Source organism: Ooceraea biroi, chromosome 7, assembly GCF_003672135.1.
Source record: "Ooceraea biroi isolate clonal line C1 chromosome 7, Obir_v5.4, whole genome shotgun sequence".
Taxonomy (NCBI): domain Eukaryota; kingdom Metazoa; phylum Arthropoda; class Insecta; order Hymenoptera; family Formicidae; genus Ooceraea; species Ooceraea biroi.
The window spans coordinates 9,690,946-10,258,920 of NC_039512.1; the positions used below are offsets into that span (position 1 = coordinate 9,690,946).

A 567,975-nucleotide genomic window follows, 5' to 3' on the forward strand; every position below is an offset into this window, starting at 1 on the left:
TATTTATTGACTTATGTATGCACCGTTTTGTTTCACAACCTTTGTCCATCTTTCACGCAACTGGAAGATTCCATTCTCCCAGAACTTCTTAGGTTTCTCGGCGAAAAACTCTTCAAGGTGGTTTTTTATGTCGATCAAAGAGTTGAAGTTCTTGCCGCTAAGAGAATTTTGCAAAGACCTAAATAAGTGAAAGTCTGAAGGTGCAATGTCTGATGAATACGGTGGGTGAGGTAGCACATCCCAGCCAAACTCCAACAATTTTTGTCGGGTAGTCAAAGAAACATGAGGTCTGGCATTGTCCTGATGGAACACGACGCCCTTCCTATTAGCTAATTCTGAACATTTTTCCTGAATCGCTGTCTTTAATTCGTCCAGTTGCGAGCAGTACTTATCTGCATTTATCGTTTAGTTGTGTGGTAGGAGCTCATAATATAGGATTCCTTTCCAATCCCACCAAACACAGAGCATGACTTTTTTTGGATGAAGGCCGGCTTTCGGAGTGGTTAATGCTGGTTCATTTCGCTTACCCCAGGATCTTTTTCGTTCTACATTGTTGTAAATGATCCATTTTTCGTCACCCGTCACTAATTGCTTCAAAAATAGTAGAGGGTCTGCCCGAGCGTTCTTGGTCTTTAAGGTTAAAATCACCAGCTCTAAACTTAGCGAACCACTTACGTACGGTTCTTTCAGCTAAAGCGCCTTCTCCGTAAACAGAACATATCGAATTTGTTGCTTGTGAGGCATTTTTGCCTTTCCGGTAATAGAAAAGCATCAAGTGTCTAAAATGTTCTTTGTTTTCTTCCATCTTGAAAAGAGTACAAAACTGACACGAATCAATTTATCTGAAACAACTTTTTTCCTAAAGATGCGTTGAAATGTCACCTTTAAGCATATGTATATAAATCGTATGTTTTCAGTAACATTGATATATTCAGACATGTTCCAACGCCATCTATTAAAAATCGGCACGAACTTTCCGGACGACCCAATACATAGAGATAAAGAAAGAGATAATTGAATAATCATACAAGCTATTTAGCTTGTATGAAATTAAATATATCTTCTGGAATATTAAGTGCACAAGTATAGAATATGTGAATATTTCTTAGCATCTTTGTTAATATTTTTCTGTTATTGTTCATTATTAACTTTACCATTTCTTTCAACAGAATTTATATGAAGTTTATCACTTGTAATAAACATATTAATAAGCTCTGCGATATATATAGTATCTTCTAGTTGTTTTTAATTTGCGCAGCACATAACATTCAATGTCGAAAATAAAATATTTAACTATAGTTTCTTTGCCGAATAATTTCAGGAAATATAATTCTGGTTAAAACTGTAATTGCAGATAAAGTTATTGTATAAAGTAAAAGCGTATTTTTATAAATATATTGTACAATATACATAAAAATTCATCCTTAATATTTAAATAATTATTAACACTACAGTATACGTGCATTATATTCTTTAATACCATATGTTTATTTTATTATTGTATGTGATAAATAAATTTTATATATATGTATATTGTAGTAAAGAAATGGTAAATGATACTAAATACTATTATATGTATAATTGGAATTACAAATAAATCTTTTATAATTACTTTTCGATATTTCTTCATCTTGTTCGCATTTCATACTCAACTGTATAAATCCGCAATGTAAAAAATTTTATGAAACAACTTAATAATTTTTATACATTTCCTGAAAAATAAAACGATTATAGAATAATCTCCTAAAACAATTGATTTTTGATTGATTGATTTGTTTAAAAATACAAAAACGGTTTTGCAATTCAAGACAGCAAAGATTCAGCAAAAAGATACTTCCGGCAATCGGGTTCACAGCCGCACAATTTTTCGCTCGTCGAATCATAATTTAATTCGGCATTCCTACGCCGCGCCGTATGGTCTTCAAGCCCCTAGATTTATCAGAGGCGAACGATGATGCATTAGCGATGGAAGAGCGCGGAAACGAGATGAAGGTAACGAAACGAGGGTGGAAAATCGAGAAGAAGCTTCGACTAACTCTCCATCTTTAAGTCCATCCCTTCCCACTTCTCTTCATCTCCTTTCTCAACGAGGCTCCTTAAGATGTGTAACGAATCAATTGAGATCTGAATCGAATTCAGATAAGTAGAACCTAGGCGCCAAGTAAATAAGTAAAACACTGCGATGGAATAACGAGGATTCGGGACTCAGCTGTCAATCAATCTACGTCAATTATATGCTTTGCCCCTAATACTCGGTTATTAAAAAGAAGGATCAATGAAAACATAATGAAAGTATATATTTAGAAACGATACTGAAACGTAAATTCTGCGTCATCGATTTTTAAATTCCTACGAACGAATTTTCCTAAGCTTTGTTCAGAAACGAATATATAAAAACTGTAATGAACAAATCAACGATTTTATGTCTCTCAGGTAGTATTGCTTCGCGAATGCTGCCCTGATCGTCAGAGAAAGTCTCAATTAAATCATTTTGTTTCCATATCCCTGAGGCGCATCACGATTCTGGACACGAAGTCTTGAAGAATCGGTTGCCGCGCCTTGCCGACGTCCATCACCTCCTCGTGGTTTGCTTCACCGTGATCTTCATAATCGGTAACGCATTGGTTGGTAATCAGACTGAACGCGAATACGGTAAGATCGCAATGCCGGGCAGTAATTACCTCGTGAACCGTGGACATGCCTAAATAATGATGTTACATGTAGTACAATAATCTCTAATAAATTAATTAATTAAATAAATATATATATATTCATATTTATATAATATGTTTCTTCATTTATTTATAACATAAAGGAATTAATCAATATTTTAGAAAAATAGTTTAAAGATTTGTAAGCAAAGCTGTGAAATAATCTTTTACAATTACGGGCAATCATTTTGGATTTCCTAACAATTATTAGAAACATTATGGTTTTCAATAACGCTATAATTATTACTCAAATAAACAACTTTTAACAAGTTTAGCATATGACGTGCAACTTTATGGTTACAATATTATCGTATTTTGATCATTCATTCCATAAATTTAATTACTCCACATGACAGTACGTAAATATGTGAGACAAACAATTGCAAAACATGTTATTCCATCATGAGCTGTTTTGCGAACAATGAAAGAAAATTAATCGCTTATCTATTAAATCAACATACATGTGGAATTGCATAGATATCATTGTGACATCAACACTAGATCTCTCTAATACTGTTGTGTACTAAGTTAACATTCATTGACATTTTTAGACTTCAAAAATTTTTAACACGAATAAATTTACAGCTTTACAGCTGTTACAGCTCCAGACACATAAAACACATTTATTTTTCAATCATTAAAACTACCAATGCTTGTTTATTAGAAGTTTCATCAAAAATATTAACGCATTTGTAAAATTTAATTAATTAAGAAATTATATTAAAAAACAACATACCGACTGCATCGACGCCAACCATCCTCAACATTTTCAGCTCCGCTACAGTCTCGAAATTGGGCCCACCCAAACACGTATAAACTCCCTTGTGCACAATGTCACTGACACCCATCTCTTTGGCCACTTGTCTGCCGATTTCCATCAGAATGGCACTATAGGCTTTGTTCATGGGTGGAAATCGAGGACCGAATCTGAGAAAAAAAGAAAATTAAAAAATAAAATTACCAATACGTAACTAACATAAATAACGAGAGTATTCTTTATTATTTATTATGTTATATTCTAACTCTTCAATAATATACTTTCTCTTTCTTCAGAAAAAAGAAGTAAGATTTTTCTTTTATGCTCAATTCGTCATAAGAAGTAATAAAACCGCTAAAAAGGTTGATAAAAAAACAATAAAAAAATAGCAATATTGATGAATGTGAATCCACTGCTATCGAGTTCTGCAAATCAAGATATAATCTAAACTCGCGTCAGACTTCAAAAGATCGATGTAGAGCTTGGGGAAAAGAAAGATGTACAGAAGGGTGACTTGCGCAGAAAGAATGAAATTAATTTATTTCATCGGAATAACCCCTTGAATCGGATTGATGAACTATTTGCACGGCGACATAAAGAAGCTGATTGACGTATTTGCTCAGCAAAGAGCTTTTCTGCGCTCTGCCTTGCCCTCCGCTCTCCTTCATATCGTCCCTTTTACTCCCTCCCATCGACACCTTTTTCTTCAGGTTTTCTCTTACAACTTCTTAACGAGCCGGTTCCGTCGTCAGTTGTATCTGTTCTACTTTCCAGGCCAAGTCGACTTGGAAATTTTTTTGTCAGTTGACTACGAAGACATCACCTTCTCGATATTTTCTCAAACAACCCCTTTTAGCTCAACTCGATTTTCGACCCGCGTGCAGTGAAAAGAAAAGTTTAATTCTGTATATAGACTACCTGTCATCATTTGGTCCCTGAAGCGGGTTGTTGCCGGCAAAACCCATCATGTTCACGTGATCCTTCATGATCATGATATCACCAACTTTGTAAGTGGGATTTAGACCGCCGGCCGCATTTGTGGTGATCAGGTGCGTCACGCCCACCAACTTCATCACTCTCACCGGCATGGAGCACTACAAATGATCATTATAACGTCATCTGTAATCCGTTCTTTTAACATCCGCTTCATTTATAAAGATTGTTGACGATTGTCACTATTCCTACCTTCCAGAGGGGGTAGCCTTCGTAATAATGAAATCTGCCCTGCATGCACATGATTGGTACACCCTGCAGATAACCGAAAACCATTTGGCCAGTGTGACCCTTTACCGTGGATATCGGGAAATGTGGGATTTCTTCATAAGGGAAGCATTGCTTGTCCACGAGAGATTCCGCGATTGAACCTGGACACAACTCGTTTTGCTCATATGATCCTGTTTAGGAATAAACAAAGCTGTGATAGGACAACCACACCGGAGATGCCCCGCCAACCATTTATAATTGTTGAAAGCAACAGAATCGCTTTTGTACCGCAATGTTCTTTATGCAACTTGCAAAAAAATAAAAAAAACTTACGCAGATTAGATTGAAAAAGATTATTAAAAAGTTATTTATTTTTTTTAAAGCTAGTTACGATTCGCTTTAACCTTTGAATATTCCATATCTTTATTTTTTTTGTTTTAGATAAAGAAAGTGGATTTATATTTTATAGTTTTAAGAACACCAGCACCATTACTTTGTTTTAACATATAAGTTCGCCAGCAAATGTAGTTGTTCATTTTCACACACAACTATATAGTTTTCTAAATATAGAAATAAAAATCGCGCAGCAACACAAACAGGTATAGTTAACATTAAATAAGCGTCACAAGCATGGGGTTAAGAATATAATAACATAGATAAGCATAAAATCGTAATTAAGCACACATTATTAATATTGTAAATATTTAAAAGTATCACACAAATATTTGCAAACTCTTCTGTAACTGTATTATTAAAAATTTCACTCGTCTCGATAAATAATTAATTCTTTTTAATCCCAGCACCAATCTTTTTAATATTATACCTTGAGCAAACTTTTTCATCCTTTACAATGAAGCTGATGAAGTATTTTTGTAAGTCAGTTTTAAGGTTCAAGCGAAATATACATAAATTAATCATATTTAATTAAATAATTCAAGATGCATAAACCTTTACATTCTTTTACAGAAAGTGTTGTCAGGTATTGAATGCATAATTACTAAGTTCTTGTAATACTAATAACTTAGATAAAATTATTTTATTTAATTACTTAATTATATGTGAACGCAAAAATCATATATACCTTAAGAGTAAAAATAGTGCAATTACTAACCCATTCCCGAGCCGCATATAATTCCTATCTTCGGTCTCAGGTTGGTGCGATCCAACAAGTACTGCGCTGATTCTTGTAGCGTTTCGAAGGTGTATCTGGAAAATATAAAATATTTAATACCAAATGCTTCAACTTAAATACATCAGTGAGAATATGAAATAATGTAACTGTCGTATATTTATTTTACGATACGCAATATTATGAATCAACTTGCATAGAGAAATTGTCGCATAAAGAGAGTGTATAATATTATAACTGTCGAACACATGATCGAATTTGTTAGTCGGCTTTTCTCTGTACCAATATTGTATCAGTACTGTGTTAATGGGAGATATAGTGTTAATAGGAGATATATTAAAGCGTACTCAATAGATTGGTGCTGATTAAGCAGACGTCGTACCCATTGCTTTAGCTTGTGCAATCATACAGCTACATTGAACGTCATATGTGATAATTATATGTAATTACATATCTAGGCTTCACAACGATGATTGGAAAATTAGTCATTCATCATGAAATTATATCGCACAAGCAATTTTTTTCAAAACTTGGAGGTGGAAAATACGTTCACTTAATAACGAAGAGATTTATATGTTTTGTAATGCTTGTGCACTAAAAACATGTAAGAAGTGGGCGTGTACCGGAAGCTGCGAAACGTTAAATAGAATATTCATTCAGTTTTATTTAATTGAGGATCTTATCTATACAACGAATGCATTTAATAGCGCATACTAATTAACACATACAATTTACATAGTACAGACCACTTTTTCTAGATCGTCAGTTGATTTCCGTATGACCTTCAACACCAACGTTCTCTTCCTAATATATTCTAATCAACAAATCGAAATAAATCAATCACGAGACTGACGTGAATGTATGCATTAAAGCAGTTGTTAAGTTGAATTCGATTGCATCTAACTTTGAATAAATATTACTCAGGATTTTCTACTAACAAATTGTTTGAATATTTTATATATATAATTAATTATAATTATAATTAAAATTATCTGATTAAATTTAAATTGTATCTGGCGCGCACTAATTTCATAAAGTTGTAGGAAATTGAACTTGGACTTTCTCTTGACTTTTTAATTTCTTAAATTTCTGAATATTTAAATCTTTAGACCGTATATTTTTAGAGTCATGAAATTCTTCATCAGTTTAATCAATCCCTCAAATCTCAAATTCTTAGATTTTTTCAAGAGTTTAAACACTTGAAGTTTTCCAGTATTCGAATTTCTGGGATCTTTCTTTTCACTTTATTCACTTCACTTGATTAAACGTTTAATAACGTTTTGCATTTGGCGGAACTATGACTGTTAAAACGACCAAAGTAGGACTACAATATTCGGATTGCCATGTACGCGCTTGTTCATCTCAATGCGTGGAAATTTTCTGTGTGCATTTGCGCGCGTGTATGCGCATACGCGATAGATGAGCTGTGCGTTTAGCTACAGGGTGTAACGAAAATTTCTAAGAGGAAGAAATATAAACCTGCCATAAATGCATACGCGATTGAATCATCTTTTGTTACGATCATGCAGCTACCGTGACAAATAAATTCAGCATAAATGAATTTACCAGTCCTTGAATAAATGCGCATCGAGAGAGTGGTATGACAAATCAAAAGCAACTTCTTTTTGCTTACTAATTTTTTGCTGCCTAATTTACATTTAGTTTTTTCAGCTAACATTGAAAATTAAACCGTGAAGGATTCTTATCGTACGTGCGTTAATAAATCTATTTAGATGATATCTGTTCTTTATGTACGCTTATATAACTGTTTATATAACTTTATATGACGTTTGTACAATTGTTACAAACGCATTCCCAAATAAATTTATTATTTTTTATATACACTGAACATTATTATTACATCAAGAAAAGGAAAGATAAAATTAAGAATTAGAAACTTGCTGGTTTGTTGTCTGTTCCTCAGCAATATTGGCAAGGAAATACTATACTCAATTTTTCCTCACTTCTCATTCTTTATCTATAGAGTTACATTATGCGTCATGTAGTAAATACAAAATAGTGGAACTAATGTGTCACTCATGACCGATTTGGTAATTATTCAAGGTGGTTGAAACAATAGATGTATCTGATTCAATTCGTGACGAATGTGTAATGTTTTTCTAGAATAATTGCATATTAAAACAAGACAACGATGAATTCAAAATAATCTTCTTATCCGATTAATAATACATTTTGGTTTTGACATTAAGAGATTAATCTTTGGAAGATCTTTTTGTGTCGTGCATATATTTCATTATTCCGTTAGAATCACATATTCCTTTCTTGCGTTACATAGTTTCACATAATTGTTACATACGACTTTTTTCATGTAGCAATTCAATTTATTGTTTCGTCATTCTAGAGACAACGCCTGCAATATTTTTTGGGGAGCACTATGTATATCGGCCGACGCTTTTCGTGCGTACATGTACGCGCATTTCAATGCGTGATTTGTAATACTCCATAAAGCCGATGTTACGCATTTAGGTTAAATCTGGTACTATTTGAGTCTGCCGGTAATTTACCAGGTAACCGCACCGTTTTGTACCAATTTCGGGCTGAAATTACATCAAATTACCGCCGATGCGTGAGCATGTGCAGAATACTTTGTTCATTTGATTTGCGTTATATTTGTGAGAAGTAGAATTAGCCCAACTAATTTCATGATATTGCTAATTATTAGCATCCAGCGGGCGGCAAATTCTCGTACATTTTCGCCGATCGTTTCCACTATATTCTATTTATATCTTCAACCCGGTCGGCGTATTGAGAAATGTATACCATTAAGATAAAATTTTTTATTCAGATAAAGAGTTTTTCAAGATAAAGTTACAAAACTTCGGTTTTTTTCGTTTGAAAAAGAAAGTTCGTCCGGCTTATCTCCTAGTTAATCTCAAGTAAAGCTCCTAGAACTTCAGGGTTCCCAGGATCATTTACACAAGCCTATGTAAAACAAATGTTACGCACTTGTAAAAGGACATAACTCTTTCAGGCTGCCGCAAAATTGTATGTAATAGTATGCGAGAAACGAAGCGTGTTACTCTTCTTGCGTACTTCTCCTCGGATATCCTGCATTTACGAGTTTTTTTGTTTTTTTTCACGCTCATTAACGTTCCAGATGCTCCAAGCTCCGCGATTTAAATTGAACTTACGTGTGTCGCGCAGCCTTCCCATTCGTTTGCAGCACGTCATTATTGGCGGTCAGTCGCTTGACCGCCGGAAGGCAGTCGTGACCATTAGCGGTATCCGGAAACGGCATTTTCACTCTTCGGCTGTGAATGGAACTCGAACGGAAGGAACTCTTGTCAATGACGACTGATAAGAATGGCGGACAAACAACCGTAAAGTAACTGATCGATCGGTTCGCGTGTCTATCGCGCGCTCACGACAAGTGGCTGGCGTGACTTTCTCGCGGCTGTTTTATAGACGAGATCAATCGCGAGCCGAAAAAACGCGAGCGGGAATGAGCCGACCAATGATCTCGAGTACTCGTAAACGCGTCGACCAACCGGCGCCCGAGTAAGTTAGGATTCACGGGGCCCCCGGGGTGCGGAGCGGGGTTACGAGTGGGAAGAGGGCACGTGCGATGATAACCCGTTACAGAGCAAGTGGTTCAATTATTGTTATTTGTTCCAACAACGGCGTTGACGTCGGCGACGCGCGAAATCTCCGGCGCAATGCAACGCCGGAATAATATTCGAGAGTCAGAAAGATCGGTTGATGATTAAGCTTATCTCTTTGAGAATCTGGAAGCGTGCGGTGGGGCGTCATTTAAAAGTCATCGAAAGCACCGGCCTTGCGATGATCGAAAAGAAAAGCCGCCGCAAAAATCTGTGAAACAGATTTATACTGCGTATAAGCGATTTATACTGTGTTTGCAATTCTCAAGTGCAATAACACTGATAACAGTATATTTAGCTGCAGAAAAGATTCAAATATACTTGAAATTTTTTAAAACTTATAATCAATTGAATTTCTAAGAACTGAATAAGCAGAGTGAAATAATTAATGCAACCAAACATGATATTAATATTATAAGAAATTGTTTTTATAAAATTCATCTCAATTTATAAATTAATTAACTCATTTCCTTGCTTTATTTTCTTAAATTCTATGTCAAAGAGCTTCCGAAATCTGTTTATTAATAATAATTTGTGGAATAAACGGTAAAATACATATAACTGATTCAAGTTTCTCTTAATTGTTCCGTGGAGTATTTGGCTTCGTCGAATCTTCATCGGAGCATGTCGAACATCAACAGAAGTGCATGAGTGAAATGCGCATAGGCATTCTCATGAGATATGAGTTGTTAATCAATTACTGCGTGCCTTAGAACAAGGTGCCGACATGCATGACGACGCGTGCCTCCCAAGGGTACACACGTCCACTCGTATCTTTTGCAAATTGAAAAAGATTAGATTAGATCAGATTAGATTCAAAGAAATTTAACACAGTTTCAATATTATCAAATAATCCTTTCACCTCTGAGCTTTTATTCATGTAAACTGTATAGATACATCCAATTTCTCTTACACAAGTGTGACAAACAAGGAATTTTTTTCATTTTTAGTGAGAAAGATTGGTTTTTTGAAATTTTTTATTTTACTGGAGATTCATATATAATCCATATCGAAACTGCGAATTTCCGACTAACGAGTTTTCGATCGTAATTCCATCTGTGTTTTTAAAGTAGTAAGCATGTATGTACATAATAAGGCAGTATTATAGATATATTTCGAAACATTTTGCATATATTGCAAAATTTAACATTATATAATATTATTTTTATTTAAAAAGAAATAAACTGATATTATAATTATAAATCTATAAAATAATAAGGTAATAATATATTATCAACGACAGCAAAATTAAATATATCAGAGTAATTGGAGAAATTTTCCGGACTAATTTCATCATCCATATAAATCTCTATCAGGTAAATTAATTAATTCCTTTGAGCATTGCAATAGAGAAAGCTTCTGTTGCAATATATTAAAAAAATAATGTTTAATGCGAAAAATAACTTATTTTCCTCGCACTTTCCAAAATTTTCCAATTATCTCGTTTAAAAACAGAATCGCACCTATGTACACAAAATTTCTAAATTTAGATTTCGAAATTTTATTCCAAGTTGTAAATGTCACGATGTGCAGTTATAATCACTCCTTCGTAAATCTTATCATTTTTATCTATTGTAATTTACAGGGGGTCCGCACAAACAACACGTCATCCTGCTTGGGCGTAGCAGCTAAAACTCGACATGTAATTGGACAACGTAATCGAACATTTAACACAGCTGTGTTGTATAGATAAGATAAGAAATGAACTTCATGAAGAAATGAGAGTTAGAGATTTTGATATTATCTCTGACATCATTCCTCTTTCAGATCATTTAAATATCGGATCTTTCATTATCACGCGTTATTACCTCGTTTTACTAAAAAGTATATAATCAGATAGTTATATTATACATATATGCTACAATCACTGTATTAAATTAAAGCATTAACTACTTTGAAAATGTAATAAACTGTACGCAAACATACATGTACATCTATCAGCTTTAAGCATTTTCGGAAGACACATAATCATGTTGCAAAAGTAAGAATAGATAAAAGATTACATTTCTTGGTTTTTCAAGTGGTTCTCTCAACAATTTTGTTTTCGTATATTAATTGATAAGATATTCAGTATTATAAGTTAAATCACTACGGTAAATAAGTATAGCCCATTACGAAGATAAGTGATTAACTTTCACTTTTTATTCAGAAGTTTGTAACAATGTGGATTGTTTCAGAACATACTGTATTTCAAGAAAATACTCAAGATTATTGGAAACTGAAACTACTTTATCTAAAAATATCTCAAAAACAAGTGTTGAAAAAGCAGAAATGAACAATCTCTGTGTATGTTATCAGCTCATTACTTTTGTATAATATTATGATAATATAACGATAATAATAATACGGTTTTCTTAAATATATAAAGAATCTTATTTCCTCGCAAATTGTCGACGCACCTTTATGATTGTTAACAATATTAATAAAGATTATATTAACGATAAAAATTGCATTTTATAATCGACACGCAGATTTAATAGAGATTATGTTAAGGACAAAAAATTGCATTTTATAACCGACACGCAGATTCACACGTGACTTAATAGTTGCTCACGTTCTATCTTATCTCCTTTACATAAACATTGCGATATTGCAGTATATTATACTACATTATATATTACATGAAAATAGCTTTTCCACTATGTTAATAACGTATTCATTATAAAATGTAACCAAAGAATTATGTTATCCTTAAGAAAAACACAATTTAAACAGTAGTAGATTTAAATAAAAATTTTATGCAGAAATTTATTATATAATACTTTATTTCTAAATATAACTTATAGATTATATCATATCTTCGCAAATAGCGATAACACTCTGATTATCATCGGTGGAAATTTGACAACGACGAATTATGATTCATGAGTCGTTGTAATCTTCTTACGATTTTAATCTTACGATGTTAATTTTCTGTACAATTAAATTCAATCGATACGTGCATAGATTAAACGTGAAGAGCTACGTGAAATCGTTATAAAACTGGTTGTCGATTATCACATATGCGACGCACTTTTTCGAAATACGTTTTCAAAAGCATACTTGGAATTCTCTATTCGAATTTCTATTTTGCTTAATTAAACAAGATGCTCGAACTTTCTACTTTATTTTAGCTTTAAATCATTCGATGATATTTCAATTCAATGTAATTAATTTCAATCTGAGCTCAAATTGCAAGTGCGATTCGTACGTTTTCAAAAAGAATATAATTCATCACGCGATATCATGTGACTAAATGAATAATTTAAAAGATCATGCAATCATACATAAAAGATGCATCACTGGTATGCTATACTGATATACTCATGTAACATCGTGTCTTAAAAAGAAGCACATTTGGTCACAGCACGTCCATTATTTTCATTATCATTTAATTAACTTGTACGCGCACATGATATACACACTTGCATAGCGAGACACGAAACTATCAATCGATCATATATACACAAGGGCGTTCACTGCAAAAGTCCTTTTCGTTTTTTTAAATCAGCGATATTACTTCGCCAAAAATAAATCGACCTGTATTGAATCAGCTGTCGTGCTTCGCGATTGCAAGCTCGATTAGCAACGTATTCAACAGCACTCTAGTATTTACACGGTGGCGCTCCTAAATTTATTACTACAGCTCGTAATAAATTATTGGGGGTCATACGATAAGGCGGAACCCCAGCAGATCAGCGTGGATCACACTTGCGTCGGAATTGACGTTCTTGATTTCGCTGTCAGCATTTCGTAATGACGTCTGCGTATTGCGCTTATCTGACTACGGTAGAACGACAATAACTACCCAAAGTTGTCTTCCACTTTTAAATATCAAACAAGCGATTTCACTTGTTGGTCTTACGTATTTATGGATATCTACTGCGCATTATATTTTTAATTGTAAATTAATATCGCTTTCCTTGTTTTATTGGAACTTTTAGTTAAAGCATTATTATTATATTATTTATAACTATATATTATTTATAACTAACTCGTATTATTTATTATTTATAGTAATTAATAGTTAACACGTAATTCAGAATAAACATAAAAAACACGCACGTAGAAAGAAAAAAAAGAACAGAAAGAGTAAGTACAAGTAATCAAGTGTGCGAAAATTAAAATACTTTCCTATTTTTTAAATAAAACTTGGAAAATTATATCTTAATAATGTAGCCTATAAATGTTGTAGTTAATAATATTATATTGTGTATAGCAAACTATAACTATTTTATTCACTATTATTGTTAGTTTAGTACAACTATATGTGTGCGCGTGTGTGTGTCTCTAAATTAACCAACATTGATCAATTATTGACAACTGAGGAGAGTTGATTGTAACTTTATCAGAGAAATACATACATTACGAATTGTTGAACGCGTCAAACGTTCCAGACTAGATAGAATATTCTAGCACTATCACTTATCGTAAACTCTGATTTGTTTCTTATTCGTGCTCTGTTTGTGTTCTAAATATTACCAAGTAAGAATGAAAATATAATAATTCATTAACAAAAATTAGCAGACGAAGAGTAATATATAATTAATTCTCACTTTACTTAAAAATTCGTATATTAACGAATTTGCATCACATCTTTCACATTAGATAGTTTGACACGAAAAAATTCATATTTATGAAAATGTATATATTTTGAAAAAATGGGAAAATATCTTGCCAAAACTTTCAAATGTGTATCTTTATTCTCTTTTGCGTTTATTCAAGGTATTTAAATAAAAATGCAACACAACAGATGAAACAATATAGAATGTAGTATCACGTAGTAATTATTTAACTCATATAAATAAAATGAATTATCAACTTCACAGTTTGCGTCGAATAAAGATGGCGCAAATATGTCACATACGAGGAAGCACTCATACGCTGCATATTAAGCAACAAGTAGGAACATTTGCGGCTGCCTATTTACCTCCGGGTTAACCAGGCGCTGATAGCAGCCATATGCCTTTATTGTTTCTCCGGGTTAACCTTTCCTCTTCCCACATTGTTCTAAGCAATATCGTTGATAGTAGGCAAAATGCTCCGCTTAACTTGTTCAAATAGGCTAACACAAATTTTTATTAACGTACAATTTTACCGTGTTTCATTACATATACAACTTTTTTATATAACAAATATCTCATTTTTTTCATTAATATTCAAAAAAGAAATTGTATTTGTTATGCAATGATTAACATTTATCAAAGAAATAAATAAATATATGTATATGCACATTTTTTCGATGAATCAACTTTATTGTCAAAATGTTAATTGCATTCTGCTGTATTTGAAATAAAACAGTTATACATTTTGCGTCTTGAAAAATAAAGCAAAGCAGAAAAAAATATAGTACTGTTAAAATAATTGAGCTTATTATAAACATACATGAGAGCATTTCTCGAATGAAACTGAAATCTACTACAATGTTTATTTAGGTCATGAGTGTGTAAGAAAATCATAATGAAGATAGATAAATGATTTACTCGTTTACTTGTTTTACTCGTTTTACTTAAAGAAGACTTAAAAGTTATCGATACAGCACATTTATAATCAGTACCGACATTCTGGAGCCAACTAGTTTTTTGTTATATGTAAATTTTCCATGGAAATCTTTGTCGCAGTTACAAGTCATTATTTACTGCACATAATGTATAGAATAAGACATTTATTTGAATTAATTTAATTTAAATAAGATTATTATTACTATTTACATAAATAAAGTCATACAAATAAATATCATAATTTTATAAAACTTTTTTTATAAACATCTGTTAGAATCTATTGCTAAATCATATTACCTAAATCATATGACCTAAACATAAGCTATTTAGTAATTATATATAGATTAGGAAGTCAGCTCCAATTAATGTAATTGCTCGCACATTTGAATTTCGCTTTTTAAACTCAAGAAAAGAGTATAACTCCTATCGGATTAAACGTGATTCTTATTTTCAAGTAATATGGTTCAATAGCCTATAACAAAAGTTTTTTTTAATAATATGATTTGAAAAATATATTAAAAACAAAGTACTTATTTTTTGATATTTTAATAACATCTTGAAAGATTATATTAAATTTAACTATAATATTTGAATACTGAGAAAAAGAAGGTAAACTGAAGTTAAAATATAAAATAATGTTATTGAGCAACCTCTTTATTTTATTTTAAATGCATTTTATTTTGCAAACATCAAAGTTACCGACAGAGGAGTTGCACTATAGATACTACAGATACTATAGCAGATAAGATACTATGCTGTAGTAGATTCCGTGGTTCATGTGGAATACCGCCAAAAATGACAGTGTTTAGAGGTTTTAGGTTATTGAAATACCATAAGTTTTTATTTTTAGATTACATTAATACCTGTAAAAATGCAAACACATTTTATGTTAAGTTTAATACTGCAAGTCACACAAACGTTGGGACAGAGATTGTTACGCTGTCCAATGGGTAAGGATACGGCACGTTTACTTATTCTAACCTATATCTTAAAGCAAATCCTTTCAGTGATTGTCTTCTACAAAATATTTCTTGAGACCCATCTATTTGATTTTTCTTCAATCAATATTTACACTTGCTTGAAAAGATTTTGAAATTACTTGGAAATTATAACCTTTCTATTGGAAGAATTTACTTTACCATATACTTGTATTTAATGTATATGAATGTTTATGTTATTTTAAAAAGTAATATAGTAGAAGAACAACAGAGTTGATATATTTCTAATCGATCGACATATTTTGTACATTTAGCAAACAGCTCAGCTTGTCTACTGGCAAATATGCACGTTTTGCTGATGGTAGCGCAGTCGTGTCCTTGGGAGACACTTCCGTCATGGTCACGGCAGTCTGCAAAAGCCAGCCGTCATCCAGTTCATTCCTACCGCTAGTCGTAGATTACAGACAAAAGGCAGCTGCAGCTGGTCGCATACCAACCAATTTCTTACGGAGGGAGCTTGGACCAACGGAACGTGAGATTCTCACGAGCAGAGTCATCGATCGGTCCATAAGGCCATTATTCCCACAAGGATTCTACTTTGACACTCAAATAACATGCAATCTGTTAGCCATGGATGGCATAAATGATCCTGATGTGATTGCAATTAATGGTGCTTCCGCAGCTCTCAGCGTTTCCGATATTCCATGGAACGGTCCCATAGGCGCTGTTAGAGTCGGAATGATTAACAGTGATGTTCTAATCAATCCTACAAGACGCGAAATTCAAGATAGCACATTAAATATGATTATCACTGCAACTAAGCAGAACCTAATCGTCATGATAGAGGGTTCAGCTAATGAGATATTACAGCAGGACTTGAAGAAGGTAATGAAGATTGGCATGAAGGAGTGCCAGAGTATCATAGCTGCGATAACGAATTTGCAAAAAACATGTGGCAAAACGAAAAGAAAATTTGTAACTGACGAACGACAGGATGATACTTTGATCAATACTGTGAAAAAGCTGTCAGAGACAAAAGTGCAAGATATCTTCTCGGATTATGAGCACGATAAGCTCTCGAGAGACAATGCAATCAATAAGCTTAGTGATGACGTTATCACAACATTGCGAAAAGATAATGCAGACTTAGATATTACGTCAGCGGAAAAAGTTTTTAGAAACATTGTTAAGGATGTTTTCAGGAGGTTAATTTTGGAAAAGAATGTCAGGTATTTTTTGATAGAAAATATTGTGACTATCTATTGTTGATTTTCGCACGTTCCTCTGAATACTCTATGTCAATGCATTGCAGGTGCGACGGTCGTTCATTAAGCGATTTACGCCAGATATCGTGCCAAGTGGACCTCTTTAATCCTCTTCACGGATCAGCTGTATTCCAAAGAGGTCAGACTCAAGTTATGTGCGCCGTAACTTTGGACTCTTTGGAAAGTGCACTCAAAATGGACGCTGTTTCGATGTTGATCAGGTATACCTGCATTAGCGAGATTTCTAATTTTGTGGTGATGTTATTTTGATGCAAGAAGAAATTTTAAAATACAGAGGCAGATTGAGAAAGAAAATTTTAGAAGTTTAGAAAAATTAATTACGTGGCCATTGTAAATTTAATCTAATGTTATCTTGATAGCGGTGTGAAGGAAAAGAATTTCTTTCTCCATTATGAATTTCCGCCATACGCAACTAAGGAAACGGGCCATATTGGACGGGTGGGTCGTCGGGAAATGGGGCACGGTGCCTTAGCAGAAAAAGCCCTACGACCAATCCTTCCAAAGGACTATCCCTTCACTATAAGACTGACTAGCGAAGTTTTAGAATCAAATGGTGAGGCAACCGATGGAGAAATCTAAATGGTTCAAACAAAAATGCTTTAATTAAAAAGATTGAAGAGTAATTGAAAAGATTACATTGCTTTTAACTAATATTTATCATAAAATTTATCATACAAAGGTTCTTCTTCAATGGCTACCGTCTGTGGTGGAAGTTTAGCATTGCTTGATGCAAGTATACCGATATTATCACCGGTAGCAGGTGTGGCCATGGGTCTTATAACTAAATATAACGAAAGTAACACAGATATCGAAGAGTATAAGATCTTGACTGATTTACTGGTAATTTACGTGAATGTTTAGCTCAACGTCTAGATCTGTATGTGGATTAATGATTCAATTACTTTTAAAAACGTTTTGCAGGGAATTGAGGATTATCTCGGTGATATGGATTTCAAGATAGCAGGTACGAAGCGGGGATTCACCGCTTTCCAGGCAGACGTAAAGATACCGGGCATTCCGCTGAAAATTATAATGGAGTGTATCAATCAAGCGACAGATGCTAAAACAGAAATTATTAAAATTATGAACAAAGTGATACAAACACCACGACAAACTAAAAAAGACAAGATGCCAGTAGTCGAAAAGTTAGAAGTCCCGATTCATCAAAGAGGAAAATTTCTTGGAATTGGGGGAACAAATCTGAAGAAAATATTTTTGGAAACTGGAGTGCACGTAAGATAATCTTTTACCATATTCAAGAAAAAAAAATATACGCGGTAGTCATATAATATTATCTTTAAATAGTATTTTGTATTACGTAATTATTTTTAATAACTTATTATTAAAATTATTTTTCATAATTTATTATTAGAAATAATTTAATAATTTGAAAGAGATGTCAGTTTGTTGCTCCAATGTTCTTCAGATATATCCAAGCGACGAGAACACCTACTCTATATTTGCGCCAAATGAAACTGCGATGGTTGAGGCAAAAGAAATGATTGAAGCCCTTCTGCAAAAAGATCGTGAACCGACCTTAGAATTCGGCGCCATTTACACTGCAAAAATAGTGGAAATTCGAGAATTCGGCGTCATGGTGACGCTATATTCCAACATGTTGCCGGCATTATTACCCAACTCGCAATTGGATCAACGGAAAATTCATCATCCTAGCGCTTTGGATCTCGAAGTTGGCCAAGAAATACAAGTTAAATATTTCGGCCGCGATCCGGTGACCGGACAGATCAGAATATCACGAAAGGTGTTGCAGGAACCAGTTTTGATTTCGAAAACTCTGCATCGTGATAACGCGGAAAAAATATGAAACTCATCTGTGGAAACCGTTAAACTTTAAACAAAAGCATGTCGGCCATTTATATTGTGATATAGTACTTTTGTATTCTGTTGAATACTTTGATGATGATCTATTATTTCGCAAAGATACCTCGTGACATGCGACACAATGATTGTTCGAAGCAAGAAACAAATTATTTGTATAAGTAAGATGCTTCTTTAACATTACAGAAGAATATGATTGTGAGCATATATCGAAACCGTTAATACATCGGATTGTACATTCTTATCGGTAGTCTACCAAAACGAATGGCATTGCAAAATGCTTTTATACAATCTCCAAGTAGACAAATTGTTGGAAATATTAAAGTTTTGTACAATATTTGTTAAAAATACAAGCACGAGAATATCGCGAGTGAAAATTTGGCGTTATGTTTTATTTCTCCTATTCTCACTTGCGTATTGCATTGACAATGGCGATTACTTATGAGCGAGTTTTATAGAAGAGCTTAAAAAATATTCTTCTCAAACAAAGCTTCTCTCGCGTATAAAAAAATTTTATTCTATATGATTCTTATTCTCTTTATGTTTATTTGTCATTTGAATTATTATTTGAAAAAAGATTAGAAAATCGCCAGGATGAGAATCACATTCAACAACCATGTGAATATATCTGCATGCATCCCATAAGAATATAACAAAAATGAATAATTTGACGATCTAAATAGTTCGATTAAATTTTACTTCATGTATCATTCTTCAAGTATTTGTGATTACATAAAGTTCAAAATGGTAGCACGTTTATTTTATCGCTATGTGTGCAGACGGTGTTCTATATTCACGTTCAGCATTGTAACCAGTGCAATGTTTTTTGAAAGAGCTTATGACGAAGTTTGCGAATATATATTCGAAACTGTGAATAACGGGGTACGTAGTGCGCGCACATCATCTATTACATAAACATTTATTAAATATTGAAATATTATGTTATATAAAAATATATCATTATTTACATTTTCGGATAGAAAAACACTTAAGAGTTCTTTTTAACAAAGTAAAATAATAAATCTCTCTCTCTATTTAAATAAATGTTTATTCTTCAATTTAATTTAATTAATTCATTTAATGTTTATTACAGAGGCTTTGGAAACATATAAAGCACCGTTATGAAAGCTCAACTACGGAAACTCGATACGTACACAAGGATACAAAGTTTTCTATTGATAACAGGGAAGCCCGTTGAAGGCATTTATTTACAACGCATATACTTATATGTATATGATATGATGGAGATAGTAATATTAATAACATGTTACGTGATACGATTATTAATTAAGCAAAGGAAGTTTATATCCGTCTGACTTAAAACATCTGCGATGTTTTCATTTCTAAAAATGGAATTAATATTACTGCTTTTCCAAACACCAAACGCATTGATTCATTGTATTAATTATATTAATGGTTATTTATATATGATATATCTATCATATTACATGTGTTCTATGTAATTACATATTGACATAAATTTTCAAATGTAAATTACAGAATGTTATGTTATAGAATAGTAAACAATAATAACATAAATAAATAAATAAAAGTATATTTCTTCTGGGAGTCTATCTGGCTTCTAAAGAATTAAAAGAAAGAGAAAGAGAGAGTAAAAGAAGCGAGAAAATTGTTTAATAATTAAAATATTTCTATATATCTGTCCATCATAAATTGTAATACAATTGTTTATGTACATTTGTATATGTATACAGTCTTGTATATATTAGAAAATATTTTTAACAAATATTTAAAAATATTTCTAATATGAATGATTTAATTAAATCACATCAGCAGAAAATATTCCTACATGCTTCGCGAATCGCGATGTTCTCGCTATTTATATAGTTATCGGTTTTGTGATTGCTTTTATAATTTTCGAACTACGTTATCCGAAACGATTTAATTAAATCACATCAGCAGAAAATATTCCTACGTGCTTCGCGAATCGCGATGCGCTCGCTATTTATATAGTTATCGGTTCTGTGATTGCTTTGATGATTTTCGAACTACGTTACCCGAAACGATAATATATATCCGGTGATGAAAAAACTGGCATCCGGTAAGATATGTACAACACTGTGGCCAATTGATACCCTCCCTACAAGATAGACGCAAAAGTAAATATAAGTTTATTTAACGGATATTAAACGAAGTATATAAACGCACAAGCATCCAGTCCATAGCAACAGTTCTCTTGTGCTTCTTGCAGCAAATGCATCACAGAAATAAACAGTCATAAAATTGTTTGACAATTACAAATCTAAAAAGGACAACAATGTTTGTAAGTTTGCTCTTATATTATTTTGTGAAAATTTGCGCATAAATTTCGGACATATTTAGCATAAATTGTCAAAGATACATGTTCACATGCTCATCTTAATAATTATATTTAGTTTTTACATACATTATAAGAAATGTTGTAATAATGTTTATAAGTTTGCACTTTTACGTACACTATTTTGTGAAAACTTTAATTTCGTACATATAGTAGAAATTGCCAAAGATACATTTTATATGTGCCTGTGTTCATCATCATAATAATTATAAATATTTAGTTCTTATATATATTGTAATAATTAAATATTACACTAATAAATTAACTTATTAATAATTATTATACAATTTTTAAAAAACTTATGTTATTGACATCATGTCAATATTAAGTTCTCTTTTTAATATATTACATTAACTTCTATTATTTGTAAGATCTTGACTATGCAATTTTTCTCTATAGCATTGTTTTATATTATTATTATATCTTATCCATTACAGAAAAAACATATAACATTAATTGCCATATTCATGTCATTGAATGGCATTCTGGCAACACTAGAACTTCTTGAAGACTTGGATATGTTAAGATTTGTGTCAGTTGATTCTGACACATATGAAAAAGAATTTGAAATTAAAATTATTAAACATGAAAATAACAGTTGCGCAAATGTGAATACCGTCACTTTGGATAATATGGATTTGAAAGTTCTAAAGAATGACATTGTACAGAGCGATACAATCCAAAAAATATCCTTGAAAAACAATCATTTCCAAAATATACCGAACAATATCTTGGATTATGTACCACACTTGATATGTTTTGATCTACATCGGAATTGGATCAATCTTTATGATGGCAATAAACTCTCTATTCATCATAATTACCTACGAGCATTAAACTTAAGTAATCAAAACGTATTTTCTCATCAATTGATTCTCTGGGAAATAGAAAATAGAGTGAGAATAGAAGGTAATACGTACAAATACATGGTTTTCAACAGCAGCCGCATGAGGTTGCCATATTTAGAACATTTGGATATTAGCGGATATGATGTATCAGCTTTATCATGGGATTTTAATATATCCTTTCCACGTCTCACACACTTATATTTAACTAATATCAACGCAGAGAGAGTGGAACCACACTTTTTCAAGAAAATTCCGCCTTCTTTACAAGTACTTCATTTAGAGAATAACCGATTTCGTAATTTGTCATTAAACAACTTAATGGATATTACCGCCATATATCTTGATGGAAACAAACACTTAAAGAACATCGAAATTTCATCGTCTAAATTACGAACTTTATCTTTCTCGAATTGTTCATTTACAGAGTTAGGATACATCGATCTTAAAACACCGTATCTCGAAAAACTTGATATGTCGAATAATAGTTTAGAATCAACATCATATTTCCGCTTCCAAAATTACCAGACATTACAAATACTTTTATTAAATAATAATAAATTTTCGGAAATTCCATTACTGAATCTACAAAGACTAACTGAATTATCTTTAAGTTATAATATGATTAAATATATTTTACCAGAGAGGTTTTTGTACTTGATATCCTTACAGAAATTATCATTAAAAGGAAATATTATTGAAAATATTGAAAGTAATGCATTCTCAGGTTTGACAAAATTAAAATATTTAGATCTCTCCGCGAACCAATTAAGAACTTTATCGTCCGATTTTCTGTTGCCAGTAATAAGTTTACAGTATTTGAATTTGAACTCCAATCAGTTTAAACATTTTTCAGATATAGGTTTTGTATATTCAAATAAATCATACGATTATTTAAAACATTTGTTTGTAAAAAATAATATATTTTCAAGTATTTCCACGATAGATTTAGCATATTTGCCATCGCACGTATCTGTATACATAGCTTAAGATATTCTATTAACTCGACATGTATGTGCGTGCGTGCGTGCGTATGCAATATTTATTGTATCACTAGACTATATTTTTATACTATCCTCAATATGCATTAAGAATGATTTATAATATACACAAATGCTCTATTAACATGTTTTTATAGTTATGTAATGTTTTTGTAGTTACGTGATGATTAGTTTTATAAACTTATTTAAGACTATTACATGATCTGTATTCTGTTACATCATTTTTATAACCAGAAATAAAAATTATCTTTGCGTATTTAATTCGTCTTTATCTAAAATAATAATTTATATCAATGATAGCGAGCGCATGAAATAAAACGGAAGTATGGGAACCTCTACATTAGACTGTTAGGTGATACTGGCTCCGCCGTAACTTTGCCGACTGCTGAATGTGCGATTGAATTCTTCGCTGAAAAGACGAATATTTACTTACCAAGATAAGTCAGCTAAGAGAACGTCAGCGGAATGTACACGTATATTCACAAAATAATTTTATTTGTCGCAAGTAAGTAAACAACTATTTAATTTGCCATTTTTCTTATATAAACGACAGAGATTATAATAGATTTTCATCTATTACTGCATTTCTCATTGATACAATTTTTAAAGAACTCACTTTGAATTTTTATTATCTTTTTGCTATATTCTCGTGAAAGATTTTTTTAGTTAAAGAATAAATTATACGTATACATGATAGGACATTTTTAAGATCGTTTTCAGAACTCATACGCAAGAAATAATATGAATTATTATTATGACTTCTGCATCTGTATCTGTTAGATAGTGCGATCCTTCCAACATTTTAAATCTTACCTTACCTCATTACCTCATTATGAGATTTGCAAAGCTGAAAGCCACTCGTCAAGTCTGCATTTCTCAGAACGCTTCTCTCCAAGATGCTTCGTATTATATATTTATACATATACATGTATATTTAATCGTTGATGAGGCGCATAGTGTGATAACACTGCATAAGATAGCCATAAGAATGCGTGAAGTTCATGGGAAGTCAGGCCTGTGCTATAAAATACGTTTCAACCATTTGTACTCAGGAAAGTAGAGCGATACATTTAACCCCCGGATAATCTCTTTTAAAGAAGAATAAACTTTATTATTTTTTGTTTTACATTCTTTTTATGTGCTTTATTATTCATTTTTCAGTTTCTATTATAATACCTATTGCGCGTGTGACAGTATTATAAATATATTTTCTTTATTACATAGTAAAAACCTGTCTACCTCTTAGTGTTTTAATAACATTATATCAAATACAAAAATACAGAAAAATTAAATGTTAGATATTAAAATAATAAAATAAAGAAGTAAGAATAAAAAATATACATATATAAATTTATTTATACATAATAATATACTTCAGTCTTTTAAAAACATTTTAACTTAATAATTTATATATATATATATATATATATATATATATATATAGAATATGTATAAATGTATAATAACTTACTTTTGTACGTGATATTACTAAACATCTATTCGAAACATGTGTACAATACAATAAATATAATAGTAGGCGCTTTTTATAAATTTGCGAATAAAAAATTACAGAGTAAAACTATTAATTTCATCAAATTATTCCCTAAATTTTCCAAGAAGCATGAATATATTCGTTGTATTTAACTATATGTAATAAGATTTAATAAATTAAATTCAGATTTGAATAAATTTGATCACTTGCAATTTTTAATTTAAACGCAATGCAAATCATTTAATTTAATGTAATTTTATAATATTTTCTATTAGTGCATTAAATTATGGATTATATAGACATCACTGATGTACGTGCGTGAAAACGAACCCCATGAAGATCACTGACGGTATATAAGGCAAATTCGCACGCACTCGCGACAAAAGGTTTTGAGCTCTTCGAGTGTATTAACCGCCAGTGTTTGAGAAGCATTCAACAACTTCGAAAAACAGCAGTACATGGTAGATAAGTTATTTATATTTATTATCTTTTATTAATTAATTATCTTTTATGTTTCTATATATAACATTTAAACATTTATTGTATTAGGTATACCGAAAAGTTCTGTTCGTTTTTTAAGTAAAAAATAATAACTTTTTATAATGTTTATTACTATTTAATTTATAAGAATAATTTAATACAACAACTTATAAGATTTAATTTAATATTAAAGGTAACAGCTACAAGTACGAATGATTCATAACCTGAATTACAAAAATTTCTATTTGCTTAAAATAAATGTGCGCTAAATGGACAGAATTTTTCATACCTAATATAAACAATACATTACATACATTTTATTTATAATATGCTGCAAATACATTTGTGTACGTAACAAAGACATATCTAAATAATCATTTTTGCTTACAAAGTGTCGTTAAATATCTTATAATAGCTAAATGAAAATTAAATTAAATCAAATAAAATATTAACTTATATTTCAATTGTGTTTTATATTAAATGAAATGTTTTTTTCTACTATTATTGTACACATATTATTTTATTAGCAATTTGTATTTTTATTTTCTTTTTATATTTTATATTTTATTATTAATTTCATCATATTCTATCTTTGTGTGTATGTGTTATTTCTATTATTCTGATTTATATTTATATTATAATTTGTTTTTAATATATTTTCATTATTATTTTACTTTATTATTACTTTATTACATTTATCTTATTTTTATATCATATTAGTTTATTATTAATGGATTGTTCATTATTCTTGATATTTTAAGAAATTTAAATATATTAATTTATTTCTATTTTACTCCTATCAATATACATGAATCTGTTTTTTCTTTTCTTTTAGATGGTACTAAACTGCAAATTCATCATTTTCTTCGTTCTTTCCAATGCATACCTAATAAAAACTCAAAACCATCCACACAATCGAAACCATCCATTCGTTCCTGAATTCAAGGATACAAATGTGAACCAATCTTATGAAGCCCCCTTTTATTCAACACCACCATCAGCCTACGTGCAACAATACACACCACCAATCTACGTGCAACCGCTGAGACGTTATAGTTCACGGCCTGAATCAATTCATCGTTCTCTTCCCTTCTCAAGTCCCCAGACTCACGATATTAGCTTCAGATTCTCTAACGTTGGTCTGCGGAAAATTGGCCAAAATTTCATCAGCAGTGACAGTATCATCACCCTCAGTCTTGACAAGAACGAAATAAACGATATTTCACCGGGTGCCTTTCGCAAAATGAAGAACCTGCGACATTTAAACCTTTCCGAAAACAGGATCCCAACAGAGAAATTCTTGATGTTGTACGGTAACATTAAGTTGCAGACTTTAATCATCAATAATAACAACGACACTTCGACGAAAACCTTAAAAGAATACGAGACTCTCCAGAGTTTGGAACATCTGCATCTGTGCAGCAATCAAATGTCAGACATCCAAGTTCCTTTCCACGTGGCGACGCCAAACTTGATTAGTTTGTACCTGAGCAACAACAGCATCGACTCTAGCAATGTTATTTTCGATAATCTCCCAGCTACATTGAATACTCTCCACTTGGACAGAAACTTAATCGACCGTGTGGCGCAGAACAAACTCAAGTATGCATGTTTATTAATTGAAATGCGTTCTATTTCTTTTTTGTTTTATTGTTACAATCTAATATATTATATTGCTAATATGTTATAATGTACTTATTTTTCTTTGATCTTTGGTGTTTAATTTTTAGAGACCTGCACGAACTCATGATGGCCCACAATCGTATTACCCAGGTGTGCAACGAGGACTGTCAGGAGAAGTCCATATCTTTGAAAGGCGCCTTCGAAATGCGGTCTCTGCACTTATCCAAAAACTTGATCTCAGATATATCATCAGATGCCTTTAATGATATGAAGAATCTGTTACATCTCGATCTATCAGACAACAAAATTAGCGACGTGCCCAAAGATACCTTCAACAATACTAACATGATGACAAAGCTTTCTCTGGCTAATAATGACCTCGCTGCTGTACCGGATGTCTGCCCAATGTTACACTTAATACACTTGAACCTAAGTGGAAATCACATCAGCGCAATTCTTTCCAACACTTTCTGTTCCATGAGGCATCTGGAGAATCTAGATTTATCAAGTAACATTATAACCACCATTCATACACGGGCTTTTCTGCAACTCACAAACTTGAAGTATCTGGATCTTTCAAGAAACCGACTCACGCAACTTCCGGCCCGATGGGTGTCCCCATGGAACATTCAGGAACTGCATCTCGAGCAAAATAAGTTTACCAATCTAGAGGACGTATCGTTGATCGATATCAAATCGGTGCTAAACGTTTATCTCGAAGGAAATCCTATGGTAATGTTTAAAGCGGCGTACTTCCATTCGCTTCCCGGACATTTGATGGTACATATAAAGAATGTGCATATCAACGATAATTGCGCATCGTGCCCTTGCGAAAGTAGTGAAGAGAAGAAAGATGATGATGATGATAATGATAATGACAGTAATAATGCTAATGCCAATAATGGTGGTTTCGAAAAGTTTTTCGGTTAACTGCAGAAGATACAAGCAGATTTATGCAATGGATCTTTTTCTTAATAATTTCAAATCAAATTTTTAATATTTTAAGATTTTTTAAGAGCAGCTACTTTTGAATTTATAGATGTCTATTGTAATTGTATTCTTAAGCAGATTTTATATATAACAGGTATATAAATAAGAAATTAGTTACTTCCGATGAAAGCAAATTGATGATAAATTTTTCTTTAATAATCGAGTATACGTATTGCGTTCTACAATATTACTTTTCGAATTTTTAATTGTTTAATTTACAAGATAATAACACTAATTTTAATTTTGTTAAGACATCAAATCATTTCTTATCATATAACTTTTATTCTACATCTCATATAACATATATATATTCTCAAAATGACTTTGTAACTTCATAACATAAAGAAGTACTTAAGTTTTTGATATAATGTGACAATCGATTAATTTTGTCTTAAATGAAAATAATTTTTAGATAACTTTTTCATTTTACAGCGTTTCTATAATTGAGAAATTATGATAATATAATATATTATTATATAATCGCATTTTACAGATATAAATATGTTAATGTTTTATTATACGTATAATTATATCATTTACACTAAGAATTATTAGATTAGTATTTGAAGTACGTAATAACAATACAATTATCTTATATATTATATATACATATATACATATGCATCATTTTTATAAATACTTTTTTTAAATAAATGCATTCCAATAATTCATTTCTCAGCTTATTATATGCCAGTGCATAAAATCATGTTATTGGAAATTATCTAAAAATCGAAGGATAGTTGATAAATAGTGTTTTAACAACATATTTCTTCCTCTTTAATCAATACTTTCAAACTTTTTAAATTTAACGTATAGCTCATTTGGAATTTTTATAATAGCAAACTTTTGATATAAGTAAAATACGAAAGCAAGAGATATATGCATAGTATTTAAAGTTATATCAAATAACCGTCCTGCGCGGTATTACAATTTCTATAATGGCAGTAATATCTTCTTTTTCTATTCTTTCCGCTCGTCTCATGCGAGGTAGATAATTAACTAACAGAATTAAATATATATCGCATTGGTCAAAGATAATTTCTTCATCAAGATTTTCTTGTTCATGTATCATGTTTATGATTTTTCCCCATAATTTTATAATAAATATTAGAAAACAGAATGTAATATATAGGTTTATTGTTTTATAACTCTTTTTTCTATTTAATGTTTAGCGCAATAACCCACACAATGTAAATTTTTCATAAGTTCCTACTTATTCTACTAATCAATTGTTAAAGTAATCACAAGAACAATTGCTCAATGATGCACGTGCGTATGTGTGCGATTTTGATATATAAATTCCCGATTATTTTATTAATTATTAACATGTTACATAAATAATAATCGATTGTTGTACTCGCGCAAATACGCTGTTACACTTGGTCTAGAACTGATCGAGTTGTCTAGACGCGAAGTGTCGAGGTGGTCGAGCCTCTGCCCCTTTCAGGGTATCGGTTACGCACAGGGGTAGTACGCACGCGCAATCGTGTAGACAAGTATAGCGAGCAGAGTGCGCAAGACGACTCTTCCCGCGTATGGGAAGAGGGTAGGTATTTTAGCGTGACGAAGATCGAGTTCAAAGCAATAGCGTATACATGAATTCTATAAAGGAGACACCTTGTCATTGTGAAGATTTACTAAAATATTTATTTTTATTTTTCTATTTTAATATATTTCTGCAGATTAAATAAAGCTGAAGAAAGGCAGAGGGGTGAAGAGAATGTCAGTTATAACATAGGTTGCACGGAAAAGATAAGTAAAGAGGATAATTGAAATATAGATGATTTTAGAGAAAGATAGGAAGATTTAAAAGCAACAAAATAATAGACTTGGAGGAAGTCACTACATGTGGATTTAGAACAGTGATAATCAATTAGATTAACTATGAAAGCTGCGAAGACGGAGAAACCATTTAAGTATTCGTACTTAAGAAGAAGAGGGTTGAAAATGTGAATAAAGCTTTCGCGTTTATTTAAATACCAATAAGAAGAAGAACAATCTTTAAATTGACCATTAACTGGCAATGTAACACATTTATTATTCTTCACAACGTTTCGGTCACAGAAAAATAATTCACAAATTATTATATTTAGAATTATCTGGTAACAAGAAAGCTAATTTTGAAGATGGCTCTTTGTGACTCTTAAATATAAATACAATTTTGCTCCCTTGCAAGATATGCATGAGTTAGCTACACATTTGTATCAAATTATTGTGTTACATCATGAAGGCCACACAAGAAACCGCGCACTATGCCCATCCCTGATAGAGAATGAGAGAAAGAAAGAGAGAGGGGGAGAAAGTACTCGCTATAGTACGAGGAAGGAAGAGAAAGCGAGAGGAAAGCAGGGTGCATTGCGAGGGTTCGACAAGAACAGAGATATAAACACGGGGTGTAGAAGAAGCGACCGGGGTGGAAAGAGAGAGAGTGGGGGATATTAGAGAGAGTACGCACTCTCTGGGCACTCTGTACCCAAATGAATGCAAGATACTGCTACGTAAAGCGCGACGAGGAGCGAAAATACAGAGACGCGCGCAGACACGCGGAAGGTGGCGGCGCTTCTTCATGAACGATGAGGACGGTACCATCGGCGCAGTAAAGTCGACAAGGACGGAAACAACGTCGACGTAGTGAAGCGGAGAGTGATGGAACTACCGCGACGGAGGGTGGCGGTAGAACCGCCGGCGCGGTAGAACAGACAAGGATGAGAGCACCATCGGCGCAGTGAAATGAATCAAGATGGAGGAACCGTCAGCGCTGTAAAGTTGACAAGAACGGAGATACTCCCGACGCTACGAAGCAAACAAGGAAGGAGGTAGACCACCGAGCGAGGTCGGTGATACTGTCGGTATGATGAAGAAGACGAGGACGGAAATATCGTCGAGGCGTTGCAGTCGACGAGGACAAGGCTAGAGCGAGACGAGAGAAGGCTAAAGGGCGAGGAGGGAGGCAAGGGGGTGGAATGGCCGCGTCTGGCTAGCTCTAGACACCACTCCCCACTTGGTCTGGCCGCTCTCTCCTTTGGCGTCCTCTCTTTCTCTCTCTCCTCTTTCAGTGTTCGTTCGAACGTGGCCCGGTACGGTTCTGTCGCCCCGTGGTGTCGAAGGGTCCGCTTCGTGATGGGAGCTTACTGCCGCGGTGATATCGGCGGGTTCCCTCGGTAGCCGGTTCCCAACCCGATGGGTTACTTCCCTCAGGGTGACTCGCGCGATTCTAACTTATCTCTCCGGTGAGAGTAGGTGTGTGTCTCCATGCGTGTATGTGTGCGTGAAGAGAAGGGTTAACAGGGCGGGAGTGCGTAAGTGCGGCAGGAAAAAGGACAGTGAAAGATAGACATAAAAACGTCCAAGATTACTTGACGAGCGAGCGATGTCGAGAGGACCTTGATTGGAAGACAAGGCTAATCAGTTAGGAAGCAGTTAGCTCGGGCTAATTCGATATCGCAATCTGGTGAAATAGTTGTTGTTCGTTCGGGGAGAAGAGCTCCAAAATATCGCCCCCTTCTCTTCGACAGAAACGAGCGTATCTTTCAACGAGTTTTCGCGTAGGTGATTAAATTTTAATTTGCTAGTCAATGTTAGTATAATAAGAAGCAGTATTTATAAAGGAAAAGTGGTGAAGGAAAGAAGATAGAGAACGGCCGATCGCCAAGTTTGGTAATTTTCCCCGAGACTCGAAGGCAGAAGCACGCTCTTCGCTTTATCTTCTTCCTTAAGAGGGAGGCAAGCTCTCGGAATTCTCGTTCTACGGGATCAGGAACGAGTCGAGCGAGTTAAGACAGTTGTAAGAAGATTACTCATGTCGTTCTGAATGAAGAGCGAGGTTTCTAGTGAAGATTTATCCTTGCAGAGACGACAAATAGATTATTAGGAGGCCGCGCCCCAAATTCCAGTAGTTTTCGAGATACAACGCGAACAATATGTCTGGGAACTACTCGGTACGTTGCGAGCCGGGCCTAGTGCTACCGCTCTGGCGTCCAGAGGATAACCTGCACCTAATCGACATCATCTTTCGGGGCCTGGTGTACTTCTTCCTGTTATTGTACCTGTTTATCGGCGTGTCGATCATCAGCGACCGCTTTATGGCGGCTATCGAAGTGATTACGTCCCAGGAAAAAGAGCTGGTGGTGCGTCGCCAGGGCAAGGAGCAAATTGTCGTGGTGCGAGTGTGGAACGAGACAGTGGCCAATCTCACCCTGATGGCGCTTGGCAGCAGCGCTCCTGAGATCCTGCTGTCCATTATCGAAATTTGGGCGAAGAACTTCCAGGCTGGTGAGCTAGGCCCGGGTACGATCGTGGGTTCCGCCGCTTACAATCTCTTCGTCATCATTGCTCTGTGTGTGTTCGTGATACCCAACGGCGAGACCCGAAAAATAAAACATTTGCGTGTATTTTTCGTTACCGCCACTTGGAGCATCTTCGCTTACGTGTGGCTTTATGTCATCCTCGCGGTCTCCAGTCCGGGTGTGCTGGAGGTCTGGGAGGGTATATTGACCTTCTCCTTTTTCCCGGCTACGGTGCTGACGGCTTATGTCGCTGATCGACGATTATTGCTGTACAAATATCTGCGCAAAGGCTATCGGATGAACAAGCGAGGTGTGATCGTGCAGGCGGAGGCCGGGGATTCCGAGGTGGGGGTGGAGCTGGAAATCAAGCCTCAGCAAGATGGTCTCCACGGCATGGTGGACCGCCTCGCCGACGCTGACACTCCCGAAGCGAGGGAATTCGAGCAAACCCGGCGAGATTACATCAACACTTTGAAGGAATTACGCAGAAGGTACCCGATTCTACCATTGGAGCAATTGGAGGTCATGGCTCATGAGGAGGTGCTGGGTAAGGGCCCCAAGAGCAGGGCCTTCTATAGGGTGCAAGCTACGAGAAAGATGGTGGGCGCCGGCAATCTCAGTAGGAAGATCAGCGAAAGAGCACAGAGCGACCTCAGCGAAGTCAAGGCCGAGTTACAGAAAGCGGAAGCCGAGAGCATCGACATTGAACACGTCAACGCTATGAGGGTGTTCTTCGAACCCGGCCATTACACCGTGATGGAGAACGTCGGGACTTTTGAGGTGGGGGTTACTAGGATTGGTGGTGATCTCAGTAAACCCTGCCGTGTAGATTATTGCACGGAGGATGGCTCTGCCGAGGCGGGATCTGATTATGTGAGCGCTAAAGGCACCTTGCTTTTCGGGCCTGGCGAAACCAAGAGGAGTATCCAACTTTCGGTTATCGACGATGAACTGTTTGAAGAGGACGAGTATTTCTACGTCAAGTTAGTAAAGATTGTTATTTCTCTTGCGAGGTTTATGATAACAAATATACAACAATTATACGAACTATTTAGTAATAACTATTTTTTATAGGTATAAATAGATTTCATTTCTTATTAAAACCCGTAATTTTATCTTTATCAGAGTTTCATTGAATGTGCGTTTTGCGTTTCTTTCTCATATCTTTCTAATATCTTATGTAATGATGATTTTAAGTTAATGCCAAAGTAAAAATCAAATTCATCCAATATCAGATATTTTATTTAAAAAATACGCTTTTATTACATATTTTTTCTTCGATATAAATGCTATAATATGATTGCTTAACACGCAATTTGCAAAAACCTACTCATTTTATCGCTTTATTGTTTAGAAAGCATCTATATTTAAATCAGAATTTTTGTTTAAATATGGCAATGATTGCAATGGAACATATAATTATTGTGCTGTTCCTACTGGCTAATAGTACATCGATAACCGCTTGTGGCATTCGCATAATTAAGCTTCTATAACATACCGTACACATTGAAGTAGAGCTTACATTATAAATAGATGTAATTGTTCCGAAAGAGGCACTTCACAAAAAGACATAGTTCTGAAAGTACATTTAGCATACTGTGCATAGATCATTGATCAGTGACAATAATTGGTCAATTAATTTTGAATGAGTGGCATCCGCAATTTAATTGATGGATAAACTGCTTAACTAGGCAATTTAATCAAGGATGTTAAAAGTGATTAGCGTGACTACTTTTTTTGTACAGTGCATTAATAAGAACGCTTATTAAACACTGAGAGTCACGTCAGTCACATATTATACAAATGACATTGATGTTTCCATTAAGACGCTGTTATTTAAATGTATATCATAGTACTCTTTCCTCAAGAAATCGTTTTCAATTAGAATATAATAGTAAAACTTTCATTCTACAACAGTCACCATGTTAAATCAATTTCTTTCAAACATTCACGCGGTGATGATGCACAGTGCGAACCGTACAAATAACATTTTCTTTAAGTACAATTTATTATTATAAATAAGTTCACTTTATATAAAGTTTAGTCCTAGATAGTGTAATCTTCCTAATTTTATGTTAAATTATTTTACGTTATCTAATATTGATTTCTTTAACGTATTCGTATTATGTTTAATTAAAATTTTGTATAATTTATGTGTATATTTTAATGCATTTATTATTTAACATTATTTATATATCTTTTATACTAATATATATATATATATATATATATATATTTTATATTATGGATAAAATCATATTGTAAGCTTTATAGTAAAACATTTTACATATTTTCCTTACTTTTCACATACTTTCTATATCCATTTTGTTTAAATGAATTTCTCCATTGTTAGTAGTAAATGATAATGACGTCACTGAGCGAATGATTATAATTAGTCTTTGTTTATGTAGGAAGAAATCGCAATGAAACGGTTACGTCACAAAAACACATTCTCAGACAAATAGCGAAGGCCGTGCTATTGGTACATGTGTTCGCTTGAGATCCATATCGTTTTAATTGCATCTTCTATCAACGTTATATCTCTTTTCTCCTCTATTTTCTGTTTGATTGGATTTTTTTTTCTTTTTTAGAATTTAAAGATATATGTATATTTCATTTTAAATTGCACAGAAAACGCAGTGGAGTGCAATTACGAAATAAGAACGAATGAGATCTTATACTTCATGGCATAATTGGAAACTGAGAGCTCGTGTCGGATTGATCAAATCGCCTGATATTTTGCGTTATTTGCAACGTAAGCTCGCATGTCAGATTCTATCATACAGTCGCGTGAAAACCATACGTGCACGTGCAGGTGAATCTATAAGAAGCATACGCGCCTTAATAAACGTATTTGATAATTCGGTTGAAGAAAATAACATAGGGCGATGTTAATTTGCGCACATTGTTACAGTTTCACATCGATTATCTTAATAAAAAGTATTCCGTCGATTATTAGCGATGTGGGTCGAGGAAAGAACCATTATTACTTCACGATCTTTGTATGCATCGCAACCGAATCTAAAGGTTATCGGTTCAATTCAAAACTTCTTTCTTTTGTAACTTCTCGCGTGTACACGTATTATTTTTAAAAATGGTACAAGAAAAGAGAACGCGTTTTAACGATCAAGTGTTCTTTAGTTTATCAGAATTTTAGCAGAGTTTTTATTTCTTTATTAAATAAAAAGAATAATGTAATAGGTAAATGAAAAGAAAGAAAGTATATATAGTAACTAAAACAAACAGAAATTGATTAATAATATAAATAAAATTACCGAAAAGTATGTGACAAACAGAGAGATGCATGCGGTGTACAGAAATGTGCTGCATTAATTTTTTATAGAAAGCAGTTATTAGTGACGTTAAATCTCCGACATCGTACGGTATTTAGTTATTGGAAATACCAAAAGCTTTTGTTCAAATTTCCACGTAAAGCAAAAGAATTAAGTTTGAAGTAAAAATAGGCGGCTCTTTTCAGAAAGCAGTTCTTTGAGAAAAAAAGTATCAAAGGAGACGAAGTAAAAATAAAGTCCTGTGGATGAAATCTCCGGGTTGAATAGCGAATATTCAGTGTCGAAATTACAGACCATTTTCTCTGCGAAACCTGATTAAAGCATTCTGTGCGGCGACATTTTTAGATCGAAAATGAAGAAGGATTTGTCGACCTTCATGTTGTGAGATGTGCCGACGGGAGCTTGTCGATCCCACGAAGGACAAGGGAGGAAACTATTTATATCAATCAATTGCGAAAAAAAAACGAGACGAGATACTATCACCACTTTTTATTTCAAAACTTTCGTTATTACACGCTGTCGCAATTCGCCACGTCGATTTATTGAATTCGCAAAAGTACTCTCCATTGTTACGATACAATAGAGAGAGAAAAAGAGGAAGAGAAATTTGTAATAGCCTTTTTTTATTTTTCAGGCTTAGCAACGTATCAAAACCAGCAATGCTTGTCTCGCCAAGTCTAGCAACCGTGATGATCCTGGATGACGATCACAGCGGCATTTTTGGCTTCCCCGAGAGAGACGTGGAATTAGTGGAAAGCGTGGGCCATTACCCCCTGCGAGTCGTACGTTACAGCGGGGCCCGAGGCCGTGTCATCATCCCTTATCGCACTGTCGAGGGTACCGCAAAACCTGGCAAGCAATATGTTCATACCGAAGGCAGTCTAACTTTTGAGGACAATCAGACAGAGTGAGTAAACACATTCTTTCCTTTCCCTCCCTTAAATTGAATAAATAATTTAGGAAGAGTGATTATGAAGCAATTGACTCAGTTTATGCTTTAATCAAGATTTATTCAGGCTACATCAATGCTTCCGAATTTACGAGTATAGTTTGATAATAACAATAATTCTCTTCTCATTACGCGGATGTGCTAATTAAACATGTCTTTAATTAGCACATTTGCAATTTTTTTATACTGGCGGAGTAAAACAGCAAAGTTCTTTCCATTGCATTTCATCTCGAGCAATTGTAATTTATCGCAAATGCGTTTTCTGAGAATCTGTTAGAGATCTTGATAAAAATGTCGCGTGTGAACGAGAGACGTAATATTACCCAGTCACCTCGATAGGCATCGCTAGATTGTCGTCATACCCAAAATAGGAAGAAGGTTTTCTGAGGTAGATAAGGAGTGGCAAGCGCTTTGCTCGTGGAGATGGACGAACTTTCAACGAATAATTTTTTAAGAAATTCCACTAGTCATCAAGATGTTCTTGCGCATTATTATTTTAAACTCATTTATATGCAAATTCATCTGTTGTCAGTGCGTTTTATTTTTTAATGTAATTTATACGATTGCTTTTGCATAAATTGCAATTCAGAAGTCAGTTTACATATATACATCTATTATTACATGTGTTTGTATTTTTATATCGTGTTCTATCAATCGCCTCGTTCCATTTCTCATTATAATATTTAACATATGTTAAATTGAATAGAATTTCTAATGCATCTGTTGTATGTTTCTCTGATCTATATATATATATATTTATTTATTTATTATATTCATTATATTCATCACTGTCATGAATTACTGTTCTATCTTTCTATCCACATCATTTTTAATGCTCCCTTAATCGGTATTATTCAAATTCCCACAGAATCCTGATTTGTGACTGTTAGAATCTTTTAATCCGCATAAACTATCCTTGTCCGCAATCTGTCTCGCAATCAGAGTCCTCAACATTGTACTGTAATACTTGCTTCCGGTACGTGCAACCCTCTAATTTCACGTAATTGTTCACAATCCCTCGCTGCCTCTTCGCAAACAACATCGCGTCGCATAATGTAACAGAATATAACGGAACATGTATTTATGCAATACATTAAAACATGTATACGCATAAAGATGTAATTTTTCTTTTTTTTTAATATAAAATGTGCGATATATGTAAAAGAGAAATAATTTTGTCTCATTTAATTATTAAAACAAGCAAATTTATATCGTCAGTAGATTTTAACTGTGGAAAATGTGTGTAAGGGTGCAACGTAGTATATTCTAAAGGCTTCCCGCTCCCTCATTGGCCCATTTATGGGCTCGTGCGATGCTTCGCGTCACAACGTCGCATGTCGTTACTGTCGCACTAACACTCTTCATTTATCAACCTTTATTTTGTTAATAAAATACTCTAAACAGTCTTAAAAACTCAAAAAGACGTATTAAAATTATTTTGTATAGAGATATATATGTTTTTTCTTTGAGACTGAGGGTAATGTGAGCAGTCTAATCTGAAAAGTCAAAAATATTCTATTTCTACAATATTTTACATTTTTCTTTTTGTTTAAAAATATCTACCTAAGATAGATCGATTTGCAACCTAAATATGAATTATATAAGCTTTTTGAGAAAATAGCTGAAAATTTAAATAAATATGTAAATAGATTATATACATATGTATAGTATTTAATAAAATTTACATAATAGTAATGTATATACATTACTTTTATGTAAAATATTTTTCTTTCGCATATTTTGACTATATTTCCCATCTATCACATCAAAAGAGCCAGTGAATGTGAATTATAGACTATAGAAGGTAAAATAATAAAAAAGGGGTGAGTAAGAGATGGGGACGAATGTTTGTGAAACGATTACGTGCAGAGGGCTGCAGAGCATAAATAAATACAGTATGCGTCCGTTTTGATTGCCAAGGCAATACGCAACATTTGAGCAAACACAGTGCCACGCTACATTAAACGTCTTGGAATAATCCGCAATAGTCAAAGTCTGCAGCAAACTATTCGCATATTTCGCCCTCGCGCTGAATTCAACGTGCATTTTTCAGAAACTAGAAATTTCTTTGCTCAGATGATTTGTAGAGAAATAAAACTCACCATCTCTGAGCGATGTACGGAGAAAGAGTTCGCAGAAATTCATAAGAACACTTTGCAACAGAATTTTGTAATAAAAATTCGTAGCAGAAAATGCGAGAGAAAAATCGACTAAAAAACTTTTCTAGTAAAAAGTTAGAAAATCAGGTGTTACAATTGTCGATCTAACAGAATCTCTCTGGATCGAGACCAACAATGAGTTCGTCGAATGTAATTTCTCGATTCCGTACATCTCAAGGGTACGTTTATTTACCTAAGGAGCTTGCGTTAGTGTGCGTTTTATACAACGCACGCATACATGGATCAACTATTCAAGTGAACTATTCAAGTTGGGATTTTACACATGGCTTATACTACGTGTACGTATCGATGGTCACGGTATAATGGGGACATTATGTGGTGCGTATGTTACCGCAAGAGAGATGGCTTCAATGCAGTTAACTGCAGCCGAATGCAGCTTTTGTTGAAGTTCGCGTCAGAGAGCCACTAGATCTTTGCGATAAATTTTACGATAAAACGTCGCTATTACTCGCACGAACATTCGAGCTCTCGTCATTATTTCAACAAAATTAATTACTGATTAATTCACTCTGCGCATCTCTCTCGACTCGATACAGTTCCGATTTATTAATATAACCGTGCAAATGGTTATTACGACTTTATTATTACTGTCTCTCATATTCCATTAAATACAGTTTGAATAATTTTACGTAACGTAATAATACGCGACTCCACGGACGCGCGAGGAGGCAATTCATCATAGAAAAGTGAACAACGTGCAAATAGAAGACTATCCATTCCCAGGCTATCCATTACAAATCAAGAACTATCTCGATGCTGCCTGCATCGGTACTGTCTGTCCCTGAGGGAAAGTTTGACTTCAAGTTTGCCAGGAAGATCTATCCGTCAGATAAATCCCGCATGAGTCACGACACACTTATGTGCAACTATATTACTTTGTTTATGTTGCTCTTACCTTTCCCCCTCGTGAGAAAAAAGCTTCTCGCCTCGATCGTCACGGTATCGTCACGAATCGTCACGAATAGCCGAGTTCTTAGCAACACGCAATTTCCTGGGAATCCCCTTGCTCTCGATGGATTTGGAGGTGGGGGAAAAATATAAGGGGGTATCGATTGTTCGACATCAGGGTAGAGGGTGGCATTCGAGTTCAGGTGAGAAACGAGGCGAATATAAAATGAGATACGACTCCTACATATTTCACAATTCTCGCACGTGTATTCTAAAATTCGCAGTGAGGGGATGGACGCATCGATTTTTCTGGTAAAGCCGCGAGAAGTTAAAAACGACACGGTATTTGAATTATTTGATATCACTCGAATACATATCGTTTTATCGAAGCAAATTTTGATTAAGCCGAACTCGCCGTCATTATCAATTGACATAGACCTTAAACAAAATGCACGTTTATATTTTCTTGTTGATTAAGAACAGTTGATGTGCCAAAATGTGCACCTTCAATGCCTCGTGTCGTTGCTTGTGTCGTTGTCGAACGAGATTCAATACAATATAAATAAGTGAGTTACCCCTTTTCAGGGGAGAGATTAGTGTTCATCAGGCGCTAACGCAAGACCTCGTTATAACGAGTAGAGGTCGATCGATTTAACGTGCGTACGAACTTAAATGGATATTCTAACGCTATTTATAGTTAGACCTTCCCAAGCGCTCATCCGTATTTCAACTATGTGGAAACTGCTTATCTACTCTCGATAAAATGACGTACTATCATTCCTATATCAGACCCTTAGATGCCTTTCTTAAGCTCGCACCTTGATCAAGCTAAGTAATTAAGTAAGTAAAACATATAGTAATATTTGAATCTAAAAAACAAATTTTTTAATTACCTATACGTGTGTGCGTATTATATGGAAAAAGTTAAATTAAAACAAAAATTTTTTTAAATGTATTTAAAATATGAAAGAGAATATAAAAAATAATATATCAGAGAAATGTTTTCATAAAAGGTATAGTTATCACGTTTGATGCGCTAATATTACATGTTTGATGAGAATATTTTTTAAATTTGAATGAATTAAATAATAAAAGAATCGAGGTAAAAAGCTTAATTAAGGCTTTTGATTTGGCCTGTCGTTACGTTTCTATTGTGGGGATGCTAACTAATTTAATTAATCCAATTTAATTAGCTAATTAACAGGGGAAGTATCAAAATTTTTCGATTATTCCAGCATCGTTACTTAAACTCATGTAAATCGATCTTGATGAGCTTTCATTTACACGTGGTCTGATCCAATCTGTGTACGTAATAAAATAATAAAAAGTATGAGAAATCTAATAATGAGAAATGACATCATCATGATGAACTCAGAATTAAAAGGACATTGTATCAAATTTTGAAGAGTATTTTTCGCTGTAATATATCGCATGCTATCCATCAAGCCTCTTCTAACATAATTAAAAATTACAAGATTTTCATCGCAACCTTCTTTTGAGCACCAATTCACGCTAATATATAAGTTTTTGTGCTTATCAGTTTTGGGATCGTTCTAGTGTTGTTATACTTTGGCTTATATAGGATGATCAGATCGACCCCACGGCGTCGGCGTCGGCGTTGGCGTCGGCGTCGTCGGAGAAAGGCGTCGCCTCCCATTTGCTCCCTTCGGATGTTGCCGCAGTCACGAACATTCGATCATTTCCGATGCGAAAGTTTTGTATATCATCAAAACGAAAAAGTCTTGCAATTAAAGACGACCTTTTCCTTTTCAAAATTTTTTACGTTCATGTCATCCATTCGGTCGATTAAATCCATCAGCGTTACTAGTTAGAAGTACAAATTAGAAATAGAGTATAAAGATAAAAAAATCAAATGAGCGATGCAATGTATTATAGTAGGAACGCCGACTTTCCGCACGCTATTTAATCAGACGCACGAGATCAGTATCGCTTTTACGAGGCGATTCGGTTCTAGCAATTTTGTCGTTAAAGTAGACAGAACTCATTTCAGCAAGACGCAGTCTAAGCCACGTGATGCGATTTACCTTAAGACCCTAGGACCTCCGTCAGCACAAAGGGTCAGTTAATCGCGTTAGACAATATCTCGGCCCATTAAAACGCATTACGCCGCTTTCCGCCGCCATTTGTAGCCGGATAACTCGCAATTAAGCGCGAACGCGGCGTCTCTCTGATTCGCGGATTACTAGATTGCAACCATCATTTTTCCCGGTAAAAATAATCGACGCGCTCCGTCATCGTCAGAAGTAACGAGATGATTTTACGTGGCAGTTAGTTTGGGAGCCGCCGCTGCCGTGAGACGAGACGAGAAATCGTTGGCCGCTGAGATCGTCGGCGGTGATTCTGCAGATTAAGCAGTAAATCCCACCGCGGAATTAAGATCCATGAAGAGCACGAGAAAATTGTACATCTGTCCTCCCATCTTTCGTCACCTTAAGTCGGGATTCGCGAGGGACTGAGTCCGGTGCACTGAAAGACGTACGAACGTACGAACATCTGATTTGCATCTTCTGCGAGGACATTTTCCCCTCTGGACCTTTTTACGCATCAAGTTAAAGCAGACAGCAATAAAGTGGAAGGGACACTCGCATGCACGACATGAATGAACGTGGATTAAGTCTCGCGTGTTTCACTGTCAAGATAACGAGCATTAGCTGGTTTAACTATAGTGTATGCTAAATGAGGTTCTCACCCCTAACGAGTTTTCATTTCGCTGCACTTGTACAATTTCGTATTACTGCATAACTGCAGATTATGCAACCTCGGCGACAGACGGATGCACGCACAAAGAGAGAGAGCACTGTGCACGCACGGCTCTGGAACTGACTTAACAACGTTTCATGTATTTTTTAAAATATTTGCAAACAGAACTCATCAAATCAAGGCACTTCTCAGGCTCTCTCTTTTGTGGAAATTCATTAATTTCATGTTTCTATTATTTTCTAACTTACAAAAGTAATCACTTAATGGGCACTCACTCTCAAAATTAGCTTATTTTCTATCGCGTTTCGAGTGTACTTACAATTTTTTCAGTGTCTCATTTAAAGAACCAAAAGCATTGCTCTAATGGATCAGCATTTTTCGTTGTTACTGCGGCGATAAATTACGCAATGGTCGATCAATTTTGTTTCAGTATCCCTAGGTATTTCGAGGTACGGGATATAAAAAATGGTGCAAGGTAAATGTACAAATGCGCAAATGTCGTTGCAATAAAGGTGCTAAATAAAGATCGACCAAGAGTTTCACCTCGCCGCAAAGTTTAAACGTCCACGTGAAAATTTACTCCGACTTTATCTTTTTTACGTTTTATTCTTGGTCACCCTGTGCATAAAGCGACGCGCGACCTATCGGTGTATGCCTACGACATATGTTTGACATTTCCATGTTGATTCGCATGTATTACCCGTGCACAAGGTATATGCTTACTGCTTATACTTCCTATAGCTAGCCTGATGCGACTATTTGAAATAGATAACAACAACGTGCCGCGACGTCTCCCAGAAAATGGCACGCTCCTTCAAAAAAACTCCTCAATTACTACGCCCGGTGACATTAATGTGCGCTTGTGGGTCGCGCAGTTATCCGACATTTAATTACCCAAAGTAATAAATCGATTTCCGCGACGTCGTTCCGCCGCCATGTAGTTCGAAACAATATGAAGCAACTCCCGTTTACACCACTTGACAGCTTACCGCCTCCAGTGAATCAATTACCGCACAATAAGATTTGAAGCCGGCGATAATTTTGACGTGTTTATTCTGATGAAACATGCAAGAAAGAACCGTGTCACGCCCAGTCGCATTCCGGTTCAAATAATATAATCATGCTTTCGAAGTTTAAATCAATAACGGTGATGAATGCGGTATACACCGAATACCATTTGCCATTTGCATAAATGTCAGAAAGATATCGCAAATTATTTTCGTTCGCTCTTTGTACAAGGAATATTTTCAAACATCTCGTGCTCGTTTCAGGAAGATCCTCGGCTTGGAGATCATCGAGGAGGATTCGTACGAGAAGGATGCTCTCTTCTACGTCGAACTGGGCGAGCCGTTGCTACAAGGAGGTGAGTCCTCTGATCCCAGATCTGTCAATACGTAATGAAATCACGGAATCTCGACGGCAGTTTTCAATTCTTTTTTTCCTGCCTTGCACAGAATCAGACACATTTCTATACATAGGTATATACCCGAAACAAAAAAGCTCCCCGGAAAAAGTTGCAGTGTCCTCGACGATGCGCGAACATGAAGCGATGACGAAAGAGGTAATTATACGGTAAAGATATCGGGAAATACATAATATGTATGTATGTATGAGGTGTGTAGTACATGGTACATGTACGTGAGAATAGCAATATGCATACTGACGCGCGTAACGACACGCTGGCTCGAGCTGGCTTTTCTCCGAGGAGCTTCTTTGCATGCCTGTAAGGAGATTCAGGGGTGCTTAGATTTAAATGCCTCATCTTGCATACACGCGAGAGAAATAAAGGAAGATGATGCAGAAGGCAATCTTGACTCGAACTGACTTTCAACATCCGATTTTGATAGCGCTGTCATCCTTTCTTTCTGTCTTTTGATTTTGCTAACTTTTTGATGGTACAGATCGTGCCAGAAATTTCGTCAGTCACCCTACGAGAATGAGTCTGCGATGAAAGAAATTTCAAATCACGTTTCTCGGCTCAATCGCATTCGGTAATGGCACTTAAAATCAACTCAGTTTCCAATATTAATAATAATAAATGTGTATATATTAATGTATGAGTAATATACATGTTTATTACATGTATATTTTTACGTATACATATAATTGTATTATATTTTATATTATTATAATATAAATATACTTTATAATGTTTTATGTAAATTACAATTTCATACAATAATATATCATGAATATGAGCATATTAATATATCAATTTACAAATGTGAAACATAAATGTCGAGTTTAAAATTCAATAATGGATCAATCAAGAAACACGTAAACGACAATTATCTTATAGTGATTAATTATGTCACAGAATCTGTGTTTTTAATAAGAATATTTTTGATAAGAAGTGATGACATTATTCTCGATGAAAAACTGATTTCTACGTATCTCTTCATGCATATGTTACGCGCTGGTTCTCTACCTGGATTCGCCGTGATTAAACGTAAGTCTTGAACAAATGGACGCAATGCGCTTGTCCGAATTTTGTGTCCTCTACTGCGCATTAATTAGTCCAGTGCTGATTGATTAACCACCGCAGTAGCGTATAGCGCATTTTAATACAACGAGGACGCATTTAATACAGAGTTCGCTCTCCCCTTCCTCCCCCGAGAGTGTAATTTTGTAGGATATCGATTGGGAAATCGCTTTGTCCACACAACCCACATTAGGTTTTGCCATTCCACATTAATTAGTAGAAATAGAGCGTTCTTTACGAATAGATAGGCTGTTTCGTGCAAACTAAAATAAAGTGTGAAGACATAGCACATTAGAATATTTACGATTGTTTTCTTATAATATCCTCCAGATTTGAGCGGAGTGTTTTATGACGGGTGTGTGCATAGTTTTCATAGATATCTGCTAACTTACATCACATTCGCAAAAATTATATATAACAGAAGACAATTTTTTAACTTGCGTCAAGCCGTTATCATTTCGATTTTGATTAAAATATACACGTTGCCATGTTCGAGAAGTATAACTCTAATCGATTCCGATCAGAACGGAAGAGTTCACTCACACGAGAGATCATAGCAATTATCATAAATTCTAACGAAGCCACGAAAGCTATCGTGTTCCCATCAAGCTTGTTTCTTTATATTTAGTCGCCGGAATTCATTTCGAGACGTGTCAAAACTGTAAAATTATTTGGAGAGACGCCACGACTCCATCAATTAGGTCGCAATTCTGAAAACGAGACGCTAACTTCACAGAGGAATAACAGCCATCACCCGATTTCGTTTTGGCGGCAGCGTGCACGTGCAGCTGTGAGCCACGGTAACACGTGCAACGACCGGTGAACAGCAATGCTCATGCTTATGCATTAACGCAGAGTATTCCCGGGGTGTTCTCAGAATGTCCCTGGGGTGTTTTCAAGATGACCACCAGCTGTTCCGTTACCGCAACTTCTTTTAGTTGATTATTGGGAGACAATTTTGTCTCCAGAAAATGTTGCAAGAAAAATGTTACCATTTTCATTGTATACTTTTCCAATTTTCATAACATTGCATTCAACATTTCACGATCAAGTTCCAGATCAAAGTTCTATTGTAGAATCTATTTAGCAATAAATTAAAAGTCAAATTAACATTAGTAAATTAAGATTAGGAGCGATTTCAATTATCTTGACGTATATTATTATCAAGAATCACGGCTCTGACTAATTTGTAAAAAGTTTTAGCTATCGTTTGTTGTTTATTACAAAGTTATGAACAATTAGAGATAGTAAGATCGCCTCTAATCTTAACATTTTATAATATGTTGGGTCAATCAAAAAGTTCGATTCGATTTTCAATAATTGACGTCATGTGCATTTACATGTATTACTACAGACAACAATGTTCATAATGTTTATATCATAAACAAGTATCTGACTATAAACAACGATGGTGATTATTTGGTTAATGAATAATTTGTTTCTACTGAATGCAATAAAATTAAATTTTATGCAAAACTTGAATCAAACATTTTGACCGACCAATAATTCTTCTCTAATTTCATATAATATTTTATTGTTTATATTCTCTCCTATTATAGAGAGTAATGAGAGAATATGTGCAATTACAAAATAACAAAGCAAAACCAAGGTTTTGAAAAATTCAACAAAAATGTTCCTCCCTTAAATACGCCTTGGAGATACGGGTCATGCGTCCCGCTCGGAGATACTAAATTTTCGCGTATCTATCTATAAATACCAGCAGAGCTTGCCAGAATCATGTCGGTGTCTCCCAGATCGATGCATATCTAGGGACGTTTGCGATTCTGATTCTCCTGGGTATTCTTAACATCAATATATTATTGATACGGTGATTATTATTAAAAATATCTTACAGCCTTTGGAATATTAAATACATTAACAATTGTTTACATACAGTTATATAATACTATAATATATAATATAATATACATGCCTTTATTTTTATAGAAATTTCTCTAAACTAAATTTAGATATTAAAAATATTTATTTTCTTTAATTATCTTAAATTTTATAATATTTCTCTTAATTAAGTCCGCTTGAAAAATGAAGTATTTCAATATTTTTATGACATTTGTTTAATCATTTAATCGTTAGTGTATAAAAAAGATTAAGATACAAACACATTAGCATATTTCATTAACTCTACAAGAATCGTTAAATCTTTACGGTAAAAAATGCTTTCATTTTAGAGATTTTCTCTCTTCAGCCTCAATTTTCATCGCTATTTAGATCGAGCCAATTACCCTACCGATAATTCCAAGAGTTCTCGATGAAAGAGAAATCGATTACAGATTCCCGGCGAAGGGGTTGATAGTTCCGGATGAATCTTGCAGGGCGTTAATAGCCTGTGAATTTTCTCAGAGGAATTCAAGGTGATGTGTAGCGCTTAATGAAATCACGAAATTTGGCTAAATGGTCGACGCGAATAATTAACGACCTTTCATGACATTTCGCGGCTTTTCATGACAGGAATTATCCTAAAAGTTTTAGAAACGCTGGAATTATGAGGAAGAAAAACATCCATAAAATTACTTTCCGAGACTTGATTGAACGATGTGTCATTTTCAGCATAAACGTTCCTTTATTGAATAAGCGAGAGATTTGACAAAATGTATTCCGTATATAAATTGTGTGTAATAATAATAATCGTAATAATAATATTAATAAAAATTTTTTCTTCTCTAGCAATTTTCAATTACGATTGTTGCAAAAATAAGCCAACATGTTTTCGCAACGCGGTAGTGTTACTAGGAATTTTTATATTTACCTCAATAGGCATTTTTATATGAAATATTTTAGTGTAGGATCGTCTATTTATTGTTGTCAGAAAATTGTTCGACAAGCTAGAAAATATCGCACGATAAAATCAACAAATGCGGGAGGAAAGCTACAAAAATATTACCGGATGATCTGCATTAGCATCGCGTATTAGCTTGCACTATTATTAGTCGCATATCTACACGTTTGCACTTATTTCTGCCAGCAGTTCAAGGATCGTGATCAGACACTTGATACACGTATCTGTCGCACAGATCTGTATTCTAATTGCAAGCTTTTGTACTTTTTTATATTTCTTCGTGTTCTTTCCATGTAATTTCCCATACGAATTATTCACTTTTGCGTGTCATTTCAATACTAATACTAATAAATTATTATAAAACAGTATTTCGAAATTCTTTAATTTAACAAATATATAAAGTTTTTGCAACTTAATGTATGCTTCTAATTAGAATGTTACATTTCAATAAAAATTTAAAAAATGCAGAATATTGTCCGATATATTATATATACATAATGTATACACACGTACAATAGAATGTATATAATGTAACGTATTATAATTTCATATAATACGTAATTTTACACATAAGTATTTTATATTATACGTGTATTATTTAAATATTATTAAATCTTGAAATATTTTTGAAATGTTAAAAATTTTCAATTTTAGACTCTTTAAATAATTCTTTTAATATTGTATATGCGATTATATATCAACACGTAACATATTTTTTATAAACACGTATAAAGTGAATATCGAGTAGCGGTACATATTTGTGCAAACACAAAAATCGATTAATGCACCATCAGTTGCATGAGCGATTAAAGCTTCCGAGTTGTAAAGCGTAGAATTATATACGTTTGGCGCGTGCACTTGCACTTGCGCTACATCGAGACGACGAGAATTCAAAATTATCACGTGGCCCCTCGCACAATCCCGAATATAAGACGATAAATTCGGTCCGACGCCAATTATAAACCAGACTGACAAAGTTCACCAACCAGCGGTTCCGTCTGCACCTCCCAGAAATGGCTACGCACGCATACAGAATGCATCCAGAGTGCATCCTACCATGAAATTAATATAAAGACGTCAACGTATTATTATTACATTAGACATTTAAAATAATTATTTAAAAGGTTCAAGCTCGATATTTCAAGAATCGACAATATTTATATCATGCTATGTTTCATGAAACCACGTACATATGTATGTATGAAATGAAAAACGATATTCAAGTTACGTATTTGAAGAAGAGAAACTAAATATGTCAACAACAATATCTATTTCCTCGTAAATGTTATTTGTAATTTAATTCTCCGGATTATTATTATATTCGTGTTATTGAAATATTATTGAAATATTAAAATAAATATTTGTAATTACTGTCGTGCAAAACGAGAAATGTAATATGGCATATTACATATTACATAATACGAGAATATTCGCGAATAACCAAAATGATACCTCCGGAGGCAAAAATCATACAAAACAAATATGTCTGATTTAATTTATTAACATAATACTTTTATGATCGCATCATATTAATTTGTTTTAATTGTTCATCATACACGCTATTGTCAAAATATTGTCAAAAACCAGATCTTTCATTCTTCTCAACATTCTGATAGTTCGATAAAAACCAGAGATCAGACTATTCGCGACACACATTTGTCCACATTAAAAGTCTGGCAGTGTGCTGACTAATAGCGAAGAATAAACCAGTTGGACAGGAGAAAGAGCGAGATGGAAGCTTGGAAGCTGTAATGGGATCCATCATCCCTTGCGGCTCGCACGAGTCAGGAAAATCCGTGACGAGTATCATCTGACTGGTCTAGCTTTATGTAGACTCTATAGAACTTTAAATACAGTCTGACGTCAATCACAAACTAGACAAACTACGTCTGGGGTTGTATAAGTCGTTAAAGCGTGTATCTGACTCGTATTGAGGATATGTATGCCAGACGGCGGAGACAGAGATCAACTCGTTCGATACTCTCCACTATTATTCTTGTCCGAATTTATTCAAATTATTGATCAGCATCGCATCAATCTTGATCAGAAACGAAACGAATCAGAAACGGCCAATCCGGACTAGTTTGCAATCGATAAAGATAATGACAGCGATAATAACGTTAATAATAAATAATTACTTTAATTAACGGTTAACCAATTAATTAGCAATAATAAATTAATTAGTAATAATAAATTCAAAATAAATAATGCACTTAATAAACGATTCTTGTTGCATGCAATTTATTTCTTCATATTCTGCGGAAGATTTCTGGGTTTATCTTGCATTACTATTTCCCTCTTTCTTCTTTTTCGCATCTTTTTTTCGTAATGCATCAGTACGTGCGCATGAGAGAATATAATTATTTTTATCGTTCCATATATCTATCAGTAAAAACAGAAGGCGCGGGTGCACGATCCATTATTACATTTCCAATAATGCAGCCGGCGCTCGCGCCTTGTTCGACCGGCGTTGCAATTTTATTTATTTTCTAAGTCATGCATTGTGTAACGAGCCGGGTTTTACGGCCGGCGTATTCTGGGTCAAGCTCGGCTTGCTTCCGTCTTTCTTTGCGATACATTTGCCGCCTGAATTTAGTTGAAACTCTTGTTTATGACAGCTGTGCCTTCCGCTTTTAATTACCCGCGGCGCAATCTGCGCGCACGGTTGCGCAAAATATGTGCATAATATGTGCACGGTTACGTACTTCTTATTACGTTTCCCGTGCCACGGTGCGTTTTATCGCGCGGGCGGGAAGCATAACCGGTAGAACGGTCTCGTTTTTACCGGAGATTATTTTTAAAACAGCGGGTAAAGGCATTTTGTTCCTTTGCATCTGTACACATCTAACTAATTGTGAGTCGCCTAAGGGGATGACCGTTTAACGACGAGCCTTAAGGGAGGATTCTCATGTAAAGAGCCAAAAAGAAGCAGATTTTTCGGAATCTTTTTTCAAGAACGTATTTAGTCAAAGGATCTCAAACTTTAATAGTACATCAATACATGTAAAGAGAATATAAAAATATTTTTTTGGTTAAAAAAAACATATATATAGATATAGGTATGGACGCCGCCTTCAGCGGCTTCGGCGTCGCAGGCGTCAAACGGTGTGCAGTCTAGCATCCGCTGTAATGGTCCGAAACAGAACATTCAACAATATTTATTAATTATAGATCATTACGCATCGTTTGAACCTCATGAAGCAAGAAAAAAAACCAAATTGAAAAGAATGGCGATATTTGAAAAAAAATGCTGTTTTTTCATTAAAATTTTCATTGTTATTGTGAAATAAACATTATTTACTTTAAAAATTTTTGTTGCTTTTGAGGTTCATACGATGAACAATATAATTGTCTACATGTAGAGCCCCGAAAGAGCCCAATCGGTCTAATATTTTTTTAGTTATCCTGCACACCAGTTTGAAAAAAGTGACTTCGAGAAAAACGCGTTTAAAGTTTTCGGTTATAAAAAGTAATGCTTTTCAATACTTACAGTCCTAATCGGCGATTCCAGGGCCATATAGTAGGCCTTCTGCATCCTCGTATAATTGCTGCTGTTGTAAATTCAGTTCTTTGCGAGCAGTTCGAGCTTCTTTCGAGCTACTGAGGCTTCGTCACTCCTGTTGCCGTATTCGCGCGGCGTCATACGAGTCTGCATACTCCTTACAATGGGTACCGATCTTTAGTTCTAATGTGTCCATAATTTTTAAAACGGCGAAATAGCCTTCGTTGAATAATCCTGCAGCAATATATGCGACTATTTCCACTGTTCGGATGCCACAATATAAATATTTCGGAGCCAAACGCCAAACACACGAATTGAAGCTCTCGTAAAAATTTCCTGCCTCAGCTATACAAGTACGCGAAGGTATATCACAACAAAAGAAAACCATTAGACGTATACCTGCGAAGCTGTTTGTTATGTACGAGTGTATGAGTGAGGACAGACGAGACGCGTGTCTCCGCTCCGAGCGCTCCCAGCTACCTACTCAACGCGCGGTCGAAAACTCGACTATAACTATACGTAGAGGTCGAATATCGATTTGTAACTTTAGGAACATATTTTCCACATGTATTACAGTTGATTTAAGGAAAAAAAATTTTTTGACTCGTTACATGAGAATCCCCCCTTAACCGAGGCTGAGAGAATCTCTGTTTCGCAGCATGTCGGAAATGCTTTTCCGCCTAGTCATCCCTGGTCATCCGCTACACCACGACACACAACTTTGTGCTTCTACGAAGCAATAATATGCTATTACGGCTGCATTATGCGACGTCGTAAGGCGAATCGGCGAGTGCCACTCGGCAATCGTGAAACGCAGAATCGCCTATAAAGCACCGTGTATTTACCGCGCCACAGATGAGCGTTAATGCTCGTCCAGTGGCCATTCGATTACCGTATTGTATACAAATTAACGATCACCGATAACATTGTGTAAAATTTCGCGAGCTCAAATTTCACAGTGATATCCGTCTTACACAATACGTCACGTGTACGTTGATGATTTGAGAAAGCAAGTCTTTTCAGAGGAATTGAAAGAAATATCTGCTCTGAGATATATGAATTATTTTGTAAATCATGATTATATTCAATTGAAAATGTCTGCTTAAAAGCACACTAATATCCAGCTCTCAACACAAGACTCTCCTGTATAAGAGCGGTCTGAGGCATCGATAAGGTACCGACGATCCATCGAGCGGCACGTTCATTCATCACTTGATAATCACTTATCAACCTCAGTAATAACGATCATGAATGAACGTAGCGAGTACGAGAGATAAAGCGATAACTGTAGCGTGCTGATAAGGGTAAGGCTCTATACGAGCTATATATATGTAACATACGTGATTATATACCGTAATTACCGCATACATTTTAGTGCTCTAATAGTGTACGATAAATGTTTTATATTCAACAACATAATCTCTCTTTATTATATATTTTAAGAAGTGCATCTTTACGTTTATAGAATAATTACACAATGCAGTTCAACTACTTTATACCTACAAAGAAGAAAAACCTTGTCGTCGCGTTATAAATATAATTATTTATAAATGTGGACATGTTACATGACATCCATAGTTGTACTACGAATGATTGATAAGTGATAATAGACGGATAAGTAAGCTTGACAGTCGAGTCACCGTGTACTTATTTATTCATCCGATCGAATCGAATCGAGACAATCGAATCGAGTGCGTTTATTATTTTATCACCTAATCCGGTTATGTGCGCGTTATAATAAATAATTCGAGTATTCAAATAATGATCATTTATCATAAAACACGAGTTAGTAAAATATATATATTTGAGGGAAGATTAATAAAACTTCATAATTTATATTCATAATTCTCGTGATAAAAATTTTACAATCTTTAATAAGCAATTTTTATTCACATTCAAGCGTTGATGAAGAACGAGGCACAAAGTCGAACATGCCAGACAGGACTTGCTTTCTCTTCTGACTCACAGCAGACGCGATAAGCAGGCACGAGACGGAAATAATCATGACCATGATAAACTATTATTTCATTCACCACCATTGGATGCATCATTCGCATTAACTTAATGCATAAGCACCGATGGCTGATTTTTATTGTTATAATAATTTTATCAATAAATAAATAAATAATAAATAAATATTATAAATTGTTCTGCAATGTCTATGATCAGTTCCATGATTATGTCATGATAAAATTTGATAATAATCTACGTGGCACAAGATCTAAACATCTACCATAAGTTTTATACTCATAATTTCCACGATAAATGGTTCGGATAATATTTTTATGGCGAAGACTGTGTTCATGGCATATAACATGTGTAGTTTCAGATTTTATATTCGTCTTCATTCAAGCTTTTTTACGACGTGGGTGTAAATCGCTTGTACGGGATGCGTAACGTAAAATCCCATCGATAATGAAACAGAGCAGGGGTTTATTAATAACTGTGTTTACCATGCCAGATAATAGACGTCGAGTTCGAGAGCATCCGGCCCGACACGCGCGACGCGAATCTGCAATTCATGAAGAAATTCCTTGTCGATTGCTTAATTTAACGTTATCGCATCATAGAAGAAACGCTGCACGATCAATCGAATAGAATTATAATAACAAACACGAAAATCAAAACTCCCAATCAAAGGAAACTCTTGATGAGAAAAAAGCGAGAAATACGTAACGAATGTTTGCTTCCAGATAAAACAGTTTATCTTGTCGATATGCAAGACGACTTCCCATTTCCCAACATTCCAAATTAAAAGCTTCCAAGACTTAGTGTTTGTTCTTGATTGATATCGCTGTAAACCAGTGTGAATGCTAATGATAAATAAGTGACGCGCAAAAGCAACAAAGAGACACTAGGTTTGTTGGAAACGTTTGTTTTAATCCGTTATTCGAACGAACTTCTGCCGACTGGCCTCGAAACAAGGCGCGCGACTAATTTACCACTTAGAAGTAACTTTACCGCCGCGCCGGTAAGTTACGTTGGCCGCGAGGCGCCATACGTTGCTTCTAAAAATGGATTCCCGGGCTAAAGCCGAGCGAACTTCGAAGGCGAACAGCTCGACAAAATATGCGCAAATAAGTGACGCATCTGTATAACTTGCACATCATGCGATTCTGAAAAAAGTTAACGGTGCGGCAAATGTAGGAAATAATAAAACTGGCAGAAATAAAAGCTGGAAAGTCATGGAACAAAGTTTGAACAAAGTAAAATGGTGCGCATCTGGGTCCGTCCGAAAATACTCCAAACCAGATCGAGATGTGCAGATATTTATCTCGCACATTGTTCTCTAACTTCTATTCAATAAATTTTTATTTTTCTAGTTCTTACATTAAAACTTTTTCCATGTACTTAATTGCGGAGTGTTCAAAGCGTTATGGTCTTTATAATAAAAATTACATAATTAAAGTTGCTGACGGAAAGATAAGAAAAGGAAAACCAAAGAACGAAGAATAATGAACATCTCCATTAACAGGAATTACGGACACTGTCTAAGCACTGAGCAACAATAGAAATTAATACACTTTTACAAAGTTTAGAAATGTTAATAAGTTGTATGAACTGGCGTAAAGCCAGTTGAGAAAGTGCGTTCAATAAGGCAGCTCGCTTCACACCAGTATACCCTAGATACATGCTTATACCCCCTCATAATCGAAGAGACGCGAGAAATTCTAGGATTCTTACTGGGAAATTGTCAAACATACAGTTGTCTCCGTCTTTGAACAAGTATATAGCGTCTAGGTTTAAAAAATAAATATATTTTTCACAGAAGTGCGGAGAACGCAATCGGGAAAGCGTTTCTGCCCCTATTTCCTACAGTTGCAGTTTCACGTGGTTCCTTTACGCTCGCAACTAATCGCGTACTTGGTTAATGGAGTTTCTATCGATATTTCATCGATATCTCATTGATATTTTATTGATAACTCGTTCCAATCGATCGGAAGTAAAAATATTACGCCGCTTCTTAGCTCTTCCGGCATAAAACCTCCCCGATTTCCATTTCGTACCGCAGGCTCCTCCTCCATGCTCCCTCTTCACCGCAATGGCCGTTCGGGTGATCCGTGGTAAGTCCACTCTCGCATTAACCACCCCGACCTCATCCATCCCTCGGCCGATCCACTTTACTCTTGCTGGCAGTACCAGAAGCAATTTCAACTGCTACATCAACCTACATACGTGCCAGGCCAGTCGGCAGAAAAAATTACGTTTTACAAGTTTTCCCAGGCAATCTTGACGTGGCAACGAGGAAAAGTCATTTTCCTCGGATGACTTTTTTTTATTGTACGTTGTCGTAAACAATTCTTATATTCCTTGTCGTCCGTTACTGGTCGTTATTACGAAAAACTAACAACGGTGACTTTTGCGGTAACTTATTGCGGTATTTCTCTGTAATCTCTTTTTTCGGCAGAATATTTCATAATTAGTTGATGACATCTTTTACTCGAAAATCATTTATTGGCAAAATGTTTTACACATTGTGGTCCGAGAAAATTTTTCGTGAAATGAGTACTTGAAGGTGTTATGAAAATAATGGAGAGAAAAATAATCCATCGATCTCGAATCGAATCGAGAAAAAATCGAGCGGAATTGGGTTCGCTAGCGCGGAAAGCCAAACTCGTTGAGCTTCAGTCAAGATATGAGCTTTCAAAAGGATAAGAAGCTTTTAGAAGGTAATACGAGAATACGGGAAGCTATAAAGTAAACAAAATTATATCTGGTCGCGAAGGGATGTCTTTAAGAATAAGAATACAACGTAAAAGGGGTTAAAAACGACAATGCAATTTGAACAGCAATAAATTCAAAAATATATTATTGTATATTTTCAAGTTTAAAGACGTTTTATTAAATCAAACAACAATTTTATTTCTCCATTTAATTTAAATGCAAAAATATATGAATCTTCTTATTTCATTCAAATTGACATTTATTGCATATATGATTAAATTAAATTTAATCTGATTTAAGCTTTATATAATAAAATAAAAATATTTTACTGCATTTAAAAATTGTAAGTGAATAAACATATATGTATACGTTTAATTTCTACATATTTATAGAAAACATTTAAAAATTGTTTTGTATATGGTTTGCATGCGAGATTGTCGTATTATTGTCAAATTATAAATCATAAGAGCTATTTTTCATAGTGTCAGGTGAATGGAGGGATAATGTGGGATGATCCGTTAGTTTACTGGGGGTTTACAGAGACGAAATGTGAAATTCAAGAGGCGTAATTCTATATAGAAGATTTTGGGGTAAGCAAGATGAAAGTAGGAACCGCAAAGCGATAGATATGGCAGACAGTAAGTCACAGAACTCCACAGCGGAAAACCCAATATCGTCTCCGATTTTCCAGGGAAATACAGGGTATTATCGCAGAAGAGGGAAGCAGAAAGTTTTCTCGCCGATTCTACCATAAAGCATTCCTAACAAAGAATGTCTGTCCATCTCGCTGGGAAACGTTTGGGACATAATCGGTCTCCTTAGAAACGAGTCCCCTCGCTAACTCTTCTTTGATTTCCTTATTGAAACGCATAAAAGAGATCGAAAACCATGGATTTTGCGAGGTATTTTGAGAACGAATTGAGACGTACGAAGCCAAAGATTAAATTTTTTAATCGCAGATCAAAATTCTTCCAGTCAAATATTTTATTCTTTGTTTTCAAAGAAGAGTCGACGATTTGAGATCTTTCCTATTTTATTCTAATTCTCTTTATAATTACACATAATTATGTAATGATTATGTGATTATACATATATGTATTTTCTCTTTTTCTCTATTTCTTCACTTGTGTTTCATTTCGAAATGTACTTACATCTGGAACTTATTTTTTTATTAATAAATGCGTCATTCATCATCAATAAAAATACTCATGGTGCGCAGGGTCGATCACCTCTTGCCGAATATTATTTTGCGATGCAGCAGATTTACACAGAAATTGCCATTCCACAGAAATTTCACGCTACAATGCGCTGTCGGAAGTTTTTATTATTACACAAGTGATATTGCAATATTCAATACATTGCGTTTTCCATGTTTTAAATTGTAACAACTCTGGGTAGTTGCAGGTATTAGTTAATATTGCTGACGATCAACTTCTTCCATTAGAACCATGTGTGTGCGTGCGCGTGTGTGCAATAACGACGAAACTAATGTGCGGAATTGAGCGTTACACCTATTTGTAGGCAGCCACGTAGGATATTTTTGTTCCCCTACACCGAGTTAATTTCACACTGTGCGCCGGTAGAAAAGCGTCAGTGCAAGTGGTGCGAGTCGGCATGTGGTCAGACACAAGTACGAATACGGAATTAACCTGAGAGGCGCGCGCGACTATAATTCATGAGGCCAATCGATAGCAAAGGCACATCCACGCGTCGATGCAAGCTGTCTGTCGCTTTTATTGCATGCATTTAAGGCCTATTTGAACGGATTTACAAACAAGGAGAAATCAATCAATCGCGCGTTCGAGAACTTCGTTCTCAACTCAATGCTTATAAACTTGTCTTTAATCAAGAATTTGCTCTAAACAGTTATAATCTCTTAAGTTTCTATACTACTACTGAAGAGAGATAGGAGGGCAGAAAGAGAAAGAGTGCAATATATGCAATAATATACTAAAAATGGTAATAACAATGTACTAAAAATAACAATAACAATGTACTAAAAATGATACTATTGCTGAGAATAATTTTATCAAATCTAAGAAAAATCTAAGACGTTCTTAAAAGACGTTGAATTAAATGTCTTATTTGTAACTTTTAATCTTTTCTTACAAGAAAGAATTTTAATTCCCAGTTGCTTAAGTTATAAAACTATTAACGCCTCTTAAGATCAAAATTTGTAAGTATTAAAATTTGACTTGATTCTACCTAAAGAATTTGGTATTAAAATCAAGATTAAGAAATAAATAGATATGAAAAGAAAATGAATAGAAATATATATATATATAAAATATGGAAAGGCGAAAACCGAAACTCGCTATTTGTGTCTGATAATAAGCCGACTCTCTATTTACTTCGCTGTAGAACGTGCCTCGACAACATTGTAGCAGCAAGACGCGATTTTCTGATTTCAGCGGAGGCAGGACTCGCGGTGGCGGCAGAGATGAAGAAACCCGAAGAGAGAACGGACGAGGAGAAAATGGCGTTGCTGGGTAAACCGCGGCTGGGCGAGGTGTTTCGAGCTCAGATCAGGATCAAGGAATCGAAGGAATTCAAAAATACTGTGGATAAACTCGTCCAGCGAGCGAATGCCTCCATAATACTCGGTGAGTCCCTGATCTATTTCGATGGAACATATATGTACAACTATAATATATAAAAAAATTATATGTATTCAAAATTTATCGAGATATATCTACATTTCGAAAAAGCATGTATATTAAAAGAAATTTATTACAATTTAAAAACATCACTTCCTAGACACACACACATACATGCAAAATTTAAAAATGTATTTTAGCACCTCTGAATGTCACATAATCGCTAACGGAAAGAATTTGTTTTACCACATAAAACGTAAATCTTATTAAATCTTTATTGCAGCAATAAAATAAAGAAATTTCTCTGATTTTCATTTTTAAAGACTTTTCTTCAAATTTATTACGCACTTGAAAAACAAACGAAAAGGAAAAGACGTATAATATTTTTATTTGTAACACTCTTGGTACTCTCTGGAGTGCAATGGTCTTACAAAATGTAACGAAATCGTCACCTCGTTGTCGAAGAATTTTATCTCAATCCAATGCTATAAATTTATTATTAAATGTGGCAAGTGCTTGACCCAGTCTAGCCAGTTCTCCCAATGGAGGACAAAATGCGCATCACGGGACTCGCGAGCATTTAGATCGGGGCTTTTCAGAAATGCAACCCAGAGGAATGCGACGTTATGTGGAGATTCGTGAAATTCAAGATCCCGAACACCATATGCATGATTCTCACGTTTCTGCGTACCCTGGATTCGTTGCACCCTTCTGCTGAGCTCGCTACGCAGTTCGTTTCAGCTATGCTTCATCGTGTCTCACTTTTCACATTTCTTTTTTAATCTTTCTATAAGGCACATCGTTAAAATTGCGAACTGCAACATGAGCTTCATTATTAATTGCAAATACGTCAAAATAACATGCATTACAATCATATTAAATTTGCGCAAGATTTTTTTCAATTAATAGCAGATATTATTTTTATTATTCTGCTTTAGGAAATAAATTTTCAAAAACTACTAAAGCGCGAATTTTGCAGCACAAGTCTCATTATTAATCGCAAATACGTCAGAATAATATGCATTACACTCATATTAAATTTGCACAAGATTTTTTCAATTAATATCAGATCATTTTTATTATTTTGTTTTACGAAGTAAATTTTCAAAAACTATTCGTTATATTTGATACGCGATAAATGCAAGTACAAATGTTGTAAGTAATTATAACATCATAATTACAAACAACACAAATATCGCGTAACGTGTAAATTTAATGTGTAGAAGATTTGATACATGCGGAAATTTATTTAAGATATTATATGTACCTATATAATTTATAAATATTAAAAATAATAAATAAATGTTGAATACATTAGCAAGAAAATGCGTCAGATAAATATTTTTGCTGAACGAATCAATCGGAAACGTATTATCGTTTAATCGTATATGTATCCATATATCTATATAACCTATATGTTAGCTGTATGTGTTCGTATGTTCGTGTATGTGAAAATGGAGTCGATTATAGCGGAAAGTATCGCGTTGCTCTATTATGGCGCACTCCTTCGTTCGATTTTCCTTTCTGCATTTTCTGCCTTCGCTCGGTTTGTAAAGGAATCGCTCAAAGGTTTTCCGACTTTCGCCCTCGGGTAAAGCGTTCCGTTCGCTTGTTCGATATGCTCTTGGATTTACGTGTGTATATGCACCGCGCGTGACTACTTTATGTTACAACACATTCTTCATTGAATATTAAACGTCACAGTATTTCATTTTTATTAAGGAAATAACAGACACAAATAGTTGTGATATTAATCTCTATGATGTTATTAATTCTTTCAGAAACCAATTATTTAGAAATTTATCATTATACGTTATCATATAACGTCTTTTGTAAAATTATTAATACACAGTGAAAAACTCAAAATTAGAAATTAATAATTATAAAACTGAATTATTAAGCTATGTAATAAGTATGAACGTGTGTAACGAGCGTAATAAGTACAAAAAGAGGCTAACGTGGTAAAAATCTGAAGCTCTCTCTCCTTCTCTATTTTTTTTTCTATTACATATATTCTAAAACCTCGGTTTCAGGCACAAGCTCTTGGAAGGAACAATTTACGGAAGCACTAACCGTCAGCGGGGGCGATGAGGAGGACACGGAAGGTGGTCAACCCTCTTCACCATCAGCAATGGATTATCTCATGCATTCGCTCACCATCTTCTGGAAAGTCCTCTTTGCCTTTGTTCCGCCCACTGGTGAGTAACTATCTCTTCTACATTCGTATCACCAATACACGTATTGTGTGCACGTTTCTATCCAACATTACATTCGCGTGTTTGTGCGTACATGTCTCCATCGTATCATCCCCGATGTACTCGGTTATTTATTGGAAGCAGACCTCATGAGGAATATTTTATTATGCAATTTTACTACACAGTTATTTCATCTGTAGCAGGAGAATGGGAAATATGCAAAAAGTTTCATTCCGTGAAGTATAACATCAATAGAAAATATAATAATTCTTATTGGTCGTCATGTTTCTCGACGACGGTTTGATGGGAACATATATTTGCTGCCGCTGAACGACATATTGATTTTAAAGTCAATAAATGTCATGCGGTATAAAAAAGCGTTTTTAGCTCGTCCTCGAGTTAATAATTCGTTCGCAAATGCAAACGACAATCACAATCTTACGCGGAAATGACGGGCATGAAATTGCATTTGCCTTTTTCACGTTCGGATAATCTTTTTCTATTTTCCCGTGTGTAGAAAAATCAATTATCAATTATTTTCGATAATACAATATCTGCCGGCAGAATAACTGCGCAAATTCCGAATCCGCCAAGTTTTGATCTTAAGATTTATAGTTTTGCAGTTTAAACGACACGCGTGAAGGAAAATGCGCGGCGCTTCACATAAAAATTTATTTATTTTAAATGGAAAGAATATAAAAAGCTTATAAAGCTTGTCATAGCTCGTAAGACAAGAGCTTTAAGAAGAAGAATTCTTATCGTTTCCGCCATCTCATTTCTTGGATCTTTCTTGGATTCTTTCTGCCGCTTTTCGCTTCTGAGTTTTCTTTAGTTTCTTGCTGACTTTTTCCTTCTCTTTGTTTCGAGGTAGGTTCGCAGGGATTCTTCTGCACCCCAGTCACGGGGCCACTTCCATTGGGTGGAAGAAAACGAGGAAGGATGGCGCGAGGGGGATGAAGAAGCGAGAGGAGAACATGTTTTATTTAAGCGGGCACAATCGCAAAAGCCTGCTGAACTGGCAAAAGCTTTAGAAACTGCTCTATCGAGCAGCGTAGTTTCAGTCTGTTTATTCTTCTTCTCATTTCTTCTTTCTCCTCCGTTGTTCTTCTGAATCAATGCTTCGTTACAAGATACAAAACTATATCTCTCTCCTCTCCCTTTCGAGAGGGTGAAAGTCTACGCAGCCAGAAGTTGTCAGAAGAATGAAGGAACGTTCTTGGCATCATTAAAAACATAAAGATTCAGAGCAGGACTTTTATACAACAAGAAAGAAACTTATTTCTTGCGTGACTAAAAAGTACGATTTTACATTTGTTTCCTGCAGGCTATGACAATATTAGAAAATCCTCTGAACATAAATAATAATCGCTAAATAAAAATAGATGAACGCCACACACGCAATATGCAGCGTCACGCAATATCTCTGCTTTTTCACGAAATCTCTCCGTGATTTACAGCCTACATCTTCGATACTACTTCCCAGAATCATTTTCGCAGGATTTATGACAACGGTCGTTCTGCAGGATAAGTTGAAGATACTGAAGAAGTTTTTCTCAATAAGCGTCAAGGATCAAATGCTAGAGCTGCTTTAGAAAAATAAACAGATTAGCAAACTCTTGTTTCAAAAGATAAAATTTCATGTTATAAATCAACACATTACGTCTCGACTTATATTACACTTTTGTATGATGCTACGATACATGTTAGTTTTTAGATATTTAATTTAACGAGGTCGAGCATGAGCTTGCTCGGCCTCGAGGGAGTTGCCGAGCTTGCTGATTTTCCGATAATTACATAATGTAATCAGTAAGAGCGAGTCGCTTGAAAAAGACCACGAAACACGTTAATAAATCAATTGAGTTTAGCAAGAAAGTGTGGCAAGCGTGCTGCGATAATATACATCGGCCACGTGTTAACAGTAAAACTAACCGCGTGTTTACAGACTCTTTAGCTATATTTACACTTGCGTCCACCGTAAACGTGTCTGCTCATAAAGATCTCCAATAATAATTTCTTCCTCATGTCAGAGAAGCAGCACTGCCGTAAATCTTAGTTCGATTCTCCATAAACAGCAAAGTCTCTTATTCGGTTTTTTATTTATCATTAACTTCAATCATGAAACTATGAGAAACTTTTATTAGAGATAAAGTCTTATCGAGCGAAGAAAATTATTTTAATTTTCTTGGAAACCTTTAACTATAGATCGGAAATTATTTGGATATTTTATTATTGGAAGGAACCGATTAAGCCAAAATTTTATAGCGCATCTAATGACACTGCTTCATGATTTGAAACGAATAGACGAGTTTATGTTAAGGTAGCATGATTATTTTCCAAAGTAAATACAAAAGAGGAAAAATTGCGGACTTAATTACGTTTTCAAGTAGTAATATATGTACATATATAAGACTGATTCTAACTCAAAACAAAGATAGTGGCCAAGATAAACATGGCGGGCTTCTACTAGTTTGTAAGTTGACAACTGTGGCCTGCCATATTTATTTTGGCCGCCATATTTATTTTGGCCGCCATATTTGTTTTGAGTTTGAATCAGCCTTATCCCCACTCTCTTGAACGAGTGATAGTGCGTATTATGCAGAAAGGAAGTATCAGCATACTTGGCATGTCTCTTTACGTTTTACAACTTTTTGCAATGATTATTATAAAATATCCATTTTATATTCTTCTGTATATTTCCTATTTTTCATACGATGTTTATAATATATTTCTATCATATTTTTGCCAAATTCTTATAATATCGTTCCTAAGAATAAACATGTTTGCCATTTTGAAAAATTTCAGATATCGCCGGTGGTTATCTATGCTTTATCGTCAGCATCCTGGGAATAGGTGTCGTGACGGCAGTAATCGGCGACGTCGCCTCGTACTTCGGCTGCACCTTGGGCATCAAAGATTCTGTTACCGCGGTAGTCTTCGTCGCTCTTGGCACCAGCATTCCCGGTGAGCAAACAAAATACAAATTTCTGATCTACGTAAAACGTTATCTTACGGGAAACCATTATTTTGAAAATTTACAAATAATAACAAATTTTTTTTCTTACTTTTATGATTTCTTAAAATTCTTCATGAAATTAATGAGATACTGCTGCGCACTTTTTTACGTACTCTTATTTGGATAAAATTATTTGGAATTATTTGACTTAAATAATATTTTATATATCTATTATCTTTTGTAATTTAATTATATTATCTATTATCTAAAGAAAAGCTACATATATGGACAATTTTGCACATAAAATAATAATTATTAAGATTCTTCATATTTTTCTATTTGTAACGTAATTGAATAGTAATGTCTTCCACGATAAATTCTTTGATGAATAAGGAGGGCAATGAACGTTGCCATGTTCGAACTCGTAAAATCTTAATGGAAGTAGCTGCCGTCGCTCTAAAACGATTATTTATTACACAGGAAAGTTGAATGACTTTCAGAAAATCTTCGCCAGGTTTGCGTGACGACTCTTAGTTCTCGCTCTGGGATCATAAAAGTACAGAAACACACTTTATTATGTGTTTGTTTTGGTGGTTATTTTCGTTGCGCGCGATATATTTATAGTTGATAGACACACGCGTTAATTGTAGTCTAGTAAAGAAGTTATTTTTGAGCAAGCAATATGCGATTTAACTTAAGATAGTACATTTTTATCATGTCATTTATGTCATAGCGATCGTCGCAAGTATTATATTGTACATACTTGCTATCTTCATTATCTCACTAACATAATTTTACTATAATAACAAAACTTTAATTATCTATAAATTCTCCGGAATCTATTTTGCCTTGTGTTAGATTTGCGCAAATTACAACATAAGATTATTATTTGCTATATATAGACATGCTTAGAAATAATAATTATCATTAATTAGTTATTAGATAAAATTTCGATAAAAGAGATTCATTTACCCCTTAAACTGACAAAAGGAGTAACACGTTAAGAGAGAAGACTAATATTCGCCGGTCGGGGATTGTATTAGAAGAGCGATTAACATGCCATCCGTTAGTTTATCATCTTTGCATCTCGGATAGGTCGCATTCCACTTATGGTGTCCGCCATATTGCGACAGGATTTTGGGATTACAGGAGAGCAGTGATAATTTATTGCAGTTGGTCTTTGTGCCTAGGAACAATGGCTGCCGACGCCCCATGTCCTCTCGCTTACCGGGTGGAACGTTTGACACGTACGACATAAGCGCGGATTAAACATGTCTTCTCCTCTTTCGTTCCAATTATTTCTGATTCGAATGATTATAATGATTAATGGGTAGTTTCGTATTATCGCCTAATGTTCTTGTGCTAATTGGAATAAATTTGAATATATTTGCAGATTTTTAAATATGCACATTTTATTAATGTGCTTATATATTTCATCAGAATTTGCAATAGCAATTGTGACATAATATCCCGTATCTTTTACTATTTTTGTATGAAATTCACGACAAGGGCATTTAATAATAAATCGCTTCGATGGGTGTTATCAAAAGCTATTAAAAGCGTAACGACAACCGCGCCATTTCGCGTTTCTAGGTCAATAGGTTACGTCCAAAATTTGCATCTAAAATAGTGGCTGCCTCGCGTGAAATTGATTATTCTAAATACGTTGTCATAAAATCTTAATATGCGCAATACACGTGATGAACACGTACAGTCGTCCCGTTTTCATTCTCACAGTTAGATAAGGGGAGACGTTCATCATGCCAGTTCTAACCGGTAATGCGCAGAAAGCCATATTCGCCCCGGAAGTAGCAGCCTAGCCGAAATAGCCTACTGTCACGTCCGAATATCGACGGAATTTGTATGACTCACAGCTTCTCTTACCTAGATTACTTAAATCACTGTGCTCCCCTTCTGTATTCTTCTGTGCCCCCTCTATGCGAGAAGCTTCCGCAGGAAACTTCCTTCTTTCAGGACCTCATTAATATTTATGCCATAGGATATCTCCACGATTTCCCAAAGTACCACTCGGCGAGATCGGTTTGTCGATCTTTCTCTCCATCAAAGAAAGGAAAGGAAAAAAGAGAAACATTTCTCCATGTATTTCTTTGTACCCCCAGAAATAATCTTTGCAGTAATCATTTTCACACACACACACGAAAATTGCGCTTGTTCCACAGAAAAGTTTAACAAAGTTTTTTCTTGGATGTTATATATTATATTTTTTCCCGTAATGTAACTTTTAGTAATTTCCGGCAACATCCTTGAAACTAATTCTGGTTAATTTCGGAAAATGAAACCACGTTTTACCGCACGCAATTTGAATTCCGACCGCGTGTTGTTATATAATATTACCTCTCTCTCTCTCTCTCTCTTTCTCACGGGCATTCGCTGTATTGTCTGTATTTCTGTAGGGTGGGATTTTCTTATTCCGCTTTGTCACGCGCAACGACATAGCGCCTACTTTGTGCTGGACTCCGTGGCCGAATTTGTTCCGCCATAAACTGCAAACTAGTACAAACTGCGTGTTCGGACAGTGCCAAGGCATCGCCGCAGATCCTGTAGCAATGGCTTTAGTGCTTTTGGTGATACTCTGATTCCTACCGGAATGCATCCCACAAACTCAATTCGTTGTCTCTGCGGCCACATGCGATGTTACCGTAAAATACAATTTTACTTCACTAGCACTGCGGATCAAATGTTAAGCGAAATATTATGCAAAATACAGTGAAAAACGGTATTGCACATAGGAATTCCAAATAGCCTCTCTAAAATTAACAGCCTCTTTATAAATACAAGTAAACTTCTTTTATTATCTTGTAATTTACTAAACGAATCATGATGGAAAATCAGTTTTCAAGCGCTTGGAAAATTGAATATCGATATTTATAATGATGGAAAAATAATGCTTATATTCATACCGATAGCTCTGTTATCGCGGCTGGATTTACACTCATAAAATGACTCAGAATGTACCGATGTATTTTAGACACTTTTGCGAGCAAAGTAGCCGCTTGCCAGGACAAGTATGCCGACGCGTGTGTGGGCAACGTGACCGGAAGTAACGCGGTAAACGTCTTCCTGGGGATCGGCGTCGCGTGGAGTATCGCCGCCATTTATCGTGCTTGTCACAACGAGCCGTTCCTCGTCGAACCCGGCAAGTGAGTATAACAAAAACTGTTATAAATTTAATGACTAATATTAGAAAAACAAATAATTTATTTATGCGCTAAAGATCAAACTCAAACGACTTCAGGAAGAGTATCTATGAAAAGTTATAACTATTTCTAAGATATTTTTCTAATTTTTGAAAATCTATACGCGATTTATGGAGTCACTTTAATCCTTACTTTCGCAATTTATATAATAATATATTAGTGTATAAAAAATATAACTACTTGTCTCCTGTTTTAGTATTTTGTTAAAACACGTATTTCTTTGCGCTTTCCGCGAAAAATCGCATTGCACAGAGATCGTCACACGGAACCCCCTACTTTATGACGTTCTCAATTTTCTATGCTACGACGTCGTGATTCCGTACCCTCATTTTACGAGAATTTCGATGGGTTGCTGCTCGCGAAATGGAGCATCGTATCTAGCTTCATATCGGGCTGTACTCTTACGGAAATCGAATACATGAATATGCACAAGTGCGATATATTCGTGATTGATGATAAAACAGAATGATTCGATGCACTATGTGTCTATCACGATTCTGTTGACATTAATGATTTAATTATCATCATCTAAACACACGATCAAGATATTCTGTCACATTTTCGTATAATTTCACATATACCTGAGAATAAAAAAGTGCAAAATTTTAATAATATAATATTCAAATAAGGTATTTTATTTTTATCATCTCTCAAATAAATAAGAGAGTCTCATATTCCGCCAATATTATTTTTGAAAATATTATTTTCAATTTATTAAAGTTTATATTAAAGGATTCTAATATAAGGGAATGTATACTAATCTCGACAGTCAGATCAATATTTCTAATCTGTTCTGGCGCTAAAAAGTCAAGTCAGATAGTTCATTAAAAATGATAAACTCCATCACATATGGATAATTGAAAGAGTTTTTTAATCTCGCGTAGGTATGCATATTAAGTCTATCGAACCGTCTATCGAACAAACGCGGATAGCAATATAGTAGTCACGATCGGTTTTACGAATGCCCATCCACCGATTGACTTTTAACGAAACTTTAAGTTCACCGTGACCGATCCAAAACTGCGGATGAATCCGTGGTCGCGCCAGAAAAGTTTCCTCATTCATCTTCCGAGCGAGAAATCTCTCGCTGAAATCACCATTTCCCCGAAGTTTCCTTGGAACTCGAAAAAAAAATAGAAGAAAAATGCTTTCCGGTCGACTTTTCTGCTTCTCCGCTAAATGCAAGTCCGTTAAACACGAGGAACGTAAAAAATCTCTCAGGATGACCGATCAGACCACATTAAGTTCTCCAAGAGTCTCAAGAATTTCTGACTTGGAGGACGGCTTGAATCGATTGTAGTGGCTGGGAAACGTTTGAGAAAAAGAAGGAAATAGAGAGAGAAGAGTGCATGATCATAGTAAAGTCCAGTGTGTAACTTCTCAGCTGGTATTTTCGATTACTCGATATATTTATCTAAAAATTCCTGGACACACGAATATTAATATTAATAATAATAATAATAATTAATATTAATGATTGTTTCCACAAGTACGTAACAACTTGTAGTAGCCATAGCAACATGTAAATGATATGTTTCCTGACGCAGCTTGGCCTTCTCCGTCACCCTGTTCTGCAGCGAAGCCTGCGTGGTGATCCTGGTGTTGTTGGTGAGGCGAGTGAAGTCAATCGGCGGCGAACTAGGTGGACCTTTCGTACCGAAGGTCATTACGTCCGTGTTCTTGTTTTCTCTCTGGCTGCTCTACCTCATCATGTCCACTCTCGAGGCCTATGGCGTGATCCAGGGCTTTTAAACCAAGGCCCATGCGACACCATTGCGAGACCATTACGTCGGCCTATCCACTGCGTATATCTTAGCTCTGGCGTCCGCCAAGGCGCGTGCTCAACGAAACTTCTAATCGGTGAGCGACAATATAATTGACACAAGAAATTCTTATCAATAAAATGCTGAATAGAACAACCAGCAGGGACGACTCCCATGATCCAGGTTCTCGCTTTTATTGTGCATTTTATTGATTGATGATCTGTGAGGCAGCTCTTCACAAATTTCGGATAAATTTCTAATTCCTCCAATGTATCACGGTATGCCACGGTTCGTTATAATCGAATCACGTTCCTTTGGGAAATGAAACCGCATTATCGCGTATTATCTATCTAAAGTTGTTTCACCGTTGTATGAATATGAGTTTAATTACAGTACGAGTAATCGGAGTAATGCAATCAGATTAATTCAACTTCTTAAATCGCGCTCGCATAAACCACTCTGTCTCTCTTTAAGCAATCTTCGATCTTTTTTATTTTCAGGATACAAAAAGCGGAATCGAGATGACGGGTTTCGAGACGATTTCGCGACGAACGAAAACTTGACTTTGCCGGGATTCACATAAGTACACTCCCGACCTGAGACAATTAACAACGAACGTGATTGTGTGACGTATTCAATGCGCGGTATGTGTATGTGTGTTTATGTATGTGTAAGTACCTGATAGCTCGAGTGTGCTTACGAATGAACGCGCCCGACGAAGAGAGGAGAGAGAAAAAGGTGATCGAGGTAAGAACGGATGAAGAAGGAGAACGCAAAAAAAGGGAGGAGAAAGTGTGTGCGTATGAGAAAGTGAGTTTGCCTTAAAATAATCCAAAAAAGGAAAAGCGAATAAGTGAGTTCTAGTCGCGCTGGAGTTCTCGGTGAGGAGAATCCAGCGGAATTATCAAAGAAAAAAAAAGAAGAAACGTGGAGAAATGTAGATATAGTACACATATGTATGTACTGGTCAAGTCGCGGATACATATGCAGTACGCAGTGTATTTATTTAATTCTTGAGGGAATACAGGTTTTTATGGTATTTTAGTAGCGAACAGCATTGCAATTCCTTCTTTGCCAGAAAACGACGCGTCGCTAATTTTTTATATACACGTATATATTACTGTATCATATATTCCTTTGTCAGGATCGATTTTTGCGAGAAAACCTCGCGAGATCTCGCAGAAAGGAAAGAAGGAGAGTACGGAAGCGCCTGAGCGAAAGCGAGCGACAATTGTTGAAGACAGTTGTGCAATATATGATCTTTAAAAATCTCTCTCGGAGTTATCAATATTTTAGGAGATTATTTCTAGCGTACTTTATTAAGTTCGTGACTATTTCAACAAGACTGGAGTGTTCGCAGCATGCGAGTCATTGAAAGTTAATGAAAGCGCCATTGGTCCAATGTTGCACAATTGCATTCAACTTATAGTAGAAATCGAGAACATAGTGCATTTTTATCGTCGCAGTAATTGCATAGTCACAAATCGTACGTGGGAATCGCACGCCCTACGCGTAAATTACTAGTCGGATTTGTCAGTTTCGCCATGTGGGATTTGCCCCTGATTAAGGTCGGCAGGTCTCCTCATCTCTCACTCGACGAATAAATGAATAACTTGACTCGAGAGAAAAACTCGACAGGAGTAATAAACACGAATGAACTGCGTTTCATTTTACGTGTATTCACGTGCAAAAGATCAAGAGATAAGCTTCTCCAAAATGACAAACTTGTATCTCTATTAACAAAAACTCATTTCGGAAAGTTCCCTTTTTCGATATGAACGCCGTGTGGCAAGCGTTAATAAAAGAAGTCTCGATTTCAAGCCCGATACAGAACGCGACATTGGTAATAAAAAGTAATCCTATTGATGATCCGTGAATCTCTCTTGGCATTCGCTGCGCAACACGGGAAATCTATATTTCCTTGTTAAAAGATTACGTTTTTGCAGGAACATCATAAATTGTTCACACACAGGCATTAACACAGGAATAAATGCTAGAAAATCAAATTTCTTCGAAACGTACATCGACCGAACGTTGACATTGATGTAACGTCATTTTACAGAATGTTAAAAATTGTAACGAGTAACAACTACTTTTATTCATGAATCAACGATTGATTAAATTCTTCGTCCGTTTTCTCTGCCGTGGATTATTGACTCTTGAAAATTGCAATTGAGAATATGCATTAATTAATAGCGTGCTGTTTATTGAAGCTCTCAATGTAGTCGTTGAGGCAATAGACGTTATTTCCACAGCATGCCGACACGAGCGCGTAAGAGACGCTTCAAGTCAAGTCCTATAAAATTACGTAATGACATCACTGCACTCTGGAACGTACAAACATGCAAACGCATGAGATAAAACTTTCGGAACAGACCTCGTTCTCTGTAACTTTGCGAAGTCGAGCAACGCGAAACGTTTAAAAGACATAAAAACATAAAAGTCGTTCTGATGGAAGTCCGCAAAATGCGCGCAACACGTTCTGATGTTCCGGATGCTCTTTCGTGCGTATTGTTCAGAATTTCCTCGCTCAACCATCTTCTCACGAACGCCACTGGAGGGAGATTTCGAAATCGTCAATAAGGACAACGACGCGAATTGTTAGCACGAATTCGATAGCGATCTTGTCAGCAAGACTGCGCCATTGAATACCAACAGAAACATATTTACCATTGTTAAGGATAGTTAGATAGCGCGCGACAAACGTTAAATTAGACTCGCCCCGCGCGACCTGTGTCGCGGCCTTCGCTCGAATGTAAAGCGCATCCGTTTTCAAAAATCACAACGCAAGGAAACACGTTCCTTCCTTTTTTCGGTCATTGTGTACTCTAGCCCGAGGATATTTCGATTTTTGCTTAAGCGATTATTCTTGTACGTGCCGGTCTGATTTGTAACACTTTTCTAGATAAAAATTCAAATATTTTCTAGATGAAAATTCAAATATATTTCGACGTTATAATACACATTGATCGGAAAAAGGTACGATTCTTCGCGCGACGTTTTGAAGGAGGAGTGTCAAGTTCTCGTTGGTCTTCACTGCCTTTGACCGAGGGTCGCAGCCTGTGTGGGGCAACAGTCGCATAACCAGTTATATGCATCGGGCAGACTACGTCCTCAGACTCGTTTAGACGGACGGATTGATTTCCGATACGGATACTCGCTGCGAAATTGCATCTACTTTGTATAATTCGAGGATACAGGTGCCATCTGCGGTGACGTCTGCGATCACAGTATTGGATTCTTTTTTTAAGTTTTCACGGTTGTTGTTGCAGTTGTAATTTGTAATACGATTTAGGGTGATTTCAGAATACGTCTAAATAAGGGCGGCCATTCTTAGCGACGTGTTCCACGAAACGGAGAAACGAAGAAATACCTCATATACGAACATGATTTAGATATTATCGCTAACATTTTGTAATCGCATTAGCCAGCTTTTGTAACGCTAGAGGAAGAGATTGTTTATCCTACCCACCCTTCTCCCTCAATCCACCCCTTCATTCCCCTTGTCATAACAGATCTCAATCTCGCCTCTCGTGTTATCTTGTAAAACGATATTACGAGGTGCTCTCGTTGCGGAAGACGTCACGTTAAAGGTGTCTCTACGTCTAAGAAACGGACTCGATACGCGGACTGCTTATACGTGCGTAAGCTCGTCGCATCATCGCGTTTGTTCCTGTCCGTAATTGTGCCCGGTCTGATCGACGAACGAGCAAACGACGACGTATATCAGCAGCTCCGCTGCTCGTTTTCGGAGCGCCGACGAGTGGCCGCAAACACGAGTCCATCGGTCGACTGCACTATAACGATGATTAGCATTAATTCCCTTCCTCCCTTCCCCCTCCTTCCTCTTCTCTTTGCTCCTCCATTAAATTAATTCTGCTTTCTCGATCTACCACTCTGTCTGCGTCCTATAAATGAGAATATAAAAACGCGATCCAGAGGAGAGATAGCGAACCGTTGTTCCGTAATCTACTTAATGATCATCGATGTGATTCTGCTCATTTTTGCTCGCGAGAGAAGTCTCCTGTTCTCTCTTTCTCCTTTGCTTTCTTTTACCCTTTTTATCCCTTTTTCTCGTTCTCTCTTTCTCTGTCTCTCTCTTTCTCTGTCTCTTTTCTTTCTTTCTCTTTTCTACAGTCATGTTGTGAGAATTACATCAAATGTGTAACATAATATACGCGTGCACACATTCTTTTTGCAATATAAAGACTATCGCGTATACAAATCGACATGAAGATATCGTATTTACGTATGCAATATGCGTAAGTATTTCGACTAATAAGTCACTGTTTTGTTTTGCGGAATTAAGGTTGTATGTTTCATTGATCGAATAAATGCTTATACGTTATGTTTAATGTGTTTGCGTTATTTCTTTGCGCTATAAAGTTTAATCAGAATGAATTTATTTTGTAACGAACATTGTTAGTTATGTTTGGTATGTAAAAATCAGCTTGCAAAGTGTGATAATCTAGTTTTATTTTTATTTTATGAGCAAAATTAATAGATGTTTGCGGAAATTATTGTCAATTATCAAGTATTGTACATTTTAGAAATTTTTCATACGTGAGTGATTAAATAGGAAGCAACTTATTTATTTCAAAAAACGGATACTTTTATAGTTAATTGTTTGTAAGTTCAGTGATTTTATAATCTTTTTATAATCTAGTCTTAATCCCAATTTTTCTCTTTCTTTCCACAAATAAACAATAAAAATTGATTACCATTACTTTTAGCTTTACACTTTTTACTGTAATATTGTATATTTTCCCTTCATATTTATAATTTGTATATGTTTATCATTATTCTAGCATATCTTCATTTTAGCATAGAGAGAATGTAGATGTGGAGAAGATGAGAAAGAGAGAGACATGGAATGAAAAGGAGAAAGTGATAACATGCTTTATTTAATAATTTACATGAGCGCACGCGCGTGCAGGAATAATAGATTTAACTGCAAAGAAAATAATCTCCAATATTGACTCATAAAATAAACAATGATATGTATTGATCATGATTTTTAGTATGCTTTTGATTCTTTTCACTAAGAGTGGAACTCGCCATCTTTGCGTTTAGATCTATCAGATTTCAGAATTAATCTGAAGATGTTTCTGACTACGGCGATGGGCAGGTGCAAAAATCTAAATGCTTGTAAAAAAAGGAAAAAAATTTCAGAACAACAGGCGCATAGATATTTTATTAATCCAAGTTTGCGATATAGTTGTACCATGTAAGTACGTATACATACAGTACGTATACAGTAAGGTGTATACACAGAGACACTCAATAGCAAAGCGTTGAAGTGATAAAACCGTAAACGGGATCCTGAGCGTCTTCGAACCTTCGTCGCTCGATTGCTCAACTGATCGAACGCTGTTTATGTGGAAAAAAAAGAAGCACCGGCGGAAAGCAATCATATTGATGTACGGGACGAATTCATGTGGACGCAAATACGGTCCATGAAGTTGGAGAAAAAAAAGGAGGAAAAAGCATGCGAAAAGCGTCAGTGGCCCATCCGTCGTTTTAATCTCTTTGTATCCCGCTGGGGAACTGTCGAGCGATTCCACCGTTACCACGATAAGCGACTCGAAACGATTTAGGAATGGACATACTCCGATCTTATTAGCTCCTTTTTATTAGTTTGCGTTAACACGTTACGAACGTGGATATTGGACGATCTCAGCGGATCTGATTTCGAGAAGGACGTTCGACGTGACGTTTCGATTCTGCGATTTTATGTACGTACCAAATTAAGGTATCGTGGCCGGTATAAGTCATCTGCGGAGAACAGACGGAGGCTAGTGAAAATGATTAATCAAACGAAATCAAAAGTGCTACGAGTACCTCAGCGTTCATTCATGTTGCAGCGTCGTCGACGAGAATTCACAGTGACGTGCGATCTCTCTATTTCTGTCTATACTTCTCTATCTTCCTCTACATTTTCGCCTTCAACACTTTATACCTAATAATCCATTTACTCGATTTTCTATACTCCTGTCTACTTCTCTAGCATTTCTCTCTTTCTCTCCTGCTCTTCTGTCTTTGTCTCTCTTTCTCTTGTTCCTTCTCTCTTTTCTATTTCTCTCCTTTCGTTTCTCTTTCCCTCTTTCTCCATTTTCAAGTACTTACTTCAATCGAAGGATTTAGAACAAGAGATTCTATTATTTGTAAGATACACAAAAGTTGATGAAACTTTGTGTTTAACAAAGGAATTTAAATTATATGAAAAAAGATTATATATATAAACTCATAAAAACATAAAAAAGATAATGAAAAATGTAAGCTAGGGCAGATCTTTTAAAAGTTACGCATTCGATATTCGCGACAATTCCTCGCAAAATGCGCGGGAATAACTCTGTCGCTCGCCGCTACTGAACAATGCTGATTGATTGAGGTCAGATTCTTTATATATGCTGTACAGAACGTTCGGGAATTAAATAATCAGCACGAGTAAAGTTACATTTCATAGAATTGCTTCTCACTAAAAGATTATGTGAGTCTTATCTTATCGAGCTAAATTAGTTCGCTGGTCGAAAATCAGATATACATATACATGTATAAACGTCATTGAGGAAACTGTGAAATAGGTTGCATCTGTTCTATTTATTACATATTCTCTCGTATGCGTATCGTGATATTCAGAGATACGAAAAGATAAAAATATAGCTTCCGTCATTTTGACAGATGCAATTCCGGATAACGGACGAATTGAAATAAATGTAATAATCTCATTCATATTCAACGTACAGATTAAAGATGATGCAATTTTCAATGTAATTAGTACGGGTAAAGACTTTTGTTAAAAAACTGTATAGAGTCTGTTATTGATCTGTTATAAAATGGAGAATTTATCGAAGGAAATCAAAAAAGCTCTCTCTTTCTATCTTTTTCCTTTTTGTTCCCCTTCTTCAGAAAAGTATAAACAGCAACAGAATCAGATTATAAAATAAAATACATTATATAAAGAAGAAAATAGATAAAATATTCTACTAAATAATTATCAAAATGGATAATCAAAAGAAAAAGCGAAACTTAAAACTTGACTTATCAAACTATCATTGCTATGTTTATATATTTCCGTTATTTTTAATATTTGATATTTGATTAAAATTAAAAATTGAAATTGAAATTGAAATTATTTTATTGAAAACAAGAAAAAAGACACGAATGAACGTAATGGAAATTGGAAGTTGGTTAATGTTTTCACATTACTTTTTTCATATCAACATGAAAGTATAGAAATACTAGTCAAAAATAAAGATAATGAAAAATTAAGAATTTACGACATTATACTTTACGACAATTATTACAAGAATACTACAATACTAGTTACAAAGAAAAAAGAAGAAAAGAAAGAGAGAGAGAGAGAGAGAGAAAGTGAAGAAAGGAGGAAAAACATAGATAATTAAGAAAAGAGATAAAAAGATTCTCACATCCTTTCAAAAATTCTCAAATATATAATCAAAATATATGCAAACAATCGTTATTTTTAAAATTAGTCTCAGAAGTTTCATATAACCATATTTTTGCTCTTTTTAACAGACAAGAAAAGATACTTATTAAATATAGATTTGTCGATACTCTTATATTTTTCTATTACAACAATCGTTATCTAAATTTGTCAAGTGCATATATTTACAATAGCGGCGTGCGCATAGTATTCCCGCAAAAAATTTAATTATTTGTGCCACAATTGTTTTTAAAACATTTCGTGTAAAAAGATCTCTTTTAAAAAAAAAACATTAAAATTATACCACATTGCATAATATTAATTATTTAAAAAAATTGATACTGCACACACGATTCAAATATACGTGCAATATTAAGTTAAATCAATCTGGATTTAACTCGATAAATAATGATTAAGCCTTATCACTTTGCTATCATTACGTAAATCTCGATAATCGATTTACTAATAAACGCAAAAAATGATTGATTATTGAAGCGATGTTCCATTTATTTTGGCTAAAAATCGACATCGAAGCTAATACAATTTCATAGAATCTAAATTTCAATATTACTAAAACGCAAACGCGATAATTAAAATGATTTTCCGTATCTGAAAATTTACGGAATTATATAATATCAGTCTCCGTCTCACATTCAGAATATTGTGGCCAGCCCCTATTGATATTCGTAAGTACCGATTTTGTAAGTTCATCAAGGACGTTAAATTCCAACAAATCTAGGACAAATTCGAGACAACGAATAGAATTATCGTGTTGAGAAATAAATACTTATTTCGGACAAACGTACTCCACTTTGAACAAGAGGTCGTTTGTTTGATATTTATTGGTGTTAGTTTTTCCGTTCAGTTTTTATACTTTAGACGCTAGCTCAGTTAGATATATACATATATAATTTTTACTTAAAAAATATGTTATAAAATTTTTACAATTATAATGTGTATAATTATACATTAAAAATATATGACACCATAGATTTACTAAATATAAATTCACTTAAAAATGAGAAAATATGATAACAGTAAAATTAGATTTTTGCGAAGAACTGTCAAATGGGCCAATTTTGTGAAATAGACTTAGTTATATATACATATATGAACTGTTTATATTAACTTTTATCGGATCTCGATCAATGTTCGACATTTTCGATATCATTTGGCCCGATTAAACGGGAATGATTCAAGTATTATCTTTTCGATAAGTCATTGCGCATTAACGAATGATCTAACCGTGGAGTTATTTTCTACGAATAATCGATATACTAATAATGACTTTGTAGTAATGTTGCGTTACAAGATTGTTGATAAAATGCGCCTGCAACGATATCACAGTTGGCAAAATTCAAATTGAGCGATACGCACAGCAAGGACCAGCAGAAACATGTAACAAAACCAAAAAGTCTGAAGTAGAAATTCAAGCAATTTTTTTCACCATTTTGCAACATGAAATTTAACTATCAAATGCGAAACGCTAGTACATTGAAACGCCAAAACCTAGAAACCTAGAAAGGCTAATATATTGAAAAAATATCCAAGCTATATGAATAATAAAACAATTTATTGATTTTTAATTGTAAGATGACTTGAATAGAAAAATAAGTAGGTATTTGAACTAAATAGAATTTCAACTGAATAGTTGAAAAGTTTTAATATAGAAATTTTAATAAATAAAAAAAATTAACATTCTTCATTGATTTCCAAATAATAATATACACATTTGTCACTTTTGTTTTATAATTAGACAATGTTATTATAAATTAACACATTTTTATAGAGTATTAAAATATTTTCATAATTTTACTAATAATTTATTAATGTTAATGTTGAAGAGTTATTATACATATTCTACTAGATAGAATAAAAATAAGTAAATGCATACAGAGAAAAATGAAAAATTCAATAAAAATATCCAATGTCTCTTGTAAATAATAACTTTCTTTTGATATTACATTCCATAAAAAATAAAGATTGCAAAGATAAAAGTATTGATAGTCTTTGTTAAAATTAATACAGGACTGATCGGAACAATGCAAACTATCGATTTTGCTATTTGATATTGTTATAGCTTTTTTTATATATATTGATTTTTATCTGATCCAATTAATGACTTTTACGTACAAGGAAAGATCAACAATGTATAATAGAAAGAAAAAGAATTTTCCAATTCGGACCAAAAACTAATTAATGTGTGATTGTAACTGTATGTGAATTGTTAAACGTATTTTGCTTGCAACCTTTACACTTCAAAATTAAATCAAAAATCTCATAATTTTTCGATGTTTTAACTCTTACTTAACATTTTTTAATTAAGTATTTTTATAATAAAAGGATTTTTAAAAAACTTTAATACTGCATAAAACTATAATACATATAAATTAATTATACACACATATATTGTTTTTTCATTGATCATTTTATTAATATAAAAGGATTTATTCTTTTAAATCTATAATGATTAATAACATAATCATTTATTCAACAAAGCCATTATGATGATTCCATCGTTTGTTCAAAAAATGCCCAAATTTATTTGATAGATCAAACATTGTGCTCAAAAATTATTTCATAAAATTAAAATAATGACAAAATTTAGTTTTTCTCGAAAATTTAATAAAGTTGTTTTGTATTAAGGAAACTCTTTTCTGAAGCATTTATTAATTTTATATAATATCATTTTTATACATTGCGGTATCACATTTTGGCACGTTACATCATCTTTTATTTCGCACTATTTGCCTAATTCACGATTTATGTAAGAGTTTCCTCAACTTTCAACAAAAAGGAGATAGCAACGATATGTACATCCCTCGATTCAACGTACAAGACTAAAATGATGAGGTAGATTTATTCACAAGTAAACGTCTCCCGAAAGTGAACATACTAAGAAAAAGAATGCTGTTTCTTTTTAAAATTGCGTATTGACTCTTTTCTGATATATACATATTACTGTTACCTTATTAATAAAGTTATGAGAGACAGACTTTGTACAATTTTATCCTCTGCTTTGGAATCTCATCGTCATGTTGGGGGGCTGGTCACACCATCTTGTAAATATTAATTAATCCCGTAGCCATTTCTAGATCTTCCTTCCTCTCTCCCTTATTTCTCTTCGATTTCTCTCTTTTTTTAAGATATATATATATATATATACACACATATATACATAGAGACACTACACATATACGTGTAATACATGTACGCATACCTATGACTATACTATGTACTGTACTATCGTGTGAGAAGGACGCCTCACACTCTGTGCTATCATTTAAAATCTATCGTCCTATCTTTACTGTCTTTACATGTCTCTAACGACGTAGACGATATTGTTAGCGAACAAAAAAATATTTATGACTATTGCTCTCTCTTTTACTCAAGAGGAGCGAAAGTTGCGAGAATAAAGGACATGAAGGATTTAGAGTAAAAGTGGACCAACTTCGTAATTTTCTAATGTTTATTTTAAAATAACGATTCCGCTAGAACGTTAATACTACACCGAGATACTAGCGGTTTATTAGCCTTCTCCGGCACTAGTAGTAATATTAATGTTACTAGTAGCACTAATTTTCCGGTAATATCGATACCAGTATTAGTGCTTGCTAGTAGTTATACTTGAAGAAGATTATCACTTCTCGTTGGTAAAGTACTGGTACTTTTTAATACTTGATAATATGCTTCCTTGATTTTCGCTGAATGGAATACATACTAGAATGACTATTCGCTGGTGTTTACTTTCCTGATATTTTACTAGAGCGTTACCAGTACTTTCTGCTAATATTTGCTGAAATCAATCACGCACGATAACGTAGATCAAGCATGTTGTTTGCGATGAATTCTTGGTACATTTCTCTCTCTTTCTCTCTTTTTCTTTCTCTTTCTCCTCTCTACACACATCTCACAGTCATGTTACTAGAAAGAATGATCTAATTTTCTTCCCGCGTAAAAATATGCTTGGTCTACGAGGATGAATCACTCAACCTAGAATCTAAAGTACTTTACTAGTAACCGTCATAAATAGCAATGAAGTCAAATGCCATCATAAAGATCATGGACTTGGTCCAATTCTGCTCTGAACTTTTCGCATATAATTGCAAGCTCCGCCTCATCGACGATCTTCACTTACGAAAATGATAAGGGTACGATATTACGCGTACGACAGAGAGAGAATCGGTGTGTTCCTTAGAAAACAGTTTTACGATTAAGATTACGAAGAGCCGGTTCCACAGGCAGCGAGAACAGACGCGGTTTACTCCGCAACATCTCGTTCCGCTGCAGAACCGTTCTCGGAGTTACGTTTAAGATAGTAAACTGTTACACGATGAAAGAGACTGTCGTCCTAGACTGCGCGAGTGTACCGCCAATATTTACAACCCAGGCAATATCCAAATCCAGGATGTTTGAACTGCGAGAACTCCCAAGAAAGTTGGAAATCAGGCGGAAATCCTTGCAGCGGAAGAGAAAAATCAAACTGTATGGACTTTGATTGTGTGTGACACAAATTGTCTAATTTATTAAATTAGAAAATTAAATTTATTAAATTAAAAAATTCACTTGAATAAAATCTTCTTTTATTCAACGTAACAGCGTTAAATAGATCATTCTCACAAGGTTCTCTGTTCTATCTTGATTTAATGAGACTGGAAAATATTTTACAAACTCCGGCAAGCAAATAAATAATCCAAAATTATACAAAAGTTATTCAATGGCGTTGACGGATCACGTGGTGTAGGATGATCAGTTCTGGGTTAATTAGTTAGCTGTGTTGGGACAGCAGGCGAAGGAACAGCACGTTGTATGTGAGTTTTATACCGTATAAGCGAAACATACAAACTGCTCGCCAGTAGACGTACATACACGTGTATATATGTATTGTTATGTTATTGCCTAATAGCTACGAAATAGAATGTTATGAAAATTATTATCCGCAATTCCTTCCTCTCTCTCTCTCTCTCTTTTCTGCATCTTTACAACATTTATCTCCGAAGAATATCAAGGATTCATACATATATGTAGGTCTATACAATATATTATTATTATTTATGATACATATTATTATACATCATATCATATTATATTTTTAATTGAAACCTGAAGTGGTTAAAGTAAAAAGAAGCTGACTGTATTGAACAAGATAAAAATGGATTATGTCTTCAAATTTCTTATATTCTCAAGAAAGCAATGAGCAATTTTTTTACAAACCGGAATTTTCTCGTAAAAAAATGGAGGTACGTGTATATATGTAGGTATCCATTGAAATTTGCATAGGCTAGAGGAAACCGAAATCGCTTTTGAAATAATAATCCCTCGTTTGTCACGTTATAGCTTTTGCATGTAGCAAAGTTACTAATTGCCTTCTGAAAAGAGTCGATCGATGTCGGAACGATTCTATTGTGCCGAGAGACAATAGCGTCACTCATAAAGGCACAAAGGCGCGATGTCTTAATCTAAGACATTATTACCCAACAAATCAATCAATTTACTACATTGTTTCCTATTCTTTGTTGCAAAGCATAAAAAGTCGTTGACAGTCTACGAGTTATTTCCGGATCTTGTTTCTTTTTGTAATATTTTTTCCGTTTTTTCTTTTAATATATTAATTCAACTCTTCTGTGTTATATTATGCTGTAACAACGGCATGTAAGGGTTACTTGTGATTTTTGATTAATTTGTGTGATTAAGGGAGTATTCTAGTGTAGCATGTCAGAAAAATCGAATTTTTTTGGCATATTTTGCAAGTATATGGTATGGAAAATATGTCTGCGAGAAGATTTAGCCCGATTCGCAAAATTAACAAAGTAATAGCACCTAATAGAAAATAACCTCTGGCGCGCGCTCGGCGGTTGGACCGCGCGGCACACAACAGAGCATTGTGTTAGTATTTTAGGTAGGGTCGGAAGATCGTTATTCTTTGAAGGTCGTACATTTGAATTGGAGCCTTTGTATAGTACAGGTTATATAATACAATGAATCTCTAAATTCATTGATTTGGACTTTTGCTCCAAAACATCTCCATGCTGGCGTGAAAGTTGTTGAAATAGCAACATTCTTGGCAGTTATAATTTTCAATAAAGGATTTATGCCAATTTTAAAACTTATGAACGTGATGGGAGTTAGTATTGGTCAGCAAGCGGTGATGTACGCAACTCCCGGAACGAAGCTCGTATCACCCGCTCGGAGCGGCGCTCCACTAACTTCTCTCGAGATCAGAGAATGAATCGCAGGGAAGAGAGATCAGCTCTGCAGGACTTCTACGAACAAGAGGAATGTCCCCTGTATGGCCCTGGACTAGCCGATTGATCGTAAGTAACATTATCTCTATGTAATCAGTATGAAAAACTTTAAACGTGTTTTTCTCGAAACCACGTTTTTCAAATTGGTTCCCATGATATCTCAAAAACCAGTTAATCAATTGACTCAGGCTTTTGCACACATCTTCAGTATATGTGTGGCTATAGCCCCTACCACAATCAAGTCGAAATATTGTTTTTTGGAATTTCTACAGCCCTTCAATGGTGAAAAAAATGGCACAAATCGAAACTTAATTTTCTCAATGAAGTCATGTTTTAAATTTTCAACATTTTTTTTTCATTCTGGTACCTGCTATAGCCACACTCATACTAATTAAGAATCTCTTTGGTTTTTTTGTTTCAGATGAGCAGAACAGCTGAAATCATGGGAACCATGGACCAACTTTTTTTTTCATGTTCTTATTTAATATCATGTGCAGCGCTTATTTATAGTTATTGTCTAATACAAAAATTTGGAAACATACACCAAATATGTATGAATAAGCAGGAAAAACCCTGCCTCAATAAACCTTATACTTTTTTCAAAAAAAATTCACCAAAATAGCATACAAATTCCGCTTTTACACTAGAATACCCCCTTAAATTAAACGTCGCAATAAATTTCATTCTAATGATAGAAGAAATTTTCGGCTCGATACTCAATCTAGATCAGAACACAGCGTACACGTAGTTTTATTCTACCCATGTTACAAATTACGTCATTATTCCACAAAATGTGGCCATCATTTCTGAATCGATCCCGATAAATAAGAAATATAGCTGATATCAACGGTTATCACATCAATATAAATGATTATCATATCATCGCTAAAGAGTTTTTCGTGTCGCATTTCATCTGATGCACGCACTTCAACGATAATGTCGTAGCTTTGATCTAGTCCCTCTCGCCGCTATAAGAAATCTATGTATCATAATTATTTCGTGCTATTTGTCATTTGCTCCATTAGATTTCTTCTAATTTTTAAAAAAAGAAGGCAGAAATTTTTATAAGTTTTATATGCAAGTTAAGTAATTTACTTTAATTACATTGTTGTTGTTTCTATTGTGTTGCTACTAACATTATTACTACTGCTACCATTATTATTGTAGCTATTAATATTATTTGTATGATAGCTGGAAAGAAATTCGCATTTGAATATTTATGTTTAATAATACGATTCGTTCACGATAATGTTAGTGCGCAATATTTTGACAATAAATTAAGATTACAGATAATCATAAGTTTTTTGTCGTCACTTGTTGGGTTCACGTGTGTCAAATTAATAACAGTAATTACTAATAAAAGTTAAGATAAGTCACAATCATACAAACGGGCAATGTAACATTATCTCGATACGGAAAAAACTTTATTCATTCGTGTTTTTAATGAACAAACTGTCAATACGTATCAGAGAAAACGTCAGAGATTATTTGGAATATATCAAGGAACTGCCTCGTTGATCAAATAAATATAATTGAAAGGTTCAAAACGCGGTTTAGATATAAATCTGATGAAACCATACCCCGTAGGATCGCTACTATAAAAGAAATTAATGCACAGCGATGAAAACAAAATATACCGAGCGATCGCGTTCGTTAAACCAGCTGCTGGCTGTACATCGTTTATTTGCTGTGTCCTCGGATGTCGACAAGCGAGAAAACACAGATACGATATTTTCGCGCTGCCGAAAGAGATAAAAGACAAATTAACCCTTGACGTTTCGCACTTTCGATTGAGTTGTCGCGCGTATTTTCTTGTGAGCTTTTGCTACGTGCCAAAAAGTTAGTAAAAATATAACGCAGAACAAGAGAAATACGTTATATATGTAAATATGAAACTAAAAAGTATAATCTAATGAATTTATGAGACAACAAATAAAGGAAAAGTTTATCAGGAAATTTATGATATGTTAATATAGTATACTCTATAAAAAATAAATTATATATAATATACATAAATAGAAATAATTTATAATATAATTTAAATTCAAATATAATATAATATAAATTATAATTTGTCTCTCCATTCTTCTCTTTCTCTTGTTTCTTCCTCAATACTATACCAGTCGCTCTTTTATTAAATTATAACAATATACCTTATATTTCCAATAGCCGAATAATCTTTATTCGGTCATGTAAACATAGCGTCAGTTTTTCACGAAATTTAAGTATCCCTACCCTAAATTTCACGTCAGTTTCAAGAGCGACAGGCGGGGCAACATCGATAACATAGTTATCTATGTCGCAGCGGAATTTTTGCCGCGCCATTTTTTCATCACCCATGAGGAGGCGATGTCGAGAACGCGAACATGGGAGTATTGAAAAACATTTAAATCAATCACGATTAACGAGCAGCAGTGCGGAAAACAATCATCAAAGAAGACTTAAGTGGTACGGATGCAAGGCAATTTATCGTTTCAAGTGAGTTTCTCTAAAAAGAATCCTAAAAATTATTCTAACGTGTTAGTCTAATATTTATTTCAATTTTATCTTTGACTGCATATTAAGCTATTAGTTAACTATTAGTTAACATTAATTATGTTTCTCGAAATAAATGTCTTCTCTTTTTTTCTGTTTTTTGGAATCCTGTTATCGAAATAGTTAAATCATATAATTTGATATCAGTATTTAATAAAAATTCACGAAGTTATAAATTTTTTTGAACTAATACTTTATTCTATTCGACATCGATTGCTCGAACATGATTGATGACGGCTGCCAAAGAATTCTCTTCACGTCTTTTCACGTCAAGTTCTCAATGCTTACACTTGTACGCATCGTTGTTAGATCAGTCTTCACGCTTCTGTTGCACCGATAGGTGTAATACTTCAATGTCCAAACTACGTTCAAAGTACACTCGAAATTAATCAGAATCGCAGATAAGACATATGTGTCTCGATTAGTGTATCAATATACGAAAAGAACTCGAGTAATATTGATCAACTTGAATTTTAAAGAGAAAGACTTAAGATCTGTGCGATTTTATACAAGAATAATATGTGTAGAGATAACATTTTTAGCTGTATTGCATAAATGTTTTTCTGTGTGTGAAATAAGATTTTTTTCTTTTTTTTTATCATCTTCAGCAAAACCGTCTCAAATAAATAAATTGAGGAGAAACACTAATTCTAACGATAAGATAATCGTGAAATTTATTAAGGGATTATTTAAAAATCAATCATTCTCAAATCATTTCGATGTCAGATGTATCACTAAACGATATTATATATATTATACATATAATTATTGCACATATATATTTGTTACCTTTATTATATGTTAAAGCTTCGCTTTAATTAACACGACAAGAACTGCGGGATTATTGCAACAACGTCGACAGGGCCTCAATCAACTTTTTGAAAAACTACGGACGACATAGTGCTCTATTAAACTCGATGCATAATGTTAGCGTTTACGCGTTTCGTCGCATTGATATGCACTCTAGAATTTTTGCTAAGTGGGGTGAATAACGCGGAGCTTGCAAATAAGGAATGGTGGGAAAATACTTTGGTTTATCAGATCTGGCCCAGAGGATTTCAGGATAGCGACGGCGATGGCGAGGGAGATCTAAAAGGTAAATCTGATGCTGGACCAATTCTGTTAATGTTTAAGATATACGAAATTCGAATCGAATCAAGCAAATGTTATTTGTAAATTTATTTTAACACTCTCACTAGACATAATATCTGTTCACAGGTATTATTAATCGGCTTGATTATATCAAGAACCTCGGTATCGAGACAATTTGCTTAAATCCTATTTATTCTTCACCATTGATCGATGCGGGATACGATGTCTCCAACTTTATGGAGGTACATCCTCTCTTCGGGAATTTGGATGATTTCGATAATTTGGTACAAGAAATACATAATCGAGGTACATACTTTGGAGTTTGTGTATAGCGGTATACAGTGTTGGAAAAGTATTAATTTTTAATACTTTTTTTGACATAGATTTTTCTAATTTATGTATAATTACATTATGTATAATTATTTAATAAATTACAATATCATTTTCTCTTAATTATTTTCTTTTAGTATTTTTTATTATTTTTTCTAGTTATTTTTTTTCTCTTTATCTCTTTCTTCCATAATTTATCCTAGCTTTATTGTGGAAATAGTCCGTATAACTTTACTGCCATGACCATACATAATAATCGCTATCGTATTTATTTTTATTTAGGATTAAGAATCATTTTGGACATTGTTCCGAATCATTCTAGCGATGAGCATGAATGGTTTCAATTATCGACACAAAATGTCAAACCATATACTAATTATTATATTTGGGCTAACGGTAGCATTGATGATGACGGCAAGAAAATTCCACCAAATAACTGGGTATAGAAAATTGATGAAATTTAGTGTAATTGTGACAACTTTTCTTTGAGTTCAATTATCAATGACTAGCTTACATAGATATCTCCAAAAATATGTAGTATTAAAAGTTCTGTTTACTTAAAGTCATTTTTATTTAGGTGAGCACGTATAGCGATGAAGAAGGATCTGCATGGACATGGCACGAAAGGAAACAGCAATGGTACTATCATAAATATCATACTTCTCAGCCAGATCTTAATTTGAGAAACGAGGAAGTGATCAAGGAAATAATGGTAACGTACAGATCAAAGTATGGAATTTTAATGGAATATTAATGGAAGTAGATTCGATTATCATTTGATAATCAATGTGAATCAGATGATTTACGTTTAAGAGTGCAAGTTTGAAATCTTCTCAGTTCCGAGGTCGAAAATTTTATTAGACTTTCGAGTACAACACCGCCGTGTAACCCACCCAATTTATATATAAAGTTAAATTATTAATTAATGTGTTGTCCGGTATATATTCTGTTATAACATTTGACGGGTAATAAAGAATAATAATAATCACGATATTGCGTATGCAAAATAAACAACAGATAATCCGAAATATAAATCTGCAATTGACATTAACTCTAATTCTTTTACAAATATAATTATAATACGATGTTGACAAAATTTGTGAAAATTATATACAACGAACCACAGAAACAATTATCTAAAATAATTTAGATTAATGAAAATTCATATCTGCCTGCAGAAAGCGAAAGATTTGCGTTAAATAACTATTCTGTCTATATTTGATTAAGCGTTTCATTTGAATGATCATAAGTTACACTTATGTCGCTTGAAGCATCAATTTCGATCAACAAAAGTAAAAGTAGCTTACTCTACATTATTTCATTGTATTCTCACGTGACAAATTGCTCATTTAGTTTGCTCGCAACAATTTCACGTAATCATTTCAAGATCACGCTTTGATGAACTTCATATTATTCTAAATACTTTGCGATAAATTAAATAACAGGGACAAAGTAAAGAACATGTATAAAACAATATGTCTGTATATGTATGAAAATTGTAACAAAAATCTAATGAGAAGCACAGTTAGCATTTATTAAAATCGTTAATATTTTTTACAGTTTCTTTAAGACGTGTATATTCTATGTATACGTATTACGTTCCAAAAGGGCATTTTGCTCAAAATTATATCCAGCTATAAAATTATAAAACTCTCAATGATGTGCTCTATACATGTTCAATTACGTATTATAAGAAAAGATATATATTGCATATAATTACTTACTCCACGGTTGTCCCGCCGTTGCATGATGTCTCTCAGACCTCCTTTCTGCTCTCTGTCCATGGATACTCCTCTGTGGCACATAAAATTATAAAACTCAATGATGTGCTCTATACGTGTTCAATTACGTATTATAAGAAAAGATGTATATTGATTCATATTCATTCTAAGCACTCGCTGGTTCGACGTATTTTATTCGCTCGCTCGCTCTCTCTCTCTCTTTACGGAATCTAATTCCATGTCGCATATTTTGTGAAACGAGTGATTAGTAATCTCGAAACGCAAAACTAACGCGAACTTAACGTCGATGGATTCGAGTATTTGAATGTTTCTCTGTTCTCCAGCAGTCGCTTATAAACAGACTGTACATTGTACGACGATGTCACTAGGACTCAAAAGTACTTTGCGCGTGCGACAACTGCAAACTTTACTACGCTTGTTTGGTAATATCGTACTTGTATTCCGCATTTAGCGCTAAATGCCTTTTTTGTATTTTGTATTAGATACCCAGTAAGCAAAATGTGTGCAATCTGCCAGCAGGTTGGCAACGGATTACTGAAGAAGTTGATAGCAAATTGGCATCCGTTATGTCCGCATTAGGATAGTGATCTGCCAGCAGAGCCTGCTAACAGGCTCTGACAGCAGATTGACGGCAGAAACCGAGCAGGATCTGTTAACATTTGACAGCAGATTGGCGGCAGAAACCGAGCAGGATCTGCAGCTATTGGCCATTCATATTCACGATATATTAAAGCTTGTGTTTACTTTTAACACACTATAAATTGTTAAAAGAACGCATTTGTTTGTTTGTTAAATTAAAGTACATTCGGCTTGATGTGTCTTTCTGACAGTTCGTTGCATAATCTCTCTCTTATTGTTAATTTATTCTAATCTCAATCCGAATTTTGCTTTCGAACTTCAGATTGCTCGTGGCGTGCGCGAACTACATGGACGTTGTCCATGGGAGCCTCTGTGCCGCAAGCGCAAAAATTTTCAGAAAAATTAATATTATCGTGCCAACGCGCGTATATTAACTTATATAACTGTTAGGCTAAATCTTAACATCGAGTAAGAACTCGACGCGTGCACCGCATAGCGGTGCGGAGCGAAAACACATATTCATAGCCGTGTAAATTTGAATACTGTCAAAAGCTGCGGATCCTGTTCGGTTTCTGCTGCCAATCTGCCGTTCGATTCCGCGCGCGCAGATCTTGCTCGGTTTCTGCTGCCAATCTGCCGTCAGATTCCGCGTGCGCAAATCTTGCTCGGTTTCTGTCGACAATCCGACTTCAACCATGTTTGCAGATTCTGCTCGGTTTCTGCCGCCAATCTGTTCTTAGATCTTGTGAGCAAGCTCCGTTACATTTCTGGCACCAATTTGTCGAATTAATCGTTAATAACAACTTCTGTATCAAATTTGTTGTCTTTTGGCTGGCAATAGTTGATAGCGGATAGTTAGCATCATCTGCTTTCGGCAGACTTGGCTATCTGGGTAATTACTTACTCCACAGTTGTCCCGCCGTTGCATGATGTCTCTCAGACCTCCTTTCTGCTCTCTGTCCATGGATACTCCTCTGTGGCATTCACTCGCGAAAAAACGGCACTCCCGATTCGGCACTCGCCCGCAAAAATACAGCACTCCCGAGTCGACACTCGCCCGCAAAAATATAGCACTCCTGATTCGGCACTCGCCCATAAAAGCACTCCCGATTCGGCACTCGCCCGTAAAAGCACTCCCGAGTCGGCACTCGTCCATAAAAGCACTCCCGATTCGGCACTCGCCCGTAAAAGCACTCCCGATCGGCACTCGCCCGTAAAAGCACTCCCGAGTCGGCACTCGCCCGTAAAAGCACTCCCGAGTCGGCACTCGCCCGTAAAAGCACTCCCGAGTCGGCACTCGCCCGTAAAAATACAGCACTCCCGATTCGGCACTCGCCCGTAAAAGCACTCCCGAGTCGACACTCACTCACGAGAAAATTCGCGCGATCCCATAAGCATGGCACTCTAATGCGATTTTATTAATTTATCGATATGCCTTCTTTAAGACTGAATTCTCGAAAAGACCCGTATTTTATCGTAGACCGATTCAAAACCAGATTAAAAGTACGCGTTTTTGCACCCGAGCGTTTTCGTGCAGCTCGCGAACGTCGCGAGGTATCGACGAAGGATAAGCGGCATCTTGTGAGACGATGCATAGAGCAATCTATTTACCGACACTGCAGTAGCGCACTTACCGACAAGCGATTAGAGCAAACCTCTTCAGTAAAATACCGGCTAATCGTTGCGCGGCTAACTTCAAACCTGCGCACGCGTCATACCTGCCGGTGGCCGCGCCGCCATGTTGCGTTCAGGACAATACGAGTTCGGCGAAATACCGAAACTTGTGAAACTGATTTCGGTCGATTTCGAACTTCGATCAGCGACGCGAAATGAATCAATGGCACCGGAACCGCGAAATCTCAACGATGCGACAAGTCTTTGCACGCAAGATCGACTTTAAAACGACAATAATCGCGAGAAACGCAGAGCTACGCCGACACGATCCGAACACGACTGCGTAGCGCGCAATGATATGAAGTTCGCTGATTTTCGGGTATTCGAACCAGCGGACCAATCACGTCGCGGCTTTTGAATTTAGTCGAGTAAATTCTAATACCGAAGGGAGAAAGAAAGAGAGAGAGAGAGAGAAGACACAAAGAAATAAATCAACTTCGTCATTTTATGTAATAAAACGACCAAAATTGCTTGTCACTGAATCATTATAGAGAATTGATGCCGCCGATTGCGGAATAATGATGTATACGTGCACATACCTCGCGACAATTGTGCACATGTTACCCCATACAGCACGAAAAGATTGCATATATATTGCAGGAATCTTCCACCGCAACGTAGCAACATTGCAAATTCACTGCGAAATGTTTCTGCAGCATTGCTATGGGATTGCAGGAATGTGAAAATGTCCGCTTTTCGGAACATTGCAACGAAACGTCATAATAATATTGCAATGTAATGAATTTGCAATAATTATAATTATTCATTATTATATACTTTAAATATTTTTATTTATTAACATAAATAGACAATTATATGTAATATAACAATAGTAACAAAAAATGAAATAAACATCTTCTCTATTTTTGTTATAAAAAAGTAACTGTTCTTTATAAAAAAAAAAACTTAAAAATCCTCTTCTTGAGATATTATTTTTCCTTTAATTATGTTAAAATATTTTTCCTTTAATTAAATAATTGAATCTTCTTCGTTTTTGTTTGTATGTTGCCTGTAAAAATAAAATAGGAATTAAAATTCATATATTAGCATAAAATTACATAAAAATATAAATACTGCAAATATGTATAGAATTATATGTAAAATGACATACTTTGATCTTTCAATCCTAACCGGAGCTTGAGCAAGCCACTTGGAAATGCATTCAGCAATTTCTGCATCAGTGGCATGATTGTGTATTTCACGAACAGCTTCTATAACAGAAAAAGTTATTAAAAATATTACAACTATTCATATGCAGTTTTCTAATGAATTTCCATAATTTCGAGGTTATAGTGATATAAACCGTGAGATAGGCAAATAGAGTGATTCTCTATTATAATTAATAGATACAAAATTAACAGCACACAAGTGCTATAATTAGACATAATATTATAAAAAAGTACTTACCTTTTTCTTTTACGTAACTACTTTCTTTTAGAATGATGCTCGCGTCGTACAACCAACTTGTTCTTTAGATAGTCGAAAGAGACAAACACCGCATGCACATATATATTACCGAGCTCAGATTCTGGTCATCACCCCATCATTGGTCGAATAGATTTGGACAAATCTCGTTAGGATAGGAAGACTCCAATGTTTTAATAAAATGAATTATTAATATTAATTAATTACAAATTTTGATTGTGCAATGTTTCCGAAATATTAATGTCATGTTGCTACAAGTGTGCTGGTATTTTGCGGATATACAGGGTAGCCCATTTTAATTTATACAGTCGATTTTTTAAAAAACTAAAAGAGATACGAAAAAATGTTTCAGACAGACATGTCACAATTTCGAGGGGGACATAAGATGATACCATTGGTTTGACCTTGAATAGTCGTTTGAAGGTCACGCGAAGATCACCTTCAATTTCTTAAATTGAAACCCCAACTTTTTATTGCAGATTCTTATTCTCCATCGAAAAGTAATTAACTTTTGTCTGAAACATTTTTCCGAAAAATGTCATCTTATGTCCTTAAAATGTCCTCGAAACTCATCTTGAAGATCATTTTAAGGACATAAGATGACATTTTTCGGAAAACTGTTTCAGACAAAAGTTGCATGTTTTCTCGCGTAGAATCCGAATCCGTAATAAAAAATACCATGTCTCATTAAAAAAAATTTCAGACCGGAAGTTAGAATTTCTATAAACAATGACCCGTCTAGTTGTATCCAAATTCTCTGTCGTGTATGGAGATCAACGTTCAAACAGTGTATTGTCGAATACCGATTTACGTAATCATGTTTGACATTGTCGATATTCGACAATACACTGAACGTTGATCTCCATACACGACAGAGAATTTGGATACAACTAGACGGGTCATTGTTTATAGAAATTCTAACTTCCGGTCTGAAATTTTTTTTTAATGAGACATGGTATTTTTTATTACGGATTCGGATTCTACGCGAGAAAACATGCAACTTTTGTCTGAAACAGTTTTCCGAAAAATGTCATCTTATGTCCTTAAAATGATCTTCAAGATGAGTTTCGAGGACATTTTAAGGACATAAGATGACATTTTTCGGAAAAATGTTTCAGACAAAAGTTACTTACTTTTCGATAGTTCTCGACTATTGAAATTACTTTAGATTCAAAAATGAAAAAGTTCTAGCCCTTAGAAAATGAAAGTGGCGCGTGAAATAATTTTTATTTTTCCTGTTAGATAATGGCAACTAATTTTCTCTGCAAACAGGACATTCTAGACTTTTGGCTGGATAGGGATGTGGACGGCTTTCGAATTAATGCAGTGCCGTATTTTGTCGAGGACGAAGCTTTGCGAAACGAACCTGTTGGTGGCTTTTATACTTTTGGCCTTTCCGAAAGTACTGCTCTTCTTTACTTATTTCGTAGACACGTCGATGAATGGGTATCGAGGAATAATGTCACATCAAAGTACGATTATTAAGAACAAACTTTTTTCATGTTTGTCGATAGTATTATCAATATATTATAAGATAATACACAGCAAGGAGCTTACTGTCTTATTACATATTATTGTTATATAAGCTTGTCATTTGTTCGAACTAATATATATAATTTAATAACATTATTAGGTTGTTAATCGCTGAATCGTATGATGCTGACGATAATTTAATTGATTATTACGGCAATGGCACGCATAATGGAATTCCACCAATCAATTTTAAATTTATCACACATATCCATAATAGTAGTAGCGCTGATTATATCAAATATATTTTGGAGGAATGGATCAAGCTTCTGCCAGAAAACGCCGGCACTAACTGGGTGGTAATTATACTTCATATTTTTAAAACATAAAAAATTAATTTCGTAAATTAATGATTAAATATTTATATATGCACTTAGTTTTAATACATTTTCTTAAATGTTTATTTTATAATATGTGTAATTTTATACTTTGTAATTAAACAGCTTTCAAATCATGACAATTCAAGAGCAGCTTCGAGAATCGGGCTCAATCGAGTCGACGGTCTTCATATGCTTAGTCTTCTGTTGCCTGGACAAGCACACACGTATTACGGCGACGAATTAGGCATGTTAGACACAAAAGTATTATGGAACAGAACACTCGATCCCATGGGTTGTGCCAAAGGCATAGAAAAGTACGAATACTTCTCGAGAGATCCAGCGAGGACCCCCATGCAATGGAATTCCGAGATTTCGGCTGGTTTTTCAACAAATGAGACTACATATCTCCCTATTCATTCTAATTACATTAACAGAAACGTGCAGGCTCAATTAAACAGAAAGAGAAGCAATTTGAAGACATACAAGGAGCTGGCCGCTTTAAGGAAGGGACCAGTTTTTGTGAATGGAGATTATGAATTTAAGAGTTTAAATAATAATCGTGTGTTGGTGTTAAAGAGGTTGGCATTTAATATCAACACAAATATATATTATAAAAAAATGGTATTTAAAGAATCTTTAGAAAAATTGCAATTTCAGAGTTCATTGATTATCCGTTTATTGATGATTACAGGTTCTTAAAAAATCATCCGTTAGCATACATTATCGTAATCAATCTGGGTCTACGCCAAGAGCAAGTTAATCTATCTTTGATATACCCTTATTTGAAGGATACCTTGGAAATCGTTGTGGCTTCTAGCAATGCACTTTACGTCAAGTAAGTGTAAAAAGTAGTATTAAATAATTCTTTTTATAAATTCTTCTGAGTCGATCTTTTAAAATGAGAAAGAGATATGTACTTTAAAGAATATTTATAAATTATATTGTGTTAATATCGCGTATCGTATTATAATATATATCTTAGAAGCAATATAAAAAATTATCACAATATATTTATATAATAAGAATATATTATATATACATATGCAACATGTATCCTCATTATATTCTATATTGCTCATAAAATCATTTTCTCATTCTGCATATGTTTTTAGGGGTGTCGTTCAACAGAATAATTTTATATTAACAGCAAATGCCGCACTTGTATTGAGAAGTCAAGAAGAGACAGGACACACCCCAATTGACCCAACAGTCACAAGTGCGTGTTCTTCAATTATCTGCCATCATAAATTTATCATAAGCATTTTTTTATTATTGTCGGTAGAATCAATAATTTATTACAAATACTATAATACTATTTCAGCGGAAACAGATGGTGAAGTTACCAACAATTCTACTAAGGCTACAACTCTTTCCACAAGTGAGACAACGAGTTCTCCTGGCAACAAAACCTCTTCTGAAACCACGGAGAAGACCACAGAATCAACGAAAACGAGTACGACGAAGGATCCTAATAGTGCAGCAAATCTTACACCTGCAGTCCAATTAGTAATAAGTCTTATTATAGCTGTGATAGCATCGTACAGAATTTAGAAATAACATAGAGAACATAAGGATTTGTATAATAAAAAGAAATAAAATGGCAACTACTGGCTGATTCATTTTTGCATGTCTCTTTCTCATAACTAAATATACACGCTTCCGCTTTCATTGATGCAAATTGGCTTCTAATTCTGAAACTACATATCTGTTCAAGCAAAGTGCTATTATTATCGTCGACTTTAGCGGCTTAGAAATCTGTAGGAAGGTGATTTGGATTGAAAAGAATTAAGAGAATCATCTGGAGTCGATAATAGCGGAGCAGAGACCACTTTAAATGGTGACTCACATATGGAGCTAAGAAAAGCATAAGCAGATGTCCACGGAGGTCACTCGTGATCACCAGGTGCATGTACCAACAAATGAATTTGTAATAACAATGATGTCTACGCGAGGCATACCGTGTCTGCAGACTTATTCTGCGCGAAGGCATCAATCGCTCGACATCTATCGTACTCTTGTTTACATTTGCCAGCCTAAAGGGTGAAGAAAAAGATTGTGCGGGAACGGTTGAATTAAAAATTTCACACACAGTTCAAGTGTAAAGTGTCAGTGACGGTTCACGGTCGTTAACATTGATGGGCACGAGATATAAATCATTTCTGGAATTTTTATACGTGGAAGACAAGACATTCCCTTAAACTTGATACGTTTCCTTGAAAAACCTTTTTATATGGTTTTTTCAATCAGTGAATGATCCGCCTTGAATCCTTCCCATAATGATGCACAGCACGAGGAACGTCATCACAGAAAATTGACCCTGATCTTTTAAATTATTGCATTACCAGCGCGCGTTCCTGGACAAATGCTGGATGATTGAACGACGACGATGATTACACGTAATACGCAGATAACTTGTATTTACTAGCACTAGCATTTATCATTAACGTTAAATATAGCATGGCATAATATAGCACAGAGTAATAACTCTGTGCTATATATTATATTATGCCAAGACGCGTTAGCTAAGCTGCAAAAACAATTCTCCCCCCTCTATTTCTCTCTCTCCTTCAATTCGGCTTAAAGCTTCTGACGAGACAGTAATCCTTACGTGTCGACAGGTTCGTAGTTAACAAAAAAGAAGAAAAATGCAAAGGTTCAATTAAAAGCATAAAGGCACACCGCTCTCTGATTTATTGTGAGACATTACGTCAAGAAAGAAGACACAACACAGACAGAACACATGGAACCTTCAGAAAAATATGTTTTTGCTCAGAAGAAGCCTATGTACGACACCATTCCACTAATCATTTTTGAAAAAGTGGAAAAGAAATATCCCAAAGGTTTGTAAAATTTCTTATTACATTATCTAAATTTTTCTTTTTTTCACAGAAGCTATAAAATAAGTGATATGAAATTATTGTGATTTTCTGATTTATAAAAGTAATAATAGCATTAAATATTAAAGAGAGAGAGTTTCAAAACATGTAGATTCTTTTTTGCATATATTTATACTGTTTTCTAATTTTATAATAGTGTACCTATGATATAGCGAAATTAATTGTATAGTATTTATAGCGAAAACATATATTTGCAAGTAGACACTAGTAAAATAGTTTTCAGAACAAGTGCATAAAATATATTGTATTATTTGTTTCAGTTGATGTGGAGGATCTAAAATATTATGTTCCTAGTACATTTTGGATGAAATTTCGCATATTGTTATTTTGGATATTATGGGCTATGTTGATAATAGCAATGATGATCTGTATTCTCACATATTTTTGTTTTACACCTTTTGTCATACCACAAGTATGCTATGCAAACATACAAGAGGACAAACTGATAGGTATTAAAAATTGATATTTGTAAAACATAGAATATATAAGATCCTGTTTCTATAAAAGTACATTTATAGTAATTAATTTTTCTCAATATCATTATTTTACTATTTTTATTTTTATTATTCTTTCAATTTTAATATTTTATGTTTCAGTTAATACATCTAATAAATAAATATCCCACCAAATTACGATGGAGTAATTCAGCATAAAGTAATTAGTATATAAGAACATTTCTGTATAGTAATTAATGTACCAAAGAAATAATTTTAAATATATGTATAGTATATAAAAATATCTGGTCATTGAGGATGACTAGCACTAAAATAATTTATTAGTAGTGTTATATTCATTAGTATAATATAACAAACAAGAAATAATACATCTAAAAAATAAAAAAATATACTATTAATGAAAATAAAATTGTTTCGTACGTTTCTATTATATATTATTCAGTATGTATCGACAATTGTACAGCGAATCTCCAATTCTAATATTTTAATAGTTAATATTTAATAGTATTTTTTACAATAGAAATTGTAATTATATATATATATTTCTACAAATTTGTCATTATAAATGCTTTATACACTTGTTACAATATTATATACAATTTTAAAAACTATTATAATATTAATGTATCCTTATGAATTAAAAATCTATAAATATGTACGTTTATCGCAAGAACTTCCCACAGATACTTAACTATATTTGTACATGGCAAAGTACACAAATTATAAAAATCGATTGGACAATACATATATATATATTAATCAAACAAAACAAAATTTATTTTACAAAAAGGATATTCTTATAATTTTAGGAAAATAATCTTTTTTAAATTTTATTCTGCGGAAATTTCAAGAAATGTAATAAATTCTGGAAATGTGATTTATACTTCCTGTTTGGTAATCGATTGCGATCGTTTCAGGGTCGCTTGCGATTCTCGATTGGATTTTCCCTGGACTAACGTCGTCGAACTCAACATAACAGATATCTGTTCCGGCAAGGGGCACGCGATCAATAGGAGATCCTCCGTGTTATAATACTTATTCAATACTTGATGCAACTGCGTGAACGTGGCGCAAATGTTATTCTTCACCGGTTTGAACAGAATAAACTCGGTTTCCTTGTTGGCCAGATATAACTGCATCGACTGTTGTATTTCAGGACACTTGAACTTGATTATCCTCAACACATCAGCCACCGTGACCGCCACTTCCTGCGCACTACCAAGAGCGTTTTCCTGGCCCGAGCTCGCATCGCGCAACTGTTCCTTCTCCAGCAACTTGATAATAGGATGAATCAGTAGATAAGTCGCGTGTTGTATCAGTCGCTGGCACGCAAACTTCAACTTTGCGTCCACTTGCTTTCTCGAATCAATAAGCTGTTCTTTCATCTGCGGCGCACCTTCCAGGAGAAACTGCAACAGTGCATTGTTTGACAGGGTAAAGAGCCTGGAGCTCTTCTCGAGCAAGCCGAACGCGGCAGTCTTCACTTTGGAAAAGTCCAGGCTGTACTCTTTGATAGTGAAGTCGACCTGGAACGGAGCGATCTGCTCTCTGAGGATTAACAGGTGCTTTATCTGGAACAACTCTGCATCCAGGGTGCTCGCTCTCTTCTCGATCTCCTGTCTGGCATTCTCGATGCTCTGAACGCAGAGGGAAATGGCTTCCTGGCTCAATGACTGGAACACAGATCTGTCCACGCAACGATAAAGCCTCGATAGACACACCAGAGTCCTACGCACCGTGGGATACCACATAGCGTGCAAATCTGCTGGAGAACTGCCCATGTGCGTCTTCTGATAAATGGAATCCATGACTATGTGATTGCGAGAGACCGGCTCCAGAACGGAGCTGTCGGAGGACGACACCGAGATCTTCTTCATGCGAGTCTGGCGGGTCTCTTCCCTGATGGATTCCGCTATGTCCTCCATCATCTTCAATTTCTCCGGGTACGCCAAGTCGCCAGACGAAGGATTGTAGTTCAACACGTCGGATTGCAGATACAAGTGCGCACGGAACACCAATCTCTCCTGAACGTCGTGCAGCAATTGCAAGCATATATTGCCAAAGCCACCCAGTGGCTCGAAGTTATTCTGCACGTGCTCGTCCAGCATTTCTATCCGTAGGATGCAACAGATCTCAGCTAACGTCTCGAGATGATTGATGTGTATGATGAAGGGCCTTAGTGCATCGTACAGCGAGGTGCACAGGCTCTCCAAATACGCGGTCAGTCCGCTCGATTGCTTCGAGAAGAATTCATAGAACAGCTTATGCTCGTCTATCGACGCGTGCAGGAGCAGCGCACAGGAGTGCCGCACTAAACTGCAGTGATCGCCGTTGTATTTTTCCCTTACGGAGTTCAGGGACTTCTGTATGCTTGTACCTAGTACCAAGCCCCGTTGGCTCCAATAATACTGGTGGCACTCGAGCAGCAGACTGTCATATTCCTGCCTCCTGTACGATTTGCTCTCGATCTGCTCGATAACCGGCTTCGCCTTTGACAAAATTGTTTGGAATCTGCCATAAAACAGAGCAAGGGCCGCATCCGTGCTATCTGAGGAGCTCTCGTTGCCCTTCAGATTTAAGATACTTTCCGTGGTCTTGGAGAACAAGTTGAAGATGTAATTTTGTATGAGCGCGATCGCCTTGGACTGGCAGTGCCTGTAACGTACCAGGTAAACGCCGCTCTCGTTGTACGACGCGTTGTTCTGCATGAAGTCTATGTTTGTATCAATTTTATCCAGTACGCTGAAGAACATCTCGCTGTTCACTGACAAAGTAGGCGCGTCCAACTTCTCCGTGATCACGCCAATCTCTTTGAAGTACCTAACGTACTCCATAATGCTGTCAATCGTCGCGTTCAGCTGCTTCTGGTCGGAGATGAGTTGCTCGCTGGCCTCGTACAGAGAAGTGGTCTTGCCGGAGACCTCGGTGTACTGCTTATAGAGCGCAGAGAAGTCGTTCAACGCCTGCTCTATCTCGGAGCAAACCTCCTGGCATTCAGACCTCCTCGACTTGAGCTCGTCGAGGTATAAATTGTACTTCACGTCATACATGGACACGTATCTCCTCTCTAGAGACAAATAGCGTTGGAGTAATTCCTGATACCCCTCTATCGGAAGGCAGTCCTCCTGGGAATCCTGCTCTCGCATACTCTCGTCGTCCAACACGTCAGTCTGCGTGCTCGATGACGGGAAGCACGAGGTAACGGCGATTTCCAGGCTTGTCAGACAGTCCTTTTGACAGTCTGTCAACGGAGCCAAGGGATCGTCGCTCTGGTCCCATTGAATGAGGTTATGCGGCACTGCCTTCGACTTGGCCATGGTTTCCTTTGCAATTCGACAATGTTAAAACGTAACCGTATTATAATCGACTCACGCTGGTCGGAGCATAGCCGAAAACGAGATTCAAATGCTTGAATGGAAAAAATGACACACACTTGTTACTTTTTACTGTTACGGCTAGTACGCGCAGGCGTAAAGAAGCACTGACCGACGTAGTGACGTATACATCATTGCTCGGACACGTAGCTCACAAAAATCCCAAGAGGATTCTTCAAGCATCAATTTTCAAGCATCTAATTATGCTTGAATATAACTAAATAATTAATTACACTTTCTGCGTGAAATATATAGATGAGAAAAAACGTAATTTCATTGAACGTTTTCTCGATGTCTCGATATCTCGATGTATGAAGCATCAAAGACGACGTCTAGTGGCTTCGCGACGCTGCACTTTGTGACGTCAATCGGAAGCGCTATGCGCGTTCGCGAGCGTAAAAGTCGTGTCCGACTTTCCAATATGTCCACGTAGGATCCAGTTCCCGCGATCAGGAATTATTCGATATGATAACTTCGTAGCTGCGAGGTGAGTGTTCCTGCGAACGCGCGCGTTATCTTTCGCATGCTGACGCATCCGAGCTCCGATTGTTCGAAGTCTCGAGATCGTTTTCCAAAGTGTTTTACATCTTGCATGAAAGGACCTGGATTATCTCTTCTCTGTCTCATATATTAAATCACTCGCACAATTAGTACGAGATTTTTGATATCTTCGGCAAGGCGTTACGTGTTCATCGAACCATCATCAAGGTGTTCCAAACGTTTGAATAATTTATGAACTGTGTAAAATTTTTCAATTTATAAATTATATAATTTTAGTTTTTTAATCGATTTTTAATTTCAAATTGTTGTATCATTATTATATATCATTACAGTTTCCTTATGTAGCATGCGTTAAAACATACGATTCTTAATGTGAAGATGATCGTCCAACATTTGGTACAAGATGATCTTTTTGAACCTGTCAAATCCCAGAAAACTTATTTGCCATTTGAATGTCGGTTGACATTACACTCGTTGTGTATTTCAGAATCCTTTGACTATTCGAGACCGATGTGACCATGGCCAGTCCACGGACACGACGAATACTGGGTGAAATAAGACCAAAAGACGAAAATAACGTACGTTTTATTAAAAATTAAATAATATGTAAAGTTCTGAAAAAACAAAGGCAAGATAAGCAATCATTTTACAAAATTCTACTCAATCATTAAAAATAATATAACACATATCTTTAATTCATATATCAATTTTGGTATCTATCAACATAATTTTTTCTTTTTAATTTTAATTACGAGATTTGTACATGCAAACATGCTTAAATTTCACAGAAATGCTTTGAATGCGGTAGCCACAATCCACAATGGGTCTCTGTGACATACGGCATTTGGATTTGCCTGGAGTGTTCTGGCAAGCATCGCGGTTTAGGTGTACACCTGTCGTTTGTCCGTTCCATCTCTATGGACAAATGGAAAGACTTGGAGCTGGAGAAGATGAAAGTCGGTGGCAATAGAAATGCCCGTGCATTTTTCGAGAGTCAACCCGACTGGGACGAATCCATGTCCATCTCGCAGCGTTATAATACAAGGGCAGCGGCATTATACAGAGACAAGGTAAAATGCAAAGCAAGATTGTAAACTATGCCGTAACAAGTTTCAATTCAGTCATTTAGATTTTATGAATTATATTTAGTTGGTATCGATTAGATACAACAGTTAGATTGTCATAAAAAAGATAGCAATTTCTTATATTAGATCGCTACTTTGGCAAGAGGAGAGCCTTGGAGTCCGAGCAGCTCAACGGCAAAAACTTTTCAACCATCGACATTTACCGAAAGCAGACAAGAGCACTCGTACCAGAGCGACTTGTCTTCATCTTATCAAAATATGGACTCAAATAACCTGAGAACACAGACAGAATTTTTCTTTGCGAAGAAGCAAAATGAAAATGCCAACCGTCCCGAGTAAGTCTATTATTATTTATGTTCTACTGTCTATAATGTTTTTTTTATTTCACATGTAATCTTTTTCAAGTTTTTTTCTTTAGAAATAATTTTCTAAATTTTAAAAAATTTAGAGATAATTTAAATATTAAATAAGAGATCATTTATAAGTGTATCTAGAAATATTGGGTCGACCAGATCGTCTGTGTTGATCTTTTTAACAAAATTCAAACACAAAACTTTGTATCAAAAATTAATGAAATATTAATAAAAGAATTAATAAATTTTATTTCAAGTATACAATACATAAAGCATCAAGAATTAATATGAAGCTTTACGTTTGAATTTTGCTAAAAAAATCGGCACAGATTTCTCGATCAACCCAATACATATATACACATTACTATAATCATACAAATATAATCGTTTTTAATTATTGATCTTGCTATTTCAGCAACATTCCACCCAATCAAGGTGGCAAATACGGTGGTTTCGGTTATCAAATGGATCCACCACCTAAGAGTTCATCCCAGGAACTGTTCGATACCGCAGTGTCTTCGTTAGCGAGTGTAAAATATTTATTTTTTAACGACCTTCTATATAATTCTAATGAATTATTTCAATTATTGACGCAAAACTTACAGGGCTGGTCGATATTCTCCTCCTCGGCGTCCAAAATAGCAAGCAAGGCTACCGAGAACGCCATCAAAATCGGAGGGATCGCGTCGCAGAAAGTAAGTGATATTCAATTGAATGTTTAATCCACGGAAGAGAATTTTGAATCTGGATTAATTTAAAAATAGGATTTAGTGTATATGCAATTGATTACTAGAAATTGATAATATTCTGTTACTGAAGATTAATTTTATTCTGCCGAAATTTAATCTTGCGTAAAAATAGAATTAAATAGGTGTTGACTGTAATTTATTATTTTATTTGTACTTTTATTTGTATATTATATTTCTCATAGATTCATTTCTGATTACTTTAATCATCGATCTGAATCTTCATCAATTTTTTTGAAATGTTATGTTTCTGTTTTACGTTCTTATTTGGTTTTATTACATCGCCATTAGGTTCGCGACGGTACATTGTTAGAAGATGTCGGAGCGCAGGTCAATCATTTATATACGAAGGTATGAATTTTATTTGCTCTGCTTTCTTTTGTTGCCAATACTATTTAGTTCAGCCCTAGATGCACACAAGCGATCACATTTAAGTCACAATTAAGAGTTAAGAAATTTCAAAGTAGGGAATGTCATAGGTGAGTGACATCACGAGACGAGGTGGTTGGGGTGACATTGCTGGGACCAATTCAGCCGAACAACAAAGGCAATACGACTCCATGGACCGATATCAGTATTCCTCTAATACGTACCAAAACAGCGATTCAATTGTATCGAATCGTTCCGGCGAGAAATCATCTCTCGTGAGAAGCTCCAGCTCAAAGTAAATTAATTTTTTTAATTGCTTGATTCGAGTTGTTCCTATTAAATTCTATTAGTTCTCGCTAGTAGATGTAGGAATTCTCGCTAATTCTTGATCACTTTTATTCGCGGACTTTTAGTGTTCACTGATAAATGATTTATTTCAGAAGCAACCTATCTGCTGGAAGCTCCTCTAATTGCGATTGGGATTGGAGCAACGACACGAAGCAAACAAACAAAACGTCAGTCACGAAGAAGCAGCCAAAAGCGGAAAAGAAGGAGGAGTCATTGATCAGCTTCGACACGGACAATAAAGCACAACAGAATTGGAACACTAAAGCGGAAGATGACGCATGGGAGATACTAAACAATTAATTACAATGAGAATTAGCACGAATTAACGAAGAAGAGTACCAATACATGTTAATTTTGACAAATTAAAGAGAAAGAATGGACGTTATATCCTTACACAAGATGTGTTTCTTGTAAAGTGATCCGCTTCCCTGAATATCCAAAATAAGATTTTTAGAAAATTTTATTCAATGATGCATCATGTGATAAATTACATTGATTTATTTGTGAAATTGTCAACACAGAAATAATCTCTCGATCTAAAACAGTGATCTTCCCAGCGTCTCTGGCCTTTGAAATCTAAAAATTTTTCATAGAACCGAAAAATATAAGACGCCTAAAATCGTAACACAAAAGTAAAATAATCCTTATAAAGTTATAAAGACAAACGATATGAGAAATTTCGCATTTAACTTTTCTTTATCTCTAAAAGAAATTAATAAAACTTATTTTGACGATCGCAACATAAAAATTCTATCAAGTTTAATTCTCCATGCAAATGTATAAAAACGTATATACTTATGTAAGATATTATTAGTAACATAAGTAGTTGTTCAAGAATTTTTACATTATTATATTAGTTGTGTATTATCAGAGAAACTTTCGTATACATTGTACTTATTTATCTTTTATAGTTAATGTAAAGAAAAATAAAAAGAACGTTATGAAGAAAATTTATTATTTATTATTAAATCAAGTTTTATTTTAATGCAATAGAAACAAATGATTCATTAATCAAATACTCACTATCGTTGTCTTATCATAGATTACTGGTGATTCTATATATATTTGGTATAACTTAATTACGACAATAATTATCAATATACAAATATCACAATAATTATACTTTTCAACAATCTTTCTTTAGGATAAGAGTTCATGGATAAGAGTTAAGGAAATTGTAACGGAAACTATTTTTTTCTTGAATATGTTCTTCTTAATCCTGGCCTGCTGTAACTATACGTGTGATTAAGATAATCCATAACATCATCCTGTGAACTTGGCCAGACCTCGTCAATTACTTCTGACAATAGTGTATGCAAGACCTTCGCAGAGTTGTGCGAAAGATACGGCACAGGTTGATTCATCACCATTTTGTAAATAAAGTGATATATTTCCCTAAAAAGAACGTCCAATATTCAATTATAATTAAATCGATTATGGTTGAAGATTTAACAATGTTAGGAAAGTAAAAATTTAAACGTTTGCTGAAGAAAATATACTAAAATGCCACAAAATTAAATAAGAATGAATAGAATTATTATTTATTATTATGTAGAACAGATTCTCTTGATATAGCATACCTAAAGTTGCATTCCCCGTTTTCCTGGTACGGCGTTGGATGCTGTTCGTACCACTCAATGAGTAACAAGGCCAGAGGTACGTTGAATTCTTCATCCACAAACAGTCCACTCTGTAGCCAATTGACTAGCGTCGGTTTGATTTCGAGAACACGTTTTGCTTGCTCGTGTAGCAACTTTATCGCAAATTGTCTTTCCTCCGCAGACTTGCCTGGTAATATATCGGAAGGAAGATCCGGATATCCACGCCTGAAAATAGTCTTCAACAGTGCGATAAAATCGTTTTCCTTGCTGAAAGGCTGGCTCTCGTCTGCTGCAGTATTTTCCTGATGTTTGTCTTCTCTTTCCATTTTAATGCTCGCTAGAAAATGTAAAACAGTGATCGTTAAGTCTCTCGTTTTTTTTTAAACTCCGTATTAATTTCTCTGATAAAACACAAATGTAATTCACATTCCAAATTAAACGTTTAAATATTTCAGTGTATCAAAATTCCAATTTCAATATTCTAAATACTTCAAAGTTTTGACTATATATAGCTTTACAGTATATTAAATATAATTAAAAATTAATCAGGATACCGTAATCACAATGTATTAACAATAAACAATATTTATGTTCATCGTTGATGACAATTAGCGAAACTTTCAATATAACCTCATGCAAACAGTTCGGGAGATTAACCTGAACTGATCCAGTGCAAACTAGCAAACTAGAGACCTTCTAGTATAGGGTTTCTAGTGCAAATTTTTAACAAGGGAGTTTGCCCACCCTGTAACATACCGAGTGGTTCAATTCGTTTCAATTGCTCAGTGCATACCAGCATATACCGGTGTGTACGTAGTAAACAACAAAATTGTGAAAATTAAGAATATGGATAAGAAATTGAGTGCCATATCAAAGAAAAAGAAGAAGATTAAGAATATGGAGGATGATCCCGTCGTTAAAGAGGTTACTGCTTGATTTGTAATTTCAATTTCACGAATATATTTGTCGTCGATAACCTTAAAATTTTACAGACTTTGCTTCTTCGTCAGTGAACATACATTACGGATATTTTTTATACAGTATTTATAGGATCTGTAATTTATTAAAACGTTCCCTGCCCCTCTGGAGTATCGGTGACCCACGATAAACTTTAACTTTCCATTCTGATCATTCTCGATTTTTATTACTAAAAGCCTTTATAATCATAAAATATTTTATACTATCATAAATAAAAATTAATAAATAAAAGTATTTACTTTGTTCTCTTGTGCACTTTGATACATCATACTTTTGGTCAGCAAAATTGATATTCTGAAAAACATGAATTTTACACTATATACGTTAACAGCATATCTGCAGTGTGAGACATCGATTGTGCACGTGGCTTGAACGGAAAATGACTCGAATATGCCTGAACACGGAACGTGCGAAATATACCATTTTTTTTACACACGTGTGCTTTATAATGAAATTATTCCTCAGAAATATATAAATTTAATTATAATTATTTTCTGCAATTATTAAAAAATTGTATTTTTCTTTTTACGTAATGTTCCATCTGTGCAATCTTTCATCTTTTTAAAATTTCTGTCAAGCATATGTCCTTCATAATATAAATCAAGATGTTCCGCACTATGCTTGCTATTGCAAATAATTACCACACAACTAATTAAAGCAATTATTTTTAGATACCTGTGTATCTGTCCAAGACTTTGGCAAATGAACTGTACGTTATTCAATATCCATTGTATTACAAGGGCTACGACAATACTACTGTTAACAAAATATCCATGAAACCTAAGAATCAGAAGTTTCGTATGGAGTTTTTAATAGATACACAGAACACAGAATCTTATGATCGTAGATTTGGAGAAGAATTAGTTCTCAATGCTGAGAGCGAATCCAAAGGGACTGACGAAAATGAACAAATAACATTTAACAGGTAACAAAAGATTAATATTAACATATTATTAAAAGAATAAAACATTTTGAGGATTTTAAAGATTTCATTACCATTTTTTTTAAATAAAATCACAATTTTCCTATATCTTCAATAATATAGGACTTGATGAAAGAAATATCAGTGACCTATATATAATATTATGACCTCATTGATTTTAATAGTAAGTAAAATGATAAAAGAGGTTAGAAGCTTCTAAATTTATTATTCCTCTCCCATATATTCTAGATAACTGATTAAAATATGTCATTCTATATATTGATCTGTAAATCAATTGCAAACTGGATTTTATAATATTAGAATTATTAAATTAGAAAATATGAGAAATTAGAAATATTTCCTTTTCCTTTTTTGTTAGTGGATTAATGGATAAAATCGTGCTCGCCTCAGAAGGAACATTGCCGAACATCTCAAATTATGCGGTCGGGATCTTTCAGGACGGCGAACTGCACATCACACCATTGAAAAATATGTTGCGTATGAAAATACAATACGATTATCTGGACGAGAGCGACAAACGCGTCAAGGAAGGAACGAAAATTGCGGGCGAAGGTAAGGGATAAATATCTGTCCATATTAATTTTGCTACGAATACATTTATTCCGGATATAGAATAAACATGCATCTATTATGTTAAATATGTGAAACATAGACGACGACGAAGACGAAGACAATCCCTCACCAGTGAAAGTGACATTTGCCAGGCCCCCATTGGAGAACGTAAAGAAGAAGCAGTCCTTCCATCAACATTCCAAGAAAACTCAAGAGGAACACTGGATACACACGAATTACATACCGCCTTATGACCCGCAAGCCGAGGTAAATTTTAAGTTAACGAAAATTCTCTTAATTTACTTTTATCTACGTAATTCACGTAATAAAATGGAACTGTCATCCTTTATTTTTCATGAAACGTATTCGTGCAGCTGACGCAAATGGAGATGTTCTGTCCATCACCGGAGTCGCTAAGCGCCTCGAATGTAGAACCGTTACAGTACGTGCAGCAACTTATGTCTCAAGTACCTGAGGCACGTTACCTGCGAAGTTCTCCTGAGGATCAGCTGGACCTACACTACATTTTGACCATGCCGTTGCTCGATCAGATCAGAATAATTATGAAACGCGGTGAGGAAACCATACAATGCATAACGCTGTGCAATCCATTGTCGTATAATTATATCATACATTGATGTTAAACCGCAAGCAGGTGTTTGAGCTATGTTCAAGGAATGTCTAATGAAAAGTATCGATTCTTCTTCTCTTTGCAGTGCGAATCATATCATTCTCGCGCTTGTGTCAGCTGCTCTCACCGGAACATGAGCCTGTAACAATTCTCAAGTATTTGCAGCAAGTTGCGCTATTAGTACAAGGTAATTGGGTCGTGAACAGCGAGTTACTCTATCCCAAGGATGCGCAAAGTGATACCTCCGAGCTCATGTGCAAAGCTCGCGATCACATCGTGAGTGATTCTTCTACTCTCTTATAATTTAATTATAAACTTGACATTTTATGTATTCTCGTTGTGATGTATCTGCTTGTCTTTTAATTCTTTTTGATTGCTTATAAGCGGTTTCACGCAATGGAGCAAAAAGAAAGATAACTCGACATATAAATATGAAAACAAGGAATTAATTGCATACGTGTTTCTTACAGTTACTACTATTCATAGAACAGCAGTTCGTTAACTACAACATGCTTTCATCCTTCATCAAGCTGCAGCAGGACGAGATTGACAAGATCTTCGCAGGCATCGCGACGTACGTACCCAAGAAGGGATGGCGGCTAAATACATTACCAGACTGGAGTTTCTATGAGAGGTAGGAGATCAGTCGATCTCTCGAACAATCGCGCAAATCTCGTTATAGTACTCGAAAGTGCATCGGAAAATTGTGCATTAATTATTCCAATGATTTTCATTTTTCCTAATCTCACAGTCATCCTGAGGTTGCTCAGCGGCAGAAAGTATTCTGGGACGCAAAGCAGAAGCTCCTGCGTGAGATGCTGGAGACTCAAAATCAACTGCCGCAGCGTCAGCGCCGGAAGTCGCACCGGGAATCGATAGGCTCGGAGAACGAGGAGAGAAACGTCGGCCGTGGCCGGAAATCCCTCAGAGATTCGTCGTTGTCGGACAACGACAGCACGGCCGAGCCGACGAAGCACAAGAAAAGTTCTCGTTCCAGGAAAGTGTCAGAGACCACGTGACCAAGACCGATGCGTTAAGGCAATTAATTAAAGTTAGGATAAAACTAAAGTATCTTCGGCTGTCATCGTACAATGTTGTCATCGTGATAATCGAGAATTGCGAGAATTGCCCTTGCAATATTACGAACTGAAAGTTGTTTCGAGCAGGTCTACTTGAAGTTTATGTTTATATATGAACAATGATACTGTAATATAGCATGTATGAGGAATATCAAGGTGCAAGCATGTCATTACATTTGCATGTATTTATACCTAGCACTTTCCAGGTTTCAATTGGGGACAGACTTTCCGTGGATTGTAATAAATAATTAACGATTATCGATCGCTCTAAAGGTATATATATTGCAATGCATTGCTCGATATTGCGCAGCTAGAACGACGCTTCGTAAAACGACTGATTTTGTATGACCGCTTAGTAGTATGAAGTATTATTATTATTATTATTATTATTATTATTATTGTGGTGAAGATGTATAAATATTGTATAAATGGATCACTCGATCATGAATGCGTGCTTTGTTCTGTATATTACAATTGTTGTTATAATGAAAATATTCTTTTTCTTCCTCTTTGGGCTCTACAGCGCTCGTAGAGCCCTGACCTACTTCTCTCTCACGTATGTGTGTTAAGCATATAGATTATATATGTACATGTATATATGTACAGGACCTACACTTTAATGCCGGCTATTAGTTTTCCTGGCAAGGTACTTGGTAGTTTGTCACTGCCTTTTGAAAAGGAAACTTATTTATTTGTATCTTGGTCATACTGAAAAAGGAAATGACACTATCTATCTTAAAAGGCTTCAAAAATAATATTATTTTTCTTAAATTGTTGGAGGTGTATATTATAATACAAAAAACGTAATATCGCACAGTAAAATTCTACAGTAGTAAATTGGTACACAATTTACACGTATTACACTTTACACATATATATATATATATATCGGTAATATACAAGCGTTAGTTTTAAGAAGACGATTGCGTCCGAGTCTTTTTTCTTAACAATTTATACGTGTCCTTGGAGAACAAGTAACTGGCACCTCCTGCGATCGTTGTAATCGCTGTCACGTAACAGAGACCTTGCAGGATTGGATGATCGACAAAGTGGTAAACCGGAGCGGCCAATGTTCCAGCGACTAGAGTTAATTGTATTCCAGTGTTCAACTTGCTCGTTATGGTCGGTGCTAACTGTACAGTAGCATGTGTCGGATCAAAGTATCTCGCTAAAGTTTTCTGAAATTATAGCGATCGCATCTGAATCTGAATTTATCGATGTATCGAGGCAGACGAACGTATGGCAGAATTAATGGACATGCGATACGTACTGGTGGAGGTAAAGTACGGTATCTAATGTACGATGCAGCAGTTACCAGGGCGACATCGCGCGCAACAACGAGGCAGGTAAGCGGCACCGGTATCAGGCCGACCCACGCCAAGGAGAGGAACAGCGTCCCTACGAGTAACTTGTCCGCAACTGGATCCAAGAAGCTACCGAGCTTTGAAGCCTGCGAAGTCCAAGTGCGCGCGATCCATCCGTCCGCCAGGTCGCTAAGTCCTGCAAATGCAAGCAACCACAGCGCTATCTAACGCCGTGATAGAGAGCCGTGTTAAAGATGTAACGAGAATTGATTGTTGATTGTAAGAAGCAAGATGAATTTTGATGGAAAAGAAAAAGGAAAAGAACAGAGAGCATTGATGTATCTAATTACAATGTTACAACGTACTTATGTTCCTTTACACTTAGTTTGCCTACTATTTAATTGAGTTTACCGTCACTTTGATAATGTGGCATGAGATTTTAGCGAATGTATCTCTGCCAGAACTTGATTGAATCACACCTGATAATCTTGCGACAAGATCAAGTAACTTAAGAACGGCGACGTCACTATGCGACCCATGCAAAGCAGATTCGGTACAGTCCAGATATTTTCTCTCTCAATAATCTCCTCTACTTTTCTTCTTGTGTGCTTAAAATCTTGCAGTATACGTATTCGCAGTGCTCTCCTTCGAACCGCTCGTTCTTTTGCGTCGGTATAATGTCTGTAATAATTTTCACTTCTTGTGACACATCTAGTCTGACACATTAAATATTGCCTCATACAATGCTCTATTAAACCTTTGTTTAAAACTATGGATTGTTTGCACCGTAGAATGCCGAAGCAGCTCATGATTACTTGTTCCTATCCAAGACAAAGAATAAACATGATAATTAGTAAATGTTCTTTCCAATAAGCAATTGATTAGTTTAAAACTTTACAAAATTGTATCAATAGAAGCTACTATTATGTTGCATATCATTGTTAAATATAGTGAGAATTCAGAAATTAATGAAAAGTCGATAGATCATGTTATTTCTTATGAATTCAGTCAATTGTGTTTTTAGCGAAAACGTTGGCTCCGTTTTTTAAAGAAATCATCTAATAACGAAAGAGCTTAGGAACTATACTTAAAGAACGAGAATAAACAGAACATTATTCGTACTTCAATTTCAAATTCTTTCACTAAAATAAATGTCTAATTCCATAAGAAATTTATACATTAATTTTGAAAATTTTATTCAAAAGTTCTAACACACTACTCTTAAAATTAACTGTCAATTTTCGCGATAAGTTAAAATTTTCAGATTTGCAAAGAATAACCAGTAACTACCCACGTTTTCGCTCGAAAAACATTACTCCATAACCAAAACTTTAAAAAAAGATGATTCAAATTAAATTATAAAACAATTACGCATTTATTTTTCGAAAAACTTGAGACAATTCAGGTACTATTGCGTATATGTAGATAAAATTCAAACGTAAGTTATTTCACGACACGTACAAAACTAACACAATATGCACATATTCCGCATAAACTCGCCAAATGCTCGCAAAGTCGCAATTAGCGGCTTATTTGTGAGGTTAGATTCAAGGAACACAAACGTATATATCACACACCACCAGGTGACCACTACAATGATGCAACATGAATGAAGCCACCGACGTACTGCAGCTGCGCAATGCGCATGTGAAGCGCATATCAGTCGCGCGCAGTACAGATATATGACAGCATCAATACATGATATTCGTTTTCAGGGCCGGCCTCACTTTTGCGAACAATTTATTATTCATCAGCCAAAGAAAATCAACTTCAAATTGATTAAAGAATTTATTTCCGAAATGAAGAAAAACGCGCACGAGACACGTATGATAGTACGTTTGTACAGGTTGGGGAAAAATGATTGGTCAAGCTTTCGCCAGTCGATTCTACTCGTCGAGATCGCCAACATTGCATCATAAACATGGTGCCGCAAAATTAACTTTCAAGGTCATTTTCAATGTCAAATTTGTTTATTGGCTTAGTCGATTGTACTCGTCGAGCTGAACAAAAGTCTCAAAGGGACCATATGCCGGAAATCAATATTTCATAGAGAAATCTTCGTTTGAAGTTTTTTTGCCTGAAATTTCAAAAAAATCGATTTTTATGAAGTCAGAAAATAAATCTGATGCTTATAGTTAGTAAAGTTCTTAAAATCATGTTTTGAATATCCTGATCATGATTAGCGAAAATCACCCCCCAAAAATGACCCTGAAAAATTCGTTTTCAAGGTCAAAAATTTGCTTAATCTACTCTTAGCGCTACCCAGGAACAACGACGTGACGTGGTAGATTCTTTCCTTCGTGACTTGATTACAGTGATCCCTCGCCTCTCACCTCGGGTGACTGATACAGTGAGTTCCCTCGCCTCTCACCTCGGGTGACTTGATTACAGTGAGTTCCCTTGCTCTCACTTTATCGTCGTCGACGCTACCTACGGTTGCTACTTTAGCACGAATCGAGCTGTGCTCCGTAGATGCGAGATAATTGTGAGAGACTCCAAGCTTGCATTGATAACGGTGGTCACATTGAAGCGGGCAGACAAGCACAACTGCTCAGAGCTATTGGGGCCGATGGGTCAGTTCTGTTTGTTCGTAGGTAGCGTCGACGACGATAAAGTGAGAGGCTACGTCGTTGTTCCTGGGTAGCGCTAAGAGTAGATTAAGCAGATTTTTGACCTTGAAAACGAATTTTTCAGGGTCATTTTTGGGGGGTGATTTTCGCTAATCATGATCAGGATATTCAGAACATGATTTTAAGAACTTTATAAGCATCAGATTTATTTTCTGACTTCATAAAAATCGATTTTTTGAAATTTCAGGCAAAAAAACTTCAAACGAAGATTTCTCTATGAAATATTGATTTCCGGCATATGGTCCCTTTGAGACTTTTGTTCAGCTCGACGAGTACAATCGACTAAGCCAATAAACAAATTTGACATTGAAAATGACCTTGAAAGTTAATTTTGCGGCACCATGTTTATGATACAATGTTGGCGATCTCGACGAGTAGAATCGACTGGCGAAAGCTTGACCAATCATTTTTCCCCACCCTGTACATAACCTCACGCGTGATCGTTTTCAACGCGCGTAGCGATAACTGTGAGTGCAATTACACCTGACACACGTTGAAGTCATTATTAATATTCGCTGTCGCAAGATCCATTTTCGAGCTCGATAGTTCGCACCTCGACGCCTCGTTTGCCCCGTCTAGCTACTCCCCTGTCGCGGTCTGCGCCTAGCGACGAGCAACACGGCGCGCTCGGCGAGCGCTCGGGCTGCGCAGGCGCGCACGGCGGGTCTCGGCGTAGCAGGCGCATCGGGTCCGAGCAACAGAGTGTCGTGTGTACACCCCCGCCCACGTATTATTGTGCGGCTAGCCCGAAGCTAGCTAGCCACGCTCCAGCCGATATCGCGAGCGGATGCCCGGCGATAGCCGAGGCGGATAATGCATCCGTTATTCTACGAGAGGCAACCTCGGCCGCGCCACCGAGCCACGTAAAGAAGCTTTAATGTGACACCGCGGACGAGCATGATTCTGGCTGGATCAGACCACTTCTTGGCGGGTAAGTCCACTATACAGCCGGGCCTAGCGAGGTCCCCTGGCGACGACGCCGATGCCGTGTACCCGTCAACTTGTTGGGAATCCCCTCGCGCGCTGATTAAGAGGACAGTCACGGGGTGAAGCGATATTGCGTTTCATTAACAACAGGGCAAATCCCGTGACCTCTAACTTTGAACGCTTAACGAGAAATGTATAATCCTCGAATTCGCTCTTCCCCATTCCCGCTTTATTAGAACGTTGAATTTCGGATCCCGATAGAGGATTAGTTTCGCCAGCTTCGAGGATTCTCTGTAACTTGTACGTTTGACGTTAACGTGATTGCAACGTGAAAAGTTCGAGGAGGTATTTCGTGGTTCCGAATGATCGAGAAGCCTCGGAATCCGCATTGCGCAAGCGGATTTTTCCAAACTTTTGGGGAAACAAAATGTATTTGGAGGTACAAGAACTACGAAAGGGGACTCCAGAAATTTCTGGGAGTTGATTATGGCACGAGGGAAAGCGGGCAGAGTTGATCGCGATTTGGTGAACGAAGGGTGATCTTTTTCGTTGCAATCGACTGCGTTGCGCTTGGGAAACATGCGTGTAACACTGCGCAATACCACGTCGCAGGTAGTTTGTGTCACAACTGGAGCGATAATAAATTATTCCAGGTCATTACGGCGTAATATATCGCCGCCGTGTTAACGCGCTCGATACGACAATATACTGCGTATATATATATATATATATGTTGTCCGCCAAAATTCCGAACTTAAGAAAGCGAGACTATATTGACGACTTGCCAGCTTTTCAGATCAACCGTCTTCACATCGAAGAAACAAAATTCTGCCAAAATCGTCGGCACTTCACTTTTTGCGATTTTGTTTTACTTGAAGAAGTATCTCTCCTCGCTCGTACATCTTGGGTATTTAAAGCGGAAATTGTTTTTATTACGTCATTAAAGAAAAATAAAAAGAAAGAAGAAAAAAGATCGATGACGTCGAAAGGACAAGGTGGATCAATATAAACTCGATTGCACTATCGGAAGTTTTTGTGTTATTAGAACGTCACGGTGCTCGATGTTAGAAAGTATCATTAAAATAACAGCAGCAAAACAGTCAATTATAATATTGCAAAAATTGCGCGAGAAATAAGAAAAGTAGTACGCGGTATTACAACTGGAATACATTAATGAACAAATTAAGCGACAAGTATTATTTTCCAAGGAAATCAAGCCCTGCCCCGCAGTAAACCTTTGAAGAAAGATTGTACGACGTCCTGCTTTTCTACAAGCTACGTGCAAGTCGCAATAAAATTTTTAGCGGAATTATTTTTTTCGCGACATTCCAGTACCTGTGGAAGCGACTGCAGTTTTGGGTGCCATTGCCGGTTTTGTAGTACTCCTGCTGGCCCTTTTCCTCTATTTGTCCCGGAAGTGGTGCTTCACGCCGCCCTCGTCCACCGCGCTCTTCGGCGGAGTCTGTGTACCTCTCTGTGAGTCCACCAACAGCTCCACATCTCAAATCTCGAAAAACATAGGTACATTTTAATTTATATCGCTCTCCATCCCGCTCCTCTCACAGGTCCTCCCTATTACAAATCTAAACGAACATTCAGATTTATTTAAATCTCAAACTCCCCCTCTCCACATTTGTGCACGATAATGAGAAAACCAATTCCGAGCTTATTACATAAATTTGTGAATTAAAAAGAAAGAAAATTGATGAATTTAATTACACCAATTATTTGGCACTTTTCATTGTCACAATTTTATGTTTGTTTCTTCGTGATCGGCTAAGTGATTCACGATAACGATATATCCGCCTAATAGGGAAGGCATTCTCCTACTCGGATCCAGAAACGAGTTCCGATTCAGAGGAAGACGCCCTTCGACGGTTAAATTCGCGTTCGCATCCCCCGCCGGATACATTGACTATCCAAGCGGAAGATGGACCGGCGACAATCGTGGGTCAGTAATTACAGTAACAACAATAGTATAATATAATTAAATTATAGCAATTATAAATGTGACTCTGTAATTTTAACAACAATGGAATTTTAACAATCAGTACAAGATACATATACCTCTTTCTTGGATTTGTCAACATGTTATTGTTTGCAGATGCTGGCACTACTTCCAGCAGCTGTACTGAGGAACACACCCCAGCAGATCAACAACAGGTGATTTCTACAGTTTGTTTTTTTTCAAAAAACATTGTTTGAACAGCTTAAAATAGGTCTCTTAATTCAGATTGATTCTAAGAAAAAATTTCGCTTCGCTTTCAGTGCGTAGTGGAAGTTGGTGCTTCTAGCATTATCTTGGACAATAGAGAACAGGAGATAGAAGTCGAGCAAAATGAATCGACGACCAATGACGTTATCACGACATTGGGTACAGTGGTTACCGAGGAAGTTGGTAGCCTCGAAGTCGCTTTCCTATACGATGCACCGATGCGCGAGATGACAGTTCGTATAATTATTTTGTGATACTTTATGAACAATTCTAATTTGCATACCCATGATTTTTCCTATATCTTATATCTAGAGCGTCGCATAATTTTTTAATTAGAAGTTTTACAATGATGTGATTATATTTATCGTTTCATCAAAAACAGTTAATTATTCGTATGAAAAGTTCGAAATTATTTTATTTCTTTATACCTAATAATAAATTCTCATATTTTCTTGAAGTCATTTAACACCGTTACATCAACAACGACAATTGGAATCTTATTTTCTTAGGTTCACGTATTACAAGGCCGAAATTATCCCTCCGGCATCGGTGGTAGCCAGGTACGATTAGTCCTGCTGCCATCGAAAAAGCAAAGGCGTAAGACACGAGTTCGACAAGGAATATCCCCGCAGTACATGGAAAGTTTTTTGCTTCCACGCGTGAATCCCGAGGACGTAAACGCGATGGGAGTACGACTTCGAGTGTATCTATGGGGCGGCAGGATGATGCGACGAGAGAGATTGCTGGGTGAAGCTAGGGTATCCTTCGATCAGATAAATCTTCAGCTGGAGACAACCCTTTGGCTAACTCTTCAGCCGCCCCTTTCTTCCTCGGTAAATAAAATCCTTGCCTGATTTTTGTGGTATGTACAATTTTATCCCATTGCAACCGTATGGCACTGTCATAGGCACAGGATTGGGGAACCACTAGCAGCTTAACTCGCAGCGATTCCACGGGATCGCAACAGTCGGTTCAGTCGTACGCCTCCCCAACAATACCGCCGTACGGCAGTAGCATGAAGGGTGGCAGTGTCGCCGAAATCCTAATCGGTCTGGCGTACAATGGCACGACGGGTCGCCTATCAGTGGAGATAATCAAGGGTTCACATTTTCGCGGTGGGGGCGGAAATGATACGAAACCACCGGATACTTACGTGAAATTGGCCCTCGTAGATAGCAACAATCATGAAATAGGCCGGTCAAAAACTGGTTTGAAACGTGCCCAGCCGAATCCCCTTTACAAGGAAACTTTTATATTTCAGGTAAGAAAAATTTATTACAATTCTATTTTTTTTTTTTTTAGTTTGAATAAAACAAAAAAGTTCCGAACATTTTAGACATAAAATTAATAATTTGGAAAAAATTATATGATAATTAATTTAAACAGTTTAGATTTTAATCTCTAATTCCGATTTCGATCAAAGAGCCAAAAAAAATAGAATAGTTATTCTTTCTTGTTTTAAAAATTCTTTTATAATTATTGTAACAATAAAATAAAATTTTATTTGAAATCCGTTGGTTACAAGAGAGATAAAAAACGTTTAATTATAATAATATAAATTGATAATTAAATTGGCATTTAGGAATTAATCGTTTCAATAGAATCAATGCTCATGCAATCTGTATGCGGGATCTCTTTGGTGAATGTAGGTCGCATTGTTCCAATTGGGTGACGTGACACTCTTCCTGTCGGTTTACAATCGCCGCCGTGGTGGAATGGGCAGGAAGGGCCGGGAGATGATCGGCTGGCTCTCTCTGGGTCTAAACAGCTCTGGGTCCGAGGAGCTGCAGCACTGGAACGACATGCGGACGGCGAGGCAACCGACGCAAGTGCAACGCTGGCACTCGCTGCTGCGTCCTTGAAGCATCCTCGAATGAGCCAAGTGGGACGTCTTTCCACAGGATTTATTCTCGATGCAGCCACCCCAGCGTGGGAACGATTTCGTCGTTTCGGCTCGCCGAATAGCACGGGAAACGCGTTTCTGGGGAGGAGTAACTCGCGGCAAGCGTACCTCGAGAGGGATCTCGACTCTTTCTCCTTATCTCACGGAGTGAGACTACCGTGTACTGCCCGGTTGAACAACGGAAGTCAATATTCCAATCGATCTGTCAATCACAAGTCAGAGCCCGAACAACGCAAATATCCCGAATCGACGTAAGTGTCATAAGGACGCTCCGATTTTTCGTATGTCTGTTAAATAATCTCCGTTGTGAAAGATCACAAGCGTTAAATGGATCGAGAGTTCGGCAGACAAAGTCCTAAGATTTTCGATGTCCGTTAGCCAAAGCGAAGCAAGTTGTCTAAGTGGCATTTTTTAAACGGCGTCTAACAGATATTTCAACTTTTGAGCGAACTTTACGTGTCCATTTAAGGTTCTTTGGTCTCTCGTTTCGTTCGGGATGCTGTTTGTGGGGATATTGTAAACTCTGAGTTACAAACTCTTCTCTAAATGTACCAAGTACATTCCCTTTTTGATACGCTGATGCGGAAGCGGTGTGAGTAGTCTTCAATGCCGAGGGTCCCGACGATCACGTGGCGTTATCGATGCCCCGACCCAATCGTCGTTCCTGTCCTGTCACGGTGGTGCGACACTCTCCGACTCGACATGTGCCTGAGCCAATCTGAATCATTTATTTTTTACTTTGTGCCTTTCACCCTTTTTAGGCCGCGCGCCACGCTAAATGGAGAATCGTCGTGGAATGTAAGCGGAAAATTTTGAGCGATCGAGCGGCGTCATTTCGACGGTTACATCTCTTATTAACTTTGTAGTATTGTAAGATATAGGGTGGCCACGCAATCTGGAAGTCTCCAGAAGAAAAAACCCGTGATTCTCTGATAATTTCAAAAATAATCGTCGGAAAGAATGAGAGTTTTCTCATGTTCATAATTGTTGAAATGTGCCCCGGGAGAAGCGAAAATTCCCTTGCGATTTTATAAAATGTTCTTGAAAACCAGCATCTTTCCTAATGATTGTTAAAATACTTCAGAATACAGATATTGGAAGTTTTATCCAAAGTTAGCTTTCTCATAAGGTTTGATTTTATTCGTATCAGAATCTAAACAGCCATTTAAGAAAGAAAAATCTCTTCTGAGATTCAATAGAAAATTTTCAAACGATTACTTCTCTTAATATTTCACTCGTTATAAAGAAGAAAATTTCTGATTTGGAATTGGTGAACTTTGTGAATTTCTAGCAAAATTTGCAAAGTTTCAAATTTGAGAAAATAATTCGTGTGTCCACCCTGAGATAGGATAGTACCGACACAGTGAATTATTATTATACGGTTATTCCATCACTTTTGTAGAGCAACAACGATATTGATATCGTTAAAAAACGTATATTGTGATTTGTTGCTTCTTTTTTTAATTTTCACTACCGACTAGCAAATTAACGGATAACAAACAATTTTGATCAATTTAAATACCAAATCAGAGTTTTGTTTAGTAATGTCATATCTATATTTTTATATGTATTATATGTGCATATCTATATTTTTTGGAAAAGTATTAGTTCTGGTTAATAGTTATTAATTGTTACTATCATGTAAATTTATAATTAAACCTATATTACTGCCGAAGATAGGAAAGTAACTTTTCAAATTTTTAAAACCTTGTCAAGGAACACGTACTCGCATCTGTTCTGTAATATTACGCAAACACACTGTTTATTACAATCGCATCACACGTACTTCAATAAGATCGTTGTTGTTCTTCAGATCGCTGCTATTATATTATCGTGTCGGTACTAATCTATCTCGCAGCATGTAATTTTACATTCGATGGATACTCGATCTGCTTGTGCTTGTTTATACAAGTCGAATATCGAGCCCGTGTTCTCGCCATGCATTTAATGCCAAATATAGCTTCCCCGTACCTTATCTAACATCGGGAACACGATAGTCGGTCCTATTAACCGAAATTTGGACATGCCTGAATGAAACGTGCATACCTTGACGCTTGACACCAAAGCGAAGAATGATTAGCGTCTAGTGTTAAACTTTAGAGGATTGTGATGAGCTTTTCTTTAGCAAGAACGACATTAAACTTGTTCAGATTAACGGTAACCTATTGCTACGTAACAATTGAATAATGCCGCTAGCAATAATATTATATAATTAAATTATCTTCATCAGTGAGGTGTTTACGGCTAATTAGTTGATATTATCTTGTAAAATCAGTGCTACTTCTTCGTCAAAACGCTCGCAAGTTGTGTTCACGCACGCACGTCATCTATGTATGTGTACATCTCAATCAATTTGTTTAGTTTAGTTGAAGCGGTATTTTACGCTCCGTTTAGGTATGCCTGAAAAAGAACAAAATTAGCGCGGATTAGCGGCAGGCGTATGATGAAACAGTATGATAAAATCAAGAACACGGGCATTGCTGTCTTGAGATGGTTCGAGAATGGATTGATAGATGCGCCAACGAGGCGTAACGACAGCGAGATTTCGGATCGAGACGAGATACAGAGAGGATCCACAATTTACACAATGACGCACAAATGATTCTCGCAAAACGCACTCCGTAAACGCAGATGTGATCGTAGAGTCGATATATTACTGTAACTGCAATAGAAACATACACACGGTCACGAAGTACGTGTAGGTGTAGAGATGGTATTATCTATACGCGTTAATACTAGAATTTTTGAGCAAGAGGGGAGATCGCCCCCGTAATAGTTACTATTAGAGAGTGCAGAAGTAGAAGGTACGGCTCAACGATGACGAATGTACATATATCCACGTTACATTACGAAAAATCGAGCTGCAATGATGAATGGAACAATTATACACGTGTGAAATCAGCCTACAGATTCTTTAACTAGCTCAGTTTTCGAACGAAACTTTATGAGAATTTTTCGTTTTTACGTCTTTGTGATCTTTGACGTTAAATATTCAGAGAAAGAAAGAGAGACCCAAGTAGCAAAGTGATGTCAGAAGATGTAAGATAGACATAACGATGTCATTACGTCGTTATGTTATAATCGTTTTCTGACATCACTTTACTACTTGAGGAAAATTAACATTCTGTTTCACTCTATCTCCACAGTTAAATAAAGAATTCGTTGTCGATTTGCATTATGGAAATTGTGAAAAAACGCGTCTGTGTTTTATTCGAAACGCGCAAAAATCGCAAGAATACTCTCACGATTCTCGCGCGTTTCTAATAAAACTTATCGGGAGAGAACTTTGTTCCTCGCAATTATTTTAATCACGGTGATGTCTTTATTTTCCACAGCATATTATATTCATGAATATTTATTAATTACTTCAAATGTACTATGATCAGTAGGGTACATATGAGGAAAAAATTTAATCGACCGATGCACCAAACGCTCACAGATACTCGACTTAATTGAATCACTCCTCTATATCCTCTTTTTTATCAGAAAGTGCAGGAGTCTTTTTGATCATGCGATAAGCGTAATTAGCGAATTACGTAATTGAACATTATCATAAGTGCACAATAATGATGCGAAGGTGGGCTTAGACCAAAACTCGTTAGGGGACCCCCGATCAGCGGGCAAAACCGGTGACCGATCTAACGGACAAGCTACGGCTGCTGTGAATCATGCTTGACTTTTTCAAGCCTCTAGTGATTTAAATTTCCATCACGATTATTAATCCATGCTCGAACTATTCCGTCATTTACGTCTTAGGAAATAAAGCGATCACTAGGGCTCAAAAATCCTTCACCGAGAATCATTCTTTTATGCAGCACGGTACTCTCATATTTAACGCTAAATGTACTTCATGAAGATCATGTACTTCATGAGAAAAAACATCAGTTCAGTCTCATCGGCTGCGTAACGTGCTAGAAAAAAATGCAACGGCGCAACATTCACATCACATTATGTAATTATGTAATTACCCAGATAGCCAAGTCTGCCGAAAGCAGATGATGCTAACTATCCGCTATCAACTATTGCCAGCCAAAAGACAACAAATTTGATACAGAAGTTGTTGTTAACGATTAATTCGACAAATTGGTGCCAGGAATGTAACGGAGCTTGCTCACAAGATCTAAGAACAGATTGGCGGCAGAAACCGAGCAGAATCTGCAAACATGGCTCGAAGTCGGATTGTCGACAGAAACCGAGCAAGATTTGCGCACGCGGAATCTGACGGCAGATTGGCAGCAGAAACCGAGCAAGATCTGCGCGCGCGGAATCGAACGGCAGATTGGCAGCAGAAACCGAACAGGATCCGCAGCTTTTGACAGTATTCAAATTTATACGGCTATGAATATGTGTTTTCGCTCCGCACCGCTATGCGGTGCACGCGTCGAGTTCTTACTCGATGTTAAGATTTAGCCTAACAGTTATATAAGTTAATATACGCGCCTTGGCACGATAATATTAATTTTTCTGAAAATTTTTGCGCTTGCGGCACAGAGGCTCCCATGGACAACGTCCATGTAGTTCACGCACGCCACGAGCAATCTGAAGTTCGAAAGCAAAATTCGGACTTGAAATTAGAATAAATTAACAATAAGAGAGAGATTATGCAACGAACTGTCAGAAAGACACATCAAGCCGAATGTACTTTAATTTAACAAACAAACAAATGCGTTCTTTTAACAATTTATAGTGTGTTAAAAGTAAACACAAGCTTTAATATATCGTGAATACGAATGGCCAAAAGCTGCAGATTCTGTTCGGTTTCTGCCGTCAATCTGCCGTCAAATGTTAACAGATCCTGCTCGGTTTCTGCCATCAATCTGCTGTCAGAGTCTGTTAGCAGGCTCTGCTGGCGGATCACTATCCTAATGCGGACATAACGGATGCCAATTTGCTATCAACTTCTTCAGTAATCCGTTGCCAACCTGCTGGCAGATTGCACACATTTTGCTTACTGGGTATCTAATACAAAATACAAAAAAGGCATTTAGCGCTAAATGCGGAATACAAGTACGATATTACCAAACAAGCGTAGTAAAGTTTGCAGTTGTCGCACGCGCAAAGTACTTTTGAGTCCTAGTGACATCGTCGTACAATGTACAGTCTGTTTATAAGCGACTGCTGGAGAACAGAGAAACATTCAAATACTCGAATCCATCGACGTTAAGTTCGCGTTAGTTTTGCGTTTCGAGATTACTAATCACTCGTTTCACAAAATATGCGACATGGAATTAGATTCCGTAAAGAGAGAGAGAGAGCGAGCGAGCGAATAAAATACGTCGAACCAGCGAGTGCTTAGAATGAATATGAATCTTAGATCCCTTAACTTTCTTGACACGCAACGCAACAACATAAACGATAGCATTGAAGTATCTCACCAGTTCGCGAAGATCATAAACAGACTATCGTTGAATCACGATCGATATTTTATCCACAGCACCCGTCTCCCGATAAGCATCATTTCAAGTTTGAATGTCTACTGCACAAACTAATTATCTCAATCAATGTTATTACGTATTCATAAATTAATAATAATTACTACATTTATCGCGTTTTATAAAAATGTATTCTAATATAATCAAACAAATAAATTTACGAATAGTTATTATGGCAAATAGCTCCGTCGTCATGCGTAAAACAAATCCCTGAATTTTTCTCGTTATACACATCACCTAGAACACTCCGCCTACTGCCTCTGATATGCAAATCTTGAGCAATTAATAATTTTTTTATTATTGAAAATCTCGCAAAACGGTTCAACTCTATCTCCATACGAGCGTTAGCTAGAATTTTATCGGCCACCCTGTATAGACATTAATAGCCTGCAGTACTCCAATTGTTATCCACTATTTAGCATCATGTTTTATTAAACGAATAATGCAGGAATAGAAATGTCTCGGTTCTGTATTGTATTATTGAAAGAACTTGAGAGCACGCCATTTTACATTACATTCCAATAGCTAAAAGTGGATTGGATTTTGACAAATTTGTATGAAGGTGTGCAGAACACTGTGTAAACGATGCACGAACATTCGAAGATATTATGGGTATTTATTAGATGCTTCTTTTCCAACTTGTGTGCCCAAGTTTTATTTTTGCTACATATTTTCAAAGATGAAGTGCGCAAACAAGAGACTATGACGTATAGAAAATTGAATAGAACGTTTACTTAGCTAACATCTGTGCACAGTGTGGCCACTACACGTAATGGTAAACAGTGTGACATAAAATTCGTCGTGAGAGTGATATACGGCATGTTTATATTTTTATTAAATCGCATTGCGTTTTAAATTATCATCCGTTCGCGAAGTAACATAGACATCAATTTCTCTCGGTGAGTATTTATCAAAATTCCTTGACTTTCGACAGTAATTGTAAAACGGATTTTTGGAGTGCGGCACGCAATTAGCATGTCGGTTAAAGAGGTTAGGTTCTAAGTTAGTCGGAGCAGGTTTCATTTTTAGGTTTCACTGCCTGATGAGCAAGTAAACGAAGTAGTTTTTATCGATATATTCACGTATGCTTGTTACGCACTTTCCCGAGATGGCGTAGCAATGCATTTCTTCGATTTGTGCCTGACTTCACATTTATTCACGCGATCATCATGTATATTTCATTGTTGGATGCGGTATGAAAAACATTTACCATTTTTAATATTTATAATAATTGATTTGATTATTTTTCAGTAACACATTAACGAATTGTCATATAAATTTTGAATATACTATTGGGTTGGCCAAAAAGTAATTGCGTTTTTTTTTATATAAATAAAAGGCGAATTTTTCATGGGAAACAAAAACTTTATTAAACAATATATTGTCCATTTTGTTTGATTATCTTTTGCCATTTTTCAGGCAACTTCATGATTCCGCGCTCAAAAAAGTTCTTATCTTTTTCAGCAAAAAACAATTCCAACAACGATTTGATATCCTCATCAGCAGTAAAGGTTTTACCATTCAAGACGTTTTGCAAAGAACGAAACAAATGGTAATCTGATGGTGCCAGGTCTGGCGAATATGGTGGATGTGGTAACATCATGGTAACACATCCCATCCAAGCTGCAACAATTTTTCACGAGTGACCAAACTTGTACGTGGTCTAGCGTTATCATGGTGAAACACAACACCTTTGCGATTCATCAATTCTCGACGTTTCTGTTTGATGGCATCATTTACTTTATCCAGTTGACGACAGTATACGTCTGAATTAATGGTTTGATTCCTTGCAAGCAGCTCAAAATACACAATATCTTTAAAGTCCCACCAGACTGACAACATAATCTTTCTTTGGTGAATATCTGCTTTTCAAGTGCTTTTAGCAGGTTCATCACGCTTGCTCCACCATCTTTTTCGTTTGACGTTGTTGTAGACGATCCATTTTTCGTCGCCTGTTATCATACGTTTAAAAAATGGATCATTTTCCTCACGTTTCAAAAGAGAATCGCAGATGTCAATACGCTTAGTGAGATGAATTTCTTTCAGCTCATGTGGTACCCAAATATCGATGTATCCAAGTCGTTTTAAATGGTTTTCAACACTCGATTTCGATATGTTAAGATTCTCAGCAATCTCTCGTGTCGTTAAACGCCGATTCGAATCGATCAGTGCCTTTATTTTGTCATCATCAATTTCGATTGGCCTTCCTGAGCGTGGTGCATCTTTCACGTTAAAATCTCCAGATCGAAATTTAGTAAACCAATTTTGACACTGCCGCAGTTTTAAAGCATCTTCGCCATATACATCAGATAACTTTTTATGAGCTTGCACAGCGTTTTTCCCTTTTCGGAAGTAATAAAACAAAATATGACGAAATGTTCTTTTTGATTTTCCATTTTGAAATCGACGGCAAACAAACAATTGTTAACGAAATCGTGTACTTTCTTTTTCTAAAACAAGCTTGAACTGTGAGTTTTTAACCTACATAATGAATTTGCGGTTTAGAATGAAGTTAGTTACATTTCAAGACATGTATGTCCATCTATTGGAAAAAAAACGCAATTACTTTTTGGCCAACCCAATAGATTATTATTATAAAAATGTCTACAAAGACGACGAAACATAATTTTGCCTGATGAAATTTTGCTTAACATGTAAAATATAAGATAATATTTTTTAATGTTTACTGCAATTATAGAATGTTATATGAAATTTTACTATTTAATATTGCGAACTGATCTCCAGAATGCATTTGGATATACATATAAGCGACACAAAAGAGAAGATTCTGATGATACACTTTTATTTCTGTTAGCATTGTTATCATTGTTCACGCGAGGTACATACGTCGATTTGCGCGTCGTAAGAAGAGATGTTCCCTTTATTCGAGGTTTACGTGAACCGAACTCGAGACTCTCGATCGAATGACGAGACGTGCTTAGTCGACACTCAACGAAAAAAACGGAAGCGCATGTCGGTTATGAATTAACGCGCGAAGGGAACAATTCACGGGCATAACATACGAAGCTACGGGATACTCGTTAAAGCACTAAATAAATAAAAAAAGAGGGGAAAAGAACGATACCGCGATGCGTTTCTCTCGAAGAAACAATTCGATCGCTCGATTCCACGATTCATAAATAACGAAAGAACACGGGCGCCTCCCTTGCGAGTCGCATCGATTTCTTTCTAATTAACGGCGCTCAGAATAATTAACAATCGCGTCGTGTGCACGCACGACGGCATTTTAAGGAAGGATTCGGCGCCCGCGTTTCTTTCGGCTTAACTGTATTACTTAATAAGGAGTAATAATAATAATAATAAATACAGACGAGACAATATTCCAGAGCCTCACACTTTATATCTTCAATTTCGATCACGATCGCTTTTCACAATTTTCCTACATCTTTGCGCAATTACAATTCCTCGTCACGGATCTCGTGTTGCAGCAATACCGCGAGATTTTCTATCGTGTAACGCACGTTCTCAGCTCTGTGTTAAATAAAATCTCTACGTCGCAAGCGTTCGCAAGCGTCGTGCGACGCGAGGCGAGGAACGGAGCTTCTCTCCTCGAAAGATCGGCCGCCTTCGAATTTCACCGCATAAATTTTCCCGTTGTTACAAACATTACAACGACATTGCCACTTTTTATTCGTTTTATCCGATTCCAATTGCAATCGCTTATTCAGCTGACCAATTTGCTCGACGTGATTTTGCGGGAAAGAGATCGCTCGATGATCCATTTCGTCGACGAGACGCTATTAAACAGGGTCAGTCTGAGAAGAGATTAACCCTGGTATTCGTGTATTAACTTTCTATCACGTGGCTGCTTAAACATTGATAGAATCTCGTCGCTGGTTTTGCTGAATATTTCAGTAGTTCCAGAGCCCCCCAGCTCGCGTAGCTCCCGTCCGAACCAGTCGGACGGTACGCTTTCCACTTGGCAGCCGAGGACGGTTTTGACATTTCGACGAATATTTTATTTTATTGTTTTTTTTTCTTTCTGCCGCAACACATGCAGAGCTGCGCGTTGTCTCGCCTCGATGTTTTGTTACAAATGGTCATGGAGGGGGACTGATGAGGATCGACGTTCGTAATGGAAGCGCTCGTCGAGCGGTCGTCGCATATTTCGTTTCATTCGCGAGACACGTCGCGTTTGCAAAATTTATGCAGCGAGATCCACCGCGGCGCGCGCATGTGTGTGTGTAACCGTAATACTGGTAGCAATCATTGTCGCGAAGGCGTAGCAAGAAGGAGCGACACAACGTTTTCCATTCGAAAGATACATTTTCCTGACGCGAATCGTCCTCTCCTATATTTTCGTCATTTATTGGCTTCCCGTCAGAAAAGTCAAACTGGTTGAATATTTCAGCCGCACTCGTTCTCCGAGATATCGCATTTTAGAGACCCTCATGAGAGGTATTAATACAAATTCGTACACGTTATGATTTTACACCTCGAAAAAGACAAGAAGAAAAATTCTTATTCAATTACCTCGTGAATTCCGTTTGCTTGAAGCTGAAAATTTTACGAAAATCCGCTCGTTCTCGCTACCTACCTCGCCAAATTTTCGATTTACCATAGCAAGCTATGTTTTATTGATCTTTTTACTTAATGTTTCTTTAAAGCACAATGAGGTCTTCCTCGGCTTTTCGGTCCTCGTCGCGCCGCGCCCGGCTTCGAACTCTTGCGACTGCCTCTTTCACGCAGCGCGGGAACTTATTTCGATTGCCTCTTACGTCCCATGTTGCAGATCTTGAAATGGCACAGGGACATGTCTGAAACAGAGGAAAGCAGGAAACATTTCACTTTCTGTTCTTTCCATCATCGCACTGCGGTTACTTATTCCATAGATCGCGCCGAAACTTCAATTACAAGTGTCAATCGACGAAATATCTCGATCATTTTAGCGCTGCCTGTTCATTATCGGCGATTCCGACGATCGCAATGTAGCTCGCCGGCTACAGATCGGCGATCTCTTTTTCTCAAGCCAAATCATTCGCAGAATCAATCGCGCGTGCGGCACGTAGTGCGTCACGCGCCAATTGCTCCAATCAATTGTCGTCGATCGCTTTCGATCGAACGAGGCATAGATTGGCACACGTATGATCTATACCGGTCGCGGCATATCTGAGGAACTCATTCGCGAGGTAGCCAGTGAGCTCTCTCGCAAATGTCTTCAGATTGTTTTCGTTTCCTCGAAAATGGCACAATTTTATTGGTATTTGCAAAAGTTCACAAACGAACGGATTGCCTGAAAAGATGAGTCATTTTATTGGGATCAAACTATTGCCCGAAAGATAGCAAAAGGTTATTGATAGTAACACTTTGATTAAAATATTGTCATCTCATTGTTATTGATAAATACAAATAGCTTTTATTACACATGTGAACTTTTGCAAACATCTTCATAAAATCATAAAATTGTGTAGGACGGATGACGCGCGCATATCCCTCTGCGTTGTAAGATTCTCTCTGAGAGAAGGGCTTCGGTTTTCCGAAACGTGCGCAGTGTGTGTGTACGTGTGTCGCATAATCCGCGGCATTCGATCAACGAGAACCGACAAAGACGACAACAGAAACGGAACTTTTCGTGGGCGTTTAATGGCCAAGCAAGCTATTACATCGATGGAGATCAACGGGATACACCAATTTTTCCAAAAGTCTCGAACACGCATCTCCCGAGTTTCTCAAAATATCGTGACGGCGTATCATGACGCGTAGGTATCACGGCGATGCTTCTATACAAGCCATTCGAAAAGTATCTCAGTAAAAAGAGATACGCGGCAATTACGAAGAATATTTCACACGACGCGATTCTAAGAAAGAAAAAGAGAGAGAGAGGAAGAAAGTGGGAAAATCTCTCTTTCTTCTTTTATTTATTTCATATTTTATTGCTTGCCTGGAATCATTTCAGTACGTCACTTGTATTAGTGTTATGGAGAAAGGATCATCTCTGAAGCAAAGTAAAGTAATTCTTGCTTTGTGTGTCCTGCTGTATTTTTTGCAAGATGTAAGCTATCTCGAACGACCTCCCCGACAGATCAAGATTTTTTTTCGATCAGAGAGCTTGACCTCGAATCGCAATCTTGCAAATTCTCTCGCGTCGCTCTATATCAGACGTAATCGCATCGCGTATCACACTCGAATTCTCGTATCTTGATACTTACAACTGACTGCATTCGTGCCCTGCCGTTTGCCCGGATGCTGCTGGTTGCCGTGGTGGATCATAGCCGCGGGTACCGGTAGCGCTTCCGGTTCCGAATAATCCGGCGAGATCGTGCGCTCTCGTTCCTGCGCCTTCGCCTCCAGCATCGCCTGGATCGCGATCTGCACGTCGGTGATCTCGTGTTCCTTCTCAACCACGCGGTGCTTCAGTTCTGTCAGCTGTTTCAGGCGATTCAGCAACATCTGCAGCAAACGAAACGCGTCGGAGATTAACACGATCGTTTTGCGCAATGCAACCATTATTAAACCACTCCCGTCGCGATAATATTTTATAGGAATTTTCATACAAAACAATACAGCGCAACATGATGTAGAGAATAAATAAAATAATTATTTGCTTCGCGGAACGATTGCAATATTTTTCAAAAGGAAACAATCTCACACACAGCTGTCATAGGAAAGATATTGGACAACTCCATTTGCAGCGTAATATAATGATTGTACCATGCTTTTGCGTGCACGACGTCTGTTCTTTTAGTCGATGGCTGTACTTACGAGACTCTCCGGGTCGTCCGCGAAGTTGTCGCCATAGACGAAGCCCGGCGCCAACGGCTCAATGGGTTGCGCGAGAACCTTCTTGCTACCGCTGGCACAAGACAGCACGAGTGCCGCCAGCAGACACAGGCTTGTCCTAGCGGCGGTTTGTTGGCTAGCCCTTTCCGTCATTCCCTCGTATCTCGTACTCTCTGCGACAGCAGGAAGAAGAGGAGCGCTGCGCTTTAGTATTCGCGTGGGAAAACCGAAAACCTTCCTAATTCGAAATTCGAACTCTTAATAATATCAATACAAGAAGATATTTAAAATATAGGTACTCGTAAAATTATGAGAAAATTATAAAATACTCAATTGATGTCAACAAAAATTCTCGTTTATCAATAACGTTAATTCGTGGATTCGTGGAGGATTTAAAAGAGAAGAAATCTGTTATAGATTCCCGGCACGTTTGCTTCCATTTTCCGTTCTCCCCCTCTGCCGATTCTATTCTATTTCAAGTTTCGCACGGACTCGAGCAAATTCGAACCGTTGCAGCTCTCCTTAATGTCGTATCGAGTCTCACAATCCCGTCGCACCGAGATAAGAGTTCGCGGGAGGAGGTCAGTTCGCGAGATAGTCGCGCTCGGCACGAGCGAAAATGGACGTCAGAATGCATCGGCAGAGTCAGCTCGTCAGCGGCCCGACGCGTTTCCACATCTAATTGATTTTACCGTGAACGCTGACCGAATCTCGGGGCGGGAACCGCACAGAGCGATTCGCGCGGGGGTCATCACGGGGATTATCCTTTCGCCGATAGAGGGGTATCGTATGGCGGATGTGCGGTGGTTCGCGCGCGATAACGAGCAGAATCGCGAGACGGAGGGAGGCCGACCGCGAGTTATCAGCGAGCAGAATTGTCAGCGATGCGCGTGTACATAACACAATGACGGGATGCGTTTCGACAATGGTACACCATCGACTCCTCTCCGTGCGATCGCGCGCACGATGGCGCGCACTCTTAACGATTATTTATAAATTCTAAATCGATCCCGTCGCGATTTCCAATGAGTCGTCGGACCAACGTGCCGCGGCGCGTCCGCGTCGCAAACAAAACGATTAGAAATCAATTCGTCCGAAGCGCGGACTCGCTTGCATTCGTTCGCGACGCAGAAGCTCCTCCGGACTGCCCGGCGAGGGTTTAGAAAACCCAAATGTGGCGGAAATGATCGGTGAAGCAGAGGAACAAAGTAAAGAGAGAGAAAGAAAAAAAAGAGAGATCTCCATTCGCTATGGTCGAAATTCAATTCCGATCGCAACTGCCGAGGGAAGACATGACCAATGCGAAGGCATCGATAACAACTCGCACGTCGGTCATTCTCGTCCCCGTTTAACCGAGCGCTGATCGAGTTTCCTTCGCGCATTGCGGCGGATTAAAGTGTCGACTGTGAGATTCCTCGATCGCGATCGCGCTTACGTCCGATCGTAACTTACTCTGATCGTGATTTGAAAAAGAGAGAGAAAGAGAAAAAGAGACTCTTCTGTCTTCGTCGATAGGGCGACGATACGCGGCGCTAGGTAGAATGAGCAGCGAAGAGCTGTTGCACCCTCTATTATACCCGCGCGCGAAATCCTCCTCCACCCGCTACCGCCCAGGCGCACCTCTCTTCCTACCACCTGTATTAGGTGTCCGTGTATGACAACGGGGAAGAAGAAGGGCAGTTAATCCTCGCTACCACGCGCAACCCTCCGCGCTACCCTCCCGGCGCGATGGGTCCCACCACCGAAACGTGAAACGCCTACCTATCACCGCGCGCGACCACGTGCGGCTCTTTTTCTCGGCGCCAACGCGGATCCGGTTAAAATTGATGAATTATGCGTATTCCCTTGTTCGACGTGAGTCTGTTTCATTCAGTACTCCATATCGATACTTAACGTTTCACAAAATTGCTGAATTATGTGTATTCCTTTATCGAGGTGCGTCTGTTTTATTCGGTATCAATAGTTCCACGGTGCCTCGGATCTTCCTCGGTCTCGCAGCTCTCGCGGCCGAGCAAGATGCGCCAGATTGACGTATCACGAGTGACGAGAAAAATGACGCGTCCGCGTTACGAGGCTGCCGATAATTATTGAATCGCGTAATGAAAACAAACCGCGTCAGCGTCCGAAGACTGAAAGACTACTTTGCCGAATGTTTCCCCAACTCTGCGGGCTCGAAATCGCGGAATTTCGCGAGACAAGCATGCAGGGTGTACGTGACTCAAGGGTGCCCATGGCTCCCGCGAAAATCGTAACACCGCTTGCGGCAGAGAGAAAGGAAAGGAGAGGGGGAGAAAAAGAGTGACACCCGTCTCTTTCCGAGCGATGAATTACCATATTGCGATGAGCGAATACTTAAAATTAGATGGAGCTCGGTCCTATGTCGCAGGCCAGTGGTGACGCGCGAGGTGACGATAAGCGGCCCTCGCGCTTCTTATCGCACCATAATGCGAGGAAACGAGGCGACGGCGACGGCGGCGACTTGCACCGGTACAGGAAGAAAAAGGAAGAGTTATCAAGATTCGGCTGAGATTCTTTCTCCGTTCTCCTCGCTACTTGTGCATGCGATCGTTAGTTCCGTAAATAAATCGCCGCGCCAAACGCGAGTGCCCTCGATCCTGTACGATCCTCGATCATCATGGATCGAGCGCAATTCGAATCCCCCATTCAGTTTTCGATAGCGGAGTAAGAAGAGAAAGAGAGAGAGACGTTTATTTGCACCCTGGGACTAGTACCCTCAGGCGCTCAACCAGCAAAATACAAAGCAAATGAAAAGAGTACAATAAGCCTCAATTACCGTAGATACACGACACAAATTATACATCGCCTTACATAATAAAAATAAAATAATATAAAAATAAAAATAAAATAAAATAAAATAACAATAATAATATAAGCACAGAAAGCAGGCAAAATAAAAAGAAAGAAAAATTCCCAAGCTCTACGTAAATCATGACCAGCATGTAGTAAAAAGCCTGCTACAAAAATTCAACTACAAATACAAGCTACAATAAACATACTCTCTCAAATATATCCAATATTAGATTACATTAGTACGCATTACACAAAAAATAATCATATAATTTACACTTAAAATTCGAGACCGTATCGCAAGAACTAATTACACAAAAGAGAGAGAGAGAGAGATATATCATTTATTGGAAGCGTTTCGCATTCCGAGTATTGTACTTGAGCCTAATGAGAGCTTGATAAGATCTTATTAATACAGGATCTCGATTGTAGCAATCTGCGTATTAAGTGTGACGTAGTTTCACTTATGCGATTGTAGTCGCTTCGAGTTCCGATATCGAGACGCGTTCTCGCAAGTCCGAATTTGGTCAGACTTGGGAGAACGCGGAGAGCTGCACAGAGATGCGCAGAGGAGTATTGCGGAATCCAGCCGAGTCTTATGTAACACAATATGTTATATTTCAGACATGCATAATTCTTTTATAGTCACAATATAGCCGATGAACAGAAGGTGTCGATTTGAAAGTGTTAAATGGGATTAGCCGAGAATGGCGGGGGCTTTAGTGTTTTTAGAGATTAAATTTAAAAGAATTTTAAAGATTACTTTTTAAAGATTAAATTTCGTCACAGCAAATGCATTGTCAGACCACAGACAGACGTGTGCGTCTATTTAGGGCGAATTGCCTTACAGTTACACGCATAACGCATGCACGTCATCGTAGCAACTTGCGCAACTATGCGCTTACCTTTATCCGGCCCGCCTTCGCTTTGCTAATAATCTAAACTAATACAAAGCACGATTACGTTCGACTGCAGGGAGCGATCCGTGGATCCTTGGTTTCTCGATTAGCGGAAACCGCGTGTACAAACATTGCAAACGCACTGACACAGGGAGCGTGGAAGAGACTGCGAATGCGAGCGGAGATTTCGTGAGATGCTTGCAAGATATCGCGATATATCCAACATGGCGATTTAATCGAACCTAATTGCTCAAAAATTTTTTTTATACACTTATGTAACAAAATGCTAGATAATCTCTTAGAATTAATGATGATAAAATTGTAAGGTTATTCTAGAATAGTGTACATTGCGCATTATTGCAAGTCTTCGCAACGAAAGAATATCGGGTGTTTTTGAACATTTAGGGAAACTTCGTTCCACGCACGCGTGCGTGTGTGTGTAGGTGTGCGTGTTTATCCTTGATTGTTTATGATAATAGACATGTAAGACTTCCCGTAGCTGATTGGTAAAGCGAGAAGCTGACGGTTCTGTGCTACAAAACAAGGATCAAAAATATAAAATAAATATTTTCCGTACGAAGGACTTTTGCTCTCGAGAAAATTGATTCCGCAAGATTGGAAAATTCTGAGAACGAAATCGTAAGCTTTCCGCCGGTTTCTGATAGGGGTACCTTGTATCTTATTTGCGATCACGCACATATTTGACGTTAACATCGATCGCATTCGGCAGGTACCAGCGATATGTCGAGCGACGTCGAGGAGGAACGGCAGCAAGAAGAAAAACCATTCGCGGTGGAGCGCGCGAAGACTGGCCGCGCCAAGTGCAAACGGTGCAAGTGTGCGATCGAGAAGGGCGAGATAAGGGTCGCCAAGTACGTGACGAGTTTCTTCTCGGATGGCAAACTGATGCCGGCGTGGCATCATGTCACCTGCATGTTTGAGGTGTTCGCTAAGCAACGGGCGACTACGAGAAGGATCGACGATCCGGCAGAAGACGTAAAGGGCTGGGAGGAGTTGTCCGATGATGACAAAAAGGTCATCCTCGACAAGCTCGAGGAGCTCGAGAAATCCTGTAATTATTACGTGCGCGATACTCGTGTCTTGTACGCCCTCGCGTGCATGAGCGCACGCGTGCGATTTATTCGCGTCTCTACGACGTCTCGACCGATTTACCGGAGCCAATTAACGCTTGAGCCCAGTCGATCGTATCTTCCTTCGCATTATTCCGCGAGACGAAGTCGTTTGGCGTTACGCGCACGGAGAGAGAGGAAGATGGAGAGAGATCATTCAAAGGTTTCTCCCCGGTGAAACTTCCGCGACTTCTAATAGGTTTTCTCCTCCCTTACAAGCGTAGCTTTACAACGGAAAGTTCCAAAGGAGCTCAGCTTATAAGAGAAAGAGATTGCTACTCTCGGGGGTGGAGAAGAAGTTCATCGATATCGGGGAGAGATTACAACGCGTTGTATCGTGCTATTTTGTCTCGCGATTTTGCCACTTGCGATTAAAAGTCCGCCCGCGGAAGACGACGTTATTTTTGATGACGTAGGAGAGAGCGAAAGGGGGTAGAGAGAAATCGCACGCTCCGAAAAGGCAGCTTCTGTTATTTTAAGTTTTCACTGAAATTCTGCTTTCTAATTAATTCGTTCTTCCAGTTCCGGCTAAGGTTGCGAAGAAACCTGCGACACCACGGAAAGCGGGCGGCCCTTCAGGTAGTTCCCTGAAGAAGACGACGGATCAGACGCCGAAGAAGGTCACGACGATCGATAAAGAGAAGCGTGAGGAGAAAGATCGGGAAGAACGACAAAAGGTGCCCTCGAAGGACGATTCGTTTCGCGAGTTTCGACGCGTATGCAGCAACGTGGCCGATGTCGACGCTTACACCGACAAGAGCGCAATTATCAAGAGGATGTTCACGCAAGGGTCTCATGGCGGTAAGTCGCTTTGCGTTATTCTTAACAGGATTAAGGATGCGCGTGTAGCTGGAAACATGAAACACAAACCGTTCGAACGCTTTCGCAAGATTATTTCGACTCTCGGAGTCATTTTCATACACAGGACAATTTTCATGCCCTTTCCGTTTGTGTTCCGCAAATCCTATCGTACGTCCTGTAGTTAATTATGTTCTCCGCGCTGAAAATTCAGTGATTAATCATTAAGGAAGAAAGGATGATGCGTATCGCGCGGGTTCGAGGTACGCTTTAATCAAGTTCATCTGTACACTTGTAAATTCGGCACGTTCGGCAATAAAGTTGCGATAGCTTCGGAGATCACCGATGTTTCGGTGACCTTGATAAACCGAAAGGAAACTTGGCAAATCATCGCTCATGCACTTCTCGAGGCCTCGGAAGCGTTACAAAATCTCTCTGGGCTCGCGACAGAATTATGGAAGAAAGCGCATTATGTCGCCTATTGTACTTTTTTCTTAATACAGAGAGAAAAGAATGTATTCCGCGTCCGAGAATGGGAGAGTGCTTTATTAATCAAGATTCCCGCGATTTTCGTGGATACGCGTAAAAATGTGGGGGAAGGAAAGGTACGTAGGCGTTTATTAACGATACCTCTTGTTGCTGCCACGATAAGATTTAACAACATAAATTGGTAGATTACGCAAGATTACACAATCGAGAAGAAACAATTATAAAGCATTATAATTAACGTAAAAATAAAATAAAAATAAAAGAATAAAGAAAATAAGACAAAAATAAAAGAACAGGCATGATATAAATTATGCCAGGAATAAAAGACAATAAAAAATACTAGAAAAGATATCATGAAATTATCAAAGATATCATGAAATTTAACGAAGACTTAACATGTTCAAGCTTATAAGATGGTGGAGCGTTATTACATATTTTTTTTGTTTCTCGAATGCCAAAAGATACGATGATTGTCACAACTTTCAAAGCTACTAACGGCGCATTTTTGGAGCTTATCACATGTTGGGATTTCGACCGGAAATACAATGTAATATTTACACTTAGATAGCAAAATATCGTATTTATTTTTTAAACTATCTCGAACTTCTTTCGAAATCACGACATAAGATACACGATAGCGCTATTCTGCAATTAGATTACTTCGTAACTCCTTTATTCCCAATCGAAAGTAACGTGTTGCTTGCAATGATATGAAGCGACTCTTGATCGGAAGCTCCCTGAGTTTTTAAGAGAACTTGAGAAATCTATCCATAAGATTAGTAAAATATCTTATAAAAATTTTGAAACTCTGGACAAATGTTTTTTTCTCGGGGGAAAATTCTGGTTTTTTTCCAGCTTCAAGCAAAAGGGACTGAATAATTGTATTAAAGATTGATTTTCCTCATTTCTCGATAAGAATAAAATTAAAGATCAAAGCTCACATGAATTTGCTGCAGTCAGGGTTTCGCTGTTGATATTCTTTACAACCCTTCTAATTCATCGAAGATGTTCAATGGAAGAAGGAGAAGAAGAAGAAGAAATAAAGAAGATAAAGAAACGATACAGAAGAAGAAGAAATGGGAAACACGTATCGCCGAGTCTCGCGAGACAGAGGAATAAACCAGAATGAATCACGACGTGCATGCGTCGCGTACGACGCGAAAGAGCAAAACGAGGGCGGCTCGCCGCGCTCTCGGATACTAGCCAATCTCTCATCAATGGGAATATCGACGACCGCGGTCACGCTTTTCTCCTCCGCGTAAACATCACGGGAGATCTATCGCCTCTCTTGATCCCCCGACGCGGGGCCGCCACTCGTCCGGAGCTCCCTCTTTTTGCGTTGCTTTATTTCTCATTCCATTGCGCGATTTCTTCTCTCACGCGCGCGCCACGCTCTTCCTCGCGGAGAACTCGCAGCCTTCTTTTCGCACAGTGTCCCTCTCTCCTCCTCTTTCTCTCCCGCTGTCGTTCGCACGCGCTTTTCTCGGAGGCCAAGGGGCGAGTTAGTAAATATGATACCGGAATCGGATACAAGGAAACCATTAATCACCCAAGCACGCGCGCGGATGAGACCCGGGTACCGCGGCGGCCGCTAAGTGGAAGATTTTTACGGGGTTATCTGGCCGGGCAGAGAAAGAGAGGCATCACGGAGCGCGAAACCTCGCGAAGCCCCCCTAGAGCTCGTCAAAGTCTCGCAAAAAGCTACGCGGCTTTTGTGAAGTGACCTTCTCTCTCTCTCTCTCTCTCTTTCATGGACGTCTACCCCCTTTTAAATGCAGCGACACTGCGTCGTCATTCGTCGAAGCTCCGCCGGTCCCACAAACAGCAGCATCAAACTTTCAAAAATCATTATTTATGTATTCCCATTTTGCCGCATGACGAGGTCGCGATCTTTGCCGTCGCATGAAATAATGGCGGCCGATGCATCCGACGAATGACGACACACGATGCAAATACGTAACAAGCGAGATTGGAAGTAACGAAGACAATTTTATCGAACTTGCGAACCGAAATCGAAATTGTATAGTATCGAATTCGGACAATGCTCTCTCCGAACTTGATTCTCGCGATTTCCGCGAGGAATACTCACCGTCGTTGTCGCAAGGGTGGAGGAGATTCTTCTCGAAGCGACAGTTATCAGGCGCCACCGAGTTCGCGTTCCTCCCTTGTTGTCTTCTCGAAAGTGCTCTTCTCTGATCGCGCGCGCGGCCGCGAAATGTGATCGACGCGCGACAGGGGGTTGCGGAGGCGCTTTATAAAATTGTTTGCCCTTGTGTATGCTTTGTATATGTCCTTGCGTACTCCGTCGGTGATCGCGATTGCTTAAGTCATCGCCGAATTTTCGCGGACGCGCAATGGGACGGATATCGGTTCTTTCTCGGTTTTCGCTTTTTCGTACACCTCGCGGTGATCACTATCGATTCTCGCGCCGCGCCGCTGGGCCCCGGTGTCTTATAAGCTCTCGGAGGGTTCCCCACCTCTAATCTAAAGGCCGAGAGTTCTCTCCTCGCGAACGTTGCAGGCGATGCGACGACGAGCCCCTTCTCGCGTTAGCCAGCTTGGCTCCAGACTATTTCCTCCTCTCACTCCCTCGTTTCCTTCTTTATCCCTCTCTCCTCCTTCTTCTCCTCCACTTCTTCCTCCTCCTTCTCCACCACCGTCCTCTTGGCCTCTCCCGTTTGTCCGCGAGTCCCCTGGACTTTTCTTATCGTCGATTCCGCCGTTCGCATCTTTGCCAGCGCAAAGCTGAATGGTCCCGCGCTTTTTCGCGCTCGGCGCAATTACGGTGTCCGCGTCCACGCGATATCACGATGTGTTACGATATCGCGATATTACGACATACATTTATGCGCGAGGCGGCGCGTATCGTCGCGTGCATCATCACGCGATCATCTGCCACGCGAATCGCTCCCAAATCTACACGCGGTACTCGTTGCGCCTCATCAACGATGTTTGTATTTTATCTTTAGGCCTCTCTGTCTCAGCAGCCTCTTTTGGCATCCCATTCATGAATATCGTATTCCGCCGTGCGCAACGAAGTACTATTGCTACTTGCGAACAAGATAACAGGAAATTTGCTACAAATTTTCACTGCAAATAAATAAAGTTGAACGCATGTAAATAGGGAGATATCTTTATTGCAGTCTGTCGAAAGAAAGGAATTTGTACGTGGGAGTGATGCTGTATACGTGCCCATGAGTGGCGTGAGCAGCGTACGAGCGCTCCTAATCGCTCATTCAGAAGTGTATTAACATGCCCAGAGTTTCTGTATCTGGTCATTTCGAGAGGTCAGTGAAAAGTAGCAAGGATATCAACGCTCGTTATCACGATAGATACGAAGGGTTACACAAACGGAGAAGGGGAGACGGCAAAGTCGCACGTGCAAGGCATTTTGCTAGACGTACGCAATCGTAACATGAGTACGCAGTATGTCAATACATGATCGAATAGGCGCAGCATTCCTATATGCCCCGAAGAAACTATTTTTCACAGTTTTATTATCGCAGTGTCCTCCCCGCTGTGTGCTCTGTTTGCGTTACACGCCTGCTTTCTTAGAAATATTACAAAGTATTCCCAGAAGTATTTTCAGATGTGCCGCAACTGTTCTATTAGCGAAAAGAATGCCAATAAAACTGCGGAATTTTCAATAAACAGAAAACGTGACTGCGAAACGACGATTTCTATTAGATCGGTGCATAAGTTCTTGCATCATAAATCGATGAATGAATCGCTTTAAAAGATGACTCTTCCTTTTGACGTGGTACTCGCATGTTGCCGGAAAGATAAGGAAAAGTCGTAGAAAACGATAGAAAATACTGTGATCGATTTATCGTATCGATACTGTCATCGATAGTTTCATTTCAATAAAGAAAAATTGCAGAATCGGCAAGAGAACTCGTGCACCGACTGAATAAAATAATAAGAAAATGAGAAACGCAATTGTGATTGCGATAAATAATTTGCGAGGCAAATTGCGCGCCTATCTCGCGCGACGATACTCTTTCTTGGTTTTTTCTTGCAACTCCGATGAAGTGTCGACGGCGAAATCCACGATCAGGGTTAATTTCTACGGGCGGAGAGGGGCGCGGCCGATTTATCTTCCGCTCGTGCACAACGCCATACGCGTCCTGACGCAATCGTGGCAGCAAAAAAAGTCATTGGGAAGGCAAGAGAAAGAGAGCAAGAGATGGGGCGAGAGGAGGAGGAGATGATGGAGGAGAAGAGGAAAAAAGAGAGGGAAGCTCCCGTATATCGCGCGGGCGATACGCGATGTACGCGCCGATGTTTCGGAGCCGATGATTGCGATAAGCAATAATGATGGTGTCGAGTCGCGCACGCGGCGACCAACTAATCAAAGCGGCGGCGCCTACGCGATCGTAATTGTCGCTTTCGATTGCGACAACGTGTCGTTGGCAATATTTTTCGCCAAGGATCAAAGGGGGCAGAGAAGAGGCAGGATGAAACGGAGGCGGAGGCCGTTTCGAATCGCCGCGATACGGAATTCGGGCTTCGTCGCGAGTCGCTCACTATTCTTAGATACCATTATTTACGAATCGCGTGCTCGATCATCCGTTTCGATCAGACAGCGGGAGAGAGAGAGAGAGAGAGAGAGAGAGGAGCGGAGAGGTAGAATCCGTGCGATCTGCGCAAAAATCTGGCCGCGTTAACGCGTTCAAAGGCTCGCCGAATTCGTCGGCATTCGTCGAATGAAACGTCGATAGTTTCGCGGTAATGGATCGCGGACAGCATCGCGGCACACGTGGCTTAAAAGCCGCGTACTTTGCGCTCAAATCTCTTTTGGACCGCTCTATTTTCGCCGATGATCGAGGGTTCTGCGCTGAACGCGAGGTCCGGGCGTCACGCAGCCACGCAGCCTCCGACGGCGAACGGCAATCCCATTTTCGGAGAAACCAGATGACAATATAATCTGCATAGCAATATTCGTGCGAGCCTCGGGTTCATGCTCCGCTCTTTTCGTCTTGATTCCTTCAGGCGGCTTTAAGGGTGACATCGTGCTTTGGTGCAAGCTGTTGCTGCCTGGCGCCGTGAAGAGAATTTACAATCTGCAGAGCAAGCAGCTGATCAAGCTGTTCGCGCGACTGTTGCTCCAGGACGAGGACACGATGTTGGAGCATTTGGAGCAAGGTGACGTGGCCGGGACGATCAGCGTGTTCTTCGAAAAGAGCGTTGCCGTCTCGCCCTGCACCAAAAGCGCGTTGACGATTCAAGATGTAAGTCTCGTACAATATCCAAGGATTCAAGGATCGTGAGGATCCAGAACAATCGCGCGAATTAGAGAGAATCAAGAAGCTGCACGGATAATTAATTCGATTAATTATCTAATTCCGATATGCACGACTTTTGATTCTCGTTGGCAACAGAATAGTTCTCATCTTGTCATTAATCTCTAAGTAGTCTCATTAATATCTTAAAATTTCATTAATGAACGAGAAACGTCAATTTTTCAACGAACAGGTCGACCTTTTTCTGGAAAGATTATCGCGTTTAACCAGGGAGGAGGAACAGATCCAACACTTTCGATCCATCCTCGATAAGTAAGTTTGTCGATTAATCGTTAATTTCTCTCTTCGCGCTTTTTGCACGCAAAAACTCTTTTTGAATATTTATCGAATAAAAAAAGGAAACGACGAAATCAAAATGCGTATTGCGACGTGTATTTCCAACGCAAAGAAGCGGGGAACCCCGTTGTCAGTGATCCTCGCTCGAGAAATTTGCCTTATCCACTTTATTTACTTTCCATTTGAAACTTTCGTTTATCGCAAATTTCGTTTTGCCTGGCAAAGTCCTTATTCTCGCCAGACGTGCACTGCATTCGTAACTGAATATCTTTTTATTTTCCTTTTCCCATTTCTTTTATCGCCCGCAAGTGCTTTCGATAAGTTTCGATCAATTCTAGATGTACCTGCAACGACCTTAAGATGATCGTGCGTTTGATCAAGCACGATCTGAGGATCAACGCTGGCCCGAAGCACATGTGAGTGTTGAGCCCCTTCGTGAGTGTCAGTCCCATACAATCTTTCCCTCCTGACAACGATAATAATATACATATGTGTCATTATCCAGTCTCGAAGGTGTTCACGTGGACGCGTACAGAGCCTTTCAGATGTCCCGGGATTTGGAAGCGGTAATACGACGTTTTCTACCGAGTTCGGGGGAAAAACCGTCCACCTCAGATTCACCCTTAAGTCGGAATAAAGTAGCCCTCTCGCTGATGACACCCGTTCTACCAATGCTGGTATATTCCATAGAGCTAAATTTACTCTGTTAGTCGTTTCGTGATGATCATTTATTGATAGTAATAACAATCATGTACATAATTTAAAGCAACTGGGCAATTTGGAAAATAAATAAGTGTTTAAGTTTTAGATTAGGAATTAGAAATTGGTTGTTGCTATCGTAAGTGCTTTATTAATGATTAATATTAATATATTAATCATGATAAATTATGTATAGGAATTTATAATACGATAATGAATTAATAATTCACACATTACAATGGTTAAAATAGTTAATTTATAATAATCAATAATTTTGTTATATGTTTGAAATTATATAAGTATCATTATATTAGCCGCAATTATATACGCGATGATTGGCTAATCAGCCAAATAATTAATAAATAATTAATTAATAATAATTAATTAATAAAGGCAGAAGCATGCACATCCGTGGAAATGGCGATGCGGAAGTGCCCCAATGGAATGTTATCAGAGGTCAAGTACGACGGCGAGCGCGTGCAAGTGCACAAAAGCGGAAATGACTTTCGATACTTCAGTAGATCCCTGAAGCCAGTTTTGCCGCACAAGGTACAGACGAATGATTCACCAGCGACCGAGATTCTCATTTCACGAAGCATGGACAGATATCGCTGAGATTTTTCGCATATACATGCATCTCGTTTCCACGAAAACGTTATCTCGAAAATCGTTAATACAAGATCGACGCGCAACGAAATCAACTTGATGAAATCGAATTCGAGCTCGAGATAGATAGCTTTTCGGATAGTAAAGTAATAATTTACTTCTTTTTAGGTGAACCTCTTCAAAGATTACATAGCGCAGGCGTTTCCCGATGGTGACGATTTAATCCTCGATTCCGAAGTCCTCATGGTCGATAACGAGACCGGGCGACCTTTGCCATTTGGCACTTTAGGGGTCCACAAGGTGCGACAAGTTTCATCGAGTGTTCCCAATTATTTTTTTCAACAGTTTTTGAAGCCTCAATATCATTTCTCTTTGATATAACGTTCTTCTTTATCTCTTTTATGTCATTCAACTTATTTTGCAAAATTTGGCATCAATAGTATAATCAACTAATGAATTAATATGCTAATATCATACATAATAATTTATGTTTGTGCAATGTTTTTTCTATGATTATAATGATAATTTAATATACAATCGAACCGTTTTCAGAAAGCCGAATTCAAGAATGCTAATGTGTGTCTTTTCGTCTTCGATTGCTTGTATTATAATGGCGAGATACTTATAAACAAGTAAATGTCCAATTTTGCAACACTTTATGATACAATAGTAGCTTTATTTGATGCGATTAATTTTATCTCGTAGGCCCATGTTGGAACGCAGAAGAATCCTGAATGACAGGATGACCGAAATACCAAGCAGAATAATGCTGTCGGAGATTCACGAAGTGCATGTAAAAAGAGAGACTGATTGTCGTTTATCTGCAACGATATCCTATCTCTCGTGAGTTATGATTCTCATTTTATTTCAGGACCCGCGAGATTTGGCGGAGAGAATCGTTCACGTACTGAAGCTCGGCCTGGAAGGTTTGGTTCTGAAGGATATTGATGTGCGTATTGATTCTTGAGGAATGTTTCGTGTTGCAGAGATCTGGAACAAAAGGAATTGAGGGGGCACGAAATATATACTTTGTTACATGTTTAATTATTTGTTTTTCATATTGATCTCGGACGATAAGTATAAATTTATCAGGATATCTGCAGCACTTTGTTATCGTGTCTCGCGAGTTCCTTCGCAAGCGCGACTGTCGCCTCGTTTCTTTCGAGATGAGTCGACAAATACTTCGAAATGCGTACTTTCAGAGCAAATACGAGCCCGGCAAGAGACACTGGTTGAAGGTAAAGAAGGATTACTTGTGTGGAGGCGCGATGGCTGATAGCGCAGATCTCGTCGTGCTTGGTGCATGGTACGGCACAGGCAACAAAGGTCCGTTTGCTGCAACCGTTCGTTTATCACAATTTAATGCAAGAGATCTAGATGCGAGATAAATGATTGATGAACGAGTATATCGCACTCGGAAATAGTTTTTATCAAATGATTAATTATCAAAAAAGTGATTTGTTTATTTATCAAAATAATTCTTGATAATGTCAAAAAAATTCTCGAAACAATTCTTCATCCCAATACGATTTTCCAAAAGACACAATATTAGCAAAACGGAGATTTAAAATCTTTAAAGCAAACGTTAAACGAAATTACAAATGTTTAAGAGAAACTTAATGAAATAATGATGAATTCTCAGCGCTATTTGATTTTCACGAGATCCTCTTCATATTTCTGGAAATGGTTTTATTCGATTTATCTTCGCAGGCGGTGTGCTGTCAGTCTTCTTAATGGGCTGTTACGACGAAGAACGCGATAAGTGGCTAACTGTTACCAAAGTAAATAAAATAATTGTTGATGTATACGTATACTTACTTAATTTTTAATAAATTTTAAACAATTTTTATAACATTTAGTATAATTATTTATATAATTATTATCATATCCAGCTTTATGTAATTCAGGTCGACTTTTGTCATAAAAATTTATATACGTTTATCGTCGACGGCAGGTGCATACAGGACATGATGATGCCACTCTGGCGGTACTCCAAGACGAACTGGACATGGTGAAGATCGGCAAAGATGCAGAGAAACTGCCGAGCTGGTTGCATGCGATAAAGCCTATGATACCGGACTTCGTGGCGAGAGATCCTAAGGTAATCAATAACTCAAATAGATTAAACTAAATGAATCACATCGATTTAATTTAATTTAAAGCTCAAACAATATTTTACATTATCCTCAACGTGTTTCTTTGTACGTTTTCCGTCCTTTTCTTCTTTTTTCTCTTTGTAGAGGTATCGCAGAGGAAGTTAGCAACTCGAGATTCGAAGAGTAACAATCACTTTGTTGATTATCATGTGAAATTCGATTTATTAGAAAAAAACGAAATACAAAGAATTTAATCAGGCCGCGTTAGTCGTGTACGCGCCGCTATAGAACGTTTGGAACTCGCTCGATAAATTTGGAAAGCGTACAAAGATACAAATTTTTCGAGCGAATTCCAAACGTTCTATTGCGGCACGTACACAACTAACGCGGCCTGATTAAATTCTTTGTATTTCGTTTTATTCTAATAAATCGAATTTCACATAATAATCTACAAAGTAATTGTTACTCTTCGTATTTCGAGTTGCTAACTTCCTCTGTGATACCTCTACAGTCTTTTTTTCTTTTTCTTCTTCTTCTCTTTCTTTACCTATCTGAATTATTCTGTTGTATTTTCCCTTTTTAGCATTTTATTCTAATATTTTCAAGTTGGTTTGATCTGACTTGATTAATTAAATTATTAACGATCAATGTCCGATTTTTGGGAACACAATTTCTTTCACGATGAATAAAATTAAATAAATAATAAATATTGGGTTGGCCAAAAAGTAATTGCGTTTTTTTCCAATAGATGGACATACATGTCTTGAAATGTAACTAACTTCATTCTAAACCGCAAATGCATTATGTAGGTTAACAACTCACAGTTCAAGCTTGTTTTAGAAAAAGAAAGTACACGATTTCGTTAACAATTGTTTGTTTGCCGTCGATTTCAAAATGGAAAATCAAAAAGAACATTTTCGTCATATTTTGTTTTATTACTTCCGAAAAGGGAAAAACGCTGTGCAAGCTCATAAAAAGTTATCTGATGTATATGGCGAAGATGCTTTAAAACTGCGGCAGTGTCAAAATTGGTTTACTAAATTTCGATCTGGAGATTTTAACGTGAAAGATGCACCACGCTCAGGAAGGCCAATCGAAATTGATGATGACAAAATAAAGGCACTGATCGATTCGAATCGGCGTTTAACGACCCGAGAGATTGCTGAGAATCTTAACATATCGAAATCGAGTGTTGAAAACCATTTAAAACGACTTGGATACATCGATATTTGGGTACCACATGAGCTGAAAGAAATTCATCTCACTAAGCGTATTGACATCTGCGATTCTCTTTTGAAACGTGAGGAAAATGATCGATTTTTGAAACGTATGATAACAGGCGACGAAAAATGGATCGTCTACAACAACGTCAAACGAAAAAGATCGTGGAGCAAGCGTGATGAACCTGCTGAAAGCACTTGAAAAGCAGATATTCACCAAAGAAAGATTATACTGTCAGTCTGGTGGGACTTTAAAGGTATTGTGTATTTTGAGCTGCTTGCAAGGAATCAAACCATTAATTCAGACGTATACTGTCGTCAACTGGATAAAGTAAATGATGCCATCAAACAGAAACGTCGAGAATTGGTGAATCGCAAAGGTGTTGTGTTTCACCATGATAACGCTAGACCACGTACAAGTTTGGTCACTCGTGAAAAATTGTTGCAGCTTGGATGGGATGTGTTACCACATCCACCATATTCGCCAGACCTGGCACCATCAGATTACCATTTGTTTCGTTTTTTGCAAAACACCTTGAATGGTAAAACCTTTACTGCTGATGAGGATATCAAATCGTTGTTGGAATTGTTTTTTGCTGAAAAAGATAAGAACTTTTTTGAGCGCGGAATCATGAAGTTGCCTGAAAAATGGCAAAAGATAATCAAACAAAATGGACAATATATTGTTTAATAAAGTTTTTGTTTCCCATGAAAAATTCGCCTTTTATTTATATAAAAAAAAACGCAATTACTTTTTGGCCAACCCAATATAATACACAGTCGTACAGTTTCTATCGTGCTTTATAAATACTAGATATAAATACTATTGGTATAAATACTACAATCAAAAAACTTAATACAACGATATACATAAACGATAATTGAAAACTTTTACAAAATACAATCAGTTGAGTTTTATAACGAATCCGTGTAAAGATAATCTTTTTAATGAGTTTATTCTCTCTTCTCCTTTTATCCTGTTTGGGTCTCCACGTTTCATGATAAGAAGCGACGCGATTAAAGTCGCATCGAAACGTCCAACGTTGATCCGCTGTTAATCCCGCGGTAAACCATTAATCATTATTTCGGGGAAAACAGAAACAGCCGGTATGGGAGATAACGGGCGCCGAGTTCACGAATCAGGGAGTGCACACTGCCGAAGGTATCAGCATACGATTTCCACGCGTGACGCGAATCCGTCACGATAAAGATTGGTCCACAGCCACCACGCTGAAAGAATTGCGCGCGCTCTTCAAGAAGAAGCCCGAGTCTGTCGACTTCGGTCTCCTGCTGGGAGCGTCGGCGAACACTGAGGATGTGTCGAACAAGAGAGCGATTAATGTCTCCCCAAAAAAATTCGGGAACGTGAAGAGAGAAACGAGTCCTCCGAATGAGCCGTCGACGAGTTTCAAGGTCAAAGAAGAAAAAAGTCCGTCAAAGGTAAAAAAGGAAGCACTGGATGTTCAGATGACTAAAAAGGAATCACGGAGTCCTTCGGGAAGATTTCATAAAAAACGAAAGAACGATGAACATGACGAGAGTTCAAAGAACGTCACAAAAGAAGAGACATTGGAGAGGAAGAGGTTGAAAACGAAACACGAGATTAAGCAGGAAACAGAGACTTCTACATTGGCAAGAAACAAAGAAGAAAAATCGGATACGGAGAATAGCAAACAGAATCGTTATATCGATCATCTCGACGATAGTATAAACGCCGAAGAATACTTGGAATTCTCGACGGATTTTGATTCAGATGTTGAAGATAACGTAAGTAAAAACGCACCGATGACGGAAGTGTACTAATCTACTCAGCGTTATTTCCATTTCTGATTTTTGTTAACTTTTTACTTACGTTTCGTTTATCTTACTGGTCGTCTCTTCAGAGAATATTGTTAATACAATTGTTTCGTTCTTTTCTGTATGTTCTATATCCTTCGAAAACCTGCTATAAAAAATCGTAATATAAATTTATAAAAATAATTAGATAAAGTAGTAATAAATAATAATACTTTTCTCTTCTTCTCTGTCGTTCTTTCTATCTTTTTATCACAAAGTTCTTTGCAGAGGTCCAGTAATGTCCTGCAGGATGTCCGAGCAAGCCTCGCGCCCGACTTTGACAAAAGTAGGAGGAAGGATACACGGAGAATGCTGAGGACGTATCCTTTTTCTTGGTCGTTACTTTATGCGACGATAATTCACGCGCCATTGTGTTTGCTTAATGACATTATATTTTTATGTTCGCCATTAGCTGCTTGCAATTTTATAAAGGCCTGACGATTTTACGAAGGTGTCGCTCGTTTCCACGATAATTTCATAAATTTTTACCACCTCCGTGTTCTCTCCCGATCCCTTAATTGATTTTCGAAGTGGCGTAATACTACTGGCGGTCCTGCATTAACAAAAACGTTCCATTATCGGGACACGTAATTCGTGCACTTTTTTTATGCCTGGCTTTGCGACGTAGAATCGCATTGTGTCGCTTTACCCATTCCGCTCGAAAATATCTTAATATAAATTATACTGGAATTTTACACGTACACACACCATAGAAAAACCGATCGAACATTAAATTATGTTTCATTATGACAATATAATTATCCATTGAATATGTGTAAACGTATGTGTTTAATTGTACATTTTATATTTCTCTCAAAATAATAATTGCAACGATTAAAATATGCGTAATATGCGCATTATAAATAACGTGGAAAGCGTAATTAACATTCTGTTGTGTACAAAGCACAAAACGACATAAACACGGTGTGGTGCAACGAAATCAAATTTCTGGCAGGATACAGTGACCAGGCATTGACGTTGCCTCGCGTAGAATCTTCATCCCTCGAGAGACCGGTTACCTCGGTTGTCAGCCGCATCATGCAGTGCAGCCGCGAGCTGCGAGATAGAATTCATTTTTCTCGTTCTTACGTGCGAAACGTTTGCGTTCGCTCCCCCGGGGCGAGTGTAAAACCGGGAAAGCCGGGCATGACGTCCGAAATACGATTTTCCTTGACAACGTTAAAACGGCTAGTCTTGGCGCCACGATAACGGAGAATAGATTCGACTCGACCCATGTCATCCACACTCGCGCGGAAATTCCGACTACAGTCGTCCTAGAGGTAAGTTTGCATCAGTTAAATAGCATAATACACACACAGGCGTGCGCGCACTCACGCGCGCCGTGGAGATCGCAATTTGCGATTACACCCGTTGTAACTGAAGAAAAGGGATGCTCTTGGCACATCGGGGAAATTCAAGGGAGAAATTCAATTGAGCGAGCAAGTTCTGCTAAATTGTTCGCGAATATTCGTTAAAAAAATTTATCGTCCACGTGTGTGAATGAAAAATTCGGGACGGGAAACGTGGCGTGCTCTGTTTCTCGTAGCCACGATTGTCAAGTGACGCAACGACAAGTTTGATGACTAATAAAATTAATTTGTAACATTAACGCGATAATTGAAATTAATATCGGGAAATTGAGCGAGCGAAAATTTCTCACGCACGATTGTGGAACAGCAAGGCCGGCTGCAGAAGGGAGCGGAAGCTATAACCGAGTTAACCGCGGTTAATACCACGGCCATTACTGTCTCTGCCCTGGCCTTTAACACTTTCCGTATCCTGGAAGCAAGTTGCCGGCTCGATTAATCGTCAGCTTCAATTACCGGCCCGCCGTTGGCCCGCGCCGTAATTCCCCTTCGTAATATGGAGATGTGCGTGTATTGCGAACGGAAGGTGGCTAGGATGTCTTCATGATTATCGGAGTATTACGCTGATAAGGAAATTCTTGCCTTTTTTCCTCTCATACGACTTTTGCGCTAATAATACGAAAAAAAGGAAACTGATGAGTTTGACGATGTTCACGAGTGCGACACGGTATGATGTTCTTCCTTTCTCATTTTGCAAGGAATTCGCGGACTTCCCCAAGACCACCAAACATGTGAATGTGTCCTGGCTGGAGCAGACTGCCACGCTGTCCCGGAAGCAGGACGAGGGTTGGCACGCGGTACGACTCGTCGGCGATTATTGTAATTGTCCCTGCACGCATCGATAACGCAGCAAGTATATTATATTAATGTTCGCTGTATGTTGCGATGCGCAACGCAATCGCTTCATGTAATGTTTGTAGAATAATACTGGAATTAAAGCATCCCACGATGAAAATATAAAAACGAATACATTGTGGAAGAAAAATCATTGATTAGATTAACACTTGGCTTGAATGAATAAAGTTTACTGCTACAAATTATTTTGGTCGACTGAAGAAATGATAATGTGCTGCCTAATGGGTCAAGTCAATAAAATCATAAACGGCTAACGAGCGGAAAGAAGCAGAGACACACACACACACACACACGCGCATACATACATTCTTTTTCTCTCTCTCCCTTCCTGGTTAAACGAATTGAGCAAATGTAATTTCCTAAGTGGTATTTCGACGATTAAAACCGTGAAGGAGCACAAGTAGTCAAGCAGCAGGTAGTTACGGCTAATCTAAAGCAATATATCCGCAGGTGAACTAAATTCACCTAGGTAGGCGTGCGTGCGTGCGTGCGTGTGTGTGTGCAAGCGCGCATGTACGCATCATCGCGACATGTATTTTTTATAATCGAACGATCGAACGGGTGGAATGGGGAGATAGGAACGTTTGAATAATCGGGAGAGAGGATCAATTATAATCGTTTAATGATTCACAGACGGGGAACGCAGAGAGTGACATTCACAGACGAGACATCGACAACAAGCAAATGAGATTACACATTAATTGAATCGCATAACGGTGTCGATTATAAACAGCGCCGGGCGTGGATAGAACGGGTGGAAAAAAATAGAGTTAAACTCGGGGCACATGCACCCTTCGGTACTCTCTGATATGTATTCGCGTTCGACGTGCGTCGTCCCGTTGCGCCCTCGCTTCATTGCCTCATCGTTCGCCCTTAATTCTGTTTCCGCTCATTTTATAAGCTCGTCATCTCCTCCGGGGAAATTAATGCGAAGACAGTTCGAGAGCACAAGTGACTCTCGCAGCTACTTGATCTTGAAAGCTCTAAGTCGGACAGCTTGTTAGGAGATAAAGAAGGTTTTCTTTCTTCCTTCCCTCGTCTTCCCTTCCATCCTACGGTCGGAAAGTTCAGGAACGCGGATGAACGGTTGCGGATAAACGCCCGACGAGAAGTTTTAATAATCGTCGGGCGTTTCATCGAGATTCTCCTCGTAAACTCGCCTCTCTCCGTCCGATAAATCGCTCCCGCGGTGTACCTATTCTCATGCAACGCTAGTTTTCACCTAATCTGATAGCGCTGATTGATCTAATTTACGCGCAACCGGCCGAAGGGACGTCGCGGAGGGAATTCGATCGGGCACGGATCGGCGATCATTGAAGCTAATAAAACGTCTAATCGCGCAGAATTATGTTCTCTACTAATGTTGTACGTTTCTACGAAACATTAACAAACAACGACGTCACGCAAGTTCTCCTGCTAGACACGAAGCGAATTTTAAGGAGCGACGAGACGCAGTCCCTACGCTCCGTATTATTCCTTAATGCTAAATTATTCCTGCTAGTTGCCATTAATACTATTAATTGCCATTAACATTGTTAAATTAAAGTGTATCATAAATCATGTCATTTGCTAACGTCAAGTCGATAAAAATTGACGCACGTTGTCAACCTTGTCATTTGGAGTTGGATAGACTTAGGGCCACTTCGACCAAAGTCTAGTTAATTTAATCTTCGATTAACTCACTCTTCGTCTCTTTCTAAGGCAGGTAGTTAGAAAAGGACGAAGAGTGGGTTAAACTACGGTTAAAGTTAAACGACATTGGTAGAAGCGGGCCTCAAAGTGATTCTTTTAATTGTAAGATTCTTCGCGCTTTGCATCCCTAAACTCCTCGACGGTAGCCATGTACGACGAACTCTTGGACGCATCTCTCCCGTTTCTCCCCCGTTCCAGGCGAACCAGGCGCCTATTTACCAAAGCAGGACACAGCGTTGAAGGCGCACTGCTTCCAGTAGCTCCGTTTACGCTGTAAATCGCCAATGTCCAGTTGATTGCGGAGGCGCTTCACGATCTGCTTGGTGAACAGGTAATTTATCAGGGCTGTCTCGATGCTGCCGTCGTCGTCTATCAGCTGGAACAATTATAGTGCCTAGCTATTTTTTGTCTTACCACAGCTAATACGGTAACGTAATGGATCGAGGCAACTCATAACCCTGAGAAACAATTTAATATAACTCAATTTAATCCGATTTAAGGGGGGAGCCTGCTTTAGAACGCTGAAAATAAGGTATATTTTACGAATTGTTTTTGGAGAAACTATACAGCGGATCATTATAAAACTTTTATGCATTTATTAGTACATGTTTAAAGATTAAAAAAATTATTTTTTTATTTGAATATATCGCTTGTAGAGGTCGTCCTGGAGAAATCTTAGTGCAGCCGCGTCGCCGGCATTGCAAATTGCTGAGCATTCTCCTGCCTCCAAATTTCGTCTAAACTGAAAAATTGAAATATCTTCTCGTTATTTATGAATTCCCATCGTCGATGAACCAAAGAGAGAAGAAAAAAGTTGAAAAGTGCCAAAATGGTGGAGCTTAGAACACAAAAGTACGATTTTTAGGCAAAGTTTTTAAACTTTTTCATGCAAAAATAATTGTTTAACTTAATGTTTTTATGAATATTAAAGGTTCATCGACGATGGGAATTCATAAATAACGAGAAAATATTTCAATTTTTCAGTTTGGATGAAATTTGGAGGCAGGAGAATGCTCACCAATTTACAATGCCGGCTGCACTAAGATGCCTCCAGGACGACCTCTACAGGCGATATATTCAAATCAAAAAATAATTTTTTATCTTTAAACATGTACTAATAAATGCATCAAAGTTTTATAATGATCCGCTGTATAGTTTCTCCAAAACAATTCGTAAAATTATACCTTATTTTCAACGTTCTAAAGCAGGCTCCCCCCTTAATTTAGAATCAATCCGATTTCCATTAATGCTGCAACATGCATGATCCAGTCCGGCCTGTCATAAAAAGTTGTGATTTTGTAATCGCAATGCTAGCAATTCTCGTTGAAGTATGATGATTCGGAACCGGTTTGACATGCGCCGCGATCACTGCCGATTTTGTTGATTTTCATGATTGCAACGTCAAGATATAAGCGACAACGCAATTATTGCTTGATAAAGAGTGAGAGGAAACCAGCGACATCGCACGAGCGCTTTTCGTTAGCGAGCGACGTAAATGGGGCGTAAACTCGTCGGACAAACCCGTCGTGTTTATTGTCAATGTTGCTGCAGTCGTTTACACAGTCGATTGACATTTATTTCAGTTTTCCGGCGATAAAAGGCGGAGCGATGTAGCCGCGTAATTGCTTTCCCGCGGTCGCATCGTCGCTCGTTAATGCATGCGAACGCGCGTGCATAAGACCGACCAGTGTGCTGATTCGCGTAATTGCGAATTAACGTGATAACGCTGGTTTCAATCCCGGGGAATCCTGTCAGGGAGTAATATACGAACTGATGTACATTTGATATTTTAATTTACCTCCTTGTTTATTATATTTTCCTTGTTTTTCAAATTATTTATTATATTACGTCTTTGGCGTCTCGTTCCGGAATGCATAAATTCGACCGCTAATTTTGGATCATACACTTTCGCGTTTTTCAATATTTCAACATCCAAATCATTGCGAGTAAATATGTATTGTATACGTTAAGCTGATCATAACGCAAACGGAAGCACAAATGCGAATCAAATCAGATTTGATGTTGAATCGCAATGAAATGAAATCACGCAAGCTGATATCTAAAAGTATTAATTTTTAAGACTGACATTTTAGCTTTGCTCGATTGTTTAACGAAACCCCAGAGATTCCCTCTGGAATTTATTACGAAAACGCGTCTCTACAGATTTCCTGACAAAAGTCAACGCGTATCGAAAATGCAAGTGTTCCGAATTTGCAGAGTTGAGAAGATCCCAAAGGTAAATTAAAGTAGCACAGGAGTGTGACTCGCTTCGTGATTTCACCTAACTCATGTGGGAAATCTTCTTGTGGCGTTCCTTATCTCTTTTCTTTATCATCTATCTTTCACAATGCACGGAAGATAGATTCGTGCAACGCATGCTCTCAACAAACACTTCATACAACCGCGTTTATCATGAAATTTTCACGAGATCCGTCCGCTCTTCCGACGCCCGGAGCAAGTATCACGTAAGCAAAGCTCATGTATATTCGTCTTGCGAAAGCTTGCGCAATGACTGCCAAAAGCGGGTGCACGGTGAACGTTTCTATTTTAATCGTCGCTTCGTCTGAATTTGTTTTTATTTTTGTTACACCTTTTCTTCTGTTGTTTGACGAAATCTCTGATTCGAGATTGAACGATTTGCCAATACTTCGTTCACGACTCGAGTGCTAAATATCGAGATATGTCGCGAGAGTGCGAAAAGCCTCCCCAGGCGGTGGCAGGAAAGGTTGCAAAAATCCGATTGTCGTTGACGGATTATCGATTATCGGCCAACGAACTTATTGGCCATCGCTCTATCGCTGCACTCGCTCGACTATTTCTCTTTGCTTCTTCTCTCTGAGATTTTGATTCGTCCTTACAGTTCGACGTAAAAACAGCGGGAAGCCTCGCCGCGAATAAAGCGGCACGTGAATCCAAATCATTCGCATCGAGCGCGTTGTTCCTCCTTTCTCTTCATTATTCATCCACTTTGCATAAAATTAAATTCAGCTGGAATATTGTTTAACCGCCGCATAATTCGCATTTGTGTTTGCAATATATACAATGAACATCTTGATAAACACGTAAACATCGTCACGCGCATGTTCATTTGTGATAGGATTCAAGATTGCGCACTATAAGAATGCATCTCGATGAAACATTGTTCTGTGTACCATTTTCTCGCGCGACTTTTCAAGCAAAATAGACCGCGAGGAGAAAGTAGTCAAGCGCGGTTGCTTTTTATAAGCGCGCCCTGCCCTGCATTTCCTCTCGCATTCGTCTCGTTTCTTCGACAGGCAAACGACGGGGTGTTTTTCTCATCTTTCTCGATTTGACGCTCGAACGAAGGTTCTTTCTTCTCTTGCTCCCAGGCGTGCCGCCTGGCTGTACCGTTTTTTCCTTCTCGTGTGTCTACTTCATTTGCAATTCAGGGACACCACGCGCAGTTACGAAACGCAGACGCAATTTCTTCGAACATTTATTCCGCACGCTGCGGATGGAAAGTATCGGGAAAAAGCATCAACATTTTCATAAGGTTTCCGCTCTGCCGTTACATCGTTATTCCGTTTCTCTCTCTCTCTCTCTCTCTTGCGCGCGCGGAAACCGGAAACGCAGCAAGTCGACATGGTATATTCGTTACTCGAAATTCATTGAATAACAATTCACCGATCTGCCGAATAATTGCATCGGCGCGTCCGATTGCTCTGATTAACATTCAACTACCAGTCCCGGATCTTAGAAACGCGCGAAAGGGCGGGAGAAGTTGCTCCAGGTTTTCCCTCCACGCTGTCGGAGTTCCAATCCAGCAACAGATGAGTATTTGTATTTTTACTGCGAGCGCGGGCACTCTCGCGATGGAATTCTTAAATCGAACGTAAACATCGCGCGCGACGGAAACCGCGATACGGAAATCGAGAAACGATACGCGGGGAAGTGAATTACTCAATACGCCCGTCGGGGAGGCGAGACGACGCGTGAAACCCACGCACTTACCGTCTTGCGAGGACGGTGATATAAGCGCACGAGGAGGCAATCTTTTTCCCGCCCTTCATTTTTCTCTTGCCACGCGCGTGCAAGGGTCGTGTAAGGAACCTTAGTGGCAATCTGGCGCAACGCTCGACACCCAAACGTTCTGCTAATCCCTCGCGGCTAGAATCAAATTAGACGCACGATGAGTCATCCCCGAGCACGTCGTTTTAATCGTGACGTTGATAGCGCAATTCCTTCTACCGAACGCAATTTTATCAGAATTTCACCTGACAGAGACAGTTTGTCAACTATAGCTATTTATCGAGCGCGATTTCCCACTTCGAGCATTCGGAGAACCACCACGTCGGGTCCGCCTCGACGTGGCTTCGCAGAGTCAAGGGTCGGGAAATGCGTTCGTCGGCGCGGAGGATATCCCTTTTTCCCGATCGATCTCGCTTCGCCAGTCCGATTGTAAAGCGATGGAGAGCGAACAAAGACGTTTTTGACAGCTGTCACGGACCCCTCACAGCGTCCAATTGCGCTCGCCAGGTCGGCAATCGAGCGGAAGTTCTCCGAAAGAGGGGAAAAACCCGCGTCTTCTTCCTGGCATTTTATTTGCCGGACGTCGTTGAAAAAGGCTTGATGGCTCTCTCGAGCGGTCCTGATTTTTCCGCCGCCGCGCGGTTCCACAAAGTGCGTACCTTCCGGGAAATCCGATTACAACGATTCAAATCCGCGAGCTTGCGGTTTTGCGGATTTCCAAGCCGCAGTGGCTTCAATAACTCGCCGCTTTTCCGGCTCTTGATCATACGCCGGTCGGCCGGAAAAATGATTCCAAAGACCCTCCGTCCCTCGACAGGATTCTCAAATGTCGCGCGGTTCCGCGAATAAAGATCAGCGACTGCGGACTCGTTCTTTCCCTCGTTGATCTGTTGACCGCGTGCGATTTTTCAAAGACCACATTAAGGGAGTCTCTCAGGTCTCAAATAAATGACGTCTCGCGTATCATCGTATCGCGCATTAAAGTGGAAGAGCATTATTTATCTTTCTTTCATACTCACGTCCACGGTGTTCAGAAGCCGCTCTTTGTCCTTATCGGTGGCTGGCATCGCCGCCGACCATTCCGCCAGGACGAGGAGCACCAACGCCAGTGCGATCGCGCTTCGTACCGATAGCATCATCTCGAATCTGGAAGCGAAAACGATCGAGAATTCAGTTGCGTGACGTAAACCACTTGCACTCGTCCGGATCGGGAAATCGGGAAGTAATATGATGATGATGATGACGTAAATCTTGGTGACCCGGGCGTCACGAGTGGTTTGATCGACGGGCACGTCTCGTCGTTGTGACGCCCGACGCGATATGGACGCCCATCGAATTGGAAGCAATTCTGATCACCGATAGCGAGCGAGTAATGACGACTAATGGACCAAGTAATCCTTCAAAGCAGTTTAGTTCGCAGATATGTTTCATTTTTTATTTCTTTCGGCAGTGCGACGCGAAATGCGCAATGATCTCTTATCTCTCTCTACGTTTCGACCGAGTGTCGTTCATCAAGTTGATTTCACATGGGAGTCGAGTTACGGGGATTTCTTTCGATGGCGTTTTGATGGCGAAGCGGCGAAAGGGGTCGATGCAAGATATAAATACGTGCGACGCGGGCTTTAGATGAAAAACGAAGCCCGTGCGCGGTCTATTACACAATCTGCTAATTGGAAGAACGATTGATACGCATTATATTGACCGGCGTGCGATCGTTGCGGCCGCCGCGCGAGGACAATTTCGAATCACAAAGCTCGTGGCTCCTGTCGCGCGGTTTGCGCGTATTTAATTCATTAATTAGAAAAGGTCATCGCGATAATTCGAGCGCGAGCGCGCGCCGAGACGCCCAGCGGGCACCCTGTTTATCAGTGCTGGTACGGATACCGGACACCAATTATCCCGCATACTAAAATAACAACAATTATTAAATAACAAAATGCTATGAAGAACGATGGTCTGACGGGAGAAATAAAATGGCAATTAAAAATTGACGTAATAAGTTTCGCGACTACTACTTCAACGACGGATCACAGGGTTTATTCGCGTGACTGCGGAGAGACCCGAAAAATTTGTTATAAAAATATTTGTGTCCGTTGCAGATCCGAAAAAAAAGAAAATAACGAAAAGCTCTTCAAGCCTATCGAAGTCAGTTTAGTTGACGCCGAGCGCAAACATTCAAAACAATTGGTGCCACTAATGGCTCCATTACACCTTTTCCACTTGAAAGAAATACTGCGATTCCATTTAAAGAGAAATTCAAACCAATAATGTTATTTGAGACAGAAAACGACAAATGCATTGTCGCAAATCCCAATAGCTTATGCCTTAACGAACTCAATATCGATTTTAATTTATTATCTTCGAAGAATTCCTCTTTCTATTATTATTGTATAAATCTATTATTGTATAAATTACTCTAAAAGCGTCTGACTTTATATATATCATTTATAAATATCATTTTCAATACCGACTTGAAGTTAATAGATTTTCTAAACATAAAGCATTATATGAAACCATGTCCGATCACAAAAGTTCTTTTCTACTGATACTGAGCGCGTACATCCCGCTTTATAAAAAAGTTTATTTCATTTCTTATCTATATAATTGTACCTTTTTCACATAGGAATTTCAAACCAAGAGATGCCAGCGATGACGTGTGCGTACTAACGCGGAATGCGGGAAACTAGTGAAAAAAAAGGATCAATTTGTCTCCGTTTGTTCGCCTGACGCGCGTGAACGGTTAAATTACGCCGTGACTCGCAAACGAGATCGGGGGAAAACGTGTGGGAATTCGAGAAATTTATACCTCATGTGCGTTTACCCTCGTCGCCATCGTCGAGAAGGGTGAACGAGAACTTAATTATGAACAAATCGTGTTTATTTTTGACACTAGCGTAGTGGTTGTATACGCGGAAATGACGTTCACGCAATTAGAATTCTTCTCTATTAACATCGTGCGAACAGCAACGAACACTCCAAATTACAATTTCATTTACTCTATTTGTTCCAATTTATCTAATCTAATGCATATAATTACGCTTCCTGTCGTAAAGAGTAAATGTATATTTGTGTATAGTTAATTTGATCAATATTTACATAATTACTCTGCTTAGCGAAGGTAATTACGAGAAACATCGAACTGGAAAGTCGTGCGGGTATCCGGTGCGGAAAACGTGTATTTCTTCTATTGCACATTTCGAAAAGTGAATGGGGATTTAATTACAAAGTAATCTTTTCCAATTTTAGCATTAAGTCAGCGCTTGTATGTTTCACCGCAGATCTGATCATAAAAATCCTCTCACTAACACCTCTATTAATTCTCTTTATTCTGATTATTTACTTATAACAAATTATTTACTTATAAAATTATTCCTTCTTTTATAAATAGAGAATAAATTTAATAAATACGTGTCGATTTAATCAACATCTCCTTAATTCTTTTTGTAAAGAAACTGTTGGAGACGTGGGGCCAGAAAGTTGCGTAAAAATTCAAAAACGGCTAATATCCTTATTGCACTTTTCAAAGAAAGAATGCAAAATTAAGTAGTAATCAAAAAGTAATTCTTTTCAATTTTCTTAGCTCAGTGCTCGTATACGTTTTATCGCAGAAACAATGTCTGATCATAAAAGACCTTTTCCACTGACCCACGCTTGCTACAACGCGCTCCCTAATTTGATTTGTTCTATGTGTTATACTTTACCCAATTTATATAATTAATTATTCGTAAAGTTACTCTTTTTAGTTGCACTTGAAAAAAGAAGATTTGTACAATCCATTTAATCAACATCATTTAATTACTTCTCTCCGCGAAGAAACCGCGCGCGCGAGAAATGCCGGGAAAGCCGCGCGGGAATTCAAGAACGGACTTATACCTCGTCGTGTAAACTGGTATCGCCTGTTGTGCCCTTGCGGTCTCGAAGGGTGAGCGAAGAGCCAGAGGGTAAGTCGGTGAGGGTTCTTGCAGGAGTGCGCTGTTCTTCCTCTCGGCAGCCGTCACCTCGATGTCTCCACGACAGAGTGACCGAGCTTGGAGCACGCGACCACTTTATACCCCGTGCCGTACCGTGCCGTTGGCGAATGGTGGTGGCGGCGGCAGTGGTAGCGGAAACCCACCCTTGCGGGGAACCCACACCGCCGCCTCACCCCCTCGGCACGCAACCCGATGGACTGCATCTCTCCGTTTGCCGGATGCAGCGCGTAGGCATCGTCGTCGATTCTCGTCCCCAGACTTTCGACTGATACATCTCGAGTGACACGTTCGGCGTCCCTCACATGGGATGGGATTGAATTACAGAGTTGCAAATTTAGTTCCCCATTCACGTTCTCCAGTTTGTCGCGTGAGAATTAATAGCGTTTACTATATTATGAACAATCGAATGAGAGTGCGTTTTTATGATCGAACAGATACTTCGTATCGATGCAATCTTGATTCTTTACGTAATCCTTTATATAATAATTTCGAAGTATTCTTTAAAGTTCAGCAATATCCCGCGAGACATTCTGTGCTTATCGGCAAATGAGTTTTTCCCCAAGATCCATTTTGCAAATTCTAGCGCAGAATAAAAGAAAATTAAAAAAAAGTCTCCCATAAATTTAGATGACTTCGAGCACTTCTTGTACTTCTTATCTCCCAATCATCAAGCGATTTCGTAATTCTGTTGCAGAGCAATGAAACGACAGGCCCCGGGCGGGCAAGTTATTTGGGAATCCGCGGGGATCCCCAAATAGCACGATGAGCGGCCTCCATCGAATCTTCCTGTATATCGTCCGACACAGTAAGATTACATTTCCTAAAGGCTCGCACGTTCATTTCCTATCACATGTGCGATTAAATATCTCGCGCGTTATCGATCGCCGTGCTGTTCCGCTCGCTCGTCGGGAAAGTGCTATGAAAATGTCTTTAAGCTGTTGTCTCAGCGTGTAAACCGCATTCTTGCCGGGCGATTACGTCTTGGCCTTAACGCGTTGTAACATTGAGGGAAAAGCTTGCGAGAAAATTAGGTCGACGGACATGCAAACGAAATTACCTAAGAAAATGACAAAAAGACCGGTGTTCTAGTAAGAGGAATACCAACGAACTAGTTACGAACACTAGCACAAGTCTGGCTATTACTCTCCTTCTCTTTTTCTTTCTTTCTTGCTGACTCTCTCTTTCGAGCGATTCCCGCGATGCACTGTAAATGTGTTAATCATTATGATTCGCTTGGGAACGATTACGCTAACTCGCCACGAGTTCTAACGGCGCTTCTATCTTGCACTCGCCCTTTCCGTTTCCTCTCGCTGTCCCTCTCTCGAAAAACTTGCACCAGAGTAATTTGATCGCTTTATCGTTTGTGCGACACGCGATCGAGGTATACACGGTGTCCTGGGACCGTTCCAGGACATTCACAGTCCCTTAACGAAGAAAATCCCGCGTTCTCGTTCAGTTTTTTACATCGTAATGAACAATGCACCCACATGAAGTTTTTTCTTAAAATTTCCTCTTCGGAATAACCATATATTAAACATAAATCTTTTCAGCTTTTTTGACGAAATTCAAGGCGACAATCTGTGTAAAGAAAAGCAATTTCAACATTTTTTTGCAACTCTTGACTATGTTGTAGACAGCTTCATATGTAACTTCATACTTTCAGAATGCTCATATTTCTTCAGCAAAAAACTCCGTGATTTGAAAACCAAACGGATTTACGTTTCAATCCAATATTTTATTTGAAAACCTTTCCAAAGATTTTCGTATTTGTCATTGGCACGAGAATTTTTAGTAATGATACATTGTTCTTGCTTTTATTAAAATGCGTCTATATTTTCCTTAAAGTTGAAAAAATATGTACACGATTTTCCAGGTTCTGGTGCGACTACCTTTTTTTTAATTTTTTCCTGCGACGCTATCTTTTGATGAGTTAAGAAGATTTGACATTTCATGATAAACAACAAATTTCAAAGTACTAGCAGTCATTAGTTCTGCTATTAAATGTGTCAGTACCTTAATGACCACTCATCAAAAGAACACTTTGTACTTCGTACCGCATACGGAAGATCAAACAGACAAGAAAATGGAGGATTGCAAAAACATACCGATATTGATCCGGATTTTATGAAAAACATTGTAACTAATAATGAAACATGGTGTTTTAGATATAAAATTCACAAAGCGACAGAAGAAATTGCGCATGCAGAAGAGCCGGATCTAGACATTGCTCACTGTTTTCTTCGATTAGGAAAGAATCGTCTACAAGGAATTTATATGGAAAGATCAAACAGTGAATACCGATTATTATTTAAATTCTAAATCGTTTGTGGAACAGGATTCTTCAAGTTCAGCCTGAGAGGAAAGATCTTGGTCGTTTCTGCACGATAATGCACGATACACAAATCCAAAATCTACGCGATTTCATAACCAGAAAAGACATCGTGCCTTTTGTATTCACCTGATTTGGCTCCATGTGACTTCCAGTTATTCTTAAAATTCAAATTGGCAATGAAAGGAAAGTGTTACGAGACCATTTGCGACATCTAAAAAGTCTCAATCGCGGTTTTCGAAAACGGAGTACATTGACGGTTTCGAAAAATTTTTTAATCACTTCCGACGTTATATTGACTTAGAAGAAGAATGTATTTTGAATAAAAAATAGAAATAAAAAATAATTGACGCCTTGTATTTTTCCGGTACTAATCGCATATACCCAGATGGATTTTATACTCGGACGCGGATTTTTTCTCCCCTCACAGAAAAGATAAAGAGAAAAAGTTTTACTTGTTCATCCTTTATTAATACTTGCCGTATGTGCTTTGATATGTCACGCTAAAAAATGTATCACTATCGATTAATATGATATTATATATACGTATAATAAATTTCCAAAAATCTGTTACTTATTAAAAGCCGCAATTACAATATCAAATTTAATTAAACTCCGATTGTGCTTTTATTTTGTAAAGGTCCCAGATCAATAATGAATAAATTATTGCTATCTCTATTTCCATTATGCGCCATCTCTATTTCCTTTTAATAACACGCATATTTCCCTCAACGTCCCACTCAACATAATGTTCTTGACATTTAATATAAAATACAACGCTTTAGTCTTTTTCAAACAGTAATATTTTGGGTTTCATTTACAGAAATGCTTAAAGATCCTTCAATTGCTCATGACAGCGCAGATAATCCTTGCACAAATTGGACAATGCTTTGCGTAGCGTCGCTGTGGTTGGAAACGATAATTTATTTGTTGGTATTCCTCGCCGTTGGCGAAGTGCGAAGAGAAACAGAAGGAAGCACGATGTTTCTGCGTCACCTGGACATCGACGCGCACGTGCGAGCATACTCCTTTCGGGGAGCTCTTTTATGGTGCCCTTTGAGCAGCTACGCGAAGGAACTGCGGCTCTGCCTGCGGTCTGACTGCGTCGTTTGCAAAGTGGACACAGCGGTTGCGGCCGCAAAGTCGAAAAGGAACTCTGCCTCAAGGAATGCATCGCAAGGAAAGTCGCCGGGAATTTCAATCGACTGCGCCGCGAGATAAACGGATAAACGGATAAACGTAGCTCGTCAAGGACACATTTTGATACAATCAGAATTGCGTTGCCGACGCAATAAACTGCGTTTATTGCGTTTATGGGATCATAGCTTGAGCATCAGTGGGGTTTTGAGCATCGTCAATTCATTTCGCAGAAATGAAGATCCTGTTTACAGCTGCGTCTCCCTGTTAACAAATTCGACTGAAACGAATCTTAAGATGATAAGGCAATAAGCGTGATGAATAAATTTTGAAAATCCTCTGTGCGCACAGCATATAATTTAATATCAAATTGAAAGCGCGGAATCCGCAGATATCAAACGAGAAGAAAGAGAAATCCGATATTTGCGACGTCATTCGTATGTGCAATTCAATTAAGCAACTCTGATAAAGTTTAAATGATCTACTCTCCGACTAATCGTATATGAAATATGGCATGATTGTAGAAGTTCGAAATTTCATCTCTGTCATCTCCGAACGCTAATCGCTTTCCATTTAAAACGTATTATACCCTTTTATAACATATTATACCCTTGTGTGAAATTTTCGTGTTTGAATTTTTGTCTTATTGTTAGAATTAGTTTTACAGAATTTGCCCTTAAAATTATTACCGATTTTGGAATATCTTGCACAGTGTGCGAGCGATATGTTACACTGTGACAGAAAACAGTCGTTCGTGATGCGCGATTTTATCTTCTTTCGATTTAATTTTAAAATTTGACAGTATGATGCGCGAATTCTCTGAATTGCACTCAGCTAAATTGAAATTTCAAATGGTGTAGCTCAGTGAGCACGTTTTTTAATCAATTCGAAGTTAATTTTGTCGAGCTTACAATGCAAGCTTCTTTGTAGTGATAATAACGTTCGCACAAACGTTTAACGCTTTAAGGTACTTTATTTACAGCTACTTAACAATATAGTCTCATAAATACATACATATTCTCTCATATACACTTCGAATACGGTAGCAGTAGTTGCGCACACGCGCGCGGACACACATATATATATCTATGGCGAATATAAAACATTAAAAATATACATAATTTACAACAGTAGGCCAAAGGTGGTAGGAAAAATGGACACCGAGAAAATATTCGCACGCTTATTTGTACGTCACATGTCATAGGTAGGTATCCCTTTCTTTTTTTACGTTTTCTTCTTTTTTACAAATTGCCGTCGGAGTGGTATCGGCGATGATCGCCGTATATGTTCTATAACTTCATAGTTGGCCCCACCTGTTAACATTAACATGTCCTTTCTGCAAAACTCCGTACTTTATTCTAGTCCTAATCCTCCGATGGAGATTTTTCTCTCTAGATTCGTGGTTGAGTTAGACATCGTATATGTACAATTGGAGGTCAAGTATTGGTCGCCGGAAATGGAGAAAAATCTCTAACTAAGTTCGAAGCCCGCACCAGCCTGTATCGCGTATAAGAGCTTCTCACGCAGCGTCTTCTCATCCTGGAACTCAGGAAGTTTCAGCAAGTTCATACAGGTACTCGAGGTCGGTAAACGATCGACGCTGCCGGCGTGCTGAATGCAAAACGGCGGGTCGAGTTCCTGTAACAAGGTATAAAAGTAGGCTATGTATTGTATACAATCTTGATTTATATTCTGTAAGGAAATACAAGGAAAGTGCAATATAAAAAATTATTATAAATAAATATTAGGAGTGTGATTTAGTTTTGAGGGTTTTGCAACAGATGGCTGTAGTGTCAGTTTGTTCCAATAGCTGTTTCCGATAACTGTTGTTTCTTACAGTCTTGACATTATCCATGACATTTAGTAGCATTATAGCAATAGATGCAATAACAGTCGTGTTTATATCATCGTAAAAATGCAACTTCCGAAAGCTCTTTAGCATTTTCGACATGCGTTGCTTTTGTTTTTTAATCAAAAGAAAACTGCGGCTGACGGTTATAGAATTCTTGTGGAAACTTATGGTGATTCTGCCCCATCAATTAAGACCTGTGAATACTGGTTTAGACGCTTTAAAAGTGCTGATACTGATGTGAAGGACAAAGAACGCTCGGGACAACCAAGAAAGCTTGAAAATGCAGATTTCCAAGCATTATTGCACGAAAATCCAACAGAATCCACTTCAGAACTTGCCAGAGCTTTAAATGTTGATCGTACAACAGTTACCAAACATTTACATGAAATGGGAAAAATTCAGAAGGAAGGGAAATGGGTTCGACATCAATTATCGAAAAGTGCCATTTGAACATTTGCATTTCGTTGATCGCCAGGCAAAAAAAGAAGAGTCTTTTGTCTCGGATTGTTACTGGGGATGAAAAGTGCATCTATTTTGATAATCCCAAACGCAGAAAATCATGGGTGGGTCCAGACCAATCATCAACATCCACTCCGAGACGCAATATTGACGGTTCAAAAGTAATGCTCTGTATTTGGTGGGATAGTGTACTATGAGCTGTTAAATCCGCATGAGACTGTCACGGCTGATCGTTATCGACACCAATTGTACAAGTTGAAGCAAGCATTGGACCAAAAACGACCAGCAATTGCGAGTAAACGACGGAAAGTGATTCTTCTTCGTGACAACGCTCGACCTGACGTTGCGTTATCAGTGAAAGAAACACTATTAGAGCTTGAATGGGAAGTCTTACCGCACCCCGCGTATTCTCCGGACATTGCTCCGTGCGATTATTATTTGTTCCGGTCGATGCAACACGCTTTAGAGGATACACACTTTCATAATTTGGAAGAAGTGCGAAAATTCGTCGACGAATGGATCAACTCAAAAGAAGAGTGATTTTATCGTGGTGGAATCGATCTCTTGCCAGAAAGATGGGAAAAAGTTGTAGAAAACGAAGGAAAATATTTTGATTAAGGTATTCATTCATTATCATATTTAAATACATGCGTTTTTGAGCAAAAAAAACCCTCAAAACTAAATCACACCCCTAATATAATAATGTAACCAGTATAAAATATACTAATAAAATATTATTAAAATTAATCTAATTGTAAATCAAATCTGATAATCATTATTTATGAAAAATTGTCAAGACAAATGCACTTGCGGCATACCTTGAATCCTAAGAGAGGAGGACGACTGCAGCTGGTGACGAACTTTAACAATTGACCCTTCTGCTGATCGTTGAATTCGTTGACAACCTTCCAAAACACGACGATGGTCGGATGATCGGGTGAGTATCCACCCGTATAATTTGTATGCAGCTTCAGGTCGTTCACGTCCACGGGAATCTGCGCGCCCGATATCAGCACTTGCAGTTCCTTGTTGTTGAACATCTGCAGCCAGTCGAGTGGCACCACACTGCCGATTCCCTGCTTGAACGCGTAACACTGCGCGCGTATCTGCTTGTTCAGTTTATAATCGGCCATCAGGTGAATGTACTCGATGCGATTGTGATTCGTTACAGGAATGTTGGCGCCGCACGGCTTCAACTCGTCGATCCGTCTTTCACCAAGCTCGTCGGTGAGTACGGTGAAGTCCAATCCAAGATCCGCCACGTCGCCCTTGTAGCTCTTCAAGTAGAGGAGATTGCGATACATGATGGGGTCAAGGGAGGCGAGATGGTGCACGTCCACGTCGGACTGGCGGCCGACAATCTTCGATAGAAAGAACTCGGCGAACGGTAACTCGACCAGCAAATTCTCGTACAGCGCTTTACCAAGAATCCTGCCGATGAAGTAGTAATGCTTCGGGAAGTCCTCGACTAGCAGATGCACCGTGGGATTTGGGTACAGCATGTTGTCCTTGGTGAGTTTGAAGAAGCCGCGGTTTGGATCGAAACTAGTTTTCAGCAACTCGGACAAGAACTCGCGAAACAGACCGCCGCCGTCGATGCCGGCCTCCGGCAATCCCACGATGCTCATCAGCTGCACGCGCATCTTCAATCGCAGCTCCGGCTCGTTCTCCGGCGAGAGTTTCTCAAAGGCATCCTCGTAGAGGTAGTTTCGTCTTACGCAAATCTGTATCGACGGGCCCTGCATAAAGTGCGTGAGCTCGCCCTGCTGTTCCGCCTTGTCCTTGTAAATCAACGACTGGAACACCATTACGCGATTGTTGAACGGCACAACGAACGGAACCTCGCGCAGCAAGGTAAGAGTCCGCACTTCTGTTGCCGACAGGGGCGGTCCCTCCTCAAAATCCTCCCTCGTAAAAGCCCGGAGATTCTGAAAAGGGACGTACCCCCGCAGTCTGCGACGGTGGGACGCGAAGTCCTGCGGTTTGTCGATGGGAATGACGACGTTGGACGTGATCCAGTGGCCTTCCGGGCAGAATTGCCGTCTGAGATCGCGCGTGTGCAACTGACGCAGCAGGCTCACCGTAACCTTAAAACAAATTTATTGCAGATAAATACGAAGGTAAAGTCTTAAATATGCGACGTACTTTTCGTAAGTACGGAATTAAAAAAATATCACAGAAATGCAAGGTATTCTATATGATTAATTATTTATAATAATTAGGATTATTATTCTAAAGATTTATAATAATAATAATAAAATGATAATAAAACCTTAAACAAGTGCGTCCAAATTTGTGTGTCGTGCTGACTCTGAACGGCGGATATAGGACCCAATATGGCGTTCTTGTAGTCGTCGCGCACCGTGGGCCGCGAATCGGGAAACGCGAGTTCTACCAAACCTAGACAGACACCTTTCAAGTGGCCAGCCAGAACCGCCAATTCCGCAGTGGTGAATGGCATGGCATGTTGCTGCCGATTGCTCGACGGCTGTTCCGCCGTGGGTGTCTGCTCGAGGAAGAACTCAGTGTCGTGCAGCGTGGCGATCAACAGACTGAACAGTGAACAGAACACTGCCAGCAATGGGACTATCCTCTCGGTGTCCTCCGCCGAAAGGGCGATTCCGCGCGATATGATTTGCATCAGCGGCGTAGCGGCAGCGCCGCCAAACAACGACGTCTGGCGGACGGACACTAGACTTGTCCACAAATGTTTGAGGAACATTGGTTTGAAGGCGAGCATGTAGAGCAACTTGTACTTCTGAACCGCTAACTTATTGGCAATGAGTAGATGATGGCACAGCCGGCACAGTGGTTGCAACAGCGCGGCAGGATATGCTTGATTCTGTTCGATTGCCGATAATATGCTGGTTACACGCTGCTGCTCGTTCAGCATCTCGATACAGTGCTGCAGAATGTCGACCTGCTCCTGATCGGCCATATCGCCGTCCGACTCATTGTCCGAATCGTTATCAGCCTGCTCCAAGACACTCCGCCCGGCCATCAATGGCACAATGGTCGAACTCAGGGATGCCAGCACCTGCAGGTAGCTCGTGAACGCATCCTCGGATTTGTACAACGCTATAAAAGACAATACAGCGATTTAATGACAGCCTAACTCTTCGTTATCAATATCCCAACATGAAATTACTTGCAAATTGGAAAAAGATCGAAAAAAGGTTCGCCTAAGAAATTTACTGAATAAGTAAATTCGCGGGTATGACTCTCGTGTCTTTTAGTCAGTGTGAAATTGCAACGATGCTTTGCCGGAAATCGCTCGACTTGCGAATCTCAAAGTGTTGGTATTGAATATTCGAATAAAAATTTGAATTAAATGAAATAAAATATTAATAGATATCAAAGATATCTTTGACGTTACTTACAGGACTGGTTAAACGAATCCAACGACAGGACGCAATAGAGCAGATGTATCGTGGATTCCAGCTCGAGTCGATTGATGCAGGCGATCAGGTGAACGTACGGGAAGTCCTTGAATTCTGCCAACGCCGGCATGACGAACATGCGAATTGGATCCGTCAGTCTGGGCGAGAATATGCTCTTGCACAGCTTCTGCAGCACAAGAGCGGAGAAGTCGTCCTTGTGATCTACGTACGAGATCAGATCCACCGGTCGTTTGATCATGTCCAGCAGGCACTTGGAGATCGGCGTCGGCGCGACCGACGTCGCTTCCGCCATCGGTGGCACTTTCTCGTCCAGAAGTTTTCTCAACTGCTCGAAGTAATTGTGCTTGATCAGGTAAACGAATATGTTTTCCAGGTGCCGGTAGCTGTTCTCGCGCAACACTTTCTCCGTGTCCTCTCGCGCGGTGAACACCTCCAGGATTCGCAACGGTATTGCCAAGGAATATGCGCCATCCGACAGTGTTTCTGTGTTGTACCGCATGCACATACGAAGGATCCATCTACATCAAAGGATTGCATTGTATTATACAGAATACTTTTTTGTTATTTATAAAAAAATATCTGCTATTCACGTTTTGAGACCGCACGATTGTCAGTTAAATGTTAACGCAAAGTATTAATAAGAAACAGGCACTAAGAGCAAATTACTCTTGAAATTCATCACGATGCTCACCGTAATCTCCACAACCATTGCAACGAGCTCGCCGACTTCAGTTTAATCTCTTTCTGATGCTTCAGAAAATGTTGGAGCATCCATATGAGCCTATTAGCGTCCGCTGTGTAATCGTAGAAGAACAGCAGCCTCCGCAAGTAGGGCACCAGTTCCTCCAAACTCAAATTCCTGCGTCCTACTGCCTGTTGAGCCTCATCAAATTCACGCCGCTTTTGCGAACACACCACTTTACGAGTGACAAAACCACGCACATATGCCTGTATCTTTAATGCCGCATTGTGCTTCTTGCGCTCCTGCTCTCGCTTCAATCTTTCCAGGTGCGCGTGCTGCAGAAGAACCGATCTCTCGTTTCGTCTACTGGCGCCTGATAGATTCTGCTGTGGCTTGCGCCTGTAATCTCCCTCGAAGCTATACATGCTGACTCATGATTGATTACCCTGGAGTAATGTATAACAATATTATTATAACGTTATTAGAAACATCATTTGAATTCTCATTTGCATTTTTTCTTCCAAACTAACATAATTTTTGTTTCACAAATATATTATAAATATTCTTATATATCATGTACTCATTATATTAAATATCAAATATTGGATTTATTGCAATATATTGTTATGCATAATAAATTGTACTCTTTAGGTATAATACATATTATCATATATGTATTAATTTAAATATATTCTAGTATATTGTTATTGTACAATATACTGCTCTAGATATGTTAGAACACGTTGTTACTGCACGATGTATTGTTTCGAATATATTATAATATATTGCTGTTACATTTAACTTATTATCATCACGAGTTTCGTAATAATTTGTCGCGTGTAATCATACTTCTTCAACATGACACTTACTATTGATGGCAAATAAAAAGCAACACTTATGTCAATAAACTACAGAACGGAGCGATTAATCATCTTCACGTCTGCCGAACGATCCGCCTTCCAGAAACGTCCTCCACGATTAACACATTCGCGCTTTTGCTTCCAGAGTTCTTCAACACGCGCGAACGAATGTCAAGTCGAGAGTTTCTTCTTTCAAACTTCAGCTTTTTCCTTCCGCGGAAGGTTAAGCCCCAACGAACGTTCTCGAACGAACGTCGAGTAATTCAAATGAAATTAACGAATTCGTATAGCTGCGTAAATCACCAATCAATCCGGATCCATCATTTCGGCGAACGTGGACGATGACTCGCAATGGATCAATGGACTCGTGTGGTTTTATATGCGCCCAGTCATCGAGCCCTCGCCATATTTCGTCCCTCGCGACTAATGCCGTCTGCTCGATCGTAAGGACGCGCTCCTGCGAACGTGATCGCGGCGCGCACGGTCCAATCTCACGGCTCGATCTAACACGACACCACGGCCTCACAGGTCCCGCTATGCTCGAGGCCTTGAGGCCCTTGAGGCCCTTGCGCCCCAAGAGGTTTTTCCCTTCACCGACCAACTCTCGCTGAAGCGGTCGCAGCACTGTGCGGCGCCGTGCTCGGGGCACTCAGCACCCCGGGCGCGCCACTGCATACTACGCCCTTGCGAATCAGTCGGGCCAATCTCAGATTCGAAAAGTGGCGCGAACGTGGACGTGCGGTTTAAAAATGGAAATTAGAGAAGTATTGCTCGTACCCATACAGCGCGAAAACATTTCAGAAATATTTCAGAAGTGTTTCATCTGACAGATGAAAGCATCTCATAAACATTGCAAAATGTTTCTGCAACAGTTATGAGACAACTCCGGAATAGCAAAATGTCCGCGACACTTGCATTCAAAACCTTATAGAAAGGTTGCTGAAAGGTATAGATCAATCTGCAACCTTTCTGAAATATTGCCGAAAGATTATTAAAATAGCTGAAATCTTTTTGATATATTACTAAAGGTTAATTGAAATAATTTTGAAACTTTCCTATGATGTTGCACACAAATTACAAAGCTCTTATTAAAATAAATTGAAAATACTTGAGAAATTATATTTAAATTTATTATACGAGTATTCAGAAGATTGCAAATACTAAAAAGTTATAATAAAAATTATATATAAAATGTATTTATTATTTTTATTGTACGTTTTTATTTAATATTTGCAATCTAATTAATATAATAAATATGATTTCTGAAATATGCTTAATGAAAAAAATACATAATATATATATAAGATGTATATAGATATGCATATATATCTATATATATAAGATATATAGATATACACATACATAGCTGAACCAAGTATTCACCAAGTTTCCCTTTAAAAAGCGTGAATTGTTGGCACATGACAAAGAGCCGTTCTTATATTATATATTTTCCTTTTTCTTCCTCCAAATAGTTGATTAAAAGGAAAGAATGATATAGATATATAATTCTCTGTTCAACCAACACTTATATTTGAAAGAAAAAAAGGATACGTGAAGATAATGCATTTTTTTGTCAACTGGTTAGCTTCACTAAAGATCGAATACTTGGTCTAGGTATATATATATATATATATATAATTTTACTTTTTACAATATTCACATTTTTTCAAATTTATTGCATGTGGTAGGTTTTAGAAACATTTCTGTTGCAACATTTCATATGACATATTGCGGAATCCTTTCAGAAATGTTGCATATGAAATGTGAAATCTTGAAATGATTTTAAAACCTTCCTGAAAGCTTTCTGTATTAATCGGTGCTGTATGGGTATCATTTACGGTTTTCTCGATATATTCTCTTTCATACTGTTGAGCATTAAACGGTACAAATATCTGCTTTAGAAACAAACATATTTTTAGATTTAAAAAAAAAAATTGTATAAAATTCGTAAATTAAGATCAAAGTGCAAGTGCATAGGACTCGAACTCGGCCGCGTTACTTTTGGCGACACTTTTGAAGACAGATGTGTGCTGGTACTTCGAGAGAAAAATGAAGAGTCGCGAGTGGGGAATCGCGTGCAACGGCGCGAATGTCTAATTTGAAAAAAATCAGCTACGATTCTTTTTTTCACGCGAAAAGTGCGGCTGAAAACGTTAACGCGCTCGTCGTCGAGTTGGCAAGCTTGGTGGCTCAACTGGCTCGGTGCAAATTCAAGTATCAATTGCGAATGGCCGGCGTCTGCCGGTCGAGGATGCGGGAAGATGGCGGCGGCCGAGTCGAGCGAGGCGAGGTGCGACGATGTTCCGTGCGGCGAAAACGCGAGGAGGCTGGATGAGCGATACGCGACGACGCCGCGCCGGCAATTCGAGCAATACCAGTTCCGTGCCGCCGATCTACTGTACTACGCGTTATCGGTCAGTTTCTCTATCGCGGACGTAGCAACAGGTGAACAAAGAGTACCACACGCATACATGCGCGCATACGTACACACAGGGTGTCTCAGAATTTGCGATTGATGACAAGTTTGTTGACAGATTCGTTCGTGACTTTCGACTGTCGGAAGTTTCGAGCGAACGATCGAGCGAAAACAAGGCAAACTCCCGCGTGAAAACCAAGTTCAATCAGTTGAAATGAAAAATAACAAAATTAATACGTTCTTCGGTTGTTTTTGCATAAAACTTGTTTAACAAAACTGTTTTTCAATTTTATTTCAATTATTAAGACATAGGGTTGACAATTGTATATTTTACAATTACAACAAATAATTAGCGCATCCTTGACACTTTTATTAAAAACAGAATGTTTTCCTAAAGATGTGGCATTAAAGTTGAAGTCGCTAGTTGTGAAATACCCTGTATATTTATATTGGCAGAAATGTTTTTAGAAATCATAGAAATTTGCATTGGCGGAAAGTATAAATCACTTGTAAGATTATTTTTCACATATACAGACAGCGTTGTATGTGTGGAATACCTCTCGCAAGGCCACTTAGCATGGGGATGCCTTGCAATGGTTTTCATCGTCTTACCTGCTTGCGTTACTCAACTATTTAGTTTGAGATGGCACCGCAGCGACGGTTCCCTGAGGACTATTCACTGGTTACTGCACCTCTCGTTCCTTGGCTTCTTGCACAGGTATCTAACGTTTATCTTTATGTGATCTGTCCAGCCAGGATCGGCTGGAAACTTTACGTGCGTATCAACATGCGTACAATTATTGGCTGACCCATCTCTTCTTGCAGGTACTTGACTTTGATTTACACCGCAATGTACGCCTTGAGGAATAAACCGAGCTTCAGGAAGGACAAGAGTTGGGTATACCGACAAGAAAGCGACATTTGCATGTTGCATTTATTCGAATCGTTCATGGGAGCTGCACCGCAATTAATATTGCAGTTGTATATCATTGCAGTATTGCATCATGCTCCGATTTCGACGGGTAAGTCGAACTCTTAATTTACTCCGCATTTTTAAAGCGTTATATACAATAATAAAAACGGACTAACACACACATACACAATTTCTTTAAGTATTATGATTTTGCATGTTTTTATCATGCTTCTTTCTACTTTTTAGAAAAATAAGTATCTCATTTGAGACGAAATTTTCGTTTCGAAATCTCGTATATCTAGATATTACATCTATCGTCAATATGTTAACTATTATAAGCTGCCCATGTAAATGATTATTGGAATAGATAGCGTTAAATGAACGAATAGTCAAACAATTTATAATCACTCTCGTATACCTTGTAAATCTCTTTGAGAAGCGATTGCGGTATTTCTTGGATGTATTCGCGAAGTGTCTCCGTGGTGGTCGCGCCATAAGGATTAATATTTCGCAAATGGTTCCTATCGTAGAGATATTCGCTCAGATTGGTATCCTGGATAAAGAATGCCTGGTCTCTTTCCAGCGTTTCGAATTTCAAAATATAATCGTAGTTGACCGTGCACGGATTGCAAGTATGATAATACGGCGCCCAATGCTCATCGAAATATTTCTCGTTCGCTATGAATCGCAGAAATTCTTCAAATGTCGGTTCTAATTTCGTCGAGTCGCTGGATTGACGATACTTGAGCGCGATGCGTCGGCCGAAACGTTTGTAGTAATACTCGCGGCCCTGCATATGCTCCAGCTTGTCTCTGTACGCGGACAAGAGACGCTCAAGCGGATGTCGCACGATCAAAAACTTTTTTGATTTGCTTACCCTCTGCAAAATCCAACGCAGTTTGTTTTTTGCAATCGTTCTATTATTCGATTAGCGTCCTTTTTGCTATGTTAGAAGGGTTGGAGAAAAGAAATGATGCTCACCTCGTACGTTTTATTAAAATCTGCATCCGGTTGAAACTTCTGCCGCACGATATCACTGATTTGCACAACATTGCGGCGCACTAGATCCATGGTGACAGCCATCGGGGTACCTTTCAGCACGGCGAAGTAATTCATCCACGTAGAGCTCGCCGCTTTGTATATCGGGCACCACGACACATTGTGCTCCCTTCAAAAATCAAATTCGCAATTACCTTTATTATTAAAAATACATGATTGATTTAAAATTGATAATAACAAAATATAATCCTTATTACTTTTAGAAATAGAAATTCAGTAACGTGAAAGTAATTTGAAAAAGTGGCAAATAGGATTTATTATATTTACTATTTTTGCTATTACGACATATGAACATATAATATATTAAAAGGATTAAAAATATTTTTTGTTTACGTGTCAACAATCATATTCATCAACGTGGTATTCAAGTGCGATCTTCGTGAAACGATAGTCTTGCATAGACGCATAACTCGTTGCCTCCTGTCATCTAACTCTCTCCTGATATTCTCCATCTGATTCCGTGACAGTATTACTTGCGGTATTATTTCAGACGCCATAGCATGTGCGATTGCTGCGTATTTTGGCGATGCATATTTCGGCGATGCGGCTGGTTCTATGTTTGTCTCCGTGGTCTGTGTCTTTTGCGCTAAATTTGCCAGTATTAACAACGTAAAAATACAGATCACTATTAACGCCGCGATGAATTGTATCATTGTGACTTGTCTCTGTAATTAATCAAACGTCTCTTTTTCTCGTCAGTTATATGAATCTTTTTTTAATTTAGCTTTATAAATACGTATCGAATCTCTCATATCAAATATACTTTCTTCCAATTACGGAGTCTTTGACTATTCGATTAAGATAATCTTTTTTTAATAACTTTTTTATTTCTTATACACTGCTGGTTTTTCTGACCATACTAGTGTATAACAAATTTTATTTTTGTTGGAATAATTGTGAGAATTATAAATAAACGAAGAAAAGTTGTTTCAAAATTACTCAAAAAATCTACAGTTGGAAGAAAGTTTAGTTGTGATTTGAGTTTTATAAGCTACATACCTGTATCAATGAAAAGAGCTTTTTCATAATATGACAAGAGCTCACTTTTAATCGCGGATAAGTAGTTAAAGTTTCATTGCTACTCGCTGTTAACGTGTCCATCGTTGTTTTCTGCGACGGATGTGACATCGCCACTGTTTTGTTAAACAATTTATTCGAAATCAAGCTACTTGAATATTTGTTAAAATAAACACTGCACTAGACTACTGTTGTCACTATACTAATGCTGAGGTCGGAAACGTGAATCTGTGAATCAGTAGCAAAACGAACACGCCAAAGCTGCATGCTATTATTTCTTTCTCTCCATGCCCCGCTTCCGCAGATAACGGAAAAGGAAGGAATATCACTGAACACTTTATCTTCTCTGGAACAATGTGTCCTACGGACATGTGTCAACGACGAGCTCCACGAATATCCTCGTATCCTCGCCAGTTTTAAATATAATGCGACGAAGCGCGAAGCGAAGCGAGGTCAAAAATAGCCGAAAAGAAGGCAGCGCCGTTACGAACAATGAGTACTAAAAAGAAATATGTTTTTTAAACCTTTCGCTGTAGCAGCGTCGGCTGAATAGTAATTATAGAAGTAACGTAGCTCGTTAGTGTTGCGCACTTGAATAATAGAAACGTTCTTTATTTACTCTACCGTTTTAATTTATTATATTAAAAATATTTATAATTGTTTAAACATTAAAACAAAATGTAATTTACATAAAAGAAATATTTATTTAAACTTTTTTTTAATCTGCAATCTATTTCATTCTATTTCATTCGGATCTTTAGCTCTTTCTTCTTTTCGCTCGTCGCTCTTCCTCTCTTGTTCTACAATACTACGTAGCTTATAAAGATATTGCGTTACATGGCATTTTTACAGAATATACCCCTAAATTGTAATATTAATATTGGTATATATACGCAATATTATTTATATACACAATATTAATGCATACAAAATTTTCTTGTCCAGGCGTTTCCGCTGTAGCGTCCTTCTGCTCTCTAACATGGGCCGTGAGTACGTATATCAGAGCCATGCATAATATCAATTGTGAGCGTAACAACGTGACGTGGGTCGCACTCGCTCTTCAAGCTCTTTGGCGTGGCGGTACGCTGCTATCCAGAATTGGCGTTTTGGTACTAGCAGCTATTCTCTTGAGAGCATGGTTTTTCTTATTTCTAGGTAAGTTGTATCGATGGAAATAGGATTACAATAAATTATATATTAAATAAAATATTAAATAGAGGACGACAAAATTATGCAAGAGAGTATGCAATTTTTATAGAAAACAGTTAAGTAGATTACTGTAAACTAGAAAGGCTGTTCTCGTGCTAATCCTTCAAAATGATTTTCCAGGTGTACATTGGTTGTTAATGACCATCTGGGTAATCCTTCAGAAGACGGAGTTCTGTTCGACCATGTGGGAAGAACGTATCTACAATTGCATCATCGGCCTGATTTACTGTTTCGACTTCTTCAATTTGCGCGAGGGCAGATCGCGCTACCGTGTGTTCATCTTTTACTCGTTCATCACGATGCAGAACTTGGCCTTCCTCGCTATGTACATATTATATTTCAAAGACACCATTACGAATAATACGACGATCTCAATAGCGATCGTGATTACTGGCGGTATACTCATCGGCCTGACCAGCATGTTGCTGTATTACGGCAAATTTCATCCGTCAAAGATGCCTGCGAGTGTTTCTCGAGGTATCGGCGAGCATTCGAATCACGCGACTGCCAAGACCGACAGCTCCAGGTCTTTCAAGCTGTTCCATCGCGGCTCGCTCGGGTCGCTACATCACTCCATCGATATTTCGCCGAGGATCGAAAAAGTGGCAACCGACAAGCAGTCCCTGCTCACGAATATCGCGCAGATATCCGATTGCGCGGAGGAGGGTATCGTCAATCGCAACTACAATACGGAAAGCGAGTCGAACGGTACTGTGCGCGTCTCGACCGAGTGCGAGAGGCCACACAGTCGCGTCGGCAAGCACAAAGAGGAAATTGTCGCATCGTCCAGCGACAAGCCGGACAACGCGCTGGCTGGCAGCACGACGCTAAGCCTCCTGTATCCGAGTTTGTCCGACGTCGATTCGTCCCGAAAACGTCGTGGCATTTACGAGCACGACATCACGCCGCAATTGGACTGGCACGCGCCGGACATATTGAGCATCGATCTAGATCAACTGGAGAATCTGGACAATGGCCCTGAGCGTAGCAACTCCCTCTCGCTAGACTCGTGCAGTAAAGTGATCAGCGTGTTGGACGTGATAAAAAACAGAGGCAAACTGACGACCCCGACTTCGTTCGAGAGCGGCAGAATATTCGACATAGAGAAGGTGCCAACAAAAGACCTGCAACAGCATAATTACATTACACATTTTAAATTTTTATCATATCTCATTCGTTATATTTATTATATTACATATATTTTATGTTACGTATTATATAACATCACTTTTCGTACACATGTTGTTTTTCACGTACACAGCAACGGGACGATGCGATGAGCTGCGTAACGTCGATCCACGACTACGAGAACGTGTGTCCACTGGGAGTCGCCCGACCGCCGTGGTGCATCCGCAGCTGGAGAGGATACACGGACATCGAGACGTACATTCACGACGACAGCGTGGTGCGCGATCGACGGCGGGACACCCTGACGAGCACGACCGGCACGACGTACAGCTCGGAATATTCCGACGGCATGATTTCACGCGCGATATTAAAGCAGGACGATTACGTGGATACGTTAACGTACGATCTGGTGGAATCGAAGGACGCTAAACCGCCTTACGGCGACAGTGCGACGTTCTCCGGGTCCGCTGTGGACGATCAGAACGCCAGCTTGTACGTGGCCAAGCCAGTGGTGATCGACGACCGAGGCGGCATGCTCGCGTTGGGCACGATATTGGAAGAGCGCGACGACTCGGCATCGTCGGAGGAGAAGTTTCAGCACGTGGAACCGCTGCGCGATTCCGCGAGCACTCTGGTCAGCACGATTGATCAGATCAGGCGATACACCGCGGAGAATTCGCCACGACACGTTTATCACACCACCGGTACCCAGTGGGAGGATCTGGACCCGAAGAACTTAATGGCACGGGCGCACTTTGCCAAAGTGCTGTTCGATAACGATTTCAAGAGTACGTCGCCGATCGGCTCGGGCGACATAACTGCGCGAGACGCGGAGAAACGCGAAATAGACGCGATCAGAGAGTTCGTGCGATGCTGCGCGATAGAGTCCATTAAGAAGACGCCCTTGATAGATGCCATTCTGTCGGACTCGCCTATCCTGGGCAGCAGAGCGAGCAAACTTGTGCGGCAAGTCACATTCGCGGATCATAAGGACGACCTCGACGCGCACGAGAGTGATCTGTACGTCGAAATGAGTCCCCTGGTATCCGTTGAGAACGGCGACAATCTCTGTGCCAGGCTCACCGAGGTAAAAGCAATTGCCGAAACGGAAATCACCGCGAAAAGAAACGCCTCCGCGATAATAAAAAGATTGCCGGATAAGGAGAACTTGGCGCCGATTTCGTCGAGCAACAGCAGGCGGATTAACAATATGATGTACGATAACAATGATAGTAGTGACAGACGTGCTTGGACCATAGAGAGGGATGATAAAAGCGACAAGTCCTTGTGCAATGTGCGTTTCAGTCTGAAAGAAAAAAGACACATATTTTTAGAACAGGTTCTCTCGCCGGTGCCAAAACTCTGGAACAAACGCATCTCCTTTCATCCAAGCACCAAAAACTTATAATAGGCACTATAGTAGATCCTTACGTGCGTTGTATAGTTGAAACCTGAATGTTACTTTTATCGAATATTTTTATACCAAATTCTCTCTCGGTGATTCCTACATTTTTTCTGTTACGCGTGAGGTAATTCAAACTCAACTGGCTCAGTACCTAGTGATAGTCTATTTTTGTTAAATACTCAAAAATCATGATCTTACGATTCTTATAATCGGCATCTTTTATTATGGAGAACCGAATGGCAGCTCGTTTCTCTCTCTTGCTCAAGCATTTGCTCTGCGTACATTTTTTTCTAGGAATTTTTTGTGAGTTTTACAAATTTTTTACTTATATTTTAAGATCTTTAAGTCTACAAGACTCGCAACAGGATTAATCTTAATCCGCCATATTTTCCTTATGGATTACGTTCACTTACATCGACACTACAAGTAAATTGGGGAAAATGATTTATGCGACGGAAAGGATTAAGAACACTACACCACAGTACAAATACTGCAATATTACGTCACTCGTTAATTAGACACACATGTAACTTTTATCCATGACTTTAAGCTGCGCCGCGTTTATTTTTTAAATCTCTTTAAAAGTGCTAAAGTAAACGCGATGTCAGTGTGTGATACGCGCCGTCCGATTGTTATAAAGCAAGGCTACAATGATCTAACTCTAGTATTACGCTTTTGCGATTAATTATATAATTATAATAATAATGTATATAAAATGACGTATTATTATATGTCGTATCGAGATTATTTTTGTACGCAATTTTTATCATGTAGAATAAAAACTCTGCGTAATGAAAGATCTAAAAATGCGATCCACTCTTCGTTATTCGAACTCAGTCTCAGAGATATTTATATTAGTACTGAATAATATTTTTATAACTTTTTTTATTTAAGTTTTATGCTATAGAAGAGATAAATATAAGAGCATTATATGTTCATTGATTTCTTGACTATTTAATTGACTGCTTATTCAAAATTTTACTTGCTTTAAGGGGATGCTGGAGTTGCTAGTGAACTATTTTTTCACTGTAGTGATGGTAATTGCAGTTTCGAAAATTCTCTTTATTGCTTGTGCAGAATAAAAAATCCTTTTCCACAAATGAAGTATAGATAGAAAGAAAGTCCGCTCTACAGGACTTTATACTCAAAATGGAAAAAAGTTAAAAACTTGCATGTTTTTAACTTTTTTCCATTTTGAGTATGAAGTCCTGTAGAGCGGACTTTCTTTCTATCTATACTTCATTTGTGGAAAAGGATTTTTTATTCTGCACAAGCAATAAAGAGAATTTTCGAAACTGCAATTACCATCGCTATAGTGAAAAAATAGTTCATAGCAACTTCAGCTTCCCCTTAAATACGCGAAAATATCGTCAGTCGATATATCGATTTGCGAGGAATCGCCATGCCATCTGGCATGAGGTTAGGTCAGGAGGAAGAAAGTCTGCGAGCGGTCACGGACACTCACGCCTCACGGACCAGTCGCAAAAAGCGGCGGCAAGACGGCGGTGAGAAGGGTCTGGCATAAACCGATCAACTGAGATCACAATCACGTTGTTTGCGTAATCGTTTCCGTACTTTTTCACTATGACCAGTAGTGTGAAAACGTCGCGCGGTGTCGCGGTGCAGCGGTAAAGGAAGCACAACTGCGATACGTCCACAACATCCGTGTTAACGACAAAACGGCACATGGATGCGACCAACGGGCAGAAGGCCCATGGTAAGTCGATCCTGCCCTCGCAGTAACTTCGCTCCGGACTAATCTTGAGTTCTAGCTATCGGCAAAAAGCGAGGCAAATCGAATTATTAATCGTTAGTCGATCGGATAATTTATTGATTATTCCGCTAATTGCTTGCCCGCTAACGGTACATTTTTGTGAGAAAAGTCGATTTAATGCATTTACGTTTGTGCGACCTTGTCCCTTCTTTAATTATGGATTTTATAGTGAGATAATATTGGCAGCATTTCTTTACGGAGTCTTCCATTTATAGCTGGGCAGTCTCCCACTGGCGGAGGACCCACTTCCGATAAGGGTAAGGAGTGGCAAATGGAGTTACTCATGGAGAAATTACGCTCCAAGGCTTCCTCACTTAAGCCCCTAGTTGAAACTGCTAAAAACATTCGCATGGCCATGCTGGTAAGTGATTTCTGCTGATCTTCTTTTCTCAAGATTAGGCAAAATGTAAGTGTAATCTCTGTATCAATAGGACAAGCGATTCGCAATTGACAGTATAGAGAAGAATCAGCTACAGAAATGTTTGGATACTCTGCAGCATTCTATCAAGGTTACCTCCTTCCAGTCAATGGTGGAACGCCTTGAAAGTCTAGCAAGACAGTTAGGGTAAACGTTTATTCATTTATACTAATAAAATTCATATGTTGCAATTTTCTCAATTGCGCTCTTGATAACGAAGCGTTGCACGATACTTACTATTTAATAGCACAATTATTTTAGTGAGCTATCTGTCTTATAATATTACCTTATAGGTTAAAGTTCATGATGTCTGGTCCTCCAGGCACAGAAATATTCATATCCTCTGATATGTTCTTCTTGGAAGTTCTGTTGGAATCGTCGGGGCTTGTTAGGGATGTTAAAATTCATCACGAAGGAAAGAGTGAACAGCAAGTGAGTATAATTTAATATATCTTTATTATCAATTTTAATCACTTTTACAATACTTACACTTTTACAGAGCTGTGAGGCACTCGCTTCAGCCTTATCGCGTGGCGACTTTGTCGATTTTACTACGCAGCTAGAAGGATTGGCGTCAATTTATCAGTTAAATGCCGATAAGAAAGTAAAGTGCAAAGCATTTAGTGCTCTGCAATCTCTTGAAACTGACTTGGGTGTTCTGGCGCAGCTACAAACATTTATGAAAGAACCATTCAATTTAGTTCACAAGAGTCCTGTCGGTAAGCTGTTTTTAATAACATATCAATTTCTTTGTAATTCCTGTTTTTTTTTTACAGGAGTTAAAAGTGTATTATTCTGTTTTCTACATTACTTATTCGTTTTCCTAGGTATTTTGGAGAGGAGAAGAGGCGGCCATTCGATGAAATTGACATACTTCGTGTCACCGTACGATTTAATCGATGAGGAAAATCGTACTTACGACACCCTGAACCCAGATATCATCATTAAGCGGAAAATCGGCCATTCTGTGACCGTTTGCATGGAAGGTTCGACGGGTCACAAGCTGCCCACGTCTAGCATTATAACTGTAAACAGAAGTCCCACAGGAAAAAGGTATGCTAAATAAAAACATCGTCTATTTGTTATTGTAACAATTTTCCATTTCTTTTTTCTCAAATCTTTATTTCTCTATTTTTATCCTTTTAGTAACAGTTATTAATTAAATCTTCAAAACTTTCCAATTCATTCAATTACAATTAAATTTATAGTTATTGTTACCTTTTCTTTCACTAGCACACCGTCATACGCTCCGCTGACGAGTACAAATTCCTCGATGCTGCCTGCATGCTTCGTGTTGAAGCTCGGCAAGAAGATGCCGATTTGCATGGAATTAGTGAAAAGGATACAGAAAGTTACGGAATTAGAATGCGGCGATATCTCCGCGCCGCATCCGATGCTAAGCCTCATAATACAACACGCAAGCGACGGTCAGTTGGACTGTCACAATAATCGGGGTTTGTATGTGGTAAGTAAAGAGCTTCGAATATTATCGTCACAGTGCATTATTGTAATTAATGATAATCAATGTAATCAGTAATAAATGGTGTATCTTATTTTTTCGTAAAAATCTCCAAGTGGTTGTTGAATATGCTGTCATGGTTCACTTCCAATACTTTCGCTTGTAGACCTTGCCGGACCAGCAACATTGCTACTTCATGACGGAGAATAAGAACATGGAAGGTGTGTTGGTGTGCAGCATACCATTCACACATCCAGGACACGTGCCACAGATTCTGGTGTATCTGAGGCAACAGGCTCTATTCAACTGCCTGATCGCAAGCTGCGTAAGGCCCATGGCGCGCCAGGATCCGGATACGACGATACTCGAGGTAAGCGCGCTCTCGTGGCAGCACATCAGCGTGAGTGTGGAGCACCCATACGAGGAGACGATGGCTACCGCGGAACTGGATCTCACGGACATCTCGGCGCTCAAATGCCGACTATACGGCGTCGGCATGACGACTACCGCGGAACAGACGTCGGAATTGAGCGGCCGAATTCTGCAACGTTGTCTCAGTATACCGCTGACCATGCGAATCTTACTAAAAATCTGGGAAGGTAACTCCCTGCCCGTTGTAATGAACAGTCTGACCAGTGGTGCTGGCGGCAATGGCAACTACAATCTCAATCTGGGTGCCAGCGGTAAGGATCAGACCGGACAAAACGGTACCGCGTCCAGTATGCCAGATTTTACGAATGGTGAGCCGAAGATCAAACAGGAACCCGGTTTGAACAACGGCAACAATGGAACCATGGGCAGTAGACAAGCCCAACAACAGCAGTCGTCATCGTCGTCACATCAGTTGCTACAACAACAACAGCAGCAGCAGTCTTTTTTAGATGCCGGAACGGAAAGTAGTATCGGTTTTCCGTCGTATTCCGGCCAATCCGATACGACGACGACGGTGGGTGCAGTGACGAGCAACACCTCTGCCTCCATGCTGAACCCGTTGCAACTGAGTGCGCTATTAGGTCAAGGAAAGAACCCGCTAGCGGGAAACTCAAGCTCGAACGAGCGTGGCAAGAAGATGCGCAAGAGGAAGAGTGGCACGGACGGTCTCTGGCGTAGCCCGAAGCGAAAGTGCGATAGCACCGATAACAGTGGCGCGACGGAAATTCTGCTGGAGAGTTCCAGCTCGGACAGCTCGACGCCGTTAGGAACACCGACGGGCGGTAGGGAGAACTTTACGTCGGAGACCAGAACCTCCACGCCAACGTCGGCCACCAGCCTGGCAAGCGGTATCGATTTTTCAAATTTAGATACTACTGATATACTCGGTACAGACAAGAGTGCTTCGGATTATGATCTCGATAACTCCGAGAGGGATAGCGAGATCATGGAGGTGCAGCATAGCAGCACGGAGCAACAGCAGGATGTGGAGGAGTTGATGAAGGCACGCGAAGGCACCTCTTTGACACGCAAGCCCAAGAAGAGTCGGAGCAGTAGTGGCGGCGACGAAAAGAAGTCGAGCCCGATGAACATATTCGTCGAGGAGACTTCGACTAGTAGTAGCAACAAGGCCCTGCCGGTGCCACCGTCAGTAAGTATTACCCCGATCTCATGTGGTAATCTGGATCAAACGAGCGCCAGCAACTATAATTCCGTACTGACGGGCATGGGTTTGGAAAGGAGGCCTGGCATCGAGATCATACCCATCGCCTCGTCGCCGTCGCAGACTAATTTGCCCAGCTCGATCACCATTACGCCGATCGCCGGACCGTCACCCTCGCCGAAGACGAGCAGCTTGAACGCTGCAGAAGAGCGTCAACGAAGCGAACGTAAGAGTGGCAGTAAGAGCAGCGGGAGCAAAAGCGGCTCCGAGGATAACAAAAGTAGCGGTAACAAGCTGGAAAAGCGCCGTAAGCGCAAACGCGAGGATAGCCCGATGGGTCCACCACCAGACAAGATCGCGCCTAGTGGTAAACAGCAGCAGCAACAGGACCCGCTCTCGAAGCCGGTGTCGGTGAGCATCAAACCGAGCGCCGCCGAGCAATCATCACCGAGCGGTGCTGGCGGCGGTCTGAGCTGTTCATCGCGACCCGCCTCGCCCGCGGCTGTAAGGAAGTTCAGTCCGTCGCCAACGCACCCTAGCTCGCTTGCCACGCTCGTAGGCAAGTCCAGTCCTACCTTGAAGGCCGGTCAATCGGCGGTTGCCTGCGGCGGTAAACCGGTACAGAGCCCTAAACACTCGCCCGTCTACGGCAGCAGTCCGAAGCACAATGTATCAAACGTTCCCATTCCCATATCGGTCCCGATGTCGTTGTCCGTGACCACGGTGCCCAATACGGTGGGTAACGTGCCATCCGTGGCGGTGTCCGTGCCGGTACCGGTGCCGGCGAGTGCGAGTCCGAAGCACGGCAGCACATCATCCCCGAAGCACGGCAGCTCAGCCGCCAGCAGCGGCAAGCCGAGCATGTCTGCTCTGAAATCGGCGGCGAATTCACCGTCTAGCAAAAGCGGCAGCACCTCCGATGCGACGGCGACTCCGTCCAAAGTCAAGTCTTCTTCGTCCTCATCCTCGAGCAAAGATTCCTCCGGGCGTGGCGATAAGGAAAGAAGAGTGTCATCTGTCGTGTCATCTGGTAATTCAGCCAGCGGCCATCAAAGCCCCAAGACTAAATCATCCTCTACTGGTAAACTTAAACAATTGGAGATAGTTTCTCCCGCTGGCGGTGTCGAAACAGCACAAGTCCCCTCCTTGCAATCATCTAGCAACAGTGGCGGCAGTACCCCGCCTTCTGGCCAGATCGACGCAGCAAGCAAGTCCGCGATTGCGGCGCAACAAGCACAAGCGCGGAATCGGAAAAGCTCTCTTAATGCTGTTATCGACAAATTGAAGAACGCCCAACATTGCACCGACTCTGATACATGCGGTAACGGTAGTAACAACGCGAAGAGCGGCAGCTCCTCGACTGTTGGTAGTACCAGCGGATTGAATAACAGTGGAAGCGGCAGCCAAAAGGAGAAGAACATTGGTAGCGGTAACTCATCGTCATCATCGAGCGGCGGTAAAAACATCAACATTGAAAGTGGAAAATCCTCTTGCATCGCCAAGAATTCATCTGTGGACACGAAGAATCCGGCATCTGAATACATGGTGAAGCACAGTTCGGACGGTATCAAGATCACCATCAACAAAACGCGCACCAAGGATTCTAAACAATCGGCTGCTAATCTGAAACTGTCATCTTCAGCCTCGTCGTCATCAGCAACGATGGTGGCCGCAACTTCGTCCTCCTCGGGCTCTTCCTCTTCCGTAGTCTCTGGCTCGTCGTCGTCGTCGTCGTCGTCCGGAGCTGTGGTTGCTGGTAGCAACGGTTCACCGAAGACGCATACAGGCCTCAAGCCCGGTGTAACGTCCGGACCGGCATCCAAGAAACCGCAGACCCTGCAGACTGCCCAAAAATTGCTGCCCGGCAAGATGACGCTGGCTGCTGGCGGAATCAAATCGGCCATCTCTTCTTCGGGGACAGCGAATCCCGGCAGCGGCGCGAGCGCTACAACCACGGCCGCGGCTAGCGTTGGCGGCGGAAATCCACTGTCGAAAAGTGGTTCGTCCTGCAAGTCTTCTGGCTCACCGAAGACGAGCGGTTCCGGTGCAACTGACCTCAGTCGCAGTCGCGACAAACCGCGTATTACGAAATCTGGTGACAAGAGCGTGTTCGCATCGAAAGGTCTCGTCGATGCGCGAAAATCGAGTCCGTCCGGTTTACGGGAGGAGAGTGACAGCGAGCGGGCATTTAAGTTATTGGCCGCGCACGCGTCCATCTCGAGTTTGACCCCGAGTCTGCCACCCCAACTGGTGATGGAAGGTTTGATGAAACAATTGGATACGAATTTCCAGATACCAAAACTATCAGCGCGCGCAAACGTCGCAGATGCAGTTGATAAAAGTAAATCGTCGGAAAAGCTACCGATGCTGTCTGATTCCGCCAAGCAGACCCTCGACGGTTTAAAGCAAGAACCGGGCAAAATCGGTGGAGTATCCGCGGGATCCGCATCTAAATCGTTATTAGATGACCAATCGAGACGAGAACACGCGCAGACTAAGCCGGACAACTTGTCGATTGCCGGTTCCACCGGAGCGATGTCTTTGAATCTCTCTGGCGAAAATGCTGGTGGCTTGATGTTGCCTCCATCGGTTGTCGACTCGGACGTACCTACGAACTTGTGCATACAACCGATGATGGACAACGAGTCGCCCCGTGATTCTTGCAAAGATCTTGGAATAAGGCAGACGACTAGCCAACAGTTCCTCAGCAAGATCGACGACGCGGGCGGTGGGATTTTATCCAAAGGTAACGTTCCTGATCAACTCACGTCGTCCACCAAGACCTACGCGCCAATGCCGAGTTCTGGTGCTACCACGACATCATCAAGCAGCTCCATCGTCGCCGAAAGCTTAAATCTGAGTACCAAGCCGGCAGACCAGGCTGCCTTGCAGGCCAAGTATAAGGTTGTCGCTGACGAGAAGAAACAACAAGCATGCATCGTGCCGTCGTCGACATCTTCATCATCGACGTTATTCTCGTCTTTGGGCAACGTTCCGACTGCGTCCGACGGTAATCCCGGCGTTGCGACACCAGACATCGGTGGCACTGGCGGCGAGCAGGAAGTAGCAGCGGCGGCGGCGGCAGCGGAGATGCTACTGGATTTCTCAGTAGCGAGCAAGGACCCGATGCCGAAGAGCCACGGTCTGCCTCTCGCGCAGCACCATCTCACAGCAATCCCGGAGCGTGTGATGACGCAAGCTGCGTTAGTAGTTCGTCGTAATACACCGCCACCGCCACCACCGCCGCCCCCGCCGCCTCCGGCGCCTTTTCCGCCTGCCGCCAGTCCGTCCGTCAGCGTACATATCGTCAAGAGCCCGGCGCCCAGCCCGCGAGTCATTCCACCCTCTCCGCATTCTTCCGCATCACCCTGCATCACTGACGACGAACTGATGGACGAGGCGTTGGTTGGCCTAGGTAAATGAAGGTTACTCAAATTGTAAGGAGGAAAAAAAGAGAATACTCTCTCTTATATAATTAGATATAAGTGTGCAGAAGTTTTGAAACATGTTACATAGTCTTGCGTTAAATGCTTTTGTTTCCCGAGAATTTCTTAAAATAGTGTTCTACCTAAAATACTGGCGGGTCGTTGTCCTCGATAAATCGTCCCGCGTGCGTTCACGTGTGTGACTGACCAGTCATTGACACAATTTCAAATTGATCTGCTAAAAGGATAATGGTCTCTCAATGACAATGATGTTTATTAAGACATTCGCATTGAACTGCTAGAAATTTGTTAATTTGCAAAACTGTTAATTTTTAGAATCGTTTTAAGAAAACTAAAATATATTTTAAAATACGCAATTTTAAATCGAAATTCACTATTTCCGAGACGGTTGGATTGACAGATCATTCTCCTGACAGATAGAGACCATATGCGATTGTACGCATTAATTAAGCGACTGTATTTGGACGTGAAGTCCTAACTTGGAGAAGTATATTTTCACTTTTACATGCAGAAAATTATTATTGAATAGTATGTAATTTGTATCTTGATTTGATATTACTCAACTGAGGATATAATCGTACTAGGAGCAAGATGTATACATTACAGCAATTAATTAATACTTTGTTAAAATATTTTCTATCTGGTTTGTGAACGATGTAAAAATTTATGTTTAAAAAAACATAATACTTTTCGTATATCTCTTTACTGAAATTGTCAAGTCAGATATATTCTTTATCTGTTGGCAAGTGCTAATATCTTCCGGAAAATTCTCTCTGAATATTTTCTGCTTTAAGGCGAAGTGAATGCGATGACGTAAATATAAGGCATAATACGTGCGTGTCTGCGTGTGTATATTGAATGAATTTATCGATCAACTGGATTGATTTGATAGTCATACAAATCTGTTAAATCTTTTCTTCTTCCGCTCGCAACGGTATTCTTCTTTCGTGTTCCATGTTGAAAGGATATTGTGCGTTTCTGGGATACTCGAACAAAGTATTAATTATAATAAAATATTAATTTCTAAAATAATAATTTCTTGGCTTCGTAATAATCCAATAACTTGTTCAACAACAAGTTATTTACAAATTCTCCAACACTGCCAAGATCGATCGCTTTTAATCCCGCAATCAAGATATAGAAAAAGAGAGAAAGTGACAAAATAAGATAGAGATATTTATTGCGCGTATTTTCCTTTTCTTCCTTGTGTAAGTCTTATACGAAATGTTAAATTTTACCTCTCGACGATCTCATTGATCTCAGAAGAAGAGACAGAGAGACGTCCCTTGTATATTCTAGGAATAAAATTCATTCTTCCAGACAATCGCGCACGCTCGCACCAACGAGATATCCCGACGAATGATTTCCGGTCGTTTTCAGCGAAATGATTCACTAGACAAATTGTTTATTTTATCCGAAATCAACGGCGGCGTTTTTCCAAGAATTGCGCCTGATAATTGTTAATGGACCTTGAATGAGAGCTATTGACGAACGCTACTGGATATCCCATTTTATTCTTACTGATGATATATCGCATAAACGTCTGAAAAACTTCTCTTTCTAACGTTAAGCGTCCCCTACGCACCCTCTGGATGTCGCTGGTCATTAACCGTGTACATGATTTCTGTGCGAACGAGCGCAAACCTAGGTACAAATGTTTATAAATGAGATGTACAATCGCCCTCTCTATTTTTCGATCCGATTGGAAAAAGAACCGGAGAAAGAGAGAATTGCGAATGTCGCATGTCGAGGCGAGACTGTGGACAGAACGTCACACGATCCTCAATGGAGAAATTATTTTCGCGGATGAAGATGAATCGTCATCATCGGCATCGTCGCAATCAAACACCACGTGCAAATCGTGCGTAAAATAAGGCGGTGAAGGAAGACTGTAACTGAATTATATATAATTTTATGTAATTTTCCTCGTCTCCGCTAATTTTCGCACTTTGCGCGAGGTAGAAGAATGGGAATGCATACAACGTGTAAATATATGTAGCAATGTACATATATATATATATATAATACCTATATAGTAAGGAGAATTGTAAATTATAAAAAAGATTGCACATGTGCATCGATGTAAATGTACATGTATACAACGTAAATTAATTTATATAGACCGGAAGACACGCGTATACGTCTTCCGATTCTCATTGCCGCGCGGAGGTTGAAGGAGCGTATATGGAAAGCTTCTGTAATAAAGATTATCCCTTTTTTTTATAAATTCGTATATTGTCTTTTGATTCTGATCCTTTTTACAAATTAGCAATTGTAAAAATCGACGTGTTGAGCAATTATTCATTCCAAGGGAATTTGAAAGTTCCTGATCACTCACTCTCTCCCTCTCTCTCTCTCGCTCTCGATCATTAGGTTTTAGCACATTTACAAATCTACTTTACATTAAAGATCACCAAAAATTGTATACACCTATATGCTGTTATCTGCGTGCAGCATTTGAAAATATTAACGCAATTAATTTAATACGAATTATAATTTTTTGTATGTACAAATTCTGCATTTGTTTTAAAGTACGATGAGAGACGAATGCATTTGTATTTATAGAGTCGTAGTAACCATGTGCACCTCAAAAGCAGAATGAATTACTGACACCCTGATCCATGATTTGACAAGAAAAGAGTTAAATGCACGTGTTCACTCATTAATAAAATTATTAGAATTACATCAACCGATTTTATTATTTTATGATTAACTGATAATCAACTTCTCGTTACTATCCTCCGTAACGAGAAGTCGCTTAACAGTTTGATTGTTTTCTCGCAAATCTCGGCTAGATAGTATCTACAATAGCGTGAATAAGAATTCACCACCGACGCGAATAGGACGGCCTACGCGCCGAGTTGCTGCTGGCAGTTCCAACTACGCGGTAAAAACAGGTCCACGTAGTAGTCGGGATGAGGCAGACAGTTGGCGCGGGCGTAACACTCTATCGAGTACAAGCTCATCATGATGCCGTTGCCGAGGCAGAAACTCAGCCACATGAACGTGTTGCTTCGAACGATTTTCCCTACAAATATAAAGGCAAAGCCAAAACCGCCAAACAAGACGAACATCACAGGATAGAAGAAATGGAACGTGAACGCAATGATGTACTCGTGGAAGACGGCGGAGACGAAGAACACAGCGAAGGTTGCTAGATTCTTGTTACGCTGCGACAAGATCTCGTATATGTCCTTATAGATGTACGTGTACAGCCAGTCGTGCACTACCACGTTCCAAGTACGGTAGTAAGTGCGATAGGACGTGCAGTTCCACCAGTCCTGCAATAGATGGTCCATTGTCAAACCGATAATTTGCTTAAGGGGGGAGCCTGCTTTAGAACGCTGAAAATAAGGTATATTTTACGAATTGTTTTCGGAGAAACTATACAGCGGATCATTATAAAACTTTGATACATTTATTAGTACATGTTTAAAGATAAAAAAATTATTTTTTTATTTGAATGTATCGCTTGTAGAGGTCGTCCTGGAGAAATCTTAGTGCAGCCGCGTCGCCGGCATTGCAAATTGGTGAGCATTCTCCTGCCTCCAAATTTCGTCTAAACTGAAAAATTGAAATATCTTCTCGTTATTTATGAGTTCCCATCGTCGATGAACCAAAGAGAGAAGAAAAAAGTTGAAAAGTGCCAAAATGGTGGAGCTTAGAACACAAAAGTACGATTTTTAGGCAAAGTTTTTGAACTTTTTCATGCAAAAATAATTGTTTAACTTAATGTTTTTATGAATATTAAAGGTTCATCGACGATGGGAATTCATAAATAACAAGAAAATATTTCAATTTTTCAGTTTGGATGAAATTTGGAGGCAGGAGAATGCTCACCAATTTACAATGCCAGCTGCACTAAGATGCCTCCAGGACGACCTCTACAGGCGATATATTCAAATCAAAAAATAATTTTTTTTATCTTTAAACATGTACTAATAAATGCATCAAAGTTTTATAATGATCCGCTGTATAGTTTCTCCAAAAAAAATTCGTAAAATTATACCTTATTTTCAACGTTCTAAAGCAGGCTCCCCCCTTAACTTACGAGAAACTCTAGTCTATAAAGCTCACAAAATGGTAAAATTATGCGTATGTACGCGCGGGCTTGCGTGCGTTAAATTAAATTAAAGAATTTTCTGGTAATCACACACTTCATATCCGATGGCATCTTCTTAATGCAAAGATTGAAAATTAATTTTAAATATCTGTAAATTTAATTTGCTAATTATGCGAGACTCACTTTGTAAAACATGCGATCGGCAAATCGTAACAACTCGGCCCAGGCGTTCAACCACGAATGCAGCAGAAGGTAATTCCCAGCCATGAAGAACAAGATACCGGGAACACTCGCCTCGATGGTGCTCTTTATGTACCACTTCTGTTCCAGAGGTTGCGTGCCAAAGATCCGGAAAACCGGCAACAACATACGTTCTACTACGAGAGCAAGATAAAAGATTGCTAGGCCGAACTCGAAGAAATTCCAAATCACTATTGTCCACCGAATCTTTTCCGTTCTGAAAACAAATCGATCACGTTCAAATCCTCTTGCTCAAAAGTCCTTTAAATAATTTAATGTTACCTAACAATCATCACATTAAAAATTGCTTTATCACAATTAGTATTATAAATACAATAATTGATCTAAAAATTCGTGTTTAGAAAATACAAAATTTGTTTAAAACATGAGCTAATGGTTTCTTGTTTAACGGATGTCGTGAGATCTTTACCTGGGGTAACTATCGCGATACACGAGAGTTGGTGCGAATAGAAAGTATAAATATTGGGAGAATCCGGGGCTTTTCGGCACCGGCAATTCACTGTGAGGTTTGTAAGCCAGATGTCGGGAAGCTGTGCTTCTGATGAAAGCGTGACTCTTCATCAGCATACGTATCTAAAGAAACAGGCGTCTAATTATAACAAATCTCTAATTACAATATTGCTAAAATCTTGCTGAGCAAATAGAGACATGAATTCGCTGAAACAAGATGACCTATTTCGAGCGAGTGCACTTTTACTATATTTTGCATGCAATAACTGACAAAATTACTTTTTGCTCATTATGTAATTGATTTATTTAAGCGAAAATATTTGTATATACATACTTGTTCCATGAGTACAACTATGTTGCTACATATGCCGAGATTTTGTTGCAGCATCGCTTTAACGGGAAGGATGATGAAGAGCACTTGATAAAATATCAGAGCTGTCAGCCAGCCGTAATCCCAATTTTTCTGGGCACTAGCTATGGAAAGCACATAACGTAAACTATAGATTATTTTAATCGATTAAATAATATACAGGGTGTCCCGGGTTTTAACCGACAAACTGCGGGAGCATATTCTACTAGTGGAAATAAGAAAAAATTCTTATATCGAGTTTGCTTAGAAATGCTTTATTACAAAGTTATAAAACAATATTGAAAAGAAATATGAGATAAGTAACAACGGATTTTTTCACAAAAATAAAAATTATCTACGCAATGATTTAGTGACGCATTTCAAAATGTTGTCCTTGCACATCGATACAAGCTAGACATCGACGTAGTACAGAATTTGTTACAGTACGACATTCCTGAAAATTTTGTTGCATCTCAGTAACTGAATTAGTAATTCGTTGCTTTAAATCTTCAAGCGAGATTACTTCTGTACTGTAAACTTTATTTTTTAAAGTTCCCCATAAATAAAAATCAAGAGGCGTTAAATCGGGCGATCTTGGAGGCCAGAAAACCGGTCCTCCTCGACCAATCCACCTATGAGCATAATGTTCATCTAACCAGTTTCTAACTTGTCTAGCATAGTGCGATGGACAACCGTCTAACTGTATCCAGCTGTTTTGGCGAAACTGCAATGGCACATTTTCCATCAAAATTGGTACATGTGAATACACATAACATAAACATCTTCGACCTTCCAAATTCTACACTATGTTCCGTTGTTACTTATCTTATATTTCTTTTCAATATTGGTTTATAACTTTGTAATAAAGCATTTCTAAGCAAACTCGATATAAGAATTTTTTCTTATTTCCACTAGTAGAATATGCTCCCGCAGTTTGTCGGTTAAAACCCGGGACACCCTGTATAATAATTCTTTGAATTATTCTAATTAATTGTTCTTATAAAGCCTATTATTATTTTAAATGATTGATACAATTATTCTCTAATAATTAAATTAAGTGAATTGACATAATTATTTTTCAATATTTCAAGCGTTAGTTAAATAAATTACATTTTGGCGAGAAAGCGTGTCGTTGATACGCCCAGATGTTAAAGGCCATATAGATGCCAAATGTTGAGACTTGCATAAATGACCAAATATAGAGACAGGCTGGGAAGTTTCCAAAAGCATTTTGTATCGTTTCAGTCCCAACGAGAAACCTTCAACAATCATTAGATTCTTCTATTAGGTTCAATGTGCTTTTCACGAACGAGAGATATCTGAATTATTGCTTTACACTCGTTTCTATCGCAAGTAGCTTTCCAGACAATAAAGAACGATTGTGCGCGTCTCCTATGTTCGCTTCAACCCGATAGCTCGTCATCTTTAAGATAAGCAGCAACTCGATTCTTACAGAATCGAAATACCAAACTACAATTCTAATTCACAAAATATTATACTCGCTATAACTCGTGATCATACAATTTTCTAATACATTGGAAGCTAATGTTCAGATATTCGAGATAGAACTGATCCTATATTCACAAAATTTTTATTTTATTTGATATATCAAAAGACTTAAAAAAGAAGTGATGACTTTCACGATACTCTCCCCAAGACATAATTAACCGCTAATTAATCAAAGATCGAGCAAACTAAGATCACGGGACGTAGTAACACTTGATGTTTAGTATAACAAATAATTTAGCTATTACGACTACTTCGCTATGGATTTTATGACTTTTTATATTATTTCTAGATTACTTTTATTTAAAATATTGAAATCAAATTCTGTAATAATTGTGCTTACTTTCCTGACTCCATGATGTCAGACGCAGCGGTGTTGAGAAACAGGAGTATTAATATTACTATGAATAAATTATAAACTGTGCGGATATGTGTGATTTCGAAGAGATCGGTGAGTAACGAGTTCCTATGGAGAAATTCTTTATCCGGCAACATACCCTCTTTGTCAGATTTTCTGTGAATAAAAATAGAATATCAACGAAAAGTTTGCACAAGGTAAATGTATTAATTTGTTATTATAATGTTATCATAAGTCGTATTACAAATGCTTTGCTATGCGTTGATTCTCGGCAAACTATAAAATTTATTCGAGAATTTATGCAAATTTATGCTTAGATTATGTGATGTAAACCATTAAAAAAACTTAAAACCTTGAAGCTTGTAATAATGAATACATAAACGAGGTTTTACAAATTTATAAGTGTTTTTTTATGTTTTTATATTGATGCAAGATGGATTTTATCGATCTAATGGCTCACTGATCTAGCTAAATATCCCAGATAACACAAACACTTTCTATGAACATTCAATGAATATGTGTCGAGAATATTAAGAATATTCTAAAATGTACTAGAAGACATTTTATAAATCTACATAAAATGTTAAAATGAGACCAATTTAAATATTCTAGATAGATCCAAAGAATATTCTTTAGCATATTTCAAGAATATTCATAGAAGCTGTTTAGTACAATCTAAAGAACATTCACAGAATATTCTACAATTGAATTATATTCAGGCTGCGTTCTTCCAAAAGTCACTGTCAGTACTGAAAATCTATAGTGTATGTCACATATACTTATATAGTATAATATATAGTATACGTGACATAAACTATAGATTTCCAGTACTGACAGTGAATTTTGGGACGCAGCCTTAATGAAAACAACAAAATATGTTTTATCATATACATATAATAAAAATAGTTATGATATAGGATAGATTGCAATTGATTATTTATAATATATGTATATATAAATTCACAACTAAATTAGTATATTACGACTTATGTACAGGATGACTTATATATAACATGATGAAACATATTTTGATGTTATTTTTTATCTTTTTTTATCAACATATGTATTTGCATCTAACTGATCAATGATGCAAAAATAAATATAATTTATATACATAGTATATATTTCAAACATGAACACTTGACACTTGCAAAATGAACACTATATATGAACACGTAAAATAATTTGTCGCCAATTTGCGTATGGTAATTCGCCAGTGCTCCACGTGAAAGTGAAACGAAAAAGAGATTAGGTTATGAGTTGGTATTTCCTGTGCTTTCTGAACGTCATCTACATTTTCAATACATTTGAATATTCTGTGAACATTTATAGAATATGTAAAGGATATATTCGTATTGCTGATATTTTAAATGTTGTGGTCAGATTTATAGACTATTCTTTATAAATAAGGATATTCTACAAATGTGTATGGATGATTTCTTTGAGAATATTCTCAAAGAAGTATATTCGAAGCTATATAGAATATTCATAGAATATTGTGTATTATCTGGGATTATTCTGATACCGAATTCACTGAAAATACTTCAACGTACAATTTAATTACGAATTTGAATTATAGATTTTCAGATCTAGTTAACATTTCTCTAATAAAAAATTAATGTTTCATGTAGTTAAAGATATTTCTTAATTAAGATCAAAACTGAAATTATTGCACTTTAAAATATTTTACAAATGTATTGGGTTGTAAGAAAAGTCCGTAGCGTTGTTTATTTTTTTTTAATGAAAAAAGAATGACAAGTACTAGAAAAATGGAATCACGAAGGTATCACAAAGATGGCAAATATTGATGGAACAAGACAGTGCATACGTATGTTGAATAAATATTTATGCATATATATATATGGTAATTTCTTACTTCTTGTCGCGATACTTGTCCGCGTTGTACAGGAATTCTCCATTTTTCGCCGGGACCGTTTCTATGTTCTGCAGAACCTCGGACATCATGTCGTTAATGCGGTCATTAACGTGCTCCAAAACGTCTTCTCGGATTTCCTGCGGAGAAGGAGAAATGCTTCAGGATATGAATACCAGCAGAATGCGCTATCTCCCGAAGAAAGCGCATTTTGCTGGTCCTATCTTATCGTACAAGCTTTGAAAAGTTAAGATAATGTCGCACTTCCTGGATGGATCCAAAATATACTTAGGGTATCTTAGGTTCGATTATAATTTATTTGCGTTCTATTAAGTCCGATCACGATCAAGTCGAGGTCGGCAATTCGCACCTGCATTCTTTTTCGTAATCCATCGGCGGTCATATCACGTAAAATACTTGTAGACGTGTTTCCGTTGGCCACTGGAAAGAAGAAACGCAGAGGGGTATAAATAGTATGATAGATGACAATGAATAAATCAAGCTCAATTCGAAAGTAGAGCCTAGATACGCGCGCGAACGAAGAAGCAGACCTTCTCAAGGAGTTGGACGATCTTTCTTCGCACGAATCAGTCTTTATCATTCGAGTCACACTCCCGATTGTTGCGATCACAAAAATATAAAATTAATCAACAAAAATCTGAACATTCATAAGTGGCGAGGAATAAAACAGATTACTTCTCTCTATGTGATTATATCAGTTGAACCGTACAACGCGATATAAAATGGATATCTACATCGAAATTTCAACACGCGATATAATAATCATGTCGACGCACATTAATCAGCTTTTATCGCAGTTATATTCTTAACCGATAAATAAGACAATGTAGGGTAATAAACAAACGGGACATCGAATAACAAGCAAGACCCAGTCCCTAATCCTTCCTATTAGGGAGCTCTAACAAAACAAAGTCGAATCAAGATATATATGGTTCTCTGATAAAAAAATAAAAACTAAAGTAACGGAAAAATAATTTTAACAAATTTATATCGCAAGCATAGACATTTTTAAATGATAATATAAGACCTTTTCAACATGTGAACAGCGCGGGTGACTTATTTTATTATTGCGACATAATTTTGATAAATAAAATTGAACAAATAACTATCAATGTTCATTTAAAGAACTTTTATTTTTCAGAACTTGTAGAACAATTGTTGAACTAATTAGAATGTATGATGATAAAAATAATGTCGCATAGTTCATATAAAATTAAGAAATAATACAAAAAGGTAGGGAGTTACGTAATGTATAATAAGTTTTTCTAATACGATTAAAACCCTCAAATGGATTATTATCTAATCTCTCTCCAAGAAAGAAAGAGAGAGAAAGTGCCAATAATTGAAAGATACACTTATCTATGAAATTAAGTGTAGTAGAAAAGAATATTTAGTTATATCTTAGAAATTATCTAATTACACGTGTGTACCAAGATTGACTAATTACCTTTCTCATGTAATCCATTTGCCACGTCAGGATGGACGGACATCTTCCCGAAGGATTCCTTGCTGTTCATGACAGATTCCACGATTTCTTTCGAACGAAATAATCACGAACGATTTCGTAACGCGATTTATCTCCTTTCAAATCACCATACGAACGTCGATGGCAGAACGTTTCACGAACACCTCGGAGAACCGACTAGCTTCATGCCGATCTAAAAACAAACAGATGACTCGACGATTATCTACGTTTTCCCCCGTCGGATGATTTCGAACAACGAGTTATGTCTGCTAACTAATGCTAGTTGATCGAGTATCCATTGCAACCTTAATTTATCGCAATTTATTCAACCACTCGTACCATTTATTCGTAATTACAAATCTCTCGCGGCGCGCACCGGATACAGGGGGGTGTATTGTGACGTGTGACCGCGACTTCGACTTTGACTCGTCGCCAACTTCAGCGCGCAGGCACACGTGGTGTTCACGCTCCGCTTCGTACGCGCGAACTAACGCGCGCGCAATCGCGGTTTATCGCCTTCCAAGTTCCAATGGCCAGTACAGTGCGGCGTGCGCACCGATCTAACGCGAGGGACGCGTGTACTTCGCGATGGAGCCCGAACGACATCGTGGCATCGCATCCCAGGCAGCACATGTTGGCCTAATATATGTTTCTTAGACGTATCTAATGTCTAAGAAACATAAAGTACCATTTAAGAAACGGTTTAAATAGAAACCGTTTTTAGACCTCAATTTTAAAACCGTATTTTTCACGTTTCCACAGAAACGAAAAATGTGTTTTATTAAATTGATTTGAAATTATATAATTAATATAGAAAAAATAGTAATTTCTACTTGCTTTGCGAGTATTAATTATTTTTACATCATACGTTTCAATGTACTCGATTATGGAACAAGAGACAAAATCAACACAAGTGTGCGTGATTCCCACCTCTGATTCACCAAGCGACCGATAGATGGCCAGGCCAGACGTGACGTTCTCGCAAGTAACATTTGTGTTATCACCTTATAAATAACCATCCGGAAATCCGATTCAATACTCTTTTCTTCTTCTTTTCTTTTGAAACTTTTGAGATCACTATTACTCGAAGTGATATTTCAAAAAAGTGAGATTCCACTACACGAAATTTAGAGAGTAATTCATAAAATATAAAAATCTAGTTTTTTTACAAAAATGTGACTTACCTCTGTCTATCTTTGAGGCACTGATATATAGAATTGACAAATATTTTTCTGATGGTTTCTGAAACGTTTTTTTGCCGAAAAAGAAACGTTTTTTCGTTGGACATTTTTCTCCTAAATAAACGTTTCAATAAAATGGTTACGAAACGTTACGGCAAAACGTTTATGAAACGGTTTTGAAACCAATGTGTGCTGCCTGGGATACGTGACGTACGTACATGCTTGTGCGTATGTCCGTCAATAGTTCCCCGCGCGTGCGATGCAGACGGTGCGAGTGCGATATGCTGATTAATTAATTGATTTTTTCGACTCGGCGCAAATCATTGCGATATCACACGGCACATTGTAACGCCGTTTCTGATGAAATAACTGGTTTTCCGATCATTCCGGGGCAGAAAAGATTTAATTAATGCGTCAGCATCGGCTTTAATATCGGCTTTCTTATTTCTCTCAGCCAAGTTGCATCTTCTCTAATGTTGTTCTCTAATTTTTTTTATAGGTCTTCCGTGTTGCTCCTCGGCCAATTTGAGATGAGTAAATCTGAAATTTATCTCAACTTCGTTACTGTCAAAAGGCTCGTAACTGTGGCTGATCGATGGTTGAAAACAAGGCTTATGTTAAAGTATTTTGTTATTAGGGATTAACTTTAATATATTGCATTAGGAAGCTGTTATTATCGCAACGGCGATTACATCTTGTGAAATAGTAGCAAAACTCCTAATTTGGAAGTTGGACTAGAGTGACACGATATTGAGGCAAAGCGTTGCTCCGATATCAAGGAGTACACATAAATACATTTTTTTTTTGTACTGATAAATAATGAATGGCTTTATTTACGCTCGCTTTATTGCTTTATTAAGCAATAAGTTACTTCTTTAAAGATAATTTTGCGATGAATATGAACACATGGATTTTATAGCGAGAAAATCATGTCAGCAATGTCAACTTGATAATGTATCACACATGTGCAAATATCTATCTAAATTTATGCCTCACTATGTTGGAAAAAGTATGCAGTGAGTGTAAATGGTATTCGTATACCAAGAATTTTTACAGGAAATAGTCTATTTCCGTGTGATAATAAGTAATAAGTAATCATTTTTACATGTGATAAAGTCTGTCTTTCTTAATACATTACGGACGGATGACGAGATATCTCGCAAAGTAGAAAGCAACAACGAAGAAATTTGCATTATTGCACGAAGGAGAGATTTGACCAAACAAAGTCGAATATAAATAAACATGCAGTCTCTTCTTTTTGCTAGATGAAAGTAATTAGTTCTCACTAATATTACGAGTGTATACTTACAATATATAATGTTGATAATATTTTATCTAACTTAAGATATATCGTTATGCTTATACATAACGACGCGTAACAATAATAATAAGATCGTCAGGAAGTTAGAAGATACATTCCATCGAGGGAAAGAACAAAATTGCAAGTCATGTTCTTTCCAAGTGGACTTATAGTGTATATAATGTTGATAATATTTTATTTATTTTGCCATATCATTATGTTTATACGTAACAACGCGTAGCCATAATAAGATCGTCATTAGGAAGTTAGGAAACAGTTCTCCGAAGAAAGTAAACAAAATTGCAAGTCATGTTATTTTCAAGTGAATTGCAAATTTTCATTTCTGATTGCATGGTGAAGATACCACAAGAATAACACAATAGAGATACAGAAATAGTATAACTGCGATAACCAATTGTTGTTTTTAACAAAATAATTCTTTGCTAAGGAGCAGATTTTAATTTTGTTTCAGCGCTACAGTTGCCAAATGATCATGATAATTGTTAACAGATACGAAAATGCGTCAGCTTATTTTATCTTTAGTAGGGCTTTAGGCATGATCTGAGATTTTGAATAAATCTTATGATTCTCATAAAGAGTCCTTTGCAGAAAGTATATTAGGGAATATGTGAATCGTACTTCAACAATTTTAAATTGCGTTTCTCTAATATTTGGATTAGCCACTAATCTTTACGATCTATCTGACCTTTACGCTGTGTTTATTGCGATACAACATAAGTACGTACGTATACATTGGTATGCATACACATATACGTGTGGTGATAAGCGATAAAGAATAACTAACACATGCAACATATTTACGTATATCGATCTATTATTCATTGTCAATCATTGATGTCAATTAGGAATCTTATGTCTTTACCGTAATTATTTGAACTGTTCATTATTATTTATCGATTAATAGTGAGTATCATTTAATATGCCTTGTTAAACTTTTACAATAACTTTTAAAATACACTCAATTTTGTGCTAGGATAGTTAGGTACCGAGATATTCAATTTTGAATTTGCAATATCGTCGATTCAGCAAGGCCTAAGGAATTAGAAAACCCTGCGGTTCGTTTAGTTCTTTTATAATTCCAACTACTGCGTTCATTATTCTTTATACTCCAAATCCTTCTTATGTGGTGTGTGCGTGCGTGTGTGTGTGTGTGTGTGTGTGTGTGTGTGTGTGTGTGTCACAAGGATGAGGACCCCGTGGTTCGTCAGTTCCACAGTAATTTAAGACTCCAAACCCTCCTTGTGGTGTGTGTGTGTGTGTGTGCGCGCGCACAAAATTTCAAAAACGGTTTTAAAGCTTTGAAACCCTACTTTTCGCAATTTAAATCGAAATTGTGCACGACGAGTTTTTTAAAATGGCGGAAAGGGAGAGCATGCGAAATTGATAAATGAAGATTCGAGTTTGCGATGGCACATGGTGTAAAGTAGGTATTGCAGCCCAATGGGACTAAATGCATATAAAAGTATAGAGTTTTATCTTTAAAACGCCTTTTTACAAAGCTCGATGCGATCATTTTTTGTTGAGATACTCCAAATTTACTTAACAGAGTGTTTTCTTTTTTAAAGTTGCACAACTCAGCGAAAAATGATCGCATCGAGCTCGGTAAAAAGCATTTTAAAGATAACACTATATTTTTATTTGCATTTGGTCCCATTAGGCTGCGATATCTAATTCACGCCATGCACCGTCACAAACTCGGACTTTCGGTTATCACTTTTGCATCCTCTCATTTTGTCATCCGCCATTTTGAATCAAATGGCCGACCATAATTGCCATTCAAATATTCTTAAAGTGGATACTTGAAGCTTCATTTTGCATTTTTGAACATATTTTTATCTTCATTATTTACCAAGTTATGATCATTTGAAGGTTGGTAAATTTTTCCCTAAATTTTAGTGTACCGCTTTTTTTGGGAGTGAGTGTATATTAGGTCAATCAAAAAGTTTAGTTCAATTTTTGCGTCAAATTTTACTTTATTGCACACTCAGTAGAAACAAATTATTCATCAACCAAATAATCATCAATAATCCATGATCATAGACAACGATGATAATTACTTAATTGATGCATAATTTGTTTCTAGTGATTGCAATAAATTTGACGCAAATAATCGAATCAAACTTTTCGACTGATTCAATATCTATCTCAGTAGGCTATTAATATTAGCGCGATAATGTTATTAGCTTATAGTATATAAACATTTTTTATTATTTACGCTCTCCTATTCGACTTCTAATAATCTGTCTTATCGCAATCTGCTAATTTTCTCTAATCAGAACTCTCAATGGATATTACGACTAAACAAATTCTTACGTATCAAAAGGCGCGTCCGTTTAGATTCACTGCAGAAGCAAAACACTATCGGCATAATCTTCTCATTACGATAAGCATTGGAGGGCGGCGTCAGTGTGATATCGATATGTGATTGGTTCGATGGAACAATTTTATTTACGATTTCGTCAGAGGATATCATAGTGATGTGATGCAACGCAAGTTACGCGTGTTACTATAAACTGTGAGCATTATCAAATGTAGGAACAAAACTATTGGCTCACACGCGAGAACATTCGATGTATATTTTTTCTTGTATGATCATCGATCGAGCGACATAGCTAACCGCCACTCGTTGATTCGCGTATCGCACAGTCGCTTCTGCATACAATGATCATTCGAGAAATTATCACTTTGTATCATAATTTTCTAAGAATATAAAGAGTGAACCATGCCCTAATAGCGTAAACGCGCTTCAGACTCGGACAAAACAAGTTTTATTCATATCTGTTCTTAAATTAGACTTGAGAGAACTTGTACGTTCTCAGACTTTAATCCGTAGCCGCTTAGATATTGTATATAATTATAAATACTAACTGATTATATGGAAAACTATAGAAACATTTTTCTTCTTTAATTTATACAGATGTGTAAACATTAGCGAAGAGAAACGTAAAAATTAAAGATAGCGCAATATAATGTTTATTAAGCATTATCGCTCGCAGTGTTTAATTTATAAAATATTACATTTCTCACGTATATATATTTACTATTTATATATATATTTCGCTACTTTACATCTAATAAATAATATTTTGTTAATATAATTAATAACAAAATATTATTTATTAGATGTAAAGTAGCGAAATATATATATATATAAATAGTAAATATATATACGTGAGAAATGTAATATTTTATAAATTAAACACTGCGAGCGATAATGCTTAATAAACATTATATTGCGCTATCTTTAATTTTTACGTTTCTCTTCGCTAATGTTTACACATCTGTATAAATTAAAGAAGAAAAATGTTTCTATAGTTTTCCATAGTTTCCAAAATAGGAAAAGCAGTTATCGCGCCTTCGATTCGCAAGTCGGCAAAACGCCGACGCGCATATAAGCTTATTGCCTATCCGCAGGCGACATTCCGCTCTCTCGCCAGGCGCCACACTTCACGCAGATAAGGAAGTTGACGTTTGATCGCGCCGAGCTGCCACCAGGAAATGGCTCTTCTTGAGCGATTGGGATGAGACGTTGATATCGAGCGGTCAAGAGCTGCTGCTTGGAAAAATCATGACTTCGAGTTTCAGAGAAAACGATGTTGGCACAACCGCGCTCGCCTATTTCTCGCGTTCGAGATTTTCTCCTCTCTCTTTCTCTCGCATTTGCCTCGCTCTCTCTACCTGCTCTCCCATGAAAGTACTTGGCCGATCGGAAAGCGGGGGGAGGCCCTGTCGAGAGAGCCGCCTCTTGGTAGACGTTGCCGCGGCAGTCGTCGCTCGGCCGACGTTCACCTCGACTCCGCTTTCACCTGACCGATTCCGGCGATTCTTGCGCGATCCCACAGTTGGTTATCGCCGCCGTGGTTTCGCATCTTGCTGCGATATCCTCGTCAAGCTCTATCCTCGCAGATTGTCGCCGAGAGACGCGATTACACGCTCGTATCTCGCGCACCAAGGCGCAGGATACACGCAGGGTGAGGGAGAAGATAGGCAGAAGAGAGAAGTGCGCGCGAGATCGCTCGGCGAGAGATCGCTCCGGCCAGCCGAAGCTGGATCCAGGAAGCGGACCTTCGGTTTCTCCGTCACGCGTCATCATCCGCTGACTATGACCGGCTGCATCGCGAGGATACCGTGGACAAGGATCTAGCAGACAGCGACAGCGTTCGCGACAGGTATGAGATCGGGAAAGCGTCTGTTATCCGTTTCTGGCCTTCTAGACGTTTGGCCGTTTAGACAATTATCGCAAGTACTAACGTATAACTTCGCATTTGGTCAACGATCGATCGATTGCGATTTCATTAACGTCCGTCAACTCGCTTTTTCGGTGAAAATTCCACCTCGAATAGTTCACTGGTCTAATGAAATATTCGTCAGTTTAAACTTTTGATTTCATTTATATCAAAATATATTAAATCTGTTTAAAGAGTTATAATTGTTTATTAAATAGTTGTTTGAAGATTTATCTGGGACATCTGCGCAATATAGAAATACTGGTAGTTTGACATTTCTCGAATAGAAATCATTCAGTAAGATCTTCCTAGATTTTGGATTACACTTAGATTAAATCTTTAAGACGTCCTCAATTTCTTTTACTTTCAAACTTTAGCGAACGCTAAATTTATTTAACGAATGAGCGATCTCGGCATTTTTTAAAAATGTAATGGTTTCACTGAAATTCATCGCGCTCTAACTGTGGCTCTTACTGGGTTAACTTCCTACTTATTAATCGCCGCGAGCAGAAATGAAAGTAGTTTTGTTGCGTGCCCCGCTTGCGCCGTTACGCGAAAACTATGCGCGCGAGGTTTCTATGCGCGCAATTTAAGAAGTTTAAGATTTGACAATCTTACATATGCACGTCATGAACAACCATAAATTCTCTATAGAAAAGAATATAAAAGAAAATGATAATTATGCTGATACCAATCCTGTACGCAAACGCAATTGTAAGATACAATTCACGTTAGCTGAACGGAACCCATAAACGTTTCTTGGCACCATCGAATTTTAGAATTGATCGGAAACGCCGAAATCGAGAACTCGACGTTTGGCGGATTCGAGAGCGGTAACGCAACGCTGGAGAACGCGCGAGAACGCGAGGAACAAGCCGAGACGTCAGCAACTGATCGTGAGCGTCCGTTGCATGTCGAAACCTTTCGTTTCGCGGTCTCCACTCTCATGGGGGCTTCATTGATCTCCCGATGGGATGAGTGAGGGGGCAGCGTGCGAATCTCACCGCGACGACTCGTTGCGTCGAGATCGCGGCTGAGGAGGTGCGATAATTACATATTTATGGGACGACGCGTTGTGGAGTGACCTTGCGCTCGTTACTTTCACTATCGCCGCGTAATCGCATGGAGCAATCCATCGGTACGGTTCGCGTTGGTGTCCACCCGGGGGTAGACTTGGACTGTCCGAGAAGTCGAGTCGGAAAGAGGACAGAGAGCGACTCCCCGCAGGGTGGTCTCTACATCCAGTAGCTTCCGTTCGCGGCCACGACTCTCACTTAAATCACGGATCGTGTGCTCTCCGCGTGGATGCCGAAGTATCAGCTACTAATACGGTGAAGAATGTCGAGGAAACAAAATGCATTTCTGGAATACCTTTTGCCGAGCGTCATCGCGCTTCGATGAGTTTTTATCGAACGGAATCCCAGCCGAGTAAGCGTCATTACGCCGCGCCCCCGTAATTCCCGTCAATTTCCACGGAAATCGCGCGTTTATCGACGCGCTTTTGTTTAACGAGACGAGAATTCGCATTCGCGGTGATAAGGCTTTCCCGATTTTTCCCATTGTGTATCGATGAAGATAAATTATCGCGATACCGTGGGCAGGAATTGTGCGACGGCGTGACGTGGGTTTTTCCCGATATTAACTCGCTCAGTCGTGGGTGGAAGAGCGCGTCTGTGATGGCGGAGAAACCGCTCACCCACGAGGGTTCGCGCGAACTTCCCGTTCGGTTTTCTTTGCTTTTCCATGGGATTTTGAGTTTTCTTCGTGTCCGGATGTTGAGGTTGAGGTCTTCGCGAGCCTTGCGGGTAAATCGGAGGTACCGTCCGCGGTTATGGAAGTAGATTCCGTGCTGTTACTGTAACGCGACACGAAGGGAAGAGGAGAAAGTAAGCGCGTTGTTACGAAGCGGGATACGCACGCTACTCTATCGAGTTTTGCGGGACTTTATACGCGCGTAACGTTGCGAGCGACGCGATTACGTCTTAGGAGGAATTTAGAAAATAGCGCAACTTTTCCCTCTCGAACGCCCGCGCGAAAGCAGAACCGTGAAAATGGCGCTCTGAAAATGACGAGATAAGAGGCCTTCGCGGTGCTTAAGAAAGAATCGATTTACATCAAGCAAGCATTTTTACCTATTATTTTATTTGTATTTTAAATCGATATAATCGCACGTATCATTATTAATCTAAACGCAATTATTGGTCATCGCTCATATAATAATAATTATTATTATTCCTAATGTCTTTAATCAGTCCAAATAATTTGAAAAATAATAGTTTAACGAGATACAATTATGTGAGGTGGAGCAAACTGCAAATCCTTAGAGATGCCCGATATCAGTACCCGATCTCCTCTTCGCTGTGCATCCTGCATATACGTAATCGCCTAGAAATCGTGGGTACCGCTCGACTCTCCCTCTCCCTCTCCCTCTCTCTCTGTTGGATTCTGTTTTCTAATGGAGAAACGAGTAACCGAGCAACGTGACGCAGGCGAACGGGCGGAAAAAAATGTTGATTCACGATCGAGCGATCGAGGGACGATGAACTGGATCCGGCTGATGATCGTCGCATCCTTCCCCTTTGTGCACCCGTCCCTCCCGGCCGTTAAAAAGCCAACTCTCGAAATATGCTCGCCGTGGCAAGGTCGTTCCTTTCTTCGCGACCTCGCGTTCCTGCGAGAACTCCGGCTCCCTTCCACGTGTGTGACTCACATGCTTGCACTCGCAAGCGAAATTCTTGGGCGATCCCCCAAGTATCAAAGCCCGGCCGCATGTCCTGCCCTCTCCCCCTCCCTCTCACCTTATCGGAAGATCAATAAAAGATTAATAATAGCGCGATTGAGCCGCGCGCTGAATAAATCTATTGTCAACCTCGATAACTAATTTTTACCGAGGTAATCCTTTGTTATTCTCTTGATAAGCTGATCTTTCGCGAAACAAATCTTTTGTTATTTCCATCTACATGCATGTGCGATCTTTATCTTTTAAATCCTCACTAAGAGTTCCGCATTTGAGTCGGTCTTGAATGTTAAACATCTTTTTGTTGTACGAGGAAATAAAACAATTGTTATCAGACTTTTCTTCGATCGGGATTTAGCGGAACCGATTTTTCGTGCAATTGCAATTTCCCGTCAGATCTTTCATTATCTTCGTTTATTAGATAGGAAAGCGATGTGATCATTCCCCGTAACAAACCCCGTACGGTTAACCGATTATTAGAAACTCCTCGGACTGCCGATCGACCGCATTTCCTTTCACAAGCGATGACAGTTCGTCGCACCAAATACAATCGTGCGCGTATTGTCCCAGAAACTTATTATTCCGCATTGGTAGCTAACGGTACAGGCTTCCTCACAGTTCCGACACGACTCGGAGAGAATTTTAAGGGCCGATTGACAGTTAAGAAGCAAGGATTATTGGAGGTAACACATTGACACTTTACTGTCTGAGGAAATTTTCGAATTAACGGCGTCATTTTCCGATTCATTATCATGCGATTGGAATGTTAATTCATAATGCAACATGTCATTGACAGGTTTTTACTCCTTCTTCTGCTTTATTGTTCTTATCTGTATTTTTATCTCCTTATCAAAAAGCATTGACGGAAAATCGCATAAAAGATAAGCAAAAGAAAAGAGATGCATGACGGAAGAAAGAAAAGAAACTTCGCGAGGAAAAAGGAAAGGAGACTAGCTGCTGTACCAAAAGATGTCGAAAATTTTTTAGACGAGGGAGATACGCGGGGGTTGGTGAGGGATACCAAACACGAATACCGTGACTTGACTCGACTTGATTCGACTCGACTCGACCCCGGGGGGCGGCAACGGTCGCGGAACGGCGAGTCGCGAGTTGCAGTGGACGTCCTTGCTACGTTATCTGCCACGTCGTTTCGTTTCCCTTTCACTTTCAGCGAGTCCAGGAACCAGAAACCCCGGATCTCGCGGTTTGTACGAACAAAGATCGGCACGCACGCCCCCACGTCGAGCTGGCTGGACCCGTATGGCTGGATGGCGACGGGAGATAATTGGGGAAATTGTCGTTTGCATGAGCTCCAAGTTCGCTAGGTTCATCGCACGAATTAAAAGCGTCCTTGCGACGACGGTTTGAATTAATTGAGGCCGGCTTAACGATTAATCAACTTGCAATGTAATTTTAGTCCCGATTACAGCTTATAAAAGATATTATTAAAAAATATTATATATGTATATAATTATTATGATATTATATTAAATATCATGGATATATATAAGATATAAGAGAAAGTTTTATGATGCGAAATTGAAAGCAGAAATAAGAGGTAAAATGCCAGCCAAATAGAATCTCTCTTAGATATTTATGCATGTAATTATTATAAATAGCTAAGATAGATTAGATTTCTATAATACCTAAAGACCTGTGAATTTTTTTATTTATTATATACCTAAGATTCTCTCGCATGTCGGATTATTATTACATCGTTTGCTTGACGAAGAAGTGATCAAAATTATGCAAGTAAATAAATCTTGACAACTCGCAGAATGGCGAAGAATCAGCATCAGAACGGCGTAATACTCGGAGGTGGCACGGTGACTGGACCGGACGATTTTTCAGACGGTGAAAGCACTCCGCTGACTGAGGACTATGGCGGAAGGTATGGCAATTTCGTCATCATTAATGATTCTTTCTTTCTGGAATCCGAGAAACTGAAAACAAAGAAAATTAAGTGGAGAAAAATTACAAAATCAAAACCGGATAAAATAAAAAATTCAGGAAAAAGCATTCTTTAAAGTTTAGATTAAGCGTTAAATTATTGAAAAATAAAATAAGAGTAAAATTAAGCAGAAAATTATAAGAGATAAGAGATAGTTAATTTTGACAAACATTTGCTGCCTGATTAATAATAATATATTTAAATACAATAATAATATATATTTAACGACATTGAAACATAGTCAACGTACGATCGTGGAGACGAAAGGATGGGACGTGTTCCGGAACCCACCATCGAAGATCGACTCGGGTTCCATGGCAAACCAGAAGTGCCTGGAGCGAATGATCCAGGTGACCAAGGTCTTCGTCTATCTGCTTGTTTTCGTCATAGTGTTGGGAAGCGGCGTGCTGGCCAAGGGAACAATCCTCTTCATGACATCGCAACTCAGACACAGCAAAAAAGTCGATTACTGCAACAAACAACTAGGTGACAATCGCATGAACTTTATTCGACGGAAAATAGTGATTAAATTTGGACAATCTTTGTTTTATCTTCAGTGTTATCTTATTCGTCTCACAATTACGTGTCTCTTTTGTCCTTCCTCTTAATTTTATTTGTCATAGATTTATTGACGTCGCGAAATATATATTTTTCTGTCGCAGATCGGAATCTCGAATACAAAGTAACGCTGCCCGAGGAGGAGAGAATCGCGTGGATATGGTGCATAATAATCGCGTTCGCAGTGCCGGAATTCGGCACGATGGTACGCAGCATTCGCATGTGCATCTTCAAATCGTGGAAGAAGCCGCAACCGGGACACTTCCTCGTGGTCTTTATCATGGAAACGTTTCACGTGATAGGACTATCTCTGATGTTCCTGGCGGTGCTGCCGGAAGTGGACGTCGTCAAGGGTGCAATGTTGACCAATTGCGTGTGCTTTGTTCCTGGATTGCTCGGTAATTTCTCGGCGAGCGAGCGATTTTATCGCAATTCTTTAGATCTCAATCAAGTCTTGTGTTTCTCAGGCGGAAACGCGATACTTTAATGCGATAAAATCTTGTTTACGTATATAAAAGAAATTGAGGAAAGAAGGGAAAATGGGAAGCGCGTATCTAAGAAGAAATTACATGTAAAAATTGTATCTGCTCTCTTAATTGCGATCGTTCGACTTTCATTCAATCTTTGCTACGGTTTTGCGATTATCGAGCGAATAATTACGAAAGTAATAATCACACGATGATAGGTAAAGTGAAATGCACGCTACACATAATGTTATTGCAGGCCTACTTTCCCGTAACAAAAGCAAAGGCGAGTCTAAGCGGTTTGTCCTCGTTCTCGTCGACATCGCCGCTCTGGCCGCCCAAGTGACTAGCTTCTTTCTTTGGCCCTTGCTGGACAGTGCGAAACCATCCTTATGGCTAATTCCTGTTGCATTAATCTTCATATCCTGCGGCTGGTGGGAAAATTACGTCTCTACACAAAGTCGGATCGGTAAGTAACTTAATATTCCTTACTTAAAAATGGAAATTTTACTTTGTTGAAAAGAAATATTCAAACAGAATAACAACAGAAAAAAGGGACAATAAAAGGGATGATGAGAATCGCAGGTGATTGAAACATTACTTAGCTCGTTTAATTAAATGATTAGTGTTACATTCAAGTTATATTTTTATTGCCATGTAATTGTTATATTAATAATTGTATTAATTCATTGCAATTATACCAGGTCACAATATCGTTAATTTTAAACATATTGTTTTTATTTTTCACTTATTTAATTTTTATTTTAATCTTTTCGCAGCTCTAATCAGATCATTGGGCCGAGTGAAAAAAGAGATGAGACTGACACGATACTTCACCTACATGTTGATGTCCATCTGGAAGATTGTGGCGTTCTTTATCAGCACGATACTGATCCTACACATCAAAGGTGAGAACGTCGGACATCTCTTCACCATGTTAAGCAGCGCCTTCGGCGAACACAAGATCACGGTAACGTCCAACAAGTCGGTCACCATCGGCACCTTGGCCGATGTCCCTGGAATTTTGACGGGCGACATTACTGAGGTCTTCAACGCCGAGTCTAACACGCCCATTTTTATCCTTCTATTGCAAATCGCCAGCGCTTACTTCGCCTACGTCTTCGGTGAGTAAATCAAGTATTCCAAACTGTCAGTCGTTCGTATTTTATTTCGATTTTTTTACTTAATTTTTAACAATCGTTTTAATATTTTTAAGTATATCTCATACTTTTCAAAATGAAGAAATAAATTTTTAATCGAATAAAAATCTTGGAGTTAAAAATTTTTGTTGGATTATATGTTTAAATAAAAATGTTCGTTAATGGCTGAATTGCTAACAGCAGTATTATTCTCCGTATTATCATTTCAGGCAAATTTGCGTGCAAAATTCTGATCCAAGGCTTCAGCTACGCATTCCCGGTAAATCTCACCATACCGGTATTGATTTCTTTGTTGATCACTGCTTGCGGTCTTCGCGATAGCGACCCATGCTTGTTCCATGGCACGATCCCGGATTACTTGTTCTTCGATTCGCCGCCACCAATAAAGTATATCGTCAAGGACTTTGTGTTAGAACAATATGGTTGGGTATGGCTGCTCTGGCTTCTGTCGCAAACCTGGATCACCCTACATATCTGGACTCCGAAATGCGAGCGTCTCGCAGCCACCGAAAAGATCTTCGTGGTGCCGATGTACGACTCGCTGCTGATAGATCAGTCAATGGGGCTGAACAGGAGAAGGGACGATCAACCAGAAGTCAAAGTCGAGGTACGGATCTTCAATCAGCATGGTCTTCAGTCGTATTTATAATTAATTGATATCAATGTTTATTTAACATCTAAATTTTCCAATTTCTTAATTCCCGAGTCTTGTAGTATTCTTATAAAATTAATAATAAAAATTAATAATAAATTTATTAACGCTTATATTTTTTAATACTTGATCGACTGATTCACAGGATCTGGCGGAGATAGAGAAAGAGAAAGGTGACGGTGACTATGAGACGATCTACGAACAGACAGACGGCTCAACCACACCTCCATCAGCTGTGAAGAACAGCGATCACGTAACCAGGATCTACGCTTGCGCTACTATGTGGCACGAGAATAAAGAAGAGATGATGGAGTTCCTTAAGAGTATCCTGCGGCTAGACGAAGACCAGTGCGCGCGACGTGTTGCTCAAAAATACCTCAAGGTCGTCGATCCGGATTATTATGAATTCGAAAGTAAGTTGACATTTAATTCGATTAAATTAAATCAACGCTTATCGATTGCTATTCATTGATTGTCAAAATCGGAACTATGTAGGAAATCACAGTATACAGGGTGAGGCACCTAAAACAGGCCACCTGAATATCTCGGCTGTTATTGGTGATAGAAAAAAATGTGTCAGACCAAACTTGCATGGTTTCGAGGGACACATAATTTGTTCTAAATAGTTTTTTATTAGGTGGACGCGTAGAGGTCATATGAAGGTCAACTTCGTTTTTTTTAAATGGTATGATATGTTTTTTTACGTACCATCTAGTAGAGCGTTTGAAGATGCGCACATTGATCTACGGGTCAAAATCATTCAAGGTCAATGAAGGCCAACTGCAAGGGAAAATAATTTACTTTATATTGCCTAGAGTTCTCTGCTATTGAAAATACCGTAAACTCAGAAATGAAAAAGTTCTAGCACTTAGAAATTTTAGCCTTCAGTGACCTTGAATGATTTTGACCCGTAGATCAATGCGCATCTTCGAACGCTCTACTAGATGGTACGTAAAAAAACATATCATACCATTTAAAAAAACGAAGTTGACCTTTATATGACCTCTACGCGTCCACCTAATAAAAAATTATTTAAAACAAATTATGTGTCCCTCGAAACCATGCAAGTTTGGTCTGACACATTTTTTTCTATCACCAATAACAGCCGAGATATTCAGGTGCCTCACCCTGTAGATATTATAAGAAGGATATAGTAAATTTTGTCTTTTGTGATTTATCATTCATTTTAAAACTGCATTTTTCTAGCTCACATATTCTTTGATGACGCATTCGAGCTCGCCGACCACGACGAAAACGAGTCGCAGGTGAACAGATTTGTGAAACTGCTGGTGGGCACGCTGGATGAAGCCGCGTCAGATGTGCATCAGACGAGGATGCATGTGAGGGCGCCGAAAAAGTATCCGACCCCTTACGGCGGACGATTGGTCTGGACTCTACCCGGGAAAACGAAGATGATCGCTCATCTGAAGGACAAGAGCAAAATTCGGCACAGAAAACGATGGAGTCAGGTAGCAATTCAGTTCATATATGCAGTTCAACTAGAATTTAGCATTACAGAAGCTCAAAGAATAAAAGCTGATTATTTTCTAGGTAATGTACATGTATTACCTGCTCGGACATCGTTTAATGGAGCTCCCGATCAGCGTTGACCGCAAGGAAATCATCGCCGAGAACACGTACTTACTGACGCTCGACGGCGACATCGACTTTCAGCCGGCAGCAGTGAAGCTTCTCGTGGACCTTATGAAGAAGAACAAGAATCTGGGCGCTGCCTGCGGTCGCATCCATCCGGTCGGTTCTGGTAAGTTATGCTAGTAATTTAAACAAATGTTGTTAACAACGATATGCAAGGAAAACCGTGAATGGAGATGTAGTTCCTTATTTAAAGTATAATAATTATTGCATAATTATAAATTATTTATGTGCAGGGCCTATGGTGTGGTATCAGATGTTCGAATACGCGATTGGTCACTGGCTGCAGAAAGCTACCGAGCACATGATCGGCTGCGTACTCTGTAGTCCTGGATGCTTCTCGTTGTTCCGCGGTAAGGCTCTCATGGACGACAATGTGATGAAGAAATACACGACCAAGTCTGATGAAGCGAGGCACTACGTACAGTACGATCAAGGCGAGGACCGTTGGCTATGCACGTTGTTGTTGCAACGAGGATACAGAGTAAGAGTCGATTTTGCTATAAAATAATGATTTCATTATCGCACATAATTAATTTACTACTCGCAATCAATATTGTCCTTTTTTTAGTTTATTATACTTATTAATATGATGATTTTTGTAAACGTCTCATCAAATCTTAATTGTAATGGCAATTCCTTTCACTTCGATATCGTTTTCATTGCATTTCAGGTGGAATATTCAGCCGCAAGTGACGCTTACACTCACGCACCGGAAGGGTTCAACGAGTTCTACAACCAACGACGCCGCTGGGTGCCGTCCACCATCGCTAATATCATGGATCTGCTAATGGACGCGAAGCGCACGATCAAAATCAACGATAACATTTCACTGCTTTACATCTCGTATCAGATTTTACTGATGGGCAAGTATTTGATTCGAGCATATTTCCTTCAATTATAATATTGGGTCATTAAGTATGAAACTTTACAAATGTAAAAGCGCCATCTTTAACATTTGTTATCTCAAATTTGGCGCCAGACGTCAGTATCAGGTTAGGTTAGTGTGATAGATGTATGTTCGCTCTTCAAATGTCATATTTGTTTGTTCAAATATCTTCATTAGTTTTATTGGTGGATTCTTTTTTATAGAACTATGGAAAAGTCCAAAATTCGTGTGATTTATGAATACGAGTTCCGCCGTGGAACCACAGTGTCGGAGACAGCTCGTAATATCAACGCTGTATTTGGTGAAGGTTCAACTACTAAAGCAACGGTGGGCAATTGGTTCAAAAACTTCAGAGATGGAGATTTCAGCCTCGCTAATGAGCCACGTGGAAGACCAAAGACGAAGGTGGATAATGATCACTTGAGAGCCGTAGTAGAGTCCGATCCATCTCAAAGTGCACGTGAATTGGCATCGATATTCAATGTTTCCATACCCACCATATTGGTTCATTTAGCTGCAATTGGTAAGATAAAGAAGTTGGACAAATGGGTCCCGCACGAATTGACCGATGCGCAGTAGGCGCAACGTCTAAAGGTTTCACTTTCTTTGCTTTCCCGTCACAAAAATGAATCTTTTTTTAATCGAATTGTGACCTGCGATGAAAAGTGAATACTCTACGACAATCGTAAACGCTCACATCAGTGGTTGAACGCTGATGAACCACCGAGACATCACGCGAAACCCAACGTTACACAGAAGAAGTTTATGGTGACTGTTTGGTGGTCCAGGTCAGGTGTTATCTACTACAACTTTATGAAACCTGGTACATCGATAACGGCTGAAGTATATTGCAAGCAACTGGACGAAATGATGCAACAACTTGCTATTAAACAACCGAAATTGGTCAATCGGTCAATGCCAATCCTGTTGCATGATAATGCTCGACCGCACACTGCACGACTGACCGTGGCAAAGCTACAGGAGTTGGAATTGGAAACTCTCCGTCATCCACCATATTCACCAGATCTATCACCTACCGACTATCACTTCTTCTGGAATTTGGACAACTTGTTGGTGGGAAAATTGTTCAATTCTCAACAGGCAGTCGAAACAGCCTTCCGCGACTTCATCGATTCCCGTACTCCTGGCTTCTATAGTAGAGGCATAGACCAACTACCACTAAAGTGGCAGAAGTGTGTAGATAACATGGGCGCATACTTCGATTGAAAATAAATCATGTCCATGTGCCAAAAAATGCAAAAGTTTATGTTCTATTTGTAAAGTTTCATACTTAATGACCCAATAGATCAGAAAAAGTTGAGAAATTACAAAATATAAACGAATTTTTAGTTGCGAATGTTAGGGTGTAATGAAATATTCAAAATATTGAAAGGATGATTATGTAATAACTTTTGTTTATTCGACCAGGTGGTACGATTCTGGGACCTGGCACGATCTTCCTCATGTTGGTGGGTGCCTTTGTGGCAGCCTTCAAAATTGACAACTGGACCAGCTTCTATTACAACATTATTCCTATTTTGCTCTTCATGATCGTCTGTTTCACCTGCAAAGCGAACGTACAGGTAAGTACATCCTTTTTTGATCTATCGCATTATATCTATGTCTATGTCTACGTCCGTGTCCATGTGCATATTCGCTTTCCGTTGCGCATAATTGTGTTCGTCTTTTGCGCGTAATTTGTACTCATGATCAGAATTATTATAATAGTATATTAATTTTCTCGAATCACAACCATAACTTTTTGCCATAGCAAATCATACGAAACAAATGTATTTTTTACACAACTCGTAGATATTATTAACAATTTTTTTACACTCAAGCATCCCTAAAATATATCTCAAGAGAGTGCGTTGTGCAGGAAGTATTAAGCACGAGTGGTTTTCAGCTTTTGTGCGCCCAGATCCTCTCAACGGCGTACGCGATGATCATGATGGCAGTGATCGTAGGCACAGCCTTGCAGCTCGGCGAGGACGGTATAGGCTCGCCCTCGGCGATCTTCCTCATATCTTTATCAAGTTCATTCTTCATAGCAGCCTGTCTCCATCCACAAGAATTCTGGTGCATCGTGCCTGGCATTATATATCTCTTGTCCATTCCGTCTATGTACTTGCTCCTCATACTGTACTCCATCATCAACCTTAACGTCGTTTCTTGGGGTACTAGGGAAGTTCAAACGAAAAAGACAAAGAAGGTTCGTTCGATGACGATTTTTTTTTTAATTGCTGAAGTTAGCGCTAATGATTTTTTATTGGGAGTGTATGGCGCCTACGGTGATCTGTGAACATGGAAAAGGATCAAAGTCTAGAATCCTGTCTTGTCACTCTGGTTATCGAGCTCCACAATAGCACCGTCACTAAAAACTGAAAACATTTAATCTATATATCTGATACCTAAACTTGACGAAGGTAATCTCGAATGATTCACCCAAGCTTGTCGTAAATCGGTCGTCACACGCTTTGCAGCTTCAGTCGCTTTATTTTATAGAATAACGGAAAGGGCGATTAACACAGCACAGAGGGGTTGACATATGCAGGTGATAATAGCCGCTATAATCAGCACCGCTTACGCGATAGTGATGACAGCGGTTATCGTCGCGTTCGCGATAAACATCGTGAAGGAGAGCATGATGTCGCCGTCCGCCCTGTTCCTGTTCCTCGTGATAGGCGAGATCGTGATCACGGCTCTCCTGCATCCCTACGAAATCCAATGCGTGACCCACGGTCTGCTTTATTACCTGGCGGTGCCGTCGATGTACGTACTACTAATCATATACTCGCTCTTCAATCTCAACAACATCGCTTGGGGCACGCGGGAGATTAAGACGAAGAAGACCCGCGCGGTAATTACTACTCACTCATTTGATACTAATAAATGACTAATCCACTAATTAAAATTCCTCGTAAATATTCTGTATCGCATAACTTGGCTTCTTACACGGTTAACAGTTAGTTGTTAATGTAATAGCTAGGTTTATATTACCTAACTATAACATTTGTAAAGATTTTGTTTATTACACTACATTATATTAAAATAATATTAGCTACATCATTTATTCTTTTATCACCAACGATATTATCGATATTCTGTTGTATTACACATGATGTAGTATATTTAATTAATTTAAACTCGTAATATATGTATAATTAATGAGAGACATATGGAGCGGCGAGGATTGTCTCACCATATGTTAGTCACGCTTGTTCGTGCGGTCCAGGAACTTGAGGAAGAGAAGCGACAGGCGGAGGAGGCAAAGCGCAAGGCCAAGCAGAAGTCTCTGCTAGGCTTTTTGCAAAACGGCGCGGGTACTAACGACGATGATCAAGGCTCCATCGAGATCTCTCTGGCCGGATTGTTCAAGTGCTTGCTGTGCACACATGGCAAGCCGTCCGCCGAGAAACAGCAACTCGTAGCGATCGCAGAATCATTGGAGCAGCTCGGCAAGCGACTCGAGACCATCGAGAGGTAAGAAAGCGTCTTCCTGACCACAAAGCCAGTCCTAATTAATCTCGAGAGCAATTCTTGGAGATTCCGGTTCCGCAATTTGTTCACAGGGCGGTGGATCCTCACGCTTCCGGTCGCAGACGCGCTTCTTCCGTTGGCTCGCGCACCGCCGATCATCTGGGTGCCATCGGCGAGGATCCCGCCGAGGACGAAGAGTGTCAAAGCGACACCGATTCGGTGACCAGTCAGAACACCGAAGGCAATCGCGACGGTAGTAACTTCCTCACGAAACCATACTGGCTGAACGACGACGGTCTGAAGAAGGGTGAAGTGGACGTGCTGTCACTTCACGAGGAGCAGTTCTGGAAGGATTTGTTGGAGAAGTATCTCTATCCGATCGATGAAGATAAGACGGAGAAGGTAAAAGCGACGATCAAGTAACTCAGATATCATTTGTTTAGTATGTTTATAAGTTGCAAGAGAATTTGAGTTATTTATTTAAAGATTTTACGAATCATTTATTTTTACTTCTTAAATTCAATTAATTGCGTTTTCCTTTCCTTCTTTGAACATGTCAAGGAAAGTTTTTGGTTTACATTTTTTTTAACTAAATATAATATTTCAAAAAATTTATGCATGAAGATATAAATAAGTTAATTAAATTAAATGCAATTTTTCGGGATCAAGACGAGTTTCCTCATGATGCTATTCGCGATACGTCTTTGTCACTGCAAGCTGTTGTCGATCAAGGGTGAAGAAATGAAATTAAAAGAAAATTGTTTATAGTTAAAAATAATTCAATATGTAAACGATTAGGAAACATTATTAACATAGTGACTTAACTTATTAAAATACTTAAGAATTATTAAATCGGAAATTATATAAAATTATTTCTTAAAGTTAGGTGCTTTGTATCTCACAGGAAGTATATATCCGCTTATCAACTGCATATTTTCCATGCGTATACACAATGTTTTAATTAATACATGCCATGCTATCAGGCACGAATCGCCAAAGATCTAAAGGACCTACGCGACCAGAGTGTCTTTGCATTCTTTATGATGAACGCCCTCTTCGTCCTGATCGTCTTTCTGCTGCAATTGAACAAAGACTTGTTGCACATCAAGTGGCCATTCGGTATCAAGACGAACCTCACGTTTGACCATAGCACTATGGAGGTAAAGCTAACTCCGTCGGCGCCTCGCATCCTCGATCGAGTATTTATCTTCTCGTTGCAAATTGTTAACGATAAAGCCTCGGTCAATATTACTCGGCGCTACTCACATAGCGTTCCGCATTGAAAATGTTAAAAGTGAACGAGTGACTTCGCGATTATGACGGATCGTTAACGAAAGATAACGAAAGATCGACGGATCGATGGACCAACCGACGGAGTCGTTTCTTTTCCTTACTATTCTAATCTTGTGTTGTCTTTTGTTTTGTGTTTCTCGCCTTTTCATCCCCGCGCACGCAACAGGCCCGCATCGCCGGCGATCTGATCGAGCTACGCAACAAGAGCGTGTTCGCGTTTCTAATGTTCAATGCCTTGTTCGTTCTGATCGTATTCTTGCTACAGTTGAACAAGGATCAGCTGCACGTTGTCTGGCCGCTCGGCGTCAAGACCAACATCACCTACGTCGAGGAAACCTCGGAGGTATCCGATGATCAAGCATCAAGGCAGGGGAAAAAGGCGGTGCCATGGGGGTGTTCAATATACATGTGCATGGTGTATCGTTAAAATTGTTCTTCATGCGCTCAGATGCTTGCAAAAATTTTTATTTTATAAAATTCAATTTTTATTATTTTAAATTATTTCGTTAAGTTTCGATTTCCAGTATTATTCTTGAATTATCTTGTAAACAAGATCTAATAACTGATCGAATAATTTGCAAATCTAGTTTATTAAAATTTCGATTAGATTTAAATGTGTTTAATAAGATCATCAGTTAATCTTATTAAATCACTTGAGCATCATAGCGTATCGGGAACGATCACTTATACCTTGGTGATGACGTTGCACCTGCTCGACTCAACGTGTATATATGTTCTATATTATTAACAATTGGCTCATTCAACAGCACGTGGAAAGTCTCCAATTAATATTCTCACACGCAGGTACTTCACCTCACCTGGGTCGAATGGAATGGCAGGGGAGATGACTTTTTTTTTCTAGTGGCTCTGATTAGGAATAATAACCAGAGATTAGTGTCACAATAACACACCCTCGTTTGTCCTCTCTCACCAAGTCAGTCAAATCCTAACCATGTGGAAATAAATTAAATGCCATTGATTTAATTACATGTCACAATTGGATCGCGAAGCTTTAAAAGGCAGGGAAGTTTTCATGAATCAAATAATTTTTAGAAATCCAATATTTTCTTCTCTTTTTTATTTATATCAAATAGCGATAAATAATGTCAAACAAAATTATAGACTCACTTCCGTGCGAGAGCCTCGGGATTACAGACCTTCAGATTCAAGGATCTATTGATCTCTAGATCCATAGATTTTTGAATCTTTTCTCTCCTTTATTGTGTCTAACTCTGATACATGCACCATATTAGTTATGGCAGTGAACAAGCACCACTAACGTAACGCGGTGGATGCTTTAAATGTTTAAATGCTCATCGGGGGTTCCCCGAATCGAAATCCTCTTACTTCATAAGTATGTATGTATGTGTCTGTATATATGTACATAGGAGTGTGTTAATCTAATTAACACGCACGTAAACCACCGATGATTACGAAGTCTTTAACTGCTAACGATCTGTTCATATTGTGGTTAATCGATGCACACTCGCGAAGGGATGATTCTCGATGGCGATCGATTAATTATTCTGTTTCTTATAGAAGATGATTTCGAGCACAAATTACGCTTAAATAATTTTAAAACAATTTCATATGAAATTTCTAGCAACATTTTTATATATTGTCCGAAAGAATTTGATACTGCCTATTTTATAATTTAATAATATAATACTTATCTTATTATTTAATACGATTTTCTATAAACGAGAATAATTGATCGTTTGCTTCAAAATACAATCGCCATCAAGTATTCTCTTCCCGGTTTTAACTCTTCGTCGCACATCGCAACATATTTTACATACAAGCGATTTTGCAGGTACACATCACGAAAGAGTACTTACAACTCGAGCCAATCGGTCTTGTGTTCGTCTTCTTCTTCGCGTTGATATTGGTCATACAATTCACTGCGATGTTGTTCCATCGTTTCGGCACGTTAGCTCATATCTTGGCCAGCACTAGCTTAGACTGCTGCAAAAAGGTACATTTTTTTTACTTTTTCCAAGAATTTTCCCTATAACATTCTCTACACAAGTTATTTTGCGTCAATCGTTTTCGCAGTCGAAGGATGTCTCCGAGGAAGCTCTATTACCAAAACATGCAGTTGAGATAGTCAGGGATCTGCAGAGGCTAGACGGAATGGAAGGCGACTACGAGGAAGGTAGCGGCAGTGGGCCCGGTAGACGAAAAACGATCAGGAATTTGGAGAAGAGTCGCAGGAAAACGCAGGCAATCAACACGCTGGACGTGGCCTTCAGACAGCGATTTTTCAGCATGCACGAAGGCACAGGTGAGTCCCACAAAAACATATTTAAAGCGCCTCAACCTCAATATTATAAAATAAGGAGAGCGCAATTGCGCAAATAAAATCTTATATAATTTTACTATCTCAAATTGAATTAACAGTTAATTGAAATCAATTAAAAAAAGCCTATATTCCAGCTTTACCACGCAACATGTCGACGCGTCGCACGTCGGAGGCGTTCAAGGCCTTCGAGGGCAGGCGCAACAGCATAATGGCACTGCGCCGAAAGTCGCAAATGCAGACTCTGGGCGCGAACAACATTTATGGCGTAGCTGGTAATCCTCTGGGCATTCAGGGACGGCCGTCTCGCAGCAGTCAGATATCCGTGAAGGATGTTTTCGAGGGGCACGCAGCGGCGGCGGCGGCGGCAGCAGTGGCAGGACACGTGAACAGCGGCTACGAGGGCGACGACAGCCCGGCCAACAGTCTGCGGCTACAGAATCTCAGCGGCGGTCAAGTCACGTGGCGAGAGGCGAACTCCAATGTGTGATTATCTCTCTTCCTCTCCCCTTTCACACCCCCGCACCGGATATCGATGAAAGAACCGATAATTTCATCGAAGTTAAAGAGAATTTGTATGTAGATTGTCTTAAAATCATATTTTTTAAAAATGAGAGTTCTTAGACGATACATAATTTCGATTGTTTCGAGAGATTTGGAACGATTTGAAGCTCCTTGCCAGATAATCGAGAAAATTCGTGCGATTTTTACACCGTATTGACGCTACAATAAACTAATTTGTACAAATATAGCCAAATTCTCAGCGGAAATCGCAGGAGTTTCCTCGATTATCTCATAATTGCATAATAATTTAATTATAATTGCATAATAAGAGGAACTCGATGGTGTCCTCTTTCGTGTTCTCCGCACACTTTTTGTATTTCCCCTATTTTTAGTACACTTCATTCATTAGTTTTCTTCCTCACCATTCTTATCGCACTTTCGATTATTCGAGTTTCGTAAAAGAATACATTCTGCATCGTAACGTTGAACTACGTACGGCAGGTCTGCTTGTTTTTTTCTTTTAACTGCACTTTTTCTTTCTTCTCTCTTTCGCACTCTTTTAAATTTTCAATATATATTTGAAAGTATATACTTTTGTATACATATATTTTATTTTAATAATTGCAGAAAGTATAATGCAGTTAAGAGAAACAGACCTGATGTTCGTATTATATTTTATTTGTATTATTATTTGTATTACTGCCAGATGAATAGGCAGCGACGCGATGGATTACGCTTACTCGCTCCATTTTTCTTATACATGTATGTGATAAGGCCGAGATATTTATAGTGTAAATTTGTTTGCGGCATGATATGATATGTATGAATGCGTGTATATGTGAATTACACGTGTAAATTAAAGAATTGTATGTGCATATAATAGTAATAATAATAGTAATATTAATAATAATACCATACATAAATATGTCGAAAATTATAAATAAATTTTATTCAACCTTTGCAGCCTACCGACTAGATTCATTATAATAAATATATTTAAATTTTTTTTATTTTTTTAGCATAATATTTTACATGCATATTGTATCCATTATATATTTATTATCACGTTTATAATTATTATATTCCCTACAGTATAAATTTAAAGCTTGCAACAACGTTTACACAATCTTACCGCAAACTTCTCTATATGTTGTACGGGATTTTATATATTTTATATTTTATGTACATATCCCATGTCTCTCTTTAGTATGTCGCGTTTCTATTTGGAAAAGGTATTTGCGATATTCAGGTAAAGAATTAACAATAAATCAGTTTCTTTATATACAGGGTGTCCCGGGTTTTAACCGACAAACTGCGGGAGCATATTCTACTAGTGGAAATAAGAAAAAATTCTTATATCGAGTTTGCTTAGAAATGCTTTATTACAAAGTTATAAACCAATATTGAAAAGAAATATGAGATAAGTAACAACGGATTTTTTCACAAAAATAAAAATTATCTACGCAATGATTTAGTGACTCATTTCAAAATGTTGTCCTTGCGCATCGATACAAGCTAGACATCGACGCAGTACAGAATTTGTTACAGTACGACGTTCCTGAAAATTTTGTTGCATCTCAGTAACTGAATTAGTAATTCGTTGCTTTAAATCTTCAAGCGAGATTACTTCTGTACTGTAAACTTTATTTTTTAAAGTTCCCCATAAATAAAAATCAAGAGGCGTTAAATCGGGCGATCTTGGAGGCCAGAAAACCGGTCCTCCTCGACCAATCCACCTATGAGCATAATGTTCATCTAACCAGTTTCTAACTTGTCTAGCATAGTGCGATGGACAACCGTCTAACTGTATCCAGCTGTTTTGGCGAAACTGCAGTGGCACATTTTCCATCAAAATTGGTACATGTGAAAACACATAACATAAACATCCTCGACCTTCCAAATTCTACACTATGTTCCGTTGTTACTTATCTCATATTTCTTTTCAATATTGGTTTATAACTTTGTAACAAAGCATTTCTAAGCAAACTCGATATAAGAATTTTTTCTTATTTCCACTAGTAGAATATGCTCCCGCAGTTTGTTGGTTAAAACCCGGGACACCCTGTACGTACTTATATACGTTCAAGTATGTTATATAAGAAATCTGAAGTGAGACATCTATCGAGATGTCTTTTAAACTTCAGTCGAAGGGTCGATTATCTCGAGTGCTCAAGTGTCATTGTCCGAGCTATCGCACGCCACGCCAGAGTGAAGTTTCTTTTTGAAATATCGCGATATCATCTTTTATTAATGAGGTTATCTGTAGCGCGGACGCGTTCGCTCCTACGTGCATATGTAAGTCTTTACAATTGTTCGTATTACACCGAACTTCAGACCAATTGTCGCCATATACTGCGTATTACGCCGAATATGTGACCCAATATGATCTAATATATGCACGTGCACCTAACCTTATCACACTTGACATTCCATATATTATTCGAGAGGCCATTGAAGATTGAAACATTTGAAACAGAATTCCAAATAGATGGGCGAGCGAAGTAAACCAATAGGACATTTTTCCGTTAAATTTCAATCTCTATATTTTCAATTTTATTTTGAATTTTATTAATTATTATGTGAAATGTATTAAATGTATCAAATCAAAATTATTACGTGACATTTTGTATAATTATGTAATAATAATTATAAATACAACATATGATTAAAAAAGAGAAATCACTTTTTCAGCACGCAAATCTTGAGCAATTGTCTCAATTTTATACTAAAAGAATTGTATTTGTTTCAGTCCATAGCGTCCAATCATAGCGCCAACATGTCCAGTCCGGAACATGCCCAAGCCCTTAGGCCCGAGAAGGTGCTCTCGGAAAGCAATCGAAAATCTTGCATCGAAAGATTACAATCCTACAAACTGCTGAAGATAGAAAATTATAACGAGAGTATTCAAGAAGCCGCTGTTCTGGTTCCATTGTGCATATATAAAGGGGAACTTGGCCTCTTGTACACACAACGTTCCATAAAACTTACATCGAATGGGGGTCAGGTAATTCAATATTAATATTTATATATTATAAAATTTACATGTGTGAAAAAGTCTTACAAATACGTACAAATCTTTAAAGCAAAAGTAAAATATAAATTACACAAAATTAAGAAAAAACATTAACAAAATTGTATTTTTATAAAAATCCTTTGCACAGGTGTCCTTCCCAGGTGGTATGCGTGACAAATGCGACGCCAATCTGGAGGAAACTGCTTTACGTGAGACCTGGGAAGAGTTGAAGATACCGAAGGAAAAGATCGACGTGTGGACTACAGCGATGTTGATCTTGAAGAATGACGTTAATGTTATGCCAGTTCTGGCCTACATCGGTGAAGTAGAACCGGAACAACTGGAGATCAACCCCGACGAAGTGGAAGAGGCATTTGTGGTTACCTTAGAAAAATTGTGCGATCCCACGCTACACGCTTACACCCGTTTTAAGAACTTTCGCCTCTGCCTGCCAGCTTTTATCGGTGGAAAATATCGTGTCTGGGGATTCACTGGTATGATTACTCACATAGTACTCGAATGTCTGTTACCGGACGTTTATAAGCATAAGATTCAACAGGTGAACTTTCTTCGCAAGGACACTTCTGGCGAAGTGGAAGCTAAACCTTCCACCAAGCAAAATATAACATTATCAAAAATATAAAGTTGGACCAACGAATCAGAAGTTGGAATTTTGAGAAATTCGTATTTTGCTATTAAAAAAGTTATTGCTTTTAGATATAAATAGCAATCTAGCAATAATAAAATTTCAGCAAAAATGAAGTAGAAAATGCTCTTCAAGAGAGAATAAAAAATTAAACTCAACAGAGTTATATATACTAATTTGAAATTCTGCTTAAGAGTCAATAGGAATGACAAGCAATTTTCAAATTAATGTGGGGTGTCTTTGTGTAGTAGATAAAAACGTGTAAAGGTACGATTTGTCAATGTGTAGGTACATGTTCATATCCGTACTCTCGGGACTTTGCAGCTCGCTACTGCGATTACGAAAAGCTAAAAGTTCTTATTTTGACTAAAAGTTTTTTAGAATAAAAAAGTTTTTATTTTGATTAAACTTTTTTCAAAATAAATAAATTTAAATATTTTTCTAAACGAACGCTGTATATACATATGTCATAATACTCTTACTGCTTTACAAAAAAGTAAAGTAAGTATTATGCCACTTACTTTATAGTTTGATCATTATTTTGGATTAATTAAATAATAATTTGCCCCAAGTTTATTAAGAGCCCTTATACGAGCTCTTGTCCTAAAATTGTTGTAAGATAGAATCGATATCGATATTCATTATGATGTATCAATTTCAATATCGCACGTTTTGCTCAGAACTGTGAGCAAAATGAAAGAATCTGGACTCGTTGTCTAGAACTTGTTGCGAATGCCTTGTACCTGAACGATTTTAACTATCATTATTACGAAGATAGTAATATGAATTAATTATAAGTGTTTTTAAGTTTTTAAAGGTGAGAATTATCATTCGTGATGGTTGAAAATAAAATGGTGCTATAATGTTTGTCTATTTTAATTTGTAATGTTTGAAAATAAAACAGTATAGTATTTTACTATTTTTTAATTAACATATCCACTCTGCACTCTGCAAACTACCTTCCTTCAGTGTACCTTAATGTATCTTGTTTTTCAAAATAGTTTCGAAGATATCACAAATATATTGTATTTTTTATAAAGTTTATTATATAATATATAAATATTTTATAAAGTTTGTTTTAATATAATAATAATTACATAATATTTTCGTTCTTCCTTTTTCTATGTCTTCCTTTATTTTCTTACGTATAATTGTAAACAGTAAACCTTTTTCATACGTCAATGATGTGTTCACTGCGCATGTGCGAGAAAATGTAGTTCCGCTGACACCACTGCCATGACTTTTTATCCAATGATGTTAGGGCACGCTTTTTGTCATGCGCAATAAAAACTACATCAGTAACGTACCTAAATGAGTAAAAAAAGTATAGTCGATAGTCGCCCGTACTAAGTGTTCTAAAGTATTTAAATGTATGAAACATATATATATATGCTAGATATTATGCATTTTTACCTACATACATAAAATTGTACGTATTTCTTGCTGCCCTATCCATTCGCGCTACACTACACACTATAAGCCCGCCAAAATTAGGAGTCGCAATATATGATATATTATACGAGGTTGCCTACGGTCGTCTTCAGTGCGCATGACCGGAAACACGCGCCTGACTTTCAATTCTGAGTTGATGTCATCACTCCATTGAGAGCGATTATCGCGAGCAGTTGTAACGAGCGAATACATCGCGATCACAAGTATCGAGAATTAATCACGTGCGAGCATTTTGTTACGTATTAACGTTCTTTCTGCTTGTACTTTTCGAACTGTTACTAATTCGTTCATAATAAAGGTTTGTATTGTTTAGTACCATAATTTCTTTTATTAGCTTTTCTATCCAGTATTCTCTCCTTTCTTTTGTATCTCACAATACCTGGAGACTACATCATCAAACACATATATTTCCTGTTATCTGCAATACTTTGAAATAATTACAGGCAAGTAACTTGACGTTGTTTTTTTTTTAAAGGACAAAATGGCAACATGTATGACTGATTGTGAAGAAGAGACACCAGATGTAGAGATATTCGAACAACGCGCGGGCATAAAAGTATGTTGTACAGTTCGTTCATTGAGTAAAGAAAAAATATATAACGCGTTAAAAGAAATTCATGGCAGTAAAGTAATGTCTTATGAGAAATTTTTGGAATGGTACCAACATTTTCAAAGCGGAAAGACAAGCATTTATTACAAGTAACACATTTTGGACGTTTGGATCACCAAACAACTCATCGAACACACACATACACATTTTTTAATTATTACCCCAGATAACATTTTTTGCTAAAGCAAAGTAGTGCAATCTATTTGCTGGCAATTATTGCTGTCATGTTGTTATAATAATGACAGACAGTAACTTTTGCCACACTTTTGTTGACATAATGCCATAATTATATATTTTTCACCGCAACTGTTGCCCCAAAGGTGCTGTAAAGTTGCTGTTTCGTGTTTCTTTGCTACCAATATTGAAACAAATGAGGACTCACCTTGTTGCCATTTTGTTTGCAACATTTCTGAGCAAATTCTTAGCAAAATACTTGCAAAATGTTATGTGGGACCCTAAAGATATAACACTTACAATATAAAGGCTGTTCAAATTGAACAACTAAAATGTGCAGTTAAGATTATGTTAGAAACTGAATCCGAATTCTTAGATGAAACTGTTGAACATGAGGTGCGATTTGTCAAGCATGATCGGAATAAGAGTATGTCAGTGGATCCGCTAGACACGCTTTCAGAATCGTGTGATTATTCAGGAGGGAAAACAATGTTCACTTGTTTTCGTGGAGACGGCATGTATCATCATAAGCAAATCGCTCGTCATCAACAAGTCATTCCGGCATATCACCTTATCGAAGATCGTGTGGATGTTATGAAGCGTTTGTATGAGGAACTCTGCAATTGCGGCTGCGTTCCGTTTCAAACATAATTTGCGCATAGACTCTATAGTTTACGTGACTATAAACTATAGAGTGTGCATTATGAGTGAAACGGAACGCAGCCAAAGTTAGCAATTATATATTATAAATTATATTAGGAGTGTGATTTAGTTTTGAGGGTTTGCAACAGATGGCTGTAGTGTCAGTTTGTTCCAATAGCTGTTTCCGATAACTGTTGTTTCTTACAGTCTTGACATTATCCATGACATTTAGTAGCATTATAGTAATAGATGCAATAACAGTCGTGTTTATATCATCGTAAAAATGCAACTTCCGAAAGCTCTTTAGCATTTTCGACATGCGTTGCTTTTGTTTTTTAATCAAAAGAAAACTGCGGCTGACGGTTATAGAATTCTTGTGGAAACTTATGGTGATTCTGCCCCATCAATTAAGACGTGTGAATACTGGTTTAGACGCTTTAAAAGTGCTGATACTGATGTGAAGGACAAAGAACGCTCGGGACAACCAAGAAAGCTTGAAAATGCAGATTTCCAAGCATTATTGCACGAAAATCCAACAGAATCCACTTCAGAACTTGCCAGAGCATTAAATGTTGATCGTACAACAGTTACCAAACATTTACATGAAATGGGAAAAATTCAGAAAGAAGGGAAATGGGTTCGACATCAATTATCGGAAAGTGCCATTTGAACATTTGCATTTCGTTGATCGCCAGGCAAAAAAAGAAGAGTCTTTTGTCTCGGATTGTTACTGGGGATGAAAAGTGCATCTATTTTGATAATCCGAAACGCAGAAAATCATGGGTGGATCCAGGCGAACCATCAACATCCACTCCGAGACGCAATATTGACGGTTCAAAAGTAATGCTCTGTATTTGGTGGGATAGTGTACTATGAGCTGTTAAATCCGCATGAGACTGTCACGGCTGATGGTTATCGACACCAATTGTACAAGTTGAAGCAAGCATTGGACCAAAAACGACCACCAATTGCGAGTAAAGGACGGAAAGTGATTCTTCTTCGTGACAACGCTCGACCTCGCGTTGCGTTATCAGTGAAACAAACACTATTAGAGCTTGAATGGGAAGTCTTACCGCACCCCGCGTATTCTCCGGACATTGCTCCGTGCGATTATTATTTGTTCCGGTGGATGCAACACGCTTTAGAGGATACACACTTTCATAATTTGGAAGAAGTGCGAAAATTCGTCGACGAATGGATCAACTGAAAAGAAGAGTGATTTTATCGTGGTGGAATCGATCTCTTGCCAGAAAGATGGGAAAAAGTTATAGAAAACGAAGGAAAATATTTTGATTAATGTATTCATTCATTATCATATTTAAATACATGCGTTTTTGAGCAAAAAAAAACCCTCAAAACTAAATCACACCCCTAATAACAGAGGCGTGCGCAAGAGGAAAGGTGGCGCTTGATAATTCAAATGTAAAGGAGAGACGTGGCAAATGTAAACATCAGCTATAGCATGTAACATGTATGCATATAAGTGACAACGAAGTATGATTCATTGTTATCTAAACTTTGTAATGTCGAATGATCTCATTATTAATTTCAAATAAAATAAGGAGATCCTATTGTCAATCATAATATAAGTATATTTTCTACTTTCACTTTCCCAAAAACATATCCGGCCCATTGCTTCAAGTAAACAACCGTTTCAAAGACAACCCAGTGAGCATTGCGATATCAAAAAGAGCTCTTCAAGTAATCAAGTTTGAGAGTTGGACTTCTGACAATGCCATCTTGAAGATAACATAATGATGTCAATAAGCTCTCTAATGCGTCAATATTTGAGACAAAAAAGACATCACATAAATGACATCTAAAGGAATACAAGAATTTCATATCTTATAAATGTCACGAAAATGTTAACATTAAGAATTGCTATTTACTAGTATATATTTCATATAAATAGTACTATTTCATATAAATAGTATAATACTATTTATATGAAAAAAAGATAAAATAACCGAATGTATGTATTACATATATAAAATTTTATTATACGTACATATAGAATATAATATTATTATATTATAAAATCATTTTAGAAATTACATTTTAGCAATACAAAAATAATTGTTTTATAACATACAAAACTATAATTTCAAAAATAATAGAAAATACTGAATTGGTGTATGTATACGACTCACACACACATATATATATATATATATACAAAAAATGAACATGTTATATTAAAATTTTAATTAAACTTTTAATTTCATTTGAATACTTGCTATATTGCACACACGTGAAAAATAAAATCATGACAATAATATAAAGAAAATTTCAATATCACTTTTAAACATTTTTTAAAAATTTACCGATAAACAAAATCAAATATTAGTCAAAATCAAATATTAAAAAAATTAATGGTGCATTCAGTAATACAATCGCTCACTGAGCGACTAAGTAGATCCGCTACTTTTTCTCTACTATTTTTCTAAACATTTCATTTCTTCAATTCATGTCGTTTGGTATTTTGATTGATCTGATCTCCAGCATGCCGTAGCCAGATTTTAATAACTGTTTGGATAGAATGGGAAGAAATACTGTTTCCACTACCACTGATAATGACTTCTGTAAAAATACGATTAATAAAATTTTTTAATAAAATATTATTAATTAATAAAACTTATAAATTGTTCATTTTATGTATTTATTATTTTCTAAAAATATATTAAGAAATATCAGAATACAAATATTTCCAAAAGAAATTAAAATTAATTCTTGAACGTTAAACGTATGTAGTGAATACTTAATGAACAAAATTAACTGGAAATAATATATAATAATAATAATAATAATAATAATAATAGTTATTGTAATAATTTGAAAAAATTGCAACAAAACTATGTTTACAACTGTTTTGCTATTTATGCTCAATGCAATTTTCATTATTATAAAAACATAATGACAAAAAATGATAAAATAGTATTGAATATGATTGAAGTTTATAAAATTAATAACAATTATACATATATACATACATGTGTGCATAAGTATGTATGTGCACGTGTGTGCGTGTGCGTGCGTGCGTGCGTGTGCGTGCGTGCGTGCGTGCGTGCGCGTGTGTGTGTGTGTGTGTGTCAGATTAACATTTATGTCAGAAACACCCAGTATAATTTCGAAGTAATTTAAAAGTACTAAATAAAAATATAAAATTACCGATAATGACATCAACAAATTTCATGCCTCTCGTTTGTATGGTATTTTTTGTCCTGTCCATGAGAGTTTGTAAGCTAGTTGATCAGTTAGAGTAAGTTTTAATGCATTTCTTACATGTTGTTCTGGATGTTTTCCTCCTGTAGTTCTAATTAATTTCTTCTGTAAAAGATTATTTAAATGTAACTAGTGTACATATATTTTAGTTTTTTATGTGTAATTGATAAAAAGTACTTACATATTGCAATAAAGATACCGAGTCTTGTGTTAACAATTTATTAAATTCCTTTAGTGCTTCATGCGTTCCAATCGGTAAATTGAAATTTATTGCATTCTCTTGTGAAGAATGGGGATGGACATCTAACAACAATTGTTGGATTGTAACCAATAATCGTGTAATTTTGTTCATGTCATTTCGACAAGCTTCTGTTTGAGAAAAAGAGTAATATAGATATAATCAACAACTATATATATTATATTGGGTCGTCCGGAAAGTTCGTGCCGATTTTGAAGGAAAATTCAAAGGCAACATTTTTTTATGTCGATAAATATTTATTGACTTATGTATGCACCGTTTTGTTTCACAACCTTTGTCCATCTTTCACGCAACTGGAAGATTCCATTCTCCCAGAACTTCTTAGGTTTCTCGGGGAAAAACTCCTCAAGGTGGTTTTTTATGTCGATCAAAGAGTTGAAGTTCTTGCCGCTAAGAGAATTTTGCAAAGACCTAAATAAGTGAAAGTCTGAAGGTGTAATGTCTGGTGAATACGGTGGGTGAGGTAGCACATCCCAGCCAAACTCCAACAATTTTTGTCGGGTAGTCAAAGAAACATGAGGTCTGGCATTGTCCTGATGGAACACGACGCCCTTCCTATTAGCTAATTCTGGACGTTTTTCCTGAATCGCTGTCTAATTCGTCCAGTTGCGAGCAGTACTTATCTGCATTTATCGTTTGGTTGTGTGGTAGGAGCTCATAATATAGGATTCCTTTCCAATCCCACCAGACACAGAGCATGACATTTTTTGGATGAAGGCCGGCTTTCGGAGCGGTTAATGCTGGTTCATTTCGCTTACCCCAGGATCTTTTTCGTTCTACATTGTTGTAAATGATCCATTTTTCGTCACCCGTCACTAATTGCTTCAAAAATGGTACGTTTTCGTTGCGCTTGTACAGCGAGTCGCAGATGGAAATGCGATCCATTAAATTTTTTCGGCCAAATTATGCGGAACCCATACATCATAGCGACTTACGTAACCAAGTTTCACTACATGATCGTGGACAGTGGTTTTCGATATTTTCAGTATCTCTGCTAATTCACGTGTCGTGTAGCGCGGGTTATTCTCGATCAGTGTCTTGATTTGGTCATCATCAGTAGTAGAGGGTCTGCCCGAGCGTTCTTGGTCTTTAAGGTTAAAATCACCAGCTCTAACCTTAGCGAACCACTTACGTACGGTTCTTTCAGCTAAAGCGCCTTCTCCGTAAACAGAACATATCGAATTTGTTGCTTGTGAGGCATTTTTGCCTTTCCGGTAATAGAAAAGCATCAAGTGTCTAAAATGTTCTTTGTTTTCTTCCATCTTCAAAAGAGTACAAAACTGACACGAATCAATTTATCTGAAACAACTTTTTTCCTAAAGATGCGTTGAAATGTCACCTTTAAGCATATGTATATAAATCGTATGTTTTCAATAACATTGATATATTCAGACATGTTCCAACGCCATCTATTAAAAATCGGCACGAACTTTCCGGACGACCCAATACATACTTCCACACATCATCTTCCACATTATTTACCACATCACTTTGTATCTGTTTGTATTGTATCTTTGTATCATGTAAATATTCACATTCTTTAAGGAGTTTTCTATTTTTTGACTTACAGATAAGCTTTTCAATTTTTTGCGAAATGACATTTTGAACTCTACTTTAAAAATGATTACACAAAAACTATAAATCAAAATAAATATACCATAAAATAAACGTTACCTCTTGTTTCCTTCTTGTTACCCCTCTTCCTAGTCTCTTCTAGTCAGGTTATGTTCCACTCAGTGAACTTTATTAACACATTATAGGAAAAAATAAAAGCCGAGTGAGACCGAAAAATAGTGCCAAAGTTCTTTCTCTCTTTAAGAGTAATTCTCTCTCTATATATAGTAATTCTTTGTATTTTATAAATATTTCTGCGTACAATGTAGCGCTATACCTTTCGCCATATGAAAGTAAATGGTCGCAAATAACCGCGCGAGGCACGATTGCACGGAAGGTATCATAAAGAGCTTTCTTGAAAGACATCTTATGAAAAGATAACTTATTGATATCGTTTTTAGAAAATGTTAATGAGGTTTACAAAAAGTCTTCTTAAAGAACTCATGCTCTCACTAATGCTCACTGGGAAACTATTTTGATCAATGTATTGTGTCATAAACATCCGACAAATTCTCTGGCCAGCTCTACTAAGGAGTAAAAGTAACAAACATAAATAACATACATATGTACATACATATAAATATATTATATACTATACATGTACAAACAAAACTAACATCACTTTGCAATCAAAATACAAGTAATGAAATATTAATAATATAACGGTATACGTATATAACGGTATTTATTATTGTGCTCGACAGATATTTGTCGCATATTTGTTTAGGCGCGGGATACACGCAAAACACAAACGAGAGTTCTAATTCTATGAACTGGCACCTCGGTTCAAAACACAGCTATTGAATTCCGGTCTGAAAATTATTGAAATCGCTACCGGACGAGCGCCACAGAAACCTGAATATTAAATTATATCGGCCCCCTTCACTTCGACTCTCAACACTTCTTTTGTTCGAAAGAAAATTATATAACGTCCCAGGTAACAGAAAAATCCAAAAGACATCGAAAAGATGTCCTTTAGATATCTTTTCTTAAGCCTTTTTCATACTTCAATGATGTGTTCACTGCGCATGTGCGAGAAAATGTAGTTCCGCTGACACCACTGCCATGGCATTTTATCCAATGATGTTAGGGCACGCTTTTTGTCATGCGCAATAAAAACTACATCAGTGACGTACCTAAATGAGTAAAAAAAGTATAGTCGATAGTCGCCCGTACTAAGTGTTCTAAAGTATTTAAATGTATGAAACATATATATATATGCTAGATATTATGCATTTTTACCTACATACATAAAATTGTACGTATTTCTTGCTGCCCTATCCATTCGCGCTACACTACACACTATAAGCCCGCCAAAATTAGGAGTCGCAATATATGATATATTATACGAGGTTGCCTAACGGTCGTCTTCAGTGCGCATGACCGGAAACACGCGCCTGACTTTCAATTCTGAGTTGATGTCATCACTCCATTGAGAGCGATTATCGCGAGCAGTTGTAACGAGCGAATACATCGCGATCACAAGTATCGAGAATTAATCACGTGCGAGCATTTTGTTACGTATTAACGTTCTTTCTGCTTGTACTTTTCGAACTGTTACTAATTCGTTCATAATAAAGGTTTGTATTGTTTAGTAACATAATTTCTTATATTAGCTTTTCTATCCAGCATTCTCTCCTTTCTTTTATATCTCACAATACCTGGAGACTATATCGTCAAACATACAGGGCGTCCCAGACCTACCGTATCACCGGTTAATGGTAGATTCCTGAGGTGATTCTGAGACGAATGTTCCTCTCGCAAAATGTCGAGGGTGGCGTAGTTTCGGCGCTACGAAGGGTTGTAGTTATCCCGTCCTTGTGTAGAATTTTCCCGCGTTCAGTGACGGTGGGTCGAAGGGGTCCCGCGCATCGCGCACCCTTCAATTTGATCTTAATTTTTCGCGGCTGTTCAAATTGAAGGGTGCGCGATGCGCGGGACCCCTTCGACCCACCGTCACTGAACGCGGGAAAATTCTACACAAGGATAGGATAACTACAACCCTTCGTAGCGCCGAAACTACGCCACCCTCGACATTTTGCGAGAGGAACATTCGTCTCAGAATCACCTCAGGAATCTACCATTAACCGGTGGTACGGTAGGTCTGGGACACCCTGTATATTTCCTGTTATCTGCAATACTTTGAAATAATTGCAGGCAAGTAATTTGACGTTTTTTTTTTGTTTTTTTTAAAGGATAAAATGGTAACATATAACGCTGATTATGAAGCAGAGCTATTCGAACAACGCGCGAGCATAAAATTATGTTATAAACTTCATATGAGTAAAGAAGAAACATATAACGCGTTAAAACAAGTTTATGGCAATAAAGTAATGTCTTATGACACATTTTTGGAATGGTACCAACATTTTCAAAACGGAAATGAAAGCATTTATCACAAGTAACGCATTTTGGACGTTTGGATCATCGAAAAACTCATCGAACACACACGCATACGCATTTATTATCCTAAAGATATAACACAATAACGGCTGTTCAAATAACTGAATCACTAAAATGTACAGTTAAGATTATGTTAGAAACTGAATCCGAATTCTTACAATTAGATGAAATTGTTGGACGACTGTTAAGCATGAACAGAAGAGTATGTCGCTGGATCCGCTAGACCGCTTTCAGAATCGTGTGATTGTTCAGGAGGGAAGACAAAATGTTCACTTATTTTCGTGGAGATAGCGTGTATCATAAGCAAATCGCTCATCATCAGCAAGTCGTTCCGACATATCATCTTATCGAAGATCGTGTGGATGACGTTATGAAGCGTTTGTATGAGGAACTCTTTGGCTTTTCCGTTTCACGTATGCGCATGAGTGAAGCGGAACGCAGCCAAAGTTTAAGCCAGAATATATAACTATGTATTGCAACAGAGGCGTGCAAGAGAAAAGGTGGTGCTTGATAATTCAAATGTAAAGGAGAGACATTGCAAATATGAACATTAGCTATAGTAATATATGTAATATACATATAAGTGACATTCCAACGAAGTATGCCTATACTTTGTAACGTCGAATGATCGCATATTGTTAATTTTAAATAAAATAATGAAGATCTTCTAAATACTTTCAACTCTCACTTTCCCAAAAACATCCATTGCTTCCAGTAAACAACCATTTCAAAGACAATTTTAATTCTATGAACTGGCACCTCGCTTCAAAACACTTGAAGTCCGGTCTGTTAAAATTATTGAAATCGCTACCGGACGACGAGCGCCACAGAAACCTGAATATCTCATTTAGCAAATGTATAATAAATTATATCGGCCCTCTTCACTTTGACTCTCAACACTTCTTTTGTTCGAAAGAAAATTATATAACGTCCCACCCCAGATAACACACAATATTCTATAAATATTCTATATAGCTTCGAATATACTTCTTTGAGAATATTCTCAAAGAAATCATCCATACACATTTGTAGAATATCCTTATTTATAAAGAATAGTCTATAAATCTGCCCACAACATTTAAAATATCAGCAATACGAATATATCCTTTACATATTCTATAAATGTTCACAGAATATTCAAATGTATTGAAAATGTAGATGGCGTTCAGAAAGCACAGGAAATACCAACTCATAACCTAATCTCTTTTTCGTTTCACTTTCACGTGGAGCACTGGCGAATTACCATACGCAAATTGGCGACAAATTATTTTACGTGTTCATATATAGTGTTCATTTTGCAAGTGTTCAAGTGTTCATGTTTGAAATATATACTATGTATATAAATTATATTTATTTTTGCATCATTGATCAGTTAGATGCAAATACATATGTTGATAAAAAAAGATAAAAAATAACATCAAAATATGTTTCATCATGTTATATATAAGTCATCCTATACATAAGTCGTAATATACTAATTTAGTTGTGAATTTATATATATATATTATAAATAATCAATTGCAATCTATCCTATATCATAACTATTTTTATTATATGTATATGATAAAACATATTTTGTTGTTTTCATTAAGGCTGCGTCCCAAAATTCACTGTCAGTACTGGAAATCTATAGTTTATGTCACGTATACTATATATTATACTATATAAGTATATGTGACATACACTATAGATTTTCAGTACTGACAGTGAATTTTGGAAGAACGCAGCCTGAATATAATTCAATTGTAGAATATTCTGTAAATGTTCTTTAGATTGTACTAAACAGCTTCTATGAATATTCTTGAAATATGCTAAAGAATATTCTTTGGATCTATCTAGAATATTTAAATTGGTCTCATTTCAACATTTTATGTAGATTTATAGAATGTCTTCTAGTACATTTTTAGAATATTCTTAATATTCTCGACGCATATTCATTGAATGTTCATAGAAAGTGTTTGTGTTATCTGGGAGGTAACAGAAAAATCCAAAAGATATCGAAAAGATGTCCTTTAGATATCTTTTCTTAAAAGATCTTTTTTTTAGGCTTGTAGTGGCCCATAAAAGATATCTGGTTTGTTCCAACGGTTTCTTCTTCGGTTTCGAGGGTCAAAGTCGCCCATATAACTTATATATATTATACATTTGATATAAATTCAGGTTTCTGGCGCTCGTCCGGCGAGCGTACCGCTATCTTTTTTGTTCGTGCACCTGAAAGTTTTCAGAAAGATCGGTTTTGTGTTCTTAAAAAAATCCTAAAAATTCACCTTTTTCCAGCGTCATAAACCAGGTTCCCCCTTAAGGGGAAGCTGGAGTTGCTAGTGAACTATTTTTTCACTATGGCGATGGTAATTGCAGTTTCGAAAATTCTCTTTATTGCTTGTGCGGAATAAAAAATCCTTTTCCACAAATGAAGTATAGATGGAAAGAAAGTCCGCTCTACAGGACTTTATACTCAAAATGGAAAAAAGTTAAAAACTTGCATTTGTCTTTTCTAACTTTTTTCCATTTTGAATATAAAGTCCTGTAGAGCGGACTTTCTTTCCATCTATACTTCATTTGTGGAAAAGGATTTTTTATTCTGCACAAGCAATAAAGAGAATTTTCGAAACTGCAATTACCATCGCTATAGTGAAAAAATAGTTCACTAGCAACTCCAGTTTCCCCTTAATGCAAGTGGAATAAGAACTATAAGACTTATGTTACGAATTTAAAAAAAATTGAGATCAAATCTTACCAAGTTCATCCGCAGGCTGGGTCATTTCATTGGCCACGGAGTATCTGAAGGTATACAGCTTGCTTCTCACGAACATGGAGTTCATTCCGCAACAGCCAATGAGCAGTCTCGGATTTCGCGCGCATCGGATGTGACGTTGCCTAACATGGCGGACACTTGGCGCGTCGTTTCCGGTGAATCGTCGTGAATCTCGTCGCGAAGTCGAACGAGCTCTGTTCTCTAGTAACGGTAGTCGCGGTAAGTCCTCTCGATTGCGTAAGGAAATCTGCAGGCATCACCGATTGTCGTGAAGCTCGGATGTCCGATCGAGGTAAAGGAACGCTCTCAGCGGCCGTTTAGCCTCATATATGCCGTTATTTTTTTCGTCTATCGATCCGTTTCGACGACCAAGAGTACGCCGCGTCGTGTTGTATACGGAACCGCCTCGTTGCAGCATGGGCAGTCGGAAACTCTCCTCGAGAACGTAAGCCCACCTTGAGTCGCCAATCGATCGACGCACCAACGGAGGAGGAAGGAAAAAGCGCGAGAAAGAGCAGGCACCAAGATGTATCTGTATAACTTGACGCTCCAGCGTGCCACGGGCATCACGCACGCGGTGCACGGCAACTTCTCCGGCAGCAAGATGCAGGAGATTCTCGTCTCCCGCGGGAAATCGTTGGAACTGTTGCGTCCAGACCCCAACACGGGAAAAGTTCACACCCTGCTGACCGTCGAGGTGTTCGGTATCGTGCGATCCCTCATGGCATTCAGGTTGACCGGTGGAACTAAAGATTACATAGTCGTCGGCTCCGACTCGGGGCGCATAGTCATCCTCGAATACATTCCTGCCAAGAACATCTTCGAGAAGGTACACCAGGAGACCTTCGGCAAAAGCGGGTGCAGACGCATCGTCCCTGGCCAGTATCTGGCGATCGATCCAAAGGGAAGAGCAGTTATGATAGGTATTGTATATATATCTTGATCATTATATTGCATTTTATACCGAGTACCATGTGATTATCGATATACTCCGTGTTTCAACTGATTAACATTGATTTTATTCAAGTATTATGATGGTAGTACCTTTAGTCGATCAATAATGATCACAACTCTTTGTGTATGTGGCATACAATCACGTTCACTGTTTCAGGTGCGATCGAAAAGCAGAAACTGGTATATATTCTGAACAGAGATGCCGAGGCACGTTTGACAATTTCGTCTCCGCTGGAGGCGCATAAGAGCAATACACTGGTATATCACACGGTCGGCGTCGACGTCGGTTTCGAGAATCCCATGTTTGCGTGCCTGGAGATCGATTATGAGGTACACTTGATCAATTATGAAGTCATTTATTTATTCTGAGTACCGTATGATTACACTTTCCGTGTTTCAACTGTTTAACATTGATGACACCTACTCGTTATGATGGTACTTCACGCAATAATACTCGCGTTATTGTGAGTCAATCTAAATCTTTTTAAATCAATCTAATTTGGGCTCTATTAAAATGTTAATTCAGGAGGCTGATAGCGACCCTACCGGTGATGCGGCGGTAAAGACGCAGCAAACGTTGACGTTATACGAGCTCGATCTCGGCCTGAATCACGTCGTGCGAAAGTACAGCGAGCCGCTGGAGGAGCACGCCAACTTCCTCGTGTCCGTACCCGGCGGCAATGACGGTCCGAGCGGCGTGCTCATCTGCTCTGAAAATTACCTGACGTACAAGAACCTCGGGGATCAGCATGACATTCGTTGCCCGATTCCACGGCGGCGTAACGATCTGGATGATCCCGAGAGGGGGATGATATTTGTGTGCTCAGCCACGCACAAGACCAAGAGTATGTTCTTCTTCCTGGCGCAGACCGAGCAGGGGGATATCTTTAAGATCACACTAGAAACCGACGAAGATATGGTCACGGAGATCAAGCTCAAGTACTTCGATACGGTACCAGTAGCGGCGAGTATGTGTGTCCTGAAAACGGGCTTTCTCTTCGTCGCCTCCGAGTTTGGCAATCAGTTAGTACCATAAACCGTAGACAATTATTTATGCATCGATGTGCCAAACTAAATTATGAAAATAATTTTTTTTAGTTATCTGTATCAAATAGCGCACCTTGGCGACGATGATGACGAGCCCGAGTTCAGCTCGGCAATGCCACTGGAGGAAGGCGATACCTTCTTCTTTGCGCCGCGACCGCTCCGAAATTTAGTGCTGGTCGACGAAATGGACAGTCTCTCACCCATAATGGCGTGTCAGGTAATGCGTTTATTATTTAACATAGATGAATCTTGCAAAATTGGCACTGGAAAGTAGAAGAGGGACGAAACTTCGGCGTTCTTTTTCTGTGGACTGTGCAAAAGTAAAACTCTCTTTGTCGCCTTTGGTTTGTATTGGCAAACTGAAGTGAATCAAAGAAGAAACAAAATAGAAATAATAATAAAAAGTAATTCAATATGTAGGCATATGTTAATTGTGATTATTTTATTATTGCTATAATTGCTATAATATAATAAATTTAATAACAAAGTAATATGAGAATCTTTTATTGCGCCACAGGTGGCGGATCTAGCGAACGAGGATACACCGCAATTGTACATCGCTTGCGGTCGTGGACCACGATCTACCCTGCGGGTGTTACGTCACGGTCTTGAAGTATCTGAAATGGCCGTGAGCGAACTGCCTGGTAATCCAAATGCCGTATGGACTGTGAAAAGGAGAATCGATGGTTAGTCGAAAGATACTTCTTCATTGTTTGCATGCTTCCACTTGAACTGCTCAATCGACAATCGATAAGTTTTAGCTATGATTGTTCACTTCTATTCAAAACATATTCTTATCATATTTGTGTATCGTCTCTCTTTTTTCCTATCTGTGGAAACAATGCGTATTCGTCGTCGCAGAAGCGATATGAGTCCTTTCTCTATACAGTCAGCGTAACAATTATTACGGAGAAAATTTAGTTGCTACTTTATTACCATTTTCTTCTTTTTCTAAGAAAAGAAAATGAATCAAAAATCTCAAGCGTAATAAACTTGAACATAGCGCTTTTGGGGTAAGGAATATATTAGTATTTAATATTGACTTGGCAAAGAGAATCGTAGCTCGCTTAAAGCAAAGAAAGAAAGAAAAAACAAAAAAGAAATGGCATCGCTTTTATAAAACGATATTAATGAACCTGGTGGCTTGATACACTCTTATCAAACACCAGTTCTCTCTTTCAGGATGCCAGCACGCTATTGGTTGAGCCACAGAACTCTGAATGACCGAAAGGTAAGAACTTTGGCGCGAGAAATTGGCACGAGTAAGGGTCGATTCGCTTGACAAAAAAAAAAGAAAGAAAGAGAAAACTCGTTGCACTCTTTTCGTGCTCGTGATACGAGAGTGTGTACACTTTCAAACCGCGATCGGTGGCGCCCGATTATGCTACACTTTTTAATAAAAAAAAAAAAAGATACAACTGTAATCAATTCGATACGATGTTTCATGCGTTTTCCTGCATACTGAATATGAGCTTGTGATTTTGATTGCAGAGGAATATGATGCATACATCATAGTGTCCTTCGTGAATGCTACACTCGTACTCAGTATTGGCGAGACTGTCGAGGAAGTGACGGACTCGGGTTTTCTCGGTACAACACCGACCCTGAGTTGCTCCGCCTTGGGCGAGGATGCGTTGGTGCAGGTAAACTTTGCAGTACTAATGAAAGATACGCGCATTTTTTAATATATTTGCATTAACTTTCCATTATTTATATATGAAAAATATATCAGATAAAGTTTTTAAATATTTATTGCCTAATGCAGAGAACTGTAGCTTCAAAGTAGTATAGACATTTTTTTATCCATGTTTGCTTGCATTTTATCAGTTTTCAAGTTCCTTGAAAAAGTTCCTGATTTCACAATGACGATACTTTTCATCAAATTGTTTTTTTTTGTGCACTTGGTATCTCCGGCACCTGGTCGATCTACGTGTCGGTCGTTTCAAAGTGCGAAAGCATCCGGGCTCGTGCATCGTTGGAACGTTCCATGATATGTCCGAACTTTCCTGGTATTATAGGCCCGACAAAAATACTACGTCCAATCTTCCATATGCGAATAACATAATTATTACCGATTCATAATTGATAGTGCAACTTTCTAGGCTCAATTGATCGAAATCGATCGATCGATTTAATTATTTCTAATTTACTTCTAGGTATATCCCGATGGTATACGTCACATTCGAGCGGATAAGCGCGTCAACGAATGGAAGGCGCCCGGCAAAAAAACCATCGTAAAATGCGCGGTCAATCAACGTCAAGTCGTTATAGCACTCACCGGTGGGGAACTCGTTTACTTCGAGATGGACCCTGTAAGTATGCCCGCAATAAATTCACTGCCGGATAATCGCATTATTGTTCTCTTCGAGATGCCGAATTCTTATTCTTGGAGATGTATGAGATGCGAAGAGCATGTCACTTATTTCATCTTGCAGTCAGCCTCGCTAAGCCATTGCTTAGCGGTTGATGAGAAGTGAACAAGACGTCGTTGCTCGCGATCGCGACTCGTTGTTAATGGCACCGACTAATTTGAGCGTACTTGCAGACTGGACAGCTCAACGAGTATACGGAAAGGAAGAAAATGCCGTCGGAGGTGATGTGCATGGCTCTCGGAAATGTCGCTGTTGGCGAGCAGCGCTCTTGGTTCCTGGCTGTTGGCTTGCAAGATAACACAGTGAGAATAATCTCGCTGGATCCCTCGGACTGTTTAGCGCCAAGGAGTATGCAAGCGCTACCAGCGGCTGCGGAGAGTCTATGCATTGTCGAGATGGGCGCCACAAAGGAAGCCGATAACTCTGAGGATTCGGCCCTACAACAGTCTAATTTGTACCTGAACATAGGTAAATTGAGTGTCTCGTTAGATTTACATTCTTGGAATAATTAAATCGCTCTAATCTATACTTGTATAAATTATAAAATTAATTTCTAATAAATTTAACATTACATTATACTATTTATTTCAGGTCTGCAGAACGGCGTGTTACTCAGAACTGTATTAGATCCAATTTCCGGTGACCTTGCGGACACGAGGACTCGCTATTTGGGCTCTCGTCCTGTCAAGCTGTTCAGAATCAGGATGCAGGGCAATCAGGCGGTACTAGCAATGAGCAGTCGATCGTGGCTAAGTTATTACCATCAGAATCGCTTCCACTTGACCCCACTGTCGTACGAAAGTTTGGAGTTCGCGTCAGGCTTCAGTTCTGAGCAATGCCCGGAGGGCATCGTCGCCATATCGACGAACACGCTGCGTATCTTGGCGCTCGAGAAACTCGGCGCCGTGTTCAATCAAGTGAGCTTCCCGCTGGAGTACACGCCGAGGAAGTTTGCGATCCACGCTGATTCCGCGCATCTCGTCGTCATCGAGACGGAACACAATGCTTACACGGAGGAGACGAAGCAGCAGAGGCGGCTGCAGATGGCCGAGGAGATGCAGGAAGCGGCTGGCGCGGACGAGGCTGCCGTCGCCCGCGAACTGGCGGAGGCGTTCCTGTCGGAAGAACCGAACGAGGCGGTCTTCGGTGCCCCACGTGCCGGCCCCGGCTTGTGGGCTTCTCTATTGCGAATAATGGCGCCTACCACAGGGCAAACGTTCGAGGTGCATCGTTTCGAACAGAATCTGGCTGCACTATGGTAAATGAGAAAAACATGTTAACAACTGTCGATTGTTAATGAATAAAATTAATTGTAAAATTGTTAATCGAATCAAAAGATTCGATTTTAATTCTTTTAATCTTAAATTCTTTCTTGTAGCTTGTGCCTCGTCAAATTTGCTAATCAAGGCGATCAGCTGTTTCTCATCGTCGGGGTAGCGAAAGAGTTCCAGTTGAATCCTAGGGTCAGCAATGGAGGTTTCCTTTACACATACAAGTAAGTGAAATATATTGTTATACCGGCTATGTTTTATTGCACGAGCGGACACTAAATCCATTGGAAAGCATTACTAAGCAAAGCTCTTATTTATTTTTGTGTTTAAAGTATGACCAAAGAATAAAGGAAAATTGAAATACTTGAAACGAATTTATGAAATGTTTTATTAAAAATCACATTTTCGTATATACGATATTCTGCAATTCTCTGACAATAAAAAAAACGAACACAATATAATCAGAAGCGATTACTACGCGTTTCAGAGTAAATGCGGAATGCACCAGTATTGAGCTACTGCACAAATCTTCGTTGGATGAGGTGCCGCTGGCCATTTGTCCGTATCAGGGTCGAGTATTGGTCGGCGTGGGGAGGATGCTGCGGCTCTACGACTTGGGCAAGAAGAAGTTACTGCGAAAATGCGAGAACAAGCACATACCCAACGCGATAGTCTCGATCAATGCTATAGGCCAACGGATTTACGTTAGCGACGTGCAAGAATCCGTATATGCGGTGAGATATAAACGGCAGGAGAATCAGCTGATCGTCTTCGCGGATGATACGCATCCCAGATGGATCACGACCACGTGCGTCCTGGATTACGACACCGTCGCCACGGCCGATAAATTCGGGAACATAGCTGTGGTGAGCAATTTACGGTCCAGCCTCTGAACTTGCTTTAGTCGCGCGTTAAAAAAATTAATTTCTAGCTTTTCGAATCGAATCGAAGTAAGCGCGTTTCACCAGAAATTTTATTATCACGTTTATTTTCTATCTCCAACAGATACGATTAGCGACTGGCATTAACGACGACGTAGACGAAGATCCCACTGGGAACAAAGCTCTGTGGGATCGCGGTTTACTAAATGGCGCCAGTCAGAAAGCGGACACCGTGGCGTGCTTCCACGTCGGCGAGACGGTGATGTCCCTGCAGAAGGCGACCCTCATACCGGGCGGTTCCGAGAGTCTGGTCTACACAACCCTGAGCGGAACGGTGGGCGTGCTCGTGCCGTTTACCAGTCACGAGGACCACGATTTCTTTCAGCACTTAGAAATGCACATGCGATCCGAGCACCCGCCCCTCTGCGGCAGGGATCATCTGTCCTTCCGATCGTACTATTATCCAGTGAAGAACGTTATCGACGGCGACCTTTGCGAGCAGTTCAATTCGATCGAGCCTACCAAGCAGAAGAGCATCTCCGGCGACCTCGAGAGAACACCGTCCGAGGTATCAAAGAAGTTGGAAGACATACGTACTCGTTACGCATTCTAAACTATTGCAATTATCGAGTCATGTGTTCGCAAGAACGGCAGATCAGTAGCATTATTTGGAAAAATTACCGTTGCAGATCTATTAATCCGTTTTCTGCATATAATAGCGATGCATATTTCAATCGTTAAACGCACGAGACAAGTTCAGTTATATGTAAGACGATCACATTACTTGTGTAAAAGTTTAATATTTTTTACGTGTGTGATAATTTTATTATGTATACTTGAACATAATTTTTAGAACATATATATGTTATAACGTTAGATCTATATTGTATATTTAATTTCTCTTAGATTAAACAGTGTCACGAGAAAAGAGAAAAAAACACGGTACTGAAAAAGAGTAAAAAGTATTTTAATAGCTTTAGGAGACCCTCACAAAGGTTTTATATCTCCATATTTAACAGTTAGCGAATAGTTACGAAAAAAAAATATAAAACGTTCGAAAAGGTTGAAAGTTTTGTTACGAATCACTTTAGTTGTATTTATACCGTGATGTATAGTTACAACACACGTTATTGTATAACGACAATGTGAACTATCACATTCACGAGTAATATACCAGTCGTAAGGATTATTTTTCATTACCCTGCAAATTAATCTAATCTAATCGTGTAATAATAATTATTTGTATTGAATATAAATCTTGGAATATATTTATTAAAACAGAAAGAGATCTTGTGTATTTCTATGCATATGTACATAGCGTGACAATAAAGCCTTTCAAACTGATTTTATCGTCGTGATGATGGTCTGGTGTGGCTTTTTCGTATGACTGAGCGCTTGATGGCTCGCTTCATACATATGCAGGTTTCAAGATAAATTTTTACGGCACAATATCGTTTTTCTTTGACCAGTCCAGGAACTTTATTGTCACATCGTGTATGCGCCGATGGCGTAACTAGGTGAGCGTGTATCCCGGCGATGCATTCTGCACTCAATTGCTTCTCGCTCTGTCTCTCTCAGCTTTCCGATGCCCGCACACGTACATAGTTACGCATGCACATTCCTCCTGCTCAAAGCGCGAGTTCTGCAGCCCTATGCATCACGTATGCATCCCGTATTACATCGAATCGGAGAGAAATGGCAACGCATTCCATTGCCGTTAGAAATTAGATTCGCGATTTTATCAATGAAATTCAACACTGAGCAATATTTGAGCAATGATATATTAAAGATTTGACGAGAGCAATTACTGTCTTTTCGAAAATTGAGGAAACATGAAAATCTTGCAGCGAACAGCAGATTTATCGCGGTTCTTTGAGGTCTCTTCGATACTTTGCATGTACGAGACCCGTGAACCAGCTACACGACATTCATAACTACTCGAGATTCACAATTTTGCACAGGAAGTATCCGAGGAGTTTCATATCCCCGAGTTCTATTATTGCCACTTCGTTCGTCTAAAGGTAGAGATTACCTCGCGCATCGTGACAGCACGCTTTAATTATAGATAAACGATTATTTACCGTCGCTCGCGTTTCATATCGGATTTACCCCGTAACCGAGTTACGAGATTAGATCTCTAATTGACGGAGCGTCGCGGACGATGAACCGTTTATAATAAGCAGACGCGAGATCGATAACTGGTGAAAAGGGGAACAGCGACCACTGGAGTACCCGTGATGCTGGTAACGCGATAAGAGAGTTACCACCGATCCCTTTGTATGCAGCGTCCAGGGAGAAGGAGAGAGCAAGAGAGAGAGAGAGAGAGAAAGAAGGAAAAGGGTGTGCACTCGCGTTCGATAGCTGCATTATCGCCGTTCTCGTCGATGCGAGGAAGCTGTGCGATGCACGCGCCGGTGGTTGCACATGTATGTATATTAGGGACAGCAAAACGTCGTCGTCGTCGTGCGACGACGATGTCCTCGACACGCTTCGCCTCGTGCCACGGATGCACGCGTCTCCGCGGGCTTTGAGGACACCGAGAGATCTGAAGGCAGATCGGAGACCCGAAGAGAGACGGACAGAGAGAAATTGTGACGCGGTTTATGCACCCTGTTATGTCACTCGTACAAAGCGTATCACCCAATTCAACTACTTGAAATCTGCCGTGAAACTATGACAAATTCAAAGCGAAATTGTCTCGCTACTAGCTCGGCTATTATGTATTATTTTGTCTCATTTACAAAGGGAAGAAGATAGTCCACGAACAGTTTATTAAACAAGGTTCGGGTTTATAAAATTAATAATTCAACTACTTGAAATCTGCCGTGAAACTATGACAGATTCAAAGCGAAATTGTCTCACTACTAGCTCGGCTATTATGTATTATTTTATCTTATTTACAAAGGGAAGAAGATAGTCCACGAACAGTTTATTAAACAAGGTTCGGGTTTATAAAATTAATAATTCAACTACTTGAAATCTGCCGTGAAACTATGACAGATTCAAAGCGAAATTGTCTCACTACTAGCTCGGCTATTATGTATTATTTTGTCTTATTTACAAAGGAAGAAGATAGTCCACGAACAGTTTATTAAACAAGGTTCGGGTTTATAAAATTAATAATTCAACTACTTGAAATCTGCCGTGAAACTATGACAAATTCAAAGCGAAATTGTCTCGCTACTAGCTCGGCTATTATGTATTATTTTGTCTCATTTACAAAGGGAAGAAGATAGTCCACGAACAGTTTATTAAACAAGGTTCGGGTTTATAAAATTAATAATTCAACTACTTGAAATCTGCCGTGAAACTATGACAGATTCAAAGCGAAATTGTCTCACTACTAGCTCGGCTATTATGTATTATTTTGTCTTATTTACAAAGGGAAGAAGATAGTCCACGAACAGTTTATTAAACAAGGTTCGGGTTTATAAAATTAATAATTCAACTACTTGAAATCTGCCGTGAAACTATGACAGATTCAAAGCGAAATTGTCTCACTACTAGCTCGGCTATTATGTATTATTTTGTCTTATTTACAAAGGAAGAAGATAGTCCACGAACAGTTTATTAAACAAGGTTCGGGTTTATAAAATTAATAATTCAACTACTTGAAATCTGCCGTGAAACTATGACAGATTCAAAGCGAAATTGTCTCACTACTAGCTCGGCTATTATGTATTATTTTGTCTTATTTACAAAGGGAAGAAGATAGTCCACGAACAGTTTATTAAACAAGGTTCGGGTTTATAAAATTAATAATTCAACTACTTGAAATCTGCCGTGAAACTATGACAGATTCAAAGCGAAATTGTCTCACTACTAGCTCGGCTATTATGTATTATTTTGTCTTATTTACAAAGGGAAGAAGATAGTCCACGAACAGTTTATTAAACAAGGTTCGGGTTTATAAAATTAATAATTCAACTACTTGAAATCTGCCGTGAAACTATGACAAATTCAAAGCGAAATTGTCTCGCTACTAGCTCGGCTATTATGTATTATTTTGTCTCATTTACAAAGGGAAGAAGATAGTCCACGAACAGTTTATTAAACAAGGTTCGGGTTTATAAAATTAATAATTCAACTACTTGAAATCTGCCGTGAAACTATGACAGATTCAAAGCGAAATTGTCTCACTACTAGCTCGGCTATTATGTATTATTTTGTCTTATTTACAAAGGGAAGAAGATAGTCCACGAACAGTTTATTAAACAAGGTTCGGGTTTATAAAATTAATAATTCAACTACTTGAAATCTGCCGTGAAACTATGACAGATTCAAAGCGAAATTGTCTCGCTACTAGCTCGGCTATTATGTATTATTTTGTCTTATTTACAAAGGAAAGAAGATAGTCCACGAACAGTTTATTAAACAAGGTTCGGGTTTATAAAATTAATAATTCAACTACTTGAAATCTGCCGTGAAACTATGACAATTCAAAGCGAAATTGTCTCGCTACTAGCTCGGCTATTATGTATTATTTTGTCTTATTTACAAAGGGAAGAAGATAGTCCACGAACAGTTTATTAAACAAGGTTCGGGTTTATAAAATTAATAATTTAATAAATTAACGATGAATGTTTTGCATCGAGTTGATACCGCAGGATATTAACGTCAAATATTTAAAAAATGTGAGTTATCTTGAAATCATGGAATCATGAAACTTCAGCAACACTCGCTCGTTCAAAACAATTTGATTTCTAGTATCACCCGCAGCATCCGTTAGTAGAAAATTTCTACCAACGTGTATTGCGGATGGTCAAATTGGATGAAACAGCCTATCGAGTCGAGAGCCTCGATGGTTGACCTCGCGGGCTGAAAAGAGGGACGCGAATTCATCTAAATCCGGTAAACGAAGGCAAGCACCTACTTCCTTTTCTCCCGTGAAAAATCGATCGATCGTCTTAAACAATCCCCGATTGTTTACGACCACCTTCATCTCGAGAATGCGGACGCGTTATGAAAATTTGATGCGCGGCTATATTACGCCGAGCTGGGTTCGGTCTCGGCAGGAAAACAGCATATTTTTACGGAGACGCGGTCAATGATGCTCTACCGAATCCGGGAGGGAGACGGTTACTGGAGCGCAAGAATTCCCTTGAGCAGAATTGAAGGAAGCGCGCCGCGCGGACAACGGAGCGCAACGTGACGTCTTGAGAAGCTCAAAGTTCCGTTGACGAAACTGGATTCACAAAAGGGGAAAAGAGATTCCCGCTTTGCTTTCCTCGGGAACTCGTTTCTCGTCGGGTTGCAGGTATTAACGTTACGATCATCGTGATCCGCGGACATTCGCGAGGGAGATCCCACTCGCTAGATCCCGGGAGTGCTTCTTCCCCCGTCGGTTTTCGGCCTCGGTGCGCGTCGTCGGCGAGCTTTGAGGCGTCGCAGGCAGACAGAGACGGGGCGAGGGATGGAGAGAAGCGAGAGAGCGAGAGCCGATCGATGCATTGGGGCGCCTGGCAGCCAGGCGGACGAGCGAGCGGGCGGGGGTTGGTCGGGCAGGCAAAGCGGGGCTCTCCGCGAGCGCGGCTCAGCCCCGTTCCGTTCACCCCTGCCCCGGTGCGTGGCCTGCAGCGGCGGCGCGCGGCTGGCTTCCCTCCGGGAAAGGTACGTGGTGGCGTGCAGTTGCGCATCGACCTCCGGGGCGTGCACAGCGAGAGCGGGTGGTGGCGCTCCTCGTGGGTGCAGCGGCGGCGGTGGTGCGTAGGCGGGGTTCCCGTCGTCGCTTTCTCTTCCAGGCTGGACCGTCGTCGTCGTCACCGTGAACGTTAGCGATCGAAATGCCGTTGCCGGTGCTGGCGACTGCCGATCGCGACCCGCGCTTCTGAGCTCTCTCTCCCCTTCGATCCCCGCTTGTTGTCGGCACCCACATGTCGTCCCTCGCCAACGTCCGAATCGCACCGTCGGAATTGTCACTGTGATATGCTCGTTCCATTGGCGGACTATTATGGTAATCAACGCTGGATCGGTCTGTCGTTAATTGTTAATAACGCGAATAAGACGCACCGAGAATTTCGTATTGGCCTAATTGTACCGCGAATGTTTGCAGTGCTCATTGGAACAGGTGTTTGCGACGCGCCGTCCAAATTGCACACCCATGCGTCGGGAGGAGACCGATCGATTTAAATCTCGACCGCTCGTGAGAGACGGACTCGCGCTAATACGATTAACTCGTAATCCACGGTAGAGGAATAGTGGAGGAATTTTATCGTCTTATTCGCATTATGATATTGCGATCATGGGAACTTTAGACAAAAATTGGAAAAATAAAATTAAAAGAGGAAGCTGTTTCAAAATCATTTAGAGATTACAACTATTGAAATTACAAAATACTCGTCAAAAACATTGACAGATTTTATCAAGACACATAATACATCCGAGTTTGCTTTCTTGCCAAGCAGGAGATAGCTGATGCCGGAGGAGGATTCGACAAGAGCAATAGACAGCAGTCCCGACCGCCGATCATCGGCGCCGTCTCGCTGCTGCTGCTGCTGATCGCTGACGCGTCGAACGGCGGCGGCGTCGGCGGCACAGTGGGCGGGGGCGGCGGGGGCGGCGGCAGCGGCGGAGGTACCTGCGGGTTGGCCGAGTTGACGTGCCGCGACGGCCGCTGCGTACCGATCGACGCCTATTGCAACGGCGAGGACGATTGCGGCGATGGCAGCGACGAGCCGGCGATGTGCACACCCTGCAATCGCACGTATCACGGTCGCGAGGGACGCACGTACAAGTTGGACCTGCCCAGGCCCGCGGAGGAACGTTTGCCGTTCCTCTGTCACTTGACGTTTACCGCGGCTGGTCAGGGCTACGGCGAGCTGGTCCAGCTGCTGTGGGACGCGTTCAGCGTCGGCCGCGTCGACGCCACTGCCGACAACTATTTCACCAGCTGCCCCGAGGGCTCGCTGCAACTCGCCGAGCTTGGCAGACACTTCACCGGCGGCTCGTGGTGCGGCGTCGGCGAGGGCGGGGCGTCCTATTACAGGTCTCTCGAGCGTCACGTCACTCCGAATCACTCGAAGGCTGAAAAAAAGCTAACGATAAAATGAAGAGACTCCGTTTCGTTTTCCACTTCCGGCGATATCTGGCTTTTTGCCAAGTTAGATTCTTATTGTTTGATAAATATGCAAGTAGATGTTTTCCACCGCGGTTTTCCCTATCGATCTTAGCATCTTCTCATCGATCATTCGTTGCATATCTATAATCGTTATCATTTTTGTAGCGAAACCAGCACTGTTACCGCTTCCATACGACTCTTCCACGCACCCGCCACGGTGCCGTTCGAGTTTCGCCTCCGTTACCGCTTCGTCGCGCGCAACGAGGCGGTCGCCCGACTAGGAAAACCGGAGCTGCCGATTGAGCGAGGTTCCCCGGTACCGGGTACTTATTGTTCTCGCAACTTTTACGAGTGCCACCTGAAGCAATGCCGGCTGCAAAGCCCGAACTACCCGGGCGAGTACCCGCGCAACGCCAGCTGCCTGATCACTGTGCGCCAGAAGGAAGTACCCACGTGCAAGCACGCGATGATATCCGTCAAAAGCACGCCGACCGGTCCGGTTGGCTTGAACGCGGCCATCAACGCGAGTCTCAGCGTCTGGCAGGACTGTCCACCGGAGAAGGACCGTTTGATCTTCCGCGACGGAGCACGTACCGAAGACCCGATCCTCCTGGTGTACTGCGGCGGCCCGCTGCCGCAGGTGACCGCGCGCGGACCCGCTATGCAAGTGGAGTTCCGCAGCTCGCCCGTGGCGACCGCGCTGGGCGCTTCCGCACTGCGGCTCGAGCTCGAGTTGCGGGTAATCTACGTCGATTCGGATGGCCTGGACTACGCAAAGGGCGCGCAGGGCTGTCACTTCTTCGTGAACGGCACGGGCGTCGGTAGCAAGCGCAGCGGCATAATACGCGCCCCCTTGCACGCACTGCCACCGGGCTCCAGTTGCACGTGGAACATCAAGGGCGCGACGGGAGACCGCGTATGGCTATACTTCTCATCGTACTCGCAGCGTGACTTCACCAACAACGGCGAGAACAACGTGAGCGCGGACGGCACGCCGCCACAATGCGCCGTCAAGCTCGTCTTCTGGGACGGTGCGCCGAACACCGGACAGCCGATGGCCATGCTATGCGACGATACGCCCAAACTGTGCGCTCACGCGGCTCTACGAAACGTCACCAGAAGCACGCGACCATGCACCACCGATGAGAGCTACCTGACAACCGCGCCGACCTTGACACTGCGTATGGAAACTATTTTGGGTACTGCTCTCCATCCGGTCAATTTTCATGTAAGCATATTTCTAAATTACTACGAAACGCAACGTCCAACGATAGTAATACATATATATATATATAAAACATTGTAATTATTTGCTTAAAATTAATTCCAACTGAATAATTTCTTACTCACGTATTTTTTTCCTTGCGTGATTAAAGTACGTTAGAATGTAATTAGATACATAAGTTGAGCCTGATATCCTGATCCCTTCATTTTTAGGCGCAGTACGAATTCATCTCTACTCTTCAGTCCGGCGAGCCTTGGGGCGATGGTATCTGCAGTCGAATATGGCGTAAAACCCGCGTCGGCGAAGTGATGTCGCCACGCGACGTACGTCTGTTTGGCCGGGGTGGTGCCAGCAAGTTAGATTGCAGGTAAAGATAAGGAGTATTATTTCAGAAATTGCTTTAAAATAATTCACTTTTTATAAAATATGCTCGAATCATAATAAAATACAATTAAATAAATACGTTAGACTTGATTTGGCTTCAAGAACAAAATGATAGAGCAAATTAATAAACTTGAAATCATTTCAACACGCGTTAAAGTTAAAAATATATAACAACTTCCTTCTTTAATCGCAGGTATCGTGTGGAGGCTAGTACCGGTGAGCGGATCCGCCTAACGCTGCACAATGTCAGCCTAGGCGAGTCTACTATCTGCATGAGTGAACCCGACCCGCACACTGGTAGACCACGCTGCATTCACGAACTGGGATCCAGGGAGGCGCGTTTGGTAATTTACGAAGCGCCATGGCGAGATGTAAAACTGCCTCGGGCGTGCCTATGCGACAATACGTCAAATCTGCCGCTTACATACATCTCCTCCAGTCGAGCTCTGGAGATAACTTTTTTAGTGGACCAGCAAGCGCCTCACGAAGATTTCGAGACGCTCTTCTTCTACGCCAGCTTCGAGCTCATCCGCGTGCCGGAATGCCCACGGAAGCAGAGAATCCGCGGTGAAGGTAATTATTCAGAAAGTACAACCAATTTATTTCCGAAAATATTTTTAAAAAGTCTCTTAATCTTTCTAACAAAAGAAATACTTAACTCCCGTCGAGTCTGAAATAAATATTAGCGTACAAATTTAATATAATCGTGAGATAATCATTATACATTTACGCGCCTGCATAATAAATCTTTCTTTTCGTTAAAACAAATAAAAAATAATATAAGAGTTATAAAGCTAATTTCGTGTGCCTGGTAGGTGGTGAGCTGAGATTCGTGTCTCCTCCGCTATCAAGACCAGATATTTACTGCGAGGGCTTTCCGTGGTTAGTAGAGGCGCGCGAGAATCGATCTCTCTTTGTCCTGACCTGGGGCTGGTTTCTGCCATTGGAGCCGCCGGCAGCCACCTCCGAATCAGCTGGTGGTCTCACCGGCGGCAGCGGCAGCAGCGATCAGACGAAATGCCCGACCACCAACCGCATCCTCCTCTATTCCGGCTGGCCGCCGAAGCTGCTGAAGGTGGTGTGCCCGGCGGAGCCAGGCTCCCGCGAGTTCACCGTGCACGTGTTCTCGGAGGAGTGGTTGGGTCCCATGGAGGAGGGCAAGTGGCCGGGTCCACCAAGACCGCCGGCCCTACTGTTGGACTTTGTCGCACGAGAACCTGGCCAGGCGGCCGCGTCCTGGCTGGAGATTTCCAAAAGCCGTGCGGCGCTGCGTCGACAACTGCGTCTCCCGGATCGGGGTGCGGTTGGTATAGAAAACGAGACAAACGGCATGCCGTCATATATCGGTGACTGCCCACACAAGTGTCCCGAATTGGGCGCGTGCATTGCCGCCAGTCTCTGGTGCGACGGTCATGCTCATTGCCCGTCCGGTCATGATGAGGCCAACTGCGGCAATGGCGCTCGACTGCTCGGCCTGCTGCCGCCCACTATGTGGCTCGTCGTGGCCGGCGTTGCTGGAATTGTCACTGCCTTCGCGTGCCTATTCACTATTCTTATTAGCAGGTAACTTGGATTCTGAAAAATAAAAAGATTGGTCTCAAGTCTCCGGTATTAATCAACTTGCATTTATTTAAGCTTAATGCTGATTTGGGAAAACACTCTCAAAAGTAAAAAAAAAGGATGAAGTTAAGATCCGTATATTCTGACTCTGCATTTGATGTTAAATGTGATCTGATTTTTTTATTTTCAGATATCGAAAATAGCATTGCGTGCAATCTTTATAAGAAATAAATAAAATCTAGACCCGCGCGCGCACACACACACACACACACACACAAAACTATAATATTAACTATATGATTAGGATAGAATTCTAATTCTTTAATGATTAATTATTTATTTCTAAGTACTCCAAAAAATTCTCTTTATAGCATTCCTCTGAATTCCACTAAATTGCATTATAAAATGTATATCTAATAGTATATTTTATCTTTATCTCGAGAATTTGCAAATGTTTAATATTCTTAAAATTTGCATTTCTGTTCAGATCCAAAACTCGCACAAAGAGACTTCACTACAAGGGGGCAAAGAAGAAGAAGAAGAAACAGAAGAGCAAGAAGCCGCGACGGGCACCGACGGAGGAGACGCTCCTCGGGGCGGCGTCCTGACATGAGCCGCCCGGTTTCGTGGAGTACATTCACGTGGACCGGGAAACGACTGTTTAGCGACGCTAATTTTGTGCTTCACCGTCCAACAATTAATTAACTCTACTCGACAAATCTCCCCGTGGTGCCATATATATACAAAATAATCGCGAGGTGATGACGCGTGTGCTCGACTCCGCGCCACGCGCTTCCTCTCTTTTCCCTTGTTCATTCGACGAGAAAACCTCGCTCGGTTTCTTCCTCGCAGCGATGTGGAATCGAAACCAAACCACTCATCACCGAAATGTCTTCTGTTCGCGGGACATTAGTGATAGTTCTGATTTGTGATAGTTCTCTATATGTATCTAATTACACTACATGCTATGTCACCATGTAAACACACACCTACATACACGGAAAGAGAGAAAGAGAGAGACACACGCCACAGACACACACAGAGAAAATCTTTAAATTCAAATATAGCTCTTAAGCGCGTCTCACTAGGACGGAAAGTAAATCCCGAAACGTGTGGCACACACTCAAGTGAAGTGTGCCGAGTGAAGTCTACCTTTTAAATGCTATTATTACCTGAAAAAAAAAAACATGTTCGCTGATCGTTCGCGTTTACACGATGATAGCGATGATATTATTTTAGAGATTAGAAGAGAGGACGAGTTGCGTACCTCTCGCGAATATAATTCTAACAAAAGATATATATATATATATATATATATTAGAGGTGGAAAATTTTACGAATAAGATCATATATTTCAGACTTATATGGTTAACGAGATTATTATTGAGCGATATTGAAGTATAAAGTGTGTAGTTGCCGACGTGGGGATAAACAGGTCAGGGTTCAGTAGAATTAGTGTACGTATAGGACGGAGACGCTCCGCTGCACGCGAGAGAGCTCACGGAACGAGAAGTTCCGCGGCGGAACTTTGACAAAAACATAAACTGCCTTTTTCGCACGTCAGATGTATTCTAATGTCGAGAGACGTTGCATTCGTATTGCGTTCACGAGAAAAATTCCAAAGTTTTTCCGATTCAAGCTCGGGTTCATTTGTCTTCGTACACCGCTTCCGGAAAAGGAAATATTATTTTTATATATTCTTATTAGGGAGGATATACATATTATTTTTCTATATTATATATATATTATTAATGTGTAAAAGTCTAGCCATTACCGTCTTCTTATTGTTTAACGTTGAAATTGATTTATACATGATGCGTAACGGCTTATGTGTATTTGTAGCTCAGTCGCATTTACCCAGTAAGCAAAATGTGTGCAATCTGCCAGCAGATTGGCAACGGATTACTGCAGAAGTTGATAGCAAATTGGCATCCGTTACGTCCGCATTAGGATAGTGATCCGCCAGCAGAGCCTGCTAACAGACTCTGACAGCAGATCGGCGGCGGAAACCGAGCAGGATCTGTTAACATCTGACGGCAGATTGACGGCAGAAACCGAACAGAATCTGCAGCTTTTGGCCATTCATATTCACGATATATTAAAGCATGTGTTTACTTTTAACACACTATAAATTGTTAAAAGAACGCATTTGTTTGTTTGTTAAATTAAAGTACATTCGGCTCGATGTGTCTTTCTGACAGTTCGTTGCATAATCTCTCTCTTATTGTTAATTTATTCTAATCTCAAGTCCGAATTTTGCTTTCGAACTTCAGATCGCTCGTGGCGTGCGTGAACTACATGGACGTTGTCCATGGGAGCCTCTGTGCCGCAAGCGCAAAAATTTTCAGAAAAATTAATATTATCGTGCCAAGGCGCGTATATTAACTTGTATAACTGTTAGGCTAAATCTTAACATCGAGTAAGAACTCGACGCGTGCACCGCATAGCGGCGCGGAGCGAAACACATATTCATAGCCGTGTAAATTTGAATACTGTCAAAAGCTGCGGATCCTGTTCGGTTTCTGCTGCCAATCTGCCGTTCGATTCCGCGCGCGCAGATCTTGCTCGGCTTCTGCTGCCAATCTGCCGTTAGATTCCGCGCGCGCAAATCTTGCTCGGTTTCTGTCGACAATCCGACTTCGAGCCATGTTTGCAGATTCTGCTCGGTTTCTGCCGCCAGTCTGTTCTTAGATCTCGTGAGCAAGCTCCGTTACATTCCTGGCACCAATTTGCCGAATTAATCGTTAACAACAACTTCTGTATCAAATTTGTTGTCTTTTGGCTGACAATAGTTGATAGCGGATAGTTAGCATCATCTGCTTTCGGCAGACTTGGCTATCTGGGTACGTGGAAAGTTTCTTATTACCGCGCTTCTTGACGGATACGCGTTTTGTTGATTTACATCGTAAGTGTATAAGATACCTGTATAATAACGTAGCTTGTAAGAAAACGAGGCGTAAAAAGCACAAAAGGAAAGTCTGAAGTCGCGCTCGCGCGACGGTGTCGCGTTCATCAGAAGCAATATTCTAAAAGGACGGGGAGGACACTGCGCGTGTCGGTTCAACGCGGGTTAATTCTAACACGGTTTCTGTTCTCGTGTCGGCATCTCGGAATAACGAACAGACGCGGATACAGACTGCGTTTACAGGTACTATTACGATACCTACGATAGAACGAAAGAGACATCGATCGATTTCTGGCTAGATCGGCCCGATCTCACACCACCGCTTCTTCCAGAGTTTCTCGTACATAAGTTTCTTGTACATAGCGTGACATCCGCGACACATTGTGTATGTACACACACACACATATATATATACAGAACGTTTCAACAAAACCTTTCTTGACAAACTTCCAAAACAGAGCACGACGACGATCGTTTTTTGTCCCACCCGTATTGTGGGTTATCGAACGCGGCAAGTTGGCCGCCGCGTATGTTTGTTTCCGCGACGTAGTTGTGGAAGTTTGCCAAAAGATTCGAAAGATCTCTCTTACATGTTAATTTTATACTATATTACATTATATATACACACACATGATACGCGCGATAGAGAGTTGTAATGCGCTATATGTATGGCGCGCACGGGGAAATCCTGGAGGTACCATCGAGCTGTTCTTTTGAATTAATAACCATTCGAGAGAATTATTCAGCGACTAAACTCGAGGCATGGGCCCCGGAACTCCTCGTGCACGCGTGTACGTGAGTGTACATATGCATATAAATATTACAGTAGAGAAGTATACCTAGGGAGATAAAGAGAAAGAGAGAGAGTAAATTATGCACCGGACCAGTAGAGAGATAATTAGAAACGGCATTCCGAAGCGTACAGGCTCAACTCTCGCTCATTATTCGCCGCGAGGCGTCGAGGACTAGGTAGAACGCACTGTGCCACTCGTGTATACACGCCGATTTCAATAAAAGCGACGGCTCTTGTAGGAAACATCGTGCGGCATTTGCCTCTCTTCGCGCGTCCCTTTCCTCTTCACGTCACAACGAATTTTGAATTGTTTAAATAACAATTTCAAATTTTCGATCTTCATACATTTTAACCCTTCGAGTGCGAAGCTCTTCAGGTTTAAACGCTCCGTTGACGCGTGCCGCGCGGCTCGCAGTTGCGATCGTGAGGCGCGGACGGAATGTTTTAAATAAAATATTTGCCTCGAACATATATTATTTATTTAAAAATATTAATAATCCACGCCGGTAACGTTCTCCGGGTGCATATATGCATGTATCCATAGCACTCAAAGGGTTAATTTTCTTTTGCACATGACTCGCGTAGTGGCCAGTGAACTTCAATCACGGTCTTATATACAGGTCTGGAAACTTCGGAGGTGGAGATGGATCATTTTGTGTGTCACTTTTTATTTCTTTAGTAGCCACTAGAGGCGTTGCGATCGATGTTCGCAGGCTGACGAGGGACGTCAGAGGCCGGGGGAATATCTGTCTGTCTTTATTCCACTCGCAGTCTTCACAAAACAATATGATAAATTAATAACGCTTTAAATAATTTAAGACTATAAATGAATTAGTGAAATACGTATATGAAATAAAATTGAGTTTTTATTCTCAAAATTAAGTGTGAATAAAAACGAATCCTTCCGTGATGGAAAAAAATGTAATAAAATTTGTTGAAATGTATTTGAAACTCTCTGTCAATTGACCTCGATTCATTAACATTTTTCATCATAAATTTTTATATTTTATTATAAATTTTCGTATTTTATTATAAATTTTATATCTAATATTCCAAAAGTTTGAAAATTTATGATGAAATGATAATGAACCGGGATCAATTGATAGAGATTTTCAAATACATTTTAGCAAAATTTTATTATATTTTTTCCATCAGGATTTTATGTTTAAATCTGTCCTTTATCTTTTTATTTTATTTTTGCGGGTAATAGCTTTTCCCACTTTTTCCAAGTAACAATGTCTTTCGGCACTCGAAATAAAGAACGTTTCTGCTCGGTTCTACTGCCGGTCTTGCAATTCGGTACCGCACACCATTTCGTCACTTCAATAAACGTTTCGATAACTTTTGTAGTCAATAACCGTTTTTCAATAAGAGTCATGAACACACGTGGGTTCTTATCTCCGGTTTTTCGGGTTATATTTATCTGCGGACATCGATGACAGCGACGAGTAGTGGTTATGCTAGAAACTAAATGTGTCTTCAAAATGCGGCCATACTCTCACCACTGAAATTAGAGGTAGTTTCCAGACCTGTATGTAAGACCGTGACTTCAATGACGTCTGCTAGAGTGCGTTACTGCGCATGCGTGATATCACTTGGCGCAGTTGCGCTCTAGCGTCTAGAGCTGTCTAGTTTCATGCACTTGGATTGACTTAACCTTTCATTATCGACAACAAACAACTCTTTGAACGAAAATAGGTAAAACAATACGGTATCTACCAACAGATACCGTATTTTATCTAAAAGAGTTAAAAATAATATCGAAAATATATATTGAAAGAAGAAGAGGAAACAAACACTCGTAAGAAGAAAGCGAAAATTATTTCAAGAAAATGATGAACGAAAAGATGATGGATGCGCGAAGGCGCGAGCGAGAACTGATAGGATTGCGTGGGGTTCCTGAGGCTTGGAGCAAATCTCCAATGCAAATCGAGTAGTACGTATTCTTTAATAAGTACGCCTTCGATAATATATGACAATATACGAGGGCTGAATTGAGAGAGTGTATAGTAAATCCAACAAAAGTTACATATAAGTTATACATATAAGTTACAATTAACAATCTTGGCCTTTCTATTTGCAGTAGTTCAGATGAAGAGGATGAAGACGTGAACAAACACAAAGATAATATTTTGCCAAAGGACCGCAAGAGGAAGAGGCACGATGCTAAAAAGAAGGTATTGAATTAATGTTTGGAAATTCTATAAATTCTGTTAGCACAATATCATTAGCGAACAAAGTCTCAAGCCAAATTTGCAACTAAGGCTAGTATTCATAGCTCGGATCTTATATTTAAGACCGTCTTAAACGTTTATTCTGCAGAAGAGCAAGAAACAGAAAAAGGAGAAGAAAGCGAAGAAGGAAAAAAGAAGAGAGAAGAAAGCAAAAAAGGAAGCTAGAAGGGAGAAGAGGAAGAAAAAGAAAGCAAAGAAGGATACGGAGAGCAGCAGCTCCAACAGTAGCGGTAGCAGCGATGAAGAGGGGGAGGTCTGGGTAGAAAAGACTGCACTCACGGATAAACCGAAGTCGAAGAAAGGTTCGAGTTCGGATGACAGCGGAGACGACAGTGTGGTGGGACCTGCTCCGAAGCCACACGTAACTCTGTCGGCCAAAGATTTTGGCAAGGCCTTGCTGCCGGGTGAGGGCGCGGCCATGGCGGCTTACGTCGCTGAAGGGAAACGTATACCCAGAAGAGGTGAGATCGGCCTCACGTCCGAAGAAATCGCCTCGTACGAATCTGTTGGCTACGTTATGAGTGGAAGCAGGTAACATACATTTTTCTTGAGCATGTTAAAACGATTTTTACAGCCTTCTGGTTCTTCTCATTATTCCGAGATTTTTCAATGTCGCATTAATATTTTCGAATTTCTCAAATACACGACAACTTTATTATTATTATGAGCAATATAAAATAAAAACTTTATGAAATATAAATTTTGAAAAATATAAACTTTAAATCGAAGTTTAAAATAAATTCATTTGAATTATAATTAAATTTATAATGTTGATAGATATCATTCACTCAAAGTATAGACTTCTTTTATTAAAAATTCGCCCTGTGCTAAACGTTCTGTTTCTCTGTAAAGGCACCGTCGCATGGAAGCAGTTCGTATTCGTAAAGAGAACCAGATCTACTCCGCCGACGAGAAACGTGCTTTGGCAATGTTCAGCAAAGAGGAGCGACAAAAGCGGGAAAATCTTATATTGGGACAGTTCAGAGAGATGATTAATCAAAAAAAACTGGCGCAGGAAAAGAAAAATAAGTGATTTATTTTTGAGCGAGGAGACTCGTATAGAAATTTTGTATAATTCTGTTTTCAGAGGACGATGTACATAGAAAATACTATGTATTATATTATCATGTACATAACTAAATAAAACCATTTTTATCAAGGTATACAATTTCATCGAAAGAATTTTATAAATATATAAGTATAGTTTATTTTTTAACATATTATAACATTGAAGAATTGCTGCGGTATGAGTATTGAAAATATAAAAGAGAATATTATGATAATATCGTTATAATCATAATTTCATTTTTTCATTCAGCTTTTCTGTTTACTTTCCCAGTCTAGCCAGCCTCCAGTATAATTATACGCACTGCAAATTGGACAGAGAAGTGAACATAAGTAAATAAAATCGCTAATGGATCTAGAAAAAGAAAAAGGTATTGTTGAATATACTTTTCGTATCCTAATTTCTGTATTGCTTCTTGCACCATTCCACTCCTTCTTCCAGATCGGCAACTAAGTATGATCTTTGTGCCCTTAGTAGGTTTACGTTTGCCATATTGTTCCCTGAAGGCCTCCTCCGAGAGATTGAGCAGCACGTTGGAGACATCATTCACTGAATAAATTTATTGTAAATATATATGGAATCTTATTGATGCATTTCTGAATTTTTAAAAACTTATATCTAAACTATATGAATAATTATTGTCAAAATAGTATCCATAGAAGCTATAAGTCGGTCACGTAAACGATACGCTGTAGTGTTTCTCTCGCATATGAGATGTTGCTATATTCTTATATATTTATGATAAAAGATATGTTTGGCACATGAACACCTTGAGAACCGCTTCTTTTGATATTATTTCATGATTACTACACAATTACATGATATTTGAAAGACATATAATAAGTTTTCTGTTTCTAGCCAAGATAAAAGCTTCCTACTCGGTATGTGAATGCTTCCAGGTAATTTCCCGGTCTCGTTTATCTCATTCTGTTCCCTAACGTCAACGATCAGGACATCTTTATCCTTTTGCGCCTCCAGGAGCTGCTCGTAGTCGACATTAAACACCTTCCCGCTGCTCATCGTGACATCCGCTGCCCGAAGAGGTAAATTTGAGAAGTGCAAACCTCGTGTCACTGGAAAGGTTGCGTTGTCGTTACAAACAGCTATTATACAATAATGTTTTGCAGACGCAATAACAACTCGAATGTTTTATTTAACGCAACGATAATATGATCTGCATCAACGTATATCTCCGATCTCGAAATAGCGCGATTTAGTATCGTTCAATTTTTTCTTTTATCGCGGAAAAGCAAGATACGCACGATTGTCGATCGGGCGATTAGATATAATTTCTAGGAATCGCCCGTGGCTTTCCGCCGTTTCCAGTACGCCTTTCGCGTCTCTGCGCGACAGAGCCAGCACGAATCCTTGGGAAAATCGACGAGCGAATCTGGCATACATAATGAATGTCAACAGCAACCAGCGACGTCACGGTATGCGATTGTCTGGTACGAGAATTGCACTACTTGCGTCTTTATCAGAGAAACGTCAATTATTTTTTCTCATAATCGCGTTGATGATTATTCCCTGTTTCTCATAATTAAATCCTTGTGTCGTGCAGGTCACGATTCGGCGATTGCCATGCGTGATTTACGTCATTTACGTAACGCGCGTGGGGCATGAAGTAAAAGTTAACAGGGGGACCTGCATGCCGCGTTGCGGACGCGGCTTCATCGAAAACGTGGAGAATACGCACATGAAAACACTTTTGTAGGCGTGCGAGATCCTGGAATAATGAAACAATTGAATGCATCGCTAGTCGCAAGCGAGAAATACACTCAGAGAGAGAGAGAGAGAACAGAACAGAACAGACAGAACAGAACAGACAGAACAGAACAGAACAGACAGAACAGAACAGAACAGACAGAACAGAACAGAACAGAACAGACAGAACAGAACAGACAGAACAGAACAGAACAGACAGAACAGAACAGAACAGACAGAACAGAACAGAACAGAACAGACAGAACAGAACAGAACAGACAGAACAGAACAGAACAGACAGAACAGAACAGAACAGACAGAACAGAACAGAACAGAACAGAAGATATTTATCTTCTATTGCTCGGAAATGGTCAATTGTGCGCACATGTTCAATGAGCTTTCGGGTATGTATTCGCCATTCAAGATGCAGCCGCATCTGCATCAATATATTGACGTTACTGAGATGCTTCGAGCACAGCGCGAAATTAGTTAACTATAAGTACATAAATGCGTGTAAGTATATAAATTTAAACTAATTTATATATAAGTATGCATATATTAGATGTATTTTATAATTATACGATTTATAAACTTGATTTTATATATTTGTCTTTATTTGTTATGCAGATCAGGTTTCTTCCATGTACGTGTGTATGTACATAACGTGCGAGTCATAAAGTGAACCTAGGGAAGCTACAAGGTAATTTTCAGGCAAGACTAAGATGCAACGCGAGATACATCTCTCTAAAATTATTTGTTCGTACGTAAATTTTATTCAAGACATGGACATTAATTCCGTTAAATATATTTCCTTAAGATGACGCAGTAAGTTAAAAACATAAACATAAAAGTTCCGCTGAAAAATTTATAGCTTGCCTGCGCCTTCCTGCAAAACTCTTCCGATGGACCGTCGCTCGTTGGAAGGATCCCTGAAGAATCCGCTCGAGTCGCGCCGTCTAGCGAGGAATGCGGGCATCAGTTCTTTTTATTTTCTCGTGTACGGAGGAGTGGAGTGTACTAATTTATCGAGGATAATCGCGGGTATTCGGCACAGTTTCGCAGTTTCGCATCGAGTGAGTAAACCTGGACGGTGATTTGATGTGAGTTCACGTTGCGTCGTATCGCCAGCGTTATGTTTCATACGCGAGTACAATGGCGTACAGCCACTGGATGCCAGATACACCCCGATGACGATACGACACGACGACGACAACGACAACGACGTTGATGCCCTATTGTTTATTTCTACTACGTTAAAGCGTAGAACAGCCAAGGCATGCTCCCTGCATGCCTTCTCCATGAAATTCAGTAGAGATTCACTATGTAGCTGGCCCGTACTCTAGCCCTCTGTGCCTTTTGCTTAGTGTGTGCTTTCTTCCTCTAGTCCATACCTGAAGCACCTGCCTATCTCCTTTTGCAGATGGGATATGAGGCACGATCCATGTAGATGAGCTGAAACTCAGCGAAAATGAGCTCGCTACAGCAAGGAAACAGGTTCCTACCATTCCCAAGCAATAACCTGCAAAGGAAACAACTGTCCATGCAAGGTAAGCGTCGTGGGAACCAGCTGTAAGCTGGTCCGTGGTATGCACTGGTGGCTCCTTGAGGATGTGGTTCACCTAATGTGTGTGCTCTTGCAGGTGGTCTTCCTCAGAGTTTGAGTGGTAGCGATACCGACGTTTCTACGTCCAACGAAAATTTGAGTAACGAGGAGAGATACGTCATAAGGCACACCGCACGGCAGGAACCGCAGGGCCAGGAAAATCAACAACAGAGTCCCTCGAGATCCTCCAGTCACAAGGAGAATATACCAAATATTCAGGTGCATTTAACACACTAATTATTTAATAAGCCAATACCAGGCTAATGTTAATTTTAAATATTACAATTAATTTTAAATACTACAATTAATGTTACGATCGCTAAAGTCTGACAGCGTGTTAACAGATTTACAGAATTACAAAAGATATTTTAGTATTATCTTGAATTAATATCTCTAATTATACAATATAGGGCAACCTGCACAACAGAAACAGCCTGAAGGACAGTCTGAGTGGATCGAATAGAAATAGTCTGAAGGAGAGTGTAAATGGTTCGAATCGGAACAGCCTAAAGGACAGCATTAATGGATCGAACCGTAACAGCCTGAAAGACAATTTGAGCAATCGCAATAGCGTCGGCTCAAACAGGAGCAGTCTAGATGTTTCGACAAGCTCTTATAACACATTGATCATACACAATGCCAATGACGACAGTTCGTGGATACCGTCTGGCAGGTAAACGTCGTTTTCGATAAATAATTATTTATTTAAATGATTATTAATTATGTGCAGACCCCCAACTTCAAGACTCGCAACTTCAATATAATAAAGTTGATTCGTTGATTTCTCGTGAACAGATTATCGGGTATGGTGAGGGAACATGGGGACGTGGGCTACTTGTATTGCGATGGCAGCGGGAAGGGCCACTCCAACAGTCCCACAATGCAGTCTCTGTCCAGCCTGCCACACGAGGATTACGTTCACGAACAATCTGGCAGCGGTGGCTGCCAGGAAATCACCGATATCCCGGACGATTATCTTAGTCAGTCTCAGGTATAAATATTATATAATTTCTATCGCTCTACTCTATAACATTATTATTATTATTATTAGGTGCTTGCAAAATTTTCTAAGATCACAAATAGCTGTTGCAAAACCTAAAAATTTTTTTAATAATTCTTTTTAAGTTACTTTTTATTTTTTAAGCGTTGATTATACTTGATCAAAATTGATGGTTGACAATTCATAGTTCCGAAAAGTAACGTAGAGAAAAAAATTAAGTCGCTGCTATGGCCATTTATTTGTGACTTTACGAATTTTTGTAAGCTCCTTAATGTTTATGCACTTCGAACAGGTTCTGAAACATCTCGCAAAGGAAGTAAAGGTGCCGCCGTACACCAATACTGGAGACAGCATAGAGATGAGACTAAGGGACGGAGACAGGGGGAAGCAGAACGATAACGAGTACGAGAACAACTCGCCGCCGTCTTACATATCGACGTTGTTACCGTTGAAGAACAAGCGCATACTCATCGGGCCAATGGAAAAATTGACTATATCACGATCGCAGCCCGACTTATCCCGGATCAACAAAGCGGACATCGATAGCTACAATCTGTGCGCAACGTCTCCTCGGTAATTGGAATATTTCTCGTCGCGCGCTAAAGCATCACTCACTCTGCGATGTCTCATACAAATGTCGAATCTTTATAGACCTCAGACTAAGGGACGCGAGGAGGTGGAAAGGGAAACGGGCGAGGTATGGTCATCAACAGACATGCTCCGCATAGTGGTCCAGGAAAACAGCGCGCTGAAACTTGAGCTGGAACGCTGCTACAACAAAGTTGCCAAGTCGCAGAAGCTGGAGCAAGAGATAGCAAAGGTGCACCGCGCTCACGAGGAGCTCGCGGCGTCCTGCGAACGGCGAGAGAAGTTGGAGCGCGCCGCCAGGATGAGGTTGCAGAACGACTGTCGACGGTTGACCGAGCTGAACCGCGCGTTGCGGGACCAGATCGACTTGCTGTCCGCTCGCACGAATAGTTCGCCGATTGTTGAGACCATGCGGAAAGAGCTGACGCAACGCGAACTGCTCATCGGACAGCTCATCACTCAAAGTACAAGATTGAGCGTTACCTTAATCTTTTATTAGTAGATACTTTTTCGACCAGAACTTACTCTTTCAAAGTCTAAAGTTTTTTAAATATCTCAACGTAAGTATTAAATGCAAATTTCTTTATAGCTAATTCAGCTTGATCTATTTAATATTCTATATATCGAATCTAATTGATACATTTGTTTTACTTGTCGTGTTGTTTATATTTCGTAACATAATAGGGAAATTTTTTATCGTCTTTCTATTTATTCTCACTTTTACCTAGTATCGTTAATTTATCTCATCATCGTTTCCTATGTTTCTAGATAAAGAACTGACCGCTGCAAAGGAAAGACAAGAGATCGAGCTGGCCGCGCAACGAGCCACTTTACAGGAGCAACGTACGCATATCGACATTCTGGACACCGCATTGGCCAATGCACAAGGCAATGTTCTACGGCTGGAGGAAGAGGTAAATTGATTCAATTAAGTTTAATTAATTTAATCAAGGAGGTATATATAGTTATCACGGACGATCAACAATTTTCGCTATGGAAGACGTCTGAATCATCGTGGCTCGTGTATGTTTGTCATAATGACCAGCAATGATCGGGATCATCTTTTCCGTTTACACAGTGTCGCAAGAAGCAAGTGTACGTGGAGAGAGTGGGCCAGCTTCAGCGAGTTTTGTCCTCTCTTCAGACGTCTAGCGATAGACGAGAGGAGACCGAGAGACAACTGAGAAGCCAGCTGGAGAAGGAATTGCGCGAGGATGCCGGAGGCAGCGGCGGTAACGAACAAACGTCGAACGGCGAGACTATCGCAGATCTGAAACGACGATTGCACGAACGAGACGAGAAGATTATGTCGCTCGAGAGTGATGTCGCCAAGTGGGAGAAACGATACCTCGAGGAAAATGCACTGAGACAAGCGGCCATTGAAGCAGCTAGTCTGCCGAGGTGAGATAGAGTCTTCCGATTTCTCTGGTCTTTTTGCATCTTTTGCACGCTACCATTGTGTTTTTCTCGTCGATCAGGGACGCAAAGATCGCCGCTTTGGAGAAGACCAGTCAGGATGCGGAAAAATTGATCGCGGAGGCTCGCTCGGAAAAGATGAGACACATGGACGAAGTGCATGCCGCGCAGAAGAAATTGACCGATCTTGAATCTAAGTAAGAGAAATATTTTTTTATCACCGTCGATGATCGAATCTCCAATCGATCGATCACGATCCGTAATCGCTGTCCTCGATTCATCCGACAGACTGAAAGATCTGGAATCTAAACTGGCCGAGAAGGACGCTATGATCAGGGTACTGCAGAAGCACACGTACGACAAAGCGGATAGCAGCAGCAGCAGCGGCGTGGGTAGCTATCCCGCTGCGCATTCGTCTCATTCGAGTACGTCGGTGGATCATCACACTGCGTTGACAAGCACGCCGGAACTTGGTAAAAAAGCCTGTGCTTTTAATGCGACACAGCTGCACTCGCGAGATGATCCTGTCCGTTTGTTTCTCACTGTTAATTATGGCATAAAATTTTATAGTAATCCCAAATATTTATTTCTCTCGAAAAGTGAGCAGCGTACTCGGCGGTGGCAGCGGTTACGGCAGCGCTGGTTCTTACGGCGTCGGCGACAGTTACAAGTACAGAAAGCAAGGGAGTTTTGAGCAAACTAACAAGAGTCTCGATGACCAACTGAAAGAGCTAGACTCGCAGCTGCTCAGCAAGGTAGGCAGACTGACAGCGTAACGTGCAATCATTAGACGAGCACCTCAGGATCGAATACGTGCGCGAAGATCTGTTTCATCGAGTTTTATATCGATTACCCGTTTCGCGTCCTTTTTACATTACAATTCCTTATTATGTATAGATATATATGTACGCTCTGATTTCATACACATTTTGTCTGCATTAATATCTACTCTTTTTTTTTTATTAATAGAGATACGTTAATTTTCGGACGATCGTATTTTGAGTTCTTTAGCAAGTTTTTAATAGTCGACGCTGATCATGAAAATATTACAAATCACACAGGTTCGAAGGTATTCTTGTGTTGGTGGTGGTGTTTATAGCTCTCTTTCTGGAGTATCTTTATTTTTCTTTTTTCTTTTCATTGGATGTTTGTCTTGAGAATAGTTAGTATGTACGAAAAACGGAGGAGATTGACATCTCGGAGGGTTAATTAACAGCAGTAATAGTTATCATTGTTTTTAAATAAAAAAAACTCTAAATAAAAATGAGAAATATTACATACTGGCTATTTTCTGAATGGACTTAAGTTGATTGGCGTTAAATTGCATAACATTGTGTGACTTAACACTTAATCTCAATTTTTGTTCCCTTATTCACTAAGAATCGCATCGGTTATACAATAACTTTAGCTACTCTTACACAGAGATGTGTAAAACATGCGTGCCATTTGGTTTCCTTCTTTTATTAATCCAATCGATATATGTGTTAATCATTTTGTGCGAGACAGTATATGACCAGAATAGATCTCACAATTTGCAAAATAATTTCTTTCTTTTATTTTTCGAGTTGCTCCTCGACTAATCCCTCCCGAACCTTGTGTCTCTTTCCATCCAAGGTATCCTCGAATGTGCATGTGCGAGCGTTTTATACGGCGAGCACTAACCCCTTTCCAGGTCCCGGTCTCCTTTCTGCAATCCGTGCGTTTTTTTTTTCTTGTTTCAGCGGGCACTTTGCTGTTTTCCAGGATTCTCTAATCCAGGCACTGCGTCGCGAAAAGGAAAAATACCCAAGCCACTATTGGCGGGTGTAGATAGCACAGGTACCTCGAGCACTGCATCGAGCAAGAGTCGGCTGTTGGATGACTCGTCCGGCAGCGGTGGCGATGTGATGTCACCGAGTATAATCGAATTCGCGAGCGCGGCGGCCAGGCTGAAGGGTACTATCTCACGGCTGTCGGACAGCGGCGGCGGCGGCGGCGGCAGCAGCAAGCCGACCGAGGACATGATGCTGCTCGAGAAGCAGGGCAGGAGCTCGCAGCGGCAACGGATGACGGCGGATGGGGGTGGAGAGCCACGTCGTGCCGGCAGTCTACCGCCTAGCTCGCTACCGCGACCACCGAGATCGCTGAAGGCGACCAGCGCGAACTCGCGCTATTGCCGACTGAGTGACACGGAGACGCGCAAGAAGTCGGACCCGGGACCGGGAGCGTTGGATGCGTCCTCCCCGACGAGCAGCGGCGGCACCAAGGTGGCGATGCGCGATTCCGGCAACTGCAGCAGCATCGAGTACGGCAGATTCGACGCCACTGCGATCGCCGCCAAGGCATCACGCAGCAGGAAGAAGAACTACGGAGCTATGGAGAACTTCGTGACAAATAGCTCGCTGAAGAAGTCATCCGGCTCGGGTGGCGGTGGTGGTCACGAGTACGAGAGGCTGCAGCCCGACACGATCACGAGCAGCAGCCGCAAAAAGTCATTGATTGGCGGTACCAACTACGCGTTGTCGGAATCAGCGGTGAAACACAGGGAGATGCAAAGCCGCTCGTTCATACCACCGCCAGCATTATCATCGTCCCGTCCTCGTATCGGTGAATACGGTCGCCTGAGCGATAGCGAGGCGTCCTTCTCGGCGGCGACCATTAAGGGTGGCAGCAACACGTTGCGGAAACAGACGGCAGGAGGGGGGTCCTCCCGGGGACAGAGCACTGGCAGCACCGTGAGCAGCAAGAGCGGCGGCGCCCGCGATTCCGGCGGAACCGCCAGCAGCGAGGCGTCCACGGCCTCCCTGCCGCCGGTGGTCAAGGCGAGGTCGATACCGCGTCCCAGTAACTATCGCATTCAATTCTGAGAAGTGCCCGTATTTATGCGTATGCGCGTGTATTTTCGCCGGCGAACGCCTTCCGCCGGGACTAGTCGCCGAAATGCGCGGCGAGTTTTTCGGATGAATCTCGAGCAACTGCTTCCATGTCATGTCGAAACTCATGATCTTGAAAGATATAATATATCGCTTAATTCTTTACGGTAGAATGATCATTCGCGAGTATTTCGTTGCAAAGCTTTGTTTCGTAATTTAAAGAAAGATAAATGGATACGTAGTTTATACATAATTTAGAAACGTTGCATTCTGAAACTCACGAAAAGGAGAACATCGACGTTTTCTAAAGAGATAAATAATCTTGTCCGATGCGATTCTTCCAGTGATTCGATTGTGATCAGGATTCAACCGAGGAACTCCAACTTGGAGCCTCCAAGACGCGACTTATGCTTTACTTAAATTGCGATCGCCGAGTCCTGCACGCATTTCAAGATATTGATAATTTCGCAAGATTTTCTTTTCCAAACCGTGTCTTACTTGATACGCTTTGGAGATGAGAGGCACACAAGTGTCTGTGTAACGGTCATAAATACGGGCATACAGAAGTGTAAGAGAATCGACGTCGAGCACGTACGCGAGACGATTGTTGCCGATGTTCGTTCTCATTGGTCTCGTTGTGACGTGGCTGCGGGGACGCTCACGCGTTACACGCGGGCACCGCAACATGGAACGGCCATATATAATGATAAAACGCCTGCGGTTGTGCCGCGCCATTATGATTACTATTTACATATTAGTAAACCAACCGCAAGGCCATAACGACCGACGAACAACGCTAAATCCATAACTAACGTAGCAATGTAGCGTATGACCTAGTCATTACCAAAGTAACTCTCGGTAGAATAGGAAAGAAGGATTGTCGTCTTCCTGAATCGCGTGTTTCGCGTGCACGGCGGCCTTTTTATACGAGACGTGCCTACGAGAGATGCCTCCTCTCGTGCAAAGTGCCTTTCCCGCGGATCGTCTCGCGCGATCCGTGGGTTCTTTTCTACGCAGGGATATCTTCCCCTACGTTTCTAAACGAGAAAGGAAACCGGTGAAAAATGGTAAAGAAAGGATGGATAAAGTCGCTAGTCCGTGTACGTCCCAGGTAATTTACGTCCCGGTCGGTCGCATGAGAACGCATTACGAGAGTTCCCATCGCGCTCGATCCTCGATCGGTGATCAGGCTCAGGCCTGAGGTAAGAGAGAGAGACCGAATTGCGGATAGGATATCGTGACGATGCACTCTTCCTTTCATCCTCGCAATTTGTTCCCGTACCTCGCGTGTGTCTTTTCCTCTTTTCGTTTTGTTACGAAACGGAGATACGTATGTACGCGCAACACGCACACGATTACTCGATATTTCTTTCCGCGTAGCTTTACGGTTAATGAAACTGATTTTCCCAGAATCACGCGTAGCTCGTAGGCTCATAACGATCCCTTTTTATCGCGCCATTTTAACGTTTACTTTTCCAGGATGGATGACGATCAGAGTTGCTCTTAGAGGAGAGAAACGAAGCGACAAACGTAAAACGCCAAAGTGTAAAATTATTTTATATCCGCGCGCGCATTGCGATTTATATATTTGCGTAAATTATATATATATATATCTCTCTCAGAAATGTCTTTTAATATAATTCACCGTATTTATTTGTGTTACATTTTGGAATATTAGTTATCTAATATATGTGCACGTACGCGTACGCGTTTGATGTGTATAGTTCTGTCAATACTGTCCCTCATTTCCCTTTCTTTCCCTGATGTGATTGTACAATACGAGATGCAGTTGAGCTGAAATTTCTTTCAAATTGTAACACAGAGATAATAATTACAATGATCATGATTATATAGCGAAAAATCTTTGTAGAGCTCTCTAAGAATCAGCGTATAGCCAAAAGAAGACTCGTGAGATCTTAATAGCGAGATAGCGTTAAATTTCGGAAACACCAGCAGAGATTACTTCGGCAATTTAAATGGAGAATCGGTAGAGACACGCGTTTTTCGATCATTTTTTTCTGAAGCGATCCATCGAGATCGCTGAAAAAAATGTAATAAAGTTCACAATATTGCATTAATTGGTTCGGGATATTGGACATTTCCGCGTTCCAATCTCTCTGCGAATCGTGCGAATTGCCGATCGATTTCGTCTCTCCCCGATTTCGACATTTCCAGGGGTCTTTCTGTCCGTCTCTCGATCGCAAGGAAAAAGACGGGACGGTATCGCGAGGAGGGCAGATCGGTGTACCTTCTTACATGCAAGAATACCAAATACGTCACCAAAGAGACGAAGAGCGTCCTGCAAAGGCCCCTGCGTACTTGTGTGGCCGTTATTTACGTATTCGCATAAAAGTGAAATATCGTTCCTACGATATTTCCGCGTGTGATCGTATGATATTTCCGTTTGTTTCGCGCGCGCGAATTCGGACGAGAATTCGACTCGAAAAACCAATTCTCGCGAGAGACTTTCGCCTCTCTCGAGTCGAGCAGCAGTGCGACCCGAGCACACGGCACCAAATCGTTTTTGCTCTCTATTTTTGATACGACCATTTGCACCGTGACAATCGTCGAGTCCACCGAGTCGTATCGATCGCGATGTTTGTACTCCATCGAGATTTGACACTTTACATTTTAAAGTTTGTTCATCGAACGAAATTTGTGGTTTCGATAAAAACAATCTGTAGTACTATATATCGGTGCTCCGTAGAATGGGTTTGTCCGATCGATCCCGTCGATCAGTGACTGCGAAAGCGCTTCCGTCGATTGGCGTAAATAGTCGACGCTCGCAAACGTTTTGTACTCGAAAGAATGCTGGCAGTTTTAATCGATGTAAAAAAAGATTTGAATTATAGTCCCTCTTGTAAACTGTGTTTTCCTCATTCTCACATTCACATTTCTATCAATTTACCAAACGTTTTTAATCGTTAGATCTATGTCTACATTGAAATTATTTAAAAACTTTGACAGTCATGCTGTTGATGGGAAAAGTAGTAAGAGATTATAAAGATGAGATTTTACGGAAAAAACCCAGTTCTTGGGTTTATTTAAATTTTCTGTCACATTATTTGCTCACTTTTTCTTAACATTAATTTCCTTTCACCGTTTCTTTTTATGCTTGTGCGACCTTTCTCCGTACCTGGCATCATCTTCGTCCTCCGTCGGTCTCTTTCCGTCATTATCGCGACGCCGATGCTCCCTATCGCTGTGCTGATCCTTTCTACTCCTTCTATCCGATTTGTCCTCGCTGCGATCTCTCCTTCGATCGCGATCCTCGTTCTTTCTGCTTCTTCTTTCCGATCTATCCTCGCTGCGATCTCTCCTGCGGACGCCGTTTTCGTCCCTCTTGTGTCTTCTTTCCGACCTGTCCTCGCTGCGATTTCTCCTTCGATCATCGTTTTCGCCCCTCTTGCTCCTCCTTTCGGATCTTTCTTCGCTCTGATCCCTTCTCCGATGGCCACTTCTATCCTGTCGTTCCTCCTTTCTTCTTTTGTCCCTTCGTTTGTCGTATTTACCTTCCTCATAATGCTCATCGTGCATCCTGTCCTCCTTCCTCTTATCCCTGCTATTCTCATCACGTTTCTTCGCTTGACTCCTCTCGTCGAAATGCTGGATACCCTTTCCCTTGCCCCGCCAACGCATCTTCGCGACCGATTGCGAGAAGTCCACGTGTATTCTACGGTCATCGATCAGGACGTTGTCCATCTTGAAGTACGCCTCTTCGCAGCTCTTGCGATCGGCGAATTCGATAAATGCGTACTGCAAAGAGTCTCCCGTTTGATGATCCCTTATAACTTCGCAACTGAAACGAGCAACAATAATAAATGTAAAATAAATACATATGAAATAAAAGTGAGTAAATAAATATTAATGAAGTATTCCAATTTAATGTAAAACAAATTTAAAACTATCAAAATAAAGTGTCTACGTACCCGACAATCTTCCCAAAACGACTGAAGATAATTTCAAGATCGTCATCGTTCGTAACCGGATTTAATTTACAGACGAACAAGACATTTTCCGGCGGAGCTATCTCTGCATCCGGTATATCGCCCACAATCTCCAACAACGTCGCTCTTGCTTTCGCCTCCTTGTCCTTTTCTATCTCCGTAACCTCTTCCATGCTCATACCAGCCGTATCATCAAGTACTTCATGTGCTCCGATTCTGTCACTCTAGATATGAATCACGCAAACATACAATAAAACTGTGGCCAATTATCGGAACACGTGATATAAATATAAAAGAGACGAAGATTAATGGAATTTTTTTAACGGATTATTAAAGACAACGAGAATCCGAGTCTATCATTCATTAAACATGACTTACCATTAGAACTTCTTTCGTCGGTTCCGGGCTTCTGTCGGGAATTACGAATCCTAAGGGATCATCAAACGGATCCTCTAAAATGACTGTGTGTGATATCCAAATGTCCTGATAGGGTCTATGATCCCCGTCGCAGAGAGTCTCATTAAACTTAAGAATTATCTCGAGACCCTCGGTTATTTCACCGAAAACACAATGCTCGGTGTCCAGGGACTGTAGCTCCGATCCCAGTGTGATGAAAAATTGTGAGCCCAACATGTCGTTTCCACAGTTTACCATAGACAATAAACCGATCCTACTGTGTTTGATTTTTGGTATCTGTTCAGCTTCATAATAGCGCGCCTTTTCACCAAGTACAATGCCGTATACGCTCTCGCCACTTTTTCCAGTACCAGTTGGGTCTCCAGTCTGTGCGATAAAGTTGCTTTGTACCGAATGGAACAGATTCCAGTTGTAATATTTGAGCTTGCATAATTTTAAGAAGTTCCGCGTGGCTATAAAAATAAAAAAATAACCATATAATATAAAGGAGTGTATAACCTAAAAAAAATTAGTAGCAATGTATAAAATAATATAATTTAAAGATCCAGATAACACAATTTACAATTATTGAAATCTATATCTATAAACTACTATTTTACTTTTTAGTATATGTTAAATATTTAATTCATAAATAAATAAGTTTTAGAAATTTAAGACTATATATATAATTATTATTATTAATTTATATAAATAAAAAGATATAATTAAAAATAACTTACTTTGTGGACGCTCGTCAATGTACAAGTCCACTGTAAAATCTCCTATGGTGGTTTCTATCACTACTGCCATCCTCTTTGAAATTCTTTTATTTTTAATTGATGAATATTAAATGTCTGCTACATAAAATACTTGCTATTGCATTCAAAATAGCAAGTACTATAATATAAGCCTAACCTGCTAGGTTATGCTTAACCTCGCACGAAAACAAACGGCTCTTCTCCGAATTTATATCGACAACACCGCCACCTGGTATGCGATTTTAAAAATTAACTAAAAAATCAATTGTGTTTATTCAAGTTCAGCCATTTTGAAATCCGAACTGTCAACAGTTAATTCTGGATGAGAGTTTCGCACGAATCTTTCTTCTCTTCTCAGAAGAAATCTTTAGAGACGCGCAGAAAAGCATTGACTGGAAAAGGGTACTGAAGATTCGAAATACTTCTTTGAGGTTAGTTCCTGGAATACTTTTTACATAATATCTAATAATTACGTAACAAAAAATGGACAAAACATCGGTTATTCAATTATCGAGTTTTCGCCGAGCAAATTTCGGCAAATCATATTCAGTTTTCATAACTGTAGTTTTGCAAGTTAAAGCATAAAGACGCGCAATTGCGATTGCAAAAACTGTGTACGATGAGGAAAGGAAGAAGAAATCACAATGTGAAAGGCATGATTAAAATTCACATATTTATAGATTCGTAAAAGACTTTGCCTTTTTACTGCACGTGCACAAGAAAAATCAAATAAACAAAACGAAAATCTCAGAGAATCTGAACGAGCAATTAGAAGCAAGGCAAATTATTTTCTTTAAAATTTAAGCGATTGTTAATTCTTCAAGTCGAAATTATCGTGAAGTTGGCCGATAAAAGTTGTGCACTTTAACGTTATATGTGCGCGCTGATCGCGCGCACAACGGCGCGAACAATTCAAAGTCACGTAAGCGGAACGGTCATTTTGAAATTTTCAAATTAAATCACGCGAGAATTTTTATCGTTGGCGATTATTATTTTGCAGGTATGTTTGCCGGGTCTGTGTTTTTTCCTAATGTATGTATCTATGTCAGTCCTATCAGTGCCTAATAGACACAATAATTAAGCAGATTCGTTTGAAATAAGTGCGCTGATAAGATTACGGGGCTGTTTCTTTATTTATATAATGGCAAAACAAGATATTATCGTTCCGAAAAATACGTATCGCACTCTTATCATGTCCCACACTTGAGGCGCATGTCTATAAATGCAAGCGCGCATCTCTCTCGAGTCCCCTGCGATCACGTTGCGATCTGATATTTCCCGTGCGTGCCGCCATTCGTAATAATGAAAATGCTACCGACAAAGCCGGAACAGATGGACATGCTCGATGTGGAAAGCCCAAAAAATGTCATCATAGACTGCGACGCGGGCATAGATGACGGCTTAGCGTTGATCATTCTCTTGGCTGCCCACAAAACCAAGAGAATCAATATCAAGGCTGTGACTTGTGTGAATGGTAATACAACCCTCGACAATGTGGTGAAGAATGTGTTCAGGACGTTGCACGTGTGTGAAGTCACGGATGTAAGTTGTATTATTTGAATCTGAAAAAAAATTGGATCGTTTATGCCATAAATATAATACTATTATAATATTAAAAGTATAATATAGATCATTAACACACTAAATCCAATAATAATTTGCAATAAAAAATTTGTTTAATTAATATTATCTTTCTTATATATTTCTTAATCTTTCTTATCTTTCTTATCTTTAGTTAATATTATTTTTCATTTTATTATATTTTATATATTTTACTTTATTGCTTTCTTTGTACTATTTATATCTTCTGTGTTTTAGTACTAATGTAACTATTTTAAAAAGAAACTAAAATGCTATAAAATTAAAATTAATTTTTTTGATAAATAAATTCTATAAATTTCCACAGGTGCCTGTTTATAAAGGCGCATACTCGCCCTTACTGGATATTCTAAATGCCAAGATAACCGCATCGGAACTGTATCATGGAACCGATGGATTTGGGGATGTATATACCGACGAACCAGATACAAGTAAATTGCAAACGGATCATGCCGTGTGTGCCTTGCATAGTATTACGGCGAAGGATCCAGGTAACGCATCTCCATAGCGTATATAATCATACCGTATAATTATAATAATTACGTAATGCACGATATCAATCTGTGTTAATTAAGGTAATGTCGCGCTTGTCTGCTTGGGTCCCTTAACGAACATAGCGATGACCATCAAAATGTATCCGGAATTCGTGTCCAACGTGAAGGAGTTCTACGTGATGGGTGGAAATTCGACTGGTAATTTTCACGATCGTCAGAGCGCTCGTTTATTATTGCTCGAGCATTGAAGCCTCGTTCTTCCAGGACAGGGTAACATAACTTCCCAGGCGGAATTCAACTTCTACGCGGACCCAGAGAGCGTGCACATTGTGCTCAACAGCAATACCAAGCCGCTGTGGTTGCTGCCGTGGGAGGCTTGTTTGAACTCCCAGATCTCGCACGTAGGTACAATCCTGTAATCAGATCGTCCCCTCGTCAGATTAATTTGGAAGATTGCTCGGCAAATTATTATCATTAATTTATGGTTAAGTAATTAATAGTAACATTAATTAATAGTTATATAATAATTATTGCGTTACTCTACGTAATGAAGTAACGATTATTCGTTGAGATCGATGAGATTACCATTGCAGGAGTGGCGAAGAGACGTACTGGGCAAGATAGACACGCCCTGCGTGCGCATGCTGAACAAGATCGAGCACGGCAGAGATTCTAAAAAGGAGACGCATCTTCCTTCTTACGTATCGTGCGACGCGTTTTTAGCTGGAATCATCCTGAAGCCCGATATTGCCACGGAGGTGGTAGCGTGGCACGCGGACATCGAATTGCACGGCGTCAGGACCCGGGGCCAGGTCGTCCTCGATCATTTGCTGTCGAACAAGCCAAACGTGAATTTAATACATACTTTTGACTCAGAGCTGTTCAAGAAGGCGTTAATACGCACGGTGAACGTGTTCACGACTGTCGGTAATTATCGGCCTGTACTCGCAATCGACATCGGCAAATAAAGACGTACCTCCGTTTTCCGCTGTCTAGTTTCTGATTAGGATTAACTTGTGATACTTGTCCGTAACCTTCGAATTAAAAGTAGAACGAATTATCCATGTAACGCGCATAATGTTTCTCACGTGCAACATTTAAATATAATTGGTCTCTTTTGTTCAATAGAAACGGCCACATAGGAGCACCAGACGAAACAGGCAGACGAAGATTCGGGCATCCTTCAAGACTGCATTTTCGCGGCGAATGAAATGGACTTGATGCGCTTTGTACCCAATATCCCGCTGAGACCTACCACACAGGTATGACCATCCTCCAGAATGCGATGTAAGATTTAGAACGTCATATAGATTTTAATTTTATTCGATAATGTTCGTACAGTGAATGACATTTGCTTACTAATTCACTTATGCAATATTTTATCATGAGTGTGATGTGTTCTCATAAGCGCCTTATCGTACACCTCGTACACCTCGTATTATCGTTTATACATGATGTATATCTGGTCAATCTGTGAAGTGTGCTATGTAAATGATGTAACGTACGATGATTATAATCCAATTTTTTATATTCCTCGTATAAACCGAAATAAAAATTATTTGATACGAGTTAGTATGGAATAATTATATCCCAAATGTAATTCCTTAATCAAGAGATAGTGTCTCGCGCCAAGTCCACGCGCGAAGCGCCGGCATGCTATCTATTAGGAGTGTGATTTAGTTTTGAGGGTTTTGCAACAGATGGCTGTAGTGTCAGTTTGTTCCAATAGCTGTTTCCGATAACTGTTGTTTCTTACAGTCTTGACATTATCCATGACATTTAGTAGCATTATAGCAATAGATGCAATAACAGTCGTGTTTATATCATCGTAAAAATGCAACTTCCGAAAGCTCTTTAGCATTTTCGACATGCGTTGCTTTTGTTTTTTAATCAAAAGAAAACTGCGGCTGACGGTTATAGAATTCTTGTGGAAACTTATGGTGATTCTGCCCCATCAATTAAGACCTGTGAATACTGGTTTAGACGCTTTAAAAGTCGTGATACTGATGTGAAGGACAAAGAACGCTCGGGACAACCAAGAAAGCTTGAAAATGCAGATTTCCAAGCATTATTGCACGAAAATCCAACACGATCCACTTCAGAACTTGCCAGAGCATTAAATGTTGATCGTACAACAGTTACGAAACATTTACATGAAATGGGAAAAATTCAGAAAGAAGGGAAATGGGTTCGACATCAATTATCGGAAAGTGCCATTTGAACATTTGCATTTCGTTGATCGCCAGGCAAAAAAAGAAGAGTCTTTTGTCTCGGATTGTTACTGGGGATGAAAAGTGCATCTATTTTGATAATCCGAAACGCAGAAAATCATGGGTGGATCCAGGCGAACCATCAACATCCACTCCGAGACGCAATATTGACGGTTCAAAAGTAATGCTCTGTATTTGGTGGGATAGTGTACTATGAGCTGTTAAATCCGCATGAGACTGTCACGGCTGATGGTTATCGACACCAATTGTACAAGTTGAAGCAAGCATTGGACCAAAAACGACCACCAATTGCGAGTAAAGGACGGAAAGTGATTCTTCTTCGTGACAACGCTCGACCTGACGTTGCGTTATCAGTGAAAGAAACACTATTAGAGCTCGAATGGCAAGTCTTACCGCACCCCGCGTATTCTCCGGACATTGCTCCATGCGATTATTATTTGTTCCGGTCGATGCAACACGCTTTAGAGGATACGCACTTTGATAATTTGGAAGAAGTGCGAAAATTCGTCGACGAATGGACCAACTGAAAAGAAGAGTGATTTTATCGTGGTGGAATCGATCTCTTGCCAGAAAGATGGGAAAAAGTTATAGAAAACGAAGGAAAATTTTTTGATTAAGGTATTCATTCATTATCATATTTAAATACATGCGTTTTTGAGCAAAAAAACCCTCAAAACTAAATCACACCCCTAATACTTTCTTAATAAAAATAATAACGCTAAATTATTAAAATGAATGCAATGCAATTATATAGCAGGTACCGCGCTTGGAACACATTTGCAAAGTATCTGTGAAGGAGGACCCACTGAAAAGGGTAATTCCCGGGAAGTCCGCTTGGTCACGACTACGACGTTGGTTCCTCGGGGTGCGGATTGCGTCGCGCAAACATCCACTCACGCAATGGTGCCTAAAGAGCACTCGGGCGATCGATTACGAGATCCTTCGGCACCTTGATCTATATCCTTACATGATCCATCCTTTTAGTACCTTCAGGTTGTAATACCGAATCTTCTTTCTTACAAAACGTCATTTAATTAGGATTTTTAGTTTCTATTTCAAACGCAACTCCATTATTTGTTCAGTGTTATATAATTTTTATATAAAACATTGTTATACAAAAAGTTATATGACGATTATTTTTCTGTTCTCTTTGATTGTATTTTTGCTCGTTTATTCTTCTTAGCTGAATCGGAAAGAATAATTCTTCGTTTGAAAAGGATCTCTTTTCACTTTGTGCATTGCATTGCATTGGGGCGAAACTAAACTGCCGAAATGTATTATACAGAATATACTGGGAGTTCGCTATGTTGCTGTTCACCATAGTCGCTCTTCTGGTCACACCGGTTTTTCTCGCGTTTTACTTTGACAAATTCGAGAAATGGTACCTCTACAACCTCGCAATTGACGCTGTGTTCATATGTGACATAGTGATCTGGTTTTTCACTGGCTATTATGATTCCCGCACGCAATTGATAGTTATGGATCCGACATTCGCCATGAGGTACACGAGAACTACGTACGATTACGAGTAGTCTGTCAACCGTTAATATTGATCTAAAATGAAGAAAATCTTATTTTTTAAAATTATTTTCTATATCTGGAATTCACACTGGAATTCTAAAAAATATATATTTTTTAATTATATAAATAATTTTGAACACTTTCAAGATTATTGTTTTACGTTAAAATTATGTGTTACGAAATTTTCATATTTCTCTTCAGTTTTTTATCTTTAATCGAGAAGATTGCGATTTCTTACACCGTAACTATTATTACAGCAAATATCTTCGAGGATTTTTCATCGTGGACATATTACCCGTGTTGCCATTAGAGCTATTCATCGTGCTTTTTGAATCATTGTGGTATTTAGCGTCGCTGAACTTGTTGAAGATATTGCGAATGCGAACCACCATCATTTATTTAAGCCGACTCTATCACGTTAGAATTCATATTTGATTATCCACTGCGATTAGATCGATCTCGCACTCTTGTTACAGATAGAAAATTAAAATTCCAGGTATACCAAATCAACTTTCATCTGTATAAAATAATGGAGATAGGCATTATCGTTATCATGTGCGTACACTGGACCGCTTGTTTAGAGTATTATCTGCCGTTAATGGTGGCCAAGATAGCCGGGCAAGATGATGCGTTAGTAATCGAAAAAGTTTACATCGGTTAATCTTTGCTTATATATACTTAACTCTTATTTTATCAAATCAAGAATAAATTAAATGTGTGACTTATCGATTTGGACACGACAAAGAATGAGAAATTTGCAGATCGTGGATTCAATCGCCTTATATGGCGAAAAGGAAAACAAGACGCGCAATATACATATCGTGCGTAAATAGGGCAATCATCTCGTTGACCGGATCTAAGCATTATTTGAACATGCTTGCACCAGAAGATATCGCGTATAATTTAATTCTTACGATCTTTGGATTTCTTGGATTTGTTTATCTGTTGGGTATGTGCGTACGTTACACTCTTAGCTATAATAAATTACACAAGTATATTAATATATAATTATTATATTTTTAATTATAAAAATATATACATATAAAAAAGGATTCATATATGTATATATTTATCAAATATTAAATAGACATCAATTGATGTAATCTTCTTTTATCCTCGGATTGTGTAGCGCGATTCTCACAGTTAACGACGACATTTCACTCTACTAGCAAGAGGCATATGAAATTAATTCAGCAGCTGTACACGAGGTATAAGGAACTATCGCAACCCTTGCAACGACAACTGACAGCTTATTATCAGTATCGCAACAAGAAAGGATTCGAAACTGATAAGCTGATTATCAATCACGTATCGCCTTACTTGCGAGAAGTATATGCAAAAAACTATTTTTAATATAATATCATATTGTAATTATATTATAATTATCATTCATATTTATGTTATTATATTTTTTTATTATTATATTAAAAATATTAACATATACACGCATAGGGTATCCCAGGAAGAAAGTCAACGTTCTGGAAGATATCGGTTATTTTAAGCAAAAATATTCACATGGAAAAGGAAAAAAGAAAAAATGCATTGATGTTGACGAGATTAAGATTTTTAAAAACTTGTTATAAACTGTAAAAAATGTGTCGCTTGAATAATAAAAGAAACAGTATATCTCTTTCTTATCAATAAATTTACATTCAAACAGCTCTATCTTGGAAACTGTTTAGAATAAAATACACGTTCGTATGAATATTTTTGCTTAAAATAACCGATACCAACACCTCAATATTGATCTTCCTTCCTGAGATATTCTTTCTCTCTCTCTCTCTCTCTCTCTGTGCGTGTGTTAATTTCTGCGTATCTAAAAAGATAAAAAAACATCGAGAAAAGATCTCAAAAACGATTTTTACGATTTTGTTTCAAGAAATGATTATCTATCATTCTAGAAGCTCCTCCTGCATAAGTATCAGCGGCTGGTGAAGAATGTAGAACTGTTCAAACACTTGCCTGAGGTGGTGCTGACGCAGTTAATCGGCACCGTGCGTTCCGAGATCTTCATGACAAATGATGTATTGATCACTGCCGGTACGAACGGCGACGCCTTATATTTTATCGCTTCTGGCACTGTGGCAGTCTACAATATTATGGGGAGGGAGGTAAGGAATCATGATGGAATATCTATGTGTCTCGAGATCATTTCCAGAATACTCAGAAGTCATCACCAGCTAATCGACATGAAAATTCGAATGAGAAATTTGTTACACTTGTGATCACAATTTAAATCGAGAAAAAATGAAAATTTAACTCATACTTTAAAAAGTTTTGTTATTCGAGCAGATGTGCCACTTGGAGGACGGCGCGTACTTCGGCGAGTTGAGTCTGGTGTTAGAAGATGAGCCGAGGCTCGTCAAGATTGTCGCTGTGGAGAATAGTGAAGTCTATATTTTATCGCGTGTCGATTTTAATCGTGTCCTCGTCCCGTATCCCGATCTTCTGAATTATTTACAAGAAGTCACTCTTGTGAATTTGGAGCAAACGCCGGGGCTCGAGAAAATCTGCGAAGATCGGGATTCGCTGTTGTCGGTGTCCGGGGGCGTCAACATCAGCGGCATAAAGGCCAAGAGGAAGGATTGAATTGGCGTATAAGGTAAGGTAGGACATGAATGGAATTGAAATGTTGAGATGATAAGAAGTGAACAAAGAAGCTTGGCAATCGCGAAAGTAGACTTTAATAAAGTAAAGATATTTGAATCTATCAATTTTAATTGAATTCAATCATCACAGATAAATTTTTCTTGGCATTATCGATAAATTGATAGTTTCACAAAGAAATGATTTTAATCAGATCACTTTACATATATAACGTTTTACGCGTTTTCTATTCGTGTTTTACTTCAGTTACTTTATTTATATCTCAACATATAACAATAACATATTCTTATGCTATGCAGTTTAAAGACTCATTATACATATGTGCGTTTCAGTTACTTATTTAATAATCGGACCAGTCTGTCCAACAAGATTATCAAACTATTAACTTGCTACTGTAACAAAGCAACAATTAACAATGATTTTCATTTTGATATAAAGATCTCGTCATTTGTTTTTATAGCTTATTCAATAAATTCGATTCATAAAATTTATTCATTCAATCTAAATCAAAATCAATCAACTTTGTTCTAATTATCGAATTCGACTTATCAAATTCATTCATCGATTCGAATCGTCAAACGTGACTTAATCAATAATTCTTATCTTGTGGAATCAGAAGTGGCGAGTCCTGCGTTGTTGCGGATACTTATAGGACTGCTGGTACACAGTCATAAGCCGCCAATGTTCGGGATAATCAGTATCTCGGTAACCATCTATAATGCTGAACGGCGGTGCCAAAGTGTCGATGCAGAATGTTCGCCTGGCGAATGGAGTTCTCGGTCGCGGCACCGTCATCCTCGTCGGTGAGTGTTCGTTCCTGCACGGCTCTTCGTCGTCACCCGTTCGACTTCTGTGCTCAAGACCCAACGCAACACCCACTGCGGATCTGATCAGTCGCGGATCTTTTTTCCCCTTTCGCTCGAGTGTCGCTTTCGATTCGCTGCCACCGCAGGCAGCGCATCTGCGCTCGGTGACGCGCGGCACGGATACCGATCTCGATAATTTCCCACTTTGTGATAATCCGCCTCGAAGTTCTGCAATCGATTTTATTAATTGTTAGCATTATTATTATCAAATGTCATTTAATTATTATTCTGCGATTGCAAATGATATTAATAACAATAATAATAAATATAAAAATAATGTTATTTAAATATTGTTATTTTATTTTGTAAAAATATTGTTATTTTATACCGTCGCGGAGGCAATCGCAGCAACACGGATTTCTCCTGGAATCTTCCTCTCGTCGCGCGCAAGTGCACTTATTTTCTTCGGTATTCCGGATTGCTAAGAGTTCATGATTCTTCGGTACCGGCGTGTGCTCGATCATAGCGAAAATCGCCGGTGCCGAACCACCTTCGGAGCCATCAATGTGCGTAGATCTTCGCGGCTCGTACACCGGGTCAACTGGCGTCTCCCAACAAATTGCGAGATCCATCCGGGTCTTTGGATCTTTGCAACCGAGTACGGGCGCAAAAAAAGGAGTCTCTGTCCTTTTCACATTTACTCGATTTTGACGCATTCGCTCGCAGCTTGCCGAACAGACACGGTATCCTTTCTTGAATACAGAGTCATCCACCCGGTCCGGAAGCGGCTGGTGTTGTAAGTTTTCCGCATGTAATTTCTTTGCCAAAGCGAATTTGTCGTAACAAGTAGCGATTTCTAAAACAAAATCACAAATTTTTACATTTATCTGTTAGGGTAATCCTAGTTTGATAGCGTATTAAAATAAAATATACATATATACAGCGAGTACTTTCCAGAAAATTGTATATTAAAGAGAATAATTTCCGAAATTAAAATCGATATGAATAAAATTTCAGGAAAATCTGCTGTCTCATTTTTGTTGCAAAAATAACACCTCTATTTGAAAAGAAAAAGCTCAAAAGGCTATTTCCGCATGATTGTTAACAATTCTTGTGAAATCATCGACAATCCTTTTTGTATATTTGCATTTTTCCTTTTATGGCTTCAAAACGTAAAAAAGCAAAGGAATTAAAAAAGACAATCTTTGCATCACCGATCTGCCTTTCTACTTCAGAAGTCCTCCGAAACTTGGGACATCCAGGAGCGTGTTTCCTTGTGGAGGACATCTTTGGCTTCTTCAAGATTGGCTTAGATCGGCAACATCCGACTGGTTCATTGCCCTTTCGGGTGATCGATTTATCCGGACAGTTAGTGCAACATTCGCACAATTCCATGTTCCAACCAAGTGACCCTCTTTTCTGTCTTGTTATCAACAACTTGCATGACAGAAGCGTGATTAATAATAAACGATCAATAGAGATGGCGACGAGCTGCGCGCACGAGGAAAGCTCAAAGAGATGCTCAAATAAAAATCACTGCCACTTACTATTCTACTTTTTCGGGTGTTATTTGGAAAATACCTGAACGCCACTATCGGAATGTCCTAATATCAGGAACCTTGTTCCCACTCCTGACGTTAGTTTCCTTGGCGACATGATAATTCGATAGTAAGCGTGCTATATAATTTATTGCATCGAATCCTTGTGCCTATACTGACCTATATTGACTAATATTGGATATATTAGTAATGATTAATAATTAAGCAGACCGTTTTTTATACGTATAGTTGTTTTTAAATCAATTGCCACAATAATTTACCCAGCTTTTCGAATTCTTAAACAATATGACCTTCTCAAAAGGATGTATACTGTCGAATCAACACTTGAAAACTTACGAAAAGTGATCTAAATTTAATTTCGAAATTGCAAGACTAAATATATGCATAATAATTCTAAGGTTTTGATTGTGCACAGATGGATCCAGTGAATCCCCAAATGCACAGAAACTCTGACTCAGATGAATATGTCATCTAATTTGTTGTAACTCTTCCGATTTGCAATGAAGCATCCATTTACTACATTCATTTTCTATTATCTGTTCTATGTTCGTTTGTTTTCCAGACTTAAGAAAGTGGGTTGCGGAAACTACCAATGCACATAATATGCTCCTTACATTATCTTACATCTTTCTTTGATTGTCTCATGTCACTTCGTAAACGGATGATAAATGACATAATTGAAACATTCTGCGAAAGAGGAATGAAGAATTTCTGAAGTCTCTGAGAACACAACGAAGATTACGGGAGGAAGAAAATAGCGATGACTTCGGGAATTTTATCGGCATTAAGATCCGTACGTACATCGAGATCGCCTTCCTGGTAGCGTTCTGGCTCACGTGCACGCATAAACGTCATGTAAACGTAAAACGCGGAAAGTCAAAAAGTTGGGGAACACCGATGACTCAAAAATTACGAGTTTCTAGGTCCAAGACAGAGATGCGTGTGTAAATATATTCGTAGATCGAATACAAAGATGTGAGTGTAAAATCATCATTAAAACCTCGTGAATATTGGAAGTATTATTATCACGCAACGTGAGTTTGCAAAAAAAGGAGAACGGAAAGTAGTTGCTGTTATCACGCTGCCACTGATCATGGTAATTAAAATGAGGCATGAAAATATAGGCTCAGCATAGAGCCAACGCATTCATATATTTAGCAGTGAATATGCGAGCACTCTTCTGGATCATTGCCATTCTCCCTTCCATTGCGATTCCGCTTCGCGGGAAGACCTTGAACGCGTCGAGCCAGGCTAAACCTCGAGTGAAACACGTGGTCTAAGCACGCGACAGTCGCGAAGTCATACTCGTGCAATTCCTCTCACTTCCTCTCTGTTTGTTCATGTTACAAACAAAGCAGGCTCGGAACATAGTAATCGAAGTGCGAAGTGTGAATGCGCGTGCGAGATTTTTCACCGGAACTCTGCCCGAGTGCTTTCAACGGCAGAGAATTCGCAGATTGGGTGCAATTGAATCTGCGCACTCTGCGCGTTCTGTAATAAAATATTACTTAATTTCGTTAAGTAAAACAAAGAACACATCATGATTGTACCAACCATAATTATTGGCGAAAGAGCCTCTACCTGGCTGTCTGATCAATACCGCAAATCGCAGTCGCAAAAGATTTTAAAAGAAGATATAATGGAGTAATTGTAGGATTTAAACGGCTCGTCAAAGAGCACAAGTTTCTCTAATTGCACTAATGATGCCCTGTGCGTTTTCGCGACGCAACGCGACACAACAGCTGGGGGAAACCATGCGGCTGCCGTTCCCGGTATAACGCGAACGTGAACGGAACGGAAGACAGATGAATCAGTCGCGCTGCGCTGCTTCAAGATCAGTCGTAGACCGCAGAGCGTCACGCGTGCTACTGCTTTCCGCATCGGACGGTCCGTTCTGAATAGCTCGTCTATTCTGAAGGGATAAAGAGTGTGCCTTAAAATATCTGGTGCCTTAATTCACAGCGAAGTGACAAAAAATATACAAGTCGGAAGTAAACTTGATTACGCGCAAAACGGTGAGTGAGTGAAATTTTACGCTTTATAGGATAATAGGAGTTTTGTTTGAGAAACGGATAAAATTGTAGAAAACAATGAATTCTCATCACGCGATGCAGTTACAAAGTTAATTATGAGGAGTATAAGATAGATTAAATGTAAGATGAACGCATTATATATGCATAAAACTATAAAAGAGAGACAAAAAGATAAAGAATTTGGAAAATTTCAAAATATATATGATAATTAAATATTTTAATAGCAAATCAAGTTAAATATCTTAGTCTGTTATATAAATTATAGTATAAAAGTATAAATATATTTTGCGTCAGAATATTTATGTCAGAAATATATTTCGAATTTCACTAAAAGATGCAAACATAAAATTTGCACGAGTTTCGGTCAAGATGATATAGTAGTGTGACATAATAGCAAGTGTCCCCAAATCGATTTCTCGGCCAAATCGAAGTCCACTTACGAACTTGCGAGCAATAAGACATTTGCGAATGTGAAGTCTCCTGGATAAAACGACGAGTAAAATGAAAAACGAGGGAATTATTAAAATATAAAAAGAGATACGCTGTTCTGCAGGTGATTCTTCAGTTGGTGCTTCGAAAGTTGATAATCCAGTTTCGGCAAAATGAGTACAGTGAAGAAAGCGGACGGTGATGAGATATTGTACTTAGACGAGATCCACGATGAGGTATCCAGGCCTTTGACGTCCAACGACGTGGAGGCAGTTCCAGCCGTCCATTCCATTCCAGCAATCGGCCTGCGCGCTGGCTTCTCAACGGAAGCCGACGAGGACAAATCAGTCTCCAAATCGGAAATCGACGACGGTAACGATGAAAACCTGAATGGACAGCCATTGTCAGCAATCGGTTTCAACAGGTCTCTGGCGGAGACGGAATCGCACCCAGATTGGCCGAATAACGCGTTCCCGCCTGCACCGTCAACCGTGCAGCTCGCCACACCAGATGTAAACGTCTACCAGCACAAGAAGACCCTGGCCCAGGGCATGATGGACTTGGCGCTACTGTCTGCCAACGCTAATCAAATGCGCTATGTTCTGCAGACAGATGGTAGGCATCCGTACTTCTACCCTTCGCTGGTCATGATCAGCATGAGCCTGTTCCTGCAAATCGCCGTAGGCATTGGTCTAATATGGAATAGTGTCTATAATGTCAAGAAGCATGAGCAGATGTGCAAGGCGAACAAAGCTAATAACTGGACCGTAATAGGCATTTTTCTTGTTACGATACTAAATGTCTTTATCTCGTCGTTTGGCGTCGTCGATCAAATACAACCAAGTGTTACGACGTAATAGATCGTTACTCTTTGTTGCTACTATCTCTTTCTTTGTTTCCGCCTCGACATTCTCTCGATAATACGCAAGGCCTATGCAATCGCAAATCGTGTTTTTAGTTACATGCAATATTAAATACGCGTGAAATGTTTTTGTTATTTTTTATTATATACTAGTGCTAATTTAATCATCAATTTAATAATTAAATTTAATAATTAAACATTGAGAGAGTTTTGAGGCTTCTGACGAACTCTTGTGCGGCCAAATTACATTACGGAAATCAGAAGCGAAAAATTATATAAATCATTTATCTTAAAAGTTTTCTTGTATTTATCAAACACAACTAAGATATTTTAAATTCTGACATTAAGTAATTTATTTTGTATATTCGCAATGCTTATATTATTGTAAATTACATTCATTCTTTCGTTCATTTCTTTAAGTAACTTAGATACGTAAATTAATTTAGACATGTATTCTCTAAGTATTATTTTTTTAATTTTGAAAGATAATATAGATGATAAATTTTTTATCGTGTAATAATGATTGTACGTATTATATTTTCTTAGATAAAATTTTTTAAATCAATTTTATATGTATTAGGCGCGCAAATTAATTCGGCGCTTTTTCGAAGAAATTCAGCATTTATTTAAAATTTAAAGCGGAGTTAGGTTTTATTAAACTAAAAGCACTGAATTGATTTGAGCACCTAATAAAATGAATGTTGCATACATGAAAGAAGGACCCATCAAACACGAATAGAAGACGGTATCTGCTTCAACATCTCTTTCAACTCGTCGGCCAGTAGTTTTATACTTCCTTGCAGATTTTCCTGTCCACTGCTCTCGTGTTTTTTCAATTCGTCCATCCAGTTCTCCTCTTCAGTACTATCACATTGACTTCTGTACGTGCGGGACGGGCAATCCAAGGTTGAATTTTGGTACTCGTTGTCCGCTGACTCGCTAACCGTTAAACCCCGGAGTCTGTCTCTAACTATGTAATGTAAGAGTGAGCTGAACGTTGCAAGTTCCCGCGCATCGACCGCCCTCGGATTCGATTCCGCTGATTCTTCGTGAATCACCGTAATCTGCAATGCACATTGTGACAATCCACTGTTATCACGTAAACGCGACCCAGGCAGCACACATTGGTTTCAAAACCGTTTCATAAACGTTTTGCCGTAACGTTTCGTAACCATTTTATTGAAACGTTTATTTAGGAGAAAAATGTCCAACGAAAAAACGTTTCTTTTTCGGCAAAAAAACCTTTCAGAAACCATCAGAAAAATATTTATCAATTCTATATATCAGTGCCTCAAAGATAGACAGAGTTAAGTCACATTTTTGTAAACAACTAGATTTTTATATTTTATGAATTACTCTCTAAATTTCGTGTAGTGGAATCTCACCCTTTTGAAATATCACTTCGAGTAATAGTGATCTCAAAAGTTTCAAAACAAAAGAAGAAGAAAAGAGTATTGGATCGGTTTTCCGGATGGTTATTTATAAGGTGATAACACAAATGTTACTTGCGAGAACGTCACGTCTGGCCTGGCCATCTATCGGTCGCTTGGTGAATCAGAGGTGGGAATCACACACACTCGTGTTGATTTTGTCTCTTGTTCCATAATCGAGTACATTGAAACGTATGATGTAAAAATAATTAATACTCGCAAAGTAAGTAGAAATTACTATTTTTTCTATATTAATTATATAATTTCAAATCAATTTAATAAAACAGATTTTTCGTTTCTTAAACGTGAAAAATACGTTTTTAAAATTGAGGTCTAAAAACGGTTTCTATTTAAACCGTTTCTTAAATGGTAACTTTATGTTTCTTAGACATTAGATACGTCTAAGAAACATATATTAGGCTAACATGTGCTGCCTGGGGATTATCCTGAAATGCAAGACGTATGCCGAGACTTGATTTACCATCCAATTGAAGAACGCGTCCCGCTTTGCCATCCACCTTGTGCGCACATCGAGTAGCTCTCCAGCATCACGGAACTCTCGCAGTCGATCGTCCTCAGAGCCGTTTCTATCAATGGTTTCCGTCACGATGCGCTTCGTCAACGCTAATTCAGACACGCACAAATGCGGCAGACCGCTAACGTTGATACTTGCCGCGTGCGCCTTGGATATCAAGCTACCTTTCTCGCGAATCAATTCAGATATTTGCCTCAGGCTGAGATTCACTTTGGCGTTCAAATGTAAGATGTTGTCAAGCTGAGTACTCGTTGAAAACTCAACTGGCCGTTTGTTCGGTGCTATAAATGATGTGTTACATTCCGGTAAAGCCACGTGAGAGCATTCGGCACCCAAGGCGCTATTAGTTAGCCTTGTTCGAAAAATGGTAGTTAAAACGTCCTGTGTTCCCAGTAGCCACGCTAGTGCGATCAGTAAATCCCTGCTACCACTACTATCGCGCGATAAACCGTAAAATTGTGTCACCGGATACTGCAGGAACGCGAGATGAAGCTTCACTGCCGTCAACGTATCTAGAAATATAGTATGAAATACAAACCCACGAAGTGAACCGGATATCTCATGTATACGGTAGCTTAAGGGGTTACATACCTCCAGAATTTTCAAACAATCGATTTTTTTTATTACTGATTTTCATTCTTTATACTTTTAAAAATATAATAAAAAAAGAATTAGTGAAAAATTCCAATCCGTAACGAAGATATAACAATAAATATGACCGCGCGTCAGGAGGCGGGCCGCGGCGCAGGCTACCGCAAAGAAGCTCGAACAGCCCACAGATTACAGAAAACTGTACAAAATATAAAAATTATCGAGAAGGAAGGCACGCAATATGAAATTGGAATGGGAGATTAAGCTCACTACAAAAATTAATATTTACACGATTTTTACTTCTCAAACTTTAAACGCGTTTTTCTCGAAACCAGTTTTTTTGACACGGTCGGCACGATAACTCGAAGAGTTTTCAATATTTTTTAAAATTTTTGGTTCTCAAATCTTCGTAATCGTTTTGTCTATAGTCTATCGAGCCATTTTTTTGCAATTTTGTTTAATACAATTTTTATAAACAATTAAAAACCGAAATTTTTCATGAAAACATGAAGTTCAACTTTGACATGGCATAAATTGTTTATTTTTTTGAAATTAAAAAATCTGGCTCGATAGACTATAACTACAACATTACTTTACAAGAAATTTCTTGCATTTGTCAGATCCATCAATGTTACAAGAAGATATCATGCCGACTCTGAGGGGACAATTTTTTAGCAGCGGTCCAATTAATGCCACAAAACTTTATTTTATTAATATTCAAAAATTTATTATTAATTATTTTTTTACACTTAAAGGACCAGTAAATCATATGCAATTCATATTTTACTTTATTATTTCAGATATACCCCCTAAAAAAATTCCCTAAACATATCAATTTTTCGCCGCTATGGAGGTATGTAACCCCTTAAACGCACATGGAGTTATATGTTGTTTGTGATATAATGTATTATAATTTTGTGTAACTTAGAACACCAATGCGTTATTATTACGTCTACACGTTCGTGTGTACGATTAAATTTCTGAGGCCTTCGCGGTCGTCACTAATATCAATTCTGGTTTCCGGGTTGAAGCCGAGAAATAAACTGATATCGTTACTTCGCAGTGGTCCCCTGATGAAGTGGACTGAAATGTTTATGAAACATCGGAACCAAAGTGAAAACGCAGCTGCAACTCGGAGACCAGAGCTGATTAGATTTCTATTACATATAAGTTTCTCTTCGTTTGTTCTTTATTAATTTCTGTGATGAAATTTCTGTGCTTTATATTCACAGAAAGCAAAAGTGATTTCGGTGAATTCCGTGTCACGGAACGTATTTGCGAAAATGAATATAGAATAATATTAATTATTATATAAATACTCGCTTTTACATTTACGTGTACATCAATTGTATTGGGTTGGCCAAAAAGTAATTGCGTTTTTTCCAATAGATGGACATACATGTCTTGAAATGTAACTAACTTCATTCTAAACCGCAAATTCATTATGTAGGTTAACAATTCACAGTTCAAGCTTGTTTTAGAAAAAGGAAGTACACGATTTCGTTAACAATTGTTCGTTTGCCGTCGATTTCAAAATGGAAAATCAAAAAGAACATTTTCGTCATATTTTGTTTTATTACTTCCGAAAAGGGAAAAACGCTGTGCAAGCTCATAAAAAGTTATGTCATGTATATGGCGAAGATGCTTAAAACTGCGGCAGTGTCAAAATTGGTTTACTAAATTTCGATCTGGAGATTTTAATGTGAAAGATGCACCACGCTCAGGAAGGCCAATCGAAATTGATGATGACAAAATAAAGGCACTGATCGATTCCAATCGGCGTTTAACGACCCGAGAGATTGCTGAGAATCTTAACATATCGAAATCGAGTGTTGAAAACCATTTAAAACGACTTGGATACATCGATATTTGGGTACCACATGAGCTGAAAGAAATTCATCTCACTAAGCGTATTGACATCTGCGATTCTCTTTTGAAACGTGAGGAAAATGATCGATTTTTGAAACGTATGATAACAGGCGACGAAAAATCGATCGTCTACAGCAACGTCAAACGAAAAAGATCGTGGAGCAAGCGTGATGAACCTGCTGAAAGCACTTGAAAAGCAGATATTCACCAAAGAAAGATTATGCTGTCAGTCTGGTGAGACTGTGTATTTTGAGCTGCTTGCAAGGAATCAAACCATTAATTCAGACGTATACTGTCGTCAACTGGATTGCCATCAAACAGAAACGTCGAGAATTGGTGAATCGCAAAGGTGTTGTGTTTCACCATGATAACGCTAGACCACATACAAGTTTGGTCACTCGTGAAAAATTGTTGCAGCTTGGATGGGATGTGTTACCATGATGTTACCACATCCACCATATTCGCCAGACCTGGCACCATTAGATTACCATTTGTTTCGTTCTTTGCAAAACGCCTTGAATGGTAAAACCTTTACTGCTGATGAGGATATGAAATCGTTGTTGAAATTGTTTTTTGCTGAAAAAGATAAGAACTGTTTTGAGCGCGGAATCATGAAGTTGCCTGAAAAATGGCAAAAGATAATCAAACAAAATGGACAATATATTGTTTAATCAAGTTTTTGTTTCCCATGAAAAATTCGCCTTTTATTTATATAAAAAAAAAACGCAATTACTTTTTGGCCAACCCAATACATGTGTAGGGTATTGTTTTCTAAATAAATAAAATTATAATAAATGAATGAAATTATTTATAACGTTCTGGCTAAATAACTAAAGTATAAATCAATGAGAACAAACCGTAATTTCGGAAATCTATATCGCTTCGTTTTTCCCTCGCAGCGTGGTAACTCAAAATGTGCAGCGTGCTCCACAGCTTTTCGGTCTAACAGAAAATCCGTACATAATATCTACTATTAAAAGAAATATTCTGCATGTGATATTTGAGTGTGATGTCTTTAATTCGTCAAATGTAATATTGTTTGTCACAGTATTTTCTGTTTTATAATTGATTGATAATTCTTCTCTGTGAATGCTTTTTATTTTATTTTGGACACCAGTGGAGCGACATGCAATAAATGTATTAAAACGCGTGAATAATATAACACGCAATTTGTAAGATAATGAACGTTTAATAAACAAAGGGCACTTGCAAACAAATTAATATTTTTATTTATTAACTCTTTGCACTCGAAGGCTTTTTTCGCTAAATATATATATTTTTTTCTCGTACTTATCATTCTTCCTTTCGGCCTTATTGCTTTTCGCCTTACAGTATAACATAAATAAACAGATAGGTATTGAACAGCTGACTACAAGAGGAAACAACAGTTATTGGTTTTGTATATTCCTCTCACTCGCCATTCGAATTGCGGTATCAAAACAAGTGGCGACTGAGAGTCGCCTCTCGAGTGCAAAGGGTTCAAATTATACAAACGACGTTATATGGAAATATTACGAATGAATCTTATAATAGATAATAGGCAGAGCCTTATCTTACAAAAATTCAAAGTCTACACAAAAAGTAATACAACTTTAATTTTCGAAATAATCGTCATTATTGTTTATGATTATATTATTTTTGGAGCGCATTCCCGGTTTCTTTGCAAAAAAAGGGGAGGGTTTGATCGAACGAAATAAAACTAACGGCATCGAATTAAGTTACACATCTAACAATGTTTATCGAAATATTGATCTGATTGCTTAAACGTGCACACACATAGACCAAATTTAATTTAACTTCAATACCGACGCTATAGTTGAACTATGGCTGGAAAACTAGTGTATGAGCCATATATTTTTAATTATACATTTAACTCATAAAATTAATTAAATGGCAGACAATAATTAAGCACTGCTAGATCTGCTGATAATAAACATATAGAATTTTGTAGAAGAGAAAAAGGATATGAGAGCAAAATATATCTTGAACATGAATTATATCTTGAACCATGGGCGTCCGTAGGATTTTTTCCAGGGGGGGGGGGCATGATTTAAAATGTTACTTCCAGAATTAAAATACTTATAATTTAATGGAATTAATGGAAAAGATTAAAAATACTGGAATTTTCTTCAGAAAATCTAATGCTTAAAGAACTTATAAGCGAATCTGTATATGGTAAAAACAGGCTTAGTTTATAGTATTCTTCGGGATCCTCTGTGAAATAGTTCGCTCTTTTAGTTTGTTTTAATACAATTCGTGGTACTTTAATCTCAACACCAATCGAGCAGTTAAATTTCTCGTATTCTGTGAAAATATTGTCAAATTTATCCCGTTTTTCATGAAGAATAGAGATTAAACGTTTTATATGATTTTGACATTCGAGCAAATTTATTTGTTTATTTTGTAATAATACAGAAATTGGTTCTAGTATTTCGGAATATTTTGATATTATAAATAGGCATAATAGAAATGTCGGTCTAATTGCGGAACAGTATAAACAATGAGCTTTTTGCTTACCACTAGTGGACCCTTCAGAAATTTCAAGCAATATATTGTTCTAATATTGTTCCGAAATGCTTTTTAAATTGACTAATAGATTTATGCTTCTTGGTCGACATGCTATAAACGTGCGTTGCGGCGACAACCTGCAATCTTTTTTCTTTATTTCAAGGAAAAATAAATTGTTTGCTGATTCCAGGAGGGGGCAAATGCCCGGTCTTGCCCCCACCCCCCTGCGGACGCCCATGTCTTGAACTATTAATACATGACTATTTTGAGCAATTACAACAGATAATTAAGCTGAGTAGTATCTATTAGTTGTGAAAGTTAGGTTAGGTGCAATGATACGAGTCAGAATATCGCTGCACTTACGGTAATTTCATCTGGAGCGTTACATTCGGCTAGTCTGAGATGCTCGACGGTCAGGCCCACATTTGTCAACGAGTTGACGTACTTGCACAACGCCAGTAACACATCTCTCTCATCAGACATGATCACGAACGAAAAACGCGCGCGACTGCCGTTAGTCCCGGCTCTGTCCGCGCGATGTCGCTTGGAGGCCTGACTTGAACGCTCCGCGTATAAAATGATATGTAAAATACGCGTAAACAACTGCAGAGACACATGTTTTTCTTCATTCCTCACATTTACTCTCACGTATCTCGAAACAGCGAAATGATTGTTTTTTTCCTATTTTCCCCTCTCATGTTAAGGGGGGAGCCTGCTTTAGAACGTTGAAAATAAGGTATAATTTTACGAATTTTTTTGGAGAAACTATACAGCGGATCATTATAAAACTTTTATGCATTTATTAGTACATGTTTAAAGATAAAAAAATTATCTTTTTATTTGAATATATCGCCTGTAGAGGTCGTCCTGGAGGCATTGTAAATTGGTGAGCATTCTCCCGCCTCCAAATTTCATCCAAACTGAAAAATTGAAATATTTTCTCGTTATTTATGAATTCCCATCGTCGATGAACCTTTAATATTCATAAAAACATTAAGTTAAACAATTATTTTTGCATGAAAAAGTTCAAAAACTTTGCCTAAAAATCGTACTTTTGTGTCCTAAGCTCCACCATTTTGGCACTTTTCAACTTTTTTCTTCTCTCTTTGGTTCATCGACGATGGGAATTCATAAATAACGAGAAGATATTTCAATTTTTCAGTTTAGACGAAATTTGGAGGCAGGAGAATGCTCAGCAATTTGCAATGCCGGCGACGCGGCTGCACTAAGATTTCTCCAGGACGACCTCTACAAGCGATACATTCAAATAAAAAAATAATTTTTGTTATCTTTAAACATGTACTAATAAATGCATCAGAGTTTTATAATGATCCGCTGTATAGTTTCTCCAAAAACAATTCGTAAAATATACCTTATTTTCAGCGTTCTAAAGCAGGCTCCCCCCTTAATTCGAGTTTTTCACGCTAATGTAAGACTCACATATTTGCGCGTACGTGCGAACTTCCTTTTCCTATTTGGAAGTAAACGCGCAAACGATGACGCGCGAGTTCCCCACCGTTTCGATCATCATCGGCGTCGAAGGATCCTTTCTCGCTCGTGCGCCTCTCGGATCGTTCCGGACAGCAGCGGTCAGTAGCGCGCGAGCGTCCGCGTGCGGAACGTCATTAAAATTGTAGCAGTTACTCGCAGGAACCAAGCACGATGACACCGCGCGCTCTGTGGAAAGCGTGCCTGGCGTTCATCCTGGTAAGAAAATCCATTTTCCTCTTCACTCTGAAGTTATCTTCGTGTCCCGCGTTATTCGCGTACTGAATTGTCTTCATCCTGAATTTAGCGGCGAATTGATTCGACTTTTTAAAATTTATTCGCGCGTCGTACTTGTGTCTTTCGCGTTTAGTGCTTTGTTATAATTTATTGTTTATTTCAATTGTGGCCGGATAGCTAGATAAGCGTAGTTTATACGCGCGCGACGTTAGTTAATCAATACCTTATCGGACAACTGTGATTTGTGCGCGCGATAAAAGAACCAGATGCAGCGGAGAAGCGCGCAAATGCTTCGCGACATTGCTGCGAATGTGGGATTTGCATACGCGAATATACACAATTAATATCTTAATTATATAGTATCTTTATATTAAAATTAACAACTTTAACATTTTAATAAAACCTGCAATCCTGTCCCGATTTTTTGACAACATGAACAACAATAATTGGTTTCTAACAATTACGTTCTTGGTTCTTCTTCCTTTTCATAAGAAGAACGTCGCGATAGACGCTTTCGGTAGTGAAAGTGTTAATTAAAAATAAATTGGATAAACGGTGTGAAGAAACGATCACGTGCTCCGAGACACGTGTTTGTTTAGGGAATTCTTCGTTTCTTGTGGTGAAAGGAAGAATTCCTCGCTATCGATTCCACTCTCCTCTCGTGTTACTTGTAGCCCGAAATCGCAGTTTTGCCTCGATTTCGACTAACTTCACACCGCTTCATCGTCGCGCACGCGACAAGCGCCGGTGCGAGACAGCGCGCGCTAATAAAACGATGACAGATCGCAGGATACCTGGAAATCGCAGGATGAGCGTCGCGCAATTTCACGATTCGCTGGTGCGGGAGGAAACGCGATGAAGATTTAAATCACGAAAAGAATCATCGCCGTGCGGAATCGGGGAATACCTCGCTTACATCGCGTGCTACATCGCGCGGCCTTGCTGGCACGTTTTCCAAAATTAAAATCGACAAGTGTCTCTCGTCGTTTCCTATGCAGTCGATCGATGCCATGTATGCGAGCTCATTACCCAGGCAGCACACATTGGTTTCAAAACCGTTTCATAAACGTTTTGCAACCATTTTATTGAAACGTTTATTTAGGAGAAAAATGTCCAACGAAAAAACGTTTCTTTTTCGGCAAAAAACGTTTCAGAAACCATCAGAAAAATATTTATCAATTCTATATATCAGTGCCTCAAAGATAGACAGAGTTAAGTCACATTTTTGTAAACAACTAGATTTTTATATTTTATGAATTACTCTCTAAATTTCGTGTAGTGGAATCTCACTCTTTTGAAATATCACTTCGAGTAATAGTGATCTCGAAAGTTTCAAAACAAAAGAAGAAGAAAAGAGTATTGGATCGGTTTTCCGGATGGTTATTTATAAGGTGATAACACAAATGTTACTTGCGAGAACGTCACGTCTGGCCTGGCCATCTATCGGTCGCTTGGTGAATCAGAGGTGGGAATCACGCACACTCGTGTTGATTTTGTCTCTTGTTCCATAATCGAGTACATTGAAACGTATGATGTAAAAATAATTAATACTCGCAAAGTAAGTAGAAATTACTATTTTTTCTATATTAATTATATAATTTCAAATCAATTTAATAAAACAGATTTTTCGTTTCTTAAACGTGAAAAATACGTTTTTAAAATTGAGGTCTAAAAACGGTTTCTATTTAAACCGTTTCTTAAATGGTAACTTTATGTTTCTTAGACATTAGATACGTCTAAGAAACGTATATTAGGCTAACATGTGCTGCCTGGGTACATTACATAATCGCGCGCGTGCGATTACGCCCACAAGAACAAAAAAATCCCGGATCTCTTACAGCCGGCCGTACAGAAACGAAGTAAAATCATTTATCTCCCGCGCTTATCGGCGCACTCGAGTCACACGCGCGAGAGGATTATACGCGCACGGTCCGCACCGCGCGTAACACACGGTAACTGTATCTCGAATCGAGAGGTGGACACACGCGATCACGCTCAACGCGGTACGCTTCCGCGTCATGAAATTTCTCGGAAAATGACCTATTTTTAGAGAAGGAAAACCGTTCAGCGGTTGAGGCATGCTCGTATCCGCTGGTATATATACACACTGACCGTACCTTTTTCCCCTCGCTCGTCATCAGGTATGCCAGACAGCGCGGCGTGTCGGGGGACACCCTCGCCGACCGAGCGCGCCGGAAGCCGAGGACGCCGTGATGCAGGACCTAATCAGCACGGCCTACGAGAACGGCGAGCTGCTGCGATCGGAACAATGGCGATGGGACGAGAGCGACGAGGACGACGGCGGAGTCGGCAGACCGGTGCAGCGGGACGCGTCAAAGCAGGGGACTGTAACGAGCGATGAGACTTCCGTATCCTCGAGGCCACGGGACGGAGCGCAAGGAGAGCAGAGGGCATCGTGGGAAGGTACGTCGGCGCCAGCAGCAAGGATCCAGCTCATCCCACGATATTCAACGAGACTTGATAAAGAAGCGGTCGCGATGATTATGCGCACGTATAATCGCAACTTGCACGCGTGACAAACCGCAAACCGATTGTGACACACCCGATTCTCGCATTTGATCTCGCGGCGCGCGATGAATCGTTAGAGCTAGGAAGCAGTTTCTGTTTATAAAATTATGATTCGCTAAGACGCTTCTTTTTTTTCCAGCTTCAAGCACGGGGACGTCGATGCAATCGGATGATAACATCATCTTTCCAACGGATCGCAGATTCGTACCGAGTCCGACATCGGTCTGCGAGAATAGCACGTACTGCGAGGAGGTCTCCAATTATCCCAGGCAGCTGGTGAACGCGGCAATAGCGCGAAATGCCAGTCTCAGGTTCCTCGGAAGCATTGACCCGGTTAATGATTTAATTATCTATTTATGATTTAATCGTGTGCATGCGTAGAGAGGTCGAGCGTTATAAATAACTGTTCTCACTTCTCTCATAAAAAATAATACGGCCACAGAAGGCAAAACTATAATTATAGATTGAGACAATCGCCGCGCTTTTCATGTTATAAATAGAAATTTTTGCTCATCTCGAGTATTATGATTCAAACTCGATTACAAAATCGATATCAATTTCAATTCTCGGTACGAACGTCTCTCTTGCATCATGAAACTCTGATGAATGTTTCAACCGACATCACGCATGTTTTTTCAGTTGTCCGATATCGAGCAGAGAATAGATTCAGCAGACGACTCGCCGCTTTGCCGATATCGCGTAAGTATAATTGCGAAATTCGCAGTGCGATTAGGAGATTAAAAAATTAACGGAAATATTCAATAAACGGGCCACAAATTTGTTTTCATAGAGATGCGAGAAATAAAATTAGATATAAATTCCAAATCAAATTGTTATCAAGACATGAGCGTATAAAAATATAGAAATGTAATATAAAAATGTATACAAAGTCTGACCCGTGGAGTAAACACTCCTCTCACTTTATCTCCGGTCAAAGTTGAATCGTAGTCTCACACTGATTCTGATCAGGCTCTTAGTTTATTTTTCGCGATTATCATGCACTTCTAAATAGTTCGGTCTTCCTCTCAAATAATTCATAACAATAAACATACTAATTAATAAACTAAAATATGCAGTTAATGCGTGAAATTACGTTCATGCGCAGGAACAAATGATCTATCCACAGAGCGCGAAGAACAAAGAAAACCAATGGCTATTCGTGGTGAATCAGGACAACCTGAAACAAGGGATACGCATCGAGGTTTGCATGTAGGCGTGCGATTTTTCTTCGTTCGACGGAAAACGTGAAATAAGACGGAGCGTCCGTGCATCTAAAGCGCAATTTTCCATTTTGCAGGAACGACGGTCAGGAGTGCAGCATGATCCAGGACTTCGCCGAGGGTTACAAGACCAGCTGCAAACAGAAGTACATCTACCGGGAACTGGCAGCGGTGGGTAGCGACGGTAACGTCATCAAGGACTCGTTTCGTTTCCCATCGAGTTGCTGTTGCCACGTGAAGTTCGTCGGCGATCCACAGCTCAGGCTGAGGTTCGGCCTGCGATACAACCAGACCACTAGCGCGACAACGAGATCCTCCCAGCGGGGGATGTGAAGCGAATCCGGTGCGAATCCGTCCGCTTCTCGCGGACTTTGCGCTGCAACATCTCCATGTAGAGGGCACGTAGGGCAAAGATGACACCCTCATGATGTAACAACCCTAGTAGCACAGTGCATTGGCTTTACATTGGCCAATGTTTGGCTAACGTAAAGCCAATGCACTGTGCTACTCGGGAAGAACCCCAAGTCGATTAAGCTACGCGGGAATTCAATTGGCCCAATTGTTATGGGGATACGATAACTCGAAGTACTTTCGAATCGAACGAAGTCCGTCTCGCCACTTGTTACGCACGACGCTTGACGACCATTAGTTTAGAGGGGGACGGAGGTATCTTCGAAAGAACAAACACAATTTTTATATAAATATCTCAATATGTTCTCCTTAAACAATAATTAATAATAGGATAAGAGACGTGTACAAATTTATATAATGTGATACAATTGCTTATGCGTTAGTTACATATATTTATGTCGTATATTTTTCCTAAATCTTAGGAGTAATCAAATGCGAATAAAAGTTATCCATTGTTACGTCTCTTGGACACGAACTTCCTCCGCGCGGAACGCGTCAGGTTACTGACGAAGGTACGATCTCCTCAAAATATTCCAAAGTTTTAAACGCAACACAGCATGGAAGCATCGAAGCAAATTCTTAAACAATTCTACTTAAATAATTGTCCACAAATAGTCATGTAATACGTATAGTTACTTCTGGCAGTTTCTCGTTCAATGGAAGCTTGAAATTTATTTTGTATACGCGTGCATATATGCAGATTTGTCTCTCAAGTCAATCAGGATACAAATACAATCATGCACGAGGAAGAAATGCGCCCGTCCATGTGACGAGTAAGGAACTTGAATATCAAAAAGGCTCGGTCGTTGTCGCCGTTGTGCTTTAAATTCTCACTCTGTCTGTCACGTTAAATACCGGTCACAGGATATTCCGCTGTGCCCGTGATGCTCGTAAAGCTGTCCTCAGCACGCCTGAAACAGGAAAAACAAATTGTACTCCGAAGTTCCGCCGAGAAGAGGAAGAATCGGGTCGAGGATGTGATGGGAACCTGGCGGTGACGCACCTTGGCACCGAAATCGCCGTCGTATCCACCCTTTCTCTGCATCTGCGCCTGGAGGTCGGCCAACTGGGCGATCGACATGTCGATGTCGCCGCTGCTGATGTGCGCGGTGTGCCTGAAGTTCGTGGGCGCTCCGATCATGCTTCGGTCTATCCTGTGCCTCTGATGCGGCCTGCCGCCGTTGGTGCTCCGCCTGCCGCCGTTCCGCGTCGATCGCGCCGTCAGGCAGCACGTGAAGCACTGCACCCAGAGCTCGCTGTTGCCGGCCATCTTACGGTATCCTCGTGCCTCGCCACCGCGAAACTGTCGGGACGATTTACTCCGACGGGAACGTAACCTCAAAAACGTTGCTCGGTGGACGACGTTCGGATCGATGATCCTCGGGGGCCGGTTTCTCTCGTTCGAGGGCACGAATGCGCCGCGAAAAGGGACGACGATCGCCGCGGCAACGGTCGACGACGACCGCGGTAAGGGTCAGACCCGCGATCGGAAGATAACGACTACGGCGTCGCGTTAACCTCTCGACGCCGCGGGCTCAACGGCCGACGAACCGGGCAAAATAAACATCTCCGTGGGGCGCGTGACTCACCGCGGCTGCGCGGGACATCGTCCCCCTGCGAACACGTCCGTGGACGAGGATACTCGTCGGCGGAGACAAAGACGAATCCTCCCCCGGCACGCTACATTCGCGCTGTTGACGCGAGAGCACTGTCACACGTAAAGCCCGTTTTACACGATGCGGCAGCGCGCGGGGCACGCCGCGCGATGGGGGCGTCCGGGACTTGTAACGATCCCAGTAAGCAAAATGTGTGCAATCTGCCAGCAGATTGGCAACGGATTACTGCAGAAGTTGATAGCAAATTGGCATCCGTTATGTCCGCGTTAGGACAGTGATCCGCCAGCAGATCGGCGGCAGAAGCCGAGCAGGATCTGTTAACATCTGACGGCAGATTGACGGCAGAAACCGAACAAATCTGCAGCTTTTGGCCATTCATATTCACGATATATTAAAGCATGTGTTTACTTTTAACACACTATAAATTGTTAAAAGAACGCATTTGTTTGTTTGTTAAATTAAAGTACATTCGGCTTGATGTGTCTTTCTGACAGTTCGTTGCATAATCTCTCTCTTATTGTTAATTTATTCTAATCTCAAGTCCGAATTTTGCTTTCGAACTTCAGATCGCTCGTGGCGTGCGTGAACTACATGGACGTTGTCCATGGGAGCCTCTGTGCCGCAAGCGCAAAAATTTTCAGAAAAATTAATATTATCGTGCCAACGCGCGTATATTAACTTATATAACTGTTAGACTAAATCTTAACATCGAGTAAGAACTCGACGCGTGCACCGCATAGCGGTGCGGAGCGAGAACACATATTCATAGCCGTGTAAATTTGAATACTGTCAAAAGCTGCGGATCCTGTTCGGTTTCTGCTGCCAATCTGCCGTTCGATTCCGCGCGCGCAGATCTTGCTCGGTTTCTGCTGCCAATCTGCCGTTAGATTCCGCGCGCGCAAATCTTGCTCGGTTTCTGTCGACAATCCGACTTCGAGCCATGTTTGCAGATTCTGCTCGGTTTCTGCCGCCAATCCGTTCTTAGATCTCGTGAGCAAGCTCCGTTACATTTCTGGCACCAATTTGTCGAATTAATCGTTAACAACAACTTCTGTATCAAATTTGTTGTCTTTTGGCTGGCAATAGTTGATAGCGGATAGTTGGTATCATCTGCTTTCGGCAGACTTGGCTATCTGGGATACTTGGCAATTCCACGTATGCCGATATGTACTCAGCGTATAAGTACATTTTGATTTTTTCTCAAGTGTTCTCGTGTGCATAGCATGTTTGATTTCGTCACAAGTGTGCATCTGGTAAAGTGGACCGAGAGATCTGCTCGTTCTACTTGCACTCTCTGCGAGTTCCGTCCATTCTCTCCTTCTCCCACCGAGGCACGAATATACATGCATTTCATTTTAGATACAGAAAACAGTTAAAGTACAGTTAGGACGAGCAGATCTACAGTGTGTCCCGGTAAATGCATACATCAAGCACATCGAGGTGGAAAACAGCTGTTGCTGGAGAACCAAGTTTCATGAAAAAAAGAATTACTTATTTCACTCTAAAGCAATAAACTTTGATTAAACCGGATTCGATTAATAATTCCAGAACTTATTTTCCCAAGTTGTTTTTTCCTTAATCGCTTATAACTAAAAATGTATGGATGGCTCGACAGTTTTGTGAAGAAGTTAACGTAGAATTGATCAAGCAATCCGTATCGTATCGTATCAAATGTTCCACAATTGTACAAGTAAATTTCTAAAAAGACTTATAAATCTGCTAAAATAGCGAAATTATCTCGATTCTAATCTAATTACAAAATTGCATTAATCGGGAATCGTAAAACGCAATGAAGGGGGAAACGAAAGGCATAATGCCAGCTAATACATTTTATTTAAATAAATTATGTACAGGAATGCTTCGAGTCAGGTCGAAACGTTCGATTCGCGCCCTTTTCGTTTAAAACATAAATTAATTTTTTTCACGATGAATTGACTGCAAAGGCCTTCGCTCTTTCACATAACTTCAATCAACCGGAACCAATTGGCTCTTACCCAGTAAGCAAACTGTCAGCAGTATGTCGACAGATTGGCAGCAGATCCGGTACCATCTGTGTCCGCATTAAGATTGTGTTCTGCCAGCAGATCCTGCTAACATGATCTGACAGCAGATTGGCGACAGAAACCGAGCAGAGCCTGCCGACATAACCTGGCGGCAGAAATAGAGCAGGATCTGCTGGCAGTGTAGTTGGCAGCAGATTGGGAGCAGAAATCGAGCAGGCTCTGCGAGAAAGCGCCGTAGTAGTACAAATTTATTGGAGCAATATTGGTTAACAATATAAATCTAATATTTTATGTGGGGTATGAATTAATTTCTTATATTGGTCCACTATTGTAAAGTAATCTGTTTTTTTAATCAATACTTAATTTGATTAAATGGGCAAATTTAATGCCTTCAGATTGCTTGCGGCGTGTGTGGACGTTGTCCATGAGAACCTCCGTGCCGCAAGTGCAAAATTCTTAGAAAAATTAATATTATTATGTCAAGACGCGTATATTAACTTATATAACTGTCAGGCTAAATCTTAACGTCGAGTAAGAACTCGACATGTTCACCACCTAGCGGTGCGGAGCGAAAACGCATATTCCTAGCCGTGTAAATTTGAATAGTGTCAAAAGCCGCAGATCCTGTTCGGTTTCTGCCGCCAACCTGGCGCCAGGTTATGTCGGCAGGCTCTGTTCGGTTTCTGTCGCCAATCTGCTGCCAACTGCACTGCGCAGATTCTGCTCTATTTCTGCCGCCAATCTGCCGCCAGGTTATGTCGACAGGCTCTGTTCAGTTTCTGCCGCCAATCTGCCGTCAGATCATGCTATAAGCAGGATCTGCTGGCAGAACACAAGCTTAATGCGGACACAGATGGTACCGGATCCGTTGCATTATTCTGCTTCAGATATGCTGCCGATCCGTCGGCGTACTGCTGACAGTGTGCTTACTGGGTGGATTTTGTACCCAATCTGTGGCCTCTCTGCTCACATATTTTGTCGAACAGATTTTGCCAATGTCTGTTCCTCGCAGGTTTGGCTGACTGGGCACTTAGGATCGTCGAGCCCTTTCTCTTCATATTGCTCCGTTCGGGACATGTTCGCGCAGACATTGTTAGAATTATCACAGTCTGTCTATTTACAGCGTTACACCTTAACGTGATGGTCTTAATCTACAACTTAATTAACGTCAGCTCCCCCCCCTTCCCTTCCTTCCCCCCCGCACTCTCGACTGAATACTCCGAGTGCCGCGTTTGCGTCTCGCATTTAACATTATAAATCCCACGGAAACGCTCCGGTTTAACGATAAACGTTAAATACTGCAGAAAAACGGACTTTTTATAATACTTCGAGTGTATGCATGGCGCCAAAAGGAAAGTTGTTAAACCGAATACCTTTTATCGTGGGAGAAGTAAACTTACGTGCTTAATAATACAAGCCAAGAGTAATCGGACAGTTTAACGGCGAATGTATACCATGGATTCGCTCAGATATAATATAATGTATTTACATCTAACATACATATAAAACGTTACATGGTAAAAATTTTTCAGCACGCTACGCGATCTCTTATGTACACGGACATTTGAAGGAGTACAATTGCATTCTCAAGATTCAGGATACCGATCAGTTCCCCTTCAAGTAGGCTAGTCATCGAACAAGCACACTTGACGTTACTTGCGTCCACGCGTTTCATGTTATACGCTTTTCGAACAAGCACTTCATGCTCAGATATTCGAGCGTTATCATCACTGTAACTGCTAATCGAACAATTCAAAATATATTTTTATGGGAATTACGTAAATTTGTTTATTGTAATAAATATTACAATATTTCAAGATTTATTTTTTTAATCTTTCTTTAGCCCGTATTTAACACATCGAATAATTATTAAGCACGATATCGATGAGAATGCTTAATGTAAAACACGAAGACACGAGTAACGCCGAGCGTGCGACGATCCAACTGGATTGCGTGGTAGCTGTCTTTTAAAGTGAATGCGGAAGTTCATGAAGTTCGATTTCACGGTCAGCTTTCCTAATCGGATGATCAAAGATGTGTGTGAGTGCGCATGGGCTAACTGACCCGATGACGTGAACAACAGGATTCGGAGGAGATTATATTTATACATGGTGTCCAACTACGAATTTACAACTTTTTCTGTAGAAATAAAACGTGTTCTTTTCCAATTGTCCTATTTGAAATTAACTGCGATCTGAAAAATTGACTGTCAGTATTTAAAAAGTTTATTTCTATAAATTATTTTAAATTTGTATTTTTTCAATATAGGGTGAATGCACCGTTTGTGGCCATTGCGCCTATTTTGGCCATCTTCGTCATTTATTAAGATTTTCTAAGTTATAGGGTTGGCTGTAGTGCGCAGCAATCGCGAAATGAATATATAAATATATCTTACACAATTTTATATAAATTGCTGCGCACTACAGCCAACCCTAACTTAGAAAATCTTAATAAATGACGAAGATGGCCAAAATAGGCGCAATGGCCACAAACGGTGCATTCACCCTATATATAATAATTTTTTAAAATGCTAGAAATTTACAATTTACAAATGTACGATGAAGTCAACTCCTTTACACAAGATTCACAGCATACAACATTAAGTAATTACAATTTTCAAACAATTTTATATATATTTAGTTTTAGAATTTTAATATTTGATAAATATATATTTTTGTATTACAAAGATACATATTAAATATTAAAAGAACAATAAACAAATTTTTCTCATTTTGAAATAAATTATTTTCAAATTGATCACAAAAGTTATAATTGGAAAAGCGACACCTTTTATACTCTATACTCGAGAACAATTTGCACGTACGTCACCGAATAAGCAGTCGGGTCGTCTTACCGTGAATCCTCATGAACTTCCGCACCCCACTTATGATCAAACGATATGATCTAATCGAAATGTAGTCAAAATGGTTGACACTTTGTTTCATAGGTAAATTCTATTGATTTATTCCCACGTAAATTAAGGCAACATATTTTTTACTCTATACTATAAGCGAAATCTAACTTTCATGTGTATCGATTTATTATCGATTTCCCCTTTTAATTTTTTTCTATTCGTCAACTGTTATATCTTTCAAGTTGCAGTACGGAAATTTGCTCTTAAATCTTTAGAAGAATATCGATTTTTCGCTTATCTGATTACTTTCATATGTATCGGTTGATCTTAAACCTTTTCTTCCTCTTTAAAAATAACTTTAACTCTTCAAGAATAAAAAATTGACATTAATAATCTCATTTCGTGGAAATGGATTATAACAATTTATTCAACGCTCGAATCATCGCGCCGTTCTCACCTTGAATTCACAGGAATAATCTACAGAAGTTACCCATAACGAACAAAAAGCCTTCGAACCACTCTAAAATGTTCAGTATACAAGGCATGCGCGTGACCTCAGCGCGACACGAGATCTCTCTCTATCGGGCGAAGCCGAGGAAATCGGTGAGCCGGTCGTTCCAGTCGTGGAGCCAGTGAGTAGGACCGTGGCTCGGCTGCCGCTGCTTGCATGGGTTGATCTCTTTCTCCGCCGGCATATACTCCTCGCTGCGTATGCAGAAGTAGCTCTTGATGGGGCTGCGGCACATCGGGCAACGATCGAGCTTGCCGAAGCACGAGGCGCATATGCAGGTGTGCCGGCACGGCAGCAGAGCGCGCGACAGCGGGAAGTATTGGCAAACGACGCACAACTGCTCGCCGGCGGTATTCCACAAGGAGCCACCCTCCTGATCGCCACCCTGGCCGGATGCTACCAGAGTACCGCGGCCGCCTCCGCCACCGCCGCCGCCGTTCGCGGCACCGTTGTTGTTGCATGGCTCGGCGAGTGCTAACGCCGGTGAGCCCAATCCCGCCGACGACATCGCATCGCTCTCGTCGTAGTTGCTCGAGTTACCCGTGGCCAGGTATAATTGCTGCGAGAAAATCGCAAATTGTACGTTACAATTCTGCCCATTCGAGGGAATTGCGAGCGTTATCCTTTTCGTTTTAGTTTTCCAGTAATTACGGTTTGAGTGAGATTATACGTTTCTCTTTCACGTGGAACATTTGGAGAACGCTCATGTTCATTTTATTTTTCTCACTTCGGAGCGACGGAACGAGATAGAAAAAAAAAACGAAAGCGCGAGAAAGATGCAACTTTTAAGTGCAATTTCACCGATTCAAACTGTACATGTAATATCTTCATTTACATCGCATGCAAAACTAAAGACATAAAACGTCGATTAAGCATGTTGAAACTTGACCCAAACACCACGAAGATGCTATAATATAAAGTATTCTCGGCAATCCGCTCGGAATATAGATTTACTTGTTACTTCGCAACCGCGTGCGACTGCGAGTTTGTCTCTCCAGGTTGCAAAATCCTTTTTCAAGTATACAATTTTGCAACATAGTTGAGCAGAGAACGGACCCATAACGGAAACATACGCCACCGGTTTTCTTCGACTAGAACACGCGCGTGACTGACGAGTGGTTTAAACTGGGACTCACCTTTAAGCAAGACAGCTGGCCGTTCGCCTGCTTCAAGTACTGCGCCAGGATCGAAGTCGGCAGCGTACACACGCTGTCCTTAATGTGAACGACGTTCACCAGTGCCACCTTAAACAGAGATCGCGGAAGACGATGAGTGCCGATGATGAAACCGGTACGGCGAGAATCGCTTTCAGGGAATGTCGTAAGAACATAGCGCAAGATTGCTCACGGTTTCGTCGGGATGTGGATCCCGGTTGTCTCTTCGGGTCAAAAAGATCACCAGAGGATAACAGAGCCGCGGCGGAGTGCCAAGCTCTAGTTCCGGAGCTGGGAGCGATAGTCTCAGCGTCTCCTCCCCATGCGGCTGTCTACTGTAATTTCTCGGTCAAGGAATGACGATTACATGGGATTAATTAGAGTAAAGTCTCTCGGAAAATTTTTATTCTTTATTTTAATTCTTAGAGTCTTCCTAAAGTTGTATGCACGTCTCCTATTATTGACAACGAGGCGAGTTAAATTAAGAAACGCGAAATGTACATCGAAGGATACGTTTGTGGCGGCGTGAGGTATTGCGCATGGCCTTGCAGCAGGGTCCCGTTCAAAGATGCATCCCGCAACGTGCTCCAAGGTTTCCAGAGCGCCAGATGCAGCTCCCTGATGCTAACACCCCAGATCGCCTGCAATGAGTACTCCACTTGGCTGGACACCTCGCACTCTACTTCTGAAACGGGATGTTTTTTCTTCAATATCATAAATCATTGATATTCATTGCAAGACAAATTCAAGATCGGAGAAACCCGAAATACGAATGCGTTTCCATTTTCCAGTTGTTAATTAATGTCGAAAGGATGAGACTTTCCAGGTCTCATCAAATCTCGTTAGATCTCGTCATTGCAGCGATATGATCATAAGTTCAAGCTTTTGCTTTGCTTTTACTTTAGTCATTACTTCGTCCGTATTTTCTGATTTTATTGACACTCATTTTCATGAAAAGGAATGTCGATCAAACGAACCATCAGACGTAATGCGGATTATTAACTCGATCGCTTCAAGCACTGATTACGCTCGTGCAACAATTTGACTTTCTGTAATGGCACATGGCGCAATCCGACGCACAAGGTAGGTATATAACGAGGGACTAGTATTACTACGACTACGAATTTTTGTTGGCGTTTTCTTTTCTTAGCGCCTTCGGCTCATGTCGGCGAGGTGCTTCGAGAGGTTCGCCGCTTAATTGCGCAAACACGCGTTTTGCAACGCGCCCCGTAATTCACTATCCTGTACGCCGCCGGTACTCCTTTCCGTCATCGAAGAACGCGCACAACGCGTAAGGATAATCACGTGATGGCTTAATCGCTTAATGATCAGGTCGATGTACTTAGAACGCAAATTTCGTATTCCAGATTTCGCAAATGAAGCATCCACAGAAATCCACTGAATGATGCGTGCCTTTCATATTGACACACATAACATGCGGAGAGAATTTTTATTAAGTAATATGTGTCTCACAATCGTGCAGATTACCATATCCAATATGCAACGAATATATTCATACTAATGCTAAAACATTTATTTATTGCAGCAACTATATAATTAGCAATTTTTTCAAATATTTGATACATGATTTATCTTTTTACTCTCTGAGGACATGAAAACCGGGCAAAGAATTAATAAAACTGCAACGCAATCAATCAACGCAAAAACGCTATGAAATAAAAATCAGCAGCTTTTTCTATCAATTCATTTGACACATTTGACAATAATTTCTTACTCGCTTGATCGAATTGTTTATTTGATTGAATTATTTTAATTATTCAATGTTACGCAATGGTTGGGACATAAGTCACATATCAAAGATTAATAGTTATTTTGGAGGCGCTGAGTGTGTTCTATACATATTTTCGTTATAAGTATAATCTTAATGATGATTCCTGAATGGCAATCCTCAATGATACTTCTGAACGATGCGTTCAGCGAATGCTCAATACGACATGCAGCGTACGTCGTCTTCTCTCCATACTCTCGAGCGATACACGACGAGCATCCCAGTGAGAGAGTCCGAGGAGGACAGCGGCGGCATTACGGCGCTGTTATTTCACGGCTGGTTACTAAAAATTATTGCATAAGGAACGCGCTTTCGACTTCTCCTCTCTCTGTCTCTCGCTCTTTGTTTCCCCTTCTCTCTCTTGCCGACACGGTCCCGTTCCGAGAGATACTCCACTGTGTAAGAGACCCAAGGGGGTTTCCAGGTCACGTCACACTTCGGCTACGCACTCTCTTGTAATCCCTCGGCAATTCTACAATAAAGAGAAAAAGAGAGAGAGAGAGAGAGAGAAGAAAGAGAGAGCGCCACGCGCGAAATGCTGACAAAAACGGCGGAAGCGATTGCGCCGTCCTCCCTCGAGAGACAAATTACTCCCAAATTCGATTCAGGCGAGATGAGAATCGGAGTCTAGGTTGCAGTGGCTCTTAGTGCAAATCTAGTCGAGTCGAATCGAGTTGATCAAGTCGAATAAAGTCGAGTTCGCGAACCGACCGTCGCCGGTAGCTTTCACTTTCGTTTCGCCTCTCGAGAGGATCTTGAATGCGCGAACGTGCGCGCGCGCGCACTCCGCGACGAATTTTCGCGCAAATCCAGTTGTCCTCCGCAGCCTCCGTGATCCAATCCCGATATCGATCCACCGATGTTGCCCTTACAGACTGAGAAATGCTGGATCGCAACTCAGGATCGTGAAACTGGCCTCCGATTCACTTTCGTTTCTTTGGCCTCGTTTATTTTTACCCGGCATTGTTCTCGCTTTCCTTCTGCAACACAATCAGGTGTCTGCGTTCTCCAAGGATACTTAAGAGTCAGTAAGATCCTCTGATTCGCTCGTCTGAAATGTTGCAATGAGGCAACGCAATCGCATATGACAAATCCGGCTCAACTTCCTTGTTTCTTTAGAAAAAGATCGCGTATGTATTTCAGAAACTAACGCTTTCAAGAGTATCTTTTTGAAAGAAATCATAAGATAAAAATTATGAAGGAAGTTTCGCTTGTTGCTTTTTCTTTTTTCCTCTTTTTTTCCAGAGTGTCATTTTCAAGGAAACATGCAAGATGGAGATTAAAAAGTTTTATATTCTATAGAACTATAAGTTCTTGTTTTCTTTTTTCTTTTCCTGCTTCAAGCATATTTCTTATATCTAATAACTAAGCATATATATGAATATTATTATATTTAATATTCATATATGTTTAGTTATTAAATGTATTAATTTTTATGTATTTTAATTGCAAATATTTGCAAATAATTATCATTATCTATCTCTTGTCATTGTCATTATGCATCTCTTATTTTGGTAACATGCGCAGAATTTATTGATTATCAGCACTTACAATACTCCAAGAGAACATCAAGTTACTGATAAAATCGTCGGTCGTTAATAGCACACGGAGTATTTCACATACGGGGAAGCAAAACAAGAAAAGAATGCCTGGTCGGTCTACGTGATCGGGCGACAGTACAAGCCGGTCGCCGACGGTATCGATCAAGGTCGTAACGATGATCGTTGGGCAGAGAAGCCGTTTATGTCGATCCCTCGCAGCGATCTTTTTAGCCACGAAAGAGGGATACGTGCGGATCCGCACGCTTCGTGCTCGAGCACACTCGTAAAACTATCGTTTTATGACCTCATGATTATTTTTTATCTGTCAGTGATTTAGGCGTGAATGGACGTATTCTTGAGATGATATCAGTCTGATATTGTATTCTCAATTTAGCTCTCAAGTTATCCTCGCGTAAAGAAAATCGCATGTCCATACTTTGTGCATGTGTTTGCTACTCTTCTCTCTTTCCCGGATAGAGTAAATGTTAAATTTAATAAGAATTTAACAACAGAGGCATGTTATTGAGAGGTAGTCAGATGAATGATAGAATGATGGATAGAGAGAGAGAGGTAGTGATAAAATCAGTAAATTATCGAATTACAAATAAGTAATAAAATTTGTAGAAAGATTCATGAAGTTTGAAACAATATGGAGCAATAATAGAAGCAGACTTAAACATTCGTTCGTAATTTGGAAAACGTGATCACGATCGAATCTAAAAGTAATATGCAAAAGTTTAGTCATTTTTTGCATGTTTTCGCTTTTTAAATCTATATATATATATATATATATATATATATATATATACAGGGTGTCCCGGGTTTTAACCGACAAACTGCGGGAGCATATTCTACTAGTGGAAATAAGAAAAAATTCTTATATCGAGTTTGCTTAGAAATGCTTTATTACAAAGTTATAAACCAATATTGAAAAGAAATATGAGATAAGTAACAACGGAACATAGTGTAGAATTTGGAAGGTCCAAGATGTTTATGTTACGTGTATTCACATGTATTCATGTTCACTATGTTCAAACGATTCAGTATGATTGTTACTTTCACAACCGTAGCTGTTAGATTTCAATCGTCGTGTGAACTAGCAATTACTATCAGAATGCCAAAAGTGTTTTCAAATGAGGAATACACCGATACTCATTTCGTGTACGGATTCTGTGACGGAAATGCACGAGCTGTCGTACGAGAGTATCAACGTAGATTTCCTAACGGGAGAGTACCAGATAGATTTAAAGCAACGAATTACTAATTCAGTTACTGAGACGCAACAAAATTTTCAGGAATGTCGTACCGTAACAAATTCTGTACTACGTCGATGTCTAGCTTGTATCGATGTGCAAGGACAACATTTTGAAACGCGTCACTAAATCATTGCGTAGATAATTTTTATTTTTGTGAAAAAATCCGTTGTTACTTATCTCATATTTCTTTTCAATATTGGTTTATAACTTTGTAATAAAGCATTTCTAAGCAAACTCGATATAAGAATTTTTTCTTGTTTCCACTAGTAGAATATGCTCCCGCAGTTTGTCGGTTAAAACTCGGGACACCCTGTATATATATAAGCCAAATACCACTCACTCACTCACTGACTCATCAACGTGCAGCCCGAACCACTGCACCCATCGACTTGAAATTTTAAGGGTATATTCCTACTATTACGTAGATGCTCACTAAGGGTGGGTTTTCCGAAATTCCACCCCTAACGGGTGAGAAGGGGTAAAATGTGTTTTTATTTAATTCTACACATAATATCGCGGGCGAAGCCCGCGTGACGGGGGATGCTAGTATATTATATAATTCTGTCAGAAAATATTTGTCTTCGGTTTTTACGATTTTCTGCCATTTATCCGATAAATTTCGCATTTCTTTGCAAACAAACTGTTTTCGTATTTCAGTCACATCTCGATATTATTCAATTAAAAAATATTAAATCAATTAAAATAAATTGGAATTCGAAGGCGACAAGTTGGGTGAATACGTCACATGCGGAAAAACTTTCCAGCCCAAGCCCAAAATCATTGAATACAAAAAGCATATACATATAATCTCGCGTTTACTATTGTTTTTTGAAGTTATGTTTATTGTTAAATCATGACATATAATGTTTTATAAATTTTGATACCAACTCTTCAAAAACGTAAAAAAGTGAGAGATTTATTTAGAGTTTAAATAATAATATCACAATGCTTAAAACAGGACTTTTGCATACACCTAATAGCTCAATAAAATGTCAATCATTAGAGCGATGATCGCGTTGGAATTTGGCAATTAACATAAAAGCACGAATACATTTTCTACGTTGGTTCTCTAATCTAAGTGCATATAATGATGCTTTCAGCTTTCTTAATTGCAAAATCTAGACAAATGAGGAAACAAATGCACGTAAATCAGCGAACCATTTATTATGGCCGCGATGGATTGCGATCTCCCGAGCAGAAAGCCGATTAAACGCGAGCGCGAACTGGTTCGCGATTCTAACAACTGACTCGCTCCAGCTGCTGGCGCAACCATTCGCGATTACGTAATGGATTCGATAATCGAGCTAAGCCGCGCGTACGTTAGTTTCGCGGCGGCGACGCGGCGGTCCCTTGTCGTCGGGCCGCGCAGCCTCTCAAGGATGCAGCCTCGCGGATGTATGTCTCTCCTTGTCGGACTCATTCTCGTCTCTTCCCCTCCTGGAATTACAAAATCCGAGGCGATTCGTCGTTCATTTCGACAGTCGTCGCGCCCGTAGGAGGAAAGGGTCGCGAGAGACAGTCCCGGCATTCGCAATCCCCGTTTTGCCGGACGGAGACCGCCGGCAATCTGGCGAGCTCGAATTCGTGCGAATTACACGACCGGCCTTTCACCAGAAGTCTCGGCTACGACAGGCAACCGCGCACCGGAATCTTCTTATGTCATAAATCGAGTTAGAGACGATTCCTCAATTTTTGACATCATATGTTGTACACTCTGTTTGTAATCTTCACGTTAAAATTCCATTGAATCGCAAACTCCGTTTAAGATCTATTTGAGAATGTGGTTTCCGTTTGCTTCTTACTGTTCGCTCCGTCATCGGAATTCTGTAGAATCCAGTTTGCAGGAACTGTGTCCTTCTTGTTCCTTCTTGTTATTCCACTCATTAACGAAGCTTTGCCTGATTACTAAAGCGGTTATACGAAAAAATGTTTTCGCCACCGGGATATAGTCTTACTAAAGTCAAGATTAATATACCATAATAATAAATTAGTAATTTATTTTTACATCTTTATATCTTTTATCTTAAAATATAAAAAAAATACTAAAAAATTATTTTCTTTCCCAAGAAAGTTATACAAAAGCATAATAATAATAATACAAAAAGTCTTCTGTATTTTAGACCTCAAGATATGATACAGTAATATAAATAACAATAGACTGATTAATCTGATTTAAATCAAATACTGTTTTAACGTGATGATATATATATATATAAAGTTTACCACATGCACAAGAGATTTTCCACATTTCTTGATAATTTTCTCAATATTACACAACTATATATCAGATATAAGCGGTCAAATGGGATGGTGAAGCGAATACGATAAGCCTTTCCTACCTAATTTCGATTCTCATCTTTTCATGGCGAACCCCGGTAATTTGAGTAGTAATTTGACCCGGATGGAAGATTGTGGTAACCAACCCTAATGGGAAACAGGGTCAGGGCGGATGAGAGCGGAAGAAATGATTCTTTGAAAAGGGAGTTGGACTAACTCGTTCCTGGGAAACAACTCTTGTTATGGAAACTCAAGTGCAACAAACCGCACAGATTTCACAAAGCGGACTCGTGCAAAAGAGGACAGAAAAGAGCATGTGACCTCAAGTTATTTACGTAGAATGTACGAACCGCGTATCGATCTGGATCATTTGCTTCTCTTATTGCTGTACTCAAAAAGTACAAGGCTGGTATAACCGCAATTCAAGGAATCAGATAAGCGTTTATGAACAACTCGAAAAAACGTACACCAAACGTGACATCAAAAGAATTATCGGAAATATAAATGCTTGAAAGAGAACTAATATTCTTTTCAACAAATAGGTACATTCAGTCCTCACTAGCAGAGACTAGCAGTGATAATGGCCTGCGTCTAATTAATTACGCAAACATGAGCATTATTGCAAGCAATAGCTTCTAGAGCAAACCGTTCACCAAGAGACGTGGCATTCTCCAGACGGGCATACAAAAAACGTTACTGACCATGTTCTATTAATAACCAGACACCAGACATCCCTCAGATGCATTGGAAAGGTCGTATAAAAGAATCAATATCGATCATTATCTTCTAGAGACATGTTTACGAATGCGAATCTCAAACGTGAGCAATCAAAGAGGAAAGAAAATGGCAAGGTATGATGTACAATCATTAAGATATCTAGCCTTAAGGGGGATTTCTACTTTGTTGGGCCAAAAAAATAGGCAATGTTAAGAATTTTTTCTAAAGGAACTATTAATGATAGACTAGTAAAACTTGGTGTACATGTAATTACATCTTTAATAAATATAAAAAAATATTAAATATTAATTAGGGGGTGAAGGAAAGGAGGGCGTAACGCCAATATGCCACGCCGAGATTAGTAGGCGACAGAAGTTGCTGGTTAAGTTAAACGTTATGTTTTCGCCAAAAATGTTTAAACTTTGACAAGGCCCCAGTCTTATAAAAATTCATATATTTCTTTTATTCTAGTTCCAGCTACGCGCACACATCTACAGATGAAGAATCTGGTCGATTTTAGTGTTTCAGACGATTTGCCGAGGACCAGGAACTTCTGTCGCCTACTAATCTCGGCGTGGCACATATTGGCGTTACGCCCTCCTTTCCTTCACCCCCTAATTAATATTTAATGTATACCAAGTTTTACTAGTCTATCAGTAATAGTTTCTTTCGAAAAAATTCTTAAAAATTGCCTATTTTTTTGGCCCAACAAAGTAGAAATCCCCCTTAAGAAATCTCTATCAAAACGCAATTACCAGTAACTTATCAGACTTTGATGATACTACCTGTGTCGAGGAATTATGAGAAAGATGCAACGAAATATTCAATGAAGTAGTCAAAAGCATTGTGAAAGAGAAGAAAACTATGAAGAGAACAGAATGGCCTGATGAGAAATACAGAGAGGCAACAAAAAGAAAGAACGAGGCGTATCTTAGAGTGCAACAGCAGAGCAGTACACGTCAAATATTAAAGGAATATTAGAAGAGAAGAAGAGACGAGATTACACAAGAGAAAGAAACAAAAACGTTAGTTAAGATAACGTGAAGAAATCCAGGAATACAACAGAGGAAATGTAAACAAATTTTATCAAAACTTTAATAGCACCAGGAAGGAATTCTGTATAACACTGTGCAAAGATGTAGATAGAAACATTATCAGCCGCAAACAAGAATATGTGGACAGATATCACAGATTATGCAACCTACAAGAAGAACACACTTCTAAATGCTGCATACAAGATTCTCTCTAACATAATTTATGCTATTGGGTTGTTCGGAAAGTAATTTCGTTTTTCACAAAGAGATGTCGTTAGTCGCGTTCCTCGATACTTAACCTTACTCTAAGCGACAAATTCGTTTTACATTTTGACAACTGACATTTCAGACGTCATTTAGTATCTTATTGTGTTGCGATCTGTCAAGTAATTGTTTTTTGGCATCACATCAAACATGGAAAATCAAAGTGAGCATTTTCGTAATATTTTGCTTTTTTACTACCGAAAGGGTAAAAATGCAGTACAAGCGAGAAAAAAATTGGTGCCGTGTACGGAGAAGATGTATTGAGTGAACGTCAGTGTCAGAATTGGTTTTCAAAATTTCGATTTGAAAGATGCACCACGTTCAGGTCGGCCAATTAAAGCTGATGACGAGAAAATAAAGGCTCTGGTGGATGCAAACCGTCGCATAACAACACGCGAAATTGCTGAAAAGTTAAATTTATCGAATTCGACCGTTTACGATCATTTGAAACGCCTTGGATTCGTTTCAAAGTTCGATATTCGGGTTCCACACAATTTAAAGGAAATTGACTTGATTCGACGCATTACCATCTGCGATTCATCGTTGAAACGTGAAGAAAATGAACCATTTTTGAAGCGAATCATAACTGGAGATGAAAAATGGATTGTTTACAACAATGTTAAGCGAAAACGATCATGGTCCAGGCAAGATGAACCTGCTCAATCGACATCCAAGGCAGATATTCATCAAAAGAAGATCATGCTTTCTGTATGGTGGGATTGGAAGGGAATCGTATTTTTCGAGCTACTACCAAGCAACCAGACGATTGATTCGAAAGTGTATTGTCGTCAGCTGGATGAATTGGATGCTGCCATCAAGCAGAAGCGACCAGAATTGGCGAACAGGAAAGGTGTCGTATTCCATCACGACAATGCCAGACCACACACAAGTTTGGTCACTCGCCAGAAGCTTTTACAGCTTGGATGGGATGTGCTACCACACTCACCATACTCTCCTGATCTAGCACCATCCGATTACCATTTGTTCCGGTCTCTACAAAATTCTTTGAACAATGTAAACTTTGATTCAAATGAAGGCGTCAAAAATCACTTGCTTCAATTTTTTGTCAATAAGGAGAAGGACTTCTATGAGCGTGGAATCTTAAAGTTGCCAGAAATATGGCGAAAGGTAGTGGAACAAAATGGCCAATACATCACTGAATAAAATTTATTTTAAATATGAAAAAACCGCCTTTCATTTTTCCTTGAAAAAACGAAATAACTTTCCGAACAACCCAATAGATTGCTTTTCTACGCAGAGCGCATCATATAAGAGACAATGCGATTTCCTGGCAAATCTACAGTAAATCAGATCTTCACTATGCGGAAAATCCTAGAGAAGAAATGCGGCAATACAATGCGAACACTCATTACTTATTCATAAATTTCAGCTACGCCTATGACAGATTTATAATGTAATAAAAACAAACTAAAAACTCTTTGAGAAAATGCATGAATTCTAAATACCGATAAGTTTAATAAAACTGACAATATTGACAATGAATAACGTCATTTGTAAGATCCACATTCAAAATGACATAACGCCAAAATTCAACAGTAGGCTTGTGTCAAGGAGATGGTGATAAATATGCATAAAAGGTTACACCTTCCCGATTCTATTACCACTTAGACATGTTGTAGCGAGCCTTATTCTGATTTCCTCGTAAGAATCAAGTGAGGAACGGCATTAGTGTAGAAGACATAACAAAGTAACATAAAAAAATTAAAAGCGTGTAATGTGTTTTGAACGGAAAATCCTAAGATTGATTTATGGTGCAGCAAGAGAAAACAGCCTATGACGCAAGACTTGCAACTTTGAACTATACGATTCTTTCAAGAAACAAACATCGTATGAAACATCAAAACATCACAAATATTACGTTGGTTATGTGTTCGAAGAACGTTACGACATGTTCCCAAGAATGGACCGAAATGATTCTCTGGAAAAGCTATTAGGCAGAAAAAGCCTTGCAGATGAGCGAGCAGTCGGAAGACCACAAGAATGTTATATAGATGGTAAAAAAGAAGATCTGCATATTGATGTAAGAAGATGAAGGCACAGAAAAAACAATATATTAGAGGAGGCCAAGACCCATAATAAGCTGTAAAGCTAATGATAATCACGATGATATCGCAGACAGCCAGGACAGGTAGTAATAATACATTTGTAATGCGTGTGCTAATATCTTACAAAAAAAATCACCTTTTGTGCGCAAAAACTGTCTTATTTTTGCGTCATCTCGGTTCATGACATGAAACTTGGAGCAAAATCGCAAGACGCGCTCGTTCCCGACGATGTATCATTTGCATGCACATTATTATATATCGGATGGGTGCGGGTGTTGCGATCAAACACGAAAGAGGGAACAGATACGGAGCGGGACGGAACGGGGCAGCTGACTGGATGACCATGGAACATGAAAGTGCGTCCCACATTCGTCGCAATCCGCGATCTGATCTTTCGGCCGTGCGACATTTCTCGAGAGCTCGTTGTGGCGAGCGTGCACCACGTGCACGATTTTGGAATTAAATATAGTTATTTCGGAATAAAATAAGCATGAAGGACGTAACGTGAGCACATACTAAAAGTGCTTTCTTATCTTGATGTTACGTATTCTTCTTCATTTTTTCAATTTTAATTACTCCACTCATTTCTCTCGTCCATGATTGCGACAATCTTGCAAGTTATATCTCCTTGCTTGCATTATATGTATATTTTTTTCCTAATTTATTTATTACTTATAAATATACATGTACGTATACATGAAAAAGTAACACATTATAAATAAATTATATGTATTATGTATACTTTAGAGGCACGATTTTATAAACCATTAAACGCATTTAATCAACATATTTATAACGCAAACGTCATCAATACCGTAATGACTATCGTCGCAGACATTATCGCAAAATGACCAAAGAACTGGCTACAAATGGTCGCTGTCAATTCGCGATCAATCTCGTTTAATAACCACAACCGTGCCTGACTAATATAATTATCCTCATTATCCTGCTCCTCGTCTTTGCTTTTCCTCTCCGTTCCGGTATAAATAAATCATTAGCACTGTACTTGGCATAAATCCAGGGTCTTTGGTCACGCAGCCGAGATATGCCAATTGATTCTCGCATGCAAAATCCGAGGATCGTATCAGTAGCGGAAACATTCTCGCACATATTTCACGCATTTGCGAAGAAATTCGTTTCCCAATCGTAAAGACGACTTGTTCCTTCTGAGCGTCCTGAAGTTTTAATGTTAAGTTTAATGACAATGGCGCATTTTTCGCAAATGACTGCAACATCCTCTCGATGACGATATTCCGGCTTTTCAAGTCACTCTTCCCTGAAATATCAACCTGGGATATCAACTTGTTCGTTCGCTCGATCGCGGGCATTGCGAAAGGTGGTTCCAATCTTGATAGAATCGCTCGCTCACGCGCGCGTGAGCGAGCGAGAGAGAGAAGATCTCAGGGGTCCGCAGTTGCAACATACGTAAGCACACGCTGCTGGATTACGCAACTTGCGTAACTTGCGCCGTGAACCGGGTTTACGCACCGCAACGTCGAATGTCCTCAACGTTCAAAAACCACGTTGTATTTTTCGTCGCATCAGTGAACTGACGACATATCGGAGAATATTAAACCTTTTGCCACGTGTAATTGTTTAAAAAGTGCCTTTAAATTTGAAGACAAGATTGGACAAGATGTTGATTGTTGAAATGACAATTACGCCGATGGCAACTGAAGCCGATTCTACACGAAAAGAGAATTGTCTGGAAGATTTGAATACTTATAAATAGAGGAAAGTCCCCGATTATGAGATACCATATCGATTTTGCCGAATGTAAGGAAATCTATAGGCAGAATTTAAAAATGTAATACGTTATCTTGAAGAGAATTTAATAAGCTTTAGGTTGGTCAAATGAAAAATCTAATTTAAATATTATTTTTTTCTGAAAATTAAAAAAATTTGAAAAAAGAGCTTTACGCAGGATCGAGAAAGTGTGCTCCTAATATAAGATACCTCGAGAAATCGGTGTTAAAAGTGCAAAATACATCAGTATTGCAATTAAAAAACTTTATTAGATAGTTTTATAAAAATGCTGCTGCTACAGCCTTCGCCAAATCTTCACGATTCCTCGTTTCTCTAACCTCCATAGTCAGATTCTATAAAAATTAAATACACAAAAATTCGTAATATAAATTTGTATTAACTTTTCTTTAACCTTAAGTAGTATTTTCTTTCTTTTTATTACACTACATACTCTTCATATTCGAGCAATAATTATCTCATATTAAGAGTACCCTGAATCTCATTATACGAGCCACACGCCTAGCGGTTCCGCGATCATGAAATCTAACCCCTACAATTAAGCAATTCAACAAATTGCGTATTTTCCTGTTACTACGATTCTACTCTATCATTGCATACTGAATTTATTGCCAACCATTTCCTTATTATATAATAAACAAGGTTTAAGACTTACCTCAAGTTCCTTTGACATGTTCACAATTTCACAAATCTTTTCTTGCAAAGGCTAAACGCAATAACGAACAATGAATTTTTCACTAAATACATTTTACACCAAGAGTAATAAGTTCATGGTGGAACTAACAGATGGTGCTCACTAGTTTAGCAGAAACCCCATTATCTCATATTAGGAGCATATCTCATAATAGGGGATTCTCCTCTATAATACCATACATAATCTCATTTGCCTCAATAAGAATCCCGTAAAATCTGTTCTAAAGATTCATCATTATTTTCTAAAGATTATTGTTTGAGATGAATAATCGAGGTGATGCATGAGATTAATCTTCCTTATCCTTTTATGTCTCAACAAATGTGAACAAAGAAATAGATCGCTCGAATCAAATTGAATTGATTTCAGATTTAATAGTAATCGAATCGTTTGTCGTATCATTAAATCGGATTATGCAATGTTCCGATCGGATCACGCGGCGTCCTCAAAAAACCGGGACTTTGCCGTGAAGAACGTCACCGCGTAACCCTCACAGTTTACGTGATCACCCACGAGAGCGGAATTCAAAAGTACCGATCGCCCTTGGGGCAAAATTGTCGACCATTATAGGAGCCGTCTTTTAAAGAAAAGAAAATTCTCGAGCTCGAGCTGATGATGAATCTTTAGGACAGATTTTACGGGATTCTTATTGAGGCAAATGAGATTATGTATGGTATTATATTTATAAGTATTCAAATCTTCCAGACAATTATTCTCTTTTCGTGTAGAATCGGCTTCAGTTGCCATCGGCGTAATTGTCATTTCAACAATCAACATCTTGATCAGCCTGATAAGCGGCAGTGATAATATTATAAAATATAATATTCCAAAAATTAAAATCTCAGGATGCTGTACGTAATTCGACAAAATTCATAAGCCAAACTCATTTAATTAAATTCGAGTTTTAAGTGCATTTAATAAATTTTATCTTAGCTTAATCAAAAACCTAAAACCACAGATATCAAGGATGCTCAGGTCTCTAATTTAAATAAGAAAGCTAATGAAAGCATTAAGAACCTAGTTAGTGCGGATGGTCACACCAGATATATCGAAAATGAAAACCAATCTTTAAAATCGCGCCAACACGAGGGGTTGGTCGCTGAGGTAACCTTTGTACAAGGGCTAGGTAATTCTTAGGGTAGTCTCAGATAATCTGAGGTAATCTAAGGTAATCGTGATACCATGCGCGATATATATTCGGTATATCTAACCGCCGAGAGACAACCAAATATCGGAAACGCAACCTTTCATATGTTTTCGGGTCTATACAGGGTGTCCGGTAACTCACGACTCAGCGCTCGTGAGTGGATAAAGAGGACTGAACTGAGTGGAAAAGTCCTATACCATTTTGCAATTTTCGCAATAGTTAACGAGTTATTAATTATTAAAAATCGCTGTATTAGTCCGGCCTGCCGCCGAATGCAAGCGCGCGGCGAGATGCGACCGCCTAGCGATCAAAGTTGTTAGGCGCGAGAAGTTGTTTATTACAAATGGCATGCCTAGCCATTGCCACTGCGATCGCTAGGCACTCGATCGCTAGGCGGTCGCATCTCGCCGCGCGCTTGCATTCGGCGGTAGGCCGGACTAATAGCACGATTTTGAATAATTAATAACTCGTTAACTATTGTGAAAATTGCAAAATGGTATAGGACTTTTCCACTCAGTTCAGTCCGCTTTATCCACTCACGAGCGTTGAGTTGTAAGTTACCGGACACCCTGTATATCCGCCGAGCTGCCTGCTCTGTGCTTGATTCTTTTGCTCTGTGCTAGTTTATTATTTTTTTCTGGTTTTATTATCGAAATCGATCAAAATGGAAAATTCTGAACAATCATCGAGGGAACTACCGGCTGAAATCAATACGGAAAATACGGCATTGATGAATTTTGACAGTAAATTGAAACTTTTGCCAAGTTATGTGATCGAACTGTGTTGTAGTATTAGGTAATCTTAAGGAATCTGAGGTAATTTAAAGGTAATCCGTATCAAGGGTAATTTTTGTACACTATAACCGCTAGTGACCAACCCCTCGCGCCAACATTACACACCGTGAAATATTCTTTTCTTTAAGTATTAATATTAATTTAAGTACAGCCACTTAAAACATTCTCCCAAGTCCCAATATGATCTCCTTCAAAGCGGAATCCTCGTTAAGGGGGTATTCTAGTGTAGCATGTCAGAAAAATCGAATTTTTTTGGCATATTTTGCAAGTATATGGTATGGAAAATATGTCTGCGAGAAGATTTAGCCCGATTCGCAAAATTAACAAAGTAATAGCACCTAATAGAAAATAACCTCTGGCGCGCGCTCGGCGGTTGGACCGCGCGGCACACAACAGAGCATTGTATTAGTATTTTAGGTAGGATCGGAAGATCGTTATTCTTTGAAGGTCGTACATTTGAATTGGAGCCTTTGTATAGTACAGGTTATATAGTACGATGAATCTCTAAATTCATTGATTTGGACTTTTGCTCCAAAACATCTCCATGCTGGCGTGAAAGTTGTTGAAATAGCAACATTCTTGGCAGTTATAATTTTTAATAAAGGATTTATGCCAATTTTCAAACTTCTGAACGTGATGGGAGTTAGTATTGGTCAGCAAGCGGTGATGTACGCAAACTCCCGGAACGAAGCTCGTATCACCCGCTCGGAGCGGCGCTCCACTAACTTCTCTCGAGATCAGAGAATGAATCGCAGGGAAGAGATATCAGCTCTGCAGGACTTCTACGAACAAGAGGAATGTCCCCTGTATGGCCCTGGACTAGCCGATTGATCGTAAGTAACATTATCTCTATGTAATCAGTATGAAAAACTTTAAACGTGTTTTTCTCGAAACCACGTTTTTCAAATTGGTTCCCATGATATCTCAAAAACCAGTTAATCAATTGACTCAGGCTTTTGCACACATCTGCAGTATATGTGTGGCTATAGCCCCTACCACAATCCAGTCGAAATATTGTTTTTTGGAATTTCTACAGCCCTTCAATGGTGAAAAAAATGGCACAAATCGAAACTTAATTTTCTCAATGAAGTCATGTTTTAAATTTTCAACATTTTTTTTCATTCTGGTACCTGCTATAGCCACACTCATACTAATTAAGAATCTCTTCGGTTTTTTGTTTCAGATGAGCAGAACAGCTGAAATCATGGGAACCATGGACCAACTTTTTTTTTCATGTTCTTATTTAATATCATGTGCAGCGCTTATTTATAGTTATTGTCTACTACAAAAATTTGGAAACATACACCAAATATGTATGAATAAGCAGGGAAAACCCTGCCTCAAAAAACCTTACACTTTTTTCAAAAAAAATTCACCAAAATAGCATACAAATTCCGCTTTTACACTAGAATACCCCCTTAAGCCTTCGTGTATCTGCATTACGTTATTCCAACTCGAATAATTTATAAGGATCGTCCCTCCGGAACCCGCCCCTGTCCGAACCTGTGCCGTGATGCTTCTTCGCGAGGGAAAGAAAATGCGGCGAAGGTTCACCGAATTCTGTGAAAGTCGCGCGAACAATCGATGATATATAAAAGTAAAGCGACTCACGGTGACCCGGCTATAACGCGCGGTCAAGGTGGCGGTTTCGTAATTCAACCGTATGCTCCTGTCGCCGCGCCTGGCACGTGGCATGCCAATTACACGCGACGCTCTCGTCTTTTTCTTGTTACGCGCGCCTATCCAGATAACCCACTTTCCGTCAGTACGCGAACTGTCCGGCGTCAAATTGGCATAAACGGCAAGCGAATTTCTTCTTCTTTTACTTCTTTCGATATCATCCTCGGACTTGTCCGATGGCTGGATTGGCCTTCAAATTTCTCTTTTACGAAAGTAAAATCTTCTAGGAATTCTCTCTCATTATTTAATTCAATATATCCATGATTCTCTCTCATTATTCAATTCAATATTCATGATCCTCTCCGGTAAACTTTGAGTAATCTTGTCTAGAGTAATTACATTTTTATTATTAACTCTTTTTTTCCCATGTTTCACCTTTCACGTCTCATACTCTTTTTTAATTTAATATTAATCTTCCGGACGACACGTGAAATTTAATTTTGCGAGTATGAAGTATCTAAAGTAACATTATTATGAACAAACGGTTCTGTTACTAGACGCGATCATCACACCGAGCGAAGTGATTAATAAATCACGAGTCTCGAGCCGAGCCAAGAGGGCGAAGGGGTCGAGGATTGAACCTAACGACGCAGAAAAGGCGACTGCGAGTGAGAAACTTACCGGCGTACGTGCTCTTGAAGCTCTCGTGCAGCTTGAAGGTGAAGGGAATGTGAACCTTCATCATCTCCATTTGTGGTATGCGTGGCGAATGCGTTATCACACCGCTGCCACCGCCACCAAACATCAGGTCGTCGCCGTGGACGCGAAGTACCATCATGTTTCTATAACGGATAAAACAAAATATTTTAGATTGATCAGTACGTACGTCACGAAATTATTGTTTTGATTCTTTCTTAAATTCTTTGACAAAACGGTATTGGTTTCTTGTTCAAAGTACCGATAGCGATTCATCAGTCTTTTACGTGAACGTTCAACAAAGCGGTACAAAACAATAGTGAAATAAAATTGTCTTTTAATAACATTTTCAACCTTTTTCCGCTACGGCGATTATTAGCCGCATAATGGCCGAGGGCTCTTATTGTTATGCAGGAATCATTATATTATTATTCGTAGTTCGCTTTTACATTAAAATCACTTTAATTATAGTCGTAAAATAATACTAAATAAGCTTTGTTATTGGATTGTAAGTACATATCTCGAAATTATATTTAATAAGACGATCTTAACGCAACAGTCGATTATAAATAATGTATCCTCTGATAAAATTAAACATGATAACAACTAATTGCACCGAAGTGTAATAATATGGTATTAAGAATATGTTCCGTTATCATTACAATAATAAGTTATTATGGAGATAACGACCAAAGAAAAATAAGCTGCTGACCAAAGTCACCGCTGTACGACGCAGTACTATGCTATCGAGTTATCGACTACAGTCGATACTGAACCATACGTATGTATATACTTGCTGACTATCGTCTAAAGTGAACGACCGTAAAAAAAAGAAAAATGCCTTTTTTGATAACAAAAAGATCTCCAAAGACGAGAACTCGATCAGTGCTCGGGGATCGTTCAGAGCCGGGGAAACGCCGGCTTCCAACTCCATCGCACACGGGAGCCGGTTTTCGTTGAAAGTCGATCGCGTCGAGCGCTCGAGCACTAATCTCGGACTCGCCGTTGCAAGACGAGGCGATCAAAAGAATCGGATTCGATAATTAGCGGATAGCGGGCGTATCTAATTTCGTGATCGATAATTACGACTCCAACGACGACGAGGACGACGTTGATGACGTGACACCGAATATCCCAAGCGAATATTAAAAACGGTTGTTCACAGTTAGACGCGATTAACATGCGAGCCTGCCGCTGCTGGCGCGAGTCGAGAGTCCAGCCGAGCTGTCAGTGACCTTGCGGCCTTGAGACGCAGGAGTGTACGTGCAATTGCGACAAAAATAAATCGATGGAATGACGTGTGAGCGCGTATTCCACAGTCCTGATTCGCAAAAAAATCGCGCTGCGAGAATCCTGTTTTCACGCAAACATTCCAGATTATTATTAGCGGGCTTATAGCGCCATCGGCGCCTTTTCTCGTCGTTTCTTTCTCGCAGCAGCAAAACACCTGGCAATTAAGTCGCTGCAAAAATGAGGAAGCAAAACGTAGGAATACCGACGGCAAAAAGTAGTTAAGTATGAACAGAACAAAGTAGTTAAATATGAATTATATTACAATATATAGAGGCGAATCCCCTATTATGAGATATGCTCCTAATATGAGATAATGGGGTTTCTGCTAAACTAGTGAGCACCATCTGTTAGTTCCACCATGATCTTATTACTCTTGGTGTAAAATGTATTTAGTGAAAAATTCATTGTTCGTTATTGCGTTTAGCCTTTGCAAGAAAAGATTTGTGAAATTGTGAACATGTCAAAGGAACTTGAGGTAAGTCTTAAACCTTGTTTATTATATAATAAGGAAATGGTTGGCAATAAATTCAGTATGCAATGATAGAGTAGAATCGTAGTAACAGGAAAATACGCAATTTGTTGAATTGCTTAATTGTAGGGGTTAGATTTCATGATCGCGGAACCGCTAGGCGTGTGGCTCGTATAATGAGATTCAGGGTACTCTTAATATGAGATAATTATTGCTCGAATATGAAGAGTATGTAGTGTAATAAAAAGAAAGAAAATACTACTTAAGGTTAAAGAAAAGTTAATACGAATTTATATTACGAATTTTTGTGTATTTAATTTTTATAGAATCTGACTATGGAGGTTAGAGAAACGAGGAATCGTGAAGATTCGGCGAAGGCTGTAGCAGCAGCATTTTTATAAAACTATCTAATAAAGTTTTTTACTTGCAATACTAATGTATTTTGCACTTTTAACACCGATTTCTCGAGGTATCTCATATTAGGAGCACACTTTCTCGATCCTGCGTAAAGCTGTTTTTTCAAATTTTTTTAATTTTCAGAAAAAATAATATTTAAATTAGATTTTTTATTTGACCAACCTAAAGCTTATTAAATTCTCTTCAAGATAACGTATTACATTTTTAAATTCTGCCTATAGATTTCCTTACATTCGGCAAAATCGATATGGTATCTCATAATCGGGGACTTTCCTCTATCCATAAATTATACCGAAAGAGGAAGCGATGTGCAGGAATATTTTAACACGTATTTCAATACATCATTTTTATCAGGTCGAAAATTTCGAGACCTCATCTCGGCTTCATACGTCATTCGGCCACGTGGAGCTCGCGAAAGCCGGGAAGGAGAGCGTAAAGTGGCGGTGGCAACGACGAGAATTACTGCTCGCAATTGCGAGGAGTTTCACGATTTACAAATAGTGCGACCAGGCTTTCGAGACTCGGTGCCTACTTTCGAGAGGCCCCCCCGAGCACGAAAGTGGCTGCGTCACTCGAGAAAATCAGAGATACTTATCGCTCGTCGTCGTCGTCATCGTCGTCTCACGGCACGGAAACCGACGACTGTCGTCTAAATTGTCCGACTGTCGCGTCGGTTTTAGCTGCTTAGCGCCAACGTGATCCAAAACCGAACTGCGAACTGCGACATTCTACTCGTCGCGATACAATTCAGATCACTCTTGTCTGTTTTCCTTTCTCTTTTGAGATCATCTCGCGATCCGAAGCTTCCACAGCGAAATGCAGCCTGGAATTCTGTTTTTCTGCGAATCATTCTAGTTTTTCGTCCTTTTCGTATCCAGCGAGATGTTCGGAATACAGTTTCACGTGTTGAAACGCGAATGACCCAATATTCGGATTTTGAATAGAGAACTAGGACCGTGGTTTAGTCCGGTTGACTTGCAAAATCTGACTTAAAATTCGTGAGCAAAATTTTCTCTCTTGATCACTTTCGAAAACTAAGAAATACAGATTATTGCTATGTAGTTATGTTTTTTAATAAAACAAAAATATATCTAGTCAATACAAATAATATTAACTATAATATATAAATTAGATTATCAAAAAACTGTTTGCGAAATCAGCATGCGAATAAAGGATCGTATAATCACAATCCGTAGAATAAATTTTGCTTATATACATTTACAAATTATTTATTATTATTATTATTACAAATTTTATCGTCTTATTTTTTATCTTGTGAGTACATATCGCATTTTCGTGGGAATGTGAACTAAGATTTAATTAATTTAATTAATTTAATTAAATGTCTCACGATCTCTCCTTAAATCAATTCAGACAGTGTAAAGTCGATAGTGGATTCCTTCGACGCAATATTCACGCGATACGCAATTTCAACCCTATTGACTCAGTATTATGAAGATGCAAAGGACAATAAAATTCCATTTGAATTCCTCCGCGAAAATGATTAATAACACAATATCACCATGTTTTCAAACAATACAAAGACTTCTACTAAGTTGCCTCACGTTTCTCAAGACTAGTCATTGCAAAGAATTCCTCAACAAGCACGTAACTATAAATAGCTGTTAAGGGGATGCTGGAGTTGCTAGTGAACTATTTTTTCACTATGGCGATGGTAATTGCAGTTTCGAAAATTCTCTTTATCGCTTGCGCAGAATAAAAAATCCTTTTCCACAAATGAAGTATACACAGAAAGAAAGTCCGCTCTACAGGACTTTATACTCAAAATGGAACAAAGTTAGAAAAGACGAATGCAAGTTTTTAACTTTTCCATTTTGAATATAAAGTCCTGTAGAGCGGGCTTTCTTTCTGTGTATACTTCATTTGTGGAAAAGGATTTTCTTTTCTGCGCAAGCGATAAAGAGAATTTTCGAAACTGCAATTACCATCGCCATAGTGAACTATTTTTTCACTATAGCGATGGTAATTGCAGTTTCGAAAATTCTCTTTATCGCTTGTGCGGAATAAAAAATCCTTTTCCACAAATGAAGTATACACAGAAAGAAAGTCCGCTCTACAGGACTTTATACTCAAAATGGAACAAAGTTAGAAAAGACGAATGCAAGTTTTTAACTTTTCCATTTTGAATATAAAGTCCTGTAGAGCGGGCTTTCTTTCTGTCTATACTTCATTTGTGGAAAAGGATTTTCTATTCTGCGCAAGCGATAAAGAGAATTTTCGAAACTGCAATTACCATCGCCATAGTGAACTATTTTTTCACTATAGCGATGGTAATTGCAGTTTCGAAAATTCTCTTTATCGCTTGTGCGGAATAAAAAATCCTTTTCCACAAATGAAGTATAGATGGAAAGAAAGTCCGCTCTACAGGACTTTATACTCAAAATGGAACAAAGTTAGAAAAGACGAATGCAAGTTTTTAACTTTTCCATTTTGAATATAAAGTCCTGTAGAGCGGGCTTTCTTTCTGTCTATACTTCATTTGTGGAAAAGGATTTTTTATTCCGCACAAGCAATGAAGAGAATTTTCGAAACTGCAATTACCATCGCCATAGTGAACTATTTTTTCACTATAGCGATGGTAATTGCAGTTTCGAAAATTCTCTTTATCGCTTGTGCGGAATAAAAAATCCTTTTCCACAAATGAAGTATACACAGAAAGAAAGTCCGCTCTACAGGACTTTATACTCAAAATGGAACAAAGTTAGAAAAGACGAATGCAAGTTTTTAACTTTTCCATTTTGAATATAAAGTCCTGTAGAGCGGGCTTTCTTTCTGTCTATACTTCATTTGTGGAAAAGGATTTTCTATTCTGCGCAAGCGATAAAGAGAATTTTCGAAACTGCAATTACCATCGCCATAGTGAACTATTTTTTCACTATAGCGATGGTAATTGCAGTTTCGAAAATTCTCTTTATCGCTTGTGCGGAATAAAAAATCCTTTTCCACAAATGAAGTATAGACAGAAAGAAAGTCCGCTCTACAGGACTTTATACTCAAAATGGAACAAAGTTAGAAAAGACGAATGCAAGTTTTTAACTTTTCCATTTTGAATATAAAGTCCTGTAGAGCGGGCTTTCTTTCTGTCTATACTTCATTTGTGGAAAAGGATTTTTATTCTGCGCAAGCGATAAAGAGAATTTTCGAAACTGCAATTACCATCGCCATAGTGAACTATTTTTTCACTATAGCGATGGTAATTGCAGTTTCGAAAATTCTCTTTATCGCTTGTGCGGAATAAAAAATCCTTTTCCACAAATGAAGTATACACAGAAAGAAAGTCCGCTCTACAGGACTTTATACTCAAAATGGAACAAAGTTAGAAAAGACGAATGCAAGTTTTTAACTTTTCCATTTTGAATATAAAGTCCTGTAGAGCGGGCTTTCTTTCTATCTATACTTCATTTGTGGAAAAGGATTTTTTACTCTGCGCAAGCGATAAAGAGAATTTTCGAAACTGCAATTACCATCGCCATAGTGAAAAAATAGTTCACTAGCAACTCCAGCATCCCCTTAAGCTCCCTCATTATGAATGACGGTTGATAAGCGCACTTTTCGTCGCATTTACATTTCCGATCGACGTACCTTGAAACCGGCGCGCGCGATATCTCGCGGCAATCTCGCGCTGACAAGATATTGCGACCGACGTCACGGCGACGGACAGACCGAAAAGAAAAAAAAAAAGGAAACCAACTGCTTCGCCGTTCAGCGCACGCACTTTCGCGATCGTGCGTGCGCCCGTCACAGCCACTGTATACATCTTTCCAAGTTGCCGTCGCGATGAATGCGCGCACACGCGCGCGCGTGGAAAGGAGGAAGCTGACCGGCAGCGCGGAGGCCGGGGGGACACCACTTGCCACGTTATATACGCACCTCATGATGAAGAGAATCACCCCGCAGAAACATATCAGCACGGCGAGCACCGAGAAGATGTTGGACAATTCGGCCACGGACACCAGCATCGCCGTCATCGTGTCTCGCGTTGCCCGCGACTCCCGCCTCCGTCCGCCGTGTCCTCCTCAACGCCGAGTGATCCGCCGCCCGTAACCGCACACATGCGCGCACACCCGCACACGAAACACCACCGACGACGACGACGACGGCGACGCGATGAGACACCGTCCTTTTCTTCCTTCTGGACACCTCCGCCTCCTCTTCCGCTCGCGCGATACCCTCCCGGCTGTCGACCGTCGCTCGTCCGCTCCGTCCGCTTCCCCGCTTCTTATCGTTTCTCGGTCGACACTGACGCAACGCGACGCGCTGACGTGCGGCGCCGTCGTCGACGGCAACTCATTGACGCGTACGCGCGCTCTCGCTACGCCGCTCCTCGGCTACCACGGCGCGCGCGATCCGCACGGCGGTCGAGGCGCCGTCAGCCGACCCGATGAGCCACGCAGCGCGTTCCGCGGCATAGCCGCCGCGCGATCGGCTTGACGCGACCCAACGTCGACGTCGGCGGAAAGAGGAAGGTAGAGAGAAAGAGGAGGACAAAGAGAGACTCGTGACAATGAGCGCGTTATTCACGCGGAGTATAATCGACGTGAACCAATACGGGATAACGATACTCACTACGCCGTTCGTCGGAGTCGACGAGACTGCGCAGCCGGTGCGACGCGCGTCACTTATATGCGCCTGCGTCCGTCGCGTCGTCCGCTTTGCCGCCGCCGCGCTCAACCGTTCACGTGGCGACATCCGCGGCGGGGACCGCGAAACTCATGCCGCACCGGACTACCTTACCAACGTCATTGCGTCATTCGAAGGGAGTAGGAAATCTTTCTTCTTTTCTTGTTTCAAAAATGTGTAAATTTGGAAAAAAGGGGTAATTATTTAGATTAACGGAGCAACCTCGAATGACCTTGACCTTGACATATGTTGTCACGGTCACCCTCCTGAGTGACCTTCAAAAGGTTTTAGCCGTCGCTCATTGTTTATTAAAAAGTTATTAACAAAAGAAGTTTCGAAAATATAGTAGTTATTTTGAATATTGGAAGACATAAACGACGAATATGAACGAAGGAAGGAAAGTGATTTAACCTAACCTAATCTAATCTAACCTGGTTAGGTTAGGTTAGGTTATATTTTCCGAAACTGGAGCCCCGGACACATATACGCTCATTTTTCAGCCCGCTTCGCGGGAGGGCGGGGGGGAGGGGCGAAGCCCCTCCCCCCCGCCAGAACCCGTGCCGTGTACCAGGTGATCAAAATCTGTACGGTGAAATCTGTAACACCGGCCCCGGCGGGGGAGGGGCAAAGCCCCTCCCCCCGCCCTACCGTGAAGCGGGCTGAAAACGAGCGTATGTGTCCGGGGCTCCAGTTTCGGAAAATATAACCTAACCCAAACCTATTTCTGGTTTAAAGGTAAAATTCCATCAAATATACTCTTTCGTAAACGTATATGATATCGTAAAATTATGCTCTGTTCATTAAACTTTTTTGTTAATAACTTTTTAACAAACAACGAGCGACGGGTGAAACCTAGTGCGGGTTATTCGGGAAGGTGACTTTTGCAACATGTGTCAAACTCAAGTCCTTGCTTCGCGTGGACAGTTGAAAATTCGTGCAAAATCATTAAACCTCTTTTGTTAATAACTTTTTAATAAACAATGAGCGACGGCTAAAATCTTTTGAAGGTCACTCAGGAAGGTGACCTCTATAATATGTATGTCAAGGTCAAGGTCATCCGAGGTTGCTCCGTTAAACTAAATAATTACCGAAAATTCTCTTTTGTTCAATACTCGATTTGTTTAAAAATAATAACAATACATCCATGCAGACTGAGACAAACTAAGTTGAATGTACTGCATTTCGCGATAATATCGAGCTGTTGAAACGAAAATGCGCGTTTCTTCGCGTGTTCACCTGCATGCTGCCAAGTATTATGCGATATACAGAAGTTATTTCTGGGACGCACTATAGTAGCAGTATAGTCGCTGGCGGCTCGCGAACCAGCGACATCTGAGTCGAATAGTCGTCTCGGGGAACGCTTCGATCGAATTCAACAGGAACATCGAATGATCGCGTTCACTCTCCTCGCGTGTTTACTGCTTCCGTCGTTGTCCCGCGAGAAGTTGCCGCTGTCGGCGGAAAACAGCTCGAAAATGGCAAGGATGCTCGCGGTAGACTTCGAGGTTTTCGGCATCGTGCAAGGTAATGTTCGCCGGCGACATCATCGGCGCGATCGATTTGCTTACGTTATCAATCGTTCATTAATCGCATCGTTATAATATCTTGAAGGTGTCTTCTTCAGAAAGGTGAGTGCCGGTGCATCCGTCGGAGGTTCGACCGTTGATCGTAACCGGAAATGTGTAATCGACGAAGCGTGCGAGGACCTTGAAATGAAAGACCTCGCTCGTGACATCTATCGAGTGTAGAATTTATTGGCTCATCATGATCTGTATTATCTTGCATAGATACATTTATGAATCGATCCTTTTTATAAAACACACTTGTAAAATACTGACTTATATGAATACCGACTCTTAAAATCTACAGAATAGCTCTTTTGTTCAATATTACATGTAAAATAGTACACGCAAAAGCGCGGTCAGGAGCTTGGATTGAAAGGATGGTGCATGAATACTCCAGACGGTACCGTGATCGGGCATTTGGAGGGCGAGAAGGCTCAGGTCGAGGAAATGTAAGCTACAGACATACGAACCCATACAGCACCGATTAATACAGAAAGCTTTCAGGAAGGTTTTAAAATCATTTCAAGATTTCACATTTCATATGCAACATTTCTGAAAGGATTCCGCAATATGTCATATGAAATGTTGCAACAGAAATGTTTCTAAAACCTACCACATGCAATAAATTTGAAAAAATGTGAATATTGTAAAAAGTAAAATTATATATATATATATATATACCTAGACCAAGTATTCGATCTTTAGTGAAGCTAACCAGTTGACAAAAAAATGCATTATCTTCACGTATCCTTTTTTTCTTTCAAATATAAGTGTTGGTTGAACAGAGAATTATATATCTATATCATTCTTTCCTTTTAATCAACTATTTGGAGGAAGAAAAAGGAAAATATATAATATAAGAACGGCTCTTTGTCAATGTGCCAACAATTCACGCTTTTTAAAGGGAAACTTGGTGAATACTTGGTTCAGCTATGTATGTGTATATCTATATATCTTATATATATAGATATATATGCATATCTATATACATCTTATATATATATTATGTATTTTTTTCATTAAGCATATTTCAGAAATCATATTTATTATATTAATTAGATTGCAAATATTAAATAAAAACGTACAATAAAAATAATAAATACATTTTATATATAATTTTTATTATAACTTTTTAGTATTTGCAATCTTCTGAATACTCGTATAATAAATTTAAATATAATTTCTCAAGTATTTTCAATTAATTTTAATAAGAGCTTTGTAATTTGTGTGCAACATCATAGGAAAGTTTCAAAATTATTTCAATTAACCTTTAGTAATATATCAAAAAGATTTCAGCTATTTTAATAATCTTTCGGCAATATTTCAGAAAGGTTGCAGATTGATCTATACCTTTCAGCAACCTTTCTATAAGGTTTTGAATGCAAGTGTCGCGGACATTTTGCTATTCCGGAGTTGTCTCATAACTGTTGCAGAAACATTTTGCAATGTTTATGAGATGCTTTCATCTGTCAGATGAAATACTTCTGAAATATTTCTGAAATGTTTTCGCGCTGTATGGGAAAGAACGAGTAGAGAAAGATAAAAGGCAGTTTCCGATCGTTTGGCTTTTCGTTCCAGGAAACAATGGCTCCGTCACACGGGAAGTCCTCAGTCGCGGATCGACAAGGCAGAGTTCCGCAACGAGAAGGAGATTACGCAGCTGTCATTCTCGAACTTTCAAATACGAAAGTAGAGGATCGTCCGATCCAGCGAAAGAAGCGATAACCGACTAATTAACTAGGACAGAACTTGAGCGATCGCTTGTAACGAGAGATCGATATTTAAATAAATGTAATTTCTAATGAAATTTATGCATTGGGAAATCGCTGCCGCTTGCGTATACTTTCCTTCGGCTGACAAAGCGACGGATATTTCAGGTTCCGGCATTCGATACTTGTAAACATCACATTTTGAAAATAAGAGTAACACGCATTACGCAACCAGGAAATTTCTCTCCTCGATCGACGAAGCTGTGCACGAATGCATATCTGATTTTCATTTTATCATAACTGTTTTGTAATCAATCAATTTCACATGGCGGAAACGAAGCTAGTACGTAGGCAAAGCTTGCAACGATCTTTTCTCTTGCACGCAAATGGAAATCCCGATTGTTTAAATCGCAACTTAGTTTTTTCTTGTTTTTTTAGGTAATTGAAGGATTGAATGCTATTGCCTCTTTCCGCTTGCGTTTCCCGAGCCAGGAGCGAAATACTCTCGAGCAGCAATACCATGTAGGTGGAAACGCGGAGGAGCGAATCGTGGCCGCAGCGGCCTCGCCAGCGTCTCGCCGCGAGTAGTCGGTGAACGCGCGGCGTGCAACGCGGTTCTCGATTTTTGCGGGTTCGCCTCTTTATTTTCTTCTGCCTTCCTTCTTTTTACTTTTGAAATGTCATAACGGTGTCCTCGAGTGCGCCGCATCGTGGAGGATATGCGCGTCGATTTCCCGCGCCGATTCTACGTTAGTCATCGTCGTCGTCGTCGTCGTTACTGTAACCCGATCCTGGTCTCGTGATCAATCACGATCGGATTGCACCACTGTACGAGGGCACGGGCGATCGAACTCGTCGCGATAATGCGATGATCGATGAGGCGGCGGGTGGAGAGGAGGTGAAAGAGGATAAACATGAAGTGTTTCGAGAGCTTCTTTAAGCACACTTGGCGGCCGCAGCAGGTGCATCAGGTGCATCAGGTGAGCAAGAAAAATCAACTCGAACGCTTACACTCGCGCGTGTCAACGTTTTCATCTCTCCTCGCGCCGGTCGTCGACGATCTTATCGCTTTCAGATGTATGAGCCGATCGCCGCGCCGAACGTCTCTCGATACTGCACTCGCGATCATCGGCGCCGAATAATTGAGCCGTACGCGCTATCAGGTACGACCGTTACGAGTTTATCAACGACACGCACGCGTGATTAATCGTTTTCGACAGTTCGATCGTTTGGAAGTGGGATTAAAAAATAAGAAAAAGTTAAATTTCATTTAAACTCTTTTACAGTTAAATTTATATTTTATTTTTTTATCAAGTAAAAAGGATATACAGGGTGTCCCAGAATTGTGTATGAAGCTCTCGTGAGCGGGTAGAATGCATCGAACTGAGAAGAAAAGTCCTTTGCCGTTTTGAAATTTTCGCAATAGTTAACGAGTTATTAATTATTAACTTTATACACAATTCCGGGACACCCTGTATATGTACACACACGCACGCGCGCGAATTTTGACGCTTTTCATTTTTCCTGCTTTTATTATTTTGCGTTGCTTTCTTTTATCTTGGATATTTTTCACATGATCATTTGTAATTTTTTTCCGCTCTCGACGCGACTCACTTCACGCACTATCGCGCGCTATCACGTGAAACCGTCGCAAATTTGTCGAGAAGCCGACCCAAGAGTTAATCGACGATCGTAATCTGCGTGACTTATCAGTCTCGACCCACTTCCCTACCTCGTCGTTCCCCGACGCGATCGCGACTACTGTTCGCCGAGTCCGCGGATCGCGCTAAATTTTCGCAGTGCGGAATCCTTGACGATAAAGAAGAGCTTGAGAGCAACGATGTTACTGCGTGCGCTTCGCAATTTGCGTAATCGTACCTGTCCTCGCGGCAAATAACGGACGAGCTCGGCGGGTGTTACGCAAGGTATTGCGATTATAACGCGGAAACGTGCGTCGTAATATTTCCCCGTGCACGAAGAGAGAGATGTCCGTGTTCCCGACTTCCTTCCATCTTATCTAGTTTAGCGTTATTGCGTTTATATGACACGTTTGTCGCACAGTCTTGTTCGCGAATATGTAAAATTCTTTCCGTTTCTTCCACATAAATAATAATAATTAATATTAATTTTTTCGAATATAATAGACTAATTAAATAAAAAAATAGATGTTTTCGAGTGATAGTATTTCTAAAGATTTCCGACGATAGCCTCGGAAGAGGAGCCGGTTTATTGGCCGACTGGTCAGGGGTCGCGGTTGATAAGCGCTGATAATAGCTTTCGCTCGCGGTCTCAACTGGTCAGTTCCTATGGCGATTCGGGCGTGCGAACTCGTCATCGCTCGTTCGCAGCTTACGTCTCGGTGCGCGTTAACACTCGTAAAAAAGAAGAGTCCACCGCGAGTGATAGCTGCGGCTCGTTCGTGGTGCTCCTCGCGATGCGATAGCAAGATATGAACGAGGACGATCACCGTGTCAGGAAGTATGGATACGCGTTCGACAACGTGAGTATCAGTGTGTCGACGTTTTCGAAGCGGAATTAACATGCCCCGTGATACTCCTCATCCGGCAGCATTCCGCAAACGGATCGTTGACGGATGCCAAACGTTAGACTCGCGGAATTTCCATAATCGCGTTCTGGATCCGTTATAAATATTTATTCAACATTCTCTCCTTGAAACCACTTTTTGCAAATGCCAAACGTTAAAATTCCGAAATACGGCTCCTCGTATTCGCGTTATCTGGACCTGTATTAATTATTAATCACTTGGCCAACAACGAAAGAACTTCGCACGAATGCTAGACGTCAGAAGTATGTGAAATATGTATTCTTGTAGCCGCGTTACTTGAAACCGCAACGTGTCGATGTATATTTATCTGGGCATCATCGCTCTGCATTCTCATAACAATCGCCACCGGTGTTAGCAATTAGACAGTGTACTGCGGTTGCATTAGAGAAAGCGATCAAGTTCTCGTAAGGGAGCTCATTAAAAACCGCGTTGTTAAATATAGGCTTGGTGGTCGATCGCCTCTAATCGGGTCGTTGACTGTCGTTGATCCTTGAACGAGCGAGACGTGGTGAAAGTCGCGTAACATTAACGGACCCCCTTTAAAAAAAAGTATAAATCGATGTCGTTCGGGAAATGCAACTCGACATGGACGCGCGGCCAGAGATCCTCTGCGAACGTTGCGTGAGATTAATATAAATGGCTCCATCAAAATTTCCTGACGCGTGCAGAGTCCGAAAGCTGAAATAAATTACACAGCTGTTAAGCTTCAAACACAGGCATATGATCTCTTGCATTGTGTTTATATTCTAGTCTATTGTATTAGGGGTGTGATTTAGTTTTGAGGGTTTTTTTGCTCAGAAACGCATGTATTTAAATATGATAATGAATGAATACCTTAATCAAAATATTTTCCTTCGTTTTCTATAACTTTTTCCCATCTTTCTGGCAAGAGATCGATTCCACCATGATAAAATCACTCTTCTTTTCAGTTCATCCATTCGTCAACGAATTTTCGCACTTCTTCCAAATTATCAAAGTGTGTATCCTCTAAAGCGTGTTGCATCGACCGGAACAAATAATAATCGCATGGAGAATACGCGGGGTGCGGTAAGACTTCCCATTCGAGCTCTAACAGTGTTTCTTTCACTGATAACGCAACGTCAGGTCGAGCGTTGTCACGAAGAAGAATCACTTTCCGTCCTTTACTCGCAATTGGTGGTCGTTTTTGGTCCAATGCTTGCTTCAACTTGTACAATTGGTGTCGATAACCATCAGCCGTGACAGTCTCATGCGGATTTAACAGCTCATAGTACACTATCCCACCAAATACAGAGCATTACTTTTGAACCGTCAATATTGCGTCTCGGAGTGGATGTTGATGGTTCGCCTGGATCCACCCATGATTTTCTGCGTTTCGGATTATCAAAATAGATCCACTTTTCATCCCCAGTAACAATCCGAGACAAAAGACTCTTCTTTTTTTGCCTGGCGATCAACGAAATGCAAATGTTCAAATGGCACTTTCCGATAATTGATGTCGAACCCATTTCCCTTCTTTCTGAATTTTTCCCATTTCATGTAAATGTTTCGTAACTGTTGTACGATCAACATTTAATGCTCTGGCAAGTTCTGAAGTGGATCGTGTTGGATTTTCGTGCAATAATGCTTGGAAATCTGCATTTTCAAGCTTTCTTGGTTGTCCCGAGCGTTCTTTGTCCTTCACATCAGTATGACCACTTTTAAAGCATCTAAACCAGTATTCACACGTCTTAATTGATGGGGCAGAATCACCATAAGTTTCCACAAGAATTCTATAACCGTCAGCCGCAGTTTTCTTTTGATTAAAAAACAAGAGCAACGCATGTCGAAAATGCTGTTTCGGAAGTTGCATTTTTACGATGATATAAACACGACTGTTATTGCATCTATTGCTATAATGCTACTAAATGTCATGGATAATGTCAAGACTGTAAGAAACAACAGTTATCGGAAACAGCTATTGGAACAAACTGACACTACAGCCATCTGTTGCAAAACCCTCAAAACTAAATCACACTCCTAATATTTCGAGAACGTAAAAGATTCGCAGAACTGAACGAACGCGTCAAACACTTTTAAATTATCAGTTAAAATTAGATATAAATTAAAAATTGCAGAAATTCCTCAGAAAATTATTTATTTATAGCTTTACTTTATTCCGGTAATGTACCAGCTGTAGAAGTTTGTTTTTGTACATCCATTGTCGTCCACGTGGATGTCGAATATCCACGTGGACTTGCCGTCGAAATCCGCCTTCATTGGAGGATTTAGTTTTATTTCTTATTAGCAATTTATTAGGCCCAAAATATGCTTGTAATTTTAATCAACAGTTAACCGCTGACTGTGATATTAATGTCACACATTTCTCATCGCAACAGATAATGATGACATCACAGCCCGGATCCATATGGGATTACCCATACCCGGACCAATGTGCCTCTTTCGTTGTGTACTCGATGTTCGACACAGCCGCGCCGGACCCACCACACCGGGATTCCCCCTTCCCTGCAAAAAACCAGATTCCTGAGACACACGTAATCACTGCTGTTTTGTTCCTTTCACCTTCCGATCCTCATCCTCGTACGCTCACGTGCACCTGACTGTTTATAGTCTGTCTGTCGTTACAATTATTAGAGAAAATATTACAGATAGTTTTTCTTCCTATTTCTATTCCGCGAGATTCGTTAGAATTTTATAAAGTAAGCGAAAAAGGCCCTCCGATAAAAAAATATAAAAAAAGAAGAATCTCGATTAGAGTCTAAATATTGTTACAAATACATCAGTACATGTACAATAGCAATAAAATGCATTTTAACGAGCATAACATTTTCGTTATAAAAATACAGTTAACGCAGCTGCAATCGTGTGTCAGGCTCCGATCGAAATCGTAGGTAGAAGATTCCGTAATGTAAATATCACATTGGAATATCTTATTGGAATCTGCTCTTTATTACGATCTTATTTTGATTCCGTCAAGATGGATTGCAATCCAAAAATAGTAACGATGGTTGTGTCGCATCGAGCCGGAAATTCAAAGCCGCGAACAGATAATACTTATCTATTGGGTCATTAAGTATGAAACTTTACAAATGTAAAAGCGCCATCTTTAACATTTGTTATCTCAAATTTGGCGCCAGACGTCAGTATCAGGTTAGGTTAGTGTGATAGATGTATGTTCGCTCTTCAAATGTCATATTTGTTTGTTCAAATATCTTCATTAGTTTTATTGGTGGATTCTTTTTTATAGAACTATGGAAAAGTCCAAAATTCGTGTGATTTATGAATACGAGTTCCGCCGTGGAACCACAGTGTCGGAGACAGCTCGTAATATCAACGCTGTATTTGGTGAAGGTTCAACCAAAGCAACGGTGGGCAATTGGTTCAAAAACTTCAGAGATGGAGATTTCAGCCTCGCTAATGAGCCACGTAGAAGACCAAAGACGAAGGTGGATAATATCACTTGAGAGCCGTAGTAGAGTCCGATTCTTCTCAAAGTACACGTGAATTGGCATCGATATTCAATGTTTCCATACTCACCATATTGGTTCATTTAGCTGCAATTGGTAAGATAAAGAAGTTGGACAAATGGGTCCCGCACGAATTGACCGATGCGCAGCAGGCGCAACGTCTAGAGGCTTCCCTTTCTTTGCTTTCCCGTCACAAAAATGGATCTTTTTTTAATCGAATTGTGACCTGCGATGAAAAGTGGATACTCTACGACAATCGTAAACGCTCACATCAGTGGTTGAACGCTGATGAACCACCGAGACATCACGCGAAACCCAACATTACACAGAAGAAGCTTATGGTGACTGTTTGGTGGTCCAGGTCAGGTGTTATCTACTACAACTTTATGAAACCTGGTACATCGATAACGGCTGAAGTATATTGCAAGCAACTGGACGAAATGATGCAACAACTTGCTATTAAACAACCGAAATTGGTCAATCGGTCAATGCCAATCCTGTTGCATGATAATGCTCGACCGCACACTGCACGACTGACCGTGGCAAAGCTACAGGAGTTGGAATTGGAAACTCTCCGTCATCCACCATATTCACCAGATCTATCACCTACCGACTATCACTTCTTCCGGAATTTGGACAACTTGTTGGTGGGAAAATTCTTCAATTCTCAACAGGCAGTCGAAACAGCCTTCCGCGACTTCATCGATTCCCGTACTCCTGGCTTCTATAGTAGAGGCATAGACCAACTACCACTAAAATGGCAGAAGTGTGTAGATAACATAGGCGCATACTTCGATTGAAAATAAATCGTGTCCATGTGCCAAAAAATGCAAAAGTTTATGTTCTATTTGTAAAGTTTCATACTTAATAACCCAATAGTAATAAATACACTGAAATATCACGGAGCATTGTTTTTACCGTATTTTTCTTTCAAGCAATGATATCGTATCGGGTTACGAATAATATCGTTCCTTTGGGATACTTCACGTGGAACCTCTTACATTAATCATTTGGATGATGGAAATTTTCATGTTTCTTTCGTCGTCGAGATAAGTCGTGTAAATACTTGACAATTGTGACGGGCGAGGTGAATCGTCTAGAAAAATATAACGAAAGTAAATCAGACCTACCACTTGTGAATCTCTCTCGATAATATTAAACTATACTTACATGATCTTAGATCGATAGATAAAAGAGATCGATAAAATAAACAAAGGAACGATAAAAATTGGAATACCTCTAAAATAAAAATGCTAGTATTAGGTTGTTCATTAAGTTCTGCGGTTTTTTTGCCCTAAATTAAAACATAAATCTATTGTACTTACACATTTATTCAATCTAGAATGTATTGTCCATCTTGATCGACCACCTTCTGCCAACGTTCTGGAAGGGACATAATGCCGCGTTTGTAGAAGTCGCGCGACTTCTGCGCGAAAAAGTCCTTCAAGTACGTTTGAATATCGTCCACTGAATTAAAGCGCTGCCCGTCGAGATTGTTTTGGAGTGACCGGAACAGATGGTAATCCGACGGCGCAAGGTCTGAGGAGTACGGTGGGTGCTGCATGACTTCCCAGCCAAAGCACTTCAACTTCTTCTTGGTCACCAAAGCAGTGTGTGGTTCGGCGTTGTCGTGGTGGAAGACAACGCCCTTCCTGGTCGCCAATTCCGGCCGCTTCTCCGCCACTGCCTGCTTCAATTTTTCTAACTGAGCGCAATGCTTCTCGGCGTCGATGGTCCGACCGCGCGGAAGCAGCTCGAAGTACAGGACGCCTCGCCAATCCCACCACACGCTCAGCATCACTTTCTTCGGATGCAAATCCGCTTTGGCAACCGATTGTGACGACTCACCCGGACCGCACCATGACCGCTTGCGTCGAATGTTGTTATATACCACCCATTTTTCATCTCCCGTGACCACCCGTTTGAGAAAGACCTCCAGCGAGTTCCATTTCAGCAGGGATTCACAGATCATGACGCGGTCCAAAATGTTCTTTTCGGTGAGCTCGTGAGGGACCCAAACATCTGCTTTTTTCGACATCCCAAGCCGTTTTAATCGCTGCGCAACCGTTGTATGGGCGATGTCGAAGCGCTCCGCGATCTCTCGCGTCGTCAGGTGTCGGTCTGCTTTGATCGCGGCCACGATTTGGTCGTCGTCAGTGGTGGATGGACGACCGGAGCGAGCAGCATCGGAGACGTTCACATCTCCGGAACGAAAGCGCGCAAACCAACGCTGACAAGTGTCAGCGCTTATGGCCGAGTCCCCGTACACGCCACATATCTCACGTTGCGCGTCCGTCGCTTTTACTCCTTTGCGGAAGAAAAATAGCAAAATGTGCCGAAAATGCACCTTTTGATCCTCCATTTTCAATGAATAGCGCGTACACACGACACGTCAAAACACAACAAAGACTCTGGCGAAATGTCAAGCGTTGTCTAACCTGTCACGGAGTATGCGGCAATCCGCGGTTCAGGCGATGCATGCTATCTTTTTCAACGGACAAACGCTATCTATCAAGAAAACCGCAGAACTTAATGAACAACCTAATATTTTACTAGCAAGAGAATTATTCCAAATAACGTTATTATTCATGGAGTTTAATAAATAATAGTTAATTATGGAGGATTGGCAATTAAGGATAATCTTCCTGACTGTGCATAATGCGCTATGAACAACGTTCGTATACCTGTCGCAGGTGGGTCCGCCGTCGAGACTCGGGCCGACGAAAACGGCGAAGATGCAGCAGCACGCGGCCGGAGAGACGACGGAGCTTGGCGAGGTGGTGATTTCAACGGCAACCAGTAGCGTCGCGACACCGGCGGTGCGCGCCAGCGACGCGGCGCCTTGCAAGAACGGCGGCTGCAAGATCTGGCGAAGCAGCCGCGGCAGCAGCGAGCCGCGGTCCGAGAGCCCTTGGCACTTGCTCAAAACGATCTTCCTCGTTTCCGTGATCGTGGCGTTCCTCCTATGGATCATCATATACACCTTACTCGACCAGTACCGCATCCTGTGACCGTCCTCCGAGATCGCGTTCCACGATCGGCGTCGAGTCCTCAGATCCAGGCGCGATTCCTCAACCGCACAGCTGTTCGACGATGATTCATAATTGGATCGCACGATCCCGCGTAGTCACGTGTCTCCCGCTCTTACGATATCGTTAATCGGATACCACGACTGACCGCACCGGAACGTGCACGGGGACAATTTTTTCCATGCGGGAGGAAAACGGCACGCGCAACATCCAAAGATTTGTTTGCTTTGGAAGGCAAATATTGCGAGATAAGTTTTACAGGATTCCGTTTCCGAGACACGTAATATTTGCATTACGGAATCTTTGCAATACTCGAAACAAATAAAGAGGTGACAAAAATAGTTTAACATCTCTGACACAGAAATGCCAGCGTTTGACGTCAGTGAATTACTCAAAACAATATTGAAGATTTTTTTGAGAAACGTATACTTCTCCGCGAAAAAATTGCTGACATCTGAAGAATTCAACGAACGAATACATGTACATATATAAATAAGTCGTCTGAATATTAACAATTTTTCGTTCAAAATCATCACATTCGGTAGCTGGGAGCTCGAAGCTCAATTGAGTTCCATGAATCAGGTTGCGAGTAATAATATATATTTCGTAATGTTTTAAATGCTTGATGTGTGTACATAAATACTTGAATAAAATATGATGTTACGTACATACACACATACATACATACATTCATACATAGTACACGTAGATCATTTACTGTTGTACAGGATTCGCTTGTAGTAAGTCCGCGTTAAAAAATTAAAAAAGCGTACAATAAATTTTTACATTGAGATGTATAAATAATACTGGGAGATACAGTTTCTAATAAAATCTTTAAAAATTATACGCTGCACCTCAGTGGTTCTACAGATTCTTCGAATTGATGAAAAAATTCGTTCACTTTTCTCTTATCACGGCTCTTACTCTAATCAAATAAAAGAGATGAACCAACTTTTTGATCAAGATACATTGAAGACGAACATACTCCACATTTCTAGCCGGAACTATAGTAGGCGACTATTAGTGATAACCCTGATGTAAAGGAGAAGAGAGTAAATCTGGATTGATATTTCGAATATCATACATTACGGAAAGACTGCGGATGGATATAGACGGATTTGTACAATTTTATATTTACAGATGCTCTCTTTCCTTTACTTTTGTCTTCTCATTCCCTTTACTCTCAAAATCGTCGGCAGGAAAACGAAATTTCCTTTTTCCTTACCGGTATCCCGATGAAATTGTCATCGATAAAAGAAAGGGGGAAAGAAAGAAATGACTGCGCGCAGACACGTATCGCGCGAGACAAATGCATGGTAATGGTCTCAACGAATCGCCATCCGCGGAAGCCGGCGCAATCGAGGATGACGTTGTCGCTGAGAACGAGAAAGCGCGATCGGAAACAACGACGTCGGACACGCAGGAACGAGAGACGCGGATGCAGCAATATCCGAGCGCGCGAAGATCGCAAGATGACGAGGAGGAACCGGACGACAACGTGATTGTCCACTTCGTATATTATTCCTTTTGTTTTGTTCGGCCAAGAGAGCGAGCACGTCAATCGATCGCACGCGCCTGCGCTCGTTCGTGTTTCAGTTTCCTACGACGACGGAAAGACGAGCGTCCAGGGTGATCGTGGTCGGCTGGGACAAGTTTCGCACGAGACTGATGCTGTTCCTGATCGCGTGCCTTTTCATTTGGGCCTGTATCTTCTTCCCTTTGCTCGGCACCTAACACCCAAGTCGCAAGAACGACGCAACATCGAAAACATTTATACGACGAATTCAATACGCCCGCGCACACATACTCTCTTCTCTGCGACGCAACATCGAAAACATTATTTATACGACGAGTTCAATACGATCGCACACATACTTCCTCCTTTGCATATATCGTCCACTAGAATAATTACTTTACATTTTTGGCATTAAACATTTACATGCTATATATATATATATATATATGTAATCATAAATTATTAATTTATTTAATAGCTTTCGCGGGGGGAGGAAGAAATCGAAAAATTTATTTCCAAATCATTTTAAACCTTTTTCTTGTAATAGAAATTAATCACTTGACGCTTGAACTTTTCAGAGCTTCGCGAAGTATAATTTCAATCTTTTTAAACCTCTATTAACTTATACAGATTTAAGACGATTTGGAAATAAGCTTCTCAATTGTATGAGAGATTCAAACAGATCTTTTCCTTGGTTTCATGAATGTCCTCGTTATATCTTTTCGGAAAATTACGCGTTTACTCCGTTGATTACAGTCCTTAGGATCAGTTCTGCGATCGGTTTAATCAATCGCAACCTGATAAATCTATCGCGCGCGTGAATCCTATTGATTACTGTGTATACTTTTATTACGGAACACTTTCGTTGTGTAGCATATGGTTACATATGCCGTTTTTTTTTTAAAGAAAGAAAGAAATTTGCTTAAAATGGTAAATGTCTCTCGTTTCGTAAAATCATTTGCTTTGAATGAGAATAATATCGAATGATGTCTTAAGGTATAGTTCCTATATATAGGCTGAATCACATCAGAAATACTTGAACATTTCTCTTGATTTTGGGGCATTAAATTAAACAAAAAAGATTTACTATGTCATACAAAACACATTTCGATATTAGAGATAAAGCGAATTTTTATTAAAAGGGATTGTTAAAAAATATAAGTCGTGCAAGTATAAAAATATAAAGAAAAAAAATACTAAGTTTCATTATATTCATTCGTTGAAAGCAGCTAAATTACACAGCCTTTTATAAATCTCTGCACCGAACTTAAGAAAAATGTTCCATTTCTAGTGACTCATCTTATCGGGTCTTATCATTAACGATTCGTGACACACGCGTACGATAATAGTGTCTACGATCGATGATTTATATAAATACATCTTAAAAGTACTACTAATTTGGCATATAACAATCGTGACGACGCTGCGATGTAGTATGCTAGCAGTTGTGGTCGGCACGTCGCATCAAAGGAATTCTCTGTAGACGCGAAAATATTTACAAGATGTTTCGAACTCCATCTTGTATGGATAGTGTCACAACGTGCTCGATAAGCTTCGGCTACTCGGTTCTTTGAAGAATTCTAAGACGATTAAGCCCATTGTAAACAACTCTCGGAGAAAGCTTATCGGGCACGTCGCGAAACACTTGATGTACATATATACGCTGTTAGACGCGAAAGCGACGGTGAAAAAGTCTCGAGCGTCTCGTAAGTCGTATTTCTTGCAGGCTGGAATAAATATAATAGTGCGATATGGTCTGTATAAAATATGCGAGAATCGAGAAAGATGGATTACTATTGGGCTGGGAAGGAGAAGCGATTAAATGCGTCTGGAATGCCATGATAGTGTCTGTTACGTGAGAGTAACTGAAAGTACGTTGAACGGAATAAAGAGTTCATGTATCTCTTTTCGCTTCGTCACCTAACCGATCGTTCCGCTGCACGGCGAAACGAGCTTAAAAAATGATACAAATTTCACTACTATACTACTTTAAAACGACGGGTAACGGATATTTTCGGACTGCGATATGGCAAAAATAAATAACTCTCCGCGTGTGTATATATATGTATATATATTACTAACATATGTTTCTCTTTTTATGCGAATATTATACGCGAATGCGAGATAACACCTAAATTTGAAACATTGAAAATATCTAAGTGTGTGTCAGGATTAAACTAAAACGCCTATATTCGCGGCTTGTACGTTAGAGTAACGTGAAATGTCTGCACGTCCATCTCCGTGCAATCTTGCGGCCCGATGACGCCCTCGCGCGACAGGGCGCGCGTCTCCCTCGTCGCGCGTTCCTCGATGATCTCGTTGTGGCTCTTGTCCAGCATCTTTTCGGATACCGACGTTTGCTGATCCGCTGCCATTGACACTCGCACGAGCTTCACCGTCTTCATCGTCTCCAGAGAACGCGATTTGCACGCTTCCACCACCGCCGCCGCCGCCGCTACCGTCGACGCTGAACGACCGCTTCCCTTTGCACCGTTTTCCTTATTGCGACGGGATGAGCTACGATGTAAGCGCTGCTTTTCCCTGGAGGAGGTCCTCCGCAGGCTTGGCCGCTTTATTGACTCTGCGCTGACGCTCAAACCTGCAGCTGAAAATTCATAAATTACATTAAAAGAAAATCAAGACACAAATAGAAGAAAGCGATACGGAAATCTGCGGACGGCTGTGCGATAAAGATCACAAAGACATGAAAAAACATATTATTTAGAACGCTTCCATTCTTTATTCACATATAAAATAGATTATGTATTTTTTAAATAGGCAAGTAGAATCTTAGTTGCAATTATGGATGCGCATTTTTACGATTTATTATTTCTGAATTACAATATTAAACGTTTCGATCCTATTTTGAATCCTCCTCAGCGATTGACAATGATACTGACCACGATGATGGCTGTGATGATGAAAATTTTTGTCTAACTTGAAAGTTACAACTTTCTAGAATCTTTAATATGAGATTATGTATCAACAGATTCTCAAAGTTAAAACAATATCGAATTAATAGATCAATATCTTCTCTCCAATCCTTGAACAAGAATAATCTTAACAATAATAATAATCACTGTACTTACCGATATTGCCCGAGGAAGACCGATTAGAGCCGCGTAAAATGTGTATCGCCGTAGGATCGCTATCCGTTGCCATCAGCGTTTCTCCCACGGGCGTGAGAAACCATTCGGATCTAGTTCGCATTCGCGCGGCTTGCCTTTCGTGAACCTGCGATCAGGAACGCAGATGACGCTCAACGTCGGTTCAACGTCTCAAACAGCTGCTCGCGTTACTGCTGATGATCATTTTTTACCTGCGGCAAATAGCTAAGGCTCTTGGTGCTCTCAGCGTAGCGATTCATCGCTCGCAGTTCTTCCAGCGTCACCGCGTGACTACGTTTAGAATGATGGCTGCCGTTGCTCGACGAGCGACTGGACACCTGTAAAGTCAGATCTATCCGTTGTCGTTGCTGTGACACCACTAGACCGTGATCGCGTTCATAGATGGTATATCAGTACCTGGAACAGGCCGTTCTCCTCTAAGCTAACCGAGAGACGCGTGCAACTCTCGAGTAAGGTGTTCTCCGGGATCATGCCTAGCGAGGACGTGAGATCCACCGTCTCCGGCATGTGTATTAGCGCCGGTGTCGACTGCGACTCTTCTTGTTGCGACATACCTGTTGCATGGATAGTATAGTATTAGGATAATGTTTTGCAAGCAAATATTGACGCGCACGATGCGATGAAAAATTTACGTAATTTTTATTTCCAATATTTTCCCTTCGCAATATTCATCGGGTGTGAAAAATTGTGATTCTCGCTCTTATCAGTGGAATAAATCAGAACTTACATTCTAGATTAAGCTTCAGCCCCAACTTCTGGCACTCGAACTGCAACCACGTTTTCTCAGCTTCTAACGACAACTGTCCTAAAATTTTAACTCAAGTTATAATTTGCCGTAATCGGACACGTATTTGAACATAATCGAGTAAAGCTTACTCGAAACTAGGGTGGCCGGCGGATATCGGAAACTAAAGATCCAATCTTCCTCCACTTTCAATATGCGACCGGTTATGCGTGCGTAGAACTCGTAGTTATGCCTCCCGAAGAGATTTGAAACACCGAAATTATCTATCATGAACTTGGTGACGCGCGTGGCAACCTAGAAATGAGATGTCAACATTGTTAGCAGACTCCCAACTGGAGAAAACAGAGCACAGGACTTTAAGTAAAGAATTAACAAGTAAACAAAAATAAAGTAAAGAATAAAGTAAACAAAAGTAAAGAATTAACAAGTAAACAAAAATATCGCGTTACCTTAAACCTGAGAACATCCTCCATTTTAGCAGTCTTGCCGTCGCTGACGCAACTCTGAAAGAACGATGGTGCCACTGATACCCCCAGGGCCTCACTGGTCATCCCCGTGTGCGCCCGCTCGCTATTTACCGCTACTACTCTGAACGTCCCAAACAGCAACACCAGTAATCGTTGCGTGTATATTGGCAAGGAAGTGATTAATCTGCGCAGTGGAATTTCCCTTGTGAGGAGCTAATAACGATTTTGTTACTCGATTATCAAGTAAAATCAACAGCTATCACTTGTGTATCTGGTCCCGTTGTTGTTCTATGCTATCTAGCTGGATCACGGTGAACAGCTGCATCTCGTTTTCTTTCCCGAACACTCCGCCAGGTATCTTGCATAGAAACTTCTTTAGAACGCTGGCTATCGTATAAACGCTAAAGTTGTCCATGTTGACCAGGTGTCCCGTCTGCAGAAAATGTATCAGCTTCTTCATATTACCCTGGTGACCAGGCGCCCGGAAAATGTCCTTTTTCAGCGGAGCTTCCTTGTTCAATTTCAGTATAAGAACCTGGAACAGACGCGGATTAAATTCATTAGTTCCTTTCGCAGTCACTGTGCCATACGCGCTTGAAAAGTATACGTGTTCGAGGCTTAATCGCGTCCGCTACGTACCAGTAAAGGACCAGGAATATCGTTCTTGCATACTTCATCCAAGGGCACCCCGAACTTGACTCTACGGAACAAGAAAGCGAATATGGAGATCATTGATCATTTCAGATATGCGAATCTAGATTCTCGGATCCGACCCCGAGTTGACGACCCCGAGTGGAGTAATCGCGAAAAATGCTAGAAAAGGGGCAACGTATCTACCAAAGCATCTTTCTAGAACGGACGGAACGGAAAGGTACGCGTGTTCGATTAGAGGTGCTTCGTGGCAGTGCATGGCAGTCTTGGCTGGTTAATACATCCGCTACCAAATGTCACTACTAAAACAGCAGTCCCACATATGCAATCAGTACTGTTAGCGCAATTGGTTAGTGACATACGATACACGTAATCCTCTCACAAACTCGACGATTACTTACAATTCTACCGCACGCTCTCCCCCTCAAGAGCGTCAAATATATAATGCAGAGAATGCCGACAATATTTGCTCGATATATCGTTAAATATCAACACTATCACATCTGCGAAAAGATTTAAAAGTCTTTTATTACACCGACTTTTCTTACTTCTCTATAACAATATGCTAGCGTATGTAGATATGTACAATTATCTATTCTCATTATGTTTTCTCTATATTTGCTTTGCTAATGATAGATTAGTGATCATGTACGGAAGATTTAATAACTCTCAGTTTATACTCTTAATTGTTTTAATATGTCCACATTCTTCATTTTTCTTTTACACCAATATATTATATATACTTTTTACTACTTGCTATAAATGTGCATTATTATAATTAAGGATTCCTGATAACTTACACCTGCATCTCAAAATCTAATCATGCACAATAAACATACATACAAGGAATTGGCTTGGGCGATTGGATTTCTCTTTCAATTTCAAGCAACGGAGCATGCTTAACGAACAATATGTCTAAAAGAGCACAATCATGCAGTGTTTCTAATGTGCGCACAACTGCGAAGATTATCGTTAATCTCAAAGTATATTTTTTGAAGGATTAAAATTGTATAGGAAGATTTGATCAAAACATAAACAAGCACTCAAGTGATGTACTAACTTATCGAGCCGTCTCGGGTACGGCGGCACTGAAGATGGATGTCCGCAACTGGTTACGACATTTCCTAACGTAGCGGCACGTCGATGCATTCTCTCTGTCCAGCTGCTCATTGTACAAAATCTAGGATGACAACGTCGTGTGAGCATCAACACCGTCCCATGCACCTCTCGTCTTCTAGAAGCTACGCTGCTCTCCTCTCCTTTCTCTCTTCTCACACCTCGGCTTTCCGTGCTCAATAACCGACTGCTAAAAACACATCGTACTTTTGATTGCCACTTCCAGTGTTAAACTTCTGACTTATATCTCAACACCACGTGCAAATGCAAATTTATCGTTGATGTTCCTCGATTTATTATAACTCTGCATTTTAACTCAAGAGCTTTAATTGCGTATAATAAAGTAATTAAGCAGCAAAATAGGTACAACTGGATAAACAATTTTTTTTTAATAACTTCAACTGATATATTGATACCAGCCTAACATAAGAGTATGATTACTGATAATTGTATCGGTAATCACATTCTTATATATTGGCATATGCGCCACTACCGTTTAAATCGATAAGGTACGGACAAGTCTGTTCCCGCGTGCTCGTCGAACAGGAACCAACACGCACGAAACATACGGCTCGCTTGTATAACGTAACAGTGGAGAAAGTAAACGCACGATGGAAAAACGTGCGCGGAGAAAGATGCAGGCCGTAACATGGCGCGCGAGTTGATAGAAGAGCACGCGGGAAAGGAAGAAGCGGAGGGGGGGGGGGGGGGCGAGGTCTCACCGGGATGAGAATGATAAGACGGTGAGATCCCGCCGTTGACGCGAGGGTTCCACCGTCCGACGGAGCACCGTCCGCGTCTAACCTAACCATACGCGACCCGGGACTACATCGCGTGGGGCGATGACGGATGGACGGATGGACGGACGCGGCAAATGCTCGCTTCCGCGCGTACCACCCGCGCGTCTACGTTTCCATGGAAATATCGCGGCCGCGAAGCCGGAGCGCCGACATCGCGTCACGGCAGGCCACGCCACACGCACTCTCGTCAACTTCTCGTCACACAATGCCGACAACGCGCGCACGGCGGATGCTAGCAGGCCAAGTGGACAGCATCTTTCACGTAACGGCCACGGCCCGCGCACCACCGCCCGCAGCAGTAATCATCATAGAAAATCAATATGGTTCCAAATTCTCCGAGCAAACGACCTGGCTGACTGGGCTGACTCGCTCACAGATTTCTATGTGACATCAGAGAGAAACCTGAGAGCGGCCACCAGCCTCCTGACGTTTGGCGCCGCCTGACAAAGTGGACGTGAACTAGTTCGTTACGCTCGGTAACGATACAAGTGAGCATTTTCCAGCGGTACGGAAAGTACATACCATGAATAGCTTCGATTCGGCGCGAAGCGCGGTAGTCCAGTGGCTAAGCGCGAGACTCGTATTTTGCCATCCGCGCAAGTTGGGTTCGAGACCGAGTTGTGATAATTTTTTTTTTCGAATTTTTGTTTCTTTGTGTTTGCATTATATTTTTTTATTATGTAAATAATGATTTATTATGTTTTATTATATTTTGAAGGTATACGTATATAATGAGACATAAACATATACATTTAACATTTGTAAACTTTTTATTTATTTATATAGTTTGTAATACTGTCGAGTGTTTATTTATTATAAAATTCTGACATAACTGTACAGTGTTGCGGATGGAAAATTTATATAAAAGCATAAAAAACATAAATGCTTTTATATAAATTTTCATCCGCAACACTGTACAGTCATAGGCACAGAGGTTGTGACACTTTTTTTTAATGAGTCAGAATTTTATAATAAATAAACACTCGACAGTATACAAACTATATAAATAAATAAAAAGTTTACAAATGTTAAATGTATATGTTTATGTCTCATTATACATGTACGTATACCTCCAAAATATAATAAAACATAATAAATCATTATTTACATAATAATTTATTATTTACATAATAAAAAAATATAATGCAAACACAAAGAAACAAAGTCCGAAGAAAAAAAATTATCACAACTCGGTCTCGAACCCAACTTGCGCGGATGGCAAAACACGAGTCTCGCGCTTAGCCACTGGACTACCGCGCTTCACGCCAAATTGCAGCTATTCATGGTACTTTTCGTACCGCTGGAAAATGCTCACTTTTAGATGTAAATTTCTCCGAAACCAAGGCTCATACACCCAAACCCTCGAACACGACATTAATATTTTTACCTTCCCTTTCGAACGCACTATGACTCGTTCGAAAGTAGAGTTTACATGGGAAAGCTTCCTTGTGAATAGTTTGGACACGAACCATGTATCATTACCGAGCGTAACGAACTAGTTCACGTCCACTTTGTCAGGCGGCGCGTCAAACGTCAGGAAATGTGCCCGTGGAGGCTGGTGGCCGCTCTCAGGTTTCTCTCTGGTGACATACTAGACTGCGAACTCGAGCAATTGTGCGGTGTACCAGGTCTTCAGGCCTGGTTCAGACAGGACGCGTCAAACGTCGAGCAGCAACCAATCAGCGAGGCGATGAGAGCGATGAGACTACAGAACTCAGGGCCCCTGCACACAGGACGCGGTGGCCAATCACCGATAAGTATATTTAGTATTATCAGAAAAGCAAGACGGTGATTGGCTACCGCGTTGCCGCGTCCTGTGTGCAGAGCCCTAAGCAGCTTGAATATAAAATTCGGTCATGAATATCGGCCATTCTGTCTGATTGTGCATGAGACCTAATTGCTGCATTTAGATATGTGCAGGACATCGTTCAACAATATTATTACACCGATATTGTTAATAGATAATATCGTTCAGAATGAAATTCTAGATTGGTGTGAAGCTATATCACGCCACTCTAAAGGACGTTCGGCTAGTCACCTGTAAAGTTGGTGAATACTTGTTCAGGGCATCTATCACCGGGGAGAAGCCTGAGAGCGGTCACGCTCGCGTTTCAACTGCAACGCCTCAAACGTGGACATATGCGTTCCACTTGACGCTCCCAACGCTCGCGGCGTCATTCTATCTTTATTCAATATTCAGTGAGCAATAAAGACAGAATCACTTCAATCACTTCAATGTCCACGTTTGAGGCGTTACAGTTAAAACGCGAGCGTGACCACTCTCAGGCTTCTCTCTGCTATCACGTAACTTTTCCCCTAGGATGGAAAATGAAAACTGAAAATTTCTTCATCTCAGCAGCAAACCATAACGTAAAAGTTTACGCGAAATTTTCATTTTTCATATTCCATCCTAGGGGAAAAGTTGCGTGATAGATGCCCAGCAATAATTATTTCATACTTTTAACTGATATTATCTTACTTTTTGAATACTGCAGTTTGTTTTGTTTTTATACTCTTGTACATTACGATACTTCTTAGTTTATATGAAGAAATAGATTCCACGTGTCGGACTGTGATAAAACGAAAACTTTATATGCGTAGTCGTAGAGAATCCGCGAAGCAAATTCTGGTCACGTGCTAACATGCCTTTTCTCCCGCTGCTAGCAAGAGTACTGCCGGCAACGGCAATCTACAAAGGCGGAAGAGTGTATTCCGCATCAGATATTACAGAGAAAAAGATCGCAATTGCGACAGACGGATGCGTGTGAGTTAACCGTTTATTATTAAAGCCAGATTGTTTCCCGATAAATCCCTATGATCTTTTTCGTAATATTCGAATTTCAGTCAGAGTAAATTGAAGTAGATTGGACTTTAATTGGACAAATCTTGGATATCAGAATCCGTTGTATTAATCAGAACATAAATAAAACAAATGCAATACGATTAAGTAATGATCAGTTGACCCAGCAAACACAAAATATAACTATTATATAACACAGAAGTAACACGTAATATAACAACTGTTATATGTTATTAATGTTGAGGTTGCATAATTTACTTTGTAACTGCAATATAACTGCGTTATAAAACTGTTATATTGCTCTGTTATACATTGGTTATAACAATATAACAGTAATATAACTGAAATATGCGATATTATGTAACTGTAATATTTGCATATTATGTCTATGTTATATATCATTTTTAACATTCAGATGTCGAGTTGTCCGGTAGATGGCTTCGTTTCTCGCATGCAAAATATAATACAAAATATATATAGGAACGGTGATCACGGCAGGGCACAACTTGTATCGTAAGTCCATTTCCACGATGAAGTGGTACATTTTTGAACGAATAATAAGTAAGAGGAAAGTACGAACTTGTACATAACGTTTAGGAAAATAAATTAAACATACACCTGTAGTTGTAGAGAGAGGAAGAAAGAATAAATAATATATATTCCATTTATATAACATTTAAATAACATTTTAGTAACACGTTATACAGGGTGTCCCGGGTTTTAACCGACAAACTGCGGGAGCATATTCTACTAGTGGAAATAAGAAAAAATTCTTATATCGAGTTTGCTTAGAAATGCTTTATTACAAAGTTATAAACCAATATTGAAAAGAAATATCAGATAAGTAACAACGGATTTTTTCACAAAAATATAAATTATCTACGCAATGATTTAGTGACGCGTTTCAAAATGTTGTCCTTGCACATCGATACAAGCTAGACATCGACGTAGTACAGAATTTGTTACAGTACGACATTCCTGAAAATTTTGTTGCATCTCAGTAACTGAATTAGTAATTCGTTGCTTTAAATCTTCAAGCGAGATTACTTCTGTACTGTAAACTTTATTTTTTAAAGTTGCCCATAAATAAAAATCAAGAGGCGTTAAATCGGGCGATCTTGGAGGCCAGAAAACCGGTCCTCCTCGACCAATCCACCTATGAGCATAATGTTCATCTAACCAGTTTCTAACTTGTCTAGCATAGTGCGATGGACAACCGTCTAACTGTATCCAGCTGTTTTGGCGAAACTGCAATGGCACATTTTCCATCAAAATTGGTACATGTGAATACACATAACATAAACATCTTGGACCTTCCAAATTCTACACTATGTTCCGTTGTTACTTATCTCATATTTCTTTTCAATATTGGTTTATAACTTTGTAATAAAGCATTTCTAAGCAAACTCGATATAAGAATTTTTTCTTATTTCCACTAGTAGAATATGCTCCCGCAGTTTGTCGGTTAAAACCCGGGACACCCTGTATTATTGTTATATTACTGCAATTTCGTTTGAGTGGGAAATTACAACTAACATATACGTTACATGTAACGAACATGTTATATTGCGTGTTACGTTCTGTTATATTATGGCAATATCATTGTTATATGACTGTGTTTGCTGGGAATCTAAATTAAAAATTGACGTTGCACATTCCAGTGTTAAAGATCGATTGTTCTCGCTTGAAATAAAAATCTCGCTTAAACGATTTTTCTCCTTTATTTTTTAGCACCGATTCTTCATGTGCTACCAATTAATGACTAGAAAATTATACTGTACACGTTAGTGCGACTGATATGCGATGAAAATGATAACGGTACGGTGTTTTATTTCGTTATTGTATTTTCGATACCTGACGATTATACTCGAAACATTCTCTTCATTTCACCTTAACTAAAAATTTTATCCTGCAATATCTGTGAATTCTATCCAGCTATCGGAAAAGCAAGGAAGCACGTACCATTCCGTTCTATCCGTTATTGTCTCGCACCTTGGCTACATTTTGCATGAAGAGTGCACCATATACGGAATAATTGGCTCCAGGTAAGATTTAACATGTTCTAATTCCATATTTAGCAATTCCAGGATTGGAATAAAGATCTTCTGTATTTTTTACTCACTATTCACGCGAACGCGTTTTGCACTAATGTATTATAATGTAATTGCAACCAGAATGTTTCAAATGATGGAGAATTATTTAATTTTATTTTAATCAAGCTCGAGAGAAGAGGAAATGAAAATCAAATGACTAATTTAAATAATTCTGAAAGTTAAAAAGACTTTTCTCGGCATATTCTTAACAATTGGCTTTTTTAAATGCTATGAGAAACTCTGCTTTTTTCATATATTTCATATATTTAAATAACGATATAAAATATAATCTATGTTATGCGTCACTATATATCTGTTAGAGAAATCCAGAGATGTTCGCAGCAGAGCTTATGATTTTATTGAAACGGATATCAAATCACAGTCTATCAATATCATTTATGGAACAATGCACACAATTGATTTCCCTTATCCAATCGATAGATCAGTTGAAGCTGCAGGCAGAACACTCGGGAGAAACGTGATATATACTCATGAAACATATAATTCGGAAATATACAGATAGAGAACAAAATAGATGATTGCGAAACGAGCTGGAAAACGAGAATTATATGCAACAAAAACGTATTGTTCTGCCACGATAGTCTCGGTTTCATGAATTAAATTGGCGGTTTACGCGAAAAAAAGGATTTGTAATGGTCTTTTATTACGAACTGAGTTTTAAGGAGTTTACAAATTGTTTACAAATGTATTAGATGCAACAAATATTAGCATATTAAGCATATTAAACTGTTCGTACTTCTTTGTTCGTTCAGCTTCGAAAATTCGGTGGTCTAGGTTTTAAACAAATTTTCTTTCCGAAGATCATAAGGAGGATCAGAAAAAGACTGTACGCAGAAAGAAAGCTTTTGCGATTGTGAGTTGAAACTTCAATATCCGTCGAAATACCAGTTATGAAATTAAAGATATTTGCGAGATATAATTAGATTGTTCGTACTTCTTTGTTCGTTCAGCTTCGAAAATTCGGTGGTCTAGGGTTTAAACAAATTTTCTTTCCGAAGATCATAAGGAGGATCAGAAAAAGACTGTACGCAGAAAGAAAGCTTTTGCGATTGTGAGTTGAAACTTCAATATCCGTCGAAATACCAGTTATGAAATTAAAGATATTTGCGAGATATAATTAGATTGTTCGTACTTCTTTGTTCGTTCAGCTTCGAAAATTCGGTGGTCTAGGGTTTAAACAAATTTTCTTTCCGAAGATCATAAGGAGGATCAGAAAAAGACTGTACGCAGAAAGAAAGCTTTTGCGATTGTGAGTTGAAACTTCAATATCCGTCGAAATACCAGTTATGAAATTAAAGATATTTGCGAGATATAATTAGATTGTTCGTACTTCTTTGTTCGTTCAGCTTCGAAAATTCGGTGGTCTAGGGTTTAAACAAATTTTCTTTCCGAAGATCATAAGGAGGATCAGAAAAAGACTGTACGCAGAAAGAAAGCTTTTGCGATTGTGAGTTGAAACTTCAATATCCGTCGAAATACCAGTTATGAAATTAAAGATTATTTGCGAGATATAATTAGATTGTTCGTACAAATGTTATGCCATTGGTTTGCGAAGTATTGAATATCGATTTAACTTCGTACGCGTATACCAACCTTGGCATTGAATTCCCGTGCCTTCTGTGCTCTTTCCACGGTATCTACCCTTTATTTTCCGGGACGCTTTTCATAGCCCGTCGTTTTTCTCCCTCCTTTCATGCGCCCCATTGTTAGACTAGACGCTTTGGAACTACTTTTCACCCCCGGGGATCTCTGTCTATTCGCGCAACCGAGTAATAACCTCGGGTATTTTGTTGTTACTGAACATCGGAGAGATTTTACTCGAATGTTACCGCCGCGAGAAAAAGATTTAAGCTTTTCATTCGAGCTTCGCGATATTTTTCATCGGCATTATTCGTTCTTCATGCACGTAACGCAATGCACGAGCTCGACAGGATGATTTGAGAATCGCATATGAAACGTTAGCGTAGGTCGTTTATCTGAAGCTATAGAATGTCCTCACGAGTACGAACAATAAGTGAAGATTAATATTCATATTGTGACTCTAACTTGCAGCATTAATTCTGCAAGTTATAATTACGCAAGTTCACGATTGCTTAATCATTGATTATCACTTTATGTTTGTTCCACTTCTTGTTCCACTTTTGTCCAGCAATTTAGAGACTTATTAAAGTAACGATCGAGATACGTTACATATGTATGTTGCGCACTTTCCTTTACATCGTGTAATTGATCATTAAGTTAAGAAATATGACGTTACGAGTAATATATGGAACCTAAGCGCTATACAAATTGCCTTTCTCGGTGACTCGCCGGTGGCTTCGCTACGCAAAGCCGTGGTCTCACAAAGCGCTCTCTTCGTACCGAAGAAGCTTTTTCCGCCGCTTTCTTTACAGCCCTGCTGCCATTCTGACGGCTTAAGTCCTTCCTTAGCCGAGCTCGGGTAACGCCAACTTAACGAGATGTAATATTTATATTACTGGGAAAAATATTTTCGCACTTATGTATATTGTTGGTTTATGCTGAGCGATTCTAGGAACTGACTCTCTTTTCTTAACTGGAAATAAAGAAAGAAAGTAGCAAAGAAAAATTTTGCACAGCTTCGAACTTTATCTTCCCACGATTGAAGTCTTTCTAGCGGTACATCGATACAATTAGAACACGCGACTTGCTTTTCTTTAACAAAGTTATCTACTTTTTTCTTTAATTTGTTAAGTAATTTGATTTCTTTCATTACCTCGCATATGAAAAAAAAGTATTTACAAAATATTATTTTAATAAGAGTTTTTTAATTTAATTGTTTTTGCGATTGTAAAGTTATTTATTAAAGGATTTATTTTCTTGTGAATTTTCTATGATACGCATGTGTATGTAAGGTGTACGCATGCGTATATATTAAATTCTGTCCCGTTATATCTTGTTATATTTCATTGTGTCCGTTGCACTTTGTCACATGATGTTATCATTACATTTTGTTGTACAAGACACGTAGACTATACTACACGTATCTTATATTCGGCTGCGTTATTTCATTTGCCAGTATTGTCTCGTAGTAGTGTCGCGCGAGCTCTTCAGGACGTCGCTGACATTTCGAATCATCAAGCCGTTGCCGAGGTATACGTGCACACTACGCCGGAGGTTACTTAATTTCAGTCGCGACTCACAGGGGTGGGTTGATTCAATTATCGTGGTTCACCACGAACATCAAAGTGACGGTTTTCATTCTCTCCCTCTCTTTTCCATCTTCTATTTCTCTTTCTCTCTTTTTTTCTTTGCGTTCCTTTTCGCTCTCTCTCATCCCTTTGTTTCTCGTCAAAAGAGGGAGAGAATTCCAGTGGCAGTATGCCGACGTTCATAACGATACTCAAAAGCAAAACCTATCGAGTCCCCAGAGTGATAGAACGAACGGGACTAGATCTCAAAGCTGGCAAATGCTAATGGCAAACCGGATATCAACTACTCAGTTTCGGATCCACTCGATTGGAATGACTGCTTAATGCTTCTATTCTTGGTCGATTGGTTAATTTGTGTAAAAGAGGATTGACATAAACGAGGAAATCACAGCAAATCATTTTATCACAGAATGATGAAAATGTTATTTGGGCAATATTATATATTTATTTATAATTAATTAATATTATTAATATATTTTATTTTAATTATATTTTATTTGGACAATATTAATGCGAAATTCCTAAATTCTTTGACGACGAAATTAAATAAATTACGAGTCAATCGACCAAGGTTGTCAGAATATGGATATAAATTACAGCTGCATAGTGTAAATCCCAGAATACCACACGTCGTTTTAATAAATAAGAGACATCTATATAGTATTGATGCATAATCTGTTTGAAATATTCATCTTCATAGTCATTTGAAATATTCCATTAACTAAAGTGAAAAAAGAAATTATTCTATACTTTATATTTCTGTTTTTATTATTAGTTGTATTACATTTTGGAAAATTCTATTCTAACATATTGCATGACAATGATTGATTATATTCTATGAACAGACTATTATACAGAGTGTTGTTATATCAGTGAAATGAAGAACATACAAATGTTAACATTTTATTCATAATGGTCCCGATTTCGTCGCAAGTGCCATCCGAAGTATAATGCGAATATGCGAGAGAACCTATGTAAGGGTTGGCGCGCGATTCGCTCCCCCGGCATAAGGGTCTTTCTGCATCCCCTCGATCAATATTCCGTCCAGTGGCGTAGCAGGCGGATGACTATTTCTTTTCGCGTAACTATATTGTGATTCTGTTCGCCTCAAAATATACGCGAGCCTACGATTGTAAAAGGGCGTAATGATCCATGAGTACAAAATCGCAACCCAGTTTCGAAAATTGCTGCAGTAAAGAAGAAGAAGTAGATAAAAAAGTTAAAATTTACAATAATATACATATAATAATAGACGCTTCTATTTGTGAAAAATTAGAAATGTTACATGATATCAATTATTGTTATTTAAGAGGCTAAGAAATTAAATAGATACTTCCCCTTTAATGTCTCCGCAGCTCTGATTTTGCATAAATCTTCAAAAAAAGATAAAGATACTAGAAAAAAGTAAAACAAAAATCATACTTATAAGAAGTATCCAAAAAATAATGAAAATTTAATATTTTTATATGTCACTTATAATGTGATAAGAATTCTTGCAATAAAAAGCTGTACTTGGCAAGAATTTGGAGCATTTACATGAACATTCACGCGCGGTATGACCCAGGACGAGTGTCGATATTTTCTGTCAAAATTACATTTGCATAAACCACAATCGTTAGGCAAATCCGTTGTCGCCAGTCAGGATATTTAATTGCTGCACGTCATGCAACGCAGCTGTCAATGGGAAAATCTCTCCCAATAACACGATTAAATTCCATGCCAATTGCAGTGACGCAAATTGGTGGATGGCATATGGCTAAACAGGATTCTTGCTGGTCACTGTCCTCTATGTACACATTATGAAAACGCATACCTGCGCGCTCCACATCTTCGCAAACGTAATATCTCGTAGAGTCACAATTAAAGCGGTACATCAATCTATTTTTAATGAGATTTATGTGTACTGTCTATTAGTTAAATTACAGTTGTGCGGTGCGTTTCACCGGTTTGATGAATTAACCGAGGATAATTTCTAGTCGGTAAATACGGTTTATACAAGCACAGGGATATCAGTTACATGTATAACTCATGTGTTTAATATACAAGAGCACATATAATATACAGAGTGAGGTAATATTACCAACTCTCGTAAGATAAAGCGGATTGAGTCGAGTAAAAGAAATCTTGTGTCACCTTCATTACTGGACACTGTGTAAGTGCGTGTACTTTATTTAGGGCACAACGAAACCACATTTAATGCACGCGCGTTTTCCAAGTTTTCTTGTAACTCGATATTCCGTATTTCGTATCGTATTTTTTATTACGAAACAGATTTTTGTTTTGATTTCGGTTTCGGTATGCATGACTGATATTTCACGTGAATCACATACATGAAATATTTGTTAAAAAAAAGAAGATTGAAGCTTACTTCCATAAAGTTTATTCTTGATTATTTGTATTAATTTGGCGTGGGAGGAATTCGTTGTATGTGCTTTGTTGACAAAAATTTCGTTAACAATTGCAAAATACGATAAATTCAGAATTTGCACAATGTAAGAATATTTCAGGAATCTGTGTACACATAGAAAGAGATACTGTATTTCGTACATAGATATGTATTGGGTTGGCCAAAAAGTAATTGCGTTTTTTTTTATATAAATAAAAGGCGAATTTTTCATGGGAAACAAAAACTTGATTAAACAATATATTGTCCATTTTGTTTGATTATCTTTTGCCATTTTTCAGGCAACTTCATGATTCCGCGCTCAAAACAGTTCTTATCTTTTTCAGCAAAAAACAATTCCAAGAACGATTTGATATCCTCATCAGCAGTAAAGGTTTTACCATTCAAGGCGTTTTGCAAAGAACGAAACAAATGGTAATCTGATGGTGCCAGGTCTGGCGAATATGGTGGATGGTAACATCATGGTAACACATCCCATCCAAGCTGCAACAATTTTTCACGAGTGACCAAACTTGTACGTGGTCTAGCGTTATCATGGTGAAACGCAACACCTTTGCGATTCACCAATTCTCGACGTTTCTGTTTGATGGCATCGTTTCATTTATCCAGTTGACGACAGTATACGTCTGAATGAATGGTTTGATTCCTTGCAAGCAGCTCAAAATACACATACCTTTAAAGTCCCACCAGACTGACAGCATAATCTTTCTTTGGTGAATATCTGCTTTTCAAGTGCTTTGAACAGGTTCATCACGATCTTTTTCGTTTGACGTTGTTGTAGACGATCGATTTTTCGTCGCCCGTTATCATACGTTTCAAAAATCGATCATTTTCCTCACGTTTCAAAAGAGAATCGCAGATGTCAATACGCTTAGTGAGATGAATTTCTTTCAGCTCATGTGCTACCCAAATATCGATGTATCCAAGTCGTTTTAAATGGTTTTCAACACTCGATTTCGATATGTTAAGATTCTCGGCAATCTCTCGGGTCGTTAAACGCCGATTGGAATCGATCAGTGCCTTTATTTTGTCATCATCAATTTCGATTGGCCTTCCTGAGCGTGGTGCATCTTTCACATTAAAATCGCCAGATCGAAATTTAGTAAACCAATTTTGACACTGCCGCAGTTTTAAAGCATCTTCGCCATATACATCAGATAACTTTTTATGAGCTTGCACAGCGTTTTTCCCTTTTCGGAAGTAATAAAACAAAATATGACGAAAATGTTCTTTTTGATTTTCCATTTTGAAATGGACGGCAAACAAACAATTGTTAACGAAATCGTGTGCTTTCTTTTTCTAAAACAAGCTTGAACTGTGAGTTGTTAACCTACATAATGAATTTGCGGTTTAGAATGAAGTTAGTTACATTTCAAGACATGTATGTCCATCTATTGGAAAAAAACGCAATTACTTTTTGGCCAACCCAATAGTTTCTTTGAAAATACCACATTTTTATGAAATTAAGGACATGAAAAAATTTTACTATCTTTATAGCATGTCGAGTTAGCTTGAAATAAGAATTTTTATGTAATATCTGTTGTTTACCTTTTTAGTTGCATATTGTGGACATGTGTATGCATTTTGCGTAACGTAATTTATAATAAATAATAATCGATGCATCCGAAGTGAAGCTCGAGGCCATTAATGCAAGTCCATTAACATTAAAAATTTCTTGTTATACGCTTCTCTGATCTTATCTATTTTGATAAAAGTATTTTCAATAAAACATAAAATTCATTTCAATGGAATATGATAACAATAAATATATAATTATTACGTGTTTAATTTTAATACGAACGTATAAATTGCTATTAACACTTTTCCAAGTTTTATTATCTTTTCGCAAATATTAATTATAATTTCTTCTGATAAATATTGTGAATTTAACATATATGATTTCAGTGAATAAACCAAGTTTTAAACTAAATCACGTAAAGAATATTATGCAACTAAAAGTGATTAAAATATATTGTGATACTATATGGTTCAGATAATTTTGTTCTGAATTTGTTATTATACAATGTTTTTTCACTACCAAACTCACGATGAGTTTGACGCTTGGAATATTCTCTGGAGATTCCTTCCATCGCTCGGTGAGCGAGATCGGATGCATCATAGAAGCGAGATTACATTGGTAAAGATAACATTGCATCAACATAGAGAAGATATTCCACATCTAACGGAAATTGAAGGACTTGCACACACATGACATCAAAATTGAAAATTATAAATTATAGTTTCAGAGACATATTGAATGTCAAGTTCCCTTTGTTGCAAAGAAATATTTCGTCGATGTTTTTCTTTCACAAAAGCATTGTGAAATATATTATTATTATTGTAGACCCGACTGCAAGATGTGAGAAAGTAAAGTTGAAGGATCAGGATATAAATATGCGATACTGGACAGCGTCTCAGTATAATGAGAAAAATTCGGTAATTAGTAAAAGAAATAAAATTATAAATTACAAAGCCAGTTTGCTCAGGTGCCGTATGTTTGCCCCGCTAATCATCCGCTTTGACCGAATGATCCGATTTCGGGCGGTGCCCTTTAGGCGTTAACCTCGTCCACGGAAGACAGTGTAGCGCGCGCGGTAACGACTTTATTAGGATTATCGACGTGCGCACGTGCCTCACCCCCTGACATTTCAACTCTTGACGATGTTCGTTATGGAAAGTGGGCCTTCGGCCGACGCCCTCCCCGCCGACCCTTCCGCCCCGTTCGCGTCACCAGCGGAGGCGCGCGACGGCTAATTGCTAATTATCTTACGGTTTTAATCAATCAGTCAGAACGACACATTGTGCAGTCATGGCAGATGTTGCGCAACCGCGCTGCAGCCCTTCCGCCAGGTAATCAAGTCCAGATCGTTCGTATAATTGGCCGGGTTACGTGATCCCGTCGCGTTACACGCCTGTCGTTGTTACTCCCGTCGCGCCCGCTCGTTACGGTATTACGTGAACTTCATTATTCCGCAGTTCGCTGTAATTCAGCGGGGCGCAAGGGGGTAAATCTGCCGCGGATCGGCGCGGGAGAAAGCGATCTCGTCGTTACAGGCGTCGCTACCTCCCTCTCTCTCTCACGCACACGCTCTTTCTCGCCAGCGAGATTGCAGTCTGGCGCCCTGGACACATATATTTCACGCCTTGTTGCGAGTAAGTGGCTTCTTCCAGTGACGGGATTAATGCCGTGAGGCGCGCTGCACAGCGTATAATATTCGCTGACTCGTATTTCAAAAGACGCGCGTAGGGTTTATTTCAGTGCTCCTTGTTTCAACGCTCGTATCAGTTACTGGAACAATATTTGTGTCGGTTACTGTAACTAGTACTCGACGATTTGACTTGAAATTTTACCACGTGCAACAATAATTTTAACAATAATTTGGACGAGGAAAAATATGAAAAATGGAATTTTGCCGCCTTAATAGCCATATATCCGGTGATCAATTTGGCTTAATTGAGATTCGATATATCGATTCAAGTTCCTAAACCACTACATGACCACGCGAAGTTGTTAATTAGTCTCTTGCATCCTGTATTCGACCCAGTTACTCGGATAGTCAGGTATTCAGCGGCGATCATGCTACAACCTTCTGTTCCACTTTCGACAATATAAAAAGTGGGGATTACTCTCCCATATTAAATGCACGTTGGTGAGGGAGTGAAAAAGAAAAGAAAGAGAAAGAGAGAAGGAAAGACCGTTTACATGTCCTGAGATTCTTACCACATCGAGGACGGAAAGAGAACAAGCGAATGAAAAGCGTGCTTCGCAAGATTATCGTTAGACGTTATTCAGCGGCGGATCTCTCAATTATCCAACATAATATATTATTTTTACACTAAACTATAATATAATAATAGATAATAAGATAATTAAATCCACCGTGAATGATATCAGAAATAATTAAGCCCCATTGAAATTGGATCAGTCTGGGATACCTTGCACGGATAATGGGATCATAAGACTCACAAATTCTCAAACCATTTTAGGAAACATCTAACTTTTCGCAAGAGATCAGTAAAGCAATGATCATAACGAGCGATTCGCTTTACTCGGAAATGTCCACTGCACGCACACTATGCGTACATACATCTTCCTGACGAATATTATAATCGACAGCATTTTTATTTATAAGGTTCTAGTTTTAATCAGTTTTAATTACGCTATTCCGCTATTGAATATGGCGGTCTAGGAACAAGGTAAATCGTTCGCGTTTCTCGTAAAAATTACCACGCATAATTATTTATTGTTATTAATTAATTAATTCGTTCCCAAGTTATTCGACCATCTCCTCCTCTTCCTTGACTCATCTTCCCAGATTAAATCTGGGATTTTGGGGTACGAGCCGTCACTGTCGCTCGCATCCTCAGTGCATGCACGCTCCCTTTCCCACGTGTGAACGGGAGTTGCGAGGATAGAACGTCCTCGCTAATTAACTCCCCGCTAGCTACGCTACTAGCGCGAATTATTTGCATCATTACGCGAAAATCATGAATACATCCTGGAGAGTCTACGCGCGAGAAGCGCTCGATCAAACGAGGTTCCGCGCGAAAGAGGAACGATCCGTTTCGCTCGTGAGCGCGCACGGTTTTATGGCTTTGATTTTGCACGCGCACTTTGGCCTTTTCGATATGTCGGCAAGCTCGGTCGCTCGTTACTTTTTTCTAGTTCAATGAATATCCGAATATTCGCGGGAGAGGGTTTGTTTCTCACCGCTAAAGTAGGATATGCTGCTACGTACGGTAGGACGGGGTGGAACGACCCGTTGGTTGCGGGCTATTTCGCCGACGGGGGGGTGTCTAGACGCTGCGGCGCCTGTTTTCAAGCATCGAATGCTCGCAGAAGCGCGGTCGATGCTTCGGGGTTTCTTGCCTCCTTCCCACTGAGCCTTTGCTCAGAAATGTTGCCCGCGCCCTGCACTGTTCGCCACTGATTCGCGTTGCTCAGTTGGCTGCAATTTCTCAGATGGGAAACAGTTTTGCCCGGAAAGCGCGAAGCAAAGCCGACGGGACGAAAAGTCATACATGAGACATCGGATGGAGATCGCAAGGTGAACTTATGTAAGGCCGATAAAAGAGGAAACGGTGATTTAACGCGCATCATGCTCGTTCGTTAAACTGGTTAACGAACTGGACTAGTTCGATAAAAGGGTACTAAGCATCAGAGAATAACGCGTCGTTTTCCGCTCTGTTCCTAGACTTTTTGCCATTATCTTTTATCACGGAGAATTTCATCCGCTCGATTAAACCGACTGAAACCTGCGCCGCGAACTGGCGCACATGACACCCTCGGAGCAAAGAGAACGGGCAATTTTTTTAATCAGCCGATGGTTCTCGCGAATCTCGCGAGCTAAGAGTGTCGGATCGATTTTAATCTTTGTAAGAGACTCGCGGGAGAGGAGGGAGGGTAATGCTCGCTTACATAGTCAGATTGGAAATGTTGCGCGTTACACTCTTTGTGCCGCGACCCTCTCTCTAATTTTTCAAGAATTCCTGACGTACCGCTGCTTTATCAGAAAATATTTTATTCCTTGAATAAAGATCGCCAAAATATGGCGTTATCGGAGCAATAGATTCGTCTTCGTTACACCACTTCGCGCTGTCTCTGCCCGATTGTGTAGCAGTCGCGAATAAAGTGAGTTTAGTAGGAGTTGAGAAGAACAAATAAGCTCTCAAATTGATTTTCCACATCACGCCGACCGTCTCCTCGCAATCGTAACATCTCACATGTTGTATTGTACATTACAGTTGAAATGCATTTAGTAGACGGCGGTGAAGCCTGCAACTGAAAGCAAGCCAGTTATAAAGCCAAGTTAAATGTTTTATACTGCCATCATCTCGGCGTGCGTGCGTGCGATCGATCAGCTTCGGTTTATGACAGCCGAATTGCGCCGCAGATAATTTCAAGTGCCTGCGGGCATCCATAGCCACATGTTATAAAGTATTGGGTCGTCCGGAAAGTTCGTGCCGATTTTTAATAGATGGCGTTAGAACATGTCTGAATATATCAATGTTATTGAAAACATACGATTTATATACATATGCTTAAAGGTGACATTTCAACGCATCTTTAGGAAAAAAGTTGTTTCAGATAAATTGATTCGTGTCAGTTTTGTACTCTTTTCAAGATGGAAGAAAACAAAGAACATTTTAGACACTTGATGCTTTTCTATTACCGGAAAGGCAAAAATGCCTCACAAACAACAAATTCGATATGTTCTGTTTACGGAGAAGGCGCTTTAGCTGAAAGAACCGTACGTAAGTGGTTCGCTAAGTTTAGAGCTGGTGATTTTAACCTTAAAGACCAAGAACGCTCGGGCAGACCCTCTACTACTGATGATGACCAAATCAAGACACTGATCGAGAATAACCCGCGCTACACGACACGTGAATTAGCAGAGATACTGAAAATATCGAAAACCACTGTCCACGATCATGTAGTGAAGCTTGGTTACGTAAGTCGCTATGATGTATGGGTTCCGCATAATTTGGCCGAAAAAATTTAATGGATCGCATTTCCATCTGCGACTCGCTGTACAAGCGCAACGAAAACGTACCATTTTTGAAGCAATTAGTGACGGGTGACGAAAAATGGATCATTTACAACAATGTAGAACGAAAACGATCCTGGGGTAAGCGAAATGAACTAGCATTAACCACTCCGAAAGCCGGGCTTCATCCAAAAACAGTCATGCTCTGTGTCTGGTGGGATTGGAAAGGAATCCTATATTATGAGCTCCTACCACACAACCAAACGATAAATGCAGATAAGTACTGCTCGCAACTGGACGAATTAAAGACAGCGATTCAGGAAAAACGTCCAGAATTAGCTAATAGGAAGGGCGTCGTGTTCCATCAGGACAATGCCAGACCTCATGTTTCTTTGACTACCCGACAAAAATTGTTGGAGTTTGGCTGGGATGTGCTACCTCACCCACCGTATTCACCAGACATTGCACCTTCAGACTTTCACTTATTTAGGTCTGTGCAAAATTCTCTTAGCGGCAAGAACTTCGACTCTTTGATCGACATAAAAAACCACCTTGAGGAGTTTTTCGCCGAGAAACCTAAGAAGTTCTGGGAGAATGGAATCTTCCAGTTGCGTGAAAGATGGACAAAGGTTGTGAAACAAAACGGTGCATACATAAGTCAATAAATATTTATCGACATAAAAAAATGTTGCCTTTGAATTTTCCTTCAAAATCGGCACGAACTTTCCGGACGACCCAATATTATATTTCGGACGCGTAAACATTTCACGCGTGCAACGCTAAATAGGCTCGAACCGTACAACGTCACATAAAATAAAGAATATGAGTAAACTTGAGGGGAGAATGAAAAAGAAGAATAAAAAGAGCGAAGATCTTGAACAAGATATACGTCTTTACGACTCATGTCTACTTTTTATTCTAATCTCAAGTTACCACGTATATATATCATTAGTAGAGGAGAATCCCCTATTATGAGATATGCTCCTAATATGAGATAATGGGGTTTCTGTTAAACTAGTGAGCACCATCTGTTAGTTCCACCATGAACTTATTACTCTTGGTGTAAAATGTATTTAGTGAAAAATTCATTGTTCGTTATTGCGTTTAGCCTTTGCAAGAAAAGGTTTGTGAAATTGTGAACATGTCAAAGGAACTTGAGGTAAGTCTTTAAACCTTGTTTATTATATAATAAAGAAATGGTTGGCAATAAATTCAGTATGCAATGATAGAGTAGAATCGTAGTAACAGGAAAATACGCAACTTGTTGAATTGCTTAATTGTAGAGGTTAGATTTCATGATCGCGGAACCGCTAGGCATGTGGCTCGTATAATGAGATATTCAGGGTACTCTTAATATGAGATAATTATTGCTCGAATATGAAGATTATGTAGTGTAATAAAAAGAAAGAAAATACTACTTAAGGTTAAAGAAAAGTTAATACGAATTTATATTACGAATTTTTGTGTATTTAATTTTTATAGAATCTGACTATGGAGGTTAGAGAAACGAGGAATCGTGAAGATTCGGCGAAGGCTGTGGCAGCAGTATTTTTATAAAACTATCTAATAAAGTTTTTTAATTGCAATACTGATGTATTTTGCACTTTTAACACCGATTTCTCGAGGTATCTCATATTAGGAGCACACTTTCTCGATCCTGCGTAAAGCTGTTTTTTCAAATTTTTTTAATTTTCAGAAAAAATAATATTTAAATTAGATTTTTCATTTGACCAACCTAAAGCTTATTAAATTCTCTTCAAGATAACGTATTACATTTTTAAATTCTGCCTATAGATTTCCTTACATTCGGCAAAATCGATATGGTATCTCATAATCGGGGACTCTCCTCTACATAATAATATTTCATAAACTATACACAGAAGACTTCAGAGTTCATCGTTGAGAAGACTGAAATTAAAAAAGAATATTCATCATCATATTCTGCATCATTATTGCCACACTCATTGAAAAATCTCCAATGGGAATTCTAACTATCAAACATGAGTTCGTGTATAAACGCATCTAAATTTTCCGACAACGTTCAGCTTCATGGTTTATGGAGCGTTCGCTCTAAATGGCCATAAAATCCCGCGGGCGCGCGGCATCGGAGTGAAACGATTCTCGAGAAGAACGTCGCGCGGATTAAAGAATATAAAACTCGGTCGGGGCGTGTAATAAAGCACCCTGTTCCCTTCTCCGCTTATTTTTTTCCGCGCGTATCCAGGAAGCTCGTCTTACGTCTAACGGCACCGTCGTCTCGTTGCCCTCGGACCGGCGTTGTGAATTACGCGGCAAGTTTTCCACCTTACTGTCTATTTGCTGCATGCTCGCGTGTCGCGGGTAATACCATTGGTCGACCGACGAGCGAGGAGTTGGACGGAAACCGCGTGAAAAAGACTCGCGCGCAGTGAATTCCCGGATACTTTTAGCAGTATTTGTGGTAACCGTCCCGCAGAATTTATTTAATTACGCTGCAAAAGGGGTGAGGAAGGGGGCGACATGGCACTGCTTTATCAGAGTTTACCGGGTTTTCGCGCGAGCACCGCCATATTTACCGATATCAATTGATCGCAATTACGCAATATGGCACGTCGGTGTTATTGATGAGATTTTAACTTTGTAGGAGCTTGAATTGATTAAACTTGAAGCTATATCTAGTATCTAGTATAGTACAAGTACTTGCAGTGGATTTTAGTGTGGAAACGTGCAGAGAGTAAGAGAAATATTTGAACGATCAATTTTTCTCGGAGAATTGTTTTACGCAAGTGGAGATAACATCGTAGGATATCGTTTCTAATGTTTGCATTTTCCCTTGTTACGCATCTTCATTTGTATCAGTGTGTATTGGATAAATCATTTTGTAGCAACATTTATCTTCTTTGTGCTAGGAGATTGAAACGAGAGAAAGACAACGATATTAATTTTTTCTAGATGAATCCTTTTCTCTTGTTTCCATATATATTCCAAGGGACTTGAAAGAATAAAAAGTGAGATAATATTGTCACTTGGAATAGAAACTTTTGGAAATATGGCGCTCTGAGGGGAAGAAATGCAGTTAATGCCAATATTTCACAAGTTTATTCGCATGGCGTAGGCGTTTACGTTTGACCTTAACGTCCGCGCACACATTCAGTTCAACCGACAACTTAATTGGATTATTTATTGTTTCTATCTTCTGGAGTGAGTGGCCTTAATAAAACGACGCGTGCGTATTTGACGTTAAATAAAATATGATAGTATACAAAATTAGTTTTTTTCTGAAGCAGACAAGCAAACAGCATGCAATTATTTAAATCGCAACATTGATTTAAAAATATGGCAATAGTGCTCTAACAATTCTCTTATTAATCTTATCGTTATTTTATATTCGTATAATTTTTATATTTTTATATTGTCATTTTTATTTTACATTTTTATATTGAATCTGTCAACACAGCTTGACCGTAACACAGTAGTGTAGATAATACGGCGATAAGTAATGCTGTATAACATATAATACACAAGATTTTCGCTCTTGGAAGTGTCCCCGTGACAATAGCAAAATCCCTTGGATTAGGGCACAAGCTGGAGGTGAAGCACCGACGGTTTTGTCATTCGAATAGTGTGGACAGCGGAACGAAGAGAAAATCAGGAAGATAGCACAGATATACGTACGTGTGCATTATATACGTGACATTATGCGCTTTTATCTTGCCTTACGTTTTAAATAAAACATCATCATTGCATCAAGACATAAGTATTTATACAGGGTGGCCCATTTTAATTTATACAGTCGATTTTTTAAAAAACTAAAAGAGATACGAAAAAATGTTTCAGACAGACATGTCACGATTTCGAGGGGGACATAAGATGATACCATTGGTTTGACCTTGAATAGTCGTTTGAAGGTCACGCGAAGATCACCTTCAATTTCTTAAATTGAAACCCCAACTTTTTATTGCAGATTCTTATTCTCCATCGAAAAGTAAGTAACTTTTGTCTGAAACATTTTTCCGAAAAATGTCATCTTATGTCCTTAAAATGTCCTTAAAACTCATCTTGAAGATCATTTTAAGGACATAAGATGACATTTTTCGGAAAAATGTTTCAGACAAAAGTTGCATGTTTTCTCGCGTAGAATCCGAATCCGTAATAAAAAATACCATGTCTCATTAAAAAAAAATTTCAGACCGGAAGTTAGAATTCTAAATGATCTTCAAGATGAGTTTTGAGAACATTTTAAGGACATAAGATGACATTTTTCGGAAAAATGTTTCAGACAAAAGTTACTTACTTTTCGATGGAGAATAAGAATCTGCAATAAAAAGTTGGGGTTTCAATTTAAGAAATTGAAGGTGATCTTCGCGCGACCTTCAAACGACTATTCAAGGTCAAACCAATGGTATCATCTTATGTCCCCCTCGCAATCGTGACATGTCTGTCTGAAACATTTTTTCGTATCTCTTTTAGTTTTTTAAAAAATCGACTGTATAAATTAAAATGGGCCATCCTGTATATTAACTGTAATTTGTGTGTAATTTATAATGTCTAATGCAACTGGCGGCGATTTAAAAATGTAATTATTTCACCTTTGCTTTTCCACAAATAATTTCTATTTTAGTATCGTCACAGAGTACTTTATCGGCATGTTGCAATATTTTTAAAACTCACGGTATACATGTATTCGAAGAGGTTGCTGTCTTTCTCTCGGTGCCGCGCAGTGGAAGCGAAGAGGCTGAAAGCTCTCGTCTCGTAAGGACGACAAGCTGAGAATATCACGTGCGGAGTTAACATGTCCTCAGGAGAAGCCGGGGATTGTCTCCTGTGTGGATATAGCCGACGTGTATATGGTCTACACGCACTTCTTTTCGTTTCTTGTATCTCGCTTATACTCTGTGCACAATACACACGTACGCGTTGTAAGTTCGCGCGAGAACAGCTTCCGTCGAATTCTCTCCTTGCTGCAAGATGCTCGGGCGTATATTTGTAGACACACATAAAGTGCACTTTAACCCCTTTACATAGAATGTAACATGTTTAAAATGCGCGTGAAAGAAGAAAGTTGATATAGTAGAAAAAAGTAAAGAGTTACATATTTTTATAACCAAAGGAATTCTTTATGCGACAAAAATTACAGTTTATGTAAAAATTAGATCTTTTTATATAAAAAGATAGAAAACTATGTATTTTAAGAGAGAATTTAGAATTTGGAGAAATATGTTTGATTCGGTCAATTTTATGGCAGACGGGAATATTTTTAGGAAATGTCAATCAGGATCCGTTAACTCCATTGTAAATATAGCTAAATCTTTTAATTTCTTGATCAGATTTGTAGGATTATTATAAATTAAAAATGATAAAGCATCCTTCGAGACCGGTGTGACCTTCAGCGTTCCATCCGTACTTTCGCATTACGTTAACAGGAGCGCATCCGTTAATGCCTTGTGTATGCATAGCGTATTTGTGTTTTACGTTTGTGCGTACGTGTAGCGAGAGTTGTTCGTATATATTATACTTAGGAGAAACTGGGGTAAAACCGGGGTAAGCGGATCTAGTCGGGTATTCGCTTATTTCGCGCGGGAAGTAGGGAAAACCCAATAAAAACGCAGAGAGAGGTAGGAGTAAAATTGAATGGCTGATACGTGAGATGTTTCCAACAAAATACTGTGCACATAAAATATTACACTGATTTCCTTCCAATGCGAATATAATGTTTTAATAATCCAGGCTTGAAATGAATTTATTAATTTTCAGAACGATGATAATATTAAATTTTACTCAAGATTTATTATAATATTAAAATATTGTGATAATTTAAATATGCAAAAATTTTGTTCAAGCAAAATTTCCACGGGGAACATAGATCGAGAAATAAAAAACAAAAGATACGTACAAAGTATGTTAATGCTTGTATCTTTTATTGTGATTGTTTTTTATTAATTTACCGTATCTTGTACTGTGATTGTTTAAGCTTTCGCATTTGGTGTGCATTCAAAGCAAGCGACTTTAAGTCATTTGAGACTCGAATTTATTTGATGCTACGTAATCACTGTTTATACAGAGGAAACGACGATCCCATCTCAACGCTAAAGGAAGCTGTATGATGGCGGTCCTCGTTCCGACGGAGATCGAATGTAACCCGATTCGAACGATTCAACCCTCTATCCGAGTAACGAAGCTCTTTCGATTCCGCTCGCATCTCTGCCATACCCAAGGAGAGTATCACGCTGCACGTTTAGTACAACATTTCAGTTTGAACGTATACTGAATTCTCGATACGCTGAAAAACTGCTGTCGGACAATGCACTATTTCTCACGATCGAGAAATCGATGCATGTATCGGTCGACTTGGGTTTGGAATTTTCAAGGCAAGGCGCGAAAAATTCTCTGCTTGAGACTAATTCATTGGGTATTTTCATATCGACAATGAGTGAGTTATTAGTTTTACGAAGAGATAAAACATGAATATAATATACAAAAAATATTACAAAATAAAATAACGGGAAAGCTGTTAGGTATTCATCGCGTAACGAATTTTGTCCATCCGAAAAACTGCAAAATAGCGCTTCGCTGTCGCTGATGGCCAAGCAACGTGACACTGCATTATTATTTACGATATTGCACATAAGGAAGGTCTTAAAATCACCAGAAATTATATTCCTATAACGCAGAATAGTGCCGCTTCCGGATTTGTCTTTCTTGTTTACAGACCTTCCTGCAACCACTCATTCTCTCTCTCTCTCTCTCTTTTTCTCTTTCTCTCTCTCTCGTCTGCTGTTAGTCGCAGCGTCATTAAATCTGCGCCTCGACTTCCACCACTTTCGAGCCATTTGAGAGCTCGCGTATCGTGTATTCCACCCTGCATGTGCAGGTATGCATGCAGCCCCATACCTGGGCTCGCCATCCAACTTCTCTACAACCCCTTCCCGACCCGGAATAAATGAGCGGGCTTAGCAACTACCGAGAGCGAAAGGCGTCTCGACGTTGCAGTGCTCGCTTGGAATCGACAGAATTCGCGCAGATGACGGTTGCGTGGCGACCACCTCGGTAGTTTTTTTATGACGTATTTCATATATAATGTATTTCATAGAATTTATACACGTAATCGACATTTTATTTATTATTAATGGAGCAACGATTACGATGGATGCTCTGAAACGTTTTTTCATATTCGAGATCGAGATGTGACGATTAACGTTCTACTAACGAGTGCGAGTGTTCTCACGCATTTCGGAGCGCGGTAATGATGCACTGAGAAAAATGATTTGATCGTATCAGCAAGACGTATCTGATAGAATGCATTTTGGTTAAACTAACCAAGAATTTCTAGTTATCGCGATAGGACTGGATATTTTATAACTAGAACGTTTGATAGACTGTACTATAAGAATTTGGTTAGTATTTTCCAGTTGGATCTAGAAAACTTCTAGTTATATTACACTAGACATAAGAACAAACGAAGATGCAATCAGAATTCTGGTTAATCGCAGGGCACTCCAGCAGCATTCTATTGTTTCGTGTCGTGCGTGTTGATGCACGTTCGGGAAACGGATCGGCACGGACGGCACGTTTTCCTCCTCTAGTGAAATGAAATTAGTTAGTGCAATGGCTGTGAAGTGATGGCGGATGAAAAAACGTGTTCTCTTCTTATATTTTTTTATACAGGGTGTCCCGTAATAATCGCCTAGCCTCTCGTATGCCAATAGAGCAGATCGAGATGAAGAGAAAAGTCCCATACGATTTTGCGATATTCGCAATAATAATCCTATACCTCGAGCGGCTCGGCACTCGCCTCCGCGCGCTCTGGATTCGCTCGACTTTAATATGCAATATTTCGATTATTATTGCGAATATCGCAAAATGGTATGGGACTTTTCCGTTCATCTCGATCTGCTCTATTGGCATGCGAGAGGTTAGGCGATTATTACGGGACATCCTGTATAAATATCAACATGATATTTCATTTACAGCAATCCAAGAAAACTCACGGTAATGAAACAGAAAAACGTTTCTTTTCACTAAACAGTCATGTTAATTTAACTAAATACATTTAGTATTATTATCAAGAAAATCTGGTAAATTTAACAGGAAGGAATTAATCATGCTCATCTGGTAATTCCTAAAGGAATTCTGATTCGTCCATTTTCCAACAGACAAGCTGGTTGAACCTACCAGATTTCTAATTAATGCAACCAGATTTTTTTTCAGTGTGGCATTACCACGTTTATCGCCCGGTTTCTTCATTTACCTCGTAATTATCCCGATCTTAATTCCGAAGGGGCGGCGCCGCGTGCAATTCGCACGCATTCTCCGGGCGTAGCATTAAACGGTTTCCGTGTTTCAACGCCACGCGACACGGCCATCCCCTTTCACGGGGAAAAATTTCTGTTTATCCAGTCGGCTATTGCGAACACCCTATCTACCCAATGCCGCAATAAACAATACAAAACAAATATGTGGACAGCACTCATTTTCGTGGCATTCACACGGTGAAAAGAGAATCGACTAGTCGGATGCGCGTTGTCGTTCGTCTCATTTATCATTCGTCGACGCCGCGCATCATGCCCGAACAATTCGCAAAACTGCATTGTCGATCATACAAATACCATACAAATACCGTGCGACCTGTTCGCCGAGTGAGGAGATGAGGAAGAGGAGGGAAGGGGGAAGGGGTCAACCCCACGCATAAATAAGCGCAGAGAAGCTATTTCTAGATACGCGGGAACGGACTCGGTACGTGCGCACATGCGCGCCTGTACACCGTTAAAAATTGTGCGTCCATATGTTAAAATTTTCTTGTGTTGCCATGTTTTGATTACTACTTCAATGTAAAATTAACATACAACTGATATGTTATTACTTTTATAACAATTTTATATGTTACATTAATGTTAACTTCATAACTTAACATTTTGTGTATGTCTCTTAGAAATGGAATATTATTTGAAATGCTTTTAACACAATAATTTTAAACAATCAACATGTCACAAAGTCAGTTTAACATTCTAAAAGAAGTTAAAGTAAATCTTCAAATAATCATGAACTTTGACATATAAAATAATCAAATTTACTAAAATTAAATGTTTCTATCAAAAATAATTTAAGTTGAAATAATTACTATCATGTGTTAATATAACATAAAAAGTAAATGTTCATATTGTACGAACGAAAATGTTCTATCAACTTTTCTGATGAGTTATTGTAACTCCTCTTCCATGTAGTTTTCAATTACTTTGTATGTTATTTTTACATCGCACTTAAAGTTACAATAACAAAAATAAATGTAAAGTATTGTGTTAATTACTTAACATTTCTAGTTTGTCAAGAAGTAACATATGACGAATGAGTTACTTTCACTTAAAATTTAGAGTGGACTTTCTGGGACATGCAAAAAATGTTAAAATTAACATTTTATTTTTTACTGTGTAGTTGCAGCAATGCGTATCAAATGCAATGTTGAATTTTCAGTGTCAACGTCGTGCGAGAGACTTCAAAAGCGGACGAGAGATCCGCGCGATCTCACGTCCGTAATGCAACTAATTCTTGAAAACGTGCGCGACAACGCTGTCACGGCAACATCGAATCGCACGGATCGATTTGGTACTCCACAATTCTCCGATGAATTCGCGCGGCTCCCACGAGATCGGGAAAGTGAGATGCGCGATCGCAAATAATTTCGTTCTCTGGACGTTAACTTTGTTAAAGTTAACGTCTGCGACTCGCCGCTTCGAGCACTCATCCGGCGAACGTGCGCCATCGGTAGCTCTTCTTCTTTCGCGTGACTTCTTCCATCTCTCTCTCTCCATCGAAGCTGCTGGCTGATTCTCGATGTTTGATGTGAGAAGCTTGCCGTAGCTTAAAGCGCGTTCCGTATATACAGGGTGTACCAAAAGTCTGGAAACGGTCGAATATTTCATAAACTATGCATTTTAGAAAGAAATGTTTCAGACAAAAGTTGTAGGATTTCAAGTAGCGCATTACATAGCAACATCAGTATGACCTTGAAGAGTGTTGTCAAGGTCATGTGAAGGTCAACTGTGAAGCGCTAGCTAATGGCCTTGGAGTACGTACTCGATGTTAACTGAAAGAAACATAAACTCACACATTTATCAGAAAATGTAAATACAAATCTATGCATTTAGTTTTGAGCTGGTTTTCATGCTGCTTATCAAGTTCGAAAATCATGACTCGAACGAAGAATACGTGAAGCTTGCACTAGCGCGACCCCAGAAATGTTACTTAGAGCAAAGTTTCGTAAGAAGACTTAATAAGTGTTTAGATGTTAATGGACACCAGTTAGAACATTTAATAAAGTGAAAGAACAAAACGATAAAGTCTTTTAATTAATTTATCATTAATTGCAATGCATTCTACTTTAAGGTTTAAATGCGTATAACTTTTGATAGAAGCATTTTTCAAACAAATGTTTCAGATAAAATTTACTCGTTTTTTCCCGTAGAATCCAAATATGCAACATTTTATAGGCGGTTCCATTTAAGAAAACAGAGTTGACCTTCACATGACCTTGACAACACTCTTCAAGGTCATACTGATGTTGCTATGTAATGCGCTACTTGAAATCCTACAACTTTTGTCTGAAACATTTCTTTCTAAAATGCATAGTTTATGAAATATTCGACCGTTTCCAGACTTTTGGTACACCCTGTATGTACGCACGTGCCACCGTTATGTACCTACGTGTACGCGTATGTGTACATACATTCGGACACATGGTGGTACCCCATAACTGTCGACGGTACCATCGACACCTCCATGAGTGCTACGTGTCGCGTTCGTGTCCGTAAAACGTTCGTAGGTGCACCGAAACGTGCACACAAAAACGCAAACATAACAGCGGGATATGGAAAGGTCCGAGGTTGATACCTACGCAGGACCGATATCCTTTGATTGGACGTATTGGGGGATGAGGTAACGGTAACGGTTATCGTTACGGCCTATTCAGTATCTTTCGCTACGAAGTGTTAAAGTATTCCGGACGGTCCCGGAATCCCCGAGATCGTTACTGCACCGGGAGGAATTGCTCCTTTTCCTGCTGTACGGAACTTCTGCACGGGGTAATGCGTGTTAGAATTCGTGATTCTGCGATGCGCCATTCACCGCCACGGTTTCTGCTTTTATTTATACGACGACCACCCTCGTCAATTTTAATGGCCCCATGGTCAGCGAATCGGATGCTTTTCACGGTTCATGTTCAGTACATGAGGATATCTTCAAATATGCAACATCTTGTAAAAACGAGATTACAATATATCATGTTGACTGAGAACGAGCTTCTTTTCTTTTTCAAAAAAAGAATCTCCAATTTGTTTCATTTACGTTCTTTAGTCCATATATCATCGCGAGAATAAAAATTAAATCTAAATTGATGGAGCTTCCATAAATAAAAAATGTCTCGCTGCATTTGTTTGAATTATATGTATGTACAATATTAAATTCCTGTTTTATTTAAATTTTATTTAAATTTAATAGTAATTTATTACATTTATTTTATTACATTTATTTAATTTTATTACAATTATTCATATCGTCCTGTATTATTATTATTGTTATATACATAATATTTTTATTTGAAACAACAGTCGCTGATGATTTATAAAAAATATTAGAATGCATTTGCAAACCAATTAGTTTTAATTGTACACTTAAGCTTTATTACACGATTTATTGTACATTCAAAGATCAATATTTTTTCGATAAACAAGAGTCCTCGTGTAGCTTTAACCAAATGGGATAAACTGACAATTCCGGGTTGTGCTCTAGCTCGAGGACCTTGTTTCATCCCCCTACGACGTAAGCCTGATTTGGTTGGCTTCGCAAAGCCTTGTGACGATTTTCCTACTGTACGAGACTGGATACAGTTTGCTGAAACAAGTTAAGCGATTAAAGCACCAACCCTTCGACCCGTGTTTAATCTAAATTCATACGGATCTTTAACTCTTCGATGCCAAGGCTGAGCCTCCGTATACACTAAGACTTTGCATACAATAAATTTATTTATCTGCCATACAATTATCACCTAATTTATTATAGTATAATTTACGTATATACAGGGTGAGGCACCTAAAACAGGCCACCTGAATATCTCGGCTGTTATTGGTGATAGAAAACAATGTGTCAGACCAATTCTTGCATGGTTTCGAGGGACACATCATTTATTCTAAATAGTTTTTTATTAGGTGGACGCGTAGAGGTCATATGAAGGTCAACTTGGTTTTTTTAAATGGTATGATGTTTTTTTACGTACCATCTAGTAGAGCGTTTGAAGATGCGCACATTGATCTACGGGTCAAAATCATTCAAGGTCAATGAAGGCCAACTGCAAGGGAAAATAATTTGCTTTATATTGCCTAGAGTTCTCTGCTATTAAAAATACCGTAAACTCAGAAATGAAAAAGTTCTAGCCCTTAGAAATTTTTTCTTTTCCGAGAAGTTCTGAGTTGTTGATATCATTATTTTTTATATTGCCTAGAGTTCTCTGCTATTGAAAATACCGTAAATTCAAAAATGAAAAAGTTCTAGCCCTTAGAAATTTTTTCTTTTCCGAGAAGTTCTGAGTTGTTGATATCATTATTTTTTATATTGCCTAGAGTTCTCTGCTAATGAAAATACCGTAAACTCAGAAATGAAACAGTTCTAGCCCTTAGAAATTTTTTCTTTTCCAAGAAGTTCTGAGTTGATGATATCATTATTTTTTATATTGCCTAGAGTTCTCTGCTATTGAAAATACCGTAAACTCAGAAATGAAACAGTTCTAGCCCTTAGAAATTTTTTTTTTTCCGAGAAGTTCTGAGTTGATGATATCATTATTTTTTATATTGCCTAGAGTTCTCTGCTAATGAAAATACCGTAAACTCAGAAATGAAACAGTTCTAGCCCTTAGAAATTTTTTCTTTTCCAAGAAGTTCTGAGTTGATGATATCATTATTTTTTATATTGCCTAGAGTTCTCTGCTATTGAAAATACCGTAAACTCAGAAATGAAACAGTTCTAGCCCTTAGAAATTTTTTTTTTTCCGAGAAGTTCTGAGTTGATGATATCATTATTTTTTATATTGCCTAGAGTTCTCTGCTATTGAAAATACCGTAAACTCAGAAATGAAAAAGTTCTAGTCCTTAGAAATTTTTTCTTTTCCGAGAAGTTCTGAGTTGTTCATATCATTATTTTTTACATTGCCTAGAGTTCCCTGCTATTGAAAATACCGTAAATTCAGAAATGAAAAAGTTCTAGCCGTTAGAAATTTTTTCTTTTCCGAGAAGTTCTGAGTTGTTCATATAATTATTTTTTACATTGCCTAGAGTTCTCTGCTATTGAAAATACCGTAAATTCAGAAATGAAAAAGTTCTAGCCCTTAGAAATTTTTTCTTTTCCGAGAAGTTCTGAGTTGATGATATCATTATTTTTTATATTGCCTAGAGTTCTCTGTTATTGAAAATACCGTAAATTCAGAAATGAAAAAGTTCTAGCACTTAGAAATTTGAGCCTTCAGTGACCTTGAATGATTTTGACCCGTAGATCAATGTGCGCATCTTCAAACGCTCTACTAGATGGTACGTAAAAAAACATCATACCATTTAAAAAAACCAAGTTGACCTTCATATAACCTCTACGCGTCCACCTAATAAAAAACTATTTAGAATAAATTATGTGCCCCTCGAAACCATGCAAGTTTGGTCTGACACATTTTTTTCTACTACCAATAACAGCCGAGATATTCAGGTGGCCTGTTTTAGGTGCCTCACCCTATATATCTAAATTAATTCGGCGTTGTTTCTTATAAAGATCAAACTTTATTTGTACAAAAATAACACATTAATTTTTAATGTTTTCAATACTTTAATTTTCAAACCCTACAAGTAGGGCGAGAAAATATTTCAATTTAAAATAATTATCAAGAACAAGTACACACACATACAACTCTAGTATAATATAATATAAACGGCCATACAACTATAAACCAAACTAATTTACACACCTAATGCTAAACTCACTTAATATTGTTTTTAGCAGTTAATAATCTCTCTATTATTATTTTTAATCACTAATTTACAGATGTTATTCGAAAAAGTAGAAATTTTCGAGAGCAGCGCATTTTGAGAAAGTGACATTTCTGACATAACGTTGCACATATTTCACTCATAATGAATTCACCGTAACACGAAACTATCCGCACGTCCTGAGAAAACTCCAGAGTAACATAAATATTTTACGTCAACAAATGTGTCCTGCTGCATTTTTCACATCGTTCATACTTGCGTCATCCAGGAAGGACGTGTTTTGCTCTGCATTTTTAAAGAGGAAACAAGCGGTAGTATCTGCGACGGAATAGAAAGTCCCTTCGAGACGAGAGCGAATCCCCAAGTGGTATTCGGCCGGACATTCTCTTCTCGCAACTGCAAGCTGGCAACTTTAAGCCGCAAGCACGAGCCTCCTACGGTGATTCTCCATATAGCCAGCTTCCTTTGAACTTGTCAATGGGGCACATCTCGCCGCGTTGGCATCTACCTTGGCTACGTTCGCAAAAGTCCATCCGCAACAAGATCCGCGGAAGATCGAGCCCTCTCCAGATCGGTCGCTTTGTTCCAGTGGCCGGAAAACCATCACACCGCATCGGCTTTCTTTCCTTCGCGTTCATCTTTATCCTTGTCTCTTTCCTTCATGTTTTTAAACTGAAGTCCCTGAAGAGATATTGTCGGAGTGACGTGATGTATGTGTCAACTGTCTCGCTAGCGCTGCATCTAAATTATTCATGATAATTCAGTTGACATTTGTGCAAGAGAGAGTCACACAAAGGAACAATGTTATTACAAATGTCACCGTACTGTGCATTCTAAAGGTTTTATTGGTAAAGAAAATTTATACAAATTTCTTTGAAGAATCAAAAGAACTTAATCGAAATTCAATAACATTACAATTATATAGACAAGCAGAAGTTAAAACGCGGGGTTGTCAATATTTTAATCGCTCGATTTACAATGGTAAAATATTCGTCAAATGTTTCCATTCTCTTTCGGAAAGAACTTTTAATTATAATTATAATTATTCGCTGAAGAGGGTCCGAAACAGAATCAAAACTCTCGACGAATACTTTACTATTTCAAATTAAATGATTGAAATGTACCCACCGATAACCATATTCCAGATTCTACTTACCCCTATAATTTTAATTACACAGATTTTATTACAAGCAAATAAAGACTAGGCAAAAGAACGCAAAAGAAACAATCTCGATTTGAAACCAGAATCTATTTTCCGGAAATGGCGTGTTAAACAAAACTAGTTGACTTAAGGGGGGAGCCTGCTTTAGAACGTTGAAAATAAGGTATAATTTTACGCATTTTTTTGGAGAAACTATACAGCGGATCATTATAAAACTTTGATGCATTTATTAGTACATGTTTAAAGATAAAAAAAATTATTTTTTGATTTGAATATATCGCCTGTAGAGGTCGTCCTAGAGGCATTGTAAATTGGTGAGCATTCTCCTGCCTCCAAATTTCATCCAAACTGAAAAATTGAAATATTTTCTCGTTATTTATGAATTCCCATCGTCGATGAACCTTTAATATTCATAAAAACATTAAGTTAAACAATTACTTTTGCATGAAAAAGTTCAACAACTTTGCCTAAAAATCGTACTTTTGTGTTCTAAGCTCCACCATTTTGGCACTTTTCAACTTTTTTCTTCTCTCTTTGGTTCATCGACGATGGGAATTCATAAACAACGAGAACATATTTCAATTTTTCAGTTTAGACGAAATTTGGAGGCAGGAGAATGCTCACTAATTTGCAATGCCGGCGACGCGGCTGCACTAAGATTTCTCCAGGACGACCTCTACAAGCGATATATTCAAATAAAAAAATAATTTTTTTAATCTTTAAACATGTACTAATAAATGCATCAAAGTTTTATAATGATCCGCTGTATAGTTTCTCCAAAAACAATTCGTAAAATATACCTTATTTTCAGCGTTCTAAAGCAGGCTCCCCCCTTAAAGTCAACTAATTGGAAGGTCGCGATTCTGCTGCCTCGATTCCACCAGCAACCGAGCGGACGAAAATAAGTGGTACGGCGGGAGTTGGGTAAATAGGACGAAAGTAGCAGAAAGATATTGAACTAGCCAGGCCACTCTGTACCGAGCCGAAGCCCACGGAAATTGCCTGGAATGAAAGAAGGCCAGCGACATCAAGTTATTTCGTATCACATTCAGCCTGTCAAATAGTTTGAAAGATGTTGGTAGACCCGCGTATCTCTCCCATGGATCCGAGATAACAGAACTCACATTTAACGGAAGCATCTTTTCTTGCGGTTTGATTAGTACATTTGTTTAAATTTTTTAGAATATTTATTATAAAATTCCTTTTCTTTCATTCTATCAAGTGTAACGTACAAATATTGTCCAAAGGTTTCCAATACGTCATTTCTTTCGACCGATATGGTTCTACAGCTTCTCGCTTGAACAGTTTGATGATTTCGATTCTGATACGTGCATTCAGTTTGCCTCTTGTATTCTTAAAGAAAATTGTTCAAGCAAAAGCGCTGATATCTTCAACGTCAGTAAAACGTTCTTCTTCTCTTTCCACTGTTATTTTGCTGCAAAATGTGTACGTATGTTCTGAATACGTCCCCTTTAAGTTACGAGATGGTTTAACTCGCATAATGTAACACGAGAAGAAAAACATCATTGAAAAATCCATTAGTCTTTTTGAGATTTTTATCTCAAAAATTTTAGCTCTGAGATAATTATGTCACAAATAATTCCAGCAATGTTTGCTCGTGACACTTTTCCCGACGAGAGCTCAAGTCATGCCCTCCGTTGGTGCTTTGCTTTTTCGCTCTTCCGACCAGGGGAGGTCCCGCCTTCCGCCACCCACGCGAACAGCATCAAGCAAAAGCTGGTTATTATTATACTCTCGGTTCTTGTAGAAGCTAGGATTGGCACAGCATCTGTCGCAATTCGCATAGCATTACCGTTCGATAAAGTCGGATGTAATATGTATGTAATATGTAAAAATAAATATATCAATACCTGCAGCTTGTTATTCAACGGCATTTTCACAAACACTTGATTAGTAGAAAATACTCTCTTCGATGAACTTTAAAAACTCAATGGAATACTTTTTAAGACATTTTAATATTTATTTTAGTAATTCATTTTTTAGAGTAAATAGTGAAACTAACAATCATGTAATAGTGATATCAACAATTATTTTCTTGCACTCTACCATTGATAAAAATATCACTTGGTCTGAAAATAAGTTTCAGTGTGTACCGAATATTAATAATATTTGATAATTAATATTCCGATTAATGCATGAATGAATTTCAGACAAATGGTTTTACTGGGCAGAGGCTCGAGATAAAACCACTATGATTACAATATATATATATATATATATACAGGGTGTCCCGGGTTTTAACCGACAAACTGCGGGAGCATATTCTACTAGTGGAAATAAGAAAAAATTCTTATATCGAGTTTGCTTAGAAATGCTTTATTACAAAGTTATAAACCAATATTGAAAAGAAATATGAGATAAGTAACAACGGAACATAGTGTAGAATTTGGAAGGTCCAAGATGTTTATGTTACGTGTATTCACATGTATTCATGTTCACTATGTTGAAACGATTCAGTATGATTGTTACTTTCACAACCGTAGCTGTTAGATTTCAATCGTCGTGTGAACTAGCAATTACTATCAGAATGCCAAAAGTGTTTTCAAATGAGAAATACACTGATATTGATTTCGTGTACGGATTCTGTGACGGAAATGCACGAGCTGCCGTACGAGAGTATCAACGTAGATTTCCTAACAGGAGAGTACCAGATAGATTTAAAGCAACGAATTACTAATTCAGTTACTGAGATGCAACAAAATTTTCAGGAATGTCGTACTGTAACAAATTCTGTACTACGTCGATGTCTAGCTTGTATCGATGTGCAAGGACAACATTTTGAAACGCGTCACTAAATCATTGCGTAGATAATTTTTATTTTTGTGAAAAAATCCGTTGTTACTTATCTCATATTTCCTTTCAATATTGGTTTATAACTTTGTAATAAAGCATTTCTAAGCAAACTCGATATAAGAATTTTTTCTTATTTCCACTAGTAGAATATGCTCCCGCAGTTTGTCGGTTAAAACCCGGGACACCCTGTATATATATATATATATATACGTGCGAAACTTTGAAACAGAGCAAGCGTCATCGCGCGTAAGCATCAGCTAAGAAAAAGCGCAGGATACGAGCGCAGGAGGTAAAGCGAGGGAATCACGGGACGGATCGACGGAGAAAAGCGGAACGGTACATCGGAGGCGATTACGAGGAGAAGGATCGAAGAGACGTAACACAGGGATAAAAAAGCAGATTGAAGAAGAAGTAGAAGAAGAAGAAAAGGATGAAGACTCTTTAACCAGAGCTCCTCTCGAACGACAGGTGAGTCCCTCGGTGAAGGCAGAGTGCGGGGAGGAGAGAGCCGCGGTTTCACGAGAGGGGGCGCAAAATGTGAAGGGGAAGAAAGATGGAGCGTCGCGGTGGCGACAGGGCGAGGTGAGGCAGGACGAAAGGGAGCGGCGACGATAGGTCTGCGGGGAGGAGGGAAAGGGCGACAACCGTGGGGGGGGGGGGGTGCGCGGGGCCGCGAAGATACAGTCAGTGCCCGAGGCACGCGAGAGTGGGGATCGGCGTGAGGGGGGGGGGGGGAGTGCGTGGTGACGGCGACGACCACGGAGTGGGGATGAACACGCCGGCGCCTCAGTACCGCGGTGTCTGTCGGGGCGTTCGTCTCGCGACGCGCTCTTCGCTCGGAATTGTCCGGTCGTCGTCGCCGTCGATCTCGGCCGTTCGCGACTCGTCGCGCCGAACGGAAGCGGCAGAGAGAAAGAGAAGCCATCATCGGCCGCGCGCTCGCTCTCTCGCTCGCGAGGGTGCCGCGTCGCTTCCGCGGCGAGTAGCGAGGCTGGCCAACACCGCGGACGCTCTCTTCGGCGGAACGCCCGCGCCGTAACCCACCAGCTGTGTCGCGCGCTCGCGACGCAAGTGCATGCGTGTGTGCGCGGTCCCGGTTGCATCGCCGTTCAGTGTTTGCGGGTCGCGGGCACGAGTCGAATCGCCGGGATTCTCGTTCTTGCTTTCGCGTCGGCCGATTCGATTCTTCTGTGCGAGACCGACGTTCTCTCCGCCGTGAGCCCGTCAGCAACGCGAAGAACAAAAGGGGGACAGCGGAGCGGGCAGAACGAGTAAGACCAGGAACGACCGAGAGCAAGGGGGAGAGAGAAAGAGACGGAGCGTCGGCAGACAGACAGACGGACGGACAGAGGAGAGCTACATACACGGAGACTTCGTATCGATCGAGAGCTGGTCCTACTTCACGTGAGTCGATGAGAGTTTTGTACTACCATATACGCATTCGCTGTCTTTGTCAGCTTTGTCGGTGTCACTTATACAAGGGTGGCGGAAATGATATGGATGCGCGACATTGCGTTTCCCCTCCGTTCGTCGTTCGGCATGGCGTTGCTTCCGTCATGAGAAATCATTAGGTTCGAGTCACGTGTGAAATATAATAACAAGCAAAATAACATAACCTAAAACGATAATTCTTGGAGTAGAATAAAATAAGACGATCGGATGTTAAGATAGATTAAATTGAGTGTGGATGAGAAAGACGTTTGCATCTTAAACCTAGAAGAGAGATCGTAATAATATATCTCTTTACTTTTAATGACAAGTAATGGCGAGTAATAGTAAGAATTAAAAGTGTATTCTCTTCGTGGACGTTGCATCGCGTGACTGTCGTCGGTAATACACGATCGTTTCTTTTTTCTTCTTTTTTTTACGCCTTGAAATCAAGTTCGCGAAGGGGTTAACTGCTTCCCCTTGTTATCCGTGTATCTTCTGGCTACGTGCGTATCGTCTGACATGTTACTGCGTGCATACGCGATGAAGTACACTCGTTGTCGTCAAGTAATCGAGATAACACGAGTAAATTGTCGGGTTAAGTTGGCTAACGCAATCGATATTTTTAGTCGCGTTCTACTCAAACGCTTCGGAGTTTTCTCGATTCTTGATATTTTTCAATAGTCTGATACACAAGACAAATTAATTGTCCCTATATCGTATTATATAATTTTACGCATGTTCTGTTTTCTATTATTTTATAACAGTACATGTAATATCTTTATTAAGAAAAGTTTTTCTTTTATTTATTTAAATCGATAACTATTGTCAATTATTGTCAGTATTAGTTAGTAATGTGCGACGTTAGCGCCTTACTTTAATCGATTTTTTTGGTCGCATATTTTTCTTGTCACGCTTTCCACACCAGCTACACTGTAGAACGACAGGAAACGGAATTTGTTACTTGCTGCGATTTGAAAGTTATTCGAGCAATTCGAGATTGAGTCCGTCTTCTCGAACAAGAAGCGTCGACAATCTCGATTACGCTTAAACTGTAACGACTAACTGAATTGGCATGAAACGCATGAGCACGTTTCGGGCGTTTCTTGCGAATCTTCGCACGCCCGTATTTTCCGTCGCATTATCGCACTAACGGTTAACATTCGTGCCGGACGTGCTTGCACGTGCTCCTCATTCGTGTAAGTCGCGCTAGTGATATACATCTTCCAGAGCGATGGATATTATGCTGCACGACGGGACGTACCGTCGCTAATTAGACATGCGCCCTCGAACTCGCTCTTCTGCATAATACCCCTGCGAGTCGTACTTTTATTGCACGTGAGGTCTAATTAAAGTGGCGAAACAAAAGCCGCAGGATCCGACAGTAACGCAGATACGCTCCAATTTAACGTTCCGCGGATATCTGTTCATTCGGTATCGGGATTCGATTGAACCATCGATACCTCATAGGTATAATATCTGTGTGCTTTGTGTTTCCTGCTCGTACTGTAAGATCGGATACTCAAAAAACTGCAGGTACTGAAAAAGGTGTCAAAGAATATCTTTTTATCATATCGCTCGTGCGTGCGGTAATAACTTCCGCAGCAAGGAAAAACGCACGATGAGAAAATCGATGCGATAATTATCGCAAGTTGCAAATTTCTATAAAGTATTAGTATTGGGTTGGCCAAAAAGTAATTGCGTTTTTTTCCAATAGATGGACATACATATCTTGAAATGTAACTAACTTCATTCTAAACCGCAAATTCATTATGTAGGTTAACAATTCACAGTTCAAGCTTGTTTTAGAAAAAGAAAGCACACGATTTCGTTAACAATTGTTTGTTTGCCGTCGATTTCAAAATGGAAAATCAAAAAGAACATTTTCGTCATATTTTGTTTTATTACTTCCGAAAAGGGAAAAACGCCGTGCAAGCTCATAAAAAGTTATCTGATGTATATGGCGAAGATGCTTTAAAACTGCGGCAGTGTCAAAATTGGTTTACTAAATTTCGATCTGGCGATTTTAATGTGAAAGATGCACCACGCTCAGGAAGGCCAATCGAGATTGATGATGACAAAATAAAGGCACTGATCGATTCCAATCGGCGTTTAACGACCCGAGAGATTGCCGAGAATCTTAACATATCGAAATCGAGTGTTGAAAACCATTTAAAACGACTTGGATACATAGATATTTGGGTAGCACATGAGCTTAAAGAAATTCATCTCACTAAGCGTATTGACATCTGCGATTCTCTTTTGAAACGTGAGGAAAATGATCGATTTTTGAAACGTATGATAACGGGCGACGAAAAATCGATCGTCTACAACAACGTCAAACGAAAAAGATCGTGATGAACCTGTTCAAAGCACTTGAAAAGCAGATATTCACCAAAGAAAGATTATGCTGTCAGTCTGGTGGGACTTTAAAGGTATTGTGTATTTTGAGCTGCTTGCAAGGAATCAAACCATTCATTCAGACGTATACTGTCGTCAACTGGATAAATTAAATGATGCCATCAAACAGAAACGTCCAGAAGTGGTGAATCGCAAAGGTGTTGTGTTTCACCATGATAACGCTAGACCACGTACAAGTTTGGTCACTCGTGAAAAATTGTTGCAGCTTGGATGGGATGTGTTACCATGATGTTACCACATCCACCATATTCGCCAGACCTGGCACCATCAGATTACCATTTGTTTCGTTCTTTGCAAAACGCCTTGAATGGTAAAACCTTTACTGCTGATGAGGATATGAAATCGTTGTTGGAATTGTTTTTTGCTGAAAAAGATAAGAACTGTTTTGAGCGCGGAATCATGAAGTTGCCTGAAAAATGGCAAAAGATAATCAAACAAAATGGACAATATATTGTTTAATAAAGTTTTTGTTTCCCATGAAAAATTCGCCTTTTATTTATATAAAAAAAAACGCAATTACTTTTTGGCCAACCCAATATATTATATTATACTCTATACTATTGTACGATCGTCTGGCACCGAGAATTGTGAATCTCTGTACTCGATGTCTAACTAAAGCGCAGGTGAAGCATTGCTGAAAGGAATTATTGGGTTGTAACGTATATTCGTCCTGTTTTTTTAATGTTGCTAATAACGAATATATGTTACAATCCGCGTTATTAAAAACACTAAAAAAACGAGACGGATATGTATTACAACCTAATATTATGTTATTTATGTTTCGAATTTCGAACTTGGCCACTGCCAATCGTATTCGGTCGCACGTGATATTTGACGTGCGAGTGATGACGTCACTTCTTTTGAGCGCCAATCGATATTTGCCTTTGCCTAGCTTGGTATAGCGAGTTAGATGCAACTTTCCATGCAGCACCGGTCTATTCTTGATCGATCAGCGGAATAGACGTCACGAGTCCACGGCGTTTTAGCAAACTTCGGCGTCAACGGATGTTTGTTTCCGCTTTAGCGAAAGTCTGCGCGGACACGTGGCAGTTGTAAAATAAAATTCAGGAGAACTTCCGAGAGACAACTATTAATCTCTGTAAATGCTGCTTTAATTCATTGTTTTTCTTGGACGCGTGCTTCTTTTTATGATCACGAAAGAATTTCGTGGATGCAACTTTTGCCTTCTTACATTTTGAAACCGAGCTAGAAACGGGGAATTAAAAGATATACCAATGTAGTTTGAATTAATATAATTTCACAGTTGTGGCTTATTTTGAAGAAACTTTTTGATGCAAAACGAGCTTTCTATTACGGTTTTTCAGGATTTTTCGCATTTCATATCTGCCGCAGGTAGAGTAGGATTGAAACAAAAGTCAGTGAGAAAAAAGTAATGCGTTTCAGTTCGTTACGGTTTCAGACAGATAAGCGCCAAATGCTTAAAAAAGAACGCTTCCAGTGTTCTGACTCAGGAATTGTTCACGTTTTCTGCTGATAACATTTATCATGAAATTGAAATGAAAAATGACAAAAAGAAAGAAATGGGAATCAGTTTAAAACATTTTTTCTTTTTTAATTTTTTTAAGTTCTTATATGACCTGTAAAATTACTGTTTCTGAAAAATATGTTGAAAATACCCAGGATAATATAAGACATTAAAAACGGCTAAGTTTTGAAGAACTGAGTTCACAGAATTTTCCTTTATTTTGTCAGTTTGTTGTCTCGAATAAAGTATAATAATATTCTCATTGCGCAATGATCTAAGATGCGGTTTTACGACTCGAGAATTGAAATTAGAACAATAGATTTTACAATATCGTGAACAACTTGACTATATATTGCGTATTTCCGCGAAAGTAGGACATTATTCTGATCTTTGCTTCGCAAAAAGGAGAAAGCTGTATGAAAAGCGCAAAGTACTGCGCATTATTCTTCACACAGATGGTATATTCGCACAGTATTTCATCTGAGAACGTAACAGACGCACTCAACGTTAATTCTCCCAACATTCTCCATTAAACTTGCGAACAGTCCAAGCAAGTTTCCTCTCTTAATAGAACTTTTAATGAAATCTTTTAGCGTAAACCATGTTTATTACCCGGTGAAATAATCGGATATCGTCCGAAGAGTAAATATCCGAGCGCATTCTGTATCGCAAAACGTTCCATGAATTCATAGTACGGGACTCCATGTAAACATGCAACTCGCGATTCGTCAGGTTCGTCCTTTGTATCTCGATTATTCGATAAAGTTGAGAAATCGATCGGCCCGATCGCGTACATGCGGTTGGATTTGAGATACCTTTATCGTCGCCGACCATTGGTGAATTAATCCCAGCGCGAGCGCTTGAAAAGTTGAATAGCAAGTTCCGAATATAAATCTTGCTTGTGCTCCGCGCGCGGTACCAAACGCAGATATAACTTACGGGCATTAGTCATTGATATGATCGATCTCGGCGGTGCGGTAACTAATCTCGCGTGACATACCGTGATCGCTTGACCGTAACATAAATTATCGTCCGCTAATTAGCCATTCTGTCATTTACTCTTTCTCTTTCTATCTCTCTTTTTCTTTTTCTTTCGCATCTGGAGAGTTTCCTAAAACTGCGAATTTCTGTGTTAATTTGATGCGTCCTTCTCGCGGGCTGATTTGTTTGTCGCGAGTTTACCAACTCTCGTTGCAAACATTTGTTGTTCATGAACGTGTTTTCGTATGGAAACGAAACAGTACGACAACAGAATAAGCGATGCAACCGTGCTTCGATTCCCAATTGAGTCAAAATATAAACAATATATGGAGAGAATTTTAGTTGAATAATATATCACGCTTGTAATGAAGATTACTATATTTGTGTCGTGCCACGGGGATATCTATTAATATATTGATATCTAAGTTAAAGCTGGAATTTATATATTACAGCGATTAGTTAGCAATGTACTTGTTAAATTTAATAAGAATATTTATTATACATAGAAAAAGTGGTTGTAATTTTGTAAATTACACGATAAATTTTATTTTATTAATTATTTTACGTTATATTTTATATTATATATTAGAAATATATTTTCAACTGAAATTTTCGCGCGTATCGTATCATCGCGTTTCGTAATGCCTTCTCGTCAACAGATTTTGCGCGCGATGGAAAACTCGAAGAGAATTACGAGTTCTCTTGTTCCGCAAATTGGGATTCGGCTTTTGTCACGGAAAGCCCTTTACAAGTGCGCGAGATAGTGTTCTCTCAATTCGTAATAGTCGGAGGATGCAGCGCCTGGTGTATTCCGCAGTGCTGACCCATACCCTAGGGTGCTACCAGACTTGCAAGACAGGTAGTGACGTCATCGACCCAGCTGCTTCTCTCTTTTGTGTTCGTCTTTCCACTCTCCAAGACGTTCGCCGCGTCTGTAGCGAGCGTAATAGCTCGAGGCTTCGTTAAATGTAATACGCGAGAACGTGTACGTGCTAGCGAAATATTATTTCAAGAGGGAGCCGAGTGAATCCTCCATTTCTGATCGAAGAAGCTCGCCAAATTTATTTTGCGGATTATCAAAAGGATATTGCGTTGAAACAATATTTTATGTTTCTTGTATTTTTCGGGTATTTTATATATCGTATTCGATTATTTGGCCAGATAAATTTAATATATACGAATTATGGATGTTAATTATACTTTTTTATTTTGAATATTATTCAGGCAGAAGAGAAGAAAGTGAGAATGGGTATTATTTCGTGGAATTAACACGTTCGCTCTACCACCATCACACTTGTGTGATAGCGATTTTATTTCACTTTTTTATTCCACTTCCGCAAAGACAAAGACAATCTGTCTTTTCAATATGAAAAATAAACAAATGTAAAACGTTCTGTAATGGATGGTTTTCCAATGTGTAATATTGTGTTAAAAAATTTCTACATTATCTTCAACATTTTCATAATTTAGGAGATTAAATGAGCAGTCTGGCTGTCAGACCGTTAGATTGAAGAAATTGCCTTAAACTGACTGACAAATCGATACAACAAGTTTCACGCTCTGTCGAGTGCAGTTTTTTCACACATTGCATAAAGCGAAGTCTAGTTGTTCGAAAGTGACATTGGACACAACGGGACTGCGTTAATACTTGAGACACGCGGGAGAAATATTTCAATTTGCCCGTGCAGGTACACTCATATCGCGGCTGGTATTTATGCCGTTTCTAGCCCGGCCGTTCGCTCGCGCTTATCTCGGCGCTGCAGTCGCACTCGTTGCGTTCTGCATTCATCATTGTAACGTCAGCCAAGTAGCAAAGATACTTGTCGCGATCTCGCGGGCATGTAGCTTCCTCAGCGGAATTCTCTCTCGGCGGTAGGTAGCCGCAGGGAATTGTCGTAAGGTAGAGCCATGGCTCTGACGTCATTGACCCAGCTGCTCGGCCCTTCGCCAGATATCGCGAAGCGCCAACAACGTACCGACAACGTAAAACGTACGAACGATATGCAAATCGCGCGCGTATAAAGTTATTATCCCGCGCTACTGAGAGATTGTTACACTTTATGCAAGCGCACTGCGTGACACGAACGCGATTCCGCGCAGAAATCTACGAATATAAATTCGCGTTGTTCCTTGGATTTCAGTTTGGAAAACTACATCCACTACAGATCACTTTACCTTTTATTTTTCATATTGAAAAAACAGAGTTTTTGTCTTTTATTTTTTATATATTAGAAAAGATATAAAAGATATGACCAAAGGGACGATCATTCCTAATTTATTCAACGATCATTCAATTCAATGAATAGGCTTTAGAAAACTGAGGACACATTTGATTTAAATTTTAGTTAAATAAAACTTGAATTTGGATAAAGATGGCAAAAAATATTAAACTTCTCGCCATTCCTAATAATCATTTAAGACTTAAATGTTTAAATTTCAATACTGTGAAAGTGTAACTGGGTTTTTAAGAAAAATTAATCATCCATTTCTATTAAAATTTAATTTTGTTAAAAAGATATTAAATTTCCTGGTATATATCTACTTTCTAGTTTGGCGAATGTTTCTCCATTGTTCTCGAAATTGTTCTCGCTGTTTCCTCGCTTCCTCATTTTACGGCTTTCCGTAATCTTCGAGTGGAGAATGCAATTGTACTAATGTGCAATTTGCATCGGTACGCGATCAGTACGCGAAACATTAAATTACGGGAGAATTACTCGTGGCCGCGTATCGATTTATCAAGAAGCAAACCATTCACGATGATTATCCACGATAAAACGTTTACAGTCTTATCGCTTTAGATCTGCGAGTGAAAAATAACGGTCTGAATCTGTTGAAAAGTTACGTGGCGTATAGATAGGACGCCATTGATATCAGATCTTGTCGGACTGTAATATACTAGCGATTCTAGCAATATGCATCTTGACTTCCTCAATTTGTAAATTTATATAATTTCTTCCTTTTTTAGATAATAGCTGAGATAACGTACTATATCAGAATTACTTATTCGTAATGGAAACAAGTAATTGCATCCGTTTGCAAATTTGTTTTGCAATATACGCGCGATGGATCGTAAACGATCATCCAACAGTTGCGTTCAGTTATTCTTTATATATTATAAATTATATATTTATTTATATAATTTATGTAGCAACAAATATTATATAATTAATTAAAATATTATGACATACACATATATACAAATTGTTATCTTAGATAATAACGTACGTATCGTTTTTAAACCGGAACTGAACTTATTTTCCATAAATCTCATATGTTTCAAGAATCTTCAATGAGAAGAGCGATAAAATTACAATATGTGTAAAACAACGAATCGGTGAGAAGCAAGCCAAGAGAAAAGTACGAATAATTTGACTAACTCGGCGCCACACAACTTATAATCGCGCTATTAAAATTAGTCAAGCTCACCGTAGAGATTTGCAGTCATTGCACGGCTTTGACTGCACCTAGCAATTGAACGCGAGCTGCAGAATGGCGGTTTGTTCTGTTCGCCGGAGAATATAATGCTTCAGCGCGCGAACGTACAGGCAAACGGGTACGATATCGGCCCGTGGTTGGACCGCGCCCTGGAATGTGCGCGAATTTAATATTGGCACGCGCAGATATAACGTATGGGCCACGCACGATACGCCAGATGGTAGCGGCGCTAAAACTAAACCGCTTCGTAGCGACGAACGTTTCAGCTGAAAATTTCAGTCGAAAATCATACCATCGCGTCTCTCGATAAGCGCGACAAATCGCACATCACTCGCCGCGCGTCGCCTGCAACAAATGTTTCAACGAATTAAGCTTTAGGATACTGAAAAACGAATTCTAAGCGAGTAAGTTAAAATTTGGGAAGATATGCCGAAAAATATCCAGTATTGATCCAAAGCGTTGGTCCGTGATGATGCGACGTTGTTGATTGAAAATAACTGTGTTATTTGTTTGTTATTTACTGCGCCCGCATGATTGATTTAATTCAACGCGTTTGTATTTCAGTTTTAAATGGATTACACATTACAATTAGATTTGGCTTCCAGAGCCGCGTTTTTGTCATTTCGCTTCCGACATTTTCACTTTGTCAGGCAACCAGGCAATCTGATTAAAAATTAGTGATTCTTGCCACGATTGTCCAGTATCGTAACATGAATATAACTTGCATGTAACTTCTCATCGGTCTTTTTAACACTTATGCCCGATTCCACCAACGTCGCTTAATTTTAACCGTAGTTTAACTCACTCTTCGTCTCTTTCTAACTACCTGCCTTAGAAAGAGACAAAGAGTGAGTTAAACGACGGTCAAAATTAAGCGACGTTGGTGAAATCGGGCCTTAGACTGCTGCGTCACCCATATATGAGTGATGATTTAAATAATCTAAATAGGAATGATTTTATTAACTATTTATAGAGATTGAATTCAATATTTCAAACAATTCACTATTTAGGTAGAGGAGAATCCCCTATTACGAGATATGCTCCTAATATGAGATAATGGGGTTTCTGCTAAACTATTGAGCACCATCTGTTAGTTCCACCATGAACTTATTACTCTTGGTGTAAAATGTATTTAGTGAAAAATTCATTGTTCGTTATTGCGTTTAGCCTTTGCAAGAAAAGGTTTGTGAAATTGTGAACATGTCAAAGGAACTTGAGGTAAGTCTTTAAACCTTGTTTATTATATAATAAAGAAATGGTTGGCAATAAATTCAGTATGCAATGATAGAGTAGAATCGTAGTAACAGGAAAATACGCAATTTGTTGAATTGCTTAATTGTAGAGGTTAGATTTCATGATCGCGAAACCGCTAGGCATGTGGCTCGTATAATGAGATATTCAGGGTACTCTTAATATGAGATAATTATTGCTCGAATATGAAGATTATGTAGTGTAATAAAAAGAAAGAAAATACTACTTAAGGTTAAAGAAAAGTTAATACGAATTTATATTACGAATTTTTGTGTATTTAATTTTTATAGAATCTGACTATGGAGGTTAGAGAAACGAGGAATCGTGAAGATTCGGCGAAGGCTGTGGCAGCAGTATTTTTATAAAACTATCTAATAAAGTTTTTTACTTGCAATACTAATGTATTTTGCACTTTTAACACCGATTTCTCGAGGTATCTTATATTAGGAGCACACTTTCTCGATCCTGCGTAAAGCTGTTTTTTCAAATTTTTTTAATTTTCAGAAAAAATAATATTTAAATTAGATTTTTCATTTGACCAACCTAAAGCTTATTAAATTCTCTTCAAGATAACGTATTACATTTTTAAATTCTGCCTATAGATTTCCTTACATTCGGCAAAATCGATATGGTATCTCATAATCGGGGACTTTCCTCTATATATTGAATGAAAATAAAATATTACTTACATAATACATATCAATGTAAAAAACGAAGCTAACATTATCACGAATTCACGAGAAATTAGCGCTGGACAGTCGGAGTGTTAACTTGTAATGAGAAAAGACGATTACTTTGAATGAAAGGTTAAGGGTTAAAAAGGAATTAGACTTAAATTTTCCGAGGGATTTATACTTGAGAGAAAGCGTGCAAAGTATCGTACGCGTATCTCCCACGTACGGTTGCTGCGGTTTAATTGATTTTCTACCTTTCGCTCGTCGAATTAACCTGGCACCGGACTCGGTGGACTCCAGAAATAATCGCGGATAGAACCGTGCCTTGCGCGGCTAGTATAAGGTATTGCTCCATCGAGTCGTATTTTTCTTCCGGATTAATGCGCTAATGAAACGCGTAATTAAACTCGCACGACTGCAGATGCGGATGGGCGCAGGTAGATGCGTTTGTATAGGTGCGCTCACAAACCGAGTAGATACGTTATAAGCACGATTTAATCGATTAAACCTTATTCTTCGAATATTCCGATGTTGATTCTCGTACTCGTATTGCCGTACTGAATGCATGGCGATCACGGTGAATTCTGCTAGAACACTCGACCTGCTTAACGGTCTATAAAATCTGCAACCTGAAAACAAGTTGCGCAATCATAACAATCGCGCGATTATCGAAATCAGATAATTTCGCCAAATTGAGTTTCCACGAAGCTTCAATCTTCCGCTGTTAGATCCGCAGAATTATTGCTTCCGTGAAGAAGTGTCGCGGTATCTCAATCGTTATTGCAATAGCTCATGAATCATTGCGTGAGATGACTCCGCACCGAGTGTAGGAGTTTTATTATACAGTATTACCCATGGAGGTTCGAAACGGTCCATAAAATAGGAATAAAGTGGTAACCAATAAATCATGGACGTGCGTATACGTTCGCAAAAATATCATTTTGTCCATTTCATTTTTGAGATATTTATTCCTTATTAAAATTAACTCGATCATTTTGAATTTTCCATTGTTTCGAGTCGCTTATATCAATTCTGATTTTTTTCCGTACTCATATGTTACTTTCTACTAATGTCGGATTATGCAAAATAATAGTTTCGGATTTTTCGGTAAAAGAATTTTCTAAAATCGAAGCATTAATCTAGAATAAAAGCGTGGCAATTTAAGAGGTAGCAGAGATATCAAATAAAAAGAACTAAAGATATGAAAAATAAAATCGTTTGTATTGCGCCTAAAGAAGCTTGACTATGCAAACCGGCTCACTTTTATTCGAAAGATCCGAAAGTACCTACTTGTTGCGTGATCGAATATTTATGCTATTAATCTGAAGTGCTTCTGAGACATGTCGCAGAATTTCCAGAAAGCAAACAGGGAAACGACAAAAGAGCGGCAATCGTTTGATTCGTAGAAGCAATCATTCTTGCACCATAAACTGAAGCGTGCGCCTTGCCCATTTGCGGCCGATTTTTTCTGCAAAGAGCCTTGCTATCTATCAATCATTACGTTCGCGTATGAATTCATGCGAAGGCGTCAGGCGATCACCGAGGATAATCAACTTGATCGATATATCGCTTTGTAAGTGTAAAACAACAATTTCTGCAACAATTTGTGTTCGTAGATATCATAATTGCGCAGACCATGGCGAACTGCGCAAATGACTTCGCCTCTGGACGTTTACTGTTCGATTTATCGATAATTCAGGCATATAATTTGTAAATATCTGCATATTATAAGCTTTGATGTTTAATCGAGATTCTCACGATTTAACGCGCGAGTCGGCTCGTTTTAATTATATTCGATGAATTCATCGAGTAGAATTAAAGCCCACGAATCGCACTCCGATGCAATCACAATTAGAGAAATTACTTCGATACGACTTTAGCTTTCGCAATTTTGACATTACGTTCAATGACAGTTCCGTTATCGTTACGTCATCGACATCGAATATGAAATAGGTGCGTCCTACACACGCCTATGTGTGCACACCGTATATGCATATCCGTTCGCGTAGACGTGAGAAAGGTTTGGCTTTATTCATCGTTACGCGATCACGAATCGAACGATTGCAACTGCCATCTACTTCGATCCATCAGTTAATTATTGTAACATATATTCGTCCCGCTTTTTCAACATTTTTAATAACAGAATATGTTACAACCTATATTATTAAAACCTCAAGATTTTAAAACCGCCTACATAAAATACTAAAACATAATAAAAAACAAGAAATAGCAATCTTGAAAATTGCTATTAGATCATTAATCCGGGTCGCCTCTCGATGACGATACCGCTCAACGTATAGCAATGTTTTGGAGAATTTGGTTTTTTAAAAGTTGCCTATATCTTGCTATAAAATTAATATGCTATGTTACGCTGCTATAAGTACGTGTTTAATTTGATTTATTACTATCTAGACGAGATACGGATTATTTAATTAATAATTTAATAGAAAATAAATAAATGGACGATAAGTTATCGAACGATTAATTTTCCTGAAGATTAATGATGACTAATACGATCAGTTTGTGGGAGCAAGCCGTATTCGCTGAATTCAACTTCAAGTGAACAAATCTTTACTATACCTCTAAATTATTCTTGCTGTTTTCGCGGTGGCTGATGCTATTTCAAAATGCTATGTAAATCTCGGCGCGAAACTATTTCCGCACTCGTGTTTATACAATTTTTCTCGACCCCGTGGCAGTTATTGCCCACGATGTAACAGGCAAATCGCGTTTCGTCGAACGCGATTCTTAAATCCTCAGAGCTGCTTGAACGCGTTCGACGACGGTATTGTTACCTTCGCGTGCGTTGCGCGCGTTTGCAAAGAATGACCAATCCACGTTTCCATGATCCAAATTTAAACGAGAAGCACGAACGGAATGGGCTTTATGCCGGCAATCAGTATACCACTTCCGTAGGCGGGTATCGTCGAGCCAATCGGAGTATTGATTTGCTTCTCGATAATCCGAACGTCAATAGCTCGGGTCGAAAGATCATTCGGCGATGGCATGGCCATCTGCGCATTATCGTATGTTATATCATTCCAAAATACACTGCTTGAGATAACAACTGTAATGTTTTCATCTACCCGATATCCAAATTTTCTTTGAATAATATTGTTATTGGCATATATTGGGTCGTCCGGAAAGTTCGTGCCGATTTTTAATAGATGGCGTTGGAACATGTCTGAATATATCAATGTTATTGAAAACATACGATTTATATACATATGCTTAAAGGTGACATTTCAACGCATCTTTAGGAAAAAAGTTGTTTCAGATAAATTGATTCGTGTCAGTTTTGTACTCTTTTCAAGATGGAAGAAAACAAAGAACATTTTAGACACTTGATGCTTTTCTATTACCGGAAAGGCAAAAATGCCTCACAAGCAACAAATTCGATATGTTCTGTTTACGGAGAAGGCGCTTTAGCTGAAAGAACCGTACGTAAGTGGTTCGCTAAGTTTAGAGCTGGTGATTTTAACCTTAAAGACCAAGAACGCTCGGGCAGACCCTCTACTACTGATGATGACCAAATCAAGACACTGATCGAGAATAACCCGCGCTACACGACACGTGAATTAGCAGAGATACTGAAAATATCGAAAACCACTGTCCACGATCATGTAGTGAAGCTTGGTTACGTAAGTCGCTATGATGTATGGGTTCCGCATAATTTGGCCGAAAAAATTTAATGGATCGCATTTCCATCTGCGACTCGCTGTACAAGCGCAACGAAAACGTACCATTTTTGAAGCAATTAGTGACGGGTGACGAAAAATGGATCATTTACAACAATGTAGAACGAAAAAGATCCTGGGGTAAGCGAAATGAACCAGCATTAACCACTCCGAAAGCCGGCCTTCATCCAAAAACAGTCATGCTCTGTGTCTGGTGGGATTGGAAAGGAATCCTATATTATGAGCTCCTACCACACAACCAAACGATAAATGCAGATAAGTACTGCTCGCAACTGGACGAATTAAAGACAGCGATTCAGGAAAAACGTCCAGAATTAGCTAATAGGAAGGGCGTCGTGTTCCATCAGGACAATGCCAGACCTCATGTTTCTTTGACTACCCGACAAAAATTGTTGGAGTTTGGCTGGGATGTGCTACCTCACCCACCGTATTCACCAGACATTGCACCTTCAGACTTTCACTTATTTAGGTCTGTGCAAAATTCTCTTAGCGGCAAGAACTTCGACTCTTTGATCGACATAAAAAACCACCTTGAGGAATTTTTCGCCGAGAAACCTAAGAAGTTCTGGGAGAATGGAATCTTCCAGTTGCGTGAAAGATGGACAAAAGTTGTGAAACAAAACGGTGCATACATAAGTCAATAAATATTTATCGACATAAAAAAATGTTGCCTTTGAATTTTCCTTCAAAATCGGCACGAGCTTTCCGGACGACCCAATATTAAACATGTCGGTATATTAAATATTTCCTCATTATTTTTTGACATTTAATACTAGATTGCGTTTGTTCTAAAGAATAAATGAACAATTTTCTTGTTTGAAGTTTAATTTACATAAAGATTCTTATTCTCATTTGCTCATAATTAAAAATCAGTGTATTTGAATCATTTTGTGGAGTAAGTTCGGTCGCAAGCTACGTCGAATTCAAAAAATGTGCTTATGCAAGATGTTCAACTGTGTCAAACCGGAAATCCAAGATTTTATCGGTCGGCAAAAATTTCAGTCCCACTATTGTCGCGTCCCTGTCTGTTGCAACAAATATTAGTTTAATCTCACGAGTGACCAAAAATCAGGCGAAATATATTCGGCAAAATATTTACGCAAATATCTCGTATCACGATCGCAAAGGATTAACGTGCGCCATAACGCAAGTAACTCCTGCAGTATGTTTTACCTAACATGGTGATCCGTGCGCTCCAACATCAATAATTAGCATGAAGGATAGATGCGCGCATAGCCGTGTATACGTATATCTTCCTCATTAACGAGGTTGTTTGTTGCTTTGTGCATGGTTAGAAGATAACATATAGGCGATACGCATTGTCGACAACGCCAAATAGTTGTTTATCAACAAGCATACCCATATTTGCCCACATATGACTAATTGCGCCACTGATGTGGTATTAATGCAATATGCATCGAGCCGAGTAACAAATGTCAATATCTGAGGAAACGTTGATCGCTATTTCCGCGAGAAATAAAAATAGTAAACTGATAAATTGCTTGTACATATTCAGAGAAAAAATGATTAACTATAATCATTTTACTATGCAATTATAGTCGCAAATACCGAAAACTTTTTTCTCAGGGTAACTTCTGTTTCTTTCGTTGATACTTGGCGCTTAAAACACGCAAAAATACTTTAGCGATTCACTTTTGCGCACATTTTCTTATAAATATTTTACGTTTAGCTTTAGAAAGTCGTAATTGAACGTACATGTATAAACAACTGTTCGTTTGCAAAAGTTGTACGAACAAACATGTAATTTGCTCAATTCGTTTCTGTGCTTGAGAATGGTAACCGTTTATCTTTTCGCTTTTACGTTTGTACTCGCCTTGTCTGGGGTGATCTCTGAAAGCGTTGTCTTCTTCCCGATTTTTATTCAAATTAATTAGTTACAACCAGTGACCCGTTACGATATAAAACGTTCAATCGCCCGTAATCATCGCATGCGTGACTCATGGAGACGCTCTTATTAAACGGTGCTTTGTCTTGCATTTGCATATGGTAATTGATAGGATTTATCGCGGGCAGCCTAACGTGACGCTTTTTATGGCACCGAGGTCGCGTAACGTAAATAAATTCTTTTTCTCTATTCGTGTAACTCGCTGTGCGACATTGAAACGATAAAATGAGTGATAATGTAGGCACGGTGAAATGCAAGAAACACGTAAACATCATTGTCAGCGTTTGATTAGTGAACCTTCGCGTTTTGCCGAGTTCATCGTGTCCGTAAGTCATCACGTGTTCCTCCCTGTTTCACATTATATTTTTGCTTTATTTACATATGAAATTTATACGTTTGTGTCGCGTATTTGTGTCATCTGATTTCTAGGTGTCATTGAAGCAAATTGTCACGAGTCACGAGTATCGTTGAAACGCTTGTGTGATAATCACTATTTATTATAATACGAAGCATTAACAAAGATTAAATTTGTTAAGCGAACTTTGCGTCTGAATGTTGCTCGTGTTGCAAGCGTTATAGCAGAAACATTGCGAGAGATTTGTACGATACTAGAAAGCTTTTCCACGGTTCGAGTCCCACGCTCTCGCTGTTCCCTTAATTTATCAATGACGTCAACGTAATTACTCAAATTATGTCGTTTACGTTACAAATTCCGCACTATTTCAGTCAATTGGAATCAGGACGTTGAATTCAATAAAGATCGTTTTCGAGATGAAAAATTTTGAAATCAGAATTTTGGAAAATTGCTGCTCGGTTTAGCAGCATTATCTGTCTTGTGATGGTAAAATAATTTCCACGAAATTGTCATTTTGACACTATCCACGTATCATATAATTTTTACGATGCAATTTCCTCTAATGGAAACATATATAAGTAGAACACGAAATGTATCTCTTCTAATTTTTCCGCACATTTTTCTGAAGTTTGTGTAATGCAATTCTAATTCTTAATTCACTAATATTAACTAATTGCTTGAGCGGATTATAATTGAGCAATGTTTTAGTATTACCATAATTGCCGCAAGTAATTGAATCAAACTAATAAGATAATGTGTTTGACTTGTTATAACAGAACATAGTGTAGCTTGTTAAGTGAACGCTGCATAATTATGTTTCTCTCATTACAAAACTGTTCTTATTATATAAACACATCAGTATATGTAAGAAGCACGTGCAGAAAATGATATAATGGAATTATTAATAAATATAACATTTATTGACTTATTGTTTGCTATAGGAATGGGAAAATAATATAATTTTATTGTGTAACATTATTGTGTAATGTGCAATCTCAGACAATTTAAACAATAAAATTGTGTTATTCTGTATAGGTGCATCTGAGTTATTTAATAAAATGAATGTAGGCAGTATTGTATATTTTACAAAATTGTAATTTTAGCTTTTATTAGCAAATTAACAAACATTGGCAAATTCGAAATATCTATGTGTATTTTTCACAATACTACGAGATATGTCCAATCGATTTGCATGATATTGCTGCGCATTTTCCTGCACATCTCAAATAGACTCATCCGTTGTAAATTTCAACGCTGTTATTCCCGATATAAACCGTGTGATTTACAGACAGAACTGGCAGCTGGCAAAATGCGATTGAATCCATCCTCATGCCTAAATATTCAACTGACTCCTGATTTGTCAATAACAGAAAGAATAATAAAAATCGGACAAACCATTACTCAATCAATTTTTGACATCGTACATTGAAAATGGCACGAGTAATATATTGCACTTAAATTACATTGTAATAAGATAATTAAACTTTTACAATTTGTTGTTTTGCATCTCTGAAGTGTGAAAAGTGGAAATCAATGGTCTAAATTAAAGGATGATTCCAAAATTACCTGTTATCACTATTAAAATAGAGTAATTCCTACATTTCATGTTAAACGTGCTCTTATAGCATCTAAAATTCAATTGATATCGATTTGGCATAGTTCAAGCGGATTTCCGCTAAAATTTTCAATCGAATTCTCTCACACAGACACTATCGATTGTTCTCGTTTCGCATAAAAAAACGAAAGCACTTTATCTGGTTATACATGTATATAATGTGTTTAATTTTCTATATATCAATGTCAAATGTGGTTATTACGGAATTATTAAACAAGAATTTTAAAAATTAGAAATGCAGCTCTCGAAATATTTGCAAAGGTGCATTGATACGCGATATGTAGCGCGCGGTCGGTACTTGAAAGCTAAGAGAGCAGTGAAAAACAAAGTTAAATGAAAAGGATAACAAACTAATTAAACTACTATCCACCACCGAAGCTTGAAGCACCCGGCGTTGCTTCCGCTTTCCGGTCTTTCTGGCCGCCCTGTTCCTCTCTCTTCGCGAGATTACCATCCGTTCCTATATACATGTGCGGACAATATGTGTACAACGCAGAACATCTACGTCTGGATTATATATGCAATACATGCTTGATTGTATATAGAAGCTTTGTGAATACCGCACGCACACACGTTACGTACCTTCCACATCGGTGTAAATAATCTGGATTTGACGTGTGTGTATGTATGGAAAGGGAAAAGAACTCGCTTGAATTTAATAATTTACAATAATATAATAAAAGAATAAGTTAATAATATTATAATGCTAAAGTCTGAGTTATATAATCTAAATTATTATTGTCTCCATAAAAATCATATTGCATTAAATATAACATTATATAATATCATCACATTGTTGTATTACGTATCGCAGAGCTTCTTACAATTCGCAGCTTTAGGAAACGTCGAGAACAGCTTTTATTCTCTGATAATAATTTACCAAATTTTTAAAGACGAGTTTGATTAGCCATTTGGCGTAAACATATTGGGTCGTCCGGAAAGTTCGTGCCGATTTTGAAGGAAAATTCAAAGGCAACATTTTTTTATGTCGATAAATATTTATTGACTTATGTATGCACCGTTTTGTTTCACAACCTTTGTCCATCTTTCACGCAACTGGAAGATTCCATTCTCCCAGAACTTCTTAGGTTTCTCGGCAAAAAACTCCTCAAGGTGGTTTTTTATGTCGATCAAAGAGTTGAAGTTCTTACCGCTAAGAGAATTTTGCAAAGACCTAAATAAGTGAAAGTCTGAAGGTGCAATGTCTGGTGAATACGGTGGGTGAGGTAGCACATCCCAGCCAAACTCCAACAATTTTTGTCGGGTAGTCAAAGAAACATGAGGTCTGGCATTGTCCTGATGGAACACGACGCCCTTCCTATCAGCTAATTCTGGACGTTTTTCCTGAATCGCTGTCTTTAATTCGTCCAGTTGCGAGCAGTACTTATCTGCATTTATCGTTTGGTTGTGTGGTAGGAGCTCATAATATGGGATTCCTTTCCAATCCCACCAGACACAGAGCATGACTTTTTTTGAATGAAGGCCGGCTTTCGGAGTGGTTAATGCTGGTTCATTTCGCTTACCCCAGGATCTTTTTCGTTCTACATTGTTGTAAATGATCCATTTTTCGTCACCCGTCACTAATTGCTTCAAAAATGGTACGTTTTCGTTGCGCTTGTACAGCGAGTCGCAGATGGAAATGCGATCCATTAAATTTTTTCGGCCAAATTATGCGGAACCCATACATCATAGCGACTTACGTAACCAAGCTTCACTACATGATCGTGGACAGTGGTTTTCGATATTTTCAGTATCTCTGCTAATTTACGTGTCGTGTAGCGCGGGTTATTCTCGATCAGTGTCTTGATTTGGTCATCATCAGTAGTAGAGGGTCTGCCCGAGCGTTCTTGGTCTTTAAGGTTAAAATCACCAGCTCTAAACTTAGCGAACCACTTACGTACGGTTCTTTCAGCTAAAGCGCCTTCTCCGTAAACAGAACATATCGAATTTGTTGTTTGTGAGGCATTTTTGCCTTTCCGGTAATAGAAAAGCATCAAGTGTCTAAAATGTTCTTTGTTTTCTTCCATCTTGAAAAGAGTACAAAACTGACACGAATCAATTTATCTGAAACAACTTGTTTCCTAAAGATGCGTTGAAATGTCACCTTTAAGCATATGTATATAAATCGTATGTTTTCAATAACATTGATATATTCAGACACGTTCCAACGCCATCTATTAAAAATCGGCACGAACTTTCCGGACGACCCAATACTTGTATTAGCGATTCTTGCCGATTGAGCTGCTTTATTTCTTGCGATTTACACGCCTGAATCTTACCAGGCAAGGCCGTAAGAAATACGTCGCGAGACATCTGATCCTCGTAAACTAGCAGCCGCAGCTGAAGCAGCGAATTCGAGAAATCCAGTTGAGCGATAAAATTATCGTAACGTCACCGCAGAATTTGTACTCTCGCCCCACTTTGGGGGGGACCGAAAGCGCGCATCTATTTGTAAGGCCACGGCGCCATTTCGGCTTCTTCTTTTCCGATGGACTTTTTATGCGAAACCATTACGGTCGTTCCATGTCTCGTACATATACTTTATTTCTTCAATGTAGCTTTCTTTTCGACTATGTTATCGAGAAAATTGGAGAGTTTATCTCTCGACCATGCTTCTCCAGTATCGGTGTCCTTGCGCTCCGATCGTTATTATTGTTTGTCCGTAAAACAAATGGAAACGACGTACACCACAAAGTGAACCAAGCATTTTTAGTATTTCTGTTATCGGATAGAAATGTGCGTTGCCCGATAAAAATCCTCGTCGCTTTGAATAACTTGATACGGGAAACCACTGCGGTAGATTTTTTGTTTTTATGAAACTAGCGGAGTTTTATGATCGGAGGACCGCAGGACCGAGATCGTGCGAGTGTACCGGCGTGCTCCAGAAGGAAGGATTACTAAACTCGTTATCGCGAGCTTTTACCGGCATTGCTTGCTTGCGGTGACGTTTCCGAGATAGAGTTACAAAAGCGCGTCCCACTTTACGGATGAATACTGCCTGCATAAGTTGCTCCCTGTGCACAGCAGGTACCTACGCCTCGTTGTCGTTCGCATTCTGGTAACAGATAACGACGCTTCGCGATACGCGCCTGTGCAGTCTCTTCGTTATCACCCGTATATCGACTTCCGCCCGATATCGCGGCGCGATAACTGTCACCGGGATGTCAAATCGATCTGGCAGGCTCGCACGTGCGGCGAGATTGATTGAAAAAAATTAACGTATTGCTTTTTCAAAAAAAAAAAAAGAAAAAGCAATAACCGAATATAAATAATTGCTTTATATACGAGGTGGCACGCGTGCGCTGACCGGAAGGTCCTCGCGATAATAAAGTCCCTTCGTAACACCGCTACAATACTGAAAGTCTTGTCTGAAATCCCACGTGATACCGGTCCGGCTCGACCCGGCTCGAGTAAAAGCATGGACGATGGTCTCTCGGTGCACGAGATACTAGTTGGAAACTACGCCGCAGAGTTACATCCAACTGCATTACTCGAGGACGACTCTGTGCACGAGCCATTTATACGCCGGCCATTTATCTGGCATCTAAGACAGAACTGAGCGAGATACACCGTGTACGCCAATCCGAATAATACCGAGCGAAATGAAGCGCCTGGATCATGTTGCATCTAGTGCACCTTTATTCCACATTTGCGAGTAACGACATGGAAGAGTCTAGATTACTTTTGGGATCAGTAAGAGTTTTAGACTGATTCGGAAAAGTTTCTATTAGCTTTATGCTTTATTAAATAAAAAAATATCTCAGTGAAAAAAGAAATAGGAAAAGATTGGGATGCATTTTGTTTGTTTTTTATAATTAGCTAAATTTTGTATGTGCAAACTTGTTTCCTGATGTGGATTCCAACTTAACATGGATTTTCTAATGATTCATCATTCTTGTCAAACCGCAGTAGAGCAAGCGAGAATAACGTTCCTTATCGCATTTCTATCGTTATTCTTTCACATAAGAGGAAGGAAATGCCATTTCCGGCCGTAGCCTGTTGGTTTGAAACCATGGAATATCCCATCAAACATGACTCTTACCAAGCTCACATTTCAGCATCAGACCAGAGAGATTGTCTATCGGCAAATTTACATGAAAAATTATTTAATTAAAGATTCTGCTGTAAAGTTAAAGATAAATTAGCAAGCAGAATCTTAGTTGACGTGGTTATCGATGTGTACTTTTATGACTTATTATATGCAGGATGTTATTATTTAAGTATGCAAATTAAGTCGATACTTTTTTAAAGAAATTGAGCTTTATTAACTTTTTTTCGAAAGGAGATTCGTTAGCTGTGTAGATAGATGGAGAAAAGTATTAGAATATTTCAAAGATTGACATGTTTATTCTTCTTTTTTGTAAAAGCTCAATTTCTTCAAAAAAAGCATTGAATTAATATGCATAATATCGAATAATATCGAACGTTTTGAACATTTTGGATTCTCCTCAACGGACTGACAATAATGACTGCTGATCGTGATGATCTAATAACTGCGATCATTTAAGTTTCTAGAAAAACTATGTAGAGAAAGCTTCGCGAAAATGTAGGAAGCCGTATTTCAACGTGCTGCTCTCGTTTGCACGTTAATATTTAGCGAGCGTAATTTGTTACGTTTGTACAGGCCATTCCATTATCACTCTCAATTGTCTACGGCGAATGCGACGACGACGACAACGACGATGTCACAATGTAGATGCAGCGAAGCAGCTCGAGTCAGACGAATGTAGAGGTAGCCTCGCGTGCATCTGCATTGGAAGTTATTGTTTCACACGGCTGTACGGTCGCGCGCATTAATTCACTCGCGGTGCATCGCGAACAAGCCCACTGCAAAATGAGATATCGCGTTCGATGTCCGTGTTGTTCTCTTGATTCGCTCTTATTCTACTTCATCTATCGATGGACCCGATTGTGTAATACAATTCTCATCAAAAGGCCGAGAAATTTCTCGTTTCGTGGACGATTCACTTCTTAATTATTATTATCCAACGTATTATTTGAAAGCAACGAAAAAATAAACGAAAGATATTTATCGTTATTCGTACGTTTCTCAAATAACATTGGCGTTAAGTGAAAATACTTCCCGTTGCAGTCTGCTAAATCAGGCCGCGCCTTATTGATCGGCGTTGACAAACTGGTTGCCCGAGACATCGAGTGCAAGCTGCAAACTAAGAAGAAAGCATCTGCGAGAACAATTAATTAATCTGTCAATTAATCGATTAGTCTGAAGAACATAATCTATAATCTTGAAAGGGGCAGTTCTTTATTTATTGCCACGCGTAATTCAGCTGACTTTTCATTCCGTTCTGTCTGGAGTATTAAGATTCACCGTGACATGCCCTTAACACCGTTCCGCTAAATAATTTAAAAGAATTAAAATATTAAGTCGTTTACAAATGCACATCCGTTATGCTTTTCTAATTATTAAACAGTCGTTGCACAAACAAGTAAGTGTTATGATATTATTCACAATTACATTCACAATTACATTTTAACACATTTATCGTACTTTACCAGTAACCATCATGGCGATGAAGGTGTTAAGGGCAACATTCCATGAAATGTCAAAAATGTAGATATAAAACAGTGAAAATGTACAGCATTGCTGCGAAGTCATGGAATCCGGACTAACTTTGGTAATCTCGTACTTCGACCGACGGTGTGAAGCGTCATTATATTTCTCGCGCGTGTTCGTTACGTTCTGGTGAAGTTTGACTCGATTTTCCTTGCGCCAGCTTGGCGACTGGCTATGTAGAAGACGAAGGCGACTTTAAACGAGTTTCTTTATGCGTCGATTATACCAATCCCGCGGGGGTAGAAATATATTTCGTGTCCGGGGTCCTTTCTCTTTCCTTTTCCTTTTTTTTTTTTACGCTCGTTCAGCATTGTCCTAACGTCGCAACTTTTACCGAACTGCGTGGAACTTTCGGCTCGACGTGAGTGACATCGTCGTGGAAGTTTTATCGACTCTAGGAAGCGAGAGAGTACTTTTATTGCTAAATATAACGGTGCGCAAGATGTATGGCGGAGGATTAGACGAAGAAGACAAATATGCCTACTTTATTCTCGATGATGAGCCTTGGAGGATGAATCATCCAAGGTGAGAGTATGCCGAATGAGTTCACGTGTAGATCTCCAGAACGTAGAAATCCAAAAATAGGTTTTACATCTGTAAATGTTTACTAATGCGTGTATAAAGATATGCAAGATGTACGCGTATCGTTAGAAGTTAAAGTTCTTTGTGGCGCAAACATATATTATGATTATCTATAACTTATATCGAAACTCTCCAAGTATCTCTTTTAACAGATCGAATAATTATTACCTTAAGGGGGGAGCCTGCTTTAGAACGTTGAAAATAAGGAATAATTTTACGAATTTTTTTTGGAGAAACTATACAGCGGACCATTATAAAACTTTGATGCATTTATTAGTACATGTTTAAAGATAAAAAAATTATCTTTTTATTTGAATATATCGCCTGTAGAGGTCGTCCTGGAGGCATTGTAAATTGGTGAGCATTCTCCTGCCTCCAAATTTCATCCAAACTGAAAAATTGAAATATTTTCTCGTTATTTATGAATTCCCATCGTCGATGAACCTTTAATATTTATAAAAACATTAAGTTAAACAATTACTTTTGCATGAAAAAGTTCAACAACTTTGCCTAAAAATCGTACTTTTGTGTTCTAAGCTCCACCATTTTGGCACTTTTCAACTTTTTTCTTCTCTCTTTGGTTCATCGACGATGGGAATTCATAAATAACGAGAAGATATTTCAATTTTTCAGTTTAGACGAAATTTGGAGGCAGGAGAATGCTCAGCAATTTGCAATGCCGGCGACGCGGCTGCACTAAGATTTCTCCAGGACGACCTCTACAAGCGATATATTCAAATAAAAAAATAATTTTTTTAATCTTTAAACATGTACTAATAAATGCATCAAAGTTTTATAATGATCCGCTGTATAGTTTCTCCAAAAACAATTCGTAAAATATACCTTATTTTCAGCGTTCTAAAGCAGGCTCCCCCCTTAAATTATCACGTAATATCACGTTGAGCACAACTTTTAGCATATTACGTTCTCGTTGAAGATTCTTTTTCAACTGTTATTGCATTATAACGTATTCACTGTTACAAATTTTAATTCGATGTAGGTGTTTGTCATAATTATAAAAAAGTTCTACGGAGTTAAATTTTGGAAATTTGCCATGCTACGATACGCGCGTGTTTTAATTTTCGCTTTACTTTATTTCTCCGAATGCTCAAATCGCTGCTGGGCAGCAAAGGCAGGTCTCAAAATTGTCTGCATCCGCAGTGCGCTTCAAAAGAGCGGCGCATGCATGCCTTCAACTTTGTCCGTTTTTTGAACGTGAGGAGTACTCTTTCACCCGGTAAAACCTTGATGAAATGCTGCTCCACTGTGCATTCGGAACTCCGGATGCGGTTCGATTGCATTCTAGCAACGGTATGTAATCGGCGGCTGCCAGCCACAGCGTTCGGTAACGTACGAGGAGGTAAAGGAAGAGAGAGAGAGAGAGAGAGAGAGAGAAGATATAATAATTCCGTTGATGACGACGACCTCGCGCCGCGGATCCCCCCAATCAGAGATGATTTGCGGCGAGGGTGATTTTTGTCGAGTTTTGTTAAAGGACTTGGTTATTGAGTCACGTAGATGGTTGATTGGACGAGCGCAAAGTTCAGTTTGCAAGTGAGGATTATTAGCTCTCATTACCCTTTCTCGGTTAGCCGTCATGATAATTATGTGTATCTATACCCCCAAAATACAACTGTAATATTGCGCTGTTGTTATTATTATTATTATTGTACATGTCCTATGTACGATCGCACGGAACTGTTAAAGTTATTTCATCATCAGCTATTTCATCATCATACGTCGCGCGTGGAGGGGAAAAAAGAAAGAGAAAATTCTCTCGTTTCCTTCTGATAAAATTTAATGCAGGAATTTCTTTATCGTGTTCCGGCCTTGCACAATATAAATCGCGCAAGACCAAATATCCCGTATATCCTGCTTGCTTTTATCGACGGCGCCGATATCATACGCGGCGAGAACACATAGCGCAGGCAAGAGCAAGAAGAAAGATATCCTCTTCCAGACTCTTATTACGGTATTCTTCTCGGAAGTACCTTCTGTATGATCGCATGAATGAATGAGTAATGCGTCGTCATGAATTAAACATGCGGGCGCGTGCGCATAGCTATGGCGTACCACACATCATGCTGTGGAGTACGCAGAGCACACAGAGAAACCGGCGAAACCTTTTCTTCTCATTTTCTTTAACGACGTACGTTTGATACAATCGAAATTAGTTCGGGCTTCAAGATAACGACGATTGAGAGAAAACATGCAATTTAGAAATATTTCATTAGAATATATATGTCTATTATATATATTATAATATATTAGGGGTGTGATTTAGTTTTGAGGGTTTTTTTGCTCAAAAACGCATGTATTTAAATATGATAATGAATGAATACCTTAATCAAACTATTTTCCTTCGTTTTCTATAACTTTTTCCCATCTTTCTGGCAAGAGATGGATTCCACCACGATAAAATCACTCTTCTTTTCAGTTGATCCATTCGTCGACGAATTTTCGCACTTCTTCCAAATTATGAAAGTGTGTATCCTCTAAAGCGTGTTGCATCCACCGGAACAAATAATAATCGCATGGAGCAATGTCCGGAGAAGACTTGCCATTCAAGCTCTAATAGTGTTTGTTTCACTGATAACGCAACGTGAGGTCGAGCGTTGTCACGAAGAAGAATCACTTTCCGTCCTTTACTCGCAATTGGTGGTCGTTTTTGGTCCAATGCTTGCTTCAACTTGTACAATTGGTGTCGATAACGATCAGCCGTGACAGTCTCATGCGGATTTAACAGCTCATAGTACACTATCCCACCAAATACAGAGCATTACTTTTGAACCGTGAATGTTGCGTCTCGGAGTGGATGTTGACGGTTCGCCTGGATCCACCCATGATTTTCTGCGTTTGGGATTATCAAAATAGATCCAATTTTCATCCCCAGTAACAATCCGAGACAAAAGACTCTTCTTTTTTTGCCTGGCGATCAACGAAATGCAAATGTTCAAATGGCACTTTCCGATAATTGATGTCGAACCCATTCCCTTCTTTCTGAATTTTTCCCATTTCATGTAAATGTTGGTAACTGTTGTACGATCAACATTTAATGCTCTGGCAAGTTCTGAAGTGGATCGTGTTGGATTTTCGTGCAATAATGCTTGCAAATCTGCATTTTCAAGCTTTCTTGGTTGTCCCGAGCGTTTTTTGTCCTTCACATCAGTATCACGACTTTTAAAGCGTCTAAACCAGTATTCACAGGTCTTAATTGATGGGGCAGAATCACCATAAGTTTCCACAAGAATTCTATAACCGTCAGCCGCAGTTTTCTTTTGATTAAAAAACAAAAGCAACGCATGTCGAAAATGCTAAAGAGCTTTCGGAAGTTGCATTTTTACGATGATATAAACACGACTGTTATTGCATCTATTGCTATAATGCTACTAAATGTCATGGATAATGTCAACACTGTAAGAAACAACAGTTATCGGAAACAGCTATTGGAACAAACTAACACTACGGCCATCTGTTGCAAAACCCTCAAAACTAAATCACACTCCTAATACATTTAAGCGTCACTTTTTAATGTCTGTTTTATTCTTTGTTTCTTTGTTTATATTGACTTATGCCAACATCGTTATCTAAGTTAGCTACTAGTTTATTTCTGTTATAAATGCATTAAATTACATTACGCGCTCGCGCGTGTAAACAGCGACTCAAGATTGCATAGAAGAAAGTTTAATGTTTGCTCAAGAAAAGAAGACATAAAAATGATTATGATAAAAAAACATAATTTTATTATACAAGCTTGTTTCATTAAGTACAATATAAATCTCTTTAACGTGCAAAATATATAACAAAATAGTCAGCCATGTTACAATAGTAAAGAAGATTGCGCAGATGCGAGGATTGATGGTTGAAGCTCAAGTGGCAGCAAGTAGCTCAAGCTGAGGCTTAATTAGAAATAACATACGACGTGTTGACGCATTAATGATCGTACAAGTGACGATAACTCCAAAGAGGCCCCGATAGTCGACGCCCGCAATCATTTTATACGTATGTAACTGTTACTTCTCCAAGCCCGAGCTGCCTGAGAGTCGGTCGCGGACCCGTAGGCTCCTCGACTCTTGACGCCTTCTTGCCGAGGGTATATCCCGGATATATTTAGTACAGGACGGGCCCCTCGCCTCCGGGTTTTATTGCCCCGGGGAGAGGCCGATGAAAAACTAGTCGGCGCCGCGTGTGGATTACAGGAACGTCTTCTTCTTCTTCTTCTTCTTGTGCAACCGTCATGCTGCTTACGGTACGCGTTTACGGTAAGGTGAATCCCCCCCGCCCGCGCGCGTCTTCCCGCGGCAAGAAGGGAACACGGTGTTGCGTGACAACGCGCGGCACATCTCGCGCCGTGAAAAATTCGATGCGGATTCACGGAGCGCCGCGATTCGCGGCAGACTTCTCCTTTTGTAATTCCAGTCTTTGCCGAGGGGGGAAGAAGAGGGTGAGAAAAAGAAAGACTGCCAATAAAATGGAGCGTGCGAGGAGCGAGTGTCGTGCAGTGATCGCGCAAACGACTGCGTAAAAACAGCAGCTGCAAATTGCAAAGTAACACGAGAGAGGCCGGTGAAGCCCTTAGCGAGTCGTGGCGCGAAGCTCCACGGTGCTTCCGCGTCGTCGCGGTTGCTTCCGATTTTTCTCGGTCTTCTCGCGTCGTCCCGCGACTGCTCTCGCTGCCAGGGTCGCGCGCGCGGTACCGCGGGATTAATTATCCGCGGTGCAACACCGGCGCGGAATAAATTAGTCTCACGCTCGCGCTGGCCACGCGGATCGACGAGTGCAAAAGGGACGGGGCTGTCTTCGAGAGAGGAGATGAAGCATTCTCTCTTATTAATCTCGCGCGTTTGTCAGGAGCGAGCGACGAGCCCTCGCGGGAAAGACCTCGCGAAGAACGGGCCGGCAATTGGCACTCGCGCGGGAACGAAACTGTTCGTTTCATCAGGAGAGGAGGAAATCCTACGAATTATTGCGTGATGCAGTGTTGTGCAGCGCGCCGTCTTACGATGAAACGTTCGATCGGAATTTGCACGGCGAAGTGATTCGTAACGTTTTGCTTTTTTAAACATCAAGAAAGCTAGAAAGCTCTCTTTTAATCAGAATCACGAAATAGCATCTCTGATTTTGATTGGCCGTTTACGCCAACTAATTACTCTGGAATTACTCTGGAATCAAGATGCGACACTTCTGTCGAGTTCATTTCGCTCCTCGACTTCACAGGAAGGGGATAGAGGGGCACTCATCTTGCCAGACTTCCGCATTTGGAAACGCCGCGATGATTTAAGCGCGCATAATGTAACCTTCGAACAATGCGAGGAACTAGCGACCCATTATAAGCGACGACGAGAGGGTATTGCACCGGATGTCTCGGGCTCTCTGATGTCCTCAACGACCGACAGCCGTTCGAGCGCGCGCGCGCGCGCGCACGTATGTACGCGCGCACGCACGCATCGCGGAAACGCGTGTATACGCTTTCCGCGTGCGATGTACGTCGTTACGAAGACGGCCACATATACGTCCTCTCTGTAACGCCATGTGTCCGCAACATGCTCGATTGTCGTCGCATCCTGATGTTGCCACGTCAGTTTTGGACTTTGTTAAATAAATTCTGAAATTGGTGAAAAATGAACAAATAATAGCTCGAGATCTGGACCCAAACTTTGCTCGATCCATGCTTAACGAGAATATATTATCGAGAAAGCAACAAGTTTTTAATTATAGAGTATTAACTTCCACGTGTTTAAAAACGTTTCAGAGAATGATAAAGGATTATTTGTCTCGTTCGAAATACGGATGAATTTTCTAGTTCGGAAGAATCGAGGACGAATTTCATCGAAATTTGGCGACAGGGGAATAATGACCTAAAAAAATAAAAAAACCGGAAAAGCGTCCACTTTTTATAAAAAATAATGTCATTATATCGCGTTAAGTGATATCGCTCGACGCGACACGTATTAGTCTAACACAGACGTTCTTTCTTTAATTTTAATTCATTTGTGGCGAGAGCTGCGAGCACGCATACGTTCATGCATTTAAATAACTTATTTCGAGAGTTGCACGAGGCGCGCACGAGAGAAAGATACGACCCGAATCTGTATTCTCATCACGAATGCAAATATACACGTTTTTCCGATTGAATCCGATAACCGGGGATATTTAATCCTGATGCGCGCGGCAAGCGATGGTTTCAGATGCGAAATGAACTTTTCATTTCAAGCCGTTTCATATTCACGCGGAATGGAATCCACGAAAAACTTTAATCCAGCTTTCAATCAACTAAGCCCCGTCGTCGTCGTCGTCGGTAAACCTCCCTCGATGCTGCATCGATCGATGAGCACTCGAATCCATTCGTAAGAATATCCAGTCGATGTTAAATCTTACGTCGGTCTCTACGCGGTTTATGTAGATTCAATTTTATGAAAGAATATTCTCTGATATTCTCTCGTGTACTAGTATTTTTGCATGCATACGCGATGAAAATGTTAATCTGGAAAACCTGGATGAAGAAATATAATAAAAGAAAAATAAAAACATAAACCGATGTTAAATTATTTAATAAAAGTTTCCGCTTGTATAATGATTGCGTAACGATTGCTATTCTGTTATTATTTATATTATTTATGCTAGTTTTGTTTATACTGCTGCTCGCGCAATATGCTAGGAGCCAATTTTCTTTTTCTGGACTTCAATTTTTATGTGAGCTACTTTCCTGTACTATTTGAGTTAAATCCTTCTGAAAATCGTTCCGCTTGCACTCAGTTCCTCGCAGCTGGTTTATATTTGTTCCAGAGTTTGATAGCGCACGCGAATTTCTGCCAGTGTCCCTTTTACGTTGACATCTCTCGTCGGTTTACTCTTTGTGCTCCACAGAACCAAAGTCGTAGTATTACGAGAAGCTTTGCAAAGAGAAAACGCGACGCGGAGAGAGAACAGGGAAACGACGGAGAAAAAGAGAGAGGCTGGCTGTCGCGAAGAGAAGCTGCCTCTACCGTAACGATCGATGACGAACTAGACTGACGAACATTTTCGCTCGTTGCGAAACGTAATTGCCACTTCGTTTTCATACTTTATACAGATTTTGTACCTGACTGCAATTAACGGCGTAATTCCATCGACATCGGAGCAGAATCCAGTTGCCCGGGTAACACAGACTCGTGAAAACATGAGAAATTCCATTTTACACGAGGTCGATAGTAACCGTAATGTTTTGCTCTCTATTTAAGTATGGAGAAATCTATATTGCATATAACAATAATCAAATAATATATCCAATCTATGATAATGTAATATTTTATAGTAATATAATATGTACAAAAATTATTGGTAGCTCCTAGATAGATTTTCGTTGGTTTTTCACGTAATTACAGTATTTTGCGGTTATCAAATGGTTTTAATAACGGAAGCCATCGATATCCAATGTGCATCAGTTTTAATTAAATAAAGGCACGTGATGTGTATAGTGTTTTTGCTGTGCTGCAGTGTTTACGTTGTATCATAATTTCGCTTTTTGTTTTTAAGTCAGTATTTAACTAGCAAATATTACGCAAATATATAACAGAATACATTATGATCACGTCGCTTGAATTACGTGATATTGCTAATCGAAGAAAATTTGATTTTTCTTTCTTTATTAATTAACAAGTTTCTCAGGAATGTATCGATGACAGGTACATTTCTGGTGCTTGGTAAAGGTACCGTTTGGCTGGTTGTACGAGAATAAATGGGTATGAAGTAGAATTTGCATTTCCGCTAATTGAATCACATCCGCGGTAAATAGCTTCAAAATTGCAGAGCGGCAAATCAGATTTTTATTTAATACAAAGGGAACTCTGCACCGCACCAACATTAAAATGGCGAATGAATATGCATTAGTATGCAAAATGTCGCTGTCGTATAATCCTACCGGCTCTACGCCGCATTCGCAAAAGCGATATTTGATCAGTGTTTTCCGCGTAATTAATTAAATCATACGCACGAGTTGAAGAATATCCCCAATTATCCCTTTCATCCACTGCTGACTGTTCGCGCCGTTTTTTCATCTTGTCAAAATTGGCGATAAAAAAGTTGCTTCTTCAAATTGGCTTGTTTTTATTTTGTTCTCACCTGGTGTTTCCACGTTGTGATATCCAACGGAATGTACCGTGCGTTTCTTCCCTTGAAGGAATTTTCTGTCTAGACACTAGACGTTTTGATAATAACGTCTTTACGCGAATAGTTTGCGTAGAGAAACGCGGAAACTCCCTAAGGTACCGTGCATACGTAATCGTTTGCAAAACGGAGGGATATCTCGTTCTCTTACTAAGATGGGTCTTGCCTACTTAGGCCATATTGTTATACTTCGTTGGTATATCATGGAAAAATTGTTTTTTTTTTTTTAATTTTTGAAAGGTATATAAATTTACAAACTATGTGAATAATATATTTATAATAATATTTATAATATATTTATAATAAATACATTGGTAAATAAGTATCGGAGATTTTTGTATAATAATTGTATTATCTTGTGGGGATAATTATAATTATATAAAAATAACGAAAGAAAGAAAAACTGTAATTATAATATGATCATCTCCTCCTTCTCTCTCTCCTTTCTTTCTCTTTCTCTTGGGCATCTCTCACGGTAAACTGAAGAAAGTTGATTAGAGTCGCTCGCTAACTTTTTCTCGCATGCCACGACAGAACGCCATTCATTCACTGGCATTCAATACGAGCATATACAGCTGCTGTTGCTGCTGTTGCTACTGCTGCTGCTGCTGTGCAATGAACGGTGTACTCGCGCACACGCGACATACAAAGGACGCGGCCGCAGCGAACGTGATTTATTCTGCGTCGGGCATTTTTATACGCGCTCTTTATGCATGCCCCATATAAGCCACGTATTATACGTCAGACGATGTGGAAAGTTGCACTTTTTATTCATCTCTTCCTCATTAAGACCGTCTAATTGTGATCGTCGAGCCTGACCGCTGATCGTAATACGTCACAGGCGAGCACCTGGCATCACGCTGTATCTAGCCAGTTGGGTATAGCCACAGTCTCCATCTCGGTCTTAAACAAAAAAGTTACTTTACGAGTTACTGAACTCGCTAAACGGCTGCTACATCATTCCAGTTCTGTTCCATACTTTTTCTTCCCCTCCTCATTCAGTTAACATTATCCTGACAAGTATAGCAGAAACTAAGAAGAAGAATGCTAGTGATTTATGTATAACGCTTCTTCGTGATGATTACCTTCTCGAAAAATTGTTTGCATTGAAAATTTTAAAGAACTCATTCTCATGGTGTTTAACAACGATAATATATATGTCAAATTTAATAGAATTTAATTTTTAATTTCTGAAGATAGAAGAGAGCAAGCAATTTTTATTATATTTTTATCCCTGATCTCGTTATACGCATAACCGTTCATTTATAATCGAGATCTGGGTAGTGCATAAGCACGTAAACGAGCTGCCAGCAGAGATAGCATGAACTGGAACAAAAGGAGGCGATGAAACACGGAACGGAACTGATACTGGTGTAATATGGCGGTAAACCGAGGCGAACCGAGGAGACGCAGCGTGCTCGCTCCTTAAGAGGAGTGCGCTCGGCCCGGAGATTTATGCCACGTGCCGGATTTGTGCCTGACGTGGGATTAATCTTTAGTCCCTCGGCCCCGTTACCTTGCAAAGTGAGAAACCGCTCATTACCTGTATCTGGCTTTGTAACTATGCTGTAACTTGTGGATATAATTCTTGCGCTAGGGCTTGATATTGTTACGTGCTAATCATGCGTTCAAACTTATAACTTGGAGCTCTGAGTTACTTGGAAGCTCAAATTATCGATTAGTCGAAGATAAAGGACTGCAACCTTTAAATAACATGGATTTATTTATTTATCTTATTTGCAGATTAGAAGTGACGTTAAATGTCGCGATAACTGCAAAGCTTATTTGATTGCAAAGTTTGCGACCAAACTTTGCGACTAGAATAACTAGAATGTAACAATGTCAGTTGCAAATCTCGCCGGGAAGCTACATTTTAGGGCAGTTTCGGGGGGTTAGAAGTAAAGAGCCTCGACAGAGCGCATGCAGCGCATGCATTAATCTATTATACACGCAGAGGTGTGCTCTCTTGAGCCTGTTGTAGTTTTAATTTTAATTTTGCGAAATAACGTTGAAATTGCCGGAGATAATGCATTAATAGATCGTTTCCCTTTTTGCAGGTCACGAACTTCTTGAAAAATTGCTTTACTCCGCCGAACTTGTAAGTAATTTTTGAGATCCTTTGAGAGTTGTGTTCAACTAGAGTACGAAACTTACCCGAAACGAGCCCCGATGGTATTTAGGAAATATATTTTCGTTTTACACGACGTCGCGCTAATATGGAAAACTTTGTTACGCTGTCGATGCCTCGTAAAAGAGTTTCGGTTCCTCACGGGAAATCCGCCAATTCTAGGCGTATTAAGCTTCTCCTGTTTACGATAAAAAATAACGATAGAAAAGTTTTTATATTAGAATATATTATTATAATTATATTATATATACAGGGTGAGGCACCTAAAATAGGCCACCTGAATATCTCGGCTGTTATTGGTGATAGAAAAAAATGTGTCAGACCAAACTTGCATGGTTTCGAGGGACACATAATTTGTTCTAAATAGTTTTTTATTAGGTGGACGCGTAGAGGTCATATGAAGGTTAACTTCGTTTTTTTAAATGGTATATGTTTTTTTACGTACCATCTAGTAGAGCGTTTGAAGATGCGCACATTGATCTACGGGTCAAAATCATCCAAGGTCACTGAAGGCCAATTGCAAGGAAAATAATTTACTTTATATTGCCTAGAGTTCTCTGCTATTAAAAATACTGTAAACTCAGAAATGAAAATGTTCTAGCTCTTAGAAATTTTTTCTTTTTCCGCAAAGTTCTGAGTTGTTGTTATCATTATTTTTTATATTGCCTAGAGTTCTCTGCTATTAAAAATACCATAAATTCAGAAATGAAAAAGTTCTAGCACTTAGAAATTTGAGCCTTCAGTGACCTTGAATGATTTTGATCCGTAGATCAATGTGCGCATCTTCAAACGCTCTACTAGATGGTACGTAAAAAACATCATACCATTTAAAAAAACGAAGTTGACCTTCATATGACCTTTACGCGTCCACCTAATAAAAAATTATTTAGAACAAATTATGTGTCCCTCGAAACCATTCAAGTTTGGTCTGACACATTGTTTTCTACCACCAATAACAGCCGAGATATTCAGGTAGCCTGTTTTAGGTGCCTCACCCTGTATATATAATATAATCATAATAGGAGCATATATACAAAGCATATTGAATTCTAACAGAAAATGTCAAATACGTTACATATAGCAAGATTAATCAGATTCAGACAGATAAATTCAGGAATGTACATAAAAAAAACATAGTACTACAGTTGATCGACATGTTGCAAACAATTGAAAATGATAATGCATAATGACAAAGCATGATAGATTGAAAATTGTATAAAAATTATTACCAATAATATTAAAAATGTCATTGTGTTTTAACGCCCAAGTATTCCTTGTTCCATTCGCGGGAAGTAACATAAATTGGACATTCCTTTCCGACTCGGAACTCGATTCTCGAAACGCGAAAGAGAATTGAATCATACTTTATTATCGCCATACGTAATACGTGCACGTCATGAACATTGGAACTGCGAATGTCGCTTATAAATTTGGAGGCACGTTCTTGCTCCGGGATGGGTGGCCGGACCAAAAGAACGAAAGGTGGATTTAGGACGTCGAATATTGGCAGTGTCGCCGGAGTGGACGAGGAGGGAAGAGGGTTACGCGTCCAGAATCGTATCCAAAATTCATGGCACGTGTGCTCCTAACGTAGCTCTCCCAGGAGCCCTTTACCTGAAGAGGTTACTACCTATTTTTATGTGTACCTACGTAGTTATCGAAAGGGAAAGGGCTGTGAGAGAAAGCTCGGATCGAAGCTCCGAGAGACCGTTCCAACTGCAATCCGCCGGGTAGGGCTAAGGAAGAGGGGGATCGGTACAATAAAACCTTTCAAGCGTGTAATCTTTATTTCATCAGTTAGAGACGTATGGCGACTTTTATTCGTGTTACTCTTAAGAAATTTTTTATTTTCTATAAAAGACATAAAACTGTTTAACAATTATTAGTCAATTAGCTTTAAATATAATATTAACTGTATCACGTGCTTCGATATTTTTATTTGCAAAAACCGTTGCCAGCGGATTCATTGATAATGCCGTCGAATGCCAAGAGCGCACTTCTTTCCTTCACGTTTGACCTTTTCTGACCTGTCATGCAACGAGGAGGATCAGGGCCTCCTCACTGGGTGATTCTCATCGTCCACCGTACCCCTAGTAACGGCCTTTACGTAACACCCTGACATTCTCGGATGGCTGGACGACCGTCATAATGCAGAGCACATAATGCGTACTGCTTTTTTTTCGCCGCAGAATCGCTTCATAGTAGTGGCAATCAGGATCTACGAGTGATGCGACATCAAAGATAGAGGGAGAGTAGAAACACGTGATTCGATTACATTAGGGTTGAGGCTCACTTAAGTAAAATGAGGCGTTTAAAAGAGCATACCTAAACCATCTTATATAATAGGATATTCCTATATATGGGATATACTAAATTGAAACGCACAGACATACAAATATACAATTTGTTTTTTTCAGAAATTAAAACGGAAGTATACATGAAAGCAGCCTTAACTCTTTTGTCATTTGCGATCTTTAGACACCTTGATAATTTCGTTGCTTTATAATTGCTGAGATTTTTGAAAAGAACTCCTTCAGATAATTTTGAAAACTGAACAAGTTTATATTCTAATATACTATTTTAATCAACACTGTGTTTTTCCGAACGTGAAAGAGATACCAAAGTTCTCTCTTTTGAGATTTTAAGATTTTGAGAGGAGACCTATCTTTAAAAAAGAAGTTTAATCCTAGATGAGCGCATCAAGATTATTTTATTTCTTAAAAATGAGAATCATTTTTTAACCACCTCTATCTGTAACTTTTCTCACGATAAGTGCAATGACCTGTAATTCAAGATTGCTCAAGAGTGTCATCTTTAACAATATCTCTATTTTTCACTTATTCCAATTACGTTTCACATAAAACGTGGTGACATACTCTATCGCGCAACGATTTAAACGCGTTAAGAGATTACCGCGTTGTGACAAGAAGAAAAAGAAGGTACAGTTCTGAGCTAGATGTACGCGAAGACGTCGTCACCGAAAGCTCGCGTTAATTAAGGCTTTTTAGCGAACGAGACGGAGCAGACGACGCGTGTGTAATTGTGCGCATTCCCCTGTTGGCAGCTTCGCCGTGGGGGCTTTGTCTTGAGAAACCAGGCTGGTTCTTAGCGTCTGAGGCTGCCTGCACGCCTACGGACAATGGTGATGGCCTACGACAATACAATTCTAGTTTATAGTATTTCCAAGACGCGAGCACCCCTGCTTCTCTCGATATCATCTACTTCGTCTCCTATTTCTGGCTTCCATAGTCCATCCTTTCTCTACTTATTGCCTCTCTTCTATTTTCTTTCGGTCTATCTCTATCCTGCTCTCTTTAACCCTTTTGTGAGAACGGTGAACTAAAAAAAACGACTGGTAAAATTACGCATGATGCGCAAACGATGCGATTAGACTAGGGCTCGGAATACTTTATTTGTTTTAATTCGCACTTTTTAAAATGGATGGCGCCAAGACCCGTTTTATAGTTTTAGATCGCTTCCTACGAGATTTGCATATAGCAATATCACTTCCGCCAGCAGACACTACACACATAAATATTTACACAGTCAGCAGGTATCTTTATCGTGTTTATCAATTTCCCTAAAACTTGATGATTTATGAAGTGCAAACTGTGTTCAAAAATATACCTAGTTAACAGCTTCCGATAAAACTATTCCGAAGACCGGCGAACGCCTCGTTGCAATAATAAATTGCATTTGCTAGAGATACATTATTTTGCTTTATCAGCAAATTAATGTGTTTCTATGCGATAATATTGAATAATTCGGAAAATCAGTTATAATAGTGAAAGTCTGTTATTGTTGTATCGAATACGCAAGCAGAAACGATTTTGTTGTAACAGCAATATTTTTCCGTATAAGCATACCTGAATATATCTGACAAATTGGTATAACATTTGCAAATGGTTGCAAGTTACTTGTGAATACTTGCGAATGGTTGCAAGCTACTCAAAACCGTTTCTCTTCAGGGAATATTTTTTTGAGAGAATTTCTCGATGATTTATTTCTGTACGCTATCTATGGACTAGATATGACTCGTTTTACTTTTGACGACGCATGCAAAAGCGTTTACTAGGAAGTAGCGACTCTACTAGAGGGCTTTACGGAGAAGATATGGAGAATCAGTACATCAATTTAATGAAAATCAGTTCTGCCAGACGTAGAGGACTTTCCTCGCGAATGTGATTGATGAGGCGCGCCGACTCGAGCGCATTTATCGTGAAAGTGTAGATTAGCATTGCTGTCGACAAAATATATTACGCTGGTGTGTCGCGAGAGTAATAAATGTAATTTAATGTGGTATAGAGCTACTACGACTCTCAGTAGATCGCCATGTTGCATATGTCATGTGCATTACACGCGACTATTTGCGCCATATATCTAAAAAGAAGCTTAACAAGTTGGAATTGCACACGCAACAATATGCTGTGTTAAGTGATAATAAAAATAGTGATAATTATTTCTATGTGATAATTGCGTTTGTATTTATCGTGAAATGCAGAAAGGATGATAAAGCTACAAGTTTACTTAATAAACTTACTCTCATGCCATTATTGTTGTTTAAAAGCCTCTATGAAATGTGATTTAATTACTCATTCAAATACTATGTACCTGACATAGGATCGATAAGAAAAATGGATATGACAATAATAGATGTATTTACTATTTGATATTTATTATTTAATAAAAATCAAACAGTTGTGAATCGCAATCGTTGATTATCTTCAGTGTAATAAATTCCGATATTTGCAGAGCTTACATTAGCCACAGATGCGATCTAAACTCTCGGTTCTCTAGTTCCGGTTATCAGATGATAATATATCCTGTGAAACGTGTAATATCATAATAGTAATAACGGAAGCAGAATAGATATCTCTGTGCGGAATTTCCTTTTCTCTACGCATATGCTTTTAACAAAACGTTGAAAACTTACAAAGTAAATCAAATCAACAAATTAAAACGCATATTATAGATAAAGCTCATAACTGATATGATCACTTTTTTTACAGCAGAGCACTTTTTTACAATGTAATATCTTTCTTCAATGTTCCAGAATAACGACTCTTCGAAATGTAACGTAATTGCGTACGGATTACTGATAAATTATTTCCGAGGGTAACGCGCGCTAATATCGGGCGCCTCACCCCACGTCGCCGATCTTTATCGTACATTCTCGTCGTCGACACTTAGGTCGTGGGCTACGTGGAAACGCACCCCCAGGATTGCTCTTATCGGCATCTATCCCGTCGTATGTCGTAGCGACGCCCATTTCCCACCCCTCGCCTTATCTCGCTGGTTGGTTCGCGTGAAAACCCTCTTTGGTCTGGCGTTTCTCTCCCTTGCCAGCTGAGAAGACAATACCCCCTAAAAAGGTAACAAACTTTTTAGTAGCTGCGAGAGGGAGAGACCTGAATGACGGGAAAACCGAGACCATATGCGAGCAAGTTTGTCGTAGTTCTTGTCTCGTCGCGCTCTATACTTTCCCTACATGAGAGTATTCTCTACACAAAGCGCGTATTCTCCACATTTACTGGCTGGAAGCTTTATAATTGCCCTCCAGCTTACAAGATTTCGTCAAATGATTGCGTATGAATGTATACATAATATCGCGGAGAAGTCTGTACATGAATATTACACGAGGAAAGACAAGGATTTCTGTGTTGCATTTACATGCTACCTTTTCTTTTCATCAAAAGACACACGATATTGGTGTCAAACTTTAAGTCCCCAAAGTACGTGTATGATCATATTAACATTTTATTTGTAATAATATTACCTAGCATTATCTCGTGAATATTATTGCGTTATTATTTATAATCAAAATAATCAAAGGTTTTTAAGGATTTGATGAGTTTAAAGAATCTATTTTTTGGAATTGTATTTGGAATTTTTATCAGGAATTAAAAATGGACAGTTTTTGCATTATTTTACTTACAAGTATAATATTTATTATTAACAGATAAAAACGAATTATTTATTTATTAAAAATAGCAAAGTGCACACTAACTCGTGGGCAAATGTACTAATAAAGAAAAAAAAAAGAAAATTGATATTTAATAATATTATTACATCATGCAATAATAACACAATTTATTTATCAATGAATATATCAAGCACATAAAATAAGAAACAAATCGAAATCTCTCTTCTTTATAAAAATTTCTTTATAAAAAGGGATAATATTGCAGATTTTAACGCGAAAAATAGAATTAGGTCAGTGCTACATCCGCGGAACGATAGTTCGTCAAATGCACTACAGATGGCCAGGTAGACTATGCGTAACTCGCAACTGGTTTCCAACTTAATGGCTATATAAGACGCCCGAGTGGAATCGTATGACTAAAAAGGGTGCTCGCTACTTCAATAGCGCGCGATGTCCTAGACGTTGCGGGGTATGGCTATCAAGACATACCCAGTACGTAATTTTTGAAAACATGAGGCTGTTAGCTGCCACCTGCACTGACGCCTCTGCCTTTTTACGTAAAAACTTTATCTACATCTTTCGCTGCATTATTAATGTTTCATTCCGTTTGAGTTACATGCGCACTCATTTTTCATTTTCTTTTTGTGTAAAAAATTACATTATGTATTAAACAATTAAATATTAAAAAATTTAGCTTTAATACGTTTGTAACGTATTAATTAATTATTGTGCACATATAAATTGCAATTCGATATTTCTTAAATAATAATCGTTGCTTCCTTGAAATCCAAAGTATAAAATAAAATACAAAGACGTAAACAAAGTTACAAAATTACGCAAAGTATGTATCAAATTGTCACTTTTTAATTAATCGGCAATAAATAACACACGAAGGAAGTTGCATAACAAGAAAAACACTTGTTTCGAAGAGCTTTATTTTTGATGAACCTGCAGCTTCTCTCGCAGAATAAATTGGAGTATCGTACGACAACGGCGTCGGACTAAGCCGCAGGAGAGGCGGCAGGTCGATGCGGCCATTAATAATCGAGAAGTTTCTTAGAAGTAAAACCGAGTGAAATCATCAACGGCTCCTCGATAGCATCGCGGGACTCTCGTCTACTCTTGACGGCGAGCAGCGCGCGCGGTAATCTTCCTTTCGCGCGCTGCGAGCCACGTCGGACGAGTTCATTACGGTTGCAACGCGGCTAACAGGATTTCGCTGGTTGTCGTAACGAGCTCTCCGTCGAGTCGTAATTCAAAAGTTGATTCGAGTGCCTGCAATTTATTGCCCCGGGACTTTTCCTCGCGGCGACGAGACGGGGGAGGAGGCAGGGGGAGGGAGGGAGGAAGGAAGAAGTGGGCAGACTGGGCAGGACACGGCGACGGGACGACGAGGAAACTCGCGTCGTGTCGCGATAAGGTCACGGAAAATTGCATTAAACATCGTGGGCACGTGCGACCAGCGGAGAAGAAAGGAGTGTAAGAGGCGAAAAATAACTAGGAGACTGCCTTAGATTTGAACTCGAACTCTCCGGGATCCCTGGTTCACACGCCTAGGTCTTAGGCTGTACGGCCAATACTCCTACTGTTGTGATCAACTTGTTTTCATTCTGATCCTCTATACGACCTGTCAGTCTCGACTATCTTTCCAGATCTTACACATGACGCGCGCATGTCTGATGATAGTTTTGCGAAACTTTCGAGTTATCGCGCGTAGGTTCGGATTTTTTTGTTTGATCTGTTCGATTTTAGCCAGGAGCTTCCTCTTTCTTCCCGCGAAGCGAACTCGGATTGGAGTTGGATAACTCACCGCCAGCGGCCAGCTGGAGCCGCTATGAATCATCGTTCTCGTAGTGGCTACGTGACCTCGCTTATTGTTAGTCTATAGTGAAAATTCGGATTTCGCAGGCACTGCGTGCTTCTCGTTGTTGTTGTTTCGCCGCAATTGCGAGTTACAACAAGTTATTCTACCGTATAGCGTACTCTTCGCGAGCCACGTTATCGCGGCAAGCTTCACGAGTTCAGCGCAAATCCCTATCAAATGCTTAATCGACCGCACGTTTCGCGTGAAAACTTGCTTCTACTGTTGGCGAGTTTAGTGTAAATTAATTTGGTGTTCGTTTGAAGAAATTGAGTCTTGATTAAAAAAATAATAAACATAGAGGAGAATCCCCTATTATGAGATATGCTCCTAATATGAGATAATGGGGTTTCTGCTAAACTATTGAGCACCATTTGTTAGTTCCACCATGAACTTATTACTCTTGGTGTAAAATGTATTTAGTGAAAAATTCATTGTTCGTTATTGCGTTTAGCTTTTGCAAGAAAAGGTTTGTGAAATTGTGAACATGTCAAAGTAACTTGAGGTAAGTCTTTAAACCTTGTTTATTATATAATAAAGAAATGGTTGGCAATAAATTCAGTATGCAATGATAGAGTAGAATCGTAGTAACAGGAAAATACGCGATTTGTTGAATTGCTTAATTGTAGGGGTTAGATTTCATGATCGCGGAACCGCTAGACGTGTAGCTCGTATAATGAGATATTCAGGGTACTCTTAATATGAGATAATTATTGCTCGAATATGAAGATTATGTAGTGTAATAAAAAGAAAGAAAATACTACGTTAAGGTTAAAGAAAAGTTAATACGAATTTATATTACGAATTTTTGTATTTAATTTTTATAGAATTTGACTATGGAGGTCAGAGAAACGAGGAAGCGTCGACAGTGGAATCGTGAAGATTTGGCGAAGGCTGTGGCAGCAGTATTTTTATAAAAATATCTAATAAAGCTTTTTACTTGCAATACTGATGTATTTTGCACTTTTAACACCGATTTCTCAAGGTATCTTATATTAGGAGCACACTTTCGCGATCCTGCGTAAAGCTGTTTTTTCAAATTTTTTTAATTTTCAGAAAAAATAATATTTAAATTAGATTTTTCATTTGACCAACCTAAAGCTTATTAAATTCTCTTCAAGATAACGTATTACATTTTTAAATTCTGCCTATAGATTTCCTTACATTCGGCAAAATCGATATGGTATCTCATAATCGGGGACTTTCCTCTATCAATCTTCGAAATATTCGCCATCGTTTTCTAATATTTTTCTCAATCTACTGACAAATCCCTTCTCGAAAAGAAGAAAGTATGTAAAGACTCAATTTCCTCAAAAACAAAAGCATTAAAGTAATTCGCACGCCTAATAGGTAGTATCGTGGAATGTCGATGTTGGAATCGGAATACCGGATATCGCAATACCGATGGAATGTCCTTGAATCACGTGCTTGGAATTGCATGACTGATCGATCACTTTGTCTTGAATTTCCTGAAATGATAGTTCTCGTTCTTGATTTCTGCTGCAGTTTATTTTATTTTATACCGTAGTCCATTATTCACCCTACTGTATTAATCCTCGGCTGGAATAAATAGAAGCTGACTATTCCTCCATACGTGCATTTTATAAGGTCTTCCTCTCCCTCTCCCGCGCGTCTGTTAGGAACAGTCATAATCTCTCGCGTGAGATCCCACAAACGCGTGACGTCGTCTCTCGTATAACATATCGGGCAAAGTTCGAGCTCGCACACCAACGATATACGAATGTAATCCGTGGCGTTCCAGTACGTTCCGAGCGGAAGGCCGCAGAACGAATGCCGGAAATATATGTGGAACGGCGTGCACGCGCTATCTACTGCCGCAGGCACAGGAAGCGCGCTAGGACCGGAAATGAAGGATGTAACGGGTAGCGAGGAGAACGACCGAGATGTACATACGGCGTGCACACATCCCTAATGAAATTTTAACGATGCGACACGGAATCCCTCGACAACACTTGCCACAAAACCACAGCGTAGGTAAATTCAATTTACGACGCAACAATTACAGATAACATAAAATAACGTAATAGAACTGCGTAAAAAAGATGCGCATTTTGCGTGAATCGATAAGCAAGTTCGATATGTTCTCTTCGTTGCTTACGGCCAAATAAGAAATATTTCAAGTCAGTAGAGTCATACGAGTCAAAAGAGTCATTAAAAATCAAGAGAGACAAATTTCTGAGCAAGTTATTGAAAACTGCTTTCATCAAGATATATTCATGCTTCGAATACGCACACGAGAAATTGGCCGTGGGTCGCAGCTCAAATACGTAGTTATGCGTAGTCGTGATTTCGTATCTGCGGCCCGCCTTCGATCCGATAAGTTCTGCAGTCGAATCTGCAAAACTTAAGCGGATTGCCAAGTTTGGAAAGGATTGCCGGCGCCGCCGTGCGATCGTAACTTTCGATTCCGCCGACTGCAAATCCATTATCGATCGAATCCCTTCCGATGTGTCTTCTTCTATCCTCTCCCTCTTTCTCTCTCTCTTTCTCCTTCTTCCATTTCTCTATTCTTGACGTAATCGATTTTATCAATGCAGTAATCGATTTTATCAATGTAGTTTCATCCCTGCGATAATACTCGCGCATTCTGCAAGTCTTTTTTGTCTTTTTTCGTTCGGCGATTCGGCCCGAAAGTGCAGTCCTTGTCCGGAGAGGGATCATTAAAATTTTCCATACTTCCGCCGTAAGTTACGAGTTCACGGGAGGGATCGACGACTTCGTTCGCGAGTGTCCGCTTGGCGTTAACAAGCTAAGAAGGAGGGGAAGGGAGAGAGCTTCAATTTGCGTTTCGCTGCCGGTATCGGCGCGAAGAAACTCCTGTAAGATCTGGAAAGATAGTCGAGACTGACAGGTCGTACAGAGGATCAGAATGAAAAACAAGTTGATCACAACAGTAGGAGTATTGGCCGTACAGTCTAAGACCTAGGCGTGTGAACCAGGGATCTCGGAGAGTTCGAGTTCAAATCTAAGGCAGTCTCCTAGTTATTTTTCGCCTTTTACAATTCAGAAGTGGGATAAAATCCACTACCCCTCGAAGACAGTTGAGATTCATCCGCTACCCCTCGGAGAGGAGGGAGTTGAGAAGCAGCTGGCCGGTAGTGAAGCCTGAACATGGAGGTCGGGACGGACTCAGAGGAGTGAACCAATATGGAGGTTGGGAGGGACTCAGAAGAGTGAACCAAAAATGGAGGTTGGGAGGGACTCAAGTGGAGTGAACCGACGATTTGGAGACATTCGGGGACGAATGTAATGTCAGGCTGGCCGAGCTGTAATATCTGGAAAGATAGTCGAGACTGACAGGTCGTACAGAGGATCAAAATGAAAAACAAGTTGATCACAACAGTAGGAGTATTGGCCGTACAGCCTAAGACCTAGGCGTGTGAACCAGGGATCCCCGAGAGTTCGAGTTCAAATCTAAGGCAGTCTCCTAGTTATTTTTCGCCTCTTACAATTCAGAAGTGGGATAAAATCCGCTACCCCTCGGAGAGGAGGGAGTTGAGAAGCAGCTGGCGGGAGTGAAGCCTGAACATGGAGGTCGGGACGGACTCAGAGGAGTGAACCAACATGGAGATTGGGAAGGACTCAGAGGAGTGAACCAACATGGAGGTTGGGAGGGACTCAGAAGAGTGAACCAAAAATGGATGTTGGGAGGGACTCAAGTGGAGTGAACCGACGATTTGGAGACATTCGGGGACGAATGTAATGTCAGGCTGGCCGAGCTGTAAGATCTGGAAAGATAGTCGAGACTGACAGGTCGTATAGAGGATCAGAATGAAAACAAGTTGATCACAACAGTAGGAGTATTGGCCGTACAGCCTAAGACCTAGGCGTGTGAACCAGGGATCCCGGAGAGTTCGAGTTCAAATCTAAGGCAGTCTCCTAGTTATTTTTCGCCTCTTACAATTCAGAAGTGGGATAAAATCCGCTACCCCTCGAAGACAGTTGAGATTCATCCGCTACCCCTCGGAGAGGAGGGAGTTGAGAAGCAGCTGGCGGGAGTGAAGCCTGAACATGGAGGTCGGGACGGACTCAGAGGAGTGAACCAACATGGAGAGTGGGAAGGACTCAGAGGAGTGAACCAACATGGAGGTTGGGAGGGACTCAGAGGAGTGAACCAACATGGATGTTGGGAGGGACTCAGAAGAGTGAACCAAAAATGGAGGTTGGGAGGGACTCAAGTGGAGTGAACCGACGATTTGGAGACATTCGGGGACGAATGTAATGTCAGGCTGGCCGAGCTGTAATATCTGGAAAGATAGTCGAGACTGACAGGTCGTACAGAGGATCAAAATGAAAAACAAGTTGATCACAACAGTAGGAGTATTGGCCGTACAGCCTAAGACCTAGGCGTGTGAACCAGGGATCCCCGAGAGTTCGAGTTCAAATCTAAGGCAGTCTCCTAGTTATTTTTCGCCTCTTACAATTCAGAAGTGGGATAAAATCCGCTACCCCTCGGAGAGGAGGGAGTTGAGAAGCAGCTGGCGGGAGTGAAGCCTGAACATGGAGGTCGGGACGGACTCAGAGGAGTGAACCAACATGGAGATTGGGAAGGACTCAGAGGAGTGAACCAACATGGAGGTTGGGAGGGACTCAGAAGAGTGAACCAAAAATGGAGGTTGGGAGGGACTCAAGTGGAGTGAACCGACGATTTGGAGACATTCGGGGACGAATGTAATGTCAGGCTGGCCGAGCTGTAATATCTGGAAAGATAGTCGAGACTGACAGGTCGTACAGAGGATCAAAATGAAAAACAAGTTGATCACAACAGTAGGAGTATTGGCCGTACAGCCTAAGACCTAGGCGTGTGAACCAGGGATCCCGGAGAGTTCGAGTTCAAATCTAAGGCAGTCTCCTAGTTATTTTTCGCCTCTTACAATTCAGAAGTGGGATAAAATCCGCTACCCCTCGAAGACAGTTGAGATTCATCCGCTACCCCTCGGAGAGGAGGGAGTTGAGAAGCAGCTGGCGGGAGTGAAGCCTGAACACGGAGGTCGGGACGGACTCAGAGGAGTGAACCAACATGGAGATTGGGAAGGACTCAGAGGAGTGAACCAACATGGAGGTTGGGAGGGACTCAGAAGAGTGAACCAAAAATGGAGGTTGGGAGGGACTCAGAGGAGTGAACCAACATGGAGGTTGGGAGGGACTCAGAAGAGTGAACCAAAAATGGATGTTGGGAGGGACTCAAGTGGAGTGAACCGACGATTTGGAGACATTCGGGGACGAATGTAATGTCAGGCTGGCCGAGCTGTAAGATCTGGAAAGATAGTCGAGACTGACAGGTCGTACAGAGGATCAAAATGAAAAACAAGTTGATCACAACAGTAGGAGTATTGGCCGTACAGCCTAAGACCTGGGCGTGTGAACCAGGGATCCCGGAGAGTTCGAGTTCAAATCTAAGGCAGTCTCCTAGTTATTTTTCGCCTCTTACAATTCAGAAGTGGGATAAAATCCGCTACCCCTCGAAGACAGTTGAGATTCATCCGCTACCCTCGGAGAGGAGGGAGTTGAGAAGCAGCTGGCGGGAGTGAAGCCTGAACACGGAGGTCGGGACGGACTCAGAGGAGTGAACCAACATGGAGATTGGGAAGGACTCAGAGGAGTGAACCAACATGGAGGTTGGGAGGGACTCAGAAGAGTGAACCAAAAATGGAGGTTGGGAGGGACTCAGAGGAGTGAACCAACATGGAGGTTGGGAGGGACTCAGAAGAGTGAACCAAAAATGGATGTTGGGAGGGACTCAAGTGGAGTGAACCGACGATTTGGAGACATTCGGGGACGAATGTAATGTCAGGCTGGCCGAGCTGTAAGATCTGGAAAGATAGTCGAGACTGACAGGTCGTACAGAGGATCAAAATGAAAAACAAGTTGATCACAACAGTAGGAGTATTGGCCGTACAGCCTAAGACCTGGGCGTGTGAACCAGGGATCCCGGAGAGTTCGAGTTCAAATCTAAGGCAGTCTCCTAGTTATTTTTCGCCTCTTACACATGTCTCATGAAGTAGTCGAGTCAGGGATGTTTGCTCTTCTTCTTTTGCTCGGCGGGCGTGCGATCGCAGCTTCTGGAGGACCTATTTTTATCGCATCCCCTTCGTAAACTCCGCGAGAGAGTCTCGGGCCTCTCTGCGGGCGACATATGTTATCTCCCGCGTGTGTCGGACACGTTTTCTACGCTCTTATTCCACATCCGACACGTCTGTGTTCACAGCGAACGACGGCGGATCTTGAAGGGAGTAACGGTCGGAGGTCGAGGCGAGTTTGAAACATCGGGAGAGAAAGAACCGTCGTACAGGCCGCCGAGATAGACCGGATAAATTGTATAATCAAAGAGGGGAGAAAAGATTCATCTCCACAACAACGCAGAATCAGCTTCAACCCTGCTATCTTGTTCAGTCCCCTTTAACGGATTTTTCTCCAGTTACGGGGCATTTTGTGCAACGTTAAAGCCACGTTAAGGTACAGTTTAAGATACATAAGGCGTTTCAATTGAACTTTAAAACGCATACGAAAGTGAACAGGAGATAGTGGTGTTACAAGAAATGATGCTTTTTGATCGCCTCGCAGAAAGCGGTTTTGCGGTATTTATTTATTGCTCCTCGTGGTCGAAGTGTAACGTGCGCTTAACGTGGGATTCCCGCGGAAATAATGGTGACTCTTACGCTGGTGGGACTTTCCAAATAATTGAACTTGTGCTTCTTCGTGTAACAAAGAAATCTTTTAATACAATGGCTATTGGAGTCGCTTGGAGTTTCAACCGCTTTACGTCACCCTTTTAATCTTCCTGCACGTTGAAGTAGATGGTCGCTATTGCGTGTTCTACGGGCTCACTTTGTTCCCGCTGACATTATGCCAATTAGGTTGAAAGCGTTCAAAGGAGAGCATGATTGTGTGACATTGTACTCTTCGTTTAATTGGATGGGGCAAAGGCGTCAATATAAAAAATTATAATTCTAACATTCATGATACAAAAATTGTCACGAGTATATACATAATTTATTAATAACATTCCTGATATGCCAAGGAATAATAAAGGAATTTTCTCACTGAACGAATAAAAATTTCGCGGAACGTTAAAAGTCACGAGAATGCATCGCAATATCACTCGGAATTTAAAATTCTGCTTACAATCGAGAAACGTAGCGTATTTCAAATTCAAATCAGAACGGTAAAATACCATCGTGGTTGAAAACGGAGAAACAACCAACCTTCGTGAATCGCATTCAACGCATGTTCGTTTGCGTTCGATGCGATTGAAAGAACGATTTAATGATCGCACCTAATGTACATATTAAACGCGCATCATCACAATGACGTTGAGCAATAAGTTGAAACAGAAAAACGGAAAACGCACATTGAATGGGAATTTCCAAGAATCAAACGGGAATTATCGTTGATCAGTGAGTCAAACGTTAATTACTCATATAGAAGCCATTAAATTTCAGCTCGCAGAGCTTAAATTTAAGCGCTTTTGCTAGGTGCACAATCAGAAATTTTTATTCGGGAATCCTGCATATAACACGGATAGATTCGTGAGACAAGGAGCACAAACAGAGACGGAAAACGAGAGTAAAACAGAGAGAAAGAGAGAGAGAGAAGAGAAAAAAACGAAGAAAGAAAGAGCAAGAAGGAGAAATCGATAAACGAGCCGTTAATTTGATATAACTTAACTGGTTGATCTCCCTGCGACCATATGCAGCTATACGCGAAAGCAACCACCGAATGCCACCGAAAACCGGTTTAAGCACGCCGCTCGCACGCGGAATACGGTCTATCGCAGAATTTATACGCGCACGCGTCGCGGTGCCGATGCATTTATACAAAGGTAGTCCGAATTTATTGCCGTAATCGGACAACGTATGTGTAGAGCGCAAACTGGAACCGATTCGGTACGGAAAACCGCGAAACGATGCAATAACTCGTGGATGGACATGATCCTCGTACCCTTGCGAGATCGTTTCAATCGTCGATATTAACCTTGTATTTGTGTATTTGCACGAGGTATTTTACTGGCATTTTACTAGCGATTTAATTGATATAGTGTAAAAAGTATGATTTAAGGGGGGAGCCTACTTTAGAACGCTGAAAATAAGGTATATTTTACGAATTGTTTTTGGAGAAACTATACAGCGGATCATTATAAAACTTTGATGCATTTATTAGTACATGTTTAAAGATTAAAAAAATTATTTTTTTATTTGAATGTATCGCTTGTAGAGGTCGTCCTGGAGAAATCTTAGTGCAGCCGCGTCGCCGGCATTGCAAATTAGTGAGCATTCTCCTGCCTCCAAATTTCGTCTAAACTGAAAAATTGAAATATCTTCTCGTTATTTATGAATTCCCATCGTCAATGAACCAAAGAGAGAAGAAAAAAGTTGAAAAGTGTCAAAATGGTGGAGCTTAGAACACAAAAGTACGATTTTTAGGCAAAGTTTTTGAACTTTTTCATGCAAAAGTAATTGTTTAACTTAATGTTTTTATGAATATTAAAGGTTCATCGACGATGGGAATTCATAAATAACAAGAAAATATTTCAATTTTTCAGTTTGGATGAAATTTGGAGGCAGGAGAATGCTCACCAATTTACAATGCCGGCTGCACTAAGATGCCTCCAGGACGACCTCTACAGGCGATATATTCAAATCAAAAAATAATTTTTTTTATCTTTAAACATGTACTAATAAATGCATAAAAGTTTTATAATGATCCGCTGTATAGTTTCTCCAAAAACAATTCGTAAAATTATACCTTATTTTCAACGTTCTAAAGCAGGCTCCCCCCTTAAGCAATTCATGTCCTCGACGCTATATGTTTTCACTAAATCAAGTGCGAGATACTTTCGTTTCATTTGCTCGGTGCAAATACTTGGCACACTTGGCGTGCTTATGCAAATACTTGATTGCGCGTGAAAAAACACGAAAGTAAAATTCGCATTCTTGACTCTTTTTAAGATTCACAATCTAGTCCGCAAATTCCTGTTGCCCGATTACAGACTCGGATGTGAATTGCTTGAACTCCGAAGGAATTCAAAAATCGACTTGCAAATCTTATACTTGTAAATCAAGTGTTTAGTATCAGGTTCTCTCCGGAAATGCTGCATGCAGCAAGATGCAGAATAAAACTGCGCTTGCGGTCTCCTGTGGTGTCTGTATTTTCGCGCAAATTGGAGTACAATTGTGACGGAATCGGTTCAACGGGCACGTACTATTACGTGAACGGATTACGCGACGATCAGCTATTTCGCGGACAAGTTCGCGCGCGCGTGCCTTACGCCACCGGAAAGTTAACCCGCCCCATCCTCGCAGAGGGAAGAATCAACTGGACGCTTCCCTCTCTCCTCTTCTCTCTCTCTCTCTCTCTCTCTCGCTTGCAAACTTGATTTCGGATTACATCCTTGGAAGATGAAGTGGCTTCGGCCAAAACGGCTTTCTTTCTGACTAAACTCTTGAAATCCGCGGCTGTAACGAGAGCTCTATTCTTATGTCTGCCGATAAAAAAATTTAAGAAGAAGGAATTTAAGTGGAAGATAAGATATCTCTTATTTAAAAAATCTACGGAACGCAAATTGCGTCTCTTTAAATGCTGGCGTCTCTGGAAATATTTCGCACGATGTTATCACAAATTATCGTAAATCGTTAATATTGTCAATTTTCGAAGTTTTCGGCTTTCGTTCCGTGACGTCCGCGAAAAACGTCTCTTTTCGAGAGTTATCCTCGAGTCGTGCGCTCGGCTGTAACTTGAAATAAATGTGTCGCATTAATCTTCGCGCGTGCATGACAGTTTTCAGCCTTCGTCTGCAGAATTCCCTCACCGGGATATAAAACACGCTCATACGAAGGACAGCTCGCCCGTTTTGCAGCTCGAAATACAAGACGTCTCTTTCCCTTCCGTTTCTCTCCATGCAGGAAGATGTTCTTCCTGTGTCTTCAAATGTGAGACTTCTGGCATGCATGGCTGCGTAGGTGTTCGCCAGTGTGCGTGCAATCCGATGCATAATGTATTCGGGTGCAACGAGTGCAACGGGGAGCAAAGCCGTGACCAAATTAAGAGAGGGGAATGAATTAAAGACACGAAGCCTCGAGGGTTGTTTCTTCATGCAGACTCTCGTATATATCATCTCTTTCATGGAAGCTCTTAACTTATGAGTCATGACCGATCATTATGTATCATGAACTAGATGGATTGTCGCACATCTCGTGAATGTCTTGGAGATATTTTAGGATTGTTAGTTTTAAAAATACTAAAAAACGAAACGAATATATGTTACAATCCAATATTAGGTGTGCAAAGTAACTTCTTTTTTTAAAGAAATTGAGCTTTTTAAATGTCATGTTTAAATCACATTTTAATTTAAAGTTAAAACTGATGGTGCGATTTTTAGGACAGGAAATTTAAATGCAATTTAAAAAAAGCAATAATTGAAGGAAAATTATTGTTAGAATATCTGAGTAAATAGAAGATTATTTCTGACAAGTAAAATTAGATCGATAAAAATATTCGCAACTGTACAAAACAGCAATAATTTTGCAATATTCTATTCTTATACTGATTTTTAAAGTAATAAGGTATTGCATTATTATATTACTTATAATGATTATTTTGTAGATTATATATATATATTTGAAATATTTATTTATCATAAAATAATAATATATTTACAATAAAACAATAGTATAAGAAAACAGAGATAATTCTTTGCAGATCGGTTTACTCTTGATGATTCGCCAGTGTTGTTGCCATTGTCTGCTTCTGATTAACATTACAGCTTGCTTGGTGTATATCTTGTGTTCCACGATTTCACAGTTCTTTTCCTTCTCCGACACGATCCTGTCTAGACGAACTTTCGTAATATCACAGCACTCGCTTCTTTTGTATATTTAGACAAACGACGAGATTATTCCTTCTTGAGAAAATCACACGCTTTTATCTCTATTTCTGCTTCCATTGCACGATGAGAAATGAGGGGAACGCGTCGGGGCGCTTACTGTGTCTAGCAAAGACGAAAGTTGCGCCATTATTTTCCGACATAGGTCGTCGTAACTCTTTTGAGAAATTTGAAACTTTTCCGCCAGCCGCAAAAACTGGTTTCAAAACTGAGAACGGATCAACGGGTTACGAATTTTCCTGAAGGCAATGGCGAAGAAGATTTATGCATTTTATGATATTTATGCGTTTCATAATAGCACGCATAGCGTGTAACAGAAACATTACCGAAACGGAGATTAGAAATATATCTAAACAAAAGATTTTCTTTAGAATCTTATAAGAAATCAATCATGATGATATCGCGCAGCATTACTGCAACGGTGATACAGAAAAATTTTGATTGACACGTTTCCATTTTCCTTGAAGCTTCCTTAAAGCTTAGAACAATAAATTGAGTGATAGGATTATTTTTCCGCGCTTATTGTCATCCGATTTCGCTCGGAGACCATTTCCTCTTGAGGCCCGTTTATCTATACTCCTCGTAGAACGAGTCGTACTATCGTTTATCGATGATAACATGTTTCTCTTTTGCATGTAAATGAACTCGATGTCCATATTCGCTGATTGAATTCAGTTCCGCGGTCTCCGCCGGGGGATAAATTTCGCGTTCGCCGAGGTCGGCACAGGGTTCAGGGCGAATGGGGAACGGAAATCGATCGGTTAGGGCGCGAGACAGACAGGGAAAAAGCATAACGTGAGAAAGGAAACATCGGGTGTACCTGCCCTTTCCACCGCCTTCTCGTGCTTACGACCGTAGCGCAGCAGCCCCTATCGCGTACATACGCGGAACATGATTGGATAAAACTATCCTCGTATTATTTCATCGTTTCAATTTTTTTCAATCAATCGACAGAGTGTATAACAAAAGTTTCTGCGAAGAGAAAATTGAAGGAAAGCTCTTGTGCAACGACCGCGGAAAGATAAGATTGAATAAAACTGAAATTCTCCTGCTGCTCCAATTTTCTTAAATCGTACAAGCGCGCGCGCACATGTATTACGTACACATGTGCACACAAGTGTACAATAAAAATATCTAAAGGAAGAAGGGAGGACGGAGGAATAAAAAAAGAATTACATATAAACACATTACGCTCTATTACACCCACAGAAAAGATTTCTGGACTTAATGCTATTACTCTTTAATCTATCATAAAATAAGATCGCTATAGCGACAATCATATTTATTATTGAAAAGAAGCATATTTTAATCTTGAATAGAAAATTCGAAAATCTAGATTTAAATAATCTTGGTGCTATCTCATTAATTTTCTCAGAAGGATTTAGATAAAAATTTGTAGCAAGTTCAAAATATTCTTGATTTCAGAATATTGTGAGATCTAAAAGACATCTTATTCTATTCTTCTAAGAGAATTTGTAGAATCTGCACAAAACGGCCAATATTTATGTGCTGCAATCGAAAATCGGGAAAGTGTTTCTGTTATTTACAATGAATAAGTGCAATACTCTACAAGAAATATTAAAAGATATGGAAATGTCTTATCTCGAATCTTACTTCTCAAGTAAGTATATTGTACATACTTACTTACATTTCCATATCTTTTAATATTTCTTGTAGAGTATTGCATTTATTCATTGTAAATAACAGAAACACTTTCCCGATTTTCGATTGCAACACATAAATATTGGCCGTTTAATCCGAATAAAGGACGGCGCCGAGTCGACGAGCGACTGTGAGAAAATGATGCGTCGACATCGACAAAGCCTACTATAAAGTGGCGCTAATATCAAATTATTCTACATAGAAGAATATATAAGCATAAATTTGTACATGTTACTCTTGTCTCAAGACAGTAAGACAATCTTATTTAATTCGAGAGAGAAGAATAGAAATTACTGATTTAAATTAAAAATTGTTTTATTTTCATATTTTTTATACTTGTAATACGATTAAATTAGTCAAGAATATTTTTCGTCTTGTTATCAGAAATCCTTTCTGAGGGTGTAGAAAGCATAAATTATCGCTGGAGGGCGATTTTCACAATACTTGATTATAATAATTTAGCTTTTACACGCTTGATTGACATATTGTTGATACAATATAATATAGAAAATTATACAATATCGCCGAAGGCTCACTCTCACTCTCACGGCGTTTCTTAATTTCCTTAATAAGCGCGTAATTTATACTTCCCCACGTAATAGCGTCGCGATTGAAACACCTTTACAACTATTTCCACGTCTGTCGCAAGCTGCGGGAAAAAGGAAGAGAAAACGAACGTGAAACAGTTTAACGGAAAATGAATGGTCTCGGTACGTTCTGCACTTCCGCCTCGAGGAGTTAATTGACCCAACTGAAAGGCGCGCGTCAGAACTTTCCTCGTGCGGAACAGGTTCCCGCCTTATTCTTGCCTTATTTTCCATCTTCGGTTCTAGCGTATCATTCCCGACGCCCGGCGAATAATGATCCCCGGACGACGGGACTCGCACCGGTGTCGGCGACGATGACTGTCGCATCGCACGACACGGTGCGCGATGCAACGTGCGCTGGTGCCTCCGTCGCCGTCTTCGCGGCGACGTGTCACCTGCACCTAATAATAAACGGGTCGTCCATTGTCGGAATATGGGTCGAGCGCGATGGTTCCGGCATTTGCCAAGGCATTTACCAAACGTCAGCTTGTCAGTAGGTGAGCGCGCATTTACCGTAAGCGTGTGCGCGAGCGAGCGAGCAAGCGACAATGTCTCGGCAGCGGTTCCCAAGTCCCGCTGCTTTCCCCGAGTCCTGCGGCAGCCAAGTAGTTAAATGAATGGAGTGAGATGGGGGAGGAGGGAGGGAGGGGAAGCGACACAGTTGCGTTAACTTCATGCCTCTGAATGTAAGTTTCGTGGCTGCCGAGCCTCGTCGTCGAATAAATCAAAATACAGTTACGCGGGTGCATGAATGCCACGGTGAACCATATGTCCAGATTATCAAGTAAGTTTTTCAACGCTGCCCAAGAGAATTTCCTCTCTATCACGCGGTCTTCCATTAATCGGGTTTACGACGTGTCCTACTTACATGGATCCAGGAGATTTCTCTTCTATCAATTTCTAACGTGCCTGTCAAATCCATCCAGTAATAAGTTGTAAGCGATGGCGGAAGAATGTTTGCCAAGCGTTTTGCTATGGACAGACAAGCAGAGATCTCCAGAAAGATGATACTTGTGGATTTTTATTACCGCACACAGCCAGCCTTCCTTCTGAGCAGGGATAAAAAAATATGTAGCTCAAAATTAAGAATTGTTTATGAGTCAAATGCAGTGCATAAAACATTTTGCGACCTGGTTATTCTCGGGACAAAATTGATTTTTTTTTCATGGGGGGACTGAGTGAATATGTATGCCTCTTATAATCCTCTTTGAGAAAGAAGAAAGGAGGGGAAGGAAGGCATTAGCTAAACAAGGGTTGAATTCTTTGTCATAAAAGAGCGTCATCTTCATCTATTTTTTATTTTCTGCTTTTAAAAAAATCATGTCTAAACAATATTCCAATTAAAAAAGATAGAAGAAAAGAACATCGGAGATCGCTGGAGCTGAAAGATTGCTTTTCGGACGGCAGATAAACGTGAAATTTATCGCGCCAGTTCCGCGTACGAGTTAGATTTGCGGTCCTTCGTCCCTACATTATCGGGTCGACACACAGCCAAGCGACCTTTCGTTATGCGCGCGCGCACACACACGTACGCGCGCACGTATCACCTGTCGCGACAGTCGGATTTGTGGCTTTCGGCGAAACCATTTCCACGTTTTCTCGCGCAACGCATTTTCCCGCGTTGCAGGAGAGATCGACGGCAACGATGGTCAGAGTTGGCGGTGCCGGGCAATTTCGTCGCGTGTAACGCAATTACGCGCTAACGGTCCCGAGCCCCGCGCGTTTGCAGGCATGATCAAATCGTTTCGCGATCTACCGCGGGAACGTATTTATAATTCATCGTGGCGAATGGAGCGTTCCTTGCACACAACGCTTTGCACGCTGCTGCGTTTGCGAGCGGCGATAAATGGGGGGAGGAGCAAAGAGAGCGGAAGTGCCAGCGAGATCATTCACGCTTTAGCGGAATTACGCAATATCGCGTTATTACGCTCGTTTGCAAAATTGATTGAACCTTTTCACAAATTTATAAAATTTACCGTGATATTGTTATGCGCCAAAAAAGGAAAGAACGAGCAAATAAACGCACGAAGGAAAGATGGGAGATATTAGAGTATTTAGTGAAGCGGAAATTTTGCTATATTAATCTCGCCTGACTGTTCCATCAAGCGTATAAAAATCTTTTATAAATATTTACATTAAAATTGTGTTGTAGAAAATATACGGCAAAATTATTATTTCTATAATAACAACAATATTAATAAATTCAATCCTTTTATGTTTCATATCGCATATTCAATCGTTCGCTACGAAATGACCGTTTATTTCCGGCTGCGGTGATAAACGCATCCGCTGAAACGCGCGATAGGGCAGGTCGCTGAACCTTCCATCGTGTTACGAATATTAATTATCGAATTAATGGGCAGTGTATTAATCTATCTTACTAAACGGAGGTGAACGTCTTAAGCTAATATCATTTTCCCTCAGGCGGGCTCTTGGGGAGATTGTGCAAAGTTGGGATGGTAAGGAATGATTAAAGTCTCGGAAGGGGCCATCGAGGCGTCTAGCGACCCCAGGAACAACCACCTAGCCCAAAGATTAACATTGAGTGAATCAATTAGACGGTTAGTTGGACCGACTAATTACAATGAGGATCGGGAAGGCCAAGAGATCGCTTAGATCTGTGAAGAACACGTGGAATACATTCAAATTATACACGTAAATGTAAATCTACGCGAACTCAATCCCAGTTTCCGAATCTCGATAGAATTGATGGAATTTCGCAAGTTCCTTTTTAAGGAGTTCTGGAACTTTTAATACATCTCTGATGAAAGAGTTCTGGAGTGATTGAATTTTCTCTTCTCTTTTATGCGTTGTCACTCTGATGAGATATTAATTTCATACGGCAATTCGCCGAAATATTTATATGTATTAGGTGTGCAAATTAATTCAATGCTTTTTTTGAAGGAATGGAGCCTTTATATTTTTTTCGAAAAGGGATTCGTCAGCGCGATAGTCGAGAAAAGTATTAGAAAATTATGGAGAATATTTCAAAGATATGTGGACACTCGCATTCATTATGGTGAATTCGCATGATTAATGATATTATTGGCGTTAAACGGATAATTCTATAGCTAGCAACTACCGCTAAATATTTACAATACGTGTTAATTTATGTAAAGCCTACAGTAGCACAATCTCTTTCCGTTCTAGGTAGCATGCAAGGACGCGAAAGGCATTATTCGCCGGTCACAAGGCGATGAGAAGCCTGAATGGAGTCAGAGGAAACCTCAGAGCCCCCTGGGGCTCCCATCGATGTTTTATTGACGGGACAGCGCAGCCGGGTCGAACTTGTCACCGCACTTAGGCCGATCTAAACTATCGCACCGACTCGCCGTTTGCATCGATAGCTTCAGATGTACATCCAATTACGGCACCGAAGTAGAACAACGCGAAACCTAGATTAAAGAATAGCCGTACGAAAAACGTTCAACCCGACCCGAAGATCTTAAGTCGAAACTTAGTGAAAGTTATGCCAAAGATATTACATCGATTTGTTTATGCCGGATAAATACGGACGCACGATCTAAGAACAAGAAAGACTCGATCGAACGAAACAAGGGAGAATACGCTCGAAGGTCCTGACATGGCGGCACCAGTGATTGAGAAGAAACGCTTCTTCTGCCGGGAGTGGGCCTTCATGAAGCTGGCGCATTACTTGGAGCAGCGGCCGCAATCGAACACGTGCGGTGCTCTGATCGTGGGCGGGCCGGGAAGCGGCAAGACGGCGCTCTGCGCCGAGCTGGCATGGCCTTCGAACGGCGCTTCCGCGAGGCCTCAGCGGTTCTTGAATCGTCGACTACTGGCCCGGCACTTCTGCCAGGCCAGAAGCGAGGCTTCCCTGTCACCCGCCCAATTCGTGCGATCCTTGGTCGCGCAGTTGCTGCAGGCCAGTTCGGACAGCGTTCATCATCGATCGTCGCCGGTACCGACGTCCCCAACGACGTCAGCAACGGTTACAGCTGCCGCGACGATACCCGCCGCGACCACGACAACAACGATGACGACGACAACGACGATGACGACGACAACGACGACGTTAACGCCTGTGACGACGACGGCGATTACGACGACTGCCGCTACCGCGCCGCTTCTTACCTCCAGGGAAACCATCGCGGAGGCCTACGCCGAGAAGCTGAGGACCGACCCGGACATCCAGGCTGCGTTGCAGCCAGACGTGCTGGACCGCGACCCGGACGACGCTTTGAAGAAGGCTCTCTTGTTTCCACTGTTAGAGGTGGAACCACCGAAGAACTGTCTCTTCCTGCTGGTGGATTCAATCGACGAAGGCCAGACGCTGAACCTTCCGCAGACTGGCACCAGGGACTCCCGCAGGGAGAGCGACAACGTCAGTCGTACGATAGCCGAATTGCTTGCCAATCATCATCATCTGTTTCCACAATGGCTCCTGTTGGTCTGCACTGCACGACGGCAGAGCAAGACCATCTCGCGCATGTTCACCGGCTTCCGCAAGATTTCACTGGACGATTTGAGAAAGAACCAGGTTGTCCGAGACGTTCAGCAGTACATACTTGCGCGGCTGGATCAGGAGGACGCGCTTAGGTAACAATGTCACTTCCACAGCGTACAAAAATCTTTTGCTCAAAATATAATTTCTGGAGATTATAATATACACATTGTTAAGGGCGTTTTAGGTTCATAGTTGTTTAAATTAATATCATTCGATGCGTTAATTACTTCTAAATTTACGTTATTCACTTTAATTAATATTTTTGCTGAAACAAATGAAGATTAATGTATCGTTGAAGTCGCATCAATTTCGTCGACAATTAATTTGACAGAAAAAAGCTACAAGCTCGAATCTCTATCGCATGTATTTGCACAGATCCGACTATCACGTATCAAATTTAATACATTATATTGGACGTATTAAATAGCAACCTACTAGTAAAAGTAAAAATATAAAATAAGCGTAAATATTAAAATTACATAATTCATCTTATAATCACACGAAATTGGTATAATGAGCAACCACTTATATCGTTATTGCAATTACGAACAATTGTTTTGTTTGTCTACATCCTTATAAATTGTCTCCAGGCAACATATCTCGCGCGATACCGCCGAGATGCTTAACCAGCTGCACATAAAGAGCAATGGTTGCTTTCTGTACCTGGAGAAAGTTCTCGACGGCGTAGCTGAGAAGTCTATCGTCTTGCGTGAGGTGCGAGAGATCCCGGGAACGCTGAACGGCCTATACCTCTGGCTCTGTCAACGATTCTTCAACAGGAAACAGTTCAGCAAGGTCCAGCCGTTGCTCAACGTCATACTCGCTGCCAAGTTACCCATCACCCAGGAGATCCTGTACGAGAGCGTGAGGACGGCCTGCGTCGGCATCACCGTCGAGGACTTCAATCGCCGGCTTCATCAGCTGCGCCGCGTGATATCGGTCTCACGGGCCGGTGCGTTGATGCTCTTTCATCACAGTTTTGCTGAGTGGCTGCTGGATGTGAAGCACTGCACCCAGAAGTACCTCTGCTCGGCCACCGAAGGTCACGCCATGCTGGCAGCCTATTACACCCTTCGCGGTCCCGAGTTAAATCCCGACGAAATCTGCGTGCTGGCGCAACACCTGCAACGTGTGATAACGAGCGTTCCGCCTAACATCACTCTCGACGTTCACACCCTTCAAGTGCTCTGGATGATCGGCAGCCACGCGCCCATCGAGGCCTGTTACTTGGATAGCTCGGAATGTATTCTCTGGCCCAGACAGGATGTCAAGCTTCTTAGACTGTTGATCGATGCTGGCGCCAAGCCGTCTGACAAGATCATCGAGGACGACGCCAGCAAAGATGCCGTTTCTTCTAGTCAGGTAATTTTCTAATTAAAGTCGAGATGAAGAGAATGAGGAGACTTTTAATTAATGATTTAATTAAGCGAATGTGTACTCTCTTAAGTTAACTTAACACTCGGGCTTAAATAAACGCACCGTGCGCGTTTAAATTATCACTTGACGCAGACATGAGCGATAAACTCGTTTATTACGCGCGTAAAAAGATATTGAATTAATAAATTAAATTAGAAGTTGCTAAGCTTTATACTTCTCACATAATCATTTATCGTGTTACAATCCCTTTGCCTTTCTCTCTTATTTCCAATACATGCTGGATAATATCTTGTACAAATATTAACAGTAGAGTATTACGATAATTATATCATATAGTATTCATGTATTAATATGAACATGTATAAAAATAGAAGAGAATATACTGGAAAATCGTTTAAATAATCGCATTTCCTTCGGAAAGGTTTCGCAAGATGTAAGCCCCATCGATGAATCTGCGAGTGAACCATTGACGGAGCTTCTCGGTGAAAGTGGAGATATCAATCAAACGGACTCTTACGGACGAACGGTGTTACACACGTTAGCCGCTGACGGCAATGCATCTCTGTTGGAGCTGGCACTCGCAGCTTGTCCTCAGGTGCATATAAGTTTTAATAATTGTAACACAATTTTTACTTTTTAATAAAATATTTTTTAAACAGAAGACTTGCAAGAAAGGAAACTTTCGTATATCTTCTTTAAAGTAATTGTCCATCTAAAAAAGAACATCCAGGCGATATTTGTCTTATTTCGCTTAATAATGGACATTATTCAAATAATCAACTTAAGAAATTTTTCTTGTGTAGGCGAAATTGGAGGCAGTCGATCGAAATGGACAAACGCCGTTGAACTTGGCCGCCAGGCACGGCTACTCGGACGTGGTGCGCGTCCTTCTGGCTGCCGGTGCGAGAGCAGATCACGCGGATTGCGATGGCTGGACCGCCCTCAGAGCTGCTGCTTGGGGAGGACACACTCAGGTACATTTTGAACAATTCAGATCAATTGATAAATTTTTAAAAAATCTGTAGATCAAGATAATACCTTGCTTTCGTTGTAAACATAAGATGATTTTATTGGCAACACAAACGAAACAGAATTAAAATATATTAAAGCATAAGATCGTGGATGCATCTAATGGTTTTTATCGTTTCAGGTGGTCGAACAGCTTTTGGAGCACGGAGCGATGGTGGATTGTGCAGATTGGGATCAACGCACTGCGTTGAGAGCGGCTGCGTGGGGCGGCCACGAGGAGATCGTTAAGGCTCTGTTGCAGCATGGTGCGGACGTCAATAGAACGGACGATGAGGGTAGAACCGCCCTGATCGCCGCGGCGTACATGGGTCACAGCGAGATCGTAGAGCACCTCCTGGACTTTGGAGCTGAGATCGATCATGCGGATAGTGACGGTAGAACAGCGCTCAGTGTCGCCGCGCTCTGCGTTCCTGCCAATCACGGATACGCAAAGGTATTTCCGGACTTGGTATTTCTCTCCCCCTCTATCTATCTATCTATCTATCGCTCTCCATTGTTTTATTAATAATTAATAAATTCATATAAAAACTAATATAACTATATCAAATATTAAATTATATTAAATATAATGAATATTAATTTAATTAATGTGTCATAATTATATTACAATAAATAAATTATTTCACTTATTAAGTTCATTATTATTATTAAATATGAAATATTTCAATTGCCATATTATTATATTATTAATCATATCGTTGCAGGTATTATTATTAAATAAATATGAAATATTTCAATTGCCATATTATTATATTATTAATCACATCGTCGCAGGTAGTTACGATACTCTTGGAGCGCGGTGCCACTGTAGACCACCAGGACAAGGACGGTATGACACCGCTGTTGGTCGCCGCGTTTGAGGGTCATCGAGACGTTTGCGATCTGCTTCTGGAATACGATGCGGATATGGACCACTGCGATGTCACTGGTAGGACGCCACTATGGGCGGCCGCGAGCATGGGACACGGATCGGTCGTTAAGCTTCTGCTGTATTGGGGTTGCTGCGTTGACACCATCGACAACGAGGGTAGAACTGTTCTAAGCGTGGCCGCCGCTCAGGGTGGTACGGACGTTGTAAAGCAGTTACTCGCTAGAGGTGCGTTCAGTCAGATTAAGTATGCATTCTGCGTAAGCATATGCTGACGAAACATGAACGCGATTTCACGTGAAGGTCTGGACGAGCAACACCGAGACAATTCCGGCTGGACCCCGTTGCACTACGCGGCATTTGAGGGTCACATCGATGTCTGCGAGGCGTTACTGGAGGCGGGTGCCAAGATCGATGAAACGGACAACGACGGCAAGAGCGCCCTTATGCTCGCAGCACAAGAAGGGCACACGTCGCTGGTGGAAAGGTTGCTGAAGCAGCACGGCGCGCCTATAGATCAGCACGCCCACGATGGTAAAACTGCTTTAAGGTACTGTGCTAATAAATTATCATATTATAAATAATTAATGGATTTTGTATAAGTAATATAATAAGTAAAGTATTATATAAGCGCAAAGTGGAATTACCGGAGAATTCTCTCACACGTTGTCTCTCACGTTTAAGACTCGCAGCCTTGGAGGGGCATTACGACACCGTGAAGGTATTGCTGTCTCACAATGCTGACGTTAACGCGAAGGATGCCGATGGAAGAAGCACGCTTTACATACTGGCGTTAGAAAACAGATTAGCTATGGCAAAATTTTTGTTGGAACACGCAAATGCGGATATAGAGAGCAGAGACTCGGAGGTAAAATGACCAACTTGTTGAGAACAACATATTCGTTAAAGATAATTTATAACACACTATGATATGTTGCATTTCTAAAAAGTTTTGCGTATTTTACACGTATGATACAATTAGAAATTGGTAAGAAGAAGAATTGGTGCGCTTTACAGGGTAGAACATCATTGCACGTAAGCGCCTGGCAAGGACACGTGGAAATGGTAGCGTTATTGTTAACGGAAGGCGGGGCCAGCGTGAATGCTTGTGACAACGAGAACAGAACGCCACTTCACTCAGCCGCTTGGCAAGGACATGCAGCGATCGTCAGGTTGCTTTTGGAACACGGTGCCACTCCCGATCACACTTGTAATCAAGGTGCAACGGCTCTAGGTATGTCAATTATATAAATAATTTAGATTTTATCTGTACTTAAATATAATGCATATTTATCTACAATTATATAAATAAAGTATACAATATTATAAAAATCCCCAAAAATCTAAAATCTTTCTTATTCATTTTTTTAAGAATACTAATGAGCTCATGAGACTCTTTAACTAATGAGAACACACATATCTATATAGGTATTGCCGCTCAAGAGGGGCACGAGCATTGTGTGCGAGCGCTGTTAAACCATGGAGCCGATCCAAATCATTCCGATCATTGTGGACGAAATGCTATTAAAGTAGCTGCTAAAAGTGGGCATGATACGGTTGTCAGACTACTGGAGGAGCATTCCGCTAATCAGCGCAGTTTGAGACCCGGCATCAATGGAGGTTCATTCTTTTTGTTAATTTGCGATCGAACTAAAGATAGATTTAAAAGAGAGTGATTTTATCTTCGATTTTATCCTCTATTTTTGTCCTAAAGAGTGATCGAAAATTATAAATTCCAAAGTTGTTTTAACAGAATTTTTTGCTTTCTATTTAAATATAAATAATGATGTATAGAAATAAAAAGAATTGATATTAATTGTTTACAACGATGTAAGCAATATATTATTATTTAATGAAGCTTGTTCTTAATTTATCAAAGGTGAATTAAAATCTTGTATACAATTTTCAGGCGGTAGCAGTAGTGCTACTTCTGTAACATCCAACTCGACAGCCGAGACTAAACCTTCATCAGCAATTTTAAACCCTCTCTCAACGCAATATAGTCCTGCGGAATCGCCAGATTCGACGAAGCGACGCAGTTGCGTCTCTCTAGGCAACAATTCGAGCAATAGCAAGTCGAGCAGCAACTTAACCGGCAGCACTAAAAGCGATCAAGGGAAATTCCACCAAAATTCAGTGGTTAATTGTCAGGTGATTAAAATGTCGTTATTACCATTTAATGATTAAATTGATGCTATTGAAAAAATTCAATATTATAGTAATAATTTAATACTATAGCTAAAAGTAGTTAATTATTATATTTATTACTATTTAATTATTTATTTAATAATTAGCTTTAATTAATTGTTACTCCGTTTCATTATTACTTCGCACATACTTTTATTCTACGGATGCACCACGATTGCGCTTAGTGTTCAGAAAAGATACTGACTTTTTGAAACTCACAATTTCAGGCACCATTGTCTTTCACGCAACAATTACAACAATGCTCGAGAGGAGCGAAGAGCCGGCCGCTCAGCAAATTACTGTCACCGTTGAAAAGCGAACCGCAGAGTCCGATATACGCCTCACCTCCGCATTCTCCATTAAGCGACAGTCTCATTCCATACTCGCCTACGAACACGAGTCCGCCTAGTGCTCAAACGGCTGCAAAAGTGATACAGAACCAGTTGGGTGTATCGTTGATGGCGGCGAGTCCCAATATATCGTATAAAGCGCAAAAGGGTGGCTACATTCACAAGCCGGTTATTTACGAGCCTATCAACATCAAGACCGAGATTATCGACAAGAATAACGTCGGTAAGCCGTTCGAATTGACGAATGAAATGCTAGGTCTGAGTATTGGGAAGGACAGAGAGAACGGACACGAGGAGAAACGCAATTCGGCCGACACGCATTTCACGCGAGACACTCACATGAGAATAATATTGGGAAATAGCGGAGCTGGCGTGGGCAGAAACGTGAAGCATGCTGCGGATCTCACGTCTGGAAGGTAAACAATCGATCAACAAACTATTATGCGAGCACTATTTTATACTAACATTCTTTATTTCACGTTCATCACGACATACAATTAACAATTCATCGTCGTAATTGTTCCTTTTTTTGGTCCGTCCACGAACAACGCAGCGCGTTAAAAATCGCAAATTATTTTTTAACATACACGTTTACGAAATTTAACAGTGCGCGTATCAGTCGGATCTCATGGATCATCTCCTTACGTTTCACACGAGTACGAATCATCCGAATCACATGTACATAATTCCATCTTCTCAATTGGAACTGTAGAGGATATTTATTAAATCTTAATTTTTTCAATGCACTTCTTTAGACTTTGCAGAAATCACAATGGTCGCGTAAGGAAGACACACCGCTTCATGAGTGATAGGCTTTCCTTCCTTTTTCAACCCTCACGAGTGAAAAAAGATAGAATATGTAGTCAAGGAGGACATACGACAATGTTAGACTTATATGTCATACTATATATATTAATAGATACATTGGTTTTTAGTATATCATCTATCTCTAAAATGATAAAATTCACCAGAAGGATAAAATTATTAACGATAATGGAAATCTTTGTCTAAAATCTTGTTATATCATTCTACTTTTGTTTGACTTGCATTTAACTTTTCTAACGTCAAATTTTCAACAAAATAATATATACTCGCTATCCTCGCAAACGTGTCATAAAGTGCCACTTATATTTTAGTGCAGGTAATATAAAACCAAAGCGTAATGGCTTGGTGTCCAACCCAGCCATGAGATTAGTAGCGGGCGTTAGAAATGGAATTGAAAATGCTACGAATAGAAATAAGCCTATTACGACGCGCGTGAATGGATTTCAATGGAAGGCGGAAGCGCGCAAGGAAACGCCCTTGTAGGGACAGGTACATCTCGTCTATTATTTTTACTCGCTACTTACTAATAATTTTACATAGTCTTAAGTAATGTTTAAAGGAAAGATAAAAATATAGAATATATTGTCGTTTACTTTAAGTATGATAAAATATTTCTTGCTCTTTGCGCAGGCTGTACATTGCGGATTGTCTCGACGAAGAGCCGCAAGCCGACAACGTGAATGGCGATCCATCGCGAACAAAAAGCGAAAGTCAATAAATAAATTTTTCTCGGTTTATTTGAGCAAAATCAAATTACCTCAAATAAAAAGGAAGAAGAGAACGGACGATCTATAAATATTCTCTACATGGATGAACGACGAAAGCGGAGATCGCGTAGCACACAAAACCAAATATTAATTTACATAGGAAAAAAATATATAGACGTAGATATGTAAACTTACAGAAAGAACACACATGACTTTGTATAAATATAATGTTAATGAAATTATTTACTGATCTCACTAATATAACGCATGCATACACGGATACGTACGTTCATATTGGACGTGTGTATGTCTGTATACGATGCTTATACAGAGTATCGCAAATGTTGTCCATTACAGATTTTACAGAACAAACAATTGGAATGCACATATGTACACTCACTCTCTCCGACGCGAAACTTCTTCGCGACGATTGGAAGTAGAGATCGATACCAGGCAAACGCGCTACCAAGTCCGTTACCAAGGAGGATCGAACGGCTTTTGAGATATTCTGTATATATATTTGAGAAATTATTATTAAAATCTCGAAGAGAAAAAGAGACAGACCTTATAGCCGTGATGTTAACGCCAGATTAGATGATAAAACTTAACGATAAAAATTTCCTTCAGAAGACTGGATGTGCAAACGGAATGCATATGTGATCAACGGATAATGTTAGACCGACAAGAAACTGTAAAGATGTGTATAAATTATATTAAGAAAAAGATTAAAGACACGATAGAGAGTACGATATTACGGACGCATTACAGATACGTAAAATTATGGCCTGAAAAATTGAGGACACGTGTAAATACAGATCCCTCGTAATGTATCATGCAACATATTTATTATACTGTACTAGGGGTGCGAAATAAATAAAACTAGGAGATATTATACGTAGTTGCAAGTGGCTTGTTTCTTGATATCGCACCCGCTATTAGAACTTTGCACGATGCAGTTAACAGTTAACGTTAAATCAAGTGCATCTTTCTTAAGTCTCGTAATATATAGAAATAAATGTGGATTAAACTTACCATTTTTAATAATAAATTTAATACGAAAATTAATATTGCAACGATACCGTAAACGTTTCAACAGCAAGACTCCGATATTTCTTATATCAAAATTATTTCATGAAATTGAAAACGTTTTTATAATCGGAGCAACGTTTGTTCCAAGCTTTTGTGGTGATTTACTAATTATCCCATTATGCTGTTTAATATACCGTAACTGTCCCGCCTCTTCATCCTTCTCTTGGCCTACCATGTCATAAAGCCATATATCATAAAGCTATAAAGTTGTTGGTATTTGCTACTAATCGAATTAATCGCTGAGCAGATTTTTGCTTCACCTGATCACTAAAGATTTAAGGGAAAAGAAAGATAGTAAATTGCAATCGATATCGAGAGATAATAACTGTTTAGCTATCGAGTGGATTTACGATAAGCCGCGCAGTATTCGCGCAGCTTGTATAAACTCACGCAAGTGAACTTTATATCGTTCAAATTCCTGCAAATTGTTGCTTTAATATTTAAATAAAAATGAAGAAATAAATGCTCACTATATGCGAGGTAAGTAAGAGTTAAAAATCATAAATGTACCATTCCTTATCAAATATTAAATTTTATTAATTTTAAAGCGAAACTAATTAAAAGCCGACGCGAAAACTAAATATAGTATGATGATAGAAACAACCAAAAAAATTGCCCTTTTTAAATGATACATGTATATGAACAGGGATGTGTTTCAAGCAATATTGTCGCTGTATTGATATCATCTTTAGCTTAATCAACAGTAATCAATTATTAGAGATATCAATATCATATCTATTAACTATTATTATCCTAACAGTGGATTTGATTAGTAGAGCTATCGAAATTATAGAGATATTGAAATCAAAAGTGTCCAATAATATCTTACATAACATTGTTTGCGCTCGTTTTCTTTATTGCTATCATATATTATAGTGATTTTGAGTATAATATTCGTTTGATTTCGTCTCTTATAATTATTTCATATTGCTTTAATTTTGATTTTCAAAGAGAGTCAAGATTTTCAAATTAAAAAATCTTTTACCAGTATAAATGTTCTAATATCATGTTTTAATAGCATAATTGTAGACTATTTTCTTATGAAGTTTCTTATAACTACTTCATAACACTTTTCTTGAAAAAATTTATTAAAGTGCAAATTGCAACGGCATTAAATGGCATCCTTTTACATTACAATATTTTAATTTTTACTTACAGTTATATACACTTCAGCTGTAATACATAACACGTTATAAAATAATTACAATGAAAAAATGCTACTGATTACGTCAAGACATAGGCTAATAATAACAACAGTGGTAGGTGTAAGTATTGGTATATTGTGCGGCATGATTCTTAAGCATTACAGTGGAAAATCATGGTCTGAACGAGATATCATGTACATCAAATTTCCTGGAGAGATATTTCTGAGAATAGTGAATTGTTTAATATTACCACTTATCACTTCCAGTATCGTAAGTGCTACTTGTAATCTCAGCAAATCTGGTAAGTTCTCTGTGTTATCACAATCAGATGCTTTATTATCTATTTATTTTAATAGAATTAAGAAATTAAGTTAATCTTTTATTAAAACATTGAATTAAAAAAACCAATATGTATATTTATGTGCTATTTATCAACATCGAATCATGAAAATATGTCAATATAATTCAAATTGTTAACACCTAAAAATGCGAACGGTTTGTATAATAAACAATCCTAATACTTACGTACTTTTTAGCACTGTATATTTATTTTAATTTTTTAATTTCTTAAAATTCGTTGTAATTGTGCGTAGGACCTGTTGGATTAATGGCATTGTATTATTATTTAACGACAACTACTATTGGAATAATGTTGTGTGTTATACTTGTCGAGATTATTCGACCAGGCGATTTAATGAAAAATGGAAATGTTAGTGTATCAGTAGCTTCACGAAATTTCATGACAGTTGATACTATTCTGGACTTGTTCCGGTAATTAAATGAGTATATATGAAAGATTCATATAAACATACTATTTTTACAGTTTTAGAACTTTTTCATGATACTTTATATAAAAGTATTGTACATTTTTACATGAGAAAATTTAATAGCTATTATATACATTTAGAAATTTACAAGTATTAACAAAACGTTAAGCACTATAAGAGATAATATAAAAAAAATAAAATGAGAGAAAAAGATTTCATTCGTCATATATTTTTTTCATCTTTTCTCATATTGCAGCAATTTAATCCCCGAAAATATAATACTTGCGTGCATGTATCAGGTACCTTCATATTTTACATACGAATATACGTGTATATGTATGTGAATTTTATCTTTAAAGATACATTATTTCTTCTATTACAGTATCAAACCGTACTAGAAAAACCAAACAATGCATCTGCAGATAGTACGTAATGTCCTAAATATTATATATCATTTGCTCGCAAATTTTTCATTTCTTTTTTAATCAATTTGTAATTTACATTAAATTAAAGTTTGATCAGTTAAAAAACATGTTTTTTAGTTTTAAAATTTACATTTACATTTAAAATACCAAAAACATTTTTCATTATTTAAATATTTTTTGTTTTTTGACAGTGCCAATAGAAGAATGGTCCATAACAAGCGAATATGTGGCAGGAACAAATGTATTGGGCATAGTATTTTACAGCCTATTATTAGGTTTGGCAATTGGAAGTATGGACGCAAAGGGGAAGCCTTTATCGAATTTTTTCAATTGTCTATCCGAAGTCATGATGAAAATTATGGAATGGGTAACACTGTACGTTGCGCATTATCGTTAAAGATTATTACATGAAATTTTAATTAAATGCGTATAGCACACTCTTTTTCTATTTAGTATAGCACCAATAGGCGTATTGTTTCTTATCACTGGTCGAATCTTGGAAATTGACGATTTTGGTGACGTGATAAGTCATCTAGGCTTTTATGTGTTAACGGTGTTCATTGGACTGGTGCTGCAAGGTTTTATCATACTGCCCTTTCTTCATTGGATAATCACGCGTCAATCACCTTATAAAATTATATCTAAACTTGGCCCAGCCTTTGCAACAGCTATCGGTACATCGTCAAGGTATAAAACGAGATAAAAAAACGATACGAGAGAGCAACTAACAACTTTACTTCTTACTCGAATATAATCCAGCACTGCTACAGTTCCGTACACGATAAGATGTTTGGAAAGTCTAGAAATAGATCCCAAGATAACAAAGTTTATCATACCAATCGGAGCAGCGATAAATATGGACGGAATAGCTCTGTACGAAACTATAGGAGCGATATTTATCATACAACTACGCGGATTACAATTCTCGTTACTGAAAATCATAATTATCAGGTTGGCTATTAAAAAACAATGAGTGCAATATATCATCAAAATATGGTCCTATGGTTTACGTTTGTTGACGAAATCTTTTGCATATGATCTAAATATTTTAATTTTTTTCCTACATAATTATATTTATTTCATACTTTATGCTTTTAATTTGAAAATTGATTACAGCATTACATGCACAGTATCGTGCGTGGGTGCTGCTGGCATCCCTAGTGGCGGTTACATGATGTTGATAATGGTGTTAAATTCTATAGGAGTACCTGTCGAAGATGTCACATTGATTATTGCTGTTGATTGGTTTGTGTAAGTGTATTAGATATGACTTTTCTTTTTAAGTTTGAATGAACTCCATGAGAAATGTTTTAAGCGATAAAAAGACAATATTCTTTTTCAGTGACCGTTTCCGAACGACAATCAACATCATAGGCGACGCGCTTGGCGCAAGTATTATATCTAAATTTTACAAAACTGATCCAGAGGAAGAGGAAGTGTGTCCACTAGAACGAAATGTTTGTAATTCATCTGCGTGAGCACATTTGCTTGATGAAAATTAAAATAGTTTCTGCTATGTGTGTCATTATTTGATAAGAGCAATGAAGTATTTTCTCATATTGTGTCACTATGGAAGGAGAAAAAATTAAAAACTTAGACCCAGAGAGCTTATCTCGAGAGTATTTGAAATCTCTTGCAACAACTTCGAGTACGTTTCTATCTAGATAAAAATTAAGACTAAAAACCGGTTTATGAAATGTTTTCGTTCTTGCAAGGCTTAAACTAACTAGTTTGATAAAATCGTACGTAAATAAAAAAGAAAAGGATACATTATAACAAGCATATAAAGTAGAATATACAATATTTATATTTTCATAAAAGAAAAACAATAAAAAATATATTGGTCGTGCGAGTATACATTATTTATTACAAAGATTACGATTGTATCTCATATTAAATATATTATATTATCGAAAATAATTGTTTGCATTATATTACATATACTCATAATTCATTCACTGAATTATTCTGCATGGTAGAGTTTCAAGTTACTTTCATATAACGAAAGTATATAGAAATATTTTAGATGGGAAATTTTCTTAAAAATTATGACAGACTTAAATTTTTTTGTGTTTAAAGAGTACTTCTACTAACTATATCTACATTTCCTTTTCGAGTAAAAAATGCTTATAGAAATATTCATCGTAAAAAATTAAAATTTTATGCGATTTTCTCTGGAAGTCTGACGATTACACTTTTTACTTCCGTGTACGCCTGAAGACCATATTCTCCAAGCTCCCTGCCATTTCCAGACATTTTAAAACCACCAAATGGAACTTGAGAAATTATTGCGTTATATGTATTGACCCTGTAGAAAAATTCACAGAATGGCAAGAATAATTTGTATCGTTCTTCTAAAGTCAATGTGCAATTTGATCTCTTACAACGTTTCCAAACTTACCATATAGTACCAGCACGAAGACCTTGAATTATATAATTCGCTTTGTCAAGATTTTTCGTGAACACTGCAGCAGCTAATCCATAATGGGTATCATTAGCGCGCTCAATGACTTCATCCAGGTCACTAAATTTCAAGATTTGTTGAACCGGACCGAATATCTGTCGCAAGGAAAAATATTGTAAATTGTTTTGTCACATTATTATTAAATTAATGATTTCAATACTTACTTCTTCCCTGGCGATTGTCATATCGTCTTTAACGTCCGCGAATACCGTTGGCGCGACGAAATATCCTCTATCGCCAACGCGCGTACCACCTGTTACCAAGTTAGCACCTTGTTGCTTGCCAGAGTCTATCAGAGACATGATTTTGTCCAATTGCGTCTGGTCGATCTGAGTAAATGACATCGCGTCAATTAAGTCATATCATATTGATTAACAAACATCGCCATGTTGCTCATAACTCAAAACATACTTGCGGGCCATGCTCTATCTTCAAGTCAAACGGATCTCCCACAGTCCTAGACTTGGCGCGAAGTGCGCTCTTCTCTACAAACTCGTCGTAAATCTTATCTTGAACGTAAGTCCTCGAGCCCGCGCAACAGCATTGACCCTGGTATAAATCGAAGAAAAATAAGTCAAACGAAATCAGACGAAATAATAAAAAGATGAATAAAAACGCGAGATGATGCATTACCATATTCATGAACAATCCAAAATGCGAGGTTTCCACCGCGTAATTCATGTCGACATCGCTAAGAATGATATTGGGAGATTTTCCTCCCAATTCCAACGTAGTTCTCTTTAAATTAGTCTTGCCAGCCGTTTGTTGTATCAATTTGCCGACTTCTGTAGAACCCGTGAACGCGATCTTGTCGACCTTATCGTGAGCCACTAAAGCAGCTCCGGTTTCACCATAACCGGGAACAACGTTGACTACTCCGTCAGGAAATCCGGCTTCTTTCGTTAATTGTGCCACGTAGAGAGCTGTCAATGGAGTTTGTTCCGCCGGTTTTAGGACAATAACATTTCCTGAAAAATAAATGTTCAAAAGGTTGTTTTATAGCGAAACTTTTAGAATTGTTTACAGACAGCGTAAAAGTGTTGCTACTTAAGAAGTCAAACGATAATTAATAATAGTGATCATTGGATTTATTAATTATTTTTTTGCTAATATAATCTAAATGTAATTTAGTTCTCGAATACTAGATTTTTACTACATATATATATCTTCTTTTGACAAAAATGATATAATTATGTGTATACCCGTAGCTAGAGCTGGTCCCAACTTCCAAGCCATCATCAGCATTGGAAAGTTCCACGGAATAATTTGACCGCATACTCCTACTGGCTCATGTCTGGTATATGCAAAGAAATTTCCATCTGCTGGCAGAACTTTTCCGTGATTTTTGTCGGCCCATCCTGCATAATACCTTAGCACTTGAATGCTAAAAGGCACGTCAACGCTGTATGCAGCCGAATATGGTTTGCCATTGTCTAAGGTTTCTAGAGACTATAAAATATAAATATAATAATAAAAATAATAAAATACAATAAATATTAATATGCATGAAAAATCAGATAATGTTTATCTTTCTTATCTAAGCAGTCTTGGGAAGCTTCCGCTATATTTTAACGTATGAAACTTTATACATTTTAATACTGTAACGTCGTTAATTTTAGGGGAGAGACGTCTACATTGAATGTCAAGTAATATTTTGTACGTCTTACCGCGAGATATTTCTGATCACGCTCTATCAGATCTGCCAATCTGTTTAAGAGAATTCCTCTTTGAGACGCATCCATAGTTCTCCATCGTGAACCCAATCTAAAAGCCTTGTTAGCAGCCTGCACAGCAATATCAATATCCTCCTTGCTACCTTCTTGTATATCAGCGATTACTTCACCGGTGGATGGATTAATAGTAGGAAATGTTTTGCCGCTTCTGGATTTATGCCATTCATTATTGATAAAAATCTATAAACAAAATATATTTTTTTTCGTGATACAAGAAGCACGTAATGTAATAAAGCAAGGAATGCAGTTAACATTTTGGAAAATACTCAGAAGTACCAATGAAAATTCAAGTTTTTTTTTTACAGCAATCAAAATTATTATAAAAATGAAATATGTGAAAGTTTTTAAGAGCAAATCCCTTTATTAAAAAAAGTTATTAACAAAATAGTTTATTAGATATAACAAAATGGAACTGAATGCGTGGGTGGGGAAAGGATTTTCCACCAGAAGGTATATCATGCCAGATTTGCTCAATGTTTTGTAAATGTACCTAAATGTCAGAAAATTATGTTTTCTTTAATAAACTTGTTAATAAAGATTTAAACTCCTAGAAAAAAACGTTCAAGTATTTTATTTTCATAATAATCTTATTGATTGCTATCAAAAAAACTTACGTTTCCGTTGGAGTGGCATTTATAGATACTTACCACCATTTGCATTTTGATAATCGAATACAAATAAGATATCACACTTATCTCTCCTGCAGAGAATTATAGCTTTTTATCGCACAAAATGTCACATGTGTGCATAATTGTGGCGAATATTGTTAAAATCAAACCTAACATTAGAAATCTAAAGAGTATTTTGACAATATAATATATGTCATACAGATTGCACTTCAATGCAATTAAAGCAAAAAGGCTTCAAAGTGCTACAATCTTCATTAAATAATTTTCTAGTAAGAAAACAAAGTAGTTTCTTAAACACGGATTATCAAAAAAGTAAAAAATTTATACGACCGTAGTTTTCGGTCCTTATCAAGTGTGACAATCCTAACAAGAATCACCTTTTACAGAAGGAGACCCAATAATCAGACAAACAATTTCAAACCGAATCTTGAATATCTCTTGAAAACAGCATAAATGTCTTACAACGAGGAAAAGTTCACGGACATATTTCCGTATATAACATAATTTATTAGGTTGTTGTATAATTTCTATCGTATTTTGGGATAAAAAATTAAGATTGATATAATTAAAATTGATATAATAATGGTCAAATATTTCGCCATTATTATCTACACGTCATACATGTAATGTATTCTTATCAAAGTATGCGTTACAGTATGCGTTATCATTTCTACCATGACATTTTAAAAAGATATAACCCTTATCTAATTTTCTTTTATCTAGAAAGCAAGCACATTCGAATTGTAGACAGAATTCTAATGGAATTGGAATGGATGAAGCAAATACAATATTGCCAAATTTGCTATTTTTTAATAATCATATTTGGTAATATGTAATTTATTAGACACTTTCAGTTAAAATTTTCGATGTGCCTTTGTGATGTGCAACTTTCCGATTATTTCAGATTCGCAAATGTCCACAAGTAGTCTTAAATATGACATTTCTTCATAATATTATGGACGAAAAAGCACATTACCAAAAACAAATATGAGAAAAAGACTTGTTCAAATGAAAAAGCTAATAATACATGAAGATAAAGTTCTCTTTTCGTTCACAGTGCTATACATTTCCCTAGTAATTTCGTAGCTATTTAATTTTACGACACCTCTTAAGTATACTCTTAAGTACGTTTAACAGACGTCTATCAAAGACATTAAAACGTCTGTGAAACTAAATGCATTGTGTATACATATTATTAAATGCTCATTTATTAATTTTTGCATTCGTTATCTCGTAAATATATACATACATATAGGAGTGACCGAAAAGTCTGTGCGGATTTTGTTTGAACAAAATTTATTTTAATGTATTTTATATCGTATATCGTTTATATGAATTTGTTTATATGTATGCATATAAAAACGATATTTTGCGTACCAATCTTATTTTATCTTTATCTAATCTGTTCTATACATATTTATTCTATTCTGTATTTTGTATTTATTTATTATTCTATTTCATGTCCTTACTTAATTTTATCGATAAAACTACCCAATTAATGTATAATATTCGTTTAAAAGTCATAATATGACTTCGCACGTTTATGTAAGATAGAGGAGAATCCCCTATTATGAGATATGCTCCTAATATGAGATAATGGAGTTTCTGCTAAACTAGTGAGCACTATCTGTTAATTCCACCATAAACTTATTACTCTTGGTGTAAAATGTATTTAGTGAAAAATTCATTGTTCGTTATTGCGTTTAGCTTTTGCAAGAAAAGGTTTGTGAAATTGTGAACATGTCAAAGGAACTTGAGGTAAGTCTTTAAACCTTGTTTATTACATAATAAAGAAATGGTTGGCAATAAATTCAGTATGCAATGATAGAGTAGAATCGTAGTAACAGGAAAATACGCGATTTGTTGAATTGCTTAATTGTAGGGGTTAGATTTCATGATCGCGGAACCGCTAGACGTGTAGCTCGTATAATGAGATATTCAGGGTACTCTTAATATGAGATAATTATTGCTCGAATATGAAGATTATGTAGTGTAATAAAAAGAAAGAAAATACTACGTTAAGGTTAAAGAAAAGTTAATACGAATTTATATTACGAATTTTTGTATTTAATTTTTATAGAATTTGACTATGGAGGTCAGAGAAACGAGGAAGCGTCGACAGTGGAATCGTGAAGATTTGGCGAAGGCTGTGGCAGCAGTATTTTTATAAAAATATCTAATAAAGCTTTTTACTTGCAATACTGATGTATTTTGCACTTTTAACACCGATTTCTCAAGGTATCTTATATTAGGAGCACACTTTCTCGATCCTGCGTAAAGCTGTTTTTTCAAATTTTTTTAATTTTCAGAAAAAATAATATTTAAATTAGATTTTTCATTTGACCAACCTAAAGCTTATTAAATTCTCTTCAAGAGAACGTATTACATTTTAAAATTCTGCCTATAGATTTCCTTACATTCGGCAAAATCGATATGGTATCTCATAATCGGGGACTTTCCTCTACGTTATCACTTTATACAATTACGTTACGTTACAGTCAAGTAATTCATGTCAACCTTCAGCACAGCCTTGAGTAGTAAGAGGAACGAAAGTATTCGTTTAAAAAATTTCTTTAATCCATCATTCCGTTTGAATTCTTGTGCATACTTAAATCATCGGAATTCTTGCAATGCGATCGCTACCCATCGGTGACACCCAATTGCAAAAATTACAAGTACATACATTTATACGATTAGTTTCGGCACGTCACGTTGTACTTACACCGGCATAGAGAATCGGCGGATTCGTGTCCGGCGCCGGTAAAGCCGCGGACGAGAAACGTCGCAGTTGTTGGAATTTTCTCAGCACACGCAACATACCGCCAACTGCCTCGCGTCGCGCGGGTGACAAGAAAAGACTGCGGAAACGGAGGGAAACTCGGAGTATTAATAGCGCGAAGATAGGTGCGATCTAGTAACTCGGGATTGCAATCGCAATCGAATGCGTGCAACGTGCAGTGTAGTCGGGGGATCGCAACCTCTGCGCATGCGCAGCATGTGCGAAAATGAGCCAGTGAAGTACCCGTCGAGTGAGAAAGTATATCGATTATCGCCCGTACAAAATGTTCCGAAAATTTCTGGTATGCGCATGCACGTAGATATATTTAATAAAAATCTGTAAAATGTTCTATATATTTAATAAAAATGAGAAACGTCGAAGAGAGGGATGGTAAGGTAATAACGATATTTATTATACTTCGAGATTGCTTGGCGACTGTTTTCGTCACGTGTGTGCAAAACAGCTCGCTGACAACACTGCGTATGCTCCATTTTCGAGCGTTTTGTGTCAACTCACTAGTGACATTTCAAGAATACAGGTGCGCAAATTGCTTCGGTGCCTTTTTTGAAGAAATTGAATCTTTATTACAAAAGAATAATAAACATGTCGATCTTCGAAATATTATTTCTAATACTTTTCTTCGTCCATCGAGTAGCTGACGAATCCCTTCTCGAAAAAAAAGAGGATAAGATTCAATTTCTTTAAAAAACAGAGCACCGCATTAATTCGCACACCTACTACACAGTATTCACCTCATTTTCTCGCAGTCATTTATATCGAATCAAATCTCGCGATCAAGGAATACGCACAAGTCGCAAAGCGTACAATCGTTTTGTATCTTTTATATATTCCTGACGATGAAACTAATTTATATAAATTTGCTAGATTTTTAGCTAAACTTTTATTTATATATATTTTTATTTATACACTTCATATAAAGATTTGTGTATTATATAAGAACAATATAACTTTTTAATCTATAAAAAATATTTCGATAAATGTTTAGATTACATTTTTGCGTTCTACAGGCAAAATAATCGCGTTGATTTTGTCATATAATCCAAAAATATATATAAATTTATATAAAATCTGTAAGATAAATGAAATATGTTGTACGTGTAATTATGAAACGTTATGTAATGCTTGTTATATACGCACGATATGGAAATTTTTATTATAAAATAATCGGAGAGAATTATCTCCAAATAAAACAATAAGAGAAAAGAAATACGTAACGAATGTTTGTAACATAAATTGTCTGTTGTTCTCGTTTTCTAAATGAAGTCGAGCAAAATTTAAAAATAATTAATCGTTGATATTGAACGTTTCATAATGCAGATATAAAAACAATTTTCATTAAAAACGAAATAAACGAGCGTTCTCTATCTAAACATTTACCTCAATTTTTGTAGATGTGACATCATCATGTTTTATTGTTACAAAGCCATAAAATCATTAGTCATATCAAACGCAATTGATAACCTTTTTTCTTCTTTTAAGCTTACTATTTTCCTCCGTTGTCTGTTCGTTATTCCTTTTCTTGTGTGACAATTTCGAATCTGTAGACTTAGCGTGTGAGTTTCCGTTTTGAACACTTTCCACCATATTCACATCATTCTCTGGTAAATTGACACTACTGAACTTAAACAGTTCTAGATTTTCAGACATAACTTTCGCACGTAACTCACGCGCTTCTTTCTTCAATAATTTTTTATCCTTTTGTTTACTTTTGTTCTTTTTCTTATTATTATCATGCGTATTTTCTTGTTGTTTGTCTGCTTTTTCTTCTTCTTCTTCTTCTTCCGATTCACTTGTTTTCCCATTCTGGAATTTCACGTTGTTTTGTCTACCATTATTTTGCGAAATGTTAGTTAATTTCTTGAATGTAATGTTATTCTCCATCGACGAGCTAAAAAGTCAGATATCAAAGATTAAATAAATATTAGAGCGATTTTTCCAGTTAACACAAAACCTGAGAATTTTGAGAGAATTATATTTATTATATTTATTACTTACTCATTAAGCGTTCCTATTTGTGCTACCAATTTGGAATACGCGCTTTTCGCATCCTTGGAGAGATTGTTTTGGCTTCTATACGCTGTCAACACTGTTTTGATGACCTGCCAATCCCACGCTTGTGGCAAATGGTGCACGTGGACGATACGCAACAAGGAGAAAAGATGACTGATAAATTTCTGCAAAATCTTTCTCTCTATGCCAGTACCGTTGCACGAAGTGGATTGGCCATCCTTGCTCGCGTGCTGATCGCATAACTCTCGCAACGTATCTATGGTGTTTTTGCAAAGTATCGTTTCTAATTTTATCCTCATGTCGACGTACTTTTTGTCACAACTCGCATACATGTTCAGGAATCGATTATTGTTGTAGAAAATTATTAACAATTCAAGTGCCTGACTCCGGCGAAAGTATCGTATACTGCTGTCAAAGGCATAGTTCACCTAATCGATCAGATATATATTTAATAAAATTTAATAAAAATATATTACGATAAAAGATATTCATAGAAATATAAAACACAATATTTGCATTTTAAATACTTACCAATAAAGACACCAGCTGCCAATTACCTTCCCAGCACAACTGCAAAACGCCCTTGAATAACATAGACGAGAGTACGCAGTCCCTCTTCTTGAAGAATGCAGTTAAATTTTCGGCATAAATGTCTACGACATCTTCGATAGACAAGTCAACTTGTTGCATACATCTTATAAGGAAGGTGCAACATTCTGCCAATTTGTCATTTATCTCTTGACAGATCGAAGCCGAACGCTCTCCTTTTTCGATCAGCGCCTGAAAAAGGAACGTCTCATTATACAGGGTGTCCCGGGTTTTAACCGACAAACTGCGGGAGCATATTCTACTAGTGGAAATAAGAAAAAATTCTTATATCGAGTTTGCTTAGAAATGCTTTGTTACAAAGTTATAAACCAATATTGAAAAGAAATATGAGATAAGTAACAACGGAACATAGTGTAGAATTTGGAAGGTCCAAGATGTTTATGTTACGTGTATTCACATGTATTCATGTTCACTATGTTGAAACGATTCAGTATGATTGTTACTTTCACAACAGTAGCCGTTAGATTTCAATCGTCGTGTGAACTAGCAATTACTATCAGAATGCCAAAGTGTTTTCAAATGAGGAATACACCGATATTCATTTCGTGTACGGATTCTGTGACGGAAATGCACGAGCTGTCGTACGAGAGTATCAACGTAGATTTCCTAACAGGAGAGTACCAGATAGATTTAAAGCAACGAATTACTAATTCAGTTACTGAGATGCAACAAAATTTTCAGGAATGTCGTACTGTAACAAATTCTGTACTACGTCGATGTCTAGCTTGTATCGATGTGCAAGGACATTTTGAAATGCGTCACTAAATCATTGCGTAGATAATTTTTATTTTTGTGAAAAAATCCGTTGTTACTTATCTCATATTTCTTTTCAATATTGGTTTATAACTTTGTAATAAAGCATTTCTAAGCAAACTCGATATAAGAATTTTTTTTTATTTCCACTAGTAGAATATGCTCCCGCAGTTTGTCGATTAAAACCCGGGACACCCTGTATACGTTATTCGTTCACATACGCATTCTTGCGAAATTATTGCAGGCAATTACCTTCAATACCGTCGTCAACAAAGTATTGTCAACGTTTGTCGTATCCTTGAATTTCTTTACTTTTGATAACTTTTTTAGGCAATTCCGCACTCTATGTTCGAGCGGTTTTTGATGCGGATCTTTTATGCAGAATTCCAGTAGAGCGAAAAGTGGTACGAGCATGTCTAGCGTAACCGCCATGGATGGGCAAGTCTCCAAGTAAATATTCAACAAATCTATAACGCGAATTCTGAAATGCGTCAATGCTTGACTCGTTTTTTCCTGCTTCTTCGAGCGAGCCTTCCGGTTTTCTCGCAGAATTTTGAAAGCCGCTGCCAAGGACTCGTCCAACCGTCTGCCTTCTTCTTCATCTATTTGATCTACGTCGATATCGTCGTCGTCGGTTTGCATTGCGGCATCGCCCAAAGCCTGCCTTATCGCCATTCTTAATTTGTCAGTTACCGTTTCGTCCTCGTCTGCGTTCTCATCGCGATCAGATTCACTTTCTTCCGATGAATTTTCACCATTCACTTTTTTCTCTTCATCATCGTCATTGTCATCATCATCATCGTCGTTGTCGTCATTGTCGTCGTCGTCATCATCCAACTCGCTGTCCATATTTGAGGAGTCATCATCATCATTCTTCTTTGTATGCATGAGTGTGCTCTGATCATTCTTTATATCTAGTACCTAAGATAGAAATTAAGCAACAATTATACCACAACACATTTCCGAATTATTTATTTTAGGAAATGATAATTTTTCTTTTTTTAACATAAATTTTATGTAATGTGTAAAAGAAAGGAAAATCAAGAAATACAACTTACAGCCAATATCTGATACACACTAGATGGAGTCAGATGTGGGCAAACATGCGGAAACACACAGCCAACTAATGAACGCAACAAATGATTATTTCTAGACAAAAGAGATAACAACAGATCCACTACTACTTCCACCCACTGTGGTTCCTCTTCCATAGCGCTTCCGTCGAGCTTTTTGTGTTTCTTAGATTTTTTAGTCAATCTCTCGTAACAGGATTGAAGTTCGTTGATCGACATAATGGCCATTTCAGGATCCGAGAACAATTGTAGGCCCATATGCAAGTTCATCGTATGAAATATCGGTAAGACATCCACGTCTTTCGTATTCATCTCTAGTTTCTCGATCAAATCGAGTACTCGTTTCCAAGCATCAGATGCTGCATCGCTCAGTGGCGCTCTTAATTGCATGGTGTTCGATAGCAGCTTCGAGTTCAAATCGTGAACGAGCGCGCTTAATAAATTCCGAACGTCATTCAACTTTGGTAACTTATAATCCAGAGCGCGATAAAAGGCATCCTTAAATTGCGCTGTAAATAATTAAACGTATCGTAGCACGTGAATGGGATAATTTTGGGGAAATATGAAAAACTTACTAAAAATATGATAAACTTACGCGCTAGTTCCACTCCGATGTGTGATACTTCACACAATCCATATTTGAACAAAAATGTCAGTTGTGCGAGCCTCCAATCTACGTCCGAAAGTATTTCTGGATGGCCTATTAATCTAAAAGTGTTAAAAGAAGCATATGTTTAATACATATTATTTAAACTATATATACAGGTTTATCCCTTCTCCTCCTCAGGCTTCATACACCATGCGTTAATGGCAAATTCCTGAGATCTCCATAATTTGCGAGGAAATTGTTACCACTTTGTCTCACATATTTTACCTCCCACATTAAGAATTCTAAATTGGTTATCTATGCTTACCTTGTTAATAGATGCATTATGTAACTACGCTCAGCATTTGTCCACAGTTCTGTTTTCTCGCCTTTTTGCTCTTTAGCTATTTTATTTTCTATAATATCTCGGTACAATTCGCACAATTTCTTGACACCATCCACCTTTAGATTTCCCGTGATTATTTGAATAACTTTGACACCCGTCTTCTTTTCTATCATCAAATCACCAGAGTGTAATATAAGTTTCTTCAATATACTCAGCTGCGTCTTTGTCTTCATATCTTTGTCGTTTGTAGCGGATACCGCTGAATGCAAAACCTCTCTGAACGCTGTTAAAACTTCATCGTTATTATTTTTCTTACAATTAGAAAATCTTTTCAACATATGTTGCAAAAGATTCGGCGACAACAACGATGGAATTACAGTTTTGTCCGTAATATTGGAAAGTATTAGCTTCAACATTTCAGTGGCGATATATTCATCACTCTTTGACGGTTTCATAAATCTCTGATCAATGCCTTTCCAAAACTCTGGCACAAGTTCAGTCGATTTTAACTTTTCACAAAATAGCTTGAACACTGGATGACGGTGAGAAACAATTCTAGGTATAGCCTAAACAATAAAAATATAATATACAATAAATTTAATAAATAATACATAAGGATTATTTAAAGACTGATTATAATGACATACCGTTAGTAATGTAATAATTTTTTCCACAGATTCTTTAGCAATAATTTCTTTTACACCCAAGTGCTCCTTCAAAAATTTGTGATTAATTAATGATGGATGTTTGTTTTCGACAACGAGCAATAAATAAAATGTATCCAGAGTATGCTCTGACCATGGTATACCAAGTTTGTCCTCAATGATTGGCCACATAATTTCTTTCATAGATTCTGTATGAAGCTGGGTAACAAACTCACTGAGAAACATACTAGAAAGAAATGATAAATAACTGCGTTTCATGCCAGTTTCGAAAAGAATTTGTATAATCTGTTGTTGCATTTCAACAGTTTCTTGTGCATATAATTTAGATCTTATCAGTGCACCACATAGCAATATACGTCCCATGCATATATCAGCATTCTCCTGTAAAACGTAAAAAGACAGCTAAATAATAATTTACCAAATAAAACAGAACAGTAAAATACAATAAAAATAGTACAATAAAAAAGTATAATAAAAATAGACTTACACTTTTAGCATTACTACCAGCTGTGGACAATTGAGTATTCATTGTAGACAATAGCTTTTCTACCGATATTTCAGGATGCATCGTTAAAAAAGTAGTCAGGGTGCTGTAAAATCCTCTCCTTGCATGTACTGTTGTAGATCCTAAACTGCGTATCAATCTGATTAACGCATAGTTTAACTCCTTATTATCCTCCTTGGCCTGCATACAGAATTATACAGAAATAACGTAATATTTAATATAATTATTTGCTAAATATATAATGGAGATAAATTTTTTATCTTACATGATATAAGGTACAAATGGTTCAATATAACATAAAACATTATAAATTGACTCACCGCGTTATATTGAGACAAATGGCGTAGCAACTCAACTCCAGCATTTAATCTTACAGAATTGTTGCTATCCTTGAGTTTGTTAAAATGATCCAATACGGAAGGAGAATTCATTTTATTATCGGTACCCTGCCGTTTAAGGTTATCCAATTTTATTTCTGCCATGCTGCCATGTGCGTGCGTGCTTCGTAAAATACGGCAATTGATGCGCTACTTGTATTTAGTAATTAACCTACAGTACAACCAATTAAATATATCACTATGCTCAAGTATCTAGCAAGTCACTGAGCTCTAAAGTGCAGAAAGTGCAGCTCGACAAATTCATTAAGGTGCCGTTTCATGCAGCGAAATAATCGCCGCGAATGAAGGTCACGTGATCATTCGCTGTTCGCTGAAAAGTTTCAGCTTGTAGCGAATATTCGCAAGGAGCGAATATGTCTGCTCCAACTAAGAATGTTAACTTTTCAAATTGAGTTGCAGACATGCGTATGTAATTATTAAATCTCAAATCTTCTAAAACGAGTTTAGGTAGCACAGCATGAAAGAATCCGTGCACTTTCCTTTCTTGAAAAATGGGTGCTATCCAATATTTCTTTTTACAATATCTTTTTTTTCCACTTTTTCTCAAATGTAAAAGTGTAGCTGCAACTGCAGCAGCTTTTCTTTTCTGTACAATATAATAATAATTTGCTTATTGTACATATTGTACATATGCAATAACCACTGCAGTTAGTGGTTATTTATACCAAGTCCAGTTTATAACCGACTCGTCGTCCATTACAAAGATTTCAAGATTTTCCTACAAAGTAATAATTTAATCTATATTTGTTAAATATAATATTTAAAAGCATTTCAAAACAACTATGTATAATATTTTCTTACTATTGTTGACATGCAACCATACAGATGTGACGCTCAGGGTGCCGTTACATGGAGCGTAACTTGCGTAAGCGTAACCTGCGTAACCTAGTGAGTAGCTAGAATAGGCACACTGCGTATTCTAGTAAATTACTAGAATGTACGCTATTCTGAAAATTCCATTTTACATGGCGCGTACTTTGCGTTAAATGCGTATAAAGCGTAACAAGCCTGACCAATAACAGATTAGGACTTCTGTTGTACAATACAACAGAAATAAATCGATTGGTTGTTATTATTTAAGCGTGTTGCTAAATACGCGTCATGTGAAATAAATACTTTGATGTAAGAATGTGTTGAAGCGTAATATATGTGTGTAATGTATGTACGAGTATGCGTGAAATAACCTAAATAAAGTATACGGAGTGGTTGACTGGTTGACGACGCGTGTCTAGCACAAAAAACCTGGAATCTCTTAAACATGGATTCTAATCTTGTATTAGCGGCTCTTGCCAACAAATTATACTTATTGTTACGATATGGTTTTCATCGATGCTGATGTGGTCTTCTCCTTCAACGTACTGCTTGAAGCACTTATGATCAATAAAATTTGTGGTGAAGCTAAAGAGCCACCCACAATATCCACATTTATGCTGTATTTTAAAAAGGAAATACATAAGTGAAAATGTATAAGCTGCAGTAAGCTGTTGAAAATAGTCCAGACATGCAAATGAATATACCACAGTTATCGGACATAAATTGAAATTCTTTTGTCATACTATGCAACTGATGTACTGATTTATATCCAAGTAATTAAATGCATTATTTAAACATTTTGGTCCATATTCTCAGTTCACTTTTATGATAAATGCGTGCATTTAGTATAGTTCACGTTACATATATTATAGAATATCATAAATAAATACGCGCATTTATTGATAAAAGTGAGCTGCGAATATAGTCCTTTATAGAATTTAGATGCATTTCTTAAATTACTCGAATTTGATCCATTTTTTCAGAAATTTTGGCACGGCGATCGCGAGTCAAAAAAGGATACACACACACTGTTACACACATGCATTTAGCGTATTTTCCACCAGAAATTGGATCGGCGTAACTGACAACTGGCGTAGAAAGCGTAAACTAACTAGGCGTAAGTTTTATAGTAACTTCTATAAAATTACTAGGTTACGCAGGTTACGCTTACGCAAGTTACGCTCCATGTAACGGCACCCTCGCAAACTATTCGCTACTCGCTAAAAATCATTCGCAGCGAAAAATTCGCTGCATGAAAAGGCACCTTTAGAGTCCCTGTCAAGTTTTTAAAAATTCTCTATCTGATAGCCAATTGCTACGTCCGGCAGTACGAACGCCTATCGCATCGTGTCGTTTGCGTTCCTTGGTGGAAAGCTACCCAAGTTTGCATAGTTCCAAATCATGCTTTTCAACATCGCTGTCATTAGAGATCCAAATTGCTAGTTTAATTTATTAAACCCACTTAAACGCGCGCACGTGCAAAATTCGTTGTTGATAAATCGTTAGTAAAAACGCGTCGGAGCACGGCATTGCTTTGACTCGCGCGGTCCCGGTCAGTTCCGTGCATTCAATATGGCTGGCCGAGGTGGTTACGACGATTCAAGGCAAGTATCTGCCGCATTTACGGTTGTGTCACGCAAACGGACAAGTCTCGAAGAATAGTGCGCTTACGATGTATAAGCGGTGCGTCTTACTGTCAAATACAAATGTGTTTCGCGCTAATAATTTCCTAACTTTAAGGTTAAGTGAGTGCGATTTGCGAGTGCAGCGCAACACCTTGCGGACATTACGACTTCTTTGCACGCGGCTTTATTTTGACCGGTCGAGCCTTGTTGTAACGCACTCGGGTCTGCGTGGTCGATGCGAGTTACAGCGAAATCTCGCAGGCAGGAACGGTGCAAATACTCGCACGCGAGTGAGGACGTTTCGCGATATTCGCGCGATAATAATCTCGGACACGATTATACATGTGCAATGGCACTGCAATTCGCGGCTTTTCATGAAGCAACCGAGTGCAAAACGGAGAAACCGCGGAAGGCTCTATTTCTCATTATGTTATCGTCACGTTGACACACTTATTTTAACACCACGCCGACGTGCATTTATAACGATAGTACTCTACTTACTTCATTGAGCTCTTGCATTTTCTGAAAGATGCACATGGTTGATACACAGACGCACCTGTATGTACACAGATGAATAGTGCAACAATATCAGAGCACTCGCGATTATTTATAAATATATGGTAGTGTATAGGATATAAAGTGCATATATATGTGTAGTAGAACACACACACACACACACAATTGTTACATTAATAGATTCTATGTAATTAAATGTTTTCCTTTTTTTTAAATATTTTTAGAGATTATTCTGGTGGTCATCGTAGTAGAAAACCATTGCCGACAGAACCTCCGTATACAGCTTATGTGGGAAATTTGCCAAATGGAATTGTACAGGGCGACGTTGACAAAATCTTTGAGAAGCTTAACGTCAAAGTCATCAGACTGGTTAAAGACAGAGATACTGACAAGTACGTGTACGCAGAGCAGAGAGGAAAACGATATTGATCAATCTTTTTAATGTTCTCGGCTTTTCTTTCATTTGTAGATTTAAAGGCTTCTGTTATGTCGAATTTGAGGACTTGGCTGATCTGGAAGCAGCATTGGAAATGGATGGGGCGGTAGAGGTAGACAAGTGCTTGATCAAAATTGATGTAGCAGAGGGGAAAAGAAACGATCGAGGCGGTGGCTTCGATAGGAGAGGTCGCGGCGGTAGCGGTGGAAGCAGTTTTAAAGGACGAGATTCTGGCCGTGGATACGGCGAGGACTTTGATAGTAAATCCACATATTCGAGTAAACGTTGCTAACACATGATATAAATAGCTATAATAGAATATGCTGATCACCACTATGAGATTTGTACTTATATTAATATTTCTTCTTTTTAATACAAAAGTCTAATAACGAAATCGTATTTAACGCGTTCCCTGCCAAGCAGGTTTTGAGCAGTTGTCATTTTCAGGCCATGTCTATCAAAAATGGTCTATCAAAAACGTACTGATACATAAAATTTAATATGTAACAATTATCTATTTCTTCGCTCGTGAGCTGGAAATTTACTTTTTACTAGAGTAAATAGAAACTTGATAGCAATTTAACAAAGAGCATGTAGTAGTGATGCCAACAATTATTTTCTTGCACTGTATCTCCCAATGATAAAAATATCACTTAGCCTAAAAATGAGTTTCAGTGTTCGAAAATGATACATGTGGCGGGGAACATTTTAATGATATTTTTTGTCCTGATGGCAGGATACAGCGATAGAGGCCAACATGCAGGCAGCAGGCAAGGTAACGATAGATGGGATTCTAGGAGTAATAGAGGCAATTACGGCCAATTCAATGAAGATGGAAATCGTGATTGGTCACGAAGTGCATCTAGCAGATCGTATAGTAACAAACCTCCAGTTCGCGGAAGCGGTGGTCCAGATCGAAAATCTTATCATGAGGAGCTTTATCAGAAAGATGCTCCTCCTCCAGGTACGTGGTCATAGTTATACGCGTAGCTGTACAGAATGTAAAATCTGTCATATCGGTGTTCAACTTTCTAAATTGTTCTTTAGATACGACCGGAAGAAAACGCCTGGAATTGAAACCGCGAACGGTTAAGGAACCTGTGAACTCGATGGCAGAATCGAGTAAAACAAGTTCCATTTACGGAGGTGCAAAACCTCGAGAAGAAAAATTGATGGACAAGTAAAAGTAACGATATCGTCAATAGCCTCAATTTCTACAAAGAAATTGGGAGAAGAAACGTTGACAAAATTTTCGAGAATCGATTCAGAACTCCCAAGTATAGTTTGCTAAAAATCTAGTAATGAGATCTCTTTTCCGAGAAACGCGAGAGATAGCGTAGAATGTCGCCTTGTTTTTTTTTTAAATTTCTTACAAAGAAGTGACCGATCATTTACAGAAGAGCGTTGCAAGCAACGGGTAATAAATTCGTCACAGTTTTCCCTGAGTTCTGCGCGGGATTTTCAATCCGAGGAAAACCATCTTTCTCCTAATGTCTTTTGTATTTAAATGAAACTTCTCTATTTGAGGAAAATAGAATATTTGTAACTATGGATATACATAAGAGATGTGTATACACAACGCATGCTCCAAAAAATAGCGATAGCGATTTATATACATAAACAATGATTGTTAAGACGCTACGTTAGCCGAGTACATTTTAATACTTCTTGTGTCAACTTAATGTTGGGTTTTGTGTCTGTAATAATATCGAGGGTATGTGTACAAACTATCACAAAATATAAGATATCACACGGCATGTATATTTCATCTTTATGCTGATATTACTTATCTATACTTGAAACTAGCCGGTGTTAAAGGAAGTACAAAGAGAAGTGGCAACTACACACACATCGATTTCGTTTCTCCTTCCATAGAATTCTGATGTTTCACCGTACAATGCTGATCATTATGTGTCGATCGATCATTTGTTAAAAAGAGATCATACGTTATAATAATAGTATATAATATTGTTTCACATTATTACATGAATGTTTTTCATGAAGTAGAATGATGAAGGACTGTGAAATATAATACGCGAATGGTTTATTAAATTTCTATACTACCGGGAGCGATACAAAGAAACTACGCCGATTATTAATATTATTATCCATTAATAATTACGTAATTAATTAACTGTGCTAACACAATGACGTTGAAGAGTTCAACAAAAACGTCGTGAGAGAATAGCAGATAAAATGAAAATTTAAAATAATAAATATTATGTAAAACGATGCTTGTATATGATACTATTTCCTGAATAAAGTAGCTGTTTTCCTCGTATCTGTGCAGTGTATTAGAATAAGTAATATCGATTATATGGAATGAAATAAGCGATATGTAATTTGTAATTGTGAATAAGCAATGCATGTTCATAATATATTTTGTAAGCTAATCTAAATATATTACGAATTCACACAGCTAAAATGTATTATGTTTGATATGGTCACTAAGTTTCACTTAACTTACTCAAACGCGAGAACAAATTTTCTTGTTTTCGTAAAAACATTGCTTCTACCATTAATCATAAATTTTATCTAATAATAATTATAAAATCCAAAAGTATGTGTGTATGCAGAGTTTTATTTTTTTTAACTTATATTTTTTATGGCTTTATAATAGTTTTATTTTTCCTATTCTATAAATATATATGTACATAGCAAAATAACAAATGACAAAGTATAAAATATTAACTACATCAAAGAAATGAATAGAAATAATTATATAAAAAAATACCTATCATATAAACATCAATGTACATATGTGTTATGAGTTCCTCAAACGAAAATTATAGTTATTAACAAAACAAATAAAGCTGTATCGCAATTGTTTATAAGTCGTAACGCGGAGCATGTCGTTCAGCTGTTCACTTGCCACGCCTTAACTTATTCAAGTTCACAATGTTCCCTCCACCCCCTTAGGCCGTCAGTTCTTATTCGCTCTTTCTCTTTCCCTCTGCCGGCTAACGATGTATCCGGTACAGTCCAACGCAACATACATTCCACTCGTTCCCGAAATCCGCAGCGAGGTTCTTCCATTATCCCGTCAAACTTCACGCAGCGCAACTGTCTGCGTGGCTTTTTTCAGCGGCTACTGTAGTCGCTGCGGTTAATCGTAATCGCGATCGCACCGTGGCGAGAAGTTAGCGCGTCGTGCGAGAGTTTTTCGCGTACAATGCCGAGCATAGCGGAATATTCTCAGCCGAAGTAATTTGTCGTTACACGTACGTGCGAGGGTTGCCCCGTTCTGTCATATTTTGCACGACGCCGGTGTTGATTAGCGCTCTCTCTCTCTCTCGTCCGTGCCATAAGCCATAAGCCCGCAAATTGAGCCGAATTGCTGACAGAAGAGGAAACGCGGAGTCATTCCATTATACGTCCGACATGTCAAGCGAAAGCGTGAAAACAGTAAGTATTTAACAGTAATTTAGTTCGAGTCTGCGTGAATCTTAAAATATGTACTTAAGTATATGCTGTTGGTTACTCTTAATTAATTTTTCTTATACAAATTTGAAATAAATTATTTATTGCTTTCAACTCTCCTCAAACTATTTGACATACAGTTCTATTTGTTCTTGCTTTCTAAACACTTGATCTTTTGTAAATTTTTTTCTGATATTCTTTATTAATGTTTTTTACAAAATATGTAATATAACCTCTTTTTTATGAAATATAAATTTTCGTATATCCGTTATTTTTTTTATTTTTTTGATATCGATATTCGTTTTGTCTATAATAAATGTATATTAAATGATTATGTATATAAATTTTATGTGATATCTTTCGACGAATGCAACAAAAAAAGCAAATAATATGAAAATATATTTTTTGTTATTTTGCAAAGATTGTCTTAAAATGATTTTACTTTTTAAAATTCGACAGGAAATTTAGTAACAATTTTTTGAAGTACACATGTCTGCCTTTTTCTTTTTCTTTTTCAGTTTGCAAGCTTGGAGACCCCTGGATATGTGGGATTCGCGAATTTACCCAATCAAGTGCATCGAAAATCTGTAAAAAAAGGATTTGAGTTTACACTTATGGTTGTCGGCGAATCTGGTCTTGGAAAATCGACTTTGGTGAACAGTTTATTCCTTACAGATTTGTATCCTGAACGAATAATTCCTGATGCAATTGGTAAGCATAAGAGAATCTGGAAGAGGAGTTCTCTTACACTGATTTTTTAAAAATTGCAAATTCTCAAAAATATGAAATTGTGTGTTAATTAAAATTTAATTAAAAATCAGCAGAGATAAATTCGCATTTAAAATCGCTTTATGCTAAATGGGATATTTTGCATAACACAAAATATAAAATCCATAGTTCTCACAAGATTTCATATCAAGGTGATGATTCATATTTATTATTAAACAGAGAAAACCAATCAAACTGTCAAACTTGATGCTTCAACGGTTGAAATTGAAGAAAGAGGCGTAAAGCTTAGATTGACAGTTGTCGATACGCCCGGTTACGGAGATGCGATCGACAACACCGATAGCTTTAGGGCTATTATCCAATACATAGATGATCAGTTTGAGCGATTCCTTCGTGACGAGAGTGGTTTAAACAGGAGGAACATTGTGGACAATAGAATACATTGTTGTTTTTACTTTATTTCTCCATTCGGTCATGGGTAAGAATCGTTATTAAATAAATTGTTTCAAGGCAGTTTAATAACGTTTATGAAATGTATCTTTGAATGAAAAAGGAATCATTTTTTATTCAATCTTTACTCTCAATTAGTAATCATTTTTTTTCTTTCTTGTGTGATACTAGATTGAAGCCGTTGGACATCGAGTTTATGAAACAGTTGCATAATAAAGTCAATATAGTACCTGTAATAGCGAAAGCCGATGTACTTACAAAAAAGGAGGTATTGCACCTAAAGAAGAGAGTCATGGAGGAGATTGAGGGCAGTGGAATCAAGATATATCCTCTACCAGACTGTGATAGCGACGAGGATGAGGATTACAAGGAACAAGTGCGTCAGCTGAAGGAGGCTGTCCCGTTCGCGGTTTGCGGCGCCAACACTTTGCTCGAAGTTAAGGGCAAGAGAGTGAGAGGCCGATTGTATCCGTGGGGCGTCGTTGAAGTGGAAAATCCCGATCATTGCGATTTTATCAAGCTAAGGACGATGCTGATGTACGTTATTCTTTCTATTATGATTATTGCAAACACTGATGCGATGTACAGATGTACAATAATGTTATTGTTTTTCTTTTCATTGTAGTACACACATGCAAGATCTGCAGGAAGTAACGCAAGAAGTGCATTACGAGAATTATCGTAGCGAAAGACTGGCGAAAGGAGCTCCGGTGCCGCCTCGACGACAAACGTAAGTGACGTTCTAAGTCAGAAATCTTAATCTTTGCGATTTTTATCACAATACTTCAGCCTCTCTCTCTCTCTCTCTTTGTTGGCAGTCTCGCGGAATCTGAGAAGAACCCCGCGGCGACGGAAAAGGATCGTATTCTGCAAGAGAAGGAAGCGGAGATACGGCACATGCAAGAACTGTTAGCCGTGATGCAGGCACAAATGCAACAACAACAACCTTGATCAACCATGCAGTTTTATATCGACACGTGAAGGAAATGATGATTCCTCACCGTTACGAGTGCCAAAAAGATTTGTGAACCTTTTTAGTAGTTTATACACGATCAAGATCTTAATTTTGGAGACGCATTACATTTCTAAGCTTGTCTTTATTAAGACAATTTTATTTTGATATACACATTACGCGTTTTTATAGATATTTTATATTTCGTAAGAGTATAAGAACCAATGCAATCGATATATCTTTTTGTTAAGTCTGCATTGACGTACAGCGTGCCCAAGAGTTTGCACTGACAAATTCCTCGCAGCATTTGAACACAAAATCTTAATATCAAGACGTCAAGATCGTAGTAGAGTTTTAAAAAATGAGCAGTATTCAAAGATCGTCACATAAATCTAAATTTTACACATTTAAACACGATATAACATGCAATAATGCAGTAAGATATCATTATGTTCAGGTATTATAAAGCGATTTCATTGATATTGATTTCAATATCCATACAAAAAACGCTCATTTAAAAGAGAGCGTTATAGCCTCAACGTTTTGATATTTGCTGCTATCTTTTATTAAACAAACATCTCAGATATTTTATATATATGACAAAATAGGATTTTTATTTTATTTTTATTTCGCAGGTAAAATATATGATATAACAGAATGGTAAACGGAAAAGAATTGTAAAAAGTGCCTTGCAATTTTTGTCTATTATATACCGTATCACCGTATTGAATATGCAAACGTATATGTATCATTATACATATACGAAATAGAGAATCTTTTTATACCATACATATACGGACTATCTCTCTTCGATAATAGATATATTACAATTAAGGGAAAAGAAACGATTATTTCCATATTGAGCAATATATGCAAAACAAATGTCTAAAAAAATATTGTAACTTTATGTTCCTACTATTAAGTAAAAAGTTTTATATTGAATTCATTTAAAAAGGAAATATTAAAGACTTTAGGAAGATTGGAGGATATAATTCTCAAAAAACTTACGTAACTTTTACTCGGAAATGTGAACACCACGTCTTTTAGGTGCTCATTGTATAAAATTCATCTGATATATCTGCCTAATAAATCCTACTAAAGGACATGTCTATTGCAGAGGTCGCCTTTCATGAATTGCTTGTTTCATAACTGTGCTCTGTACAAACGGAGTTTTCAATTGATGAAACAAAGTCTTCGATTGATGTGAATACGAGCATTATATTGCTGTTGCTCATCTTTCTTATATTGTTTAAAGTGCTTCCAGCTATGTGCTATGTGGAACATAGAATTTTTTAACGTATTACTTCCTGCTTTATATTTATAGGCAGATATATCAGATGAAGTTTGCATGACGAGCATTTGAAAGACGTGATATCGGTGCAAGACTTATTTTTTTATGGAAAACATAACTTTCCATGAAAAGGTAAGTTTGGTACGGATTTTCTTGACATCGCTCACTTCGAAACTTCTATTTTTTAGATTATTCGTGCCAGAAATGACTCCATGAAACATACGAAAAAACATAAGTATATTTTTAGATATTTATAGATATCATATACCATCAATATTTTACTGTCAAAATGTATAATGTTTAAGAAATTGCGCGATTAAAAGTTTGATAACTTTCTGTGCATATCGCATATAAATGTTTCGTACAATATAAGCAACGAAATGTCGAAAGTGTAATTGTGTATATGTTGTATGTATGTATGTGCTTGTGTGTGCGAGTTTTATCTACACGTGATTCGGCTAAATAATTATATTAGGCAGTATATTCACGCAAATATCAAATACATTTTATGCTTTAGTTGTACAAAAACAATTTTGAGAACATATCTACATTGAAAACATTTCCACGTTCTTACGGGAATTATATAAATATAATAACTATATGAATTTTTATATCCTTTTTATTTAAATATATATATCTTCCAACAATTTTAACTCTACAATTTAAGACCTATGCATGTAATAGTCTATCGCCGTTGAGAATGCCGCAAAACCCGCAGCACCGACTACACCTGCTTTTACACCGGCTACAAAGAATGACGCAAAATCGATAAGTAAAGCAAAATAAATCAAAGAACAGATTTAGGAGAATTTATGATGGGTCGAGATCAGTACCTCTTAAGCCAATTAGTCCACCCGTCACACCACCCGCGTACGTGCCGTTTTTCCAGTCAGTTTTACCCCTATACTGAAATATTGAGACGTCTTTTACAATGTGTCGAGAATGCATATGATCACACGAAGCAGATTTTTCATACAAGAATCCTTAGCATATAAAAGTCCGAATATTACCGATTCGATTGCACATTCAATGCCAGAAAATAGACATCCGATAACAGCAAAATTTTTCGCGTAGCCGAGCGTCGTGGTCTTCATCTCTCTTAATATTTCCCGTGCGCTTTGCTGCTTCTCGACGCTCGTCAGATTAGGATTTACGCTAGAAGAGAATAATCCAATAGCCGCTCCTAAACCATATCCTGTACAAATCACATGTTTCGGTTAGACACACAATTTTAATGTGACTTGATAAATTCTATCGTTCTATATTTTTGCCATTGAAATGTGCAATTATATCAAACTTCGACTTTATAATCTGAGATCACAAAGGCAGTCCTTGAACTGCTACAATTAAAGTCTGCATTGTTTTGAAAAATTTGCATTGTTAAATAATATTTTAGATATTTGTTATGCTCATATGTATGTGCGTATTGTTTTACAAAAAGGATAGCATGAAATATGTGTACCAAGAACACAACTCATGAAGCTTTTGAATGCGCAACTTTCCATCACACTTTCTATTCTCTTCTCCTCGTTGGTCTTTATTTTTACTGGTCCCAGCAATGTGGGAATTATAATATTTTCTCGAAAGCGTTTCTGGTCGACGAGAAACATAGCGATCTTGTCCAACTCGGCGTCGTCCAAAAACACCTTTTTACTCTCGCCAGCGGCTGGCCGTGTAACCGCGTTCGTCAAATCGACAGGATACATGTTTCAATATCACTTTTGCAATTTAATTTACACAGAAATACGTTCCGCTTCACACATTTCCTTGCAACGCTCGAGACGTTTATTGGTTAGGAAACTCATTGGAGCACGTTGAACAAATTTAAATTCATATGCAATAACCTAAAACACAGAGACTAAGTATTATTCATCATGTTGAACGGACGTAAAAGAAACTGTATGTATTACATTAAATCCGTGAAGTACAGAACAAAACCGTACAAAAGTAACCTTACAAGCCATGTGTTTACTAACCATTCACCGGGAAAATTAAAGAAAACGATACGCAGGTATGATCGATAATGCAGAATATCGATATATCGATTTTAGAGCTATTTTAAAATTTAAAACTCTCGATTACATAAAAGAGTGAATAATTAAATATTTTTTAAATATTAACGCACGAGTGTAGGTTAAACAAACTTCCATATAGAAATCGTTCTTATTTACACAATTTATTTCATTATATATACATAATGCACTTACACATAAGATTAGATGCACACAAAAGGACAATGTTTGGATATCATATGACATGTCGTTATTGCATAAAGGAATAATGCATAAAATTTAAATCTCGTCTTTAACAATTTTATCTGCCACAATCGAAAACAATAAAAACATATAAAAATCTATACGCTATCTATAGCGTTATTCGAAAACGCATATATATTAAAATAATTACCACACCTTACCGTTTCTATTCTTCTGTCCTTATGATTTTTATATTAATTATATTAATATTAATTACAGATGAAGGAGAAGAATATCATAAATGGAATCGTCTCTCTTACTTGTACTTTCTCTTGATGTTAGATTTTCTGAGCTTCTTAGAGCGTGCCTGATTCATACGAGACATGAGTGTATATATTCCAGGCAGAAACAGGAAAAGTAAATAAAATCTCATGAGAGACGGGAAATGAAGCGCAAAGTTGTAAATATTCGGCAAGGAGATGGTGAATTTCTGCGTTTCCTCGAAGTACGGGATATTCCGTAGTATTATGATACCCTCGCACATGAAGCCCAATGGGTATAATGGTATCCATATCGTATATCTGAGCCATGTCAGAAAAGATATCTCAATATTCAGCAGTTGCGTAATGTAATACGGATACCTAACTATCTCTACCGTGCTCCACACGAGAAAGAGATAAAATACGATCGGCTTGGTTTGCATACGAGACTCGGCGTCGATCATGAGGAACAAAATGAACGCTCGGCCACCCACTTGGAGCAGAGACACTAATGCACTACTCTTTGTGTATCCGAACAGTGGATGCATTATCTCTAAGAATTGCAACAGTTGTATAAATTTGAGGGGATTGCCAACTGCCACGTACGTTTCTTTCATGGAATCTAAAACGAGAAATTTTTATAAAATATTTAATATGTATATAAAGTATTTTATATATATATATATATATATACAGGGTGTCCCGGGTTTTAACCGACAAACTGCGGGAGCATATTCTACTAGTGGAAATAAGAAAAAATTCTTATATCGAGTTTGCTTAGAAATGCTTTATTACAAAGTTATAAACCAATATTGAAAAGAAATGTGAGATAAGTAACAACGGAACATAGTGTAGAATTTGGAAGGTCCAAGATGTTTATGTTACGTGTATTCACATGTATTCATGTTCACTATGTTCAAATGATTCAGTATGATTGTTACTTTCACAATAGTAGCTGTTAGATTTCAATCGTCGTGTGAACTAGCAATTACTATCAGAATGCCAAAGTGTTTTCAAATGAGGAATACACTGATATTCATTTCATGTACGGATTCTGTGACGGAAATGCACGAGCTGTCGTACGAGAGTATCAACGTAGATTTCCTAACAGGAGAGTACCAGATAGATTTAAAGCAACGAATTGCTAATTCAGTTACTGAGATGCAACAAAATTTTCAGGAATGTCGTACTGTAACAAATTCTGTACTACGTCGATGTCTAGCTTGTATCGATGTGCAAGGACAACATTTTGAAACGCGTCACTAAATCATTGCGTAGATAATTTTTATTTTTGTGAAAAAATCCGTTGTTACTTATCTGATATTTCTTTTCAATATTGGTTTATAACTTTGTAATAAAGCATTTCTAAGCAAACTCGATATAAGAATTTTTTCTTATTTCCACTAGTAGAATATGCTCCCGCAGTTTGTCGGTTAAAACCCGGGACACCCTGTATATATATATATATAATTTGATTCTATTGAATACATACCTGGCCCATCTCGTGAATAACGTATACCCATTACGGCAAGCACGTAAATAAAGCCAACAAATTGACACAGATTATATATAACTAGATAGACCTTAGCGAAATTCTCTGAAAGGATATTAGAACAAAGTAATGTTATTAAGATAAAACATTATAATCTTATTCTACAACTATTGATTTGTGATATGTATACCTTTCCTGTAACCAAATTCTTCTTTGTACAATCTGTCGTACATGTCGGGATAATCCTCGCGAATATCGCGTCTCTCGTCTTCATTGTCGTCCATATCCTCTTCGCTTTTCCATTTGTCAAAATCGATCTTGAGCCACGAAGGTTTTTGCGGCTGGCTTGTTAATCTTGGCCACCAAGCATCACACTGTTTTTTTAAAATAAAATCCACTTGGCGATCGATCACTTTGTAATTACTCTCCTGCAACAGGCATTACGTATTATTAATTATTATTGCTAATCCAATGTACATTTTATATCTGTGTATACATTATACACGTTAATTATATACATTATATAAGTATATACCCAGCAAACACAGTTATGCATCGCAATTATTGTAATGTCCTACTCATGTAATAATTATTAAGTTTAATTATTACTAATGTTATGTAATTATAATATAATTAGGATATATTACATATTAATTCCATGCTATATATAACTGCTACAATCGGTGTTCGCTGGGCATATACATTAATTTATAAATGTCTCAGTACATTTGGGTCAACAGCTGAATGAAGATGTAAATTAAAGCTGTAATTATTTAGGCCTCTAGCTCCTTGTCCATAGGCAGTAACTTGTAACGTGGTTTCCTTCAGATTAACATTAAGATCCTACAAAAAAAACAAATGAAATACAGATGTGTGAGATAGTAGATTATATGCATAAGAATATTGATATTCTGAAATGTTATAAAATAAGGAATATATTATATTTAAAATTAAATGAAAAAATATGTCTATGCCTTGATACTGCATGTATGTACCTTTACATCGGTTAAATCTACTTTCAATGTAACTTGTTTCTCCGTTTGGGCCCAGTATACAAACGGTGTGAGTGTATTAGACATTTTATCATAACAATATACTGAAAATGATTATCACTTGACTGTTATCGCAGCTTGCTTCCTCTTTCTCCTTTCTCACTCTCTGCAGATCTTAAATTAATTAATTGTTTACAATACTATATACGTAAACAACATCTGTTACTCGTCACTCTGTTATGGAATATCGTCAAGCCAATTAAACATGACTAAACATAAAATATTTCTTACTCATGTTCACAACGTAATCATTATATGATAACAAAGATGAGAACACAAGCAATTCATTCCGTGCTATTATTGTGATTGGCTAACTTCTTTTCAAGTCTATTTACGTGGACGTTGATTGGTTGATTTCTCCATATGATCAATCAAAAAACGACTAATTTTTTTGCTTTAAAGGTCGACAGGAGTGACGAGAAATTTCCAAATTGATATTGGGGACCTCATGCGGTGAACACGTGAAGCTATTGGATAGAAAAAATTGGCGCTGCTGGTTTTCAAATATAAACCGATAAAAGCCAGCAGCACCAAGTTTTTTCCATTTAAAAATTTGATGTTGCAATATTTTTTCCCAAAATACTTTTTGAGAAATTATGCGATTTAATATTATAATTTTGATCTTTTAAGATAACTTATTTCGTATCATATGTTTGTAGATAAACTTGTATTCTCAGTTGGCGGCATTTTGGGATATCATTACTTTTGTAGAAACTATTGGGTTGGCCAAAAAGTAATTGCGTTTTTTCCCAATAGATGGATGTCATGTCTTGAAATGTAACTAACTTCATTCTAAACCGCAAATTCATTATGTAGGTTAACAACTCACAGTTCAAGCTTGTTTTACAAAAAGAAAGTACACGATTTCGTTAACAATTGTTTGTTTGCCGTCGATTTTAAAATGGAAAATCAAAAAGAACATTTTCGTCATATTTTGTTTTATTACTTCCGAAAAGGGAAAAACGCTGTGCAAGCTCATAAAAAGTTATCTGATGTATATGGCGAAGATGCTTTAAAACTGCGGCAGTGTCAAAATTGGTTTACTAAATTTCGATCTCGAGATTTTAATGTGAAAGATGCACCACGCTCAGGAAGGCCAATCGAAATTGATGATGACAAAATAAAGGCACTGATCGATTCGAATCGGCGTTTAACGACACGAGAGATTGCCGAGAATCTTAATATATCGAAATCGAGTGTTGAAAACCATTTAAAACGACTTGGATACATCGATATTTGGGTAGCACATGAGCTCAAAGAAATTCATCTCACTAAGCGTATTGACATTTGCGATTCTCTTTTGAAACGTGAGGAAAATGATCGATTTTTGAAACGTATGATAACAGGCGACGAAAAATCGATCGTCTACACAACGTCAAACGAAAAAGATCGTGGAGCAAGCGTGATGAACCTGTTCAAAGCACTTGAAAAGCAGATATTCACCAAAGAAAGATTATGCTGTCAGTCTGGTGGGACTTTAAAGGTATTGTGTATTTTGAGCTGCTTGCAAGGAATCAAACCATTCATTCAGACGTATACTGTCGTCAACTGGATAAATGAAACGATGCCATCAAACAGAAACGTCGAGAATTGGTGAATCGCAAAGGTGTTGCGTTTCACCATGATAACGCTAGACCACGTACAAGTTTGGCCACTCGTGAAAAATTGTTGCAGCTTGGATGGGATGTGTTACCATGATGTTACCACATCCACCATATTCGCCAGACCTGGCACCATCAGATTACCATTTGTTTCGTTCTTTGCAAAACGCCTTGAATGGTAAAACCTTTACTGCTGATGAGGATATCAAATCGTTGTTGGAATTGTTTTTTGCTGAAAAAGATAAGAACTGTTTTGAGCGCGGAATCATGAAGTTGCCTGAAAAATGGCAAAAGATAATCAAACAAAATGGACAATGTATTGTTTAATAAAGTTTTTGTTTCCCATGAAAAATTCGCCTTTTATTTATATTTAAAAAAACGCAATTACTTTTTGGCCAATCCAATATTTTTAATATTCCAATTTAATATAATTATTTTGTACCTTGTCCATTTTCGAAATGATGTCTTGATATCAGTACTTTTATTGTTAACAATGTTGTCTTTTCTTTTTTCTTTACAGCAACCGTACTACTATTTTGATTGATTTTGGTGCAGTTTGAAAGTATTTTCCATTGGACACGTTGCATAAAAGGGTATATCCACACAATTTGCATAAGCGCATAAACAGATGCATAAGGACTTTGATTGGTCCATTTCCTTATGCACGTGCTTCTAGACCAATCAAATTCCTTATGCATCTGTAAACTGTCAACTGTCAACTTCACTCTGAAGATGAATCGTGATCTAGATATATGTCATTGTTTATGACCTATCTGATTCTGTGCACAGCTCTTTAGGAAACTAACCTCTAACGTGTTACACGATATTATATTATTTATTAAAATGTTATGTAGTTTGGTGTAGTAAAAATCTGTTGAGAATAACAGCCGGAATTGTGCTGGCAATGCAAGCTCTTAAAAATGACGAATTCCGAAATATTACAATTGGATATATGGAAAGGAGATTGGGGTCTACCATCAGTCGATGTGGAATGTTTACAAGTTTTGGTATGCACATTTACGTACAGGTTATGACAGGCACATGCTAATTGATCAATATAAAATTGATGACAGAATAATTCTTATATAACATGAAATTTCTTAAATGTCACATTTGCTACAGATGGAATATTTGAAAATCGCCAAAAAACGTTTGACTTTTCTGATAAATTTGGATTTTTTTTGGACAAGAAGAGATTTCCTAAATTTTTTTACTAATTAATAATTAAAAATATGTGATTTTCATGAACTAAACTTTGACAAGAAAAATAGATCATAACTTTATTTTATCAATAATTTCAAATGAACTTTGGAAATAGATAATACATTTATCAATCAAAAACAAATTTTCATTTGCTTTGTATGTGTTAATATTTAAATTTAATTGTTATATGATAATTATGAGCAGCATAATTATGTCCTAGTTTCAGTCAAACTGTAATAATTTATAATACATCAAGCTATGATTGCTTTATTATATTTAGAACAAAACAATTTGCATGTTTTAATTGCTTAATGCTTTATAACAGTGTCGGTTTATTCTAACATAGCATTATGTCATTTATAGGCATATGCTAAATTCAGTGAAGTACCTTTAAAAATAAATCTAACAAGCAATCCATTTAGAACGCCAAATGGTCGGTTGCCGTTGCTTAAGGCTGGTCTAAAAACTCTGGATACCGTGAAAGATATATTGCCATTTTTTAGGGGAAAACATTATAATATTGATTATGTGTTAACTGATAAACAATGTGCAGATGTTATGGCTTATGATGCTCTGCTCAAGGAGAAATTGTATCCAGCCATCCAATTTATATGGTAGGAGACATACAAAACTGTACCAGAATTAAACCAGAAATAATTTAATATTCATAAAATTCGCGAAGCACAAGTTTAAGCCATTAATTTTACAATATAACATAATATTGATTATGTGTTATTTTTGTAACAAATATAGTGTAACAATTCGAGTAGTAACAATTACAATTATTTTTAGGTGGATAGACAAAAAAAATTTAGAAGAGTTAGTTAGACCATGGTATTGCAAAGCACTGCCTTTTCCATTAAATTTCTATTATCCAGGAAGATTTGAGCGGCAAGCACATTCTTTGATGCAAAGTTTATATCCTCTGGAGGATAATATAAATGTGATTGAAAATGAGGTATGTGACTATATAAAAAATATAAAATATTTATTTAGTTTATAGAAAAAGTTCGCTAAAGACATTACTTAACATTTATTTATGTATTATAAAATAAAACTTTACATAACAATAGGTATACTTGAAAGCACAAGAATGTTTAACATTATTATCTACAAAACTTGGAGACGATGAGTTTTTTTATGGACAACAACCCAGCGCAATAGATGCTATTATATACTCATATTTAGCACCATTGCTCAAAGCCCCGTTACCAAATCCAGTCTTGCAAAATCATCTGAAAGCTTGTACGAATCTAGCGAAATACGTGTCGCGTATTTCACAAAGATATTTCGAGAGCGAATATCAGAGTTATGAAAAGCAAAGAGCTGAAAAAACCGCTGACAAATTAAGAAGAAATTCCGAGAGTGAATTTCCGAACAAGAGAAGGAATCAAATTTTGGCTGCATTTGTTGCTACGTTGGCAATGCTGGGATACGCGCTCTCCACTGGTATCGTAAAGGTAAGTTTCGTTTACCCGTGTAAAAAGATATTAAATGTATCTCCTACAAAAAATATTTTCATATTGTCTAATTTTTACATTTAAATGTAAATCTGTTAAGAACCTAAATTAAGATGGAGAGTAGGAAAATAAAAAGGAAACACAGAAATATAGACGATGACGAGGACAAAGTATAATTTTTGTACATACAAAATTTTAAGAAATATTAAAGTTTATTTGTCAGAATATTGCTGATATAAAATATACTTTTATTACAGTTAGCATTAATTTTTTTATACATTATGTTTATATTAATCTTTTTTACCATGTTTAATTTAAAACCGTTGCACAAACAAAATATCTACTTACGTACTAAAAGATTATAATATTTACAATTACTTTAATATATTTATTTTTGTAATATGAAAGATGTTTTATCACAAGGAGACTGACTTTTTCATAAATAGATTTTTCTAAAGATCAAGTAGTACAGATATTAGTATTGAAGCTATAGGTAGCTTTATTTATAGGTGCTAATATATTTATTAAGAAGCAGAAAATTTATTAAGATTCCTCAGAAGAAAAGGAAACGTGAGTATATATACATCAACTATATGTGATAATATATTTTACATGAAGAGTTTAACTAATTAAACACACACATATATATATATTTTTTTTCTTTTGCTTCTTCATCATATACTGTCAGAGATTACTGTAACTAATGTATTTATAATTGAAATAGTTATTTGTAAATAGTTTGTTTTTTTTAGTCTGTACATTTAAAATTTTGGATAGGATCTTTATAGGAATATAATTATGAAATACTATTATGTTTAATATTAAAAAGAATTAATAATATACTTATAATAATATACTTGCACTAATATATTTAATAAGAATAGCAAATTTTTTTAAATATTTTTATATTTAGTCTTTTAAGTCTTTTAAGAAAAATTAATTAAAAATGCTAAGCTATGGAAAAGTGAAAACAGATGATAAAACTTAATTTTTCATTTAGTTTTAAATGGAATTTATTTGTATAGAATTTAGATATTTGGAACTTGCGATAAGTTATTAAAATAATATAACGTTAAGAAAATGCTACAAAAGTAATGTTCAGTTTTTTCTTTTGCGTGAAAAAGATGCATAAAACAGGATGAATATAACAGCTGCATATTAAATATTGTTTGCTTATCATGTCGATTATAATCATAAAATTAATGTTTGTTAAAGGTACCGGTACAAGATGACGAAATCTCGGATGTGCCAGTGGAATATATACTGGATGATGAAGATGTTGAATAGCAATTAGCAAAAGAAAAATTAGGCCTTTGTGGTAAAGATAAGGAACGTGTAATTAATAATTACAAAAAGATATCCCATTTCATGCAACATCTCGCAATGACATATATTCGAAATTTTTGTGTAATAGTAATATATTTCTGACACAGAGAAGAAAAGAGAGAAGTATTACATGATGTATAAAAACCAAAATATATAAAGAGGTAAATAAATATTTTGGGATATGATAACATCAGTGTCATTAATTCTTCATAATTTTATATCTCGTCAAAATGCCGCTAGTGGCATGATGCACTTCTTCTGCAAAGCTTTTGAAATTGTGAATGGTGGTACCACCTAGAATTATTTTTATGCTCGGATTTTGTTTATTTATATTGTAAACAGCCAGACTCTCTTCATAAGTTGCACCTCCGACCATAAATACTATAATGTCTTGAGGTCTAGAAAATTATAGGTTTCACGTATTGATATGCATTTAATCTGCGTATTTAATGTAACATTCTTATTTAATAATTTTCACGAATAATCTTCCTACCTTCTCGACATTGTCATATTACCAAGATATGGGAATATCTGTGTACTTAATCTTCCTCTTATCAAGTCTTCCAAGGTTTCACTTATTAGAGGATTATGTTGCGTATATATATTATCTACACCGCTTAAACCTTTGAATAATTTTTTAGTTATTTTGGCGACGGCTTCTCGATCAAATAAATTACTTTGTCTGGTATTAACACCGCTATACTCTAATATATTATATACAAGCTGAAAAATAAATTTTCATTCAAATTTGTAGAAGTTATGTATTTAGAATTATAAATTGCAGATTTAGTGAACGTATTGATTCGACAACGACGCGAATACCTTGATGTATTTGTCTGAAACGTTTCTCTTTTTAAGTAATTCTATTAAACCGTTTATGTCGTTGCTCGCGTGTTTCTCATAATGGAGCGCGTAGAGCATGACAAGTCGAACGGTGTCGATATCTTGCACCTTCTGATTATTGATAAGCATCTTTATCTTTTGCAGCTGTAAAGAAGATTTAATGAGAAATGTACGTACGCGTGCAAGTAATATATTTTTAAACATTAATGAATTACCTGAGAGGAATGTTCAGTCTGACAACTCAATTCCTGCTCCAATTCCGACACTTCTAACAAATTGTGTTTCTCTACGAGGGACGATAGCTCGCCGACTACCGTGACGTGTTTCGATACAGTACCGGAAAGTTTCTTGAAAAGCGGATACGTCTCCACGAAATGTTTCATGTCGGCTATGCTTTCAACTTTTTGGTGCTTCTTCGCTTTCCTTTGAAATTCGTCCATCAATTCTTTTATTGTTTGCCCGATCTCACCGAAGTTGAGATACAGATTCTGTTTAAGAATGTGTTCTTTTAACATAGAGAACAAAGTAAATAATTACGAGCATATGAAATACTTATGTATAGGCTGATTCATAAAAATAACAATTTATATTTCACGTTGAAAATATAAGAATGGTACAGATATTCTAACGACAATATAAGTGTATGTGCATCCTCAAAACGTACAAACTGTTCTTACGTTAGCATAAAAATCGTCATGTTCTGCACTGAGAACAACCTCTTTCAGTTCTTTCGAAACGCCTTTCACATGGGACAAATTAACACGATTATTATTGATTGTTAACAATTCATGCACCATTGCCTGATACGTCCATTGATTTAGCAAGGGTGTAACAGGATCGTCCCTTCTATCGACTATCAGGAGGATAGGATTAGACTCCTGTCTGAATTCAAAAGAATTGGATTCCTTACTGAGCACTTCCCTTATCTTTTCTGCTAATCTCTTTGCCATGTCCGAACTATTTTGGTATCTGATATATGGGCATTTCTTTAGCGATAGCAACACTGACGTAATTCCTTGGATAGCTCTATGTAAATGCACTGGATCCCATGTTAACCCTTGAGTCAAGATATAAATGACATGCATAATCAAAATTAGATGTCATTTATCGAATTGTCACGAGCGCGCTTGGCGTTTGCGATTAAAATTAAGCTACCTTGGCTGCAGGCGTTTATTCCAAGTGAAAATAAATGCGGATTAATCGCTAGGTAATCCGCATAATATTCATGTATTTCTCTGACTACTTCCCGTTCGTCGCTCTCTGCCAAAAGTTTTATGTCCGCCTTTGCAATAATATTACTGAAATCTGATTACAAACGAGCATTATTAAAATAATTCCTACCTCTTCCTTAAATTTTATATACCGTAATCACTTTACTGATTTACTGAATAACTTATTCTGAGAACGTAGCATTTTAAGAAAATGCAGTGGTTACTTACAAATGTAATATACTCCATATTTAGGATACCTAAGTTCTTTGCAAAGCAGGTCAACGTTTTCTTTAGTCGGCCTTACAAACACTATGCACGTTAAATGTTTTAAACTGTCATTATGTACAGCCGTGTCTATCCGCTCAAATAAATAAACCTCTTTCATTAATATCTCAGACTGACTATAAAGTAAACTAACTATGCTTGTCTAGAAACGAGAGAAAAATATTTGTTTTTTAATGTCATACATGATATCAAGGAATGTAGATTATTTTTTATTTCTCCCATACCGTTTGTTTATCCATTAACAGAACTTTCATGCCAGGACCACTGTCTTCTGTCATTTTCGTGATGTAAAACTTCAAAGCAGTGACGACATTCATTTTGCTGTGCTAGATAAGGTGTTATCAATTATATAAATTTATGCTATTAGCGTATTACAGAGACATTTCTACACACAAACAAAATACATATATTTGGCCGAAAAACCCATGAAATTACTTGATCAAATATGTACGTACATATCTAATACCAATGCTATACTGTTATGCACTTTGACAGATTTTATATCCAACACACAGAATATCTATGTAATAGGTGTATAGAATACTGTTTAATTAAATAGACCTGACATCTCCTATCCAAGAAGGCATTGAAACCAGCGCTCTAAGTAAATATGCACGTGAATTAAATCAATGTGGCGTCCTTTAACCGCTAAATTTGAAAAAGTGAACCGCTTCATTTCCAAACCATTTGATTTTTGGTCTTACATATGTATTTTCTTCAGAAAAATAATATTTCTGTAATCTTGAAACCTGTAAAATGTGTCGAAAACTCTGCCATCTATCTGATGCATTACGTAGAATTGTAAAATAATTCTCAAAATAAAATAAAAGTAAAATAAAAGTAAATTTTCCTTTTAGTTATTACCTTTGACTATATATCTATGGACTGCTAATGGGCAGCCATTGTGCGATCCAAGATCTCAGCGCCACCAGGTACCAACGGCCAAACCAAGAACTAATAATCATATATTTCGTGAACATTGTTTTAAGAATATAATATTCACATTCTCTTATACTGCAATATAAAACAAAATATTCATGGTTACTGTATTAATATGATTTTTTAAATGCTTTTTGAACAGTAAAATTGTTGCACTTTTCATGTTAAATTGCAAAATAACTTCAAATTCTTTTCTTACTTACAATAAAGCATTAGGTACATGAGAATGTAGTACAATAAAGTATACTTGAAAGGAAAAAATTAAGAAAATAAAAACGTAATCTTAAGGGGATACTGGAGTTGCTAGTGAATTATTTTTTCACTATAGCGATGGTAATTGCAGTTTCGAAAATTCTCTTTATTGCTTGTGCAGAATAAAAAATCCTTTTCCACAAATGAAGTATAGATAGAAAGAAAGTCCGCTCTACAGGACTTTATACTCAAAATGGAAAAAAGTTAAAAACTTGCATTTGTCTTTTCTAACTTTGTTCCATTTTGAATATAAAGTCCTGTAGGGCGGACTTTCTTTCTATCTATACTTCATTTGTGGAAAAGGATTTTTTATTCTGCACAAGCAATAAAGAGAATTCTCGAAACTGCAATTACCATCGCTATAGTGAAAAAATAGTTCACTAGCAACTCCAGCTTCCCCTTAAGCGACTAGAAATTAGTTTTATTATGCACTAGCTTCGCCCGCGATATTATGTGTAGAATTAAATAAAAACACATTTTACCCCTTCTCACCCGTTAGGGATGGAATTTCGGAAAACCCACCCTTAGTGAACACCTACGTACTAGTAGGAATATACCCTTAAAATTTCAAGTCGATAGATGCAGTGGTTCGGGCTGCACGTTGATGAGTCAGTAAGTGGTATTTGGATTATACATATATATATATATATATATATATATATATATATATATATATATAGATTACACTTACTGCCCTTTGAACAAAATTAGTTTTGTAAAATCTTTACGGACATATTTTACATGTAAGTTACGTGTCAATTCTTTGCCAAACCAATATAACTTTATTTTTAAATAAAACTATTATTGTTTTTATCATTTTATGTTTGTGATTTTCTAATAAATCATTATCTAATACGTGCGCGTCAAAATTGGTAAAAATATTTCGGACATTTATATTTCTTATTACGTGCAAAGTCATTCTTTGAAATGCGTGTTTTATTTTCTATTCTATAAATATTAAATATTTTTTCTGTAGTGCTCGTTATTGTATGAGGTATGACCTCAATGATTAATCGACGTCCGTTCGTAAGTAAGGAGAAACCTTTCAGATTCAAGGATCTGTGCATCATCAACCATCGGAATTGCGGACCGATAATCGCAGAGAATTTAAGGAACCAAGTGTGAATTCTTTATTTCGAGACGATTTTTGTATTCCTGTTTTGGCTTTGTATCGTGTGATTGTACATGATTTGATAAACAATAACGAACCATTTTGTTTTCACTTAGAATTTGTCACTTATAACACCTCACATGCGTCATGAAACCACAGAACAAATGCTTCAGTCAAAGGTATATCTACGACTATTAGTTCATGGCTTGGCCGTTGGGACGTGGGTGCGCTGAGATCTTGGATCGCGTCTTTTACGTTACCCAAGTGGCAACGTTAGCAGTCCATAGGTATATAGTCAAAGGTTATTACACTATTCATAGGCTGTAGTCCAGTTAGCACTGTGAATGTTACAAAACAAGGCCCATTCAGACGTAAGCGCATAACAGATGCATCAGAAATTTGATTGGTCTGTAAGCACGTGCATAAGGAAATGGGCCAATCAAATTCCTTATGCATCTATTTACACGCTCATTCAAATTTGTGTGGATCTACCCTAAGGCCGGTATTCATAGTCGAATCTTATATTTAAGACCGTCTTAAGTTTATCTGAAGATGCTGTGTGGATCATTTCATTGGCTACGCAGTATCTGAAGATACACTTAAGACGGCCTTAAATATAAGACTCGACTATGAACACCGGCCTAAAACTGTTCTTCACCGTGCGTACGCACGAGCCTGCAAATCGATCACGTGATCGATAATGTACTCACGCACACGTACAAAGTCCCGCCGGGAAGGATCGTTCTCCAGTATAGTTCGGTCTCGCGTTTCCCACCGCGGCGTGGTCGAGCGTGGTGTAGTAGTAGTAGTGAGTCGCCAGTTTAATGAGTGTTTTTGGTTCGGTAGTGATGTGTCGTGCGAACATGGGTGAGTAGTGCGGGATTCAGTGGTGCGGCTTTTGAAGCGAGTATATTATCATTTGGATCACTAGCGTTGCTTTCTTAAACGTGAAACCGTGTTTTCCGGTCGTGTGCCACGCATGCCACGATGGCTCTCAGCCAAACCAGCGTGGTGAGTAAACTAGCGACGTAAACGTACGCGTACGTGGAGCGTGTACGATGGATTACCCATCGAAGGCTCTGTCCAATGCGAGCGATGCCGCTTTCCTTGCTGCTCGCTTGGACGACGCGTAATTCGCGTTTGTAGTACGACCGGTAGTATACGTGTCAAGTCGCGGCTATCGACAGCAGGTTGCTCGGAGCGAGTGTTCAGGCGAACGGATAACCTTACACGTGAACGTTCCGAACGACAAAATTTATTATATTAATGAAAAGATGTTCGAATTTTGGATGAATTGTCGAGTACGTTATTTGAGTTACTTCAATATTAATTTTACTCGCGTGTTATAATTTAAATATGTTAATTCTCATGTTGCCATAATATTCTAACAGTGTTAAGTGGCATTTATACTTTTAATGTTTTATTCTTTTTATTTATTTACTTTTACTTGAGCGTTTATATTTTTCTATTATGTTCTAACGGTGGTAATTATAATCCATTCTTATTACGAAATAGTTTTAAGTATATCTTTTAGATACTAATACAGCTCTGATTGGCTAACAAATATCAGGATCACATTTAAGATGATCTTAATATAAGAATAGACTATGAATACCATCCTAATTTCATAAGTTGGAAAGATTGTATCCGTAGACTCCTTCACAGTTTTGTATTGCCTTTTTCTATCAATGCAACCAATTACGTTGGGATATGTAGGTTATGTATTTATCACACACATGTCCGCACATCTTTAATATATTAGCAATTTAATATTCGGGATAAATTATTTTACAGCTGAAATTATACCATACTGTGATAGAAGATGTAATAGCAGGAGTACGAGAGACATTTATGGATGAGGGCGTGGATGAACAAGTTTTGCAAGAGTTGAAGCAAATATGGGAAGCGAAATTGATGGCCAGCAAGGCTGTGGAACTGAATCCGGATCCACCAGAGCCACAAGTTCCACAAATCAATACACACAAAGCTGTATCTGTTAATAAAGGTACGTGTTAGAAGTAGGATGTATCATTAATACGCATCCTTTTATCGTATCTTATGTATATTATTTCACATATATACCGGATTTTGTAATAGCTAACGTAGGAAATCATTTTGTACAATCATCTGCTGGAAATGTAGTGCCGCAAACGCAACCTCAGCAACAGTTACAACACCAGCAGTCGCAGCAGCAACAGTCGCAGTCGCAACAATCGCAACAACCATCGTCGCAACCTCAGCAACACACACATCCTACGGGAACTGCATTGCAGCAGCCGCAGCAGCAGCAACAACAGCAGCAGCAGCAGCAGGCACCGGTGCAACAAGTGGTGACTTCAGCTGTACTTGACCGACAAGTGCCCATACAAATCACTTTACCTCCCCAAGCTGGTGTTCCGGATGCACCGCAACGAATTTTAAGCATACAAGTTCCTGCTTCGGCTCTCCAAAGTAAGAAATTCATTATAATAATATGTTAAGAATTTCATCATTAATATGTTAATAAAGCGACCTAAAAGTAACTTTGACATTTTAATACTTTTCTTTCAGGCAGCCAGTTGCACACAATCTTAACAGGCCCAGTAATTTCCGCTGCTATGGGGCTTCCAGCAAATTTAGCTTCAACTCTATTGCAGCAACATGTAAATTCTACGTTGCAAGGGCAAGCGGCATTGGCTCCATTGCAAGTGAATCAACCTATTCAAGTGGTCACGCAGAGTTCGAACATTGTCACGCAGAGACCACCTCAAAATCAAGTAAAATCCTCCCTACTCTATATTCAATGAACACATAAATATAAATACATAAAAATACGTAACGTTTATTATTTGCTTCTTTAGCAACAGCAAAACAATATAAATCAGTTAGACGGAGGAGTAGGCGATTCTACCGATGACGACGATGACGAAGAGGAGGAAGATAATGATGATGACGATGAAGATCTTGATGACAAAGAAGAGGAAGAGAATGACGAAGCAGCAGCTCACGAAGAGGTTGATATTTACAAATAAATATCGATTGATTTGTAGTTTTACAAATTTGACTAGAATTTTATCGAAAATTGTTTCTTTAAGGAACCCTTGAATTCTGAAGATGACGTCACGGATGACGACCCGACTGACCTCTTCGATACCGACAATGTAGTTGTTTGTCAATATGATAAGGTAAGAAAATAATTTGATGTATATTTTATTGCATAAAAACTCTGCGATCTCGATGCAAGAAATTATTGTGTATATATATGTATATTATTCTGTTTCTAGATCACAAGGAGTCGAAATAAATGGAAATTTTATCTGAAAGACGGTATAATGAATCTAAGTGGGAAAGATTATGTGTTCCAAAAAGCGAATGGGGATGCTGAATGGTAATTTTGCATGTGGAATGTGAATATCATGTCCGCAATAATCTTGAGGACGCCACGTGGTAACTTGATTACGTGTTCACACGGTCAATATGAGAAGCATTGGCGATTTCGGCGATATCTTTTTATTCGATTCCGATAATGTTATTGTACGGCGATACAGGGGAACAAAGCGAGTTATGTAATCATAAATATCACATTGTAAATTACTTCTTTTAATCTTGCATCAACGTAACAACGTTGCATAACAAACGTTGGTTTCTGGAGAGATGCCAAACATTAGAATGCTGATTTCATGAAGCACCTTTTATCGAAATCGAAAATTGATCGTAGGAATTTTGTTTCACTCAATTTCTTTTATTTCTTTCATGCTTACGTTAGTACCTCGTTGCCAATATATTCTGACAATATATTTTAAATAGTTCTGTCGCTTTATTAAAAATAATTTACCTTCCAAAACTCAACAAGTGACTTTAAAGTAGGTGGCTGAGAGAATTAATACATTCTCTTTTTATGTGATGCAGATTACGCAGTATAAAAATATTTATGCAAAAGTCTTTTATTGTTAAGCATAGTGTACTGGAAATTGCTTCTTTATAGTCGTCGAGATTTATCCGGAAGAGGGATAATAAGTTAATTTTTTTCCTAGTGAGTGTTATTTACAGTGAAAGTGTGATATACTGATTAATATCTTATATATCTTGGGTTATGTAAAGGATTACTGCATCACGAATGATGATTGCGAAGTTTATAATTTATATCACACATACACACACCAAATTCTTGATTATCAACTTTTTTATGTGAAAAAATATGAAAAATTGAATCGAGAAGAAATAAAATATCACACATTTCTAATGTTTTAATGGTGTATGTATTTAACAGCGTTTCAGTTGTAAAGTTCTAAGGTATTGCAAAACTGTTATTTATACATTTGACGCTTTGAAGCAATAAATGTGTCTTATATTGCTAGCATAAACAGATTCATTTGTCATCGAGAAACGGAAGATTGCTTACAATTTAAAGAATCATTTGTAGGATGTCCCATTTAAGACGTTCAAATCATTCAGTAAATACTAAAGATTGTTTTGTATGTTTTGAGTTGAGCTCATAAAAATTAGATTTATTGACTTAGACTGTGCTGACAATCGCGTGTCACATGTGTCGTAACATTTAAACGACAGTAGCGCAGCGAACGTATAGGTTCAAAGAATTGTTTTTAAATTATTATTTGTGAGCGAAGATATAAAACTCTTTTCCTTTTATTAGGGTTAATATTTACTTTTTAGTTAGCAAGATCATTGGAGAGTGATGATGTATAAAGAAATTTTTGCAATACAAAGTTATGATAGAATTATAAACACCAAAACCACGAAAATAGTGTGCAACTTTTATATGGTTTTGCGTGAAACATATTTCGGAAATATTTCATAAGTTGATATCGATATAATGTGTTGAACAAATATGCTTTTATTAATTATGCTAGCATTTATATTGTTAAATAAATTAGATATTACTTTGACTTCTAAAGTTACCAAAACCAAAACTTTATAAAAGTTGTGGTCGTCAAAATCGTATATTTTAGAAAAAAAAACAATTATAATTTTTATTTGCAAAATATTGTATTTACATTACATTTGCCGTATGCCTTATATCCCTAGTTTTATTTACAAATGAAACTTCTTGAAATTTGTAAAATAATAAGTGTTTAACAAGAAGAATATTCAACATTTCAAATACATGTAAGTTGGTCTCTTTCTTTCTCCCTCCGTCTTCCCTTTCCTTCGCCCTCTCCTTTTCTGCATAATATGAATATATATGTAATATTAAATCGCATTTCAAAATTGTAAAGTAAAAATATAAAAATCTAATCTAAATTTAAAATGGAATCAAATTACAAGTATTAAATTAATTTGTAGACCTAGTGTTTTCTATCATTTTAAAACGTAACAAACTTATATAAACAAACAACCAAACTTATAAAAACAAACAAATTGTTATAAAAATATGCAAGAATTAATAGAACAATTATTTTAATCCTATCTTGTTCCTTATTCCTTATAATGCAAATTAAATTGAGGAAAGACAACAACGATTAAAAATAATAAAATACTCCCAGATGAAGATATTCTCAATTTACGATAGTCGTTTCTTTTTCAGCTGTTAAAATTTTAATTCTACAGAAACCATGTTGCATAATTCTAATAAATGAATTTTTAATACACGTTGAAAAAGTTTGCTATTTTGTCTAACATTCAGTAAATATATGGTGTTGTATATTTTATTTAATGGTATCAGTCATGTCTTGTAAAAGTACAGCATATATATATTTAATACGTGTAAAGTTAACATATAATATCGTATAATATCACTTCGACTTTCTAAACTTAAACCTAAACCTAAACCAGTAGATTCAGATTAAACTAAATCCCCTCTCTACTTCTTTTCATGAATTAAAGTAAGTCGTTACTATTATTTGCAGAGAAATCAGTGCTTTCTGAACTGGTGCTAGGTTGCGGTATATCTGTAAAAGTTGCCTGTTCGCTTGAAGTTTCATTTTGCACGGAGTTCGAAATTAGCTCAGATGCAGCAGCGTTTCTGTTATTTTCTGATTCCAGTTTCCTTTTCAATTGCCCCACTACGTTTACGTAGTTGGCAGGTATCAAACCGACGTTTTTATTGTCGGTGGCTATCCACCAGCCTGGCGTGCTCTTAGATTGCAGAGACTGCGGTGCCAACCATATCTTCTGGCCAGCTCTGATACTCAATTCTTCGTTGGAAGCCGCCGTGAAATCGTACATAACAGTTGCTACGCATACAGGATCTGCACATTTCACCCACTCCTTGGGATCGCTAACTGTAAATTAGATTGTGAAAAGTTTGAAGATTATAAAGATTAAAGGAAAAAGATTCAAAGAGCTAAAAGAAACACTATAATGTTCAGCCTTTATCATTATTACATAATACAATTATTGTATAATGTTCAAAGTCAAATGTCAAGTCTTTATTTATATGCTTAAGTTGCATAATTTTAATTTCATGCTGTTTAAAAATTTTATATGTTACAGTTTTTATAAGTTAAGGTATATTTAAGTTTTATTTTTCAATTTTTATTTAGGTTTTATTTCAGTTACATTCTAAGAAAATAAGATGTATGAAGTATTGTAAAATAAAAATGTGCAAATTGTAAAATGTATACCGGAAGTCATCCTAAGCCACAAGGCAAGGATTATTATATAAATAATAAATAAAATAAATATAATATTAAATATGGAACAATAATTACCTTTTAATTGGGTCTGTCTTAGATTTTTCGATATTTTGTGGATTAAATATGGAATAACTATAAATACGCCAAAAAGTAGAACATTTAACCATGGAGAAGCTTGCCCATTTGCCGTTGGTATTTGGGCTACGTTTGTTGCTTCCGACACTGATTGTTGCCATAAGTTTTCGGCAATAGCATTTTGCGTTCCAAGACCTACCCGCAATAAAGAAATAATTATTAAACTAACCCGTAAATTGAAAACTGTAAGTGAAATTGTAAAAATTTAACGTCTGGCAATACAATTAGCTCACCAAGCATGAATAAAAGTTTTTTGTAAATCCATTTCATAGTTCGAATTAGAGCGAATGTACTCAGTAACTGTCCAATTGTCGAACGTAATCGGCCGATATTATCTGCTACACTTAAAATTGCTCTGAATGAACTTGTTAAGGCAAAGTAGGTTGACTCCAACAGCATTGTAACGGATGAAAATGTGTGCAATACAGTCTCAACTACATGGAATGTTGATCTTGTACTTTCTTCAGCATACTGCTGAAATCTAGAACATGCGCACGCGCCAATAGATGATATAAGATATCTCACATTGGACATATTGTATGCATGTATCCAAATAATTAAAAGTTTTCCCAATGTTTCACATAATTTTTTACATTTTTATATTGAATCCAAAATGAATCTCACAAATATTTTTAGATGAGCAATATTGTATTCACACACCTGTTTTCCACATCACCACTGTGTCCTCCATAACTATTATAACCATTATAACTGGAATATGGCATATAATTCCCAAAGGAGCCATATCCACCATAACCCCTATAATTGCCTCCGTATCCAAAGTTTCCATAATAGCTTGAGCCATATGGCCTGTAATCACTGTATCCTAAATAATTTTGAACGGGTTGGTTTTGGCGGGGCGGTAATGGAGGTGGAACTCCAGGAGCATGAGCTCCAGCGGTTTGATAGGCAGAGTAATACCCTGGCATGCTGCACAGATTTAAGACATTGATTGTTATACTTTATTTATATGACATTTCTTGCAGAATTATTGTTATTGTAGCATATCTGTTACTCCAGCTTACATCAATACAACTTAGATACATCCAACTCTTTTATCTTACGTAACTCCAACTTACATAAATGAAATACATAATACAAATAAAAAACATACATCATCTGATAACTCTGTACAGCAAATTGGTTATAATAATAAAGTGTCAGCAATATATTACTATGCATTTTAAAGATACATATGTAATGCAGATAAGAAGCAAAATTGAAACAGTCATTAAGCATAAACAAAATGCATATAAACAATCTAAGGACAATTTGTTATAAACTTATCATAGAAAAACAATTACACACTCTATTATTTTCTTGAAATATAATGAATTCTTCAATCATTTTTCTGTTTTGTAATACGTAGATGTAACAATTAAGAAATATTAAATATCACTGAGCATGAAATATGTAAATGCGACACTAATTACAGATATGACATCAATATGTGAACTCAGTATAAATATATAAAAAAATTATGTTCTCTTTAATAGATATTAGTCTTTTAAAGACATACGTTTTATTAGACGTGAATTTAGGTTAGCTCTAACACCATATATAATCTTACCCGGACGAGATATTGGAAGAGTTTCTCAGCTGGTTGTTGTTAATAACGTTATTTTCTCCTGGTGCCATTATTAAAACTTCAGCTTATCCGTATTTTCGAAATTTTTGCACTCAAAATATTAAAATATGTATAATGACGAAGTATATTTTTCTGATATTATATGTTCAAAGTTCATATAAGTTTATCGATGTAATGAGCGTTCAGCATCACGAATCACGACAGTCATAACCACGATCTTACATACAGGTCTGGAAACTACCTCTAATTTCAGTGGTGGGAGTATGGCCGCTTTTTGAAGACACATTTAGTTTCTAGCATAACCACTATTCGTCGCTGTCATCGATGTCCGCAGATAAATATAACCTGAAAAACCGGAGATAAGAACCCACGTGTGTTCGTGACTCTTATTGAAAAACGGTTATTGACTACAAAAGTTATCGAAACGTTTATTGAAATGACGAAATGGTGTGCGGTACCGAATTGCAAGACCGGCAGTAGAACCGAGCAGAAACGTTCTTTATTTCGAGTGCCGAAAGACATTGTTACTTGGAAAAAGTGGGAAAAAGCTATTACCCGCAAAAATAAAATAAAAAGATAAAGGACAGATTTAAACATAAAATCCTGATGGAAAAATATAATAAAATTTTGCTAAAATGTATTTGAAAATCTCTATCAATTGATCCCGGTTCATTATTATTTCATCATAAATTTTCAAACTTTTGGAATATTAGATATAAAATTTATAATAAAATACAAAAATTTATAATAAAATATAAAAATTTATGATGAAATGTTAATGAATCGAGGTCAATTGACAGAGAGTTTCAAATACATTTCAACAAATTTTATTACATTTTTTTCCATCACGGAAGGATTCGTTTTTATTCACACTTAATTTTGAGAATAAAAACTCAATTTTATTTCATATACATATTCACTAATTCATTTATAGTCTTAAATTATTTAAAGCGTTATTAATTTATCATATTGTTTTGTGAAGACTGCGAGTGGAATAAAGACAGACAGATATTCCCCCGGCCTCTGACGTCCCTCGGCAGCCTGCGAACATCGATCGCAACGCCTCTAGTGGCTACTAAAGAAATAAAAAGTGACACAAAATGATCCATCTCACCTCTGAAGTTTCCAGACTAGGGTCATCTATCACGTAACTTTTCCCCTAGGATGGAAAATGAAAAATGAAAATTTCGCGTGAATTTTAACGTTATGATTTACTGCTGAGATGAAGAAATTTTCATTTTTCATTTTCCATCCTAGGGGAAAAGTTACGTGATAGATGCCCTGTATATAAGACCATGGTCATAACAATAAATACATAACGCAGTCTGTGTTCCGAAATATACTGCCAGTGGAAAAATGTTCCATCAAATGATGTCATAAGATGGTGGCTGTGTTACCACTGCACTGAAAAGCGATGAGCGATGAGCGACAGCCAATGAGTGCTCTGCTTTTTCAAACGTCTCTATCTCTAGCAGAGCTCTCATTGGATGTCGCTTATCGCTCATCGCGTTCAGTGTGCAGTGGCCATAAGGCGATCACAAAATGAAATTTGCCCTTAATGGCGCTGGTTTTGAACATGGCAAACATGTAATTAGCAAGATAGTGGTAGGTGATTGGCTATTGCGTAAACTGCGTTGCCGCGTGCCGCTACCGCGTCCTGTGTGCAGGAGCCCTTAGTTTCTCTTCATTAATGAATATTAACGAGAAGGTTTTGCTGTTCCTAAAACGTTATTTATATTTTTGTACTCCTTGTTGTTCCTCGTTTCACATTTTGTTCATTTATTTTACTGTTTTTCGAATGTATGGTTTATGTTGCATATATTTTCATTTTTGTTTTTACACAGAATATCAATCGAGTGAGGTAATCTGATAATCTGCACTGTTTTGTGTTGATATAAATTTTAATAGTACAAACTATTGTGTTCGGTTTTTATTACCAGTGTCCTCTACATTTGTCAGGTAAGATCTTTGTCTTGTCACCTCTTTCTTATCTTATAAAATATACTGCTGGATATCCTTAAATGTTATCTATTTTACTTAATGTGTAATATATAATTATGTATAATAATGTTTAGACATTTATTATTTAAATATGCGTTTCTCTCATTTTTGTGTGAATTATTTTACATTTACCTCTCTTACAAGACTGGAAATGATATTTATATGTATGTTGTATACATATATAAGAACAGCTTAATTCTAGTCTATTACAAAACCAGTTTTGACTATACATTTTGTATGAAAGATAGTTAAGGATGCATAAATTGGATGATGAGGTTAAAATTTATTTTTTCTAGTGTAAGAAGATTACAAGTGAAATAAACAAATGTACTTTATTATTTACTTCAGTATTTAGTAATTCTTAGTCTTAATGTTTTATAATATATATATATATATATATTCATACACACACATAGGATATCGTTAATATATTTCAGAGCACATTTAGTCATAAGAATAAAAGTTCCTATAACTTTTAACAATGGCTGATAGATGGAGAAATAACAGAATGCCAAGACGATCTGATCATTATAATAACAGAGGAGAAAACAGATGGGAAAGAGATAATCAATCCCAGAGATCCTATAATAGATCAAACTATCAAGAGGATCAATCCCAGAGATCCTATAATAGATCAAACTATCAAGAGGATCAATCCCAGAGATCCTATGATAGATCAAACTATCAGGATGATCAATCCCAGAGATCCTATGATAGATCAAACTATCAAGGGGATAAATCCCAGAGATCCTATGATAGATCGAACTATCTAGACAATCAATCCCAGAGATCCTATAACAGATCAAACCGTCAAGAGGATTGGAATAATGAGTCGAATAAACAAAGTTACAGTGATGTTTCCAATAACAGTACTCATTTAAGTGATACAGATGAATTTGTCATGTACATTGAGTTCAATGATATTGGAAGACTTATAGGAAAGGGTGGCATTAAAATCAGAGCTCTGCAAGATGAAAGCAACGCTAAAATCAATGTAAGTAATAAAGAACAATTATGTATATTGCAAAATATAATTTATTAAATTGATATTTGATAATAAATATTTTACATAGATCGACAGGCAGTCTGTCAATTCTGAAGGACAGACCGCTGTGCGACTGATTGGTACACGTGAAGCACAACAACAAGCTAAGAGTTTGATAGAAGAATTATTCACTGATAAAAATAATGCGCCCCAAGTAATAAAATGTACCAAAGTAACAAAATGTGCCAAAGTAATAAAATGGACACTGCAGAACCGATGCAGAAAATGGAAGATGAGTCTGCAAGTAAACCAGAAAATGAAGAAATTGATTTTAGTACATTTGATTGGACCAAAGTTAATGAAGACTATGTACGTTCCATTAATTGTAGTTGCAAGAAATCGCATATTTCTCATGGTATACACTTTTGTGATAAAGATATTAATAATTTGATCGACAGGAAAAGCAACAAAAGGAAAGATGGGCAGCCTTGCCTCCCATGATAAAGAATTTTTACAAGGAAGATCCAGCTGTGGCTAGTATGTCAAAAGAAAGAGTAGCGGCTATCAGGAGAAGTAATAATAACATAGAAGTTAAACATGTTTTTGACAATGAGGAAACTTCTGAGCTGACAATACCAAATCCTGTTGAAACGTTTGAACAAGCTTTCAAAGTAATGTAAAACTTAAATAAGACTATAAAAGTATATCGGTTGTTTTAATATGCATATAAGTATATAATATTTTATTTATGATACAGGACTATCCGGATATTCTTCAAGAAATACAAAAACAAGGATTCACAAATCCAAGTCCTATACAGTGCCAAGCGTGGCCTATTCTGTTAAGTGGTCAAGATCTCATTGGGATTGCGCAAACTGGAACAGGTTTGATTTTTTTTATTTTACAATTTATGCTGTCAAGATTGTGTGTACGTTGTATATATGCAGTAGATCCACATATAACATATATATATATATAATTATGATTTTAGGAAAAACTCTGGCCTTTTTACTGCCCGCTCTAATTCATATTGATGGACAAGTAATCCCACGTGAGGAGCGTCCCGGGCCAAATGTTCTTGTTATGGCGCCCACGAGAGAATTGGCATTACAAATTGAAAAAGAAGTAGCAAAATATTCCTATCACGGTATTAAGGCGTAAGTTTATTTTGCACTTTGTTATACCTCCGTACAAATTGTTAATATACGATATATTTATTCCGGTTTTGGTATATAAAATTAAAAATGATTTAAGGGTGTGCGTCTACGGTGGTGGAAGTCGCAAAGCACAAATTGATATTGTAACGAAAGGTGTGCAAATAGTAATTGCAACTCCTGGAAGGTTAAACGATTTGGTACAAGCAAACATATTGAACGTAACAGGTGTCACATATCTGATACTTGATGAAGCAGATCGCATGTTAGACATGGGGTTTGAACCACAAATTCGTAAGACTTTGCTAGGTGTAAGACCGGATCGACAAACTGTTATGACAAGGTGTTTTACAGATTTATTTTGTTTTAGCATTTTATTTTAGCACGTTGTAGAATATGACACTTTTTTAAAAGAAAAAAAAATTAAATGTTTTTATAGTTTCTGATATTTGTTGATACTACAAACTTTTATCATTTTTATTCATGAGAAGTTTATCAGATATAAATTACTTCTTTAAATATAGTAACAGATAATAGGATATTGCTATAATATTTTGTGTTGCGTATAATTAATGCGAGAAATATTAATTTGATATTTTACTCTGTTAGTGCTACATGGCCTCAAGGTGTGAGACGCCTAGCTCAGTCCTATATGAAAAATCCACTTCAAGTGTTTGTTGGGTCATTGGATTTAGCAGCTGTCCATACCGTCTTGCAGAGGATTTATCTAATTGATGAAGACGAAAAAACGGATATGGTTAGCAGCGTCTTTTAATAATCAAAAAGATAAAGATAATTAACTTTATAAATATTTTCAATAATTATGTATTCAATAATATTATAGATGCACCAATTCTTTCGCGAAATGGGCCCTCAGGACAAAGTGATAATATTTTTTGGTAAAAAGGCAAAAGTGGACGACGTTTCTAGTGACTTAGCTATAGCGAATATCGATTGCCAAAGTATTCATGGTGACAGAGAACAGCAAGACAGGGAACAAGCTTTAGAAGATTTGAAGACTGGAACTGTCCAAATTCTTCTCGCAACCGATGTGGCTAGTCGAGGAATTGACATTGAAGACATTACGTACGTGTTATTGGATTTCTTTCTTGTATCGAGAAAAGTTAATCAGATCGATACCATACTTAAGTTGTATAAGACATAATTTATACATGGTTTTTTTCATTTCTTTCATTTCAATGCTAATTTCTCAAGTAAACGCAAAACACAAATCTTAACGTCAAAGTTAACTAATCAAATTTTATCACACGTTTGGATATTGATTTAACATATGAATTAGATTTTAGTTTAGTATTTGATGTATTGGGTTGGCCAGAAAATCCATATTTTTTAGCAAATTACAAATGTAAAACTTGTATTAAGAATTATTATAAAAAATTATCATATTATATAAGAATTATATATAACGTATCTGCTTTTATTTTAGACACGTATTGAATTACGATTTCCCACGGGATATTGAAGAATATGTTCATAGAGTTGGACGTACTGGACGCGCAGGTCGTACAGGCGAAAGTATCACTTTCATGACAAGAAAAGACTGGTCTCACGCTAAACAACTCATTAATATTCTCGAAGAGGCTAGCCAGGTTAGTAGATATGCAAAAGAACGCGCTGTCTCCAAGTTTTTATAAACTTATTTTTAAGTTATTTCTTTATTTCAGGAAATACCCGAGGAGTTATATAAAATGGCTGAAAGATATGACGCATGGAAAGAGAAAAAGGGCTCCGACCGATTTGATGGACGAAGTAATAGAAGAAGTTACGGAAGTACGGATAACAGCAAACGTAACAGCAACCGTTGGTGATCTCATTAATTAATGATAAAAATATTGCCTTTACATGTATACATATGTATATGCATTTGTATATATATACATGCAATATTCATATACATATTTTCAAGTTAATTAACATTAAGATAAAAAACAGTTTCACAGGAATACTTAATGTATTGTGATAATATTTTTAGTTAGTTTACGTAACACTGTAAAGTGCTATCGTAAACATCTTCAGAAGAAAGATTAAAAGTTTGGTTTATTTTCATGCCCGAATTGATTATATGATTTAAAGTCTGAAATAATGCAGTATTTTTTACTAAGATGTTAATTTACAACTATGCACTATGCACGTTATCTCATTTTTTTAGTTTAAATTATTATAGTTACCAAATGGCGAAATATAATTTGTAACTTTTATAGCTGTAGTTTATAGCTTACAATATAGCATAAGAATATTTTTTTTATTTCTCTTTCATCTAAATATTATGCATTCAGCATTATTGAGTAATGTTAGTAATACAGATTCGTTGGAGCAAAAATAAAATTTTCCAATTGCATTGTTTATGACAAGTTTACTTAATAAAGTTTTTTTATTTAATCACATTAATTGGTTTATTTTTGTCACCTAATACATGAAGAAGTTTTAATATTCTTTCACATTTACAATATTTCCTTGTTAAATATATTATTTAAAAATCATGTGAAAGAAATACCAATAATTAAAATACCAGGAATTTAATAAATTAAGAATACAGTCATCAAATGCATTTACTTTAAAATATACCGATTTTTACTACTAACTTTCAAATTGTCTAAATAAAATCAGTAAAACCTTACAAATTGTATATTTTTAATAAGTTTATGATGCAATATCATGTAGACAAACAATTAAAAAAAAAGATAATAATCAGTACCAAGAGTAATCAATATATAGAAATAAATTAAGTCATTTAAATCTTACTCTATGTAGCAAATTTCACAAAAATACATAACTATTACAGCAAAAGAATGCAATAGAATAAACATATATGATATAATAGGTTACTGGCTAAAACTACCAGCTGAAAAATACCAGCATTTAGAAAACATAACGTTGAAAGTTCGAGCAAAGATGAACTTAATTGTAGACCTTAAAATTTCGCGTTTTGGTGTATTTCTCAGCGAAGATCTTGCCGCTCGGAGTCGGTATTGAAAACGCTATGTCATCCAACGACATCACGTAACCGTAAAAATATTTGGCCCTGGAACAGAAATTTCTCTTACTTTCGTCTTGAGGGTCATGGGGTAAAGTACGTAGCACAACACAGCGTCGCAGAAATGTAGCTCACCTCAATGTATCGACGAGCTTCGTAGCTATACCCTGTCTACGGTGGCTCATTGCGGTCCACACAACGTTTATGCCGCACTTCGTAGGTGTGCTCTCGGCGGTGCAGCAGTCCAGGTCAATCAGTTCGGGAATCATACGATGTGCCATTTTGATGGACTCCGCTACCAGCACCCCCAGAACGTTCTTTTCGCGTATGTACAAGAGCACCTGCAAGATGTATCATCTTTCTCTCATTTACCTTGAAATATTAGAACTGTCGTGAAGCGTATTTGTACACGCTTTCGTACACGTATTTACGCATTTACCCTTTTGCTCCGATAGTTTGATATCTCTATATCCGACAATCCTAGATCCCTATCTACGACACTCAAAATATCCAATACTTTCTTCCAATAGTGCTTAGAATCGTGCGGTTCGACCAAAATAATTCTGCTCGATGTGAAGGGATCCTCTATTATGACACGCTCATTTTTCCATCCCTGCAATATTACGTATAACAAATATTAACGAAAATTTTACGATACTTATTTAAATACCCATGGCGTCCACTTTACGAATGTGGCTTACGTGGAATTTTAAGATCCGTATGCTGTTATGATAATTTAAATGAGCATTTTCATCCTCAGCATCTCCTAACTGATACACAATGTTGCATTCCGGACATTGAGTAGCACCGAATTGTTTTTGCCCAGCATCTAACTGATATTGATCACCTGCACCACCAGCTTTTTCAGATAACTGCCACTGTATGTTTCTTTTTGTCATTTTAGTAGATTTGTCTGGCTCTCTAAAGGGATTAAATTTTAATAGTATTAAATTTCTATTTTTTATGATAATATCGCACACGCAATTTAAGCTTTTGTAGAGGATGAAATGTATTGAATCAAAAAGTTAATAAATACATAAAATGAAGATATTAAACAATATATATAAAATTAATATAAGAAATATAAAATTAGTAATATAAATAATATGGTCACAATAAAAAAAAACTTCATACAAAATGTAATAGAGAAAATTTTAAATTTGTAACGCAAATATTGGGAAACGTACTCGAAAATAGTATCAGGTATAGAATATCCTTTAGTGAATAATGGGAAATATCTTTTCTCGGGTTCCTCTTTGCTAGTTTCTGCATTGCGATTACCGTCCTTATTATCAACTGAAACGGTGTCTTCGATGTTCATTGTCGAGGTCATATTACTGAGTTCACTAGTTGGAGATGTAATTGGATCGTCCAATAATGTCGATACCGACTTCGACGGAGAAACGGTATCGATACTGTTGGTTAACGGTTCCATCGTATCATAATCGTCTTCCCAGTCATCTTCTAATATTTTCAGCAGATCGGCGACCTTATCTTGCTGCAACATAGCTTCCGGCTCATCCACAGTTAAATCGGTAGCATCGAGAGAAATATTCGAAACTGTCGATTGCCGCTTAGTGTTTGTCGCGGAAGGAATCTGTTTCTGGTTTGATGCAATTTTACCGTCCGTGACTTTCAATCGACTCTTGTTATTTACTGCCACTGTGGCGGCGTGACTTAATCTGACCGTTTTATTCGTTTTGAAGAATCGCTTGCTCTCGTCGATCTCGGATGAGGCGGCTTTCTCCACGGTCGCGTTCACCTCGAACTGAATTTTCACGGACGGAGACAAACTCTTCTCCGAAATCGTGGGATTATTTTTCTCGGTCTCTTCTTTCTTCAGTACCGTTAAATTTACTTTGGGTTTCGGCTTTTTTATTCCGTGGAACACGCCGGCGTTTATTCTACCGAATCTCTCTTTCTTCAACGAGCGTCTGTAGCTGCTGCCTTGCACGGGTAAACTTCGCCTCCGGTTTACCACATCGCTGCTATTCTTAAGACTTCCGAAGACGAATGGTCGCTCGGTTTTCACGTGATTGCTGTAAAACGTTTTTGTACTTAGTGAGAAATTTTCCAATTTGTCACATTCATTTGTCTCCTCTTGAAACAACGCCGCTCTTGCTTTGGGCGCGGAGATGTCGTCCGACTTGAACAATTTTGCTGGTTTTATTGCTAATTGCTCATGTGATTTTCTCTTCAATGTATTCTCTTTTTGCTCGGGAGAGATGTTCTCACCTGTCTCAAGCGTACCCAGAGATTTTCGTTTGTGCAACTTCGGCAACGGGGCTGTCTTACTCATAGAACTTAGGGGTGTCAGCAATTTGCATTTAGGACTTCTCGATTTCCGCGGTGTCTCCGTGATGCTTTCATCCTGCATCTTTGCAGCGCAGTCCCCTTGGGGTGTTTCCGGGACCACATTGTCCATCATAGCGTCTATTATTTTTGAGCGTTGTGGCGTTAATGGTGCTGCCAGTTTCTCCGGAGTGGACGGCAATAATTTTGAAGAATTTTCATTAAATATTTTACATCTTGGTGAGTATCTAGCAGATCTAGCGACCTTCTTGAGCGAGCTGAAAGGTGACATGTAAACCTCTGAGTTGCATCTGGATGTTAAACGATCCCAGGGGATCGGTTTGTTACATGAAGATTTTTCAGGCGTTGTAAGTGGAGATACATATTCTCTTCTTGATGAGCTGTCGCTGGTGCTTGGACTGCGATCAGTAAAAGCTAAGGGTGACATGGGCCCTAAGTCTGACTCTTCTTCTAATGCTTCACCTTCTTTGACATAGTTCACATCTTGAAGTACGTTTCTCTTCTGCAAACTATTCTCGAAAGATGCGAAAAGGCATTTCTGAACTCGTCGTGGAGTGCAGAGTGATTCCTCTTGATCGATCTCCATTGTTGAATAATTTTTTGGGATAATAACCCAAAAGATATTCTATTAAGATAAAACATTAAAAATATAAAAATACTTGAATTAAATTTAGATTGATTTTAATTATTATGACACAGATTATAAGATTAACTCTGATATTAATATCATTTCCTTTTTATTTTGATTTGATTCAAAAATTTCTGATTTTATATTTTTTATGGACTTTGAAAACATTAATAAAGCACGTAGCTGCGATTTATATAACTATTTTATAACAATATTTGTATTTAAATATGCAAAGAATATTTCTTTTGAATAACAAATGAATCGACACAATTTCTTCCTTCAATTCCCACACAGAATTTGTAATGCGGTAAAATAAATTTCAAAAAATTTATATCAAGACTACTGCAATGCGTATTTGATTATACCTTTTCATTTATCAGATTAATGCAGCTGGTAATTAGCAACAGACATTAACCGACAAACCGAACCAAACACAACCGAAATTTGTCACAAGAACGTGCCAGAACCAACTTGAATCAAATGGCAAATTCACACCCAGTTTTGTATCCAATATTTCAAAGATTCTTAACAGTTCTTAACTTACATTCAATTTGCATTCGTTACGGCAGTATTTTCTTTGAACATCTACAATATACAGCGCACGTTTTACGTAAATTCAATGACACACGCGGAAGAAACGCGGGAAATCTTGACAAAAGCAAACGACATGCGCTAACTTCAACCACATACCATGGATAAACTAGATGGAACACTTGTTCGTACTAGAAATCCTTTAGTAGAAGTGAGAGTTCCCATTGGTCGGTTTTTGAAAGAGTCGATTTCGATTGGTCACTTCTTACTGCTTGCTGCCATTGTCCGTTTGCTCGCTCCACGTGCTGTTTAAATGGTATTGCGTGAGCAATAGCGCATCTTTGCAGTACCTCTGCTTCTGCGTTCAATAACCTAAAGCCCGCTGGCAGGTTGAAGGCGCGTGCCTGGAGCACGAACCAAAAAAAAAGCATCTGCAGTATTATAATACAATTGTTCCAAGGATTAATTAAGAATGAATGCACTTTGGAATGTGTTTAATTTGGAACGCCCGCCGAATTCAGTATGGAACACCAATCAGAAAGGTATGATTCTAACATCACGTATAAAATTTGTTTATAAAAATAAATGTAAATAAATTTGCCAGCATTTTTATACATATATTATATGCAGTTTATTGTTTAAGACATTATGTGAATAACAAAATAGCGATTATGGGAATACATTTGTAAATTGTTATTTGTTTGTTTTTTTTTCATAGATATGAAAGCATTCTCCTTGTCAATTGACACAGTAGTCAAGGACTTGATGGACATGGATATTTTCCACAAGGAAGCTGCAGTCCTGGGACGTTTAATTTACCGCATGAAAAGCAAATTTCGTAGTGATAAAGGTTTAAAACATATGGCAAAGTTGAACAAAGCATTGATTACTTATAACACTATGAATCTAGTCGAAGAATACAAAACGTTGCGGCAATATATCCAAAAAGAAGGCGAAACGTTTAGTTTACCAAGTAGACAAATGGTGGAGTACGTGCTTGTAAGGACACAAGCTTTTGCAAAGCTTATGGCCAGAATAGAAGAAATTGCAAGGTATACTGGACATTTCTTAAAAGCAAGAATAGCATTAGGCCATGCGTGGAGCATCTGTTTAATCGCTTTCGCCTGTGTCAGCAGAATTTGGTACGACTTTCATAAATGACTTACCATCATATATTATTTCCTTTGAAATAACATAAAATATATTATTCCCTTTTATTGCAACGATGATATTTGTGTTATTGCAGGTTTCTGTCGAAGCAAATACTTAAGAAATGTTGTACATGGTATAGGAACATATACCCCCATCTAAACAAATTTCAGTACATTGGTCTACGTTGGCTTCCAGAGAACCAAAACTTGCCATGTAATTTGGAATCGTGGCTCTCTTTAGACTGGCTAAATGAAGAAATATCAAGGTAAGAAATATCAACTATTTTACAAGGCAATTATTTAATATTTTAATTAGAGATAATTAATCCACGAAGTAAAATATTTTCTGATATTTCAGCGTTGAACGTAATATAGTGTGGGACAGTACAATGTTTCGACTACTCAAGCCTTTGGCATCTGACAATACAGATGAGACAAATTTGATCACATCCGATAACATCGCAACTGACGTTTCGCAAGAAAATAATTCGGGTCATGGTGCATTAGAAAATAAATCTGCGTTGCATACTGATGTTGGTGGTATGTATCAAGAAATAATGTTACATTGAGATATGTAATAGATAATTTCGGATAAAAACAAATCGATTTTATTTAATATCTTCATTATCCCTTAAGTTGTTGATTATTTTATTTTACATTAAATATTTTGATATTAGCAGATTAATGTATTTAAATTTATTTGATTTGCAGAAGTGATAAATCGGAAAGCTTTTATGACGAATACTGTCACATCTCAGATGTTGTCACAAAATACTGAAAGTCCCGTAGGAAAAAAACGTAAACGTAATGCGAAAAAATTTGAAAAACACAAAAATAAAAAACAGAAGTAAGGAACACTAGACATTAAATTGAAGAAATTGGAGCAAAAGAGGCATAAACCAATATCGCACAGTAATAATGATTCCTTTGACACGGATGTTACACGAGATGTAAGAATACCAAGCAAAAGAAATAATAAGAAGAAATTAAATCGATGAATAAACGATATAAAAGTTTTCCTGATCATTCTCTTGCTCTCCTGGATTTACCGGGCCTTCTCGTCGCAAAGCAATTTTCCTTTCTACAAATGTTATAACATATTAAGTATATCGTTCTCTTTTAATTTTATTGCATATATTTTTTTTATATTTTTGCATAATTGTAGTATGATGCAATAATAATCATCTTACACACTAATGGGATCTAATAATTAGAAACTGCAGATATATAAGGTACAATTATAATTTATAAATTTACATTTACAAGGCTTATATATCGTAATATAATTTTAATATTAAAATAAACTTACATAACACTATCTTGAATTTTAGTGGGTCACAATGTATCTTAATATTGTTGACCATTTAACAGGTTTTAAAACGTAATAGATATAATTTTTAAAATCGATTGTACAATATTAAGATAATATACAAGAAATAAAATGTATATAAACTGACAAGAAGCTCAAAATGTCACGTTTATTCTTCTTGAGTCTTTAAAAAAAAAAAATGGCTGTTTCATTAGCTTGAATTATCAGTGAAATGGTGTAGTGTACACTAACGATAATCGCGATGAAGTGCCCTGCAATTATAATTACACGTGTGTTGCATAATTCAAAGCTGTAGTATTTTATACATAAACCTAGGATGTAACAACTAACTTCTATCGTAAAATAAAAGAATAATTCAATCAAATCAATAATCATAATGAAACCTACAACAATAAATTATGTGAGTGAATAAATATGTATCAAAATATACGAATATGAAACAAGTCCATCGGCGTCGCAATAAACAGAATTTGTTTCTTGTTGGACACGTACAACTTTGGCTCTTCGCATATGCCAGGTGAAAAAATGCTGTCAGGTGTGTGTACAGTATATCAATCAAGATGAAGTTAAGTCGAGCATAGTATTGCTGTCTTCTAATGCTGGCAATGGTAACTCATTCTCTTCCTTGATTCTGGCATCCGACATTCTTAGGAACTTGATTATCTTTTCGGTAGCGGCTTTTCCATAGCTACTCACTTCGTTTTGCTGGAACAAACGCACCACATTGGACGATCGGAATTACACTTTCTTAAAAATCAAGTGAGATTAAATAAAGCGAAAGACACAAGGGATAATTACCGATGCCGTCAAATTCATGAAGTTGAAAAACTTTTGAAGTACAGACAACATAGTAGCGAAATTGTTGTCAGGTAGTCTACTCCGTACCAATGCTTCGTATTCCTAGAGAATAGAATAAATATAAAATCGTTAATAAATAAAAAAGAATAATATCCTAATATTAAAAAATATCTATACAAGCAAATCTAATCTGCAATATTGCAAGTGACACGCATATAAATTTTCCAGAAAGTGATTGACCAGACTCGTACCTTGTTATCCATTACCAAGTATCCAAGCAGAAGCACTACATATGCTGCAATCAACGTGTGCTCCATATGTCGTCCAGCTTTTTGTAACACTGAAAATAGGCAATAACGAGCTCATAATTTTTATAATCATAAATGATCATAAATGCATATTTTGATAAAATGTTTCTTTTTAATATTTTTGTTAAAAAGAAATCAACTTTAAATTTTATTTAAAAAAAGAGAGAAAAGGATACTATCATTAAAATTTAATCTTATTTTAAAACTGAATTGATTAGCATCAATGCTAACGTAACATATTTCGAGGAAAATATCAGAAAATGCATAAACACGGAAATACATGTACGTGCGCGCGCGCGAAAGATTAAACATAATACGAACATTTTGTGACGGTCTCTTCGATAAATTCTTCCTGAGATTTAGTAGTGGTTGATACCGTTTCCGTTTGTTCAGAATCTTTCTTTCCATCTAGAATGGCATCTGTTTTCTGTTCCTCAGCGCGCGCAAGTTCCTCTTGCTTGTAGAACAAGTCAATCAATGATCCCACACCGCTTTTCTCAGCTAAAATAAAAGGCAGATAAAAAAAGGATATAAATATGCTGTAGTCAAACAAGTTATGTTGCAGTAAATTGAGGATTCTCACCATCAAAGATGTTTTCCGACGACGCGGGTGCCTTTGATTCAATAAGAAGGCGCTTGTTTTCGTCGCACTGCTCCACTAAATTTATCAATAGAATTAATGTCAACATCATCATGTCAAACCGCTTTTCTTCCGGAAGTGATCCAGGCATACGTAATAAAAGGAACAAACTGCAGTCCAGGACGCCATCTTGCGTGCCAACTGATTTGCTACCGAAAGCTGTATAAAGAAATATGTATTATTTTGTAACGAAATGATTCTATATCTAAATGTGATATTAAATGATATTTAATAAGAAATCAATAATAAGAACAATATGAATGCAGTTTAATTTGCTGCATTAATAAATACTGTAAATAAAATCGAAAATCAATGTGACATCTTACATTGTCCGTTGAACCGATGGGTAAGATTGACGAGAATTTTAACAATTACAAAGAGGCATTCTCTAACAACAGCACCAATAGAACTTTTATCGCTTGTATCTGTTGTCGGATAAATGGGAACCTCTTGCGCGCACAGGTGATATAAACTAACTAATGTGCTCACTAACACGCCTTCATCGTACTTTAATAAATACACTTGATTCTCTTCGTTCATATGAGTTACCTAAAAATTCAAAGTTATAATTATTCAATCATCTTTACAGTTACAATGAAGATCTAAAATCTCTAAATCTAAAAAATCTAAAAAAAAAGAAAGGATCGCTTACATTTTCTAATACGCGTAAACATCTGTCAACTTTACGTAATATGTCTAATAAAGGATCTGTCCAGCCGGATCTTAAGACGTTCTGGCTGTTAATATGACGATGGCATTCTCGAATCGTCTTTACAATGTGTTCCAAGCCACCCAATTCTCGGAGTTCCTCTTTGAACCATTCTCCAGCGCGCTTTGATGTGAGACTCAAGAGCGTCTCCATAGCGAGCTGACCAACCTGTTAAAAAGTGTATCATAAATTAATGAAATGATAATGAAAGATAAAGATATGCAAGAGGATGCAGAATACACCCGTAGAAGAGAGGTCGCTTACAGTAATATTATCTAGATTTAAATGCTTAGCGTGTCCTTGAGCTTGTATATCAGCACATAACTGACGCACTTTCTCTTTATTTTTTAATAATTCAGTATGACTGAGTCCACAGTCGTCTAGAGCATCCTTATGGCTGGCATCAGATTCTAATAGACTTAACATTAATTCCAAACAATCGCGATCTAGATCCATAGCTAGACGATCTTGACTTAAAACAAACATCACTGTCGCTGTGCACAGACCAAGGCTCTGTAAGGAGAACAAAATACTTGGTTCATATAACTGCTCGTAGAAAATCAAATTATTATTGCGACAAAAACAAGTCTAACACGACACGCATAATTATTATGCACGAGAAACAGAAAAGAACATTGCCATTACATTGGCAGCGCGTTTATATACCTGATCTTTCGTTGCATCATGAAGAGCTTTAAAAAACTTGGCAACAGTTCCATGAGCACGCACATGCATACGAAATGCAGGAGCCATACATTTACTTGCTAATCGTATGGCTGAAAGGCAACGAGTAGCATTCGGATTATTTTCTCTTAAAGTATCCAAGATGTACTCCACATCATCATTAAATTCTTGAAACTCTCCACTTTCTTGTATTTGATGAGCTTTCTTTACATTTTTTACTACAGTATAGAACTGCAAAATAAAATAAGCACATTTTATATACATATATACATATGTTAGGCTGATTGGAAATTATTTAATTACGATAAAATTAATTATTAAATACATGATTCAAAATTAATAATGAAACTTTTGCACTACAATAGAGTTTTCAAGCGAGTAATATTTTAAAGCAACGCACACTCACCCCTTTAACTTTTTTACCACAACGAACACTCGTGATTGCGTCGGCTTCATCCTCAAAGTCGACATCGGCCGTGGGATAAGTCACAACCCTCGTTAACTGCGAAGAATCAAACTCTTCCTCGTACGCTACAGGACCGGCGCTGCTCGAGCCGGATACGGTGGTTGGCGTGCTGTTACCAGTGGTAGGCGTATCCGCAGCGGTGGATTCCTTGTCACTGTCACACCACTTGTGCTTGTACAACGCGCGCCTCTTGTTTCCGTTTGTCGCGCCGGTTGAACGGCTTTTGAAGATACTGCCCTTCTTAGCGGCCGGCTTCACCGACGGGACACTCGTCGACGGCGGGTCAGAAGCCTGCGATTCCGAAACTGTACTTGTCACGTGCAGCGGTATCTCACTTTCAGCGTTTCCACTAGCACTTTCACTATCGTCACTGCCCGAAAACCAATCCTGGTCCACCAGAGTCTTAGCTGTGGCCGCGGTCTCAGCAGTGTCAATCGTATTGCCGGTGCGAGCCGGTGCTGGCTCCGGTTCCGATTCAGGATCGGGCTCTGTCTCCGGTTCAGGTTCGTGTTGCTGTGCGACAGCACCGGCCGCCTCGGCCACGTTTGTTTCATCGGTCGGCATATCTACGGAGCAATGTTGAACTTGCTGATTCGCGACGTCCTCCGCCATTGGTTCTTCGACGTTTTCTACGCTGACGTTGGTGTCGACGGGTGGCGCGGGTGGTAGTGGCGGCGGTGGCGGTGGTCTCGTGTCGGAATCGCTCGAGAGTATGTCGATCAACTCTTGGGTCGTAGTTGGTAGCGGTTGATCGCGCCCAATTAACGGCTCGATCGCCGGTTTGGAGGAATACGTTGAGCTGCAGTCAGTCTTAACGATGTCGTAATGGGATATGAGGGTGTTGTTGGAGTCGGTCACGGACTTTCTCAGCGTCAACGACAGGCCGGAACCGTGCGAGTTCGGGGTCACGGGTGTCGTCGACGGCGCCACGACCGAGGTCGTCGCAGTCAGATCCAAATGCAGATTCTTTGCGCGACTACGCGTGGTTCTCCTCATGTCCGAGTTCTCCAGGGGAATTACAGATACGGCCGAGACGGTGGGCTGATGCGTGCGTACGGATTTGTGGTCAGACTTGAGCGACGTCTCCGTACTGGTCTTGCGCTCGACATCCATCTTCGAGGGACTAGCAAGGGGAGTGGAGATCCTGTAGGTATCGGGCTCGGGCTCCTGTTGAGAGTCCTGCTGGATATCCCCGCAAACCAATCGCGCCGTTCCCTTGCATATTCGCAACACTATCGGTGGTTTGTTCTCCTCCCGATTGGAAGGAGCGTCGGTACCGGTGCTATCTAAATTTTCTACTACCTTCTTTACTGGAGCATGTGACGCTTTCGTTACGGCCTGCTGTTTCGGTGCTGGCAACGGTGACTGCAACGGCAGTTGCTGCTGCTGCTGCTGTTGCGGCGGTTGCTTTGAAACACGGGCCCTACCGTATTGCGAATCAGGTACTTGTCTGTAATTTGCCACATCTTGGCGAGATTCTTCAACCGTAGGCGGGACATTTCTGCTCTTAAAGAACTTCTTCGGCTTGACTACCGCCGGAGCAGCAGCATCCGATTTGTTATCCGGATCGGTCTCGAAGGAGAACGGATCTTTCCCAGAATTCACGCGGTTTTGATTTCCATAATCGAGTTTCATCCGCTTCGCACCAAACGTGCTATGTATATCATCTCTTCTTCCTGAAAGTAAAATAATTTTGTAACATTAAATTCGGAACATTTACAAAAATAACACATCGTTATTCTATATTCTCCATTGTCAAGACTGATAATTTGTTTTAAATATTATATGTTCCAATGATTCAATAAGTCTAACATCTGTCCAAGCTTTTTTTTCGAAAAATAGATAATATGTTAATGTTTAAATATTTTTAAGATTGATGATAATTATAAAGATCTAAAATATGTAATACATATCATTTATATAAAAATATATCAACATACATTCTTATTTACATGTCTCATTACTACTATTCTATCCATATAATATGAAAGAGAATATTTAATACATATAAATCCCTGTTTGTGTGTGTGTGTGTGTGTGCGCGCGCGCTTGCATAAAATGTAACTTCATGTAATAAAAGTTAATACTTTTATTATACTTTTTTTATTGTACTTTTAAGCCTAACATATTATATTTGTAATTTACCGAATGAAACTTTAAATGAGGCCATATGATATTTTTGTCCTTTAATGTTTAAATATAAAATTATATCATTGGCGTAAGATCAACTTGTTGTGCCAGTTTATAAAAATAAATCTGAATTTATTTTCTACACCATAGAAGTAAATTATTAAAAAATGCATAGCTATCATAACAAATAAAAACTATAATAAAAATATCTGATATAAAAAGAAATTAAGCAAAACAAAAGTATATATAAATTTTGGTAAATATTGCAACAGTTATAAATTTTGTTGAATTATACAACTCGGTGCTTATACATCTTACATCGTGACATTCTTAGAAAGTGATTCCTTAAAACTGATAATTATAGAAATCTTAAATTTCATATCACCATGAAAGTTATTCACGAATTAATGATTTCCTTATGAGTCTTACCATTACGAAATGATACGTATGATAAGTAAAATTTTAAAAGTTCTTATATATTCTTAGAATATGAACGTTTGCATCTTCCCTTGCAAACAAAACCATTTAAAACATTATATTATATAAAATAACATCCAAGACATAAAATTTAGTATTAACATATAATACAAGACTCTTGTTCTTCACGAAGTCGATGTACTAATATTTTTACCAGTATATCGATATTATAGTACACATAAGACTGCTATATTTTTTTAAATACTGGTGCAATAAATTACGTTACATTTAAATTACATAGAAATATAGTAAAATAAACATAAAAATACACTAATTAGAGCATACCGTTTATGTTCGTGCTCCTGATGGACGTGAAGGACGTTATGCCCCATTTGCCAACAGTGCCCGCCGACTTGGCAGCAGAGGGCCGATTACTGTTCTCGCGGAAGAGCTTATCAAACTGAATGCTGCCAGCCGTCACGCTGCTGACTTTGCGGCTGTACGACTTGGTATAACTGCGGGACGTCATTGTGCGCTTGTCTCGGGTACCCTCGGCATCTCAGGAAATACAGTCGATGATGGAGTATCCTATCCTCATACTCGTCCCGAGGAGTCCGCGTTCCGTGCGTCGAGCATCAGGCGCGCCGATGACGAGGGTATCGCGACGTGATCGACTCCCAGAGCATCGGTGTGGCGAACGCTCACCTCGGATCCGTTTCGGGTTATCGGGCGTAGCGGCGTTTGGCGGGTACGGTTCTCTAGCGGGCGGCGGTGTTCCTACGTGCTAGATGCAACGAGGGAGACAAACGCCATGTTCCGACTCGGTCAGCTCGGTGCACACGGATGGATGGCCACCCGCTCGGCTGCTCGACCAAAACAACAAATTCGGTTAACAATTCGGAACGATCCCCTTCGGATCGGGCCACCGCGGCCGCTCGCTCGCGGTTTTCCCCTGGCACTTACTTCTCCGTTGCTAACGCGGCTGCTGATGTTGCCGTCGCCGATGCGCTTTTCCCCGCCACTCCACCACCATCAATTTCTAGGACTGAGGATTATTAATCATCAACACATAGATCTCGAGCCATCTGCCGATGTTTTTCGTTTCGGGATTTAGATACATACACATATAAGCGAGAAAAAGACGGTGTTACATACATACAATGCGTAGGATTATGATGCTTGTCGCCTGCGCCAATAGAGAGAGCTATATGTAACCACTCGTCACTGCTCGTCGCTGTTTCAGCGGTAACCATGGTCTAGTTTCCACCGAAGCAGTTAATTCACGCCGTGAGCGACGGTGCTCGGCTTACTTCCGCTTCGATCTACAAATCCTATCGAAATGGCAGCGAATTGACGCAAAATTTTGGTCGGTTTTCAGAAACGGTTGAATAAGTTGACTAGACTGGTATTCATACTTCATTTTTATAACAAGATATCTTAAGGGGATGCTGGAGTTGCTAGTGAACTATTTTTTCACTATAGCGATGGTAATTGCAGTTTCGAAAATTCTCTTTATTGCTTGTGCAGAATAAAAAATCCTTTTCCACAATTGAAGTATAGATAGAAAGAAAGCCCGCTTTACAGGACTTTATATTCAAAATGGAACAAAGTTAGAAAAGACAAATGCAAGTTTTTAACTTTTTTCCATTTTGAGTATAAAGTCCTGTAGAGCGGACTTTCTTTCTATCTATACTTCATTTGTGGAAAAGGATTTTTTATTCTGCACAAGCAATAAAGAGAATTTTCGAAACTGCAATTACCATCGCCATAGTGAAAAAATAGTTCACTAGCAACTTCAGCTTCCCCTTAAATATACATTTCAGATACTAATACAGCTATCTGATTGGCCTAACAAATGGCTCGAGATTATATTTAAGAACAGACTGTGAATATAACGACGAAATTAATCAATATGAAATTGATCAATTAATTTTCCTTGATTTTCTCACAATTGAGGGAGGAAAAAGTGGAGAAGAAAGACTTTTTATGATGATTCGTCAAAATCACGAGCATGTACTTTTTCTCGACGCAGAACCACGAGATCTGATTGAACGGATCACGTGAATCGGCTACGGTGCCAAAAATCGATTCGAGATCTCGGATCGATTTCTAGCATCGTAGGTAATTCCGTGGATCGATCATCAGAGGGCGATTACATCGTCTCGCTGAAATTAATTGAATTCTCTATCATCATATTTAGTACATCCGCGGTCAAACAGCGCTGTAACCTATTTCTAACTCCTGCTTTGTAGAGTTGTAGCTGTCAAGTGCTGTCGAAGCAATTCTTGTGCGTTGTTGACTACACAAATACTGAAATGACAATTTCCGTAAGGGTGATCGACGACACAATGATGCGTGCCAATTTAAAGATAAATTACGCAAAGTGAAATTCTTTCTCTCTGCTTGATCGCAAGTGCTTGACGTTTAATTAAAGTATTCGAGTATTCAACTTGTGCAGCTACTTTTCGAACCTTATAGGGCGTATAGGCGTGTAGTAATCTATGAATTTAGGCGTATTCAATAGAGTTAATCTCAAGGTACCAATTTAATTATATTTTCCATATTGAATTAATTAATCAAATTATTGTTTTATTATTGTACACGTATATGTCTTCATTTTTATTTACTTTATTCTATTAATTAATATTTATCAAGTTTATTTAGAGTTATTATATGATTTGCACACTTAAGTCTTTGTTATTATTGTATATTAACTGTTATGAAAACCAACGGGATGCAATATGTATTTTTTTTCAAGGATTCCCAAGGAGGAATGTATTCAGAATGGGCTTCACTCAGCACTCTGATCCAACAAGGTTCAGAGGAAAGCCAAAGCGTGTTAGAAAAGTTTCCCCCTGGTGCAGGGAAAGAAGTTGCGTTATCCATAGTGCGTCAACTCGCTGCAAATCTTGGCATCACCCAGGCTGGAGAACCTAGTCCACTCTCAACTGACAAGGAGGTTCAGTGGTGCATGGAAGTGATATGCTTTGGATTGTCACTTCCACTGGCCGAGCACGATACTGTCAGAGATTGCGTGAACATATACTGCGAGTGGCTGTCTGCATTGTACTCTACACCCAAAATTTCAGTTCCAAGACCAATCGTGGATGATCCAAATTTTTACGCTAGGAAGATCATAAGCCACTTTCACAATTTATTTGTTCCTAGAAAAGGAGAAGGTTAGACAAGTTTTATTATTTCTTAATCTTCTATGGTTCTATTGATAATATATCTTTTTTTCCTCTTAAAGTCTGGCCTTTTTTGTATCAGGATCTAGGTAATTTGCAACATTAAGCATATCTTTAATTTGTTAATGGCCAGTGTCTCATTTTGTGGATTTAACTTACATAAAATTAAATAAAACAGATAATATATCCACATTAAAAGTAAAAAAAAGTATATAATTTATTAATTAATATATAAGCCAATTAAAATTTATGATAATAAAAGTATTATTCACATAAAAATAGAATTCAAAAAATTGAATTTTACATAAAATTTGTATAATTCTGGCCATTAACGGATTAACATGTCTGTGTCCATTTATGTGAAAAATGGCTTACTAATAGTACTGACAGTACTAAATCTCGTAATAAATGCTTTTAGGTATAGACACGATAAATCGACAAGCCGTTCTGTGTCATCGAGTACTAAGAACTCTGCAGCAAATCGCGCGAGGCCCGGCAACTTTAGAAAGAGACACATGGGAAAGCCTGTTGTTATTTCTCATCGGTATCAACGATGCACTACTAGCACCACCGGCGACCAGAGAAGATGCAGGGGAACAACTATGTGAGAGAGTGCTCGGTGTATTGCTAGAAGTGCGTAAATACGGCGATAATAAATCCAGCAAGACAAAATTAGTAAGACAATACTCGTATAATACGTGCCAAATTCTTTTTTCAGGTATGGCTGGTTTCCTGTGAACGTAGCTTTCCCTCGCCTCCTTTGTGGCGCACGCTGCGAGAATCCTGTCTGCGATGGCGTCACAGATTAGCTTTGGTGGAACAATGGAATCGTGTATGCCTCGCTCTTACAGCGAGACTGCTACAAATCATGTATGGACCAATGTTCCCCGAATTAAAAATAAGTACGTAATATAATAATTATAATTTGTAATATAATTATAATAGATAATTTGTTGTTCTTTAAATCGGACAGTTAGCAATAATTTAAGCATTATTTGCGATGCACGTTATTGTTACGTTAATAGGCGAAGAAGATACGCAACTCGTACCACCCACTATGTCAGATGAGGCAGTGGCACAAGCGTGGTATAGATTGTTGCGCACTATCGGTGACCCTGTGGATCTCTGCAGACCTGCCGTCGTTTCGCAAACGCAGGCGTTCTTGCAATACGCCATCGCCAGTCCCAACGTCATAGATCCGTGCCAACATCCGTGTCTCCAGACTCTGCCGCAGATATTCTTGAAGGCTATAAAAGGCATAGCGGGTCAAGTTGATGCTTTTCTGGGTAAGTGGACGACTTTGGGAGTTCGACTCGATTAAACATCGAACAGGGCGAAATCTCTCTTTCGAAGATTGTACATACAAACTTGTAAATACGTATTGTCACAGAAAAGAGGTGAACATGTACATTTCTTGAAATCTGTTTCATCCGTACGATACGCACGAGTACTGTCAGCTTCTTCACTGGTGCTGGTGATGGTTGCACATTGTTACAAATATTTTGCAGGAGTTTCACAAGCATGCTGTTGGGAGGAGTGTTGCGTGTCCACCGTTACGTCGGGTAATAGCGGCACGAGCGGCGGGGGTGTCGGATGGGACAGGTCGAGTAGTAAGGATCAGCCTCAGCCTTCCCCCACACCCCCAACACAACGCAGGCTTGCGAAAAGTTTCAGTGTCACTCCTTCTGCAGTCACTAAGGGTATTTCAATGCAATATTTTATCTTGCTGCTGTATCTTTGATACCATGCTCGATCAGTTTTTTCCCGATTATCTCTTCTATAAAGGTTTAAAGTCACGAATATTGTAGAAATGGCACCCGTTTTGTATCATAATATTTTCCTCATCCTGTTTTGTATTATTAAGCTTGAGATTATGAAGCACTTATATTTTTGCAACATTATTTTTAAGTATTATATTTTATAATTATTAGCATTATATTTTTTTAAGCTTCAACTTCGATATTTATTTATACTATAATTATGCACATATTGATCGTGTATCTATGTGTGTATATATATATTTATTTATTTCATTATTTCAATACATAAACATATTTTTCAGGAATTCCAAAAGCATCATTAATTGGATTAACAACAAGCCGTGTATCTAGTACTCCACCAATGCTAATATCCAATTCCGGACCATCGTCTGCTTCGAGCACTGCATGTAATATTCTTTCAGATTATAGTTATATCGCAGAAGCGTTCCTGCTTACATGATCGTAATTTACAGCTATAACTTCACTTGGCCAGGATATCAGGCCTCCGTTAGCGCCAGGACGTCCCAAATGTAACAGTATATTGCATCTTTTCGGAGAATGGCTGTTCGAAGCTGCGTTTATTGGTACCGATGGTTGGTCGCAGAATCTGCCACGTAAGTGCGTTTATGTATTAAAAAGATATTTTTCCATATTTATAAATTTGTTTCATTTTATGTAATTTTATGTACCCCATAAATATATCTTACATAATAGAAGAAAATTTATTACATCTCAACTTTTGATTTTAATATGTTTATTATAAAAGATATTTTTTTCTCTACCAAATAAATATTATCTGATATATGTATTAAAACTGACTTTGGCAAGGTTTTATTTTAAGTTACGAGTCTTTATTGTGCCTTATTTAATTATGTCATATTATATGCTATTTTAATGTCATGTATATAGAACCATCTGGTGCTTCGAAACGCCCATCTTCAGTACTTGTTGATGGGCCGAGTTCATTACAAGAAACTGTGAGCGATGTACCGCCGACACTCTGCATAGATCGTTACGAGTCCGGTAGAGCGGAGGCGTTGGGTGCTCTGTGCAGAATTTTCTGCGCCAAGAAAACCGGAGAAGAAATCTTACCTGTATATTTAGCCAGATTTTACCAGGCGATGTATCACGGTCTCAAGATTGACGAGGTAGTACCGGTGCTAGTCCTGATTTCGTTATCGGTAAATGGACGAAGCCTGTACGCGCTTACTTCGTTTTCAGTCCCGCGAATGTGGCGAAACATTAGCGAGTATTCTCTTGAATTCGGCTGACCTGTTCCGCTTGGATTTGAACGGCATACAAGTCCTAGTGCCAGCCGTATTGTCCGCTCTGGAAGTGGTCTTGCCAGAGAAGGACTTGAAGCTGAAATCTAACATGGTGTTGAAGCCAGACTTGAGAAGGGCTTCGATACATCTCTTGATATCGATGTTAACGCTGCCCCTGCACTTTCAGGTAAACTAAAAAAGATGATACGATTCGCTAAATAGATTGTGTATTTGATTGTCGAAAATGCATCAGCATTCAATCCAGTATGACGATGGAACTAAAGGAACTGATTCGCGAATACTTCATCATTGCAGAATCTTGCTATTAAGGAGCTACCGATATTCCCAGGCGCAAATTCCTCCGAGAAAACCCCTGTTACGTTCGTACAGTTAAAATCAAGACTCATGAATTTGCTCATAAACGCATTACAAGTGGAGACCGATCCTCAGAATACGCATATGTTGTTGGGTAAATTAATGAAGTTGGAGACTTACAGTTAATCGAGATTTAACTTTCATTTTCTTGCAATTTTAAATTCAATTACATTTGGATTTGGCTATGTGATCATTCACATCGTTACAAAAAAAATTTCAAATTTTAACTCAGTTCTCTAATTTCTGTTTCCTTGTAAATGTTTGACATCACTTTTGCGTTATAGAAATTACGGAAAGTTAAATTCACTGATAGCAATAATAATCTTGAATCGAATTAATAAATGCAGGATTGAAAATATATCACATATGAACAATTTTTACTAGGGGCTCTTTTATTAAGCGTACAAGATTCCGCGGCGGCCGAAGAAGTGGAGCAAGTTACGCAACCCGACACAGTGGCTAATGATTCAACGGCTAATTTATTGTCTTCAGGTTCGTCCTTAACATTAGAAGATATTGGCTTACAGTCTGCTAAATGCACCGTACTGACTTATCTAGTGTTCATTCCCGTTTGTGTCCGGATCTTATAACTGACCATTTGACTACAGGTGTTGTTGACTTATGATAGCATCATATGACATGGAGCAAGTTTATTCACGCGTAAGCATCGCCGTTAAGAATTAACACAAAGTTTTGCGTTTAAATTTTGACAAAAAATCAAACTTTCCGGCGACCCGTTAATTTAACAATTAATTTTGCTGATCTTGTAAGATAAAAGAAACTTGTTGCTGGCTTAACTTGATAAAGTCGTTTTACAATACGTATGTAGTTAACACCTATGGTCAATCAGCTTCTCTCTTACACAAATAAAGTAATAGTCCTAGTATACTGTTACTTTATTTAATTACGGCAATCTCATTAACATTTATCGATAGCTTATGAGTGGGAATAAAGTCAGTCAATGATGATGTATATTCAAATTATACGTATTATGCTCACTTTCACCCCTCTCATTGTATCGGCTTTACACATGCTTATATATGAAATGTTAATTTCTTATTGTCTATTACGAGTTGTGTTCCGTTATGCGTTTCGCCATTGTACCGTCTTTTCATCGCTTAATAGTCACCAGCGATTCAGCCAGTCAAATAAGTATATCCAGCGATCAGCGATCAATTGGCGATGCCTCTGATATCACGACTCTTCAAGAGGAGTGCATTGCATTCGGTAAATACAAATGTTGTTTATCTTTGTTATACGCTCATGCTAAGAGTCACATTCGGGAACGTTCATATAAAATGTGAATCTCGTCTCTGCTTGTGGTTTACGTCTCTGTTATTATATATACAGGGTGTCCCGGGTTTTAACCGACAAACTGCGGGAGCATATTCTACTAGTGGAAATAAGAAAAAATTCTTATATCGAGTTTGCTTAGAAATGCTTTATTACAAAGTTATAAACCAATATTGAAAAGAAATATGAGATAAGTAACAACGGATTTTTTCACAAAAATAAAAATTATCTACGCAATGATTTAGTGACGCGTTTCAAAATGTTGTCCTTGCACATCGATACAAGCTAGACATCGACGTAGTACAGAATTTGTTAGAGTACGACATTCCTGAAAATTTTGTTGCATCTCAGTAACTGAATTAGTAATTCGTTGCTTTAAATCTTCAAGCGAGATTACTTCTGTACTGTAAACTTTATTTTTTAAAGTTGCCCATAAATAAAAATCAAGAGGCGTTAAATCGGGCGATCTTGGAGGCCAGAAAACCGGTCCTCCTCGACCAATCCACCTATGAGCATAATGTTCATCTAACCAGTTTCTAACTTGTCTAGCATAGTGCGATGGACAACCATCTAACTGTATTCAGCTGTTTTGGCGAAACTGCAGTGGCACATTTTCCATCAAAATTGGTACATGTGAATACACATAACATAAACATCTTCGACCTTCCAAATTCTACACTATATTCCGTTGTTACTTATCTCATATTTCTTTTCAATATTGGTTTATAACTTTGTAATAAAGCATTTCTAAGCAAACTCGATATAAGAATTTTTTCTTATTTCCACTAGTAGAATATGCTCCCGCAGTTTGTCGGTTAAAACCCGGGACACCCTGTATATATATATATATTCAAGTTTCTTGGAAAAAAAGGATTATGCCTCTACTCGGTCTGCTTGTGATTTAAGTACTTATTTTATAAGTACTTTCGATAGTATATGTTTATGTGAAGCATACATAATAGATTTATAATGTTGCTTGTTTTTCACAGATTTAATGATTTCTTAATCGACATATACCTTTGCAGACTCTGCCCATGCTCTCTTCGTGCGAGCGACGTACTTGGTATGTCATCGTTTGATCTCCTCGTGGAAGACTGACTTGAATATCTCTTTAGCAGCGCTTGAAATGCTGTCGGGACTCGCACGCACACGCATTCGTGAGACAGGTATGTACGAATTCTGTATATTTTTAATATTCACGAATGTTTTTCAATATTTAATATATTTTATATACATATTCACGAACTTATTGTCATATTATTTCATCCTACACGCAGCAAGGAAACTCACAGGTTTGGTATTAGTTAGATCGATAGATTATAATATGCTTAATACACTAAGTGCATAAAAAAGAATCCTACTGTTGTAGACGCCCTGGAATGCAAAAGAGCAGTAAAGTGGTTGTGCGATTATATCGCGTATCAATGTTGGCGTCCACCTCCAGCGCATTCCAAAGATCTTCATTCGTCAATCGTTGCAGCATTTAATTGCCTGACAACGTGGTTAACTGCTCATCCACAATTGCTACAGGTTAATTACACACACATTTTTCAGTTGCTTTGAACGATTTGCGAAATTACTTTGTCTGACGTTCGTCTGCCTTTGTTTCATCGCTAAAGGATAAGGATTGCTTGACTACAGTATTGGAAGTTGTCGAGCTTGGAGTGTCTGGCACTAAGAGCGTCGGGAAACCGGGTGAACCCATCAAGATGAAGGACGAGAAGGAACTAAAACCCGCATCTATGCGCGTGAGAGACGCCGCTGACGCGCTTCTCACCATTCTGTTAGAACAGGTTTGTATAAGCTATTAGAATAATACGCGCACTGTAAAATCTATAAGCATGCGACGACGAATCAATTCTGAGAAAAGAGATCCATCTTCGTGAATCTTCAATCTGAGATCAAAAGGTTTTTCTTCGCGTCTTGACGTTGCCAGATTTGTTTTGATTATAATTTAATATAATTTATTCGACAAATGTAAATTGTTTATAATAGGTTGGTTACTTTCCGAGCGCTTGCGGAGCTCAATCGCTCTCATCGCTGCTGGACGAAGTGTCTCTGCTCCGACACTGCAACAGTTGGACCGGCGGATGCGTGGCTCGGCAAGCAGCCGTCGAGAGATTCCGCTACTTCGTGTCTGAGAACTCGACCGTGTTGGCGCTCCTGGAGGAACCCTTGGGCAATGATCAGGATCCGCAGCCAACCGTGACGGTCTTGATTCGCGGACCGTTCGGCAGACACGCGTGGACGATGCAGCTGCGTCACTTGCCGCGACATCGATCCAGCATCAGGAGCATAAACAGCAACCCCGGGCGGCCGTTGCCGTTGGCCGAAGCCGCGCCGCGTACAGACTACAGGCCAAGATTCTTCCCGGACAATGTGGATCGTATTCCTCACTGCAAGGTGTAAGTGAGCGAGTGTAAACAAGGGTGAAGCGTTCGAGTCGCGGCTTCACAACGCCGTGATGCATGTACTTATTTAATTGCATTTAATTTTGATAGGGATGAATCGATACCGAGCCTCGAGGCAGTGATGAGCGACAACGGTGCGGTACGAGACGAGCATCAAATCCTCGCGCAGCTCCTGGAACGTCAAATGACACTCGAGTCGAAGCGCGATAACGGCAACGCGAGCAACGCGGAAGATAAAACGGACGAGTGCGTACCGCCCCAAGTGTGCCACGAGTTTCAGACGGCTCGCTTGTTCCTGAGCCATTTCGGTTTCTTGAACATGGAACCTAAAGAGAACGAGGATTCGAGGAACTCGAGCGGGCTCATCGCTTTAGATCCGACCATTCCTGGATTCTGCACGGATCTGGAAACGCTGGACAATATCAGTCCGCGCACCTGCGATACCGTTCATATCTTTTACGTTAAGGCAGGTCAGAAATCTGCCCCTGAGATACTATCAAACGTGGTAAGAGACGTTGATCGTTTCAGCGGCTTATCAAATTACAATGTGAATCAATACGATTAAATTTTCTAATCGATCATTTCTGTTATCCACCAAGTTCATTAAATGTCTGATGATGCACTTGGCAAACAAAATTAGAAAATCAAAACTTTTCAATTTAAATGATCGATAACTCTGCGACATAAGTCTGTTGAATTAAAATTTACTAAAGAGAGAACGCACGAGCAAGAGGGGGGGAGGATACGATATCGTTTAACAAGAAGAAATATAGTTTCCACATTTGTTTTACAGCTGCACGCAGAAAATGTGTCGCCCAATTTCTTGGAATTTCTAAGTTCTCTTGGCTGGCCTGTTTCCATATCAACTCATGCCGGCTGGACCGGCCACGTGTCCACCTCGTGGAGAGTAACGGCGCAAATGAATGTATCACAATGTGCAGCGCACAGTAATCATGGTGGAGCGCTTTACAACGGCGATACCCACGTACTGTATTGGGCAGATGTGAGTTCGGAGATTGCATTCGTTGTGCCTACGCAGTCGTATCTCATGGCTAGTTCAGATTCATTGGACGAGACCAATTATAACAGCGATATCAGTAACAGCGGACAAGGTAAACTTCATTTTTTGCAAAGAACCTAATTACCAATCTAATATTTTATTGTATTATTTGATTTTCCTATACGAAACCTGGTGACGTAATTGTCTATTTATATCGAGCTGTCCGGAAAATCCGTGCGGATTTTTTAAGCAAACTTTTTTTAACAAAGCTCAAACTTTGTATTAATTCTTGATATAAAATTTTGCTAAAAATTAATCTGCATGGAATTTTCGACTCAATCAGATATGATTGAGTTCTCACACAATCTATATAATTTTATCGCAGCGTGGTTTGAACGGAGTATCAGTGAAAGTACAGATAATCGGAGCTGTGCGTCACAAAATACTTCGAGAGCGATGTCACTCGACTTAGAGAAACAGCCATCGAGCTTGTCGGGAGCAGGCCCGACAAATTCTTCGAGCGCAGACCCCATTAGACCCAGGAGAACGACGAAGCAAGCTTTACCATCGCAAACTAATACGAAAATTATGGTTGTATGGTTGGAGAGCTTGGAGGATCACATTCAGTTCCCTATTGGTTTGTTTGCTTTTCTTGCATCCATGTATTTAAATACTTTACTGTATATAATATTATCTGGATACATTTTTCCTTTTATTAATGAAACATTTTTATTTAATTCTATGTAGCCGATCTGCTTCCTTCTACTTATACCGGACTTGAACAGGCGAGGATGTTGCAAGCTACCGATGTGCACGTTATCTTTCTTCAAGCTCTCGCGAACGGACTGATGAGAATTAGATTACAAGGACCAGTCTCCAGAATCAATCTAGCAACACCTTTAATCGACGGTATGGTAGTGTCGAGAAGAGTGTTGGGAACACTAGTTAGACAAACGGCTCTTAATATGGGACGACGAAAACGGCTTGATAATGACAGGTAATAAATTTAAAAAATAGGAAATAGGATTTTATCATGTTTTCTTGTCATTCTATTGTAATTATATTTCTTCCACATCTGTATTGAAATTTCGCGTGAAATTTTTCTTCATGAACTGTTAACTTTTTCCTAAATAGAATGTATATTCGCTATGTTTTAGTTATCATCCCCCGCACGTACGAAGACGTTTAAAAATTCAAGAGATGGTGCAGAAGTATAAAAGAAATTTGACAGATCCAGAATTATTGACACTTTTATTCAACAGTACTCAAACTTATCAAGTAAAGTAAAAACTTTTTATGAATCTCATGGATTTAACATCAGACAACGGTAACGTGATATTTTTATCGCTGTGAAAAGAAATTAAGTTTCCGAGTTTTAAGAACGAAATATTCTTATGAGTTTGCACTTTTCAAAGTATTCTAAAGATAAAGTCATCTCTCGTTGAGATCTGCGATTTCAATAAAAAATTTTCTGTTAGTCCCTGCAGATGTACAATGAATAATATGTTATTTTGAAAGTGATTCAAAAAAAACTTTCATATATATATATTTATATATGTATATATTTATTACGAGTTGCACTTGACTAACGAATTATAACTCGGACATTAATATAGGAGAAAAGGTGATAACATAAATGCATATTTTTCAAAAGAATTATGTTATGCATAGCTATATTATTATGAAGTCTTTGTTTTCCTTAGTATTATGCATATTACATGTAAAATCTTGTATCTCATTAATTATTATCTTATAAATTATTGTATAGTGCATATAATGCTGTGTAAAATATAAATTATTACAACTTCATTACCAACAGCTATTTTAGTATTAATGACTATTTGATATGTATATAAAAGAGTATAATAATATATTATGTATTAATTACTGTATTATGTGTATAATATATTAATTAATATAATTAACGTATTAATTAATATATTACGTGTATAATAATAATAATGTATTCTTCGTATTTACACAACATACATTTCTTATTGCATTAGAAATTCAATAGAGTATTTAAATACTTGGAATAAGTTAGTTATCTATATCCTTATTGCGTGATTCAACGAGTATTATACCAAAATAGGCATGATGAGATCATGCTTACATTGTACAAAAACATGTATCGTATTTATACTTGAAGGATTTTGTGTCACATCGTACCTAAAACCGACACTGATTGGTCGAATCATTTATTTTGATCAACGCTTTCATCAAATGCTCGACTAGGAGGCCATCATAATCATAACATATGCTGAATAGTTTCGCATTGATATCATTAATGGAATATATTCCTGGGACTCCAAGTTGCGGTATATACATACAGAATTTTCGGAGAAATATTCAGACAATATAAAAAAAGCTAATGTATATTTTAAGAACGTTAGAAGCATGTTTAAAAAATTAGAAATTATTTTAGAAATTTTAGTGAATTTTTCGGAAATTTATTTTCATTATTCTACATTTTGAACATTATTGAACATTTAGATGCCTGCCAGAGTTTTCGCGCAATCCTATCAAATTAGATATCATATCGCGTGAAATGAGGATTACCCAATCATTGGGCAATATCATGTTGTCGTCAACTTGTCATTGCGTGCCAGAACCAGAATCAAGCAGTACATTGATAACTAAGCAGAGTTAACGCATCATGACTCAGCATTTATCTCTCGTCTAGAAGCAATATATCATTGTCCAGTTAGCGCACTGTGCTTTGCGGCACGCGCGAATCCATTGTCTGAATTCAGCGTTTCGTGTCATTTGTAATCGCATTGTCCAAACACGCTTTTCGTACGCTTGCAACAAAGCGTGAATTCTTTCGCAATACAAATCATATATTTTTGTAATAATTCTGTCGCGCGTGAAGATCATTTTTAAGATGGGAAGAAAGTAAAAATATAAAAAGTATAAATTTATAATAAAAGATATATCTTAGATATGCAAATGAGAAAGAAACATACAAAAACATTATAAAATAAAGATTTTTGTATAGAAAGAGAAAATTTAGAAATCAAAGTATATCATACTTAGTATGATCTTTTTTACTTTTCGATGTTTCGATAATGTTCGATATGTTCGAAAATTGAGATGAACAAACAAACACATATCATGCGCAATAAATGCATATTACATAGAAATTCCCTTTTTCTAAATATTTTTATATTTCCTGTAAAACTTTTCGAGTCTTCGCACATTACAGTTGCTACTGGAAAGAATATTTGTAACTACGGCAATTTTGTCATTTTCGTATAATTGCAGCTACGATTACGAGGAATACTCACCTTGATAGCGAGTTTCTTTCTGTATTGCATGATATGACATTTCCGAGTAATAAACATGCCTTATGATTTTAAATATATAGCGATCACGCTTATCAGAAAAGCTCGGTGACGATAACAACATGCATTTTGTCTATCGTCAATTCTTGATATCAAATTGATCGATATTATGATTATAATTATGATGCGCGCGTCAATATGCTGCGTCATTGAGTTATATCCATCATAATATATTAATTACAAAAATCGATTCTCTTATTACAATCTTGCTTGATGCCTCGAGCTAGCAATTTCGCACGATTAAATTACATCTAATGTTGCAATCGATAAACGTCTCACGAGTAAAAACTATGACAACAACAGTGATACGAGTGCAAGTGTAGTTGGAAAAGAGATATAGCCGTACATTTGATTGTAGCAAAGATATTCGTATTTCGCTTACTGAGAAACGTGACTTATGACTCTTCAAGGTCCTTGCTCGCGCCAGAGTGTTACATAAATATCTTTCCAATAGCGGATTTTGCGAATGCAATCATACATTTACATTATATAAAAGTTATAGAATCAAACAAACGTCGCGTAAGTAAAATTTTCATAGACCCGTCTCAACTACATAAATGAAATTTCACATACGTACGTAATATATAACTATATAGTTATACGTCACAAAAATAAAAACTAAATAAAAAAATACAAACTAACTGCACTCGGCGCTAAACAGTCGCTGCACTGTATGCATGATGAATGAGCTAAATGTACAAGACCATGTCTTGCATCTTGTTGCATACTATTATATGCTAGAGTGACGTGTATAATATTGAAAATAGTAGATATGTACAACAAGACTACACTATATGTAGCCGACAAAATTAAGAAACTAAAGAATATACTTGAAAAAGACATTAAAGACATATTAAACTAAACAATGCGCTGCGTTTCGTAATCTTAATTCTAGCAATTTTGTAGCGAATTTTAAGGGGATGCTGGAGTTGCTAGTGGACTATTTTTTCACTATGGCGATGGTAATTGCAGTTTCGAAAATTCTCTTTATTGCTTGTGCAGAATAGAAAATCCTTTTCCACAAATGAAGTATAGATAAAAAGAAAGCCCGCTCTACAGGACTTTATATTCAAAATGGAAAAAAGTTAGAAAAGACAAATGCAAGTTTTTAACTTTTTTCCATTTTGAGTATAAAGTCCTGTAGAGCGGACTTTCTTTCTATCTATACTTCATTTGTGGAAAAGGATTTTTTATTCTGCACAAGCAGTAAAGAGAATTTTCGAAACTGCAATTACCATCGCTATAGTGAAAAAATAGTCCACTAGCAACTCCAGCATCCCCTTAAGGCGCTTTCGTTGAGCGCAGATGTTGATGGGCCAAATTTATAAACTTTTAATCAATTCTTTTTTCTATTTTGTCGAAACATAAAATAAAAAAAAGTATTAATATATTTTTAATGAAATCGAGATATAATTAAACACACGCACACAGTGAAAGAGTATTGAAATCTGAATAAAGATAAAAACAAAGGCAGACTCTCCAAATTCAAATTCTGTAAAAGTGCACGGCCGCGCGGGTCTAATCGGGAATTCTAATTTCGTTATTCTTTTGAAAAATCTCGAAACTCAATTCGGGAAAGGAAGACAGCGTCCTGAGTCGTAATTCGATAATAATATCGACATTTCCTAACATTCTTGTCGGTAGCAATTTTCAAAGGTGACACGCGAATTCTCAATCGAGATCGATGCCATGCGACATGGGTAAAGACGAGTCAGTAGAGTCACGCGTGTGTCGGCTCTCCCTACTCGGCCGATGGCGCGTCGCGATTGGTCGGCCCGACACGCGCGGCCAATGAGCGGCGGCGCTCCGGTCTCGCGTCGGCGCGCTCCGTAATCTCGCGCGACGCGAATAGCTGATATCGGACGTGGCTTTAATTCGATTTCACGGGCTTTACGTTCGCGAACGCGTTCGATGGAAGGGCGAAGGGCTCCGCTGGGCTGCAGGACAACTGACGATGAGTCACCGGGAGAATGGGTCTTGTGTCCAATGGGCTCTCGCGGCTCTCCCCCTCCCGCTCTCCCACCCTCTCCCCCTACTCGCCGCGTTGCGGACGCCTTCGGTCGGATTCTGGAGTTTAAAGTGGCCGGGGCAGCGACGACGATCGGCGGCGGCGGCGTTCGACGGTGAGCGCGAATGATCAGTGTCCGTGTAGTTTGTAGCTCGTGTGTGCCTCGTTCGTGTTGCTCGCGTGCGTGCCGCAGCGGTGGAACGGTTGGCGCGAGCGGAGGCACGAGCGAGGTCCTCTCCCGGACACGAGGAGACTCGTCCGCGATCGACGGTGCGGTGCTCGCGAACGATAGTCGCGATACATAGCCTCTCGCCGGCCTGTTAAATGTGTCAGTATGGGGAATCAAACGATGGACCAGTTTTGCGGCACTAAGTTTTGGGTGAGTGAATGGCCCAAGGCCATTCTGCTTTCTTTATCTTCCCATCCCCCTCTGGCTCTCCTTTCGCATCGCGGTTGCGTCTACGTACGCGATACGCGTATACGCGCAACCGAATCGCGGCTCGCGCCGAGCGCTCGCCGCTTAATCGGTTCAATCGTTTCGAGACCTCGCACATGACGCACTTTTAGCGTAAGGTTACTTTCTATTTATGTTAACGTAGAATAATGTTCGGATTGCTCAACTTAATTCTCTCTCTCCCCCCCCCTTCTCTCCCTCCCTCTCTCTTTCTCCTTCCCTCTTCCCCTTCTCTTTCTTCTCCTTTATCCTTTTTTTTCTCCTCCTTTCTCTCTGGCGTCACCTTATTTTCTTACGTTCGTTCCTAAGCACATGCATATTTTCCGAGGTGGAAGAAATCGACGCGATAAAATCATCCTTCATCCTTGTGCAATACGTTCATTCCTAAATTGCGGGAATAAATCTAGCGCGCCAGAGTAAATAAATACATATGTATGTAATCTGGCTGCCGCATGTGTGCAAATACCGCACGCGGGGTTAAACAATTCGTTTATCAATCACAACACTTATTATTTTGTCACGTATATGAGATCAGTAAGCGAGAAGGTAAATAAAAGGGAGTGAAGATGTTTGCATGGCAAACAATTTGATTATCATTCTGCTCATGTAATTAAGGTAAATTTGAGATATGATTTTGCAACGATATTATCTTCTAATAAAAGAATAATTATCATTCTTTTTCAATCCCAGGAAAGATTTTTTGCCAAGAAAATGCCAAAATTTCCACGAAACAGCGCTTTTCTTAATTAGAGATCTATTTAATGATCATTTAATTAAAGCAGAACAAGTTTTCATAAATTTAGTTTCACACCTTTGGCTTCGGAAGATATTAGAGATATAGCATACAAATTATAACTAATTAATAAATTAATTAATAAATTGCGATTATTGTTTGTGGAACTTTGAAAGAACAATGTCGGAATAAGGGAGATAGGCGGGGAATCAAAAACGAAATACAACAAGCGGCATTGTTGGGCCGATTGAACAGTTAATTTTCATTGACTCATTTATTGCGTTCGCTGCGTGCGGTGTTGTGTAATAGTTTAATTTCCTGAAACATGCCGTCCAGTGGAGCGGCTCGTATCATCGGATGTTCCTCTCTTTGTTCTCATACTTAATACCGATACAATCCAGTTGTTGAAACACTCGAAATAGTTAGCGAAATAGTTATCGCGTGTAGATGCACCTAAACCTTGCCGGTAAAATTCCAGAAATTCTTCGAAGACGCAGTTGCTTCAGCACTTCTGTTTTTTATCGCAATTCTGATCTCATTGCTTGTGTATAATTTACTAATTGTCATCAATGAAAGTCATCAACCTCGTGATAACGATACGCATGATCATCTTGGAGCAATATCGCGATATATATCGATATCTTCGTTTCAACCGCACGCCGCTTAAAAATATTCACACAACAGAATTTATGAGAAGCGTTATCTCCCGAGCTTGGATGTCTATAAATATATCGTTAACGTATAATACAACGTTCTAGTTGTGCAAGCAGACAATTCAATAAATAGGTATTTACAGTGCTACATTTATTTACACAGCAAAAATTGTTTCCTCCAAGTAAAAATTGTGCTGGGCTACATGTTTCACAATTATGTCAAAATCTTTAAACTTTAATTTTTTCATGATTGCATCTTAAGATGGGATCCCGTCAACTAAACTCATCAAATTCTTCATTGTGTATTTCATCATTTGCGAATAATTATAATAGTCATCATAATTTTATATTTACGGGCAAAATTAAGCTTAAAAATTAAAATTTAAGATGAAGTTTACTAGAAAAAAATAATTTGCCTGTTTTAACTATTTATTTTCCAGAAGCTTTTCTAGAAGAAGTTTTTTAAAACTCGTTAAAATTTTTGATTGTTTTTAGGACGATAATATAACATGGCACACGAACAATCCAGATCTAACAGAATGCTTCCAAAAGACGATATTAGTATGGGTACCATGTATATTTCTATGGGTGTTTTCGACAATGGAAGCATATTACCTTTTAAATAGTAAAAGGAGAAATGTCCCACACACGTGGTTATTTATTTCTAAGCAAGTACTTACAGTAGGATTAATTTTACTCTCCATAGTGGATTTAGGAGTGGCAATACATGCAAGTACCGATCATACGGTCCACAGTGTTGATTATTACACACCCGTTATAAAAATTATTAGCTTTGTAAGTACATAACGGTTTTGTATTAATAATATTCTAAGGTTTTACAACTTTTGAATTATTTCTACAAATTTTTATAATATACTCTTTTCATATGTGTTGTTAATTTATTTTTCTGTTTTTACAAAATAAAAACCAACATTCGATCATCATTAATTTGTTATGACTTGTTAGAGAAAATAATAGTATTTATATAACATATTATTACATTAATTGTAATGTTTAATTAAATTTGCTAATTATTTCAGATATTAGCATCTATTTTAATGGTATATAATAGGAAACATGGAATGCGAACATCCGGCCTTTTATTTCTATTTTGGTTTCTCCTTACGATATGTGGATGTGTCCAATACAGGAGTTTTGTAAGAGAATTCACAAAAGGGGTACGTTAGATCTTAAGTAGATAATGTTAAAAATAATTTATAAAGATATCCTTGTATTTTTATATAATTTGTACAATGTGAATTACTTTATATATTTCTCATCGCAATATTAACACGCGTTATCATTCTTTCGTAATATTTTAAAATTAACAAGAAATTGAAAGATGAAGTAATTTAAGTTAACAAAAGAATTGTTTATTTTTAGGCAGAGCCGACATACCCATTGGTGTCCTATATGATCTACTATCCGATAGTAGTAATATTGTTCGTACTTAATTTCCTGGTCGATGCAGAACCTAAATTCTCCGAATACCCTACGGTAATCTCCTTTGTATTGATTTAACAGATACGTAGCGTCATTTTTTATTCACGTAGCACGTACACTAGAAGAGCATACATATAAAAGTCTTAGAATTGCAGTTACATAATCCGGACGTCCCCGGCATGTGTCAATAATTTTGAATCCCTCGCAGGTCGAATCGCCATGTCCAGAACAAAGATCATCTTTTCCATCGAGAATGCTCTTTGCGTGGTTCGATTCCTTAGCATGGAAGGGTTTTCGAAAACCGCTCGAGACATCCGATCTGTGGTCCATGAATCCAGAGGACATGGCTGCGGAGATCGTGCCGAAATTTGACAAATATTGGAATAAAAATCTGAGAAAAACAGACGAGTAAGTTCAATATGTAATCGATGGATTTCTCTCTCTTTCTCTTTTTCTCTCTTTCCCTCTCTTTTTATACAAACGAAGGAACCTGCAATCAGTGTGACTTGGCTAAGTTTTATGTAGTATTAGTACCGCGTTTAAAATTAAAAAAAAAAAAAAAACACGAGAGACATCGGGAATATGCTTACATTAATGTTGAAATAAAACGTGCAGCTCCAAAGAAATACATTAGAAATGATGCATCTTTGCATGTGTATAGCATTGTAAACTACTTTCTAGAGACAATCTAAAGGCACTTTTTTAAAACGGTACGTTTCACGATCACGTTTTCAGAATGTATCATTGTATTGTTTCATTAACTAAGCAGATAGATTGTAATACCGATAGCGCTAAAGCATATTTGCACATACCTTGTGAAATGTATTACAAATAGTATAATGCTCTTTGATGAAAAAATTTTTTTAACAACGTATTCACATGTTTTTGTGCTAACAAGGCTGGTTTGGACTTACTTTAGGTAGGATGTTTCGTAACATCTTTGGAATGTATTTCCATCTTTAACGAGACTGAATGTACATAATAAATGTATATAATAGTAATTTTTTATGTGTATAGAGTAGAGAGTGCGAAAGCATCATACCGGAAGGCGTCCGGACAAGTGGATTTTAATAATGGTCGTAAAAAGAGAATCGCCTCCATCCTACCACCCATCTGCAAAGCTTTCGGAACGACGTTCCTGTTTGGCGCATTCCTAAAACTAATCCAAGATATTATGACATTTATTAGCCCTCAAATATTAAAGTAAGTACGATCCACGTAACAACACCCATGCATGTACACGCAAATTCAATCAAATCAATGGAATTCTTAATTTACATCTAATAATATTTAATTTTCAAATTGTAATTATTAATAATTAATAATTTTAATTTTTATCTCTTTTTATCTACTGATATCTATCAATTTTGCTGAATTTATCACCGCGAAACGCACAGCGGTGATAAGTTTACAAAATTGATCTCGTTGCTTTTAGCTAGTTTAGGTAACGCGTCTCTTTTTCTCTTATTTTTTAGGCTTCTGATTGGTTTTATCGAAGGAGATGAGCCAATGTGGAAGGGATACCTTTATTCTATCTTACTTTTACTTACAGCAACACTTCAAACACTAGTACTGTCTCAGTACTTTCATCGTATGTTCTTAGTCGGACTGCGTATACGTACTGCACTAATCGCGGCGATTTACCGTAAAGCATTAAGAATGTCAAATTCAGCCAGGAAGGAAACCACGCTTGGCGAGATAGTGAACTTAATGTCCGTAGACGCTCAAAGATTCATGGACCTGACCGCATACATAAATATGATTTGGTCGGCTCCATTGCAAATAGCGTTAGCTTTGTACTTTCTCTGGGAAATATTAGGGCCAGCGGTGCTCGCTGGCTTAGCAGTTATGATCATTCTCATTCCCGTGAATGGCTTGATCGCAAACAAAGTAAAAACATTACAAATCAGACAGATGAAGAGCAAGGACGAGAGGGTTAAGTTAATGAACGAAGTACTTAACGGTATCAAAGTGCTAAAGCTTTACGCGTGGGAGCCTTCGTTCGAGCAGCAGATACTTAAAATACGTGTCAAAGAAATTCAGGTGTTAAAAGAAGCGGCATACCTGAATGCCGGTACAAGCTTTATATGGTCGTGCGCACCCTTTTTGGTACGTTTTTATGAAACAGTGAAATCGAATCACAATTGAAGGCCTCAGAAATAGAGGAAATCTTATACATGCACATAATATATTTTCTTTTTTTTCTAGTTTTTCTAACAAATATATAATTTATTATATACAATTTTAGAGGAAATACTATAAAAATGTAAATCATGCATGCGCATGTACAAAATACTATATAATTTTCTTAATAATTATTAAATTCTCTTCCGAGTTTTGAGATCTTCAATTATTAATAATAATACTATATAAACCATTTAATATGCTACTTGTATTTTGTTTTATATTATTTCATTTTTTGTGCAAATGTGCAGGTATCGCTGGTATCTTTTACCACTTACGTACTTATAGATGAAGAAAACGTCCTAGATAGTACAACTGCGTTTGTTTCGCTCAGTTTGTTCAATATATTAAGATTTCCACTTTCTATGCTGCCCATGATGATCGGTAATATAGTTCAAGTGAGTTTAAGTAATTGATAAACACCGCTTTTCTTCTCTTATTCTAGATTCGTATATTTTAATAACGTATTTATTCGTATACACGTATTTATTTAGGCTTATGTCTCTGTGAAACGCATCAATAAATTTATGAATATGGAAGAGTTGGATCCTAATAACGTGCAGCATGACCCATCAGAAGGTAAGCGTCAGATTTTCCCTCTTGAAGTACAGCTTTCTTTATACATTACATTACTCTTTATAGTGTACGATATATAGTAATATATTGTATTGCATTTATTCAGCGCACGCGTTAGTAATTGAGAATGGTAGCTTCTGTTGGGACACAGCGGAACACATTGACAGACCAGTACTACGAAATATCAATTTCCATGTACAACAAGGTCAATTAGTAGCAATAGTTGGTACAGTAGGATCAGGCAAGAGTTCCCTCTTATCCGCTTTGCTCGGCGAGATGGATAAATTGAGCGGAAAAGTAAATACCAAAGTGAGTATTCTTTATCGAAATAAAAAAAAAAGAATACGTAAACTAAACTCGAACCATTTTTCTCTTATATTTCCAAAATTGTGAGAAAAGTGGAAAGAAAAGGCCACGCGTCGCATATGTAAATTTGCATGAGTTACCTAATTCTTCTTCTTCCTCTTTCAAAAATTTTCTTTCAAAAGTGCGCTGCAACGTTCGTTTTGTTACACGCTAGAAACAAAGTAGAATAGATAATAAGACTACGCTTTTGATACAACATCGATAAAAAATAACGAATGTGCGTGTTGTATTGTTTGAATTAAATAGATAAAAATGTCGGTTTAAAATTTGGAGATTGACTTTATAAACATTTTAATGAAATTCTTACAGGGTTCGATTGCGTATGTCTCGCAGCAACCATGGATACAGAACGCCACGTTGCAGGACAACGTCTTGTTTGGAAAAGCTTTGAACAAATCGCTGTACAATCGTGTAATCGAAGCGTGCGCGCTGAGCCCGGATCTGAAGATGCTACCTGCGGGAGATCAGACGGAGATCGGAGAGAAGGGGATAAATTTGTCCGGCGGTCAGAAGCAAAGAGTAGCATTAGCCAGAGCTGTCTATAACGATTCGGATAATTATTTCTTAGACGATCCGCTAAGCGCGGTAGATTCGCACGTGGGCAAACACATTTTTGAAAATGTACTCGGTCCAAATGGCCTGTTGAAGAAGAAGACGAGGGTGCTCGTCACGCATGGTATCACGTATCTGCCGGAGGTCGACAACATTATCGTTCTCAAAGACGGGGAAATAACGGAGAGCGGGACCTACAAGCAACTGCTAGAGAAGAAGGGCGCTTTCGCCGAGTTCTTGGTGCAACATCTGCAAGAAGGTATCTATATCAACGTTTAGTTCGCTACATATATCTTTGCCGTACTTATTATTAAATTTATTGTTACATTTTTCATGGATCTAAGTTGGAAATCGTAAGTCCGCGAAAAAGTAATTACAATTCCTTTTCCTACTTTGTGTATGTTTGTACATGAGAGATACTTGCAATCATGTTTACTTCGTTAGATCGATAAAATATTTTTTTAACAGCCATTTCCCTTTTGTTTTAAGTACCTTACTTGCGGGCAAGACGATAACGAGTATAGTTTATTTAGAATTAGTAGCTATGTTTATAGTCATAACGGATGCTTTGACGAAATTAATCTTTATTTTTAATGCACGTCATATATTGATAAACTATTCTTTAATGCAAGTAATTGTTAGTTATATCGAGCTTATTTTAAGATTATTTTCTTAAACCAACAAACTAAAATGTTATTTAATTTTTAATTTTTTTTTAATATTCTGTTTCTCGATTTTGCTTCTCAAGCAAATTCGAACATGTAATAATTCAAGTCCTCTTTAAAATTTTAAAAATGCAATATTTGCATTGTCCTCAAAAAGACATGCATGTGCGATTAGTTTCCCACTTACAAAACATTGATATATTTATTATAAAATGACGTTTATTACCATTCTAAGATTCGTATGATAAATTTGAAATAGTGCACGTTGATGAGGGTTCCGAAGCAGATTTACGTGAGATTAAACAGCAACTTGAATCAACGATCGGGGCAGATGAACTGCAGCAAAAGTTAACTCGAGTACGATCGAGAAAATCTGAAAGTCTAAGCGAATCTGGTTCCATAACGGATAGAATCGACAGAAAGTCCCTCAATGGTTCTTTAAAAAGGTATAATCTCATTCATGCGTTATTTTGTTAATAATAAATAAATACTTTAAACAAAGAAATAAATAACAGCGATTTAAATACATGTACGACACCTAATAACTGAAAATAGCTATAAGTAACATATGTTGTGTACGAATAGGCAGTACTCAACAGAGAGTCAACAGTCGGCAAGTTACGTGCACAGTAATAGCACGAAAGAAAAGGAAACGTCGAAATCTAATAACGCCGGGGAGAAACTAATAGAAGTTGAGAAAACTGAGACCGGAAGCGTAAGTTACATCAGATGTTGCTATTATATTAATTTTCGAAAAGTGTTACGTTGCCTCAGGGAAAAATTTACTCTTCACCAAGAAGTTATTTTATACCTATCATTATATTATATTATTATTATTCTTGTAATTTTTTTATATATTAAGTTGTTTGTAAGAAGTAGTGTTGTAATAGTTGTAAGAAGATATTCGAATTTTTCGGATAAAATCAAACTAATTTACATAACGAAGCTTCTTTAAATGCAGTGCAACAATTTTCGATACCTTCAATGTTCCTAGTATCGCGCCAGTCAAAAAGTTCGACTTTTGCATCAAGTTTCGAACTTTTTGATCGTTATATTATTATATTATATAATCGATTTATCTTTCAAGGTGAAATGGCAAGTGTACTCTCACTACTTAAAATCTATCGGATGGTTCTTGTCGATATCGACAATTGTGATGAACGCGGTCTTCCAAGGGTTCAACATCGGTTCGAGCGTTTGGTTGAGCGTGTGGTCGAACGACAATCTCACTGTCGGGAACGGCACGGTCGACACGGTGAAACGAGACATGTACCTCGGAGTGTACGGCGCACTCGGACTTGGTCAAGGTATGTTTCTGCACAATATGTCGTACCTTATAACATCTTGTTCGTTTGGCGGGCAAATCCGATTAGATTATATGTTTAAAGTTTCGCGTTTACGAAGGACAGCTCAGTGTCAGGTAAGATTATCTCCCGCCATTTGTTATATACGAATAACGAAGTGTAAAGTATTACGTATCACTTTTACCGCAGAAGGCAATCGCTCGATTTGATACGTTTAACAGGCAATGACACTTATTAATCTTGCTCGTCATAGAATAGTAATTTGAAAGGCATGTTCCCTCACAGATTACACATCATTGGGGTAATTACTCTTGATGTAGCTTTTTTTTCGTATCTAAAATCTCATTGAGCGGATGTGATGAACAGTTTATTAATTACTGACGATTAATGTGCGATTCACTTCATTTCCGAGCCATGTTATGAGTTGCTTTCGTGTACCGAATCGTGTATCACATCGTGGTACGTGTCAAAATCAGAAAAAAAAATAATTCGAATAATTTCGCTTTAAGAAATCAAAGTGAGTGTGGTTTGCTGTGTCTACAGAACTGTTTATTGAGTACTTGAAAGGCAATTTGAAAACTTTTCAATAGCAATATGTTTCTTATTATATATAGCAAGTGTCGTAGTAATTATTTTTGACGGATGATCGCTTCTTTATTTTTTTATATTGCATGAAAAATCTTTCTGTTTAAAAATCCTGTTTCGTTTGTTGAATGAGATGCCTTTCATTGAATAATCAATTTGCACTTTCTGTCAGATAATTTAATCTTCCTTTTTGATAATCGTTTTACGCGAAGGAAGAATGTATATCTAATAATTGTAGGCAAAGAATGGTACAGAAATATTGTTGTCAGATTGTCCTGTCTATGAAGCTGTATTTGCTTGTCTATATATTTCTTACTGATGCGCGACGCATATTCAAATTTTAACCAATGTGTAAGGTATATATTTATTTTTTATTTATTATATATTTACGGTCTTAAAATGCTGCGGTCTACTAAACATTTGATTGGCTATCTTATTGGCTTCATTCGCTTTCAGATAAGCGGAATAGACTGTAGATTATCTGATGATTATGCTTTATATTTAGAAGTTATAGAAATAAAAAAACAAGTTTCTTTTAATAAATTGTTGTTACGTCTAATATGAGCATGAAGTAGAAAAAGAAAAGAGCTTTCTAGTACCAAAATATCTTTACAAAATAAAAAACGGGAAATCAGTCTGTATCTCATCATTCAATTTGAAAGTTTTCCAAATAATTGTAAAATGAACATACAATGATAGAAACGTTTTTTACAAAATTAAATATTAAACTTTAAAATAAAGTTTCTTAAAGTCAGTGCTGATTTCCTGATCAAGTAATTTATAATTACGTGCAAATTAGAATGGATAATTTATAGTGAGCATATAGTAACAACAACATATATATATATACAGGGTGAGGCACCTAAAACAGGCCACCTGGGGGTCTATTACGTATCTCTTCACGGAGTGAAAATGTGAAAAATGAGCAAATTTACTAGAATATTTATAATTTAATTGGTCAACACCTAGTAAATTTGCTCACTTTTCGCATTTTCACTCCGTGAAGAGATACGTAATAGACCCCCTGAATATCTCGGCTGTTATTGGTGATAGAAAAAAATGTGTCAGACCAAACTTAAATGGTATGATATGTTTTTTACGTACCATCTAGTAGAGCGTTTGAAGATGCGCACATTGATCTACGGGTCAAAATCATTCAAGGTCACTGAAGGCCAACTGCAAGGGAAAATAATTTACTTTATATTGTCTAGAGTTCTCTGCTATTAAAAATACTGTAAACTCAGAAATGAAAAAGTTCTAGCCGTTAGAAATTTTTTATTTTCCCGCGAAGTTCTGAATTGTTGATATCTATATTTTTTATATTGCCTAGTGTTCTCTGCTATTGAAAATACCGTAAAGTCAGAAATGAAAAAGTTCTCGAGTTAAAAATTTTTTCTTCTCAGAGGAGTTCTGAGTTGATGATATAATTATTTTTTATATTGCCTAGAGTTCTCTGCTATTGAAAATACCGTAAATTCAGAAATGAAAAAGTTCTAGCACTTAGAAAGTTTAGCCTTCAGTGATCTTGAATGATTTTGACCCGTAGATCAATGTGCGCATCTTCAAACGCTCTACTAGATGGTATGTAAAAAAACATATACCATTAAAAAAAACGAAGTTGACCTTCATATGAGCTCTACGCGTCCACCTAATAAAAAACTATTTAAAACAAATTATGTGTCCCTCGAAACCATGCAAGTTTGGTCTGACACATTTTTTTCTATCACCAATAACAGCCGAGATATTCAGGTGGCCTGTTTTAGGTGCCTCACCCTGTATATTAAATGTAGAAGATTTAATCAGATTTGAGACGGAGGAAACTTTACAATACATATGATCACATTGCTATTATAATATAACTATTATAGTTATTATCATATTATTGTTTTTTCTTTAATCTCAATATTTTTAGTAATATTTATAATTTATATATTTTCTAAATTTTTATATTATTTCTAAATCTTGCGCGCATTTAGTACTAAATATAGACAATGAATTCTTCGCCTATATTATTTAATATACAAATGGTAACAATAAAAAATTAATAATCATAATTAATAATCAATTCGACAATATCTACATTTGAATATCAGAATATGATACAATCATGTCATGATATATTTATGTCTAAATACATCTCTGTATAATAATGCTTACACTGCATGCAGAATTTCGTATAGAATTGAATTTATAATCAAATCATATTTACAACAGCAGAATACATTTACATCTATTATATTATAGATACGCGGAAAATGTGAGAAAATGTAAATTTTAATATTTCAAATTTCAATAAAATTTCAATAAAAGTTTTCCTTCGTCTCACCTAGTAACTTCAGAGTCGCTTTTGCATTTGTCACTAACATACATTATTATCACTAATAATTAATGCCAATTATTTTAACGTGAAAAAACTTAACGTTCCCGTTGACTTGATAAAATAACAATTTTTAAGATGTGCTTCGCATAAATATTGTCTTTTACTGTAGTATTAAACAATCATATATAAATGTGTACATATTAACAAACCATTTGGTATAAAACCGGTACAAAATGTAAAGATGATATTCTGTTTTTATAAGAATATCTCTGCAAATCGATAATTGACAAAACTTATTTGTCAATATTGTATGCAAAAAGCTATTTATTTAATTTACATTAAATTTCAGCCACTTTTGTAATGCTGTCACAGGCAGCGTTGGTAATCGGTTGTCTACGGAGCAGCAAGCTGTTGCATTCAGAGTTATTATTTGGCATTCTACGATCACCTTTAGAATTCTTTGACATAACACCATCCGGCAGAATATTAAATCGTTTTGGGAAGGACATTGACGTAATAGACAACGTTTTACCACCAAGTATTAGAGCTTGGTTGTTTTGTCTGGCATCGGTATGCGAGAGTTTAATTTCAGTTTTCCTTGTGCGCATCTCATATGATTCAAATGCGGTTTAACGTTTAGCAGACGTAAGAATCACTGGTCCACCAATCGGTACAAATATGATTAACCGATATCGATTAAGAACTTTTGTTTGCGGTTCTTTTGCAGTCTTTAGCCTTTACAAACTTATTAGCGATCTCAGTAGATAACTCAGTAGACTACTAGAAAAATTAATAAATTAATGTAATTGCATGCTCAGAGCGACACTGTGTTTTTCTTACAGCACAATCTAATAAAATGCCATCTTTCCATTCCAACAACTCTTTTCTGTTATTATCATTACTCATTACTTGTGTCTCATTTTTACACACACACACACACACATATATTTTTTTAATATATTCACCTCAATTCATGTGTGACTGCAGTGAGGAACTTGCATATGGCATTATGTAGGTGATGAGCAACTAATAACGAAAATAAACATTGCCGATTATAAAACCTTAAAATGTCTCATCTGAGATTTAATGATTTAATTGAGAACGATACTCGATAATGAATTCGCGAAAAAAATGTCTTATATGTAACTGCAAACACTTTACTCAATAAATCACCGATTGACTACCGATCGTTGTAGGCGTGACGGTATTCGCAGTGGCGCTATTCCTGGCTAAAGGGACGGTAGTCGCTTCTAGGCGTATCTTCCTGAGTACGCTGCAACACGTTCTTCACAACCCAATGTCGTTCTTTGATAAAACCCCGACTGGTCGAATTCTTAGTCGACTTGGTAAAGACATTGATGTTATTGACAATGTTCTACCGGTTATACTACGTGCTTGGATCAATTGCCTCTTATCGGTATGATATTCTCATATAAGTATGCACTACTGCATAAGTAATATTTTTGACAATGTCGATTAGTATTACGTTTCCTATTTGTCGAACGATATTTATTACAGATCAACATGCCCCTGCCATCCTTCTTCCTGTTTCGGTTTAATCATCGTTATCGTTAAATTTTTTCCAAGTATTCAACTTTGTACAAAGTGTTTCTCATATTTTGTGTTATATCGATAAATAATTTACGTTCGCATTAATAATTTGCATTATTTTCTATTCGTCGACATACTTATTTTTTTATTTATATATTTTATATATTTATGTGTTTTCTTATTTAAAACGTGCAAGCTTAACTTTCTCTTCTATAAAAGAATATATTTTCGTGAAAACACGTTCTGCATATAATTGGGCATTAATAAGGCTCCATAGGTACAAAGCATACAAGAAAATGTGCATCTGTAGCAGCGATATATTCTCTCTTGTATTTCAATTTGTCTCTCTTGAAGATTTAGAGAATGTAGTTATTTAAATCGTTGAGTAAGAGCTTGGAATTTTAGGAGAAGTGACAAGATAATAGTAACACGGTGCTAACTTGTCGGCTAAACATACATGGACACGGGTACGCTACTCGATATGAAAAATTGCTGCCTATCGTAATGGATGAAGAAACAAGTGTTTCTCCGTGCTGCTTGCTGACTGCAACTTCGTATCGAACAGCATTTGAGCGGCTTACCCGTGCGTTTGTGCATTCAGTCGGCCAGGTAACAGCCGAATGGCTTGATTCTTTAAAACTTAATTTCCCTAAATTTTTAAGAGAGAATAGAAAAGAAAATTCATTGAGAGATACGTTGCTGCTATTTTATTCGAGTGCACCTTGTATAAATGCCTAAAGCAAAATATTGTAAAGCATCGATAGGAAAACGAAAATATGATATCTATTTTATTATCATTTATATTTGTTAATTTTTACGAAAATCCATGGAGAAAAATATTCCTTAAAATTATATTCATCGTAACTTTTCCACTCCTATAAACAATTATTTTGTTTTTATTATTTTCGTGTATGTTTTATTAATGCGGCTTTATGCAATTCAGTCACACTTGACATTATCGTATGATTTGTTGATTAAACATTCATTATGTAATGCATATGCGAATTATTTTGGTCAGCTTTACAGAATTGTTCTGTAAGCAGGGCCTCTCAAATATCCCAATGATCGCGGAATGCTATTGATGTTGTTATTGATGATGATGATGATGTTTACTTCCATTTATTATTGATGCTTTGGATCTGACGAGTTATGAAATATTGCATAATGGGTGATCGTTTCGATGTTTTACTCGAAATACATTGAAGATGGGGTTTTTGCTTCATCAAATTATCATTACTCATATCGCTTAGCAAAGTCCATTCATCATTACAATTCGTTTCATGTTAAGTTATTACTTGCTACATTCATTTTAAGATATTACTTCTACATTATATATCGTTATTCTTTTTTTTTCTTCTAATTTCTCTCTTATGATTAATTGTGGACTGTATATAATTATTTATATAGTGCAACCACAATGTGTAGTGATTATTCAGAGAAAATGGACACAATTATACCAGTAATATCCGTGTACAGAAATGGTTTTGCTTGTGCTTGATAATGCTTATTTTCTTGTGCATTTGCTTGTATAACATCCTAATTATGGTATCAAATGTATTCTGCTTTGTGGAACCATGTGATTTATCTTTATTTCTTATTGCTATCTATGTTGTCCTATCTGGTATGTCACAGCAAACTCCACACCTTCGCATAACATGAGACAAGAGCAGTACTTAAAAATTTATAATGTACATCGGGCGATGAGAAAAGAGAAAGAGAGAAGTATCAATGTTTCTTTGCAGCTTGCTCCGCAGTTTAATAAATATACCAACTCGAAAAGAGAGAAACGGATACTGTAAAATTCGGTCAAATCAGTGTGAAATGCACGGAAGAAAATTACTCTACATATAAATACGTTTCTGGACACATACGCGCTTCTGTTTATGAAACAAAGTTTTGGTCAATATTTGTTATTGTCGGCTGGTTTCACTAATCGTGAAAGATTGTACCGAGCACGGTTACAATGAAAGTTATCCATGTCTGATGTTGTAGCGATGGCGAGCTTTTTCTGCGATTTGGCACCGCAGCTGGGCTGTTGGTTGGCTGCTCGCCAGATGCACATAGTGATGCTGCGTGCTGTGATGCGTGCACCATTGACCTTCTTTGATACGACTCCTATTGGTCGTATTATCTCCAGGTTTGCTAAAGACGTGGACGTACTGGATACATCTCTTCCCCCGCAAATTTCTGATACCATCTATTGCTTGTTCGAGGTAACTTTTTTTCTGCAACGTGCAGGGAATATAGCGCTTTGGAATTCTTAATTTCTCCCGCATCTTCCCGATTTTCTCGATCTTATCGAGTTCCATATCTTCATTTTCCATCCGAGAAGAGGACTTTGCGTATCTTTAGATCTTTGCGACTCTATATCATGCTGTTTACAAGTGTAATTTGTGTTTATCAAGAGCGTCTAAATGATGATGGTATTGCTACATTATACTTAATGTCTAAATAGATAATTCTTTATTTGTAGCTTCATGAACTAGCTTCATGAACTAGTGAGAAAATTTAAAAAATTTGACGTAAAGCAAGGAACAAACATGCTGTAAAACTCGCTATTGAGTATAATTGTGTCCGTTTTAACAGAATGATTACAAAGTCAGTGAATTATTTTACTCTATGTTGATTATGTCTGAAAAAGAAAACATAAGTATATTTCAATGCTAATGCTTATATGTACTTGTCCAATGCATAGCAATAATCATATTCATGGTACATGTTGGTGGGCCTATGAAACGAGTTTGCCAATTTGTCTCTTTTGTGACAATGTCGACTGCTACCTGGAAAAATACGAGATGCTTCACACACCAAGTGTTTGCATGTGATCATTGCGCAATCCCTTTTATTTCTTAATTTGTTTAAATTATTTTTTGTTAGATCATTTAATTTTAAGATATCGTCATATTATCATATACATGCATTTCTTGCACATTTTACACGCAGATATTTTCTGCCTTTTTTTTCTTTTCGATTAATTTATATCGTTTGCTACATGATAATGTTACGTTCCATGTTACACTTGTGTTTAAAAGAATGACAATATTTTCTGTTTTATTAATGATTACGTGCGTTCCAGGTCATAGCCACCCTCGTCGTGATAAGCTATAGTACACCCATATTTACGGTGGTAATAATACCAATAGGTGCGATTTATTACTTTATTCAACGTTTCTACGTTGCTTCATCGCGCCAGTTGAAACGATTAGAATCCGTGTCAAGATCTCCTATATATTCGCATTTTAGTGAATCGGTGACTGGTACGTTATACGCATTTTCTGTAATACTGCTTATCGATGCCAATATTTGCTCTCAATATAAAAAATAATCCTTACTCATTTTATTTAGGTGCACAGATAATAAGAGCGTACGGGGTTCAAGAACAATTTATTCACGAGTCCGAAAGTAGAGTAGATTTCAATCAAGTGTGCTATTATCCCAGTATTATCGCAAACAGGTAGGCAACGTGTACATATAAACTATATAATAATATTAATTTATTTTCTTTGTATTTTCCTATGATCACTTTGACAATATTTGATATTGAATTTACATTGCAGATGGCTGGCCGTGAGATTGGAGATGGTTGGAAATTTAATTATATTTTTTGCAGCATTATTCGCTGTTTTAGGTCGAGATACTATGAGTTCAGGACTCGTTGGTCTGTCAGTCAGCTATGCCTTACAAGTAAGATGTTACAATTGGTGATTCACGTAATACATTAACGTTTCAGCAATGTCTCGCATGCGGACATCTATCGCGCTCCCTTGCGTATTATATTTTGTAATTCTGGTTAGGCATATTATATTAATATTACATTAATATATGAAAAATGGTTTAACTTTTTATAAACAAAATGACACTTGTGTGTCGTCGTGTTAAGAACTTTGCGAAAAAATTGTTCACATAATCCTGTCGTCATATTTATTGTCATAATCTGTTACACACAGATTACTCAAACGTTGAACTGGCTGGTTCGCATGACTTCCGATGTTGAGACCAATATTGTTGCGGTAGAGAGGATAAAGGAGTATGGAGAAACAACGCAAGAAGCACCCTGGAAGAATACAGAATATTCACCCCCGAAAGAATGGCCTACTCATGGTCGTGTCGACTTCAAGGACTTTAAAGTCCGATACAGGGAGGGATTAGATCTCGTGCTGAATGGTTTGACGTTCAGCGTTCTTGGCGGCGAGAAAATCGGCATAGTGGGCAGGACCGGTGCCGGAAAGTCGTCCTTGACGTTAGCACTTTTCAGAATAATCGAAGCAGCTCAAGGAAAGATCTTTATCGACAATGTCGATATCTCCAAGCTAGGTCTTCACGATCTACGTTCGAGATTGACCATCATCCCGCAGGATCCCGTATTGTTTTCGGGAACATTGAGGATGAATCTGGATCCTTTCGATTGCCATTCCGATGAGGAAGTTTGGAGAGCACTGGAGCATGCTCATCTTAAATCCTTTGTAAAAAGTACGCTTACGTAGTGTCGCAATTTTTTCTTTAGAAACGTTCGGCAAGTTTTATTTATGGAAAATTTATTATCCATTTAATGCCGTTTCAGATTTGTCTAGTGCCCTGTTACACGAAGTTACCGAAGGCGGCGAGAATTTGAGCGTAGGACAACGGCAATTGGTCTGCTTAGCTAGGGCCTTACTTAGAAAAACAAAAGTACTCATACTAGACGAGGCAACGGCCGCGGTAGATTTAGAAACGGATGATTTGATTCAGACCACCATCCGTCAAGAGTTCAAGCACTGTACAGTCCTCACTATAGCCCATAGACTCAACACTATACTGGATTCTGACAGGTATTTTAAGTAATCTCAATTTTATACTATTTCCATTGTAGCTACTGAAAATAATTACAATCACAACAACCGCTTCATTTATATATAACATAATTACGTAAATATTTTACACGTTTTCAGTTTATTATAAATTATTGAAACA

At 38.3% G+C, this 567,975-nt stretch overlaps 58 protein-coding genes, 2 long non-coding RNA genes and 1 other non-coding gene across 123 annotated transcripts in view; 36 read left to right on the forward strand and 25 right to left on the reverse strand.

Annotated features, from left to right (window-relative positions):
* Positions 1-1,123: 1,123 nt before the first annotated feature.
* LOC105279895 (purine nucleoside phosphorylase) lies at positions 1,124-88,253 on the reverse strand. Of its 4 annotated transcripts, none has more exons than XM_020031792.2 (6): positions 87,595-88,253; positions 5,783-5,877; positions 4,654-4,862; positions 4,387-4,562; positions 3,448-3,638; positions 1,124-2,701 (listed from the first exon to the last, which is right to left on the reverse strand). In XM_020031792.2, the coding sequence occupies exons 2-6, from the start codon at positions 5,784-5,786 to the stop codon at positions 2,487-2,489; spliced, it is 795 nt and encodes a 264-aa protein (XP_019887351.1). In that variant the 5' UTR covers positions 5,787-5,877; positions 87,595-88,253; the 3' UTR covers positions 1,124-2,486. The 4 variants fall into 4 exon arrangements, with proteins under 4 accessions (XP_019887351.1, XP_011338310.1, XP_011338309.1 ...); XM_011340008.2 differs by lacking the exon at positions 87,595-88,253 and adding an exon at positions 8,953-9,211 and having other exon boundaries at positions 4,654-4,832; XM_011340007.2 differs by lacking the exon at positions 87,595-88,253 and adding an exon at positions 8,953-9,211.
* LOC105279894 (polyribonucleotide nucleotidyltransferase 1, mitochondrial) lies at positions 15,632-19,340 on the forward strand. Its single transcript, XM_026971501.1, has 7 exons — positions 15,632-15,850; positions 16,153-17,067; positions 17,151-17,324; positions 17,484-17,677; positions 17,804-17,964; positions 18,046-18,357; positions 18,551-19,340. Exons 1-7 carry the CDS (start codon positions 15,696-15,698, stop codon positions 18,947-18,949), a joined length of 2,310 nt encoding a protein of 769 aa, XP_026827302.1. The 5' UTR covers positions 15,632-15,695; the 3' UTR covers positions 18,950-19,340.
* On the forward strand, positions 19,880-23,408 carry LOC109610996 (protein artichoke-like). The gene is made up of 2 exons (XM_020031790.2): positions 19,880-21,247; positions 21,739-23,408. The coding sequence occupies exons 1-2, from the start codon at positions 21,242-21,244 to the stop codon at positions 23,134-23,136; spliced, it is 1,404 nt and encodes a 467-aa protein (XP_019887349.2). The 5' UTR covers positions 19,880-21,241; the 3' UTR covers positions 23,137-23,408.
* On the forward strand, positions 24,997-28,100 carry LOC105279933 (leucine-rich repeat-containing G-protein coupled receptor 4). Its single transcript, XM_026971502.1, has 3 exons — positions 24,997-25,100; positions 25,955-26,721; positions 26,850-28,100. Exons 1-3 carry the CDS (start codon positions 25,098-25,100, stop codon positions 27,670-27,672), a joined length of 1,593 nt encoding a protein of 530 aa, XP_026827303.1. The 5' UTR covers positions 24,997-25,097; the 3' UTR covers positions 27,673-28,100.
* Positions 30,467-75,561, forward strand: LOC105279893 (sodium/calcium exchanger 2). Of its 6 annotated transcripts, none has more exons than XM_011339999.3 (9): positions 30,495-33,001; positions 35,946-36,218; positions 43,321-43,412; positions 57,880-58,098; positions 60,126-60,290; positions 63,090-63,248; positions 66,230-66,401; positions 68,006-68,318; positions 68,722-75,561. In XM_011339999.3, the coding sequence occupies exons 1-8, from the start codon at positions 31,653-31,655 to the stop codon at positions 68,208-68,210; spliced, it is 2,634 nt and encodes an 877-aa protein (XP_011338301.1). In that variant the 5' UTR covers positions 30,495-31,652; the 3' UTR covers positions 68,211-68,318; positions 68,722-75,561. The 6 variants fall into 6 exon arrangements, with proteins under 6 accessions (XP_011338307.1, XP_011338302.1, XP_011338301.1 ...); XM_011340001.3 differs by having other exon boundaries at positions 57,883-58,098; XM_011340003.3 differs by having other exon boundaries at positions 30,497-33,001; positions 57,916-58,098.
* On the forward strand, positions 83,955-94,742 carry LOC105279892 (alpha-glucosidase). Of its 3 annotated transcripts, none has more exons than XM_011339997.3 (10): positions 83,955-84,391; positions 85,256-85,544; positions 85,667-85,846; positions 86,153-86,310; positions 86,448-86,582; positions 92,563-92,762; positions 92,924-93,119; positions 93,264-93,718; positions 93,832-93,975; positions 94,253-94,742. In XM_011339997.3, the coding sequence occupies exons 2-10, from the start codon at positions 85,373-85,375 to the stop codon at positions 94,689-94,691; spliced, it is 2,079 nt and encodes a 692-aa protein (XP_011338299.1). In that variant the 5' UTR covers positions 83,955-84,391; positions 85,256-85,372; the 3' UTR covers positions 94,692-94,742. The 3 variants fall into 3 exon arrangements, with proteins under 3 accessions (XP_011338299.1, XP_011338300.1, XP_011338298.1); XM_011339998.3 differs by lacking the exon at positions 83,955-84,391 and having other exon boundaries at positions 84,399-85,544; positions 94,253-94,356; positions 94,462-94,742; XM_011339996.3 differs by lacking the exon at positions 83,955-84,391 and having other exon boundaries at positions 84,399-85,544.
* Positions 94,743-94,864: 122 nt separating this feature from the next.
* LOC105279891 lies at positions 94,865-96,851 on the forward strand. The gene is made up of 3 exons (XM_011339995.3): positions 94,865-95,980; positions 96,298-96,486; positions 96,634-96,851. Exons 1-3 carry the CDS (start codon positions 95,881-95,883, stop codon positions 96,651-96,653), a joined length of 309 nt encoding a protein of 102 aa, XP_011338297.1. The 5' UTR covers positions 94,865-95,880; the 3' UTR covers positions 96,654-96,851.
* Positions 96,852-96,911: 60 nt separating this feature from the next.
* On the reverse strand, positions 96,912-100,022 carry LOC105279896 (conserved oligomeric Golgi complex subunit 3). The gene has a single exon (XM_011340009.3). The coding sequence runs from the start codon at positions 99,807-99,809 to the stop codon at positions 97,371-97,373; it is 2,439 nt and encodes an 812-aa protein (XP_011338311.1). The 5' UTR covers positions 99,810-100,022; the 3' UTR covers positions 96,912-97,370.
* A 185-nt stretch (positions 100,023-100,207) lies between these two features.
* LOC105279897 (ADP-ribosylation factor GTPase-activating protein 1) lies at positions 100,208-103,663 on the forward strand. Of its 2 annotated transcripts, XM_011340010.3 has the most exons (9): positions 100,208-100,353; positions 100,855-100,945; positions 101,156-101,437; positions 101,579-101,787; positions 102,221-102,335; positions 102,411-102,500; positions 102,843-102,902; positions 103,031-103,215; positions 103,361-103,663. In XM_011340010.3, exons 2-9 carry the CDS (start codon positions 100,886-100,888, stop codon positions 103,566-103,568), a joined length of 1,209 nt encoding a protein of 402 aa, XP_011338312.1. In that variant the 5' UTR covers positions 100,208-100,353; positions 100,855-100,885; the 3' UTR covers positions 103,569-103,663. The 2 variants fall into 2 exon arrangements, with proteins under 2 accessions (XP_011338312.1, XP_011338313.1); XM_011340011.3 differs by lacking the exon at positions 102,843-102,902 and having other exon boundaries at positions 100,209-100,353.
* A 549-nt stretch (positions 103,664-104,212) lies between these two features.
* Positions 104,213-105,555, reverse strand: LOC105279898. 2 transcript variants are annotated; one of them, XM_011340012.2, is made up of 3 exons: positions 105,424-105,555; positions 104,849-105,206; positions 104,213-104,663 (listed from the first exon to the last, which is right to left on the reverse strand). In XM_011340012.2, exons 2-3 carry the CDS (start codon positions 105,193-105,195, stop codon positions 104,456-104,458), a joined length of 555 nt encoding a protein of 184 aa, XP_011338314.1. In that variant the 5' UTR covers positions 105,196-105,206; positions 105,424-105,555; the 3' UTR covers positions 104,213-104,455. The 2 variants fall into 2 exon arrangements, with proteins under 2 accessions (XP_011338314.1, XP_019887347.1); XM_020031788.2 differs by lacking the exon at positions 105,424-105,555 and having other exon boundaries at positions 104,849-105,417.
* Positions 105,556-105,626: 71 nt separating this feature from the next.
* LOC105279899 (DNA-directed RNA polymerase III subunit RPC5) lies at positions 105,627-109,544 on the forward strand. The gene is made up of 8 exons (XM_011340013.3): positions 105,627-105,793; positions 106,519-106,772; positions 107,149-107,342; positions 107,443-107,609; positions 107,717-107,915; positions 108,059-108,249; positions 108,444-108,607; positions 108,725-109,544. The coding sequence occupies exons 1-8, from the start codon at positions 105,716-105,718 to the stop codon at positions 108,990-108,992; spliced, it is 1,515 nt and encodes a 504-aa protein (XP_011338315.1). The 5' UTR covers positions 105,627-105,715; the 3' UTR covers positions 108,993-109,544.
* Positions 109,545-109,787: 243 nt separating this feature from the next.
* LOC105279900 (probable cardiolipin synthase (CMP-forming)) lies at positions 109,788-111,978 on the reverse strand. Of its 3 annotated transcripts, none has more exons than XM_011340014.3 (4): positions 111,934-111,978; positions 110,836-111,177; positions 110,323-110,580; positions 109,788-110,230 (listed from the first exon to the last, which is right to left on the reverse strand). In XM_011340014.3, the coding sequence occupies exons 1-4, from the start codon at positions 111,961-111,963 to the stop codon at positions 109,964-109,966; spliced, it is 897 nt and encodes a 298-aa protein (XP_011338316.2). In that variant the 5' UTR covers positions 111,964-111,978; the 3' UTR covers positions 109,788-109,963. The 3 variants fall into 3 exon arrangements, with proteins under 3 accessions (XP_011338316.2, XP_011338317.2, XP_011338318.2); XM_011340015.3 differs by having other exon boundaries at positions 111,818-111,952; XM_011340016.3 differs by lacking the exon at positions 111,934-111,978 and adding an exon at positions 111,728-111,792.
* A 1,664-nt stretch (positions 111,979-113,642) lies between these two features.
* Positions 113,643-121,032, forward strand: LOC105279902 (synaptotagmin-14). Of its 3 annotated transcripts, none has more exons than XM_011340019.3 (8): positions 113,643-113,917; positions 115,246-115,389; positions 115,727-115,864; positions 116,018-116,076; positions 116,182-116,361; positions 116,638-116,961; positions 117,036-117,389; positions 117,778-121,032. In XM_011340019.3, the coding sequence occupies exons 1-8, from the start codon at positions 113,884-113,886 to the stop codon at positions 117,988-117,990; spliced, it is 1,446 nt and encodes a 481-aa protein (XP_011338321.1). In that variant the 5' UTR covers positions 113,643-113,883; the 3' UTR covers positions 117,991-121,032. The 3 variants fall into 3 exon arrangements, with proteins under 3 accessions (XP_011338321.1, XP_011338319.1, XP_011338320.1); XM_011340017.3 differs by having other exon boundaries at positions 113,644-113,917; positions 115,246-115,434; XM_011340018.3 differs by having other exon boundaries at positions 113,644-113,917; positions 115,246-115,434; positions 117,042-117,389.
* Positions 121,033-122,834: 1,802 nt separating this feature from the next.
* Positions 122,835-150,771, forward strand: LOC105279906 (DNA ligase 3). 5 transcript variants are annotated; one of them, XM_011340023.2, is made up of 19 exons: positions 122,835-124,362; positions 134,642-134,983; positions 135,564-135,842; positions 141,321-141,559; positions 141,804-141,883; positions 142,246-142,323; positions 142,413-142,584; positions 143,000-143,155; positions 143,381-143,512; positions 143,765-143,844; positions 143,918-144,005; positions 144,084-144,161; positions 144,415-144,538; positions 144,923-144,993; positions 145,167-145,313; positions 147,627-148,295; positions 148,593-148,684; positions 149,557-149,644; positions 150,430-150,771. In XM_011340023.2, exons 2-19 carry the CDS (start codon positions 134,653-134,655, stop codon positions 150,574-150,576), a joined length of 3,051 nt encoding a protein of 1,016 aa, XP_011338325.1. In that variant the 5' UTR covers positions 122,835-124,362; positions 134,642-134,652; the 3' UTR covers positions 150,577-150,771. The 5 variants fall into 5 exon arrangements, with proteins under 5 accessions (XP_011338325.1, XP_011338328.1, XP_011338327.1 ...); XM_026971499.1 differs by lacking the exon at positions 122,835-124,362 and adding an exon at positions 125,061-125,117; XM_011340024.3 differs by lacking the exon at positions 122,835-124,362 and adding an exon at positions 131,869-134,550.
* On the reverse strand, positions 126,250-138,790 carry LOC105279907. 4 transcript variants are annotated; one of them, XM_011340028.3, is made up of 4 exons: positions 138,418-138,790; positions 130,187-130,377; positions 129,634-129,874; positions 126,250-128,241 (listed from the first exon to the last, which is right to left on the reverse strand). In XM_011340028.3, exons 2-4 carry the CDS (start codon positions 130,355-130,357, stop codon positions 128,183-128,185), a joined length of 471 nt encoding a protein of 156 aa, XP_011338330.1. In that variant the 5' UTR covers positions 130,358-130,377; positions 138,418-138,790; the 3' UTR covers positions 126,250-128,182. The 4 variants fall into 4 exon arrangements, with proteins under 4 accessions (XP_011338330.1, XP_011338332.1, XP_011338334.1 ...); XM_011340030.3 differs by lacking the exon at positions 138,418-138,790 and adding an exon at positions 131,657-131,745; XM_011340032.3 differs by lacking the exon at positions 138,418-138,790 and adding an exon at positions 130,897-131,128.
* Positions 150,772-151,192: 421 nt separating the features above from the next.
* LOC105279905 (allatostatin C) lies at positions 151,193-160,294 on the reverse strand. The gene is made up of 3 exons (XM_011340022.3): positions 160,142-160,294; positions 157,288-157,414; positions 151,193-152,654 (listed from the first exon to the last, which is right to left on the reverse strand). The coding sequence occupies exons 2-3, from the start codon at positions 157,405-157,407 to the stop codon at positions 152,490-152,492; spliced, it is 285 nt and encodes a 94-aa protein (XP_011338324.1). The 5' UTR covers positions 157,408-157,414; positions 160,142-160,294; the 3' UTR covers positions 151,193-152,489.
* Positions 160,295-160,407: 113 nt separating this feature from the next.
* Positions 160,408-162,914, forward strand: LOC105279904. The gene is made up of 2 exons (XR_002193293.1): positions 160,408-161,044; positions 162,113-162,914. It is a non-coding gene; the product is annotated as an uncharacterized LOC105279904 (long non-coding RNA).
* A 1,748-nt stretch (positions 162,915-164,662) lies between these two features.
* LOC105279903 (ubiquitin-protein ligase E3C) lies at positions 164,663-171,605 on the reverse strand. The gene is made up of 6 exons (XM_011340021.3): positions 170,969-171,605; positions 170,109-170,545; positions 169,397-169,935; positions 168,289-169,094; positions 166,835-168,103; positions 164,663-165,343 (listed from the first exon to the last, which is right to left on the reverse strand). The coding sequence occupies exons 2-6, from the start codon at positions 170,522-170,524 to the stop codon at positions 165,176-165,178; spliced, it is 3,198 nt and encodes a 1,065-aa protein (XP_011338323.1). The 5' UTR covers positions 170,525-170,545; positions 170,969-171,605; the 3' UTR covers positions 164,663-165,175.
* Positions 171,606-173,163: 1,558 nt separating this feature from the next.
* Positions 173,164-191,020, forward strand: LOC105279912 (mediator of RNA polymerase II transcription subunit 1). Its single transcript, XM_026971124.1, has 13 exons — positions 173,164-173,404; positions 173,910-174,093; positions 174,201-174,397; positions 177,310-177,519; positions 177,694-178,682; positions 178,835-180,074; positions 182,096-182,241; positions 182,312-182,445; positions 182,592-182,730; positions 182,798-183,017; positions 183,126-183,351; positions 183,532-183,763; positions 183,924-191,020. Exons 1-13 carry the CDS (start codon positions 173,221-173,223, stop codon positions 188,772-188,774), a joined length of 8,952 nt encoding a protein of 2,983 aa, XP_026826925.1. The 5' UTR covers positions 173,164-173,220; the 3' UTR covers positions 188,775-191,020.
* On the reverse strand, positions 174,292-176,980 carry LOC105279909 (carbohydrate sulfotransferase 11). The gene is made up of 4 exons (XM_011340034.3): positions 176,347-176,980; positions 175,681-176,012; positions 175,270-175,456; positions 174,292-175,168 (listed from the first exon to the last, which is right to left on the reverse strand). Exons 1-4 carry the CDS (start codon positions 176,473-176,475, stop codon positions 174,662-174,664), a joined length of 1,155 nt encoding a protein of 384 aa, XP_011338336.2. The 5' UTR covers positions 176,476-176,980; the 3' UTR covers positions 174,292-174,661.
* LOC105279911 (sterol O-acyltransferase 1) lies at positions 191,012-199,601 on the reverse strand. Its single transcript, XM_011340037.3, has 10 exons — positions 199,483-199,601; positions 199,126-199,336; positions 198,028-198,098; positions 197,661-197,797; positions 195,770-195,940; positions 195,031-195,179; positions 193,906-194,045; positions 193,531-193,694; positions 193,044-193,317; positions 191,012-192,078 (listed from the first exon to the last, which is right to left on the reverse strand). Exons 2-10 carry the CDS (start codon positions 199,193-199,195, stop codon positions 191,647-191,649), a joined length of 1,608 nt encoding a protein of 535 aa, XP_011338339.2. The 5' UTR covers positions 199,196-199,336; positions 199,483-199,601; the 3' UTR covers positions 191,012-191,646.
* Positions 199,602-205,413: 5,812 nt separating this feature from the next.
* Positions 205,414-224,519, forward strand: LOC105279913 (chitin synthase chs-2). Its single transcript, XM_026971153.1, has 21 exons — positions 205,414-205,814; positions 210,386-210,499; positions 210,801-211,045; positions 211,222-211,515; positions 211,841-212,050; positions 212,361-212,705; positions 212,951-213,348; positions 213,539-213,806; positions 214,600-214,862; positions 214,945-215,155; positions 215,283-215,530; positions 215,720-215,912; positions 217,364-217,518; positions 217,842-218,147; positions 219,171-219,418; positions 219,508-219,817; positions 220,399-220,575; positions 220,875-221,051; positions 222,522-222,683; positions 222,764-222,992; positions 223,145-224,519. The coding sequence occupies exons 2-21, from the start codon at positions 210,387-210,389 to the stop codon at positions 223,495-223,497; spliced, it is 4,905 nt and encodes a 1,634-aa protein (XP_026826954.1). The 5' UTR covers positions 205,414-205,814; position 210,386; the 3' UTR covers positions 223,498-224,519.
* Positions 224,520-225,642: 1,123 nt separating this feature from the next.
* Positions 225,643-228,236, forward strand: LOC105279914 (nucleoside diphosphate-linked moiety X motif 8). Its single transcript, XM_011340044.3, has 3 exons — positions 225,643-225,806; positions 226,261-226,515; positions 226,673-228,236. The coding sequence occupies exons 1-3, from the start codon at positions 225,762-225,764 to the stop codon at positions 227,165-227,167; spliced, it is 795 nt and encodes a 264-aa protein (XP_011338346.1). The 5' UTR covers positions 225,643-225,761; the 3' UTR covers positions 227,168-228,236.
* Positions 228,237-231,192: 2,956 nt separating this feature from the next.
* LOC105288087 lies at positions 231,193-236,079 on the reverse strand. 6 transcript variants are annotated; one of them, XM_026971150.1, is made up of 4 exons: positions 234,983-235,181; positions 233,452-233,639; positions 233,217-233,375; positions 231,193-231,251 (listed from the first exon to the last, which is right to left on the reverse strand). In XM_026971150.1, the coding sequence occupies exons 1-3, from the start codon at positions 235,002-235,004 to the stop codon at positions 233,238-233,240; spliced, it is 348 nt and encodes a 115-aa protein (XP_026826951.1). In that variant the 5' UTR covers positions 235,005-235,181; the 3' UTR covers positions 231,193-231,251; positions 233,217-233,237. The 6 variants fall into 6 exon arrangements, with proteins under 6 accessions (XP_026826951.1, XP_026826952.1, XP_026826948.1 ...); XM_026971151.1 differs by lacking the exons at positions 231,193-231,251; positions 234,983-235,181 and adding exons at positions 232,239-232,628; positions 235,204-236,079 and having other exon boundaries at positions 233,331-233,375; XM_026971147.1 differs by lacking the exon at positions 231,193-231,251 and adding an exon at positions 232,239-232,628 and having other exon boundaries at positions 233,331-233,375; positions 234,983-235,187.
* A 4,345-nt stretch (positions 236,080-240,424) lies between these two features.
* On the forward strand, positions 240,425-248,170 carry LOC105282889 (splicing factor 3B subunit 3). The gene is made up of 13 exons (XM_011345198.3): positions 240,425-240,593; positions 240,717-241,224; positions 241,413-241,585; positions 241,782-242,278; positions 242,354-242,519; positions 242,820-242,988; positions 243,794-243,945; positions 244,459-244,614; positions 244,848-245,142; positions 245,266-245,932; positions 246,053-246,169; positions 246,433-246,811; positions 246,951-248,170. Exons 2-13 carry the CDS (start codon positions 240,828-240,830, stop codon positions 247,437-247,439), a joined length of 3,657 nt encoding a protein of 1,218 aa, XP_011343500.1. The 5' UTR covers positions 240,425-240,593; positions 240,717-240,827; the 3' UTR covers positions 247,440-248,170.
* Positions 248,171-252,431: 4,261 nt separating this feature from the next.
* On the forward strand, positions 252,432-258,238 carry LOC105282888. Its single transcript, XM_026971529.1, has 7 exons — positions 252,432-252,779; positions 253,231-253,811; positions 254,049-255,111; positions 255,321-255,475; positions 255,686-256,065; positions 256,308-257,055; positions 257,540-258,238. Exons 1-7 carry the CDS (start codon positions 252,777-252,779, stop codon positions 257,658-257,660), a joined length of 3,051 nt encoding a protein of 1,016 aa, XP_026827330.1. The 5' UTR covers positions 252,432-252,776; the 3' UTR covers positions 257,661-258,238.
* A 4,037-nt stretch (positions 258,239-262,275) lies between these two features.
* LOC105282885 (NKAP family protein CG6066) lies at positions 262,276-264,145 on the forward strand. The gene is made up of 4 exons (XM_011345189.3): positions 262,276-262,686; positions 262,834-262,927; positions 263,073-263,515; positions 263,837-264,145. Exons 1-4 carry the CDS (start codon positions 262,583-262,585, stop codon positions 264,015-264,017), a joined length of 822 nt encoding a protein of 273 aa, XP_011343491.1. The 5' UTR covers positions 262,276-262,582; the 3' UTR covers positions 264,018-264,145.
* Positions 264,146-264,166: 21 nt separating this feature from the next.
* Positions 264,167-265,671, reverse strand: LOC105282886 (rhodanese domain-containing protein CG4456). Its single transcript, XM_011345191.3, has 4 exons — positions 265,313-265,671; positions 264,929-265,123; positions 264,437-264,599; positions 264,167-264,353 (listed from the first exon to the last, which is right to left on the reverse strand). The coding sequence occupies exons 1-4, from the start codon at positions 265,449-265,451 to the stop codon at positions 264,299-264,301; spliced, it is 552 nt and encodes a 183-aa protein (XP_011343493.1). The 5' UTR covers positions 265,452-265,671; the 3' UTR covers positions 264,167-264,298.
* A 979-nt stretch (positions 265,672-266,650) lies between these two features.
* LOC105282887 lies at positions 266,651-274,934 on the forward strand. Of its 3 annotated transcripts, none has more exons than XM_026971527.1 (13): positions 266,651-266,854; positions 267,175-267,301; positions 267,395-267,576; positions 267,768-268,030; positions 268,153-268,348; positions 268,650-268,930; positions 269,009-269,409; positions 269,714-269,859; positions 270,024-270,346; positions 270,424-270,558; positions 270,650-270,834; positions 270,962-271,116; positions 272,083-274,934. In XM_026971527.1, exons 2-13 carry the CDS (start codon positions 267,223-267,225, stop codon positions 273,205-273,207), a joined length of 3,471 nt encoding a protein of 1,156 aa, XP_026827328.1. In that variant the 5' UTR covers positions 266,651-266,854; positions 267,175-267,222; the 3' UTR covers positions 273,208-274,934. The 3 variants fall into 3 exon arrangements, with proteins under 3 accessions (XP_026827328.1, XP_026827329.1, XP_026827327.1); XM_026971528.1 differs by having other exon boundaries at positions 266,651-266,827; positions 267,139-267,301; XM_026971526.1 differs by having other exon boundaries at positions 266,652-266,827.
* Positions 274,935-276,225: 1,291 nt separating this feature from the next.
* LOC105282883 (peptidyl-prolyl cis-trans isomerase sig-7) lies at positions 276,226-278,516 on the reverse strand. Its single transcript, XM_011345186.3, has 4 exons — positions 278,297-278,516; positions 277,539-278,029; positions 277,143-277,384; positions 276,226-277,012 (listed from the first exon to the last, which is right to left on the reverse strand). Exons 1-4 carry the CDS (start codon positions 278,364-278,366, stop codon positions 276,310-276,312), a joined length of 1,506 nt encoding a protein of 501 aa, XP_011343488.1. The 5' UTR covers positions 278,367-278,516; the 3' UTR covers positions 276,226-276,309.
* A 126-nt stretch (positions 278,517-278,642) lies between these two features.
* Positions 278,643-281,975, forward strand: LOC105282884 (pyrimidine-specific ribonucleoside hydrolase RihA). 2 transcript variants are annotated; one of them, XM_011345188.2, is made up of 7 exons: positions 278,643-278,745; positions 279,638-279,856; positions 280,221-280,404; positions 280,489-280,605; positions 280,672-280,808; positions 281,001-281,334; positions 281,536-281,975. In XM_011345188.2, the coding sequence occupies exons 2-7, from the start codon at positions 279,647-279,649 to the stop codon at positions 281,547-281,549; spliced, it is 996 nt and encodes a 331-aa protein (XP_011343490.1). In that variant the 5' UTR covers positions 278,643-278,745; positions 279,638-279,646; the 3' UTR covers positions 281,550-281,975. The 2 variants fall into 2 exon arrangements, with proteins under 2 accessions (XP_011343490.1, XP_011343489.1); XM_011345187.2 differs by lacking the exon at positions 278,643-278,745 and having other exon boundaries at positions 278,760-279,856.
* On the forward strand, positions 281,619-287,466 carry LOC105282891 (potassium/sodium hyperpolarization-activated cyclic nucleotide-gated channel 2). Its single transcript, XM_020032825.2, has 10 exons — positions 281,619-281,669; positions 283,396-283,631; positions 283,924-284,139; positions 284,417-284,576; positions 284,656-284,789; positions 284,921-285,108; positions 285,289-285,488; positions 286,061-286,270; positions 286,452-286,761; positions 287,383-287,466. The coding sequence occupies exons 1-9, from the start codon at positions 281,619-281,621 to the stop codon at positions 286,746-286,748; spliced, it is 1,692 nt and encodes a 563-aa protein (XP_019888384.2). The 3' UTR covers positions 286,749-286,761; positions 287,383-287,466.
* LOC105282881 lies at positions 287,007-290,461 on the reverse strand. The gene is made up of 3 exons (XM_011345185.2): positions 288,787-290,461; positions 287,961-288,428; positions 287,007-287,800 (listed from the first exon to the last, which is right to left on the reverse strand). Exons 1-3 carry the CDS (start codon positions 288,965-288,967, stop codon positions 287,379-287,381), a joined length of 1,071 nt encoding a protein of 356 aa, XP_011343487.1. The 5' UTR covers positions 288,968-290,461; the 3' UTR covers positions 287,007-287,378.
* Positions 290,462-290,612: 151 nt separating this feature from the next.
* On the forward strand, positions 290,613-292,719 carry LOC105282876 (ninjurin-2). Its single transcript, XM_011345176.3, has 2 exons — positions 290,613-291,146; positions 291,718-292,719. Exon 2 carries the CDS (start codon positions 291,767-291,769, stop codon positions 292,448-292,450), a length of 684 nt encoding a protein of 227 aa, XP_011343478.1. The 5' UTR covers positions 290,613-291,146; positions 291,718-291,766; the 3' UTR covers positions 292,451-292,719.
* On the reverse strand, positions 292,178-300,107 carry LOC105282877. 2 transcript variants are annotated; one of them, XM_011345180.2, is made up of 5 exons: positions 299,752-300,107; positions 297,738-297,822; positions 294,367-294,932; positions 293,165-293,519; positions 292,178-292,261 (listed from the first exon to the last, which is right to left on the reverse strand). In XM_011345180.2, exons 1-4 carry the CDS (start codon positions 299,869-299,871, stop codon positions 293,181-293,183), a joined length of 1,110 nt encoding a protein of 369 aa, XP_011343482.1. In that variant the 5' UTR covers positions 299,872-300,107; the 3' UTR covers positions 292,178-292,261; positions 293,165-293,180. The 2 variants fall into 2 exon arrangements, with proteins under 2 accessions (XP_011343482.1, XP_011343479.1); XM_011345177.3 differs by lacking the exon at positions 292,178-292,261 and having other exon boundaries at positions 292,994-293,519.
* Positions 300,108-300,823: 716 nt separating this feature from the next.
* On the forward strand, positions 300,824-305,729 carry LOC105282879. 2 transcript variants are annotated; one of them, XM_020032824.2, is made up of 6 exons: positions 300,824-301,095; positions 303,255-303,537; positions 303,782-303,975; positions 304,282-304,341; positions 304,769-304,851; positions 304,940-305,729. In XM_020032824.2, exons 1-6 carry the CDS (start codon positions 301,051-301,053, stop codon positions 305,193-305,195), a joined length of 921 nt encoding a protein of 306 aa, XP_019888383.2. In that variant the 5' UTR covers positions 300,824-301,050; the 3' UTR covers positions 305,196-305,729. The 2 variants fall into 2 exon arrangements, with proteins under 2 accessions (XP_019888383.2, XP_019888382.2); XM_020032823.2 differs by having other exon boundaries at positions 300,827-301,095; positions 304,748-304,851.
* On the reverse strand, positions 305,642-307,012 carry LOC105282880 (CDC42 small effector protein homolog). The gene is made up of 2 exons (XM_011345184.3): positions 306,277-307,012; positions 305,642-306,184 (listed from the first exon to the last, which is right to left on the reverse strand). Exons 1-2 carry the CDS (start codon positions 306,541-306,543, stop codon positions 306,176-306,178), a joined length of 276 nt encoding a protein of 91 aa, XP_011343486.1. The 5' UTR covers positions 306,544-307,012; the 3' UTR covers positions 305,642-306,175.
* A 4,616-nt stretch (positions 307,013-311,628) lies between these two features.
* LOC105282875 (cell growth regulator with RING finger domain protein 1) lies at positions 311,629-337,880 on the reverse strand. Its single transcript, XM_011345175.3, has 6 exons — positions 337,138-337,880; positions 331,053-331,213; positions 313,925-314,096; positions 313,605-313,746; positions 313,394-313,501; positions 311,629-312,816 (listed from the first exon to the last, which is right to left on the reverse strand). Exons 1-6 carry the CDS (start codon positions 337,233-337,235, stop codon positions 312,325-312,327), a joined length of 1,173 nt encoding a protein of 390 aa, XP_011343477.1. The 5' UTR covers positions 337,236-337,880; the 3' UTR covers positions 311,629-312,324.
* Positions 337,881-339,181: 1,301 nt separating this feature from the next.
* Positions 339,182-341,260, forward strand: LOC105282872 (acylphosphatase-1). Its single transcript, XM_011345166.3, has 4 exons — positions 339,182-339,411; positions 339,499-339,515; positions 339,792-339,901; positions 341,031-341,260. The coding sequence occupies exons 1-4, from the start codon at positions 339,276-339,278 to the stop codon at positions 341,143-341,145; spliced, it is 378 nt and encodes a 125-aa protein (XP_011343468.1). The 5' UTR covers positions 339,182-339,275; the 3' UTR covers positions 341,146-341,260.
* Positions 341,261-341,374: 114 nt separating this feature from the next.
* LOC105282873 lies at positions 341,375-350,869 on the forward strand. Of its 2 annotated transcripts, XM_011345167.3 has the most exons (3): positions 341,375-341,504; positions 341,600-342,141; positions 349,867-350,869. In XM_011345167.3, the coding sequence occupies exons 2-3, from the start codon at positions 342,076-342,078 to the stop codon at positions 350,182-350,184; spliced, it is 384 nt and encodes a 127-aa protein (XP_011343469.1). In that variant the 5' UTR covers positions 341,375-341,504; positions 341,600-342,075; the 3' UTR covers positions 350,185-350,869. The 2 variants fall into 2 exon arrangements, with proteins under 2 accessions (XP_011343469.1, XP_011343472.1); XM_011345170.3 differs by lacking the exons at positions 341,375-341,504; positions 341,600-342,141 and adding an exon at positions 343,093-343,661.
* On the reverse strand, positions 350,786-358,918 carry LOC105282874. 4 transcript variants are annotated; one of them, XM_011345173.2, is made up of 11 exons: positions 357,770-357,890; positions 357,111-357,212; positions 356,698-356,758; positions 356,322-356,593; positions 356,041-356,242; positions 355,723-355,885; positions 355,574-355,651; positions 355,243-355,400; positions 355,038-355,163; positions 354,808-354,952; positions 350,786-354,323 (listed from the first exon to the last, which is right to left on the reverse strand). In XM_011345173.2, exons 4-11 carry the CDS (start codon positions 356,516-356,518, stop codon positions 353,905-353,907), a joined length of 1,488 nt encoding a protein of 495 aa, XP_011343475.2. In that variant the 5' UTR covers positions 356,519-356,593; positions 356,698-356,758; positions 357,111-357,212; positions 357,770-357,890; the 3' UTR covers positions 350,786-353,904. The 4 variants fall into 4 exon arrangements, with proteins under 4 accessions (XP_011343475.2, XP_026826870.1, XP_011343474.2 ...); XM_011345172.3 differs by lacking the exon at positions 357,111-357,212 and adding an exon at positions 358,548-358,918 and having other exon boundaries at positions 353,905-354,323; positions 357,770-358,012; XM_011345171.3 differs by lacking the exon at positions 357,111-357,212 and adding an exon at positions 358,548-358,918 and having other exon boundaries at positions 353,905-354,323; positions 357,770-358,015.
* Positions 358,919-370,558: 11,640 nt separating this feature from the next.
* LOC105282871 lies at positions 370,559-393,999 on the forward strand. Its single transcript, XR_894591.3, has 2 exons — positions 370,559-372,674; positions 393,801-393,999. It is a non-coding gene; the product is annotated as an uncharacterized LOC105282871 (long non-coding RNA).
* Positions 394,000-394,365: 366 nt separating this feature from the next.
* LOC105282868 (ankyrin repeat domain-containing protein 50) lies at positions 394,366-462,888 on the forward strand. Of its 3 annotated transcripts, XM_011345161.3 has the most exons (17): positions 394,366-394,975; positions 429,181-429,221; positions 453,338-454,747; positions 455,246-456,017; positions 456,454-456,627; positions 456,836-457,006; positions 457,183-457,494; positions 457,836-458,157; positions 458,233-458,479; positions 458,614-458,797; positions 458,947-459,163; positions 459,358-459,549; positions 459,839-460,080; positions 460,344-460,882; positions 461,222-461,350; positions 461,603-461,780; positions 461,922-462,888. In XM_011345161.3, exons 3-16 carry the CDS (start codon positions 453,771-453,773, stop codon positions 461,772-461,774), a joined length of 4,650 nt encoding a protein of 1,549 aa, XP_011343463.1. In that variant the 5' UTR covers positions 394,366-394,975; positions 429,181-429,221; positions 453,338-453,770; the 3' UTR covers positions 461,775-461,780; positions 461,922-462,888. The 3 variants fall into 3 exon arrangements, with proteins under 3 accessions (XP_011343463.1, XP_011343465.1, XP_011343464.1); XM_011345163.3 differs by lacking the exon at positions 461,222-461,350; XM_011345162.3 differs by lacking the exon at positions 429,181-429,221.
* Positions 435,593-435,721, forward strand: LOC113562337. The gene has a single exon (XR_003406860.1). It is a non-coding gene; the product is annotated as a U11 spliceosomal RNA (small nuclear RNA).
* A 110-nt stretch (positions 462,889-462,998) lies between the features above and the next one.
* LOC105282869 (excitatory amino acid transporter 3) lies at positions 462,999-467,240 on the forward strand. The gene is made up of 10 exons (XM_011345165.3): positions 462,999-463,567; positions 464,246-464,533; positions 464,826-465,003; positions 465,256-465,298; positions 465,382-465,424; positions 465,616-465,799; positions 465,878-466,111; positions 466,184-466,375; positions 466,541-466,675; positions 466,767-467,240. The coding sequence occupies exons 2-10, from the start codon at positions 464,302-464,304 to the stop codon at positions 466,900-466,902; spliced, it is 1,377 nt and encodes a 458-aa protein (XP_011343467.1). The 5' UTR covers positions 462,999-463,567; positions 464,246-464,301; the 3' UTR covers positions 466,903-467,240.
* A 246-nt stretch (positions 467,241-467,486) lies between these two features.
* On the reverse strand, positions 467,487-473,068 carry LOC105282867 (aldehyde dehydrogenase, mitochondrial). Its single transcript, XM_011345160.3, has 8 exons — positions 472,973-473,068; positions 469,556-469,801; positions 469,091-469,337; positions 468,522-468,856; positions 468,300-468,437; positions 468,053-468,217; positions 467,826-467,983; positions 467,487-467,732 (listed from the first exon to the last, which is right to left on the reverse strand). The coding sequence occupies exons 1-8, from the start codon at positions 473,066-473,068 to the stop codon at positions 467,585-467,587; spliced, it is 1,533 nt and encodes a 510-aa protein (XP_011343462.1). The 3' UTR covers positions 467,487-467,584.
* Positions 473,069-473,906: 838 nt separating this feature from the next.
* LOC105282866 (myb-binding protein 1A) lies at positions 473,907-481,533 on the reverse strand. The gene is made up of 11 exons (XM_011345159.3): positions 480,797-481,533; positions 479,918-480,713; positions 479,580-479,777; positions 479,075-479,473; positions 478,410-478,993; positions 478,091-478,203; positions 477,481-478,004; positions 476,675-477,343; positions 475,592-475,840; positions 475,046-475,488; positions 473,907-474,938 (listed from the first exon to the last, which is right to left on the reverse strand). Exons 2-11 carry the CDS (start codon positions 480,077-480,079, stop codon positions 474,494-474,496), a joined length of 3,786 nt encoding a protein of 1,261 aa, XP_011343461.2. The 5' UTR covers positions 480,080-480,713; positions 480,797-481,533; the 3' UTR covers positions 473,907-474,493.
* Positions 481,534-482,301: 768 nt separating this feature from the next.
* Positions 482,302-485,805, forward strand: LOC105282865 (eukaryotic translation initiation factor 4H). Of its 3 annotated transcripts, none has more exons than XM_011345155.3 (5): positions 482,302-482,412; positions 483,174-483,341; positions 483,419-483,663; positions 484,122-484,349; positions 484,433-485,805. In XM_011345155.3, the coding sequence occupies exons 1-5, from the start codon at positions 482,381-482,383 to the stop codon at positions 484,567-484,569; spliced, it is 810 nt and encodes a 269-aa protein (XP_011343457.1). In that variant the 5' UTR covers positions 482,302-482,380; the 3' UTR covers positions 484,570-485,805. The 3 variants fall into 3 exon arrangements, with proteins under 3 accessions (XP_011343457.1, XP_011343458.1, XP_011343459.1); XM_011345156.2 differs by having other exon boundaries at positions 482,303-482,412; positions 483,419-483,645; XM_011345157.3 differs by having other exon boundaries at positions 482,370-482,491.
* A 238-nt stretch (positions 485,806-486,043) lies between these two features.
* LOC105282862 (septin-1) lies at positions 486,044-490,836 on the forward strand. Its single transcript, XM_011345153.3, has 6 exons — positions 486,044-486,790; positions 487,324-487,516; positions 487,754-488,012; positions 488,156-488,521; positions 488,610-488,714; positions 488,803-490,836. The coding sequence occupies exons 1-6, from the start codon at positions 486,767-486,769 to the stop codon at positions 488,933-488,935; spliced, it is 1,080 nt and encodes a 359-aa protein (XP_011343455.1). The 5' UTR covers positions 486,044-486,766; the 3' UTR covers positions 488,936-490,836.
* Positions 490,832-492,238, reverse strand: LOC105282863 (mitochondrial import inner membrane translocase subunit Tim22). Of its 2 annotated transcripts, XM_011345154.3 has the most exons (5): positions 492,138-492,238; positions 491,690-492,071; positions 491,238-491,422; positions 491,061-491,133; positions 490,890-490,972 (listed from the first exon to the last, which is right to left on the reverse strand). In XM_011345154.3, exons 2-5 carry the CDS (start codon positions 491,931-491,933, stop codon positions 490,890-490,892), a joined length of 585 nt encoding a protein of 194 aa, XP_011343456.1. In that variant the 5' UTR covers positions 491,934-492,071; positions 492,138-492,238. The 2 variants fall into 2 exon arrangements, with proteins under 2 accessions (XP_019888376.1, XP_011343456.1); XM_020032817.1 differs by lacking the exon at positions 492,138-492,238 and having other exon boundaries at positions 490,832-490,972; positions 491,690-491,933.
* A 148-nt stretch (positions 492,239-492,386) lies between these two features.
* On the reverse strand, positions 492,387-495,715 carry LOC105282861 (very-long-chain (3R)-3-hydroxyacyl-CoA dehydratase). Of its 2 annotated transcripts, XM_011345152.3 has the most exons (6): positions 495,458-495,715; positions 495,170-495,340; positions 494,901-495,017; positions 494,365-494,602; positions 494,175-494,279; positions 492,387-493,304 (listed from the first exon to the last, which is right to left on the reverse strand). In XM_011345152.3, exons 2-6 carry the CDS (start codon positions 495,251-495,253, stop codon positions 492,739-492,741), a joined length of 1,110 nt encoding a protein of 369 aa, XP_011343454.1. In that variant the 5' UTR covers positions 495,254-495,340; positions 495,458-495,715; the 3' UTR covers positions 492,387-492,738. The 2 variants fall into 2 exon arrangements, with proteins under 2 accessions (XP_011343454.1, XP_026826919.1); XM_026971118.1 differs by having other exon boundaries at positions 495,170-495,715.
* A 1,889-nt stretch (positions 495,716-497,604) lies between these two features.
* Positions 497,605-500,795, forward strand: LOC105282860 (metaxin-1). Of its 2 annotated transcripts, XM_011345149.3 has the most exons (6): positions 497,605-497,834; positions 498,394-498,644; positions 498,823-498,988; positions 499,104-499,490; positions 500,000-500,060; positions 500,706-500,795. In XM_011345149.3, exons 1-6 carry the CDS (start codon positions 497,748-497,750, stop codon positions 500,720-500,722), a joined length of 969 nt encoding a protein of 322 aa, XP_011343451.1. In that variant the 5' UTR covers positions 497,605-497,747; the 3' UTR covers positions 500,723-500,795. The 2 variants fall into 2 exon arrangements, with proteins under 2 accessions (XP_011343451.1, XP_011343452.1); XM_011345150.3 differs by lacking the exon at positions 500,000-500,060.
* Positions 500,507-504,169, reverse strand: LOC105282859 (vacuolar protein sorting-associated protein 45). Of its 3 annotated transcripts, none has more exons than XM_011345147.2 (9): positions 504,020-504,169; positions 503,380-503,481; positions 503,099-503,297; positions 502,815-502,964; positions 502,337-502,716; positions 501,875-502,147; positions 501,639-501,803; positions 501,310-501,539; positions 500,507-501,214 (listed from the first exon to the last, which is right to left on the reverse strand). In XM_011345147.2, exons 2-9 carry the CDS (start codon positions 503,470-503,472, stop codon positions 501,016-501,018), a joined length of 1,689 nt encoding a protein of 562 aa, XP_011343449.1. In that variant the 5' UTR covers positions 503,473-503,481; positions 504,020-504,169; the 3' UTR covers positions 500,507-501,015. The 3 variants fall into 3 exon arrangements, with proteins under 3 accessions (XP_011343449.1, XP_011343448.1, XP_011343450.1); XM_011345146.2 differs by lacking the exon at positions 504,020-504,169 and adding an exon at positions 503,611-503,710; XM_011345148.2 differs by lacking the exon at positions 504,020-504,169 and adding an exon at positions 503,611-503,705 and having other exon boundaries at positions 503,380-503,476.
* Positions 504,170-506,179: 2,010 nt separating this feature from the next.
* Positions 506,180-510,558, forward strand: LOC105282858 (transcription initiation factor IIA subunit 1). 2 transcript variants are annotated; one of them, XM_011345143.3, is made up of 7 exons: positions 506,180-506,468; positions 507,252-507,462; positions 507,555-507,908; positions 508,008-508,213; positions 508,298-508,450; positions 508,532-508,621; positions 508,721-510,558. In XM_011345143.3, the coding sequence occupies exons 1-7, from the start codon at positions 506,445-506,447 to the stop codon at positions 508,826-508,828; spliced, it is 1,146 nt and encodes a 381-aa protein (XP_011343445.2). In that variant the 5' UTR covers positions 506,180-506,444; the 3' UTR covers positions 508,829-510,558. The 2 variants fall into 2 exon arrangements, with proteins under 2 accessions (XP_011343445.2, XP_011343444.2); XM_011345142.3 differs by lacking the exon at positions 506,180-506,468 and adding an exon at positions 506,506-506,758.
* A 526-nt stretch (positions 510,559-511,084) lies between these two features.
* Positions 511,085-514,087, reverse strand: LOC105282857 (peroxisomal membrane protein PEX13). Its single transcript, XM_011345141.3, has 5 exons — positions 513,738-514,087; positions 512,828-513,097; positions 512,401-512,648; positions 512,108-512,302; positions 511,085-511,678 (listed from the first exon to the last, which is right to left on the reverse strand). Exons 1-5 carry the CDS (start codon positions 513,803-513,805, stop codon positions 511,275-511,277), a joined length of 1,185 nt encoding a protein of 394 aa, XP_011343443.1. The 5' UTR covers positions 513,806-514,087; the 3' UTR covers positions 511,085-511,274.
* A 1,295-nt stretch (positions 514,088-515,382) lies between these two features.
* Positions 515,383-520,260, forward strand: LOC105282855 (probable ATP-dependent RNA helicase DDX43). Its single transcript, XM_026970915.1, has 12 exons — positions 515,383-515,714; positions 516,194-516,750; positions 516,830-516,991; positions 517,024-517,110; positions 517,200-517,412; positions 517,499-517,625; positions 517,733-517,898; positions 517,996-518,238; positions 518,505-518,652; positions 518,740-518,981; positions 519,343-519,505; positions 519,581-520,260. The coding sequence occupies exons 2-12, from the start codon at positions 516,238-516,240 to the stop codon at positions 519,722-519,724; spliced, it is 2,208 nt and encodes a 735-aa protein (XP_026826716.1). The 5' UTR covers positions 515,383-515,714; positions 516,194-516,237; the 3' UTR covers positions 519,725-520,260.
* Positions 520,261-520,282: 22 nt separating this feature from the next.
* Positions 520,283-524,529, reverse strand: LOC105282856 (N-acetyltransferase ESCO2). Of its 2 annotated transcripts, none has more exons than XM_011345139.3 (6): positions 524,376-524,529; positions 522,078-523,828; positions 521,592-521,811; positions 521,330-521,503; positions 521,026-521,231; positions 520,283-520,938 (listed from the first exon to the last, which is right to left on the reverse strand). In XM_011345139.3, exons 2-6 carry the CDS (start codon positions 523,787-523,789, stop codon positions 520,815-520,817), a joined length of 2,436 nt encoding a protein of 811 aa, XP_011343441.1. In that variant the 5' UTR covers positions 523,790-523,828; positions 524,376-524,529; the 3' UTR covers positions 520,283-520,814. The 2 variants fall into 2 exon arrangements, with proteins under 2 accessions (XP_011343441.1, XP_011343442.1); XM_011345140.1 differs by lacking the exon at positions 524,376-524,529 and adding an exon at positions 524,197-524,369.
* Positions 524,530-524,705: 176 nt separating this feature from the next.
* Positions 524,706-526,530, forward strand: LOC105282854. Its single transcript, XM_011345136.3, has 5 exons — positions 524,706-524,904; positions 525,081-525,504; positions 525,609-525,779; positions 525,872-526,053; positions 526,225-526,530. The coding sequence occupies exons 1-5, from the start codon at positions 524,835-524,837 to the stop codon at positions 526,362-526,364; spliced, it is 987 nt and encodes a 328-aa protein (XP_011343438.2). The 5' UTR covers positions 524,706-524,834; the 3' UTR covers positions 526,365-526,530.
* Positions 526,531-526,789: 259 nt separating this feature from the next.
* Positions 526,790-534,339, reverse strand: LOC105282853 (protein wings apart-like). Of its 4 annotated transcripts, none has more exons than XM_011345135.3 (13): positions 534,155-534,339; positions 533,959-534,040; positions 533,341-533,858; positions 530,389-532,124; positions 529,965-530,213; positions 529,563-529,811; positions 529,242-529,466; positions 528,916-529,138; positions 528,533-528,748; positions 528,271-528,450; positions 527,893-527,981; positions 527,642-527,743; positions 527,399-527,548 (listed from the first exon to the last, which is right to left on the reverse strand). In XM_011345135.3, the coding sequence occupies exons 3-13, from the start codon at positions 533,522-533,524 to the stop codon at positions 527,399-527,401; spliced, it is 3,603 nt and encodes a 1,200-aa protein (XP_011343437.1). In that variant the 5' UTR covers positions 533,525-533,858; positions 533,959-534,040; positions 534,155-534,339. The 4 variants fall into 4 exon arrangements, with proteins under 4 accessions (XP_026826715.1, XP_011343437.1, XP_011343436.1 ...); XM_011345134.3 differs by having other exon boundaries at positions 534,151-534,339; XM_026970913.1 differs by lacking the exon at positions 534,155-534,339 and having other exon boundaries at positions 533,959-534,133.
* Positions 534,340-535,204: 865 nt separating this feature from the next.
* Positions 535,205-546,326, forward strand: LOC105282852 (ral GTPase-activating protein subunit beta). Of its 5 annotated transcripts, XM_011345129.3 has the most exons (24): positions 535,205-535,532; positions 535,754-536,174; positions 536,246-536,272; positions 536,602-536,816; positions 536,902-537,085; positions 537,209-537,469; positions 537,692-537,883; positions 538,246-538,350; positions 538,417-538,557; positions 538,853-539,091; positions 539,165-539,395; positions 539,524-539,677; positions 539,968-540,075; positions 540,709-540,810; positions 541,902-542,042; positions 542,154-542,168; positions 542,246-542,406; positions 542,496-542,669; positions 542,872-543,281; positions 543,378-543,792; positions 544,081-544,399; positions 544,673-544,924; positions 545,035-545,284; positions 545,445-546,326. In XM_011345129.3, the coding sequence occupies exons 1-24, from the start codon at positions 535,497-535,499 to the stop codon at positions 545,572-545,574; spliced, it is 4,683 nt and encodes a 1,560-aa protein (XP_011343431.1). In that variant the 5' UTR covers positions 535,205-535,496; the 3' UTR covers positions 545,575-546,326. The 5 variants fall into 5 exon arrangements, with proteins under 5 accessions (XP_011343431.1, XP_011343432.1, XP_011343434.1 ...); XM_011345130.3 differs by lacking the exon at positions 542,154-542,168; XM_011345132.3 differs by lacking the exon at positions 540,709-540,810.
* Positions 546,327-549,526: 3,200 nt separating this feature from the next.
* LOC105282850 (multidrug resistance-associated protein 1) overlaps positions 549,527-567,975 on the forward strand; it is a 20,920-nt gene continuing 2,471 nt past the window's right edge. The window contains exons 1-22 of one of the 8 annotated variants that reach the window (XM_011345120.3): positions 549,530-550,018; positions 551,975-552,274; positions 552,520-552,657; positions 552,863-552,976; positions 553,131-553,330; positions 553,821-553,841; positions 553,940-554,125; positions 554,398-555,031; positions 555,358-555,504; positions 555,601-555,685; positions 555,789-555,991; positions 556,358-556,859; positions 556,945-556,953; positions 557,525-557,711; positions 557,851-557,980; positions 558,353-558,572; positions 561,824-562,044; positions 566,102-566,282; positions 566,371-566,479; positions 566,583-566,709; positions 566,973-567,495; positions 567,587-567,833. In XM_011345120.3, coding sequence (XP_011343422.1) covers positions 549,974-550,018; positions 551,975-552,274; positions 552,520-552,657; positions 552,863-552,976; positions 553,131-553,330; positions 553,821-553,841; positions 553,940-554,125; positions 554,398-555,031; positions 555,358-555,504; positions 555,601-555,685; positions 555,789-555,991; positions 556,358-556,859; positions 556,945-556,953; positions 557,525-557,711; positions 557,851-557,980; positions 558,353-558,572; positions 561,824-562,044; positions 566,102-566,282; positions 566,371-566,479; positions 566,583-566,709; positions 566,973-567,495; positions 567,587-567,833 — 4,529 coding nt within the window. In that variant the 5' untranslated portion in view covers positions 549,530-549,973. Of the gene's footprint in view, positions 550,019-551,974; positions 552,275-552,519; positions 552,658-552,862; positions 552,977-553,130; positions 553,331-553,820; positions 553,842-553,939; positions 554,126-554,397; positions 555,032-555,357; positions 555,505-555,600; positions 555,686-555,788; positions 555,992-556,357; positions 556,860-556,944; positions 556,954-557,524; positions 557,712-557,850; positions 557,981-558,352; positions 558,573-561,823; positions 562,045-562,670; positions 562,892-565,017; positions 565,239-566,101; positions 566,283-566,370; positions 566,480-566,582; positions 566,710-566,972; positions 567,496-567,586; positions 567,834-567,975 lie in introns of all 8 variants that reach the window. The other 7 variants (XM_011345119.3, XM_011345118.3, XM_011345125.3 and 4 more) reach the window with 7 other exon arrangements.

Bases quoted from the DNA above. Each gene is read 5' to 3' on its own strand.
- LOC105279895 (XM_011340007.2), bottom strand. From the start codon at position 9,059: ATGCCGTTTCCGGATACCGCTAATGGTCACGACTGCCTTCCGGCGGTC. The intron at 4,863-5,782 runs GTTAGTAATTGC...ATTCCTAAACAG, and splicing joins TATATGCGGCTCGGGAATGG to GATCATATGAGCAAAACGAG. The intron at 4,563-4,653 runs GTAGGAATAGTG...GATCATTTGTAG, and splicing joins AAGGCTACCCCCTCTGGAAG to TGCTCCATGCCGGTGAGAGT.
- LOC105279894 (XM_026971501.1), top strand. From the start codon at position 15,696: ATGACAGTGTTTAGAGGTTTTAGGTTATTGAAATACCATAAGTTTTTA. The intron at 15,851-16,152 runs GTAAGGATACGG...TTGTACATTTAG, and splicing joins ATTGTTACGCTGTCCAATGG to CAAACAGCTCAGCTTGTCTA. The intron at 17,325-17,483 runs GTATACCTGCAT...TTATCTTGATAG, and splicing joins GCTGTTTCGATGTTGATCAG to CGGTGTGAAGGAAAAGAATT.
- LOC105279933 (XM_026971502.1), top strand. The intron at 26,722-26,849 runs GTATGCATGTTT...TTTAATTTTTAG, and splicing joins GTGGCGCAGAACAAACTCAA to AGACCTGCACGAACTCATGA.
- LOC105279893 (XM_011340000.3), top strand. From the start codon at position 31,653: ATGTCTGGGAACTACTCGGTACGTTGCGAGCCGGGCCTAGTGCTACCG. The intron at 60,291-63,089 runs GTGAGTAACTAT...GAAAAATTTCAG, and splicing joins TGCCTTTGTTCCGCCCACTG to ATATCGCCGGTGGTTATCTA. The intron at 66,402-68,005 runs GTGAGTATAACA...TTCCTGACGCAG, and splicing joins TTCCTCGTCGAACCCGGCAA to CTTGGCCTTCTCCGTCACCC.
- LOC105279892 (XM_011339997.3), top strand. From the start codon at position 85,373: ATGTTAGCGTTTACGCGTTTCGTCGCATTGATATGCACTCTAGAATTT. The intron at 93,120-93,263 runs GTAATTATACTT...GTAATTAAACAG, and splicing joins ACGCCGGCACTAACTGGGTG to CTTTCAAATCATGACAATTC. The intron at 93,976-94,252 runs GTAAGTGTAAAA...ATATGTTTTTAG, and splicing joins AGCAATGCACTTTACGTCAA to GGGTGTCGTTCAACAGAATA.
- LOC105279891 (XM_011339995.3), top strand. From the start codon at position 95,881: ATGGAACCTTCAGAAAAATATGTTTTTGCTCAGAAGAAGCCTATGTAC. The intron at 95,981-96,297 runs GTTTGTAAAATT...TATTTGTTTCAG, and splicing joins GGAAAAGAAATATCCCAAAG to TTGATGTGGAGGATCTAAAA. The intron at 96,487-96,633 runs GTATTAAAAATT...TTTATGTTTCAG, and splicing joins ACAAGAGGACAAACTGATAG to TTAATACATCTAATAAATAA.
- LOC105279896 (XM_011340009.3), bottom strand. From the start codon at position 99,809: ATGGCCAAGTCGAAGGCAGTGCCGCATAACCTCATTCAATGGGACCAG.
- LOC105279897 (XM_011340010.3), top strand. From the start codon at position 100,886: ATGGCCAGTCCACGGACACGACGAATACTGGGTGAAATAAGACCAAAA. The intron at 100,946-101,155 runs GTACGTTTTATT...TAAATTTCACAG, and splicing joins GACCAAAAGACGAAAATAAC to AAATGCTTTGAATGCGGTAG. The intron at 103,216-103,360 runs GTAAATTAATTT...GATTTATTTCAG, and splicing joins GTGAGAAGCTCCAGCTCAAA to AAGCAACCTATCTGCTGGAA.
- LOC105279898 (XM_011340012.2), bottom strand. From the start codon at position 105,195: ATGGAAAGAGAAGACAAACATCAGGAAAATACTGCAGCAGACGAGAGC. The intron at 104,664-104,848 runs GTATGCTATATC...CGTTCTTTTTAG, and splicing joins AACGGGGAATGCAACTTTAG to GGAAATATATCACTTTATTT.
- LOC105279899 (XM_011340013.3), top strand. From the start codon at position 105,716: ATGGATAAGAAATTGAGTGCCATATCAAAGAAAAAGAAGAAGATTAAG. The intron at 105,794-106,518 runs GTTACTGCTTGA...AATTATTTTTAG, and splicing joins ATGATCCCGTCGTTAAAGAG to ATACCTGTGTATCTGTCCAA. The intron at 108,608-108,724 runs GTAGGAGATCAG...CTAATCTCACAG, and splicing joins GACTGGAGTTTCTATGAGAG to TCATCCTGAGGTTGCTCAGC.
- LOC105279900 (XM_011340014.3), bottom strand. From the start codon at position 111,963: ATGTTGCATCATTGTAGTGGTCACCTGGTG. The intron at 111,178-111,933 runs GTGTGTGATATA...TGTCTTGGATAG, and splicing joins ATTGTAGTGGTCACCTGGTG to GAACAAGTAATCATGAGCTG. The intron at 110,581-110,835 runs GTGTGATTCAAT...TCACGGCGTTAG, and splicing joins TCTTGTCGCAAGATTATCAG to ATAGCGCTGTGGTTGCTTGC.
- LOC105279902 (XM_011340017.3), top strand. From the start codon at position 113,884: ATGATTCTGGCTGGATCAGACCACTTCTTGGCGG. The intron at 116,362-116,637 runs GTTCGTATAATT...TTATTTTCTTAG, and splicing joins CACCGATGCGCGAGATGACA to GTTCACGTATTACAAGGCCG. The intron at 116,962-117,035 runs GTAAATAAAATC...GCACTGTCATAG, and splicing joins AGCCGCCCCTTTCTTCCTCG to GCACAGGATTGGGGAACCAC.
- LOC105279907 (XM_011340028.3), bottom strand. From the start codon at position 130,357: ATGACGGAAAGGGCTAGCCAACAAACCGCCGCTAGGACAAGCCTGTGT. The intron at 129,875-130,186 runs GTAAGTACAGCC...CGTTTGCTGCAG, and splicing joins CGGACGACCCGGAGAGTCTC to ATGTTGCTGAATCGCCTGAA. The intron at 128,242-129,633 runs GTAAGTATCAAG...CCTCTGTTTCAG, and splicing joins GGGCACGAATGCAGTCAGTT to ACATGTCCCTGTGCCATTTC.
- LOC105279906 (XM_011340023.2), top strand. From the start codon at position 134,653: ATGTCGAGCGACGTCGAGGAGGAACGGCAGCAAGAAGAAAAACCATTC. The intron at 143,156-143,380 runs GTACAGACGAAT...ACTTCTTTTTAG, and splicing joins AGCCAGTTTTGCCGCACAAG to GTGAACCTCTTCAAAGATTA. The intron at 144,006-144,083 runs GTAAAAAGAGAG...ATTTTATTTCAG, and splicing joins CGGAGATTCACGAAGTGCAT to GACCCGCGAGATTTGGCGGA.
- LOC105279905 (XM_011340022.3), bottom strand. From the start codon at position 157,407: ATGATGCTATCGGTACGAAGCGCGATCGCACTGGCGTTGGTGCTCCTC. The intron at 152,655-157,287 runs GTGAGTATGAAA...TAATTGTTCCAG, and splicing joins GGCTTCTGAACACCGTGGAC to CTGATAGACGACGACGGCAG.
- LOC105279903 (XM_011340021.3), bottom strand. From the start codon at position 170,524: ATGTATAGCTTCGAGGGAGATTACAGGCGCAAGCCACAGCAGAATCTA. The intron at 169,936-170,108 runs GTGAGCATCGTG...CCTTTGATGTAG, and splicing joins CAATGGTTGTGGAGATTACG to ATGGATCCTTCGTATGTGCA. The intron at 169,095-169,396 runs GTAAGTAACGTC...TGTCTTTTATAG, and splicing joins GGATTCGTTTAACCAGTCCT to CGTTGTACAAATCCGAGGAT.
- LOC105279912 (XM_026971124.1), top strand. From the start codon at position 173,221: ATGGCGGCGGCCGAGTCGAGCGAGGCGAGGTGCGACGATGTTCCGTGC. The intron at 177,520-177,693 runs GTAAGTTGTATC...ATGATTTTCCAG, and splicing joins ATGGTTTTTCTTATTTCTAG to GTGTACATTGGTTGTTAATG. The intron at 182,731-182,797 runs GTGAGTATAATT...ACACTTTTACAG, and splicing joins AAGGAAAGAGTGAACAGCAA to AGCTGTGAGGCACTCGCTTC.
- LOC105279909 (XM_011340034.3), bottom strand. From the start codon at position 176,475: ATGTCACATCCGTCGCAGAAAACAACGATGGACACGTTAACAGCGAGT. The intron at 176,013-176,346 runs GTATGTAGCTTA...GATTAATTACAG, and splicing joins AGCTCTTTTCATTGATACAG to AGACAAGTCACAATGATACA. The intron at 175,169-175,269 runs GTGAGCATCATT...TGGATTTTGCAG, and splicing joins ATTTTAATAAAACGTACGAG to AGGGTAAGCAAATCAAAAAA.
- LOC105279911 (XM_011340037.3), bottom strand. From the start codon at position 199,195: ATGAACAGCAAGGAATCCTTCGGGAAGATGTCCGTCCATCCTGACGTG. The intron at 198,099-199,125 runs GTAATTAGTCAA...TCTTCTTTCCAG, and splicing joins AAATGGATTACATGAGAAAG to TGGCCAACGGAAACACGTCT. The intron at 195,180-195,769 runs GTAAGCACAATT...TGATTGTTGAAG, and splicing joins GACATCATGGAGTCAGGAAA to GTTTCTCGTTGGGACTGAAA.
- LOC105279913 (XM_026971153.1), top strand. From the start codon at position 210,387: ATGGCGAAGAATCAGCATCAGAACGGCGTAATACTCGGAGGTGGCACG. The intron at 217,519-217,841 runs GTAAGTACATCC...AGTGGTTTTCAG, and splicing joins CCTGCAAAGCGAACGTACAG to CTTTTGTGCGCCCAGATCCT. The intron at 222,684-222,763 runs GTACATTTTTTT...TCGTTTTCGCAG, and splicing joins GCTTAGACTGCTGCAAAAAG to TCGAAGGATGTCTCCGAGGA.
- LOC105279914 (XM_011340044.3), top strand. From the start codon at position 225,762: ATGAGGTTATCTGTAGCGCGGACGCGTTCGCTCCTACGTGCATAT. The intron at 225,807-226,260 runs GTAAGTCTTTAC...TATTTGTTTCAG, and splicing joins GTTCGCTCCTACGTGCATAT to TCCATAGCGTCCAATCATAG. The intron at 226,516-226,672 runs GTAATTCAATAT...TCCTTTGCACAG, and splicing joins TTACATCGAATGGGGGTCAG to GTGTCCTTCCCAGGTGGTAT.
- LOC105288087 (XM_026971147.1), bottom strand. From the start codon at position 235,004: ATGTGGAAGATGATGTGTGGAA. The intron at 233,640-234,982 runs GTATGTATTGGG...TTTCTCAAACAG, and splicing joins GTGGAAGATGATGTGTGGAA to AAGCTTGTCGAAATGACATG. The intron at 233,376-233,451 runs GTAAGTACTTTT...AATCTTTTACAG, and splicing joins CGGTATCTTTATTGCAATAT to AAGAAATTAATTAGAACTAC.
- LOC105282889 (XM_011345198.3), top strand. From the start codon at position 240,828: ATGTATCTGTATAACTTGACGCTCCAGCGTGCCACGGGCATCACGCAC. The intron at 241,586-241,781 runs GTACACTTGATC...ATGTTAATTCAG, and splicing joins GCCTGGAGATCGATTATGAG to GAGGCTGATAGCGACCCTAC. The intron at 245,143-245,265 runs GTAAATTGAGTG...TATTTATTTCAG, and splicing joins TAATTTGTACCTGAACATAG to GTCTGCAGAACGGCGTGTTA.
- LOC105282888 (XM_026971529.1), top strand. The intron at 253,812-254,048 runs GTCTCTCGAGCG...TCATTTTTGTAG, and splicing joins GGCGGGGCGTCCTATTACAG to CGAAACCAGCACTGTTACCG. The intron at 255,112-255,320 runs GTAAGCATATTT...CTTCATTTTTAG, and splicing joins TCCATCCGGTCAATTTTCAT to GCGCAGTACGAATTCATCTC.
- LOC105282885 (XM_011345189.3), top strand. From the start codon at position 262,583: ATGATGAACGAAAAGATGATGGATGCGCGAAGGCGCGAGCGAGAACTG. The intron at 262,928-263,072 runs GTATTGAATTAA...TTTATTCTGCAG, and splicing joins GGCACGATGCTAAAAAGAAG to AAGAGCAAGAAACAGAAAAA. The intron at 263,516-263,836 runs GTAACATACATT...TTCTCTGTAAAG, and splicing joins TACGTTATGAGTGGAAGCAG to GCACCGTCGCATGGAAGCAG.
- LOC105282886 (XM_011345191.3), bottom strand. From the start codon at position 265,451: ATGTATGCCAGATTCGCTCGTCGATTTTCCCAAGGATTCGTGCTGGCT. The intron at 264,600-264,928 runs GTAGGAAGCTTT...AAATTTATTCAG, and splicing joins TGGAAGCATTCACATACCGA to TGAATGATGTCTCCAACGTG. The intron at 264,354-264,436 runs GTATATTCAACA...TCCAATTTGCAG, and splicing joins CAGAAATTAGGATACGAAAA to TGCGTATAATTATACTGGAG.
- LOC105282887 (XM_026971527.1), top strand. From the start codon at position 267,223: ATGAGCTCGCTACAGCAAGGAAACAGGTTCCTACCATTCCCAAGCAAT. The intron at 267,302-267,394 runs GTAAGCGTCGTG...GTGCTCTTGCAG, and splicing joins GAAACAACTGTCCATGCAAG to GTGGTCTTCCTCAGAGTTTG. The intron at 268,349-268,649 runs GTATAAATATTA...CACTTCGAACAG, and splicing joins ATTATCTTAGTCAGTCTCAG to GTTCTGAAACATCTCGCAAA.
- LOC105282883 (XM_011345186.3), bottom strand. From the start codon at position 278,366: ATGGCAGTAGTGATAGAAACCACCATAGGAGATTTTACAGTGGACTTG. The intron at 278,030-278,296 runs GTAAGTTATTTT...TTATTTTTATAG, and splicing joins CATTGACGAGCGTCCACAAA to CCACGCGGAACTTCTTAAAA. The intron at 277,013-277,142 runs GTACGTAGACAC...TGCTCGTTTCAG, and splicing joins CGTTTTGGGAAGATTGTCGG to TTGCGAAGTTATAAGGGATC.
- LOC105282884 (XM_011345187.2), top strand. From the start codon at position 279,617: ATGAAAATGCTACCGACAAAGCCGGAACAGATGGACATGCTCGATGTG. The intron at 279,857-280,220 runs GTAAGTTGTATT...AAATTTCCACAG, and splicing joins ACGTGTGTGAAGTCACGGAT to GTGCCTGTTTATAAAGGCGC. The intron at 280,809-281,000 runs GTAGGTACAATC...TTACCATTGCAG, and splicing joins TGAACTCCCAGATCTCGCAC to GAGTGGCGAAGAGACGTACT.
- LOC105282891 (XM_020032825.2), top strand. From the start codon at position 281,619: ATGGACTTGATGCGCTTTGTACCCAATATCCCGCTGAGACCTACCACA. The intron at 284,140-284,416 runs GTACACGAGAAC...CTATTATTACAG, and splicing joins GATCCGACATTCGCCATGAG to CAAATATCTTCGAGGATTTT. The intron at 284,577-284,655 runs GTTAGAATTCAT...TTAAAATTCCAG, and splicing joins ATTTAAGCCGACTCTATCAC to GTATACCAAATCAACTTTCA.
- LOC105282881 (XM_011345185.2), bottom strand. From the start codon at position 288,967: ATGGAATTGTGCGAATGTTGCACTAACTGTCCGGATAAATCGATCACC. The intron at 288,429-288,786 runs GTGATGCAAAGA...ATTTTGTTTTAG, and splicing joins TGAAGTAGAAAGGCAGATCG to AAATCGCTACTTGTTACGAC. The intron at 287,801-287,960 runs GTATAAAATAAC...AATCGATTGCAG, and splicing joins CTGCGATTGCCTCCGCGACG to AACTTCGAGGCGGATTATCA.
- LOC105282876 (XM_011345176.3), top strand. From the start codon at position 291,767: ATGAGTACAGTGAAGAAAGCGGACGGTGATGAGATATTGTACTTAGAC.
- LOC105282877 (XM_011345180.2), bottom strand. From the start codon at position 299,871: ATGTCTGATGAGAGAGATGTGTTACTGGCGTTGTGCAAGTACGTCAAC. The intron at 294,933-297,737 runs GTTTGTTCTCAT...CTATATTTCTAG, and splicing joins TATAGATTTCCGAAATTACG to ATACGTTGACGGCAGTGAAG. The intron at 293,520-294,366 runs GTAAATCAAGTC...TGTGCATTGCAG, and splicing joins ACGCGTTCTTCAATTGGATG to ATTACGGTGATTCACGAAGA.
- LOC105282879 (XM_020032823.2), top strand. From the start codon at position 301,051: ATGACACCGCGCGCTCTGTGGAAAGCGTGCCTGGCGTTCATCCTG. The intron at 301,096-303,254 runs GTAAGAAAATCC...GCTCGTCATCAG, and splicing joins CGTGCCTGGCGTTCATCCTG to GTATGCCAGACAGCGCGGCG. The intron at 303,976-304,281 runs GTTAATGATTTA...ATGTTTTTTCAG, and splicing joins TCCTCGGAAGCATTGACCCG to TTGTCCGATATCGAGCAGAG.
- LOC105282880 (XM_011345184.3), bottom strand. From the start codon at position 306,543: ATGGCCGGCAACAGCGAGCTCTGGGTGCAGTGCTTCACGTGCTGCCTG.
- LOC105282875 (XM_011345175.3), bottom strand. From the start codon at position 337,235: ATGACGGCGATGCTGGTGTCCGTGGCCGAATTGTCCAACATCTTCTCG. The intron at 313,747-313,924 runs GTATCCTTCGAT...GAGAAATTACAG, and splicing joins TACCTCACGCCGCCACAAAC to TAGACAGCCGCATGGGGAGG. The intron at 312,817-313,393 runs GTGAGTCCCAGT...ATTTTCTCGCAG, and splicing joins GCCAGCTGTCTTGCTTAAAG to CAATTATACCTGGCCACGGG.
- LOC105282872 (XM_011345166.3), top strand. From the start codon at position 339,276: ATGATCGCGTTCACTCTCCTCGCGTGTTTACTGCTTCCGTCGTTGTCC. The intron at 339,902-341,030 runs GTAAGCTACAGA...TTTTCGTTCCAG, and splicing joins AAGGCTCAGGTCGAGGAAAT to GAAACAATGGCTCCGTCACA.
- LOC105282873 (XM_011345167.3), top strand. From the start codon at position 342,076: ATGAAGTGTTTCGAGAGCTTCTTTAAGCACACTTGGCGGCCGCAGCAG. The intron at 342,142-349,866 runs GTGAGCAAGAAA...TACCTGTCGCAG, and splicing joins AGGTGCATCAGGTGCATCAG to GTGGGTCCGCCGTCGAGACT.
- LOC105282874 (XM_026971069.1), bottom strand. From the start codon at position 357,915: ATGCTCACACGACGTTGTCATCCTAGATTTTGTACAATGAGCAGCTGG. The intron at 356,594-356,697 runs GTACGTAGCGGA...CGTCTGTTCCAG, and splicing joins ATATTCCTGGTCCTTTACTG to GTTCTTATACTGAAATTGAA. The intron at 354,324-354,807 runs GTAAGTACAGTG...ATGAATTTTCAG, and splicing joins GTCTTCCTCGGGCAATATCG to CTGCAGGTTTGAGCGTCAGC.
- LOC105282868 (XM_011345161.3), top strand. From the start codon at position 453,771: ATGGCGGCACCAGTGATTGAGAAGAAACGCTTCTTCTGCCGGGAGTGG. The intron at 457,007-457,182 runs GTACATTTTGAA...TTATCGTTTCAG, and splicing joins CTTGGGGAGGACACACTCAG to GTGGTCGAACAGCTTTTGGA. The intron at 461,351-461,602 runs GTTAGACTTATA...CTTATATTTTAG, and splicing joins CAAGGAGGACATACGACAAT to TGCAGGTAATATAAAACCAA.
- LOC105282869 (XM_011345165.3), top strand. From the start codon at position 464,302: ATGCTACTGATTACGTCAAGACATAGGCTAATAATAACAACAGTGGTA. The intron at 464,534-464,825 runs GTAAGTTCTCTG...AATTGTGCGTAG, and splicing joins TTGTAATCTCAGCAAATCTG to GACCTGTTGGATTAATGGCA. The intron at 465,299-465,381 runs GTACCTTCATAT...CTTCTATTACAG, and splicing joins TACTTGCGTGCATGTATCAG to TATCAAACCGTACTAGAAAA.
- LOC105282867 (XM_011345160.3), bottom strand. From the start codon at position 473,068: ATGTTGCGTGTGCTGAGAAAATTCCAACAACTGCGACGTTTCTCGTCC. The intron at 468,438-468,521 runs GTAATGCATCAT...GATTTATACCAG, and splicing joins TTGGATTGTTCATGAATATG to GGTCAATGCTGTTGCGCGGG. The intron at 467,733-467,825 runs GTAAGTTTGGAA...ATTTTTCTACAG, and splicing joins CTTCGTGCTGGTACTATATG to GGTCAATACATATAACGCAA.
- LOC105282866 (XM_011345159.3), bottom strand. From the start codon at position 480,079: ATGGCAGAAATAAAATTGGATAACCTTAAACGGCAGGGTACCGATAAT. The intron at 479,778-479,917 runs GTGAGTCAATTT...TTCTGTATGCAG, and splicing joins ATTTGTCTCAATATAACGCG to GCCAAGGAGGATAATAAGGA. The intron at 478,204-478,409 runs GTAAGCATAGAT...TAACACTTTTAG, and splicing joins ATAATGCATCTATTAACAAG to ATTAATAGGCCATCCAGAAA.
- LOC105282865 (XM_011345155.3), top strand. From the start codon at position 482,381: ATGGCTGGCCGAGGTGGTTACGACGATTCAAG. The intron at 482,413-483,173 runs GCAAGTATCTGC...AAATATTTTTAG, and splicing joins GGTGGTTACGACGATTCAAG to AGATTATTCTGGTGGTCATC. The intron at 484,350-484,432 runs GTACGTGGTCAT...ATTGTTCTTTAG, and splicing joins GAAAGATGCTCCTCCTCCAG to ATACGACCGGAAGAAAACGC.
- LOC105282862 (XM_011345153.3), top strand. From the start codon at position 486,767: ATGTCAAGCGAAAGCGTGAAAACA. The intron at 486,791-487,323 runs GTAAGTATTTAA...TTTCTTTTTCAG, and splicing joins CAAGCGAAAGCGTGAAAACA to TTTGCAAGCTTGGAGACCCC. The intron at 488,715-488,802 runs GTAAGTGACGTT...CTTTGTTGGCAG, and splicing joins GTGCCGCCTCGACGACAAAC to TCTCGCGGAATCTGAGAAGA.
- LOC105282863 (XM_020032817.1), bottom strand. From the start codon at position 491,933: ATGTATCCTGTCGATTTGACGAACGCGGTTACACGGCCAGCCGCTGGC. The intron at 491,423-491,689 runs GTACACATATTT...TGATTTGTACAG, and splicing joins CTTCATGAGTTGTGTTCTTG to GATATGGTTTAGGAGCGGCT. The intron at 491,134-491,237 runs GTAATATTCGGA...TCAATATTTCAG, and splicing joins TTGAATGTGCAATCGAATCG to TATAGGGGTAAAACTGACTG.
- LOC105282861 (XM_011345152.3), bottom strand. From the start codon at position 495,253: ATGTCTAATACACTCACACCGTTTGTATACTGGGCCCAAACGGAGAAA. The intron at 495,018-495,169 runs GTACATACATGC...TTTTTTTTGTAG, and splicing joins TAGATTTAACCGATGTAAAG to GATCTTAATGTTAATCTGAA. The intron at 493,305-494,174 runs GTATGTATTCAA...TTCTCGTTTTAG, and splicing joins TTATTCACGAGATGGGCCAG to ATTCCATGAAAGAAACGTAC.
- LOC105282860 (XM_011345149.3), top strand. From the start codon at position 497,748: ATGACGAATTCCGAAATATTACAATTGGATATATGGAAAGGAGATTGG. The intron at 497,835-498,393 runs GTATGCACATTT...TGTCATTTATAG, and splicing joins TGGAATGTTTACAAGTTTTG to GCATATGCTAAATTCAGTGA. The intron at 498,645-498,822 runs GTAGGAGACATA...AATTATTTTTAG, and splicing joins CCAGCCATCCAATTTATATG to GTGGATAGACAAAAAAAATT.
- LOC105282859 (XM_011345147.2), bottom strand. From the start codon at position 503,472: ATGAATGTCGTCACTGCTTTGAAGTTTTACATCACGAAAATGACAGAA. The intron at 502,148-502,336 runs GTAAGAACAGTT...ATTCTTAAACAG, and splicing joins ATGACGATTTTTATGCTAAC to AATCTGTATCTCAACTTCGG. The intron at 501,215-501,309 runs GTAGGAAGATTA...ATAATTTTCTAG, and splicing joins AATATGACAATGTCGAGAAG to ACCTCAAGACATTATAGTAT.
- LOC105282858 (XM_011345142.3), top strand. From the start codon at position 506,732: ATGTTCGAATTTTGGATGAATTGTCGA. The intron at 507,463-507,554 runs GTACGTGTTAGA...ATTTTGTAATAG, and splicing joins AGCTGTATCTGTTAATAAAG to CTAACGTAGGAAATCATTTT. The intron at 508,214-508,297 runs GTAAAATCCTCC...TTGCTTCTTTAG, and splicing joins AGAGACCACCTCAAAATCAA to CAACAGCAAAACAATATAAA.
- LOC105282857 (XM_011345141.3), bottom strand. From the start codon at position 513,805: ATGGCACCAGGAGAAAATAACGTTATTAACAACAACCAGCTGAGAAAC. The intron at 513,098-513,737 runs GTAAGATTATAT...AAATCTGTGCAG, and splicing joins TCTTCCAATATCTCGTCCGG to CATGCCAGGGTATTACTCTG. The intron at 512,303-512,400 runs GTGAGCTAATTG...TATTGCGGGTAG, and splicing joins AAAACTTTTATTCATGCTTG to GTCTTGGAACGCAAAATGCT.
- LOC105282855 (XM_026970915.1), top strand. From the start codon at position 516,238: ATGGCTGATAGATGGAGAAATAACAGAATGCCAAGACGATCTGATCAT. The intron at 517,626-517,732 runs GTTTGATTTTTT...TTATGATTTTAG, and splicing joins GATTGCGCAAACTGGAACAG to GAAAAACTCTGGCCTTTTTA. The intron at 519,506-519,580 runs GTTAGTAGATAT...TCTTTATTTCAG, and splicing joins TTCTCGAAGAGGCTAGCCAG to GAAATACCCGAGGAGTTATA.
- LOC105282856 (XM_011345139.3), bottom strand. From the start codon at position 523,789: ATGGAGATCGATCAAGAGGAATCACTCTGCACTCCACGACGAGTTCAG. The intron at 521,812-522,077 runs GTACGTTTCCCA...TAATCCCTTTAG, and splicing joins ATACCTGATACTATTTTCGA to AGAGCCAGACAAATCTACTA. The intron at 520,939-521,025 runs GTGAGCTACATT...TTTCTGTTCCAG, and splicing joins AAGCTCGTCGATACATTGAG to GGCCAAATATTTTTACGGTT.
- LOC105282854 (XM_011345136.3), top strand. From the start codon at position 524,835: ATGAATGCACTTTGGAATGTGTTTAATTTGGAACGCCCGCCGAATTCA. The intron at 525,780-525,871 runs GTAAGAAATATC...CTGATATTTCAG, and splicing joins CTAAATGAAGAAATATCAAG to CGTTGAACGTAATATAGTGT. The intron at 526,054-526,224 runs GTATGTATCAAG...TTTGATTTGCAG, and splicing joins GTTGCATACTGATGTTGGTG to AAGTGATAAATCGGAAAGCT.
- LOC105282853 (XM_026970914.1), bottom strand. From the start codon at position 533,524: ATGACGTCCCGCAGTTATACCAAGTCGTACAGCCGCAAAGTCAGCAGC. The intron at 532,125-533,340 runs GTATGCTCTAAT...TTTTACTTTCAG, and splicing joins CAGGAGCACGAACATAAACG to GAAGAAGAGATGATATACAT. The intron at 528,451-528,532 runs GTGAGAATCCTC...CTTTTATTTTAG, and splicing joins GTCGGAAAACATCTTTGATG to CTGAGAAAAGCGGTGTGGGA.
- LOC105282852 (XM_011345129.3), top strand. From the start codon at position 535,497: ATGAATTTAGGCGTATTCAATAGAGTTAATCTCAAG. The intron at 539,092-539,164 runs GTAGTACCGGTG...CTTCGTTTTCAG, and splicing joins ACGGTCTCAAGATTGACGAG to TCCCGCGAATGTGGCGAAAC. The intron at 539,678-539,967 runs GTAAATTAATGA...AATTTTTACTAG, and splicing joins GAATACGCATATGTTGTTGG to GGGCTCTTTTATTAAGCGTA.